Raw genomic sequence first — 564,916 nt, 5'->3', positions numbered from 1 at the left:
AAGCATAAAGACAGGGCCACCTGCAGGAGGCAGTGTAGTGCTGACACCGGCTGCCTAACTTGCTTATACCAAGCCCCACCCACCTGAACTCTGGCAGGACTTCCCTTCTTAGTCAAGTTTGCCTCAGTCCCAGTTCTGTGGGTTACTCCCTCAGAAGACCAGCACAAAGCCCTGCTCATACCATGTCTCCTGACCAGAGAATTCTGCAGGATTTCAGTTCTGCTGAAGTGGTATCAGGTCTCCTTTCACAAGACTAGAGGGCACCTAGTGAAAACTCACCACATTCAAGCCAAGGACCCAACACTGGCCACTGCATGTAAGGAGAGCCTCTGCAGAGAGTTGGCCTGAAGGATAGAGCCGCCAAAACACGACAGCAAAGTGCACACAGCACACACTAGAGGAACTCCCTGAAGCACCAGGCCCTAGGTACCACATGGCCTCTTCTTCATAAGGCCATTATTCTCGGGAGCAGAACACAAAACTGGCTTTTTTTTTAACATAGAGAAGAAAGCAGAGACTTAGACAAAATGCCAAGATGGAGGAATCTATCACAAATGAAAGAATAGGTTAAGACCGTGTCCAGAGATCTGAGCAAAACAGATGTAAGTAGCATGACTAATGGAGAATCTAAAGCAACAATCATAAGGATACTCACTAGGCTCAAGAAAGGAACAGAAGATATTGGTGAGATCCTTATCACAAAGACAGATAAGTTAAAACAGACTCAGAGATGAAGAGTGCAATAAATGAGAATTGGAAAGAGGCTTGATGCAATGAACAGCAGGCTGGAAGAAGCAGAGAAATGAATTAGTGACCTAGAAGACAAAATAATGGAAAGTAATGAAACTGAACAAGAAAGAAAGGATCAGGCAACACGAGAATAGATGCAGGAACTCAGTGACTCCATCAAACGTAATAACATTCTTATTATAAGACCCAGAAGAAGAGAGAGGAAAAGGAGAAGACAATTTATTTGAGTAAATAATAGTTGAAAACTTCCCTAGTCTGGGGAAGGAAACAGGCATCCAGATCCAGAAGGCACAGGAAATTTCCATCAAAATCAACAAAAGCAGACCAAGAAATGCTTTTATAATTACATTTGCAAAATATAATGATGAAGAAAAAATATTAAAAGCAAGAAGGCAAAAGAAGTCCTTAATTTAAAAGGGAAATCCGTAAAGGTAGCTGGAGATTTCTCAACAGAAACTTGGCAAGCCAGAAGGGAGTGGTGTGATATATTCAAAGTGGTGAATGGAAAAAATCTGCAGCCAAGAATACTCTATGCAGCAAAGTTATCATTCAGAATGCAAGGAGAGAGAGAGTTTTCCAGACCAAGAAAAACTAAAGGAGTTTGTGATCACCAAACCTGCCCTGCAAGAAACCATAAAGGGGAGTTTTTGAGTGAAAAGGAGAGACCAAAATGGACAAAGACAAGAAAAGGTCTGAGAAAATCTTTATAAACAAACACTACAAGACATGTAATGAAATGGCACTAAACATATATTTATCAATAATTACTTTGAATGTAATTGGACTAAATACTCCAATCAAAACACATAGGATGTCAGAAAGGATTTAAAAAATTCATCTATATTCTGCCTAGAAGAGACTTTAGACCCATGGACATATGCAGATTGAAAGGGGATAGAGAAACATTTATCACACAAATTGATGTCAAAAGAAAGCCAGAGTAGCAATACTTACATTGGACAAACTAAACTTTAAAACAAAGTACCCGATGTTTATAGCAGCACTTTAAACAATAGCCAAATTATGGAAAGAGCCTAAATGTCCATCAACTGATGAATGGATAAAGAAACTGTGGTTTATATACACAATGGAATACTACTTGGCAATGAGAAAGAATGAAATATGGCCTTATGTAGTAACGTGGATGGAACTGGAGAATGTTATGCTAAGTGAAATAAGTCATACAGAGAAAGACAGATACCATATGTTTTCACTCTTATGTGGATCCTGAGAAATTTAGCAGAAGACCATGGGAGAGGGGAAGAGAAAAAAATTAGAGAGTGAGGGAGGCAAACCATAAGAGACTCTTAAAAACTGAGAACAAACTGAGGGTTGATGGGGGGTGGGAGGGAGGGGATGGTGGGTGATGGGCATTGAAGAGGGCACCTGTTGGGATGAGCACTGGGTGTTGTATGGAAACCAATTTGACAATAAATTTCATATTTTAAAAAAAACAGTACAAGAGACAAAGAAGGGCACTATCTAATAATAAAGGGGACAATTGAACAAGACAGATCTAAGAATTGTAGGTATCTCTGAACCAAATACAGGAGGTTCCAAATATATGAAACAATAATAATCATAAAGGAACTAATTGGTAACAATCCAAAAATATTAAGGGACTTAAACTCCCCACTTACATCAATGACAGATCATCTAAGCAGATAATCAACTAGGAAACAGTGCCTTTGAATGCCACCCTGGACCAGATAGACTTAAATATATTCAGAAAATTTCATCCTAAAACAGAATACACATTCTTTTCAAGTGTACATGGAACATTCTCCAGAATAGATCACATATTTGGTCTCAAATCAGGCCTCAACAAATACAAAAAGATTGCAGTCATACTATGCATATTTTCTGATCACAATGCTATGAAACTATGAATGGGTCAACCAGGAAATCAAGGAAAATTAAAAGATACATGGAAACAAATGAAAATGAAAACACAATGGTCCAAAACCTTTGGGATGCAGCAAAAGCAGTCCCAAGAGGGAAGTATGTAGCAATACAGATCTACCTCAAGAAACAAGAAAAATCTCAAACAACCTAACTTTACACCTGAAGGAGTTAAAAAAGAACAACAAATGAAGACTAAAGCCAGCAGAAGGAAGGAAATGGTAAACAATAGAGCAAAAATAAATGATATAGAAACTAACAAAACAATATAACAGATCAATGAAACCAGAAGGTATTCTTTGAAAAAATTAGTAAAATTGATAAACCTCTAGCAAGACACATCAAAAAGAGAAAGGATCCAAATAAAATTCACAAATGAGAACAGAGCAATAACAAACACCATAGAAATACAATTAAAAGGGAATCTTAAGAGAAAATATATACCAACAATTTGGACAACCTGGAAGAAATGGATAAATTCCTAGAAACATGTCAACTACCAAAACTGAAACAGGAAGAAATAGAAAATGTGAACAGACCAATAGCAGCAAAAAAAAAAAAAAAAAAGATGGAATTAGTAATCAAAAAACTTACCACAAACAGAAGTCAGGGTTAGAACAGGGTTAGGTAGCTTCACAGGCAATTTCTGCTAAAGATTTAAAGAGTTAATACCTATTCTTCTAGAACTATTCCAAAAAAAATAGAAAAGAAAGGAAAACTTCCAAATTCATTCTATGTGGCTGACATTACCCTGATACCAAAACCAGATAAAGATTCCACTAAAAAAAGAGAACTGCAGGCCAATATCCCTGATGCATGTGGATATAAAAATTCTCAATAAAATACTAGCAGATGGAATCCAACAATACATTAAAAAAATTATTCACCACAATCAAGTGGGATTTATTCCAGGATTGTAAGCGTGGTTCAATATTCACAAATCAATCAACATGATACACCACATTAATAAAAGAAGGTATAAGAATCATATGATGCTTTCAATAGATGCAGAAAAAGCATTGGACAAAGTACAACATTGATTCATGACAAAACCTCAACAAAGTAGGTTAGAGGGAACATACCTCACCATAATAAAGGCCATATATGAAAAACCCACAGCTAACATTATCCTCAGTAGTGAAAAATGGAGAGCTTTTCCTGTATAGTCACGAACAAGGCAGAGATGTCCACTCTCACCACTGTTATTTAACATAGTCCTGGAAGTTCTAGCCTCAGCGATCAGACAACAAATTCAGGATACAAAATCAACGTGCAGAAATCTGTTGCGTTTCTATACGCCAATAATGAAGTAGCATAAAGAGAACTTTTGGAATCAATCCAATTTATAACTGCACCCAAAATAATAAGATACCTTGGAATAAACCTAACCAAAGAGGTGAAAGACCTGTATTCCAAAAACTATAAAACACTAATAAAAGAAATTGAAGATGGCAAAAAGAAATGGCAAGATACTCCATGATCATAGATTCGAAGGACAAATATTGTTAAAATATCTATACTACCCAAATCGATCCACACATTTAATGCAATCCCTATCAACACACCAAAAGCATTTTTTCACAGAAATAGAGCAAACAATCCTAAAATTTGTATGGAACCACAAGTGACACCAAATTGCCAGTGCAACCTTGAAAAATGAAAGTAAAGCTGGAGGCATCACAATTCTGGACTTCAAGTTATATTATAAAGCTGTAGTGATCAGCATGATACACGCACAAAAAAAGATAAATAGATCAATGGAACAGAATAGAAAACCCAGAAATAAACCCAAAACTATATGGTCAATTAATCTTTGACAAAGCAGGAAAGAGTATCCAATGGGAAGAAGACAGTATCTTCAACGAACAGTGTTGGGAAAATTGGACAGCAACATACAAATGAATGCAACTGGACTACTTTATTACACCATGCAAAAAATAAATTCAAAATGGATTAAAGACCTAAATGTGAAACCTGGGTCCACAAAAATCCTGGAATAGAACACAGGCAGTAACTTCTTTGACATCGGCTTAGCAACTTCTTTCTAGATATGTCTCCTGAGGCAAGGGAAACAAAAGCAAAATTAAACTATTGGCACTTCATCAAGATGAAAAGCTTCTACATAGTTTCTACAAAACTAAAAGACAACCTACAGAATACAAGAAGATATTTGCAAATGATATGTCTGATAAAGGATTAGTATCCAAAATATATAATGAACTTATAAAACTCAACAACCGAAAACCAAATAATTCAACTAAAAAATGGGCAGAAGACATGAATAGACAATTTTCTAAAGAAGACATACAAATGGCCAACTGCTATATGAAAAGATGCTCAATGCCACTGATCACCAGGGAAATACAAATCAAAACTACATTGAGATACCATCTCACATCTGTCAGAATGGGTAAAATTAACAACATAAGGTATTGACAAGGATGTGGAGAAAGGTAAACCCTTATGAGTTGGTGAGAATGCAAACTGGTGCAGCCACTCTGGAAAACAGTATGGAGGCTTCTCACAAAGTTAAAAATAGAACTATCCTATGATTCAATAATTGCAGTACCAGATATTTACCAAAAGGATACAAAAATAATGATTCAAAGGGACACATGCACCCTGATATTTATAGTAATAGCCAAATAATGGAAATAGCCCAAATGTCAATCAACTAATGAATGAATAAAGAAGTGGTATATATACACAATGGAATATTATGCAGCCAGAAAAAGGAACGAAATCTTGCCATTTGCAACAACATGAATGGAGCTAGAGAGTGTAATGCTAAGCAAAATAAGTCAGTCAAAGAAAGACAAATACCATATGATTTCACTCATGTGGAGTTGAAGAAACAAAACAAATGAGTAAAGGGAAAAAGAGAGGCAAACCACTAAACAGACTCCTAACTATAGAGAATAAATCGATGGTTATGAGAAGGGTGAGGAGTGGATTAAATAGGTGATGGGGATTAAGGAGTACACTTGTTGTGATCAGGTATTGTATGGAAGTGTTGAATCACTATATTGTACACCTGAAACTAAGAGTACACTATATGTTAACTAATTTAAATAAAAACTTAAAAAAAGCATTACATTTTTACTCCTCTGCCACACATAGTTTAGGCATCTGTGGTCATACTTTGCCTTCTTTTATTTTGTGACTCCCTTGAGTGATTGTTGTAGATGTACTTAATTTTAGTGCTTTGTGCTTCCTGTTTTTCTTGGTCTTATTGTCATTCCTTTCCACTCAGAATCCCATTTAACATTTCTTATAAGGCTACTTTATTATTCATAAGGCCTCTAACTTTTGTTTGGGAAACTCTGTATCTCTCTATTCTGAATGATAGCTTTGCTGGGTAGGATATTCTTTGTTGCAGGTTTTTTCATTTCAGTACTTTGAATATATCATGCTGTTCTCTTTTGGCCTGCAAAGTTTCTGCTGAAAACTCAACTGATAGCCTTATGGAGTTTCTCTTGCACGTAACTGTTTTGTTTTCTCTCGCCATTTAAAAAATTCTCTTTTATCACTACTTTTTGCCATTTTAATCACATTGTGTCTTGGTGTAGACCTCCTTGGGTTGATTTTCTTGGAGGTTCTCTGTGCCTCCTGGGTATGGATTTCTGTTTCCTTCCCCACATTGAACTGCCGAGTGCAGGTTAGAGGAGGTGGGCCCACGGGAGCACACCGGCAGAGCATGCTTTTGGCAAGCGAGATGGAATGTGTTCACGCTGGTTCCCACTGGTGCCCATGTATCTAGGCTGGGGGGCAGGGAGGAAAATAGTGCCTGCCAGTTCTTTTGTTCTTAGAGAAGTCTCCTAAAGATCCCTGCTCCTCCAGCATATATTCTAGGTTAGTAAATAAATCTCTTTCCCTTATAGCCCAGGCACTTTTCTTACTGCTGCTTCTATGTTGTTGTCTCAGCTGGGTTGTTTGTTACGCTGTCTGTTTAAGCACGGGGACTCAGTTTCCTATCACTTCCTGCTCTCCCATAGCCCAGTCTGCTGATTTTTAAAGTCCCTGGCATTAAAGCCCCACTAATTGTAAGAACTCATGAAGTCAAATCCCTCCGGTTTTCAAAACCAAATATGGGAATTTGTCTTCCAGTGTAGGCCCCCCTTGCCTGGAGTGTCTAGCTCAAGGTCAGATCCTCTCCCTTCTCTGTCCTTACAGTATCCCTCCCTCCTGCAGACAGCCTCAGGGATCAGCTTGGTTCCTGACCCCTTCTCACTCTTTCTACCATTTTTTTGATGCGGCCTCTTCTCTTTCTTTAGCTGTGAAGGCCTTGGGTCATTCTCTGGCTTATTTACACTGATGTGGGTGTTGGGTAGGTGTATCTGTGGGAGGAAGTGAGCTTAGGATCCTTTTACTTGGCCATCTTTTTTGGAAGTCAGATATCAGTTTGAGTTTTGTTTGTTGTTTTATGGTGGCTTTTAGATTTCACATGAAAGCGAGATCATATGGTGTTTTTCTTTCTCTGTTCCACCTATTTGACTTAGCAGAATACTGTCAAGGTTCCAGCCATGTTGTCACAATTGGGAGGGTTTCTGCACCTTTCATGGCCGAATAGTATTCCGTTGTGTGTGTGTGTACACGACAATTTCTTTATCCTTTCATCTGTTGATGAACACTTAGGTTGTTTCCATGTTTTGGCTACTGTAAATAATGCTGCAGTCAGAGTAGGGGGTACAAATATCTCTTCACCGTAGTGATGTTTTTCCTTCAGATATATCCCCAGTTTATATCCTGGATCATACAATAATTTTATTTTAAATGTTTTTAGTAGCCTCCATTTATAATCCCAGCACCAATGCCTAAGGATTCCCTTTTGTCCATATTCTCACCAGCATTTGTTGTCTTGCCTTTAAAAAAAATTTTTTTTATGTTTATTTAGTTTTTGAGAGAGAGACAGTGACAGAGCACAAGTGGGGGGAGGGCAGAGAGAGAGAGGGGAGACAGAATCGGAAGCAGGCTCCAGGCTCTGAGCTGTCAGCACAGAGCCCGACACAGGGCTCAAATTGTCTTTTTCCTTTTAATGTTTATTTTTGAGGGAGAGCATGTATGAGCGGGGCAGGAGCAGATACTGATGGGTACAGAGGATCTGAAGTGGGCTCTGTGCTGACAGCAGTGAGCCCTATGTGGGGCTCAAACTCATGAATGGTGAGATCATGACCTGAGCCAAAGTTGGACCCTTAACCAACTGAGCAACACAGATGCCCCTGTTCTCTTTTTAATAATAGTCATGCTGACAGGCATGAGGTGATTCCTCATTGTGGTTTTGATTTGCATTTCCCCAATAAATAGTGACCTTGAACCTATTTATGTACTTATTGACCATTTGAATATCTTCTTTTGAAAATGTTCTATTCAGGTTCTTTGCCCATATTTTAATTCTTTTATTTATTTTTCTGAGGTTGAAATGTATGCATTCTTTATGTATTTTAAATTTTAACAACTTATCACATACATGGCTTGCAATTTTTTCTCCATGTTGTAGATTGTGTTTTCATTTTGTTGATTATTTCTTCTGCTTCTCAGAAGCTTTTTAGTTTGATATAGTACACTATGTTATTTTTTATTTTGTTGTTTGTATTATGTCAAAAAAAAAAAAAAGAAAGAAAGAAACACTGCCAAGGCCCATGTCAAGGAACTTTTTTCCTATATTGTCTTCTAGGTGTTTTATAGTTTGAGTCTTTAATTCATCTTGAGTTTATTTATTTATATAATTTAACTTTGTTTTTTTATTTTTTAAGATTTACATCCAAATTAGTTAGTATGTAGTGAAGCAATGACTTCAGGAGTAAATTCCTTAATGCCCCTTACCCATTTAGCCCATCCCCCTCCCACAACCCCTCCAGCAACCCTCCGTTTGTTCTCCATATTTATGAGTCTGTTTTGTTTTGTCTCCCTCCCTGTATTTATATTATTTTTGTTTCCCTTCCCTTATGTTCATCTGTTTTGTCTCTTAAAGTCCTCATATGAGTGAAGTCATATGATTTTTGTCTTTCTCTGACTGACTCATTTCACTTAGCATAATACCCTCCAGTTCCATCCACATAGTTGCAAATGGCAAGATTTCATTCTTTTTGATTGCCGAGTAATACTCCATTGTATATATACACCACATCTTCTTTATCCATTCATCCATCAATGGACATTTGGGCTCTTTCATACTTTGGCTATTGTTGATAGTTCTGCTATAAACATGGGGGTGCATGTGTCCCTTTGAAACACCACACCTGTATCCCTTGGATACATGCCTAGTAGTGCAATTGCTGGGTCGTAGCGTAGTTCTAGTTTAAGTTTTTCGAGGAACCTCCATACTGTTTTCCAGAGTGGCTGCACCAACTTACATTGCCACCAACAATGCAAAAGAGATCCTCTTTCTCCGCATCCTCGCCAACATCTGTCGTTGCCTGAGTTGTTGATGTTAACCATTCTGACAGGTGTCAGGTGGTATCTCATTGTGGTTTTGATTTCTATTTCCCTGATGATGAGTGATGTGGAGCATTTTTTCATCTGTCGGTTGGCCATCTGGGTGTCTTCCGTGGAGAAGTGTCTATTCATGTCTTTCGCCCATTTCTTCACTGGATTATTTGTTTTTTTTGGGTGTGGGGTTTGATAAGTTCTTTGTAGATTTTGGATACTAACCCTTTATCTGATATGTCATTTGCAAATATCTCCTCCCATTCTGTCGGTTGCCTTTTAGTTTTGCTAATGGTTTCCTTTGCTGTGCAGAAGCTTTTTATTTTGATGAGGTCCCAGTAGTTCATTTTTGCTTTTGTTTCCCTTGCCTCCAGAGATGTGTTGAGTGAGAAGTTGCTGCGGGCAAGATCAAAGAGGTTTTTTCCTGCTTTCTTCTCGAGGATTTTGATGGCTTCCTGTCTTACATTGAGGTCTTTCATCCATTTTGAGTTTATTTTTGTGTGTGGTGGAAGAAAGTGGTCCAGGTTCATTCTTCTGCATGTTGCTGTCCAGTTTTCCCAGCACCACTTGCTGAAGAGATTGTCTTTATTCCATTGGCTATTCTTTCCTGCTTTGTCAAAGATGAGTTGGCCATACGTTTGTGGGTCCATTTCTGGGTTCTGTATTCTATTCCATTGATCTGAGTGTCTGTTCTTGTGCCAGATCTTGAGTTTATTTTAGTGGTGCAAAAAAGGGGTATGATTTCATTCTTTCATATGTGAATATCTAATTTTCTCAGCACCGTTTATTGAAATGACTCTTTTCTCTGTTAAGAAATCTTGATACCCTTGTCAAATATTACTTGACATACATGCATAGGTTTATTTCTGGGCCCTCAATGCTGTTCCATTGGTGTGTCTGTTTTTATGCCAATGGGATACTGTTTTGATTACCAAAGCTTTATAAAACAGTTTGAAATCAGTAAGTGTTATGCTTCCTGATTTGTTTTTCTTTCTGAGTATTGTTTTGGCTTTCCAGGGTCTTTTGTGGTTTTGCACAAATTTTAGGATTTTTTTTCTATTTCTGTAAAAAAAATGGCATTGGATTCTTAATAAAGACTGCATTTTGTCTATACATGGCTTTGGGTAGTGTGGACATATTGACAATATTAATTGTTCCAACCAAAAACACTGGATACCTTTCTGCTTATTTGTGTCTTTGATTTTTTTCATTAATGTTTTGTAATATTCAAAGGAAAACTTTGATGTCCTTGGTTAAATTTATTCTGAACATTTTATTATTTTTATTGCTATTGTAAATTGGATCTTTTCTTATCTTTTTTACAAGATTATTCTTCATCAGTGTATGGAAACACTCCTAGAATTTTTCAAAGTTTGTATGTATGTATGTGTGTGTGTATATATGTATGTATTGAGAGAGAGAGACAGACAGAGAATCCCAACCAGGCTCTGCCCTGTCAGTTCAGAGCCTGATGTGGGGGCTTGATCTCATGATCGTGAGATCATGTCCTGAGATGAAATCAAGAGTTGGATGCTTAACCAACTGACTCATGAAGACACCTGTGTACACTCCTGACATTTAAAAGGAAATTTTTAATGCTTATTTATTTTTGAAAGAGAGAGGGTAAGCAGGGGAAGGGGATAGAGAGAGGGAGGCACAGAATCCAAAGTAGACTCCAAGCTCTGAGCCGTCAGTACAGAGCCTGATGTGGGGCTCGAACACATGAACCATGAGATCATGACCTGAGCCAAAGTCGGATGCTTAATGGACTGAGCCACCCAGGCACCCCTACAGTCTTGATTATTGTATGTTAATTTTGTATCCTGCAACTTAACTTATTGATTATATCTAAGTGTTTTCTTTTTAATGTTTATTTTTGAGAGAGAGAGGGGGAGAGAGAGAGAGAGAGACAGAGTGTGAGCAGGGAAGGGGCAGAGAGAGAGGGAGACACAGAATCTGAAGCAGGCTCCAGGCTCTGAGCTGTCAGCACAGAACCCAACACAGAGCTGGAACCCATGAACTGCAAGATCATGATCCGAGCTGAAGTCAGATGTTTAACTGACTGAGCTACTCAGGTGCCCCAATTGTATCTAAGTTTTTAATTGGAATATAGGACATTCTGTATATAAAATCATGTCAATAGAATACAGTAAAATAGAAACAATTTTACTTATTCTTTATTAATTTTGATGACTTTAATTTGATGACTTTAATTTCCTTGTCAGATTGCTCTAGCCAGAGTTTTCAGTGAAGTGTTGAATAGAGGTGGCAACTGACTTCAGCTCAGGTCATGATCTCACAGTTCGTGAGTTTCAGCCCTGCATTGGGCTCTGTGCTGATAGCTCGGAGCCTGAAGCCTGTTTCCGATTCTGTGTCTCCCTCTCTCTCTGCCCCTCCCCTATTCATGCTCTGTCTCTGTCTCAAGAATAAATAAACATTGGGGCGCCTGGGTGGCGCAGTCGGTTAAGCCTCCGACTTCAGCCAGGTCACGATCTCGCGGTCCGTGAGTTTGAGCCCCACGTCGGGCTCTGGGCTGACGGCTCAGAGCCTGGAGCCTGTTTCCGATTGTGTCTCCCTCTCTCTCTGCCCCTCCCCCGTTCATGCTCTGTCTCTCTCTCTGTCCCAAAAATAAAAATAAAACGTTGAAAAAAAAAAAGAAAAAGAATAAATAAACATTAAAAAAAATTTTTTTTAATAAAAAAAAAAGAAGTGGGAAGAGTGAGCACCCTTGTCTTGCTCCTGATCTTATAGCAGAAGCTTTCAGCCTTTCACCATTAGGTATAATTTCAGCTGTGGGCTTGTCTTGCACAGCCTTTATCATAGTAACATACATTCCAGCTCTAGTCTGTTGAGATTTTTTAACATGAGTGGATGTTGAATGTTGTCATATGCTTTTTCTGTGTCTATTGAGGTGACCATAGGAGTTTTTTTTCTTTCATTCCCTTAATGTAATATACTCCATTGATTTACATATTAAGCCGTGCTTGTATCCAATAGATAAATAGCAGTTGGTCATGGTGAATGATCCTTTTCAAGCTACTAAATTAGGTTTGCCAGTATTTTTTGAAAATCTCTGCATTTATATTAATTAGGCCTGAAGTTTTTGGATAGTGTCCTTTTCTGGCATTGGTATCTGGGTAATGCTGGCCTCAAAAAATGAGTTTCAAACTCCAATTCTCTCCAATTTTTTGGAAAAAGTTGAGAAAGATTGGTTTAAATCTTCTTTAAATAGTTGTTAAAATTCACCAGTGAACCTATCTGGTTCTGGGCTTTCTTCACTGGAAAATTTTTTATTACAGATTCAATCTTCTTACTAGTAATTGTTGTATTCAGATTTTATATTTCTTCCTGAATAAGTCTTGGTAGGTTATATGGTTCTAAAATTTTTCCACTTCTTTTAGGTTATTCAGTTGTTGGCATATAGTTGTCCATAGTAGCTTCTTTAGACTCTTTGGTGGTATCAGTTGTAATGTCTTCTTCTCCATTTATAACTTTGTTGATTTGGATCCTCTCTCTTTTTTCCTTGGTTAATCTAGATAAAGGTTTGCACATTTTGTTTATCTTTACAATTGTTAAAGGAACCAATTGTTAATTTTTTTTAAAATTTTTCTCTTCTGAATTTTATTTATTTCTGATCTAATCACGATCATTTCCTTCCTTCTCCTAATTTGGGCCTATTTTGTTGTTATTCTTCTAGTTCCTTTTGGTGTAAAATTAGATCTTTCCATTTTCTTGATGTATGTGTTTATAGCTATAAACCTATTTCTTAGAACTATGTTTGCTGCATCCCATAAGTTTTGGGATGTTTCCATTTTTATTTGTTTCAAATGTTTTTTATTTCCCTTTTAGCTTCTTCCTTGATCCAGTGGTTGTTCAGGAAACTGCCAATTTACATGTATTCGTGAGTTCTCTCTTGTTTTGATTTTCTCTTGTTATTGATTTCTGGTTTATAATCACTACGGTTGGTATGGTCTAGTATGGTCCATATTTGATATAATGTTAACTTCTTCAGTTTGCTACTAATTGTTATGTGGCCTAACATATGGTCTCTATCCTAAAAAAATGTTCCATATGTGTTTGAGAAGAATGTATATTCTGTTGTTGGATAGAATGTCCTGTATGTGTGTGTTAGGCCTATTTGGTTTATAGTGTTATTCAAATCCTCTTTTCACAGCGGATTATCTGTCTGGATGATTATGCATGTTTTATAAATGGGGCATTTTATTCCTTAGCTGTTATTGTATTGCTGTCTATTTCTCCTTTTAGATCTGTTAGTATTGCTTTATCAATTTAGGTGCTCTGATGTTGGGAACATCAACATTTACAATTGTTACATCTTCTGAGTGGATTGACCCCTTTATAACTTCATAATGACCTTCTTTGTCTCTTTTTACCATTTATTTTTACCAGAAAAACCCTTTAATATTTATTCAGAAAAATACCTTTATCATAAATCTCTATTTTTCACACATAAAACAGTGTAAATGAACTATGTTGGTATTCTTAGAACTTCTCTTGTATCTTTTTACCATTTTTTAAAATGTTTAGTTTTGAGAGAGAGAGAGCACGAGAGCGAGCATGAGCGGGGGAGGGGCAGACACACACACACACACACACACACACACACACACACACACACACACACACAGAGAATCTGAAGCAGGCTCCAGGCTCTGAGCTGTCAGCACAGAGCCCCAACACGGGGCTCGAACTTGGGAACAGCGAGATCATGACCTAGGCCGAAGCTGGACGCTTAACCGACTGAGCGACCCAGGTGCCCCACCTTTTTACCATTTTTAATTTAAATTCTATTTTGTCTGAAAAAAGTATGACTATGTCTATCTTTTTTGCTGTTGTTACCATTTCGTTGAAATGTTTTTTTTTCCTATCTATTCACTCTTGGACTGTGTTTCTTTAAGTATAAGTTTGGTCTCTTGTAGACAGCATATCTATCTTTTTAAAATTCTGTCAGCTATTCAATGACTTTTGATTGGAGAATTTAATCCATTTATATTTAAAAATTATTAATATGTAAGGACTTAGTATTGCCACTTTTTAATGTTTTCTGCCTGTTTTGTATATTAATTGTTCCTTCTTGCTGTCTTTTGTAATATGATGGCTTTTGGTATGAGTATGATTTGACTTCTTTACCATGTTCTTTTGTATAATTCTCTTGTGGTTATCATGAGGTTTACATAAGATATATACTTTTTAATGTTTATTTATTTTTGAGAGAGACAGAGAATGCAAGTGGGTTGGGAGCAGAGAGAGGGAGGGAGATACAGAATCTGAAGCAGGCTCCAGGCTTAGAGCTGTCAGCACAGAGCTCGACACGGGGCTCAAACTCACGAGCTGTAAGATCATGACCTGAGCTGAAGTCAGACGCTCAACTGACTGAGCTACCCAGGTGCCCCAGATATTTAAAAATTATAGCATTTTGTTTTAAATTGATAACAAGTTAACTTTAATAGGAATTTTATACTTTTGCTTCTCCCTCTTCTCACATTTTAGGTTATAATACTGTAGTTTACATATTAAAAAATATGTGTCCCATAACAAATTATTGTAGTGATGGTTATTTTTAATATGTTTTTTAATTTTAAAGTTTTAAATGAATTACCCACCACCATTACCTATTTGAGAATTTGTCTTTGACAATATATCGACCATGAACAGTGAGATTTATACCACCTTTATATATTTTGATGAGAACAATTAGTATACTTTTAGTTTCATTTGAATAACTCCCTTTAACATACTTCGAAGGCAGGTGTCTTAGTAATTAACTCCATAAGTTTCTGTTTGTTTGGAAAAGTCCTTATTTCTCTTTATTTCTGAAAGGCAACTTTGCCAGGTTTGGTATTCTTGGTTGACAGGTTTTTTTTATTCTTTTATTATTTTGAATACATCATCCCATATTCTCTTGGCCTGAAAAGTTTCTGTTGAGAAATCCATGCATGTTCTTACGGGGTATCCCTTGTATGTAAGTGATATTTTTCTTTTGCTGCTTTCTTAATTTTCTCTTTGTGTTTGACTTTTTTTTGTAATTTAATTACATTGTTTTCTCCCTGTAGCCTTATTCAGGTTCAACTTATTAGGAACTTTAGGGCTTCATGTATCTGCATGCTCATTTCTCTCTTCAGGATTAGAGAATTATCAGCAATTATTGCTTTAAATATAGTTTGGCTATTTTTCTTTCTCTTCTCCTTGTGTGATACTCATAGTGCATATAATATATCTTTGTATTTTGTCTCATAAGTTTTGTAGACTTTATTTACTTAATTTTTTTTTCTTTTTGTTCCTCTGGATAATTTTTCAATGTCCTATCTTCTAGATTACTAATTCTTCTTCATGGTCAACTTTGCTATTGATACTCTCTTGCATTCTTTAGTTGACTCATATTCTTAAGCTCTAGGATTTCTGGTGTATGCGTGTGTGTGTGTGTGTGTGTGTGTGTGTGTGTGTGAGAGAGAGAGAGAGAGAGAGAGAGACTTTTATTTCTTTGTCGAATTTCTCATTTTGTTCATGCGTTGTTTTCCTAATTTCATTTAGTTGTCTGTGTGTTCTTGTAGGTTACTAGACTTCTAGAAGGGATTTATTCTGAATTCTTTGTCAGTTCATAGGTCTGTATTTCTTTAGGGTCAGCCATTGGTGCTTTACTAGTTTCCTTTGGGGATGTAATGTTAACCCAATTTTCCATGATCTTTGATTACTTACTTTTATGTCTGCATACTTCAGTAAGCAGTCTCTTCTTTGAGAATTTACAGTTTCACTTTGGCATTCTTCACTAGTCTGCTAAGCTTGGGTTTCTGGATTTTTCTGCTGGTAACATCTGTAGACATTTGCGACTTGTATTGGGTCCATTTTGGGGTGAAGCCACTGCCTGAGCTTTTGATTTGGGGCTGATGCCACTGAAAGATAACAATTGTACACTCCTGATGGCTTTATTCCCTGCCCAAGCATGACCGTTGAAGAATTAGGCAGTTGCCTGCATTCTCTGGTCAGGCTTCCTAGACCGTTGGCATTGGGTCAATAATTAATAGCAGGTGGGGCTACGAGTTAACTCTCCTACCCTGGCAGGGAAGCAGAATGGGCCTGAATGCCTGCACATCTCAGTGTTTGGGTACCCAAATCAGGCAAGATTTTGCACTGAATTTCCTGGCCAGATGGGGTCACTGGTTTTGTTTTGCACGCGGATAAAGTCACAGGCTGTGCTCTCTCCTTAAGTGCCACTGTAAGCACAGCTATGAGATGCACTATTCAGCTCCTGTGTGCTCTTCTTAGGTTCCATGGTTGGGTGGGGTGAAATGTAGAAATCAGTGGGGCTACAATTAATTTTCCTTTCTAGTAGGGCCCTTGTTCAGGCCTTAAGGCTGGCAAGGCTTTTATTGTGGGATAACATTATGGAGGACTATGCACCAAGATCCCTGGACTGATGGGCACCGAGTTCCTTGGACTGCATGGGGGTAGTGACACTTGCCAGGCTCTCTGCTCATGTGCTGCTATAATCAAAGTTCCAAAATAAGTTACCCAGATTTCAAGGAGCTCTGGTTAGCTTTTCTGGTCTGGTCGGGCTGGAAACTGTGTTCAGCTTTGGCCAGAGCTGTAAACTACATTTTCTGCCAACTTGAGACTGCAGAAAAGGCTCCAGGACTGACAAGGTTTATTGTTTAATTATCAAATCAGAGAGACCTGTGTGCTATGCTCCCTCAACAGACGGGACTACCATCTTGGCTCTGAATGCACAGAGCTGTTGTCTGGGTTCTCCACTCAAGTTCTACTTTAGTCAGAGCTGTAAGGTGGGGGACATTAAGATTCCTGGAAACTCTGATTATGGGTCACAGTTAGCAGGGTTGGTGCAGTGGGCAAAACTACGGATTAGCTTCTTTGCCTGGGTTGGGGGAAGGCATACAACAGACGCCAACACTGACAAACTAATCAGGCATACCTATACACCAAACTCTTAGGCGAGACTGTGTCACCGGGTTGGCTCTGTAGATGGCAGAGCCACTAGGCAGGTACTTTATTCAAGTGCTGCTGGGAAAAGTAGTTCTCTAGGTGCGCAGGCTAAGCTTTCTTGCCAGGCAAGGCCAGGAGCCACCCTCAGCAGTGAATGGGGTTATGAATTAGTTCTTCATATCCCCCCTTCATCACAGAGAATGAGACCACATTATAAGGGTAAAAGGAGTAGCTACATGCTGACCACAGTGCCCCCGCTCAGGTCAGTGCAGCAGTATACCAGGAGTACTCGCCTGAGCCTATGGTTCCTCCAGTGGGAAAAGAGAACTTCCCAGCATCATGGGTCACTTCTTGGGGGTGGGTCACTCCAGGCTTGCCCCTCAGGGATTGTGGGGGAATCTGTGGGGCTTGACCACTGGGAATCGGACTGTGACAGAGAAGGGAGGACTTTGCAGCTACCAGTACTCAGACCTTGGCAAATCAAATTCCTATTTGAAGCACATAGATAGTCGTTCTAACCAGCAGTCTTTCTCACGTGCAGTCAAGACAGTGGCACAGTTGCACGAGAACGCCATGGGGTGCAGGTCTTCCTGATTTGAGACCTGAGAGAGCCTTGCTGCCTCTGTATTGTGGTCCACCCCTCTGCCCAGGCAGACTTCTACGTCATAACCCCACCATCCACTGGAAACAGAACACCAGTGAGGCCGGTTGGAGCTGACTCCTCACCCTTTCTTTGACACAAATCATATGTTCTATATGTTCTTGTGTGCCTTGAGTTTGTGTTTGTTTTGACCATCTCTTTTGAGGCCTCTTTGATTTTATTACATCCAGGGCTTCCAAAATTCTAAAATCACTGCATGGTCGTCCCTTGTGTAAATGAACCCTAGTTTAGGTAACCAGTCTTTATTGGTGGACGTTTAAGTAATTTATAATCTTTTATTCTTACAAACAAACGGAAATGATGTTAATTAATTATTTGCACTCATGCGAGGGCAGAGGCACATGATCCATAAAGTTAATGAAACTTAAACTTCATAGTCCTCACTTCCATGGGTTTTGAATATTCACTTTCGTACCTAATTTTTTGTTTTTATATATTTTTACTGTCTAACTTTAATATACGTTTTCCATGTAACACTGTGTAAGTTTAAGGTGTACAGAAAAATGGTTTAACTTGCATACATTGTAAACGATTACCACTATCCGTTTGGTTAACATCCATCATCTCCTAAACAGACAATAAAAAAAAAATTTCCACATGTAATGAGAATTCTTAGAATATGCTCCTTTAACAATTTTCATATATATCATACAGCAGTGTTAATTATAGTCTCATGTTGTCCTTATTTCTTCTAACTGGAAGTTTGTAACTTTTCACCAACTTCCAACTCCCCCTTCCTCCAACCCCTGGCTGTAACCACAAATCTCTCTTTCTCTATGATTTTTTTTTTTTAGATTCCACATGTAAGTGAAATCATACAGTATTTTTCTCTGACTCATTTCACTTACTATAATGCACTGAAGCTTCATCAATGTTGTCACAAATGGCAAAATTTCCTCATTTTTTTTTTCAAGGTTTATTTATTTTTGGGACAGAGAGAGACAGAGCATGAACGGGGAAGGGGCAGAGGGAGAGGGAGACACAGAATCGGAAACAGGCTCCAGGCTCTGAGCCATCAGCCCAGAGCCCGACGCGGGGCTCGAACTCACGGACCGCGAGATCGTGACCTGGCTGAAGTCGGACGCTTAACCGACTGCGCCACCCAGGCGCCCAAAATTTCCTCATTTTTTATGAATGAATATTTCCTTTTATGTGTGTGTGTGTATATATATATATATATATATATATATGTATATATATATGTATATATATAGGAGCTTTATATAAATAAAAATATAAATGTATGTATATATATATGAAGAAGCTTTATATATATATATATATACATATATATATATATATACACACACATATATACACACACATACAAGGAAATATTCAGTCATAAAAAATGAGGAAATTTTGCCATTTGTGACAACATTGATGAAGCTTCAGTGCATTATACTAAATATACATATAAATATATATATTTTATAATATAAAATATAAGTTTTATATTATTAAAAAATATATAAATGTATATATCTTTATAATATAATAAATATATTATAAAGATATATTTATATAATATATAAAAAATAAATATATTTATGTTTGTATTATAAATATAATATATTTATATAAATATATATCGGGGGTGTAGTAAATCGGGGGTGCAGTTATCTTTTCAAGTTACTACTTTGTTTCCTATGGATGTATTCCCAGAAGTGAAATTCCTGGATTATACGTAGTTCTATTTTTATTTTTTTGAGGATCCTCCGTACTGTTTTCCATGGTGGCTGTGCCAGTTTACAATCCAACCAACAGTGCACAAGTGTTCCCTTTTCTCCACATCCTCTCCAGCATTTATCTCTTGTCTTTTTGATGACGGATCTTCTAACAGGCATGAGACTAAATTTCTGTTCAAGTTTTGGAATCGTTTGAGAAGGGTAGGTATTAACTCTTTTTTAAAATGTTAGAATTCACTTCCAAAGCTGTCTAGTTTTGGACTTTGGTTTGTTAGAAATATTTTTATCACGAATTTAATTTAATTACTAGTAATACATCTGTTCCGATTTTCTATTTCCTTCTGGTTCAGTCTTGGTTGAATGATTCTAGGAATTTATTCATACTTTAGGTTTTCGAATTTGTTGGCATATAACTGTGTGTAATAGTATCTTATAATCCTTGGTATTACTGTGGTGTTAGTTTTAACTTTATTTCTGATTTTATATAGGTGAGTATTCTTTCTTGATGATCTGGATAAAGGTTTATTAATTTTATCTTTACAAAGAACCAGCTCTTAGTTGGTTTTTTTTACAGCCTCTATTTCCTTTATTTATGCTCTAATCATTATTATTTCCTTCCTTCTACTAAATTTGGATTTTGTTCTTTCTTCTCTAGTGACTTTAGGTGTAAGGTTAAATGATTTCTTTGGGATTTTTGTTTTTTCTTGAGGTAGGTCTATATTACTATAAACTTTCCTCTTAGAATTATTTATGCTGTGTCCTGTAGGCTTTGAAATGTGTGAAATTTTGAAAATTTTCACTTGTTTCAGCATATTCTTTCATTCTTTCATTTTTTTGTTGAGCCATTGGATGTTTAGTAGAATGTTGCTTAGTCTCCATGTGTTTGTGTTTTTTCCTCTTTGCTTCCCTGTAATTAATTTCTAATTTCATACCTATTTGATGAGAAAACATGCTTGATATGATTTCAGTGTTCTTAAATTTATTGAGATTTTTCTTGCGGTCTAATAACCTAACAGGTGATCTATCCTGGAAATGTTCTATGTGCACTTGAAAAGAATTTATATTCTGCTGTTCAGGGATAGAATGTTCTGTATGTATCTGCTAACTCCATGTAGTCTTGTGCATCCTTCGAAGCCACTGTTTTCTTCTTGATTTTCTGCTTGGATAATCCATCCATTGATGCAAGTGGGGTGTTAGAGTCCCCTACCGTTATTGTATTACTGTCAACTTTTCCTTTTATGTCTGTTAATCTTTGTTTCATATATTTTGATGCTCCTATGTTGGCTGCATAAAAACTTGTAATTGTTATATCCTTTTGTTATATTGATACCTTTATTAATATGTAATATGCTTATCTGTCTCTTGTTATAGTCTTTATTTTAAAGTCTATTTGTCTGAAAGAAGTATTGCTACTCTCGTTTTCCTTTTGTTTCCATTTGCACGGAATATAGGTATATGGTCTTCGGTATCAGGCAGACTGTTTCCAGGGTCACTTGTGCAGCCTGCAAAGAAATATTGTTCAGTGACTAAACAAACATTTGTATCAAGATAATTAGTCCTGGACTGATTTATAACATCTCTAGTAGGTTTGAAGGTGTATTCATGGAATCAAACCACAGTGTTTGGTTATAGTATTTTTTGGTATGTTACCTCAGAAGGATTCAGTGACATTTTTATTTTCAATATGAAGAGAAAATTTTCCCTCCAGTAGCCTTATTCGGGTAAAGAATAGATCCTGAGCTTCCAAGAAGGTGTCCCAATACCAAACTGCTCTATCATAGGGGGACGTAGCGTGATTGTGTCCACTTGTTGGTGGATATCATTCCCTTTTTTACATCCATTGTCCAGAATGGGCCCACCAGGTACTCACACTGGCAGGAACAAAAACTACCTCAGGTTCACTTGCGTTATCTAGATGTTGACCTAGCCAGCGCTCAGATAGGTTAGTTAAGGTGGCCAGGGTTTGGAAGACTGGTGTGAGTGGGTATTTAGGTTGTGCTGGAATTGTTGAAAAAGCAGTGAGTTTTAGTTAAAATAAGAGACAGTTTGAAACAGCCTATAGTGGAGGAACAAAGGAAGGACAAGTCAAGATAAGCAATTTCTTGCCCATCTTTGTGTAAAAAAAGAAAAAAAAAATTAAATTTCTGGATCAGAGAATTGCCAGGTCAGGGAGAGAGAGAGGAAGTTTTACGAGAAGATGAATGGAGACAAAGTTCTTGATTCGAGATGTTGGACAAAGCTATCTACTGCACGATGTCATTCACTCCTAGAGCCTGAGTGGGCTCTGAAAGAGCCTCAATCTGAAGTCACTCTCAGAGATGGTCTTCTGATTGTCATGCGGGTGATGAATTGGATCCAGCTCAGCGTCTCCCATGTCAGTGCAGGAAGATTTTTATTTCGATGACAACGTAGACGGTTAGCCGTACTTCCTAAGGCCTTTCCCACTGTGACAGTGCATCTTTTCTTACAAAACCTTTGATGTTTTATGTACTCCATCTCCTGTACTTAGCTGTAGCTCCACAGAATAAACTCTCCAAGCCTGAGGTTGGTCCTGGATGGACTCTTGCCATGTGAGGTGACCTATCCCCAAACCTACTACAAAGTAGCTGGTACTGAGTCCTGAAGAAGAGTGCAAAGTTGTTTCCATGCCTGGGCAAGAACTGTCCTGGTGGTTCCGTGCGCCATTTGCGCCTAACGTAGCCAGGGGATGGGTTCACCTGCCTTTCCATGCCTGGCCTGGGAGTGCTGTCCTTACCCTTCCATTCTGGCTGCCAAAAGTAGAGGAGCTCTGAGCAGGCGAAGTTAAAGGGGGGCACGGGGCAAACACAACCCCACCCAGGCTGGCCAGGTACCCACTGCAAGGGAACTGAGACTCAAATTACACTCCACTTTTTAAATTTTCTGTCTCTTAGTTGAACTTCTCACTATGTTCATTCTTTTCCCAACTTTGGTGAGCATTTTACGACGATTCATTTGAACTCTTTGTCAGGCACATTGCTTACCTCTATTTCATTTACTCCTCTTTCTGAGGTTTTGTTCTATTCCTTCCTTTTGAAGGAATGTCCCTCTGTCTCCTCATTTTGCCTGAGTCTTTGTGTTTGCTTCTATGTATCAGGTAGGTCATGTAGGTCTACTAGACCGTAAGGAGTTTTCCAGAGGTACAGTCTCTCTGATCATCAAAACCAGGTGCTCCTGGGCTATGCCCTGTGAGGTTGCATATGCCCTGCTCTTGTGTCTGGGCCATGAGTGCTGCATGCAGACTAGTGGAAGGGTGCAGAACCCTGGCCTGACTGGCGGAAATGACTGTCCATGATTGCTGTAAGCAAATGGTGGGAGGTGCTGGCCCTTCATGTGGCTGGATCAGAGGCCTAGCTGCGTATACGGGTGCATGCTGTTGGGTAGAACTCATTCCCAGTGTGACTGGATGTTAGGCCCAGCCAGGTATGTTGTGGCTGTGCTGGTGGGTAGGGGCAGCTTACCTCCATCAGGGAAGGAGCCATTTCGTTGGGGTACCAGTCCTAGTAGAGGCCATCCTCTCAATGTGGTGGGGTGAGAGCCTCTTTAAAGGCCTCTCCAAATCAACCTCTTTGGACAAGCCATTTGGACACGTCAAATCTACAGGGGGAAACCAGGGCAGGATGACTATTGGTAGTAGGGTAGATAGAGAGTGTCAGGCACCTGCCAGCATCATAGCAGCTAGGCAGAAAGAAAGCAAGAAAAATTGCCCCCACCAAGCACTTTTTTCCCTAGAGAAAGTTTCTACAGACTCTGCCCCTCAGGCACCCTCCATAAAATTAGTCAATACATCACCTTCAGGTATGACCCAGATGCTTTTTTTTTGTTTCATTTTTTTAATTATAGTAAAATGCATGCAACATAAAGTTTAATATTTGAGCTATTTTTAAATGTATAGTTTAGTGGTTTTATTTCATATTGTTCTAACACCGTCACCATCATCCATCTCCAGAACTCCTCATCTTGCAAAACTGAGACTATACCTAGAAAATAACAACTCCTCTGATCCTCTCCTCCCAGCCCCTGGCAACCTCCCTTCTCCTTTCTGTCTATGTGATTTTAAACTTCCACCTTAGTGCTCGATCTTGGGGGCTGTGAGTTTGTATGTGGACCTGTTAAAAACAGTCTGTTTCCTATAGCCTTCAGCCCTCCTAGAGTTAAGTCCTGCTGATTGATCTTCAAGGCCACACATTACGGAGGCACTTCTTCCTGGTGAAGGGCCCAGGCTGGGGATTTCCCCATATGTGGCTTGAATCCCTTTTTTTCTCAGAGAGGACATCTGTACCTTGTGATATCCTTCCTATTTGCGGATTTCTTCACTGGTCAGTCAGAGTCCCAACCAGATCCGTTCTCTGTCACTTCGATCCTTCTTGATGTGGCTTTTTCTTTATATCTTGAGCTGTAGATAGACTGTGATGCCAGGTTTCACGTTGTTTTCAGAGAGACTTCTATATGTGGGTGAAAGTTAGTGAGCTCAGGATGTTCCTACTCTGCCATTTCGACTGAGCTGCGTTGTTCTTGTTGTTGCTGTTCTTTTCAAATTTTTATTTAAATTCTAGTCAGTTAGCAGACAGTGTAATATTGGTTTCATTATTCTTAAATGTTTGGTGACGTTCACCTTTGAAGACTTATAACAAATATCCTATCTTCCATGTTCCTTGTCCTTTCTTCTGTAAGGTTGATTCTTTTGAAGCTCTCTATTGAATTATTTTATGAAGTTACTGTGTTTTTTGGCTGTAGAATTTGTAGAATTTGTTTGATTTCTTGAGGTTTTCTATCTCTTTGTTGAATTGGCATTTTTTCCATGCATTGTATTCTTAATTTTGTGCAGCTGTGTGTTCTTATAGTTCTCTAAACTTCTTTAAGAAAATTATTCTGAATTTTTTGACATTTCATAGATCTCCATACTTTTGGGTCAATTTTTAGAGCTTTATTTATTTATTTTTTTAGGTTTCTTTGTTTTGAGAGAGAGTGAGAGAGTGGGGGGTGGGGAGGAGCAGAGAGAGGGAGAGAGAGAATCCCAAGCAGGCTCTGCACTTTCAGTGTGGATCCAGATGTGGGGCTCAAACTCACGAACCCCAAGATCATGTCCTGAGCCAAAATCAAGAACTGGACACTTAGGGGTACCTGGGTAGTGCAGTCAGCTGAGCGTGACTCTTGATTTTGGGTCAGGTCGCGATCTCACAATTTGTGAGATCTGCTGACAGATCAGAGCCTCCTGGGGATTCTCTCTCTTGGTTTCTCTCTGTCCCTACATGCGCGCGCGCGCTGTCTCTCTCTCTCTCTTTCTCTGTGTGTGTGTGTCTTTCTGTCTCTCAAAATAAATAAACATTACAAAGAAGTCTGATGCTTAACTGACTGAGCCACCCAGGAGCCCCTATTAGAGCTTTGTTAACTTCCTTTGGTGTTGTCATTTTTTCATGATCAGTTGTTTTTCATATTGGCCTCTATAAATGAGTAGGTGGTGTTCCCTACCAGACGTTGTGGCTTCACCTTAGCACAGGCAGTTCCCCAGTCAGCTCATTTTGTGTTTCTGGACACATGTACTGGTAGCATCCTTGGGTCTGCTGGGTCTGCCAGCAGGGTCCACATTGGAGTGAGACAGCTGTTTGAGTTCTGAGTTAAGGGGTGTGGGGCTATGACCCTGGCTGAGAGTAGCTGGATAGGACTGTTTGCTTCATTCCCTGTCCCTGTGAGGCTGTGACAGGCACTTTAGTGTTTATCGTTTCGCATCCTTTTTCTTAAAGATGGCAGTGAGAAGTGAATAAACCTCAGGCCCCACAAAACTTAAATTTATGCCTATGTGAGTCTATTTGTAGGATAAATTAATAGAAGTGTGATTTGCTGGGCCAAAGGTAGGCACATTCATGATGTTAAAGACATTATTAAATTACCTTCCAAAAGTTGGAAGTGTACATTCCCAATAATGAAATATGAGGGTATCTGTTTTCTACATCTTCAATGGTATATTATGAAGGGTTATCAGATTTTTCAGTCTTCACCAACCTGATGAGGGAAAATAGGAAACTCCTATTTGTTTTGTGTATTTTTGTATGCTGGAAGCTGAGCCATTTCATAAATGTAAGAGCCACTGAATCTTCCTTTTAGTGTATTGTATCTTCAAATATGTTGACTAGTCTTTCCTTCAGTTTGTAGAAGCTGTAAGTATAATAAGGGAAATATACCTTTGGTAATATGAGTTTTTTTTTTTTAAGTTTATTTATTTTTGAGACAGAGAGAGACAGAGCATGAACGGGGGAGGGGCAGAGAGAGAGGGAGACACAGAATCTGAAGCAGGCTCCAGGCTCTGAGCCATCAGCCCAGAGCCCGACGCGGGGCTCAAACTCACGGACCGCGAGATTGTGACCTGAGCTGAAGTCAGACGCTCAACCGACTGAGCCACCCAGGCGCGCCCGGTAATATGAGTTTTATATCCCCCAGTTTCTTGCTTTTATTTTGCCCACGGTGGTTTTTATTTGCTTATTAACTTTTTTCTGCATACTTTTAAATGACTGTCTTTTTATAGTTGATGGTTTTGTGGAATAATTAGAAAGATGTTTCCTATCCCTGAAAAAAAAAAAAGAAAACGTATCTGTATATATCCTATTGGTTCTGTTTCTCAGGAGAGACCTAATACAGGTGGTATGTAAAATAGTTTTTGATTATTCATCATCCCTTCCTGAAAGAGAGTAAAATATCCCCACCCTTTGTCAATTTACCTGCATAGGTATGTATATATGCATGCATAAGGTTGACATGTGTGGTACAATAAAACACATATATGGTCTGTGTCCCCAGTTCCTTGCAAAAAAAAAAAAAACAACTCATAGAGTTAATAGGAGTGTTGTTGTTGTTGTTGTTAGTGAGATATCTCCTACCTCTAGATAACTTATAGATGGAAGATGTTCACAGAAAGGCCAACCAGGTGATTGGAGGGTTGGGACTTCAGGAGAGTTCAATCTTTAGGGAGGATTTTGAGTTTAATCATGTGGCCAAAGATTTAATCAGTCATGCCTACATAATGACACCCTAATAAATATTCTGTGTACTGAGGACTGGTTGAGCTTCCTGGTTGCTGAATACATTAATGTGCCAGGAGGGAGATGTGCCTTGATTCTACGGATGGGGAACATAGACACTCTGTTGCAATACAGACCTCATCCTTTTTCATTTGGATGATTCTGATCTATATCCTCTAGAAGAGACCTGTAATTGTAAGCAAAGCACCTTTTTTAAACTTCTGTGGGTCATTTTAGCAAGGTATCGAATATAAAGGATTTGTCAGAGCCACCCAGACTTGTAGCCAGTTGTTTGCAAGCACAGGTGACCTCAACCCACACCGCAATATGGCTGGTGTCTGAAGTAAGGGTAGAATTGTTTTGAACCCTTAACACTCTGGAGTCTGATGTGAACTCTGAGTAGGTAAGGTCAGAAGAGGGGTTTCAGTCTACACCATTGGAATTGAAACAATAAATACCATGAGACTCACTTCTATGAGTGAAATAAAATGCAAGAGGTAGCAGAGCAGACATTGTAAAAGACAGTATGTTTCTAGTTTTAGTTCTGTTTCTCTGCCCAGATGGAAACTGTTCCTTTAGCCTGGGTCCTGAAGCAAAAAACATGGCATAGAGCTGTAACTGGGTTATACCTTTGGGCATAAGTTGGCTGTGGGGACGGGGGGTGGGGTGGGGCTGGGGAATACAGTTATAATAAACTATCTATAATAAAACATTGTTGGGGCGCCTGGGTGGCGCAGTCGGTTAAGCGTCCGACTTCAGCCAGGTCACGATCTCGCGGTCCATGAGTTCGAGCCCCGCGTCAGGCTCTGGGATGATGGCTCAGAGCCTGGAGCCTGTTTCCGATTCTGTGTCTCCTTGTCTCTCTGCCCCTCCCCTGTTCATGCTCTGTCTCTCTCTGTCCCAAAAATAAATAAACGTTGAAGAAAAAAAAAAAACATTGTTAGTCACTGTTGGGATTTGGGAGTTGTTTGTTGCAAGAGGATAACATAACAGAAGCTGACATATGTATCTCTGCAAATTGTTTCCTTTACTTCCTTATCCATGAAGCCATCAAATGGCATTATCGTCTACCTAGTCACTCAGCCAGAATCTAGGAGTCACTCTTGAGTCTATTTCCCTCCCTCTACACATTGAGCCCATCTTTTGGAAAATTCTCTCAGTTCTAGCACCAAAACATATCACAAATACACTCAAAATCTTTACTGTGGTTGTCACCTCTTGCCTACATTCCCTAGATGACTGCCAAACTCTCCTAACTCGTCCCCTGCTTCTGTTTCGTCCCCTTCCCATTCATTCTCTAAAAAGCTGCAAAAGTCATGATAAAAGATGAATTGGGTCATGGAGTTGTTTTTTTTTTTTTTTTCCACCTAAAACCCTCCCTGGGGTTTAGCTTTAGCCTGACATCCAACTCTCTTCACTACCTACAAGTGGTGCCTAATCTGTACCTTGCTTGTTTCTAACCTCCCCACATCCCAGTTTCTTGCTTGCTTGTCTCATTCCAGATACAGCAGCCTTCTTTTGTCCTTCAGACCCATTCATCTTTCTCCTACGTTGGGATCTTTGTGTGTGTTATTTCTTCCATCTAGAAAGCTTTTCCTCTTAGTCTGTGAATGGCGAATTCTTTCTTTCTGAGCTGAAATGTCCTCTTCTTACAAGGCTTTGCTGACCCCCCTATCTAAAGTAATTCCTCTCTCTGCAGTTCTGATCTCCATTCTTCTTTCTTTTGTTACTTACTGAAACATAGATATTTTAACCTGACTTCCCTGTAAAACCAGTTTACTTTAAGAGAGCAGGGACAGTTGCGGTCTTGTTCACTGTGTTTTTCCCCTGGGGCCTAGCACACAATAGATGCTTAGTAAACATTTGTCAAGTAAATGAATCATTTGATAGTGAGCAGTTGGGATATAGGGCAGGCCACAAAAAGGATTCCACCCCCTCCCACTGCCCGAGCCCCCCCCCCCCCAAGATGAATAGGCCTGTAACTAATGCTAATCTCAGGGATCTCTTTTGTTAGGTGCTTGTCTTGGCTGCTCTTAGGTGAAGGGAAACACTCAGTGTTCCATACTGTAAGGTTTTCCTTTGCCTCAAACGCCACTTTCCACACAGATAACCCCCACCCACCCTGCTCTAACCAACCACTACTGCTACCGAATCCCAAAGCCAGGACTCTGTTTTTCATTAACAGGTTGGCCAGATGGCTGACAAGCTACTTCCCTGCGGCAAATAACAGATTTTCATTTCATTTCATTTATTTATTTATTTTGTCCAGAATTGCTCACTTTTTAGGGCAGGCTTAGACAGGTATGTTCTACCATTCGGTCTTCTCCTCTGTGACTTCCTGTTTACCCACCTGGACCCTCTGCCCTTTCTCTCCAGTCTTTTCCTAGATACCCCATGCCAACCCCTTCCACTAACACCATGTTTCTCAAGCTCAGGGGCGTGAGAGGTATTAAAAAAAAATCTCTCTCTCTCTCTCTCTCTCTCTCTCTCTAACCCTTCCTTCTCCTACTTATTTTCTCAGGCTCATGGGAAGAGGGACATTTACTGAGGAATATGTTGGTGATTAGGACTGAGCAGAAAAGAAGCAGTGGGGTTTGCTACCTCCCAAAGAATGACTCTAACTGCAAACAAGACAGTTTTTTTTTTTTTTTTTTTTAATTTTTTTTTTTCAACGTTTATTTATTTTTGGGACAGAGAGAGACAGAGCATGAACGGGGGAGGGGCAGAGAGAGAGGGAGACACAGAATCGGAAACAGGCTCCAGGCTCTGAGCCATCAGCCCAGAGCCCGACGCGGGGCTCGAACTCACGGACTGCGAGATCGTGACCTGGCTGAAGTCGGACGCTTAACCGACTGCGCCACCCAGGCGCCCCACAAACAAGACAGTTAAATCAATGTGTTTAGAATAGACAAATACGTTGTTTCACATTTCCTCTGCTTGGATACCTGCATATTAAAATTTTCTGTCTTTTTAAAAAAATTTTTTTAATGTTTATTTTTGAGACACACACACACACACACACACACACACACACACACACACAGCGTGAGCAGGGGAGGGGCAGAGAGAGAGCGGGAGACGCAGAATCCGAAGCAGGCTCCAGACTCTGAGCTGTCAGCACAGAGTCCAATGTGGGGCTCGAGCTCACAGACCGCAAGATTATGACCTGAGCCAAAGTCGGACGCTTAACTGACTGAGCCACCCAGGCGCCCCAGAATTTTCTTTATACTTGGGATTTTTTCCCATTATAAATACATTGCTTCTTATTAGATTTTGAGCCATGAAAAATGATTTTTACCACACGTCAAGTTTCTGGAGTTATATTTCAAATGAGGAAAACTTTGAGTCTTTGGTGAGACAAGGGTAGGAAATACATTTAGTTCTTCAATGTGAGTGATCTGATATTAAGGTTTTGAGTGATCTGATATTAAGGTTTGAACTATGGAAAATAGCTTCCAATATTTGGATATATTTTATGTGGGTTTTTTTCCTCTAATGTTTAATATGTAAACATTGGGGAAAGGTCCTCTCACATTCTATGTGTTTTGCCTATGTGGTGGGCATTTTAACTTTGTTTCTGGTACTATTCTTCACAGGTGTTAAATTTTAATACACTACTTGTTGAAATTTATATAGTTTCATTTTTTGCTTTGCGGATTTTCGAGTTTTGGTTTAAATTCTGGTTCGTTGACATGTAGTGTAATACTGGTTTCAGGAGAATTTCGGGATTCGTCACTTACACGTAACACCTGGTGCTCATCCCCACAAGTGCCCTCCTTACTGCCCATCACCTGTTGAACCCCTCCCCCACCCACTTCCCCTCTGGTAACTGTCAATTTGTTCTGTAGTTAAGAGTCTATTTCTTGGTTTGCCTCTCTTTTTATTTTCATTTGTTTTGTTTCCTAATTCCACATATGAGTGAAAACATATGATGTGTGTCTTCTCTGACTGACTTGGCATAATACTCTCTAGGAATACATTATTTTTTTATATTGATTTTGTATCCAAATCTTTTTGGAGTTCTTTTATTCACTCTAATAATTTATTGGAAAATATTCCTGGCTTTTTCTGTTTACAGAATTCTATATTTTGCAAGGTAGAACAGCTTTGATCTTCTTCTTCATAATCATTAGATATTTTCTTTTGTTTTGCCACTTGGCCAGAACCCCTAGTAGTGTTGAATAAGAACAATGAGAATTAGTATCTTTGTCTCGTTCTTGACTGTTAAAATAAAAAGTGTCTAGGGGCTCCTGGGTGGCGCAGTCGGTTAAGCGTCCGACTTCAGCCAGGTCACGATCTCGCGGTCTGTGAGTTCGAGCCCCACGTCAGGCTCTGGGCTGATGGCTCAGAGCCTGGAGCCTGTTTCTGATTCTGTGTCTCCCTCTCTCTCTGCCCCTCCCCCGTTCATGCTCTGTCTCTCTCTGTCCCAAAAATAAATAAACGTTGAAAAAAAAATTAAAAAAAAAAAAAGTGTCTAATATTCACCATTAACTACATTTGCTGTAGGTCTCAGAAAACATCCATCACATGATAGCCCTAAGAGTTTATATCATTACTAAGTATTGGCTTCATTTTTTAAATTTAGAGATAATCACACATTATTTCCTCCTTTAATTTACCAATGTATCCATACTGCAATTCTTGGATTGGTCATCATGGGTACACGTAGAGTATATTTTCTTGTACTATATTGTACAATATTACACTACTGAACAAAATTTGCTTTATCTTGTCCATTTTTTTGTTAGGGAGGGGTACTAGGAATTTCTTTTTCCTTTCATTTTTTTTTCTTTTTACATTGTGATATAACTGATATATTAGTTTCAGGAGATGTACAACACAATGACTTGATATATGTAAATATTTTGAAAAAAATGCCCACAATAAGTCTACTTCGCATCTATCATCACACATATTTACCTGTTTATTTTCTTGTGATGAGAACATTTCAGATCTATGCTCTTAGCAACTTTTTATCTATTTATTTATTTATTTGCTCTTAGCAACTTTTAAATACATAGTAGAATATTATTACTTATAGTCATGATTCTGTACATTATATCCAGGACTTATTTTGTAATTGGGATTGGCCACCTTCAACCCTTTAATCACCTTCAACCATTTTGCCAACACCCTACCCCATACCTCTGGCAACCATCACACTATTCTCTGTGTTCCTGAGTTTGAGTGGGTTTTTTTTTTTTGTAAGCAAGATTAAACACTACTTGGCCTTCTCTATGAGACTTATGTCATTTAGAAAAATGCCCTCACGTACGATACATATTTCTATAAATGTCAGAATTTCTTCCTTTTTTATGGCCAAATAATATTCCATTGTGTGTATACAACACATTTCTTTCCCCATTTATTTGTTGATGGATGCCTGGGTTGTTTCCATGTCTGCATTGCTATAAATAACACTACAATAAACATGAAGGTACAACTACCTTTTTGAGTTAGTATTTTTATTCTCTTCAGATATATAACCAGAAGTAGAATTTCTTAATCATACAGTAGTTCTAATTTTAATTTTTTTGAGGAACGTTCATACTGTTTTCAATGGTGGCTCACCAATGTGGATTTCACTAACAGTGCACAAGGCTTCCCTTTTCTCCACATCCTCAGCAGAAATTGTTAGTTCTTGTCATTTTGATAATAGTCATTTTAACAGATGTGAAACAATACTCCATGTGCATTTCCCTGATGATAAGTGATATCAAGGACCTTTTCATGTGTCTACTGCCCATTTGTATCTCTTCTTTGGGCAAATATCACTTCAGACACACTGCTCATTTACTAATCAGATAGTTTGGGCTTTTCTGCAGTTAAGTTGTATGGATTCTTCAGATATTTTGGATATTAATCCCTTAGCAGATAAATGACTTACAAATATTTTCTCTACATCAATAAGTTGCCTTTTCATTTTGCTGTTGGTTTCCTTTTCTTTGCAGCTTTATACTTGAATGTCATCCCTCTTGTTTATTTCTGCTTCTCTTGCCTTTGTTTTTGATGTCATATTAAAAAAATCATTGCCAAGGTTGATATCAAGCATCTACTATCTGTTTTTTCCTAGGGCTTTTGTGATTTGGGATCTTATATTTGAGTTTTTAATTCATTGCATATATAATGTAAGATATTGGTTTTATTTCATTTCATTCTTTTACATAGAGCTGTCATTTTTTTCCCCAACACCATTTACTGAACAGACTGTCCTTTCCCCATTGAATATTCCTGGCTCTTTGTTGTAAATTAGTTGACCATATACACATAAGTTTCCTTCTTAGCTTTGTATTTCATAAATATGTATCTGCATTTATACCAATACCATACTCTTTTGAATAGCATAGCTTTGTAATATAGTTTGAAATCAGGAAGGATGATGACTCCAGCTTTGTATTTCTTTTTCTTTTTTAAGTTTTATTTATGTAAGTAATCTTTACACCCCACATGGGGCTCAAACTCATGATCCTGAGATGAAGAGTTGCATGCCTCTCCAGCTTTGTATTTCTTTCTCAAGATTGTTTTGGCTATTCATGGTTCCATGTAAATTTTAGGATTGGTCTATTTCTGGGGAAAATGCCACTGTAATGTTGATAGGGACTTCACTGAATCTGTAGATTGCTTTGGGTAACACAAACATTTTAACAATTTTAGTTCTTCTAATCCATGAGCACAGATGATCCTTCCATTTATTTGTGTCTTTGATTTCTTTCAGCATTGTCATAGATTTGAGAGTATAGGTCTTTCACCTCTTTGGTTACATTTATTTCCAGGAAGTTTATTCTTTTTGGTTCAACTGTAAATAGGATATTCTTAAATCTTTTTTTTTTTTTTTGATCATCGGTTATTACTATATAGAAACGCAAGTGGTTTTTGTATATTGATTTTTGTATTCTGAAACTGCTGGATGCCTTTATTCTCAGAGTTTTTTGGCAGAGTTTTTAGAATTTTCCATATATAATATCATCTCATCTGCAAACAGTGACTGTTAAATTTCTTCCTTTCCAGTTAGGATGGCTTTTATTTCCTCTTCTTACCTAATTGCTCTGGTGAGGCTTTCCAACACTATGTTAAATAAAAGTGGCTAGAGTTGGCATTCTTATCTTGTTCCAGATTCTTGAGAAAAATTTTTGAGCTTTTGAGTATTGAGTATAATGTTAGCTGTGGGATTGTCATATATGGTCTTTATTAATTTGAAGTATGATCCTTCCATATTCATTGTTGAGAGTTTTTACCGTGAGCTAATGTTGAATTCTGTCACATGATTTATGTGCATCTATTGAGATGATCATATTTTATCCTTCATTTCGTTAATGTCGTGTATCACATTGATTTATTTGCAGATGTTGTAACCCTGGAATAAATTCTACTCTTGGATTTATATTCTTGGATCCTCTGCACATTTATTGGCCATATATGCATAAGTTTATTTCTGGGCCTTCTATTCTGTTCCATTGATCTAGGAATCTGTTTTTTAATTTTTTGCCAATATAATACTATTTTGACTAATAATAGCTATGTGATATGGTTTGAAATCGAGGCATGTGATGCCTCTCAGCTTTGTTCTTCTTTCTCAAGATTGTTTTGGTTGTTCAGCATTTTTGTTTTTGTTTGTTTTTATTTATCATTCCATACACACTTTAGGACTGTTCTCTTTCTTTGAAAATGTCTTGGAAATTTTGATAGGAATTACATAGTAGGCACTATATTTGTTTATTGTTTGGGGTAATTTAAACATTTTAACAGTATTAATTCTGCAAAGCCATGAGTAAGGTGTATCTTTCCCTTTATTTCTGTCTTCCTCAACACTTTCATTAATGTCTTATAGTTATCAAAGTATAGGTATTCCACTTAGTTAAATTTATTCATGAGTATTTTATTCTTTTTGATGCAATTATAAGAGGGATTACTTTCTTAAACTCTTTCTGATAGTTATTAGTGTATAGAAATGTGACAGATGTATAGATTTTGTATACTGAAACTTTACTGAATTTGTTTATTCACTCTAACAGTTATTTGATAGGATCCTTAGAATTTTCTTCAATTTAATAAAAAAATTTTTTTTACTGTTTATTTATCTTTGAGAGAAAGAGGCAGAGGACAAGGCGGGGAGGAGCAGAGAGAGAGGGAGACACAGAATCCAAAGCAGACTCCAGGCTCTGAGTTGTCAATACAGAGCCCAAAGTAGGGCTAGAGCCCACAAACTGGGAGATCACGACCTGAGCCAAAGTCAGACGCTTAACGGACTGAGCCACCCAGGGACCCCAGGATCCTTAGAATTTTCTGTATATAATGTGATATCCCTGTAATATTGACAGTTTTACTTTTTTTCCAGTTTGAATGCCTTTTATTTCTTGGCTAGTTGCTTCAGCTAAGATTCCCGACTATGTCAAATAAAAGTGGTGACAGTGGGCATTCTTGTCTTGTTCCTGATCTTTGAGGGAAAGCTGTCAGCTTTTCACCATTGAGGATGATGTTAGCTGTGGCCTTGTCACGTATGGCATTTATTTTACTGAGGCATTTTCCCTCGATACCCACTTTCTATAAGAGCTTTTATCATGATTATTTGAATTTTGTCAAATGCTTTTTCTCCATCTATTGAGATGATCATATGAGTTTTATTACTTCATTTTGCTAATGTGGAGTATCCTATTGATTGATGTGCAGATGTTGAATTATTCTTATTTTTCCATCCCTGGAATAAATTGCATTTAATCATGGTGCGTGATTGTTCTAAGTTCTGTTCAGTTTGGTTTACTAATATTTTGTTGATGATCGTTGCTTCTGTGTTCATCATGGATATTGGCCTGTAATTTTTCTTTCTTGTAGTGTCCTTGTCCTTTTGGTATCAGGTAATGCTGGCCTCGTAACATGAGTTTGGAAGCATTCCCTCCTCTTCAATTTTTTGGAACAGTTTGAAAAAGATTTTTATTCTTTCTTAAATGTTTGGTAGAATTCACCAGTGAGGTCATCCGGTCCTTGACTTTTGGTTCTTTGGAGGTTTTTAAATAGTGATTGGATCTCCTATCTAGTAATCATTCTGTTCAGATGTTGTATTTCTTCCTGATTCAGTCCTGGCACGTTGTATGTTTCTAGGAATGTATCCATTTTTCTAGATTTTCAAACGTGTCACCAAATAATTTCTTACATTAGTCTATCGTGACCCTTTGTATTTCTTTGTTATTAGGTGTAACATATCCCCTTTCACGTCTAATTTTTTTCTAATCCCCTCTTTTTTTTCTTGGCAAATGTAGTTCAAGGTTTGTCAATTTTGTTTATCTTTTGAAAAATCAGCTCTACTTTTATTACTTTCATTGACATTTTATATTGTCTTTTTAGTCCCTCTTTCAGTTATTTGTGCTCTAAACTTTCTTTCTTTCCTCTACTAACTTTAGACTTTATTTATTCTTTTTCTTTTTTTTTTTTTTTTTAATTTTTTTTTTCAACGTTTATTTATTTTTGGGACAGAGAGAGACAGAGCATGAACGGGGGAGGGTCAGAGAGAGAGGGAGACACAGAATCGGAAACAGGCTCCAGGCTCTGAGCCATCAGCCCAGAGCCTGACGCGGGGCTCGAGCTCACGGACCGCGAGATCGTGACCTGGCTGAAGTCGGACGCTTAACCGGCTGCGCCACCCAGGCGCCCCTATTTATTCTTTTTCTAGTTACTTGAGTTGTAGGTTTGGTTGTTTTTGTGATACTTCTTGTTTCTTAAGGTAGGCATTTATCACCGTGAACCTCCCTCCTAGAACTACAGTTGATGTATCCCATTAATTTTAACATGTTTTATTTCTTTTTTTTATTCAAGGTATGTTTTAATTTCTCTTTTTTTTTCCCTCATTGATTCCTCATTGAGGGTCATTCATATTATGTTGTATAATCTCTCCATATTTGTGAATTTTCCAGTTTTCTTATTGTAATTAATTTCTAGTTTTATACCATTGTGGTCATAAAGGATGCTTGATATGGTTTCTTAACGTTTGTTTTGTGGCCTCACATATAATCTATCCTGGAGAATGTTCCATGTGCCTTGAGAAGAATGTATGTTGTTTGTTTTGGCTGGGATGTTCAGTCTATAGGTGATAACTACATTTGGTCTTGTGTTTCATTGAAGACCAATATTTTCATATTTGTTTTCTGTCTGGATTATCTATCCATTGGTGTATGTGGGTTATTAACATCCCTGACTAGTATTGTATAGTATTGTATGTGTTATTCCTTTAGATCTGTTTCATATTTGCTTTATATGTTTATGTCCTTCTATGTTGTGTATATAAGTATTTACAAATATTATGTCTTCTTTTGTATTGTACCTTTTATCAGTATGTAATGACATGTTTTGTTGCCTGTTACAGTCTTTGTTTTAAAGTCTATTATAAATATGCATAGCTATCTCAGCTTTCTTTCAGTTTCCATTTGCATGGAACATCTTTTGTCACCTCTTCACTTCCAGTCTTTGTGTTTTACATCTTAAGTGAGTCTCTTGTGGACAGCATATGTCTTGTTTTTTTTCTTGTTGTTTTGTTTTTTAGCCATTCACCAACTCTATAATTTTTAATTGGAGAATTTACTCCATTTACATTTAAAGCAATTATTGTTAAATACATACTACCATTTTTTAGGTTTATTTATTTATTTTGAGAGAGAGAGTAGGGGAGGAAGAGAGAGAGGGAGGGAAAGAGAGAATCCCAAGCAGACTCCATGGAGCCTGACATGGGGCTCAAACTAATGAACAGTGAGATCATGACCTGAGCCAAAACCAAGAATCAGACACTTATCAGAGTAAGCCTCACAGGTGCCCCACATACTGCCATTTTAATTGTTTTCTGGCTTTTAATAATTCCTCTTTATTCTTTTTTTTTTCCTCTTACATTTTTCCTTTGTGACTTGATTACTTTCTTTAGTAGTATGCATAAATAATTTCCTAATTATTATGTGTATCTTTACTATAGGTTTTTGCTTTGAGGTTAACATAAGAATGACATATAACAACTTATGTTTATAAGTTATTTTACATTGATAATAGCATAAGTTTGGATATATTTAAAAGTTCTGCATTTATACCCCCCCCAACACACACAGTACTTTTGACATTACAGTTCACATCTTTTTAGCTTGCGTATCCATTAATGAATTATTATAGTTATTTTCCTACTTTTAACCTTTTTACTAGCTTTATAAGTGATGAATCCAGTACCTATTTATATCTTTAGTTTACTAATGAGATTTATATATTCATATATTTTCTTTTCACTAATTTTCACTCTTTTTTTCAGCTTAAAGAGGTTCCTTTAACATTTCTTATAAGGCCAAACTACTCCTTTTGAACTTTTTAAACTTTGACTTATCTGGAAAACTATGTTTCCTTCCATTTTGTATGATATTTTGATGGATATAATATATTATTCTTGGCTGGATATTTTTTTCTTTTAGCACTTTGAGTATATCATTTCACTCACTTCCAGCCTGCAATATTGCTGCTGAAAATCTGCTTATACTCTTAGGTGAGTATCCTTGTAGGTAACAAGTTGTTTTTTTCTTGTTGCTTTTCATATTCTCTCCTTGTATTTAACTTTTGATATTTTAGCTGTAATATGTCTTTGTGTGGGTCTCCTTGGGTTCCTCTTGTTTGGAACTCACTGGGATACCTGGATCTGAGAGTATCTACTCTTTTTTCTCAGGTGAGGCAATTTATAGCCATGATTTCTTCAAATAAAATTTTTGACCCCTTTTCTCACTTCTCCGGGCACCTATGTAATGTGGTTATTAATACACTTGATTTCCCATATCTTCACTTGTTTTCATTCTTTTTTCTTTATGTTGCTCTAACTCCACTGCCATGTCTTGAGTAGATTTATTTCTTCCTCTTCATCTAGTCTGTTATTGAACTCCTTTAGTGTATTTTTCATTTCAGTTATTGTATTCTTCTGTGACTTCTATTTGGTACATTCTTATATATTATATCTCTGTTGAATTTCTCACTCTGTTCATCCGTTCTTCTCATGACTTCATTGAGCACCTTTAGGACCATTACATCAAAATCTTTATCAGGTAAAAGTCTTATCTCTGTTTCATTAAGAATTTTTTTCTGTGGTTTTATTTTGTTCTGTAATTTGGAAGATGTTCCTTTGTTTCTGTATTATGCTTGACTCTCTGTGTTGGCTTCTGTGCATTAGATGAAACATCTACCTCTCCCAGTTTTAAAGGTGTGGCTTCATATAGGAGATAAATCTTATTATTTAACCCTGCCCCTTTCTTGGTTGTCTCTCAAACAGTTTCTTTTCAGATTTTCTTTTTTAAAAAATTTGTTGTTTTATTTAAGTATAATTAACAGACAATGTTATATGAGTTTCAGGTGTACAATATAACAATTCAACAATTCTATAGATTTCTCAGTGTTTATCAAGATAAGTTGACTCTTAATCTCCTTTATCTATTTTACCCATCCCCCCACCTCCCTTTTAGCAATCACTAGTTTCTTCTCTGATTTCAGAATAAGTTTTTTTTTTTTGGGGGGGGGGGTGTGAGTAGCTAAGTTGGTTAAGCATCTGACTCTTGATTTTGGCTCAGGTAATGATCTCACAGTTCATGAGTTTGAGCCCCGCATTGAGCTGTGCGCTGACAGTGTGGAGCCTGCTTTGGATTCTTTCTCTTTCCTGCTCTCTCTGCCCCTTCCCTGTTCTCTCTCTCTCTCTCAAATAAATAAAAATGTTTTTAAAAAAGGATGTGTTTTTGATTTGTCTCTCTTTTTTTTTTTTTTTTTTTTTTTGCCCATTTGTTTTTTTTCTTAAATTTTACACATCATTAAAATCATATGGTATTGGGGTTTCTGGATGGTTCAGTTGGTTAAGATGTCCGAATTCAGCTCAGGTCATGATCTCATGGTTTGTAGGTTCAAGCCCCGTGTCTGGCTCTCTGCTGACAGCTCAGTGCCTGGAGCCTGCTTTAGATTCTGTGTCTCCCTCTTCTCTCTGCCCCTCCCTAGCTCACACTCTGTCTCTCTCTCAAAAAGTAAATAAACATTAAAATCATATGGTATTATCTTTCTCTGACTTATTTCACTTAGCATGATGCCCTCTAAGTCCATCTATGTTATAAATGACAATATTTTATTCTCTTTTATGGATGAGTTATATACTATTACTTCTTTATCCATTCATCTATCAATGGGTACTCAAGCTGCTTCCATAATTTAATTATAAATAATGCTGCAATAAACATAGAAGTGCTTATATCATTTCAAATCAGCATTTTTATATCCTTTGGGTAAATAGCCAGTATTGGAACTACTGGAATATATGGTTATTCTATTTTTAATTTTTTGAGGAACCTTCGTACTGCTTTCCACAGTGTCTGCATTGAATTTACATTCCCACCAACAGTGTGTGAGCTACATGCAAGAGAATGAAACTGGACCACTTTCTTACACCATACACAAAAATAAACTAAAAATGGATTGACTTAAATGTGAGACCTGAAACTGTAAGATTCCTAGAAGAAAATATAGGCAGTAATTTCTTTGACATTGGCTATAGAAACATTTTTCTAGATATGTCTCCTCCGACAAGGGAAACAAAAGCAAAATTAAACTACTGGGACTATGCCAAAATAAAAATCTCTTTCACAGTGAAGGAAACCATCAGCAAAACAAAAGGGCAACCTGCTGAATGGGAGAAGATATTTACAAATGATATATACAATAAGGTGGTTAATATCCAAAATGTATGAAGAACTTATACAACCAACACCAAAACCCCAAATAATCCAATTTAAAATGGACAGAGGACCTGAATGGACATTTTTCCAAAGAAGACAAAAAGATGGCCAATAGACACATGAAAAGATGCTCCACATCACGAATCATCAGGGAAATACAAAATTAAAACCACAATGAGTTATCACTTTACATCTGTCAGACTGGCTGAAATGAAAAACATAAGAAATAATAATTCTCTCAAATAATTTTGGTTGTCAAAGCAACCGATTTTATTTTTAATAACTCCCAATTATTGAGGTTGTACCGAGATCTGTCAGTATTCCAAAGGGCAGGATCTCAGTCAGCACCTAGCTTCAGGATGACTGGAAACCAGACTCTCAGGCAGCAGTTTTTTAATTATGCAAATATATACAGTCCTGTTGGATCATAAGCATTAGCCCCGCTGGCTTACTCCTCAGGGTGAAGCTCCGGGATAAGCAAATAGGCCTTTTTCCCAAAAAAGATTGGATCTGTATTTCAGTCTGCTGTCTGTGCAGCCTGGGGGTGGTAACCTGCCAAGAACTGTGACTTTCCAATTGTCACAGTCCTGTGGGATCCAGGAGTGAGTCCTCCTGGCCACTAGAGCCACGTGTTCAAGGGGCACCCCTGGACAGCTGCTTCAGGAACCGGGAAATCAGGCATGTTAAAGAGCTCTCTTCTTTTTTTTTTTTTTTTAACGTTTATTTTATTTTTGGGACAGAGAGAGACAAAGCATGAACGGGGGAGGGGCAGAGAGAGAGGGAGACACAGAATCGGAAACAGGCTCCAGGCTCCGAGCCATCAGCCCAGAGCCCGACGCGGGGCTCGAACTCACGGACCGCGAGATCGTGACCTGGCTGAAGTCGGACGCTTAACCGACTGCGCCACCCAGGCGCCAAAGAGCTCTCTTCTAATATATACTGACATTCTGGAGCACAGCAGAGGAAAGTGAGAAGATAGTGACCAGCCTCCAAGATCTCTTGAAAGGATTATAGTCCTCCCTGAGATACGTGTTTAACTAGAATCCTTCCCCTCAAATTTCAACTTGATGATAAATTAATAGACCTCTTTCACAGAAAGATTGAGCTCTTGGGTCTGTTGCCTTTTCTGTGTCCCAAGTGTGGTAGCTGTTTAAGTATTCTCTGTGGGTTCCAGTTCTGTGGGATCTGAGAATGTAATATTCTTGGCCACCAGAGCTAGGTGATAGAGATGTGTGTCCTGGTGGCAGTTGCCACAATTGTGATGCTACACAAAGGTATAAGCTCTTTTCTGGGGGACAACAGGAAGCTGGAATGAGACAGAAGGAGAGCGCAGATTGCATCCACCAGCATCTTTTCTTGAGAGCAACTCCACGGGCTCATAGATGCCAAACTAAGCGTCTAGCCCTCCGGCCAAAGCTCCTGGACAAGAAAATAGGCTTCTTAGAAAAACTGGTTGTGTGTTTCAGTCTGCTATCTTGGCAGTGCACTGGGGTGGTAGCCTGTCTTTTCAATTGTTACAGTCTCATGGGACCCAGGAACACAAGTTCCTTAGGCCTCCAGGGCCAGGCAATCCAGGGGTGTCCCCTGGGTGGCAGCCCTACAATCTGAGGCATCAGACGTGACTGAAAGTTCCCCTCTGGGACATACTTGCTCTCAGGAGTGTTGCATAGAGAGAGTGAGCAGATGGCTCCTGATACCTTGAGTGAGGAAGATGGGGACCTTGAAGTTGACACCTTCCATAGGGGGGACAAAGGAGAGAAAAGTCCTAGAACGAAAGAAAAATAGCACCCGCTGGCTGGTGTGATGCAGAGGGGGAAACATACAGAGGATATCTGCTGGGGCAGTGCAGATAAAAAGCCTAGGGTACTGGAGAAAAAGGAAAAGAAGATGGAACCTGCCATCTGTGGCAAGACAGAGTAGAACCATAAAGACGACCCCCGCTGGAGAGGGGGATAAAGGCCTAGAGTTCTGGGGAAAGGATGATGGCATGTGAAGATGGGGCCCACTAGACTTTGTCCTAGTGAGTAGCCTAGTGGGCCTCTATCTGTTAAGTGATGTACCTGTGCTTGTGAGGATGTTTAAGATCAGTGAACAGTCCTCTTTCACATAAAGTTTGGGTGTGATTGGCTTCTGTGCTGGGCTGTGGGGCAAATGGGTCTGGGCAAGTGATCTATTTAAGAGCCATTTCTTAAATCCGTATAGCTTTGTGGGTTTTATGGACAGGAGCCCCTTTGGTTTTCAAACTAGATGTTTGGGGGGGGGGGCTCTTTCCTTACCAGCAAGTCTTGAAGGTTGGGGTGCCTGATGTGGGGTTCAAACCATTTTCCACATGGAGAAGCGCAGGGTTCTGGGTTCTCTCCCAGTTGTGGATCACCAGACCCAGTGTGGGGCTTATAGAAAGATTGTGTTTCAGCCCCACCTACTAGCTTCAAAGCAGTGTTTTCTCATTTTCCTGATGTGTAGTCATGGTTCAGCTAATTTCTAGGTGTTTTCAGAGTAAATTGTTCCAAACGTAGCTGTAGATTCACTCTGTGTCCATGGGAGGAGATGAATTCAGAATATCCCCATATCCCCGTCTTGAAACGGAAATAGTTTCTTTGGATATTAGATGATGCCATCCAGACCTATATTTTCATCTGAAAGTCATGTCTCAGTGTCACCAATGTGAGAATGTGGATGCAGACTTGGGTCTGTCTCCCAACTTCAGGTGATGTGATTTTTTAAAATTAGACTTTAAATGTATAAACCATCAAATGCATATTAGCTGCTTGTGAGTTTTCTAACTTATATCTTTGGTGGCACCAGAATGAGGGAGAAGGTTCTTGAAACAGCATTGCCTTTACCAACAAAGTGCATTTAGATTGGGTTTTTGGGAAAAAGAATTTTTTTGCCACTTGGCTTCATGTTGGCTCCCCATTTCAGTACTCGGCAGGTCCCTAATGTTTCTGTCACTGTACTGATGACACGCATGCTGTCCCCCATGGGGGAGGTAGCCTGGCATCTGATATCTTGAACCTACCATACCTCGCAGCTGGGCCAGATTACTAGTTTAATACAAAAGATACAAATCATTGGGGCGCCTGGGTGGCTCAGCCGGTTGAGCGTCTGACTTCGCTCAGGTCATGATCTCATGACTTGTGAGTTTGAGTCCCACATCAGACTCTGTGCTGACAGCTCAGAACCTGGAGCCTGTTTCAGATTCTGTGTCTCCCTCGCTCTCTGCCCCTCCCCCAATCAGGCTGTCTGTCTGTCTGTCTGTCTCTCCCTCAAAAAAATAAATATATAAAAGCTACAACTTGGGAACTACCATATGGAACACATGCACTGGGGCAGGAGTATGTAGCTTGCACATTCTCTCTAGATGTGTCACCCTCTTGGCACTTAAATATGTTCACCAACCAGGAAGCCCCTGTTATTATTCTTTTTAGCATTCTAAAAAACCTTTTATTGAATTTTAATATACATACAGAATAATGCACACATATCATGAATGTGTAGTTTAATAAGTTTCCACAAACTAAGCAAATCCATGTAATCAGTACCTGGATAACGAGGCAGAATTACCAGCACACTACCCTTTCATTCACTGTCCCTCTCATGAATTGCAACTATCCTAACTTCTAATAGCATAAATCACCTTGTTATTAATAATTTTTTACTGTATTTAAGAAAAAAGTTGACACATATCTCTCACCCCCTGCCTTTGGCAACTACCATTCTGTTCTCTGTATCTACGAGTTTGGCTTTTTTGTTGTTGTTAACATTTCACATGGAGATCACGTAGGGTTTGTCCTTCTCTCTCTGATTTTTTTCACTTAGCATAATGCCCTTGAGATCCATCCGTGTTGTTCCAGTGGCATAATTTTATTCTTTTTCATTGCTCAATAATGCATACATTGATGGATACTTAAGTCATTTTCATATCTGGACTGTCGTAGAAAATGCTGCAGTAAACATGGTGGTGCATCTATCCTTTCCAGGTAGTGTGTTCTTTTTCTTCAAAGAAACACCCAGAAGTGGAATTTCTGGGTGATATGGTAGTTCTATTTTAATTTTACTAGGAACCTCTATATTGTTTTCCATACTAGCCGCACCAGTTTACATTACTACCAATGGTGGATCCAGGGTTCCCTTTTCTCTACATTTTTTCGCTTGTTATTTCTTGTCTTTCTAAGAATAGCCATTCTAACAGGTGTGAGATGATACCTCATTTTGGTTTGCATTCCCCTGATCATTAATGATGTTGAGCATCTTTTTGAGTACTTATTGGCTACCTGTTATGTCATCCTTAAAAAAAATGTTTATTCAAATCTTCCCATTTTTGAAATAAAATTGTTTGGCTTTTTTTCTTTTCTTTCTTTCTTTTTTTTTTTTTTTTTTTTTTTTTTGCTATTTAATTAAATTATTTACATATTTGGACATTAGCCCCTCATCAGAAATATTATTGGCAAATATGTTCTCCCATTAGTAGGTTGCCTTTTCACTTTGTTGATGGTTTCCTTTGCTGTGCAGAAGCTTTTTAATCTGATATAGTCCTACTTACTCATTTTTGCTTTTGTTCCATTGCATTGATGTTAAATCCAAAAAATCATTGCCAAAACTAATGTCCAGAGGTATACACCCTGTGTTTCTTCAGAGTTTTACGCTTCTTAATCTTTAAACCATATTGATTTTATATCCTGCAATTTTACTGAATAAATCCATTTATTTTAATAGTTTTTTGATGAAATCCTTAGGCTTCTCTATAAATAACATTACATCTTCCATAAATAGTAACCGTTGTATTTCTTCCTTTCTGATTTGGATACCTTTTATTTCTTTTTATTGCCCAATTTCTGTGGCTATGATTACTAATATTTTGTTGGATAAAAGTTGCAAGAGTGAACATCTTTTTCTTGCTCCTGTTCTTAAAGAAAAAGCTTTCTGCTTTTGTATGATGTTAGCTGTGGGCTCATCATATTTGGCTTTATTGTTTCAAAGTACATTTCCTCCACACATACTTTTTTGAGGGTTTTTATTATAAATGAATGTTGGATTTTGTAAAATGTGTTTTTTGCTTCTATGGAGATGATAATATAATTTTCTTCTTTATTTTGTTAATGTGGTATATCACAGTGATTGATTTGCAGGTGTTGAAACTTCCTTCCAGCCACATAAAAAATACCACTTGATCATGTTGTATAAACATTTTAATGTATTATTGAATTTGGTTTTTTAAATATTTTATTGAGAATTTTGCATCCACTTTCCTCCGGTGTATTGGCGTATAATTTTCTTGTATCCTTAAAATGTTTTGGTATCAGGATAATGCTGGCCTTATAAAATGAGTATGTGATGATTCCCTCTGCTATTTTTTGGAAGAGTTTGAAAAGAATGGATGCTAATTCTTTGAATGTTTGATAAAATTTACCAGTGTAGCAGTTTTGTTCTGGAATTTTGTTTTTAGAGGAGATTTTCTATGGCTAATTCAATCTTCTTACTCGTAATAGGAATGTTCGGAGTTTCTATTTCATCATGACTCAATCTTGGTAGATATTATGGTTCTAGGAATTTATCCCTTTCTTCTCTTCTCCAATATGTTGGTATATAATTTTTATAGTAGTCTCCCATATTCCTTTGTATTTTTGTGGTATCAGTTGTAACATTTATTTTATTTCTAATTTTATTTATTTTTGTTTTTCCTTTTTCTTGGTGGGTGAGTCTCACTAAAGTTTTATCAAAGAACCAGCTTTTAGTTTTATAGATTTTTCTATAGTTTTTAAAACATTTTCTATTTCATCTATCTCTGCTCTAATCTGTGTTATTTCCTTCCTAGAACTAACTTTCAGCTTTGTTCTTTTTTCTAGTTCCTTGAGGTATTAAGTTAGGTCATCATTTGAGACTTTTCTTATTTCTTCAAGTTGATATTTATTGCTCTGAACTTTACACAACTGCTTAAAAACATTTTTTAATGATTATTTAGTTTTTAAAGGGAGAGGGAGATAGAATGTGAGTGGGGGAGGGACAGAGAGAGAGAGGGAGACACAGAATCCAAACCGGACTCCAGGCTCTGAGCTGTCGGCATAGAGCCTGACTCGGGTCTCGAAATCACGAGCCACAAGATCATGACCTGAACCAAAGTCAGAAGCTTAACCAACTGAGCCACCCTGGTGTCCCACTCAGCTTCTCTTTTCTGTTTCTCCCAAATTCTGGCATGTTCAGCTTTCATGTTGTTTGTCTCAGGTATTTTATTTCTCTTTTGATTACTTCTTGACCTATTGATCAGTAACATGTTTAATCTCCATATATTCTGGATTTTCTAATTTTCTTCTCGTAATTGTTTTCTAAGTTTCATACCATTGTGGTTAACAAAGGTACTTGGTTTGATTTCAGTGGCCTTAAGTTTATTAAGACTTATTTTGTGGCCTAATACATGATCTACCTTTGTAAATGTTCTATGTGCACTAGAGAATGTGAAACCTGTTTTATTTGGGTAGGAATGTTCTATATATATATATCTGTTAGTCTATCTGGTCTAATATGTCATTTAAGACTTTTCTGTCTGGATGATCTATCCAATGATGTAAGTGTGGTATTAAAGTTCCCTACTATTATTGTATTGCTGTCTATTTCTTCCATTAGGTCTGTTAATATTTGCTTTATATATTTAGGTGCTGTATGTGGGCTGCATAAATATTTACAAGTGTTACATTCTAGTGCTGGATTGATATTCTTATCTTTATGTAATTCTCTTCTTTGTATGTTTATACAGTCTTTGTTTTAAGGTCTATTTTATCTGATATAAATATAGCTACCCCAGTTTTCTTATGGTTTCCATTTGCTCAAAGTAAATTTTCCATCCCATCATTTGTAGTCTGTGTCCTTGAATCCTAGTAAGTCTCTTGTAGGCAGTATATAGATGAGTCTTGTTTTTTTTATCCAGTTATGTCTTTTTTTATCCATTTTTTAAATCAGGTTATGTCTTTTGATTGGCTAATCTAATCCATTTATATTTAAAGTAATTCTTTTTTTTTTTTTTTAATTTTTTTTCAACGTTTATTTTTGGGACAGAGAGAGACAGAGCATGAACGGGGGAGGGGCAGAGAGAGAGGGAGACACAGAATCGGAAACAGACTCCAGGCTCTGAGCCATCAGCCCAGAGCCTGACGCGGGGCTCGAACTCACGGACCGCGAGATAGTGACCTGGCTGAAGTCGGACGCTTAACCGACTGCGCCACCCAGGCGCCCCTAAAGTAATTCTTGATAGGTATGTGCTTTTCTTCATTTTATTAATTGTTTGCTGGCTGTTTTTATGTTTCTCTCTGTTCCTTTTTTCATTTGCCCTCTTCCTTTGTGGTTTGATAACTTTGTTTAGTGGTATGCTTACATTCCTTTCTCTTGTGTGTATTTACTATGTTTTTATCTGTATGATTACTATGAGGCTTACATATGACAACTCATATTTACAACAGTTGGTAACAACTCAAGTTTGATCCCATTCTAAAGTTCAGGATTTTTATCATTTCCCCCACTTTTTATGTTTCTAATGTTACATTTTACATCTTTTTATATTGTGTGTTTCTAAACTAATTATTGCAATCATTGTTATTTCTACTACTTATGTCTTTTAACTTTTATACTAACTTTAAAAGTGATTAATCTGCCTTTATTATATATTTAAGTTTAGATTCATTTCTTATGTGTTCTTAACTAATTATTTCTTTTCAGCTTAAAGGAGTCTCTTTAACATTTTTGAAAGGCTGGTTTAGTGGTGATGAACTCCTTTAACTTTTGTTCGTCTATAATACTTTTATTCTGTCCTTCAATTCTGAATGATAACTTTGCACAGTGGAGTGTTCTTTTTTTTTTTTTTTGAGTTTTTTTTTTTTTAACTTAAATCCAAGTTAGTTAACATATAGTGTAATAATGATTTTAGGGATAGAATTTAGTGATTCATCACTTACATATACACAGTAGCGTGTTCTTGATCAATCTTTTTTTCTTTCAGCACTTTGACTATTTCATGTGCTTCATTTCCAGCCTGCAATGTTTCTGCTGAAAGATTTGCTGATAGCCTTATGGGGGTTTCCTGGCGCGCAACATGTTGTTTTTCTCTTGCTGCTTTTAAGCTTCTCTCTTTGTCTTTAACTTTTGACAGTTCAGTTCTAATGTGTCTTGCTGTGTGTCTCTCTGGATTTATCTTACTTGTAAATCTATGGGCTTCCGTGATCTGGATGTCTGTTTCCTTTCACAGGTTAGGGAAGTTTTCAGCCATTATTTCATAAAATAAGATTTCTTCCCCTTTGTCTCTCTTTTCATGGCTTGGTAACTCATTTCTTTTTAGCACTGAGTAACAATTCAGTGTCTGGATGTAGCATAGTTTATTTAACCATTCATCTACTGACAGACATTGTGTTGTTTCTATATTTTGGTATGAATAAAGTTGCTATTAAAATCTGCGTGTACATGAAAAACTGTTCCACATCACTCATCATCAGGGAAATACAAATCAAAACCACAATGAGATACCACCTCACAGCTGTCAGAATGGCTAAAATTAACAATGCAGGAAACAACAGATATTGGTGGAGGATGCAGAGAAAGGTGACCCCTCATGCACTGCTGGTGGGAATGCAAACTGGGCCAGCCACCCTGGAAAACAGTATGGAAGTTCCTCAAAAAATTAAAATTAGAGCTACCCTATGACCCAGCAATCACAGTACTAGGTATTTATCTAAATAATATAAAAATACTGATTTGAAGGGGTACATGCACCCCAGTTTACACCAGCACTATCAACAATAGCCAAATTATGGAAAGAACCCAAATGTCCATTGGCTGACATATACATATACATATACATATACATATACATACACATACACACACACATACATATGTATATGTATACATATATATGTGTATACACACACACACACACAATGGAATATTACTGATCAAAAAGAATGAAATCTTTCCATTTGCAACAATGTGGATGGAACTAGAGTGTATTATGCTAAGTGAAATAAGTTAGAGAAAGATAAATATATGATTTCACTTATATGGGGAATGTAAGAAACAAAACAGAACATCAGGGAAGGGAAGGAAAAATAAGATAAAAACAGAGGAGAGGGAGACAAGCCATAAGACACAGTTAAAAACAGAAAACAAACTGATGGTTACTGGTGGTGTGTTGGGTTGGGGGGCTGGGTTAAATTGGTGATAGGCATTAAGGAGGGCACTTATTGGGATGAAGACTGGGTGTTACATGTCAGTGATGAATAACTAAATTCTACTCCTGAAATCATTATTCCGCTATATGTTAACTAATTTGGATTTAAATAAAATTTAAAAAGTAAAAAAAAAACAAAACTGTGTGCAGACTTTTGTGTGGACATAAATTTTCAGCTCCTTTGGATAAATACCAAGGAGTGTGATTCGCTGGATCATGTGATTAGACTGTTTAGTTTTATAAGAAAACACCAAACTGTCTACCAAAGTGACTGTACCATTTGCATTCCCGCCAGTAGTAAAGAGAGTTCCTGTTACTCCACATCTTCATCATTCGATTTGTCCGTGTCTGCATTTTGGTCATTTTAATAAGTGGGTAGTGGTATCTCCCTATTGTTTTAGTTTTTATTTCCCTGATGACATATGATGTGATACATCTGTATATCTTCTTTGACTAGTTGTCTTTTAGTCCCATTTATAAAGCATGTTTGTTTTTGTATTGTTGAGTTTTAACAGTCCTTTGTGTATTTCATTCAGATAACACCCTTTACACATGTGGCTTTTGAAAGTATTTTTTCCTTGTAAGTGGCTTTTGTCTCATTATCTTCATATTGTCTTCCACATTGCAGCTCTGATTTTAATGAAGTCCTGTTTATCAATTCTTTCTTTCATGAATCATGACTTTGGTGTTGAACATAAAATGTCACTGCCATATCTTCGGCCATCTAGGTTTTCTCTTATGTTATTTTCTAGGAGTTTGAAAGCTTTATGTTTTACATTTAGGCGGGGACCCTTTTTAAGATAATTTTTGTGAAGAGTATAAGGTCTGTGTCTGGATTTTGTGTTGTTGTTGTATTTGAATGTCCAATTGTTTCAGCACCATTTGTTGAAGAGACGATATTTGCTCCATTGTATTGACTTTGTTCCTTTGTCAAAGATCAGATGACTATATTTTGAGGGGCTCTATTTCTGGCTCTCTTTTCTGTTCCATTGATCTATTTGTCTATTCTTATACCAATTACAGACTGTCACGATAACTGTTGCTTTATAGTAAGTCAGGTAGTATCAATACTCCAACTTATTTCTTTGCATTAAATATTGTTTTGGGTATTCTGAGCCTTTTGCCTCTCTGTATATATTTAGAATCAGTTGGCTGATGCCTACAAAATAATTTGCAAAGTATTTTGAATGTGATTCCACTGAACTTGTAGACCATGTTGGGAAGAACTGATATCTTCACAATATTGAGTCTTCCTCTTCATGAACATGAAGTATCTCTCCATCTACTTAGTTCTTTGCTTTCATTCATCGGGGTTTTCCAATTTTCCTAATTTAGCTCTTAAACATATTTTGTCCAACTTGTACCTAAAAATTTAATTTTATGGGGTGTTAATGTAAATAGTATTGTTTTTAATTTTAAATCCTACCTGTTCATTGTTGGTATATAGGCAAACAGTTGACTTGTATACTAACATTGTATCCAGAAATTTTCTATAATTTCTTATTAGTTTCAGGAAGGTTTTCATATATATTTCACTTTTCCACATAGAAGATCCTATCATGAACTGCAAATAAACTGCAAATAAAGGCAGTTTTATATCTTCCTTCTCAATTTGTGTCATTTTTAAATTCATTTTTCTTGTTTTCTTGCATTAGCTAGAACTTTGAACATGATGTTGAAAATGAGTAATCAGAGGGAATATCTAATATCTTGCCTTGTTCCTGATCCTAGTGGGGGAAGATTTGAGCGTTTTTTTTTTTTAATTTGTTTGTTTGTTTGTTTTAACCAATAAATACAATATTAGTTTTAGGTTTCTTTCTAGGTAGTCTTTATAAAGTTAAGAAAGTTCCCCTCTATTTCTAGTTTACTGAGCATGTATAGTTTTACTATCAGGTACATACTCATTGAAAAAAAACTACTCAGTGAAAATTATTCTCTAAAATACTCTATGTAAGATCAAGACATTCTGTTCTGTGAGTGTTTAGTATGCATGTGCATGTGTGTGCATTTTTAAATTTTAACTTTATTCGGATATTCTTTTCTTTTTTATCAGTCGTATTGGGTTATTCTTTGAAACTCTTTATTCCCTCACTAAGCTGTTCTAACTTAAAGCCAATGGCCAGTGATTGGTAGAGCAATCTAACTACAGAGGGCTGAGCACAGGGAAGTCCCAAGTAATACCTGAAGACCTCCTTTTCCTGCACAACCATTTCTCCACGAAACATGGGATGTTTTAGTAGAATAGGCAAGATGATGTGGATTTGAGCCACATGGTTGTAGAATAGCCTGAGCAGCAGGAAAAGTATAAACATAAAGTACTGTGAACATCTCACAGACACTGGCTTGGTTTTACATATTTGAGCAAAACTACAAACACTTCTCCTCCAACTTTATTTTGACCCTATTCAAGTTGCACCAAGGTGTCTCACTGGAGGTCTCGATAACCTCCTAGGTTGTCCTTAGGTGCTGCCCACTTGGATACTCAAATCAGTGCTCTTTAATCCCTTGAGATGTCAGTACATTATTTTATAGGGAGACGTTTGGTAACTTCCACCATCCTATTGAGCTCCTTACCTGTGCAATCTTTCCTTAGTGAAAAACACGGATTTTTTTCCCCAAGCTGTAAGCAAACTAAAGTATACTTCCAAGGTTATAATTGTGTGAAGGACCTACTGGCTATCTTTTATTTTACTCTACAAATAGTGGCTTTTGTTGAAACTGCTTGTGTTCTAGACTCTAGTTATTGTACTTGATTCTGATCTTTATGTAAGCCTTTTTTTTTCTGAATTATACCTACTTATTCTATTATTATATCAGATCAACTTTTACATTCTTTTATTTTCCATCAAGTGTTTATTGTTAATTTCACATGAGTTATCAAAATATCTCAAAATTAAAAACTTAGAGTTGTAAGAATGTATTTACAAATTTTTAAACATTTCCCCCTTTTTTTTTTTTCAACGTTTATTTATTTTTGGGACAGACAGAGACAGAGCATGAACGGGGGAGGGGCAGAGAGAGAGGGAGACACAGAATCAGAAACAGACTCCAGGCTCTGAGCCATCAGCCCAGAGCCTGACGAGGGGCTCGAACTCACGGACCGCGAGATCGTGACCTGGCTGAAGTCGGACGCTTAACTGACTGCGCCACCCAGGTGCCCCAACATTTCCCTTTTTTAAGTCTACTGGGTTTTTTTAGCTTTCTTCTCTGCACCCCCTCCTTTAGTAAACTTTCAGAAATTTACCTCACAGAATCAGTTTTCTCAAAGAATCATCTTTTGATTAGTAGATTCTTTTCATTTCTTTATGTTTTTATTTTCCAGTTTTATTGATATAATTGGCATATATCACTGTACAAGTTTAAGATTTATAGCATAAAGGTTTGAGCTACATATATTGTAAAGTATTGACTGAAGTAAGTTTAGTTAGTATTCATCATCTCATATTGATACAATAAAGAGAAAAAGCAAAAAAAGAATTTTTTTTTTGTAATCTCTATACCTAATGTGGGGCTTGAACTCATGACCCTGAGATGACGAGTCTCATGCTTTTCTGACTGAGCCAGCCAGGTACCCCCCAAAAAGAAATTTTCATTGTGATAGAAACTTTTAGGAGTTACTCTCTTAACAGCTTCCCTACAGCAATGTTAACTATAGTCCTCATGTTGAACATTATACTCCTGGTACTTGTTTATCTTATAACTGGACATTTGTACCTTTTGACCATTTTCCCCCAATCTTTCTCACCCCAATCCCTACCTCTAGTAACTACAAATCTGATATCTTACTATGAGTTGGTTTTTCTTTTTTAGGTTCCACATATAAGTGAGATTACATAGTAAATGTCTTTCTCTGTCTGACTTATTTCACTTAGCATATTCTCTCAAGGTCCATCCATGTTGTTATAAATGGCATATTTCCTCATTTTTATGGCTGAATAATATTCCATTATGTAAATATATATTTATGAGTCATATATTTCACATAATAAGAAAAGTGGATATTCACATGTAAAAGAATAAAATAGACCCTTATATTAACACAAGATTTTTATTTACTCATCCATTAGATAGACTGTTAAGTTGGTTCCATATTCTGAGTGTTGTAAATGATACTTCAGTGAACATAGGGTACAGGTATCTTTTCAAGTTAATGGTTTAATTTCCTTTGGATATATTCCCAGAAGTGGAATTTCTGGATCACATGGTATTTGTTTCTGCTTTTGCTTTTGTTTTTTAGTTTTTTTAATTTCAGTATAATTAATATTCAGTGTTATATTAGTTTCAGGTGTACAATACAGTGATTCAACAGTACGCTATTCAGGTCTTATCATGATAAATGCACTCTTAACCCCCTTCACCTATTTCACCCATACACACCTCCCCCATGGTAACCACCAGTTACTTAGTTATATTTAAGATTTTGGGTTTTTTTGTTTATCTCTTTTTCTTTTGTTACTTTCTTTTATTCCCTAAATTCCACATATATGTGAAATCATATTGTGTTTGTCTTTCTGTGAATTATTTCAATTAGCATTTTACCCTCTAATCCATCCATACTGTTGCAAATGGCAAGATTTCATTTTTTTGGCTGAGTAATATTCCATGGTGTATACACACACACACACACACGCACGCACGCACGCGCACACTACTTCTTTATTCATCTGTCAGTGGACACTTGGGTTGCTTCTATAACATGGCTATTGTAAACAATGCTGCAATAAATGTAAGGTTGCATATATCTCTTTGAATTAATGTTTTTACTTTCTTTTGGTAAATACCCAGCAGTGGAATTACTGGATCATAGGATAATTCTATTTTTAGTTTTTTGAGGAACCTCCGTAATTATTTCCACAGTAGCTGCATCAGTTTGCATTCCCACCAATGGTGCACAAGCATTCCTTTTTCTCCAAAACTTCTTTCTTGTGTTTTTGATTTTAGTCATTCTGACAGGTTGTGAGTTGATATACCTCATGTGGTTTTGATTTTCACCACCCTGATGATGACTGGTGTTGAGTATCTTTTCATGTGACCGTTGACCATTTGTATGTCTTCTTTGGAGAAATGTCTATGCATGTCTTCTGCCCATTTTTAATTGGGATATTTGTGTTTCTTTTTGTATTGAGATGTTTAAATTCTTTATATATCTTCTCCCATTTGGTATGTAGCCTTTTAGTTTTGTTGCTTGTTTCCTTTGCTATGAAGAGGGCTTTTATTTTAATGTAGTCCTAGCAGTTAATTTTTGTTTTTGTTTCCCTTGCCTCAGGAGACATATCTAGAAAAATGTTGCTATGGCCAATGCCAGAGAAATTACTACCAGTGCTCTCTTCTAGGATTTTTATTGTATCAGGTCTAACATTTAGGTCTTTAATCCATTTTGAGTTTACTTTTTTGTGTAGTGTGAGAAAATGATCCAGTTTCTGTCTTTTGCATGTAGCTGCCCAGTTTTCCCAGCACCATCTGTTGAAGAGACTCTTTCTATTATCTATCGCCTCCTTTGTTGAAGACTAATTGACCATATGATTATGGGTTTGTTTCCGGTTCTCTATTCTGTTCCATTAAACTATGTGTCTATTTTTATGCCAATACCATACTGTTTTGATTACTACAGCTTTGTAGTATATCTTAAGATCTGGGATTGTGATACCTTCAGTTTTGTTCTTTTTTCATGATTGCTTTGGTTATTGGGGGTCCTTTTTGTTAAGATGGATAATATGACTTCAATTTTTTTTTAATTCATTGAGACTTGTTTTGTGGTCTAACGTGATGTATTCTGAAGAATAGTTCATGTGTACTTGAAAAGAATGTGTAATCCACTGTTTTAGGATGGAATGTTAGATCTGTCTTGTCCAGTGTGTCATTCAAAGCTACTGTTTTCCTTGTTGATTTTCTGTTTGGATGATATATCCATTGATGTAAGTAGGATGTTAAAATCTCCTATTACTATATTACTATTGATTATTTCCTTTAAGTTTGTTAATAGTTGCTCTCTGTATTTGGGTGCTTGCATGTTGGGTGCCTAAATATTTAGAATTGTTATATCTCCTTGTTATATTATTCTTTATGATTATATAGTGCCCTTCCTTTTCTCTTGTTACAGTCTTTGTTTTTAGCTATTTTGTCTGATATAAGTATTGCCACCCCAGTTTTCTTTTCACTTCCAGTTGCCTGACACATGTTTTTCCACCCCTTCACTTTGAATCTGCATGTGTTTAGGTCTGAAATGACTCGCTTGTAGGCAGCATGTAAATAGCTCTTGATTTTCTATCCATTCAATAACCGTATGTTTTTTTATTGGAACATTTAGTCTATTTTCATTTAGAGTTATTGATAAGTAGGTACTTATTGCCATTGTGTTACTTGTTTTAAGGTTGTGTTTGTAGTTCTTTTATGTTGCTCTCTTTTCTTGCTATCTTCTCTCATGATTTGCTGTCTTTCTTTAATGATATATGTTTCTTTCTTTCTTTCTTTCTTTCTTTCTTTCTTTCTTTCTTTCTTTCTATTTTCTTTGCAAATCCATTACAGGGTTATGATTTGTGGTTACCATTAGATTCATCTTTAACATCTTATGCATAGAGTAGTCTGTCTACATTAAGTTGATGGTCATTTAAGTTTGAACCCATTCTACAAGTACTAAATTTTTACTCCCTTTCCCCATACTTTAGGTATATGTTGTCACAGTTTACATTCTTTTATTTTGTTAATATCTTGAGTGATTTCTTATAGATATATTGATTTTACTATATTTATGCTTCCTTCTATTCTTACTCCTGCTTATGATCTTTCCTTTCCACTCAAAGAATCCCCTTAACAATTCTTGTAAGACTGGGTTAGTGGTGATGAATTATCTTAACTTTTTTTGTGTGTCTGGGAAATTCTTTATCTCTCTTATCCTGAATGATAGCCTTTCAGGATAGAGTATTCTTGGTTGCAGGCTTTTTCTTTTCAGCACTTTACATATATCATGCCACTCCCTTCTGAACTGCAAAGTTTCTGCTGAAAAATTAGCTGGCAGCCTTATGGGACTTTCCTTGTATGTAACTGCTTTCTTTTCTCTTTCTGCTTTTAAAATTCTCTCTCACTACTTTGTTGCCATTTTAGTTACTATATGTCTTCATGTGGACTTCCTTGGGTTGATTTTGTTGGGGGCTCTCTGTGCCTCCTGGATCTGGACTTCTGTTTCCTTTCCCAGATTTTGGAAGTTTCCAGCCATTATTTCTTCAAATAATTTTTTTCTGCTCCCTTTTCTTTCTCTCCTCCTTCTGGGATCCCTATAATGCAAATGTTACTATGCTTGATATTATCACTGAGTTGTCTTCACTTATTCTCAGTTTTTATTACTCTTTTCTTTTTTCTTTCTCCTGTTCATCTTGATTGCTTTTTATTTCTCCATTTTCCAGCTGATTGGTCAATTTCTCTAGTCTACTGTTTATTCCCTATAGTGTATTTTTTTATTTTAGAGAGAGTGTATGCAAGTGGGGGAGAGGCTGAGGGGGGGGGAGAGAGAGAGAGAGAGAGGGAGGGAGAGAGTGGACACTTCATGCAGGGTCCATGCTCAGTGCAGAACCCAACACATGGTTCAATCTTGCAGCCCTGGGATCATGACCTGAGTAGAAATCAAGAGTCCGACATTCAACAAACTGAGCCTCCCAGGTGCCCCATCCCTATAGTGTATTTTAAAATTGTTTTTGAGTTCTTCATCTCTGATTTATTCTTTTTTGTATTTTCTGTCTTTTTGTTGAGGGTCTCACTGAGGGCCTCCACTCTTTTCTCAAGTCCTGTAAGTGTCTTTATCACCATTATTTAAAATTCTCGATCAAGCATATTGCTTATCTCTGTTTTATGCAGCTCTTTTGCTGTGATTTTGTCCTATTCTTTTACTGGGGACATATTCACCTGTCTCCCCATTTTGTCTAACTCTCTCTCTGTGTGTTTCTATGTGTTAGAAAACTCAGCTATGTCTCCTGATCTTGAAAGTAGTGGCCTCATGAAGAAGAGATCCTGTGGTGCCCTGTAGTGCAATGTCCCCTGTTTACCAGAACCCGATGCTTCAGGGGACTGTCTCCATTGCATGTTGTGTGTACCCCACTGTTGCTGGCTGAACTACATTTGCCTTCAGTCCAGTCATCTGAAATGGCTCTCTTTGCCTGTTGTGGGCAGTGTTTGCTCCCTGTATTGTTAATGAGCCAGTCCGAGACTGCCTTGGGGTTGAGTTGTCAGACCAGGCCTTTTCCAGAGATGCAGTCTCACCGAACTTCAGGGTTCTCTCGTTGTACCGTTCCCTGACAGGCTTTCATTGGTGGGCAGGACCTGTAGTCAGACCAGATGTCTGCCACAAGCCCACTTCTGGGCCCACAGTAAAACTGGTGTGTGTGGCTATCTTCCCTTCGCCTCATGACAGGAGTCACTTTGGAGTAATGCTGGCCACTGTCAGGGCTGTTGCACAATGCCATGCTTTTGGCACAGCTTTGGATGGACTTCTCCTGGGGGTGGGGGATGGGGCAGAACTGCAGGAGAATGCAGAGGGGACAGGCACTTTTAGCAAACCCCATGGAGAGCATTCATTTTGTTTCTCACATGTGTGGGGTTATCTAGGCTAGGGATGGGGTGAGAACTCGTGCCTGCCAACTCTTTTGTTCTTGGAGAAATGCTCTACAGATCCCTGCCACTCCAGCACACATTCTGAGTTTAGTAAATAAAGCTCCTTCTCATGTACTGCAGGTGTTTTTCAAACTGCTCTTTCTATGCTGTATCTCAGTGGGGCTATTTGTTATGCTGGCTCCTTAAGGATGAGCACTCATTTTCCTATTACTCTCTGGCTCTCCCAGAGCTGAGCCTGCGGATTTTTAAAGTTCCAGGTGTTGAGCCCCACTGATTGTAAAAACTTATGAAGTTAGGCCCCTGTAGTTTTCAAAGGCAAATGTTATGGGGATTTGTCTTCCCAGTGCTGGTCCCCTATGCTGGAGGTGACTGGTGTGGGGTCTGCTCCTCCCCTTTCTCTGTGCCTGCGGTGTCCTTCCCTCCTGCAGACAGTCTTGCCGGTCAGTGTGTTTCCCAACCGTGTCTCTGCTCTTTCTACCATTTTCAATATGCCCTCTACTTTACCATCAGCTATGGAAAGTCTTTTCTGCCAGGCTTTGGGTCCTTTTCTGGGTTATTTATACTGCTGTGGGTGTTATGCAGGTCTATCTGTGGGTCACAGTGAACTTAGGATCCTCTGCCATTTTCTCCAGAACTGGTATTTCTATTTTTAATTTCTTGACAACCTCCATACTGTTTTCCGTAGTGTCTGTGCCAGTTTACAACCACCCGCCCAAAACAGTGCCCAAGTGTTGTCTTTTTCCCAGGTCCTTCACAGAATTGCCTTTTGTCTTTTTGATGACGGCCATCCTAACAGGTGTGAGGTGGTATTTCGCTGTAGTTTTGATTTGCAATTTTCTGATAACTAGTGGTATTAGCACATTTTCATGTACCTGTTGGTCATTCTTCTTTGGATAATTGTCTATTCGGCTCATTTACACGTTTTAATTGGATTATTTTTTGTTTTGTTTGTTGCTCTTGAGTGCATGAATTCCTTATTTTGGATATTAAATGCTTAGCCAGTACATGGTTTGCAAATATTGCCTCCCATTCCATAAGTTGTCTGTTCTTTTCTTTTGGTTGTTTGTTTCTTTTGCTGCACAGAAGCTTTTAAGTTTGAGGTAGTCCTACTTGTGTAGTTTTTATTTTGTTGCCTTCGCTTTGGGTATCTAAACACCACCGCCAAGATCCACGTCTCAGAACTTTTTGTGTTTTCTTTCAGGAATTTCATGGTTTTAGGTCTTAGATTTAGGTCTTTAATCTATTTTTATGAGCATGTAAGATAGGAGTCTAATTTCTTTCTTTTACACGTGAATGTTCCATTTTCCCAGCACCACTTATTGAAGAGACGGACTTTTCTCTGTTGAATATTTTAGGCTCCTTTGTCAAATATTAGTTGCCTGTATATTCTTGAGTTTATTTGTGGGCTCTCAATTCTGTTTCATTGATCTCTTGGTCTGTTTTTACGCTAGTACCACATAGTTTTGAGCACTATAGTTTTTTACTACAGCTTAAAATCAGAAAGTGTGATGCCTTCTGCTTTGTTCTTCTTTCACAGAATTACTTTGGTTATTTGGAGTCTTTGGCAGTTTAATATAAATTCTGTAATTATTTTCCTACTTCTGTAAACAAATGTCATTAGCACCTTGATACAGATTCAGAGGGACACATGCACCCCAATGTTATTTATAGCAGCATTATCAACAATAGCCAAGAAACAAAACAGATGAACATATGGGGAGAAATGAGAGACAAACTCTAAAACAGACTCTTAACTATAGAGAAAAACTAAGAGTTGCTGGAGGGGAGGTTGGCAGGGGGATGGGCTAAATGGGTGATGGGTATTAAGGAGGGCACTTGTGATGAGCACTGTTACATGTAAGTGATGAATCACTAAATAATACTCCTGAAACTAATATCATGCTATAGCCTAACTAACGAATTTAAATAGAAACTTGAAAAAAATATATCAATTCTTTATATGGGTATTTGGTTGTATTTACATTTTAACAGTATTCTTCTAAGATATGAATGTAAGATACTTTTCCATTTTTTGGTGTGTTCTTTGATTTATTTCATCAATATCTTGTAGTTTTCCAAGAGGAGAATTTTAACCTCCTTGCTAAGTTTATTCCTTTGTGTTTGTTTTTAATGCTATTAGCAATGGGATCATTTTGTTTATTTCTTTTTTCAGATAACTTGTCATTAATATATAGAAAAACTGATTCTTTAGGTTAATTTTGTGTCTTACAGCTTTACTGAATTCATTGATTAGATCTGGTTGTTGTTGGTGGTGGTGGTGTTTGTATTCTTTAGTATTTTCTCTATATAAAATCATGTTATCTTCAAATAGAGAAATTTTTTTCTTCCCAGTTATGATGTATTTTATGTCTCTTTCTTGTTTGGCTGTTCTGGCGTGGACTTCTGTTATGTAGCATAAGACTAGTATGAGTGGGCACCCTTGTCTTGTTTTTGATCTTAAAGGAAAAGCTTTCAATATTTCACTGCTAAATATAATGGTAGCTGTGGACTTATCCTACGTGGCTTTCATGATGGTGAAATATGTTTCTTCTATAATTTATTAAGATTTTTTTTATCATGAATGTATGGTGAATTTTATCATGTGACTTTCTGTGTCTATTGAGATGAACATGATTTTTTTTCTTTAATCCTATTAATTTGCTGTATTACATTGATTGATTTGCAGATGTTTCACCATTTTGCATTCAAAGTATAAATCCCACTTGGTCATGGTGACTCATCCTTTGGATGTGGTACTGAATTCAGTTTGTTAGTATTTTGTTGAGAACTTTGGCATCTATATTTTCCAGAGTTATTGGTCTATAGCTTCTTTTCTGGTAGTGTCCTTATGTGACTTTGGTATCAAGATAATGCTGGCCTCATAAAATGAGTTTATAGATGTTCCCTGCTCTACAATTTTTTGAAAATATTTGGGAAGAACTGGCATTAATTCTTAAGTGTTTGGTAAAATTCAGCAGTGAAACATCTGGTCCGGGCTTTTCTGTGTTGTGAGAATTTTGATTACTGCTTCAGTCTCATTACTAATAACTGGTCTATTCAGATTTTCTATTTATTCCTGATTCCATTTTGGTGAGTTCTATGCTTCTCAGAATTTTTCCATTTCTTCTAGATTGTCCAATTTGATGGCATATAGTTGTTCATAGCATTCTCTCATGATTCTTTATATTTCAGTAGTATCCGTTTTAATGTCTCCTTTTTTATTTATAATTTTGTTGATTTGGGTCCTCTCTTTTTTCTTTGGTTAGTCTAGGTAAAAGTTTGTCACTTTTGTTTACTTTTGCAAAAAACACTCTTAATTTGGTTAATCATTTATATTGTTTTCCTGTTATCTATTTCATTTATTTCTGCTCTATATTATTTTCTTTCTTCTATCTTTGGTGTCTGTTATTTTTACTGCATTAAGGTGTAGAGATAGGTTGCATTTGTTTTGTTTTGTTTTTTGTTTTATTTTTTTGGTGCGGGGAGGAGGTGCCTTTCTAAGGTAGGCATTTATTGCTATGAACCTCTCTCCTAAAACCATTTTTGCTGGATACCATAAGTTTTGTTATGTTGTGTTTCCATTTTCACTGATCTCAAGACACTTTATTTCTCCTTTAATTTCTTCTCTGATCCGTTGGTTGTTCAGGTGAGTGTTGTTGAATTTATGTGTATTCATAAATTATTTAGTTTTCTTGTTATTGATTTCCAGCTTCATACTACTGTGGCCAGAGAAGATACATGGCATGATTTCACTCTTTTCAAATTATCCAAGACTGATTTTGTGGCCACACACATGGTCTCTTTTAGAAAAATTTCTATGTGCACTTGAGAAAAATGTATATCTTGCTCTTGTTGAATAGAGTATTCTGTATCTGCCTGTTAGTCCATTTGGTCTAATTGTTGTTTAAATCTTCTGCTTTCTTATTGATTCCCTGTCTGGATGATCTATCCGTTGTTGAGAGTGAGGTATTAAAGTCCTCAACTACTATTGCTGTTTATGACTCCTTTTGTTTTTATTAGCTTTTGTTTTGTGTACTTATATGCTTATATCTTGGCCACATAAATATTTTTATTTTTTATTATTTTTAATATTTTTATTTTATTTTATTTTATATTTTTTACACATAAATTAAAAAAAAAACCTAATGTTTATTTTTGAGAGAGACAGAGCATGAGTGAGGGAGGGGCAGAGACAGAAGACACAGAATCTGAATCTGAATCTGAGCTGCCAGCACAGAGCCAGACACAGGGCTTGAACTCAGGAACTGTGAGATCATGATCTGAGCCAAAGTCAGATGCTCAGTCGACTGAGCCACCCAGGTGCCCCTACACATAAATATTTTTAATTGTCATATCATCTTGCTGGATTTGCCCCTTTATCATCTTGTGACCTTCTTTGTCTTTTTATACCCTTTATAAAGTCTGTTTTGTCTTATATAAGCATCATTACCTGCTTTGTTTTTCTTGTTACCATTTGCTTGAAATGTCTTTTTCCATCCCTTTACTCTCAGTGTATGTGTCCTTAAAGCTAAAGTCTCACGTGAGCAGCATATTGTTGGATTTCTTAAATCCTTTTAGCCATTCCATATATTTTGTTGGAGAATTTAATCCATTTACATTTTAAATAATTGTTGATAAGTAAGGGATTTATTATTGCCATTTGTTCATTGTTTTCTGGTTATTTTGTTCTTTGCTACTTATCCTGCTGTCCTTTTTGTGTATTTTGATGTGTTGTGGTATCAGCATACTTTGAATCCTTTATCATGTTCTTTTGGGTAATTATTATAGGTTTTTTTTCCTAGTTGGTTATCATTAGGCTTACTAAAATATCTTAAACCTCTAACACCCTATTTCAAACTATTAACTTCTGTAGAATTTCTATGCTTTATAATTTAACTCTCTTCCCACTTACATTTTAGGTTAGTGATGTTAAAATGTATATGATTTTATATCGTGTAACTAATTACAGATTATTATAGGTATGGTTATTTTTTACTACATTTGCTTTTTAATTTCTAAACGAGAGCTGTAAGTCAATTATGCACCATTCACATGATACTACAGAACGTAATTTTGATTATATATTTAACATTATCAGTGATTTTATGGTACCTTCTTAGGTCTCTATGATAGTGATTAGCTCGATCAAGCTTTCAGAAACTTACCTATTTTATCAGTGTTTTCGATGACTCATCTTTTGATTAATTGATTGTTTTGTTTATTTTTATTCTGTTAATTTCTGATGTCAACTGTATTATTCTATTTACTTTATTCAATTCACTGTATTGTTTTTCCCAAATTTTCTTTGAGGGGTATTTAGCTAACTTTTAGTTATCTTTCTATTTACTAACATAAGCAATTAGGCCTATGTATTTCCCTCTAAATATTGCTTTAACTGTAGCCTAGGAGATTTTTCTTCAGTTCTAAATATTATCTCATTTCCATTATGGTTTCTTTTGATGTATCCATTGCTTCTAAGTGTGTTTCAAACTTACAAATACAGTCAGTGGACTTTGTTATGCTATTGATTTTATAAATTGTTTTTAGTTCAGAAATATGGCTTGTATGAAAGCAATAATTTTTCTTTCCATGATTGAAACTCTGAGCCAAATAGTCTAGTTTCTTTGTCAAACAGTGAATTTTAGTTTTATTTGGAAGGTCTCACCTCTAATACTACTCACTTTACACAGCCCCAAACCCTTATTCTCTGACCCCATTTGCCTTTGGAAGCCAAGTGCCCTAGTTCCCAAGAGCTCACTCTCTCTGTTTCCAGGTAGCAGGATTTGGCCCTAAGGTCCTAGTCAATTCTTGATTTCTGGCTCCCTCTTGACTTTTTACGCATTAGGGATTTCCTTTATTATTAGGAGTTCTGTGATACATTTAAAAAGAAGTTTGTAATTTTTTCAGTATTTCTTGTATGTTCCAGCAGAAAGTGTTTTTAGGTTATTAAGTCTACTTATTCTGTTTCTTCCCCAATATTTTTGGAAGTCAAAAACTTGACCATTATCTGTGTCCTTTCATTATCCCTAAATAAAATCTATCCCCCTCAATATGATTTCCCCTAACTAACTAAGGGAAGGATAAGAAAGCAATGGAAAGAAGAGCCCACAAATCAGTGTTTACAAATTTTTTTTTTTACTGTATCTGCAATTAAGTCACCACTTGTTACATGAAATAAAATACCAAACTATTAATGGCTTTAAGCATAAACAGAGATGGAGAAATAAACTTGCTATTTATTTTTACAGTGATATCTTACACAATAGAGAATGGCATTCTATGAGTATAGAATGATACTATAAAATAGAGGTATTTTATGGCATGGCAGATTTTTATACATGTGGCTTAATTTTTATGCTTTGGATCTCATTTTAGTTCTTTGCAATAAACACCTTTGTTTTCCTTTCCTTCCCAAAGATTAGTGTGGAATGTTGAATTCACCCTCACTGGCCCAGTTGTCATCATACCCGGGAGCCCTAGATATCACTGCATTTCCTAGAAGGAGCAGAAATGAAAGTTTTCAAACTTTGGATTTCAACGAGCCATTCCTCCCCAAGGTCCTGATCTAGTCCTTCTGAGGCGGGTTCAGAAATCAGCACTCCCAGTAATCCTGGGCCAGGAGGTTCCAGACAGTGCTCTGAGAAACTCTGCCAATGTCTTAAACTCAAGTATCTCATCAATCTGTCCTGATTTTTTATTTCCTGATGATTAGTGCAAACAAGCTTGTGTGTTTCTAGAACAGGAGTAAGGAAAATGATAGTTTACGTTGTCATAGTGATTGATGATTTATAAAGACCTTTCATACCTGTATCCCCAATCCTTGTGGGAATCCTTGTATTTATGTGAGATGTGCAGTGCAGCAACTACCCCAACTGTACACTTAAGAATCCTAGGAGTCAAAGAAGTGAAGTCATCCTAACTGGTTCTATCAAGTGGTAGGCAAAGGCTAGAACCAAGTTCTACCAACAGGTTCCATGGTGCTCCATGGCTTCTCTCTGGTCCAATGAACTCTGTGCCTGATGACTTAATCCAGGTGAGAGCTTGGGTCCCCTGGTGAATCATCCTAAGTTGAGGGAGAATGACCAAGTGGGCTTTTCCGCTCTCATCTGCTCCATCAATATTTGATCCACCCTGCCGAGTTGCTTAGCCTCCTACATCATCCATCACAATGTGCCACCAAACACCCTTCTTTTAAAGACTTGAAAAGTTTACTTAGTTGTCAGTTCTCCTTGGGTTCAGATCCAGATTCAGTAAACATTTAATTACCTACTTTATGCCACACGCTGAACGCATTAGTCAAGGGTCTCCAGATGAACAGAACCAACGGGAGTTATTTATTGTAAAGAGTTGGCTCATGTGACTCTAAAGGCTAAGAATTCTCAAGATCTACAGTTAGCAGGCTATAGGGCCAGGAGAGCTGGTGATGTGGGTTCCAGTCTGAAAGCTGGCAGGCTCAAGATCAAAGTGAAGAGATACTATTTCAGTTTGAGTCCAAAGGCAGAAAACAATGGATGTAAGGTCAAGGCAGTTGGGAAGGAGTTCCCCTCTACTCAAGGAGGTTCAGCCTTTTATTCTCTCCAGACCTTCAACTGATTGGATGAGTAGGCGGGCAATAGGCTTTACTCAGTCCATGGATTCAAATGTTAATCTCATCCAGAAACATCCTCACAGACACACCCAGAATAATATTTGACCGAATATCCAGGTACCAGCTGATCTGGGCTGTTGAACACATCAGCATCACACTGGGCTAGGGCATTTCACATTATCTTCACCCTTTCAAGGAGTGAATTCTTAAAGTGTGGCAGGCACATCCATGCCTTGGAATGCTGCTCAACAATAAAAATGAAAGTTTTTCTGGAATTGTTCCCGGAGAATTATGCTGAGTGATAAAAGCCAATGTCAAAAGGTTACATACTGTACAATTCCATTTACATAAAAATCTTGAAATAACCCAATTATAAAAATGGAAAACAGATTAGTGGTTGCCAGGAGTTGAGGAAGTGGAGGAAGCTGGTAGGGAAGCAGGTGTGGTTTTAAAGGGCAATGTCAGCGATCACTGAGATGGGAATGTTATCTGCCTTCACTGCGTAGGGGATACACAAACCTCACAGGTGATGAAATTGCATAAAACTAATAGAAAAACACACATCCCAAGTATATGGATGCCGATGCTGTCTGATGTTTGTAGATTTTTAATCTCCTCGGGTGATTCTAATGTTACATCAGAGATAAAAGTCATTGACCTAGGCATTTTTCAAAGAAATGACTTGATAAGAAATTTACAATGTAATTGCAATACACTGCTAGAAACAGTTCAATTTAATAAGACATTAAAATCCCCATATTGTTAATTCCTGTTTAGATGTAAATGGTATGTAAATCTATAATGGGCCTCCAAGGATTCCAAATCCCTCCTACTCAAACAGCTCCCAGGACGTCATCTGGGAACTTTTTGAAGATGCAGAATTTCTGGCCCCATCCCAGATCTACTGAATCAGAATTTACCTTTTATTGATATCCCCAGATGATTCAAATTCATATTAAAGTTTGAGAAGCACTCCTGTAAATCCTTAAATGCATCCACTCAGAATTTTGTCATACACTTTTCAAATACCATTGTCAGAGGACATCATTGTAAATAACTAATTTATTGTAACAATAATTTCTATGAGGAAATTAAATCTCTTAAGCCCCTAAATGTCATTCTAAAAACACAAGATATTGGTAACATTTAATATAACATTTTTGGAAAATGTTCTATCCAAAAATGTGGTAGTGTGTATACAAAATAATGGGAGTGCCTTTCGTAACACAAAGAAGCTTTGACTGCATCATATGAAATCTCATTTGTGATTTCTGCTGTGTTGTGTTTGACTTTATCTTTTATGTATAGACAATTTGGGTTTGAGTTGTCTTGGATGCAAAGGGAGAAAACATTGTGAGTAAGGAGTCCTGATGTTTTATTTTCATAGAATTACTGCTCACTAGTTGAGTGGCTTTGTTTCTTTGTTCACGAAGGACTGGCCTAGGCGGGGCCATCTCATTAAGTGCTTATAGAGGCATAGGGGAGATCATCCCTGTGGGGACGAAGGACAGGGTCCTTGGGTGAGGATCTGTAACCTTCCCATTTCCCCTCCCAATTTTTAATCAGAGAAGTTTAATCAGTGACCTGTTTTACCTATCGCACCTTTCGTGCAACCTCACATGAATAGAGTTGTGCTATTTAAAAAAGGCTGAAAGGGGCGCCTGGGTGGCGCAGTCGGTTAAGCGTCCGACTTCAGCCAGGTCACGATCTCGCGGTCCGTGAGTTCGAGCCCCGCGTCGGGCTCTGGGCTGATGGCTCAGAGCCTGGAGCCTGTTTCCGATTCTGTGTCTCCCTCTCTCTCTGCCCCTCTCCCGTTCATGCTCTGTCTCTCTCTGTCCCAAAAATAAATAAACGTTGAAAAAAAAAAAAAAGGCTGAAAAACATTGCTAGTTAAGGTTTCTCGGAAATACTTTGATTTCAAGTGTAAGGACCACGAGATGACGAGGTCAACATACACAGCGCTTAGAATAGTGACCTGCATGTGGTGGGCACTAAGTAAATATTTTAGAATTGATTCTTACCCTCCACCGGACATTCTCAGGGTTGTACTGTTGAGCCCGAGTAAGCCAGCAGCACCGTGTGGGGACATTCAAAGGCCGGTTTTTCCATAAACTGGTTTATGTGAGTCTGTGCAAGTTATGTAATTTCCAAAAAGCAGAGGGTCTCGTGGTTCCTTAACCACAACCCTGAAGTCCAAAAGGTCTGAAAAATAGAAGGTTTTGTAAGTGAATTAGAGGCAAATCTAATCTGAATATAGACGAGCCTGTATTACTAGTTTTACGTATCCCACTTAATGTGAGGTGTGTCACTGAAGAAATACTAAGTTACGGCTGCTGCCCCAGGGTTGCACTGGGGGTTTTTGTTGGATGGGTCCACCAGGTAGCCGACACTGACATAAGTTAGGAGAGCTAGAGTCTTCCTGGGGATAGGTCCTGTGAGGAGTACAGCAGGGAGGAAGCAGGATCCCATAAGGAAAGCCTGTAGGACATGTTGCAGACTCTTGTATTAGCAGGATTAGCCAGTTCTTGGCTGGGGACTGACTGTCCAGATGGAGCAAGGCCTTGGCTTGGAAGGATGAGGCAGAGGTCCTAAAGGCTGGAGGCTGGAGGCTGACTGTGCTCATTACAGCTGAACAGAAGGTTCTGTCTCAAGTGAGATCCCAAAGGTACGATGCCACAGTTACCACACAGCTTTCTCTTTTGTTTTAAACAGCTTTCAACTTCTGCACCATAAAATTTACCATTTGATGCGTGCCGTTCCATGATTTTAGTAGATGTGTCTGGTGGTACAACCAAAATCATGGTCCGGTTTCAAAGTGTTTCCATCACACCGAAATGTTGGCTGTCTATTCCCGCTCCTACTCCTGTCACAGGAATTTCTTCTGTGTTTGGCCTTTATACTGCTGCCTTCTCTAGGATTTTTTTCTAAATGGAATCATACAACATGTAATCTTTTGAGTCTGGTTTCTTTGACTTATCACGTGTCTTTGGGGGTGATTTGTGTTGCCGCACGCTATTAGTATTCTTTTGTGTTGCTCGGTAGCTGTCCATGATGTGGATATATGCCATTTCTCAGTTGATGGATTGCTTCCAGTTTGGGGTGGTTGTGAATAAAGTTGCTAGGAACATTGGTGTACAGGTCCCGGTGTAGGGGCTCTTGGGTGGCTCAGTCGCTTAAGCGTCGGACTCTTGGTTTCATCTTGGGTCATGATCTCGTGGTTTGTAGGTTTAAGCCCTGCATTGGGCTCTATGCTGATGGTGCAGAGCCTGCTTGGGATTCTCTCTTTCTCCCTCTTTCTCTGCCCCTCCCCTGCTCTCTCTCTCCCTCTCAAAACACATAAATACACTTAAAAAGAAAAAAAGTCCTAGTATAGTCACCTGTTTTCATTTCTGTAGGAATGGAGTTGCTGGGTCATATGGTAAGTGTCTGTTTAATTTTTTTATGTTTAATTTTCAAAAGAAACTGTGAAATAGGTTTCAAAGTGTATCATTTTGCAGTCACACCAGCAGTGTATGAGAGTTCCAGTTTGTCCACATACTGGTCAGCGTCTTCGGATATAGCTATTCCAGAGGGTGCGTGTGGTGTCTCATGCTTTTAACTTGTATTTCTCTAATGACCAATAACGTTGAGCATCTTTTCATGTGTTTATTAATCATTTATATATGTTCTTTTTAAATATACATATATTTTTTATTTTTTAATGTTTATTTATTTTTGAGAGAGAGAGACAGTGTGAGTAGGGCAGGGTAGACAGAGAGGGAGACACAGAAGCTGAAACAGGCTCCAGGCTCTGAGCTGTCAGCACATGGGCTTGAACCCATGAATTGTGAGATCATGACCTGAGCCGAAGTCGGACACTTAACCGACTGAGCCATCCAGGCGCCCTATATATATTTTTCTTTTATTTATTTTTGAGAGACAGAGTATGAGCGGGGAAGGGGCAGAGAGAGAGGAAGACAGAATCTGAAGTGGTCTCCAGGCTCTGAGCTGTCAGCCCAGAGCCCGACGCAGGGTTTTAAGTCCAGAACCAAGAGATCATGACCTGAGCCAAAGTCAGACAGTTAATCGACTGAGACACCCAGGTGCCCCCCATTTGTATATGTTCTTATGTGAAATGTCTTTTGCCCATTGTTTATCTTCTTAATGAATAGAAGTTCTTTACACAGTCTAGATACAATTGCTTTATCAGATTTTTGGTTTGCAAACCTTTTCTCCTAGCCTGCGGCTTGTCTTTGCATTTTTTTAATGGTTTCTTTTGAAGAGCAAACAAATTTGTAACTTTGAGGTCCAGTTTATTTGTGAATTGTCTTTAATGTCTATTCCATGCGCAAGACATCTTTGCCTAACCTAAGGCAAGAAAGATTTCCTGCTATGTTTTCTAAACATTTCATAATTTCAGTTTTATGTTAGGTCAGTGGTTCTTAGCTGGAACAGTTTAGTTCTCCAGGGGACATTTGGGAATACCTGGAGACCTTTGGACAACTGGGTGGGGTGTGCTACTAGCATCTAATAGGTAGAGGACAGTGATGGTGCTACACATACTACAGTGCACAGGACAGCCCCCCCAACAGCAAAGAATTATTTGGTCCAAAATGTCAGTAGTGCTGAACTTGACAAGCCCTGAGTTAGGTTTCTGCTCCATTTTGAGTTAATTTTTGTGTATGGTGTGAGGTAAGGATCTATACACATTTTCTTTTGTTTTTGCATGTGAAGTAAGGATATAAGTGCATTTTTGTCTTTTCTTCTTCTTCCTTTTTCCATGACCATTTGTTTTAAGAAATATTCTACTGCAGTGAATTGCCTTGGCACCTTTGGTGAAAATCAACCGACTATACACATTGTTCTCCTGATCTATATTCTACCTTTATGCCAGCACCACACGTGTTGATTGCTACAAGTTGATAGTTCATTTTGAAATCTGGCAATGGGAGTCCTTCAACATTTCTTTTTCTAAAAAATTGTTTTGTCTACTATGGGTTCTTTGCATTTTTGTATCTATTTTATCATCAGCTTTTCCAACTCTATTAAAAAGATGACCTGGGATATTGATAATTACATTTAATCTATAGATGAAGAGAACAGACATCAATATTGAGTCTTCTAATCCAAAAACTGGGTGTATTTCTCCATTTATTTAGATTTTTAATCCTTCTCAACAATGACAGGTTTCAGTGTATAGGTCTTATATTTCCTGAATTTTTTTTCTATATACTTTATTTATAGTTGCCTTCATCAATGGAATTGTATTCTTTTTTTTTTTTTTAAGTTTACTTATTTAAGGACAGCATGAGCAGGGGAGGGCAGGCAGAGAGAGAGAGAGAGAGAGAGAGAGAGAGAGAATGTCTCAAGAAAGCTCCACACTGTCAGCACAGAGCCCAACTCAGGACTCAATCTCATGAACCATGAGATCATGACCTGAGCTGAAATCAAGACTTTAATGCTTAACCAGCTGAGCTACACAGGCACCCCTGGAATTGTATTTTTCTTTTTTACTTTTTAATTGTGGTAAAGTATATATAACATAAAATTTATAATTTTATCTATTTTCAAGGATATAGTTCAGTGGCATTAAGTACAATCATATTGTGTGGTTGTCAGCACTATCAGACTTTAAAAAAAATGTTTAAGTCCAAGTTAGTTAATATATAGTGTAATAATGATTTCAGGAGAATTTATTGATTTATTTATTGATTTATCACTTACATATAATACCCAGTGCTCATCCCAACAAGTGCCCCCCTTACTGCCCATCACTCATTTAGCCCATCTCCCCACCCGATACCCCTCCAGAAACCCTCAGTTTGTCATCTGTCTTTGCGAGTCTCTTATGGTTCGCCTCTTTCTCTGTTTTTATTGTATTTTTCCTTCCCTTCCCCTATGTTCATCTGTTGTGTTTCAAATTCCACATGAGTGAAATCATATCTATCATTTTCTGACTTATTTCACTTAGTATAATATATTCTAGTTCCATCTATAAATGGCAAGATTTCATTCTTTTCGATTACTAATATTCCAGTGTGTGTGTGTGTGTGTGTATGTATGTGTCTATACACACACACACACACACACACACACACACACACACACACATAAATAACCTCTTATCCATTCATCAGTCGGTGGACATTTGGGCTCTTTCCATAATTAGGCTATTGTTGATAGTGCTGCTATAAACATTGGGATGCATGTGCCCCTTTGAATCTTATCCTTTGAATAAATACCTAATAGTGCAATTGCTGGGTAGTAGAGTAGCTCTATTTTAAATTTTTTGAGGAACATCCATACTGGCTGTACCAGTTTGCATTCCTACCATCAGTGCAAAAGTGTTCCCCTTTCTCCTTATCCTTGCCAACATCTGTTATTTCCTGAGTTGCTAATTTTAGCCATTCGGATAGGTGGGAGGTGGTATCTCATTGTGGTTTTGATTTGTATTTCCCTAATGATGAGTGATGTTGAGCATCTTTTCATGTGTCTGTTAGCCATCTGGATGTCTTTGGAAAAATATCTGTTCATGTCTTTGCCCATTTCTTCACTGGACTTTTTTTTGGGGGGGGGTGTTGAGTTTGATAAGCTCTTTACAGATTTGGGACACTAACCATTTATCTGATATGTCATTTGCACATATCTTCTCCTATTCTGTCTGTTGCTTTGTAGTTTTGTTGATTGTTTCCTTCATTGTGCAGAAGCTTTTTATCTTCATGCTTGCTTTTGTTTCCCTTGCCTCCGGAGACATGTCTAGTAAGAAGTTGTTATGGCAGAGGTCAAAGACGTTGTTGCCTATTTTTTCCTCTAGGACTTTGATAATTTCCTTCTTACATTTAGGTCTTTCATCCATTTTGAGTTTATTTTTGCGTATGGTGTAAGAAACTGATCCCGGTTCATTCTTCTGCATGCCGCTGTCCAGTTTTCCCAACACGATTTGCTGAAGAGACTTTTTTCCAGTGGGTATTCTTTCCTGCTTTGTTGAAGATTAGCTGGGCATACATTTTTTGGCCCATTTCTGGGTTCTCTATTCTGTTCCATTGATCTGTGTGTCTATTTTTGTGCCAGTGCCATACTGTCTTGATGATTACAGCTTTGTAATACAGCTTGAAGTCTGGAACTGTGATGCCTCCAGCTTTGGTTTTCTTTTCCAACATTTCTTTGGCTACTTATGGTCTTTTCTGGCACCATACAAATTTTATGATTTTTTTCTCTATTTCTGTGAAGAATGCTGGTGTTAATTTGATAGGGATTGCATTGAATGTGTAGATTGCTTTGGGTAGTATAGATATTTTAACAATATTTGTTCTGATTCATGAGCATGGAATGTTTTTCCATTTCTTTGTGTCCTCTTCAATTTCTTTCATAAACTTTCTAAAGTTTTCAGCATACATATCTTTTACCTCTTTGGGCAAGTTTATTCCTAAGTATTTTATGGTATTTGGTGCAATTGTAAATGGGATTGATTCCTTGATTTCTCTTACTGCTCCTTCATTATTGGTGTATAGAAATACATCTGATTTCTGTACGTTGATTAATATTCTGCAAATTCATGTATCAGTTCTAGCAGTTTTTGGGTGGAGTCTTGGGTTTTCCATGTAGAATCATGTCATCCATGAGGAGTGAAAGTTTGACTTCTTTCTTGCTTATTTGGATGCCTTTTCTTTATATTTTTTGTCTAATTGATGAGGCTAGGACTTCCAACACTATGTTGAACAACAGTGATGAGAGTGGATATCCCCATTGTGCTCCTGACCTTAAGGAGGAAAGCTCTCCATTTTTCCCCATTGAGGATGATCTTTGCTATGGGTCTTTCGTCTATGGTCTTTATGACCTTAAGGTATGTTTTTTCTATCCCTACTTTCTTGAGCGTTTTTATCAAGAAAGGATGCTGTATTTTGTCACATGTTTATTTGTACACATATTGAGAGGATCATGTGGTTCTTTTTTTTTTTTATTATTATTGTGATGTTTCATGTTGATTGATTTGTGGATGTTGAACCACCCCTGTAGCCTAGGAATAAATCCTACTTGATTGTGGTCAATAATTCTTTCAATGGATTCAGTTTGCTAGCATCTTGTTGAGAATTGTTGCATTCATGTTCATCAGGGAGACTGGTATGTAATTCTCCTTTTTACTGGGGTCTTTGTCTGGTTTTGGATTCAAGGTAGTGGCTGGTCTCATAGAATGAGTTTGGAAGTTTTCCTTCCATTCCTACTTTATAGAACCATTCAAAAGAATAGGTATTAACTCTTCTTCAACGTTTGGTAGAATTCTCCTGGGAAGCCATCTAGCTCTGGACTCTTGTTTGTTGTGAGATTTTTTATTACTGATTCAATTTCTTTACTGGATATTGGTCTGTTCAAATTATCTATCTCTTCCTATTTCAGTTTTAGTAGTTTATATGTTTCTAGGAATTTGTCTATTTCTTCTAGACTGCCCAATTTGTTGGCTCATAATATTCTCTTAATATTATTTGTATTTCTGTGGTGGTGCTTGTGATCTTTCCTCTTTCATTAGTGACTTTACTTACTTGGATCCTTCTCTTTTCCCTTTTGAAAATCTGGCTAAGGGGTTTTCAGTTTTGTTAATTCTTTCAAAGAACCAGCTCTTGATTTTGTTGATCTGTTCTGTTTTGTTTTTGTTTGTTTTGTTTTTGTTTTTAAATTTTGATATCATTTTTCATTCTCTCCTCTTTATTTTTCCCTTTTTCAGCTTGTTTTGGTCTTTACCTGCTGTTCTTTTTCCAGATCCTTTAGGTGTAAGGTTAGGTTGTTATTTTTGACATTTCTTCCTTCTTTAGGAAGGCCTGGATTACTATATACTTCCCTCTTGTGACTGCCTTTTCTGTATCCCGGAGGTTTTGGACTGTTGTGTTTTCATTTTCATTGGCTTCCATGTACTTTTTAATTTCTCCTTTAATTTCATGGTTAACCCGTGCATTCTTCAGTAGGATATTCTTTTTTTCTTAATTTTTTTTTACATTTATTTATTTCTGATAGAGACAGAATACAAGTGAGGGGAGGGGCAGAGAGAGAAGGAGACACAGAATCCGAAGCAGGCTCCAGGCTCCGAGCTGTTAGCACAGAGCCCAACGTGGGGCTCAAACTCACAAACTGCGAGATCACGACCTGAGCCGAAGCTGGACGCCCAACTGACTAAGCCATTCAGGTGCCCAAGTAGGATATTCTTTAATCTCCAAGTATTCAAGGTCTTCCCAAATTTTTTTGTGGTTGATTTCAAGTTTCATAGCATTGTGATCTGAAAACATGCATAGTATGATATCGATCTTTTTGTACCTGTTGAGGGTTGATTTTGTGAACCAGTATGTAATATATTCTGGAGACTGTTCCATGGGAACTCAAGAAGAATGTGTATTCCAGTGCTTTAAGATGAAATATTCTGGATATATCTGTTAAGTCCATCTGGTTCAATATGTCATTCAAAGCCATTGTTTCCTTATTTTCTGCTTGGATATCTGTCCATTGCTGTAAGTGGGTGTTAAAGTCCCCTACTATTATGGTATTATGATCAATTGTTTGTTTGTGGTTAATTGATTTATATTTGGGTGCTTTCAAGTTGGGGGTATAAATATTTACAAGTGTTAGATCTTCTTGGTGGATAGATTCCTTAATTATGGTATATTTCTCTTCTTCATCTCTTCTTACAGTCTTTCTTTTAAAATCTACTTTGTCTGATACAAGTATGGCTACTCCAGCTTTCTTTTGACATCCATTAGCATGATAGATGGATCTCCATTCCCTTCCTTTCAATCTGCAGGTATCTTTAGGGATAAAATGAGTCTTTTATATGCAGCATATATATGGCCCTTATTTTTTTTTTATACATTCCAATACCCTGTGTCTTTTGATTGGAGCATTTAGTTCGTTTACATTTAGAGTGATTATTGAAAGATATGAATTTAGTGCCATTGTGTTGCATGTAGAGTTGGTGCTTCTGGTGATGTTCTCTGGTCCTTTCTAGTCTTTGTTGCATTTGGCCTTTCTTGTTTTGTTTTGCTTTTTCTCCAAAGAGTCCTCCTTAAAATTTCCTGCAGGGATGGTTTAGTGGTCATGAATTCCTTTAGTTTTTTTTTTTTTTTTTTTTTTGGTCTAGGAAACCCTTTATCTCCCCTATTTTGAATGACAGCCTTGCTGGATAGGGAATTCTTGACTGCATATTTTTCTTTTTCAGCACGTTGAATATATCCTACCATTCCTTTCTACCCTGCTGAGTTGCTGTGGATAGGTCTGCTGCAAACCTAATCTGTCTTCCTTTGTAGGTTAAGGACTTTTTTTCCTATTGTTGCTTTCAAGATTCTTTCCTTGTCTGTGTATTTTTGTGAATTTGACTATGATATGGCTGGTGACAGCCAGTTTTTGTGGAATCTAATGATGTGAGTTCTCTGTGCTTCTTGGATTTTGATGTCTGTGTCTTCCCCGGATTAGGAGAGTTTTGTACTATAATTTGCTCACATAAACTTTCTGTCCCCTTTTCTCTTTTTTTCTTCTTCTGGGACTCCTATGATTTGAATATTATTCCTTTTTAATAAGTCACTGAGTTCTCTAAGTGTTGTATTGTTATCTTTGGACTTTCTTTTTTTCTGCTTCATTATTTTCCATAATTTTGTCTTCTATTTCAGTGATTCACTGCTTTGCTTTGTCCATCCTTGCCATCACAACATCCATTCAAGATTGCATCTCAGTTATAGCATTTTTTATTTTGGCCTGATTAGATTTTTCTTCTTTCATCTTCGCAGAAAGGGATTCGCCAATGTCTTCTATACTTTTTTCATTCTCAGGTAGTATTCTTATAATCATGGTTTTAAATTCTAGTGAGACATCTTACTCATCTCTGTGTTGGTGAAATCTCTGGCTGTCATTTTGGGGTGAATTCTTCCATCTTGTCCTTTTGGAAGAAGAAAAAGATGAATAAAAGAAAAAAGAAAAATTAAAAAATAAAAAACAAAACAAAAAATCAAATAAAGGAAGTTAGAGCCTTAGGTGTGTTTCAGTCTGTTTGTTGAGGGAAGCTTGAAAGACTAGACAAAAAAGAGAAAGGAAAAAAAAAGTTAAACAATATTTAAAAATTAAAGAAAAATTTAAAGAAAATAGAATAAAGAAAAAAATAGAAAAAATAAAGGAAAAAATAAAAAAAGAATTTGCCCTTTCTGTATCCAAGAAAGAGAAAGAAAAACAACATCAAAAAATAGAAGCAAAGTAAACAAATAAACAGACCAGCAAACAGAATGAAACTCAAATGAAGTTATATCCAGTTTCCCCTAGAACTGAAACTGTGAGGCCCTCTATAATGCATACAGTAAGCAGATGGAGAACTTATCCTGGTCTTCTGGGGGATGTGTCTGGAGGGTGCAGGTGGGTGGGGCTTGGTGTAACGGCTCCATTCTCCACAAGGTGGTGCTGCTTAGCTTACTAGGGTGGATCAGTGTGGTGCATGTGTGTGTGTGTGTGTGTGTGTGTGCACATGTGCTTGTGCAGGAGAGGTGGAAATGGCTTCACCCAGCAACCTAGTCTCTGGCACAGGAACTTTGTGCTCTCACTGACCCGGGATCAAGCACCCTTCCTTTGTCTGAGGCCTCCATCCATTCCCCACCTCTACCCTGTCTGTGTCCAAGCTGACCGCCTGCCAGGCAGCAGCACCTCCCTCCAGAGTTTTATCTCAGATGGAGCTGTGTTTCAACACCCCTAACTTCAGAGACCCCCGTGGCTTGGACTCTTGCCAGCTCTCTGGGGGAGGGTCTCACTGAGCAATGGCTGGGTACCAGCTTGCCCCAGAAGACGTTCATGCGATTGCACAGAAGCAGAGGTTCAGAGATTATGGCAAATCACAACACACAGCTGGTGCCGGGATTCACCACACTCTGACATCTTTGTTCCAGTACCAGCAAATGTGACTGCTCTCTGGAGTCTCCTGGGATCTTTGTGGGGAGGCCGTATGGCCTCTACCACATGCCCTCCAATCAGGGGAACCACTTCTCCCCATGTGGCACATGGCCCCTCAGACTCTGCTGCCTGTTCCTGGGGATTCGCCCTGCTTCCTCACCAGAGCACCACCAGGCACTGAGCTGTGGAAGTTCAGACTCTCCTCCACTGTTTATAGAATCCTGTGGTATTAAAACCCTCTCCTTTCTTCCCGTCAATGGTTTTGGGTAACAGATTCTTGTTCGGTCCCCTGTGAGTGTTTTCACTCTTTCTCTCCAGCTACCTTTTGGGGAAGTGCTTTTCTGGCATGGTACCAATGCGATGGACTCCCCCTTTCTTTTTTTTTTTTTCCTCTGTCCTCTCTCTGAGAAAAGGACTTCCTACCCTTTGCAGCTTTTCTCTCCCCCAGTTCATCTCTCCACACAGCATACCTGCTGAGTTTTGTGGCTCAAGTTTTGCAGATTATTGTGTTATTCCTCAATTTCTTAGGTGTTCAAAATGGGTTGGTGCTGATGTAGCTGAGTTTCAGGGACGAGACAAGCTCAGGGTCCCCATACTACTCTGCTATCTTCTCAATAAGCCATTCTCAGTGTTGGAAATGTATTCTTAATTCCATTTGTGAATTGTTTATTGCAGCCAACAGAAATACAATTCAGCTAGTTATGTAAATTTCATACACTGTAACCTTGCTAAACGTGCTCTGTATTTGTTTCCTTATAATTTTCTACATGAAGTATCCTGTGATCTGAAAATAGTTTTACTTCTTCATTTCCAGTCTGCATGCCTTCTTTTTTCTTGCTGCCTTCTTTTGGTATACTCAGCAATACAATCTTACATGGAAATGGTGAGAGCCACCTGCCTTTCAAAATTAAAAAAAAAAAAATAGAATTCTGAGATACTCTTGGGGCACCTGGGTGGCTCAGTCGGTTAAGTGTCCGACTTTGGCTCAGGTCATGATCTCATGACTTATGGGCTTGAGCCCTATATCAAGCTCTGTGCTGACAGCTCAGAGACTGGATTGGATATGTGTCTCCTGCTTTGGATTCTGTGTCTCCCTCTCTCTGCCCCTCCCCTGCTTGTGTTCTCTCTCAAAAATAAATATTAAAAAAATTTTAAATTAAAAAAAAGAATTCTGAGATACTCTTAACTTTGTGTGTTTCAGGTAAGGGATTGCAAATCTGTAGCAACTAACTTTTAAGGTTGTTAGGGTTAAATAAGAAACCACATAGAAGATGCTTAGTGTAATTCCTGACACAAATCAGTATCCTCATAAAATGTTGCTGTATGGAAAGAGAATCTTGGCTGACCACTCGCAGGCCAGCATTGGGAATCAGGACTTGACACTGGGGATGGGTGGTTGTCGGTGGCCTATAGCGGTAGGGGATGATCCACAGCAAGCGTCAGCACGGTTTTTGTCAGCCTCTTCAGGAATTTTTGGTGTTGTGAGAGCTCTGCCAAAGTACCTGAGGTTCAAAGTAGCCAAGCCCAGCACTCCCATGGATATAGTGAAACAAGGTTTATAACGTGGAAGGAGTGGAGTTGTACCGAGGAACGACTGTTGTTGGGGCATGAGTAATACGAGGGGATTATTTGGGGCATATATTATATCAAAATTAAGAGAAAACCCTTCATTATTTCTCTGCGCATTTCTATGTCCTTCCTTGAAGGTTTATTCTAGAAGTTGTTCCACTGAGGGGCTGGAAATTTGTTAAGGTAGGAATAACAGGTGAGATGAGGAAGAGATAGCATGGGGAGGGAACAGGATCAGGAGGGAGTCTTAGTGGCACCTTCAGCCTGTTGGGAGGTAGCACTTCTCTCCTATAGAAGGTGATGGGTCCACCTGTAATGATTCAGTCCCACTGCCGATTTCCTCTAAGGAAAGCCAAGCATTGTGGCAGCCAGTGAAGGCCACGATCTCTTGTTGGTAATGCTGTCCTCACCAAACGCTAACTTGGAGAATTGGAGATCCTCTGGTGGCATTAATTATTGCAAAGCTCCTACACCCGTCTTCATTCATTACTTTGACAAAAATCTAATAAACTGATCAACATCCTTCATAGTTAGTGTATGGTATGCCAATAAAGATGTTAGAGTCCAACCAAGAAACTTTGGGGGTTGTTGGATCTCACTAATCAAACAATTTAATTCCCAGTCTTTATTTAACACTATGGGTGCTTTAATGACCAAGGTTCTGTGAGCTTTTAATCATGATCATTATCACAATACTAAGATTGGCAATTATACAGAAAAGGCCCCTATAGGCTGGCAGTGCTTCTTTAAAACACATTCAGTCATCAGAAAGTCACACAAAGGAGTTTCTTTATGTAAAAACCACAAGGCACACAAGGCAAACAGGTGATGGTGTCAAAAGGCATCGTGTTGTGTCCTTTCCTTCTCGTCAGGGTTTGCTCATTTGAATGTCCAAAGACAACGTTGTGAGCCGGTGGCAGTAGCCATGTGCTGACTGATGGCTCCATCACTGAAGCAACAGGTAGTTTTCAGAGGCACAGACCTGGTGCTGAGTGATGGAATCTAGAGAAAGAGAAAAGCAGTTTAGCATTTATAATGGCCAACCACAAGGTAAAATAATAATCTTATATATATGCAAAGTCGTATTTTAAAGTCTTAGGCGGTTTAGAGCCATGTTGTCTATGTGTCCACATGCCCATATAGCACATGTGACTATTTAAAATAAAGGGGTGCCTGGGTGGCTCAGTCGTCTAAGGCTCCAACCCTTGGTTTTGGCTCACGTCATGATCTCACGGTTCGTGAGTTCAAGCCCCACGTCGGGCTCTGTGCTGATGGTGCAGATCTTGCTTGGGATTCTCTCTCTCTTTGTTCCTCCCATACACACTCTCTCTCAAAATAAATAAACTTTAAAATAAAATGAAAATTAAATTGAAAAAATTCAGTTCATCAGTCATACTAGCCACATTTTAAGTCCTCGATAGGCACATATCCTGCAGATACAGCATATATAGGGTGTTCCCATCATGGCAGAATGTTCTCTTAGCCGGGTGGCAAGTTTGCCAGTCCATGGCGAGAGAGACCAGGATTGTAATCTCCATTAGCTACAGAAAATACTCTCTGGCACAAGGCAATTTATATATAAATATATTAGTTTTAGTTACGGTACTAACTACACATTCTAGGCTGTGTATCTACCAATCCACAGCCTGTCTACCTCGCTAGAATACAAAGTTAGTACGCACAGTTTCTAAAACGCAGGTCTTCATATTTAAGTTGAAGAAGCTGGACTAGTCCTGTCAGTTTGAAAGCCTATTATTTTATGAAAATCATAAGAAGTCACCTGGTCCAGGATAAGCTATAGATGCAGAAGAACAGGCCAGCAGGAGACTATACTGCTCTAGGCCCTACTTCTATGAGGACGATAGAGGAATCCAATGGGTTGGCAGCACTGGTTGAATTACAGATTAAATTACAGTTAATGTAGTTTTTAGAATTTATTTTTATTTCTTGAGCAAGAGAGTAGGGGAGGGACAGAGAGAGAGAGAGAGAGTGAGGGAATCCCAAGCAGACTCCATACTCAGTGAGTAGCCTGACATGACCTTGGGATCATGGCCTGAGCCAAAGTCGAACGCTTAACCGACTGAGCCACCCAGGTGCCCCTACAGTTCACTTATTGATTACAACTATTATCCACAGGGAGAGAGAAATGATACTGAAGGACCTTAAGACATCACGATGATGAATGATAGCAGACGGAAAGTCAAAACATAGGTTTGTTCTATGAATAGGGGGAAAAGATGGAAGAAAAAGGGGTGCATCTTAGCTGGAGCTCTAGATCGTGTCCCAGAAGTTAGTTGTCATTTGCCCAGTGCAAACGCACTTCCACACAAGACGTCTGAACTGGTCAGCTTTCAGCGGGGAGAAGCACTACCATTTGTCACATGTATAATATACATTATATATCATTAAAATTAATATATCCAGCAGAATAACAATTCTTATTAGTACTCAGTAAAACCACTTCTCGGGGCGCCTAGGTGGCGCAGTCGGTTAGGCGTCCGACTTCAGCCAGGTCACGATCTCGAGGTCCGTGAGTTCGAGCCCGGCGTCAGGCTCTGGGCTGATGGCTCGGGGCCTGGAGCCTTTCGATTCTGTGTCTCTCTCTCTCTCTGCCCCTCCCCCGTTCATGCTCTGTCTCTCTCTGTCCCAAAAATAAATAAACGTTGAAAAAAAAATTTTTTTAAAACCACTTCTCTCCACAACCCAGTGAAGCAGTATTTTAATATCAGACCTTTATTCGTGGATGTGTTGTACATATTTTCTCTGTTATTCGCCTTTTGACTTTCCTGATGCAAAAAAGTGTTTTGTTTTTACATTCAGATCATGTAAATCTTTTACTGCAGTTGGACTTTGAACCATAGGTAGAAAGCCTTTCTTTGTACCCAGTTTTAAAGCGTGTCAGTCATATTTTTTTCCAGGTTGTAAAACCCTGTAGATTCAATTTTTACACTTAGATTTCTGACAGGATGTCATTTTCCAAAGCCAAAAAACGTTACAAAAAGGGTGGTGATTTTTAAAATTAATCTAAAATAGAACTTAATGAAAAAAATGCCACATATTTCTTTTAAAAAAAGTGGCATACTTATTCTGACATTTATACCAAAGAAAAAATACATAGGAAGACAATTTTGAAAAAAATGAATAACGAGAGACAATTTGACATGCTAGATACCGAAACACATTATAAAATTACAATAGTAAAATAGTATGTAATTAGCACACAACAGATAAATAGACCAATGGGAAAGTCTGGAAACATGTCCACGCACATATAAGAATTTAACAGGTGAGTCACAGGGCATTCCAAATCAGTGCAGAGGGGACAAGGTACTACATAGATGGTATGATCCCTTCACATCACACAATAAATAGGTTACAGATGAATTAACACTGTAAACACTTAAAAAAATGATGGAAGCATTAACAGAGAAAAGAGACAGGTTCTGGAGCTCAGGGGGTAGAGATGACCTTCCAAAGTGAAACCCAAATTCAGGTGCCTCAGGAAATAAGGCATTTGAATCCATGAAGAATAATAATTAAATATTAAAACCTTTGTAACCCACAACAATCAATAAACAAAATTAAAAATGAGACAGATTGAAAGAATTTTACACTTAGACCACAGGGCGAGGGTCCATGTTATACACATATTCTGTAGAACAGCGTGAAAAGGAAAAATAGCCAGTGATAAGGATAGGTGACCCATGAAATATAGCTCCCTCTCTAATTATTCATACTCATTAGTAATTTAGTAATTAGGGGACGACAAATTGAGTAATGACACCTATTTGTTTAATTTATCAGATCACCAAATATAAAAAATATGGGTAACGTCCAGTACTGGTGAAGATGTGGAGGAAATGGAGACGTCCACAGCTGTGGGTACCCAAACTTACAAGTACACGTAAGCTGGGGCACAGTGATGTCACTGCTATGAATCTGCTCTACACAAACATGCATGCCTGGGATTCGGCGGGGATAATTACAGCTCAAAATAATCTCTTAAAACTGAATTCAAACTGTTCCAGTTAGAACACACACATAAAGCGCATAATGGCAGAAACGGTGGAAATCACCCCAAACGTCCAATAATAAGGAGTGCATGGCTTAATTGCACGTCCTCCAATGGTTAGAAAGAACGAAGTAGCTGTATGTGTGTAAAATGGAATGCTCTCCTAGAGAGAGTCAAATAAAAACTCAAGGAACAATATGTAACCCTCCATTTATAGAAGAACCCTCAAGCAATACTCAGGTTTATACACATTTATTTCTATTTAAATACGTCTAAAAAATCTAAAAAACACTCTTCCAGCTTTACTGTAGTATAAGGAAGGGTTGTAAGATCTGGGGACTCTATGTCTGTCTGTATTCCAGTTCTTTGACCGTGAAATCTAGTGTCACCCCACATATCCATGCATCCAGTCATTCATTGTGGTGGAGAAAAAGGTTGACTAGAGAAGAAGTTTTAAATTTAGATAAAATAGAACCCTAAGTGTAACCTCGCAACAAAGTCTGTGGCTGGCCCCTCACGCTTGGTGTGGTAGGCTCAATTAACCCACGGACTTTCGAGAAATGGTACTTGAGGTACATGTAGTGTTGAGCTTATGCGTCTGGTAAGCAAAGCAGGGATTCAGAACGGAAAAGCATTTGACTGCTGAGTGATGGCTGGCAGCCAGGACATCCTTGTCCAGGGAGCCCCTCATGTTTCCAAGTTTCCAAATGTAAACACACACATGAAAAATGACTTCTACCCAAGTTCGTTTGTCATCTAAAGATAGTCACTCCCCTAATTCCAATGTCACATCATACAAATAGCCCTCAAACACCCCGTATAATGCAACCAATGGTACAGATGTTAGAGTAATGCCAGTCTGCCCAGCGGAAAGAGACAGATGGTACATGAGCACCTCCCATTAAATTTGCACTGAAAAAAAAAAAAAAAAAGACGTTGTGTTTGTATTTTAACAAGGTTTTTTAGCAGGTCTTGGCACAGGTTTATGCACGAGTTAAAGTTTACTGGCCTTTCTTCTGTGTGGTCTGATGATTAGGATAGTGAAGGAACATGCTGCTAGCTATTTTTTATAGTGTGGTGGTGGGCAAGCCACTTTCTTGAACTAAAACTCTAATTGCCAACAGCCAAATGTGGTTAATAGTACTGTGCACAGAGAGTGCTAGAACCCTCAGAATGCTGTTGGGAGCTTTATCTTAGCTTATCACAATCAGCTGACTATTCTAGGGCTGAAGCATGAGTGGCCATGTGGCCAGACATTCACTCAATCAAGGAATCAGCTCTCCTACTTAATAGAATGAGGGTCACTCAGCTTCCGGGAACACTCAGGACAGGGTTTTGACACTGAAGGTGCTCTTAGCAGTAGGGATGAGCAGGTTACAAATGACCCTAAAAATCCTTTCTCCTAATGAGCCCACAGCTGCCCACTGTGTAATTTTCATCTGTTGATCTCACTTCTCTCTGGAACCACAATGAACAAGACTTCCTCCCCTCTTTTGATGGTAGTCTTGCCAGCTCCTCTTTTGTATGCTGAATAAACCACTATTCCTTCAGTACTTCCTCAAGGATCCCGATCTCTCAAAACCTCAGCATTCTCTCAGATGCTCAAATTCAAGTCTAGAAGTCATCTTTGACTCCTCTTTCCTAATATATCACGTGCAATCTATCAGCAAGGCCAACTGGCTCTAGAATTTTTATTTAAAACCTGGCAGCTTCTCATCACCTTCAGGATATCATCCTAAATGTAACCACCACCATTTATCACCCAAACCACTGCAAGAGCCTGTAACTGCTCTCTCTGCTTCTATTTAAAGATATGTATTCCCCTACTTAAAATCCTATCGTAACTTCCATTTATTCTTAGAACAAAAAAACTAAACTTCTCACCATGAGGGCCTTGAGTGGTCCAGCCTCTGGCTACTTCTCCAGCATCATTTCCAATCAGACACTCCATACTTAATGCCTCTCCTCCTTGCCTACCTTGATCCTAGCTGTTCCCTTGGTCTGAAAGGCCAGTGCTTTAGATCTACACGGGCCCACCCTTCTGTTCATTGTTGGGGTCTTACCTCAAATACAGCCCTTCGGCCAGGGGCCAACCTCACTTTCACTATAAATACTCATACCCTGTTTTCTTCATAGCATTGATCACCAACAGGATTTAAAAAAAAAATTATCTTCATTAGAATATAGGTCCCAGGGTGCCTGGGTGGCTCAGTTGGTTAAGCATCCAACTCTTCATTTCAGCTCCAGTCATGATCTCATGGTTGTGAGATCAAGCCCCACATCGGGCTCTGTGCTGACAGTAGAGCCTGCTTGGGATTCTCTCTCTCCCTCTCTCTCTCTCTGCCCCTCACCCACTCATGGTCTTGTTCTCTCTCTCTCAAAATAAATAAATATTAAAAAAATAGAATATAAGTCCCACAGGGGCAAGTATTGTATCTGCCTTGTCAACTCCTATTCTAGTAGGGCCTAGGAATATGTTTAGTGCATGATCGGTGCTCAACAAATATAAACTGAGTGAATGACTTGACATGTGGTATATTGGAAGGAAATAGCCTGGTCTAAAAGAATGGAGCAGTTCTCAACATTTTTTTCTGTTCTGATATTAGGCTGGAGATGTTCACATATGGGATAATTTCTTTCCCAGAGTATACCAAGGATGTGGGCTGGGTCATAGACAAGATAGTCTAATAGTTTATTCCTAGTATAACAACTTTTGCTTCCCACCCAAGAAATGTGAGTAAAATGACATTACAGGGCTAGCCTTGAATTCACTAGTTTTTGTATTCTGTTTTATATTTATTTACTACTGGGCATAGGAATGCTAATGATTCTACTAAGTGGACCTTATAAAGACCAAGGTTGCTGAATTAGTTATAATCGTTTCTCGATTCTCCCAGATTTTTCTATGTAAACAAATGTATCATATGCAAAGAAGAGGACTTGTCTCTTCCTTCACAATTCTTATATTTTCTTTGTGTTTCCTTTGTGTGTCTCATCTTATCCCTTTGATTAGGAACTCTAGATCTCTGTTGAAATGAAAGAGTAAGAGCAGACATATGTATCACAACAGTCTTCCTTTTTATGGATGAATAATATTCTATCGTATATATAGACCACATTTTGTTTATCCATTCATCCATTGATGGACACTTGGGTAAGACACATTATGGCTACTGTGAATAATATGGGTATATAGCCAGAAATGAAATTGCTAGATCACATAATTTCAATTTAAAAAAAAAAAAATTTTTTTTAACGTTTATTTATTTTTGAGATAGAGACAGAGCATGAACGGGGGAGGGTCAGAGAGAGGGAGACACAGAATCTGAAACAGGCTCCAGGCTCTGAGCTGTCAGCACAGAGCCCGACGCGGGGCTCGAACTCACGGACCGCGAGATCATGACCTGAGCCGAAGTCGGCCGCCCAACCGACTGAGCCACCCAGGCGCCCCTCATTTAATTTTTTAAGGACTGACCATACTGTCTCCCACAGTGGCTGCACCATTTTACATTCCCACCAACAGTGCACAAGGTTCCAATATCTCCACGCTGTCAACAATACTTGCTGTTTTGTTTTGTTTTGATGGTAGTCATTGTAATGGGTATCCAGTAGCACCTCATTGTGATTTTGATCTGCATTTCCTAATCTGGTTAGTGATGATGAACATCTTTTCATGTGCTTCTTGGCCATTTGTATATCTTCTCTGGAGCAGTGTCTAGTCAAGTAAGTACTTGGACCATTTTTTTCAATTCGTTTTTTATTGTTGAACTGTAGAATTTCTTCATATTTTTTAAATATTCATCTCTATTTTTGCAAACATTTTCTCCCATTTCATAGGTTGTATTTTTGTGTGGTTGACTGTGTCCCTTGATGCATGGAAGTATTTTTTTAAACCTATTTTTACATTTGTTGCCTACCTTGTAGCTTTTTAAAGCAGTGTGCACCTTTCTTCCTGCACATGTTCCAAGTCACTGAGACTAAGTGAGCAAGTCAGTCTTTCAGGGATCTCCCAAGCAGACTGGAACAAATAGGGTCTACATTCGAGGAAAGGAAACCAAGACTGTGGGGCATGAGTAAGGAGCCAGAAAACCTCCCTAATGCCATGAACATGGCTTTGCTTGTTTGGGCTTTCACCCGGTTGCTGTAAACGTTTCATTGTTTTCCAGTGCTCCTACAGAATTTGTTCAGACAAAGTCGGTTCTGTTTTGGGTGTTTTGTTTTATTTTGTATTGGTGTTTTTGTGGGGAAGATGGGAGCTTGGATCTTCTTGGTCTGCCATTTTGCTGACATCACTGTGCAGGTGTCTTTTTTGATGGGTGGTGAGAAGCACACTTTTGATTATTCACTTCTCTAATTTTTAAAAAAATGTTTACTTACTCTGAGAAGGTGTGCACACAAGCAGGAGCCCAGCGTGGGGCTTGATCTCATGAACTGTGAAATCATGACCTGAGATGAAATCAAGAGTTGGACGTTCAACCAACTGAACCACACCCAGGTGCCCCTTATTCAGTTTTTTAAATGGTTGAAATTATTCAGATTTTCTGCTTCTTGAGTCAATTCTGGTAATATTTCCTAGAAATTATCCATCTTCCCTGTTTTCAAATTTGTTGATATAAATTTATTCAGCAAGCTCTCATGATTTTGAAATATCCTTACAGTATCTGTAGTAGCAGCCGCCCCAGTTTCGTTTGTAGAATTGTTCGCTGGACCCTTTTCTCTTCCTTTCTTTCACAACACTGCTAGGATTTTGACTTTTGACTTTCTTCCCGCAAAGAATTCTTTTTTATCTCTCAAAAAACTTACTTTTTTGCTTTGGTTTTATTAATATCTGATATGTTTTTATTTTTCATTTCCTCCTACATTCTTGTTGCTATATATTCATTCATCCCCAAGCATCAAAATTTAATAAAAATTGAACAAAAAAATGAGATGATTTAATCCAAGTATTTTTTTCTCTTCCTGAAAAATGGGGAACAGCTTCTTGTTGTTTTACTTGGAGGTTGGACCCTTCAGTCACAATCAGTTTCTGTAGCACAAACAGTTTGAGAATCCCTACTGTTAGGGGTTGCACAAATGAAGAGAGGTTCTGCTTACCAAGAGCAGAATTAAGATCTTTTCACAAAGGAAGCCTCTGAACTGAGAAGAGGGTGACTAGGAACGCTGGATCTTTAATTCACCGTGTGGTTCTGGTGGAGAAACTCAGATCTCTCTGTTTCCTCATGGAGAAAAGAAACAGATTTCTACCATGATCCCAGAATTCATTTCCAGCCGTGTAAACAACAGAAATGTATTATCTCACAGCTCTGGAGGCCAGAAGTCCAGGATCAAGGTACCAGCAGGTCTGGTTTCTCCTGAGGCCGCTCTCCTTGACTTGTGGAATAGCTCTTTTCTCTGTCCTCACATGGCTTTCCCTCTGTGTCTGTGCATCCCTGGGGTCTCTCTTCTTCTTCCAAGGATACCAGTCCTGCTGGGTCAGGGCTCCACCCTTAGGATATTATTTAACCTTAAATACCTCTTTAGAGGCCCCATATCCAAACACAGTTCCATTCTAAGGTCCTGGGGTTAGGACTTCAACATTTTGGGGGACACCATTCAGCCCATAAAAAAAGGTCTACCACTTTAGGTTCTATGATGCTCAATAGTAATTGGTTAACATGCAACAGTGAAGGAACAGAAGTTCCAAGTTCCACGTGCTCCAGTGTTAATTTACTAGGCCGATATGCAAAGACAGCCAGAACTACTGGCAACATCCCATTAGGGGGCTGAGCTTTGAAGTTTCTTTTATGGCTTTACCCTCCTGGCCCAGACGCAGGAGTTAACATGGCAGCACTTGCAGAGGGCTCTGCGAATTTGTACATAAGACAGTCTTGCGAACCTGTCGAAACCAAAATGCTTAGTGCTGGCATGTAAGTGGCCGTCTGGATTCCCCACACTGATGACTGCATTTCTGGTGATGGATATAAAATGTTGCTGTGGTTACACTATTTCCTGTTCCCAGTTGAATATGTAGCTGATTGTCATGTTCTACTTTGTTTTTTTGTTCCTAAGTGAGGCTTAAAAACTGTGCCTTGGCTAGTAAGGTGCAGAGAAGGGTCTTTTATTTTCCAGTTTGTCTGCCTGTCTTTAAAATGCTTTTTCACTTTTCTATCACTGTTGATACTCACATCCAGTGACTGGAGGTCAGCTGGCATAAATTTCACAAAGGGGAGCCAAGTGAGACAGGTTAGGAAATTTCAAAGATAACCATCTAGGACCACTAGTTGACCAATGAATGCAATTAAAGGGAAATACACTTTCTGAGCACACTCTTCCCATATCTTTCCAAGGCTAACACGTACTCTTTCAGCAGCTTGCAATTAATTAAAAAAAAGTCATATATATACATACACACACACACTTTAAAAAAAGCTATATATTTCTTAAAAGCTTATACACACAAGATGTTGAAATTATAAAATTCCACAAATCAGTTTCAGTTTTAGTTCTCATTTATTTCTAGCCTGGTAGATGTCATCCATTTGAGAACAACTCAAAACAAAAATAATGTGTCTTATTGTCTGAGATTGTGTCTTAAAAGTGTACTGCCACTTTCTGCATGGTTGCTGAACTCCTGGGGGTGGAAGCCAAGGTATGAGCGTGGCATCAGGTCATGTTCTGAGGAGGGGGCAGGCTGGGGACAGACCGTCCCCCCGGGTCTTTCCTTTCTCTTCTTCTTCTTTCCATCCTCAGCAAATGGCTTCACCTCCATCTGACTGGTTCCTTATCTATGCAGTAAAAATGTGGACTACCAGGGACCTGAAGACTCCTGATATTATCTGTTTAATCATGCACCCTAAGGGCTGAGCCTCCCGAGTGGCCTCCGTTTAACAAAATGCCATGTTTAAGAGCATGCATTTTCCTGGGCCTAGTTCTGTGGTCAGCCATCTGGGGAAACAATGATCTACGCTAGCCTGCAAAGGCCCACATGCTATCAGAGATCTTTTTCCTGAAAACAATGACATGCGGAGACATTCAAATCAAATGCTTTTTATAAGTTATAAGGAAATCATGCTGAGGCTAATTTTTTTCCCCCTTCGGCACCGCTGTTGAGCATAGTACACTATGTTCCCACAATAGCATAAAATGTATGTCTTATCACTTGAACATAGCCCAGACAATAAAAGGGCGCCCGAGACTGGAAATATGTCTTCTGAGAAAGGCCAAACCAGCCTTAAGTGATAACACCAACTGGGGATGAAGAGAGTGAAAAGAAATGATTACAGCACAAAAATTCGCAGACTAGTGATGAATGTACTGGGGTCTCAGGGCTCCCAACCCCTGCCGAAGGCCTCACTTAAGACGCCAGCCAAGTTACTTGGGACTTTCGCGTCTTAGTTTCTTGACATGTAAAATGGGAATTCTACTCTATGGGTGTGCTGGGGGAAAGAAAATTACTGGAAAATGCTTCCATTCCAACGTCAGGTAAAGGTAACATTTTGTTTCCTTGTGCCGGGAATTTGGTTTTTGTTTTCCTGTTTATTTTCATACATATTCAAGTGCCCACAAGTATTTTCTCTCTCAAAAATCCCCATTTCTCCTCCTGGTGGAATGATTCATCGAGAATCTTGGCCTAAGTATACTGCTGTTTCAGGGAAAATGGACTCTGGGGAATGAATTGGGAACATAATCATGGCCGTTCAAACAGCCTCGTTATAAGGCAACTCAGCGTGTGTGAGACTCTCCACGGAGCAAATGAGTAAGACATGGGGAGCCCTGTTTGGAGATCTCATAAGTTCACACCGTTCTATGCCAGCAGCCAGGAGGGTAAGCTGGCTGAATGCTCCGTGGTCACCGCTGAGCAGCCGCCTCCAAAGAACAAGCTAGACGTCAGGAGAAAGTCTTATACTGGAATAATCATTTGACACTTGTGTTTGTTTTTAAATAGAAATGTTGGATCAGACAGTGAAGGGATAAGAAGGCTTATCTGCAGGAATCTAGTCCTAGGATGTTGGAGGTCTTAGGCAAAGAGACTTTTTTTTGGTGATGTCCATCTTTCCTTCTGTCAAAGAAACAACAAAACAAACCAAACTTCTCGGGGGTTTCTAGGAGCTTAAAAAAAGATAATAATGATGATCTGTCCATCCCTTGTGATTTTATTGTGACTGCATAAACAAAGATGCCACAAAACATAGGAATAAACATAAAGATCCTAAAAGACAAAACCTTAGGATCTTTATTTTGGAAAGCAAACTGTAAATCTGAAAGTGGACGCAACAAGCTACTTTTTTTTTTTTTAAAGAATTTTTTTCAGACTTTAAGAACTACCCAATTCAAACTACTCTTTGGCCTCAGGGACTCCACCTTACATGGCAGCGGATCTTCTAGTTGGAACAAATTTAGAGTATTGGTTTTCATCATGTCTCACAAAATAACTTTCAGCTCAGTGCCTTAACATGGGTTTAATTTTAATTTAAAAGGGATTTTAATTGCACAATGTTTTGAGAATAACGTTGCTGTGTCAGTGGATACTGTCACCCAATGACACGGGACAATGCCCAGCACGCATGAGGATACCCTGCAACTCTCTTGTGCGATCTCCTTCGCCCATCGAGGGAAGTGAGCAGGGCAGAGGTTATTAGTCTGTTTAACAGATGAAGTAAATTAGGTCCGGAGAGCATAGGTGATTTGCCTCCGGTCAGAGCACAAGCCAGTGGCAGGACCCCGACGTGAAAGGGAATGCACTACTCGGGACCATGTTGCTTGTGGGTCTGTGCACGCGTGTAGAGATGTGCAAATGAAATCTCCTTTATGTGCACAAAGCTGGAGCTACCGTAACTCAACTCAAAAAAGAGAAGAACATAAACTCATAAATACTTGAAAAATACACATTCTAATACCCACCTCACCACAGAGGACCGGGTGCAGACCGGGGCAGTGGCCAGAGTCAGGGGGACTCACCTTACGGGTGAGGATTTCACCATGCTGCCGAGAGCCAAGGATTCCAGAACGCACAATACCCGGAAGTTGCCAAGGGCACACGCAGATGGTGTAATCAATGACAAATCAGAAACAGGACATGAATTATGGGAGAGGAAAGAGGCTTGGGCCCCCAGCTCCAGCTCTGAATCTCGGAGAATTCCACAGGGCCTTGTGAAGGTTAAGCGCTGGGGTCAAGCAGGTAGACCTCTGCCTACTAAAAACCCACGCGCAGAGGGGCCGAGGGGCCAAACAACCGGAGGAACTAGCAGGCGGCTGGACCGTGCACGAGGCAACAGGAAGGGGCGACAGAGCTCCCCAGCCTGGAAATACTAATCATGCAGACCCAGACGCTGGCCCTGTACACACGGTACACAGCCGACGCTGAAAAGATTAGTTGTTGGTATGGACTGTTGATAGCCATCGTGCGCACAGTTCCGTTAGCTGAACGAGACAGCTGTCTAAAAAGCAAAATTCTGGTTTCCAGTTGGTGTCATTTTGACACACGCACTTTTCTAAAAACAGCCAAACAAGAACCTCTGTTTCAGAACATAGGATGTTTTGAAGGTTATATTCTTGGCATTTAGAAAAGAGTCAACAGCCTCTTGGCTCTTGGACTGTAGCTAAAATCATAGATTTTTTTTTTTTTCTGAAATAAGTTTCCAGGCAAAAGATAAATTACTCTGCATCAGATAGTAAAAAAAAAAAAAAAAATTACTCTTGATTGCCATACTTTCAAAATATATCAAAGGATGACCATCAATCATTTAAAAGATATTCATAAATATCTGTAGTGATCTATGAATAAAACGTGGACACAGTATCTACTTATCTGTTAAAGGATGCTCTCTGGGAAGGGGTGAGGAAAGCCAGGAGTTGGGAATTTAGAGACGAGGGGGGCAAACAGGAGGAAGCAGGAGGAAGACAGGGGACAGAATGCACTTCTCAGGTCTCAAGAAGCCCGGTGAGGATCCCGCCTCAAGGTGCTGACACTGAACTGGACCAGTGAGGGCTGAAGAAGGAAAGGTTTCAGGAGAAACCAATTCTGACTTCCGGCCCCCCGGGCTACGAGAGACGAAATCCCTGTTGTTCTAGTGTCCCTGTCTGTGGGACCTGCTCTGAGAGCCCCAGCAAGCCTGTACGCTCATCAAACCCAGAGTAAGAAGGTTTATCCCCAGAGCGGGGCCCCGCGCACCCCAGCACCATCAGCGCACGAGCGCCGCCCGCCCTGGCCTCCCCTGCGCTGACCCCTTGCTGCCGGTGGAGCCCGCCTCCCACTCCTGCTTGGCCTACTTCTCCTGGACACCGCCCCCGTCCCCCCAGAGCCAGGGTACCAGACACAGCCCGCCCGTCACCACACCGTCAGCCTCCTGGAAAGAGAGCTTCTCTGCACCTCTTCCCCTTCCGAATGGAGTCACGTGTCCAGCACTGTGAATGCTGCACAGCCAGACGTGCACATTGGCTTCCTGTCTCCTTTTGCACCGCTCTTTGAGCGGGTGAGCAAACGAGTGTCGGGAGAAGCGGGTGATGCTCTGGAGGGGGCCGGGGGGGCGGGGGGGGGGAGCGGGTCCTGGCAGCCGGGTGCTGGCCCACCGCTCTGGGGGCAGAGCAAGACCAGGGCCCGGGGAGCGGCCATCTGAGCTGAGGGTGGACAGGCCTTAAGGTCTGGGGTAGCTGTGGGCAGGCTGGGCCTTTTTCACACTTGCTAGTGAGGTGAGTCAGGTGACTCTCTGTCCTGGTGAAGTCTACTTTGGCCGACAGTAAAAAGGAGAGTGTCTGGGTTGGCTTGAGACCGACAGTCATTAGCGGATTCTGTGAAAGGCAGATGCTTGGATGCTGAGACGTCCATCCAAAAGCCCCGCGGCTACAGGGAAGGGGGGCGTGGGCATCGGGCTTCCCCCAGGAAACCCCATTTGTGTGCCTGGGACCACAGACCCCAACAGCCACTGCGCTCAGAAGCACCCGCCCCACCATGCCCGTGAGCCGATCCCTACCTAAGATCCATGTTTCCGACAGATACTTGACGGTCGCCCTCCTCCTTCCTCGGGAGGGTCCGATGAAGATGCCGGCCTGGCGTGGGACTCTCGTGATCTGACCCCCACAGAGGACGACCAGTTCCCATAGCTTGGTTCTGGGGGGGTTGCTGGCCGGGGTGATGAACATCACAGGCTGGTCGGCAAACAGGGTTCCCTGGTACTGTCCCGCAGATAAGTGGTGCTCCAGGCGGCAGAGCTGTTGGGCAGAGACAGGGAAGATTACCAAGGCACTGAGTCATGTCCTCGTGTAGGGCAGCTCAGCTGCAAAGTTCCCTTCCTTTTTCGGGAGGAGAAAAGACTGAATGTAAAGGTGCGCATTCTCAGCTGAATTCTGAATTCCGAGGATCCAGGGGAGGTAATGACATTTAATGATAGTGACAGATAACGAGCAGATAAAATTGACATTTGCTGAAGCAGCTTGCAAGCAAAACTGTAAACAAATTTATAGCCCTCCTCCCCCCCACCCAAAAAATTTTTTTTAGGTTTTGAATTATTACAAATTGTAAACCAAAAGCTTGAAAAGGAATCAACTGTTGAGTGCGGAGAACAGCACCTGCATCCTGTAAATGCTATCTATTCACGTTCTTTGGGAGGGTGTGGAAGGGAAAGCAGGAGCCTCTAGAAGGCAAGCCCGGCTGCCCTGGACCAGCACCGGCCAGCGCGAGGTGCCTCGGGGTTCCTGCAGCAGGTGACTCTCACCAGGACCTCCGGGGCGCCCTGCACCCGGCCCTGCAGTGCCGGCAAAGGGGGAAGGAGGCAGCACGGAGTGGAGGTCCCAGACAGAGCTAATCCCCAACACATGAAGCTGCGGGGGGTGGGGTGGGAAGCATCTAGAGGCTTATTTCACTGAGTCATTGTGGAAATGGTGATGAGCACTATCGGAGACAGTGGGAAACATTTTCAGAAACAGGGATGTTAAATTGTTCTCCTTTTGGTCCTGATAAAGTTGTGGTCGGCTGGCTGACCCAAGGGACAGTGGAAGGCCTGCTTACTCTAAACAGACATTTCACTAACTACAGATTAATAAAGGCTTCTTTTTAAGTGTAGCTACCCTGTGGGAGATGTTGAGGGTGAACTGTCATCCACATTTTGAGTATTTTAATCAGCCGATTTCCCTGAGGACAGAACTGAACATTTCAGATATGTGGGCTCAGCGAAATTAAGGATTTGGAGCGCAGATATGTGGGAACAGGGATGGAGGGGAGCATCTCAGGGGGATGTAACCTGCGTGGGGCAGTGTGGAGGGAAATGCCTGCCGGTCAGTGGCTGGAGGCTAGCCCCCGAGCACGGAGAGGGGCCGGCTCTGGAGGTGGGAGGGCAGCAGAGGACCCCTTCCTCAGTTTCCATCACTGACCTTCTTCCACTAGGTTTTCATACTAAGAAAAGAAATTTCTTGATGAAAAACGTTGCCTCAACAGTAACACAATCTGCCCAGTACACTTAAATATGGCCGTGGAATCAATTCTCTTTACTCATCACCAGTTTTGAATTATGCAATGTAAGACCTGACATATAACTCCTTTCATCTGATTGGGTAAGTGGTGCAGGATCCACACAATGTGTGATGACTTTGTTTAATGCTTTTAGTAATTTCCAGCTTCCCTGTGAGATAGGGGGTAGAAAGGGTTTCATTTAATTTTGCAGAAGAAGACATTTAGGCGGAAGCTCGTCAAGCTTTGGCTAAATGGTGAGTCAAGCTGCAAGAAACAAGCCACAATCCCCGAACTTGGTGAGTCACTGGACTGTGTTGCATTATAACTAACTGCAGATCAAGAAATAACTTAGTAGCTGCAGATCAAGAAATAATCTTACTAAGGCTTGACATAATCATGCATTAAAAAAACTAATTATAAAAGTAGTTGGTAATTGAAATGATAAAGAAGGGTATAAAGTAGAACGAATTCTCCACACTGCTGTCTGTTAATCAAATTCATCCTTCTCCCGTCCTCCTCAGTGGTAGGGCATGATCTCTTTGGGGGGTGCTAATCTGTGCAGGGCCATGTGTTCAAGACAGGCGCCCCTCCCAGACCAAGGTAGGACTCAGGATTGGTCCAGGCAAATCATGGTGATCTCCTCTCCCTTTCAAAGGATTGGGTCTAGCATGGACTAGACTTGATCATGGCCAGTGGGATCTGAGAAGAAGTCTGCTGAGGGCAGTCTTTCTTCACTGATATAAACCAATGCATAAGCAAAAATACCTCTCTTATTGGCTGGACTCTGTCATAGTGATAATAGGATATCTGGAATTATTGAAGCCACCTGAGGCCAGAAAACATGCTGAAAATAACTGAGTGGGAAGGCCTGGATCCTGGATCATGTTTCTAAGTCACTGGATTGACCAAACCTGGAATTATCCTTTTTCCCTGCCCACCCCCCCCCCCCCCCCCGTTTCTGTGTCAGGGGAAAATTTTTTTCACTTCCTCACACTCCTCTTTTGTTAATTTATGTTTCCAGAAGCACAAAGCATCCAGATGCTGGTCCTCAGGCCCCTGCCACCTACCAGAGGTAACCCCTGTTAAGTGTTTGCTATGTGTTTTTCTAACCTCTGTACAATGTTCATGCACAAAAACATTCAGGAGATAATTTTTCTTTTTTCTTCTTCTTTTTTTAAATGTTTATTTTTGAGAGAGAGAGAGAGAGAGAGTGAGAGAGAGGGAGACACAGAATCCGAAGAAGGCTCCAGGCTCCGAGCTGTCAGCACAGAGCCCGATGCAGGGCTCGAACCACGAACAGTGAGAACGTGACCCGAGCAGAAGTCGGATGCCTAATCAACTGAGCCACCCAGGTGCCCCAGGAGATGATTTTTCTTAACAACAACAACAAAGCAAGATCAAGTCTGTATCTCGGTATATGGATAAGCAGTAAATCAAACCCATACTGAACCCAACAGAAAAGGACATGTGTAAACCTTTCACATGGTTAGAATGTGACTTGAGTACCTGATTGCTTTGGTTCTTCATTCCCCTCCCACGTTTGTTGAGTGCTTACTCCCTACCAGGCACGTGCAAGATGCTGGGGGAGCAGAGAGGATTAAGACATAGTCCCTGACCTCAGTGTAAAGCACGTAATACAAAAGTCAACATATGAAAATACTTCCTTTTATTTATTTATTCAGCTTGAAATTAAAGGAGGCAAAGAATTACAAAGATCTTATTCTTTCCTCAAAATAATTGAGGCTACGTGCACGCTGACTTTCTAATCCTAAGTAAAATAATTTCTGGGAAAGCTTAATCAAGATTTAGGTTACTTAAAATTAAAAATTAATTTGGGAATTTATCCTAGGAATACACTCCTCAATGTATATAAGGACACGCATGGACAGGAGTTCATTGCCATAGAAACAGTGATTGGCAAGTTTTATTTATATTATAAATATGATAGGACACGGGATTCTCCTTGTTACGGAGCTTTCAGCTACACTCATTCTTGAAGCGGAAGGTCTCCAGAATGTGATCCTTCCCCAGTAGTCCCCAAGGACAGACTGCCCTGGCTATTGTCCCCGCGAGTCTGTAGACACAAGTTCCTGGGCAGCCTTATCCTGGAGACCACGCTCTGTCTCTGAAGGCACGACGGTAAAACTGGTTTACTGCTGTATGTGCTGTTGCCTTAAGATTTCTGACCAGGGCTAGTCAACTTGACTCTCTGGCCCAAAGAACAGTTTTGTCCCCACAGGTACATTCTTGAAAACCAGCTGAGAATTAAAAGGTTACTAGCAGCACAGAAAGCGAAGAGGGCAGCGGAGCGTGCCGTAGGTGCCCGAGGACGCCCTCCGACCGCGCCACCTTACCCCGAAAGGCTTTCTCTGAGTTCACGGTTGAGGAGAAAAGCCTCAAACGCACAAATTTCAAAGTTAACGTGCTGTGCATTATCCTTACCTTCTCAAGCCCCTTTGCAATAGCCCTTCTTGGCAATTTGTTCTAAATTCTCGTTCCATTTCACACTTTTCAACAAATGTGTGCGACAGATGCCGTCAACTGTAGAAACGGGTCGGGGTGGTGTGGGTGCCAAAGGGGAGCTCACTGCAGGGCTGACTGTGGTGAGCCGTTTCTGTTCTTAACTCAGAGAAGCCCTCAGAGAGAACCAGGTCTGTCTACATTGACCTAGGAGTTTCCTGCTAAAAGCTGTTAATTTTTTTGGGGAATCGTAACTCTCTTACTGGTTCATTTTATCTAACTCCGATGCTGTAATGGTTCCAAGGAGAACTGACACATCCATAGATTGGGTATATGGGGAAGGACCGGCAACTGATGCAAAAAACTGGCTCTTCCTTGGGGGTGAGGCGTTCCCTCCGCCAGACAGGATTTAGCTCCTGCCCACAGACAAGATTCATTTGCACCACCAGCCGGCCATTCTGCCTCACAGAGCTGGGAAAGGCTAGGGGCGGTGTGGGCCACGATCAGACAGCCGGAAAAGTGACCACAGTCTAAAAAAGTGCAGTTTTCCAAAGAAGCGCTCAATTCTCCCTACAAAGCCCAGGGTATCTATTGAAAAATCATGGAAGGAAAGGGGATTAGCGGACTCCTCTAGGCTTAATTAGCCTCCACGATAAAACAGGACGGGTCAGTAGTCAGGGTGCATTTGAATTCGGGGTGGATTTCAGAAGAGCTCCCACTTTCCCCATGGAGTCATAAAATCATTACATAAATTAACATTTACGTTGCGTGCGTGTGTGGATAAAAAGACAAGGAGAGGGCTGACAGAAGACCGAAAACTTTTTCTGCCACAAGCTCTTCATTTGAACTCTGGGTTGTAAAGGATTAGGGACTGCTAGGGAAGGGTCTTAAGTCAGTGAAACAAAAAAGGTATGAACTGTGCTTTGTAAAAGGTTGCCTTTGCATTTGTGTCGTCACCAAAAAAAGCTGTACGGATTTAACAGGTTTCGGCTCGGAACCTTCCACTCTATTTACAAGGCAGACCCTACTGTTGACAGAGCTGAGCAATGCCTGTGGCCCAGTGCTTCCAGCTTCCATGACCCCCAGTGATCTACCGCACGGCTGGGAGGGTGTTGACGGCTCACTGACTCCAGACGTGGGGGTTAGATTTCAATTAGTAAATCTGCTTCTCTCTCCAGGTAGAGCTCACCTGGATGATTATTCTGAATCACTGACAGTTTCCATAGGTACCCACAAGCCACGCACAGAACAGGCACAAGCCCATCATTAGGAAATTCTCACGGCAAAATTCTCTGGTTCTACGTTGGAAGAACCAGAAGCTCAGGGAGGTTGGTTTGTTTTCGGTTTGCCTGATGATGCCCAGGACGTGGTGGCATCAGGCTGGAATAGGCCCCAAAGGCCTGGCCTTTTGCATGACTTCACGGTCTGTGTTCCTCACAGGTAAAAGAGGGATAAAGTCCCTGGTCCCGCACGGTGTGCAACAAATGAGATAACGCCACACCTCTTGCACTTTCTTACATTTTAGCAACAATAACATATAGGAGGCGTCTCATGCTGCATGGTGGGTTGTAGTTTTAGTTGGCTGTGTAGGCTGTATAATTCCGTAATGTGTTTCAATGCCCCGTGCTTAGGGCGGATATCCAAATCTATGTGTGGGCAAGCACAGAACTGTATGCTACGACAACATGTCAAAGAGAAAACGGAAATATAAAAAATAAACTTTTCCAGCCCTACATTTGCCTATATCCCATTTGTCTTTCAAGGACAATTTGTTGTGAGAGAGAGAGGAGAGAGAATCCCAAGCAGGCTCCACACTGTCAGCACAGAGCCCGACATGGGGCTGGATCTCACAAACCACGAGATGGGGACCCGAGCCAAAACCCAGAGTCAGACGCTTAACCAACTGCGCCACCCAGGTGCCCCCATCCCTTCTCACGGTCCCCTGTGGGAGGCTGAGCCCGTCAAAGTGTTCTGTCAGGCATGGCAGCCAGACTGGGAAGGGCACTGAAGCCCTGTGTCCGTTTGTCCTCATACTTCGGTACCAACGCCAGAGAGGGGCAGAACCAGACAACGAGCCAGTGTTCAACTGTGGAACTTGTGGGTGATGGGCGATACAGCACAAAGGCAGAGAACGTCAGCAGTGGGAAGGGTCTGGGAGATCACAGTGACCATGGCTCACACTCTACAGACAAGGAAACCGAGGCTTGAGAGACAAAGTCCCTTATCCAACATCAGAGACGCTGGCAAAGCTTTCCTGCACTTTGAGACACAAAATCCTCTTACCACTGCCCATCACCAAGCAGCCTGGGGTGGAGGTGCTGAACCCACATCTCCGTCTGTCGCTTCATCTGAGGCTCAGACTAAGTTCTATAGACATGAAAACGCAAGGACACAGTGTTTGCTTCTCCAGGACTTTCTAGAAAGTACAGTATTAACGACTACAACACAGCATGTCATGTCACGGAGCGAGAGCCTGACTAGACCTCACAGTGGTAGCTTCTGGCTTGGAGAATGAGTACAAAGATGTTTGCTTGCAGAAAGACACACGGTGGGGTTGCTTCAGGTCAACAGTGTCCAAGAGATCATGCATGCTTGAACAAATAGTTCAGGATCACTGAGGATAACACGTGAGGGACGAGGGGGTTGGCAGGCGACCACGATAACAAAAACTTAAAAAAAAATTTTTTTAATGTTTACTTTTGAGAGAGACACATACACATAGAATCCAAAGTAGGCTCCAGGCTCTGAGCTGTCAGCACAGAGCCCAACATGGGCTCATGAACCGTGAGATCATGACCTGAGCCAAAGCTGGGATGCTGAACCGACTGAGCCACCCAGGTGCCTCCAAAAACTTACTTTCTAAAAGCATTTAAATCTGTTCCAAGGTGAGGAGGCTGAATAAGCAGAGGCCAGACTAGTCACGATTATACAGTAGTAGACTATCTAGTTAATGGGGAGCCACGAAATCCACGTGTTAGACCAAGCTGCAGACAGTAAGGAGATGTGGAAATCAGAAAAAGGGAGACTCAAAGGAAAGAGCTGCAGTAATTCCAACCAGAAATGAAGCAGGGCAGGACAAGACGAGTGCAAGGGGAAGTGTATTTAGGACAGAGCAAGAAGACAAATTCAACAGGAATCCTGTTGTGTTGGACGCTTCCTATTATAACGGGGGCAGGCTAGCACCAGAGTCAGTAAGAGAGCCACGCACGGTGCTTGTAGGAAAGCTTCGCCACTGGGGTTTTGAGGCTTTCAATAAATGGTACCTCTCTCTTCTCCTGGTTCAACACCAACTGGGAGACACAAACAGGTGTCGGAGGAGATGAGAATAACTTCCATCGTCCATAAAGCTGACGGAGCATTCGGGCCTTGGACCTACGGTCACGTGGGTTTGCTGGCCCTGCCCTCACGACATCGGATGGACCCACAAAGCAGGCCTGCCACACCCCGAGGGCTTTCCTCAGGAAGGCAGGCAGACGAGACACGGGCGCAGAAGGGGCTGGGTCAGGACGCCTGTCGGTCTCCCTCTGTGGGGCGCTGGGAGGGAGGGAGGGACAGAGGAGCCCCAGGAACATGAGGTGGCTCCCGGTAAGTCACCTGGGGGTGAAGTCCCCTGGAGCCGCCTCGGAAAACAGATCCTAGCGCCAACCATTTCAGAAGAGGTAGGCCCTAAGGCAACTGGAAATGCAAAATACAACGAGGCGTTTCACCTTCTAAAAATGTCAATGCCCACACCTGACCATGTTGAATGGCTTGAACACATGAGAGGTAAAATGAACTGGTCATCACTGGCACTGGAGACAGAAAACAAAGTCTATGGTCCTGGGAAATTAAAAAGTGTTGTGTTGTTTAATTGTGATGGGATTTGGGCAAATGTCGCAACTGTTAAGAAGACGAGGTCTTGGGGCGCCTGGGTGGCGCAGTCGGTTAAGCGTCCGACTTCAGCCAGGTCACGATCTCGCGGTCCGTGAGTTCGAGCCCCGCGTCGGGCTCTGGGCTGATGGCTCAGAGCCTGGAGCCTGTTTCCGATTCTGTGTCTCCCTCTCTCTCTGCCCCTCCCCCATTCATGCTCTGTCTCTCTCTGTCCTCAAAAAATAAATAAACGTTGAAAAAAAAAAAAATTAAAAAAAAAAAAAGAAGACGAGGTCTTCAAACCAGACGACCTAGTGACTCCTGAAATTCTGCACAAACCCCTCGATTCGCAGTGAAAACCTGTCCTTGACCCTCTCTGGGGTTTCCAAACCAGCTTCTCCGTCCCTAACTGGCCCCCAGCTTCGAGTCTTTCCTGCTCAGGTAGCCTGGCCCATCAACCTCCCTGCTATTGCCTTTCCTCTCGCTGCCTGGTGGCTGTCCCAGCTCACTGTCCCTCACATGAGTGGTCCTTGGAACACCCGTCCTCTCAAGTCCCTGGACCCCTCCTTCCTGAGGGGCTTTTCTTCACCCCTGGAACCCGAGTCTCCCCCTGGGATGCCCTCTCCCCTCCAAGGCTTACAGCCCACGGCCCCCCGACCCCTTCACCCATTAGGCGCCCTGGTCCCGCCGAACGGCAGGAAGGGCTGGGGCTGCAGGGGGCCAGCCCCGGCGGCTCCCACGCGCGGCCCCTCATGCAGTCCCTTCCCCGGCACTCTACACCCTGCCCACCCCACTGCCCTGGACGGACGGCTCTCGCCCTGCTCGGGGCTCCAGCGGGTCACCCTCCTTGCAGCCTCCTGTCACTGAGGACGGTCACGTCCGGAAGGGACCCTGTGCCAGTTCCCCGAGGCGCAGCTGCACCTGTTACGGCGGACAGCCCGTCCCTCTAAAGCCGTGCGTCCCCCCCTCACTGGTGGTCTCCTCCTCCGTGCGGAGGAGAGCCACGTGCCGCACGCACAATGGCGCACAGTGTGTGGTTGTTCCTCCTCCACACCTCCCATGCTTCCCACGCCTTCCAGACACCCCTGCTTCCTGTGTCCCTTCCCAGCACAACGTGAAAAGGCAGCCCCTGCCCGCCTCTCCTGCCCCTCCTCCCTGTCGTCCACGCACCTCCCACCAAGACCTCGCAGGGCCGAGTCCTCTGGCAGGACGAGCAGGATGCTGGGCCCCTCCCTCTACCCTATCACCCTCTGTGCTTGGCTGCCAGGACCCGCCTTCCCTAACTCCCTCCCGCCCCGGGTTGCCACTGCCGTGGACCTCCTGCCCTTCTTCCTGACCTCGTAACGCTCCAGCGACACGCGACTCGGCACGGCGCCCCTTCCTGCGGGTGACCTCAGCCAGCATCTGGGCTTTACACAGCCCCGGTGAGCCCACGACGCCCGCCCGCATGGTCTCCAGCTCAGCCCTCCTTCCAGAGTCCCAGGCCAGGTGCTCTCTCGGCCTCCCACCTGGATGTCTGACAGACCCCTGACAGCCAACCCAGCCTTCTCCCCTCACCTGGGCCTCCACCTGCAGCCGTCTCCAGCTCGGCTTCCGGCTGCTCCCTCCTCCCAGGCGCCGGGGCCCAAAACACATGCCGAGAGGGCCACCCCCCAAATGCACTGTGCTCCAGTCCAAGCCCAGCTCACCCACCTCTTTCCAGGGGTAACGCCTCTCAACCGGCATCCTACATCTGAATCCGTGCCCCTTACGGACTCTTCTGAGCAGAGAGAACGTAAAAAAACTAAGTCAGATCACGTCTCTTCTCTGCTCAGAATGCTGGTGCTGGTTTCATGCAGAAGAGCGGAAGCCCCTGAAGGAGGCGGCATGATGCTTCTTCCCACTTGCCTCTTAGCGCACTCCTCCTAGCTCACTCCGGTTCCCGCCAGGCCCGTCTGCTGTTCCTGAACACACCAGAATACTCGTGCCTCAGGGCCTTTGCACTGACTTTCCCTTCTGCCTGGGATGTTCCTCCTTCAAGGGTCCACATGGCTAATCCTCTCGCCACATGCAAGTCTTTACTCAGCCGTCACCATTTCCACGAGGCCTGCCCCACCTGCCCTACACGAAATCCCAACGCCTTTATTCTACTTTCTCTCTTGCCACCATTTTATCGGCTCCTGACGTAATGTACAATTCATTCCGTTTCTCATGCTGGAATCTACGGGCAGGCATCTTCGTTTTGTTCAATGACACATCCCTGGCACCTAGAGCAGTGCCTGGCGCTGTGGAGCACTGTGTTTGGGAGTCTGATTTCAGGGCAGCTTCTACTCACGCTAGGGAACCCAGGCTGACTTCCCTCCCCGGGGGCGGAGGGGAGGAATCAGGGCAGCAGTGACAAGGCCAACAAAAGGGGCAGAGAGCGGGGAGGGTGGGCACTCTGGGAGGAAGTTCCACAGAGCAGTACGACCCCCGAAGGAGGAAGGGGTGGAAACGCGCAGACGAGAGAGGGCAGAGGACAGGCCGGCTGGGGGACCGGGCGGAGGTGACCTCTAGCGAAGCTAGAATGGACCCTGCAGAGGTAGCACTGGGAGGGACTCCTGTGGTGCTGGAACAGCAAGCTGTGGGCAGGGTGTCAAGGAGCAGGCTCGCGGACAGAGCCGAGAAGGGGGCTGGCGAGTCTAAGGCGGGCCGGGAAGGCCAGAAGATCAGAGCTGCTGGCGGGCAGCACGCAGAGGACCAGGAAGGGGGGGCTTCCGAGGGGCTCTGGCCAGGGTGGCGGGAGCGGTGCTTCCCCAGAGCGCTGGGCTGGCTGCGGGGACAGGGGTGAGGCCGGGGAGGGGCAAGCTGGTTAGTAACCAGACCGACGCTCCTGTCAGTGGCTGGCACAGAGAGGTTAAGAGGACTGCAGCCAGCACTCCCCAGACTCTGACTGATGGCCTCCCGGGCCTCGTGGCGGAGCCCAGAGTGGCCCTTGCACCGAGAGTAACTCTCCTGTCCAGTCCCCTGCAGCCCTTCTATGCACTCACACACCGGCTGGCTTACTACTGATATGTCTTAAATGCCCTATGGGTAAGCAAACATACGGCAGGAAAGGTCGGGGCGCGCAGCTCAGTGCGAGCAGCCCAGCTGCAGCCACGACGTCTAGAAGCCGTACATTTAGGATGAAATACTCTGGCACTAAGAGGGATTAGCTGCGCCCAGCTCTTTCACTTTCCCGATAAGCGATCGAGGCCTGGAGAAGTGAGGGGCCCGAGGCCACACGGTGCAACAAATGGTCTGGAAAAGAGGAGTCCAGGACCTGTGCTGCGAGTTTCGGCCTCACCTTCCCCACACTTCACCGAGAGCAATGCACGGGGCTGGGGTGGCGGGGAGGACAGCAACTGTGATAAAACGTGGACGGTGCCTCGAGGCACGTCCCGCTCTGCCCCGTGGGGGGCCGCTCTGGGCTGCAGAGCAGCAGGGGCTAGTGGTGACACTGCCCAGGGGCGTGGGGACAGGACAGGAGTGCGCACGGCCACACGGTTAAGGCACAGGGAACGGCACCTGACAGGAGCACCCGCATCCCGCCTCAGTTCTCAGCAGCTTGGGCACCGCTGACGACAGCGTCCCCGCCCTCTGAGACGTCTGGTCCCCCCGGCCCTGGGGCATGTCGCCCTGGCTTTCTCCCTCGGCCTGCACCCATCGTCCTCCCCGGCCCCAGGTCCTGAGAGTCCCTCCCTGCCCGCTCTCCTCTACCTCCCCATGCAGCTCGAGTCTTCCTGCCAGCGGACCCCCAACATGCCTCACTTAGCGCCGGTCTTCCCTCCAGCATCTGCGACCCTATAACCGACCGCCTGCCGGCCTTTCTTTCTGGAAGATGAGCACGATTAACAGGCACTGGGCACCCTCCATACCTAAGACTCAACTCATGCTCTTCATTCCCAAGCCAGCTCCCTCTAAGCAGTAGCTAACAGTTGCCAAGAGCCCACCTTGAGCAGGCGGGTAAGCAAGGCACGAATGAGCTCATTTAATCCTTGAAGCAAGCACACGAAAGGGACGCTGGCCGCTCGCACTTGATACAGGAGAGCGAGGCGGACCAGGCCAGCTGCCATGAGGTCACACAGCTGGGAGGAGGAGGGGCTCGGAGTCCAACCCAGCGAGCCGTGTTCCTGACAATTACATAATACCGCTTGCAGAATCTCCGCAAACGCAACCAGCCCCCTGGTCCCCGCACCCTCTCCACCCAACTTATCACCAAGTCTTTGGGTCCATCCGCTTATCTGCAGGGGTACAATCACCACCCTGGCCAAGTCAGAGTTATTTCTGTCCTGGGTGACGGAAGTAGCTTACAAACTGGGTCGGGATCCGCCGGGGGTCTGCTCTTGTGCCCTCGTACGGCTAAGTGCATCTAGTATACTCCTCTTGAGTTTATGGCCCATATGTACACCTGGGTAACCCCAGACATCACCGAGACCCTGCACGTTTCCAGCACTCCAGAGGGTCTCCCCTTCCCTTCCGCAGGGACGGCACCCCCGGCCAGAGAGGGCCACTATTCTGAGCATGGTTGGTCATGGGTGACAGAGCTCTGTTCGACTACTGAACTAGAGAAATGGAGACACGTGGTACGTACCCGTTTGTATCTGGCTTCTTTTGCTTAGCACATAGAGCACATATCCTCCTAAAACCCTCTAATAGTTTCCCATTGCTCGGAGGGAAAAAACAAAACTTAAATGGTCTACAAGACCTTCTATGACCCAGCCCCTCCTGTTATCTGCCGCTGAATCTGGTGTGATCCTCCCCTTCCTCTCTGCTCTACTCAACAGTCTCCTTCCAGCCTCAAATGTCCTTGCTGCTCCATTGTGGACACAGGGCCTTTAAACACGCTGCTGCCTCTGCCTGGATGGCGAGTCAGTCCCTCGCTCATCAGCTAACTCCTACTCATCATCTGGATTTTGGTTCTCTTCAGGGAAGCCCATGTTATTCCCCTGCTAAATCGAATCTCTATCATCCTTTTAATAAACATTTAGCACTTCTTAGGGGCCAGCCACGGTTCTAAGAGTTTGATAAGTACTAACTTATTTCATAGTCATAAAAATTCTGCAGGGTAGTTACTATTATTATCCTGTTTTCCAGAGGAAATAACTTGCTGAAGGTCACAGAGCTGAAGGGTAAGGAGCCAGAGCTGGGAGCAGTCCATGGGCCCTGGAGACCTGTCCTTCCCCTAGGATCACACAGCTTCTGTGTCCTCCCCACATTGGTACCATTTACGCCAGGGACATGGCCCAGGAGCTGGGGGCTCTTGATAAATGCGTGAGTGAATGGGTGTAGGCCATTATCTGTAGAGGACAGACCTCAGGTACTGTCTACCTAACTGGGGCTGTACCTATGCATGTGCACAGTAACCCACCCCGGATCCTCCTACCTACAGGGTTGCTTTCCACAGTTCCGGTTGCCTGGGGTCAACTGCAGTCCCACAGCAGACCACCCTCCTCTTTGTGAATGGCCAGAAGGTCAGTAGTAGCCCAACGCCATGTTACGTCTACACCACCCACCTCACTTCATCTCATCTCTTAGGCTTTTATCATCTCACAGCATCACAAGATGGGTGAGTGATAGGATGCTTTGAGAGAGAAGAAAGACCACATTCAGGTAACTTCTATTACGGCATATTGCTGTGATTGCTTTTATTAGTTACTGTTGTTAATTGTGTACTGTGCCTAATACATAAATGAAACATTATCATAGGTACATATGCATAGGAAAAAACACACTGTACATGGGGTTTCATTCTATCTGTGGTTTGAGGCATCCACAGGGCATTTGGGAATGTGTCCCCACAGATAAAGGGGGACTGTGGTATATGTGTATCAATATCTGTTGCAGCAACTATCTTGGTTTGTGTGTGTGTGTGTGTGTGTGTGTGTGAGAGAGAGAGAGAGAGAGAGAGAGCGAGAGAAACAGAGAGAGATAGTCAATTGGAAGCTGAATCTACAGGACTAGCCATCAGGTGACAGCTTAGTTACTAACTCAGGTCCATGCCACACATCCCAACCTCTATTGGACAAGTCCAAGGATATCTAACCTAGTGCATCTGCAATATCCATCATCTTCCTTCTTCACCTGACTCCCGGTTTCTGTTTCTCTTACTCTCCCAATCACCTGGTCTTGAAACTTTAGGAACACCTTTGATTTCTCCCTCTACCTGGCCACCCTAAAGCCCCACTAACCAAGTCGTATAACAACCCTTGGGTCATGTCTCCACGGTGCCTGTGCTAGAGGCCAAGGGATACGGTGAAGCCAGAGTGGGCCTCGGCTCCAGGAAGAACCGGGGTCTAAATCCCAGCTCTGTTGCTTTGGATATGTGTGGCCGGGGATGAGTCCCCAAGCGGCCCAAGTCTCAGCTTCTGCAAGTGGAAATAATCATGATATCTACCTAGCAGAAATGTTGGAAGAGTAAAAATGTATGCCAAGCATAATGCCTGGCTTTGAGGGAGTTATTAAATAAATAGCTGCTGGTATGTTATTACCTTTGTCTAGACACTCTCTCCTTTCATGGGGCCAATCTCCACGTCTAAAGTCACCACCCCATCCCCACAAATAAAGTCCCAGAGAGTAGGACTCTGAGGATTTTGGCTTGTATAACTTGATGGCTGGTGGTCCCTTTCATCATGATTAGGAAGGCAGTGGCTATTAGAAATAACAACTAAGATATTAAATAACTGTTAAGATTACTGAACATTTCATGCAGCACATTTGCTAGAGTATTCTAGATACATTCCATGAAGTATCCAATTTTAGTTATCACAAAAATCCTGTGAGGCAGAGACCATTATTATCCATGACTTTCAGCTGATAAAACTGAGGTTCAGAGTAATTTGGCCAAGGTGCCATATTGGTGTGGAGGGCCAAGCATTCCAACCCCATTTGTCTTACACAGAGCCTATGCCCTTTGCTGTGCAAAATACGGCCTTAACATTTATGATCTGCAGAACTCAGGAATGACTAGCAGCCTCTGAATTTCTAAGTGCAAATAGTTTTACATCCATCAGTTCCTTTGACAGTATGTATCTGAAGATAATGAGGTCTTCTAGAACCACCTTTGTCTTTCAGAGAGGTCTAACTTCATTAGATGTCTCTAGGTCAAATTCAAGCTCGATTTCTTTGCTACTGTGAGCTTCTGAATTTATAAAGACTGCATGTGGAGTCCTGGCTCCTGCAAACTGTAGCTACACGATCTCGTGCTAGGTAAGACTGTTAGATCTCAGTGTCTCTGGGTGCGAGATGCAGATGGCCCCCCCAGATCTACTGTGGACCACATCTTTCACCTTGCTGTCCTGTCACCAAATACACACCTCACAACGAAATATCTCGATCTAGATCTAGATACCTTCAAGAATCTTAGGCAATGCCCAACATGATCAGCCAATTGAGGAGAACGGTCTAGATGGTAGGCAGCTGTGGCCCCATGTCTGAGATTTCCCCAATCAGAGCTCTGGGAACAGGACAGAGTGGCCTCCGTCCCCACCCAGCTCCTACAGATGGGATGAGACCCAAAGGCAACTCAACCCCACACATCTGCATCCATTTAAGGCCAGTGGAAGCATGCGACTTTTAACGGCCTGACAACAGGGAGCCCAGAACATGTTGAAGCAAGAAGACTTTAAAGATCAGTAAAAAATGGTGCAAATGATTTCAAGAATTCTTATGGTCCTTGGCAGAAAAAAGCCTCATGCAAAAACGAATGTTGTCAGACACGGGAGCGTGGTTTCTGTATTCAGCGCTGGTTTTAATTTTTTTTTTTTTTTTTTTTTTTATTTTAAAAGAGACAGAGATGGCACGCATGGGGGAGGGGCAGAGAAAGGTAGAGAGAGAGAATCCCAAGCAGACTCCGCGATGCCAGCGCAGAGCATGATGCGGGGCTCGAACCCAACAACCGTGAGATCACGACCTGAGCTGAAACCAAGAGTCAGACGCTTAACCGACTGAGCTGCTCAGGCACCCTGGTTTTAAGTTTTTTTTTTTAAAAATTTTTTGTAACTTAGTTGACACAGAACTGACATATAAACAGCATTGGCTCTCACACTATAGTTTCAAAGCGTTTGGGAAATAAAACTGAAGACAGATTCCCAAGAATTTGTCCAAAAAAAAAAAAAAGGTAAGGGCAGAGGAGGGGGCGGGTGAAGCAAGCGTCTGGCAGGCTGCCTGGCAAAGCACGGGTGACATTTCTTCAGTATCGAAACTCCCAGGAGAAATAAAATCCACGCTGTTGTCAAAAGGGATGAAAGGAAAGGCCTGTCCACTGTGAAGCGGTTCCCTCTCCTCAGACATTTTCCTCAGCTTCTCATTTTATGTAAAAAAGCGAAATAATACGCACCGAAGGGGAATCGCCGTGGCTTTGCTTCCCCAAAATTTACACGCAGATGAGCCCTGCTGTCCGTCCGCCGTAACAAACGATAATTCAGGCGAGGGCAGAAGGCATTTCTCCTCACTTGCACCCAACGCTCCTGGGACGACCACGTTAGGACTCTGTGTGTGCCAAACTCAGATTTTTAAAATTTTTTTTAAAGCATCACTTGAGTTTTAAGGGCAACGTAAGGGATGGGAACATAATCGTCTTGGGAATCCACAAATAACTTTTTTTCAAAAGTCATAAATCTGCATTTCATGCCTCATAGTTTTCAACAACTGCGAGGAAAAGGTCAAAGCTCGAGCACGGTAGGTTCCTTCCCTCTTCAGGGGTCTGTGCTGGTGGGGCGTCCGCCCGTTCTAGCGAGAACTACGTCTGCCCTCCAGCCACACTTGGACCTCAGCTGCTTTTAATTCTCATTTTCAAAAATCATGATAAAATACCCAAGTTGAGAAAACTTCTCCGTCTTACAGAACGTTTTATTTGATGCTTTGAGGAATGGTCTGGTAGGTGACAAAAACAAAACAAACCCAAAACTGCAAACTTATAAAAAATACTAGAGCAATGCCACGGTGTAAGTTAAAGGTGGGGGGGGTTCTAAACAAAATTTTGGAAAGGGCCACTGGGCAGAGTTGCAGGTGTGTGTCCTCAGGACAGGTTCTTGTTCTGGCTGCACAGGAGAACGGCCTGGGAAGCTTTTAAGATGGTGTTGCAAGGGCCCATTAAGTCAGAAGTTAAGCCTGTGTGGGGAGGGGGAGGGGGTGGGGGTGGGGGTGGGGGGGGTGAGGCCTGAGCACCAGTGGTTTCTAAGGCTCCCTAGGTGACTCTAGTGGGAAGCTAGGCTGAGAAAGGACTCTATCAGTGGTTCTCTATCTGGACTGCATGCTGCAGCCACTTGGGGAGGTGAAAAAAAATACAGCACTGGGGGCCCCCATCCCAGAAATTCTGACTTAATTAAAGGAGGTGTGGCCCGGGGAAGAGGAGTTTGAAAATCTCCCCAGGTGATTCTAAAGAACAAGAAGGGCCGAATTATACTCCAGGAGGCTCTGAAAAGAAACCGGTTTCATGGGGACAGGCCTATGTACTGTTCCAACACTGCGAGTTCAGAAGACACGTGTGGTAACAAGTGGGTGCTGTTTGACTCGTACTGATCCGTCTACCAGAGAAGAATGGCACAATGTCGCAATCTTCAAAAGCTTGAAAGCAGAAATAAACCACGAAAGGAAATCAGTTCGGCTAACGCAATTTCAATTCCAAAACAAATGAGCCACCCTGCGGAAACAGGAGCCTTGTGTCTTACGGCGGAGGTTCCCTCATTCTCCGTGCAGTCTCTGTAGGTGGCCAACCGGTCTTTCCTCCCGCTGCCTCCCACCGCTCACGTTCAGCCCCATGGCCGCCAGCAGGAACGGCCTGGGGCTGGTCAGGTAGGAAGGCGTCAGGGCAAGGCTGTGAGCTGCCCTCCCACCTCGGCCTGTAGGTCTGCCGTCCTTCCTGGCTTGTTCTCCACTCCCCACCAGACCTGGGTCCTGCTTGGGCTCCGGCTCATCGTGCCGGGGGTGAGTGCCAGCCCCACTCACCTTCTGGGACTGATATCCACCTGCTCGGCGGCCGTCCTCTCCCAAAGCCTGAGTGCCGCCTGCCAGCCTCCCTGCTCCACTGCCAAGTGCATCCTGGCCAGGACCCAGCTGTGCAGTATGGACTCTGAGTTTCCCATGGTTGCAATCTCCTTTGTTTGTTTTCTTTTGGTCTCCGCGTTTTCTCATGGGCATCTTCCTCCCTGTGAAGTATCTCTGTTCCACACTACTGTTCAGTGCGGAGGAAGAAGAGAGAGACAGGCATTTCCTCTGTGCCCTCCCTTCGGCCGACAGTCACTGGCTCTGGGACTCAGGGAAGGCCCTGGAAGTAGGACGCGGATCTCACTGCAAGGCAGATGACCAGGACACCTTACGCAGACCGGGCTTTTAAAGAAGCGTTCGTTCAAAGCCATATTCTGGGTCAAGATTTGTAAAATGACCTATCTTGAGTTCTACTTTTAGGCCACTTCATAATCTACTACTGTGAATTTTCTAGTTTGGGTGGCTTGTATTTGATTACTTACAACTTGCCCCCCGCCCTTCTTTGAGGGTTCCTACATGATTTAGATATTTTAATCTATACAAGTAAATGAAACAACTTTATCATGTCAAGGTTTCAAAGATTTATTTTTCCTTATAACCACACATATTCTTCAAAGTATGAGGGGAAAAAAAGGCACTCTCCAGAAACTGATAATACTTCTGGACTTAGCAATTTGTTGGCAGTCTATGGGAGCCACTGAACTAACCAAATGTTTCAAATCTTGTTTATGAATTTTTTCGATTAAAACAAAATTTACCAATCAGAATTTATTATTTTTTTAAAGAGCAAATTATTCCCTTATTCAACAAACACAATTTCTTTAATTCCCAATGCTTAAAAAAGAAATTTGATTTCTTTATATCCTTCGAATGAAGATGCAGACCAGTAGCACCAACCCCCAGCCCTTCCAAGAGACTCATCCCTGAGGCACACAGCTCCCTCCACAAATTAGCACACAGTCTGGCTGCTCGGCGTTAGGATTATTTTAGAGGAAACAACAGTTTGTAGCATGACGTCTCAGTTTAAGGGCATGTCCTTGTTCGTATCTATGATTTATTTGCTGCCGAGTCTTTGGTCAGAATGGCAACCCCAGCCATAACATTTTCCTGATGATCCGCCTTTGACTGTGGTTTCTGGGAACGCATCACAGGGAAAGGCCAGGGACTCCCTGCTCTTAAGTTTCACAAAACACTTACCCTTGGGTGAAATACGTTCTTTTTCAATGAATACAGAGTCCCCAGGGAGTAGGCGCACAGGGAGGGAGGAGAAACAGGGCCACTGACAAACTGTTAGGGAGGAGAAATCCTATTTGGATGTCAACATTTGGGAGAAGAGATAAAAACATTCCCCAAATGAACGACTGTTCTAGACTTCAGGGGCCTGGCAAGAAGAGGGCCTGTGTGCCAGGAGGCCTGGGTTCCTTCTGGTTCTGCACTCCCAGCTGGCTGTGAGGTCGTGGTCCTGAAGACTTCATCCCACCCTGCACACCTTACAGGGGAGACACAAGGACGAAAAAGGAGGAATGGGTTCTCCATGAAGTAATAGAAGGACAGTTGTTGGTGGGACCACTTCTCTACATACAAGTTCTTAGCCTATAAAACAAAGGGACTATGTAACTTCCTAAACTTCTTTCCATGTGGACTTTTTAAATGTTTATTTATTTTTGAGAGAGAGAGAGGGAGACACAGAATCTAAAGCAGGCTCCAGGCTCTGAACTGTCAGCACAGAGCCTGATGAGGGGCTCAAACTCATGAACTGTGAGATCAAGACCTGAGCCGAAGTCAGACGCCCAACCGACTGAGCCACCCAGGCGCCCCTCTGTGTGGACATTTTTGATCTGATGGTCCCTTCTGATCAACTTCGTTGCTCTTACTCCTTTTTACTTAGCAACTCGATCTTCTAACCCTCCCCCCAACCCAGCTAATTTCAAAAGCTTCCATTGTACTTAACTTTATGATTTGAAGAAACTTGGTCCATATTACAAAAATATGCTGGAGAATTCAGACATTCGCTGGACCATTCTACTGTATTTAACCCATCCAATCAGGTAGTCCTGGAGATTTATTAAGGAGTGTGTGTGTGGCTGTTGTTCTAGTTGATGTTTTTTTAATTCATCATTGGGGTACTGGAGTCCAACACAGAAACCAGATTTGAAGAGTACAGTTTCTACGTTTTTTTTCAAAGGCCGGCCCTTCTGTTGGCTGTGGGTGAACACATCCTCCGGCCCTGTGGCAGGAGTGCCCATGGGAAGGCGGATGCAGGAGCGATGCCAGGTCTGACAGCCACTCCATCTGCTGCTGTGGTGGCCGGCAGTGAGGACGGCTAAGCGGCGCGGGGTCCGAGGACCAGCCTCTCCCAGCCCCTCAACGAGACAAATTTTCCAACAAAGCTTGCTTCCTACCTGCTAGAAATGGTGTGAGCACCAAACGAGACAAATACCTTAGGGCCTCACAAATGAGACACGGCAAATAAGAGAAAAAGTTCCCAAACTTAAAAAAAAAAAAAAAAAACTTAATTGAATACTAGTTTGTAATCCTGTAAGTGTTCGATATTTCGGCCAAATTATTTTTAAACACTGACACGCAAATCAAGCGTTATCAAAGAGCACATCTGTTTTCATGGACACCAAATACCTCTGTCGACGTACTTTTCACGGCGGCAGAGAATCGCCGCATTGAGAATCCAGACACACCTCCCAAATGCTGCTGGTGTGGTGCCAGATGGCCACAGTGGAGCAAATCTCGCAACAAAGTGAATCACGTGACTTTTCTGCTTTTCTAGTACATATGAAAGCTATGTTTCCACCATACTGTAGTCCATTACTTGCACAATAGCATTATGTCTAAAAAAACAAGTATATACCTTAATTAAAAAAATACTTTATTATTAAAAAATGCTAAGCATCATCTGAGTTTTCAGCAAGTTGTAATCTTTTGGCTGGTGGAGGGTCTTGCCTCAGTGTTGATGGTTGCTCGCTGAGTGGGGCAGTGTCAGCTGAAGGCCGGGGTGGCTGTGGCAGTTTTTCAAAAGAAGACAACAAGGAAGTTTGCCACATGGATCGACGACTCCCTGCATGAACGATTTTTCTGTAGCATGTGGTGTGGTTGGATAGCGTTTAAGAAGACTTTTATTTTAATTCCAGTGGAGTTGACATACAGTGTTATGTTAGTTTCAGGCGTACAATATAGTGATTCAACAACTCCATATAGTACTCCGTGCTCATCATGATAAATGTACTTTTAATCCCCTTCACCTATTTCGGAATATTACTATAAAGGAATATTATTCAGCCATAAAAAAGAATGCATGCAGGATCTGGAGAGGACTATGCTAAGTTAAATCAGCCAGAGAAAGGTAAATACCACATGGTTTCACTCATATGATAATTTAAGAAACTGAACAGATGACCAGTGATAGCTTTTTGCCCACAGTAGAACTTCTTTCGGCTTTGGAGCCCATCCTCACAAAGCCTGCCGCTGCTTTCTCAACTCAGTTTATGTCGTGTTCTAAATCCTTTGTTGTCATTTCAACAATCTTCACGTCATTTTCACCAGGACTAGATTCCATCTCAGGAAACCCCTTTCTTTCTTGATCCACGTGAAGCAACTCCTCATTTGTTCACATTTGGTCATGAAAGCACAGTGATTCAGTCCCACCTTCGGTTCTACGTCTGACTCTCGTTCTCTGGCTCCTTCCACCACATCTGCCTCTACTTCCCCATGAAGTCTTGACTCCCTCAGCGTCATCCATGAGGGTTGGAGTCCACTTGTTCCAAACTCCTATTTATGCTGATATTTTGACCTCTTCCCCTGAGTCACGGATGTTCTTAATGGCATCTAGGGTGGTGAGTCCGATCTGGAAGGTCTTCAGGTTACTTTGCCCAGATCCATGAGAGGAATCACCATCTATGGCATCTATAGCCTCGTGAAATGCATTTCTTCAGCAGTAAGATGCGAAAGTTGAAATGATTCCTCGATCCACGGGCTGCGGAATGGATGCTGTGTTAACGGGCGTGAAAAGCGCATTCGTCTCGTTGTGCGCCTCCATCAGAGCTCTTGGGTGACCAGGCAGAGCACAGGCAGGTGGAGCACAGGCAGAGTAGATGCAGCCCAATTCTGAAGGGCCCGCGGATTTTCAGAATGGTACGTGGGCATCGGCTTGCACTTAAGGCACCAGCTGCGTTAGCCCCTGACAACAGCGTGAGTCTTCCTTTGAAGCCCTGAAGCCAGGCGTCGACTTCTCTCTGGCGGGGAAAGCTCTGTAGCATCTTCTTCTAACAGAAGGCTGTTTCACCGACACTGAAAATCTGTTGTTTGGTGTAGCCACCGTCGCGAATTATCTCCGCTAGATCTCCTGGAGAACCTGCCGCAGCTTCTGCCTCAGCACTTGCTGCTTCGCCTTGAGCTTTTATGCTACAGAGACGGCTTCTTTCCTTAATCCTCACCGACAAGCCTCTGCTGGCCTTAAGCTTTTCTTCTGCAGCTGCCTCCCCTCTCTCAACCTTCGTAGCGTTACAGAGAGTTAGGGCCTTGCCGGGATTAGGCTTTGGCTTAAGGGAATGTTGTGGCTGGTTTGATCTTTTATCCAGACCGCTCAGACTTTCTCCATGTTGGCAATAAGGCTGTTTCCCTTTCTTATCATGCATGTGCTCACTGGAGTAGCCCTTTAATTTCCTTCAAGAACTTTTCCTTTGTATTCACAACTTGGTTAACTGTTTGGCACAAGAGACCTAGCTTACAGCCTATCTCAGCTTTTGACATGCTTCCCTCACTAAGCTTAATCATTTCTAGGTTTTGATTTAAAGGGAGAGATGTGTAACTCTTCCCTTCACGTGGCCGTTTAGAGGTCACTGTAGGGTTACTGACTGACGTAATTTCAATACTGTTGTGTCTCAGGGAACAGGGAGGCCTGAGGAGAAGGAGAGAGACAGGGGCACTGCTGGTGGGTGGAGCAGTCAGAACACACACATTCATCATTTACCAAGTTCACGGCCTTAGGTGGGCGTGGTTCGTGGCCCCCCAAAACAATTACAGTAGTGACAGCAAAGATCACTGATCACAGATCACCATAAAAACATGACAATAATGGAAAAAGTGTGAAATATCACGGGAATTACCCAAAATGTGGCACAGAAACATGAAGCGAGCAAATAAATGCTGCTGGAATATGGTGCTGACAGACTTGCCTCCAGCTTGGCTGCCACACACCTGCAATTTGTAAGATGCAGTATTTGTGAGGCACAATAAGGTGAATGATCCTGAGCAGTGATGGCCTCAGAGTCCCTTACTGAGTAAATCTCAGCTTAGACCTCTTGGAACTTAATGCAGCCTATCGTTCATGCATTTGCTTGGAACCAAGGTCAGCCTTACGAGTAAGGAGTGCCTATGTAATTTACTGAGGGTGGAGACAATGCTTCCCACGCCCAGATTTCCACTCCATACCTCTTGGCTGATGCTGTTAATACTCACTTTATCTGAAAACGTAAATACTGCCTGGGGGGGGGGGCGGCGGGCACACACGGGCCAAAATTCACATAAATGCATAAACAAGCCATGGTCTCGGTCTCATTTTCTAGAGGTTGGAATGTGCTTATTCTTTTACGTTTAACCTTAAAATCAACTTCAGTGAGGTATAATTTATAAACTGTATATGTACCCATTTTAAAGGTCCAAGGTTAGATGATTGTGGCAACATACACAACCCATTTACTCACACCTCAATCAAGATTAGAGTATTTAGAGTATTTCCATCTGCCCCCACCTCCCCCGGAAGGTTCATTCCTGTCTGTTTGCATTGAGTTATGGTCCCTGCCTCTCGACCACTGCCGATCTGCTCTCTGTTACTTTCTGTAGACTGGCTTCGCCTGCCCTTGAAGTTCACATAAAGGGAGTAATACAGCATTACTCTTTCGGATCTGACTTCTTTTGCTCCACGTGATGTGTTTGAGATTCAGCTATGTTGCTGAGTGTATAAGCAGTCTGTTGCTTTTTGCTGTGTTTACTGTTGCATTATTGAATGTATAGACCAACTTTTCACCCTTTCACCTGTAGATGGGCATGTGGCTTTGTCCACCCACCAGATATGATGACTGAGTCTGCTATCAACACTTGTGTGTAAGTTCTCTAGTCGACTGATGCTGCCACTTTTCTGGGGTAAATACCTCTACGTGGAATTGTTGGCTCATTTGGTAAGTATACGGTAAACGTTAAAAAGAAATTACCAGACAATTCTCTAGAGTGTCTGTGCCACTTAGACTCCCGCCAGCGAAGGGGGAGTTCTGGTTGCTCTGTGTCTTTGCCCTAACTCAGCATTTTAATTTTGGCATCAATTTGGTCAGAGTGGGTGCACAGCCATATCTCACCGCAGTTCCAATTTGCATTTCCCTGATGACTCATGATGTTCAGCATCTTTTCTTTTGCATCTGTGCCGTTCACTCACCTCACCCGTTTGGTGACGTTCTGTTCTTATGTCTTGCGCATTTTCAAAGAAGTCCGATTAGGCTGTAAGAATTCTTTACGTATTTTGAAAACGGGTTCCTTTTCAAATACATGGAGGCTGAATATTTTCTCCCCTTTCTAGGGCTTGCCTTTTCATTTTCTTAATGGTATCTTTCAAAAACCATAACTGTTCATTATTATAAAGTCCAACCTACCAATTTCCACTCACGGTCAGTGCTTGTGCATTTGTGACCTGCGCCAAGGTCGTGAAGATTTCTTCCTACAAGTGTTATCAACCAGTATTTTTTGACAGAGGGCAAGGTGGGGAAAGCTCACTAAAGATGAGGCACAAGACGGGCAAAACGAGGATAAAACGGAAAAGCAAAAGGATGAAAAGTGAGAAAACAGAAGACAAAATAGAAGTGGCCCTTTAGATAACTAAACATACCAACGGAACGGTGAAAACAACCACATTCCTACCCTCTATGACCGGACGGAAATGGCTGTGTGCTGAAGGACAACCAGGCACTTTATCACTTTCTGCTTTCTCATCCCTCCTTTCTAACTTAAAAAAAAAAAGAAAAAAAAATTTAGGGTAGATTTATTCCTGGAGAAACTTGAAGAATACAGGCTGCAGACTAATGGTTGGGGAGAACAATGGTGAGAGCAAAGATAGGGGGCTGATGCCTTGGGTTTATAACACACTCACCCATACTATGTACTAGCACATTCACACACGATGTGCTAACACACACAGAAAAAATATGCTAACACATACACACGATATGCTAACACACTCACACACACGATGTGCTAACACACATAATGTGCTAACACACAGAAATACATGATGTGCTAACACACACTATATACTAATACACTCACTACGCACACTCACATACACACATATTATATATATATATATATATATATATATGTATATATATATACACATATTACATGTAACATATATAAATAAATAATCTATTTTTTCTATTTCAAGACCATACTTGCCGGGCCATTTTTAGTTTACCACATCTCTTAAAATAATCAAAGCAGAATGAAATCCAAAAATACAAAACAAATATCCTTCAGCAAGTGGCAAGAGGTCAGACCCAGGAGCAGAGTTTAAAAGAGTAAATATCCAGAGTTGGGCCAAGAGGTGACTAAGAGGGAAGGGAGATAAGATCTGTCTACAAATACCTGGAGGCTGTAAACAACAAGGAAAGGGACAAACGAAGCCAGCCCACAACAAAGGCTGACCAGGAGTTCGCTGCATATCAAGGAAAGGAAGTGGACCAGGCGAGGAAGCCTTCCCACTTGGGGTTCTCTGGGAGCAGGAGAGCACAGCCTGGCCACCCTGCCCTACCCTCCCTCCCAGGCCTCCGCTCTGGCTCCAGGTTCTCCCCAGGGCGCCTCAGGCCAGCTTCTTCCCCACCCCACAGGGCTCATCCAGCTCTGCTTGTCCCAATGACACCCTGGCCCCCTCCCACGAGGACCCTGAGACCCAATCTCATCTGCCAGGAAACCCTCACAAAACCGGAGACCACATCCCTCTCTGGCTCCAAACCCTGCTGGATAAAGTATAACGACAGTAGTTTGGTCTTAAGGGCTCTACCGTCTGGCCCCCAATGGTCTTCTATCCTTCCCAACTCCTGTCAAATCTTTTGCTCAAGGAAACCTCTGTCCGTACAGCATTTAGTACCTTGTGCCCTCCTTCCAGTCGGACTCAGTTTTAACTCAAGATATTACTGGGTGTCTTCAATGTATGATGCAGGGGATTAAAACAAATGAGGACAAAAATATGGACCTTGCCTTCAAGGAGCCCATAATCTAGCAGAAGATACATACATAAACAATTAAACTACATTACATCATCGTTTTACATGCTATAGCATTTATGATGGTGATCTAAAAACAATACTGTAAAACCATAAAAGAGGGTGAAATGAATTTTTCCTGGAAGGTCTGCAGAGTATCAGAAACACCTGTGCTTAGAATTAAGAAAATGGTGTGTGTGTGTGTGTGTGTGTGTGTGTGTGTGTGTGTGTGTGTGGTGTGTGTGTGTGTGTGTGTGTGTGTGTGTTGGGTGTTGGGTGTTGGGTGTCATGGAGAGGCAGGGTGAATCTGTGATCACAAGGCTGAGGCCTGGCACAAACACTTGGTTTCAGGCCGACGTGCAGCCTGAGCATGGTCAGCACCAGGGGCCGTGGAGCTGACACCAGGCTTTGTGAAAGGTTTAATGCTTTGCTGCGGAGTTTGATCCTGATGTTACAGGCAAAGGGGAGTCACTGGAAACTTCAAGGCCGAATGCAGTGTGAGGAGACCTGTGTTTTCTAAAGATGCGGCCAGGATGACAGCTGAAGGCGGGGACAGAAGTGGAGGGCAAGGAAACGGGTGACGCGGGCCGAACCCACCGCGGCGAGGGCTAAAGATGACTCAGGTCTGTGGGTCTGAGTGGCTCTGCGGCTGCAGGGGCCACTTCACAGGAGCCTGGCTGGAAGCATGGAAGGAGGATGAAGCTTAACCCGGTCCTTCCCGGGCTCGTGCACGTCCAGAGTTCTGACCTCTCAGGGGCCGTTTTCCCCATCTCTATGGGCGCTCTCTTAGCAGTTATGAACTGATGCTCCCTTTTTTTCCTCCCTTCAAAATATGCCCATCAAAGTGCAGTAACAGGCACAGTGTGCACTTTCCTAGCTGGTAGTGTTAGCTACTGTGGAGGTTAGGTCTTGGCAATACAAGCACCTTGAAGCAGGGGCGGGGGAGGGGAATCTGTAGCTGTAAAAAGCAACCGAATGACGTCTGGGGACCTTCCAGACTTTGCACGTATGGCCTTGTAGCATTTCTTGAATTGCCTTGTGTAGCTCTTGCATTGTGTGTCAGTCCAAACAATATTAAAAAAAAAAAGAAAAAAGAAAGAAAACCTGTGATTCATTCATGTGAGCATCTGACTCTTGATTTCAGCTCAGGTCATGATCTCACAGTTTCATGAGTTCAAGCCCCATGTCAGGCTCTGCACTGTCAGTCATCCCTACTTGGGATTCTCTCTCTCTCTCCCTCTCCCTCTCCTTTCCTCTTTCTCTCTCTGCCCCTCCCCTGTTGGCACTGTCTCTCTCAAAATAAATCAATAAACTTAATTTTTTTTTACAAAAACAAGCAAGCCTGCACTTATACATACTCAAAGAGGTTCAATTCTTTGATCCCCTAGCAATAGTTAGTCGATGAGAAACAGGGAAACCCTAACTACAAAGAAGTATTTCTTTTTTAAAAAAATTTTTTTTTAACGTTTATTTATTTTTGAGACAGAGAGAGACAGAGCATGAACGGGAGAGGGTCAGAGAGAGGGAAACACAGAATCTGAAACAGCCTCCTGGCTCTGAGCTGTCAGCACAGAGCCTGACGCGGGACTCGAACTCACGGACCGCGAGATCATGATCTGAGCCGAAGTCAGTCGCTTAACCGACTGAGACACCCAGGCGCCCCACAAAGAAGTATTTCAATATAGAGCCATAAAGTTTTGGCCTTTTTATATAGTCTTGAGTGAGTCTGAAATTATATATAGTCTTGAGTGAGTCTGAAAACTAGAGGTATGACATTAGAAGCCTAGACCCTCCTTTTGGAGGGAGGCACGCTGGAGGTCCAGCTCCATGAGAGTGCTGAGTGGGGCATGCTAACTGAGCCCCAGGGGTGATGTCAGCAGAGGGCTGTCCACCCAATGCTGGGAGGTCACCATGTGGCAGGACGGTAAACTTGGAAAAAGAGGGTCTGCATCGATCACAAAGTGGACCGCACACCTTCACTGACGCCTCACCAAGGGGTACAGCTGGCAAAACAAACAAACAAACAAACAAACAAACAAAATAACCTACGGAAAGATGCTCCCTGCCCGCCTGCATCGTGTGTCATCAGGGAAATGCGAATTAAAACAACAAGATACCACGACCCATTTCTTAGGATGAGCGAAATCCAGACACTGGCACCAGCGAATGGTGACAAGGGTGTCGAGGGACAGGAACTTGCCTCCATTGCTGGAGGGCATGCAGACTGGCACAGCCACCTTGGGAAGCAGTTTGACAGTTTCTTATCAAACTCGACAGTCTTAGCATATCATCCGGCAATCTGGCTCTTCGGTATTTACCCCAGGGACCTGAAAGCTTATGTCCATGTAACTCATCTACACAGATGCTTACAGCAGCTTCATTCACCATTGCTAAAGCTCAAAAGCCACAAAGATGCCCTGCAGCTCGAGAATGGATGTGGTTCGTCCACACAATGGGATAGCATTGCACACTGAAAAGGGATGAGCTATCGAGCCATGAGAAGATATGGAGGAACCTTAAACGTATTTACTCCTAAGTGCAAGAAGCCAGTCTGAAGAGGCTACATGCTGGATGATTCTGGAAAAGGCAAAAATGTGGAGATAGTGAAAAATCGGTGGCCGCCAGGGGGGTGGGTGGGGGAGGAGGAACAGGCGGAGCACGGAGGATTTTTAGAGCAGAGAGACTACTGTGTGTGATACTGCAGGGTGGAAACAGGACGTTACACATCTGTCCAAGCCCACAGAACGGACAACACAAAGAGTGAGCCCCAACGTGAACGGAGCACTCTGGGTGATGATGACGTTGTAATCGATGTCCCACTCTGGTGGGGGATGCGGGCAGTGGGGGAGGCTGTGCCCGTGCGGGAGCAAAGGATATATGGGGATTCTCTGTACCCATCCCCCAGTTGTGCGCTGTACCTAAAAGTGCTTTAAAAAAAAAAAAAAGTCTTGACATAGAAAACAGAAAGCAGGAGGAACTGCTGCTTCTTGTAGAAACACCACTTGGTTAACATCTGCCCCTTTTCAAAGCCTTCTGTCACACTATCTCCCAGCATCTTTCTGATGTGCCTTTCAATGGACAGGGCATGTGCAACCACGCTGACTTACTGGAGGGGTGAGACTGCCAGACCAGGGTCCCCCAAGAGAGAGAAGGATTGGGGATCACTGGCGAGGACCCTGATTCCCCAAGCACTCTCCCGAGGCCCTTTCCTAGCTCCTTACTAAGCTCTATGAGAAGTGGCACCTGGCCTGTTAGTGTACCTGGTGAGTTTTCAAAATAGTGAACTCTTGGGGTGCCCGGATGGCTCAGTCAGTTAAGCATCGGACTCTTGGTTTTGGCTTAGGTCGTGAGTTCTATGTCTGTGTCGGGCTCTGTGCTGTCAGTACACGGAGCCTGCTTGGGACTCCTTTCTCCCTCTCTCTCTGCCCCTCCCCAGCTTGCTTCCCTCCCCCACTCAAAAAATAAACATTAAAAAAGATATTTAAAAAATGTTTATAAACACTGAACTCCTGACATGGTGGCTGCAGTTTGCGCATATTTGAAAAGAGCACCCTGGCCCAACCTTCCATAAAAGGATAGGAAATCCAAACCTAGAGATTTCTTCAGTAGACCAGCTCAGCTCGTCACTCCCATCAGGTGTTGGTCCACCTGCACCTGAGATATTGCACGTTTGCTTCCAGAGCACCGCAGTAAGTGACTATCACAATAAAGCAGGTTAAACGAACCTTTTGGTTTCCCGGTACCTATAAAAGTTGTGCTTATATTATAGTGTAGTCTAGTAAGTGTGCAATAGCATCATGTCTAAGACAATGTATATGCCTTAATTAAAAAATACTGTTGCTAAAAAATGCTAACCACCATCTGAGCCTTCAGCGAGTCGTAATCACTGATCACACAACACCCGAACAAATACCATAGTGATGACAAAGTTTGAAATATGGCAAAAGTTACCAAAACGTGACACGGAAACATTAAGTGAGCAAATGCTTTTGGGAAAAATGGTGCCAACAGAGCAGTTTGACGCAGAATTGCCACAAACCTTGAATTTGTAAAAAAAAAAAAAAAAAAAAAAATTAAAAAAAATATCTGTAAAGAGCAATAAAATCCATTATGTCTACAGCAGGAATCAAACTGTTACCTAGCTTCTGCTGTGAAACATTTACTTTATCGGACACTTAGCAGCAAACAGAACATAAATCCACAATGCTTTTCATCTGTATTAATCTCAAATCCATTCCCCTCATGATTACTTTAGAAAAAGCTGTAGCACTGATGTGAATGATTGTTTCTCTTTGGTTTCTCTTATTTTATACACGGTTACAAAAATACACCTGTGTGTGGGGGGTGGGGGGGTATTTATGCACACACACATATGTAAAATGGATAAGGAGCAAATTTCCCCTCTGCTTTAATTAATCTGGGTAGCTGATATATTTTTTTTAAAGTGCACAATCTCTAACTGAATCTCTATGTAACTTCCTACCCCTATCTACCCTCACTGCTTAAAAAAAAAAAAAAAAAAGAAAAAAAGAAAAAAGAAAAAAGAAAAGAAAAAAAGAAAAGATAAAAAGTAAATCCAGGGGAAAACTACCAGGAGACCATTTCCAACAACACATGACTCAACTAGCACCTGAGAATTTGTTGTACTTGTGTGCACGGAGGTTCTGAACTTCCTGTTTCAATAAAATACCAAACAAGTTGTGTTTCCTTTACAAATAAGCTATTACATCAAGCCCTGTTCCTATAATTTCAGGGTTTTGTCTCCATTCCAACATTTTCTTTGGCAAATGTAGAAACATTCTAATTAAAGTGGACAGGAAAACATGCATCATTCATCACGATAAGAATAATTCACAAAAGAACATCCCCGTTTTTTCATTCTTTCGCTGAGTTGTGCTCTACTTTAAACAGTTTGGGGACTGGCGTCACTCAGTCCCAGACTAATTCCTAGGTAATGACTTAAAGCAAGCCTGAGTCACTTGAAAAAAAAAAAATTCCACAGGTATCAATAATTCCTGTCACAAGTTTAACATTCTCTTAAAAATATCCTTCCGGGCCGGAGAGGAAGGCATTCCTTTAGGTAATCACGTAACAACATCAAGGTTTCTTTTCAAGATCCTGAGATTAGAAGAGGCGTTCCTATTTCTGACTGTGCAGGCCTGAGTTGAAAGGAATATTCTCACTTCCCAGGAGCTCTCTGAATGTCCACTTTCAGCGAGACTTTTAAAAGCCATATATGCGCTCTCAGAAGTACCATCTAAACAGGTTTAATGCTTTTTAAAGCACATGGTTGAGTCCCAAGTGATCAGGACGTTCGCACCACTTGCTGGCTGCTCCCGGTCACTCGGGGGTGCGTGTGCGTGGGAGAGCGCACCCGTGGATGCGCGTGTGCCTGCACCTGACTGCGGAGTTCCAGTAAGGGCCAGAGCTCCTTTTCTGGTAATTTAAAAGCGCTGTATTTTGCAAAGTCAAAGTCTGAAATGCACCCACAGGAATCCTGCCGTTCTCGCGTGGCTGCGGTAAGAACTGATCAATTCTGGGAGCTACGAGGCTTCTCCAATCTCATCTCAGGCTGATGAGAATCCTTTTCAGGTTCCCATTAGGAATTTTTTTCAGTTACAACAGGCAGAAGAAACCCCACCTTGAGCATGCCCCTTCTCTAAGGGAGGCACTTCAGCAGCAAAATAGAAGCACGTGTCCTTCCAGCTCCTGTACTGAAGCCACGTGCAGACCTACCACTTAACCACGGCACAGGGGCGCCTGCGTGGCTCAGTCAGTGGAGCATCCAACTTTTTTTTTTTTAAATTTTTTTTTTTTCAACGTTTTTATTTATTTTTGGGACAGAGAGAGACAGAGCATGAACGGGGGAGGAGCAGAGAGAGAGGGAGACACAGAATCGGAAACAGGCTCCAGGCTCTGAGCCATCAGCCCAGAGCCTGACATGGGGCTCGAACTCACGGACCGCGAGATCGTGACCTGGCTGAAGTCGGACGCCTAACCGACTGCGCCACCCAGGCGCCCCTCCAACTCTTTTTTTAAGTGTTTATTTAATTTTGAGAAAGAGACAGAGCATGAGTGGGGGCGGGGCAGAGGGAGAGAGAGACACAGAATCTGAAGCAGGCTCTAGGCTCTGAGCTGTCAGCAGAGAGCCCGACGCGGGGCTCGAACTCACAAGCTGTGAGATCATGACCTCAGCTGAAGTCGGATGCTCAACCGACTTAGCCACATAGACGCCCTTTTTTTTTTTTTTTAAATGTTTATTTATTTTGTAGAGACAGAGCACGCACAGGGGAGGGGCAGAAAGAGAGGGAGACACAGAATCAGAAGAAGGCTCCAGGCTCTGAGCTGTCAGCACAGAGCCCGACAGGGGGCTCGAACCCACGAACCGTGAGATCATGACCTGAGCTAAAGTCGGACTGAGCCACCCAGGCGCCCCACTGACTCTTGATTTCAGCTCAGGTCATGATCTCATGGATTCGTGAGTTCCAGCCCCCATGTCGGGCTCAGTGCTGACAGTGCGGAGCCTGCTTGGGATTCTCCCCCTCCCTCTATGTTCCTCCCCCACTCGCACTGTCTCTCTCGAAATAAATAAATAAACTTAAAACAAAACACGGGCACAGATCCATGTCCTTTAGGAGAGAACAGAAGCAGAGACAGGGTCACTGGGGGCAAACAGCAGCAATCACCTTTCAAAGACTTTCCTGACAGTTGGGGAAGAAAGCCCTGCTTGAACTGGGTAAGAGAACCAACGTCCGAGTTTCTCTCTTGGGCGCATTTATCCTCCAATTCACTCCCTTCTTTGCTGGGATGCTCTCTGATGTGCAGGCGTTGTGGGGAGGGGGGGGGCCTGGTTAACAGTACCCACCACTGACTTGAGGGCACCTCAAGGTTGGGGGACTGGCCTCCTTTCCTCTCTCCTTGGGATCCGAGGCTGGGCATGGAGCTCTGTCTCCAGTTCTGGGGGCTTCTGCCGGGTCTCCTACTTTCTGGCCCCTCCATTCCCTTCAAGAACGCCTGCCTGTCAGGGATTCTGAAAGGGTCACTCCTGTGCCACTTCCCAGTCTTGTACAGACACCCTCTCCAGACCCTGACCCCCCAGTCTAGCATGGGAACTGCCACCATCTTCCCGGGAGCACGCCAAGTCTCCAAGAAGGCGCTCTGATCGACGGCTTTTGTATCCCCTCCTTCCTGCCCCTCTGCAAACTCTGTGCCCTTGAGGACATTCTCATTTCGCTGTGGGGGACTTAGGTGCCATTTTCCACTTGCAGATGTGCTAAGCTAATGTTGGCTGGAGAATCACCTGGAAATGTGGCTGTTTATTCAGCAGCGTGACAAACATTGACACAAACATTGTGTAAAGCTCTGTGCAAAGCTCCAGGGGAAAAAAGACCAAAAGGCTCAGAACTTTGCCTCCAAGGAGCTCACATTTCTTCTAAAGAGCCAGATGAACGCAGTGGTGGGCACCCACCTTGTGGGGTGGTGATGTGGGTCCACTGAGGGACACTGAAGAAAGCAGTGAGTTCAGAAATAGCAGAGTAGAGTCAGAGGCCAGAAAGGTAAGACTGACTTGAAGGGTATGTTGCCAGAAACAATTGAGGGCACAGAAAGCGACCCCTTCTCCTTCACTCCCTCTCACTGGCAGGCGCTGAGCTCTCGGCCACTGCATTCTCCCTACTGCAGCCACAGCTCCCGGAGAGGGCCTGGCAGAATCCCAGCCGGGCCCTGGAACGTTCTGGCTGGGAGTGAGCTCCGGGCCCCAGGGCTGTTTGTTGGTATTTATCTCTGGTGCCGGCAGAACCAGCTGGCACCTGTTACAAGCGTGCTAAGTCCGGCCTCCACCTCAGATCTGCCCCCACGAACACAGCGCCCAGTCCTTGCTCTAGGGTCTACGTCCCAGACCTGACTCTAAGGAATGTGCTCCTGGACATCCAGTGTCCACCTGAGGCACAGGAAGACGGCAGTAAGGAGCACTGTGTCTAACCCACCGGAGCTTCTAGGGGCGCCCGGCACGCTGCCCAGGACCAACACTGACGCAGGTGTCCACTGGGTTCTCCAGCGGGTGAGAGCGCCGTCCTCATCGGGGCAGAGGAGGGACGGAAAGTGCCCAGAGTCACACCCGGGAGCTGAGACTCAGCCTCACCGGGCTCAGCCCCACGCTCTTGACCATGGTCCACCGTTGCTCTTGTCCTACCTGCCAGCCTAGGGGTTTCCTGTGCATGTAACTTACCTGTGGAATCACTAAATGCCAATTTTTTTTTTAGTTTTTTTTTATGATGTGTATTTTGAGACACACACACACACACACACACACACACACACACACACACACAGTGAGTGGGGGAGGGGCAGAGACAGAGGGAGACACAGAATCTGAAGCAGACTCCAGGGTGCGAGCTGTCAGCACAGAGCGCGATGCGGGGCTGGAACTCATGAACCGTGAGATCGTGACCTGAGCTGAAGTCGGGCGCTTAACTGACTGAGCTGCCCGGGCACCCCACTAAATGCCAAATCTTAACAGAGATCATCTGCACGCAACATTTCACACTTATCCTTTACTCTGATTCCCCCAGGTACAACTGACTTATCAAAGTTGTGTATAATTTTGTGGTCCAACGTGATGCCTTGATACACTCACACCCTGAGAGAGGATCACCACGGTCAAGCGAATGCACACCCGTCCCCTCACCCAGCTACCTTTTCTTCTGGTGGGAGTGAGCACACTTAGGAACCTCCATTTGTTCTTTACTTTCTGTCCCACATTTTCTCAGTCGGGCCTTGGCCATTTCACTGTTGATAATGATTATTATTCTCCCCTGCGATGTATTACCTTTTTATTTTTCTTTTAAAGCTTATTTATTGTGAGAGAGAGAGAGAGAGAGAGAGAGAGAGAGAGAGAGAGAGAAGCAGGCAGAGAGAGAGGGAGAGAGAATCCCAAGCAGGCTCCATGCTGGCAGCACCGAGGCCAACGTGGGGCTAGAACTCACGAACGTTGAGATCATGACCTGAGTTGCAGTGAAGAGTCGGACGCTCAACCAACTGAGCCACCCAGGCGCCCCCACCATGTATTTATTTCCTTTTTAGAAAGGTGCGAATCCCAGCACGGAAGGGAGCACGCTGGTGTTGGTCTGGTTGGGGTGCATCAGCTCTCATGTGGTGACAGCTACTCTGTTCCAGGCTCTGTCATGACCACTGGGAAGACAATGTCCAATGCTGCAATCCTGTTTCCTGGGAATCCCCCCTCGTACCCCCCTCGTACCCTGCACCCACACCGTCCACAATGGCTCCAGACTTCTGGCTTCCTTGTTTGCACATCCTAAGTCACTGGGTCAGCTATTGTTCCGACGCCTCGACTTTCTTGGCTGTCATGAGCACAGACACACGGGTGCCTAAATTATGAGCAGCGGGGCCGACTGTCCTGAATGGTTAACCATTCATCCTCAGCAGATTAACACCCTCAGTTTCTTCATTGCTTGTAACCTATGCTGATGACAAAGACAGGGCCACCCTGTGGAGGGATCTGGAAGCTGGCTGAGCTACAGTGTGTCCTTCCCTCCACCTGCCAGCGGAGTCAACTCATGCCCAAAGCAACGAAGAACTTGGTAAAAGGCACGGTTCCACTTACAGGCCGCCAAGGTTAAGACTGGAGCCTAACAGAATTGTGAAAGTAACTGCCAGTGTCCTTCTCATTTGGGTGAAGAATGTGTTGCTTGTGGCTTATTCTCTCCAGTGTGGCCAACACACAAGCCAGCAGTGCTCCACGAATGAGTCCCAAATACATAGGAAAAACTGTGTCCAAAGACTCAGAAATATATTTTCCTTGTAAAAAAAACAAACAACCCCCCCCCCCCCCACAAACTAGCACATATGACTGTTCTTACTATTTCTTAAATTCTTCATTTGACTTTCTTAGGCTCCTTCTTTGGGAGATTAACCATTTTCCCTTTAGTGAAATGAAAATAACCAAGGCAACCCCTTTTATGGGGCTCTGTCGCTGCGAGGTGATTTTCACCTGCACAATTTTATCTAACTCTTCTCATGACACCACTACTGCTAGGGTTCGGTTCTCTTGCCCCCAACAGCCTCCACCCTGCACAGCACCCACAATGGCTGTTGCGAGACCCAAGTCGGAGCGCGCCCCTCTTTCCTCACACCGACCGCACGCCTCGCTCAGAGCAAGAACCGTGCTTCCCCTCTCCGGCCTCACAACCTGCTCTGCTTCCCACCTGGTCAGGCCTCCTTGGCCACAGCAGGCAGGCCCCCCCTCTCAGGTGTTTGCTCCGTCTGGGGCCCACTCTCCCCTGCTCCCCACTTGGCATCTTCGCCTCTACCTCTCCCAACTCCTTCACCTCCTCACCCAGCCTCACCTCCCACCCCTGGATCTCGTTCACGGCCCCCTCCCTTGTTTTTTAAGTGGCAGTTAGGCGACTTGTTTGTTCTGTTCGTCCCCCCTGTCTGTCTCCTCTGCAAGAAGGGTATCTCTGTGCAGCAGGTGGTGTGGTCTGAGTGTCTGTGTCCTCCCAAAACTCCTATGTTGATGGCTTTAGGACGTGGGCTTCAGAGGTCATTAGGTCACGAATGTGGGGCCTCACGGGTGGGATTAGCGCCCACACAAAGGAGACTCCCTCACCTCTTCCACCACGTGAGGACACAGTGAGAGAGCGGCTCCCTGTAAACCAGGAAGCAGGCCCCAACTCGACACCCAGTCTGCCAGGCCTTGATCTTGGCCTCTCAGTCTCCACAGCTGTGAAAAATAAGTGTGTGGTGTTTAAAAGATACTGGACTGTGGTGTCCTGTTAGAGCAGCCTAACCGACTGAGACAGGCAGGGACCCCTGTCTCTTGTGTTCCCTGATGGATCGCGAGTAATCACAGCCATGCCTCGCACACAGTGGGCACTCGATAAAGGCTTCTGAATTAACGAATCATCTGTGTTTTACTGGTGAGGGACTACAGATCCGAAAATCTAAGCGGTTTGTCTACAGTCGCTAAGGCAGCGACAGACCTGTCCTCAACTCGTCTGCTCCTGATGATGCTACTATCCTGAGATTTACAAAAGGTTCTTAGGTGATGCATCAGTTAAAGATAGTTTAGAAAAACTTTGCTCTTCAAGCAGTCTAAGACCATTATGGAGCTGCCGAGGGGAGGGAGCTCAGACAGTTTCTGCCCTTCTCCAGACTCATTCTGATATCTGAGACAGAGGGCTACGACTTTACCTCTGATGCATCTGTGCCTCCCCGTCCCTGTCTACACAGTCTTGGGGACCCGCAACGTGGCTGGAGGCCAATGCCTTCCTCCTCTGCAGGCTCCAGCCAGAGCTGCTCAGAGTCCTGCTTATTTCTTCTACAAATGCCCTGTCGTGTGCTCCTGACAACCTTCTCCAGGGAGCTGGCCTGCCAGCAGCAGGTAACGTGGATGGACGAGATCCTGCACTCACTGTTTCAAACCTGGACGTGATCAGTGGCTCTTGCTTCTTGGTGATGTCCTAGGATTTCCCACGCAGGGACCACACGTGTGTTTTCCGGAAAGATTTGCTTGATCCATGTGAGTGGTACCCTATCCCCGGGCTGGCCGGCAATGACACCACAGGTAAAACTCCATAGTGGGGGCCCCATCATGAGGAGGCGTGCTGGGTAAAACACCCACAAGCCATCGCCAGGCTCACACCCTCTGCTGATTTGTTTTGGTCAATTTTCTTACAATCATACCACACAATAAACACTCTCCGGATCCTGCACGAAGAATGCCCTGAGCACACAGTGGGGAGGCCGTGGAGGCAGGGCTGGCTCTGGCCCCTCCACACGCACCTCTCCTTGCCCCTCCTGCTGGTGCACAGAAGCCAGCCTTGCCTGTCACAGCACGGACTAGGAGAGAACGTGGGGAAAAGAGGTGGCGGTGAAGCTGTCTGTGGCACATCACCTCTTTTTTCCCCAAAGCCTCTGTTGCCTGCAGATTGGCCCGGGGCACCAGCTAGCTAGGATAGCCACGTTCACAGAAGAAGACAGCAACGAACACAGCTTTGCTCTAGTCACATGACTACAAACTTGGCAAGAGGAAAACCCTCACTAGGGAAACGTGACCTTCGCTAGAGAAGGTGATGCAACAATTTCACAGGGCTACCCAGAGTCATAAAATTATGCTGATAGTACGCCCCCAAACCTGGGTTTATCAAGGAGATCAACCCTGAGATCATGACCTGAGCCGAAGTCAAGAGTCGGACGCTCAACCAACTGAGCCACCCAGGCATCCCCAACGCATTACCTTTTTAGAAAGTTGTGAATCCCAGCATGGAAGGGAGCACGCTGGTGTTGGTCTGGTTGGATTAAGAAAAGCTAAGACAATCTGAGCCAAGACAAAAATCCTCAGTAAGATATAGTATCTGAACCTGAGCCTTGAGGCAGAGATATGACAAGAATCAAACTCTTTGTTTATTTGGAAGGGAAAAAGAGAGAGAAAAACAAGTGCCTAGATCTCTTTCAGAACAAGTAAGTACAGCCTAGACATTAGAATGACTTTGATTTTAAAAAGAGAAAAGAGAAAAGAGAAAAACAGACTCTTGCAGGGAAACCATTATGTGTTAGGATTAAACTCAAATGAGATTTGTAACACATCTTCACACCCAAGGTAAGGAGTCTGCTCTAAGAAGCAGGTAGGGGGGTTTCTCAGCAGACGTCTTACCTGGCAGGTGGAGGTGCACTGCTGGGGTTCACAGCCCCGAAAAGGAGTCACTGCCCCGTCCTGCAAGGCCACCAGCCAAGGTCTGAGCCCCTTACCCTCCGCAGGGACTCCGGGATGTCCCCAGAAGCACACTGAGGCTCATCCTGTGCAACGTCCCCTGCCGTTGTTTTCGAAATGACTTGAAATCTCTACAACTGTGACCCCCTGCCACTCTAGATGCTTATCATCCACCAGGAGCCACGCAAACGCTATCAGGAGTCTCCTTTCAACCCCACATCAACCCTGTGAGGCGGGATTATCATTCCCACTTACCAGAGGGAAGAACCTTATCCATTTTCTAGGAAACACTAATGTCTGCCTTCCTATCTGGTGACATTTGACTCCAAATCAGTGCCCTTCCTCACTATGCATGAAACCTTTCTGTTTAAAATATATAAAAATTATGCGGTAAGAGGCAGATTCAAGATTGCTGTTACCTTCAGGGAGGGATAGAAAGGGAGCTTTAACTCTTTGCTTATGGAAAGCAATCAAAAAGTGGAAGCGATAATAAAATATGAAGATTTAATAAAGCTGAATGGCAGTTAGACTTGTACTATACAACTTCCTGTTCCCCATATGCTCACAATACTTCATCAAATATGTGTATAAAGGGGAAAACGTGTTAATTTTTAAAAATATTTTCTGGTAGTCCGGCAGAGTGGTTCACACAGATTTCTTTTCTCGGTGTGTTTCACAGAATTTTCCTCCACTTCTGTCCCAGAGCTTCAAAAAATTTAAACGTACAGCAAGGTTGAAAGGATTTTTACAGAGGGCACAATGTACCTGCTGCTACCAAGATACATACATGAAGTCACGTGGCGCTTTCTTTTGCATTTTGGTAGATACGGCGTTTGCCGTGGATCAAAATGAGCAACTCTACCGGTAACAGACTGAGTTACCCCGAGTGGAATTTGAACGCTCTTTGATGCAGACACAGTACACAGCTCGTGTTTTCTTAAAGCCACTTCTAGAAAATTCAACCCTCACACATCACCGATAACGCCGAAGCAGGAGGCATCAAAATGATTTGTTTCTCCAAGAGCCAGAGGACCTAGGATACATATACACCTATAGCTGGTTCACCAACTTACAATACAAGCTGGAAAGAAGGCTGAAAAGATGTTTCTAGGGGGCTCTTAAAATACCGCGGAGTTTAAGAACATTCAGTGTTTTTAAAAACCTGGAGAACAGAAGAGAAACAAACCTGTTAGCCTGACCATTCATCCCACACAAGGGACGATTTCAATGGGGGAAAGTCTATTATTTAAGCGTGGACTGGCTTCCCGGGCCAGCAGAGGAATCACCGTTTTCAGGGTTTATCATTTGACATCTGATAATCTACAAACATCACGTGAGATCAAGACCTTGATAACCAACATCCCAGAGTTCAACTATGATGTAACCCAGAAAACAGTAAGAGTAGGCGCACGGCCCATGAGGATGATTTTAACCCCACTCCACTGAGCGACATGGCCTTGGGGTGGGAAGGCCCGAGCGGAAGCCAGTCTTCACTGGCCCGTGAAGAGGTCACGGTGACCTCATACTACCTCAGTCTCCCCAGCAGCAAAGCACACCTCACCTGATTGCTGCAGGGATGAATCAGTTAATGCTTGGGAATAAACTCTGGAAACTCTAAACCGTTCTTGCAAAATTTACATGTTAAAAAATTTATAATTTTGAATATTCTTTTGTCTTGAAAAGCGATTTATTCATCCAAAGAATGAACAGGCAGCCTTTCGCAGAAGATCCGTTAATAAGAGACCTTTCCTATCATGAACTTGGAGAGACTATAAACTACTGGCAGCATCGTCACAGGTCTTAGGGACCAAATTCTTCCCCCTCTCCTCTGAGTTTGTTTCCTTATGTTCCTCTGAGACATTATTGCTTCTGACAAGGTCCCGATACAGATTAGAATCCAACATGCCACACAGCAAAGATTGGCTTTAGAGCCACATTCCAGATGAAGCCCCTTGTCAGTCGGGACCCGCAAACTACCTCCAGCGGCCGAGGGCCAATTCAACTTGAGTTTGAGGAAAAGCCAACCTCTCCTTCTTCCCACCCTGGATGTCTTACTTTCTGCGTTCACTGCTTCAGCTCTGGTTACACTGGCTTATGACACGTTTCAGAAAACGTAAACCAACTGTTTTCCACTCTCTTCACGCATGAAGTCATTATGGGCTGATAAGTATTTAAGACAGAGTATTGTCTTAATTACTTCTTCATGCTTTGTCCCCTGTCATTTCAGCTTTATTCTAACTTCTTTTTCCTATATAAAATGATTACACAGTGGGGACTTTAATTTTCTCCACTGGAATTAGGACATACTCCCACGCTATTAAAAACTCTCTGCAAAAATAATTTTTCGACTCTACATAATTTACTCATTTTTCTCACACTGTATGTCTCTTCCTCAACACCCCTAACCCGCACACACTTTTTTTTTTTTAATTACTAAGAACTTCCTAATGCAAAATGCTTAAAAATAAAGGTAGCATTTGAAATGCAACACAATGAGACAATTTGTGGGGGGACAGTATGTCGTTTTTGTGCATGTCTTTTAGGTATATTCAAGTAAAGATAGTTACTTATGAATTGAGACTTCTCTTAATTATTTTTACTTTAATAGGCATAGGTATAGATAGAATTATTCAGTATGTGCTGCTGTGTCTTTGCATATTGGCATTATGACCAATAAGATATAAAAGCATTCGAATGGCTACACACTGATTTAAAAATCAAATGTATCCTTAATACCGTCCACGTAATTTATGTAGTTTCAACAGACACTGTAGCAGTGTTTGAAGGATCCTGTGGAAGATGGGGTGCATTTTGAAGGACGGGGTTTTTATTTGTTCCTATTGCAAAGCTTTAGTAAAGCATTACCGTGAGACAGAAGGCCAAAGTGCCTGGCACACAGTAGGTACACAGTGAAGTTTGGTTTCCTTTTCCTCCCCCAGCAACTTGTCTTCCTGAAAACAAAAGCTCTGTTGTTCAGGATTTCATCATTTCCAGATGCCTGCTCTTCAAATGACATCCAGAGCGATACACACTGATGTCACAAAGCCTGGAATTTCTGGTGGGAAGTCAGCAGTAGATGAACTCACTGGATACTAAGATCCTGTTTTCATGTCAATATCCTTAGTAATAAAATATGAGGAAAGAGAGGAAGTATAACATATAAATAAATATTCCTTACTCACTATCACCCTCTCAATTTATGCTGAAAAAGATTCCCATAAATTGAGGTATCAGTTGTTCTTTAAGAAAGGAAAAAAAAAAAAGACATGCTTAATAAGTGGAAAAGAAATATCATTATACCATTAAAGTCTGAACTCTGTAAAACAGCTTTATTTCTGTGTCACTGCATTGCTCTGATATCTATCACTGCAGAGCAGACAGGAGGAACATGTCCTGGGAAAACTCTTGTTGGTAAATACAGCATCAAGGTATTTTGATGACCTTCTGTTTAAATTTTCATACATCAATTATTTAATAAAAATCTGTTTGTAAAAGCGAAAGTCTATTGTCACTAATTGCCATTTTATGCTTTTAATGTAATTTGTGCCTGTCTACCCTGTGCATCATTTCTTCCCCCAATGCTGTAGAAGCAACAACTCGACGATAAACTAGGCGAAGTCTCCCATTCAAGCCTTTTCCATTTAGGATTGGGACTCCAATCTGTGCCTCCTGGATAGCAGGTGGTGTAGCGCACGACCCTGGAGTGGAAGCGGCTGGGGGGCAGGGGAGGCAGAGTCGGGAAAGGTGAGCACAGGGGTCTGACAAGGACTCAGAAGTGTCCTGGATAAGCCAGTAATACAGGAGCATTTCACCCTGCTGCAGACTCCCTAATGGTTTTGTCCAACATCCACCTGGTGGACGGTCAGAGCTGCGGGGCTCAGAGTGTTGCTATCCTCCTAAGCAGTTCAGCGCTGGTCCAGACACATCCCAGTCTGCAAACTGACCAGACTCACTCTCCTTCAGAAGGGAGTCTGACCCTCCCTTGTAATCCTAGCATGACCCTTGGGGAGGGGGGGGTCTCTCCTACCCCCAAGAGCTTACCAAACTCTTTCTTCCAACCACAGTTTGTTTTTACTAAGGCATATTCTCACGAACACGGTTTTCTTTTCAGATCTTTTCTTTTTTAAACTTTTCTCTTTTTTAAAAAATTGTTATTAATGTTTATTTTTGAGAGAGAGAGAGAGAGACAGAGCATGCATGGGGGAGGGACAGAGACAGAGGGAGACACAGAATTCAAAGCAGACTCCAGGCTCCGAGCTGTCAGCACAGAGCCCGATGTGGGACTTGAACTCAGGGACCGTGAGATCATGACCTGAGCCAAAGTCAGATGCTTGACCAACTGAGCCACCCAGGTGTCCCCTCTTTTTTTTTTTTTTTAAAGCATATTAAGCGAATCTTTAGTTCTTACTCCAAAGAAGTTCAGCACCTGTTATAGACTGACAGCTTCATGGTTTGCCCAAACCTTCTCCTGGCTCCAAAACAGAAAGTTACAGCTGCCCCCTGGGGACAATGCACAAGGTGAGTGCCATCCCTGATTCAAAGTCAGTCTGCTTGCAGACCCAGCAAACAGCTGATGTTGGTGCCCCTCCCTCACTACCATAAATAACTCCTCAGCCTCAGCCCCCTCCCCATATATCCTCCCACGGCAAAGTGAAAATTCTTCCACCTCTGTTTTCCCCAAATGACCAGACTTTGGAGAGCTTAAAGCTAAATGGCTCAGAGATGCCTTAGACTGAAGCAAGCCTGCATTCCATGGAACTCTGTCCCTGGAAGGGCTTTTTCAGGTGGACTACCCTTCGACCCATCAGTCAGAGGACACTCACTTGCTCAGAGAGCTCAGATTCGTGGAGCACAAATTATATCATCAGCATAGGTGACAAAGAGACATGCCTCCTGCCATACGCTTCTGGGGATTGCTAATTCATGGCCTTTTGATTTAGTCTATGCTTGGGCTCTCTGGATACGGTCTCCACAAGTATTTGCTTTTTTACCAAAGTTCCTGTGCAGGTAAGTATGCATTCTTATTAAGAAGTACTGGGCTGCAAGCTTATCACTGCAAACTTTAAAGACAATAATAAACCAATCAAGGCCCCAAGACTGCTGTTCTCCTGAAAATTACCAAGGGACATGCAATTATACACAAATATAGGCCAAAAATCATCATCAGATTCATAATAACCAACAACTAGGAACCATTCAAATGTCCACCAACCACCAAATGAGAGACAAATAATGTTTTGTATCTTTTTAAAAAAAATTTTTTTTAATGTTTTTATTTATTTTTGAGACAGAGAGAGACAGAGCATGAGCAGGGGATGGGCAGAGAGAGAGGAGACACAGAATCCGAAGCAGGCTCCAGGCTCTGAGCTGTCAGCACAGAGCCCAACGTGGGGCCTGAACTCACAAACCACGAGATCATGACCTGAGCCGAAGTCAGACGCTTAACTGACTGAGCCACCCAGGCGCCCCAACGTTTTGTATCTTAAATGTAGTGGTGATCCTGTAATTGTCTACGGTTGCCAAAAGTCATTCAACTATACACAGAAAAGTGATGAATTTCATTGTATGGAGAGCATACCTCAGTAAAGCTGGGAGAAAAAAAAATCATGAGCTGAAACAAACAGCAAGCAAAATCTAAACCAGAAGAAGATCTTGTGATAACAAAATCCAGTTGGAATCCAACATGACTGAGTGAGAAGTCAGTTCAGAGGGCTCTATATTTGCCAGACTTCAGTGATTCATTTTTCCTTTCAAATTATTTTAATAAAAGAAAGAGGCACTGTGGAGACTTCTGGGCTACAGAATTCAGACCACCCCCAGAGATGCGCAAGCTGGCTCCTACCAAATCAACACACACTGCTGGCAACAAAAATAACTGGCCATCGCCAACGCCAAGAAGAGAACCTGAAAGCTGCTGTCCCTAGCCCAGTATGAAAAATGCTGGGCGACCGAGAAAGGAAAACCAGTGGTCCCAGGCCTCCCCACCGAGAAAGACCGCTCTCATGGCCCTCACTTTGTCAGTGGGAGTATTTCTGTCCGACCCCAATCATCACAAGGGATTTCAAGTCAGAATGCCTCTGTTACAGGAGGTTTGTGTGAGAGACAACGTGCTATGTTGGCCAAAGCCAATCATGGGATTCAGAAGCCATGTTTCCAAATCTCTTATCCCTTCAACACATCCTAAACAGCGCTGCCGGATTAATCTCACTAAAATGTGTACATACAGGTTTGCAAGAGCTCCCTGCCCACAGACGTGGGCAGCTCTGAGGCTGGCGATTCTGTCCTCCTTTGCCAGATTTATCCCTGTGCTTTGATGCACAGCGGATGCTCATGGTTTCCTAGGCAAACCCTGCACTTTTCTTTTTGCTTGCCTTTATTTTGCTCCCGTTGCCAGAAACCCCCTAATAAGTATATTTCGCAGCCCGGTGACTGGCACAGTGCACATGCTTGGTAACTGTGGAATGAGTGGTGGGCTTGTTCCGTATGAAGATAAATGATGCACAAGGATGGGGTCCTGGGGGTCTTTGCACACAGAGATAATTTGCAATGAAGAGCACACAGGCTGGGAGGGTTCCAGCAGGGAGATCCCAGTGGTAATGGGCAGCACCAGGCTTCCACCTTTTAATTAAACGCAGGCAGAGAGCAGGAGTAGACAAACTCTCTTCTTGGAGTGGCCTGAGAAATTTAGTTGGTCCTGCGTGTATTACTGCCCATCTGTCTTATTTTCTAAATTAAAAAAAAAATTTTTTTAACATTTATTTATTTTTGAGAGAGGGGGAGAGACAGAGTGGAAGGAGGGGAGAGGCAGACAGAGAGGGAGACACAGAATCCCAAGCAGGCTCCAGGCTCCGAGCCATCAGCACAGAGCCCGACGCGGGGCTTGAACCCACAAACGGTGAGATCGTGACCTGAGCCAAGTCGGAGGTTCAAACCACTGAGCCACACAGGTGCCGCCCAACCATCTGTTTTAAGGAAAGGATGTCTCCATTGGTTTTAAGGAAGACTTCCAGAATTAAAGCTAAGAGTGAGCTTGTGTTAACATAAAGATGTGCCATAGGAAACCTGAGGCCGTTACCACACTGCTGGCCGGCTTTTATGTTATAGATACTGAAGGTACTGTGTTTTCAACACCCCCCCCCCCACCCCCGCCGTGATCCCACGACATAATTGGGTATAAAGAATAAACTACAGACCAAGGTTTTTAGCTGCCGGGCTTTGTTTTATAAAAGAGCAGAGAACAGCAGTTAAATGTGATTTCTCTCTTTTTGCGGCCAATACAGAAGGAGGGATAAGGGAATGCAGGCGACATGAGGTGAAAGTGACGCCCGCTGGCACGGACAGATTTCAACGGAAGAAAACAAAGTTGCAGCGCTCTCTTATTCTGTGGCATCCAGAAAGGCGAACCTGGGGAGGAGGGGCAGGAAATGCCTCCGGAGCGTCCCCGTCATGGGTCTCATTTGCTACAAGTCAAACTGCAGTGGAGACAAGGGCAGTCAGAGCCTCTGGCACGGCAGCGTCCAGGGGAGAGGCGCTGGACAGCTGTGCCTGCGCGGGGTCATACGTCCAGCTGTGGCGGCCACAGTCGGACTCGGCTTCCCGGTAGCGTTCACCCAAACTGTCTCATTTAAACAGGAAACTCACGGGACAATCACAGGACACACTGCTGTGGGGGGACACAGCTCTTGCCCCACATGTTACTCACATCGTAGCCTTCCCGGGTCTGCCCTGGTGAAACCCATACCGCCTGGAGTCCCAGGCACGGAGAAGATCTCTCCTTGCCTTGCCGGGGAGATATTTATTTGCCGTAGGAAAGTTCAGAACCAGGAGAGACACGGCCTGCTCGGCTGAACACATTAGAGAAATTCAGCTCCACCTCCAATGCTCAGAACTGAACTGCTGGAGGACAGTTTACGTTCATAAAACGTTACTCCTCTTGAGCTACCAAGAATGCCGGAAATGCGATGGGTAGAAGAGGGCTTTTTGTCTATTCATTCATGTGGCCCCATGAAGTCAGAGTTCCCAGTCGGACTCAAAACGTTTCTTAGATTTTATTTGGACTTTTAGATTCTTGGGAACTTCTGAAATTGCCTCCATCTTGCTAATTTGTCAATCAAACATGGCATCATCGTGTAACTGGGGGACACAGTTGACTCAACCTGTTTAGCAGAACTGTGTTTGCAGCAAGGGCCTCCCAAAATGGCTACATCTTGTCAGGATATCACTGAATTTGGAAAATGCCAGCAGGGCAGGAACATTTTACTGTAAGGTCACTTTTTTTTTTTAATTTTAATTTTTTTATTTGTTCATGTTTATTTATTTTTGGGAGACAGAGAGATAGAGTGTGAGCAGGGGAGGGGCAGAGAGAGAGGGAAACACAGAATCTGAAGCAGGCTTCAGGCTCTGAGCTGTCAGTGCAGAGCCGGACGCGGGGCTCGAACTCACGAACCGCGAGACCATGACCTGAGCTGAAGTAGGCCGCTTAGCCGACCGAGCCACCAGGCACCTCTGTAAAGTCACTTTCAAAAAAGTCACTACAGGGGTACCTGGGTGGCTCAGTCAGTTAAGCATCCGACTCTTGGTTTCGGCTCAGGTCATGATGTCGTGGTTCGTGGGTTCAAGCCCTGCATCAGGCTCTGCACTGCCAGCGTGGAGCCTGCTTGGGATTCTCTCTCCCTCTCTCTTTGCCCCTCCCCAACTCACACTCTCTCTGTCTCTCTCAAAATAAATTAATTAATTTAAAAAAATCACTATGAACTACTCTGTGTATTGTCAAATTTTGGAAAAGATTAAGTGGGGCTGCAGCCAATACTAACAGATGCTTTGTAGGATAACCCCCCGGTATGACGGTCTGAAAGTGTGGGGCCTGGAATGTGCTGTGTCCTAGTGGTAAGTTTTTGGTGCACTGGGAATGCATCAGGGCACGCACGCAAAAGGACTGGGATATGGAGAAATTAAAATAAAAAGGGATTAGTCTGGTAAGACTTTCACAATAATCTCCATCTGCTCTGTCTCCTTCTAAATCCGTTGAAATGTTTTTGTGGGTGATTCTGTTTGCACTAACCTCTAATGTTTTATGGTTTTTTAAACCCTAGACTGTGATAGGAATACAAACAGTAGGAAGAGGAGAAATTCACATCTCAGATGAACTTGAAAGGTCCTTCCTCTCTGACATTCCAATTCTGTGGTATTAGTTTTATAGGGTAGATCGATTCTCAACTCAATTTGTAACTTCTGATTACAAATTCAACGGACACATCTGAAGGTTTCCATTACAGACAATCCCGGGAATTCGCCACGGTGTCCAAGAAATGACCGTGGCAGGAATAACAGAGGGTGTGGAAGGGATCAGGGTGCTATAGACAGAGCCTTGCCGAATAACCAATGTACCCATCAGACTGGTGGGAATTTCAAGGTCTAATCAGCTTTATACAGTAAACCTTGAGAGAGCCACCAAAAACAAAGTCCACTCACCTGGAAGCAGTAAAAACTCAAAACTTAGGACAACGGAAAGCACATGCAAAGTGCCAAAGACGATGATGCTAAAACCAACCAGCCAACCAACTCCAATAACAACCTAGACAAGAAAGGACTCCAAGGCAATGGCGCTGTGTGAAACCACCTCTCTGGGTTCAGGTTAGCCTATGGGCCTTTTCCATGGAAAAACCCACCGAAGAGAACTCTCAGACTATTCATAAGATGTAGGAGTGATCACTGCACCCAAAACACTTGATTTCTGACCCTCTTGCTCATTCCCAGCATTGGGCAAGGATGTCCTGCTCCTCCTTCAGGACTTAACAGGATTTTTTTCCTAAGAACTCTCCATATACCTTACTCCTCCCCTTTATCTGGGCAACTTTATCTGGGAGACGTGATCGCACTGCATACTTCAGCTCCTACTTTCATCATTTTTTACTCCTTTAGCCGGCTTCATTTTATTTTGAGGACTTATCGTTCTCGACATTTATATATGTATACATTTACAAAATTTATATTTACTCACATGTACTCAAATTTATTTATATATTTCTTACTTATTAGGTTCATATATATAATGTGTGTGTATCTCTTCCACTGCACCAACACAACACGCGTGTCTCCTGACAGTAGGGGTTTTAGGCTTCACTCGCTGCTACGGAGCCAGTGCCTTGCGGGCACCTGGAATGTATCCAATAAATACCCGTGTGTGTTTGTGTTTATTCAGAACATCTAAGGCATCTCGCACAGGACATGCTGTAGGTTACTTGTATTTCTCCTTGTATCACGCTTACAAAGACCGCTGGGCATCTCATATTCCGCAAGGTGCCGTGCGAGGCAAGGTGGAGTGTGCCAAGGTGAAGAGTGACATTTCACAGGAGGAGCTTTCCTTTACTACACAGTACAGTCACTTAGGCCAACGGCTTGACTTCGATTTGACAAACACCTGAATGCCCAGAGGGTAAGTGCAGACCTTCAGAGCAGAAAGACGTCTCTTCAAGGACTGTGGCCCTCAGAAAAGATTTCATGGAAAAGCACTTTATGGGGAAAAAGTAGAACCTTACAGGACGGAGGAGGCTTTGGAAACAGAGAACGTCGCGTGGGCCAGACTCTGGCCGGTAGAAACAGTGGAAAGACCCGTGGAAACAGATGCTACAGACGTGAGAAGTGCCACGCTTTCTTGGCAATGCAGTGTTTGTGACGGGGACAAAGTAGAGAAGTAAGTGGCTGGAGAGAGCCACACGGGAAGGGCACTGAGGACAAGCGGTCCGGGCAAGGGTGTCCTTGGATGGGGGAGGACAAAGGCGAGGTATCAGTGGTATTTACTAAATAAATGTTTTTATAAACAAACAAAAAAACCCAACAATAAAAGAACGCCATGTGTGGAGCAGTAAAGAGGGCATGTCGGGGACTAAGGATTGTGAGTAATCCAATTGTGAGCATCTGAGGCTGAGGAAGTAAATACTCAGATGGATTGGCTGTTTGCTTTGGAGTCAGACTTGAGTTTGGATTCCAGCTCTGTGACATCCACTCATTTCACTGAGCTTCAGTGTCCTCGGCTGTGAAACAGGGCTTCCTACCCGGAAGAGTCATTATGCGGATGGAAAGAGATAGTGGAGGTGATGTAGCCACCACGGTAACAGTGAGCATCTACGGAGCGCGTTACGACCCGCGAGGCACGTGGGTCCAAGCGCTTCACACACACCGTAGTGTACCGCCACCGTACTGACATCAGATGGATGGTGGAGCCATCGGAACCCGCACCTCCCGGCCCCCCATCAGCCGCACATTACACCACACCTTCCCTCCCCACCAGTCGCTGAGCCTAGGGCCGGAGGCAACCCACGGTGGGTAGGAATCACGTCATCGGTAGCCAATGCTGACCGGTGTAGAAAAGTTCTGACATAATTTAAAATTTATTCAAAACTAACAAAAAGCAGGTACTAAACACTGAGCCACACATCACTTGGGGTGTTTTCTTCATATAACTTCCTAACTTTCTTGTAAGAATATAAGAACCGTCAGAGGATATTGTTCTGTTTTCATAGGAGATCCTGATGTTTAAGTTACATGCTAATGATCAAAAAGAAAACCAAGGGGAGGACTGGGAACGATTGCTTTTATCCCTAACTTTGCACTCTCCTTGTTGCTTTTCTTGGTTCCGCAGTTACAAAGAGCACAGGGGCATCCGATATCAGAATAACACGTACAAACTAGCAGGACATCCATCCCCCACTAAAAAAGAAATAGATGGCTGATACTTGAACAATGAGGTGGTTGGGGGTGCTGACCCCCTGCACATTCAAAAATCCACATGTAACTTTCGATTCTCCAAAAACTTCATTAATTGCCTGGAAGCCTTGCTGACAACATGAACAGGTGGTCAGCATATATGCTGTATGTTATATGTATTCCGTACTGTACTCTACCACAAAGTAAGCTGGAGAAAAGAAAATGTTACTAAGAAAACCATAAGGAAGAGAAAATACAGTTACAGGGTGGTACTTAAGCGAAAAACATCCACGTATAAGTGGACGTACACCTGCTCAAACCGTGGTTGTTCTGTTCACAGGTTAGCTGCACTTACTGTGAATTAATAACACTCAATGTACAAAGCATTACAAGAATACAGTACACATCCATAGGAGTAAGAACCAGAGGGCTGTGTTTCCATAATGTGCTAAGTGGCACAGTGGCCCCTGGAAGGTGACCCGGCCTTCCCACACGTGGTTTCCTCATCTGTGAATGAAGGCTCTTTCCGAGGCTCCATCCAACTCTGAGATCCTTTCAGTTTAATGTGATGAAGGGCCACAAGCTGAATCAAGAAAGTACTAACACACCACACCTATTAATGTGTGAGCTGTAGTGTAACTCACCAAGAGAGGGACTGGCAAATATCACATGACTTCAGTAGGAGAGGGGGGAACCTTTGCCTGTGGTTGGCTGGCCTCTAAGCACTGAGGCTTGCTGAACGGATCCCTGCCTCATGGATCCTGGTGGGATGCAGAGCCGCCTTCCCTCCACAGAGTCGGAAAATGCCAGATTCTCACTTCCCCAGCTCACAAGGCTGCTGGGGCCCAGGTAATCTAGGAGCTGTAATCTGACACTAACCGTAAGAAGCAGAACGGGCCATGTTTGGCTATGCTGGCTGCAAATCTGACTCCTGCTGGTTTGGGGTAGGAGGGAAGTAACACTTCACCGGGCCAGTTCCGTGTGGGAATTGTGAAAGTGGCTTTGGCTACGTAGCCTCGTTATTACTGTTATTTTTTGAACTACCCAATTTCCTTTCAATCAACTCCATTTCTACATACATCAGAAAACATCTGTTTCCCTCACTTATAACTAAGAACCCTGGCAGTGACTGCTGGTGACACCTGCTTTGGGGACACACAGAATTGCCCTTTGCTTATTTGTCTTATTTTTCTAAAACTATCTCATTATCTTATTTTCTCGGGATGATTTGCAAAGTGCGAACAGAATGTCCCAAAGTCTACCTGTTAATTAGATGCATAGCACTTTTCAGTAAAGAAGCCCAAGAAGAACGCTTTCCTTACTGATGGATGGGGCTTAATCAGAGGGTGACAGGTCAGATCCGACATTGTTAGGACAGATAGTTTTCAGTATCTAAAATGAGATCCAGTGGGGGAATGACTGCTATCACTTATTTCTCCAGGGGATGGATCAAAAATCTTATTCAATGAAGTGATCTAGGGCTCTTTCTTTGATAACTAGTCAAATGGAGAGTGGGACCGAGAAATGGCACTAACCCACCCATCAGACGCTGTACCCGGGACATTGCCAGCATCACGGAATTCTCCAGATAACCCAGTCATGTTGTTCTCATGTAACAGAATCGGAGAGGGCAGGTAGTTAAGGCTGCTCCAAGAGGCAGATGGCGGATGGGTCTGCAGGAAATGAAAGAGGTCCTCCCATCCTTGGAGACACCCCATCTGGGGCAGTTCCCAGTGTTCTGTGGCATCCTCAGGCCGGCAGAGCCTTGGGATTCCATCTTGGCTTGAGACATCCAGACCCGATGACCTGCCCTCTGTTTGTTCTGGGAGTACCAGCCCACCGCTCGGATCTCTGGGCCATTTCTGCATAAAAACCGTGGACTCTGCCCTGTGAAATAGCTCCAGGAATAATCAAGTCTCTGGGCTAGAGAAGTCAAACTGTATTCCCAGCATTTAACCTATCTCATAGCAGCTAGAATTAGCACTGTGGGGACCAGCATCCGAGTCTGAACCATACAAGGCATCACCCGTCTCTCCTGCTGATCTGCCCGGCTTCTTCTGAGAAGCCGTGCACCTGCTCGGGCCCTGAACGAGCCCGTGTTTGTCACCAGGAAGCTCTCAGATAGGTCTGCTTCCCCTGAACTCTCCTGTGTGGAGGACAGAGCTTTTGAAATTATCGGATTCCATCCCTGGCTTAGAGATGTCCAAAGTACACATCTTGCATGCTGAGTTTTGATTGCTGAGCACTTTACATTTGGATTCTATGTTCTCCAAACTACTGGCATTTTGTGAGGAATGAAATGGTCTATTCCAATAAAGAAAAAAAAAAACCAATTTTTTTCTTTATTCCAGTAAAGAAAAAAAAAATCCACAGTGAGGTTTAGATTATGTTTAGAAAACGGTCAACAAGTATTTTTCTCTTTTAATCGTTAAAACATTTAAAATGTATCCTAAAAAAACAACATAAAACAAACAGGCCTAGAAAAGTTGGATATTAGCTCTTGGGTTCTGAAAACAGGCCTATTTTGAAGCCCTAAATAAGCACATTATGGAAAGGGGTTTCCCAAAGTTTTAGGCTTCAAGCCTTATTGTTTTCTCACTTTTCTTTTGCCAACTAAAATGTTGTTTAGAATTGATACTGGATAGCAAACAGCTGCAAGTTCTGGCTGAGTGTTTTCCTAGAAATACCAGTTCGGGAAAGAATTTCTACCCGTTCCCCTCTCCCATGAGCCTTCACAGTGGATCAAACTTATTCTTCTCAGAGATCGTGGCCCAAATGTTTATTGGGGCAGCTGAGCATCTGGTAAGCAATGCCAGGGTAGTGTTTTTGGCTGTTGGTGAAAGGAGACCACTTCTAGACCACTTCTGATCTAGCCAGTGGGTGAGTGAGGCAGGAGAAGCCCTGTTTCCAATGCAGAGGAGATATTTTGCTGTCTCATGGGAGGGCACACCCCCAGAGGGGAACTGTTCTCCATGACAACCAATCTTGGATTGGTTGGTTTGACTTTTTTTTTTTTTTTTTTTAGAGATACTTTGGAGGCAGCTGGATTAATTAGGGGCTGGATCACTCAGGTCGAGAATCCCCACTAGCTCTTTCTAGATGATAGGATTACTAAGGATTCCTTAATTTGCATTTCTTCTACATCTACTTACAGTGTCTTTCATTTGGTGAACTGAAAGCTGAAAGGAAGCCAGTGGAAACCAATAGGGTTATAATATTGGTTACTTAGTAAACCTAACACAACACTGCGGTTTGGGGCATATTGAACATCATTCTGCCCTTAAAGGAGGAAAATGTACTATCATGGAAGACAAGCAAATACAAGTCTTTGGCTTACAGCACTTGTCTGAAAGAAGTTCTGAACATGTTTTGAGTACGAGCAGTAGAGTAAGTTTGATAGTCCCAACAAATTATCCGGAAGGACACTTTCTTTTAAATGTACTTGCTAGACACTCATTTATGACTTGTACACTCAGAATCTACGAATGTGTTTATCTGGGGACAATGCATTCTGTATCAGGTGTTGTGCATTTGATAACTTAATCGCATCTGGAGCAGGTGACCTATAGATTTAGCGGCTTCATTCAATGCAACAGGTTCCCAAGCAAATGAGGCAAGAAGAGACAGAGGGCCAGTGAAGAAACTCCAGCAGCAACTCGGTTTAAAGAGCAGAAACCTCCAAATGAGAGGACACAGCACAAGCGCTCCACATGGTCTAAGGGAAAGGAGCCCAACTACTTAGAAAAGACTTTATTGGCCCAAGGTCTTGCAACGACTTCTCAGTGTCTTGGGCCACCTCCACCACAACAGGAAACCAAGAGGACGGGGGTGGGGATATCTTGCAACTCGCACAGAGCATGATCCAAATGGCAGTGCTCTCAGACTCCGTGAGATGGGAACCTTGTCACAACAGACAGCTGAGTAAATCATCTGCAGAGTGGGGCCCTGCGTGGGCATCCTCTCTAATTTCATTGTTATATGCCACCGTCTTTGTCTGAGCAGGTGCTACCAAGATGAATGCACAGAGGTCATTTTAAAACAGACAGTAGCAGCAATCTAATGAGGCATGGCCCCGGATTTTAATGAGTTCACAGGCAGTGGCGATAAGGAGCCATTATCCACCATAATGGAAGAATGGACAGGTGCCAGGGGCCTTTCTCGAGGCCGTCCTGCAGGGAGGCTTCCTGGAGGGAGTGACATTTAAGCTGAGCCTTCATGAAGGAGAACAGAGTGATTCAAGGGCAGCTGCCATTAAAGAGCGTTTGGTTTTAACTTGCAAAATGAAGCCTTGCATGGTTATCACCATTATTGAAATACTTGAGCTGCCTGGATTTTTCCTCCTTAGGTTAAACAGCGAACACACAACCAAATGGTTAGAGTGTTTGCTGGATACTACAAGCCAGCAACGTATTTTAATATCCTTGCCAGTACTAATTCTGGGGGAAGCTGTATTAGTTTGCTAGGGCAGCTGTAACAAAGGGCCGCACACTGAATGGTTCCAACAACCAGAATGTCTTTGGTCACAGCTCTGGAGGCTGAAAGTCTAAGATCAAAGTGTCTACAGGCTGGAGGGAGAATGTTCCAGGACTCTCTCCTAGCTTCCGGTGGTTCTTGGCTCGTAGAATCATCAGCCTGATCTCAGCCTTCGTTTGCACGTGGTATCCACCCTGTATGTGTGCCTCTGTCCAAATTTCCCCTTTTCATAAGGATACCGGTCATACTAGATTAGGGCGCACCCTTCTAACAGTGTGGAGTCACCAGTGAAATTTAACTAACATGAACTGTAACTAATTATATGCCCAATGACCCTATTTCCAAATAAGACCTGATTCTGAGGTTCTGGGAGTTAGGACTTCCTAACTCCCCTTCCAGGGGACACAATTCAAAGGCCCTCAAAGAAATTTATAAAGTTTATAAATTTATACATTTATAAAGTTAGCTTGTGGGGGGCACCTGGCTGGCTCAGTGGGTTACACATCTAACTCTTGATTCGAGTCAGGTCACAATCTCACTGTTTGTGAGAGCGAGCCCCGTGTCGGGCTCTGCATTGGCAGTGCAGAGGCTGCTTGGGATTCTTCTCTCTCCCTCTCTCTCTGCCCCTTCCCCACTCACTCGCTCTCTCTTTTCTCCAAAATAATAAACATCTTTAAAAAACTTACCATGCTAATAATTAGATCTTGCAGATTTTATTTTCAACCACTTGCAGCATCTCAGAGACACTGTGAAGTAATTTTATCCTGACCAGCCTGAGTCTTCTTAATTTACCATTACTATCTACTTCCTCTAGAGCAGAAATCTAGAGAATAGGACACAAGATATATGCCAGAATCCACAGAACCTGCATCACTGAAATTGTGGCCAAGGGTCAAGGTTGATGAAGGCACTCTGCTACTTAACTTTATCTAGAAGATCCTGGGTTGTTAAGATTTATGCAATTTCCATAGCTGTTGTTTTTCATTACTAGCCTTTGCCATTTATTACAAAGTTAAGTAACAAAGCTGGCACTGATCTTGATCACGAAAATTAGGTCTTGCTGTTTTCCCGCTCAGATCAGTCTCTTGAGCATCAGACCCACACTGTCAATAGGAAACTCTGCCTGGATGTTTTGTAACCAAAGACAGCTGAACATGGATGAAGGTACACCCATCACCTTTCTACTTGCCTTTCTTCCTGGGCTCCCAAGGGTCACCAGCCAGCCAGCTGCTCAGCCAGAAGCCAGAGGGTCTTTTATTCTTGACTCTTCCCTTTTACTCCTTTATTCACTCTTGTTATTACATTGTTGGTCACTCTGTTTTTTTTTTTTTTTTGGAATGTGTACCTTCATCGTTTGAGGGAAATCTGCAAATCTTCCTGCCCTGGTCTCTCTCTTGTTATACTCCTCTTGAAATTCTACCCTTCAGGTCTTCACCTTCTTTCTCAGGGTCCACCTCTTGTCTCTCCACACTGTGCTCTCACACAGCTTCCCTGACTTATCTTTCAACTCAGTGAGTCTCTCTTCAGATGCGTCTAATCGTTTTGATCTTTGAACTATGAATTTCAGTGATCATATTATCTGCTACTTCATTAAGTTTTCTTTATAAATCTACCAGAGTTTTTCTTCTTTAGTGTTAGGACCCTTTAGGTGTTTTCAAAATTTTGTATCTTTAAGCATGCAAATGAAGCATGGTAAGTGTTATGGGTAGAACTATGCTTTGCCCCCACAGATGTAAGTCTTAACCTCCAGTACTCCAAAGGCGGCCTTCTTTGGAAGCAGGATGGTTGCAGATGGAACTAGTTAAGCTGAGGTCATCAGGGAGTAGGGTGGGCTCCCAATCCAGTATGAATGGTGCCCTCATAGGAAGAGAGGGACATAAAAATACAGGGACACCCACAGGTGACTGACATATGATGACAAAGGCAGAGAATGGAGCTATGCAGTTACAACCTGAAGAATACCAAAGGTCATCCGCAAACCACCAGAAGCTATGCAGAGGCAAGGAAGCGTTCCCACATGGGTTTCAGAGGGAGCGTGCCAACACCCGCTTTTCACACTTCCAGCTTCCAGTTCTGTGAGACAATACATTTGCTGCTGTTTTAGGCTACCCGGTTTGCAGTACTTTGTTACGGCAGCCTGAAGACATTAGTACAGTGAGGATGGTAATTTCATAAAGTGTGGCTGATGGGTGCCATTTAGAAAGTGCGTGCGGGTCTGCTTTGGCCATTTCTTCTTTCCGCTGACTTTTGCTAACAAGACTATGTTTTCTTACGTGTTCATTGATTCTTGTCTGTGAGGTACTCATTTTCCTTGGGAAATTATCTGTAAGAATCTTGAGACCTATGATGAAGGTGCATTCTTTTAGAAAGGACTCACATTTGCCACACATGTGGGAAATGGTTGATAGCATTGATACGGTTGAAATGTTTGATAGGTTGATATGGGGAAATGGTTGATAGGTTGATAGGGAAGGGTTGATAGCAGTAGCATGGGACCACTTTAGAAAAATTCAGCGTGACTTGAGTTTTTTCCCAGCCACCTAATTTGCTCTGTAAAACTAAAATGGGTGACCCTGTGGCTGTGATCCTCAGGGATGCGATTCCCCTTCCGGAGCATTTAACATCAGGAAGCATGGATAGGTTTATCTCTGCTCCAGGCATTTTGGGCAGAGTCCTCTGGGGCACCACCTCCATGGAGGGGGTGCCTTTCAAACTCTCCGCTGGCTGGCGGGGCCCTTGTCTCCTCACCCCACCTCCTGGCCTTGTAAAGGGAGGCTCAATTTCCCATTTGCCAAATGCTTTGAAGGCAAATCTGTTTACTATTCCACTCGATTCACTTGGTTCCTGCTTACATTTACATTTGGACCTGATACTTTCTATCATCTTGTCATTTCACTGATGCCTTTCAAATAGTTTTTTTTAATGTTTATTTATTTTTGAGAGAGAGAGAGAGAGAGAGAGAGAGAGCGAGTGCACATGCGCAGGGGTGGGGGCAGGGAAAAAAGAGGGAGACACAGAATCCAAAGCAGGCTCCAGGCTCTGAGCTCTCAGCTCAGAGACCAAGGCAGGGCTCGAACCCACGAGCTGTGAGATCATGACCTGAGTCAAAGTCAGCCGCTTAACTGAGCCACCCAGGCGCTCCTCAAATAGTTTTTAAATTATTTTATCCAGCGTTTTTAATCATTTTAAGTGGAATAGTCAACCCCAATACCAAACCAATCCCCTTCCTGGAATCCCCATAGCCTGTCCATCTAGAAGTCCTACTGATTGTCCATGTGAAGTCTCCTCGAGCACCAGGGTGATGTTTAGTTCAGGATTCCAAGACATCAGACATGCATGGCTCTGCACTTTCTCCTTTGATCCTACTCTCTTCCAACCTCTCCTCCATACAACACTGCAGGGGCCTTTCAGACTAGTCTGTTCCCTCCCTCCGCAAAACACTCCGTTCCTTGGCTTCAGGCTCCCTCAGGGTAAATTCCAAATGCCTGAGTCAGACTCCTCGGGAGCTAGAAAGACGGGATCTCCAGGCTCATGCCTTCCCTGCACTCTGCTGGATTACATAATTACTCTTCAGTTGCCCAGTCTCATACTTTAATTACACATGCTTTTTCTTTGCCTGGAATGTAATCCTTCAATTTTGGTCTCTATGTTGGAGGAGGGATGAAAAGGTTCTTTTTCGTTAATTAATTAATTTGAAAGGGAGAGGGAAAGGGAGAGAGGGAGGATGAGCTGGGGGAGGGGTAGAGGCAGAGGGAGAGAATCCCAAGCAGGCTCCAGGCCCAGTGCAGAGCCCAACACGGAGATCCATTTCACAACCACGAGATCATGACCTGAGCCAAAATCAAGTCACATGCTTAACGAACGGAGCCACCCGGGTGCCCTGAAGGTCCTTTTTAAATAAGTGAAACATTTGGATCTAGACAGTCATTGAAAGTATTCTTGGCTGTTGACTCAGGCCGCATCTCTATTCTGGAGCCTTCCCGTGTGGTGCTCCTGCTCACTACCCCCCCAGAACCACCAGAGTGGGGTCACAGCACTGTCCCTGTGTCCTGGAAAGTGGGTTTACCTCATCAGACTGTAAAAAATTGCTACAACGATCAGGTCTCTAAACTCACCTCGTAACAGAGACAAACACAAAACTCTAGTGTTTTGACTGTTGCAATGGCACAGACTTAACTCATTTGGGTAGTAACCTGATCACCAGAGGATACTGAAATGGCTCCAGACTCTGTGTGTGATAAACAAGTGCTTAAAAATGTTTTTTTCACTATGTGCGCATACACACAACACACACACACACACACACACGTAAGTAGGTGTGCAATTTCTGCATATGGTGTGGATTTCTGCATTAAAACTATACTGAAAGCATGCTGGGTTGTATACTAGTTGCTAATGATATTTATGCCCTATATCGCATGTCATTCCTATAAATGATCTTAATAAAACATGGATGGTTTTCCCTGTTATCTGTTATGAGGCCAGTAGAGGGAGCAGGTATTACGAGTGGATCTGGTACTTGTATTCTCATATAGACACCATCTCTAACAGGTTTCTGTTTTAATTTTTATTGTAGTCAAGCAGGACTTTTTGACCAATAAATAAAAAAGATCACTGAAATATGCATCAGGATTTTGGGGAAAGGTAAACAGTATTTCTCTTTTGTAAATATTCTACTAGAATATATTTATATAAATATTCTATATATATATATAGAATATATTTATATAATTATATATATATATATATATATACACACACACACACACACACACACACATATAATTTTTTTTTTCCTTGAGGGAAACAGATGCCAGGAACTAGGCACCTTAACCCTGCTATAAATGTTCTGTTGCTATAGGCTTTGTACAATTTTCTTCCTTTCATTTTTTTCTTTTGTATCAGTCTTTCTTTGAATTTAGACCCTTTCCTTAAAATAAAATATTTTGGGAAGTATAGTTTATTATTAATAGAGCCCCAAAGAAACTGACATAGGGTTTAAGACAAAAAGTGGAGCATATACATATCAGATTTTTTAGGAAAGACTTAAATCATCAGTAGACAACCATACTTAAATTGACCAAGGAAACAAGAATGGCAATGGAGTATTTTTATATACTTGAATGCAAACATCGCTTCCTTTTATGCATAACTATTTCTTATACTTCTAATGTAATTCTTTAGAAACTATATATAATTCTTCAAAAATGAGTTTTTATACATGTAACTCCATAATCAACCCTAATTTCCCACAGGAAGATTTTTTTATATCAAGTCAGTTAGGCAGACGGGAATACCAAAAGGGGGTCATGTGCTGTTATTTTTTTACTTCTTTGACATAAGCAATTTTATTTATGTTAACCTATAACCGAGAGAGATAATATATCTTCATGTAAATAGCACATATGACATTTTTATCTCTTATTTTAAAAGGTTTCTCATAATTAAGATAAAAATTTTTATAAATTTAGATTAAACAAAGATTAATCAAGATGGCATTAAGCCACTTTAAAAGGAAAATTCATTCTGAGACAAATTTATATACTTCTTTAGTAGAATGACCATGACAAAGAGACCAGGCACATTTTTCACAAGCACAGAATTTGAATTCTCTAAAACCTTGTTTAAATGAATTTAGGAACATTTAATGCAGAATTATAAGCCCACCTCAAAATCTCTCGTGAACCACTGTGTTAGTCAAAGGAAAGATTTTATTGACTTTATATTGGTCATGGGTTTAACAGTAACCATTGACATCAATCTCCTGAAAGAAAATGTTTAGCATTTTTTTTTTCTGCGGGGAGAAAACAGGACACAGAATTACCGGCAAAAATATTATCAGGCTAATGCACTCATCTATTGTTTTAGAATTTTATCCACTGCCTTTTTAAAGTTATGACTTGGTATCTTGACCTTTTGGGCATTTTTTTTTGATGGGGAGATAAAATATTCCATAAAAATATTAGAGAATGAAAATATTTTAAAATCAAACAGCATTTGAGATAACTTTATATAACAGGAGAATTACATAAACTAAAATATTCCTAAAAATTCAGGGAATTTATGATGAAATCTTAGAAAAAATAGTTACTTGGATATTTTCCAAGTTTCTAATAAATAAAAAGCTTTTTCTTTTCGATCTTTAAGGCTACATAGAATAGACAATGTGGCTTTAAAAAAACAAGCATGCTTCAGCAGATGCTGTGCTGGTTCATGGCACTACAAACCATAAAAGAGTCAGAAATCTTTTAAGTTTCCTTAAAAAACAGTCTGTTCTCTCCAAATGTCTTTCAGATGTCATTTCAGAGCAAATTCTCAGATAAGCTAGAATGAATGAGTCTTGGTACCTTTTTAATTGAACTAAGCTGAGTAAGAACGACATCCACCTGAGAAGTCACGTGAAAGGGATTTTTCTCATACGATTAACTCGGATTCTTCCATCAATATAACCCTCTAGCCAAGAGCCCCCATGGCTCTCGGTCAAACAAAAGTGAGGCAGCTGCAAGAAGACAGATAATTGTCACAGATAAGGCTGATGCTATCTAGGCCTCTGCCCTTTGGTCCCCGCACTCATTCCGGCTGCGTCGAGAATGAAAACAGGACTGGTAATGCAGGGGAAATGGCTGTTTCCCAGGAAAGGAAATTGCCTGAAAACACATCTGGCAAAGGGCTTTTTCTCCTCCTCTGGCAGGGAGATCTTTATTTTAACAAAATATACATTCCCTCACCTTCCACAAAGGTGAATTCTACGCAGCCTATGCCCCATTCTAAGTGGGTGACATTTAATTTGTTCTCTAAATACAATGGGCCAGCTTTTTTATGTCACATGCTATCTCCATTTAATTGCAACTGGGACAGGAAATTGTGCTAAACTAGGCATCATACTTCATTTCAGAACTGTGTGTGTTCTACAAGGTACATCATCGTCTGCTAGCTTCTTACATTGGATGAAACTAGCGAGCCAAAGACAGGAGAAAAAGGCTGTCAAAGCCAGGAAATCGAGAAAGTAGCAAGAATACACATCAAGTTTAACTGATGCAGTTAGATAATCAGTGGGATTTCCAGAGAATCTATCCTCAGCTAGTTAACACAATTTGACTTTAAGTCCAAACCGACATGCGCACTTCCAAGGCGACTTTCCCTGCTTACGAATACCACAGGTCCTGGATACTGAGGCGGGCACAGGGCGGGGATCCACACAGGACCCAGCTCAAGATGACCAAAGGCTACAAACAGTCGATGGCAGTGAAACAGAATCTGTTCACTGGGGATGTGTGTGTGTGCCGCACAGAGGTGACAGCCAGTAGGAAATGGCCCTCCAAAGACGTTCAAGTTTTCTCATGGTAAAATCGAGGTTAAAAACTATTGCTTTAAATTCTCCTTACACTCATCACCATTAACGGAGAAGAAGGGCACAGAGATGCACTGGGCTGGTGCGGTTCTCACCATCTCACTTCAGTGCGCCTTGATTTCTGTATCTGTTGGGGGGACAAGAGTTATCTTCCACGGGTGCACGGTGTGTGTACGTACACTTTTTTTCCCCTTCCTTCTGTCTTTATGGTAACCTGTAAGGGGCCTTTTCTTGGGAACCTTTTTCAAATCTCATGACTGGGAATTATCTTTCACAGCCTGTCAAGTACAAGCTGTAATAGCAGTTGAACATGATTAGCAGCTTGAGAGAGAGAGGCATCACCATAGTTTTTGCAAGTGGCTCTAGACTCCAATGGTAGTTCAGGTCCAATACAACATGTACTCAAATTGAGTAGAAATAGAGGTCTTCTGTGACACTTACAAAGAAATCACTCTAGAGGGAGTGTGCTTTTGGAAAGCTGAAATACTAATTTCCTTCCTTTCTTCCATCCATCCACCCATCCACCCATCCATCCATCCATCCATCCATCCATCCATCCTTTGTTTCTTCTAGCTGTGGCCGCATCTTCAGCCCTCATTCATTACCCTATACAATTTGGAAATAAAAGTAGCAAAAATAACTTTCTCTAACAACAATTTTACGTCCAGTGAACTTTCTAATGGTTTTCCCTGTGCACCGAACATTAAATTGTACATAAACATGTGGACTGATTTTATTCAGCCAATTTTTAAAAAGCCAGGGAGAGGAGGGAGATGGACAAGATGTCCCCAGCATGCCAGGCAGGCGCCTGAGTGTCTTGAGTGTGCCTGACTGTCTACAAACGGTCCAAAATCAAAACAGAGTGTCCCAGCTTCATTTCTTAAGGTATTTCAGTACTGAGAGTCCCCCCTGTAGCAACATAACACTTTCCAGTTTCCAGTGAAGGCCACACTGGCCAAGCAGCCCGCCCCCGCCTCCATGCCCGAGGCGGGCAGGCAGCAGGGAGATAAAAGCGGTCTGCTCTGGTGAGGGCGATGGTGACCACGGCAGGCATGAGGTGAGCTCAGGAGGATCCGTGCAGACAGCACGGCAGGAGCCTTGCGCTCAAAGGTTCAACAGATGTGGGGCATCCGTGTGCCTGTAAGTACCTGAGGACTTTCCAGGTGTTTTCCCATCAGGGATGGGGTTCTCAGAACAGACATTCGCTAGGCACACCTACTGGGATTTTAACAGTTCAGAAAGCAATGCCCATTCTGTGTCCACTTCCAACCCTTGGTCTGTGCAACAATTTTGACTATCCAGAGTTCAATACCGGACCTTGAACAGGCTCCCTGGACAACAGCAGAGGTCACGTGGGCCTACCCAAAACTTCTATCCGGCCATCCATGGCTTGGGGGCTGCCCCATTCTGTGCTGATGGAAAGCCAGCATGCTTTTTTTGGTTGTGGGGTTCCTGAGACACCATTCAAAGAGAGCCTAAAGTCTGAGAGCCTCTGAGATGGCTCTGGGTGACCTGGGACCCCTGGAAGACTGTGGTGGGTCAGATTCCAAGATCCAGACAGAAGTCGATCTACAGTTTGCCCAGACCTGCATTTCAGGAGGGGACAGGGAGGCCACCAACAAGGGGAGATTCTCAGGCATTTCCCACACGTTAGAGCTTTTGTTCAGCAGGCCAAACCAAAGCATCGTCAGAGTTCTTGGTAATGCTGACCTCTGTCTTTGAGGAATAGGTAAGAGTGTTGTTCTTGGTGCCGTGAAACCTGATTTGTATAGCAAAGTGCAAGGAAAACTCGAGACGGCTCTACAGAGAATAAAAGGGAGCTTCCAAAACCTCAGCTGATGACATACAGTATGGGGAGAAAACAAACATTATTAAGAAAATAAATAGCACCACGCACAGCTGTTCGGCAGGACTGTTAGGAAAAAAAAGTGGTTGGGCAGGAAGGCAGCGTTTGGGAAGGCTGTAATAATATTTCCCATTTTATAGCTTCATCTGCCTTTGCTATCCTATCAGCAGGGCACTGAAGAAAACTCAAGATTTTCTTTGAAAATGAACAGTTAACAGTTCTGAGAAGCACTGTCTAGCCTCGTTCGAGCAGAGGGGGGGCTGGGCTGGGCCTGCTGCCCCCCAGGCTGGGGTAGGAGTTGTCACACAGCTATCTGTGGCCCAGTGCAGGAGGGTTAGCTGTTATCGTGCTCCTTCGTGAGGCTCCCCACCCAGATCTTCCTCCTCCCCCTCCTCCTCCCCCACTCCTCCCCCTCTTCCTCCTCCTCCTCCCCTTCCTCCTCCCCCTCGCAGGAGGCTTACTGGCTCCCCTGTGTTGCCACAGGGGCCTTGCACATGCTCTTGGCATTTGCTCAGTGACCGACTGGTACAATCCATTGTGCAGTTCTGACTCCATGAGCACGTCCCCCGCCCCGGCTCCAACCACGTTCTGCCTCTGCTGTGCTGTGTCGCCTGCACTGGGCCCTGCCTGAGCCTGGTGTCTGCTTTCTACCAGAGTCTAGTTTCCAAGCAAGCTGTCCTTGCCTTGTATTTTAGATCCAGCTTCAAAGTGGCACTTTCCTTTTGGTCAAATGTTCCTGCCCTTCTCCGAAGTCCCTTTCCCCCATGCCTGGTCTCATGCTTCTCAATTCTTTAGGAAGCCATGCTGTGATCTGAGACATGGGATGGCTGCCTGTTTACACTGGCGACGCATTTAGAGTGGCCTCACTTGCCACGGCACGTCGCCCTGGACAGACTCCGCCAGGTTCTAACTCAGGGGCTGGGGAACTACAGCCTGTGGTCTGTATCAAACAGCTAAAGGGAGCTAAGAATGATTTTTACACTTTTATAAGTGACTGAAAACAATTCGGAGAAGAATATCTCAGGACACGTGAAAATTACAAGAAATTCACATTTTGGTGTGCACGAATAAAGCTCTGTCATCTAGGGATGGTCCACGGCGGCTTCCACGCTACCGTGGCAGAGCTGAGAAGTGGTGGCGGAGGCAGGATCGCCCGCGGAGCCTGAACTACTCACTGACCCCTTTACACCACGTTTGCCGTCTCCTGGTCTACGTAGAGCTTCCCCCCAACTCTCCGGTAATAATTCCCATTTGGGAACCTACCAAGAGCTGCTCAACGCACATTCTGAGCTGGAAGGGGCAGACAAGGAGGGATCCATGCCACCGCCTGTGGGGCCAGTGCCCCTGCAGCAGCCACACCCCCCTTCGGATTGCCGCCCCCGTCCCTCCTACCAGGCCCTATTCGTTCATGGGTGTCTACCTCACCCTATTAGCTGTGTCTCTGCAGCTCTGGAGCATTAACATCCACCCCCAGCACCCAGCAGGAGCTCTGACACAAGCGAGCAAACGAGAAGTACTTGGGGTATAACCTCTTCCTGTGGCTACTTTTTTTTTTTTTTTAATTTATTTTTTTTAATTTTTTTTTTTAAGTTTTATTTTTCATATTTGTGAGAGAGACAGAGACAGAGCACAAGCAGGGGAGGGGCAGAGAGAGAGGGAGACAGAATCCGAAGCAGGCTCCAGGCTCTGAGCTGTCAGCACAGAGCCCGACGCGGGGCTCGAACTCGCGAGCAGTGAGATCATGACCTGAGCTGAAGTCGGACGCCCAACCGACTGAGCCACCCAGGCGCCCCGTGTGGCTACTTTTTTAAACCACCCTACTTGCCTGGGAGACAGATGAGTGATTTTTCAAATGGGGACACGCAGTGTGTGCCCGATGTTTCTGCTTCACGTTGGGAGAATGACACAGCTGTAATAGTTAGTAGTGGAACAACTTATTTCCAATGAACAGCAAATACGCAAGTACTAGTCCTAAATAATATTACTAGTCTGTATCTTTTTAATCCTCAAAGGCACTACAGCAAAAGAATCCTTTTGTTTTGTGAGAAAGCGGAGGCCTGGAGAAGTCAGCAGTGGTTAGCTTCAGGTCTGGGAGAATCAGGGTTCTTACACAGGGCTCTTCAGAGACTATCTGCTTCCCCCTACAGTCAGTCGCCTGAATGGGTACATTTTCTTTAATTTCTTCCTTCAGTGGAAAGAAACCATGTACCAGAATCGTGGTGGACTCAAACCATCTCTTCTGCTATAAGACCCTCCTGGGGCATGAGTTCTAGCCTTCCCGAGTGACAGAACCCTCCGGAAGGTCTGGGAAGCCCTTCTCAGGAAATGACATGTGCTACTTTATTTGGATGTTAAGTAACAAGATCCAGGGATGAGACTGGTGACAATGTAGTGCTGAGCTGACAGCTTCAGATACTGTAACTAGAACAGCTAAGATTTCTATTGATGAAAAAGCCACAGGTATTGATCACTGTTGCTTATGACCTATTCATAGTTAAAGGAGAGGCTACTTCAGGTAGAGTTTGGTGAAGAATAAAGACATAGTTTTTGTCACCGAAGTTCACGGACCCCATTAATTGTGTCCATGGACCTCAGGTGAAGAACCGCAGCTCTAGAAGTAACGTGGGGGGAGCCAGCCAGTGCGTAGAAGGGCTGTTTTTAAAGGTCTATTTAGGTCTCTTGGAAACACACATTCCAGGGAAACAGAATTCACCATACAAATTTCACAAGCACCCAAGAATTAAAAACGTAATTCTGGAATGCTCTGAAAGCGGATCGTGCACGATACAGACGGAAGCAGACTTTTGTGGGTAGACGGGTCCATCAGGTCGCTGTGCCGATAGGCTGCCACTGAACGGGGAGAACAAATCCTGCGCACAAATCCTGAGATAGAAACAGACCGTGGGCAAAGATTCCGAGTTTTTTCCCTATGTGCACTCTGGCTGGTTAGCATAGCATTAATCCCTAAAGTATTAAGTTTACGTTATTAAAGGAAGCCACCCCGGGGATTGAAAGAGCCGTAGACTTGAAATAGAAAAATCCTGGGAGCTAATGCAACCCTTGAATTTTACACACAAGGACAGGAGAGCTCAATTAAAAAGGAGAGGTGATTTGCCTGAGTCCAATATGGAGTGGGGCTGAGTGAACCGGTCCTGGAAAAAAACATGGCAAAATAATGGGATTTGAGCAAAACCTGATCTAAAACAGGAAAAGTCTGTGTTCCTCTCTCACCAGCATCTTAACTGAAATTCTGATTTCTGTCTGTATTGTAATCTGATGGACCATTAATCTGTCTAGTATGTTTTAGTTTAAATACTGAAGTGGATATTTTGTTTAAAAGATTCAGTGTCAGAGCTCAGAAACTGATTTCCCCAACACAAGCCAATAAAGCAGGATCTTCTCATCCAACCGTTTTCAAATGAAAATTCTGTACATGTAGCTAAGAGTTCAAAAATCAAGTAAGACCAACGAAACTATTTTCCCTATGGAAAGGCAAAGCGTTTACAAGAGCGAGACTTCTTCTTCCTCTTTGTTTGTAATAACAAAAATAAACCAAAGTCCTGACATATTTGTAGTATTTTTATTCCTAAAGGAAAAAACAGGAACTTTCATTGTGCTTTAAAGTTATTACCCCAGATACTTTACCAGCTTAGCACTGTGAAATCAGTTTCAGACATGAGAGACCCACTTCTCTCTCTAGGAAATACTCAATTAGGGTGGTGCCTCTGCAAATACCCAGGGGTCCTGTAGCTGATCCGTGCTTCCCAGAGGGTTTCTGCAGCATATAGCCCTGGTTGGACAGCACACACATGCTCGGATTTTTCCTGTTGCCTGGCTAGTGACCCCCCTACAGGAAGATAACAAGCAAGCCAGGAGGGCGGAGCAGCTCGCGACACATGTCTGCCTGCTCTTATCAACTTATCTTATAAGGAAAGTGATTGATGCAGATCCTGACACCCAGAACCTGAGGGAAGAGAAACAAGGAAGCATTAACTCTGATCTGTAAGGGGAAGACAGCCCTCAGGAGTGAGCAGGGTTATTCTTTCTACTGCGATCTGACAGTTCACTGCAGGACGGGAGGGAAGACCAGCGTGAACAATCACGTTCCTGCTAGAAAAGGAGGGAAGAGACTCCCACTGATGGACCTTACACCATGGCAGCGGAGCCCTGCCTCTGAGAGGGCAGCCTAGGAGTGGGATTCCTATGTGCCTTCCAGTTTGCTGAACTGCTGCTTTACTCCCGAAAGAAAGAAAGAATGTGGCAGCTTGTTTTCTTTACTTTGAGCTGTGATCTTGTCCTAGCCGCAGCCTATAACAACTTTCGGAGAGGCATGGACAGCATGGGGAAAAGGCAGTATCAGGTTCAGCAGGGGTCCTGCAGCTACACTTTCCTCCTGCCGGAGACAGACAACTGTCGCTCGACTAGCTCCTACGCGTCCAGCGCTGTACAGAGGGACTCACCACTAGATTATGACGACTCCGTGCAGAGGCTACAAGTGCTGGAGAACATCATGGAAAACAACACTCAGTGGCTAATGAAGGTAGGAAAAAAAAATCATTTTTATTTGGTGAATGGTGGAAGCTAATTAAGATCAGCTCAGTTTTCACGGCCAAAAAAAAAAAAAAAAGAAAAAAAAATCATAAAACCGAAAAAGAGACAAACAACAAACCCCAGGCAACTGATTAGCGCAGGGGGGAGATGGTGACTCCTACCTTTGAATGAATTATCATTTCTTTTATTCTGTCCCAGGGTGTAAAGTAGTCGTGGGTGACAAGCGAAAAGGATTATCTGAGAAGAATGCCAGAATCAACAGAGAACAATCTCTGAGTTAGGAATCTTTATTTAATAAAGGAGAGGAAGTGTACTTCTCTGCAAAACGTGTAGGCTGTGTTGTTTGTGTAAGTGGTTTAAACTCAGTAACACCCATTGCCAGGGATGTTATAAACTGGTTGCAGGCATGAGAGGGAAGCCTTAAGCGACGGCAGCCCGGGAGCCAGGAAAAACGTGACAATCATGTTAATTACTGATACATAACGGATGGAGTAAAGTGCTTTACCAATTTCCTGAATTTATTTACTAAAATAGATTGTTACTCTTGGTAAATGAGAGGAAATTAAATAAAGCAGACTTCAATGTTTCTCAGAATCTGAGGGCTTGACTCTGAAGGGTTTGCCATTAGGTGAATGGGGTAGGCATAACCTCAGGCGTCTGGGGTTCTTCAGCACCCAACCCCTTAGCTCCAGCAGCAGGCTGTGAAGTTCCACCCCACGTGGGACGGGCGTGCAGGGCATTTTGCTGCAGCAAATGCCATGACGAGATGGTCATGTTCTCAGGGCTATGATGCTATATAGTTTCACAGACTTTTCATAGAGGGTTGAACCAAAACAGGATATTGCAAACTCACTTTTTCTTTCCCAAGTGATCATTTTCCCATGTAAATGTGGGCACCATTTATACAAAACCCAAAGTCACCCTGAGATTTTTCTTGATATGGACCATACATATATAGTCTAAAGGAGGCTTAAACAAGTTGTATAAATAGGTTACTCGTTACGTATTACAATGACATTACGTCACAACGCTTACACGGCAGAGAAGGTACTATTTAATGAGCTGATTTCACCTGGTTCGAGACCTTGCCCCAGAAAGAATTCTCAATCTTTCATTTCACCATCAGCTTTCTGTTAGGATACTTTATCTTAATGTTAGAATAGATCTTGGCTCCAGATCTGTGTTTCTCATTAGCTGTCCTACCTTCAGAGAGGAAACGACCAAGTTATTACTTGAGTCTAGGCTGGAATGAATGAGTGCTCTCAGCTCTGAGTTCACTGCAACCAGAGAGTCGCTTGAATCCAGAAACAGAGAACAACAAACACTCATCAGAAAGGCCTGCTGTATAATACACAACTCACAACTAACTGTCTTTGAAGGCACTGGCCCTTCTGGGCTAATTCTCCCATAGGTTTCCCTCTTTTCCTAACTAGGTTCCTGTGGTATGCTCTTTTAAAATGCTCAGTAATTCATAGGTGTGCATAAAATAAGCTGTTCATTCACTGATGCACTTTAAAAAAAAAGTACACGGCAGCACAGGTTCAAATGCTTGGAAGACAGACTATATCCCAAGTATCTTCTCACTCTGACTTCCCATTTCTTCTCAAACTGTCATGTCCATGCTGAACATCCACAACATCCGCCGCGGTTACGCCAGGGCGAAGAGCCACGGTGAGGGATGAAACATACATCATACACAGTAAACATTCTAATCTGCCCGGCTGGTAAATCATCTCTTAAAATAAACAGTCAAGAAACATAAAAGAATGTTTTGCCAAATGCAAGAATGCTAAATTGCATTTGCTTAATGAAGCCCACAGTAAGTATACCTGGAAAACTCCATAGTCAAAGCTCATATTTCTTTCTAAGATAAACAACTGCCTTCTTAGACCTTTGAAACACTGTTTAAAGAAAGAAAGGGACAAGAAATTCTACATGAAGACAGCAACATTTTTTTCCTTTCCAGGTTCAAGTAGTAAATATTTGAACAGAAGCACAATGGCATTGCTGAATTCTTTCCCTAGCTAGCTAGCTAAATATCACCGAGGATGACTTAATGTTTATCTTTTCATCAGCTCGGCACCTGCTCACCTGTCCTATCTTGGGGATGTGCACCTGAGAAAGACAGCTTGTGCCCACCCACTCTGTTCACAGGATTCTGGTGTGGGAATGAAAGCAAAGAAAGCAAATATGAAACCTGTTTAGAGTGGTTGAATGTAACCTCTCTGCTTGTTTTTTATTTCTGTGTTTTGTCACCTGTGATAATAATCACTGCTTTTCTCATAAGGGAGAAAATAATATATAATGGGAAGATAGATAAAGCCACAGGATTAAAGGTTTAACATCACAGTCTATAACATGTATTCCTAGATTATCCTGGAGAGAAAAAGCACATTCCTCTGTTTTTCATTGTTTTGCATGTTTCCTTTCCTTTAGGGCTGTTTGTGTGTGTGTGTGTTTTTAATGTTTTCATATTTCCTTTTTCTCCCTGATCAACACTATAAAGTAGAGGGTATGTGGCGGTGGCGGGGGGGGGGGGGGATGGGGAAACTTTAAGATTTTAAGACAAGTTGTTAAGAATGAAAATGATACCAAGTTTCTGGTTAATTCCGGGACAGATGACTAGCAGTTCATCTCCTCAGTGGTTAGCTTTGCCTCAGGAGCGTGGACTAGGAAAGCTGTTTTGCACATTATCAAAAGATGCCACACTGCCCCTTTAATGTGCCAGGCAAAGGAAGTGTGAGACTTCTGAATGAGTGCGGAGTAATATGAATGGAACAATACAGGGAGGGCTCACTTTCTGCTCAGTGGTTAAACAAGCATAAGATAGTTTACCAAATACAACCCAATGACCTAAAAAAACATTATATGTCATATTCCCTTGCTAATCCTGCGACTATCCTAAACCTCTGCCCCAGTGATATTAAACTCACTTTATAAAAACTGACAAATAACTTAGCAAAGTGGATTTTATCTTGCCTGGAGACCGAATGTATTTTTTTTTCCGATAAGAGGAAATAGGGAAAGGAAATAAACAATTATTTCACACTGATGAATACTTCAAATTTATAAACAACTGCAAAGTCTATTGTGCTTTAAAACACAATGTTTTGAAAAATAAAGCTAATGCCTATTAAATCGATGTAAACATTTCCTCTGTCATTTTTTTTTCTTTTTTTAAGGAGAGAAGCACAGGCCGAGCACTGTACATGTGAACTGAGGGCCTTTTCTTTCTCTAAAGCCAATAGCGATAGATCCTTTCAATAAGGAATGAGAATCGTTGCGCCTCAGGGGCTGCATAGGAAACGATGCACTTTAGCTCCTAAAACACAAAGTTGCGGTCCCTGGGAAGAGCTGTTGGTGACCAGCCTGTCCTCATCCCTGAGGGGGAGAGGGTGTGTGTGTGTGTGTGTGTGTGTGTGTGTGTGTGTGTGTGTGTGTGTTTTATCACGTGTGGTTGCTAAACACTCCTTAGCTGTGTATTCAAACAAACAGACAAACAAACAAACCAGAGCTTGATTCACCAAAGAAAAAAAACAATCCTACCATACCCATAGCCAGCAGTGTCCTGCCCTACCAGAGCAGGACCACCATTCCTGGGCTGTTATCTGCTGTATTTCCAATCATGAAACAGGACTGTGTTCAGTAGGAGAGAGAAATTTTGTGCATGCAGGTAACCTGAAGGAAGCCTCTATTTAAGAAGGCAGGGAAATGATTACTGTTATTTAATTATATATTAACATCATTATAGTAAGGGAGGAAGAGATGATTAAAGTTTCACTCTGGTAGGAGAAATACAACATATTTAACTTTGGGAAATGCAGGCATAATATAATGTTTACTATGTATTATGTAAGATATACAGTACGATACGCGGTCACTTTGTATAATATATAAATATACTAAATTTTTACTATATATATGTTATATATATATAGCATTTGCTTTCCATGGTCAAGTTGTCTCTGCTTGTATTTTTAAAAATATTTTTTAATGTTTATTTATTTTGGGGGGAGAGAGAGAGAGAGAGAGCGAGCGAGCGAGCGAGCATGAGTAGGGGAGGGGCAGAGAGAGTGGGAGACACAGAATCCTTACCAGGCTCCAGGCTTCGAGCTGTCAGTACAGAGCCTGATGCAGGACTTGAGCTCACCAACTGTGAGATCATGACCTGAGCCAAAGTCGGACACTCAACAGACTTGAGCCACCCAGGCATCCCAAGTAGTCTCTGCTTATTAAACGAGGCTTCTGACATGCTGCATGAACTATGTAGGTACCACTCTATGGGCAGAAGATTATTTGCCTATAGAGTCTAGAAGTGGGAAATGGACTTGTGTACACAACTACCATAATATCCTACTTCCTGTTCAGACACTAGATAATCCAGAAGGTCTCCATGTTAAAATTTGAAAACTGGTTTATTTTAACAGCATAGTTCTTTACAGTTTATAAACAGATTGTGATCCAACAGTTTATCTATAAGTCAGTTACTGTATAGGAACCTGAAAAAAAATAATGACCTTATCAATGGTGCTCATATGCTCAGGCTGGCCTAGAGTGCCGATTTTAATCTATAACTGAACTTTTATATATTTATAATTGAAAAAAAAAAACAGTTTCAATCAACCCTACCACCATATGGATAACTTAAGAAAATATGAAAGTACTATATGGGCAATGTAAAATAAACAAGTCAAACCATTAAAACAGTAGAAAATAGGAAGTAAATTCTCCTTTTCCCTGAGCTTCAGCCCTTTCTCCAGATGAGCACTTAGAGATTTACACCAGCCCTTTATTGTAACAAATTTAATATGAAAAGGCAGGAATTTCCTTCTTCTTAAAATATGCACAATGGCATACCACTGTGGCATGATCCAAAACCCTTTTTTGGCTCACAAATGACGTGATAAGAGGTTAAAAGAAAGAGATTTTATTTAGGAAAAAAGAGCAAAATTTGGAAGACCGAGGTAAAGGAGAAAAGGAGAGTATGAAGTAAAGGTGTGTGCGTGTGTGAGAGAAAGAGAGAGAGAGAGACAGAGAGAGAGAGACAGAGAGAGAGGGAGGGAGGGAGGGAGGGAGGTGGGAGCAGACAGAGGCCAGGGGGAGAGACTACCCTTGAGGGCTCAATCAAGATAAGGAAAAGGGCATTATTATTGTATGACCATTTTGAAAGAAAGAAGATAGTTAATACTGCTCCATATTCTGGCCTCCAAGTGACACCAGGGCCGGCAAAGCTTTGTGGATTTCCTGAACTGAGATCAAGAGGGTATATGCAATGTATCATGGACATCATTTTTCAAATCAGGTGCTCAGAACTTGCAGAATATCTGTATTACTTAATGACAGTAACAACTCTGCTAACCATTGTCTCTCTTATCATAAATATATACATATGTAGGCTTATTATATACATCTCTTCCTATAAAATATAATTTATTTTTTATTAAACATAAAATAAGAAGTTATATATGTACTCTCTTTCCACTACATCTTCTGTGACTTGAATGAACTCGACAATAAGATTTTTCTCCTAAATTATTCTAGAATTCTTCTGATACAAAGAGAGCCACTCAACTTTCCAGTCACACTTTCATCACTAAAGCAGCAGTAGTAATATTAACAGGGGACTGCTACCAGGGAGCACCGAGTCACTTTAAGGCACTTTCTGCACCTTACCCCATTTTGTCCCAAGACTATCTCTAGAACACAGGCATGGTAGATAGAATCCTATTTTTTTAATCACTTATAAACATGGGTTAAGATAATATCAATGTGCTCTGCAGTTTGGAAGTCTCGTGCAGATTACCTAGAGAGGAAAACAAACATGGAAAAGCACGCACATCCCCTCCTTGGACAAAACCCAGTATTTTCCATGGGGCTGGAAACTGTTGAGAGAGGTGAGAATGAATATGAATATAGTTCACTTCTTCGTTCACTAACGTAACTGAGTGAATGCCACTCTGCCCCCCACCACCCCTGCTGGGCAGGAGTCATTAACGGGCATTTGTTTGCTCCGCAAATATTTACTGGAAGCCTACGTGTGTCCAGGCAGCATTCTGGGTGCTCGGAGTAAATCAGTGAAGCGAAGTCCGTGACTAAGGGTCTCGCCCTGGTGGGGATGGGCTACGTTAGCCAGCGGCGTTCCTGGCAGAATGTGTGCCAGAAGGTGGTGAAGCGCGCACACGCAACCAGGGAGCGGGAAGAGAAGGAACCCGTGGAGGAGAGGAGGAGTGCCTGAGCGCAGAGGCACCGAGTTCACAGTTCGGTCATTCCACTGAAACCTGTTTCATAGGAGGAAAATCAATTCAAACTACTTCTAGTTGGTCCTTTTCCTTGTCACCAAGGTGATACATGGTTATTACAGAAAACAGAGTGCGCCAAGAGTTTCCATCATTCTGAAATGACCATCCTTAATATTTAGCTAAGCATACAGATGCTTAGATATGTATGATTATTTTTAAAAGTGCTGTATATATTGTAGTATTATATAAACTTATACCTACTTGATAATTTGTGGGGTTTTTTTAATGACAAATAAAAAAGAAAGTAGGTCTGAGAGGTTAAATAACTTGGTTGATACCCTAAGTCGGCAATGCAATCGGTTCCCTCCACCTAGAAGTCCCGTCTCAGGCAGGCACAGAGCATGCTTTAGCCCTGTAACACCAGGGCACTTCAGCAGGCTTGGCACATGATGGCTACTGAGCGGACAGCCTCACTCTCAAATGTTTACAGGTAAGAGATGTAACTGTTTCTATATAAGAATACTGTCAAAGCTAGTAAGGGGGGAAAGAAAAAGCAATCGGGAATATCTTGTGTGTAAAGTAATTTCCCCAAATTCCACTTCGTAGATAAGAAACGTAAACACAAATTATATGATAACCAAAAGAAAGTATCATGTGGAATCTGACATACTGTACATAAGGTAACAACCCTTTTCTAGAAGTTGCCTGAAGGCGACTTCCTGAATTTCACAGTACCACTTGGAAGTTCAGACAAATATAAAATTCAGTCTCAGGAAAGTAATGTGTGAGCTTCTCTGTCCTCTGTTTGATTTTAAAATCACCTGGCATTCTACAGATAGGTGTAACCAAAAATACTTTGATGTTGGCATGGTATTGATGTTTAAAATGAGAAAATAATATAAAGCTCAATGATTTGATGTAATCAAAACACTAAAAAATCATTTTCACAGGTAGTGTTCTAGAGTAAAAGTTTCAACATTTACTGGAATTAAAATGACTGTTTTAATGTACGGTTGAAAAAAAAAAAAAAAAGGGACAAACTCTTCTCCACCACCTGAACTCTGAGGCAGGTATACCAGCTGTCTTCAAATTAATATTTTAATTAGATATTTCCCCATGAAACCACCTTTCTTTCTTATCCTAATCTTGGCACGCACCAGTTGATGGAAGATGTGAAACCCTATTAAAATCCCCTGAGGAGTGGGTCTAATCCTTTTACCATCCTGCCTCCTTCAATGAGCCACAACCATTATCTTCGTTATTGAACTAGAACCCAATTAAAACCTCTGTGGGACCAGCCCTGGGGGGAGCATGGGCCGGTAATTACTTTTGCTCCAAAATCAGATTCAATCCTCCCTTTGAGGAACTTTTCCCAGTCTGTGAATTGCTTGGGGAATCTTCACATTAACCTGGCAACTTAACACCACAAAGTATTCACATTCAATATTTAATCTTTAAAAAACCATCAATCAAGAAAACTAAGTATATATGTTAAGAATATAACCTGATATTTATTAACACATAATGTTACATTTTTTTCGCGGACAATGGTGATTTTTAACGGAAAAGATATCAAGATACCTAAATCTTAGACAATATTTCATCATGTTTAGCCAGTTTCTTTGAGAATGCATCATTTTATAACTGAATATTCATAATAGTTATTTATTATAGGTAGAGAATATTAATAAAGTCTTAAAAGGAGGCAAGCATTCAACCTCTCCATTTCTTAATTTTGTCACATTCTGTCTAGAACATATTATCACTTGTTCACATACTAATAGTCTTCATGTAAGGGGGGCTATTCCAGCAGGGTGACTTAATCTGGTGATTAGCCTGGTGACATCCACAGCTCCCTGTCTTAAGTACGCCGTACTCCAGGATGTGCATTAGTACCTTCATTATGATCATTCCTGCAAATTCCAGGAATGAAGGGTACATCTGAATTGTGGATTAGCCTCTGGATGTTACTAACTAATACTAAGCACTGGGCTCAAGACACTCCACTCTAGAGATTTCTGCTGTGGCAGCCAAAAGCACATCTGGGTAGTTAGGTTCAAAGCAAAGAGGAAAAAAAAAATGTCTGGTGAAATGGTCTAAATTCATGAATCCACATCAAGGAGGCCATACTCTTCGGTATAACCTACTGAATTGTGTAGGACTCTGTAAAGGACGGTTAATCTGACGGTCTTTCTGTTCCAAGACCTGGTAGAGGGCTATGGAGGCCGCCATCTCCTCTTGCCCTGAGGAGCCTCTGAGGCCCTCAAGACCCACTATCCTGAAGCAACAAGGAAGAGATGGAAAGAAAAAAAAAGAAATGAGACAATTTCAGGGGTTTCATTTCTGGCCCAAGCCAGCCCCAGAAATTTAGCCAAGCTACAGCAAAGGGAATGTCACGTTCAAGTTCTCCTGATTTTGGAATAAAGGCATTTTTTTTTAATTTTTATTTTTTTTAACGTTTATTTATTTTTGAGACAGAGAGAGACAGAGCATGAACGGGGGAGGGTCAGAGAGAGGGAGACACAGAATCTGAAACAGGCTCCAGGCTCTGAGCTGTCAGCACAGAACCCAACGCAGGGCTCAAAGTCATGGACCGCGAGATCATGACCTGAGCTGAAGTCGGCCGCTTAACCGACGGAGCCACCTAGGCGCCCCGGAATAAAGGCATTTTATACCAAAAGAAGAGGCATAGTGGATGCAACTATTTAGATGCAAAGAAATCTAAATATAAAATAAATCATGTTTACACATGAAGTCAATGCTATTATCATTAGACAAGCATGCCTTATTTATTTTAAATGTTTATTTTTGAGAGAGAAAGAGAGAGAGAGCAGGTGAGGGGCAGAGAGAGAGAGAGAGAGAGAGAGAGAGAGAGAGAGACAGAGAATCCGAAGTGGACTCTGTACTGTCAGCACAGAGCCTCACGCGGGGTTCAAACTCACGAACCGTGAGATCATGACCTGAGCCCAAGTGTGACACTTAACTGACTGAGCCACACAGGTGCCCCTAGACAAGCATGCCTTTGAAGTCACTTCCCTGCATGTTTAATTAACTATATAACGAGTTCAATCTGAAGCTACAAAATGCCAGTTTTTTATTATTTGTTCCTCTTTGTATGTAGTAAATGACTTTAAAAGACTTATTTTTTTAGAGCAGTTTTAAGTTCACAGCAAAACTGAGAGGAAGGTACAGAGATTCCCCAAATATCCCCTGCCCCACATACATTCAAAGCTTCCCCCATTGTCAGTGACCCCCACCAAATAGTACCTTTGTTACAACTGATGAACTTGCATTAACACACCATTATCACCCAGAGTCCACAGTTTACATCTGGGTTCATTCTTGGTGTTGTACATTCATAGGTTTGGACAGATGGATCCACCACTACAGTCTCACTGCCCTAAAACCCTCCGTGCTCTACCTGTTCATCCCTCCCTCCCTTCAAATCTCTGGCAAACACTGATCTTTTTACTGTGCCTACAGTTTTGTCTTTTCCAGAATGTCGTACAGTTGGAATCATGCAGTGTGTAGCCCTTTCACACTACCTTCTTTCACTTAGTAAATGACTTTTCCTTCTTCTTCTTCTTCTTTTTTTTTTTTGGCATGATTAATGATGCATTTGTTTCGTGATCACTTGCCTTATGCAACTAAGTTAACTGGCCAAAACCTCCACTGTGCAGCTTCAGAAACATAAGGTTTTCTTACCTGCAGCAGGGACTTTAGGGATTATGTGTTTCAAATAAAATGATGTTACACTATTGCAGGGATTATAATTAATTTTAATAACAATACCAGAAACACCGTTAACAAGATCTGTACTACATCTCATACTAAAGATTATAATTCCACTCATTCTTATCAGATTAAATGGTCTGACTTTATACCCTTGAGTTGTATACCTCGACGTGCATCTTCACTTTGCAAGATAACGAACATCCTTTCAACATGGGCAGCACTGCAAGTGCGTATGTAAAGAGTCTTTAGGTCACACGGCTGAGTGCCTCTCTAGAAACACCCTGCTCTGAAATTGTCCACGCTATCTTTTCCTCAACCACCCTACCTAACTGCTCCATCATGCTCCCAGATAAAGCTATGGGCCCATTGAAACCGTCAAACTTTATTATTAAATATATTTTTTATCACTCCAGCTTCCAATACATTATAAGCAATGCTGCCCTTCTGTATGTTCTGTTTTTGGAGAAGACAGGAACTTAAAGAACATGAAAGGGCAGTCACAAACTGCCTTCTGAGCGGGTGTTCTGGAGTTAACTAGTCAACCCATGTGTCTGGGTAAAAAAGATTCAAAATTCCTAAGAGGTATCATTTCCTCTGGGCTCCTGTAAGCATTTTCTCTGCCATTAGATTTGTGGAATTAACAGATACTATCAATTCTTGGTTATGTGCTGAATAATTATAAACATTAGTCTGAAGATAACTGGAATATTCCTTTGAGTTTTGTTAACTATTCTCTAGTCTTTGGAATCTTAGAAAATTATTACATACAGATGTTGCTTAAAACTTCCCTAAGCAAACTGGTCTTCTGGATGAGAAATTCTGGTGCAAAAATGCTGCTAGAGAGAAGATATTTTGCTAAATAACATCAAATAATCACATTCTGACCACAAGCTAATTATCTATGCTTAACCTTTGGTGCATGTGTATAAAATTCCTTATTATTTTATTTTTTTAAGTTTATTTATTTTGAGAAAGAGAGAGAAAGAGAGAGAGATGGGGGTGGGGGGCAAGTGAGGGAGGGAGGGAGGGGGAGGGAGGGAGGCAGGGAGAGAGAGGGAGGGAGGGGGAGGGGGAGGGAGAGGGAGGGAGAGGGAGAGGGAGAGGGAGAGGGAGAGGGAGAGGGAGAGGGAGAGAGAACCCCAAGCAGGCTCCATGTTGTCAGCTCAGAGCCGCTCGGGGCTCTAACTCACGAACTGTGAGATCATGACCTGAGCCAAACTAAGAGTTGGACTGAGCCACTCAGGCACCCTTGAAATTCTTTATTATTTTTAGTTACTAAGAAACAGATGGTTAAATTCACTAAAATTTTTTTTAAACTTACCCAGTTTTAACTTACTAAAGTGTTACTAACAGGAATTTCTAAACAGAATTGATTTAACCTAACTATAACTGTAAAATGCTCTTAAAAGCAGTGATGGCTGGGCTAATTAGGTTACAAGTTAAAGGATCGCGATGAATCAGAATACCATTCCTTCGAATAACCATTAGTGAGTTTGTAACGTGTAATTAATTGTCCATATTTTCAAATATGGTCCCCTTCTGGGTTATCACACAATAAATCCATATGTGCTTTTTCCTCTAATTGGACAATGTTTAATACATATAACTTATTTATTACTACATGACGAGCCTGCCCCAAGCCATGCCGGTTTTACAGCTGCAACACACAGAATTCTACTTTTTAGGTATAGAATGCTACTTTCTTTTACGCTTCTTCACCCCAAAATGCCATTACCATTCAAGCAAGTGGTCTCTGAATGAGAAAGAAAAAACAGTGAAAATATTTGTTGAATAAACAACTTTCTCTTAGAGAGAGCCAGAATCCTTTCTCGATCCATTTCAGTTTTAAGTGATTCAAAATCCCAAATTAGCAACACAAGTCAGCTACAGCAGCCATGGAGATAACCTAGCACCACTCACTCAGCTCTTCAAAAACAAGGGGGCTTTGGGCTCATTACTGTGATGCCAACAACTTTCACTTGCTTAACGTCTACAGAGTTCTTGCACAAAAAAAAAAAAAAAAAAAAAAAAAAAGAGAGAAAAGAATACTGTTCATGTGACAGCAGTCAGTAGAGGTCACTACAAAGAAAGGTCCTTTTTCCCTTTGGAGGTGCTATGTAGTTGTTGCTGGAAAATGAGAGAGGAGGCAGTCTGCCGATCGTCAGGATCACAGCAGTGGGCACGCGTCGCACTTACGATGTGGTGACAGCCCATTTAAGGGAGATACTCTCTTCCTCCTTGACAGAAGAAACTCAGGCTCACCGTGGTATCAGACGGTACATAGCTGGCAAAACCACAACCAAGTTACTTTAGAGCTTCTCACAATAACACACATTTTCAAAAGATTTAAATAAAAATCGACACATCTTTGTGTGTGGATCAGGAGAGCTGCCAGGCTCCCCAGGGTTCCCCCAACACCTGCCATTCTGACACCACACCCGACTGAAGACAAAGGTCATGCCCCAAGCAACCCAATACAAGTGAAAACAAACATGAGGAGCAGGAGCGATGGGGAGGAGACTGCTTTGGGAAGATATTCTTGCTCCCGTCTTACCCCTGGGGGAGCGCTGAGATGTGAAGCGACCTGCTAGGCTCCAGCCATGCCAGGCTGCAGACCTAGTGTGTCTTCTTCCAGAGCCTGTGATTAACGGCAGTGTTCCAGTTCCTCCGGAACTTTGCTTTTTCAGCCCCAGGACTGGAACCCACACTGATACGAACGGTAAAACCCAGATGATTTAAACCTCCATATGATGTTGGGTAAGCACACACGGGAGCTGCCATCCTTTGGCATCACAAGACACACACACATGGTCACAGCAAGATGGCAGCCAGTGAAATTTGGAGACAACGGCACACACTTGGCTGTGTTTTCAGACACAGGAAGGGATTTGTGAATAAGCGAGCGGAGGCAGTAGTAAAATCGAAATGTAAGTCTTAGGAAGGGGCAAGATGAGCCCTTAAAGAGCAGGAACTTACTCTAGTCACACATACACACTCCTCCCCAATACGCAGCTAGATGAGGGCAGCCCTGGTCTTCGCGTTTATTCGGACTGTCGCCTTAGACACGCCCCAGGCCGTGCCGTGCCGCATCACAGCCTGGAAGCAGATGATCCTCCTCTTGACCCGTCGTCAGGTCAGGGTTAGCCTAACACTCAGTCAAGATCCTGTGCTCTCCCTCCTCTCTCCATCTCATCACACGGGCATTTTGCCATCTCACATCAGCACAGGGAGGGGGGCTCCAGACAGTAAGATATTTTGAAGGAAAGAGTAGGAGAGACCACACTCAACATAACTTTCAGAACAGCGTATGGTTACAATTATTCTATTTTAGCATCAGTTGTTGGTAATATCTTACTGTGCCTAATTTATAAGTTAAGCTTTCTCAGAAGTACGTATGTATAGGACAAAACACAGAATATATAGGGTTTGGTACTCTCTGTGGTTTCGGGCTCCCACTGAGGGTGCTGTGGGTAAGGGGTACTACTGTATCTCTTCCTCTCAAGGCTAGCTACTATTCTGCTCTCGGTCGCTATAGTTTAATTTTGCTATAATTGGGACAATACAATACGTATTCTTTTTTGGTCTGTTTTATTATTTCTCTGATTCATCCATGTTGTTGTATTAATACGTGCCCTTTTCCATGACTGTGTAGAGTTTCAGTGTATGAGTATGACACAATTTATGTACCCAGAGATGGGTAATTGTGTTCTTCTATGAAAGTCAACACTTCTTAATTGGACACACCCATGTATTATTTTTCTTGTGCTGTTATATTTGGAATCCATACAGTTGGATTGACTTATACCTGCCATGAATGATTTCCAAGACTAATCTGCCTTCTGATGAAATCTACTCTTCAGAAAATACGTTGACAAGTGTCTTTTTCTCAACATAAAATTCCATAAAGTTATTCGGAGGTTAACAATAAGACAGGGTGGGGATGAAACAAAGGGCCCGTCAAGGACCCATCCACCACTTTCTCTGACCTTTCCAACCTTCACCTCCTCCCTGTCAACACCTTAATTTTCCAGGCTCATCAGGGAGAAATGGTTCTACACACAACAGTTTTCCCGATTAGAGCTTGCTTCTGGGAGCACTAGGATTCTTCCTTCTTTTATTCAGACCTTTGTAGAATAGTATTATGCTTCAATTTGCAGGATTTATGGTCACCCTTATGAAAGTGTGTAAGGTGCACTTTCTGTGCCACAGCTCAGCTCCCCCATCGGTGGGGCCTGGCCTGATGTTGCCTCCCGAGCCATTGTGGGACCACTGAGATGTACAGCAAAGGGGTTGTGAAATACCAACAGGTGCTTTTGTGAGGTGGGCTGGAGTAAGGCTGGTGGCCACTGGGGTCAGGATTAGGACGAGGATTCACATCCCGGTTTTGAGTTCATCACTGTGACGTCCACGAAATTTCCTAGGCTGGCATCGACTTCTTCCCCAAAGGCATCCATGCTCCAGGAGACTAACGGTTTGAGGGTTGAGGAACAATTAAAAGAGGTCCACCCATCCCTAAAAAATGCCAGGATGTAGGACGGGCACTTCGGACAAAACCTTTCCTTATGTTCTAACTTTGACCTCCTTCGGCCAGAGAACTCCTAAAGTCACTCCAAAGAGGGCCAAGATTCCACTGGAACCAACCACTCATAATTTGAATCCCACAGAGCAGCCAAAACTCCAATGTAGGTCCTTCTGCTGAGGGGATTCAACAAAGATGCTAAGCCACAAAGTTTAAGCTGGCATTTGACCACTTTAACTTGAAACCAGATTTCTACAGCTGAGGGAAGCTTTCAAGAATTCACTACCACTGATAAAATTACACTGGCTTGTAGGAGTCAAGACCAAATCATAGCAGCAACCACAGTGATTTTTGGTTAAAAAATGAGGGTAAGATGACTCACACTTTGATTGAAACAAACAAACCCTAACAACAGGAAAACCTCTGCTACTGCTCCTTTTGTCCGGTGTGCACCCTCACCCCTCATTCCTACTTCCTCTGCCCCCTCAACCCTTACTTCCTGTGCCCACTCACTCATCAGTCCCACTTCTTATGCCCCCTCATCCCTCATTCCCACTTCCCCAGTGCTCCTCACTCAATCCCACTTCCTTTGTGCCCTTACCCCTCACTCCCATTTCCCCATGTCCCCCCTCACCCCTCATTCCCACTTCCTGTGCTCCCTCACTCCACTTCCTGTGTGCCCCTCAGCCCTCAGTCCCACTTCCTGTGTCCCCTCAGCCCTCATTCCCACTTCCTGTGCTCCCTCACTCCACTTCCTGTGTGCCCCTCAGCCCTCAGTCCCACTTCCTGTGTCCCCTCAGCCCTCATTTCTACTTTCTGTGCTCCCTCACTCCACTTCCTGTGTGCCCCCTCAGCTCTCAGTCCCACTTCCTGTGCCCCCTCACTCCTCATTCCCACTTCCTTTGTGCCCTTACCCCTCACTCCCATTTCCCCGTGTCCCCCCTCACCCCTCATTCCCACTTCCTGTGCTCCCTCACTCCACTTCCTGTGTGCCCCTCAGCCCTCAGTCCCACTTCCTGTGTCCCCTCAGCCCTCATTTCTACTTTCTGTGCTCCCTCACTCCACTTCCTGTGTGCCCCCTCAGCTCTCAGTCCCACTTCCTGTGCCCCCTCACTCCTCATTCCCACTTCCTGTGCTCCCTCATTCCACTTCCTGCTGCCCCCTCAGCCCTCAGTCCCACTTCCTGTGCCCCCTCACTCCTCATTCCCACTTCCTGTGCTCCCTCACTCCACTTCCTGTGTGCCCCCTCAGCCCTCAGTCCCACTTCCTGTGTCCCTTCAGCCCTCATTCCCACTTCCTGTGCTCCCTCACTCCACTTCCTGTGTGCCCTCTCACCCCTCAGTCCCACTTCCTGTGTCCCTTCAGCCTTCATTCCCACTTCCTGTGCTCCCTCACTCCACTTCCTGTGTGCCCCCTCAGCCCTCAGTCCCAGTTCGCCAGTGCTCCTCACTCCTCATTCCCACTTCCTTTGTGCCCTTACCCCTCACTCCCATTTCCCTGCGTGCCCCTCACCCCTCATTCCTACTTCCTGGGCCCTCTCACCCCTCATTCCCGCTTCCTGTGCCTTCTCAAATCTCAGTCCCACTTCCTGTGCCCTCTCAACCCTTAGTCCCATTTCCTGTGCCCCCTCACCCCTCATTCCTACTTCCCCTATGCCCACTCACCCCTCATTCCCACTTCCTGGTTCTCACTTGTTGTGAGCTTGTTTTTCCCACTGGAATAGTCAGTGAAGAAGTGCATTAGGTGACCTGTGTGAATGAGTGCCGCCATACATCTGAAAAGGAGGCCACGGTGTGCAATATCAGCATGTACTATCACTCAAAAAGCACTCCTTGATGTAGACAGTTGACCCCTAGAGATGAAGCAGAGTGAGTCAGCCATTCTGTGGTGGCTCAAAGTGACACTGGGCCCCTCACCCCAGTGAAAGAGAAATATCTCCTGAAGTGATTTTTTCCCCCTTTAAATTGTGAGCAAAAATTCAAGCATGCAGAAGAAAAAGTCAGTTCTGAATGACATGCTTTTTATAACTCGTGGCAATGGAGTGAAAGGGGACAGGAATTTTCCACTAGCTTCCATTGGAAGAGATGTGCATGCAAGGCAGTAGGGTTAGGGAGAAGGGGCAGACCTCCAGAACTGAAACTAATTATGGGAAAATGATTCAAGTCCCTTGTACTTTTACCACAAGCATTTGGAGAATCGCACTGAAAAGTTACTTCCCAAACTGCTTCGGTGCTCAAGTAAATTTGGCTTTTCTTCATGTTATAAAAGTAGTTCAACTTTCAACAAGTGAGGATGGCAGGCATGCAAACTATAAATTACATGCAGAAATGGACGGCTGTACTTTTGTAAAAGTGGCACCATTCTGTCCTTCCGCTACACGAGCAAAATCGCATCAGCCTGAGGCCACCGTGCTATCCCACCCAACACATTCACGCTGCTCTGAGAACGTTCCTCTGCAGCACACCACGCTTGGCAGAGTTACGAAGGAGACACTGTGCCCGACAACCGGCTAGCAAAAAACAGGGTTGCTTTTATTAATGGTTTCAGAAGTTAGGAATATTCAAGTATTGGTTTTATCAATTTACTGATTACGCAATAAACATAGGAAATCCTAGAGACTGCAACGAAAGACAATATGTGGATTGCGGGAAGGGAGGGAGAGAGGTCAGATTGAGTGTGTACCCGACTGTGTGCGAGATGCTATAAAGACGTTCTAAAACGTAAGTAACCCCAATTGTTTACAATTGGAGTGCATTTGCCAGTTAAGCACCGCTCAGCTGGACACTGCCTGCCTCATTTCAAATTCCATGCTGACTTTCACGCCGTACGCGGCTTTTACAGCAGCAACCACCAAAAACTCAGCCTCGCACAGTGGCATAATCCGATAGCACTGAAACCGTGCGCTATTTTGAGATACTAATTCTTCTGGTGGCTGACAGATGTTAAGAACTGTTGGGTTCCCCTTGAACATTAAACTATCTCCCACTGCCCCTAGGAAGTTTGCGGCAGGGTCCCAGGGTGCCTGGCAGAGAGTTTGGGAACTGTGCTAATTTCTTCCGTTCAGTTTTCATGCCAACACAGCTCGAGAGGGAATTTACATACCTGATTTACCGATGAGAAATGTGAGGTTAAAAAAAAGTTGACCTGGTAGCTAGTAGCTGAGCTGGGATTCACACCCTGGGGTGTGCGAGTCTCAAAATCTGTGCTAGCATGGCAACTCCATGACTGCTTTCAAAAATCACAACATCTTCCCCACCTTAATCCAACACAAACAAAGCTACTTTACTCAGGTCTCTATCAGGTTGCTCAAGCAGCAATGACTTGAACTAGAATAACTCAAAATGTGATTAAATTCAATGGACTAATTCATGGATTTCACTTTTGTCAGAGTAATTTTGTCTTCATTCCAATGGGCGATGGGTGGCTCAGCTACTCAGAGAATAAATCATTTTCTTCCTACACTTGAAGCCACTGAACTTCAACAAAATACAACCCATGACTCAGACATTTATTTATTTATTATTTATTTTTAGACTAATGGGAACTGCATGAATTCTTTCTTGGTCTTCCAAGAGCAAATGCCTTTTATGCTTGATCCGGAAAGAATTGAGTTTCGGAATGTTAAATTACTAATTTACCTAACTGAATACTTTTAACCCTCTTTGGGCAGCTGGAACAGTTTAATCTATAGCTCTGTGCAGTCGCTGTGAAATTGCTTTTTCAAAGTTCACTTTTTTAGGCAGTAAATAGGAACAACCAGATGAAAGCTGCAGACAGAGGTAAATAAAATCACTCACAACAACTAAGGGTCAGGGTGTCATAGCAAAATTTGTCAAACATTTCATTTTTAATATCCTTTCCTTAAAAAAAATCTCTTTATTGAGGTCAAAGGTCAGGAAGTGTATAAAGTGTGCTAATCTTAAATCGACAGCTTTGTGAACTTCTAAAATATGAATTTACTCATGTAACTAGCTCCGAGGTCAAGATATCAAACATTTCCAGCACCCCAGAAGTTTCCCTCCTGCTCCTTCCCAGTTAATAACCTCTCTTGCACCCCTCTGCTCCCCCACAACAGCTTCCATCCAGAAATCATTATTCTGGGTTTGGTCACCATCAGTAGGTTTGGTCTATTCTTGAACATGATATAAACAGGATCACGTAGTAAGTATTTTTTTGTGTGGCTTCTTTTGCTCATTGATGCTTGCAATAGCATGCCATTTTACCGGCAATCTATTATGTTATTTTTAAAACCTGAATTGCGGTACATTAACGCATCAAATCAGACCCAAGGCGCAACACTGATAAATGAAAATTATCATTCTATTGTGAGAAAGGAACTACTGGAAAGTGCTCATCAAGGAATGTCATTTACCAGTTTCAACGTGGAATCATAACTGGCTGTAAAACACACCTCAAGTCCTCTTGATTTGGACATATCAACAGATTTTACATATAGCAAGTTAGTAGGTAAGAAAGGTTATTTTACTGCAAAGTATCTAACTCTACATGCCATATTGGTGTCTTTATTTAAATGGATTCCTTCTTAGACTGAAACTCTATGGAAAAATTACTTTAGGATAAGTAAACAGTCCTGTAGAAATAGAATAATGTGCACTTAAATGCCATATGAAGCAGTGACACCTACATTTTATGGCAAAATTTTGCTTATCTATTCTTCCTCAACAATTGTAGAGAAAGGGACTCCCCCAATATATGAATGGTATGCCCCTGAAACAAAAGATTGAAATAAACCCCCTCTAAAAATGAATCAGAAACATCATCCCTAGAACTGGTATTTTGTAAAAGAGAAGTTTGATACAACATATATTTTGTAGCAAGATACTCTCTTATTTCAGGTCACCAGGCCTTGGAAGACATAATTAGAAGCCCACTGATTTGTCCAAAGTCATAATCACTATTTGCAGTTCCCAGCTGAGGCTCCGTTCTCGTGGAGTCAGACTGCAGCCATGCCCAGAGCACTGTGTGTGTGGCTTCTGGAACAGTTTCCCTGGACGGAGAGCCACAGACAGAAGTGGAATGTGCTTAAAGCTCTTGTCTGGCCTTTCAAAGCGAACAGCAGTCCCACTTGGCTGTCAACATTTCGGAGGTGGACAGAAAATACTTTGAAATATACTTAATACACTTCTTATCAAATTTCAGATCAAGAAATGAAGAGGAGTTGAAATTAGTTAAAAATAAAAAAGCCACACTCCTCTGTCTTGCCACATAATTTGGGCACTGAATATTGTTTTGCCTTTGCTGTACTGTGGCTGATAAGAAAAAAAAAATGTACTGTTGCTCAGGTTTAAAATAAGTTGCTAACATGCTTAAAAATGCATTACTGCTGGGGCACCTGGGTGGCTCAGTCGGTTCAGCGTCCCACTCTTGGTTTCCGCTCAGGACATGATCTCATGGTTGGTGAGACAGAGCCCCACCACCGGCTCTGTGCGGACAGCATGGAGCCTGCCTGGGATTCTCTCTCTCCTTCTCTCTGCCTCTCTTTCCTCCCCCCTTCGCCCACCTCACGCACACTCTCTCTCTCAAAGTAAATAATGCATTTTAAAAAGGCATTACTGCCTTAAAAACTAATGTTCAGCTTTAAAAATGAACACAGTCCGATTAAACAAATAATTTATATTTTCTAATGTGAGTTAAAGAAAAATGGTTGATCACTTTGCTCCTGCAAAGCCCAGGTAAGTGTGCAGTTTCTTAAAAGTATGTGCACACGGCCCTCTAACATAGGTCAATAGATATGAAATATTTGTAGCTTTAAACACTTGTGAGAATGAAGACTGAACGAGAGGTCAAATGAGATTAGACTTTAGAAGAAGTACACTTTCCCTCCTAAACGGTTCAGAAAAATGTGAGCTTGAGCTGTTATTAAATCATAAAATTAAAAAAAGTTGCAGCTACAGCCTTTATGAAAATGAAAATCAAAATGAAAAGAACACACTTGCCTAAATATTTCCCAGGATTATTCCCGCAGCAACTGTCGTGTGTGGTTCAGCGGCCTTGTTCAGCTTTAGCGTAAGGTGATGAAGGAAGCTGGCCCAGCCCTCCCCCGCGGTACACACAAGGCACCATCACACTTAGTGCACAGAGAAGTCAGATCGGTGCGGAGAGTATACAAATATATACTGTTTCCGTTTATGCTAATCCACAGGAGACACAATGACGTGAAATATGAACAGTTCAGAAGACAGCTATCAGCCAGACAGAAAATGCCGTAAAAATACATCCTGCTGACGGTGGGTCGGTGGTACAATCATATAGAAAAGGTGAAATATTTTACTGCTGACTTCTCATGCAAACCGATCCAGTGTCCCTTGAGAGGCTCCCAGTGTTATATCCCCCCAATTCTCCCCACCTTCGGGCTTGCTAGCAGAGCGCGAGGCTGACGGTCGCCCTCAGTGCCAGCACTGAGCAGGGCGCTCGAGGCCCAGTCCTGAGACTCCCTGAGCACGGCCATCTGTGTGCCCCAATCCCCCTCCCCCACCTTTCTGTGAAAGAGACTTCTTGTAAAGAACTAGTTTGCCTTGGAAGTATCTGCAAGACGAAAGTCATTTAAATTCCTTCAGCCCTGGGGCGCCTGGGTGGCTCAGTCAGTTAAGCGGCCGACTTCGGCTCAGGTCATGATCTCGCGGTCCGCGAGTTCGAGCCCCGCATCGGGCTCTGTGCTGACAGCTCAGAGCCTGGAGCCTGTTTCCGATTCTGTGTCTCCCTCTCTCTGCCCCTCCCCTGTTCATGCTCTGTCTCTCTCTGTCTCAAAAATAAATAAACGTTAAAAAAAAAATTAAAAAAAAATAAATTCCTTCAGCCCTTTCCCTTCCTTCTTAGCCATCTAGCATAGCAATTGTGCCACTGCACATTTATTTCATGTTAAAAAGATTAAAAAAAAAAAAAAAAAAAAGCCGACTCCAAAGATGCCCACTCTGTCTCGTCCCTGGAAATCTCTGCAGGATTTCGGCAGAGCCACATGAACACGGAAACAGCAGAAATAGGGCAGAAAGACGATGTAGACAAGCTGTGGGATCTGAATCCATCGCAGAAGTGACCAAGTACCACTAAACATCCGGGGGCACGGATACAGCAGTGCAGTGGTGAGAGTGTGGGACGTGGCCGTGGGCAACTGGGGTTTTGCTGTCATTCCGCTAAGAGCTAGCACTGGCGATCCAGGCCCTGGTACCCCCTGCCCCCACCCCACCCCCCGCCGCTCACAGAGTGAGAGATTTCAACAATATTGCAGATTTCTAAAGCCTCTTCCCCCTCAGCTTCTGACAGCCTCTCATGCCAGAGAGGAGTGAAAATGGATGGACACATCTGCATCTATTTCCATCTCCACACATGAGGACATACGCGTGTTTACAAATATGCATGTCTGTGAATACAGACGTTTCAAAGGTAGTTTGAAAGGCAGAGAGCTGCCAAAGAAAGACAATGAAATATGTGCTTACTTTGTCTTTTCTCTCAGTGCACCTTAGTTTTGAGAGAGGCAAGAACACGTTGGTTTCCTTCACAAAGAAACCTCCGGTATAGGGTAGCAAAAAATGCATCCATCTTGTGACCAGAACGGAATTTCAACAGCTACCATTTGTAATCACTGATAATTCCACTCATTTCATAAAGAAGCCTCTCAAGAATAGTTTTATACTCCCTCTCTGCCTCTCGGAAGTGTCCCTAGCCCCTCCTGAGCTGAGAACAAAATATGCCAAGAACTAAACCAGGGCACAAGTCTGCCGAATGTCTAATGTGTGGACAGCGTTTGCTGACGTGGAAAGTGAAGTTCTCAGTTGCTTTAGCTGCTGCAACCCTGTCAGGCTTGTGCCTCCTGTGGATGGTGCTCCCTGTTTCTGGCCTCCAGCCACACCCTTCGTCCAATGTCACGCACACGGTCATTCCCAGGAGGGCTGCTCCCAAGGCAGCTCTCGTCCGCAGCAGGACGTGTGCAGGTTCAAGGTTCCCACCACAGAAAAGTGGTGATGCTTGGGCTTCACCCCATGATCCCACGTGCCGTGGAACAGGTGCCACGCTGTCTTAGCCGTACCCTCCGTCACGCCAGGCTCTGGTCTGTGGCACTGTGGGTCGCAGACACACGAGTGGTCTGACTCAGTTTTCTCATCTGGAAGTCGGACCGGGAGCACCGCCCTGCTGTCTGGGGAACACCTCTTCTCGCCATACCCAGGCCTCTAGGGGGCCAGCAGAGGACCCCTGCTCCCTGCCCTGCCCCGAGCCAGCTGGGGGTGCCAGAGCGGCCTCTCCAGGCCCCTGCAAGCAGCCCTCGAGGCTACCCTTGCCCGGAGGGATGGAAGGTGTCCCATCTCACCACAGGTGGAGGGTTTGGTTCTGAAACACATTTCCTACAGCTCCGCAGAAGGTTATTGTGGGATATGTCACAGTGGTGGCCAGCCAAGTCCACGTTTGCACCAGCCTCGGCCTCCCTGCTGCCTCCGCCTGTCTTCCGTGGTCATTCCCCGTGACCACTTCCTAAATAAACTTCCTGCACACATGCCTTTGTCCCCAGCTCTGGTTTGGGGAAAACCCAAGTGAAGGAAGTAAGTCAAGTGAAATATATTAATATACAAAGAAATATATATTTAGTACATAAATAACTATATTTATATATTCATAAAGAAGTGAACATCTAAAAAATCACTCTGCAATTGTAAATTGCTATTGCCATTCTTGCTTTATATAACCACATCCATCACCTGAGGGTATCTGCAGCATTTATTTGCTCCTTGACTTATGAGTCTCTATAAGATGTGAGCCAGAGGGGCGCCTGGGTGACTCAGCTGGCTGAGTGACCGACTTCGGCTCAGGTCATGGTCTCATGGTTCATGCGTTCGAGCCCCGCGTGGGGCTCTGTGCTGACAGCTCAGAGCCTTGAGCCTGTTTCAGAGTCTGTGTCTCCCTCTCTCTCTGCCCCTCCCCTGCTCACGTTCTGTCTTTATCAAAAATAAGTAAACATTAAAAAAAAAAAAAAGATGCTGTGAGCCAGAGCTCTAGTATATATTCGGGTAAGTATATATGTACCTTAAGAACCCTTTAAAAAGCCATACATAGGTAAAACATGACACCTTTCCCCATATGAAATGCTTAAACAAATTCATGTTACTATACCAGCCTCTTTATATTTAAGCTTGAGTATATTTAAAATGCCTGCTCTTGAGGAAGAAAATAGCCATTTTATCAGTAGGCAATGACTAGAACGCCTTAAGGGGAAAAATACACTTTCTCCTTAGATTCTGGGGTGATGGTAAGGGAGACATACAAAAAAGCAAAGAGATGTGAGCTTATGTGATTAAAAGCCCCCATTAAATAACAAAAAGAGATACGTTGTCACACTCACAAATAAAACCAAAAGAAATACAGCTTGAGGGAGCACAGATATAGTGGTATTCAAATTATCTGAAATTTTCTCAGTCACAGGAGGTGGGGGACAAGCTATGAATGTCAGCATGGCACCAGCTCGTGCCTGAAGCTCTATTCCGTATTATGTCTTTAAGTTTATAGCTCTCAACAAGCACACTTTTAGTCTCTTTACGACCAGTGAAAAATAGGAAAGGGGTTATCTAGATACAATATCACACAACAAAAAGTGACTCACAAATTATTAACAGGAAAAAAATCCCTGAAAAAATAGGTCAGAACAAATTAGTTATAGGAAGTGCCTGAAAGATCGTCTGTGGGGTGGGGTCCACGGAGTGATGGTGGATGGAGACAAGTTTGCTTATTAACAACCTAGAAAACCTATCCCAGCAGGGCCACGCTTCCCCCGTTTCCTGAAGCACCTTACACTGGCTGTGGAGAGAAAGGGCCCAAATTATTGACAGTCCATGGAAGGCATTTGGCTTCAATGTCAACTTCTCTCGGCTAGATAAAGTCAAGTATGGCATCCATACAAAGAGGAAAGAGAGAACTTTCCAGCTCACAGGGCATCTGAACATCATTCCCAATGTACAGGCAAATGTATTTGCCCCTCAAGTCCTACAAGCGTGGCTGAGGACAGACATCTCTCGGCCTTCGCCTTTTTCATGTCTGTATCTCTCCTTCAACACTGCAGAGTACGTAACTGCTTAGGAAGTGAGAGCTCTAGAGTAAAGACAGAACAAAACAAACAAAAAAAAAACAACCCCCACACACTTTATAAGGAGTGGGAGGAAAGCCCATTTTGCCACTTTTCTGTCTGAAAACCTCAAAAGATGTTTCAGTTTCTTCATGCCAGGGAACCAAGAACATTAGGTCAGAAGCCTTCTAAACAGAAAATCCCTGGGTTTAATAATCTTGTATCCAAGTTTTCAAGCTAATTGTAAGAGCAAAGGCTGTGCTTGGTCGTTACTAGGGTGTATGGCTGAAGGATGGCTCCCGAATTTCCACACCCCAAGCAAACGAGAACATAAATCGATAGTAGTAGGAGGTTTAAAAATCAATGAAAAACAAGTACGAGACGTTCTTTCTGGTACCTAAACACAACGCACAGTGCAGTGGAGACCTTTGAGAAGGGCATGCGATGGGGTAGGGCATAAACGCAGAGGGCGCCAAGGGCCCCGGGCCAAGAGAGACGCAGACAAAGGCTGGAGGGAGGAAGCAGCCTAAGGGTTCTCGCGCAGCCCGACGCAAGGTGTGCACAGAGGGAATCAGGCTGCGAGATCAGAGTACAGATCAGAAGGAGCGTGTGCCACCAGTCGGGGGAATCTTCACAGGCACAGCCACGAGGGAGTGACCTGAGCTGAAGAGCGACCACAACACTCAGGGTGGGGTTGCCAGAAGCCAGTCAGGGGCTGTGTGACAATCCAGAAGATCCAGACACTGGGTTGGGGGTGGGGTGGGGGGGCAGGAAAGAAGGGATCAAGTCAGGAAGGATTACTGAGGTAGGAAAAAAACCAAATCCTTTTTGGGGATGTGTGTGTGCAAGAGAGAACAATTACAGTAACTTGTTTCTACATGGAAATGGTAGAGAATATAACGTTCCCAGTGAAAACTTTCCTAGGGAGGTTAGATCATTCAGATGGACAAAAACCACTTAATTAAAAGGTATCAGGACACGGAGCTGTATTTCAATAGCAAAGACCTCTCAACCAGGACTATATAGTTGGTACGGGACCAAGATCGAAATCTCCAAGTTGGCGATAGTTTTCATACACTATCTATGTTTTCCTTTCCCCAGCCAATTTCAAGATTACTTTCCTTTTGGTCGAAAAAATAATGATGATAATCTTGGTGAGATCAAAGATAGCGAGGGAACCATTTTAATGCGTAATCAATCTGCCACAGTTACCTTGCAAACAGACTTCTTTTTCCTGTCAAATATAATTGTTCCAAATGTTGAAAGAGTAATCAAAAACTTCAGGACACATTTTACATTAAAAAACATATATATATCTATGTATGTTAAAAGAGTTTACTCTGGTTGCCTGAACTTCAATGTGTTGCCAATTTTTAAAGGTTGTGTTTTGAGTGCAATCTCTTTTAGCAAATCAAACCAATACTAAGCAACAATCTATGCAACTATCATGACGGTGACAGCCTTGAAATGTTAATTGAATTTGGATAATTCATTTGAATTCCGAGGGAAGAGAAACCGCTCAAAGACCTGCACTTTGAGTGCTTAGACCAACAACCCAAGAAGGGGGCAAAAATGAATGTCCATACCTCCTTCCAAACTGTAACGGGGACTTTTGGGGGGTGGGCGCCTGGACCCACAAGTCAGAAGCGCTGCATAATCATCTTCTGACATGAAAGCAATGTCAAACATTCCTGCAAAACATGAGTGTGTGAAGCCACCCGTGTGAAATGAGGAAGAACCATGTCCCCTGGGAGGTTCGAGTATCTCGGAACTGTTTTGATAGGAATGGCTAAGTGCCGATGACAGAGACGGAAACAGTTGCCCGAGAAGCGGAGAGGGACACTGCCGACGGGAGCAGAGATCTCATTCGTCCCATGTTTTTCCTCGAACTGAGGCTTCCTTCTATCAGAATGGAAGTGCACTGGGCAGGCAATAAAAATAAGCGATACTAAACAGAAAGAAAGACGTTCCAGGGCAATAAGCTAGAAAAGAAGCAGAAGGCAGGGCAAGTGAGGCGTGGCCTCCGGACGGCCAGTTCTGGCCCGCGTGTGGGGTGCTTGGGGCCCATGGGAAGAGTGGACGCAGGAGCAGGGACGGCGGCAGTGAGCAGCAGACCTTAGCTACAGTGGTTGTGGTTTTCCTATTGCTCCTGGGACTAAACACATTCTTCGTAGTTAAAGAGGACTCAGCTGCCATGGCACCCGTTTCTCTAAAAATCTTAATTTATCTTCACTGCTTCAAGTGTGAGAGCACAAACCTCTTCACGAATCAACACAAAAATATCTACTCCTCGGTATTTCTGTTTCTGTTCCACTGTCTTCCCACTGACTTCAATTAGATACTGGGTCCGTAGCATGTAGGCTTTTACTTTATTTAGCTGTAGGTACTGTATATAGACACTATACACATATAGACAATATAAATAAGATCTATACACACCCACACAGCTCATGCATAAGTGAATCTGTAATTTGCTTCAATGGAAGATTAATCACACCCACACACCCACCATACCCAGATACTTTGTAGTCCGGAAAAGCTGAAAAATAGTGACTTAAAAAGACATCTTGTATTCTATTGTTTTCAACCTTAGAAAAAAGTTATGGCAATAAAGTTATTTATTTTTTTTTTTTACTTTTAAAAATTGGGATCTTTTATTTTCGTTCCTGAGTCTAATTTTAAATGGGAACTAGACTCTAAAATGTCAAATTATAAACAAGCTTCTCATGTCTCTTGATGGCTGTAACCACAGGTGACTCAGTAGTTCTAACATGGAGTGGGGGACACTCAAGGACCTATTCTTCTCCCCTAGTTGTATGATTTAGAGCGACAAGGGGCAGAATCATTTTTATTTAAGTTCTTAAGTACTCAAATCAATAAGAAGATTAAGACCTTTATTTATACTAGTTTATAAATTATGAGTTTGCAGTATGGACTTCAACCAAACTCCAGCTTGAATCTATCTTTAATAAGCCCAAACTTCCCGGAATAAGTCTCTCTAAATATTATCTTTGCTGGGTGTTAAGAGTAACTAAGACAACTCCTCTCGATGACTTATATGGCTTTAACTTTAACCTCAAAAATTCCAAAACTCCCATGGTGATGAGAGAGAGAGAAAGAGTGTCTCTGTGTGAGAGAGTGTGTGTGAACAAGAGAGAGAGAGAGAAGGGGGGGAAGGAAAGGAGAAATAACAAACTTCTACGAGTCCTCATAAATTATCTATTTAAATCATAAAAGTTACAATTTTAAAAAGGCGAGGGAAGGGAAGAAGAATAATTTAAGAAAGGACATGGTCACTAAAAAGCCTGAGCCAGTTATCATTCGCTAGTTAAGGAAGGGTTGACAAGGGTTTCGCTCTTCAGATTTTCTTAAGTCTACACTAGAGAGATTTCTTGGGCCGCCAAGCAATAGCACATGATTCCATTTTTTATGGCGCTCTCATCTATTGTGATTCATGTGGAGAAGCAAAGGCTTCAATGACAAGATTTTACAGATGGTCAGAGCTGTGTAGTCATTGTCAGCTTTCAGGCTATTCCATCTGCTAGGGACCAGGGGAGAACCAGGGAGCAACCAGTGACCCTCAAGATAATCAGCATGGAGGGAGGTGGGAAGGGCACAGGAGTAGGGACAGAGTCAACGGCAAGCAAGCAACAGAGGCAGAAAATATAAAATTCTAACACTAATCCTAGAACTCATAATACCGGTTAAGACAGAACAGGACCACCTGGGTGGTTGAGTCGGTTAAACATCAGACTCTCGATTTTGGCTCAGGTCGTGACCTCACAGTTATGAGGTCGAGCCCCACATTGGGCTCTGTGCAGGGTGTGGAGTCTTGCTGGGACTCTCGCTCTCCCCTTCTCTCTGCCTCACCCCCACTCTCTCTCAAAAAAAAGTTTAATAAGTTAAAACAAAAAAAAAAATAAGTTGTACCAACAAAGAAGCCCTTGAACTCTAAGGGAAAAGCTCCACCCCTCCCATTCTGCTTTCTCACTCTTACAGGCAGAAGCAGAGAATTGCTTTGTGGTTAACATTTTACGAGAAAGGCTGTTTGATGACAGACTTTATGAATGGTTTCTGCTCAGAGAATTACGAGTTTTAAAGAAAGGTGTTTATGAGCATTTTTATCCTCATCTTTCCATTTAATTAAAAACATTCTGAGTTATAACTAGGAGAAAAAGAAATAAAAATAGAGGTTTCTGCTATCATGAATTTGTAGTTTGGGTCAATGAATACACCTGTAGCTCTGTCGTTGGCTCACCATGAAACACAAAAAGGAAAGAAAATTACATTTTAAGCACCTGAAGTTATGCGTGCACACAAGGAGTGTAAAAGCACAGCTTCGTTAATCCCTCAAACCCTCCTGTGACCAATCAGAAATCCTATCTTATATCGGAGTTCACCGGGTGCCCCCAAAGCTAAGCAACATCCCCAGAGTCCAGGGAAAATCGGAGAGCAGGTGTCCACGTGCTTTTTCCAATATGCCTGGGTGTCCTGCGTTTATATTTCATTATATAATTTTACTGCCGAAGACACAGGTATCTGTGCCTAGGCAGTGAAATCAGCTTCTTCACCCTTTTGTGCTGAAGCTAGTATTATACTGAGCTGGCGTGCCCCCACGCCGGGCCGTGTGAGTAGATAAAGGAAGTAGTTGTAGGATTGCGAGTTTGCCTGGTATACGAAATGATGAACTTGGGAAGACTGCACGCACGTTGGGAGAAGCGTAATAGGTCTAATGGGAGAAGAACAAGGTTAAGAGGGAAGTGTGGGGGGGGGGTAGGGCGGCAGAATGTGGAGGTGAGGGGTGATTCTGTTACGGTGGGGGGGAATCCAAAGGAGAGCCTTTCCTCATACTCTGTGTAAGACTGACTTCTAAAGTCTCTTTTTCAAGAAACCACATGTCTAGAATGGGGGAGAAACAGTGATGCTTCTTACCAAACTTTCATTTCCTGCCTAACACGGATAGAGCTGCAGCCTGACGAGACCCTGCTGGACAGCACCGCTGTCTGCCCACCTCTGAGCTGGGGCCACACTGCCTCCCTTGCCGGCCACAGTGTAGACTTCTGCAGGTAACCAAAAACGACGAGCGGCCTGTCTCCCACACATGATGTCACTAAACTGCCAGATTTTAAGCCAACACACTACCACACTATGTTGTTCCGCTAGTGATAAAAAACGAACAAACAAAAAACAGCAAGATCAGAGCAAGGCACAGGTCTTCCAACAGATTTTTTAAAAGAAAGGGAAAATACTTAGGAATAAGATTTCTGATGATTTGGCTGATGACTGTCTTTGTCACCCATGTGCTTTTCTAGCTTGAGAATTATATCCAGGACAACATGAAGAAAGAAATGGTAGAGATACAACAGAACGCAGTACAGAACCAGACGGCCGTGATGATAGAAATAGGCACAAACTTACTGAATCAAACGGCAGAGCAAACACGGAAGTTAACGGATGTTGAAGCACAAGTAAGTGATGAAACAGAAAACCCGTAACGGTCGGGGCTAGTAACTGCTAGCGAGAAATTGCCCTGTGTGGCTACTTAGTTGGATGCTGGGCGAGGGAAGAAAGCTCGAGTGCAGCAGGAAAAAAGAGGAGTTGATAAGAAATTAACAATTTGTGGCTGGACAAGAATTTAAAATATGTTTTCATTTTTAATACTGAGGTTAAATTACATTTTTTTTTCTACGAAGGGCATTCAAATCTTTCATATGATGCACACTTGACACTCTATGAGAAATGCTCCTCTGCCTTGCTGGCATCCTCTGGACTCTAGATAAGTCCTCAGATTTTCGTTTAAGAAATGAAAAGCACTGGGGCACCTGGGTGGCTCAGTCAGTTGAGCATCCGACTCCTGACTTTGGTTTGGGTCATGATCTCATGGTTGAGGGATGGAACCCCACGCTGGGCTCTGTGCTGACAGTGTGGAGCCTGCTTGGGATTCTCTCTCTCCCTCTCCCTCTCCGTCCTGTCCCCTCCCCCTCAACACACGAACTCTCAATCTCTCTCTCAAAATAAAATAAACCTAAAAAAATGAGTACAAGAAACTTTGTTCTTTTATTTTTTAACATTTATTTACCTTGAGAGAGAGAGAGAGAGAGAGAGGCAGGCAGAGAGAGAGGGAGAGAGAAAACCTCAAGCAGGCTCCACACTATCAAAGCAGAGCCAGACATGGGGCTCAAACTCACGCACCCAACCGTGAGATCATGACCTGAACCGAAATCAAGAGTGGGACACTTAACTGACTGAGCCACCCAGGTGTCCCAAGTGACTTTGTTCTTAAATATAACTTTCAAGATAAAATCAAATCTCAAAGAACTATGGAAGCAGTTTGTGGTATGAGTTTCTAAAATCTGTGGTATGAGGTTATAGACAGAAGCAAGCAGCAGTTCTGGCACAGGGGGCTCGGCCATCGGCAGGAAGTCTTGAGTTCTCTAATGGGTCTGGTTTCACCATCACCTGGGGAGTGAAGCTGCATACGGGACTCGGCTCTTGCGGGCCTTGGCAGTTCGCACTATCAAGTGAGGGCTGGGTCCAATGACTGGCTTCTAAGTTCCCTTTTAGCTTTCAGGTTTTATGAGCTGCTGATTAATCGCAGCAGGAGAGAAAAACATGAACATAAGAAAAGAACAAGAGCAAAACAGTGAACATGAGAACATTAAAACACAATTCATCCAGAGTCCGGCCAAATGACATACAACCTGTGACTGAGTAAGAATAGTCCAGGTGGGAGGAGCACCTGGGGGGCTCCGTCTGTTGAGCATCCGACTTCAGCTCAGGTCATGAATTCGCAGTTCGTGGGTTCGAGCCCCAGGTCAGGCTCTGTGCTGACAGCTCAGAGCCTGGAGCCTGTGTCAGATTCTGTGTCTCCCTCTCTTTCCGCTCCTCCCCCGCTTGCGCTCTGTCTCTGTCTCTCAAAAATGAATAAATTAAAAAACAAAAATTAAAAAACAAAAAAAGAATAGTCCAGGTGGGAAAAAAGTGCTGTTGGCAGAATTTGCTGAGATGCTCCTAGTTCAAGTCTCAACATTGGTACATCTGCTTTCTGGTCTCTTTATAAGCTTAAGAAGTTAGTACCTTCCTACTCTCAGTTTTAAGTAATGCTCAAAAAAAAAAAAAGTAGATTTAATAGCAAATACTTTCTATGATGTATTATTATTTCCATATGCTACTTCAGCTGAAAGAAATGCCAGACATGAGCCAGAAGGGGACACGAGGTAAGAGAAACTACAAGCCTCCCAACTGTAATAAGATCACATCTAGAAGAGTACAGGTATTCTTTCCTTGTCTCCATAAGAAGTGTTGGATAAAGCAGGGTAAACAGTAGGAAGCAGTAGGAGAATAAAACACTTTTATCTGAGGCTGGACTAAGAAGTTACTTCTTTACCAAGTCTTTCCACAATGTTACAACAGTGTAGAAAAAATAGAACTGTATCACATGATGAATTCACAAGGTATGAAAATTGTAACCCCAAGAGGTGATACAAGGGAAAAATGAAAAGATAAAAATTTTAATGTAAGTATATCAACATATCTGTAGTTAATTATTAAAATAAATTAGTAATGCCTAAGTCACACCGCTCACCGTTTGATAGCAAAGCTAGCGGGAAATCAAGCTCATTCAAAAAATGTCTGTTGAGTAAACATTTCTCATATTTTCTGATAATGGTAATAAAGTGTAAAACATAGAGCAACGATTTATTTATTTCTTTTTCTTTTTTTTTTAAACGTTTTTATTTATTTTTGACAGAGAAAGACAGAGCATGAGTGGGGGAGGGGCAGAGAGAGAGGGAGACACAGAATCCGAAGCAGGCTCCAGGTTCTGAGCTGTCGGCACAGAGTCCAACATGGGGCTCAAACTCATGAACCGTGAGATCATGACCTGAGCCGAAGTCGGATGCTTAAATGACTGAGCCACCCAGGTGCCTCAAAAAAGCAATGATTTAAACCTTTGCTACATCCTGTGTAAGTCAGTTTTTCTAGCTTTTATTAAGCTTTGGTTGGATCACATGATTTTTAAAACATCAGTTGTGAAACTAGGTATCACATGATCTATGGTAATGGGAAAATCAGAAGATGACTATAAAGAAATCAGCCTATAATGTCCAACTAAACACATTAAAATGTCTGAACCTAGAAAAGGGACAAAATTATGCACCAAATCTATTTAAGGCATTTGTTGAGCAATTACTGTGTGAAACGGGTTTAAATCCAAACCTAAAATTTTCTGACTAGAAGATTCTTCTAGCCTGTCAGACTCAGAGGCTATTGAACTGGACAATGAGGGACAGGTAGAGATCGGAGGTCTTACAGACCAGAGACAACCACCTGACCTGGATAGACAGTAACCTGCTCTGGAGGCCTTTGGAAAAGTGATGGAAAAACATCGCAGTTGATCCTTGGTCGGTCAGGACCTATATGCCCTCCTCCCTATCTCTGGCCCATTGTGCTCATTTCCTAGCCCTTAGTAATTAAATAAAAGACCCAAGTTTCCAGTTCCTTTTAGAAATAACTGACAAAGAATATTTGGGCCCAAAGAAGATGTAGGCCAAATCTATATTCCAGGTGTTAATATTAAAACCCAACCTTTCTGCTAGCTAATGCCGTCATTCATTCAACAAGAATGAGCTCATGGTATGAACTCATCCAGCTTTGACCAAGGACAGGACTGTCCCTAAAGCTGCTCAGTGGGGCCAGACCAGGCCTTTTATGAATGACACAGACCCTGAACAAACAATGGTTCTCTCAAGGACCCTTATTCCTGGGCAACAATTCTGCCTTACACTTACACGTGATGTCACATCCTGAATAACCACAACCCAGAGGATGTGAGTAACAGACTCTTCCTGCTAGAAGGTAGCCGAACGCCAAAGAAGTCATCCTTAAAGTTGCTGGAACACGACAGGAACAGTGACAGTGCATATGACAGGGCCCAGAGAGCAAAACTGAACTTCATAGTGATGCATTACTGTTTCCCAACTGGCTGACATGACTTAAAATTAAAAAAAGAGAGCAGAGAAGTGGAAAAGAAAAAAAATGAAAGGCTAACCAAGTGAATACAAAGTAGGAAATGCTGGGCTAAAAATGAGCTATATTTGGTGCGCCTGGGTGGCTCTGTCGGTTGAGCATCCGACTTTGGCTCAGGTCACGATCTTGCGGTTCATGGGTTCGAGCCCCGTGTCGGGCTCTGTGCTGACAGCTCAGAGCCTGGAGCCTGCTTTGGATTCTGTGTCTCCCCCTCTCTCTGCCCCTCCCCTGCTAACACTCTGTCTCTCTCAGAAATAAACAAACATTAAAAATTTTAAAAATATTAAAAAAAGCAAAGAAAATAAAAATAAAAATGAGCTACATTTTTATAGAATGGAAGCATGTGACTTCTAACCATGTCGTCTACTGACAAGTAAGAGAACCGCATTTCGTTTTGAGCAGAGGCAAAACCTTTTTCATTTATCAACAACTTCTGATGTACTAAATATGACCATTGTATACTCCTACTTGGCTCACTGTGTGAAAAGAAATGCTAAAACATGACAACAGGAGCAGCATTATATTATTTGACACAAATACTACTGTCCAGAACTATTAAACACTTTCTAAAAAAAGACATGGTTGAAAAAAAAAAAAAAAACCCAGAAAAAAGAAAAACAACCACAGTCTGAGGCAATCCAGGACTTCAAGGTTTTTCTGAACATGAAGAATATGCCAAAATAAGATACTTGGGTAAATAAAAAACGCTTTAGTTATGTTTTCCTATAATTTAGCTGACTTAATTAAAAGGAAGTTATATGTAACTTTAAAAATGACAAATAGGAATTTTATTTTGTTACATTTAGGTATTAAATCAGACAACAAGACTTGAACTTCAGCTTCTGGAACATTCCCTTTCCACCAGCAAATTGGAAAAACAGATTTTGGACCAGACCAGTGAAATAAACAAATTGCAAGATAAGAACAGGTAATAAAAACACACAAAAAAATTTATAAGCCAGAACTGCGTACCTTGTAGATCTGAAAGCCTATTTCACGTGACTATCATTTCTAAGAATGGCTTCCAAAATGCCAGATTTCTTAATGCATAGGGTCAGGACTGGACACCTCGTGAGGGAAAGGCAGGGAGAGGGTTTGGGAAAAAGTGGAAGTGTGCCTTCTAATCCAGTCTTCAATGTTTTTCATTCTCTGGCCCCTTAAAGATTCTCCTCCAGTGATTCTCCAAGCTCTGCCTCAATACCGCCCAAGTTAATCTGTGACAAAATGCTGCCAGTGTCTTGGAATAAAAGGAACACTGGCCCGGGCTTTTTACCTTTGCCTCTGGGAACGTCATCACTTCCAATGCAAAATGACCCACAGGTGGAAAACTACACTTACACTGTAAACAAGGCACATTTCATGGTGCAAAAGTTACTCTTAAAACATATGATAAAGTAAAAATGGAAGTCATTAATAAATATTATGTTAATATTTAAATAAGATCTAGAAAAATCTCAAGAAAGCCAATACAAAAACAAACTTTGGGTGATCAGTGGGGATTGTTTTCAAAGGCTTATTGCAGACGGGAGTACACGAAGATAATTTTGTCTACCAACTTGTTTCTAACCAAGATGTGCATATGACATGGAGAATGGTCAGATAACAATATACTGTATTTCAGAACTAAGTAATTTCAAGTAAATAATTTTTTCTTACCCAAAAATGACGATAAACTTATTGTCTTATGATCATTCTTTCCTGTTAATCAAGACCTCAGCTGAAATAATTCTTTCTCTTCTTTGGGTAACAAGTTTAGCCCACTATTGATTAAGAATTTTCAAAAGCAAATAGATTTATTTTTTTATTCTTTTGCAAATATAGTTTTTTAATTCAAATATTTTTCTTTAGTGTTTCAATGTTTTTTCTTCTGCAAAGTAAAAAAATAAAAGTTTGAGACCAATCGTTGAGATACAACAATCTCTTAAAATGGTCTTATTTAATAATGTTCTCTTTTATTTAATGAAGTTGCAGTGACAGGAAGATACAGGAGCTGAGTGATTACTTTTGTTGCTTGCCAAAACAATATGGGCTGGGAGATACCTAGGTTTTGATTAGTTTGTTGAATGTACCCTGGTATTGCACACCATCCCCTCCTTATGTTTCTAATTTAGTATGCTAAAACACGAAAATTATCAGTTAAGCATGTCAGTTATGTTTCCCGAGTATCATCTTTATAAATATTTGCCAAATCGTACTGCCTTTTGCCTTGAGGAGTATAAATCTTCTTCCTGAGTTCAGACACACTGCTTCATGTTTTCACTTACTACAAGTAAACTTCGTTACGCACAGTCAGCTGGAATTGCTTTGAAATACAATCAACAACTTTCCCTACATCCTTTGCTCATCACGATTTGGGGAAATGTCTCTGTATGTCAAAGCTTCACAACATATAAAATAGTGATCCCAACCATCCTGAGGCTCGCTGTACCTTCTGATTATTCTTGCCTATGTGATCCTCCAACTTTTTTATTTTTTTACTTAAATCTTTCACGTTGTCCTCCAGTTGAATCTACATGGACCAGCAGTACACTTTTCCAATACTCGGGAGTTTAGTTTTATATGACATTAAGTTTAAACATCACATTTCCTCCGTAAAACCGCCGTGTCAAACATACCCGACACGCTAAGACTGTGTATCACTTACAAGAGCAGTGCACCACAGCCTGGGCTGCAAATCTCTCACTCACGCGGGAGTTGTACACAGATTGTTTCCGAATGGCCTCTCAGAGTATAGATCGTGAAAGGGATAGCTTTTTATCAGCAGACTTGTCATAAACACCACACGTAACAACTCTATACCTGCAGGAAGAATAATCTTTGCAGGGGCTGCAGAAATCACAGCCTCTTTTGACACAAATATGAAATGACGATAACAAGGCTTCTGTTGATGATGGTAAATAAATAAAAATAAGGAAACTGTGCAGATGATTTTTCATCTTTCGGTGAGTTTGGCATGCTGTGTTTTCTGGTGCCTTACGTTTTGACTAGCCTAGGATTTCGCTCGCAAGAACATCGTTACAAATATATGTGAATGTTTTGCACATGTGCCAAACCATTTCTTTAAATTACTTTCAATGTGTCTCCAAAAGTGCAACTGTTTTCTTCATGGAATAGTTTCAGATGAAGTCAGAGTGCTGATCAGGGTCGATGATATTCTGAAAATTGCCACTATACCATTTTTAGGTTCACCAGCTGAAGGTGAAAATTACTATGTGTTTTTCACCTAATCATTCCTTTTTTTTTTTTTTCTTTTAAAAATAAAGGATTCATTTAGGCCCTAGTTGTACCAGCTCGATTAAATTGTGATTATTGTTACGGTAATTATTGTTATTGAAAAGTGCTGCCATGGATGCTGCCCCTTTCTAAAGAGAGCCAATAAAAACTCATAAAAGAAACAGGATTCAGCCTTGGTATTTCTGCCTACACACGGTATTTCCTCACACTCCTTACCTGCCTGTGAGTTATGTTAATAGGAAGATAAGCTGTACTTAAGTCCAATTTTTATGGTGATGATCACATTGATTTCCCTGTATCAGAAAACCAAACACCACGCTACAGAGTGTTACCCACCGTATGGATTCCCCATACCGCCCCATCTCCTTCCTTCCGCCACTTAGCACTCTGGGCCTCGGTATCTGTTGCAGCGTGGAGAGTTGTTGCTATGAACTTGCACTCGATTCTCATCTATTTTATCCTATGTAATTAATTCGCTCTCATTTAAAAAGTGCTGATTGTGACTCATTAAATGGATCTCACAGGCCAGTAACAGGTCCCAATCTGCATTTTGCAAAGTGTTGCTGGAGGATATGATCTGACACTCCTTATAGCTTTAAATGCCATGATCTGTGCTTCCGTGCCTACATGGTCCTGCTCTCAGAGCCAGTGTGGTCTGGGGTGACCTGCTAAACTCTTCAATACAGGCTAATTTTTAAAAAAATTAAAAAAAAATAATTTTTCAATACAGGCTAATTTAAAAAAAAAATATCCATCTAGGAGTGTTCACACTCTCATTCACACTCTGGAGCATAGGACTGTCCCATCTTTCTCTTATGCCTCGTCACAAAGTATTAAAGACAACAGAATACAGCTGGATAAGAAATTTCAAGCAATGTCATTTTGAAGGCAGTGTAGATTAGTAATTGAAAAATGCCTCACTTATTTTATGTTAATTGTCTAGGTCAAGCATCACAGGAGTGCTTTGAAAGCACACTGCCTATAATGATAGTACTAGAAATGATTTCAGGCAGAAAACAGAAAAGCTTTATGTATTTATTATTTTTTTATATTTATTTAATTTTAGAGACAGCACAAGTGGGGGAAGGGCAGAGCAAGAGAGAGAGAGAGGATCCCAAGCAGGCTCTGAGCTGTCAGCACAAAGCCTGACACGGGGCTCCATCCCACGAGCCATGAGATCATGACCTGAGCTGAAATCAAGGGTTAGATGCTTCACCGACTGAACCACCTGGGTACACCTTGTGCGTTTATTTTTAGGTTAACTTCTGCTTAGAGTAAGTCATCTTAGTTTTTAAATTAACAAAATGATACACAATTAAAAGAATAAGCTGATAGCAGGAAAAATAATGAGATGTAATAGTTCTAAAAGAGGAGAAAACTGATGAAATATAAATAAAGTGCAAATCAAGGTATTACAGTAGCTGCTTACTTTCTGACTTGGAATAGTGAACAACACTTACTGTCATATACCAATTTACAAGGATTTGGCTGGGATAAATTTAAGACTTACAACTGAATTTCTAATAATAATTATTTATACTGATTGTTACTGCTTATAGGTAAGACCTTTAGTGGGTAGTCAGTTTCTTGGCTGAGTAATGTTGGTCACAGAATTAAAGATTCAGAAAATGTTACTGCCCTCAAAAAGGCATCGTAGACTTACAGATTATTTGAACTAGGAAGGACCTCAGAGATCTTTATCTAATCTACTGCTTTCATTTTACATAGAAATTTATATCTACAGGTGGATGTTCATTTAGATAGACATTCACCTGAGATGCAGACAGGGAACAGCCTGACGCAGGTGACACAGGTGGTCACATGCAGAAGTGAGGTTCTCAGCCTGGGCTTTCCACTCGCCCCCATGTGCTCCCAACACCAAGGCCGCCTTCTCATTGTCCACAATTCCCTTCAGCAAAATCATGGTCTTCAAATGCACTCCACGTGATAACTTCTAATTACGGACCTTACATTTTGGTTAGGGTATTTTATCCTCATATCTATGTCCCATCTGCTTATCTACAGTTCTCGGCAAGTTTGAGAGCTTCTTCAGGGCTGCAGCAACTCCTTTAACATCTTAACAGAGGGCCTTGGAGAAGCAGGAATTCAATAAATATTAAAGATTGTTTAAGAATTACAAAACCGAGAGGCACCTCAGTTGTTCAGTCAGTTAAGCGTCCGACTTTGGCTTAGGTCATGATCTCATGGTTCGTGAGTTTGAGCCTCATGTTGGGCTCTGTGAGGACAGCCCAGAGCCTGGAGCCTGCTTCGGATTCTCTGTCTCCCTCTCTCTCTCTCTCTGCCCCTCCCTCACTTCCGCTGTTTCTGTCTCTTGAAAGTAAATAAGCATTACAAAAAAAAAAAAAAAAAAAAAGTACAAAACTGAGTTGATGTATATAAAGCAATCAGAAAACCCTTCACTAAACTAACAATTATTTCCCTCTACAAGTTTCCTGGAAAAGAAAGTACTAGACATGGAAGACAAGCATATTGTTCAACTACAGTCGATAAAAGAAGAGAAAGATCAGCTCCAAGTATTAGTATCCAAGCAAAATTCCATCATTGAAGAACTAGAAAAACAATTGGTGACCGCCACGGTGAATAGCTCAGTTCTCCAAAAGCAGCAACATGATCTGATGGAGACAGTTCATAATTTATTGACTATGATATCATCAAACTGTAAGTCAAATTTACCTATCATCTTTTCTTCTGTTTTAATTGCATTGGTTAAATGAAATTCAAAATCCTTAAAAATTCTCATCTGTCAGAAAAGGACTATTTCTCTTACATGTTTCCTATAAAAGCTTTACAGGGTCTTAATACAGAACCAATTAAAAAAGAAGGAGGAAGTAATTCCACTTCTGGGTATTTACCCAAAGAATATGAAACCACTAATCCGAAAAGATACATGCACCCCTCTGTTTATTCCAGCATTATCTACAATAGGCAAATTATGGGGAAAATATATGTATGTAATGGAATATTATTCAGCCATGAAAAAAGAATGAAATCTTGCCATTTGCAACAACATGGGTAGAACTAGAGGGCATTATGCTAAGGAAGTAAGTCAGTCAGAGAAAGACAAATACCATATGATGTCACTCATACATGGAATTTAAGAAACAAAACAAATGAACAAAGGAAAAGAAAAGAGAGAGAGAGAGACAGAACCAAAATACAGACTCTTAACTATGAGAATAAACTACTGTTACCAGAAGGGAGGTGAGTGAGGGGATGGTGGAAGCAGGCGATGGAAATCAAAGAACACGCTTATCATGATGAGCACGGAGTCAGGCCGTTCCCTGAATTGTGGAATCACTATGATGCACACCTGAAACTATTATAACACTGTATGTTAACTGTACTGGAATTAAAATTTTTAAAAATGCTGTTCAGGAAGGAAGAATAAAATAGAATAAAAATAAGGAAGAAGAGGAGAGAGGGAATACATATTTATACGAATTAATTATTATGAGGCAAAACACCCCAAACATGATTCCTGGGCTCAAAGAGCCTACTCTGAGTTATAGTTCCATCATTACCTGGTGCTATGAGGCTGGACAAGTTACTAATCCACAGTGGACTTTATTTATTATGTGGAAAAAGCGAATCTAAACCCAGAGGACTGTTGTGAAGATTGAGCTAATGCTTGCATTGACTGGCATAAAACTGGCACTCAAGATATGTCAGTTCCCTTCTCTCAGTCCATTCTTAGTTATGTTTTGCCTACTTTATTACTGTTTTAACCTTCCAATCTCCCTTGGATATTAGAGGAGAAAAGGGAGGCAGCTTCAGTCATTAATCCGAAATGTGATACATAATCTGTGCGGTATTTTCATTTTAAGTCTTTTTCGTAAACAAATCGGGTCTAGTTCTTACTGTGGCTTATTTATTTCCTAATGTCCTTTAAACTTGTGTTCTCTTGGCACGGATGCATTTTACATCCTGTGAAGATATTCTTCAGTTTCATAAGAAATGTGTTCTCTCATCATCCTCGAGCCATGCAGTTATCCCAATCTTAATAGAAACACTTAAACGAGGTTTCTACTTACACAAGGAAACAAACAGAAACAGCGCTATCTTGATGCTAAATGGCAGGATTGACACTGGAAGGCCAGTTCGCAGTAGGCGCCTTCCAGCTAGAGTTTCAGTCTGTTATAACTGGGAAAACTCAGAGTTTTAGCTTCATAGAAAAGGAAAAGACAATCATCTGATACCTGGTGGGAGCAAGATAACTTGAGGTGTTAGCTCTGAGGAGCCAAAGTAGAGAAAACCATGCAGCTCAAATCCTGGCAGAGATCAGGAGCACAGGAGAGACAGAGTAGCAGAAATGGCTTTCCTTTCCCCACGTGTCTCTAGCTGATGTGACGGCAGAGACTGTCTACCTGTAATGCCCACCCATACATCTAGTCCAGACACCTGTGCTTTGGTAGGTCTCTAGAATTACTATAAATACCTGCAAGAACGATCGAACACACACACACACACACACACACACACACACACACACACACACCTTTTTTCTAATGGCAGAAAGGGTTGGGAAATCTAAATGTTGAGAGCAGAGTAAAAATCTGAGGGACTTTTGTAATACTAGGACTTTTTGTCTTAGAGTAAGAATTTCAAAAACATAGATAAATTAATGGTAGTCTTGAACACAAACTACTGTGGGTCAGGGGCTAAAAATCCAAAGAATACTTAATGTCTTTACCCAACAGTCTAAAGAAATATATCAGGACGTGGCCTCTGTATGGGATATGCCACGCAGCCACTGGAGAGGTACCACTGTTTTTAGGTACGTTTTTTTTTTACTCTTTTGCAGTAACTTTATGTGATTCTAGTCAAGATGGAAGTTTTTTTTTTTAAAGTAATTATTACATTTAATTGCAAAATAGTTGCATTACATGTAGTTGATTAATAAAAAAAGAAGTATGGCTTACTGGAGCAATTTTTTTTGGAAAGGAGAAGAGCTGGTGTGTCCCTTTTGCTTATTATAAGAATTCAAACGTAATAAAACTCACCACTGAGTGCATCTCAAAATAATAAACTTTTATCTTTTCATGAACTCCCTTTAAATGCTTTCCTATTTTTTTTTTTTAAAGCAGCGAAGAACTCCTTCAGTGCTAAGGAAGAAGCAGTCGTTTTCAGAGACTGTGCAGAAGCATTCAAGTCAGGGAGGACAGCGAATGGCATCTACACGCTGGTGTTCCCAAACTCCACAGAGGAGATAAAGGTATGGGGACAGGGTCCTGTTTTCAACTACCTGGCCGGAAACAGGCTTCCTGGAGGCCGAGGAAGTACATAACACAGTTCACACGCCCAGCCCCTTCCCCGCTTCACGCGCAGCCAAGCCACAAACGCAGAGCGTCTACCTCACAATAGGTGCTTGCCGAGGGCTTCAAGTGCAGTCACTGTGCACAGATGCTGACCGTACACATCAGTGATGCAAAAATTTCTATCTCATAATGTAGGAGACAGATCTCTCTCTCCTATTCTCGTCGCGTTTAACTTAATCATCGCACTGTGAGTTGTTTTCCTTAAAGCGTCAGACTGGTTTCACTCATTTTAAAGAAAATGTCTTCTAAATACTAGAGTTTACATAAGCAAATAGTTTGTCTTTCACGGGCTATTTCAAGTAGCAATGGTATTCCATCAAAGAAAGAAAAAAAAGGCTCGCGTAGGTCACAACTAAAACCACCACAAGAGCTTTGCTTTGACACAACCACGGTACCTTGGTTTGCAGAAGGGATTTATAGACATCTCATGCTCTAGCATAGAGCATATAGGAAGACCTATATTCGGTAGTAGAGGCTTAAATAAAATGAATAGTCATTGCTGCTTTGTCAAAGACATCCTGAAGTGAAACTGCCTTATTTTCTTCCCAACTGCGAGTGTGTGACTCAAGAATATAGTGACACAAATACAGTGTGGGCTATTCCCTCGATTCATCCCAGGGTGCTAGCAGATCCCGCCCCGCCCCCCACTCCAAATGATTCTGTGCCATCAGTACAAACACTGTTACACTGTAAGAGGCCGAAAACATCTTAGTGTCATTACAGAAACAGTTCCAGCCTGGTGGACTCACTGTAAGGGTCTCAGGGACACCCAGGAGTCTGTAGTCCACACCATGTGGATTGCTATCCACGTGGGTGGGCTATCCTTACCCCATCTAATGTAGGCTGGAAGACTTAAAACATACCACCAAAGAGAGAGGCTCATTTTCTTCTCAAGTATTTGGACTTTATTTCAAGGCATAAGCTCAATTACTTTGTAGAAAGTGAACCAACAGCCAGAACCTTTCAGCAGGAGAAGTTAGGATATAGCTGGATTCAATTATTCTTAGTCCTTCTGGATTACTCAGGGAGCATGATTCCTGAAGTTGCTTTGGGAGACACCGAGCTTCAGGTAAGGAAAAAAAAAAAAATCACATTCCCAAGGAACATTTCAATGTGGCTTCTCCTTAGAAGGTTTGATAAGTTAAAACAATATTACATGAGATTCGACATGAAGTCTTTTATAATGATTAGACAGCTGTATATATTAAATGATTATAAATATGCTTGCATCTAATTCGAACAGCTAGATGTGGAACCAATGTAAACACTTCTTTTTTTTTTTTTTTTTTTTCTACAATCTTTTAATGTTTATTTTTGAGAGAGACGCAGGGGGACAGACCACGAACGGGGAAGGGGCAGAGAGAGGGAGACAGAATCCGAAGCAGGCTCCAGGCTCTAAGCTGTCAGCACACAGCCTGACGCGGAGCTCAAAATCACCATCTGTGAGATTATGACCTGAGCGAAGTCGGTCGCCCAACCGACTGAGCCACCCAGGCGCCCTTATGAACGAACCAATGTAAACACTTCTAGAGAAGGCCATAGATACTGTATCACAATGGAAATTTTAGAGGCTCCTGGAAGTGTTACCTCTTTGAACTCAGTATTATCCTCAGTATTTAAAATGCAAATAAAGAAAAACACTTTCAAAATTTAAGCATTAAGGGTTTAAAGACAGAGAATTTGAAGCAGTAACCTATACTTTGATTATGAATTTAAAAGATAAATATTGTGCTATTCAAGATAATACTTTCCAAAGAAAATCTTTCTAATTCACTCGTGCTGCTTTAAATCAACCTTGGAAATCAGTTAATGTCCCCAGTGCCCTAGAAGCAGCGCATTAGCGAGGAGAAAAACAAAACATAAATGGTCTGTTGCAGATGAGAAAGTAACGAACAGATTCTGTGCTATGGCTCTGGATCCCCTTTGCAATGTGGTTTTCATAAGTTTTTGGGAACTACTGTCTGTCACCAGATGTTGGTCTCTTCTTGGCCGAGAGCAAATGGGGACAGGAGTGGCAATGGGAGGGGGAACGAGGATATCAGTGCAAGGTGGACGCTTTGCAAATCCGGAGGGCAATCGCCCACTACAGGGCCCCAACCTACTGCTCTGAAAAGGTTTTCCTGACTCAGCGCCATGTTCCCGCCCCAGGGCGCTCAATCAACCCCACCTCCTAACTGGAGGATTCTATGGCAAGATGAAGATATATAGTACTGTGGGGTGGGGGCGGGAGTATGTGACATGAGCCTCAGGTCATGGTTGGAAACATTAGGATTTATCCTTCTTTTAAACATTTGCAGTAAAAACAACTCATTTACACAGCAGGGAACAGTAATCTTACAAAACCTCAATTTTCACATCTGTAAAATAAATGCTCCGGATTAAGTTACTTGTAGATTCCCTTTCAGACTTAAGCCTCCGTAATTCACAACCTGATCCAGGGAGAGAGGGTCTGAGAGACTGGAGTTTAAATTCTGGCTCTGCCAATTTGCGCCTCTGAACAAGTCGTTTCCCAATCTGTAACATCATGAAGTAACCCCAGTCTTCTAGAGCTGTTCCGAGATGACGATGGAGATCCGACACTTAGGACAGGGCTTGGTACTTAACCATCAGTTCGATAAATAGGAACCGTTTACCACTCGGACTGCCCCCAAAGATGCCGGGATAATTTCTCTGCATGACAGGGTAGTCATTTTTGCCCTGTTTCTTCTAGTTCAGGAAAAGAACGTTCAGCAGATCTCTGGGCTGACCTTTTCCAAAAGGGCCCAAGTATTTCAACTTTATTTTTGAAAAACCCATTAGGTTTCTGCAAACAATAAAAACTGCACCAGAGGCATTTGAATATGCTCTTGCTGGTCAGAGACCTAATAACTGCCTTCCCTAAATTTCACAGGGTACCTGTCCCCTAGTGCTTATCTGTGGGTTTGCGGCTTTATCAGTCATTCACCATGGCCTCAGAGCCGAAGCATGGCATTTAAATCAAGCATTATTTGTTGAAAGACTTTGAAGCAAGATGTCAGGTCCCTGAACCATGTAGTCGTGTGCTAACCAAAAGTATCAACCGCCCTCAGGTTTGTTGTAGCTGGAGGGGTAAGGTCTTGGGCATTGTCCGAAGACTTCTGCTTTCCTGATCCTGAGATAATCTACCTCGTCCTTTTCACTCCGTACTCTCTGGCTATGTGGACGACTCTCTTTGAACATGATCTTCCCCTGAAAGTTTCACAACTCAATTCACCATGACACTTCAGCTTCTATGAACTCTCTGTTGTTTTTTCTTTTTAAGTGGGACAAGAAAACATTGAGGAAATGTTCTCATCATCTCATCACTGTCCGTGGTGGAGTTAGAGATTAGTACGGCCCCACCCATTTCCACACGGGCGGTGACTCTCAGCCAATCTGGACTCTGATTTTCATACAAAACTGAACTTCTCTGATTTTAAGTATCATTGACTTCATCGTAATGGTGATTTTGACAGCAAAGAATCAAACATTCTTGGAGTAAGGATAGGCTTGCCCCAATCCATATCCGGTCTTTCCACCCACCGGCATGCTATTTAGGATCCAGAGGAAGTGGACTTCTCTGTACACATATGACTCCTCAAACCAATATTCAGCTAGTTTACTATACTGATTTTCTTAGAAGACACTGAGAAAACTAAGCAGTACGGACCACTGGGTGGACTACGGGCAAACAAGAGGCAGCATTATTCATGAACTGAGATCAGCTTGGAGCTGTGTTGAGGGACTTCTGGTCTCTTAACAAAAAGGTCAAGTTACTCTGTTTTGGGCTGCATGGTATGGTAGAAAAAGCAGTACAGAATGAAAAATCTGAGAGACCTTATTCAAGTCCTATATCTTGCACTTCCGGTCAAGTTAATCTCACTTTATCCATTGTTTTCTCCTTTCAAAAGTGCAGCATGACAGCATCACAGCAAAGTTGCTTCAGGGTTGCTGATGACCTATACCAAGTACCAAGTGTGGTACTTGGAACAGAGTGGTATTGAGCAATGATCACAAGATAATTAACAATAATAATACACCAATACAGGGAGACAATAAGGGGTTACCTTAAGCAGGTCAGTTTTATCTATCTGGTTAATTAAAAATGGGAAAATCATTTTATTCTTAATAAATGTAGTTTTCTTTTACTGGAGCATATGTTTCCAAACATAGGATCATCAGGGAAAGCTATATGGGCCAACGGGCCCTTGTAGACACGGAGAGAAGTCTGCTGGAGAACAGGGAGCTGGGTCCCCAGGGCGGCTGTCTACATCGTTAGCAACGAGGTGTCAGGCAAGCCGCTTAAAATGAAAGAGGGGGTCTACGCTTTTTCTTGGTTCTCCTTCATCCCCCATTCTTTATAATTTTAACTCACAAATGCAGAATAGTTTACATTTAGACCTACTCTGCCAAAATTATCTCTACCATTTCCCCAAAACACAAAGGAAAACAACAGGGGAAGACTATTTCTCATTGGCTTTGAACATTAACTTTCATATTTACTACCTTGTATGCTGTAGGAAAATTTATCATAACCTTCTGGGAAAATTTTTCGTTCTACTATAATCTCATTATTTAAAACTATTTATGTAATCTTATTTTCAGGGGTTTTCAATTTCATAATAAAACTCCAGCTGAGTGGAAACTGAGCATGCATGGTCCTAGCCCAAGAAGGAATTCTGTGTTCTGAGCAAAGTTTAAACCCACCAAGCCAGTTTAAAAGCAAAAATAAAAATAGCTAGGAAGTGAAATACCACGGGCAGTGAGCAAAGTACAAAGAGGCTTGAAGTCCTGATCTGTGGGTCAGAGCTCCCAGCGGATTCTCAGGTCCCATACACCAGGCTGGGTGCACAGAGCCTCAGATCTCTCATACTGAGGGGTGAACAGACTCTTATCCCATGTGGAAGAAGCCTTCTAGCCCCACAACGTAATATAATAGGGGTCTCAGAAAACCTACAGTGCAAAAACACCCCTTCTACACAACTCTCTGCAAAGCTGATAGGGACTGACAACTACCATAAAACTTCCTGGGGTTGCAAACACCAGTTAGTAGATTTCTATAGGTTGGAGATGAGGTTTGGGGCCAAAATGCCAAGATGTCCCATTCACAGTAAATCTCTAAGAAACAGCGATCTTTGGGTCAGCTGTTGGGGGTGGGTCTTTAGCCTAGAACAGAGGAAAGTCATACTGTCATCAGCACTGAAATCTTGTTCTACTACTGTTTACCTGCCATCAACATTTTCAATTCCTGGTTCTTAACATACAATAAAACCTTGGATTGCAAGTAACCTGTTCTGGGAGTGATCCACAAGAGGAGCAAGCATTTCTAGTAAATTTTAACTTGATAAGGGAGCAATGTCTTGCAATACGAGTAGTACGTGAGGGGTGCCTGGATGGCTCAGTTAAGCTTCCAACTTCGACTCAATTCATGATCTCATGGTTCAGGAGTTTGAGCCCTGTGTGGGCCTCTGTACTGAGAGCTGGAGCCTGGAGCCTGCTTCAGATTCTGTGTCTCCCTGTCTCTCTACTTCCCCCACCCCCCACAACCACCCCGTGCCATTTGTGCTCTGTCTCTCTCTGTCAAAAATGAACATTTAAAAAGTGCAAACAAACAAACAAAAAGAGTATGTGACACCAAGCGTCACATGATCACAACTGAGCCAATGGTTCTTGAAATTCGCTTTGATATACAAGTGCTGTGCATTACAAGCATGTTTCTGGAACAAATTATGCTCATAAGCCAAGGTTTTACTGTATTTAAAACCAGGGCACCTGGGTGGCTCAGTCGGTTGAGTGTCCGACTGCAGCTCAGGTCATGAGCTCACGGTGTGTGGGTTCGAGCTCTTCGTCAGGCTCTGTGCTGACACCACTTCGGATCCTCGGTCTCCCTCTCTCTCTGCCCCTTCCCCATTTGTGCGCTTTCTCTCTCTTTCTCTCTTAAAACTAAATAAACATTTAATGTATTCAGAATGATCTGCTTCTTGGAAGGCCACAAAGATTGACCCCATGGCACGAGTCACATGATAGGTATCTCCATCTGTCCTGTTTCCGTGAGTTCCAATGAAGACCTGACTCACTGATGTTTCCCACACAATGACTGTGCACTTCCCATTGGCAGGCATACTGCGACATGGAGACGGCTGGAGGTGGGTGGACCATCATTCAGCGGCGGGAAGATGGCAGTGTTGACTTCCAGAGGACTTGGAACGAATATAAAGTGGTATGAATACTCTTCAACCCATCTGAACACAATTTTCTTTGTGAAAACTGATTTTCAAGATCTGCAGAACCTTCACCACAAATCCAAAACTAACCAATGACTGTTGACAATTTTTGTTATTCAAGGGTTCCCTTTAGCTGATGCTTCAGTCTCCCCAGTAACGAATGATCCTGTCAGTGTAGTATAAACTAGAGATCAAAACAAAGGCATGCAAGTGAGAGGCTTATTTTTAATGGCAGGCTCGGTGTTTTTCGGTAACCCAACTGTTTTACAAAACTGCACGTCAATAACCTGAGCGGTTTATGCTCATGTTTCTCCTGGTGATTCCCCAAGTAGTTCTAATTACTCTAATACTAATTTCCTTCCAGTAGCAGCTTGGTTTCTTAAAGCAGACCTTTTAAAAATCTACTTTCTTATCTGGAAGACCCCCAAATTTTCAGAATACAGGAAAGAATTTCTGCTGAGTATCTGACAGTCACCCCAGGTTAAACTGATAGGCTACTGATTTCAAATACATGAATTAAAAATAAATGAGGTGACTGAATTTTACAACTTGGATTACAGGGATTTGGGAACCCTTCCGGTGAACACTGGCTGGGAAATGAGTTTGTTTTCCAAGTGACCAATCAACAGCCCTACGTGCTTAAAATACACCTTAAAGACTGGGAAGGGAATGAAGCGTATTCACTGTATGAACATTTCTCCCTCTCAAGTGAAGAATTCAATTACAGGTGAGTTATATGTAACTGAAAGACATTAATGGATTTGCTGTGCGACTATTCCAGGAAGGGAGAGCCCGACTGCATTAAGCAGGATCTGAAGTACTCAGAGGATACCTTAATGGAAAAAACTCTCATTTCTTAGAGTTCTATGCTGCCTTTCCGTAACTATCTCTAGTTTTAAAATTCCAACTTAGGTTTTAACAATATGAGGGACGCTTCATTTGTTTTGTTGTATTTGCTGCGTATCCTCAAGGAGTAGATGAACCCTGCCTGGCAGCTGACAGGCATTGTTCAACAAATATTTGTAGACTATGTGGATGTTGCGTCTGTATCACAAAATGCCATGCCAAGATCATGACACATGTACACCTAGGACTATGTTGTTTTCTTCTGAAAAGGTTTGAACAGTTCAATCTATCTTTCTGCAGCTTGAACGCCCTCGATTGTAACGTTCCATCCCCAAGTCAGGATGAGTTACCAAGTTTAAAAAGTGGCAGAATGAGGTGGGAGGCTTAGTCATGCAAACTCCTTTACTCTCTGCTAGAGAAACAACAGTTGATTCACAGCACTCCCTTAGTATTTGCCTTGCCCCACGCATTTGGCGGCACTAATCTAGAATGTTCCAAGAAAAGCACGGGCATCCTTGACTCAGAATGTAGTTTCTGGCTCTCAAACGCCGTGAGAGTGCAAGCGGAGAACAGCGAAGGCACCGAGAGACCACTGCCTGGAGAGCTGCTATTAGGGCAGGTACCGGGAAGGCGCGTATGCCGTCAGGGAAGGAGGTACCTAGAAACGCACGTGCAAGGCCAGACAGAGAATGGGGAGGTCGCGTGCCAGGTGGCACCGCGGGAATTGGCCTCAGGAGGCACAGCAGAACTGTCCAGTCACCGACACAGCCCTGAAGGGCTCTGAAAGGCGTAAGCACACGTCACGAAAATACATACACTGAGGTCAGAAATAAAGTTCGATGGGAACGCCACGGAAAACAGTGATCTACAGTCCCAACTGAATCTCACTGACACCCAACTCAGACCCTCTGCCCAATAGGAAATCTGAGATCTAAACAGCTTGGAAAATAAACACGATCTCAAAGTCCTGGAGCTGGCTTCCCAGGGGAGGGTCACAGTGAACAGCAGAGAAATAAATATAGGCTGAGCAGCTTGCCTCAACAACTACCCGAGGACCACATAATGTCCAGTAGGTGCTGCTTTAGAAGCAGGGGTCAAAATTCTGAAAACTCTGAACGCAGCTAACGTATGGCTAGCACTGACATGACTTTTAGAAAGTCAGTGAAACAGGGCCCAGCAAGTCTCCTTAGAGACAGATCAGGGCTCTCCTGGAAGAGCAATGACTCAGATGGATGAAAAGATAGGTGTTTGGGCCTCACTGCAGCTCTAAGTCGACTCCAAAGAGATCAAAACGTCAATGAATTTTTAGACACGAGTGGTTGGTCATTGTTTTACGTCCAAGCTAAATATTTTCTCAACTGGCAACAGTTAGGAATCTACAACAGAGGAATTAAAAAAAAAAAAAAAAAAGAAAGAAAGAAAGAAAAAAAAAGAAAGAACCACAAAAAATTAAGGATTAGACTGTTTATATAAGGAGATTTTACAAAATGGGTCATTACCCTTGTATGCTGACATTATAAAGATATTTTAAACTGAGATGGTTCTTAACAGATATTTCCTTTAGAAATGTGATCAATTTTTGGATATGCCATTTAAAAGAGCACACGTTCACTTAAAGCTCAGTTTAATTCACTTGGTCGTACTACAGCCACAGAGGTGTTTTTTTTTTTTTTTTTTCCCCCTCAAGAAGTGTTCTCCAAAGGTTGGTAAACCGAAAAATAAATGTTCTAAGGAAGGGCAAAATGCATCAATAGAATATTTTTTGTTACTGAAGCTAAAAACGATTTGTATATTAAATGTTAAAGACTGGTCACTTTTCACAAACATTCTGGCAGCTCCATACAGTGAGATGTCATTATCAAATGCTGGCACTGTTTTGTTTTCTTTGTTTTTTTCACTCCACTGTTCTATAAAATCAACGATACCAATTTAAAGCAGTTTTAACAACGTAGTCATTCTTAATAACCAAAATTTAAAAGAAAGCAACTATAAAGCAAGGGCCCATACAACAGAAGGATCTAATATGATAGCAACCTTCCTCACAAAGACAAATAAAAAACAGTATTCTCACGGATTCTGCTCACTTTTGGCGAAATTTCATGAGTCCCGTAAGAACCAATGTTGTTCAAAGGAGATAAGAGACTGGAAAGGAGTAAGGGCAAGCATAATGGTTTATCTCAACCCTATCTATGATTAATGAGAAGGGCCTGCAAAGAAATTAAAGTGTTTCAGAAACCCACAAATGAGTACGACATACATGAACGCTTCGCAGCAGGTAATCAGAGGCTGCGTTAGGGGCCGGGGTCATTTTTGAAACACGAGGATAGCACTGAAATTCAGAAATTCAGCCAATGCCTTGGGAGGTGGGGGGGTTCTAGGGCTGCAATACGAAAAACGATTTTAAATCTAAGTCATTAACACACAAGTGACTTAGAACCAACATTTTATGGAACTCTGCTTAGCGTGCTCCATGCCCCCATCTTTTCAGAACTATTCCTCAATAAACTAACATCCCTGGTAAGGTTCTATCAGGGCCGAAGCATAACAGAGGATTTTGATGCGTCTAGTGCAGATTCTAGCTCCACCATGCTCCTATCTCTGAGCCTCAACAATTTTATACGTAAATTTTTTTAATGTTGATTTATTTTGGGAGGGAGAGAGAGTGAGCGGGGGAGGACCAGGGAGAGAGAGGATCCAAAGCAGCTCCGTGCTGACAGCTGAGAGCCCGAGGTGAGCGGCTCACCTCACAAACCGTGAGACTACAACCTGAGCGGAAGTCAGTCGCTTAACCTACTGAACCACCCAGGTGCTCCAACAATTATGTATGTAAAAACAGGGGAAATGCCTGTCTCTCGGGGCTGGTGCATGCATTCCATGTGCCTGGCACGGGCTGGTTAGAGACAGTCCCTGGTGAGCCTTCCCTTTCTTTTCTACCCTCTGTTCCAACATGAATTCTTGGAAATTACATTCCTTTCAAGGTAGTGGTTAGCAAAAGATGAGCATCACTTTGGAGACTTAAAATACGGTTCTCCCTCAAGACATCGAAGGGGTTTTGTTTTGTAGCATCCCCGGTCAGGAAGACTGCATACCCCAGGCTCCCCCACGGCCCTACTCCACGTACAGCACAGGCACGTCACATTCCGCACAGCCACACAACAGCACGTGAAACCCTGCTCTGAGCTGTACTGTGCCCACCTGCCAATGGGCTTTCTTGAAGCAGTGTTCACATACTTTGTCTTTCCCTTCTGTCTCCTCCTTGGCACACAGACCACTGATGCAAGCCTGGTTTGGGCAATCTTCTACTAGGATGGGCTATTTTCTAGTGTCTGACTTAATATTATGCTTAGTCCTTTCTCAGTATCTAGCAGGTTTATTACAATATTATATGGAAATGAGGCGAAGCAGCCATAAGGATGTATTTTCTACACAGCGCTGTAGATTTCTACTCCAGATTCAGTGATCCTTCCTTGCCCACTGCCCTTCCCACCCCCACCACCCCACTGAAAATAACGACGCTTGAAATTGTCTGTTCATCTCGGGGCTCTCATTTCTGTATGGATGATGCCTGGAGACGTGGAAAGAGGACCTTTTCACGTTGTATTTCCCCCTCTTCTGTTTATCTGAAAGCAGCAGGAAAATAAATGAAAGGGCCCTGAAGCCCCTGTTGATGCTTGTGCAAGTGATATGAGCTGAAGGTTTCATGAAAACATTCCTCACTGCCTAAGGATTTGATGATAAGTTGGTTCCTGTTTATACCAGCGCAAAAATATTTTGTCCAGAGTATGCATTTGCACACTAACCAGTACAGAACCCATTTCTGCAGAATGGAATTCTTCATTATAAAAAATTTTCCACTACGGTAAATCAACAGCCCAAGCCAATTATGTTCTTTTCTTTTCTTTTTTTTTTTTTTTTTTTTTTTTTTTCCTTTGCATGCTTGCAGGATTCACCTTCAAGGACTTACAGGGACAGCCGGCAAAATAAGCAGCATCAGCCAACCAGGAAATGATTTTAGCACAAAGGATGCAGACAACGACAAATGTATTTGCAAATGTTCACAAATGCTCACAGGAGGTGGGATGGCTTTTCTCTCTTCCTATTTGTTTTGGCAAGGAAGAATTTCATAAGAGTGAGAGGCTGGCTATTTGGACTTCAACCTGTGATTGGCGACAATGGCCACATTTCATAAACAGACTTAACTTGCTAGATGTAGGGAGATTTGTTTTTCACTTTTGCAGACTGTTGAGTCTTAAGCAAGAATGTGATGTTGCGCGAAAACTGTCAGCAGGCCAACGGAGTGTCTCTTCGGGACCTCACTCTGGCACTGAGAGGGGACATCTGATACTCAGCAAGCTCTCTTGAGTTTGTGCTCGTTGAGTAGCAGATGTCAGAGCCATGGTTCAATTTCATATTGCTTTATTAAAAAGGATAAAAATTCGGGGTGGCTCAGTCGGTGAAGGGTTTGGCTCTTGGTTTCAGTTCAGGTCATGATCTCATGGTTCAGGAGTTCAAGCCCCACATCAGGCTCTTGTGCTGACAGTGCAGAGCCTGCTTGGGATTCTCTCTCTCTCTCTCTCTCTCTCTCTCTCTCTTCCTCTCCACCTCTTTCTGCACCTCCCCCTTCTCTCTCTCTCAAAAATAAATAAAAACTTAAAGGTTAAAAATTCAAAACAGCAAGCAAAACAGTGACAAAGATTCATTAACATAGAAATGTCTCCTATTAATAATTCATTGGTCAAACATGGAATTTTCGGTTATCTTTTTTTTTTTTTTTTAAGATTTCATTAATATACAGCATACTTACAAACACAAAGAAACTAATCAACCTTTTTTTTTTGTGCACCAAATTACAATGAATGATTGTCCATTTTACATTAAGGTGTGTATTCTCATGCTCTTCTTGCTGGCTACCTTTCTCATTAGACGGCTTCAAAAAAAATTTCATGGGTTCAAGCCCCACATATGGCTCTATGTCTATGCTGATAGTGCAGAGCCTGCTTGGGATTCTTTTTCCCCCCTCTTTCTCTGTCCCTCCCCTGCTGGCTCTGTCTCTCTCTCTCTCTCTCTCTCTCTCTCTCTCTCTCTGTCTCTCTCCCAAAATAAATAAACTTAAAAAAAACTTTTTTTAAATGGAAACCACACCCAGATAAGTAGTCAGAAACATAAGAGTTCAATGACAAGAAACCAACTGCTAGAAGATGCACTCTTCCGATCTCTAAAAGTTTAAAAATTGAATGAACGAACCAGTTATGACCAAGACAAGATGAACGTTTGACATGTTAGTTCTTAAAAATACTGAGAGATTTAAATTTTTTTGTAATGTTTATTTATTTCTGAGAGAGAGAGAGTGAGAGAGGGAGAGGGAGGGAGGGGGGAGGGAGAGAGAGAGAATGAGTGAGAATGAGTGGGGGAGAGGCAGAGAGAGAGGCACACACAGAATCTAAAGTAGGTAGGCTCCAGGTCACGAGCTGTCAGCACAAGAGCCTGACGTGGGGCTTGAATCCACGAGTCATGGGATCAGGACCTGAGCCGAAGTCGGATGCTTAAGCGACTAACCCACCCAGGCGCCTTGAAGAAATATTGAAATATTTAAACCAGCAACATAAATTCTGCCAACAGTACAAACTGAATGTGAAGGAAAACAGGAAGTTGGCAGGGTTTAATGTATAGAGACCATAAGTTATATTACCAAAAAATCCATTCTTTACTCACCCAGGAAAGACAAAGGTAAGCACTGTGGTCAATGGATTTTATAAATATAAGGTACTACACAAACAAGATCTAAGCTTATCATGTGTTTGCACTTCAGTTAAGAATCATTTACAGTCAAAAGAAAGGATTTACTTCTGAAAATAATTTGAAACTCAGCAATTTACACATCTTTTAAACAATACTGAAAGAATGAGGATCCATTAAAAATTCAGTCTTTTAGATAATATATTTCTACGTACAAACATAATATATACTGGCAGTACAGGTCTTCCCTATTAGCCATAATTATTTCAGCAAGAGAAAGCTACTGTATTGAGTATTTAAAGCTGCCTGTCTCCCTCATCCTACCATCATTGTCCTTTTTGAAGCCAACAAAAAGGGGGAAAGGGGTAGGTTCGGGGGACCAAATCTACTGAATCTTTTTTTCCCATCTGTCATTCCCACACTGAACCCAGCTGTCCACTCGAGAGAGAGGCAGCTTTCAGACCACCCGTATGTCATGAGCTACTCAAGAGAGTCAGAGAAGTGCATTAATAACCAAGGAAACAATATATTTATTTACTCAAATCAAGATTTAGGGCTGAGAGTGGGAGTAGGAAAGAGAACGGGGAGAAGAAACACAGCCCAAGAGAGAAAGTGCAGTGGTCCTGACTGTGAGGAGGTCAGGTTCCAACTCACAGTCTGGGCCCCGGGTAAACCAGCCTAACAATCAGCTGGAGTTTTGCACGGACAGCAAATTTTATAGTTAAGTCAGCCAGGAGGCTCTAGAACAGACAGATCTATAAATCTGCAACATTCCTAAATATTTGTGAAGGATTCTGAATAGCACACGCACAAATGTCTTATCAAATCGCCATTAATCTGAATCAGCTTGACCCATGAGCTGTCACCATCAGGAAAGAATTCAGGCAACTGGATGAAATAACTGATCATCACAGCCTGATGTGCAAATATGATAATAGAATCATTATATCAAAATATTTTTTACCTAAAGAAACAGAACTTCACAGATATAACTAACGGCGCCCAACAAATACCTGCCCCTTGGGGTAACCAATGAACTCAGGTTCATTTCCATTATTTAGTTTGCTAGGAATGCAGACATCAATAATAGGTGTTTTTTCCGTTATTCTAAAATCTAACATAAATGGCACCATACTGTCTGTGGACTTCCACACAATGTTTCTAGGACTGCTTTAGATTAATGTATGTAGATCTAAGCTATTCCTTCTCCTTGAAAACCAGAGCTCTCTCACACTCCTGTGTCTAGCTAAGAGCTTTAAAACCCTAAGGTTAGGGGCGCCTGGGTGGCTCAGTCAGTCAAGCGCCTGACTCTTGGTTTCAGCTCAGGTCATGATCTCGTGGTTTTGAGAGTTCCAGCCCCACATCGGGCTCTGCACTGTCAGTGCAGAACCTGTTGGGGATTCTCTCTCCCTCTCTCTGTCCTTCCCCAACTCATGCTGTCATTGTCTCTCTCAAAATAAACTTAATTTAAAAACTTTCCTTTAAATTAAAAAAAAAAAAAAACACAAAAACCCTTAAGGGTAGCCATTCAGGAGTAGATGTGGACCCACCCCCCCACCGCCGCTGCTGTGCCAGACAGTCCCCCCTCACCTTAGCACACCACGATAGCTTTAAATTTCCTTTCTGTCTGTGGGGCTTAACGATTTCCTTCGTATCTAGCTCTCCTGAGCGCTTAAAACTTGGGAGTTATTTAAAAAAGAAAAAAAGCACGGGAGGGGGAGGGGAGCCTGAATCAGCCTGGCCCACTAAGTTTCTGGAACTGGAACAGAAGCCAGCAGAGCCTTCGAACAATTCTTGAGTTTTGTGACTCATCCACACTTTCCACTGTGCTGGGGTACTCACCAAATCAGGACCGGGGACCACTCACCATTCATGCCTACGGGGAACTGGCCTTTCCACACAGCACGAGCCCGTGAAAACATCTGCCATATGGAACTGGAACTTCACCTTGGTGACGCAGGCACGTCACACCCGCATCTGTCACTGCGGCTCTGTCTATGCTCAAGCATCCCTGCGTGTGTCTACTCCAAACACACGGAGCATCACTGGTGGATTAGTGGGGCGTTTCTAGTGGTGAGATACGGGTAGGGTTGCCTCAGTCCTAATTCCTTGTGCGTCTTACTTCCACAGGCTGGTGGTTTGATGCGTGCGGTCCCTCCAACTTGAACGGAATGTACTACCCGCAGAGGCAGAACACAAATAAGTTCAGTGGCATTAAGTGGTACTACTGGAAAGGCTCAGGCTACTCGCTCAAGGCCACGACCATGATGATCCGACCCGCAGGTTTCTAAATGCCCGCACGAGTCTGAGGAGGGACGGGCTGTGCGATTTTCAAAGACTTAATCCCGGAGCTCTCAAAGACTCATCCGCATGCTGTCTCCTCTACCATCTCGAGACGGACAGCACACGCTCGGTGCACAGGGGTCCACGGGCTCCGGCCCCGAGTCCCTCGCACCTCCTCGCTTAGACCCGCATCACTCGTGAACCCTGAGCACAACCCTGGTTACGGTGACCTGTTGGAACGCCTATGGGAAGATAGAGTGAGGCCTGCGAATTTAGGACTGACAATTCACAGACGCTGTTGTCACAACCAAGAATGTTGTGTCGAGTTCATCCGTAAATAACTGGAAAACAGAACTCTCACGCTACGCAGTACAGATAACCTTGGAACTGCGTCCTTCTAAGTACTGTTTATAGATTGTATAAATATCCATATGTCCCGAGTTCAGCATCACTACCATAATTAAAAGAAAGAAAAAAATTCTCTAAGCCATTAAAATATATTATATATTCAGGGACATTCTGGGAAGTGCTTATTTGCAGCTTATTTGGACAAGGAAAAACAGCTAACGCATTGTTTGCTCCTCTTAGGTGCTTTAAACTTTCATTTTGAAAACAGCATATTTACATATGTGTGGACAGCACACTTTTAAGTTAATGTTCAGATATATATTTCAAGTTTTAAAGATGAAACCTCCCAGATCTCTGAAATTAATAGAAATGCGTGTCCTTTCAGTTTATATGAAGATTGTACTATTTTTTTTTCTTTCTGGCTGTTAAATATGAAGGTATTTTTAGTAATTAAATATAACTTATTAGATAACTACATTGAACATTTATGATAATATTTTCAACTTTGTAATTTGATTCTGAAACAACTGACTGTGCCTCACAACAAGGAAAAATTTGATTTTTTTAATGATGAAGATTATGCATTTAATTCCCTGACAAACAGATTTTACTATACTTTCCTCGGTACTCTATTACAGAGGTCTTTTTTTTTTTCTCTTCCAGTCAGATGTATTTTAGAGAGGTAGGCTACAATTTAGTGTGTGGTTGAGAAAACCTTTCTATTTAAAGCACTTACGAGGCTATACTTCTCAAGCTAGTTTCACCCCTCAAGATATTTGCACTAGTAACATTTTATTAGTAAAAATAATTTGCATTAGTAACATTTTTTTTTTTTAATGTCGACCAGCAAACTTAAAAAAAAGTAACTGTTTTGGAGTGCAAAACAAAAATCTGACATTTAGAGTAGATTCAGATCTTTACAGAAAATTTTGAGAGCACGGATTTAAGGGCTGCAAAACTTTAAACCCCTCGAGTTTTAACTCCGTTTGAAGTTTTCATAGTCCAATTAACACTAATGTACATCGTGGAATGCTTTATAATTTGGAAGCAACTTCTCACATATTTGCCTCGGAGTCAGCTGCTGCTAGGAAGCTTAGAGCCAAATTCGAAACCAGCATTTACCTCATGTCTTTCTTCACCATACACTGTTCTACCATTCTGTTTTTTCCTTTATTCCATTTTTCTTATGTAATTTATTTTACCCCATATGCCCCCACCCCAACTACATTTTAAAACACATGCTACATGTTTTGAGTCAATTTATGGACTCCAGAAGAGTCCAGCATGTCACTTTTTCCACTGTCTCGCTGTACTTTATACACTTTACACTTTACACTATTTCCCACACATACACTGAGTGAAGAACCTCCCCATCTTTGAACAGTTTGTCTTATTACATTTAAGTAGGCTTTTTAAGTTCAACAGAGATATCACAGCTTTGTATCAAGTTAAAAAAAATATCTGTTAATAAGATGATAGCTCCACTTCAAAAGAAACCCTAAGTTTCTGTGATTATCTCGAGGACCACATGGCAGACACTGAGGTGGAGAATGACATTACAGGAAAAATTGGCAACCACGTACTTAATTTATATCACGTGCCCATGCAGGCAGGTAAAATGCATTTCAAAGACAAGGCTCACTGTGTTGTTCAGAGTTACATATACTCTCTTACAACAAAGAGTAGGGGGGATTTGTGTCTTTACACTTCAGTTCCTTACACGGTATTTCAAACAGAGTCTTGCTGAGAGGAATTTCTTCTCTCCTTAAGAAAATATTTATAAAGTTGAGGATATCAAAACAATGACCTTAAAAATGAAAACAAAAGCAACCCAACAGCCTAGAAAACTACAATGATGAGAAGGCAGAGTCCAACCTCCTATTATACGAGAGTCCTAGGCATACTCAAACAATGAACAATGCCAGCCCCAGTCACATATTAAAATCACCGTTCATCTTTCAGGTGTTAATCTTCCAAAAGATTAAACTCTGTCACAAACCAGTTAACTTTTTTGCAAATGAAAGCCAACATCTACACGATCCTGCTTCCAATTAAAAGTGAAATTACCTACTTAATTATCACTTAATCTTTTAAAAAATTAGAATCTCCATTAAGCATTTGCAATACTTATAATTTAAAATTCAGTGAAGTTGAAGTTGTGTTTAGGAAAAGCATCAGAAACAAAAGGACTGTATCATGTTGCTAGCTGGTCACAACTTTTATACCTATCAGTTCTATCTCTATGAGCAGTAACAGCATTACTTTTTAAAGCAGTAAACGATATATCATACCACCTTCTCAAGAACCTAGTCCTTTTTCATTTTATTTTTCTCAATTCTGAGGACTTTTATAATTAAAATTCTTTGAGATTTCATTCCTCACAATTTTTTGCAGAATATTCTCACATTCCCACATTTGTTCTCACAAATAAATAGATTAAAAAAGTGTTACGTTCTATGAAAATGTGTTTTTAATTGTGAGCATAATTGATCTCAATTTAATAAACATCTGAGTCTGTATTTATGCAAATAATAATTTCCTGAGAATACCAAATTGTATTCACCATAATAAAATAACATATGACTTACAGGAGCTGCGGGGAAGTAGTTAGAAAGTTCAAACGGCTCCTCGGAAATCCAATGACCCAGCTCCAAAGACCACAGTACCTACAAGTGACACAATAAGCACAACATTTATTGTAGATTCATTAGGGTCTTGGTGGACAATAAACCACTTTGAAGATGTAGCCAAAACAAAACAAAAAGCCCAGCAGTGAATGTGCGTTCCATAGATCTGAACCAGATGTGTCTTAAACACCAAAGTGCCATCAGAATCTCCATGTTGCATCGATCTTATGAATAATAAATGCTTGTTTAAGAAAAAAGTCTCACCATGATTAGAAATCTCGGTTATTATCCTACAGAGGCCAAATACTAAACATTACCCCAATAACAAACATATGAATTACTTTTTTAGGAATTCCAAGTTTCCAATTTAAGGAGTCATTATAGGAAATCCTCAGTAAATATTCCAGGATAATATTAATTTTAAAAAAAACATTTATTAGGAAAAGATAGGTCAGAAGCTTAAATACAAAAAGCGACCCCTCTTGGCATGTGACTTTGTTTCTAACATGGATGAGTATTTTCAGAAGTTCTCCTAAAGCACTTGAAAATCCTTCCCAGACTCTGGAAGGATAAAATGTCTCATAAACAAGTTTTCATTATTATTAATATTTATTATTGTTATTTGAACCCACATATTTTAAATGATCAAAACAATGTTTTTGTTTTTAATTCAGTAATGTTCAAGATTCTGTAGTCTTCTTTACTTGATGAACCAATTCCCTGAAAATCTGTTACTATTTCTATGAACCAATAGAATTTTCTAACAAAAATAATCAAACTGAATTACATATCCCACGTTTATTTTTTATCTGCAATTTTCATTTCTTACATTCAGTGAATTCACTCTTTTTACTAGAGTTGCTACATAAAGCTTAAGTTCTTTTTGCCAAATTACTGGGGATGAGGAGGGAGTCTTCCTGTTTGTTAGTTTCTAAGGTTCAGACCCATCTACGGGATATCGGTCTTAAATATTTTCTTTTCATAAAATAAAGCTAGTACTTTTCCAACGTGAGTCAGCAATATTTCATTTCCAAGAAAAAGTGAGCATGCTAGTGGAATAAAGACAATAACAAGATACAGAACCTGAATGATAATTCTGAACACTGGGCTGGATCTTACTTTAAACAGACACATTTATTTACGTAACAACTCCTTTCTTCAGCTCACTATCCATTCATCTGGGAACAACTGACTGAGAGCCTACTGTGAATTAGAACCCATGCTAGGTCCCGAAAACACAAATCCTGTCCCAGAGGAGTTCACTCTCTGGCAGGAGGCATGAAGGCAAACCACAAATGGTGGTTTCTCAAAACAGTTCTGTGGGAACCTATAGAAGGAGGCAAACTAACTCAGTCTAGGAGAATCAAGGAAGGGTCCACGGATGAGGTGACATTTTAAACGGGGTCTTCATCAGGCAAAGAGAGACACAGTGGGAAGGGAGAGGACATTCCAGCACGGAGAGAAATTTCACGTGCCATGGCAGGATTAAAGCGGGTTCTTTTTTTTGGCTAAAGGGTGCTTTGGAAGAAGTGGTAAGAAAATAGAGTTGGACCCTGCTTCCATCTGTGTGCATGCAGGGGCATTTGCACATGGCGGAAGGACTGCTGGCTGGGAGAAGCCGGACACAATCATAAGAGGCAAGAGAAAGAGCACTGACGGTGTTGGGCCCCAGATAACAGGATGGGAATGGAGTATAACGCGGGGAAATGTGTCTTCATTAGAGAGAGCAAGTAATGGGTTGTGTTCTCAGAGACTCTGCTCCACATACACTTGGATCTGTGTATACACCAGCATTATGTCAGTTAAGTCTTTGTTTTCCCTTGATTTCTGTTGGCTAACCAACATAAATGTGTGTGTGTGTGTGTGTGTGTGTGTGTGTGTGTGTGTGTGTCTTCAGAAGATATGAGAAAAATGGTACTCTGAAATCATGTTTCTACCTGGCTCTTTAGAGCTGGCTAGAACATTGAATTAACACAGTGTTTACCTTACTTTCATCAGTCAGTGTATGGCATCATTTATAGAGATACACTGACATGTGTGTCCTTCCCTACACATCTGAGATTAGCCCAGGAAATAACATGTAAAAAGTTTCAAGATCAGGGGCGCCTGGGTGGTTCAGTTGGTTAGGCATCTGACCTCAGCTCAGGTCATGATCCCACAATTCATGGGTCTGAGCCCCACTTTGGGCTCTGCACTTACAGTCAGAGCCTGAAGCCTGCTTCAGATTCTACGTCTCCCTCTCTCTCTGCCCCTCCCCTGCTTGTTCTCTCACTCTCGCTCTCTTTCTCCAAAAATAAATAAACATTAAAAAAGTTTCAAGATCAGGTTCATTTCAGACATGACGCAATGTGAAAGAATTAGTATACTGAAAAGGTACCAGTGAGAGAGAATCCAAGGAACCAGTCTTAAAAATGCATGTGGCATTTGAGTTCAGATGTAGTCCACATTAAAATGTTAATTGAATTTAACCTCATAAAAGAAAATTTATGTTCTGAGTTTGTCCCTTTCTAAATGACATGAAAACAAAACCAGAAGGCATTTACAGAATTTTGGTAAGTGAATTAATAAATTTAATTTATGTAGGCATCCCAGGAATTAATATTGAACAGAGATAGCAGAAAACACTAATTTGATTGCAATGAAATCATTAAATCAGAAGTACAGTGCAAGCTTTTTGTTTCAGTTCTTTCATTAGCCAAACTTATCTTTACCTTAGTAGAAGGTCCAATATTGGGAAAATCTACTTTGCAATGTCACAGTTAAGGCTGTAAGTGAACTAAAAGGTGAACCCAACATTATTTCTCATCATATATGAGATAGGATAAAAATAATTGAGAAGCAAAACTAAAGTAAGAAATTGGGTTGCATAAACACAGAGGATCAAATCCCATGCTTAAAAGCCCTTAAAACAAGGGCTGACTTATTTCCACATCCACTGCAAATGAATCTAATATTTTTACATTTTAGAACTGTCATTCATAAAACTTGAACCCTGTTGGTGAATTTAAATGGGAGGTGCTTTCTTGCTTTATTATTAGATTCATAGCTACTGATGAGACAACTTTCCACAATGAAGGTGTGACCATGCAGATCATTCCACACCAGGCAAAACACAAATGGTCTTCTCTCATTTTATATAAATCTAATCATTCTATTTGAACAGTGTGAGTCGGTGGAGCTACAGTGAACCCAAGCCAGAAAATGGTATCGATAGTGAAAGCAAGTCAATCAGAGCATCATGTGCAAGGAAGACAATGAGGCCAGCTTAGGGTTCACACACAGCAAAATGAGCACATCTTTACCTTCAAAATCTCCCAATATTCCACATAAAAGGATGGAATTAAAAATAGTGAGAAAAGAGTCCACAGCAGATAAAACAGGGTGATATCTTGGAAGCTGCAAAGCAGATACATAAATGACAAATGACTGAGAAGGACAAAGAAAGTTCGGACTTAAGTGTCTGGAAAAGGAGGTCAAGAGGAAGCACCAAAGTCCCTCCACACACTCCCTGAAAGGCAAAGAAACTGGTGTCAGTGGATGCCTCTGAAAATGGGGCATCGAACAGGGTAAACAGGAGAAACCTCCTACCCCCTAGCCCACCCTCTGCTGGAACAACAGAAAAGCCAAGTCCCACAGGCTGTGTGAGAGCAGTGGTGGAAAGCATAGGGGAGACCTCTCCAGCCCTCCAGCCCCCCGTCCCCCCCACCCAAGGGTGCCGGCACAGAACCCCGCAGGCAGGCAGGACGGCAGGACACCAGCCATGCTTTCCTGTACGCTAATCAACCCAGGGAAAAAAGACACAAATACCAACGCTCACACCTCAAACACCTCCATTCACATCTAATCGCCTATGAGCCACTCAGGCAGGCAGAGTTTCAATCAGCTTTTCAGTGCCTCATAACTGAACATGACTTTATACCCATTTGATAAAATCCTCTAGCTTGTAAACATGGACCAAACCAAGTAAGAATGGAATTTCTGGGATCACAGTGATGGAAGTCCCTGGATAATAGCAGCTCTATAGACGATAGAGAACCAGTCTCAAGGGGAAGAAGACAAAGGGGTTCATGGGTGGTGTTCCAAGAATAATAAATGAGACTGGAAGGTGAACTGGTGTATAGACGTATTTGAGAGAAGAATTATAATGCTTTTAGAAATTTTTGCAGGGAGTTGGTGATAGGTACATACAAAACTAAGCAATCGAAATGACTGTCAATGATTAGCTCGGGAAAACCAACAAACAAAAATTACCAGAAATGAATCATAGTACCTTACATGGTTCAGTTCAAAAAGCACCCATATACTCATTCCTGCGTGTGTGTGCGTCAATGTGTATTTACATGCAAAATAAATGTTAAAAATCATAACCATATTGAGTACACTGGGGAACAGAAGAGTGGATAATACTAAAAGACAGCTATACAGGCATACTATGATCTTCCTCAGAAGGAAGTCAATGTCTCCAAGTAAATTAAAAACAAACAAACAAACAAACAAAAAAACAACAACCAGCAAGAAAAGCATTTTATTTAGAAATATGTAGGCAAAATATCAGAAGGCTAATTTAGGAGTGAAAATCCAGGCTGGGAAACAGCAAGGCAGGCAGGGTAGGCCATTTCTTTTTTTTTTTTTTTTTTTTTTTTTATAAAGCCTCATAAATTATACTGGATGTTTAAAAACACTCAGGTTGGATCATTTTAGACTTACAGTACAGAGAGTTCTCATTTAACTACCACCTAGATTCCTCTATTGTGTGATCATCCAACTTAACTTTGCTCTTCTCTTTCAAAAGTGCTTTTGCAACTAGAACTGGCTTGTCAATATCTAAAAAAAAAAAAAAAAAAAAATCTTGCTGAGTGTGTAATTGGAACTGAGTTGAATCTATAGATCAAAATGAGGAGAACCAAAGAGAAAGAAAATACCATCTAATTTCATTTATACGTGGAATCTAAAAATAAAAACAAAACAGAAACAGACTCCTGTATACAGAGAACAATCTAGTGGTTTGCCGGGGTGGGGGGAGGAGAGGAGTAAGGGGATGGGAAAACTAGGAGAAGGGGGTAGAAGGCACAAGGTTACAACGTACAGCATAGGGAATGACAGTTAGTATGTAATGACTTTGTATAGTGACTGGAGCGTGGCTAGATTTATCATGGTGATCACTTCCTAATACACATAAATGTTGAATCACTTTGTTGTACACCTGAAATAAATATAACATTATATGTCAGCTATACTTCAAGAAATAAAAAGAAGGGAGAACCAACCCACAGCTTAAAAAGTATACATATTAAAAAAAAAAAAGTATACATATTCACAGGCACCTGGGTGGCTCAGTTGGTTAAGCTTCCAACTCTTGATTTCAGCTTAGGTCATGATCTCAAGGTTTTTAAGACTCAGCCTCACGTCAGGCCCTGCACCAGTGTGGAGCCCGCCTGGGATTCTTTCTCTCTGCCTCTCCCCTGCTCACCTGTGCACAGCACACTCTTTCTCTCTCTTAAAATAAATAAATATTTTTCAAGAAACGTATCCATTTTCCCAATTCATGAACATAGTACATCTCTCTTTTTATTTAGGTCTTCTTTGATTTCTTTCATAGTGTTTTGTAGTTTTCAGCATAGACCTGCAAATATGTTGTCAAGATTTAAATATTTTAATTTCTGTGGATGCTAATATAAATTTCATTTTATTTCTTTTTTTAATTTAATGTTTGTTTATTTTTGAGAGAGGGAGAGAGAGAGACAGAGTGCCTGAAGAGGTGGGGCAGAGAGAGGGAAACACGGTATCCAAAGCAGGTTCCAGGCTCTGAGCTGTCAGCACAGAGCCCGATGCGGGGCTCGAACTCACAGACTGTGAGATCATGACCTGAGTCAAAGTTGGACACTTAACTGACTGAGCCACCCAGGCGTCCCATAAATTGCATTAAAAAAATCAGGATTCCAGTTGTTTATTGCTAGTACACAGAAATACAACTGAATTTTGTATATTGAGCTTGCACCCTATAACCTTGCTGAACTCACTAGTTGTGGGAGCTTTTTTGTAGATTTGTTGATGTTTTCTATGTAGCCAGTCATGTCTTTTGTGAATAAACAGTTTTATTTGCTGCTTTCCCAATCTGTGTGCATATTTTTTTTAGCTCCATTATTGCACTAAGACCCGCCCCCGCAATACAGTGCAGAAGAGAAACAGTGACAGTACAATTACGTGAACTCCTTTGTGAGGTAGATTGATTTGATTAGTTAAAAAACAAAACAAAACAAAACAAAACAAAACAAAACACACACACACAGGAAAGCATAACCCCAAAGTGTTTCTGGGCATAAGTGAACGTATCTATGTATGGAAAGCACAGTATTTCTTCACTTTTAAATTTAAAAAGTTCATATTGTTATTTCATAGTGGTGCTGGCTAGTGGTCATGGTGCTTTTACTAACTGCTTTGACTTCCTAATCTCCAGAGAACAGTTAGAAAATTCAGTGGTCGAAGTACTATAGCTCATGATCAGTAAATGTCACTTTTATTTTTATTGATTTATTTTGAGAGAGAGATAGAAGACAAGCAAGGGAGAGGCAGAAAGAGAGGGAGAGACAGAATCCCAAGCAGGCTTTGTGCCATCGGCTCAGAGCCCAATGTGGGGCTCGAACTCACGAAGCTGGCTGAGATCAAGAGTTGGACATATAACTGACTGAGCCACCCAACGGCTCCTACACGTCAGTTTGCAAACCAGAACCAATCAAATTAATTTCTCTTAACGTTAATTCCTTAATATCTAATAATTTCTTAATGTTTTCTTATTTGCATAAGAAATTTTCTTCAGCTAAGAAAAAAATTAATTTATTCTAAAAGCATTTAGTAAGCAAAAACACTAAACAAGGTACGCTCAGTTACTAACTTCTCAAAAATAATTTTAAAGAGAGGAAAAACAGTGTGGAATTATTTCAATGTACACGTGATGAGAGAAGGTTGGGAGCGAGAGAAAAGTGGCATGAAATAGTGATTTTGGGTTGAGCTTGAAAAAATTAATGACTCCAAATGGTTAATGACTGACTACTAGTACAAAAATCACAGCTGTAATACAAAGCTGATTTAACTCACTTAAAAGCATTATTGATTGTGTTGAAAACATAAACATTCACAATTTTTTACTGTAATATTAAGTGTATTCTGAGATTCTAAATGGCCAGCTGAATCAGTCATTGTTTTGGGACCTGTCCCTAGAGCTCACTATCTACCACATTTAATTGGTAAATTCAAATGCAGTTGTAGCACTAACAATACTCGTAAGAACATAGCAGGTATGGACAAAGAGGGCCTTCTCTGTGGGAAACATCAATAATATTCTTTGTATATGAAAGACTTCACGTTGTTCAACATATCCACTGATGACCTTATAATCAAACCTGACAGACAGAAACTTATGCCTCAGATTTAACCTGTGGGAATCTAGTCAAATAGTTCAAAAGCATACTTCATGCTCTAATCACCGAGAAGAGACTGGGGTTGTCTGTACTGCTCCCTGCCCTACCCATTCTTGCACCCACCAACTGCGGGAGCTGTAAACGTTTATGGAGGTGTAAAAACATATATTTAGCATTTGCAAATCTCTTCTTCCTTAAAAATTTTTTTATGGTTATTTAGGTTTGAGAGAGAGAGAGAGAGAGAGAGAGACAGAGAGACAGAGCACGGGTAGGGGAGGGGCAGAGAGGGGGAGACACAGAATCCAAAGCAGGCTCCAGGCTCTGAGCTGTCAGCACAGAGCCCGATGCGGGGCTCAAACTCAAGAGCTGTGAGAGCATGACCTGAGACGAAGTTGGGTGCCTGACCCACTAAGCTACCCAGGATGCCCTCAAATCTCTTCTTTCCTATAGAAGAGGAACAAAAGTAGTAATTACTTATCTTTTGCTATTTTAAGCTAACAAGAAAACAATACAAATCAAATTACAAATGTTTTCTCAACAGAGTTTATAGATTCTTTGTCTCAGTTATAAGAGTAATTAATTTGCTCAAACAACAACATCTTAAGAGAATTCGCTACTATGCACAATGTTTTGACTTCTCCTAGAGGGAGAATGACATTTGTGTTTTTTCCACAACTACACAATATAATGTACTGACACCACAGAATCTAGGCAACCGGGTTAAGCCAATCTCCATCTCTCTGCAGCCCTGTGACAAAAGGCGAGTTAGTTAACCTTTCTGTCACATGAAAACATTATCCATCATTTTAAGTTACAAATGTATACATGTAGCTAATGAAATAGTTGTGGCAATGAAGTTATTTCTAGGTTAAACATCAGGCTTAAAAAGTTGGGGCTATCAATGGTATAATTTTGGACAAATTAATAGGGCATATAGGGTGCTTATGTCCCAAACACTTAGGAGCCAGAAAACAGAGGAGGTCTGGTCTTCCAAAAGGACCAACTTGAACTGGCAAAGTTTCAAGGCAATAATATTTGTTCCAAAATAAGCCATTCCTCTGTGTTACCAACACATCTTTTAACATCAAGAAATGCTTTACATGATTCCACAGTTATTTTAAAATATAAACCTATTCCGCAGATGAAATGCCTCCCTCAATGAGGCAATTTTCCACAGATGATTTTTAAAAATTGAGTTGCCATTCTCAAAATACATAATTAACCATTTTAACGTGTACAGTTCAGTGGCATTTAGCATATTCACTTCTCTCTCATTTCAAAATAACCATTCTGGGAGTATACCCCGTACCCAGCAAGCGACCTCCCCATATGCCCCAGTCCACTTCTCACCAGCTGGCTGTCTCTGCACTTTTGTGTATTGCACAAACACCATAGCTGACGAATCAGACATTATGCGACCTTCTGGGTCAAGGTATGATTTGAATGAAGGCTACTGATGGGTATCAAAAATGCTTGTTTAATGACCATAATTGATATTTATTGAGAACTTACTCAGTACTTTATTTCGATGACCTTTCGATCATTTTGCAGATAAGGAAAATGAAGCTTCGAGAGTGTAACTGCCTTACAGGTCACACAGCCAGTGAACGGCACTCTCGGGGCGCCTGGGTGGCTCAGTCGGTTAAGCGTCCAACTTTGGCTCAGGTCATGATCTCATAGTTCATGAGTTGGAGCCCCGCGTCTCAGGCTGTGTGCTGATGGCTCAGATCCTGGAGCCTGCTTCAGATTCTGTGTCTCCCTCTCTCTTTCTGCCCCTCCCCTGCTCACATTCTCTCTCTCTCTCTCTCTCTCTCTCTCTCTCTCTTAAAAATAAATAAGCATTAAAAAAATATTTAAAACTCAGTCTCTTATCTGTTAACCTTTCAAAAGCACATACAGTGGTGGGCAGCCACAGAATAAAGTTATCCAAGTTTAAAGTGGTACAAGATGAAAATATTCTCTAGGCTATCTCTACAAGTAGATGCCAGAAAGATTACGGGCTATGAATTGAGGACAGCCTGACTTCAAATTTAAAATTCACCATTTTCAATCACTGTGACTATAAGCAACTCACTACAACTTTTCAAGTCTCTGTGCCCACAGTGGAGTATTGTATTGACACGCGGAGAGAGTCTAAGCCTCCTGGCAGAAAAGCCCCTGTCCCTACATTGTCTATGTCTCGAAGCAGTGCCACCTCGTCCTCCAGAAATGGCCAGCTGGTCTCTAGAACCTTCCAATTCAGCACACGGTCCTAGGGCCAGCAACCTGCACATCACCTGGGAGCTGGTAGCCAGTGAAGAAGCTTAGGACCCAGACCTACTGAACTAGAATCTGCATTTAATAAGACCCCCTGAGGACTCATCTGTTATTAAGTTTAAAAAGCACTCTGGCTGTCTCAAAAAAAAAAAAAAAGTGGCAGGAAACCAAAACCTTAATACAACCTATTTAACCAAGACAGATAAGATAAGCAATAAGGTACCAAAAATAAGTAGTTAAGAAGTCTGTTTCCTTTTTAAGAGATACTGACAGAGACTAAATACCAGATAGAAAGAGGAAAAAGATGCCGTACATTGATATATGCTCAAAATATTGTTACAAAAAAGTTCCGCTATATAGTACACAGGCACTTAAGTGAGATTTATGCCGCTCATAGCTCACCTAATCTTTTCCAGCCGGAAAAAATGAAAATGGATTATTCTTGGATGTTAGAGCTTAACGGCCACTATGAGCCACTTTTTACACATTGCTAAGCAAAGACCAGGGTGACCCAGCATTTCACCAGCATACTTCCATGTGAAGTCCAAACATCTTTATAAATAACACAAGCTCGTACTTTTCTTATCAAAATGAAAACAAAGAAATAAATATAACACATTCCAATGTAACTAAAACAAACATCAGAAACATCACTTCAGTGTATGAAAAACAAAGTAGAAATTATTATTACCATCATAGACAATAAGCCAAATATTATGGCTACTAAGAACAACCACTGTTTCTTATTCTTTCTGTGAATTTAAGTTGTAAAGATTTTTTTTCTTAAATGAGAGCATCAGGTCATCTTATTTTCATGAATTTTAACAAGAAAATCATGAACTGCATGGGTACTTCCATAATTTATAATGATGTACAATGTTTTTATATGACATTTTTAGCTCATCAGAGGCAAAAAGAAGTTCTGGGGATTTTGTAATTTTAACGTTTATTTATTTTTGAGAGACAGAGAGAGACAGAGTGCAAGCGGGGGGTGAGACAGAGAGAGAGGGAGACACAGAATCCAAAGCAGGCTCCAGACTCTGAGCTGTCAGCACAGAGCCCAATGCGAGGCTCGAACTCACGAACTGTGAGATCATGACCTGAGCCGAAGTCAGGCGCTTAACCGAATGAGCCACCCATGCGCCCTAAAAGTTCCAGGGATCTTTAAAGAAATAAGTATGTTTGGTCATCTACCAACTCACTTACTCATCCAACAAGTATGTGTCGTGTTCCAGCTCCACCCTGGGTCCTGGGCCAGGTGAGAAAAGACAGGTACAGTCTCTGCCCTCAAAGAGCTTGCATTTTGCTAAATAACCAGGTCTGTTAAAGAAATTCTGCTTTTATGTTTGAAGGAGTCTCTTGTGCCCTAGTCTCTTGTGCCTAGTCTCTTTTGCCAAGAGTCAGTCTCTTTTATTTTGCCCTAGTCTCTTGTGCCAAGAAGGGTATGGCTATCTCTAAGTAAGTTGTACCAACAAAAAATATTGTTTAAAATTTAACAATTGAAACAAATGTTCTACCACAATAAAGTATATATGGCATATCAGAAATCAGTGAAGGTCAAAGGATACAAACTTCCAGCTACAAAATAAGTCATGGAGATGTAATGTACATCATGGTGACTATTTGAAAATTGCTAAGACAGTAGATCTTAAGAGTTCCCATCATAAGAAAAAAAAATGTATGGTGACGGATGTTAAAGAGACCTATTGTGGCAATCATTTCACAATACGTAAAAAATGTCGAATCATTGGGGCGCCTGGGTGGCGCAGTTGGTTAAGCGTCCGACTTCAGCCAGGTCACGATCTCGCGGTCTGTGAGTTCGAGCCCCGCGTCAGGCTCTGGGCTGATGGCTCAGAGCCTGGAGCCTGTTTCCAATTCTGTGTCTCCCTCTCTCTCTGCCCCTCCCCCGTTCATGCTCTGTGTCTCTCTGTCCCAAAAATAAAAATAAAAACGTTGAAAAAAAAATTAAAAAAAAAAAAATGTCGAATCATTATGTTGTATGCCTGAAACTTACACTTCAATTAAAAAACTGTGAATAGAATAAAGTATTTGTATACTATTCTCTCTTGTTTTGTGATTTATCCAATGAAACCAAAATAAAAAAAAAATTACATAAGGGGGTTTGGCTGGCTCAGTTGGTGAAGCATGTGACTCTTGACCTTGAGGTTGTGAGTTCAAACCCCACATTGGGTGTAGAGATTATTTAAAAATAAAATCTTAAAAAAAAAAGAATTACATAAAACAAAATTTGGTGGAGAGGTATTTCTCTGTGTACCGAAGGGCACTCTCCAGTGGTCAGAAAGACAACCAACTCAAAAGAACTAAGGTTTCTGTCATGGAACTGATAAATCTATCATGCATCTAAGGCAAGCTATTATTTCAGTGGACAAAACCACTTTTAGTTACAAATTTCTCATTCTCTGGTAAAGAAAAGCCTAAAAAGTTTTCTGTAGAGAACATTCCAGGGCAATGAATTTTAGGAGAAATGTATTGTGTAGATCATACATAGGCAGTGTCAGGTAGCAAAACGTACAATGTTGTCAACTACAGTTTTGAAGCACGTATGCCAGTTGTCTAAAATCTGGTATTTCTTACATCAGCTCTCTTCAAAACCTAATGTTATCACTAAAGCCTAATTCACAGAGGTTCTTAGGCAGACACAGAGTTCAAGAGTGATGTTCTTTGGCAATCTATTTTAACTTGGGGACAGAGCTTAGAAACCTAAAAGAAGGGAGAGCTAACAATGTCCCCAACGTTACTGACAGATAGCTAAAAGGACATGCAAATGACAGATAGCTGAAAACTATGTTCAGGAAGTCCCAGTGCCTCAAATCATGGCTGCATTTTTCTGATGAGAACCTAAAGTTAAGATATTCTGTGTTGTTACTGAAAATGAGAACAGTTTCACTGGGCGTCAGAAGAGACAACTGGGGAACTCAACAGAAAGTTGCAGAACTGAGATAAAGATGCACCTGTAAGAACAGCTGAAATTTGTTTCTAAAAATGAGCTTGGAATTTGTGACGCAACTCGGTATCAACCATAGTGGAAGTCCTACAGTCTTCAATGGTAAGGCAAGAAAGAGATTACTTGAGGTTTAGAGAAATTAAGAACTGGCATGAGATGTGCCAAGTTAAACAAACACAGTGTGGTCCCTGATGGCCATCATTTTGAAAGGGATGGGCAGCGATGTATCAAACAAAGCTGAATCTCTTGATTTGCTGATTCTCAGCCTCATCCATTTAAACTGTTTGCCAAATACGGCACCTTTTGCTTTAATAGACATAACCTCAATCTAGTTTCTTCCTTCCTGCTACACCAATAGGTTCAGGTGCTCCACAAGCACACTCCCAACTTGCTGTGATAAAATCAAATTGTCAAGCGCTGGAAATATCATCTTTCAGCTGGCCACCTCCCAGAGCTTTCATCATATTTCATGTTGCCCCATCCAGCTACCAGGACCTATGTCTCTGATCCACTTGCAACAAGAGATCTAGAAATAGTTGTGCCATTTCCAGCTCTTTACTTACTGTTCAACCTCCTCATCATTGCACTTGCTGTTGCCAAGGCTCCTGAGAGCAACCATCTGCTCAAGTCCAATGGCTGGTCCTCTGCCTTCACAGTATTGGCCTTACAGCATTTGTGTGTGTGGTCAAATACACTCTCCTTCCCGAGACAGTTCCTCCTCTACCTGAGCATCACACTGTCCTCAGGGCCACCTGATGTTTCTCAGTCTCCCTTGCTTGCTCATCCTCCTCTTTCTCGACTGTTAAATGTTGGCACAGCCTGGGGCTCAGTGTTAAACTCACTTCTCTCCTCACTATACACTCATGCCCTAGATACCATGGCTTTTGTTCCATCTATGCACTAATGGCTCCCAAAGGAATATGTATAGTACTAACCTTTACCCTGAAAACACACACACACACACACACACACACACACACACACACACCTATGTGATATTGTGTGATATCTCTACTTGAATGCCTAATAGGAATCTCACATCAATATGTACACATCAGAATTTCTTATTATACCCCAAACCTCAAACATTTTTCTCCCCCAGTATTTCCTGCCTCAGTAAATGGCACCACTATCTACCCTCAGAGGCTCAGGTAAAAAATTTAGGTAGGAGCCATCGTGACTTCTCAAGTCCCACATACTATGTATTATCAAATCCTGTTAGATCTTCCTAAAAAGTACACCAGTCTGATAGCTTCTCTGCATTATGCTGGTCATGGCCATGGTAATTGCTGACCTATCTGATCAAAACTGCCTCCTTCTGGTCACTCTGCTTACTGTTACCTTTCTGCAATCCATTCCTTACATAGAAGCGAGAGAGACAAACGCCTGTCACTCTCTAGTTAAAATACTCCAAACACCCGATCATGACCTCCAGAGCCATGCTCTGGTCCCTGAAAGCCTCTCCAAATACCTCTCCTTCTTCTCCTCACTCAAAATGCCTCAGGGCTTTCTCTTCCACACAAAGTCTCAGCCTCAGGACCTGTGCACTTGCTTTCGTGTGTCAGGTGTATTAATTCGGTTCCGTCTAGCACTTTATAACATTAAAGAATGAATTATTAACATAAAGCTATGAATTCCAACAAATGGCAAAGGAACCTCATTCATACTATAGTCAATGGCTGTGTCCAGAGTGACTTCACACACTTCTTGCTCTCAAAAACAGCTCTCCTTTAAACTGTGATCATCACGGTCCTGTTCACAAACCTTCTCAGATATTCTCGTGAAAGGCAACACCAAAGCCCTCTATTTTCCAGGGCAATCACCTTTTCTCACCTGTCCTCAATCATGGGATTATGGAACTAGGAAAGCACTGTGCCTCCAATGCGGGGCGGGGGGAGGGGGGGTTGGGCGGGGAAGCACACCTGAGGAATTGCCAGGATGAACCAAAGGGATGGCAGACAGGGTGGGGGATGTGAACAGGACCACCTATGCCCTGGGGTGCCAAGGGTCGGTTCCGCTGCATCTCATGTGAGGCTCTGCAGAGCAAGAGTGTGGGCAGTTTTCAGGAACCACTTCAGTGAAAGGAGCGAAACACCACAGTCTCTCCACAAACAGAATCCATTGTGTGAATAATGAAAGGTCGTAACGCAGGTGTACTTTGACATGACTATTTACGGCCACTGCTTTGGACGATGCCTTGAGGAAGACTGTCTCAAAGATCCACATTCAAGTCAGACAAGTTTTTTTTTTTTTTTTTTTTCCTCCTAATGTCTCCATCACTAAACACAAACAGGGTCCTTCTCTGTTGCAAAAACATTCTCTAAGAACCCAGTGAAACAGTGGATATGAAAATGTTTTTTAAAGTGTAAGTACTTTACCAAGCTATAATCTGTGGCACAGTAAAGAGAACTTTGGAATCAGGCCAATGAGGGATCAAAGAACCAAGCTGTAGACCTTAGTCAGCTTAGTATTATAAGTGCCTAGCACATGGTTGTAGCCAATAAATGTTAGAACTTAAGAAAACAGCTCAAAAACCCTAGTGACAAATGTGGTACACCCAGTTCATTCTGTCTAAACCTTATTCTTAGAATGTGCTCAGAAATTAAGGTAGAACAAAAAAAGAGAGAGAGAGAGAGAGAGAGAGAATGGTTTTCAAGATGATTCTTTTTAAATAGTCTTGAGAAGGCAATGCAATGGACTAGAACACCAGTGACAATCCTACACTCAAGGCCCGGTTCTACCACTGGTGATAACACCAGGAGAGCAACTCAGCTTCCTCCTGGCAAACAAGAGGCCCAGACTGGGTGAACCACGGGCTGCATTCTGATTCTGACCTTCGATTCTATGTTTGCGCCAATTAACTCAGACACACCACTTACTGAATCCAGCGCGAGGAAGCCAACATTGAATCACATTGTTTCAAGAAAATTAACTCATTATGACATCATCTTTTGATTTATGAAACACTGATTATAAAGTGTTTTTTGTTCTTTTGTTAATAGTTAAACTGTCCTGAAATCTGGCTGTAGAACTGACCGAAGTTCTTATTTGCATTTACAACTGATCTGGCTTTAAAACTCTGCCATCAAGTCTTGTTCATAAGCTGTTCGGAACCAACATGTTTTGACCTGAATACAGGCTGAATGACTCCTCAAGTCCTATGCCGTGTCTTTGAAAAGGAGATGGGGCTAAATGCATTGGGAGCCAGAAGGAAGAAGCCTTGTTCACAGGGTCTCCCACTGCCTTTCACTGAACATGAAGAGTTACAGCTAAGTCAGGGGAAAAGGGTGGAAACACCAAATACATGAGAGGCAGAAGACGGGGTCTCTAAAGAATTCACACAGCACTATGCTTAAACACAACATGACAAAAAAGCTTTGGTCTACAGGGATACTTTGGTCAAATCAATTTCTTTATTTTTCTGTTGTGTTACTTCCTGTCTCCCACGAATAGGAAACAGAGCAACTCCTGACACGGTTTTCTATTTCTCTGTATCTGCCAGACAATTCAGTCACGAAGCAGGAAAAGCACAAGTTATTCTCTCTGCTGAAAACAGCGGGCCGAACAATGGGAGTACTAACCACTGTAAACATGTAGAAATTGCCAACACGGGCTTCAAAAAAAAAAAAAAATTTTTTTTTTTTTTAAATAAAAAATTCAAACTGAAGTTTGTTATAAAATGACCTTTTTTTTTTTTTTGATATGACTAACTGGGCCACATACAACCATCTAATTTTAAAGAACTGCTAGAATGCTCCTTTACAAGCAATTTCCAGAGAATACCACACAAACCCTAAAATAAAAACATTCTCAGTAATGTTTTTCTTGGAGGCAAGCTTATACAGCTAGCCAAAAAGAATATTTTAAGAATCCCCCAAATTGCATTGGGGACAAGGAAAAAAGGAGGGGGACCACAGAGAGAAAGAGAGACAGAGACAGAGACAGAGTCATTCCTTTGTCCACAAAGACAATGTGGTCCTTGAAGTATATCATATGGACGCTTCAAATCTTGATCCTAAAAGAAACCTGAGATATGGAATTCATATCTCAAGTCATACACAAGTTGCAGATGAACATTATATTGTGTACTAAGCTTTAAAAGTTATGTGGGCTAGCTTTACTAATGACAACGGAGGCTATCCTCTCTCAAAAAAATTTATCATGCATGAGTTTGAGCCCCATGTTGGGTGTAGAGATTACTTAAAAAAAAAGTTTATTATGTTTGTGCAACTGCAGTTTTTAATATATATTTTTAAATGTATATTTATTTTTGAGAAAGAGAGAGAGAGAGCACAAGTTGGGGAAGGAGAGGGAGACACAGAATCTGAAGAAAGCTCCGGGCTCCAAGCTGCTGGCACAGAGTCTGACACGGGGCTTGAACCCACAAACCATGAGATCGTGACCTGAGCTGAAGTCAGATGCTCAACTGACTGAGCCACCCAGGCGCCTGTGTGTGACTGCAGTTTTTAGGAAATTAAAGGGGGGAGGCCATGGAAGAAGTCACTATCTTTGTCTTATTTCAGTGACATACACAGGGAAAGAGATTCGGTTCATTTCTCAACTTTTTTTTCCTCTTAAGAGTGCAAGTCAGCAAGAACCCATTAAAATCAATAAACACGCAAGGCCAGCTAGACGAAACATTTCCCAGTCATCCCCGGTGTGGCACGAATACACAAACAGGCATTTTACTTTCAGCCACAGCAGATCTGGTCCTTCTCAATTTCTTAGGAATTGGTACTTCTCACAAGTAAGGAAGTGTGTAGGCATCACTGGTAAAGCAATGTCTGTAGCTGTTTTCTTAGAAAGATACGAATGCCAGAACTATCACTCTTAAAATGTGAAAGTGATCCCTTTCAGCAATTGTGCCCTGATGGTTCTGGAGAAGGCCAAAGTATATATGAAAATCAGTACTACGGTGGCTTTGACATAAGTGGAGTTTCCAATTATACTGAAATACCTCCGGATACGCAAGGGTGCCCTTCTCAGGTCCCTCAAACTCCTACGTGCCTGCGGTGCTCAGGAGCCTTCACGGATGTTCCTGGGTGCTAACGAGGACGGGCTGGACTGTCCATGGCAAAGATACCACTGGTCCAGAGAAAAAGTATCTTTTTAAATTGTAGGGTTAATGCAGTCTTTCTGTGCACAAAACCCGTGACACAGATAGTAACTGATCCTGGTAGCTCTTTGTGGGAATTGGAGACACTGTCACTTCTGTTCTAAGGCTGGCATTTGTCAGGTTCTCACTTTCTGCCAGTCGCTGCCGTGAGCACTGTATGCGTTTAACTCCCAGCGCTCACATAATCCTATGGGGGACGTGCTGTACGTGGCTCCATCTCACACACTGGGAAGTGCGGCTTGGTGAGAAGGACTTCTGTTCCCAGCACCCGGGCAGGTCAACCAGGTCTATTTCAGCTTTGTGCGGGGATGGGGGTTCAACTTTCGGTTGCTGAAATCACCAGATCTGAGGCTGGCCACGTAGCCTGGCGTCGAACTTTCCCGTAGTCAATTATCTTCCTCTTGTTTCATGTTATCATCCTACGAACTGTGAAAACATCAGAGGCCTGGATCTTGTGTTACAGTCTTGTGAGTCTTCTATTTCAAAATAATCTTAACGTAAATGTACTGCCAATTGGGACACTGTAAATGATGGTAATACTATAATGGAAATACTTGGGGACCTCCAAAGAGAACGCATATGTATGTGTTTACCTATGTGTGTGGATGTGTATTTTCACTGTAGGTATTTAAACAGTGAATCAACTTGCATAGGTATTCTCTCTGAATAACTATTTGTTGGTTTTGGTCTTCCCAGCAGAAGGTAAGATAAAATATATGAAACTGTCAGAAGTCATACCTTATAGAAGTAACAGTGGCTTGATCAGTAGCTTAGTATGGGAAAAGTAACAGTAAATGTTCAGGTCACTGCTTTGTCACTATTTAAAATCACTATACTGGTATATACAGTGTGTTAGTTAAAAATATTAACTGGGGGCGCCTGGGTGGCTCAGGCGGTTAAGTGTCCAACTTCAGCTCAGGTCATGATCTTGTGGTTCATGAATTTGAGCCCCACATCGGGCTCCGTGCTGACAGCTCAGAGCCTGGAGCCTGCTTCACATTCTGTGTCTCCCTCTCTCTCTGCCTCTCCCTGGCTCGTGCTCTGTCTCTCAAAAATAAACAAACATGAAAAAAAATTAAAAAAAAAATTAAGTGAATGCTTTCGTGCACTATTTTGCAAGCTTTAAAACTCAGAGGAAGGCTCTCAGGGTTCAGTACTGTTACAGTTCTGTCTCCGTCCTGCCTTTGTTCTTGTCTTGGAAGTCCATATAGCTGGCCCTCCCTCTTCAGGTTAACCTAGCTCCCTGCCAGCATCACCCAGTAAGCATGAAGGAACATGGACAGCTTCAAAATAGTCAGAGACCCAAGGTGAACTATTTTATTCTTTATTGTTTTCTTAATTTCTCAACTGTCTTTCTTCTTGTTTATAATCAACAAAGCCACCTCTGAAGACAAGAAGTCCTAAAGGAATGCATTGGCAGAACTGGTTCCTTCGGGATGCTCTAAGGGAGAATGTGGTCCAAGAGTCCCTTGGCTGCTGGAAATCCTTGGCATTCCTTGGCTTGTAGAGACATCACTCTAAGCTCTGCCTCTTCACATGGCCATTTACCCTCTCCATCTTTCTAAGCTTTCTTAAAGCTTATCCTTACAGAATTCAAACCAATTAAAAGTCAGCAACCTGGGGTACAATGAAGCGTGGAATATGGTGCTTCAGGAATTAATGCATTTGTACTTATGGCAGAATGTACTTGTACTTGATTGCAGAATGATGCCCTCCCCAAAGCTGTCTACAGCTGAGCCTCCAAATCTGAGAATATGTTACCTTCCATGGTGAAAGGGACGTTACAGATGCAATGAAATTAGGGATCTTGAGATGTGGAGCTATCCTGGAGTATCCAGGTTGGCCCCATGAGACCATAAGAGTCCTTATAAGTCAAAGATAGAGGCAATAAGTCAGAGGAGGTGTGACAACAGAAACAGAAGTCAGAAGGATGTGACAGCTGGAAGGGGCCACAAGCCAAGGAATGCATGTAGCCTTTAAAACTGGAAAATGCAGGTAACAAGTCTCTCCCCTATAGATTCCAGAGAGAATGAGGCACTGACAACACCTTGGCTTGAGCCCAGTGAAACCTATTTTGGACTTACAACCTCCAAAACCGTAAGAGAATAAATCTGTGCTGTTTTTAAGCCAATACATTTCTGGTAATTGGCCACAGCAGCCACAGGAAACTAATGCAGTACCATGGACCCTTTAGAAGAAGAAATTACTCAAGGTGGTGCCGCCTTATGCATATTTAAGAGAATTGCTTCCGGCCTGGCTGGTTGACCATCTGGCAAGGGTCCATGGGTGACTTGTGTACTCTTGGTGCTACCAGCACTTGGAATGCAATCAGTGGGAGCCAGAGGGAGCAGAGGCCGTTGCATCAAACTAGCAGGGTTCCTCTTGCCAGATTCATGGTTCAGGTGACTCCCGGTGTGGGATGGCATGTGCCACCTTGGCTGTGTCTTGTCTTGGCACTGGCTTCTCTCACAGGCTTCATGACGCCTGTCTTGGTGCACAAGATGAAAGGGAACCCCGCGGTAATAGGTTCCTCTTAAATCACAAAGGATCTTTGTTAAACCATCAAGTCCCCTCACGACCTGCAGCCTATCCCTGAACCCCAACCTCCTAGTATTGTCCAAATCAGAGAGTGTCTTGCCACCCAGTCTAAGCTGTGGTTTTTTCTCACTGGGATACTAAGGCAACAATCTGCCGGCATATACTCTGATGCTATTCTTTCTTCCCCATGGTAAGTTCTCCACACAGCAGCCACCACCCTTTGAACAACACAGGTCAGAGCATCTCACTCCCTGGACATAAACTTTCTGATAGCTCATCATGACACAAGGAATATAATCCAAGGACTTCACCACGGCCAAGGTGTCTTCACCATCTGGCTCTCTTGTCTCATCTACCACTTATCCTCTTGTTGAACCTCAACACACTGTTCCTGCCTTTGAGATTCTGCCCCATTGTAGCAGTCAGCAATTCACAGGCTAGATCTGGAGGGCTGACTTTGTAGGAGCTGTCTGGAAACGCCAACAGCTCGACACCTGGAGGCCTGGGGTCCTGTGGGAGAAGGGGGTACTTCTGGTGGAGGCGTACCTCAGGGCAGCCCCACTGAGGGGACCATCCTACCCTGAGGCCAGCTGGTTCACCAGAAGGCAGCCCACAAGGCAAGAGATTCACCCACGTTGTGGCAGGCATCACTGCTGTCTTTTATTAATGAGCAGTATTCCACAATATGGAAGGATGGTTTGCTTATCCATATTCACCCACTGAGGGACATCGGTGCTGTTGCCAGGTTTTCGTGATTATGAGCCAAGCTGTTACAAATCTTCAGGTACAGATTCTTGTGTGAGCATGAGCTTTCATTTCCCTAAGGCAAACACCTCCGAGCCGGGTTGTTGAGTGACATGGTGAATATACATTGAACTTCATGTAAAACTTCCCAACTATTTTCCAGAATAGCCATACCACCTTCCACCCTCACCAGCAGTGTACAAGGGCCCAGGTGCTCTGCATCTTTGCTGGAGGATCTGTTGACATATTCTATTATTTAGCCATTTTATTAAATGTGTGCTGGTACCTCACTGTGGCTGCAAATTATATTTCTCTAATGATATTGAGCATCTTTTCACCTTTGTATCTTTGGTAGAGTGTTCAAATAATGCTTATGGGATGCACCTGGGTGGTTCAGTCAGTTAAGCACATGACTCTTGGTTTTGGCTCAGGTCATGATCTCATGGGTTCATGATATCGAGCCAAGTGTCAGGCTATGCAATGACAGCTTGGAGCTTGCTTGGGGGCTTCTCTCCATCTCTCTGCCCCTCTTGAACTTGTGCGCACTCTCTTTCAAAATAAATACATAAAAGATTGTTTTGAAGATGCCTTTGGCTATTTTTTTGTTTGGGTTGTTTCTTATTTTTGAGATTTGAGAGTTCTTTATAAAGTTTTATTCTTTTACCAGGTGATACATGGAAATGTTTTATATCGGGTTCCTTATAATGTTCTTCACAGAGTATAAATTTTTACATTTGATGAAGTGTCATTTATCACTTTTCCTTTTACACATCATGCTTCTCATGTTGCATCTGAGAACTCTCCACCTAAATCTGGGTCATGAAGATTTTTATCCTGATTCTAAACTATACATGTGTATACATAAATAATCAATTTGTCTCTATTTTCAAAGAATTATTCTGAGATTTTATTGGGAATGTGTTGAATCTGTAAACTGTTTTGGGGAAGAACGACATTTTAACTACACTGAGTCTTCCAATCCATGAACATAGTATGTCTCTCCCTTTGTTAGTTCATAGATTGTTTTAAACCCGTGTTTTATAGTTTTCAGCATGCAGACCCTGCAGATATTTTTATGTTAGATTACACTTAAGTATTTCAATGTTGACCCTGTATGATTACACCTTTGTATCCTGGTAATATGTTCTAAGAGTTTTTTTTGTAGATTTCTTGGGGTTGTCTACATAGACAATCACGGTGTCTACAAACAGACACAGTGCCATTTCTTCCACTCTAATCTAAATGTATTTTATTTGATTTTCTTACCTGATTGCACTTGTACTTCATTCATTCACTCATGTGACCAAGTGGCCCAGTTCTGCCTGAGCACTGGAAGTTCACCAAATAACACATTCGACTTCCTGCCTTTCTAACGTGTAGTGGTTAATCCCACATACAGTAACCATATATTAAATTTGCATCTGGCTCTGTTTCTATGTATTATTAGGGGGAGAATATTGGCAGTACATTGAGCATAAACATGGAGGCAGCTAGGGAGTTGGTCTTTACGCATGGTAACAGTAAATGCTGATTCTCATGTCTGACTTCTCTGCTCAGAGTCCCAGAAGAATAGGTCGGGTACAGAATCAGGCACAGATGTATATCCTCATAAATGATAAAGAACATTTTTTCCTCTGAGACATGAGGGAGGGAAGAGCTAGCTGATAAAGACACAGAAACATTGTGAATTGACGAAAAGAAGGCAGGGTATTCATTCATGGAAGCTGGAGTTATAAATGATATTTCTTACAAATAAATGTGGATCAGTACAAACACATAATGAAGTATGGTAGTCACCAACTGTCACCAATGAAAATAGTACTTTTGTGTTGGGGGGATAGAATTTCAAACTTTTCCACTTCATGACTTTAAGCGCTAATGTCACAAACGTCTTGGACCAGAAAGCTGCAGGGTTAAGTCATGACCCCGGAAAAAGACCAGAGCCGTTCTTAAAAATCCATCTGTAGCTTGTTTGTGTATTATAATTCTACCGGTTTAAATTAACACAGAATTAATATAATACATTGTTAGGGGGAAGAGGAAGGAGGGTGGATATGTAGCAGACGCAATATAGTAGTAACACAAGTCACAAATGACTGTACTCTCATCAGACGTCAGTGCTTTGGAGTGACCATAGGTTGAGGACCAAAGTAAAAATAGAAAGAGTAACAAACAATCTCAATTTCTATGAATAAAGAAAACAATGATTAAAAAAACAATCTACCTTTAATGCATAGAAATAAGGGCAAGTAATGTTACAGATAGATATGCGTAAGATAAAACATATCCAAATGGGATTAAATGAACATGTTTCATCCTAAGTAAATCCATCTGTAAAAACAATCACTGAATTCTTTTGGCTTTTTAAACCATCACTAACATAGGTCACATTATTTCTTGGTCAAACACAGAAGAAAGTTCATTTGACTGTGAGAACACGCATTTTGTGTTTTCATTCCAAGCCTGTTCTAATCTTATTTCTGCCAGTGGCTGAGGTCTGTATCTGGACGGCCACTCTTCTGCTCTTGGTCCACACGCCTGCTGCCGGGCGATCAGCAGTGGCTGAAGGTGGAGACCCAAAGGGAGAGGGGGTTCAAGGACACAACAGGAACACGGTGTCTACTGCTCATAGGAAAGTGTGCAAATTAGCCAAGTGCAAATCTAGTGATCTAGTGTCACCGTCTTGGGGAGATTGCGTCTATCAAAACACCTTCTGTTGTAACATATGTACATCCAACATTTGCTCACACAAACGCTTACCCACTCATAAGAGAGAACCCAGCAGCCACGGGCAATTCCCAGCAGCACATTCAGAGTGCGCAGAGGCTTGCCGGCGAGCACATGGGTAGTAGTTTCACACACTTCCTGGGCAAGTGAAAAGCCCTTCAATGTGTTCACAACCTGGATGACGATGTTCTGTGTTCTGTTAAACAAGAGGGAAAAAAAAATCAACAAAATGACTAAGTTTCCTACATATGAACAATAAGGTGGTAAGACTGAATCGTAATTTCTAAGAACTAGAAAGCTAAAATTCTACACTGATCTCAGCCATGGAACTCCTGTGTTAATTTCTTTACGGTCAATGACTTAACATTTGGGGAAATTCAAAAACTTCAGCTCTCAACTACAACTATCTATTTGAATAGCTGAGAAAACGGCCCCAAGATAGAAGTAGCTCCCCACCCACCCCCGCGCCCAACGCCAGGGAAGCTGCCAGCATCACAAACCAGCCTCTGCTTTTCCTACCACACCACACTTCCTTCTCGGACAGATGTGAACCAATCCACGCACGGTCAGGACCGAACGTATCACCTGCTGATTTTATTTGATATTTAACATTTGTCTGAATTCACACATACAGTTTTTGTTTTTTTTTTTTTTCTAAGTATGAGGGAGAAAAGGGCCCTTCTTATTACATTATCAGATCAAATCTTAGGGCAAATTTGGCAGAGTCTCCTTATTGTTTCAGAGCCCATCATTGTTTGTCTTCTGGTCTGTCATTCCACGAGTGCCTCAAGCACCTTTAGAAAAATACATATTCTTCCTCTCTAATTTCCTCACCAAATTGCTCACCATTCTCCCTGTCTTTCCTTTATGACCACCTTTCTAAAGCCTTTGCTTGTGACACATTGCACTCCCCTATCCCTCCCAGCAAGTTTTGGAAATCCCCAGTGAAATACAAAGGACACGAAGGGCATTCTGAGCCACACTATGACGTACACAGTGAGTTAAGACATAAATTTCTCTCGTCTCCAAAAATTGTTATGAAGGAAAAGAGGCTGCTGTTGCACATGCTCGCACAGACCGCCTCTAACAGCACCCTGTCTACTCCAAGGTGCCTCTGAGTTTCTCTCTAGTCATCTCGAGGATGTCAATGCACAAGACCCATTTCTTTACATGTGAAATGAAAGGGCTGAACCGTAGCACAGTTTAAATTCTCAGAGATCCCTAGGGCAAAAAACATGAATGGGTCAAGGCCCAGGCCCTATCACCACTTCAACCAGAGAATCTGTGCTTACTGGGACAAAGAAAACAAAAGGAATAAAGAAGTGAAACAGTCTACATGATATGCTCCCCAGAACCCATCATTTCTGCATATTGATGATTTTCCTTATTCCGAGTCTGGTAGCTGCCAGCTCTTTGCTGGATGTGTTAATCAACAACAAGTGTCTCTTCGAGACATGGCTAATCAGTGTGGTATCAGAACGTCTAGGTTTTGCTCTTAGCTTCAGACACGAAGTATATGTGGGGGGTGGGGAGGAATAAAAAGAGAATATGGCCTGAATGAAAACTTTCATTTTCAAAACTTTGATTGAGAAAATGATTATTTACTAGTATGTTTTATCCTGGGAGCAAAACTACAGACTTTTAAAAATACTACACCTACCATTCTCAATTTTCACTCCCGTATTAGACTAGGTAGAATGTTCAGTATACTTCATAAGAGATTAGCCAACATTGTCGACTGTGCTCTTTTTCCAGTAGCTAATGTACGGTGTTTGAACAATCAGTCCTTTTAATTTCACATACCATGGGCAGGAAAAGGACCCTGCAACAGAAAGTATTGCAAGGATGCACTTTTTGGCAGGCAACTTTTCATTGAAATGTCCCAATATTTTGATGAATGTCTTCAAACCTTAAAACCTATGACTGAGAAAAAAAATAAAAACAAAACAAAACCTATGGTTTTCCCCTTTAGACAGGAATTCAAAAATCTGGACAAAGAATATGGTGCTATATTTTTGTTGGATGTGCTATATATTGTGTTACATGTTTAAGGAAGACGATAAGAGCGTGCCAACAAGCTATTAACTCTTTTCACAAAACGTGCAGATAGTGGCTTTAATATAGTGGTAGAGAGCTTCCCACCAAAGTGTTTCTTTAAGAACTGTGAGGGAGTCAGCGAGCGATGCTCCATTTACTGAACTTTCATGGGGTAAAAGTCGTGGACACACAGAGCCCGTAGATATGAAGCAAGCAAGAAAAAAGCAAAATACTGTAATACCTCTTAATGCTATCTAAACAACTCCAAAAGTCTTCACTGCTAAACTGTTCATAGTCTCTTATTTCCAGGGTTCTTCTTATGCCAATATCAATTATATAGAGTAAAAGCAACATAGTGCAACGCTACGAGCTGTGTTACAAGCACAGCATCACAGAATACGAAAGAAAAATCCAAAATTTTACATTGAGTAGAAAGTTATCAAAACAAGGAGTACTTACTCAGATGGCATGCTTGTCATGACTAATGTTCTTGTTGGCTAGAGATTTCAAAAGAGAAGGAACAAAAAACAGTCAGAAATGTAAAAAACATTTTTTCCCACAGAAATTAACTTTAATACATTTTTTGAAAAGTTACATCACTTAAAAATAAACATTTAAGCATATATCAAAAGAAAAAAACTTTATATTCCTGGAAAAAAAAAACACCACAAGAGATAGAAAGTCAGTTACTTATCCCCAAATCAATCCAAAATAATCCAGGGCATGAGGTAGAAAAGGAGAGGGGGGAAAAAGGCTTCCCTCCAGAAGTCCATTCTACTAGTTAGCTGGCAGACCACCAAAGATGCCATCCTGCTTATAGACGTGCAAGAGGGCGAGAGTAAGAAAGGCATTTTTTACAGGCCGAAGAGCCATTTTTCCTTGCCTAGGTGGTGCACACACAGTAACACTTATGTTCCTGTTGCGCTGGTCAATCAAATGCTTTAACCTCTTGCACAGAGAAGCTCAGATAAAAAGGCATCGCTTACTTATGGGTCAGCATCTGCTATTAACTGGAAGTGTAAAGTTTTTTTTTTTTTAATGAGTTTTTAAATACTTTTTTTATTTACATAAGAAAAGCATGCTGACAGCAAAATATATACATATTCAACGCTTTGGAAATATATCATTAGAAACATAAATTCCCCAGTAATTCCACCAGTGAGAAAAATGACTATTGTTCAATAATTGGGTATATATTCTGCCAAATGTTCTTTCCGTGGGAGGGCGTGTATATATAATTTTTCAAAAAAAACAAAAATGAACTCACATTATTTATACATTTTTGTAACTGATGTATTTCAAACGCAACCCACTATGTATTGTAACCATGAACTAACCATTGTACACGTACTGTGTCTTGAGGGACCAGGCGAATAAACGAGGAGAAAGAACAAGAGGCATTCAGAGGACCCCGTGTGGACACACACCATGGAGTCAAAGGGGCCTGTACTGTGTGGGTATATCTGGGGAAGGTGGAGGAAGGAGAATGAAGAGATAACCCGGGTCACAAAGATACTCGATGGAGAACTCAGAGATGCGGCAGACGTGCTAACTCAGAGATGACTGCAATCTCTTTCCAGTTACCCTTGCAGAATAGTCTATTGTAACTCTCATCTGTTTGGGATACAAAGGGAACCACTGTAGCACAACTTTGTGGGCTGAGTCTGGAGACTCAGAAGCCTCTCTGTGGGTGTCTCTGATCACCAAGGGAGATTCTGGCTGAAACCTAATCACGATCTTCAGTGTTATCCTTGAATGAAAACTATACAGGCGTAGTGATGTGACCAGCACCAAATAAAATCCAAGAAGCGCCCCTTCCACGGCATCTACTTTCTTCTGTAGAACCATCCAAGCGATGCCAGGAGAGTGTCATCTGTGGGGGGAAGTATCCCAAGGAACGAAGGGGAAGGGAAAAGGAAATCCTCCTGACTTCTACAATGCGAGGCTTCCTCTCCATGGCTTTGCCCTTCTTTACCTGTACTCATTCTCCAGGCGATCTTTCGTACAGCCTCAGGGTTTTACATACTAGCTGCATGCTGGCGGTTCCCAATACTGTATCTCTAGCACAGAACTACTCCCTGATGCCCAGACTCAAATATTCTACCGCCTACATGGGAAGGAAGTTCATCTGGAGGTCTAACAAGGATCTCAGATTTAACATGTCCAAAACTAAGGTATCGTTCCAGCCAGGCAATTAGGCAACAAAAATGAAATAAAATAAAAGACATCCAAATTGGAAAAGAAATAAAGCTATTTCTATTCATAAATGAGATAATCTTATATGAGGAAAGCTCTAAGGAACCCAGAAAAACTGCGAGAACTCATAAATGAATCTAGCAAAGATGTACTATAAAAAAATCAGTGTGCAAAAATCAGTTGTATTTTTATATATGGATAATGAACACTAAGAAAAGGAAATTAAGAAACAATTTCATTGATAATAGCATCCAAAAGAATAAAATACTTGGGAATAAAGTTAATAAAAGAGACACAAAAAAAATGTACAGTGAAAATTTAAAAAAACATTGATGAAAGAAATTTCAAAAGACCTAAATACACAGAAAGACATCCTGCGGTCCTGCACAGTAAGACTTAATATTTATTATAAGATGACAAGACTATCTAAAGTAGACTTAACACTTTGTAAAAATGGAAAAACATCCCAAAGTTTATATGGAACTCCAAGAAAATCCAAATAGCCCAAACAATCTGGAAAAAGAAACACAAAGCTAGAAGTCCAACACTTCACAATTTCAAAACTTACTACAAAACTACAGTAATCAAAACTGTATGGTATTGACATGAGAACATATGGATACAGAATTGACAGTCCAGAAATAACTTAAACATCTAAGGTCAAATGATTTAAAAAAATTTTTTTTAATGTTTGTTTATTTTTGGGAGAGGGGGGGGGAGAGGGAGAGGGAGAGAGAGAGAGAGAGAGAGAGAGACACAAAATGCAAGCAGGGGAGGGGCAGAGAGAGAGAGAGGGAGACACAGACTTCAAAGCAGGCTCCAGGCTCTGAGCTGTCAGCACAGAGCCTGACACGGGGTCTGAACCCATGAACCATGAGATCATGACCAGAGCTGAAGCTGGATGCTCAACCAGGTGCCATTAAGGTCAAGTGATTTTTGACAAAGGTGGCAAGACCATTCATATGTAAAGAACAGTCTCTTCAACAAACGGTGCTGAGAGAACTAGATGACCACATACAAAAGAATGATGTTGGACCTTCACCTTATTTTTTTAAAAAAAAATTTTAATGTTTATTTTTTAAGAGAGAGTGATACATAGCATGAGTGGGGGAGGGAGGAGAGAGAGAGGGAGACACAGAATCTGAAGCAGGCTCTAAGCTCTAAGCTGTCAGCACCCGATGCGGGGCTCGAATCCACACACCATGATATCATAACCTGAGCTGAAGTCAGACGCTTAACCAACTGAGCCACCCAGGCGCCTCTGGACCTTTACTTTATACCACATACAAAAATTAACTCAAAATGGATCAAAAACCTAAATTTAAGAGCTAAAGCTATAAAAAAAAAAAAAACTCTTAGAAGAAAACAAGGGAAATCTTCATGACACTGGATTTGGCAATAGTTCCTTAAATACGGCGCTAAAATCACAGGCAAAATGAAAAAAATAAATTGGACTTCATCAAAATTTAAAACTTTTATGCATCAAAAAACACTATTAAGAGAATGAAAATATAACCCACAGGTGGAGAAAAAAAATCTGTCAATCCTGTATCTGACAAGGGTTTAATATCCAGAATATATAAAGAACTCCTACAACTCAGCAAATAAAAGGACAAACAACTCATTTTAAAAATGGGCAAATAACGTGAATAGACATTTCTTCTAAAGAAAAAAAGCAAATGGACAATGAGCACATGGAAAGATGTTCCACATCACTAATTAGGGAAATCCAAAACAAAATGAGATACCCCTCAGTGAGATACCCCTTCCTGCCTAACTAGGTTGGCTACAATTAAAAAAAAACAAAACAAAACATGAAAAATAACTAAAGTTGACAAAAAGTGATGCCACTATTGTAGAAAACAGTTCGGTGGTTCTCCAAAAAGTTAAACACAGAATTACCATACAATCAACAAATTTACTCCTAGGTATATACCAAAAAGAATTGAAAACATGGACTCAGATGCTTGTGTGAGAATTGTCATTATAACATTACTCACAACAACCAAAAGGTGGGTATAGCCTATGTGCTCAACAATCGATGAATGGATAAAGTTAATTTGGTGTTACACGCGGTGCAAATTATTATTCAGCCATAAGAAGTACTGAAGTTCTGATACATACTATATCATGACTCTTGAAAACATTACACTAATTGAAAAAAAGTCAGACATAAAAGACAAATATTGTATGATTCTACTTATATAACATATCTAGAATAGGTAATTAGTAGAGACACAAAGTAGAATAGAGGTTACCAGAGGCCAGGGGGTGGGAGGGAATGGGAAGTTATTGCTTCATGAGTTCAGAGTTTTATTCTGAAGTGAAGAAAATGTTTTGGAAATAGACAGTGATGTTGACTGCACAACACTGAACACAGTCACTGAACTGTACACTTAAACAGGTTAAAAAGGCAAATTTTATATTATATATTTTCTCTCACAAGAGAAGAAAACAATTAAATTACCGATCTTCTCTCCCAAGCCCACTCCTTCTATAGCTTCGTTGGTTTAATGCTATTTCTACTCCTGCTCAAGTTAAGAACATTTTTATCATCGCTCACTCATCATTATTTTCTCACACCCCACATCCAATCCATTGATTCATCCCATCAACTCAACCGTGCACATGTATCAGAACATGGATACATCTACCCCACTTGAAATATTCCATCATCTCACAAGGATTACCGTGAAAGCAACTTAAATCATCTCCCAGCTAAAATCCCCCAGTAACTTGAACAGTGACTAGTGGACAATAAGCACTCAAAATAATACTAGTTTACTATTTATTATAAATAGATGAATATAAAATGGGAAGTAAGTACACACATACTTCATACACATGAATATATGAATATAATTTATTAATCTATTCTATTAATACCACTCAAAAAGGGAAAATCATGGACATGACTCCTATTAAGTCTGAGTGAAGGAAGGTTGGACAGTTAAGTCAACCATAAGCCTGATAGTACCTTTCATCCTCAGCCAAGGGAGAAAAACAGTTGTATATAAAGAAACTCAAACCCCAGAATAAAAGTCTAAGTGCAGAGAAAAAAATACACAGAAGGCAAAAAACCAAAAAAACAAAAAACAAAAAACAAAAACAAAACAAACAAAAAAACCCCACAAAAAACTGACTTGTAGATATGTGATATGGAATCTAGAGGATGAAAGGTTCATTTACACAGTCCAGCCACAGAACCTACAAGAGACAAACTCTCCCTCGTGTACAATGATCACAAGTGCCATGACAGACAGCACATGTTCAGGTTGGTGTGACAAATGGTTCTGGCCTGAAATTCGGCAATGTTATCATTAAGCATATTTACTTATCTGTTCTTATAAATTAGGTATTAGGAAATATATCCAATATAATTCCCTTGATTTAAGGAAAGCTTTTAAGGAAGCTCCTTAAATAACAATATGGATTGGTATCTGCAACTTCTTTAAAGATGAATAACAAAATAAGATGGTTAATGGGTGGAGAAATATATGATAAAGTAAAAAGAGTTAGTTGCAGAATCAAGGCTGGAGGAAAAACCCTGTGAAATACTTTAAAATGGAACAAAAGATTACCGGATATCTTTAGGGGACACCTACCTATGAGTTGTTCAGCACACACACCCTTCAGGGTTATCTGCTTCTATGGGGCTTATGCCTTTCATGGTCTTTGAGCTATTTTACAACTCTATTAGTTGTAGAAAATTGATAGTGATGCAAATATTCTTATCTGTAGAAATGCAAAGTCCCTCCAGTGGATGCTCAATTGACTTCCCTCTCCCACTCCTGACAAAGCCACTTTGGATCTGTTAACAAAGCCACGTCAGCACTCCTTATGGTCCATTAGCACGCCCGCTCTGTGGATTCTCCTCCAAAGAGGATAAAACAACTTTCCTGTCTCATCATTAACTAATGAGTTAAATAAAATCTTTAACACATACCCATTTTCTGTGAGTGAGAAAGTTATGATGTACCTTTAAGAAGATATCTTTTAACAGTTATGCAGGTTTTCCACCAAGATGCCCAATAGATTCATCTGACAGAAGTAGCTAATCTTCAACACCGGAGAATACTCCACAGGAAGCTTTTAGTCCAGGAACATTTATTATTGGCTTCCAAAGCTGAATGCCAAGTGGCAACAGAACTTTGCTGACTCTCTGTTTCTCTAATTTCAATTTTCCTCTCTACTAGCTTTTGTTTTGTTTTGTTTCATTAAGGGATGTATTATTCTCCATTGGTGGAAGCAATGCTTAGGAATTTCGTTTTATGGTCTGACTACTTAGTGTTCTATATAAATTAATGAATGGATTATAGAGATTTATTCTTTTTTGGTAAGAGACCATAGAGGACTGGGTTTATTAGTCTTTGCTTATTTGCCCATTTTGGAGCTAAAAATCAATTAAGACTTTCATTCCCACAAGGAAGGAGAATAGCTCTTTGAAATCTAGACAGGTTTTAGTATTTCTGTCTTTATTCTTGACCAGTGGCTGAAATTATAACTAACTCAAATATTTTAAGAATTCAAATTCACACAGTTAATATGTTTGGAAATTAATAGTTTAATAATAGTTTAATAAGTTTCACTTAATGAAAACAGTTATGTCTTATCTGAATCATCCATGTTAAGTATAATATAAACATACATTTTATTCTACTTGGGTTTATTTTTCCTAGACTTAGGTTTATTGGTCAGATAAAATAAGATTACTCCTATATAATGCTTAAGATTATAAAAACTAAATTTGTGACAAATCATTATTCTAACAAGCTTTTTACATCAATACTAATCGTGTTTAGTAATATGTCAGCATGAAGATAATTTCCAGGATCTTTAGTGTTAAATTAATTAAACAAGGAGGCCATTAGACTAAGGTGGCTTTAAAGCTCTAGTAACCTACATAAGCAAACCAGAATGGGAGCCTATAAATGCCTTAAGGCTAAGAAATCAAAACCTAAGAACAACCAATCCGGAAGAGCCAACTAAGTTTTCCCATATAAGACAACCGCTTAACCTACAGCCAATGGAATAATTTTCTTGCTTTGATTCCACCTCTTCTTTATAAGTATTTTCCCTAGCTTATGGCAGGGGAGAACCCCTAACCACCTCCAGTTTGGCAGTGCCTGATTCAAATCAAATTTTGCTCAAATAACCTCTTAAAAATTTTAAGGTGCTTCAGTTTATCTTTTAATATTAGGTTAACATAAACCTTGGGCGGATATTAATTTAAAAATTGTTGGAGAACTCAGTAATTTATAAGAGAATACCGAAATACTGATTACTATATGTAGTTCTAATTTTTTATGCATCTTTGCTTATTTTTTTATGTTATACAGAAGCTCTGTCTTTGGGTTGTGCCAATGAACTTGTTCATTTTTGCAACTTTAAAAGGGTGTAAAGGAGACAGCGGTAGGACGGTGTAATCGATGCCTTGCTGGTCTGCTAACATGCCTGGGTGAGATGGACATTTCTCAGTTATTCTCCCCAGTTTTCTATGAAATAGAATTTGGTTACTTTGGCTAAAAAATATAATTAATATGAATGGTTAAGTTTACACTAAGAGTAATACTGACAAAGGAATACAATCGTGCATATGTCTGTTTTTCAAAAAAAAAAAAGAAGAAGTAATTTTATATCTCTTAAAGCAGTGGTTTTCAAGTTTTATGGTCTCTGGACTCCTTTATACTATTATATAGTTTATATACTTTATACTGTTGGGATTTACTGAGGAACCCAAAGAGCCTTTGTTTATGTGGATTATGGCTATCGATATTTAACCTCATAGAAATTGAAACTGAAAAGCTTTAACAATATTTATTGATGTACTTAAAGATAGCAAGAACGCATTGCCTGTTAACAGAAATAGCATCTCAGTGTTACTATTAAATTGCTGTGACCACATGAACACAGCTCTGTGCTTAATGTGTCAGTCGGCCACAGGATAAGAAAAGGCATATTGAAGAACAAAACTTGGAAAGTTCACTTAACTTGCTTTAGTTTATAATACTTGAGTCTGAAGGAAAGCCCAAAATGTGTTACAATTTTAGTCAATCATGCCTGATGTAGACAGGCTGTTTTTTGGTTACTGATTACCCCTTTGCCTATGCAATGTGAATGATCAGTCTTAATTTTCCACATAATCTGCCTAATTAGAGAGCAAAGACTGTGTTGTAACAGAGTAATCGTCTCCCTTTCATGTTGACTGTTTGATGCCAGTGATTAATAAAATAAAGTTTGCTCACTTAGGTTACAGTCTATGCTTATTTTTAAGTGTTTTCTTATCACTTTGATTAAATAACTTATCTGGTATTGGTTCTCGAGCACTCATGATCCTATCTTAAACATTTGTGTGAACCTCGTCCGGTAACTTTTTTGATTTTTGCCTTGGATCTTAAATATATAAAAATAAAACTTTAAGGATATCATTTGCACCTAAAACTATCCTTGAGATTTCTCAAAGAATCCCTGGAAATCAAGAAAATATGTTTTTTTCTTATAAGAGAACTGGGGGGTAACCAGGTTTATTGTGTCACTGTTGTAACGATTCATGTGAAATCAGAAGGGCCACTCAGCCTGTCTAGGTGAACATTTAATATGTACAATGCTACACATAAAAATATTTCAGAAATCATAGGCTTTGGAGAAAATCCGTGATACTAGTTATTGGCCTTATTGTCCATAATGTTTTTACCTTCAGGGAAAACACTGGCCAGATGGTTGCCCGTGTTGAGTTTTCTTCTATTTGGGGTATTCTAGTCTCTACTATGCTGCTATCAGACAATTGTACAGTGTTGTAATTTGTTATTAAATTGCTAATTTGGGGGTGCCTGGGTGGCTCAGTCAGTTAAGTGTCCGATTTCTTTTTTTTTTTTTTTTTATTTTTATTTTTATTTTTTTTTTTAAATTTTTTTTTTTTTTTTTCAACGTTTATTTATTTTTGGGACAGAGAGAGACAGAGCATGAACGGGGGAGGGGCAGAGAGAGAGGGAGACACAGAATCAGAAACAGGCTCCAGGCTCTGAGCCATCAGCCCAGAGCCCGACGCGGGGCTCGAACTCATGGACCGCGAGATCGTGACCTGGCTGAAGTCGGATGCTTAACCGACTGCGCCACCCAGGCGCCCCTAAGTGTCCGATTTCAGCTCAGGTCATGATCTCGCAGTCTGTGAGTTTGAGCCCCGCGTCAGGGTCTGTGCTGATAGCTCAGAGCCTGGAGCCTGCTTCAGATTCTGTGTCTCCCTCTCTCTCTGCCCCTCCCCTGCTCATGCTCTCTCTCTGTCTCAAAAATAAATAAAAACATTAAAAAAAATTGCTAATTTGGTGAGGGTCTTGTTTCTGTAACTTAAATCTAGCATCTTGTAGACCAATGGCTTTCAGTTGGGGATGCAGACTTATCTATGATATATTCTCTAAATAAAAATATAGATGTCAGGACCTAATTAAGGCTTACTAAATCTCTTGATAATTCTGGCATGTTCTTAGTGTATTTACTGTGTCTCAGGAACATTATACTACACTTTGTTCTAACCAGTTCCTGGATGTCTGAGAGGACATGCACCCCAGACCAGCATCCTCAACAGAAATCCCAGACTTCAAGCAAGGACGAGATGTCCTCCCCATTCCTTTTCTGAGTCTCCCAGACACTGTGTCTGTATCTGCACTCTCTCTCTACGGTCCATCAAGTCTGCTCTCACCTTCTGCTGGCTCGAGTTTGATTTCTATCCTGTGTGCAGCGGAGACCCTCCTGGCTGGTCCTGTGGGACCCCCTCTGGGTCCTTAGACCGGCCCTGCCTGCATCACTTTCACAAATAAATGCCCTTTTTAATATTTTTTACAGCAAAGATAATACTTGCTGACTTCTTTGAAAATTGGTTTAGTCGCTTTCCTTAAAGAAATTTTGCTTAATTTTTTTTTTAATTTTTTTTTTAATGTTTATTTATTTTTGAGACAGAGAGAGAGCATGAACAGGGGAGGGTCAAAGACAGAGGGAGACACAGAATCTGAAACAGGCTCCAGGCTCTGAGCTGTCAGCACAGAGCCTGATGCGGGGCTCGAACTCACGGAGTGTGAGATCATGACCTGAGCCGAAGTCGGTCGCCCAACTGACTGAGCCACCCAGGCGCCCCGAAATTTTGCTTAATTTTTTGGTAATCATTTTATTATTTTGTTTCACCTGCCATAAAACAACCAGATTTTCCTGTCAGTAACATTACTCTTACATCACATCAGACTCTTCACATTTGAAAATTATGAGCAATAACTCAACATCAGCAATTTTAAGCCTACACATAGTTTTGTTTTCCCCTGATGCTCACTGAATGGCTCTGTAATAAGTTGGTGGCAGAACTTGAGACCCCAACACAGAACTTCTCAGAACCCTATGGAAAAAGAAGATACCAAGTAATTCAACTACTGATGCTTCACAGAATAAACGGGCTTCTCATGACGTCACGACGTTGCTTAGCTAGCTCTCAGACCAGACTATCAGGCTAGTCAGGATTCCCAGACCTCTGTGTGTTCAAGAGCAGACAGCTTTTAAGAGGCAAACTCAAGGTCCCACAGAACAGAACTAACTACCTAGGACTAAATGAGTGGATGAGAGAAACTTAGTGTGCTTGGTGACTTAGAATATTGTTGATATTGCTTTTATTTATGAATAAAGAAGCCCCTTCCCTTCCTTCTTAAGCTATCTGTAATTCAGAAGAATATAGTAGGCAATGCTTTTGCAAACTGTAATAAAATAATGCCTGATTTTCAAAGATTGCCTCAAAATTTGGAACCTTCTACTAAGTCCCTTTGCTTTCCATGGCAATACAGTTTTACAATATGTTTTCCATCTTACCAGAATATAAGTGGAAAACCTGGTTATGAAACCGGGCCTTGCCTACAACGTCATATTTGACAATGATGCTCTGTCAGGTCTGGCTAGCCTCTGTGAAGGAGCTAAGACTGGCTTTACACAGGGAGTCAATGCCCACAAAGACCTCCTAGGCAAACTGTCCTGGAAATGGCTTAGAGTCCCACCCTCACAGATGCTGTGGAAGGTCTCTTCCTGAAAGAGCAAGGCCCTTAGGATACATCAAGGACATCAAGAAGAGAAATCCACCTAAATTTATGGGTACTGTGGACAAAATTTTGTGGAGAGTTGCCTTGGTATTTAACCTTGGGGTAGCAAATAACAGAGGGAAAAAAAGACCAATCTGAAATCACTTATGAAAATGTTCAGACAGAAGTTGATTTTATTTGTTCAATATAACGTGGTTCTAGATTTTTTTTTTAAATTTTTTTTTTAACATTTATTTATTTTTGAGAGACAGAGCATGAACAGGGGAGGAGCAGAGAGAGAGCGAGACACAGAATCTGAAGTAGGCTCCAGGCTCCAAGCTGTCAGCACAAAGCCCGATGTGGGGCTCGAACTCACAAATTGCAAGATCATGACCTAGGCCGAAGTTGGACACTTAACCAACTGAACCATCCAGGCACCCCATCGTGGTTCTAGATTTTAGAAAGCATCCCCCAGAAGGCCAACAAACACTCTTGCTGCCCCCGTGTAAATACTGGTTGAGATCAGGGGTGCCTGGGTGGCTCATTTGGTTAAGCTTCCGACTCTTGGTTTCAGCTTAGGTCTTGATCTCACGGTTCGGTTCGTGAGATTGATCCCTGCATCCAGCTCTGCACTGACAGAGTGAAGCCTGCTTAGGATTCTCTTCTTGCTCTCTCCCTACCCCTCCACCACTTGCATGCCTCTGCACACACTCAATCCCTCTCTTTCAAAATAATACCATGCTTTAAAAGTGTCCATAATAAATTTTTTAAAATATTATTCTGGTCCATATTTAACTGGCAAGGCACACAAGAACCAGCAGGAGAACAACTCAAATCAAGGTACTTTATAAGGTCTTTCTTGTTCTGTCGAGCTGAAAAAGCATCCAGATATATGAAAGCCAGGTATTTTTCAACTTGTTAGAAGGCTACTACTGGTTGGGGCGCCTGGGTGGCTCAGTCGGTTAAGCGTCCGACTTCAGCTCAGGTCACGATCTCGCGGTCCGCGAGTTCGAGCCCTGCGCCGGGCTCTGAGCTGATGGCTCAGAGCCTGGAGCCTGCTTCCGATTCTGTGTCTCCCTCTCTCTCTGCCCCTCCCCCGTTCATGCTGTGTCTCTCTCTGTCTCAAAAATAAAATAAACGTTAAAAAAAAAGAAGGCTACTACTGGAAAATCCATAGAATGTTTTTTAAGAATCAATTATGCAAAAAGAGTATGTGAAGTACAAGAAATAGGATCAGCTGTAATTCAGGACCTCTTCCTGCAGCTCACTTGCTGCTGTCTCTATCCCTGACAGGGCGCCTGGCCTGCCCTTACCTCATGGGTCTTGTCTAAGACATGAGATAATGAAGTACTCACAGGGTTGCCACACGGTTAATAATTCTGTCGAAAGTAACTATTAATGCTAGCAGTTCTGTAAGTTATAACCTTCACAGTATGTCATTTCATGAGAATACAAACCATTTCTCAAACCATTTATTGATGTAACCTTGGCTACGTGCCCCGTTGCGCCGATGGTAATCAAAGCAGGGAGAAAGTCTGGCCACCATATTCCCTTCCATGATGGTAACCCGATGCTCCACCAACCTGCCCCACCCCCCTCCCCCACCATCAAGTCTCTATGGAAGGTGATATTCTCGGTGTACAAATCTAATGAGAATCAGTAAGCCTTTGTTTACCATCATTGGAAAAGACCAGCTAACGTTTATTAGAACCAACCACATTCAGTGTTGAAAAATTATCTAACGATTCTTTACAACTGAGACCTGCATTTACCTGTCCTGTAAGATGCATCCCTATTCTATGACAAGTTGATTCCCCAGGACAAAGTTGAACTTCACCTTCACCCCAGAACACAGAGCACAGGTTAAAAAATCTTCCCACCCTTTTGTGTTCGGAAAAAAGCATAACACAAAGGACCACCCTTCTCTCTCATGCTACAAGACGGGGCTGTTAAAAAGAAGACCACAGGCCCAAAATGGCATCACTTGAGTCAGGCCAAATCACCAAACCACACTAATAATACTCAACCTAACAGCAGTTTCAACCTCCCCCAGAAATGCGGTGTTAACCATCTGTCAGGAATTTTCTGACCAGCATGGGTGAGGTAATCTGCCAGTGAGCCTTCTCCATACCTGGAAGGGAGAAGGTTATCTGCAGAACGTGATCTTGCCTGAAGCAATTGTTTCTTTTGTTTTGCCAGTAACTTCTTTGCCCTACAATCCTTCTTATAAAAACTTTCCATTTTGTTCAACTCCTTGGTGGCTCCCATCTTCTTGCCAGATGCTGCTGGATTCAGGAAAGCCCATCAGATCTTCAATATTACTCAGCTGAATTTTGTTTTTTAACAGGATGCACCACAACGCTTCCTCAGAGACTCAAATAAGAACCTTGCCATCCTCATCATGATGACCATAAGACTTGCTAATGGCTCCCCAGTTTACCTGCCCGTGTAAAACCCTGGGCCCCTTCCTCTTCTCTGTGACACTGTCATTAATGAAGATAGCCCCTATAACAACAGTCTGAATACAAATATCTTTCTAAATGTTTATTTATTTTGAGAGAGAGAGAGAGAATGGACACATGCACATGGGAGAGGGGCAAAGAAAAAGGGAGAGAGAGAATCCCAAGCAGATTCCCCACTGTCAGCACAGAACCCAACATGGGGCTCGATCCCATGAACCGTGAGATCATGACCTGAGCCAAAATCAAGAGTCGGATGCTTAGCCGACTGAGTGTCCCTCAATACAAAGATTTTAATTGTCTTGTGCATTTTGTTTTTCACAGTTTTGGTGTCTGGCTCAGATGGGATTGTTCCTGCTTCTTCCCCTGTGCACCATTCCTGAAGGTGATCTGTGCACCCAACAGTGAGTCCAGAGCCTAATTCTGTGCTCCAGACTTTTGATACCACAGTGAGAACTTGATTTTGATTCTGAGTATTTACTTGATTTCTAGTGCTAGCTTCCCTTATTTATTTTAAAATTTTATTTATTTATTTGGAAAGAAAGAGAGAGAGCATATGCAAGGGAAGGGCAGAGAGGGAGAGGGCGAATCCCAAGCAGGCTCCCTGCTATCAATGCAGAGCCCAACTCGGGGCTCAAACTCACAAACCATGAGATCATGAGATCATGACCTGAACCGAAATCAAGAGTCCAACACTTCACAAGTGAATTCGATAACTGAAACTAAATGCCCTGAGTCTCCGTGCATATATACATGTCATTCAGAAAGGCCATTATCACACATTTGACATAAGCATCATGAGATGGTGTTACCAAATGAGATTATAAAATTTCTTAAGGAAGCTATATTGTGACTGGCTTAGGAAGAAGGACTTGTCAATTGAATATTCCTAAAATCTCCATAAATTAAGGAAATTGAACTCCCAGTATTTTCGACAATTAAAATAAAAATTACTCTCCTAGAAATCCAAATGTTTTAAGAGTTCAAGTTCACATATTTTGGTAAATCTCTGGCAAACGATGCTAGCTGAATATTTTTGCTTTATTAAAAACAGCTATCTCTTCTCTGAGTTACCAGACAGAAGCATAGTAAAATAGTACATTTTTATTCTTCTTGTGCATGTCCTCCTAATCTTATGCAGACATAGTGATCGAGTAAGCATTATTTTCTACATGATGTTTAAGATTATGAAAAATGTAAATTTGTATTTAACCAAAATGAATCATTATTTTGACAAGTTTTACTTTAACAGCGACTGTGTTTTACCATTATTAAATCTTTAAGATAATATCCAAGACATTTAGGTAACTTAAAACCTTCATCTGATGCTAAACTGAGTTAATTAATGGATATTCATTAATCATTGCTCAGTAAGAAAGAATACAGAAATTCTAATAACTAAGCATAATTTTAAGGTTATATGCTTTTGATTCTTATTTTTATATGCTATAGAGACAATGAAATACATAAAAATGCTGATATGTGATGCTGTACATTTACCCATCCCCAGTTTTCCCAGTGGTTACTTTAGTAAATAACTTTAGTAACTAATTTTATAAGTTAGTCACTTTTTGGGGCACCTGGGTGGCTGTCAGTTAAGCGTCTAACTATTGATTTCGGCTCAGGTCATGATCTCACAATTGTGAGATGGAACCCGTGTTGGGTTCTATGCTAAGCATGGATCCTGCTTGGGATTCTCTCCCCCCACCTCCCTCTGCCTGCCCCCACTTCATTCGCACACGTGCACTCTTCACTCCCTCCCTCAGTAAGTAAATAAATAAATGTCTTAAAAAAAAAAAAAGTAGTTATTTTAGTTAGAAGTTAAAATTAATATGTGGTTTATACTAAGTAGCAATACTTTTAAAGAAATACAACTGTGTACATACTTCTAGAGCTCGAGCCCCACGTTGGGCTCTGGGCTGACAGGGCAGAGCCTGCCAGGGATTCTCTCTCTCTCTCTTTCTCACTCTCTCTCTCTCTCTCTCTCTCTCCTTCTCCCTCTCCCCTCCCCCCGCCCCCGTCCACTTGCATGCACATTCTCTGTCTCTCACAAAATACATACATAAACATTTAAAAATAAAATAAAATGTAAAGTGTTATTCATTCATTCATTCATTCATTTTTCTGTGTAACTTGTTTACATAACAAAAATTCTGTGTTTTACCAAAATCACCTTCTATGGTTTATGTTGACTTTATTGCTTCCTTGTGTACTTAAGAAATCAAGTCATTTAAGAAAAAGGTGAGGCATTTTAAAGTTACATGATTTCTGTGTTTACTCGTAAAATCTTTTCTTGTCACTTTGATCAATTAAGTAAGTAATCAAGTATTGTTTCTAAGTAACTGACGGTCGTACCTTAATCAAGTGCTCAAAATTTCCTGACAGCTTTTGTTATTTTGCCTTCCTCAAAATCAAATCCAAAAGCTGTCTGAGATTTCCCAGATACACCTGGAAAATCACAAAGATTTCTTCCACCACACGAAGACGTGCTAGAAATCATTAGGTCAATGTGATACGTTACTATTGATGAGTTGTCAATAGACTTGTCAAATCAGAATTGACACTCAGTCTTCCTTGGGTTCCACTTGTGTGAGTAAAGCGTTATAAACACACAGATTTTTAGGTCTGACTCTGGACCCAGCAAATCTCTTGACAATCCTGACATCTTCTTGGTCTACTCCATTTACATAATTAGGATATCCATGGTGTATCTTCAGATTATTTTGTTATACCTGAAGGGTTTTTTTTTTTTCCTGTAAAGATTATGTTCTTCCATTTTTATAATCACACATAATGTCCACTGTTCTCTGAAGGCAGGGCTAGCCATTATGCCTACAGATGTTGACCGTACTGTTTCTGGTGGCCTTCATCTTGCATACAACAATGTTCCCAATCAGCTGTGTTATTCCACTCTCGTCAGACCTTTCACTTTTGAGAGTTACCAGTAATAAGTTAGCCACAGCCATTTAGAATCTTTGTCACCTACACATTATTTCAGTCTGATGCTTCCTGATCAGCACTTGCAATAACCTAGAGGCCAGAGATTTGTCTTCAAAAGAAAGACCCTCTTACAGGCCATGGCAAAGGAATATGCCAAATAGTTTGGGCACAGTCTTCTGATGGTGTCTTTTAAACAACACTGAGACCCTGCCAGGGGATTGACTCAGGATTTCCAGAATTCTAGTGGGGAAGCAGATGGCTTCATGAGACTACTAACCCAAGACCAAGCAAAGTGAGAATGAATTCCATAGGCCTAAATGAACTACTGAAGAGGGATTGTGGCTTTTATTTGGGAGTATTTTACTGTTCTATTCTCTGAATACAAGGAAGTCCCAGCTCTTCTTACACTGTATCTTACAACAGTTCGGTCAACGAAGCTTTTGCAACAAGAAAGGATCCATTTAGAAACGGTATCTGAGTCTCCCTGCCTGACCCCTCGAGAATTTGGGAACTCAATATTATTTAGTGTTCTTACTTTCAGAGCAGTATAATTACTTGCCTAGGTTCAAAAAGGATCGGTCTTCCTTGTTACCAGGACAGAACTGAAAAAAACTGTAGATGCAACCATGGCCTCGACTGGAAGACCACATTTGAGTATACTGTTCAGGGAATCAGTAATGAGCAGACACTTTTAAGGAACTAGGGTGGACTTGATGGCACCAATGCTTGCCAAAGTCCTCTTGGGAAAACCAGCCTGTCCCTGGCTTCCGGGGTTCCTGACTTACTTATCAGCAAGAACGATCACTTTGTAGCAGGCCCAGGAACTAGAGGATATGCTGGGGACCTCAGGAGAAAAGAATTTACCCAAATGTATAGATACTTAAGGTGAAATCTGAGCGCAAGCTCTTGGCTTCTTAGCCCCAAGAGGCTTTTAAATGTGCAATCTAAGATCCCTTATGAAAACTTCCCGCAAACTATTCTTGCTACACCTATGTAAATAAATCTAATGAGACCAGTCTTATTCTGTGATCATAAATAATCTCTCTTTGATTATTAGAGGAGGGACTATGGGAAAAAAATTGTGTCTCTGTCTCTGTGGGAAACTATGCATTGTTTACACTACACCATTCCAGGATATCAGATCCTAGCCATGTTCACTGTCTGAGTTATTTTGCACCTCTTTGTACGCTGCAGGGAACTGACAGATGTGAAAACTCCATTTTTTTCTTTTTTTTTTTTTTTTTTTTTGTTGGTAGAGATTCACTTGACTTCCTTTTCCCCTATGGAAAAACTAGTTTCCATCCCTACCTGCATATTGGTCCCATTCCTGTTGCTTTGCCCAAATTGTCAATCGTTAACCAAATTTCCTTCATGGTCTGGCTACAACCTCTCAAACTAATGCCCCCAATTTTTCCCCCACCTGATTTGGCCTCACCAAGAACTGGCACCTGACCGTCCCAAACTCTGTCTGGACCCCAGTGACCTCGAAGCTGTCCCTTTTGCCCAGGTTTGAAGAGGGCCCGAGCACTGAAGCCTGTGTGACCACACATGAGCAGGATCCTCTCTGGACAGGCCACAGGGAGGTGGGGCACAATGCTCAGGCTACACATGCCTTTGGATGACAGGTAACCACACCTGTGGGCAAATGGCTCAACACCCTCAAGACAATCTGCCATGTGGCAAAGCTGAAAGGTGCTCCTCCACCAAAGTCAGGGACCCACTGGGCTGGTTCCCCTCGGGGCTCAGCTCCTGACTCTTAACTATACTATCGCCTTCTATACCAATTTATATCATTCCTTTTCACTTCGGGAATCCTTATTGTAAGATGCCTGATCTCCAGGACCATAAGACAACAGACCTTTGCCGTCACCTCTCAACAGATGGAAGCATCACCAACAAGAGTCCTCCGGAGACTATTTCCTAGATGCCAGTCTGCCTCCAAGGCTATGATTGCCTCTGACTTGTTCAGGAAGGAATGGTATCCGCTTTGAACAAGAGGTAGCAGTGACAACATAGAAGCCAAGCTCTGTACTGCTGGGCAACAGTGCTGGTTGGTAAGGTCCCCCCCCCCCCCAGTGTTTGAAGGAAGGCTGACCCCCAAGGACCACTTTGATCCCCAATAATCCAAGAAAAGACCCATCACCACATTTTCCCCTTCATGACTCAGGAAAGACTACCTCATTCTTGCTCGTTTCCCAAAGACTCCCTAAGGACACCCTTACCTGCCCAGCAAACCCAGGCTTTCTGCTTTGCTCTGAGCTTTCCTTCCTAAGGAATGGTCTCCACATCACCAGGCTCTGAAATAAATCATCTCCTTAACTGCCCAGCACATGTTGTCTTTTATCTCTTCTGCACATGTTGTTTAAACTCCCGGGAACAGAGTTTTGATAAAGTTTGTGATTACTCAAGCAGTAGTCTCGTTAGATCTACTGAAGTTTTAATTTCAAATGTCAAGTTTACCCTCTTTGGTCAGTTTTTAATAAAAAGTGATAAAAAGATGAGGAAATCCTTGAGTCATTATTTAATGAAAGCAGAATCATCCAATTCCTAAGAAAGAATACTATAAGATACTAAATACCCATTTAGCCTTTAAATAATAAATAAGCCAGAACAATTTCTCAAGCGAAGGGGTTTGGCAGATAAGGTCAGACAGATATTCTGATACCCTAGACAGGATGAACAAATAGGCAAAGAAATATTCATGAAATCAAGGGGCTCCATGGGGAATCTCTGAGTAGTTTGTATGGATTCAACAAGATGTCACTTATGAGATCAACATCAGAAAGGCTTCCCTAAGACAGCAAAGAGGATACATTTTGGGAAGAATTATGAAAAGACTGGACATAAGGTCAAAAGATATAATAATAAGCCACTGCAAAAACCTAGCCCAATGAGAGAGGATGGAGGTCATGGGTTTAACTGTGTTCATCAGACATGAGAATAAACGTGAGCATACAGCATAGATCTTAACATTTTAGTTATAAGTATGAAGATCTCAGAAATGAAAGAAGTACGATAAAATCATATGGACAGCCTCAAGAAAAGCTGAAATCTTATTATTTGCAATATAATAACATAAAATGAAATGTTCTCACTCTTCTGCAAATCACACCTGCTCCCACACTGAAGGATTTCAGGGTATCTCTTATAGAATGTCTATTACAGAAAAAGAAAGAACTACTCTGTGATACCTTTAACACCGCTGCTCAGTGAGAAAGAAAATGTAGGGCTCTGTACCTCAAAAAGGAAAAGCACTTATCCAAGAACAGCTATACAGCACCAAAGAGCAGTCAAAGCAAACACTGAAAGGTAAGCCTATGACATAATCTAATAAACAGTGAGAAACAAATCACAAATATAAAACGCTGCACTCAATTTCAACAAAAGCATTTTCTGGAAGTTCTAAAGTAGTGAGTGGTGGAAGAAAACATAAGTATTTGGGAAATAGTCTGATTGGTTTTATTTTAGTAACATCAAGGGGAGGTCAAATCAAACAAAGGTACTTGTTTTATTAGTGACAAAAGAGGAACACTTTAAAAATAAAACATTCTTAAAAAAATTAATTAATTAAATAAAAATGAAAACTAAATAAAACATTCCTTGAAATGTTTTGGGTTTAGGTACCGTTTCATAAGTGACAGTAACAGTACTTTTCCTAAAAAGGAAGTGAAATGAAATAATCAGCACATTTGCCAGGATTACTGATTATGTTCACGAGTCAGTAATATAAGGCCACCTAGACACATGGGTGCCACCGGAATCATATGTTTATACAAACTGTGAATACAGACGGAATAAAAAAGAGCAAATCAAATATGACAAGAGATAAATTCTGGAAAATGTCTTCCAATCACTTCCTGAGAATATTCTATCCTCTAGATCCCTGGCAAATGCATCATTAAAGTGTCTTCAGAAAGACTCACTCTGAATCCAAGAGGTGAAAGTTTTTTTGTTTTGTTTTTGGTTTTGTAATACGCAGCTCCCTAGATGTATACTTCATACTGCTTCATACTGCTGTTATCTCCTTGTTAATCTGATGATAAACTCTATATTCTAAAGCTGGGTTCACTGCAGAAAAATGGGACAAAAATATTTAATTTTCTTATATTAATCTTTTCATAGCTTACTTATGTTCCCTTGTATCTTTTTTCCTTATGTGAAATTTGTTTTCCATTAGGAGGATTACAGGGACTTGACACTTCTAAAAAATAGAATACCTTTCTAAATGTTCTCAAATGATACAAGGATAGTGATCAATAAAGTGTCAGTATCAATTTTGAATACTTACATACTGGAAAAGAGTAATTCTTATAGTAAAAAAACAAGCATAGAGAAAATGTACAACCAAGTTCTTGATTCATCAATACCCTTAATGTGTTAAAAAAAAAAAAATAACACACATGTATTACCTCACTTATTAGGATGCTTTATCCATCAATCTTAGTTTCTAAAACTATAATCCCCTTTGACTCTAGACATACACACATTGCCTGGCTCTGAATGTGGAGAACTGGAGGCAGGGAGGCTCTAACAGCGATGAGGACACTGTTTCCGATTCAATGCTTGTGTCCCCCAACTCCGTATGTTTGTGTCCCCCATCCACCAATGTGATGGCATCTGGAGGTGGGAGGTGACTAGGTCATGAGGCTGGAACCCTCGTGAGTGGGATCGGTGCCCATACGAGAGTCCCCAGAGAGCTCCCTTGCCCCTTGGGCCATGTGAGGACACAGAAGACAGCTGTCTACGAACCAGGAAGTGGGCCCTCAGCAGACACGGAATCCGCTGGATCTTGATCTTGGGCTTCCAGCCCCCAGAACCGTGAGAAATAAATGTCTGCTGTGTACAAGCCGCCCAGTCTATGGTGTTCCGTTACAGTGGCGCGAACAGAAGAGATGCTGAATGCCAGACCTTGTGTTTACACAGTCGGTTCTCCACTCCACGGAATGGCGTTCCGTGGAGAAACGGGGCTGGGGCAACAAAATAATTATGAGCGGAGAACATCTTCGCCTTCTACAGAAGACGAATTGTTCAAAGAAGAACAGAGCGTGTCAGAAGGGCAGCTTGAAGGAGTGCTTGCACGGGCTAAATCTGGGACAATCTCTGCATCCTCCTCCCAAAACAGGTGACAGCAACGTATTACATAAGCATCTATGAGTCCACACAGTATGTGGTGGGGGGAGGGGACCTATAGGGCATGAGGGAGGGCAGGGGAGGGGAGGGCTGGTCCTAGTCACAGTCTGCCACCTGCAGAACCGAGACAGTCGCTGGGGACACAAAGATGGGCTTTGGGGCCTGAACTCTTTGGTGTGACCTTTGAGAGAAACTTGCTCAACATACTTAAGTTCCAGGGAGGGACAGAAGCTCCTTCCACCAACTTCTCCGAATATAACCCAAAGCTCAGTAAATCTCGCCCTTAGGAAACAAATGGGGTAGATTTGGGGGAACAGGGAAATTCATGGGATTTCCACGCTGGTGCTATTATTTCGAATCAAAGGCACATGCCTCTATCCTTGACCCACAGGGGTCACATGGCAGACTGCCGCCCTCCTCAGCTGTCTCTGATTCCTGGTGTCCTAGGAATTTTGCTGCATTGTGTTAAATCCTCACTCAAAAAAACTGGAATGACACCGTAAAAAAACAAAACAAAAACAAAAAACAAAAACAAAAGAAAAAAAAAGCCACAAGCTGATCAATGCTGGGAAAGATGTCAGTGCCTTTTTTTAAATGAGCATAAATAGATCATGGCCAGTGGATTTACTTAAAAAATAAAAAGAGGAAGACATTTATACAGAAAAATAAAACCACTTAACTCCAAAAAAAAGAAAAGTTTTCAAAAATTGGAAAATCACTCTTACTGAAGACCAGAATTGAAGCACAGCTCCAGACCAAACTGCTGTGGTTTGACAGCCATTGTATATTATATTATTTCCCTACATAGACTCATCACTGATACATTAACTAAATCTTAACTCATGTCCAAAAGCCACAAAAGCACATGCCAAAATCTATGTGAAATGCCTCATATTTTATTTTTTTAACAAAGTCTGTAAGAATGCCTCATTGATTATGAGTTGTGGTTTTATCTGTCACACTTCTAATTTAACCCGTTTCCTTCTCAATAAGGCTGTTTTTATTTCTTCTTCTTTTTCTTTTTTTTTTTTTAAGCGACTGAAGTATCCTGGGATAATAATATCCATTAATTTATATCCCTAATAATATTTGGAAAGGACTAACTTTAAAAATGAGTACAAAAGACTTGAACAGACTTCACAAAAGGAACAGTAATAAATATCTTACGATGTAGAGAGGATGATCGTTCCTCCAGAGAAGACAAGAAAAACCTGCTTGGGGAAACCACCCACATTTACAGTGAAACCTAGCCTTTTTGGACAAACGTGTGCAGCTATGCATTTCTCTGTGCGAATGATCTAGCCGATCCTAGGAGCATAACAAATGAGACAGCTTGTCCCCCGTTCACACATCTCTCTGATGTCAGTGGAAACAAGCCGTAAGATCTGCAGGCCTCCCCCTGCTTCCTCTCTTTGGTTCCGTCTTTGGCTTCATCCAGAGGCCGCAGCAGTTCCAGGAGATACATCCAGCCATAACAAAGGTCTGAGGAGCAGGGAAGCATTTCTTCCCAGGGCTATCTCGAGTGAGAAAACACTTTTTTTTTTTTTCCAGAAACCTCCCAGTAAGACTTCCCTTCGCATCTCATTGGGCAGAAGTGAGTCATATTCCCAAACTAATTACTGGTAAGAGGACCAGAATGAGCGTAATTAGCCTGGACTAATGGTCTGAGGGTAGAGTGGATGTGGGGGGGTGGGGGGGAGGTGGAGGCAGAGAGGTGGCAGGAAGGCACGAACACGTATGCACCAGCCTGGCTGGGCGGCACAGAGAAAGCATTTTCACTAGGGACACAGGACTGTGCGTGTTTCACTCATCGGCAGCTTCCGGTACTCACAAGAATCCATTTGGTTGCTTTTTTTGTTGTTGTTTTTTAAACATAAAGATTCAGATTTGCTACCTCAGCAAATTACTTTGCTGGCATTTCTGCATATCTGAAAGAGGTTAATCTGATTATTGCTCAACTTAGGTTGAGGCTACCCCGGTTTACTATCATTTGGTGCTGTTACCAAGCCTCCCTTAGAAACTGTTTCTAACCGTTTGCATCTGGAACGCGCATCTCTTGTTTGCCCGGCATATAAGATGCTTACAGGCAGACCATAAGTACAATTCTTCAAGTGTCCCCATCAAGTGTCTCCCAGACCTCTCCCGGTGGGGAGAGCACTATGCTGGCCTCTGCAGTCCCTGGTGACCACAGATGGCGCGGGAGGACAGGACTTGGAGCCATCCTGACTGTCCCTCACTGCCACGACCTCCAGTGCAAAACAAAGCACACATTTTTATAATGTATGCAGAATCAGTCATTCTGGATTGAACGCAGAAAACACATTAAACAAAAGGTGGCACTCTTTGAAGCTTCTTTTTAAATGTTTTTATATAAATATTGTTTCTCCTATAACAAGGAAAAAAAATAATAACATGCTCATGGAGCTGAAAGCATTGCCACACCACCATCGCGAGGCAGCTGGTTGTCGGCTTTGCAAAGTTGACACCTGCTGCGGGGGGGGGTGGGGCGACACCTGTCATAACGGGTACATTCCTACCACCGCCACCTCTGGGTACACTGTGCCAAGAGTGAGATATCCAAGCCATTACAGATCATTTATACACCTGCGTTAGAAATCGGGGGCACCTGCAATCTCTGTAAACTCACCTATCAAAGGGTCTGCCCTCCAAAGCCCTACACAGGACATGAGGCCCTATCTTACCGCATACAGCAGGTCTGAACAATGGGTAATTATTTATGGGGACATTCATAAAGGGTGTCATCCTCGAGGAAGTGTGGCAATTCCCCTAAGCGAGTAATAACAACACACGCGTGCTGAATTTTCAAGAAACAAAATAAATATCACCTGTCATTTGGATGAGTCACTGCTATTTCAACTTGAAAGTTAAACTTAAAAACAAAACAACCCGCGAGATTATATGCTTCCAGCCAAGTGCACTATCTGGTGGCAAACAGCCAAAGCCCCGGAATTCACTGCAAATTGTAAAAGTGCATTCATAAAATGTCAGAGTCTCCAGCAGAGCAGTGAAGCACTCATGCAGGGGGCCTCTTGGAGGAGACACACTATTAGAAAAAATGATCCATTTTCAACAAAAAGTGGCTCAAACAGCTCATTTTCCTTATTCAAGAGGGCTTCGATGTCTTTCCAGCTCTCTCGTTCCCTGTCCCTGGACAGCCTGTCTAAACTGCACTTTAAGTCCTCTCTTCATCCCATCCTGCACCAATATCCTTCTACCTTCTCTCCACCGTAAGCTGCCTTCTTTAGAGAAGTCAGACAATGAGCTACAATTCCAAATCTACCACCTCCACAACAAAGGCATCGTCAGAGCTCTCGGAAACACTCTATCTAGTACCTCCATGTGACAGCAAAATAGGAGAATCCATCTAAAAAGAGGTCATAGCATCCAAGAAGAGCAGCTCTTGGTAGTAACACTGAGCACGTTGCATGCAGCTTACATAGGTTCACTGGTACATCTCAGTTATGTTCAGATGGTTCTGAGGACAATAGGAAGGAAGGAAAGAAGGAAAGAAGGAAAGAAAGAAGGAAAGAAAGAAAGAAGAAAAAAGAAGAAAGAAAAAAGAAAAAAAGACAAGGAAAGAAACAGAAAAAAGGAAGAAGAAAAAAAAGAAAAAGAGAAAGAAAGAAAGAAAGAGAAAGAAAGAGAAAGAAAGGAGGGGGGAAGGAAGGAAAGAAGAAGGAAAGAAAGACAGAAAGAAAGAAAAAAGACATACAGAAAGACAGAAAGAAAGAAAGAAAAAAGACAGGAAGAAATAAAGAAAGAAGAAAGGAAGAAAGGAGGGGGAAGGAAGGAAAGAAGAAAGAGAAGAAAGAAAAAGAAAAAAATAAAGAAAAAAGAAAGAAAGAAAGAAAAAGAAAGAAGAAGAAAAGAAAGAAAAGAAAAGCAAGCAAAGTATTTGTTGGTAACTCAGAGGAAACAAATCACCAAAATGCAAATCACTGACTGTAAAACTCATGCTTCTAGCCCCCTGGGTGAGGGTGACAGGGGATGATTTCACACTAATGGCCCAAAGACATGTAGCCCCATCTAACAGAGGTTCTCACCTAAGCAGGTGGCCATCATTTCAGAACCATGTAGGAGCTTTTAAAAAATATGCCAAGGGGCACCTGGGTGGCTCAGTCAATTAAACTTCCGACTTCAGCTCAGGTCATGATCCCACAGCTCGTGGTGGGTTCGAGCCTCGCGTCGGACTCTGTGCTGACAGCTCAAAGCCTGGAGCTTGCTTTGGATTCTGTGTCTCCCTCACTCCATTCCTCCCCTGTTCACACTCTGTCTCTGTCTCTCAAAAATAAACAAACATTAAATAAATAAATAAATAAATAGCCCAAATCTTCTTCCCCCTGTGCCCAGAGATCCTGTTTTAGCCCAGGCATGACTGTAGTCAATATATCCAGTAAGAGACCTTGTTTGGAACATCCTGGAAGTTGGAGGGCCATTTTAATTAAAGACACAGAGCAGTCTGGGGGGGGGGGGGGAGGAAAGTGAGCTAGGAGAGGGACAGAGACCCAGTCTACTTTGAGTTACAGATTCAAAACTAGGGACAGTCAATATGTGGGCATAATTGTCACCCACATTTGTGCTGGAAAAACTAGCTAACATTTAATGAGTGCCTCTACGTATCAGACATCATCTGCGTATTTCAACACATTTAATTAGCAAAAAAATTTTGAGATTGACACTACTCTTATACCTGTTTTACGTAGGAGGAGGCAAAGGCACAGAAATATGAAGTAACTAATTCGACACGATAGAACCAACACGGAACAGAGCCAGGATTTGAACGCAGGTAGTCTGGCTCAGGAATCAACACTTTTAGCAAAAATGTGCTACAGTGCAAGACCTTCCTGCTTTCACTGATACAAAACCACCCTACAAGTTTAGGAAGACTATTCAAAAACAGATGAGGCACGTCATGATGCTTATGATACTGTGTGATAGCTAAAGGCACCAGAAATGGTCTAACACGTTTACTCAAAAAGAAGGGGTTGGGGTGCCTGGGTGGCTCAGTTGGTTGAGCGTCCATCTCGTGATTTCGGCTCAGGTCATGATCCCACGGTTGTGGGACCGAGCCCTGTGTCGGGCTCCACGCTGGGCATGGAGATTCTCTCTCTCCCTCCCTCTCTTTGCCCCTCCCCCTACTCACTCACACTAGCTCTAAAATGAGAACCAGAAGGAAAATGAAGGCAACCCTTATTTACTCGGCAAATCCTTACTGAACACCTATTTTGTCTGTGGTACTGAGTATTAAGAGATGAACAGGACACAGTCTGTGTCCTAAAGGGACCATACCCTGGTAAAAATGTGAGAACAAGTGATTATTAGAATATACACAAGCTATGATTCATCATCTGTTCTCTATTCTATTTTAGAAACATGTAGAAATTAAAGCATTTAATCTGGTGTGTAGTGTCTTTTCTCCTTCCTCCCCCTCCTCCTCCTCCTCCTCTTCTTCTTCCTCTTCTTCCTCTTATTCTCCTCCCTCTCCTCCTCCTCCTCCTCCTCCTCCTTCTTCTCCTCCTTCTACCACTGTCAACATGAGTATGCTTGTATAATCTGAGGTATTGGGCCTTCATTTCCCTCTAGCCTCCAAGCTTACGAAAGCCACTGTAACCATTTCTGTGCTTTGACCCCCAGCTTTCCCTCTCATGGGAAGAGGTGGTTCTGAAATGAGGTTTTAAAACACAGCCACTTGTGAAAAGCCATCCAATTGATGACTTACCTTGAAACATTTTGTGGGGCGCCTGCGTGGCTCAGTCACTTACGCATCCAACTCTTGATTTGGGCTCAGGTCAGGATCTCGCAGTTTGTGAGATCAAGCCCCGCATTGGGCTCTGTGCTGACAGTGTGGAGCCTGCTTGGGATCCTCTCTCTATCGCTCTCTAGCCCTCCCCCGGTCACACTTTTTCTCTCCTTCTCTCAAAATAAATAAACATTTAAAAAACAAGAAAAATTTTGCTGACGATAATAATCAATATTTTAAACAAAAAGAAAAATGACAGAAGTAGTCATTCTGTCAAATGGCTGATGTTTGCTTGTTTGCTTGTATCTTGTCAGCTTTATGGATTATTCACAATAGGGAGGTTGTTCTGAACTGCTCATTCTACCATTCCTGAAAATAATGGGTACATTTTAACAGCCATTGAAAAACAACAACAACAACAACAAACATATTCTAAGTAGAGACACTTTAGTCTAGTAGTCAGGATAAACAAAAAAACTTTGAAGAAAAGAATGTCATATATGTTTACCACAGTACTAGCATTCATCTTACATTTAGCTTCTTCAGAATCTATGTTTGACAATGCTAAACAAGCAACAGAGAAAACAGATTAAGATTGGTCTTAGCATGTTATATTTCTCCCATCTTTCCAGATGGAGAAATACGTCTTCTTGTCAATAACCTACATATTGTAAGACTAGAGAGGTAATGAGATTGCTTAACTGGATTCTCAAAATAAAAAAAGGTTTAACAAATTTATAAACATATATTTAAAGTAATAAATCTACAAAAGATAGTTTCCCACTGATTTAAAAAGTGACTTCTCCCACTAAAAATGGGTACTAAACCAAAAAACTTCCAATGAAATTTATTGTTCTGAGGTTCTATAATTCTTTATTGAATTATTTTTGTTTTCATTATTTAAGAGGTGTTTTCGTGTGTCTTTTGCAAGCACTGACTTGAATGTTCATCTTAAAAATCCTTTCTGTTCATTTAGTCTCTCACTGCTCTTTTCTCAGAGTAGGATTTATCCTGTCTCTACTTACAACAGGTTTGTTGTTGTTGTTGTTGTTGTTGTTGTGTTTAATGGCTGTTAAAATTCACTCATTTTCAGGAATGGTAGAGTGAGCAGTTCAGAACAATCTGCCCACTGTGAATAATCAGTAAAGCTGACAAAATACAAGCAAACAGGCAAACATCTGCTATTTGAAAACACACCTGACCTGGTACAACAGTGAATTATAGAAAGAGACACCTTCAGAGTTGAACCAGCATCTGAAGGCCATTTTCCCCTGGCAGGTAGTTGGTCTCATAGTTAGAAGTTCAACTTCAAATAATCTCAATTCTTTATAAGAAGATCAACCAAAAGTAACCAGGCACATTAGAAGAACACAAGACTGAAAACAAAGAAAAACAACAGAAAACAAAGAAACTAAATGTAGCCAGAAAATGGAGTTATCTGGTAGAGACTTCAAAATAAATGTCTATAGTGCTTAAAGAAATAAAAGACAAGATTAATAATTTTAGCAGAAAACTCGAAAAGTTCTATCCCCTCTCCACCTTGACAGCACAGATGGGAGCAGGGTCTGGCACCCTAGCCAGCCTACCACCTCAATGGCCCCCAGGCTGCTAATCCACACCAGCGACAAGCCGTCCCACCTGGGTGGCCCCAGGGCAGCACACACTGAGACATCCCTAGTCAGCACTCACTATAGCTCCAGCCATCTCACTGAAGTGATATGGGCACAAAGCACCCAGAACACTCCAGGCCCTTACTCTAGCTCTAGATGATGTGCTAGGGCACTCTTGGCACAGAAAAATCTGGGCCACCCCAGCCCACACCTGCTGCAGCCCCAGCCACCCTACTAGGGTGCTGCCTGTGCTGAGCACGCTGGTACATCATGGCATGCACCCACTTCAGCTTCAGCTGTCCTAGAAGGGTATTCTGTGTGCAGACATACCTGGGACAGTCCTGGACCACACCCACTTTAGCTCTGGCCATCCAACTAGGCCAGCCCCAAGCACAGAGTCCCCCAAGACCCCCAGTCCATGCCAGCCACAGCTCAAGCCAGCCAGCCAAAGTCACCAGGCACATATAGCCTACACAGGGATGACCAAACACTAGATCATTCTTTCAAGTTTAGAAGCACCTCTCCCACCTAATTCATAGAAACAAACACACAGAAAGTCATGTGAAATGGGGAGACAGAGGAATAGGCTCTAAACAAAAGAACAAGAAAAAACTCAGAAGAACTAAATGAAATAGAGATAACCAATCTACCTGATAAAGAGTTGGAAGTAATGGTCATAAAAATGCTCACCATAATAGAGAGAAGAGTGGATGAACGTATCAGGAACTTCAACAAGGAGACAGCAAACATCAAATAGAGCAAATCAGAGCTGAAGAATACAATAACCAAAATAAACAGTACAGTAGAGAGAATCAATGGTAGATTATAGAGGATGCAGAAGAACACATCAGTGATCAGGAAGACAGGGTAATGGAAAACTTCCAAGTTCAACAGCAAAAAGAAAATAAGTAAAAGATGAGGACAGGTTCAAGAATCTCCTGGACAACTTCAATCAAACACTTTTGCAAGATAGGGATCCCAGAAGGAGACGAGAGAGAGAAAAGGGAAAAAAAAAAAATTACTTGAAGAAATAAGTGAAAACTTCCCTAACCTGGGGAAGAAAACAGATATCAAAGTTCAGGAAGCACAGAGTTGGTCCTGTGAAGATGAATCCAAGAAAGTCCACACCATGACAATAATAAAAATGCCAAAGATTAAAGATAAAGAGATCATTTTAAAACTAGCAAGAGAGAAGAAGCTAGTAACATACAAGGGAAACCCCATAAAGCTATCAACTAATTTTTCAGCAGAAAATTTGCAGGCCAGAAGGAATGGCATGATACATTTGAAGCACTCAAAGGAAAAAACTACAATGAAGAATACTCTACCCAGCAAGGTTAACATTCAGAATTGAAGAAGAGATACAGAGATTCCCAGACAATTAAAAGTTAAAGGAGCTCACCACCACCAAACTGGCCTTACAGGAAGTGTTAAAAGGATTTCTTTAAATGGAAAAGGAAAGGCCACAATTAGAAGAAAATCAGGAAAGGAAGACATTTCATGAGTAAAAGCAAACACACAGTAAAGGTAATCACTTATAAAGCTAGTATGAAGGTTAAAAGACCTAAGTAGTAAAATCAATGATCTAGAAAATTAGTTCAGGAGACTCACAAATAAAAAGATATAAAATATGATAACATATACACGAAACATGGAGAAGAGTAACAAAAATAAAGTTCTTTTAGAAAGTGGTCAAACCATGGGGCGCCTGGGTGGCGCAGTCGGTTGAGCGTCCGACTTCAGCCAGGTCACGATCTCGCGGTCCGTGAGTTCGAGCCCCGCGTCAGGCTCTGGGCTGATGGCTCAGAGCCTGGAGCCTGTTTCTGATTCTGTGTCTCCCTCTCTCTCTGCCCCTCCCCCGTTCATGCTCTGTCTCTCTCTGTCCCAAAAATAAATAAACGTTGAAAAAAAAAAAAAAAAAAAAGAAAGTGGTCAAACCTAAGTGATCATTAACTTAATACAGACTGCTATATACTTAGAATGTTATATATGAACTTCATGGTAACCATAAAACACCTATAAGAGAAAAACAAAAAATTAAGACAGTAAAGCATAACACTAAAGAAAGTCATCAATCACAAGGAAAGAGAGAAAGAAGGGAATAGAGAAAATCTACAAAACAACTAGAAAACAATGAACAAAATGGCAATTAGTATGTAAGTATCAATAATTAAGTGTAAATGGTCTAAATGCTCCAATCAAAAAACACAGAGTGACAGAATGGATTAAAAAAATAAGACCCACCTATAGTCTCCCTACAAGAGATTCACTTCAGACCTAAAGACATATATAGACAGAAACTGAAAGGATGGAAAAAGACATCCCATGCAAATGGAAATGGACCAAAAAAAAAAAAAAGCCAGGGTACCAATACTTATATCAGACAAAATAGACTTTAAAACAAAGACTGTAACAAGAGACAAAGAAGGGCATTACATAATGATAAAGGGAACAACCCAACAAGAAAATATCAAGTGTAAATATCTACACACCCATTATAGGAGCACATAAATACATAAAACAAGTACTAACAGACTTAAAGAGAGAAATAGACATTAATATAATAATAGGGACTTTAACACCCCACTTACATCAATGGATAGATCATCTAGGCAGAAAATCAATAAGAAAACACATTAGACCAGATGATCTTAAAAGATATATACAGAGCATTCTATCCAGAAACAATAGAATACACATTCTTTCTAAGTGTACATGGCCCATTCTCCAAGAAAGATCACATGTTAGGTCACAAAAAAGTCTCAATAAATTTAAGACGACCAAAATCATACCATGCATCTTTTCTGACTACAATAGTATAAAACTAAAAATCAATTACGAGAAAAAAAACTGGAAAAAAAAACACATATATGCTATTAAACAACCAATGGCTTCAACAAAAAATTGAAGAGGAAATAAAAAAATAAATGGAGACAAATGAAAATGAAAACACAATGGTCCAAAATCTTTGGAATGAAGCAAAAGGAGTTCTAAGAGAGAAATATATAGTGATACAGGAAATAAGAAATGTCATCTTAAGAAATAAGAAAAATGTCAAATAAAGAATCAAAACTTATACCTAAAGGAACTAGAAAATAATCAAACACAGCTAAAAGTTAGTGCGAGGAAGGACATAATAAAGATCTGAGCAGAAATAAATAAAATAGAAAACTAAAAAATAGAAACGATTAATAAAAACAAAAGCTTGGTTCTTTGAAAAACTTAACAAAATTGATAAAACTTTAGCAAGACTCACCAAGTAAAAAAGAGAGAGGACCCAAATAAAAAAAGTCACAAATGCAAGAGAAGTAACGACCACACCATAGAAACAGAAAGGATTATAGGAGACTACTACGAGAAATAATACCAATAAACTGGGCAATATAGAAGAAATGGGTAAATACCTAGGAACATATAACCTTCCAAAACTGAATCTAGAAGAAGAAAATCTAAACAGATCAATTACTAGTAATGAAATTAAACTAATAATCAAAAAACTCCCAATAAACTAAAGTCGAGCACCAGAGAGATTCACAGGTAAATTCTACCAAAGCTTTAAAGAACAGTTAATACCTATTCTCCTCAAACTACTCTAAAAAATAAAAGAGGAATGAAAGCTTCCAAATACATTCTATGAAGCCTGAATTACTCTCATACCAAATGCAAAGATACTAGAGAAAAAGGAAACTATGGGGCAGTATCCCTGATGAACACAGATGCAAAAATTCTCAACAAAATATTAGCAAACCAAATTCAATAATACATTAAAAGGATTATTCCCCATGATCGAGTGGGATTTATTCTGGGGATGTAAGGATGGTTTCATATTTGCAAACCAATCAACATGATGATAAACCACATTAAAAACAACAAAAAGAATAAAAACCATACGATCATCTCAATAGATGTAGTAAAAGCACTGACAAAATGAACATCCATTCATGATAAAAACTCTCAACAAAATGGGTTTAGAGGAAACATACCTCAACATAATAAGGCCATATAGGACAAATCCACAGCTAACATCATACTCAATGTGAAAAACTGAGAGCTTTTTATCTAAGATCAGAAACAAGACAAAGAAGTCCTCTCTCATTACTTTCATTCAACATAGTACTGGAAGTCCGTGACACAGCAATCAGACAAGAAAAAGAAATAAAAGTCATCCTAAGTAGTAAGGAAAAAGTACAATTGTTGCTATTTATAGATGACATTATACAATACACAGGCAACCCTAAAGACTCCACCAAAAAATTTTAGATGTAATAAACGAATTCAGTAAAGTTGCAGGATACAAAACTAATACACAAAACTCAGTTTCATTTCTATATACTAATTAAAAAGTATCAGAAAGAGAAATGAAGAAAACAATCCCATTTATAACTGCACCAAAAAGAATAAAATACCTAGGAATAAACTTAGCCAAGGAGGTGAAAGACCTATACTCCAAAATCTATAAAACACTGATGAAAGAAACTGAAGACGGGGCACCTGGGTGGCTCAGTCGGTTGGGCATCTGACTTCTGCTCAGGTTATGATCTCACAGCTCATGAGTTCAGCTCCACATTGGGCTCTGTGCTTACAGCTCAGAGATTCTGTGTTTCTGTCTCTCTCTGCCCCTCCCCTGCTTGTGCTCTCTTTTCTCTCAAAAATAAACATTAAAAAATTAAAAAAAAAAAAAGAAATTGAAAACATAAGCAAATGGAAAAATATACCATGCTCATGGATAGAATTAATATTGTTAAAATGTCCACAGTACCCAAAGCAATATAGATACAATGAAATTTCTATCAAAATACCAATAGCATTTTTCACAGAAGTAGAACAAATAATCCTAAATTTTGTATAGAATCAAAAAAGACCCCAAATAAACAAAGCAATCTTGAGAAAGAACAAAGTTGGAGCTATCACAATCCCAAATATCAAGGTATACTACTAAACTATAATAATAAAAACAGTATGGTACTAGTACAAAAATAGACACATAAATCCAAAGGAAAGGATAAGGGGCCTAGATATACACCCACACTTATAAGGTCAATTAATCTACAACAAAAGAGCAAAGAATATACAGTGAGGTAAAAGCAGTATTTTCAATAAATGGTGCTGGGAAAACTGGATAGTTACATGCAAAAAAATGAAATTGGACCACCTTCTAACACACATACACAAAAATAAACTCAAAATGGATTAAAGACCTAAACGTGAGACCTGAGATGATAAAACTCCTAGAAGAAAACATAGGCAGTAATTTCTCTGATATTGGCCATGGCAACACTTTTTTAGATATGTCTCCTAAGGCAAGGGAAACAAAAGCAAAAATAATCTAATGAGACTGCACCCAAATAAAAAGCTTTTATGTAGCAAAGGCATTGATCAACAAAGTGAAAAGGCAACCTACTGAATGGGAGAAGATATTTCCAAATGATATATCTGGTAAGGGATTAATATCCAAACATATAAATAACTTACACAACTCAACATCAAAAAACAATAATGATAATCCAATTTAAAAACAGAAGAGGACCCGAACAGACATTTCTCCAAAGAAGACATACAGATGGCCAACAGATGCATGAAAAGATGCTCAACATCTCTCATCATCAGGGAAATGAAAATCAAAACCACAAGGAGATATCACCTCACACCTGCCAGATGGCTAGAATCAAAAAGAGAAGAAACAACAAGTGTTGGCAAACAGGTGAGAAAAAAAGGAATCCTCCCGCACAGTGGGTGCAAACTAGTGCAGCCACTATGGAAAACAGTATGGAGGTTCCTCGAAAAATTAAAAAATAGAAATACCATATGATCTAGTACTTACCCCCCCAAAGAAAAAGCCCAGAAACACTAACTTGAAAAGATTTATGCATCCCTAGGTTTATTGTAGCATGATTTACAATAGCCAAATTATGGAAGCAATCCAAACGTCATTGATAGATGAATGTATAAAGAAGATGGGGTGCCTGGGTGGCGCAGTCGGTTAAGCGTCCGACTTCAGCCAGGTCACGATCTCGCGGTCTGTGAGTTTGAGCCCCGCGTCGGGCTCTGGGCTGATGGCTCAGAGCCTGGAGCTTGTTTCCGATTCTGTGTCTCCCTCTCTCTCTGCCCCTCCCCCGTTCATGCTCTGTCTCTCTCTGTCCCAAAAATAAATAAACGTTGAAAAAAAAAGAAGATATGGTCTGTGTGTGTATACACACACACACACACACACACACACACACACAAATGGTATATTACTCAGGCATAAAAAAGAATGACATCTTGCCATTTGCAACAACATGGTTCAACCTAAAGAGTATGATGTTAGATGAAATAAGTCAGACAAAGACAAATACCATATGATTTCAATTATATTTGGAATCTAAAAATCAAAATTAACTAAACAAACAAAAGCAGAAACGGACCCATAAATACAGAGAACAAACAGGTGGCTGCCAAAGGGGAGAAGGTGGGAGACAGGCAAAATGGGTGAAGGAGAGTGGGAGATACAGGCTTCCCATTATGAAAGGAATAGGTCAGGGGGTCGAAAGGTGTAGTTCAGGGAAGAGAAGCAACGGTAGCTAGTAGTGTTGTGTGGTGACCGACGGTAGCTAGGCGAGCACGGCATAAGGTGTAGACGTGTCAAATCACCATGCGGTTCACCTGGAACTAATGCTTCAGGGAAATCAACACTGTGTGTCAACTTTTCTTCAATAAAAAAAAAAGACCAAAATATAATTTTTTTTCAAAATATAAATTTTTTAAAAATTATATAAAAAATAAAGATTTTCTTTTTTAACGTTTATTTTTGAGACAAAGAGAGACAGAGCATGAACGGGGGAGGGGCAGAGAGAGAGGGAGACACAGAATCCGAAACAGGCTCCAGGCTCTGAGCCGTCAGCACAGAGCCCGACGCGGGGCTCGAACTCACAGACTGTGAGATCATGACCTGAGTTGAAATCAGATGCTTAACCGACTGAGCCACCCAGGCGCCCCAAAAATAAAGATTTTCAAAACAAAAGTTGGAACAAGCATGAACAAGTAGCGTAAGTAAACGTACTAAACTATTTTGTTCCTGAGCCTGTCAGTTGAAGGAATGCATATATCATTCTGTATTTTGTTTCCCCTTGTGACCACTTACTTGTTTTATTAACACCCATGACAGTGACACCACCTGACATTCGCCACTTGTGTGGCACTTATCCCTCGCACACAATAATGCTGGGAGGGAAGTCACACAGGTGCGGTTTAAAGCGAGAGGCTTTGTGAGAACCAAAGGGACAAGGCTCCCACCCAGCATGCATGTCTCAACCCCACATTCTCCAAAAGCCCCCGTTGGCGACGTAAGGTGATCAGCAGGTAGGAGCCAGGCAAGGTCAGATGTCTGAAATATTAACTTCCATAGTGGGTAAATAAGGAAGTGAAACCTGGGATCAGACAGGGTGAAGTATTATTATGGTAATAGGTAACCAACATTTACTGGGCACTTTTATGTTGTTGTTTTTTTTGTTTTTGTTTTTGTTTTTGTTTTTGTTTTTAATGCAGGCCTAATACCAAGTAAGAGATGAGTAGTGGGGCGCCTGGGTGGCTCAGTTGGTTGAGCGTCCGACTTCGACTCAGGTCATGATCTCGCAGTTTGCGAGTTCAAGCCCTGGGTCGGGCTCTGTGCTGACAGCTCAGAGCCTGGAGTCTGCTTCGGATTCTGTGTCTCCGTCTCTCTCTGCCCCTCCCCTGCTCATGCTCTGTCTCTCCCTGTCTCAAAAATAAATAAAAAACATTAAAAAAAAAAAAAAAAGAGAGAGAGATGAGTAGGTACCAAGTAAAGATGGGTTATCTTTCTCTAACAAGATATCCATGGAAGAGTAAAATGTCGGTAACCAGTATCATAAAGTGTGGTGGTCTAACGTAGGGGCGTACAGAGATTGCCATGGAACACTTCCGAAGGAACAGGGCATAAATACTAGTGCATGTGTCAATAAATATCAGTTGAATAAACGTCAAAAGGTGCTTTTCCCCAAAAGGAAAAGGTTAATGCCCTGCCACAATTAGGAAGGAGACAAGGACGCAGGGAAACAAACATCAATGCAGCCACAGAGTCACCAGCTCCCTACGAAGGCACAGTCACAGGAGGCAACGCGTTGGGGCAGGTACAAAAAGTTGTAACAGGTGCAGGGACAGTGGCTACAGCCAGAGCTCAGGGAGCCAGCTGTGTGGTGTCACATCCACTACTCACATGCATGCGAGACAACCTCGACAACTTCTGTCCCTACAAGTCTATTGCTCTCTCTACCTGTCATGTGGTTCCTTTCTGTTTGGGGAGTCCATTTCTTTCTTTTTTTTTTTTCTGAGACAAACCAGAAAGCATCAGTAAAGAAATCAAAGTTTCTACCACTTATACCAGACTTCCATGGAACCTGTGTAGTTTGAAACTTCTTTAACCATTACCAATATAAGGAAAACATCACTGTTTCTATTCCTTGGGTCAAATTCGCCCCTTGTGTTTGCCCTCAATATTGGGATGCCTCCGTGCACCCTATGAGCTATCGCTGCTTCTTTTCAATTCGTTACTTGTTTATCAGGACAGTTTTCCTATCGTGTGGAAATCAGGTTTCACTATACATGAGGCATAAGATAATGACTGACTAGTTTTAAATTTAAGCCAAAAGAGCAGATGCTGAAGAATCGAGACATTTTAAACCCTCCTTACATCATTCATCCCAGCAAACAGCGTGATGAGAAAGCTGTACACAGAGCAGAAGCTGGGTTTACAGCTGAAGCACAAAAGAACGAGAACCTTTCACTCCAATGGCTTCCAATCAAACCCTGATTAGCTCACAAATGAATTATGTTTTGGATTCTTCCCCTCCTGCCTCGTGAATGTTGATTCACATCATAAAACATCAACTGTTGGCACACCCCACACCCTCAGCCTGAGAGAAGCTGTTGGCATTTTCACAAGCAAGAAATGCATTGGCAAAGTGGTGGCAAAGCTTCTTCGACAACATTAGCTCTCTTTCGTGAATGTAACCAACGCTCTCAGTTTTACTGCCAGAGTTTTCCAGCATCCATCTGTATAATTAATGGTTTAAATAAAGCACAAGCTGGACAGACTAGTTTACGTGACATTAACCCAGAGTAGAACATTATGATGTAGTAGCATTGGAAAGTTTAAAATAATATTTTCACACACCAACCTTTTGGCCTCTCCCTCTTTTCTTTGATTTCTCATGAGGTCTGGCGAGATCCTGACAGCCCTCCAATGAGCCATCTAACACATCAGGCCTTGCTGGTCCGTTTTTAACACCTGGAACCCAAGAGGATTTGAAGATTAGTTAGAACTTCACATGGACTGAATACTAATGCAACTTAACCAAAATAAAAATTGTAAAATTAATTTATGCACACTGGTAACACCAAAGTACTATTCTCTTAAATAAACACTGCATACGCCTTGCTCTTTGAAGGTCTATTTAGAATTCTCAGTTTATTCCACTACAATCTCCCAAGTGGAATTCACTTAACTCAAAGGTCAGGAATAATTTTGCCTGTCAGGTGACAATGTACCAGTCCTACGGTATCCCATCCATCCAGCAGGCGATGCAAGAACATGTATGCCCACACCTTACGCACTATTCAAACTCCCAACTTGTAAACTTTTACAAACCCAAAGAAAGTAGTTCTCTATTAGAGGAAATAAGTATTCTTAGCTCTGGGGTCAGATTTACCCTAGAAAACAGTCTATAGTACAGTACAAAGCTTTAGGTTTCCATCTGCAAGTGACAGATGATTCTGTACCCCACAAATGTCAACCTTAGACCAGCATCTTGCCATGAAGACACATAAACCAAAAAGATATTTATTGAGTGAAACTGGTTTCATTAGACGCTAAACAGTGTAGAAATCCTACACGACGCACAATGAAGTGTGAAATGACTACTCGGAATTGCTACAACTTTATAAGGTGCTCCTCTCCTCTCTTTCCTCCCAAAATAGTTCGCCTACTATGTGACTTAGTTGATATTTGGAAGGAAGACTAAAGAATACTAGCTACCACTTCTACGGTCTCAACAGGATAACACGTATAAAAGGCGAAAAGCAGCTTAGGGAACACTTATGTCCCAGCCACAGCCAAGTGATGGTAAGCCATCCCACACAACCCACCTTTCACCATCATCCAACTCATCAGTCATTGATGCTCTTATCAACAACGCCTAATCATCAGGGGTTGCCCACTGGAGAGGCACATTGATCCTTCTCTTAGGAAGCTTACAACCCAACAGACCAATGTCGATACTGAAAGCAAATACAAGGCAAAAATAATCTACATGCCATAAGAAGCAAAAATCATATAACGTGAGAATGACTGCTTTGCAAATATTTCAAATAAAATAAAAGGCTCTGATAAAACAGATGCGGTTGACTTTGGAGGGTCTGATTTGAAAGTTTTAATCGTCTTTCAAAAATGGGATTCTAGCTGAGTGAAAACACATGCACAACAATGGTTAAATACTGTCTTGAATTCAAACTAATTACTGTTATTTGCAACTTGAACCCTAAAAATGTTTTAAGGTCAGGTTCTGATCCACTTTGTACTAAACCCTAATACTAAATCCCTTTTGGAGACTGAAACCAATCACATGCGGACCCCACTAATCTCCTGGAAGATCTTCGGTATTTGAGGTGTATTCCACTCCTTTCCCGGCAGGCTCCAGACAGACCTTACTTGAGATGAATTAGCGGGCCATGTATTGTGCAGTTTACGGTCTGCTCTAAGATCCAGCCATGCTAAGTTTCTTTCACTCATTTTGAAGGTAAGGGTATCCATCTATTTATGCATTACTTTCCGAGACACTCAACCACCACTTTTTGAGAACTTCTAATGCCTAGGGCAGGACGTGGATACAATGTTTTTTAAGATCTAAGATTATGAGTAACTAGAATAGAATATTATTTGTTATCCACCATTCAAATCGAAAGTTTACTCAGAGCAAGAGTATCTGAAAATAAGAAAAGCAGAGGACTACAGATATAATTTGGAAGCCAATGCACCCCTGTTGTTGCACCACGAGTAAGTATGCTGCTTGCTAGAGTATCTATGTCAAAAAGATTGTGTTACAGCCACATGCCTCAGTGCTAGCCAAGAAACAGACTGTGAAGCATTTTGTAAACAAAGATCTAAAAAAATGGATCACGGACTTTTAAAACTTAAGGCTGATACTGCTAATGACACATTTTCATTTTCATACATCACGTAACAACAAAACGATACGAGTTCAGATCTTCCTCCCCTTAAGATGGGGTTACGTCCTGATAAATGCATTGCAAGTTGAAAAAACTGGAAGTCGAAATGCACTTACCACGCAGTCTACAGAACATCATAGCTTAGGCTACGCTTAGCCTAACCAGGCTCAGAACACTCAGCAAGAGGCTACGTACAGTTGGACAATAGTATCTAACACACAGCAAGTGATGTGTTGACTCCTTCGTGTAATTTAACGAATATTGTACTGGAAATGACAGAGAGAATGGTGGTATGAGGGGGTGGCTGTCAGTATGATGGCCATTGACCATCATGATTATGTGGATGATTATGTGGCTGCCTGGGGGCTATGGCTCACTGTGCAGCACCCAGCGTCACAACAGAGTGTGCAAAGAGTTTCCTACTGCATATCCTAGCAGTACACTGCATATCGACAGCCCCAGGAACAATGCAAATTCAAAACTCTAAGTACGGTTTGTACTGAATGTGTGTTACTTTCACACAGTAGCAAAGTCAGAAGATTATTAAGTCGAATCATCCTGAGTTGGGAACCGGCCTGAGTTCTTGTGTGATTATGTAAAAGAACATTTTCACAAGCTCAGCTATGGCAAGTTGCTACTATGTTGTCTTTAAGGATGTTTCTGAAAAACCACAAGCAGCTGAAAGTGCAAAGTAATTGTAAAAGCTGGTAGAAGAGAGAGGAGGGTTGTTATTCCTTTCCACAGCCCAGCAGCATGTTTCCTTCCCAGCTTCCTGCTCTCCTGCCCGCCCACCCACCGCGACCCCCTCCCCCATGGCTCCCGCCATTTGCTCCAAAGCTGGTTTCTCAAGGAGGTCATCAGCTCTCCTCTCTCTCCCAAGGGTGGTCTGTGCACGGCCCACAGTCATCCGCTACTCAATGGTCCCAACTCCATGCCTCCTGCCAGGAGGCTTGATACACCCAACTGCCTAACAGACCTCTATCTTCAACGTCTCCGAGAAATTTCAATTAACACAACCCTGGGCCCTGTGTGACAAACGTTTTATCAGCCATCTACGTATCAAGGTTGTAAATCCCAGACTCCTGTCTCTCTCCTCACTGTCATCTCAACTTCATGACACAAGTGATTCAATTAGTTTTCAAAAACTGATCAAATACAGAGAGAAGAGACCAGAACTTTTACTGTTAAGTTACACTGCCCGTGATTTCAACAATTAGAAATTTGTTTGGGTCAGGGCGCCTGGGTGGCTCAGTGGGTTAAGCATCCGACTCTTGGTTTTGGCTCAGATCACGATCTCACGGTTGGTGAGTTCGAGTCCTACATCGGGTTCTGTGCTGACAGCATGGGGCCTGCTTGGGATTCTCTTATCTGACTCTTTCCCGTGCATGTTCTCTCTTTCTCTCTCAAAAAAATAAAATAGAATAAATAAACATTAAAAAAAGGGAATTTGTTTGGGTTAACAGTATCATCAAAATACAAACACACCAAGGAAGGTTGGAAAGTGAACTCATTCACTTCTCAGTGTGAATGAGTTAAGTCACTACCTCTGCTGCACCTATCGGGGTTAAGAGGTGGTTTTGATACTAAGTGAAAATAAATCACTTTGGAGGCAGAACCAGGCTAAGGCAGCATAAGGACAAATGTATACAACCTAAGTGCTAGGAAAAGGAAAGAGACGAGAAAATGGATGTTGAGACAACCATTAAACTCCTTAGAAGAACCCTTGTCCGTGTGGTTGTTGTGTGCAGGGCGGAGGCATAATAAGAGATACACCCTTACTTCCAACACCTAACCTCCCGCGAACTTTACTTTCCTACTTCCAAGACACAAGACTAATTAACACTAGTACGAGTAGTACATCTAAGCACTCAGTATTGATTGATACGAAACACTCTGCAAAATCAACTACATCAAAGATGAAAAGGCTTCTGAAGCCTTTTCTGATTCTGATTCAAGAATCCATATATTGGACAGGTACAACCATACCCCTAAATCTGAACAATATCCCCCCAGGGAATTTCTTCTGAGTCTCTAAAATCTTAATATTATGAGTCATTTAAGAACAACCTGAAAGGCAAAGTCTTAAGACTGTGGAAAGAGCCTTCAAAGACACCTGGGAAAAATCCTTTCCATATAGACTTCTGGGGTTTGGGACACATGCAAAATATTGATGTGTTCAACACAAAAAAAAAAAACTCAGCTAACAAAAGAATATATATATATTTTTTTCGTCCAATAAAACATCAAGTTCACTTTTCAAATACAAAAACAAATCTAATCATGATCATCAAAAGATGTGGAATCTTTTCCTTTATAATCACTATGAAGATCATTAAAATTTATTAAAAATTTTTTTAAATGTTTATTTATTTTTGAGAGAGACAGAGACAGAATGCTAGTGGGGGAGGGGCAGAGAGAGAGGGAGACACAGAATCCGAAGCAGGCTCCAGGCTCCCAGCTGTCAGCACAGAGCCTGACGCGGGGGTCGAACTCACAACCTGCGAGATCATGACCTGAGCCGAAGTCGGACGCTCAACCGACTGAGCCACCCAGGCACCCCCATTAAAATTTATTTTAATATGTAAACTAATGTTAATACCATATAACCTTTCCCACAGGGAGTAATTTCTCCATCTTTTTAATTCCCTGATACTTGCATATAGATTATCTTGACTGTATCTTCCCTACTTGTCTTAGTTCCTTAAGGGAAAGGGATAGAACTTTACAGCAACCTTACTTCCCCTTGTATTTATCCCAGTATCTGGGACACAGTAGGTGAAGAGTAGTCATAATAAGGAATAAATGAATAGATGAACAAATCAAACAATCAACAGGTTGTAACCCCTTCCTTACGGCCAGCCTTTCTGTTAAGGCTGACTAACCCACACTGAGTGGTTGGGTTGCTTACCTCCAGTGAGTGTACTGGCAGGTCTGGGAGAGAGGGTTGAGAGAAACAGTCTTCTCAAAACATGTGTATTACTTGAATTGTCAAAAGGTGCAGTCATTACTCTTCAATTTAAAATATTTAAGGAGCACCTGGGTGGCTCAGTTGGTTAAGTGCCCAACTCTTGGTTTCGCTCAGGTCATGATCTCGCAGTTCATGGGGTTTGAGCCCTGCGTTGGGCTCTGCACTGGCAGTGTGGAGCCTGCTCAGGATTCTCTCTCTCTCTCTCTCTCTCTCTCTCTCTCTGTCCCTCCCTCACTCTCTCCCTCCTTGTCTCTCTCAAAATAAATAAAATTAAAAAAAAATATTCAAGAAATACATGTTTATGTATACCTATGTATTTGATACAATAGTAATTCATAATTTCTCTTGAATGCTCAGAATATGTGAAATATTGAATAAGAATATCTAAATGCCTATGATTTGAAGGGCTGAGTTCTTATTAGGTATATGTGAAATATTTTTAATTCAATTTAAAAAAAATAGTATATCTCCTACTGATTCAATGAAATGTAAAATACGTCAGTAAGATTATCAAACTTTCTCATTTGGTTGCAAAACATACCTGAAATAAAAAAACAATTCTCTACCTTAGGATTATGAATTATGAAGAAATACACAAAAATGCACCTTTTACAAATCACATAGCATTTCTGCCTCTAAACCCCGTATTGAACCATATTAATCATTGTCTAAGCAGACTTCTTCCTTCAAAGTCAGGATGAAGCCTTGTAATTCCCTCCCAACCAAGAGCTATACAGGCAATGGCCCCGAACCAACTGAAGTCAGCACAGACACCATTTGTTATTTCCATCTCTGGGATTAATGCACTCAGACAGAACAGCGCTGTATTACGAAGGCTGTAGTTCAATTTAAAATATCTACTTCAGCAGGGGCTGTACGGTATGACGTATGTGTGCTAATTTACCTCCATCCAAACACCCACTCCAGTGGTCAGCTAACAGGTTAACAAATACCACACTCAAGAGACGACTCCTAGAAATCCTTCTGCCCAATTATTATTAGACCTTTTGCTAACTGGCAAAATGGATCAAAGAAATGAGTTATACTTAGTGGGGTCATCAGTTTGTCAATCAGCATAAACCTTTCTCTGGTTGAATCCATAGATTCAAGAAAAGTGGACTGGCTAATATATTACAGGGGGTCCCCCCACCCATGCATGAATAGGGTGTAATAAGCAAAAGCCACAGCTTGTGTTCCTGGGGGTGATAATATCCAAGACTTGGTCCCCTAAATGGCCGTATGACAAACCGCAGGGTCAAAGTACATCTGGTGGCCTGATGCTGACGAGGTTACAGAAACGTCACCCTAGAATTTTGTAGGCAGCTCGTATGTATTTCAGGCAAGATATGGAAGGTTCATCTGATGGACAAGACCGGTGAGTTTAGCATACAGTTTGCTTTGTGGACAGTTCTCCACCTACGTGCCAATAAATGTTCAATAAACGTCTGTGTGTCTGAGACGAGGAGTGCCAACTTTCACCAGCTTCCGACACTTGTATTACCTACGAAAAAGAATCCAATAGTTGTACGTGACCAAACTGCTGGGATATGGCACGTGTCAGTAGTGACAGGTAAGATTTTTTTCAAGCACAGCAAAGACGAAGGTTATCCATTGAACCAGTGGACAAGAGTGAAGGTGTGGCTACGAAAAGAATTTCCTTCCGCTTTTGCCAACGGCCATGTGGCCTCACTGGAACCCCCTGAGCCACCTTTGCCATTGAGAAACAAGTAGGAGCTGACTGTGAGCTACTTCAAGATGACCAGGCAGCTACTTGGCAATTGAAACCAATTTCGGGAGGTGGTCAGAAGGTCCGTGGTTAGCGGTGGCACGGCTGCTGGAAAGCCGTCTCAACAGGTGAGTCACGTCAGGCAGCTCTCTACACTTTCTGTCCGAAGTGAAAACGTTACGTGACATCTCCATCCCATGCAAATTCGACGTGGACAGAACTCCTGCACCCGAGCTGCACGTATTTCTGGGTTTTTCAGACCCCGATGCAAGAACAAAGGGAATTTATTTTGACGTCCACTCGACTGCACAACTGACAAGCTTCCACCTATCTTCGTTGGAAGTGACTAATTTGCTGTGTAAGACACACTAAAAGGCACGTATCAAGTGAAAAATCTCACAGATTTCCATAAATGCCTTATATACGATGAATGTGCTTGATGAAAACCATCTGCTTATGGGCTGATATCAGTATCTGGCCGTACCTATCTGTCTGAAAAGGCGTGTTCGAAAGGAAAACATAAAATTTTATTGTACATCTGCCTCAATAAATGTTTGCAATCCATTCTGAAGATATGAATGCTCCATCTGAACCCCAATCAAGAGAAAAGTAACTCCTCTCCCAAAAAACAGAATTCTGTTCTTCTCATTAGGCCTGTATTACTGCACTCAAAATATTTGAGTTTTGTCAATAAAAATTTTGTAAAAATGTCTTTTCTTCTCTTTGTGTAAATAGCCACGTGTCTTGATTTTGCTTTCTGGTCCACAAAGCCTGAAATAGTTACTATCTGATTCCTTACAGAAAAAATCTGCGGACCGACCCCTGAAATGGACTAAAGAATGAAGTAAATATATTGCTCTATTGATACTGATATGGAAATATCTGACATTTCAAAAAAGCAAACCTTACGGCAATGAGATGATATAATCCTATTTTTGCAATAAAATCCCTTTGTAACATCTACCCTCACACCCTCACTGGGCACCCTCTCACACACACACACACACACACACACACACACACACACACAGAGTCTCGAAGGAATTACAGTGAACCGGTGACAGCAACTGCTTCTAGCAGATCTCCACAACCAGTTGGTTCACGAAGCATCCAGGGTGACGTGCAACTGAGAAAGCCCATCTGGTGACTTCCCTGTTTAAAACCCCCAGGGGCTTCTCAATCACACTTCAAAACCAAACAAAACCACTCCAAGTCTTGTCAGGTACTAGAGCCCTGGGGATCTGGCTCCTGGCCATCTTTCTAGCTCATTTCCTCCCAGGCTTCCTTCAGCCCAATGAGCTGCAGCTGCACTGGCCTCGGTGCGGTTCCTGCAAGCACTTTCTACCCCAGGGCATTTGTACTTGCTGTTTCCTCAGGCTGAAACATAATTCAAGCAGTCATAGGACTACCGGCTCTGCGATGTCTGGTCTGAGGTCTCAGGTCACCTTATCTAACTGCCCGCACTGCTGTGGTGCTGTGTATCATCAGGCTCACTGATTGACATCATGCTTGCCTTCATCCACTGCGTCTTCCTCACTAGAACATGACCTCTATGCAGGGCACACACTGTTTGCTTCTCTGACATCTTCCAGCAAACTAGACAAGTGCCTGGGACACAACAGGTGCACAGCTAAGAGCTGTCATGGGAACTCACAGGAGGAGGTACCCGAGGGTAGGAGAGCAACATTTACTCGAAGCAACTTCTGTTACTGAGAGCATATACTTGTTTACAAAATTGTTCATAAAATTAGAGAATAAAAGTCTAAAACGAAAAAATTACTGGTTAATATGATTTCAGAGATTATTTAAAAAAAAATTAAAAGTTTCTCCCTCTGTTCCTGTTCTCCTCACGTTTCTTACTGACTCTTTCTGTAACTTGTGCTTGTAACCTTTAGTGCCACCTTCTACCTTCCGTAAATACCGACAAGGGCAATGAGTACAAGTGAACTGAAAGCAGAAATTGAAAAAAGACTTTTATTTCAACATAGAAGACTTGGAGGTACCGCTTCATGTACAGAGTATTTTTCCTGCTCCACAACTGAGCACACAAGCAAGGTCTAGAGTAAGCTGCAGGCTCTGTGCTTCCAGCCCCGTGGCAGGTTCCCAGACAGAGGTGGGACACCGGCTGAGCTGGTAACAGGCAATTTAAACCCATCAGTGGGTCTTGATTTTATCACAACAAAACAAAGGGATTTGGTTTACGCTAGACAACACAGAAGTCTCTCCAGCCCTTCAATGCAATGATTTTCTGTCTTTGTGGAATGACATCAAACAAAGTGACCCTACAAGACATCCTTACATTAGAGGGCATAGATCGTCTGTTTCTCGGGAGTGAAGTTCGGTCACACCAGGGCCCTGGCTGCACACCGCTGTGTGACGGCCCACATCAGATGAGGCCGCCATCTGCAGTCCCCTGGAGCGCCCAGTGCTGGCCCCTCGGGGTCTTCCACGTGCTCCAGGCCCCAGGGGACTGTGGACGCGGGGGAGAGTGCGACAACACCCCGCCTGCAGGGACAACCGCGCTCTTTCTGAACGACGTCGGGGCTGCGGGGTGCGCCTCATGTCTGCAACCAGCCTTTCGTCCCCCGAATTTATATTTTCACATCATTAAATATTATTCAAAGGCTTTAAAAATAAACAAGATAAAAACCGAAGAAAATGAGAATGTAAGCTTTAAGAACAGGATACTCTTAACTACCAAAATAATTCTATATATCTACTGTTGTATATTAACCTTAGAGTCAACATGATTTTAAAATAAATATTTTGAAAACACATACTGAGGCTGACACAAGATATAGTTTGTCAAATGTTATATATTTTCGGAAAGCTAAGATATTAAAAATATACAAAATTAATCCTCTGTGAGGCTATTCTGGGGACTTTATACCCAAGGAAAAGATCTACAGCAGTGATTATTTCAACCCCTATAACTTCTGCATCTTGAGAAGGTTAGTTAAAATCATAGGGTAAGCAAACAAATAATCAAGGATAAAGTTAGTCTTATGGAAATTTCAGCTTCACCTTTCGGTAAACATGGTTAAAGTTCAAGATTTCATCACTTTTGATTGCTGAAATTTATCTGTGCTTGTAATCAAAGTGTAAAATAAAATGTCTTCTATTGTTGCTACTTTTGCTACAATTACACAGTTTATTACGATGGCTATAGTTAAATTACACACAGAAATAAAAGTCTATTTAAATCACAGCTTAAAGCAAATAGAAGCCAACGAGGCCTGTTACGATAAACTTACCCTGAGCAAAAACGTTAAAAACACTTTTCTTTATAACTAACACTGCCCCAAGTTTCTTCAAAATAAATACTGCTAACATATTTCCACAGTTCCTTTCTCGTACCTTCTCTTTTCCTGGCGGAAGCAATGCTCACACTGCCTTACTATCCTTCTAGCATCAAGAGCCTCACTCCTGTGAGCAGAGAGATGTTCAAACCCTCTGTCAGAACGCCTGTCTGCACACCAGCCATGTTCCAGGAGGAGGCTGCATGCAAACAGGGGAGCACCTGCTCTGGCTGACTTCGCACATCAGGCTTCACTCACTCGTTACCCACACGGAAAGGCTTGGAGAAACGTATTCCTAACAGCAGATTGGACCAATGAGCCTAGAAATACCACAGGGCGGTGAGCCACCTTCTCCTAAAGAATCTATCATTGGAAAACATCAAACACCCGTTCTTTAAAAATAAAAAAAGGAAAAAAGCAAACAGTTTAATTACGAAAAGGCTGTGGTGACTTCACAAGACGGACACACCGTCCCATATTCCCATAACCAAGACACCTGGAAAAGGAGATTCACGTACTTTCACTGCATCCTCTGGACACATCTTCCCTCTGTTGGGCGGAGGTGTCCGCGGTGCAGTCGCCTGCAAAACCCAGCCGGTCGTCAGGCTGCGTTCCCCCGCAGGACTCCCGCTTCGTCCGAGGGCGGTCTTCTTTCTGCACGCTCCCCGCGCCCATCAGCTCTCTGGCTTCCGCGCTGCCCCCTTCCAGGGGACGTGAGTCCCCGTCAGGTCCTTTCCCGCCGAGCCCGTCCGCAGCAGGCAGTGCGTCGTGGACCGGAGAGTCTGCGCCACCTGGGCGCGTACCCTCCCCTCTCTGAGCACCAGCCTGCGGACCACTCCCTGCGGTTTCCTCAGCGGCCAGGCAAGCCCACGCTGCGTTTGCTTTGTCACGTGTGGGTTTCTCAAGGCTGCGGCGACTTTGTGCCGTTAAATCGCTCGTGGGGGCTGGGCTGGGATTCTTCCCAATGCAGGAGAAGTCAGACGTCTGCAGTATGTTCCTTCTCTCCCCCCGAGAGAGGCCTCTGCAGATGAAGAGAGCAGGGCCCGCTGACGACTGACACCCGGGGAGAAGACCGTCCGAGCTCCTCTCCTTGAGGTTGTCAGGTGAAAAGTAATCGTCGTACGAGGACACGCCGCAGCCAGGAGCCTGGGCGGCAGCCCCGGGCCCGAAGTGCAGGCGGTCCCCCGACGCGAGGAGCCACTCCTGTGACACGCCGGGTTTCCCACGGCATCTCTTCTTTAGTCTTCCTGTCGGGGACGGATCTGAGATCTCAGACTTTCTTCTTCTCTTCGCCGAGGAGCTCTCAGATCGTGAATGTCCCCAAGGGTGGCGTTCTGTCGCAGATAACGTAGGGGGCAGACCGCGTTTCATGCCAAACACCTCCCTGGGTGCTCCCCGGGACCACGTGTCGGGGGCGACCGCTTCACCCGCAGGATCCCTCTGCCGACTTACTTCTTGTTCTGAAAGACGGCCCGAGGGATTCTGAGGAGTTAACTGGCTGAGGTGACCGGCAGGTGCCGACGAATGAACACTACCGGTCTTCAGGGCAGGTGAAGAAACACACACACCACTTCTACTTTCATCAGCGACTTCTCCCACTCTCCTCTCCTGACTTCCACACCCTGAGTTTCCAGAAAGATTGTCAAAAGATGAGTCCAGAGCACCAGCAAAGGATTCATCTGGAAAACATCAGTAAAGAAGTAACTTTTAAGATGCTTTCATTTATTACAGAAGTAATTTTCAGTTAACAGATACTTCTTAAACACAGCTACTGGTTAAAGACAGTATCAACCACATCCACCTGAGGACCCCTTTAGGACCAGCATTTTTCACTAACGAACCCAGGCGTCAGCGTGCACATGGACGGCACGGGGGGCGGGAGGCAGGGACAGACCTCCACCACCATCACGCTCACCTTCTGTACATTCACATGCATGTGCACATGTTTTCAGAAAGAGCATTGGCACCTTGTTCAATTCTCAAGAAGGTCAATCATTCTAAAAGGTTAGGACTAACACCATGGTCTAGGTCAAGTTCTAGCCTTTCGTGAACACAGCCCACCGACCCCCAGTCCTCCACTCAAAGCCTCATGTTGTATTTATATCCAACAGTGAACCACCAGGTAGATGGTAGGGCGCTGTCTCCCCTTGTGTCTTGTACATTTCTTGAGAGTAGTGCGAAGTTGACCGCCCCCTGTCTCCCGAAAACTGCAAGCGTGTGTGTCCCTCCAGGCCCTGCCTTCACCCCACACTTTGATCTGGGTAATTCCTATCCGTACTTCAAACCCTCCCCCCACCCCTCGAACGTGCCTGTCTCTGAACCCTCCCGCTGCACCAGGTCTGGTTGCACACATCCTCCTCTAGTACGCACAATGCTGCCTGAATTTCCCAAAAGCAGGTGTCCTAGTGTTCTTATTATTCCTATCTGTCCCTCTCACTAAACTGGAAGTTCCCAGTGCACAGACACTATTTTCTGGCATCTGAGGCCTCGAGCCCCACAGAGGTGATCCACAGGGAGCAGCGAAGCCCACAGGGCAGGGAGGCGCTGTACCCACACCGAGTCAAGGAGCCTGTGTGTCCCTAAGTCAGGAGCAAGAAACAGAGGACACTTTTAATACCAGCAGCTGAAGACGCTTAGCACACTTTTCAAAAAGCTGACAAGCAGTGAGACATGTCATTGGGCATAAATTCTGAGGTCACACTGCCTAGGTTCAGGTCCTGGACTGGCCAATCACAAACTCTATGAACTTTTACGAGCTGCTTGACCTCGCTGGCCCAGTTTTCTCATGAACAAAATGGGGGCGACAAGGGTAACCATTTAGTAGGGCTAGTGGGGGAGTTAAATGAAACACAGTATGTAAGATACCCAGAATAGCACCCGTGACGCAGGAAAAATGAAATCTGTGTTACATGCTATTACTTGTGTCCAACTTACGTAAAATAAATCCATCAAGTGTGAAATAAAAAGAGATTATTTAAGATAAATGGGTAAATAATTCCAACACACACCACACAGATTATAAAATAAGCCACACATGGGACACCTGGGTGGCTCAGTTGGTTAAGCATCCGACTCTTGATTTCGGCTCAGGTCAGGATCTCACAGTTCGTGAGTTCGAGCCCCGCTTCCACCTCCATGCTGATGGCACAGAGTCTGCTTGGGATTCTCTCTCCCCCTCTGTCTGCCCCTCCTGAGCTCTCTCTCTCTCAAAATAAATAAATAAACTTAAAAAAAAAAAAAAAAACTAAGCCACACATGAAAGGGAGCTGTAGTTTAAACTCCTAATACCTCCACACTGTTCTGTCATCTATCCCTGCTGTGACTTTCATAGGATATCCTGTAACATTTCAAGCACTTTGAACAGCTAGCTCTTTGCGGGGGTCACTGATTCTTATTTGGGCCCTACTGTCAGCTAAAACTAGGTGGTTATATCACATATCTTAAAATTTACTCAAAGGAAAGCTATAAGCATGAAAAATGATCATTCAAAGCATAACACAGGCTTCCACATTTAAAAGGCGTATGTATAATACATAATTCTAATTCTATTCTAATACTTGGCTAAAATTTTTTTTATTGTTTATGTATTTTTGAGAGAGAGAGACAGAGCACAAGCAGGGGAGGGGCAGAGAGACAGGGAGACACAGAATCCGAAGCAGGTTCCAGGCTCCAAGCTGTCAGCACAGGGCCCGATGCGGGGCTCGAACTCACAAACCGTGAGATCATGACCTGAGCCGAAATCAGACACTTGACCGACTGAGCCCCCCAGGAACCCCTCCAACACTCTGCTTCCAAACAGAAATCCATCTATCTTCTAAATTTCTCAATGATCTTTCCACACCTCACGGACACTCAGTCATATGCTCCTTGTAGTCGTGATATACGGTGTGAAACGAGCAGCCCTGTGTTGTCAGTAACACAGTCTACAATGCATGCGAATTAGTACTTATAGCACGGATTTTTTTTTAAACAATGAGCAATAGTTTCTGTGCCAAGAGAGCAAATGCCTGGGAGAAAAACCGTTGGAATCCCAGGTGATTTAACTGATGAAATTTCTCACATGCTAATTGCATTACAATACCTATTTTTTATTACCTAATTCCAGTGAAATTCATGAATTCTAGTTTTTAGCTGTTCTTCACATCAGAAGAAACTCCAAATACGAAAATCATAATATTCTCAAAGTTTAAATATATCACAGAAAAGAAAATAACTTTACCTGAACACAAAGTATCACGTGAAATGTTCCAAGCTTCACACGGGGACTTAAATGGGTCATCATGAGACTTCTCAAGCAGCTGGGAAGCTGAAAACATAACCGAAGATGCACCTCTGACTCGTGGGAGCCCACGGCAAACCCACTGGTTCTGCTCTCCCATACCACACCAACATCGATTTATGCCTGTTAGTTCACACTCCCGACTTACTACAGAACGGTAAGCACAAAAAACTCTTACTCAAATCTACTGCAGATGGTGAGATTCATAAAAACTAATCTACATAAGTCATGTTTTTTTAATTTTATTTTTTATTTTTATTTTTTTTATCTTTGAGACAGAGAGAGACAGAGCATGAGCAGGGGAGGGGCAGAGAGAGAGGGAGACACAGAATCCGAAGCAGGCTCCAGGCTCCGGGCTGTCGGCACAGAGCCTGACGTGGGGCTCGAACTCATGGACTGTGAGATCATGACCTGAGCTGAAGTCGGATGCTAAACTGAGTCACCCAGGAGCCCCTACATAAATCATGTTATAAAAAGGATTAAATTTAGGATAATTAGAAGAGATTTTGAAAAGTCAGTTTGCCTGGGCCTAAGCAGAAGCCCAACACAGGTAAACAAATATTCTCAATTCATCTTGTTGTCTGATAGTCAAGGCTCCTTCTTCTAGAAGCAACAGTTAGCCCTGTAACTAGAACAGCGGTTCTAAGCCCTGGGCATCTTGGCTCCCAGCGGGTGACGGTCACGTCTGCAGACATCACTGGATGTCACGTGGGTGTGACCTGAATACTGCTGGTGTGCAGTGAGTGGGCAGAGGCCAGGGATGCTGCGAGACACCCTGCCAGTCACAGGACAGCACCTTCCCACCACCCCTCACGTGCCCTCAGCAAACAATTGATCAGCCCAAAATGTCGACAGTGTCAAGGTTGAGAAACTTCAGAGATTTCACAGAAAAAATCCAGGACATCAATCACTTAACAAGTAAGGTCACAAATATCATCTTCAAAGGCTGTGCAGACGACAAACCAGAAACAAGAAAGATGTTTTGGTCTCATACCCAAAGATGTTTGTTAAAGAGACTCACAGCATGCTTTCTTGAGGAAACATAAGCAGACAATTTAAACCAAGATAAGAGAGGTGAGCACAGAGAGAAGTGTTTCAGATGTTGAATTCTGAGCTGTGCTGGACGCAGTCAAGTGGCAGAATTCACACCGCAAAGTAACAGCACAACGCTTGAGGCATATAAAGTATACACGTGATGAGACAGTGAGCGGAACACTGCTCGCTCCCTAGCTCCACATCCACGCCCCCCTCCTCTTAACAACAGAAACCTCATTCTATCAGTGTAGCCACGCTCTCGTAAAAGACCGTTTTCAGCCTTGTTTGTAGTCTCCTTCTCAGGCTAAATCTACTACAGTCCCCCTTGGCTGTCATCCTGGGTGACACTGGTCATCAGGCAAATCAAACTACGTGGATGAACACAATACAAAGGACTGTGCTTTATTTCTTGGATTATCTGGAGTCGTTTTTTGCCTCTACAGTTCTCTAGCCATAAATGCTTACAACCAAGAAGAGCTGTAAGACTGAGTCCTATTGGATCGAACTTCTGGTATACCAGGTTGCCCACAGGAAGCTAGCTCAGCTGGGAGGCACAGATATTTTAAAGCGGAAGCCAGGCACCAAAGAAGACTAAGCAGAAAAATGAGACACAAGCCTCTTGAAAACCACAGAATAGCCACCCTATGACTTGTGCTTAGGACTCCTTTGATGTGGCGGAAACACGCACTTGTATCTAATCTGAGCCACTGGTTTTGTTTGTTACACGCGGCCAAAGCTAACCTTAACCGATACAGGTGCCCACTGCACATTCACATACAAATATAAATTCAAGATAGGCTGAAATAAACCATAAAGGTAACAGGAAAAGACACACAACAATTTTAAAACCTTATGGTGGGGGGAGTTCTGAGCGTCAGGGGAATCCTGGATGCCCTAAGGAAAAAACGAACAGATTTGTCTACATTAAATGTAATGTTTCTGCTTCATAAAAGTTGCTGCATGTTAAATGAGAAAACAAAAGATTTTGAGTATTTCAATCAACAATATATTTACTGAGTGACTACTATGAATGCACACTGGGCTCCATGCTAGCCACGAGAAAATGTTGCAACACATGACGACTATTGTGCCTGATATAAAAAAGACCCTTACAAATCAGAAAAACAGGCAACTGGACAAAAACATATAATTCACAAAGATAATGCAAAAGTTGTAATTACTGACAGAATCAATAACATAAAAATATGTTCCTCTCATAAAAAGTGACCTCGAAAGCTTATTAAACAAAGAAATGCAGTTTTTCTATCCCAAACTGAAAAAGATACGGAATCAAACCATTTTCCCAAACCTGGAGAAACTGGCTCATAAACAGTGGGCGACGGTAAAATGCCATTTTGAAAGGCAAAAATTTTAAATTCCATCTTTATGAATCAATACTATTGAAATACACAGGACTACACAGATTTACTGAGAAGCAGGTCTACTGGCATACGGATTGTAACAGTGAACAAGAAATGGAAAGCCTTATGACCACAAATAGGAAAATGGTTAAACAAAACACAAGAACCATACCATGCAATTTAAGAAGAATAAAGACTTGCAGTACTATTTCTAATAAAGAAAAATTGGGAAAACCTCCACTAACAGACGATTCAGTATCCAAACTCTAAACTACTCCACAGCATCTTAAAAAAAGAAAAGAGGGGCGCCTGGGTGGCGCAGTCGGTTAAGCGTCCGACTTCAGCCAGGTCACGATCTCGCGGTCCGTGAGTTCGAGCCCCGCGTCAGGCTCTGGGCTGATGGCTCAGAGCCTGGAGCCTGTTTCCGATTCTGTGTCTCCCTCTCTCTCTGCCCCTCCCCCGCTCATGCTCTGTCTCTCTCTGTCCCAAAAATAAATAAACGTTGAAAAAAAAAAAAAAAAAGAAAAGAAAAGAAAGGGAGAAGCAGGGTCCATACCTACTGATTTGGAAAAAACCTCCAAGCCACTTGTAAGGTTTAAAAAAAAAAAAAAAAAGGCTTAAAATAATAGGTATGCCACATTCAATTTAGGTGAAGAAAGACTACAGGTCCACAGCACACAGAAAGATACAGAAGCCTGTGCACGTAGGCATATGCCACACCAGAAACAATGTGGAAAAACACGCCAACTTAAAATGTGGGTTACCCGTGGGCGGAGGAGAATTTGATGGGAATCCAGATGGGTGTTCACTATGAGCCACATGCTGGTAAATGTTTTATGAAAATGTGCTCACACGTTATTTAACCGGAAATTTTAAAGATAGCCCAAATAAAGAAAAACATGAACTCATGCAGGAGATAATTAGTCTAAAGCAAATTCTCTCAAAAGAAGAGCCTGGTTTATTATTTAAAAAAAAAAAAAAAAAAAAAAAAATCCCAAAGATATTAAAAATCACAAAGGGGCTACAAAAAATAGATTTTCAACCTACACATCCAAAAAGTACACGCCCAATATATGCTTAAAACATATGCTTTAAAAAATCTTAATGAAGCCTAAGATTTTCTGGAGGAAAATATTAACACAGTCCACCCTGAAATAGGTAAAAATCTATTAGAATCAGGAAACAAGTGAAGTATCTAGGGAAGAAGGAAAAAACCTTCCCCCCACAGTTCACTCAGCAAGTGCTCTGCTCCCTTTATAAAGTGTGCACACTTACAGGTAGGTGACAGGTTCTCCCTTTTCTCCTTCATCTGCTGTAACCTCTTCTGCATGGTGTTGTGCTGGCCACTGCACATTTTAATTGTGGGACTGTACACCAATGAGCCATTAGATTCAAATAAGAGAACAGGGACATCATTATCTGAAAATAAACAAAAATCCAATTTTAAGCTTTAAAAAAAAAAAAAGCCTTCTTACTGCAACCATCTGATTCGTTTCAGGGGAACACCCCACGGCCCATCCCCACGGTCCTCCTCCTCCCCTTCACCATCATCACCTACTACGGCCAATGCTCTGTCATCAGCCTACCACCTCCACGATCATCAACACTGGCACTAAAACTGCTCACATCTGCTGAGAAACGCCCACCTGCCAGGGACTGTGCACTAAGCACTATCCGTGCACCATTTCATTCAACCTCTCCCCAAACCGTGCAGCAGGTATCAGAATTTAAAGATGAAGAAACCAAGAAACAAAGTTAATTTATTTGTATGTGCCCAGGCTCATAAACCTAGTGAGAAGGGAAAGCCAGAACGCAATCTGGCTCCAAACTGTTGGTGAGGAGAGGCGGGGTACGTCACCCCAAACGTGCTGCTTTGGCAAAGGGGTTACCATGGGCAAAGTGTAGTCACATAACAGCAGGTGAAAAGAAAGGCGCTCTGACACCCCCCAGTCCAGCTTCTTCCTCAAGACAGGAGATAAAACTCCCCCTTTGAGAGTTGTACCCCCTGCACATTATCACCAGGGATGGGGAGCTGAGGCCAAGAGAATCCTGTAAAACAGACCTTGTTAAAATAACCCGTGTTCTCTTTGGGTCCTTCTTATATGTCACTCTTCCACGGCTGCCCCTCTCTGTTCAACGTCAGCACGAAAGTTCTACCACTGCATTGGGCCTTCAATTCCTTTGAGAGCCCACATGTCACAGAAAACGTACAAGCATGTACACTTTTCTCCTGTTAGTCTGTCTTCGGTAACAGATCCCCAGCTGAGAACCGAAGATGTGTGCGGGGAAAGTTCTCTCTTCCAGTAGTTTTCAGCCTCGGTTATAGAAACCACCACCACCACTCACCAAGCCTCCCTGACCTCCAACACACGTGCGCACACACACACATGCACACACAAACACAAGAACCCTGAGGTCAGGAGTCCTCCAGCCATGAAATGAGGGCTAAATTGTGTGTCAGTGCACAGGTGTGCCTTTTTCTGGAACCCGTACCTTGCTCAAAGAGAACTTTAGGGCTCTGACCACCTCCCCTCACCCACCAAACAAAAAAACCCACCAAAAATCATTCAGTATCTTCTCCGTTGTGACTCTTAAGCCTGAACAACTCTAACTACAATTTTGACAATATGCAGACATATGTCAGTTGTATCTTTAACACCTTTTATTTGCAGTATTTTGATTTTTATTAAGATATAAATTTGGTTTTTTATCTATCAGTACTTTGCCCAACTCTTTTCAAATCCAGCATCACTGGTGTAGGAAGAAGGCCCAAATGGCAAGAGGATGAAGGAGGCAGAGAGGTCTGGTGCTGCCGTGAGGCTGGAGAGGAGACCAGATCAGAGGCCATGCTGTGCCGCAGGACATGTTAAACACAGGGTTTCATCCGAAAGACGCTTCCTGACCGTGACACTGTTGACGCTGAAGCCCTAGGTGGGGTGTCCCCCTGACTGCTGGTTTACACCCTTCTGACCCTAGTCAGCTGACAGATGGTAAGGACACAGTGCCTCACGGGGCCCAGTCAAGGAGCCGCATGAAGGGCTCATATGGGGTTGATGCAGGCTGAGAGGGAATCAAGCAATCACTCGGAAGCAGGAGTCAGGATCCTCGCAAAGAAGGGGCATCAGGCAGAAAGTGACGTCAAGAACTACCGCGTGTTTCTGGCTGGAGCAGCAGAGCAGAGCAGAGCGGACGGTCAGAGTGAGGCTGTAAAGGAGGGACCAGTACAGCACAAGAGAAAGACTTGACTCTCGGACAGGGGAAGACTCAGCACGAGAACGAACGATACAGGCACGGTGTGTGGACAATTATCTGGCAGCACCATGCAGGCCGAATGTTCGTCAATTCTGCTGCAATACTATGACAGATTCAAAGCAACACTTGATAATTCTACATAAAAAATTTCAGAACACAGAGAATTTGTGACATGGCAACATACACTAAAACAAAAAACTAGAGAAATGAAGGTTTCCTTTTTCTATGCTATACACTATATAGTTACCGAAATTGCTTACATGCATCAATGGCATGTTGGGACTGGCCTGAAACCCTGAATTTAGGTGGTGAAAAAGGCAAAAAAGAGAAATACGAAAAACACATATAGTACTTTAGAGTTTCATGAGGTCCTAAAGTATTTCTCTAAATCTTTAAAAGAACATATGTAGGGGTGCCTGGGTAGCCCAGTTAGTTAAGCATCCAACTCTTCTTGATTTCAGCTCGGGTCAGGATCTCATGGTTCCTGAGTTCGAGCCCTATGTTGAGCGTTGACAGCCTAGAGCCTGCTTGGGATTGTCTCTGTCTCTCTGCCTTCCCTACTCTCTCTCTCTCTCTCTCTCAAAATAAATAAATGAACTTAAAAAAAAAAAAAAAAAGACTACATCTAACAAAAGAAAAAAAAAACTTCAATTTTAAAAATGGGCAGAGAAGGGGCGCCTGGGTGGCGCAGTCGGTTAAGCGTCCGCCTTCAGCCAGGTCACGATCTCGTGGTCCGTGAGTTCGAGCCCCGCGTCGGGCTCTGGGCTGATGGCTCAGAGGCTGGAGTCTGTTTCCGATTCTGTGTCTCCCTCTCTCTCTGCCCCTCCCCCGTTCATGCTCTGTCTCTCTCTGTCCCAAAAAAAAAAATAAATAAACGTTGAAAAAAAAAAAAAATTTTTTTTAAAAATGGGCAGAGGATCTAAACAAGACATTTTTCCAAAGAAGATATATAAATGGCCAACAGGTACATAAAAGAGACTCAACATCATTCAACACCAAGGAAATGCAAATCAAAATCACAGTGAGATTCCAACCACATATTAGAACAGCTATCATTAAACAGATAAGAAATAACAAGTGTTGGCGAGGACGTGCAGAAAAGGAACTCTTGTACACTCGTGACAGAAATGTAAATTGGTGCAGCCGTTGTGGAAAACTCTATGGAGGTTTCTCAAAAAACTAAAAACAGAACTTCCGTATGATCCAGCATTCCACTTTTGGAAATCTACCTGAAGGAAACAAAAACACTAATGTGAAAATATATCTGCACGCCCATTTCACTGCAGCATTAATTACAAAGGCCAAACAAGGAAACAACCTAAATGTCCATCTATGGATTAAGGAAAATGTGGGTCTGTGTATACACACACACAGGACTATCATTTGACCATAAAAAAAGAACAAAACCTTGCCATTGATGATAACATGGATAGGCCCTGAGGGCATTATACTACGTGAAATAAGTCATTTAATGAAAAAGATAATACTATATGTTATCTCTTATATGTGTAATCTATAAACAAAATCAGAAAACAAAAACAGAAAACCAACCTCATGGATACAGAAAACAGACTGGTGGCTGTCTGAGGCCTGGAGTCGGGGAGTGAGCAAAATGGGCGAAAGGGGTCGAAAAGCACAAATTCCCAGTTGTAAAACGAGCAAGGCATGGGGGTGTGATGCACGTCAGGGGGACTACAGTTAATACCGTACTGAAAGTAGCTGGGAAACTGGGTCTTGAAAGTTCTATCCCGAGGAAAAAAATGTTTTATAACTATGTATTGTGATAGATGTTAAGTGGACTTGTGATCATTTTACAATATACACATCGGATCACTATACTGTACATCACAAACCAGTATATTATACCAATCAGACTTCAAAAAACCCCCAGAAATGATTCTATGACTAAATACATTAAGGACAAAAATGTCTCTATTTTTTGATTCCACAGAAGCAGTCTGTTGCTACCAGAAATGAAAAATGTAGGTAACTGATCTTCTACAGTGAATATAGAATATTAAGACCCTTGTGCAAGGTGCAACCATAAACAAAAGTGATTGTGCCACTGTTCCAGTGCTGGAATGTTTTACAAGTAATTTAAGACAGGAATAGAGTATCTTGAAGGCAAGTAATGCCTACACAGAGAAAAAAGAAATACAAAAGCTGTATAAACTACAAATGATGTCTACATAAAAGCATCAGGGAACCACTGAAGAGAGCAGGACCAGATGAGTCAAGATTCTGGAGAGGCGGAATGCTCAGAGGCCAGCTACTAAGCAGAGGATGCCTTCACCCCCAGGAGGATTTATCATTAAAGGGCCTGGGGCAAGAGGCTGAAGGTCTGGTCTTTGAGCACGAAGAGAGCAGCTGCTGAGAAATAAAAGTACAAGCAAAGAGAAGACAAAGCCAACAGTTTGTCAGTATCAACAAACTCAAGAGAAAACCGAAAGCTTCCCCACTGAACAGGGCAGAGTAGAAATCCAGTCCTTGCATGCATGTGATTTCATCCTCAAGAAAGTTGCCAAACTCTGAAGCTACAAGAGGCAGGATCCCAAAAGCGAAGCAGTGTGTGATGTAAAGTTCTCTGTGGTTTATTTTCTCTGGTAGCTGAGAGCCAGCCAGGGGAAGGGGTCCTAGTTACGACTGCAGGCTCTCAGTGGAAAGGTCTAGAGGGCCACAGCCTGGTATCACTGTCATATCAAAAGGCTACCAAGCCTTACCAAAATCTGAGAAGTTCCTATTCAAATCAGTCCAGATAAAGCCTACTCCGTGGGCTTAGCGGAGGAAACTGGAAACTCGGTATCTAAGAAAGTAATATTGCCTAGAGTTTCAAACATACTTTATAACTAATGACTTGCCTTCAATTACAAAAGCCATCATTCCTACTGAGACAGGGCTAGATGACAAAAGGCAGGAGGAAAAAAACATACAAAACAACAGAGCAGAGGCATTCAAGATCTTGCAGATAAGAAGAAAAAATGTGAGTGATTTAATCAGAATAGCAGAATCTATTACAAAAAGGGAAACCCTAGAACTGCAAAATAAAATAACCAAAATTATGAACTCAAAAGATGAATTTTATAGCAGATTACACGAAGCAGAACGTATTAGTGAACTATAAAGAAAAGGTCAATAGACAATATAGAAACTGATACATAGAGAGGAAAAAACAATTCAAGCACCTCTGTGAACTCCAAGTAGGATATTTAAAAAGAAAACTGGCCCATGAACATAAAATTCAAACTGTTGAAGGCAAAAAAGCAAACAAAATGCAGAGTTAAAAGGAAATAACTTTAAAAAAACAAAAATATAACTGTGGGCTAATTTGCAAATAGGGATCATGAAAACTCAAAGACAACAGAAATATGTTTCTTCTTTTTTTTCCAGCTTTACTGAGGAATAATTGACAAATAAAAATTATATATATTTAAGGTGAAATTAAAAAAAAAAAAAAAGAATTGAGGCACCTGGGTGGCTCAGAAGGTTAAGCATGCGACTTCAGCTCAGGTCATGATCTCACGGTCCATGGGTTCGAGCCCCCATCAGGCTCTGGGCTGACAGCTCAGAGCCTGGAGCCTGCTTTAGATTCTGTGTCTCTCTCTCTGCTCTCCCCTCACTCTCACTCTGTCTCTCTCTCAAAAAATAAACATTAAAAAAAATTAAAAGAAAAAAAAGGAATGTATCATCTAACATTTGCCTATTTTGAGTAACAAAACAAAAACACCAAGTATGAAGTAAAACTACAAAGTTAGATATAAAATAACAAAGAAATAAACAGGAACTTATTAGAATAGGGCTTCTTAGTCAAAATCTGTTCTTCCATAATGATTCCTGAAAATAAAAAGTTCTATCAATTTGGTGAGCAACCCCAAGACTACGTGGCTGATTAGCTCAAATCCACGGCCCCACAAGCAGCCACGGTCAAGCTTCCGCAGGCTGGACCTACGGAGTCCCCCCTTGCCAGTGTCCACCCTGGATGCCACTGGTCATCAGACAAATGAAACCAGACGTCCACCAGAACAAGTGCCCAGGACCACGCTGTCTGTCTGGACTCACCCAGAGTTGTTTTTTGCCTCTGGAGCTCTGTAGCCATTTTCTGAAATTTCTTCTGAAGTCTTTTATCATGTTCTGGCGTTTTAGGAATAAAATCTTTGGGCTGCATACACTTACGCTGTGCAAAAAGGACATAAAAATGAATACTTTATTGCAACCCTTTCATGTGCATTTGGTATCTTTTATAACACTGCAAATAAAACCATCTTAAAGAGGTACTTCTTTAACTGCATGTGAAATAGCAACAGTCATTTCTTTCTGTGCATCTGTAAAAATATCAGAATTTTAAGAATAAATACAAGGCTGTGCTCTAAGTAGCTCTGTTTTCTCAGGCATTTTCTTCTGACATGCTCCCAGCATTCTTAGTTTCCATGAAAGTTCTTAAAGGAAATTAGTCTTTTCTTTATTTTGGTTACTCTGTTCTCTCTCCCCTCCCCCCACCAAAATTATGACATAGTAACAAAATACAAAAGCAATTTTTTAACTACCAGAAAAAAGAACCATTATTTAATTTTGCCCTATTGTCTTTAAATCACAGTAATTCTGTTCAGCCAGTGAAACCCAAAAGCTCTAAACACACACAGAAGGTGTGACGCACAGGATGAAGCCCGAGGCTTGTAACCAAAAAGTCTTGGGTGAATTTTCTCACACCTACACTCGTGTTCTTGACCGAGCATCCTGCTCTCATTCATTATTTAACAAAAATGTTGTGTCCGGCACTGGTCTTGAAACAGAAAAAGATTCTTGCTATCAGGAGCTTATGCTTTATTAATGAATGACAGAAAATAAACCACAATTAATAAGTAAAATAAATTATATGTGTGAAAATAAACATAATTAGTAAGTAAAATAAATTGTATGTGTGTCGGGAGGGTTAATTCCAGCAGACCTGGAACTGGCCTCAACTGTTTTCCCCGAAGTACACGCACAGCATGCAATGTATTGATGAACAATGTTGCTTTGTAACGGAGAGTCCAAAGCATCTGGGGGCATTTGTATTCTCAAAGCCTGTCCACTGCTTATCACCAGCGGGAGGGCTCTGCTGTTGGGGGAGGTAATACACTCACAACAAGGGTACATGACCACAAACCGTAAGAGGCTCCCCCCACCCGCCTCCCTGTCACCGAGTGCTCCACAGACTCCCCAGCACGGTCACGTAGAGTCCTGCGGATCTTCACGGGCAAATGAACCCTACAAAACGGCCACCATGACTACAGTGCGTCAGCAAGGGGAAAGCACTACAGACCAAAGGAGCACAGTAGGCGAGTGGGGCGCCAGGCAGTCGGCAGAGGCGAGAACTGCCACAGCACACAGGACAGTCGGAGGGGGTCTCACGGATAAAGGAACCGGGTACAAAGCCCCACCGAAGTCAGAAAAATGGTCACATCATGGAGTTTGGGGGGAGCAGCTTCCAGACAGAGGGAACAGAAAACGTAACGGCTCTAAATCACAAACATGCTTGGGATATGTGCGCAACAGCAGGGAAGAGGGTCAGGCTGGCAGCAGAAAGAGTGAGGGAGGGGCAAGCCGAGACCCTCCTCCAAAAGCCCAAGAGACTACGGTCTGCAGTCACGTTCACTCTGCAATTGCACTTAGAAGAGGGAAAGGGAATGTTTTCAGGCACAAGCAAACAAAGCGTATAAGCTGTCGTGACTTAGGACTCATATTAGGAAAAATGACAAAGATTAGTAATATCCAGGTGTGGTCACTGTGTAAACAGGGGCGACTGTTCGCATCAGAGAGCATGCACGTTTCAACCCAGTAATTTCATCTCTAGATTCTACACCTGGAGCAATTAACTCAAACATGTCACATACACAATGTGCTGACTGAAAACCCACAATGATTTAAGGGTGCATGAATCCAAGAAAGGCACATTTATGCCATAGAGTACAATAGGGACAAGTGAAGACGGCCTACATATGCTGTCATGAAATAGTCAAAAACACACTGTTAAGTGAAGAAGAAAGCAGCAATCTCCCAAACAATATGTGTAACATTGGAGAACCTCAATCGTACAAAACACGCGCGCGCATGCACTCGTGTGCGTGTGCGTCCTGGCTTCATCTGTGTACATTCAGTGTTTTACAATGAAAATACACTCGTATGATTAATGTGTTTTAAAAACATGTACTTTATTTTTAAAACGCAAACACAGAGGGGCATCTGGGTGGCTAAGTCAGTTAAGTGTCCGACTTCAGCTCAGGTCATGATCTCGGGGTTTGTGAGTTTGAGCCCTGTGTCAGGCTCTGTGCTAACAGCTTGGAGCCTGGAGCCTGCTTTGGACTCTGTCTCTCTCTCTCTTTCTCTCTGCCCATTCCCCCCCCTCAAAAATAAATAAAAACATTTAAAAAAATTAAACCAAAAAACCACAGCAGACACAGCTATTGCTAAGTGTATCACAGAGAGCCAAGAGCCTTGCACACTCTATTTCACCTATACCTGAATGAGATCTGGGCGGACAGAGACTGAAGTTAAGCGTACCCCATCAGTGCACTACAAATCCTGGCTGGCCTGACATAAATGGAACGGAGATAGAGGATTTAGTATTTACAGAAAATCTGAGACACCCACGGGAACGTCTTCTCTAATCTACAGGAAATGTATGGTTCTAGTCTGTCTAATTCACTTTGGAGAAAGTCTGCAAATCTCTTCTCCAACGGGCATTCTCATGCGCAAAGGGACTCTTAAGTTTCATAGTAAACCAGCTTACCCTCAAATAAAGAAATCACAAAGTTTTCAAATAATAAGAGTGAAAATGCTGTAGTTCAAATATGGATTAGACCTCAAAGTGTCTTTATGTCTGCACAGATTTTCAATAAACAACTTATTTACTAAATAACTTGGATATTTCTGCTTCAGACTTTTGAGATTTTCCAGCTAAACAGCAGAACAAAGGTATTTTGCTGCCGACATAACAAACCAAATTCTGAAGTAGTTCCCAGGGCACCTGGATGTTTGCTGGTCTCTCGCAACTTTTAGCTTTCTGTTGGGCAAACACATCTCCTTCCACTTCTCACAAATTTAAAGGATAAATGATTTCTGTAACTTTCTTAAAAAGGCTACATGAAAAGAACAATACCAGCAGCAGCAATACTTACGACAACTCTTGAATACATTCTAAAAAGTTTCATTTTCTAGGAATAGAAGAACGAATAAATTCATAGTTGCCACTGTCCATATTGAAATCACATACTTACTTTTTTTTTAATTAGGCTTGGTAAGTGTTCCCTGGTGTTAGCTGCAGGGAAGAGTGATTCATCAATATGTACTCCAGCTGTCCTGCATCTGTATAATTAAATTGATACAGCATAATGAGCATTTGTTTCTGTTAAATTCACATAGCATTAAATCTGCACATATGTCAGTTACCAATTTAAGAAACGCACAGGCCATTTTAATAGACGTGGCTTTTAAAGTAAGTACATCTAGGGGCGCCTGGGTGGCTCAGTTAGTTAGGCGTCTGACTTCAGCTCTGGTCATGATCTCACAGCTTGTGAGTTCAAGCCCCGCGTTGGGCTTGTGCTGACAGCTCGGAGCCTGGAGCCTGCTTCAGATTCTGTGTCTCCCTCTGTCTCTGCCCCTTCCCCACTCATGATCTCTCTCTCTCTCTCTCTCTCTCTCTCTCTCTCTCTCTCTAAAAAATAAACATTAAAAAATAAATTAAGTACATTTATAAACAAATACAAAGGGCAATATAAATTGAACTTGTCGAAGTATTCTCTACACAGTGTTTAGAGTGTAAGAGTAGAAGCAGGCAGCAGGTAAAGGAAGCACAATTCTTCCGCAATAACTTTAGTAACATCCTTCAAAATGATCAGTGCATGGCACACACACAATTTAAGCACATGTTACTAAAGGAATAATATGAGAGTAAACAGGACAAAAAATGAGTAATGTAGAGATAGAAGGTTCCTAAAGAAACGAGGCTGGCAAGTTTATCTTGGCCCCAAAACTGGGTTCTCTGTCTTGTGTATTTCACCCGGAGAGCAGGGTGGGCAGATGACAGCTACTCTGGGCTGTGCCCGACCCCCCAGACCTGTCTGACCCACAACCTGCGATTCCGTTGTTCTCGCTCTGCAGCCCTTCACCTCCCTCCCTGTCTTGGGAATCCTCAGACCATTACCTACTTCTAAGCATTCAGGTGCTCAAATCTAAACAATTACAATCATTTTCTAAATGATCTCCTTACATATACTTTCTACTCTTCCCATTCATTTATATTATTAATACTGAAAGATGAAGCATATAACATTTTGCTCATCTCTCCACAACCCAATCAAAAGCCTTTGATCACTCCTATGTTAACAGAATAATTTCACCTGTTGTTTCAGTCTTTTTAAAAGTACGGCCCCTGAACCCAACTCTGACCATATTTCATTAGATTGTCACTGTTCAACATCTGTATGCAAATGACAGATGAAAATATAATTAAAATACAATGCAAAAAGAAAAAAGAATAGGGCAAATATATCCATATTCATATAGAAAGCTCTCTAAAATAGATTAAGAACAAAAACACAACTTCAGCAGGGACATATGGGACTGTATACTGTATATAATATGGTAAAGTATTTCTCATCATAAGCAGTCTGGAAGATTACGCACCACACTGACAAGAGTATTTATCACTAGACTTAAGGAATCTCAAAGGGTGGTCAGAAGACCTCTAGGGTCCCCAAGACACTTCTGAGGGCATGTGAGGTCAAAACTACTTTTAGCACAAGACCTCATTTGCCTTTTTCACTTCTCACTCTCTCACTAGCACACGACGGGGTTATAGCCAAATGACACCTGTGATCCCGATACAGTAAACGCAGAGGCAGATTTGGAATGCAACTGTCTTTTTATTAAGCCAGGCACGAAAGAAGTTTGCAAAAAGTGCACAACACAGAATGCGGCACAAAAACAGTACTCTGAGCACAACAACAGGTAGAGCAGAAGCCAGAGGGAGCACCCGTGATGCTGTGATACACAGCAGTCAGAAGCTTCAGGTGGGAGGCGACCCCCAGACGGGCGGGTAATTCTGACGAGGAAGTGCACTGGGGAGGACGCAGATCTTCCGTTGGGAAGGACAGCACAGGCAGAAGAAGCGTGACAAAGTGAACAGCAGTGTGACAATTCTGGGAAAACACACACCACTGGGTGTGACTGCAGTGACGATGCCAGTGACAAGGAGTTCACACAGGTCACCCCAATGGCCTCATTTGCTAAGCTCCTGAGCTCGGACGGCCCTCGTCCTGTGGGCCCCAGGGTGCTAGAGAGGTGGGGGACTCTGACAGGCCACTCTGCAGGGTGAGCTCCAGGACGGGGACTTTGAGGGCAAGGAGACCAGTCAGGGACTATGGGGGTAGGAGACGCTACTGGTTTCACCAAAGATGTGGGACCGGGTGCAGATCTGAATGGGCAATATTTAGGAATAAAAATGGGATGTTCTTGAGCTCTTGTTAAAACTGATGGACTGAGCACATACATTTTTCTCTCCTGCTCCCAAAACCTCCGTCAAATAAGGGTAAAGGAAAACAAAACGACACAGACCAACAGAAACAAAGAGTAGATGAGAGACATCTGGGCAACTGAAAAGCCAATACAGAGAACGAAAGCCGAGTATAGAAGCTGAACGAGGAAGCTTGTGAAACCACAAGGGACTGGACTCCTCTCCTCACACCTCAAGGACTCGGAGGCGGGAGTAGGTCTGACATGCCCACAGTCAGGGCCACCAAAGTAGGTGACAGGTTCAGTTTTCAGATGACCTGGACCAGAGACGCACTGGACTCAAGGACACCAGGCTGAGCTCAGGTTAAGGACCAAGTTTCACACAAAAGGAAATGTGTTTGTGTACATTTTCAGATTCAGCTAAAAACACCTTTCACAGCTGTAATTATATAAAGTAAAACGGCTAATTCACCAACTGCTGACTTTACGGAATCAGGAGAGGAGAAGCAGTGTGTGTGTGTGTGTGTGTGTGCGCGCACACATGCGTGCGTGCAAAGGGTGGGTGTGTGTACGTGGAGTGGGGTCCCCCAGAAGGTGGCCACGGGGAAAGCTGTATTTGCACTTCCACACTAGAAAGTCTACACAGTGTCAAAAGCCAGACGTCACGGCAGCAGTGGAGACACAGTAGCTGGGAACGTGGAGGCCCGGCAGAGCTGTGGCAAGACGCACACGCGGAGGGGCGCTACCCCGGGGCACAGGAACTGGGGGAGGGGTAAAAAGGGACCAGTGTGTCACCACAAGCCTTGCAATAATAGCTGGCTTTTCTCTTTCCTGTGTGTGAGGGGCTCCCTCTCCATAACAGGATGGGAACAGGAAACTAGGCGTTCTGATTCAAACGGATCTGGCTGGCACAACAGGGGAAAAAATGGCACCTCAAGCAAGACAGAAATGAAGCGAGGAAGTAGTGAAGACATGACGGCAAGGCCAGCTCCGCACCGTTTTAAACTCAGGTGCTGTGCTTCACCCGCGAGAACTTCCCCAGGACGGACGCGTGACACTTAGAGGGCATAATGAGTAAAGACTGAGACTGCATAAAATTTGAACCCCTTTCTGCGGTCCTGCAGGATCACATCCCTGTCCTGAGCTCCCTCTCCTCATAGATCCCAACCACTGACGCTCTGAGACCCTCAAACACACCGGCATTATTCCGCCTCAAGCCGCGACCTTCTGTTCCTCAGAAAGCTGGTCCCCCAAGTCTCCAAGCATCTAGCTCCTCTGCGTCTTCTCCGCCTCGGCTCAAAGGTCCACCAACTCCAGCCGCTAAGTAGGGTGACCAACTGCAAACAGGCTCTGTTGCGAAGCCCCTCCAGGAGCCTTCCGAGGACGCAACACACCTTGCGCTTACAAAACCTGTTTCTTTCATGGATAGAGTGACTATGCCTGTCTAGTGACAACATACCCCCATGCCTGGCATAGACTGAGTACTCAAAAGATACCTTCTGAAGGAGTAAATGTCATCACTATAGAAAGAAACACTCTTGTGAAACACTTTTGACCTCCTTATCTTACACCACACATACACACATGCACACTGTGGCCAAACTATAAGCTCCTAGAAGAAAATGGGAGAAAAAAATTCATGATTTTGAAGTAAGCAAAGACATTCAGAGGGAATATCAAAAACACAAAGCATAAAAGAAAATAAAAAACCACACTTCAACAAAGTAAAATACTGATGTGCTCTGAAAGACACATACAAAAAAATAAAGAATAAGTCAGACTGAGATCATGTATTTACAGTATGTGTATCTGACAAAAAAATTGTTATGAACAATGTACAAAAATTGCCTGCAACTCAATATTAAGACAGAAACCCAGTTTTTAAAAATGGGCAACCATTTTTTATTTAAACCAAATAGGCACTAAGCATGTGTTCTTACAATCAATTGGTACTAGTCATGAGAAAAATACATGCTAAAACCATAGGGGATCCTCAAATGTATGGTTAACTGATTTTTGACAAGAATGCCAACATTAAGTCAATGGGAAAGAATCCTCTTTTCAACAAATAGTGCTGGGACAAGATACCCTAACAAAAAAGGATGAAATCAGACCCCTACCTCACACCACACACAGAAACCAGCTCAAAATGGATCCAAGGCCTAAATGTCAGGGCTAAAACTATAAAATTCTCAGAAGAAAATATTTAAGACTAAATCTTCCTGATCTTGGATTTGGCAAGTTTCTTAAATGACATCAAAAGCACAAGAAACAAAAAAGTAGAACTCAGAAAAATTAGAACCTTTTGCTTCAAAGGAAACTGTAAAGGACGTAGAAAAACAGCCAACAGAATGGGAGAAAATAATTACAAATCATAACAATATGAATATATGTGATATATCCATACAATGGAACACTGTTTTTTTAATAAGAAGTCAGAATCTGATACATGCTACAACATGGATAAATCCTGAAAACCTTATGTTAACAGAAAGCAGCCAGGCACAAAGACCACATATTGTATGACTCCATTTACATGACACGTTCAGAAGACGCAACACTGTGGACACAGAAGGTAGATTAGGAGTTGCCCTGGTTTGGGGGATACAGAGGGTGGTGTAAAGGTACAAGGCTGCATTCTAAGGTAAGGAGAATGTTTTAAATTGATGGCTCTGGCTGAAAAACTCTGTGATATATTTAAGAATGCTCAATTGCACCAGGCTGGCTCAGTTGGTAGAGCATGTGACTCTAGATCTCAAGGTCATGAGTTCGAGCTCCATGCTGGGTCTATGTAGAGTTTACTTAAAAAACAAAAACAAAACCTGAATTGTACACTTTTGATGGGGGAGTTCTATCCCAAAAAACTGCTACAAAAAATAAACACATGAGATACCACTACATATCCACTCGAATGGCTAAATTTAAAGACTGATAAATTCCAAGTGTTGGTAAAAATGTGGAGCCAATGGAATATTCATGCACTGCTGGTAGAAATGTAAAATGATACAAGCACCTTGGAAAACAGTTTGGGTAATGGCCCGAGAGTGATGAAAATACATAAGGAAAAGGACACAAACGTGATTGTTCATAGCAACTTTACTTACAATAACCAAAAACAGAAAACTACCCAAATGTCCCTTAAAAGTGAACAACCAAACTATGGTATATCCACACAATAGAAAACTATTCGGGTATAAAAAAAATCAAAATATTGATGGACACGGCAACAAGGATAAACTTTAAACACATCGTGTTGAACAAAAGCAGCCAGGTGGAAAATAACACATACTGGAAGGTTTCCTTTACAGGAGACCCTGGAACAAGCAAAGTTGGCGTAGGTGCCAGGAACCGGGTATGTGGTTGCCGTGCGGTGCAACAGTGTAAAGGGCACAAGGGGGCCTGGGGAGGGGAAGGTGGTGGCAAAAGGACACAGGGAAACTTCCAAGGGTGATGAAAGTGTTCACCATATGTTGACTGTGGTCGTGAGGCTAACATGGGTGCATTCATTTGTCAAAACTCAGTGAACTGGATACTTGAAATGGGTACACTTCATTTTATGTAAATTACACGTTTATAAGGTTGACTTTTTAAAAAGCAAATTAACACCCATAGAAAGGCTGTAGAAAGCCTACAGTGAACGGGGCAGAATAATGGGTGTCATAAAGAAATGAGGAACAGGCATCAAGGACAAAGAGAAGAACGATTTCTTAGGAATGCCTCTTTCTTTTTTAAAAACGTCCTTTCGTAACTATTTTTACCCTCAGCAGGGCTTCCCGGCTTCTTCTCACTCAAGTGAAAGGTCACCTATTTCCCACTGTTATAAGCAACCAAACGGCCTAAGGGGGTGGTCAGGAGGCATCCTGACGGAAGACCTGTAGGAGAAGAATCAGGGTAACTGCCTCATCACATACATGAGACTTACATTATAATCGACGTCGGCAATCTCAGCCAGCTTCCAAGAACCTCTCACCGTTCCTGGTGCACAAGTACCGGCCTATCATTTTCTCCCATTGTACAACTGAGGGAGCTGAGGCTCACCGAAGATCTTTTGCCCAAGTTTACAGAACTAGGAAGTATCCTCTACTAGTGAGTAGTTTGGGGAAAAGCTTGACTCAACTGGGTAAAATGTGTGCCTGACCCAGGGGGTGTAGCTGTAGAAGGTATGTTCTGTCCTTACTGGGAGTAAGTGTCTCGACAATTTATCCATCATGCAAGGTGGAAAGCTGCAGAGATACATGTCCTGCGTCTACCTGGGTTTATATATGACCTTTCACAACAAAGAAACAGGTGGCCCATAATCCTGGTGATGTCATTCTATGTGTGCAAACAACTTGTGTGTTCACGTGCTTAGTAAAATACTGAAGCCACTACATTAAAACCCGTGTTTATCAGGCACTCAATCAAAATCTACTGAATAAACAAAAAAAAGCTCTCCGGTTGGATACGCTTCTCTTCAGAAGTGTAACATGACACTATGCCCCCACCTAGTGGTCAAGCAGAAAAGTGTCTCAAGAGACGCCCCTAAAAGCAGAACCAACCTTTTTGATCTTTGTTTTCTACTTGCTGCTACCTCAGAGCCAACAGGGAACAAAGCAGCCGGTGTCGTCCTTCCTGTCCGGGAAGCCCTGCCTGGGTGCCACCACAACGAACGCGTTCCCCTCGAGGGCTCAGGAATGGCGGCACCTCCCTGCAAGCCAGCCCGGGACGCCCCTCCTGCCCCATCCTCAGCACAAACCCTCTACTGCAGCTGGGTCAACTCCAGGGTTTATGCCACACCCACACTCATTCCCGCCATATCTCCTAAATCCAGTCAGCAGAGGCCTGTTGGTCCACTACCTAGGACCCAGGACCGTGGGCACCGAGGGGGGATAACAACAAATGGCAGCTGTGTGAAGGCTCCAGGCTCGAGCACCCAATCCCAGGAGAGTTCAAGTTATGAACCCCACCCTCTCCCCCAGGACACAGGGCAGAGCACCAGGGGACCAGCGGCAGGAGGGGACAGCACCTGTTAAGTGGGGGGTGAGAGCAAGGGCCTATCGTGCCGGTAGGTCAGGTTTACAGGTCACAGGAGGACACCAGGACCCAGCAGCCAGCACGAATCCAGGGCTGGATCCGCACTCCCCGCCAGCCCTGCCTGCGCCTCACAGAACACCACCCTCTCCTTGGCAAGCATTCGGAGTATGGGAACAGGACCATCGGGAAAGGAGAGAAGTTTGATAAGCGCGTGCGAGGGAAGGGTGTGTGAAGGACACAGGAGCACCTGAGAAAGGAGCACACGGGCCCCCCAGAAGCGACTCGTCTGTTGCTGCTAATCACTGAGTGGCTCACCATCCCTCCCTCTTCCCCCCACCCCAACACACACACACACACACACACACACGCCCTCCACAAGCCTAAGGCACCAAGGCCTGGCCCACCTGGCCTGTTCCCTAACCACATTGTTACGTTCCCCCGTTCAGCAATCTTAAAATGAGAGGGTGTATGTGCCAGGTGTGTGTACTGGGGGGACTTTTCAAACAGTACCCAGACAGGGAGTAAATCTCCTGATCACCACCTTCCATTAGGTATTTCTTCTGAAAACGCACCTGAGACTGGGGGCTCCTGTACAACCCCCCCCTCACCCACTCAGTCCGACCCAAGCTGACCCCCAGCTGAGACCCTGAGGCTCCTCCACCAGAAGTCCCGGCCCAACCACAGGGCCTTTGGAATCGCCGACAAAAGGCTGACCGACTCCATCCTGAATCTTATCAGGTTACATGGAGGGGAATACAAACCCCTGGGAGATAAAAACAGACCCAATTTATTTTTTTATTTTTTTAACGTTTTATTTACTTTTGAGACAGGGAGAGACAGAGCATGAACAGGGGAGGGTCAGAGAGAGGGAGACACAGAATCTGAAACAGGCTCCAGGCTCTGAGCTGTCAGCACAGAGCCCGACGCGGGGCTCGAACTCACGGACCGCGAGATCACGACCTGAGCCGAAGTCGGCCGCTTAACCGACTGAGCCACGCAGGCGCCCCAAAACAGACCCAATTTATATTACTGGTTTGAACAGCCTCCTTAATAGTTTATCAAATCCTAGTACATAACGCTTTGGTCTACCATAAAGATTTCTGGCAAGACTAAAATAAAACTTTAAACCCACAGTAGCCTGGCTGGTGTTAAAGTTCAGACACACAGTTGACCCCTGAACAACTGATCACCCCCACCACACAGTCAAAAATCCACGGATAACTTCTGACTCTCCAAAACTTAACTACTAAAAGCCGCTGTTGACCAAAGGCTTACCAAAAACATAAAGAGTCAATAACACACATTTTGTACGTTATAGGTATTATATACTGTATTCTTTTGGTAAAGAACACTAGAGAAAAGAAAATTTAAGAAAATCCTAAGAAAATACTTACAATATTGTGCTGTATTAGGAAAAAGACCACACATAAGCGGACCTGTACAGCCTACATCCATGCTGTTCAAGGGCCAGCTGTACTAGACAATTGGGGAGGGAAGCTCTGCCCCTCCATCTCCCAGCTATGCCAGATGCTGCACAGACCCAGAGGGGAGACCCATGACAACAAACAAAGACAACGTCTGAGACTGAAACGGCATTTTCCCCAGACATTTTAAATTGCAAGCCTGCTTGGCAACTTCAATGCCCATTCACACTACGTGTCAAGAGCAGACAGGAAAAGTGCCCTTGAGAAGCAGATGCTATTCAGATTCATTCACTGCAGAAAACCTATCCCACTCTGTTGCTTACCTAAGAAGCCCAGATCCACGGTGCCTTCACAACCTCTTCGAAAGCCAGGGCAATGGAAAAGGATCTGACCTTCTGTGGGAGAAGAATCCCTTTCAACGGTGAAACAGAACAAGACAACTGGAAGGACCTCCCTCAGGTGGAGTGAGGAAGTAGTATGTGAGCATGGTTTCACCGGGCACAGAACAAGACCCCCCAGAAACAGCGGGACTGATACAGTCCGAGACGCGGACACAGGGGCGCTGGGGTGGCTCAGTCGGTGGAGCATCCGACTCCCTGATCTCGGCTCAGGTCGTGATCTCACAGTCCCTGAGTTTGAGCCCCGCGTCAGGCTCTGAGCTGACAGCAAGGAGACTGCTTGGTTGGGATTCTCTCTCTCAAAATAAATAAAAATAAACTTTAAAAAAAAGGAGAGAGAGAGAAAGAAAGGAAGACACAAACTGAACTGTAAAGCAGTATTTTGGACTCAAAATTTCTTTCATTCTTAGAAAACTGAAGGACCTCATAAAGCTTTTTATGTGATTTACACTCGTGGATGTTTATTAAAACAACTGAGTAGTTCTTAAAATACATACTTGCTAATTCATTTAAAAACAACAACAATAAAACTCAATACATGTTAACACAAATACCAGCTTTTATGAAAAGTATTTTCCAAAACAGAAAAAAAGTTAGGGAGAAAAGTGGCATGGCTGTACATTTTTGCAAATGTCAATGAAAGGCTGGATTTTCACACGTTTCAGCACTCCACATGCTGCGTAAGCCACATGGCCCCACAATACTGTGCCCGCCTGAGAAAATGAAAGAGAAAAAGCCAAATAACATCTTATCAATATTGTAAAAATTTCAACCCTGCTGACCCCTTACAGGGTGTGGGGACCCCAGAAGTCCCTGGGCCATGATGTGAGAACGGCTACTCTCAACCTACAAGAAACCCATTATTCTGCTATCATTTACTAAGTGATTCATGAATATTATTAGGTCTATCTTCTCAGTAAACCTATGCTGTCTGAGATAGGAAAAATGTCTTTTACTTTGGTAACAGTAGATAATTTGGATGTGGCTTTCCTTTTTGTTTTTAATATTAAGAGAGGAGAGAGAGGAGAGAGAAAGAGTTAGAGAGAGAGAGAGAGAGAGAGAGAGAGAGAGAGAGAATGCAAGGAACAGAGAGGGAAAGAGAGAATCCCAAGCAGGATCCACACCATCAGCACAGAGCCCGACATCGGGGCTCAAACTCACGAACTGTGAGATCATGACATGAGTGGAGACCGAAAGTCGACACTTAACGGACTCAGCCACCCAAGTGCCCTGCTTTGCTTTGTTTTTAGTCAACACAGGAAGACTGAAAGTTTGCTACAAACAGAAAAACCTAATAGGCAGGTTTTTAAAAATACCTGTCTTACTAACACCCAGCTTTTCATCACAGGAATAGGCTTAAGAAACTAAAAGTTTCAGGGTAATTTTGAACTCTGAGAGCTGTTCCCACCACTCTAGCAATCCCTCCACATGTTCCCTCAGTGTAAGAGTAGGGAAGAAATCTGCCCTTCCTGCCTTCCCTCCCACCTGACAATTCTGTCCTTGAGCCACACAGGTGGGGCAAGGTTTGTGTGGATGGATGGGGAGCACTTCCAGAGCATTGGAGGGCTTCCCAGAGCCCCTCATGTGGGGCATGGCCCAGCATGGGGTGCTGGAGCTCAAGTGGGGGGAGGAAGACATCCACATGTGGGGGAGGGGGCGAGGCACAGTTAGGGGTGTCAAAATTTAAACAGATGTAGTAGAGGGTTCCCACGCGTGGGGGCGACTTGGGATAAAGGGACATCTGTGCAGAGAAGAGGCCCAGTGCAAAGGGGGATCCAAGCCTGAGCAGAGGAGGGGATCTGTGCAGGGAAGGCACAGCCCTGGAGAAGAGACTAGTCATCTACACATCTGATTAACTGCCCTGTTAGGATAACAGGAATCCTCTTTCCCCCAGTCTGGAGAGCGAGCCACAAACACTGGGGAGAAGAAAATGAGGACTGGAATGAACCCTCTGGTTTGGAACTGATGTTGCAGGTACCAGTGGGAACGGAGTTCGAAACACATGGGTGAACATACACACGTGTCGCTAACTCTGTCCCCAAGAGGGCACGGGAGCAGCAATACCGGATGGCACCAGATTATGGGTCCAAAATGTCATTTCCACTGAAAGGAACCAGGGATCCCTAAAGAGAAAGCTGAATCCAGAGCTGGGAAAGAGATAGTATAGGCAGATCTTGGATTAAATTGTTGTGCCCAAAAGAAAAGAGGTGTTTACAGAATGATGGGTAAAATAACATAGAAGTCAAGTTGGACAGGCTACCCTGGCCAATCAAAGACAAATGAAGTCTTAAAAGTTTTAAACAATGATAGTAATGGATTACAACCCCATGAATAAAGTGTGGAGACACACACACAGAGTGTGATGAGGGACAGTTACTGACGTAGTTGAAGTACCTCCCCTTAAAAGCCACACTAAATGCAAGGAGGGGGTGCACGTTGACTCGCAGTGCAGAGGCCTGGCAGGCACCAAAGTGAACACCACCAGCACCGCCAACACACTGAGAGGGTGCACTAAGAAGAACCCATCATCACTTCTAGGGTATTCCCGCAGAAGACGCAGCACTCAGAGAACCTCATCAGGAAACATCAAGTAATCCCAGACTGAGACACCACACATCACTACTTACAATCTTCGCAATATCAAAAGCATGACAGCCAAAGAAAGACCAAGGAAGAGCTCGAGCGAGGAAGAGGACGAGGAGACATGCTGACTAGATGCAGGGAGCTGGGAGCCATCTGTTGGAAAGTGCACAACTTCAACAGCTGGTGAGACCAGGATGGACTCAGAATCCAATGGTGGGGAGTGTTTTAGTGTTAACTTTCTAAAGTGAATGGCAGAGTTGGGGTCATGCAAGAAAATATGTTAGTGTGTAGGACACACTAAATGCAGGGGCATCTGGGCAATGACCTACTCTCAAGTAGGCAAAAACAAATGCCTACAAACTGCATTTCCAACTTATCTGTTAGATCAACTTTCCTCAACAGAACTGAGAGGTGACAGCCAAGTTGACCTTTATGGCTTTTGCCTTTATTTCTTCTTTCTTCACTAAAAGTGTCTAGTATCCAAAGGAACTATCAGAATTTTATCTGAGGCCGTTACACAGTTGCCTGCTCTTAGAAAAAAATATGCCCAGAAACAGCCCAACAAAATGGGATTCTAGTGACACCTAGTGACCTTGTGTATTCAATGTTCACATTTTCAGTGGAAACCATGAGCAACAGCCTAGATAGACAGCAAAAGAAGAATAAACATGACATTTAAATACAGGTCAGTTTCGCTGTTACCTCTAAGTTCTGGTGAACAAAGGTCAAGTTCACTAAAAATCAAGGAAATTCAAATGAAATGAATTTTATTTTTTCGCCAACGAAATAGAAAACATTAAAAAGACTGATAACTCACAGTTTGAGTAACAGTTATGGGAAACAAGTGTTGTTTTACACTGCTAGAAAGAAGAGAATTTAGCACATTCTTTCTGGAAAGTATGACAGCATTTATTATAAATTTAAGTATACAGGCCCTCTGAACTCAAAAGCCCACCTGTGGAATTTAAACCTACAGAAAAACATAAACATCTGTAAGTAATGTACACAAAGACATTGAGTGTTGTATTATTTCTGGATTGGAAAGAAAAAGAAATGGAAAACTTCAAACTCACTAAGAGGAGATCAATTACATAAATCACTTCCTATCTCTTATAGAAGACTGTATATGTTTTTAAGAAATGAGATCTATTGCTAAGTACAAACACGGAAAACTGTTCTCTGATATAATGTTAACTAAAAAAGTTTATGTGCATTCCGTTAAAAAAAACCAAACCCTACATATTTCCATGGACACACATATAAACATGAACATGTGTTTATGTATGCATTTTCAGTAGGTTTAGTAAAATGTCTCAAAGTACATACTCTAAATTCTCAGTGGTAGGTCTCCCCACAACTGAGGGGAGAGAAGATAAGGCAAGAGGTGGATTAGGTGGGGACTTTTCACTTTAAAACTACATACCTATTTAAGGGGAGCCTGGGTGCCTTGGTTGAGCGTCCACCTCTTGACTTCAGCTCTGGTCATGATCTCTCAGTTCATGAGTTCGAGCCGTGTGTCAGGCTCTGTGCACAGCACAGAGCCTGCTCGGGGTTCTCTCTCTTTCCCCCTCCCCCGCTGGCACAGTCTCCCTCTCAACATAAATTTTTTTAAAAAATAAAGAAATAAAAACATACACCCATTTTAATATAAATACGTTTAATTTAAAAGAAAATTTACTTTCAAGAGAGCATGAGGAAATACAAAAATGAGTAATTCTATATAATAACTAAAATCTAATTTTTTAATATTATTATTATCTATTTGTTTTTCAATGTTTATTTTTGAGAGAGCACAAGCAGGGGAGGGGAAGAGAAAGGGTGTCAGAGGATGTGAAGCCAGCTCTGTGGTGACAGCAGTAAGCCTGATATAGGGCTTCAACTGTGAGATCACGACCTAAACTGAAATCAAGAGTCGGACACTCAACCGAGACACCCAGGTGCCCCAATTTTTTATTTATTTAAATTCAAGTTAGTTAACATACAGTGTAGTACTGGTTTCAGGAGCAGAACACAGTGATTCATCACTTATATATAACATCCTGTGCTCATCCCAACAACTGCCCTCTGTAATGCCCATCATCTATCTAGCCCATTCCCTACCCACGTTCCCCTCCAGCAACCCTCAGTTTGTTCTCTATATTTAAGAGTCTCTTATGGTTTGCTTCCCTCTTTGTTTTTATATTATTTTTCCTTCTTTTCCTCTATGTTCATCTGTTCTGTTTCTTAAATTCCACATATGAGTGAAATCATCTATTTATCTTTCTCAGACTAATTTCACTTAGCATAATACACTCTAGATCCAACCACATTGTTGCAAATGGCAAGATTTCACTCTTTTTGATCACTGAGTAGTATTCCATTATATATATATATATATATACCACATCTACTTTATCCATTCATCAGTCCATGGACATTTGGACTCTTTCCATAATTTGGCTATTGTCAATAGCACTGCTATGAACATCGGGGTGCATGTGCCCCTTTGAATCAGCATCACTGTATCCTCTGGATAAATACCTAGTAGTTCAATTACTGGGTTTTAGGAGAATTCTATTTGATTTTTTAGGCACTTCCTTACTGTTTTCCAGAGTGGACCAGTTTGCATTCCCACCAACAGGGCAGAAGGGTTCCCCTTTCTCCACATCCTTGCCAACAACTGCTGTTGCCTGAATTGCTAATTTTGACCTTTTGGACAAGTATGAGGTGGTATCTCATTGTAGTTTTGACTATATTTCCCTGATGAGTGATGTTGAGCATCTTTTTGTGTGTCTGTTAGCCATCTGGATGTCTTCTCTGGAAAAGTGGCTATTCTTTCATGTCTTTTGCCCGGTTCTTCAATGGACTGTTTTCTGGGTGTTGAGTTTGGTAAGTTCTTTATAGATTTTGAATACTAACCCTTTATTCAATATGTCACTTGCAAGTATCTTCTCATGTTCACTGCCTTTTAGTTTTGTTGATTGTTTCCTTTGCTGTACAGAAGCTCTTCATCTTGATGAGGTCCCAATAGTTCATTTTTGTTTCCCTTGCTTCCTGAGACATGTCTAGTAAGAAACTTCTGTGGCTGAGGTCAAAGAGGTTGTTGCCTATTTTCTCCTCTAGGACTTTGATGGTTTCCGGTCTCACATTAGGTCTTTTAACCATTTTGAATTTATTTTTGTCTATGGTGTAACAAAGCGGTCCTGTTTCATTCTTCTGCATGTTGTTGTCCAGTCTTCCCAGCACCATTTACTGAAGAGACTTTTTCCATTGGATACTTTCCTGCTTTGTCAAAGATTAGTTGGCTATACACGTTTGTGGGTCCATTTTTGGGTTCTCTATTCTGTTCCATTGATCTTTGTGTCTGGTTTTGTGCCAGAATCATACTGTCTTGATGATTACAGCTTTGTAATACAGCTTAGAATTGTGATGCCTCCAGCTTTGCTTTTTCAACATTACTTTGGCTATTCAGGGTCTTTCTGGTTCTATACTAATTTTAGGATTGTTTCTCTAGTTGTGTGAAGAATGGTGTTGATATTTTGATAGGGATTGCATTGAATGTATAGTATAGACATTTTAACAATATGTGTTCTTCCAATCCATGAGCATAGAGTATTTTTCCATTCTGTGTCTTCTTCAATTTCTTTCCTAAGCTTTCTATAGTTTTCAGCAAACAGATCTTTTACCTCTTTAAGTTTATTCCAAGGTATCTTAAGGGTTTTGGTGCAGTTGTAACTGGAATCAATTCCTTGATTTCTCTTTCTGCTGCTTCATTATTGGTGTATAGAAATGCAACCAATTTCTGTACATTTATTTTATACCCTGCAGCTTTGCTGAATTCATATAACAGCTACAGCAGTTTTTTGGTACAGTCTTTTCAGTTTTCCATGTACAGCATCATGTCATGTGAGAAGAGTGAAAGTTTGACTTCTTTGCCAATTTGTATGCCTTTTATTTCTTTTTGTTGTCTGGTTGTTGAGGTTAAGACTTCCAGTACTATGTTGAACAACAGTGGTGACAGTGAACATCACTGCTGTGTTCCTGACCTTTAGCAGAAAGCTCTGTTTTTTCCCAGTGAGGATATTAGCTGTAGGCCTTCATATATGGCTTTTATGATGTTAAGATATGTTCCTTCTATCCCTACTTTCTTGAGGTTTTTATCAAGAAAGGATGCTAGATTTTCTCAAAGGCTTTTTCTCCACCCATTGACAGGATCATATGGTTCTTATCCTTTCTTCTATTAATGTGATGTATCACATTAATTTGTGAATACTGAACCAGCCCTGCAGCCCACAAATAAATCCCATTTGATCGTGGTAAATAATTATTTTAATGTACTGTTGAATTCAATTAGCTATTACAGTATCTCGTTGACAATTTTTGCATCCAGGCTTATCAGAGATATTGGCCTGTAATTCTCCTTTTTAGTGGGGTCTTTGTCTGGTTTTAGAATCAAGATAATGCTGGCTTCATAGAATGAGTTTGGAAGCCTTCCTTCCATTTCTATTTTTTTGGAACAGCTTGAGAAGGATAGATATTAAGTCTGCTTTAAATGTCTGGTAGAATTCCCCCTGGGAAGCTCATCTGGCCAAGGACTCTTGTTTGTTGGGACATTTTTGATAACTGATTGAATCTCCTTGCTGGTTATAGGCCTGTTCAAATTTTCTGTTTCTTCATATTTCAGTTTTGGTAGTGTATGTGTCCAGAAATCTGCCCACTTCTTCCAGATTGTCCAGCTGGTTGGCACATAACTTTTCATTGTATTTTCTTACAATTGTTTATATTTCTGTGGTGTTATGATCTCTCCTGTTTCGTTCACAATTTTATCTACTTGGGTCCTCTCTCTTTTCTTTTTGATAAGTCTGGTGGCTAGAAGTTTATCAATACTGTTTATTCTTTTAAAAAAACAGATTTGTTTCATTGATCTGTTCTGTTTTTTTGTTTGTTTATTTCTATATTGTTTATTTCTGCTCTAGTCTTTATTATTTCCCTTCTGCTGGCTTTCGGCTTTATTTGCTGCTCCTTTTCTAGCTCCTTAAGTGTAAGGTTAGGTTGTGTATTTGGGACTTTTCTTGCAATATACTTCCCTTTTAGGACTGCCTTTGCTGCATACCAAAGGGTTTGGACAATCATGTTTTCATTTTCATTTACTTCCACATATATTTTTATTTCTTTAATTTCCTGGTTAGCCCATTCATTCTTGAGTAAGACGTTCTTAACCTCCATGTATCTGAGGGCTTTCCAAATGTTTTCTTGTAGTTGATTTCAAATCACACAGTAGCATTGTGATCTGAAAATGTACATAGTATGATCTCAATCTTTTTGTATCTGGTGAGGGCTGATTTCTGACCCAGTATGTGATCTATTCTGGAGAATGTTCCATGTGTACTCGAGAAGATTATGTGTTCTGCTGCTTTAGGATGAAATGTTCTGAATATATCTGCTAAGTCCATCTGATCCAGTATGTCATTCAAAGCCATTGTTTTCTTGTTTTCTGCTCTGATAATCTGACCATTGCTGTAAGTGGGGTATTAATAATAGTCTCCTACTATTATGGTATTATTATCAATGAGTTTCTTTATGTTTGTGATTGATTTTTATATTTGGGTGCTTCTATCTTGGGGCATAAGTATTCACAATTGTTAGATCTTCTTGATGGATAACCCCCTTAATTATGATATAATGCCTTTCTTCATCTCATTAGTCTTTTTTTTTTTCAATGAATTAACAATACTTTAAATTTTAATTTATACAAACATTTGTATTATTTTTAGTAAAATCATTTTTAATTTTTTTTTAATTCAAGTTAGTTAACATACAGTGTAGTCTTGACTCCAGAAACAGAATCCAGTGATTCATCTCTTATATACGACATGAAATGCTCATCCCAGAAAGTGCCGCCTTTAATACCCATCACCCATTTAATCCATCACCTCACCCATCTCCCCTCCAGGAGCCCTCAGATGGTTCTCTGTATTTAAGAGTCTCTTACGGTTTGTCTCCCTTTTTGTTTTTATCTTATTTTTCCTTCCCTTCCCCTATGGTCCATTTGTTGTGTTTCTCCGTCTTTGTTTTTAAAATCTAGTCTGTCCGATATAAGTATGGCTACTCCAATTTTCTTTGGCCTTCCATCAGCATGACAGAAGGTTCTCCATCCTCTCACTTTCAATCTGCAAGTATACTTAGGTCTCAAATGAGTCGCTTGTAGACAGCAATAGATGGGTCTTGTTTTTTCATCCATTCCGCTACCCTATGTTTAAGTTAACTTTAAAGGGGCTTGATAAAGGGTGCCTGGATGGCTCAGTCAGTTGAGTGTCCAACTCTTGATTTTGGCTTAGGTCATGATCCCAGGGCTGTAGGATTAAGCCCAGTATCAGGCTCCTGAATGAGCATGAAGCCTGCTTGAGATTTCTCTCTTCCTCTCCCCTTCCCCCACTCACACATGCACACTCTAAAATAAATAAATAAATAAATAAATAAATAAATAAATAAATAGGGACTGGCTTAAGTTGTCCTTGGGTAATAATAATTTTGGAGTTTCCATGATCTCCTTAAGAAGCCCTCAGGAGGGGCAAAAACAAGAGAGAGGGGATAAAGCAAAGAGGGAATTAGGGAACGGACCACCAATGAAAGCAAGATGGCAAGACTCTTAGGAGAAGAAATTGTGAGAATTCCCTTTTCAGGATTAGCTGAGAGGCCTCTTTTTAGTACAAGGACACCTGTCAGTTTACATTTCTACCCAAGCATATCCATTAACCTCAGGTTTTCAGGAAAGGTCTGTTTTTCTGTACCGTCCCCCTCCCCATGTTCCTACACAAACTAACAGGTAGCTCACATCACTTCCTCCAAGAAATTTTCTCTGATATCTCTAGGCTAATGTAATAAAACCTCCTTTGTTCATTAGCTGATAGGACAAATACTTATTGAGCACCTACTATGAGCCAGAATGTGTCAGATACTTAGTGGAAATACAACCTTAGAACAAGACAAACATGGTGGCTGTACTTACAGAGTTTACATCATAATGGAAAGACCAAAATGCATGATTAGGTAGGTAGGCAGGTAGCTCAAACAGAAAAATGGGTCACGTTCCTGGCTATTTACCCAAAAAACACAAAAACACTAATTCAAAGGGACATCCCTATGTTTATAGTAGCATTATTTATAATAGTCAAACTCTGGAAGCAGCCCAAGTGTCCCTTAGTAGATGAATGGATAAAGAAGATGTGGTACATATACGATGGAATATTGTTCAGCCAAAAAAAGAATACGGGGCACTTGGGTGGCTCAGTCAGTTAAGCAACTGACTTCGACTCAGGTCATGATCTCAGTTTTGAGTTTGAGCCTGCATCAGGCTTTATGCTGTCAGCACAGAGCCTACCTCAGATCTTCTGCACCCCATTTCTCTGTCCCTTCCCCACTGGTTCTATCTCAAGATAAATAAATACACTTTTATTTATTTGTTTATGTGCAACAACATGGATGGCACTAGAGGGTATAATGCTAAACAAAATAAGTCAGTCAGAAAAAGACAAATACCATATGATTTCACTCATATCTGGAATTTAAGAAACAAAACAAACAAGCAAAGGGAAAAAGAGAGAGAGAAGAAAGAGAGAAACAAACCAAGAAATAGAGTCGTAACTGTAGAAAACAAACCGATGGTTACCAGAAGGGGGGTGGGTGAAGGGATGGGGGAAATAGGTGATGGGGATTAAAGAGTATCCTTATCATGATGAAAAATAAATTAATTAAATTTAAAAAACAGACAAATGGGGCGCCTGGGTGGCGCAGTCGGTTAAGCGTCCGACTTCAGCCAGGTCACGATCTCGCGGTCCGTGAGTTCGAGCCCCGCGTCGGGCTCTGGGCTGATGGCTCAGAGCCTGGAGCCTGTTTCTGATTCTGTGTCTCCCTCTCTCTCTGCCCCTCCCCCGTTCATGCTCTGTCTCTCTCTGTCCCAAAAATAAATAAATGTTGAAAAAAAAAAAATTTAAAATAAAAAAAAAAAAAACAAAAAAAAACAGACAAATGAACAAAATACGTTTTAATGGCACAGATAGGAATTAAGGAGTTGAGATAGAGGACTTTTGTCTTGTAGGCCATATAATCTCGGTATTACAACTCAGTTCCACAGGTGTAGTGCAAAAGCAGCCATTCATAATACACAGTCAAGTGTGCATGCTGTGTTCCAAGACACTGAGATTTGGATTTTGTGTCATTTTCATGTGTCAGAAAATATTCTTCTATTTTCTCTCCAACCTCGTAAAACTGCAAAAACTAACGTTAGTTAAAGGGCCATAGCAAACAAGCAAGGTGGTGAGCTGATTCAGCCCACACACCATAGTGCACTGATCCCTGCTTGGAATCACTTAATTCTAAGCCACTTTACCTCAGCAAGAAGGATAAAACTGATTTATGTGTTAGAAGTGTTGCATTTGCAAATGTACAAGAGGTGAAACCAAAGAAGACGAGTAGCAGGCTTCTGCAGTAATGAGGCAAGATGATGGTTGTCTGGACTAAGGGGGAACAGTAAAGATAAAGATCCACGAGGTCTATTTTGAGATACACTCAACAGGACATTTTAATGGACTGTGTAAGATGAGGGAGCTGCTTCATTGTGAGCCTTCCTCCACAATCTCCCATAAAAAAATTTTTTTTTCAAATGCAAGGAAAGCATTGACCTACTATTCATCAAAATTTCAAGTAACTTGTAAGTAGAAAAACAACCCAGGTTCTAATATAGCTGCAAGTCGGTGGATGCAGAAAGCAGGGGAAGGGCTTACAATTCCATAAACAGTGTGGAGAGGCCTGGAGCATTCAGATAAAATACAGGTAAAATACCTGTGAAACTGTGAATTTCAATAACTGTGAAAAAGAGAAAGTTGGCACTAACTGCTGAAATACAGAACAGGAGTGGTTCACTGCACCCATTACAGCAGAGGCCCAGAACTGACAGGCTCTGAAAAGTCTTCATTCTGGGGAGAATCAACTGTATTGAGAAGGAGTGGTAACCCTGGAACAAACCGCAGTGAAGGAACAAAGAGGAATATATTCAAGGATCCCACAGAAACAAAAGGCAAACCCTTCCCCCCTCACCATCAACATCATCCATAAAAGGAACTATGCAGACAGCAGAACTGCTGTATGATGGTGCTCAGAAACTAGAAGCCCTACCTATAAAATTACTGGGAATAGAACAAAGCAGAGCACATCTGGAATAAAACTGTTTGGAAAAGAAAAAGCAAATCAAACCATTTCAGTGAATGAAAATTCACCTGCTATCAAAATAAAAACAAAGCTGAGGAAAGTGACACAACTCTCACATCTGAATCAAATACTGTCAAACAAGTATTTGAGAAAATGCATTCACCTACCCATCCATCCACACGTGTGCGGTATTTCTTGAATCATAAATATAAAAATTAAGACAATAACAAAACGGGAAGACACTAAACAAATGAGGATTAAACTTAGGAAAGAAAAAGAAGACAAAATCATGTCAGAAATGAAGACTTAATTATAACATGCCAAAGAAGAAAAAGATCCAAATGAAAATTTAATAAAGAATACTGAATAAAAACAAAAGTGGGGGGAAGGATAAACATAACATCCAGGAAGAAGTAAAAAGGCTCAGAGTCAAATGGTTGAAATTAAAGGCAGGTGGAAAAGGCCCAACATACATAGAATCGAAACCCTTGAAGAGAAAGGCAACACAATAAAACAGTAGTAATTAAAACTATAAAACAGTAAGTTTTTCCAGAAATAAGACCTGAATCTCTTGAAAGGGCCAACCTAGAATTAGAATCAACAACTGGATCAATTCAAAACCCACTAAAGAAAGCAACTAGATTTTAAAGAAAAAAACAAAACAAAACAAAACAAAACAAAAAAACCCTGGGTTCCCTTGAAGAAAGATCAAATAATTTATAAGGGGACAAGAATTAGACTAGCTTCAGATGCTTAAACAAAAACAAAAACAAAACTAGGTTCCACTTGTTTTTAGTCCTAAAAACCAAATCTCCTGCATATGCACTATTAAGTCATATGTACATTGTGAAAATTTTAAAAAGGCTTTAGAAACAAACAAAAAGGCGTATTTCCAAAGGAAGCAAACAATCTGCAGCTTTCCCACATTTTCTGGGTCTCTACCCTGAGGTAAGGCAGTGGCAGTCTCTGCAGGTGTGGGGGTGATGGGCAGGATAACTTGCTGTCTTTCTGGCCAAAGGAACCAGGGGAAGAAGTCCTGGCAAGGATGGCCACCAGAGAATGAGGCAAGGATCCAGGAAACAAGCCAGGGAAGAGGAACCTCACGTTCGGAGCAGAAAAGGCCATTTCCTTGACTGATCCCTTGATCTACATGTGCGTAAGGCAAACTGACATCAGCCTGTGGCCAAGGCTTGATGAACTGAGTGAATCTAAGCAAATGTCCAACACACATCTTAGAATGACATTCTGAATTTTAGAGCTAAACAAGTTAACTGTGTGCTAAAACAAAATCAACAATCTTCAGAGCAGTATAAAAGAATGCAGAGCCTACATAACATTAACAGTGTCCAAAATAAAACCCTAAGTTAAAAGGTCACATTAAGAGCCAGGAAAATGTGACACGTTCCCAGGAAAAAAAAAAAAACAGTCAATAGATGCCAACCCTGAAATGTTGAAATTATCAGACAAGGTGATTAAAGGATCTACCGTCACCATACTTTGCAAGGGAATAGAAAACACATATGTAAGGAAAGACAAGAAAAGCAAAGATAGAAATCTCAGCTGAAAAACAGACATACATAAGAACCAGGTGGAAATGGCAGAACTGAAAAATACATGAAGTAAATGTACTAAATAAATAGGCTTAATGACAAAATGGAGTTGATGGAGAAAAGAGTCAATGAACATGAAGGCAGGTCAATGTGAAGAAAAAAATGACTGAAAAATAACAAAACACCAGGGCATCAGGGTCAAGTGGGGAAATTGCGAAGACCATATTACACAGCAGGGATTTGCAAACTAAGGCCCCCAAGTCAACGTGGATCATCACCTGGTTTTAGAATAAACACAGCCACCCCTCGTTTGCTCATTCTCTATGGCTCCTTTCACTACAAGAATTCAGTAGCTGAATAAAGACCGCATGGCCCACAAAGCCTACAATAAAGGCACACCTCATGTTACTTACTTTGCTTTAATATGCTCTGCAAATACTGCATCCTTTCCAAACTGGAAGGTGTGTGGCATCCCCACAGAGAGCACGTCTATCAGCGCTATTTTTCCAACAGTATTTGTTCACTTCATGTCTCATTTTGGTAATACTCCCAGTATTTCAAAATCTTTCAATACAGTATTTTTACAGTGATCTGTGATCAGTGATCTTTGATATCACTACTGTAATTGTTTTGGAGTGCCACAAACCACACCCATCACGTAAGACAGTGAACTTGATAAATGTATGTGTTCTGATTGTTCCACCAACCAAGCAGTGTGGCCATCTCCCTCTCCTCGGGCATCCCTGTTCCCTGAGACACAACAGTATTGAAATTGAGCCAATTACAATATAAACCCCACAATGACCCCTAAATGGTCAAGTGAAGGGAAGAGTCACACATCTCTCACTTTAAATAAAAAGCTAGAAATGATTAAGCTTAGTGAGGAAGGTATGTCAAAAGCCAGAACACACCAAAAACTACACCAAGCAGTTAGCCAAGTTGTGAATGCAAAGGAAAATTCTTGAAGGAAATTAAAAGGGCCAGGACAGTGAACATACAAATGATAAGAAAAGCCAACAGCCTTACTGCTGACATGGAAAAAGTCTGAGCGGTCTGGATAAAAGATCAAACCAGCCACAACATTCCCTTAAGCCAAAGCCTAATCCAGAACAAAGCCCTAACTCTCTGTAACGCTATGAAGGTTGAGAGAGGGGAGGCAGCTGCAGAAGAAAAGCTTAAGGCCAGCAGAGGCTTGTCGGTGAGGATTAAGGAAAGAAGCCGTCTCTGTAGCATAAAAGCTCAAGGCGAAGCAGCAAGTGCTGAGGCAGAAGCTGTGGCAGGTTCTCCAGAAGATCTAGCGGAGATAATTCGTGACGGTGGCTACACCAAACAACAAATTTTCAGTGTCGGTGAAACAGCCTTCTGTTAGAACAAGATGCTACAGAGCTTTCCCCGCCAGAGAGAAGTCGACGCCTGGCTTCAGGGCTTCAAAGGAAGACTCACGCTGTTGTCAGGGGCTAACGCAGCTGGTGCCTTAAGTGCAAGCCGATGCCCACGTACCATTCTGAAAATCCGCGGGCCCTTCAGAATTGGGCTGCATCTACTCTGCCTGTGCTCTGCCTGGTCACCCAAGAGCTCTGATGGAGGCGCACAACGAGACGAATGCGCTTTTCACGCCCGTTAACACAGCATCCATTCCGCAGCCCGTGGATCGAGGAATCATTTCAACTTTCACATCTTAGTACTGAAGAAATGCATTTCACGAGGCTATAGATGCCATAGATGGTGATTCCTCTCATGGATCTGGGCAAAGTAACCTGAAGACCTTCCAGATCGGACTCACCACCCTAGATGCCATTAAGAACATCCGTGACTCAGGGGAAGAGGTCAAAATATCAGCATAAATAGGAGTTTGGAACAAGTGGACTCCAACCCTCATGGATGAAGCTGAGGGAGTCAAGACTTCATGGGGAAGTAGAGGCAGATGTAGTGGAAGGAGCCAGAGAACGAGAGTCAGACGTAGAACCGAAGATGGGACTGAATCACTGTGCTCTCATGACCAAATGTGAACAAATGAGGAGTTGCTTCACGTGGATCAAGAAAGAAAGGGGTTTCCTGAGATGGAATCTAGTCCTGGTGAAAATGACGTGAAGATTGTTGAAATGACAACAAAGGATTTAGAACACGACATAAACTGAGTTGAGAAAGCAGCGGCAGGCTTTGTGAGGATGGGCTCCAAAGCTGAAAGAAGTTCTACTGTGGGCAAAAAGCTATCAAACTGCCCCATGCGCTACGGAGAAACTGTCTGTGAAAGGAAGGACCGATCAACATGGCAAACTTCAACGTTGTCTTGTCTTATTTTAAGAAACTGCCACCCTGATCAGCCAGCAAGCCAAGCCATCAACACTGAGGCAAGCAAGACCCTGGACCAGCAAAAAGATTTTGACTGGAGGAAACCTCAGATGAAGATTAACATTTTCTTAGCAATAAACTATTTTTTAAAATTAACGAATGTACTTTTTTTAAACATAACATTATTGCACAGTTAAAAGACTACAGTACAGTGTAAACCTAAGTTTCATATGCACTGGGAAACCAAACACTTCATTTGACTCACTTTATTCGATATTTGCTTTATTGCAGAGGTCTTGAGCCAAAACCAAAATATATCCAACGTATGCCTTTATTTACTACCTGTCATTTTAAAGAAAAACTTTACCAGTCCCTGATATACAGTTAGAGTAACCAAGCAAAGAGGAGGAAATGGGACAGAAAAGATATGTGAAGAAATAATGGCCAAAAACTAATCCTGTTTTTAGAAACCAATACATAACCTTACATATTCAAAAAGCTCAATGAAATATACACAGAATCTACTAAAATCTAAGAATCTACTCACCATACCTAAACACTTACATTCACCTTCTGAAAACCAAAGACCATGAGAAAAAGTGGAAAGACATCAGAGAAAAAAAGACACACTACTTACAATGGAGAAATGATTTGAATGACTACAGGGTTCTCCAAGAACACCAGAGGACAGAAGACTACAGGAAAAACCTTTAAGCAATTCGGGGTGGGGGAGAAACTGTCAAATTGGAACTGCATATCCATGGAAAATATGATTCACAAGTAATGATGGAATTAAGGACATTTTCAGAGAAAGAAAACTAAGAAAATTTGAAGAGACATGCTAACCTGAAAGAACTTAAAGGGGAAAGTATCAATTTAACAGTAACGTTTGGAGATTTCAATATCCCATTCAATAATGGACAGATCTACGGGCACCTGGGTGGCTCAGTTGGTTAAGTGTCTGAGTCTTGATTTCAGCTCAGGTTATAATCTCACGGTCATGGGGTTGAGCCCTCTGTCAGGCTCTGCACCTGCCTTTACTCAACCTATTTGCCACAGCTGATCATTATCCCCTCCTTGACAGCTTTCTAGAATCCCATCCTCACTCGTTTTCCTTCTCAACACCCCAACACTAGAGTGATCAACCTTGGAACCTCTTCTCTTCCCTATCTACACTTCCTGAGAGATCACAGTCAGATTTATGGCTTTAAATAACATCTGTATACAGAAGACTCCCACATTTTAATCTCCAACCTCCCCCAGGAGCTCCACACTCATATATCCAACTGCCTACCTGACACCTCCACAGGGGTGTCTAATAAACACCCCAAATTCAGCATATCCAAATAGAACTCATGACCTGCCCCTCAAAACCTGGTGCTTCTGAGGCCTTCCCAGTCTCAGTAAACAGCAAACCGTATTTCTGGTTCCTTGGGCCAAACACCTCACAGTCACCCTTGATTCTTCCCCTGCTCTACAAACGCATCCAAATCCTCAGATCTAGTGTGGCACTACCTTCAAAAATATATCCTGAATCTGATCATTCTTCGTGACCATGTCACTGCCACCATGGTCCTGGTGACATCTCTAGGCTGGATGCTCAGGAGCCTCCAACCACTCTCCTGCTGCTGTCCCACACACTTCTCTCCTCACACCCCACAAGGCCCCATGTCATCTGATGCCCCACTGCCCTCTGGCCTCAGTCTCCACTTCTCACCTTAACTGCACCTGTCACGGGCTCAACTACGTTCCCCACAAAATTCATATGAAGTCTTAACCCCAAGTACATCAAAATGTGACTGTACAGTTGCCTCTTGAACTACATGGGGGTTAGGGGCACCAACCCCTCACTGTGCAATCAAAAATCCATGTGTAACTTTTGACTCCCCCAAAACTTAACTACTAATAACCTACTGTTGAACAGAAGCCTTACTGATAACAAGCAATTAACACTTATTTTGTAGTGTTATATGTATTATATACTGTATTCTTAAAATAATACCTAATTTCTTAATTTGCATCAGTATTTTGAGGCTGCAGTTTATCTGTGAGTTTTTTCAAATTGTTGCAAATCTCCGAAAAATGATGATTTTATTGAAAAAACAATTCATGTAGAGGTGGACCTGCACAGTTCAAATACTTTTTTCCCCAAGTGTCAAGTATAGTTGGAGATACTGCCTTTAAAGAGACAATTAAGGTTAAATGAGATCACTAGGGTGGGCCCTAATCCAATACAACTGGTGTCCTTAGAAGAAGAGGAGATTAGGATGGATGGACGCACGCAGGCACACACACACCAGGAGAAGACACAGACAGAGAGAAGACAGCCATCAGCAAACCAAGGAGGGCGGCCTCAGGAGGAAGCAATCCCGCCAACACTTTGACCTCGGCTTCTAACCCCCAGGACAGTGAGAAAAGAACATCTGTTGTGTAGGCCTCGCGTGCGGTACTTCAGTCTGGCAGCCCTGGCCGCACCACATTCACGCCCTTGTCTCTTCGGTACACCAGGTTTGCGTGTCCCAGGGCCTGCGCAGTCACCTTCCCCGTAGGCAGGGCTGTGGATTCTACTACATCCATTTTCAGCTGCTGAAATGGAGGCTTGAGGGTATTAAATGACTTGCCCAAGTAAGGCAAGAGAAAAGACCAAATCAAATTTTATCTGGTTCTGTGATGTATGTGAACTATCTCCACACGTGACCAATACTCAATACAGAGAAAAAATACAGAGAAAAAATAAACTCACTTTTCGACCCAGAGCACCGAGACAAGCTTCACCCCTCTCTTCTGCGCTTTGTCCCAAGTGCTCTGGTATCCATCTTTGAACACCACATGAGTTACTTGTTTGTTAAAAGTTTTTGAAACCTGTAGACAAAAGGCAGAAAACAAAATGTAAATTACCACTTATGAACAATTGGATAAGTAAAGTTGATCAAAAAGGACACTTTATTCAATATTTGTCAAAAGGAAAACATCTAAACTGCCCACCCCAGCAATTCCATTTCTCAGAATCTGTCACACAAAACTACTCTAACAAATGCACCAAGCCACTTAAAAAACCTATCTTCTCCAGTTAGGATGGTGTGTTATGCATGTGTTTATCTCTACTCCCTCTCAAAAAACCTCTGACGTGAAGAGTTAGAGTTGGCAACGCATTTTCAGTAGAGAGCATGGGAGCCAAGTCAGATAATTAAGGACATTTAAGATAAGCTTTCTACACCAAAGACATAAACAAAATGAAATTCACAGGAAACAGACAATAAAGAGAATACTTATGAAATTAAAACACTTATTTAACATATTTGGAAGAAAATAACATTCATTTAAATCTTCAGAAGATATTGTGCTCATGAAAAATTATCTCTAAGATGGGGAAAATATTTTTTTAAAAGGATCAGAAAACTAAAGAGCTCTTGGAAATTAACACTATCATGCCATAAAAAAAAAAAAAAAAAAATGCCCATAGAAATGCTGGACAATAATATACTTGAGAAACTCTCCCCTGAAGAACAACAAAAAGACAAGGAGATGGATGCAATAGAAAATAAGTAATAACATCAGCTCAGACCAGGAGAATCAGGAGCTAAGTAAGAATAGTTGAAGAAATACAAGAATAGAGAAAATGGAAAAGAAATCAGTAAAGAAATAATCCAAGAAAAACTTCTCAAATGAAAGGGCATGGATTCTAGATCAAAAGAATCCCTAAGAGCCCAGCATGAGAATGAAAGCAGTGCCACACTGAGCATATTATCGTGACATTTTAGTAGAGCCGGAGTAAAGAAAGATTTAATATTCTTTAAAGGTGAAGGTGGGGATAAATCACACTCAACAGTGAGACACGACAATGGCATCAAGCTTCCCAAAAGCAATCTGGAAGTCAGAAACAATGGAAAAGTGCCTTCAAGGAAAAATAATATACACCTAGCATTTCACAATCAGCTAAAATATCAATCAAAGGTAAAGAAAGGTATAATAAAGGCAAGTTCAAACTCATAGGGTCAAAGAATTTTCCTCTTCTATGTAATCTTTCCAGAAATAGAAGTCATCCAATACATAATTCTTTCAACAACAGTTAATTTTATCAAGATAATATATGCACATTGTTGGGAAATATAAAGGTAAATATCAAAAGAAACATAAAACTGATCTGAAAAAGGCTGCCTTAATAAAACAGAATGAGAAGTGTAGACCAAAGGATTGTTGGTTTCTCTTTGTTTTTACTATGAACTTCACGGCACTGCACAATTGCCCTTTTAAGCAACATGTATGTATTGTCTTGATAAAATACACAAACATATCTCTTTGTCTATCTACCTACCAGAAGGCCATGGAGAGCTGTTGAGGCAGTGAGGGATTATTACTGAGCCAAGATTCTAGGTACAGATGGACACAATCAGAAGAGTTTAGCATTCTGGGTTATTCTTTTCCTAGGGCTTTGTCAAATTTAGCAAACACTGCATAGCACTTCTAAATGCCTCTGAGGACAAGGGGGACAAAAATTGGACTGCCGGCCTCAGAATGGGAAAAGGGAATCTGGCAAAGCCCTCACATCTTGGATGGAGACCCCAAAGGGCTGATACAGAAGCAACGGTGAACCACACCTACAGGGACCCACACTACAGTCCAGTTTTAAATAATCTCCAATCCTGCAAATGGATTAAGATAATCCTGGATTATGAGCACTAAAAACATCATGACTGAAGCAAACATGAATCTATTTTGAAAAAAGAAAATACAATTCTAGGTCTCAAACTAATGCTGAACAATTTTAAATATATACAATACTCAACTAAAAAACAAAAGCAAAACAAAAAAATGCCCAACAACAAACAAAATATCAAGCTTATCTAGAGATGAAGTGAGAACACAAACCACTAGATAAAACAGAAAAGCAGATCTAGATGCTGCAACTTACCCAACAAAGCCTTGTGGAACACAGGGAAAGCCCAGCTTCAGGAGAAATGGAGAAGTACAATACTGTGGAGAGTTTAGCTAAGCTACTCCAGGGTACTGCTGCCGTGGCATCCATTTTGTTTGGCCAAGCAGCCTGCAGGGGTCTTAAACCAGCACTAACCCCTCATGCAAGCACACACCCTAGATAGCAGCCCCCACAGTCACAAGCAAATGTCAGTGAAACTTGTGACCAACCATCTCCTTCACCTCCAAGGTCCTTCCCCTTGTGTACCCCTTAAATAAGATCCCATGGAACTACCAAAACCTTACTCTTTGATGTGAATTGACTAATCCATCCCCAGCCTAGGAAGCCCAAAGCATCCATCCTTGAGCCCTGCCTTCTCTCTGGCTGCACCCTGCCCTGACCTCCCCAAGTGGCCCCTCCAGGTATGTCATGTACCTCCTCCAGGACCTGTTAATAATAAACTGTTTCAGTTTCTCTATGGCTTGTTGTTGAACTGTGTTCACCATTCAGAACCTTGAGTTCCACTTAACAAATGTTAATTTAACAATGTCATAAAAAAATGCATATATAAAAAGAAGGTTGAATATCAATGCACCCATCTGAAAAAGCTGGAAAAAGAGCAACTAATTAAAACCAAAGACTGAGTTAGGTGATTATAAAAATAAGGCCAGAATTAATACAAATGAAAAGGAGGATCAAGAACACCAAAAGTTGGTTCTTTGGAGAAACTAATAAAGTCAGTAAAACCCAGATAAACGTTATAAGGAAAATAAGAGAGAAGGCACAAATAACCACTATCAGTCTGAAGAAGGTATCATCACTATAGATCATGAAGACATTAAAAGATTCAAACAGAATATTATGAATAGCTTTGATCCAATAAATTTGAAAAATTTAGATAAAATGGATACATTTCTAAGAAAAAAACAGCTTTCTAAAATCACTTATAAGAATAGAAAAAATGCATAATCCTGTTTTCAAACAAATTAAAAACTGTAACAGAAAGTTTTTTAAAAATCTACAAAGAAAACGCCAGGACTAGTTGCCTTCATCAGCAAATTATATCAAAAATTTTTAAAATAAATAATACCAAACCATACTAACTTAGAATAAAAAAGAGTCACAATTCTGCAACTTGTTTTATAAAACCAGCACACTAATACTAAACCACAGGAACAGAAAATGACTAGCCAGTATCACTCCCTGAATATTTGCAAAAAAGAAAAAGAAAGCAAACTGTACCAACAATTATACAGAAAGGATAATACAACCCCACCCCTTGAGTTTATTCCATGACTACAAAGTTGGTTAACATTGAAATAAATGGTTATTCGCTACGTTAACAAAGTAAAAATCTTAAGATCATCTCACTACGTGCAGAAAACACATTTGATGAAATCAAAAAGTGGATTCATGAAGAAAACTCTTAGCAAGTTAGGACCTGATGTTAAAAAAAACTGCATTAGGCATACAATAGGTCTTATATATGTAATCTAAAAAACAAAACAGACTCATAAATACAGAGAACTGGTGGGTACCAGAGGATAGAGGGGTGAGGAAATGGGCAAAATATGTGAAGGTATAAACTTCCAGTTACAAAATAAGTCATGGAGATGAAAAGTACACCATAGGGAATACAGTCAATAGTACTGCAATAACTTTGGTGCCAGATGGTAGCTGGATTTACCCTGGTGATCATTTCATAATACATATGTGTGGAATTCTATGTTATAAACCTGAAGCTAATATAATATTGTATGTCAACTACACTCCAATTAAAAAAAAATTGCATTAGGTGGGGCTACAGGAGAAAATGGTGGCCTCCACAGGAGTTAAAGTTCCTCCTCGTAATTTTCGCTTGTTGGAAGAACTTGAAGAAGGACAAAAAGGAGTAGGCGATGGTATGGTTAGCTGGGGCCTTGAAGATGATGAAGATATGACACCTCTAAGGTGGGAAGGCATGATTATTGGACCACCATGGACAAAAACAATATATAGCTTGAAAGTAGAATGTGGACCTAAATACTAAGAAGCTCTTCCATCAGTTAGATTTGTAACCAAAATTAATATGAATGGAATTAATAATTCCAGTAGAATGGTGGGTGCATGGAGTATACCAGTGTCAGCAAAATGGCAAAATTCATATACCATTAAAGTTGTACTTCAAGAGCTAAGACGTCTCATGATGTCCAAAGAAAATGTGAAGCTTCCACAGCCACCAGAAGGACATACAACAATTAATTTTAGTGGATCTCAAACTTGTCTTAAATCAACAACCTTCTACTCATGTTAAATGACAATGCAAAATACCCACACATTAAGTAAAAGAATTCCAGCTGGTAAATATGACCTGGAAATTTGTGAGAATATATTTAATATATGTACACCATTATATTTTCAGCTTACAGGAGGAAAAACGCAGCACCATTTTTTTTCTCTTGTTAAGGCACTGTCATTTAACCATAAACCTGGAGTACTCAGAATTCAGGTTTACAAGACGAAAGCATGGAGAATCAGATGCTGTGGAAGCATGTGTTTCTGAAAAGTAAAAAAATCTCAAAAAGGAAAAACAGAAATGGCATGCTTTATCCATCTTAGTGAAAGAGACTCAAGTTGAAATTGTCTAAAGTAGCAGGTACAATGAATCTCATCACAAATTGTGTTAATTTTTGAAGCGGTGTCGGTGCTGACCACTAGTAGTATCAAAAATATGTTCAGGATTGTTTTGATACCTGTATTTATAATAAAAAAAATGTTGTGGGGGAAGCCGATGGGTATCTGTTAAAAGCCATTCCTGTGTGTTACATGTAACAGACATGGTAAATATTTGTTTACAATCTTTGACAAAACATGCATTTAAGACAAATCAACAAAAAAGGAAACAGGTATATGGATATGTGATTTCGAGATTAAAGTTAGTCTTAAAATGTAAAAAGAAAAAAAAACTGCATTAGGTGAAAATTTCAAAAGTTTTCCCTTGAGTAGAGGAACCAGACAGATGCCTGATATATGCACTCTATTCAACATTGGTCCTCACCAGTGCAGTACATCAAGAAAAAGAAATAAAAGGTATGAGGATTAGAAAAATGGAAATAAAATTAGAAAAAAAATAGAAATAAAAATAGAAATAAAATTCAAAAAATTGAATATTACGTGTACATAATATTCAATTGTGTACTTTTTTTAAATCCTAAAAAAGCCCTATCTCATAAATGAACTTGCTAAGTCTTCTGGACACAAGGCAGATATGCAAAAATTAACTATTTCTATATACAAGTAACAGAAAAAGGAATTTAGAAGATGCCATTTATTTATTAAAAAAAATTTTTTTTTAGCGTTTATTTATTTTTGAGACAGAGAGAGACAGAGCATGAACAGGGGAAGGTCAGAGAGAAAGGGAGACACAGAATCTGAAACAGGCTCCAGGCTCTGAGCTGTCAGCACAGAGCCCGACACGGGGCTCGAACTCACGGACTGTGAGAACGTAACCTGAGCCGAAGTAAAACACTTAACCGACTGCGCCACCCAGGTGCCCCAGAAGATGCCATTTATAATAGCATCAAAACTGCCCAGAGAAAACTATAAAACATTACTTAAAGAAATTAAAGAAACCAAAATCAACAAAGGCATACAGGTTCGTGGGCTGGAAAATTCAATTTCATAAAAATGTCAGTTCTCTCCATACTGGTCTATTTTTATCAATCCTAATCCCATTCAAAATTTTTTAAAAGCTTTATGCTGTACACTGATAAACTGATTCTTATATATTTGGAAAAGCAAAAGTCAAAGAACAGCCAGGACACCTTGGAAGGAAAAAAAAGAAAGACTTCTGAAGTTTCATTATAAAGAACACTTAAGACTGGTTTGTCATGAGAACAGATACACAGATATAGAAACATATGGTGAACTGACTGATGACAAAGGTATTACTTCGGAGACCAGTTAGAGGAGATTTGTCAATGAATGGTGCTAAGATAAAAGAATATTCACATGGAAAAAAATGAAACAACTATTTCATACCATGGATAAAAACCAATTCCAGATGCACCGTAAATCTAGATGTAAAAGGCAAAATAAGGCTTTCAGAAAATAACACAGGAGAAATCTTCATAACCTTGGTATAGGCACAGACAGTTGTGTTTTTTTAAACAAGATCCACACAACAAAGCTCACCACAAAGAAATAATCTGGGTTACAATTATCGACAAAAGATACCATAGTGAAGATGAAAAGACAAACCACAGAGTTAACTGACAATCTTGCAATTCATATGGCCAGAAAAGATTCTGGTCAACTGAAAAATAGAGAGAATGCTTACAAATCAAGAAGGAAAAACCCAATGGAAATTAAGAGCTGGAGCCCTGAACAGACTCAAAATAAATATACGAAAACATGCAGAAAGATAGAATTTCAAGCCATGATGATATACCACCAGACACGCACCAGATGCGGACAGGAAAGACAAAACCAAGTACAGTTGGCAGTGGGGCTCTCGAACGCTGCTAGAAGTAACAGGTGTCAAGTCGGAACCATCGCTGTCTCCCTCAGATGTGGACATGGCCTATCACACAGGAAAACTGCTTGTTTTCAGAGGATACATACTGAACCTGTTTGGGGGCAAATTTTATCTGGGACTTACTTTCAAACAGTTTAGGAAAAAACACTTTCACACGTAAATATACTGCATGGAAGAAACGATGATGCAACAAGTATGTTAACAATTATTGAGTCAGGGTGCCTGGGTGGCTCAGTCGGTTGAGCGTCTGACTTCAGCTCAGGTCACGATCTCGCGGTCCGTGAGATCGAGCCCCACGTTGGGCTCTGGGCTGATGGCTCAGAGCCTGGAGCCTGCTTCCGATTCTGTGTCTCCCTCTCTTTCTGTCCCTCCCCCATTCATGCTCTGTCTCTCTCTGTCTCAAAAATAAGTAAACGTTAAAAAAAATTTAAAAAAAAACCAATTATTGAGTCACTCTGTTCAACTTTTCTATCTGAAAATTTTCTCAATTAAAAGGTGAGAAACAGGGGCGACTGGCGGGGCTCAGCCAGTTAAGCATCCGACTCTTGGTCTCGGCTCAGGTTATGATCTCAAGGTCCGCGTCAGGCTCTGCACCAACAGCGTGGTGATTCTCTCCCTCTCTCTGCCCTTCCCCTGCTCGCTCTCACTCTCTCAAAAATAAACAACCTTAAAGAAAAAAAAAAAAAAGAAAAACAAAAAGATCCAAGGAGATCTAAGATCTTAATACTACTCTTTTTTTTTTAATTTTTTTTAAGTTTATCACTTTTGAGAGAGAGACAGAGTATGAGCAGGGGAGGGCCAGAGAGACAGGGGTAGACACAGAATCCAAAGCAGGCTCCAGGCTCCGAGCTGTCAGGACAGAGCCTCAGGCGGGGCTCGAACTCACAATCCACAAGATCAAGACCTGAGCTGAAGTCGGACGCTCAACCGTCTGAGCCACCCAGGCACCCCTTAATACTACGATTAAAGGCCATTTTGTCAGCTCCCACACTCCACGGCCTTTTTCTCAGCCAGTGTAATTTGTTTTAGCCCAAGTATGCAGCAGGTATCAAAACAAAGCCTTTGATCTCTCCATCAGGGAAGGGACTAAGACAACAAAATTTAGAAGCACCCTCTCTGCCCGTAGGTGAATGCCACCCTGGGTTTTACACCCTGGGTGCCTCTCTTGCCTCAGCCTAAACTCTGGCCCTGCCTTCAACGATCTTCTCACCAAGTTAATGGTTTTAAAGTTCCATCTTTGAAGTTCATCCCTCTTCTTTTTTTTTTTTAATTTTTTTTTTTCAATGTTTATTTATTTTTGGGACAGAGAGAGACAGAGCATGAACGGGGGAGGGTCAGAGAGAGAGGGAGACACAGAATCGGAAACAGGCTCCAGGCTCTGAGCCATCAACCCAGAGCCCGACGCGGGGCTCGAACTCACGGACCGCGAGATCGTGACCTGGCTGAAGTCGGACGCTTAACCGACTGCGCCACCCAGGCGCCCCTCCATCCCTCTTCTGACGTGCAGACTTGTTTTCCAGAATCTCCTGGCATTCTCCTTTCGTCCCTGGGTCCAGGGCTCCCATCACCTGTCCTCCACACACTAAATAGGTTTCACTCTCAGCACCTTTCATCCTAAACACCTGAGCCATGACACCTGGCCCACAGGGTCTTGCCCCTAAAATGTTACCTCTAGCCTTAACTATCTCAAATTCCCTACGTGTGGATCCAAATGTCCGTCAGATGTTTTCAATAGGCCCAAATTCGCAATCTTTCCCTTAAAAGATTTCTTCCTCCTCCTATATTTCTCACTTCGGCCAACAACATCCTGCATCCAATTAACCAATGGCAGAAGCCCCGTGTCTATCCTAGAGTCTCCTCTCATCACCCACAAAACCAACTGTTCTGTAATCTTACTGTTATAATGTGGTCCTATCATGCAATGTGGCCCACCCGCCACCTACGCACTGTCTTTGTCCTTCTTCCTTCATGTTCTAAGCAGTAACTCCCAACAAGAAAATCCAAGTATTTCTATCACGTAAAGAGGACTGCCACGAGCAGCCGGGGGGAAAATGAGTTTCTCACCTTTGCTCCCATGTCCACAAGTTGGTTTGTAAATGTCTTTGAATAATTTTCTGTTCCGTTTACTGACCAGACTTCAACATAGGCCACTACATCTGAAAACAAACAAGATATTAACATGCAACCGATTTAGGGCTCCTGGGTGGCTGGTGGGTTAAGGATCGGACTTCCGCTCGGGTCATGATCTCACAGTTCCTGGGCTTCGAGCTGAGAGCTCCCAGCCTGCTTGGGATTCTCTATCAAAAATTAACAAATACTAAAAAAAAATTTTTTTTAAACCCACGACATGTAATATATTTGAAATTCTAACATTCCTCTCCGAGGATTTCAACAGATTTTCATCTTGTTCTACTTACATCAAAAAGTAAATTTAAAGCTTCTTCTAACAAACACCTATGCCAAATAGCATCAGTGCTACTATGGTTCTTAAAACTTCAAGCAAAGAACAACTTTATTCATGCGCATGTAGAGCTTACCTTCTTAACCCTGGATGCTCTTCCCAAATTCCTAAACCCTGCTTAACTCCCCAAATTCCCAAACCGTGCTCAACTTTCCTAGTGAAGAGTACGTTCTCCACAAAGGACCATATAACCACCCAACTTTACATTGTGTACAGGGGGGCAGCCCCCACATCCACCGAGGGTGGTGACACACGGGACTCAAGGACAGCCCCCCCCACATCCACCGAGGGTGGGGACACACGGGACTCAAGGACAGCCCCCACACCCTACAGGGGCGGTGACAGCACCGCAGTGGGGGACAGTCGCCTCCATGCCCCACAGGATAACCCCCCACTTGCCAAAGAGGCATCCCACAGGGACAGTGACAGTACTGGAATCGGAGAGCCCCCCTTCCCCACAGGGACGGTGACAGTACTGGACTCAGGGATACCCTACAGGGACGATGGCAGTACTGCACTCGGAGACAGTCCCCGCCACACCGCACAGGGATGGTGACAGCCCCCCACTCCCCACAGGGACACCCCACAGGGACGGTGACGGTAGCGGACTCGGGGACAGCCCCCCACTCCCCACAGGGACACCCCATGGGGAGGGTGACAGCCCCCCACTCCCCACAGGGACACCCCACAGGGACAACCCACAGGGACTGTGACGGTAGTGGACTCAGGGACAGCCCCCCACTCCCCACAGGGACACCCCACGGGGAGGGTGACAGCCCCCCACTCCCCACAGGGACACCCCACAGGGACGATGACGGTAGTGCACTCGGGGACAGCCCCCCCACTCCCCACAGGGACACCCCACAGGGATGGTGACGGTACTGGACTCGGGGACAGCCCCCCACTCCCCACAGGGACACCCCACAGGGACGGTGACAGCCCCCCACTCCCCACAGGGACACCCCACAGGGACGGTGACGGTAGCGGACTCGGGAACAGCCCCCCCACTCCCCACAGGGACACCCCATGGGGAGGGTGACAGCCCCCCACTCCCCACAGGGACACCCCACAGGGGCAGCCCACAGGGACGGTGACGGTAGTGGACTCAGGGACAGCCCCCCACTCCCCACAGGGACACCCCACGGGGAGGGTGACAGCCCCCCACTCCCCACAGGGACACCCCACAGGGACAACCCACAGGGACTGTGACGGTAGTGGACTCAGGGACAGCCCCCCACTCCCCACAGGGACACCCCACGGGGAGGGTGACAGCCCCCCACTCCCCACAGGGACACCCCACAGGGACGATGACGGTAGTGCACTCGGGGACAGCCCCCCCACTCCCCACAGGGACACCCCACAGGGATGGTGACGGTACTGGACTCGGGGACAGCCCCCCACTCCCCACAGGGACACCCCACAGGGACGGTGACAGCCCCCCACTCCCCACAGGGACACCCCACAGGGACGGTGACGGTAGCGGACTCGGGAACAGCCCCCCCACTCCCCACAGGGACACCCCATGGGGAGGGTGACAGCCCCCCACTCCCCACAGGGACACCCCACAGGGACACCCCACAGGGACGGTGACGGTAGTGGACTCGGGGACAGCCCCCCACTCCCCACAGGGACACCCCACAGGGATGGTGACGGTACTGGACTCGGGGACAGCCCCCCACTCCCCACAGGGACAACCCACAGGGACGGTGACAGCCCCCCACTCCCCACAGGGACACCCCACAGGGACGGTGACGGTAGCGGACTCGGGGACAGCCCCCCCACTCCCCACAGGGACACCCCACAGGGACGGTGACAGCCCCCCACTCCCCACAGGGACACCCCACAGGGACGGTGACGGTAGCGGACTCGGGGACAGCCCCCCCACTCCCCACAGGGACACCCCACAGGGACGGTGACAGCCCCCCACTCTCCACAGGGACGGTGAGAACACCGCACACGGGGACAGCCTCCCTCCACAGGATGCCGGGCTGACTTCCGGAAAGGCCAAGCTCGCGTCCCCAAGAGCCCCGCGAGCTCCGTCCACACGCTCGCCGAGATCTGGGCGCCCGCCCTCAAGCCCGCCCGACGCCTCCGACTCAACTCCCAGAGTGCGGGAATTCCCCTCACCTTTCAAGACCCCGCCGCCTGGCGTCCCGGGAGCCTCCATGAGAGACCCGCAACGCGCGAACCCGCTGCACCGTCCCAGGCTGCGCTAGCCAAGAGCGGGTGGCACTGAGCATGCGCAGGACTGACGCGCGCCCCTCCCCTCCGGCTCTGAGGAAATCTGCTAATCCGCGTTTTCTAAACGGCCCGGGGAGGAGGGGCGTTGGTAAAGTCCCAGCTCGCGTTAAAGGAGACCGAGGGGCTTTTCCAGCGCCCAGACTCGGATTCGTCCAGCAGAGTAATAACGCTGGTCAGCGTCCCCCTCTGCGAGTCTTTCGGTCCTCTCGGAAATTACGAGGACGGGTGTCCCCAAAAAAACCCCGAATCAAACCCTTCTGTCTCCGTAAGGACACTTGGAAGCTTCCCGGAGCCACATCTGGCGCACCAGGGAGCGGCGGACGCTTAGGAGGCACAGTCCTAGGTCGCAGGCCGGATGGGACTTCCGAGAGATAACTGCTCAGAATCTCCTACAGCGAAGTCTCACCCTCACCCCGCGCGCACCGAGTCCTCCTGTGCCGCCCGGTAGTCGGCGCACCGAGTTCCGGTTCGGAGAGCCAGACCTCTACTCCTCCGCGTGCGCGGGAGCTCGTGGGGCCAGGGGCACCTCTAGAGACCCCGGGCCTCGGATCCCGCGGCGGGGGGGGGGGGGGGGAGTCCTGGACCTCAGATCCTGCGGGGGCTTGGAGGGCGAAGGGGAACCGAGTGTCAGACTCCAGTAGGGCGATACCTCAGATCTTGAGTGGGGTGGGGGGTGAAGGGGATCGGGGTCTCAGACCCCGCTAGGGGGATCCCGGACCTCAGATCCCGCAGGACTAGACCTCAGGCCCTGCGGGGGGGGGGGGGTTTCAGACCTCGCTGGGGGGTGGGGGAACCCCAGACTTAAGATGCCCACTTGGGAGAGGGGAGAGAGCCGAGTCTCAGGCTCCACTGGGTGACGCTGGGACTCAAATCCCGCGGGGAGGCGGGCGACAGGGATCCGGGTCTCAGACCCCTGCGGGGGGGGGGGGGGAACCCTAGACCTCAGATGCCTGCCGGAGGACCCTGCGGGGGCGGGGAGAGCCAAGTCTCAGACTCCGCTGGGGGGACCTCGGACCTCAGATCTTGGGGGAGGCGGGGGAGCCAGGTTTCAGACCCCGCGGGGGGCTATGGGGACCCAGGGTCCCAGATCCTTTGTGGGGCGAGGGGAGCCTGGTCTCACCCCTCTATGGGGACCCCGCACATCGACCCAGCGAGAGGATGTGGGACCCGGACCGCAGATCCCGGCTAGGGATGTACCCTAAACCTCTGACTACCAAGGCGGGGTGAGGGCGCGGGGAGCCTTGCCGGGCCGTCCCACTCGTGTTTTGCCGCCCGCAAATCCCGGAGCGGACTTCTCCGGGCGGGATCGGGCGAACCTGGGAGGGAGCGGGGAAGACCAGCGTTGGTGAACAGCCCTGCGGCAGCGCGGTTGAACCTCCCCGGGATTCAAACCTCCCGCCCTTTGGGCTCCGCCCACTCCCGCAGGGCCCACCCCGGGCACTGCGCGCACGCGTGCTGCTGGGAGCTGCTGGCTTTGGCTGGGCTGCGCGAGCTCCCACGTGTTCCTGGGGAGGACTTTTAGGGCCGGGAAGGGCTTGCTTGGTTTGTGTTTAATCTCCCTGAAACACTAAATCAGTTAAAGGGTCCATGCCGTCTGTATTAAAGGATGAACCACCGAATGTATAAAAACCTTCATTTCCAATGATTTCAGCCCCATCTTTGTGTTTTGTCCTGTAGAACATATCCCATTCCGGAGCTAAGTGGAAAGCAATTTTAAAGTTAAAGGGACTTCCTTGTAACCTAATGATTAGAGTACGGGCTCCATTTTGGAGTCAGACTGGACTTGGACTTTGGAAACTACTATCCATCACTTACTAGCTGTGAGGTACTGATGTGAGTCACTGAAACTTTTCAAGTTTCATTCTCCTGTTAAAACAAACGAACAAAAAAACCCACCTTAATAGTAGAAATAGTAGCTGACGTTTGTTGAACCCTTTATCATGGGCTCTAGAGGTATTATCAAAATTAATCTTACCTAGGAGGTGAAGGTTCTTATTCAATTTACAAAGCGTATATATAAATGTATTTCCTCCTAGATTCTCACTAAAATCCTGTCATTTTAGAGGTGTTCATTATCGTACCGTGGGGGCAACAGTGGACTGATTCTCCCCCTCTCCACCCCTATTCCTTTACAATTAAAAAAGCTTTGTCTTATTCTACGTTGGATCATTTTATGCTCACAGAAGCTCAGTTAGAAAAAGTGAGCAATATTATCTCATTTACACAAATAAGCAACCAGGTTCAAGGGAAGTTATCTGACCAGTCCAAGGCCACATAGTAACTAGTGGTGTCAGTTGAAACTGGAAACCACACACGTTTAGGACTTTTCTACTAAATCCAGCGGCAGGGTATATGTACTTGTATATGGACTACCATCCGCTCCAGTCTTCCTTTCATCCATCCATTCATTCATCCCCATTTGTTATAGCAGCTGTTAGTAGGATCCAACCAGCACACAGGTTCTAAAGAATTACCTTGAGCACATGCATACCTTGAGCCAAAACCCCACTTCCTAGACCCAAATCTCTGATCCATAATCACATCATTATCACAAATGGTTGGCCTAACAAACTGAAGAAATGGTAACACCTTTACTTGGGAGTGTGAGCTCAACTCAGTATTGAAGATAAAGTTATTGTCCTCACCAAGTAAGTGACAGTGAATGCCAAGAAGATTTAGAATCACATAATGGCGTGATAAAACAGATAAAACCAATCACCTTTGCCATACAAAAGGTGGTATAAAGGGGCACCTGGGTGGCTCAGTCAGTTGGGCTCTTGGTTTTGGCTCAGGTCATGATCTCACATTTTGTGGGTTCAATCCCTGCATGGATGGAGCTCTGTGCTAACTGTGGAACCTGGTTAGGATTCTCTCTCTCCCTGTTTCTCTGTCCCTCCTTTGCTCCTGCTCTCCCTCTCTCTCTCAAAATAAATAAACATTTTTTTAAATGAAAATAAAAATTTTAAATGGTGGTATACAAGTTCAGTATTTAGTAGATTCTTCAGCTTTAAGGTCACAAATATTTTCTCCTATGATTTCTTTTAGAAATGTTATAGTTTTAGGCTTTATTCTTAGTTTTAGGATCAATTTTGAGTTAATTTTTGTATATGGTAAGGATAGGGCCCTAAGTCCGTCTTTTGCATGTAGATACCCAACTGCTCCAGCATCATTTCTTGATAAGCTATTTTCTTTATTGCATTCATGCCTTTGTACCTGAGTCAAAATCAGTTGTGCATAGATGTATGGTTTATTTTTGGACTTTCTGTTTCATTGAGCTGTTTGTCTAACTTTATACGAATATTGTATTGTTTTGATTACTGTAGTTTTATAAATAAGTTATAAAATCAGATAATGTAAGCCCCAAAACTTTGTTCTTTGTCAAAATTGTTTAATGTATTCTAGATCTTTTGTATTTCCACATGAATCTTAAAATCATCTTGTCATTTTCTACCAAAAAAAGAATAAAATACCCTGCTTGGATTTTGATTGAAATTATGTTGAATTTCAGATCTATTTGAAGGAGAATTGACATCTTAAAAATATTAACTCTTGATCCATTAACATTTATTTAGGTCTTCTGTAATTTCTCTCATCAATGTTTTGTATTATTGAGATGAGTCTTTTTACAACTTTTGTTAAATTTCAAATCCCAACGTATTACCATTTTTTATGATACTGTAAGTAATTTTTACAATTTCCATTTCTGTTAATATATGGGAATATAATTGGAGGGAAGGTGGGTGGGTGGATGGGTTAAATAGGTGATGGGGATTAAGGAATGCAGTTGTGATGAACACAGGTGTTGTATGTAAGTGATGATTCACTAAATTGTACACCTGAAACTAATATTACAATTTATGTTAACTATATGGAATTTAAATAAAAATTTAAAAAAGAAAAAAAATAGTTCTAATAGCTTTTGTACATTCCATGTGAAGTTCTGCAGATAGCCACGTTGTCTGTTTTAGGAAGAAAGCTTTTCTTCTTCCAACTTGGGTCCAATGAGTGGGGGGGGGGGGCCTGCAATTAACAATATATTAACAGGAGGGTGGTGCCTGGGTGTCTAGGTCTGTTAAGCATCCAACTTCAGTTCAAGTCATGATCTCACGGTTTGTGAGTTCCAGCCCCAGCTTCAGGCTCCGTGCCGACAGCTCAGAACCAAGGAGCTTGCTTCGGATTCTGTGTCTCCCTCTTTCTCTGTGCCCCTTCTCCACTCATGCTCTGTCTCTCTCTCAAAAATAAATAAACATTAAATTTTTTTTTTAATAGATTAACAGGAGGAAAAATAAGGCTTGTTTTCATGTGTTGTCTGTACACGCGGAAGTACTCAGTAGTGCGTAATTCACTAAAGAGCTAGAGATGAAAGGTTCATATACCAAACCTAATGAAGTAGGGCGGGGAGTTTGGGGCTTTATGAGAAAGTTCTATTGGGCTTTGTGATGCTCATGGGAATTGGGGCAGTCTGTTTCCCTGGCAGCTGCATTCTTAGGAAACTCCCTCAGAGGAGTGCTTAATGGCAGCTGTATTTTCTGGAGGCTCTGTTTTCAGGTAAGGAGAGTTCAGATAAGATTTGTTCCTGCGTCTTCTTTAGCTTGAATGTTTTCACTTTAATCTTTATACCAATTCTGGGCATCCAAGTGAGTCCCCACATGTGCAAATCAAGGCAGAATTGCTTCGCGCTTTTCAGTCTGGGTGTCTTTGCTTTCTTTTTCCTGCCTGCTTACACCGGCCAGAGCCCAGTCCATTGGTTCTCCATCAAGGGGCAGTTTTGTCCCAGGGAGACATTTTTGGCTGTCATGATTTGGGAGGGGGGATTACTACCAGCATCCAATGGGTAGAGATCAGGGATGCTGCTAAATACCTTCTAGTGCACAGGACAGCCTCCAAACCAAAGAATTACCCAGGTGAAAATGTCAATGTTGCCAAGGTTGAGAAACCCTACTCCCAGCAGAATGTTGGATGGAAGTGGTAAGAGCCATCTTCCTTGTCTGGTTCTGCATTTCAGGGAGAAGCATCTGGTCCCTCAATATTAGCTGTGACGTTAGCTGTGGGTCTTTCACAGATTCCCTTTACAGGGTTGAGGAAGTTCCTTTGCCTTCCTACTTTGCAGGAGTTGTCCATTTTTTAATTTGGGAATTTTTGGAACCAGGAGTTTGATTTTGTTAAGTCTGTGTGTTTTTAATCTACTGAGATAGATGATCATATGGGTTTTTTTCTAGTTTGTGAGCAGTGAGCTACACTGACTGATTTTTGAATGTTGAAATAATCTTGCATTTCTAGGATAAACCCTCCTTACTCATGATGTCTTATCTCTTTAATATATTGTCTGATCTGTTTTGGTCAACTTTGTTTAGAATTTTTTACATGCCTTTTGCCCTGTTTGTGACAGATCTGGGTCCTTGATTTTCTTGGAGCAGGATTCGCACACAGAATGTGGTGACACTGAGGCTTTTCTTTCCAGGAAGCAGCTTTTATTCTTTTGGTTTGTACCCAAAGAACTGAGTCCTGAACATCCCGTAGCATAGTTTTTTTAGACATTTTCTCTTTCTTTGTCTCCCGTATATGGTAACACACACAAACATGTAGTCTGATTAAGTAGTCTCAGTTTACAAGGTCATGAGGGATGTTGTCACGTAGGCACATAGCCAGGTTACCTTGAAGTTTTGTTGTTGTTGTTTTTTCTTTTCTCTCTTTTTCTTTTCTCCTTAGGGAGGGGACCCTACCACATTCTTGTAATGGAAACTTGGATATACAGGAAGGAAAAAAACCCAAAAAGTTCAGTCGGTTGGGCATCAGACTTCGGCTCAGGTCATGATCTCACGGTCCGTGAGTTCGAGCCCCGCGTTGGGCTCTGTGCTGACAGCTCAGAGCCTGGAGCCCGTTTCGGATTCTGTGTCTCCCTCTCTCTCTGCCCCTCCCCTGTTCATGCTCTGTCTGTCTCTGTCTCAAAAATAAATAAACATTTAAAAAAATAAAAAAATTAAAAAAAAAAAGAAAAAGAAAAATGGGCCAAGGAAGAGATTGCCAACCTTACTCATAACTAGAGAAATGTAATCTAAAACTACAGAGAGGTCATTTTCCCTTCAAATTGTCAAAAACAGGGGCGCCTGGGTGGCTCAGTTGGTTAGGCCTCTGACTTTGGCTCAGGTCATGATCTCGCAGTTTGTGAATTCGAGCCCTGCGTCAGGCTCCGTGCTGATAGTGTGGAGCCTGCTTGGGATTCTCTCCCTCTCTCTTTTTCCCACACTTGCGCTCACATCTGCACACACACTGTCTGTCTCTCAAAATAATAAGTAACCTTAAAAAAAAAAAAAAAAGAAACAAACAGAAAAGCTAGACAATAGGTTCTATTGGAAATGCCATGGGTAAATAATGCTATACACACTAATGGAAATCAAGATTTTTTACAACTTTTTGGAGGGGAGTTTGGTAATGTCTAACAAAGGTACACGTGCTTCTACTTTCTGACCCATCGATTTTACTTCTAGGAATTTGAAGATATTCTTCTGCAATGTGAAATGCACATACACAATCCTATCACTGCAGCATTGTTTGTAACTGCAAAATATTTGAAACCGTTTAACAGCTCTCTGTGGAAGAGTAGTTGAGTAAATTATATTCTATCTACACAATGCAACACTGCATCTGTGAATAAAAAACAAAAAAGAGTGAAGAAAATTCCTATGAGCTGATACGGAATGATTTGCAGGTTATATTGTTAAGTGACAAAAAGCAACTACAAAAGCACATTCATAGTATGTGTTATGGGTTGACTTGTGTCCTCCCAAAGTTCCTAGGCTGAAGTCCTAACCCCCAGAACTTCAGAACATGACCGTGTTTGGAAATACTCATTGCAGCTACATTTGGTTAAGATAAAGTCATACTATGGGCGCCTGGGTTGGCTCAGTCCTTTAAGCATCCGACTCCAGCTCAGGTCATGATTTCACAGTTCACGGGTTCAAGCCCCACATCAGGCTCTGTACTGACACCTTGGAACCTGCTTGGGATTCTCTTCCTCCCTCTCTATCTGCCCTTCCCTGCTCTCTCTCTCTCTCTCTCTCTCAAAAATAGTTAAATATTAAAAAAAGATGAAGTCATACTAGAGTAAGGCGTGTCCTAGAAAATGAGAAAATTTGGACTGAGGTACACATAGGAGAATGCTGTGTGAAGACTGGAACTCTGTGGCCACAAGCCAGGAAGCCACCAGGAGCTGGGAGAGAGGCCTGAATCATATCCTTCCCTATTGCCTTCATAGGGAGTGTAGCCCTCCACCACCTTGACCTGGACTTCTTAGCCTCAAGATCTGTGAGACAAAAAGTGTCCGTTTTCTAAGCCACTTGGTTTGTGGTGCTTTGTTATGACAACTTTGGGAAACTAATCCAGTATGCTGCCTTTCATGTAAAAAGCAAAAAGAGGGGCGCCCGGGTGGCTCAGTCAGTTAAGCGTCTGACTTTGGCTCAGGTCACGATCTCACGGTTTGTGAGTTCGAGCCCCGCATCGGGCTCTGTGCCGACAGCTCAGAGCCTGGAGCCTGCTTCGGATTCTGTGTCTCCCTCTCTCTCTGCCCCTCCCCTAACTCGTGCTCTGTGTCTCTCTCAAAAATAAATAAAAATTTTAAAAAATTAAAAAAAAAAAAGAAGGCTAGATAAATGTGAATCCCTTACTTGGATTATTGTACTATGGAAATACACACTAAAGGGTTTAGGGTAAAGGAATGTCACGTTTACAACTTCCTGTCACATTTTTCAGGGAAAAAACCCAGGCACACACATATCCATTCATGTAGGTAGAGAGGAAATGATAAATGTGGTGAATGTTAACATTTCGGGAATCTGGGAATGGCTAGTAGGAATTCTTTGTACTATTTTTGTACTTTTTTATAAGCCTGAAATTCTTATTTTTTAATTTTTTTAATGTTTACTTTTTTGAGAGAGAGTGCGCACTTGCGTGCCCAGTGGGGGAGGGGCAGAGAGAGGGAGGGAGGGAGAGAGAGAGAGAGAGAGAGAGAATCCCAAGCAGGCTCTGGGCTGATAGGGTGGAGCCTGACGCAGGGGCTCGATCTCACCAACTCTGAGATCATGACCTGAGCTGAAATCAAGAGTCGATGCTTCACTGACTGAGCCCCCCAGGTGCCCCTAAGCCTGAAATTCTTTAAAACATAAAAAGGTTACAACAATTGTGGCAGGAAAAGTAGCTGACTGGGCTAGACTGTGCTCGCCCCCATGGTCCTAATCCCTCAAGGGAAAAGACAAATACTGGCCTCGAGTAAGTCGTGGCCTCAACCTGCCCAGTGTGGTTCCAAGCAGCTAGACTGTTCTTGCTTAGAAAATAAGGGATCTGAGAAATACTCAAGCAAGGAATCTACGTAATCATTTAATATAGCTAACCCTATCATTCAAAAAGCAGGAGTACGTGGGTGGTTCAGTCATTTGCGTGTCTGACTCTTGATATCTGCTCAGGTCATGATCTCTCAGTCGGGAGATCAAGCTGCTCATCGGATTCTGTGCTGAGCCTGGAGCCTGCTTGGGATTCTCTCTCCCTCTCTCTCTGCCCCACCCAGCTTGTGCTCTGTTTCACAATAAATAAATAAACATTTAAAAAAAAAAAAAGGAAAAGTAGCTACGCTACACCATTGACGATCATTTGTGCAGAGTTCAGGATTATTTTAGTATAGAATTAAAAGGTCTAGAAAAATACTGACTTAAAATACTATATCAAAACACACACACACACACACACACACACACACACAAAAACCTATTCCTTATATGAACCATAAACTGAAAAGATATTTACTCTGTCCAGGGAAGAGTCTCAAGTGTAGAGGTGTTTTGATTTAGCACACTATTTCAAGGGCGGCCTCAGAGCTGTCACAAAAGCCTTGTTCAAATAAATACGTAAATAAAAGGCTTAAGCCAGCAACCCATCCCTGACACACAGAAAAATACTGAAGTTAACCGATGTCATCATCCAATCCAGTGCTATTTGTTTTTCAGATTAGAGAAATAAATTTGAATCAGCCTTAGAACTCAGGTCTTTTGACACATTCGAAAGAAAACCACAGCCCCAAAAGGAGTCACTTGGGTTAAGGCCCCAAATCAGTAGTCCAAGCCTTAACATCTAACCTAACTGCAGTTCCAAACCTTGGAAATGTAACCTTCAACCAGTCCACAGAACTTCCTGGTCATTACAGGACGTTTGTTGGTGTTAGGACCTTAAAGGAAAGGGAGAGACCCCTTTGCTCCCCTTAGGAGGGCAACTTTGCCTAAACAGTGCAGTCTATGCTAATACATTCTTTTCTTCCATTTTTATGCCCTCTTTCTGCCTTTGAAAACCTTTATTTCCTTTAGCTCCGTGGACCCCCCTTTCTAGTTAGTAGAAGGAATGCTGTCTCATTCATGAATTGTTTAATAAAGCTAATTAGACCTGCAAATTTACTCAGTTATCTTTTTTTTTCTTTTTTAACAGATGACAGTTGCGGTGTTCTCAGGTTTTTAATTCTCATTTCTCTCCGCAGGTATTTATTGAGCATCTTGTCTGTACCAGGAATGGCATAAGGCTTTAAGCCTATGGTAATGAGCCTCTTGCCGGATTCACTACCTCTTCTTATCAGAGGGAGAATCTAGCATCGAAGCTGAGGACTGCACATCGCATGATCGAGGACAAAGTTAATTAAAACTAACGCGCTCCAAGAAACGTGACCTCTGTACGCATATGCTGTACTTTTATTTTTCTGCCCCTGCGTTTCTATTCAGGGTTTTTAATAAAATAATAGAATCTAAAGAAAGGATCTGCTGAAGTCTAAAACAAGTTGTCTGTGTTTCTTCATTCTACTCTCCGCAGAAGGATAAACGATGAAAGCCACTTTTCTCTGCCAGCATTCACCCTCAATAAAAGGGGTATATACTAGAAAGCCCTTTTATACACACTGAGGACAAAGGAAGAGTGGAAAATATTGACTTTTGTGGGGCTCACACTTTAGCCCAGCTCAGCAGGTTTCTTCCAGACAACCTGACAATGCCTGGACATGAATCGAGACGTGCGCATCTCCCGCAAGTCCGGGCTGCAGAGTCGGATAAAAGGCCTCGTGCTTCAGAAGGGAACCCCGGTTCCCCAGAGTCTCAAGTTCCCTCTGGAATGGTCCGTGCTCAACAGCACGGCATAAACATTTAGGGCAGAATCGGGTCTGGGTTTCCTAGGAGTTCATGAATTTCAAAGGCCGAGTGGAGACCACTGAGTTACAGTTCCCTCTGTGGGGTCCTACAAAACCCAAAAAAAAGAAGGACAGTGGGGAGAAACTTGACTAGCCCACACAAATCTAATAGAAAACTATAATTTTCTAGGGAAAACAGAACTCAAGTTATTAATAGTAGAAGAAATATGGCATTTTCTTGAACAATAATAGAAAAATAGCTCCTTTCAAACTTAAAATTTTTAAAAATAAACGTTTCACAGGTTTTTTTTTTTTCTCTTTCAAATTTTTATTTAAAGTCAGGGCACCTGGGTGGCTCCGTTGGTTAAGCATCCGACTTCGGCTCAGGTCATGATCTCAGGGTTTCTGGCTTCAAGCCCCATGTCGGGCTCTGTGCTGACAGCTCAGAGCCTGGAGCCTGCTTCAGATTCTGTGTTCTGTCTCTCTCTTCCCCTGTTTCCCCTCCCCCCAAAAATACACATTTAAAAAAATATAAAAAATAAAGTTATGGATTTCCTAGGAGGCAAGTTTTACCTATACTGAGCATTTATTTAAGTGCCAAGATATGCACACACATTATCTTCGTTCCTACCAAGATCTACACAGAACTCAAGCAGAAAGCAGGAAACCACTGCCCTTTTGTGTGTTGATCAGATGAAAAATTGTAGGACAGACCGCCGGGGAATACCTCCGTGCAGCTCCTAGTTCTTTTTATAGTCCTTTGAGTTACTTACGCAAGTAATCATAAAATGAAAAGTACAAATTAGTTCTTCTCCCCACCCTTATTGTTTTGACTACGTTAGCGTTGACCTCTTTCTTCATTTATTCAACGGGTATTTATTTCCTGTGTCCAGTACTCCAGGCACGATGGAAAGATGTAAAGTCCAGCAGTGAACCAAACAGACGTATGAACACACGGTTAGGGAGCAGGTTGTTCAGAATTTTCTGTAGCCTGAAGAGTCCCTCCACGCTCTTATTCTGGCTCAAAACTAAACAGCCTCCAATCTTTTCTGGAAGCAGAGAGATAAACACAGAAAGTGCCCAATGTGGGAAAATGCTCGTAATATACTGTTAAACTGAAGAAAGTGGGGCAGCAAATGATGTATGCTGTGGCCTCAGAGTTGTTAAAGACGCTCTACTCCAGGTGATGTATTCAAGCCAGGACCCATTGGTACAGCAACACTGGTCCCTGAATACTGGAATACATCTGGATCATTTGGAAAGTGGCTGTTGTCTTGAGGCACCCTGGGGTTTGTCGCCTCTCCCCTCTCTCCCCACCACTGCTCCCCCCCCCCCTTGCCACCTTGCTTCCTGGCCCCAGCTGGCCTGAAGATCTGCTCTAGACCCCAGCTGAACTCCATTCTCATTGGCTGCTGCCTATGCTATATTGGCTGTTAAATATTTCATATATATATATATATATATATATATATATATATAGCGCCTGTTTGCAGAAATAAGATTTTTTTTTTATAAATTAAAAAAAATTAATGTTTATTTTTGAGAGAGAGAGAGAGACAGAGTGCAAGCAGGGGAGGGGCAGAGAGAGAGGGAGACACAGAATCTGAATCAAGCTCCAGGCTCTGAGCTGTCAGCACAGAGCCCAGTGTGGGACTTGAACTCATGAACCATGAGATCATGACCTGAGCCAAAGTTGGCTGCTTAACCGACTGAGCCACCCAGGTGCCCCAGAAATAAGATTTTTCTAATACCCAGCTGACAGCAATTATTCATGCTTCCTAAGACACCCCTTGGCCAATGACTGCCTCTTGGGTAGGGGAGGTTGAATGCCAAAGTCATGCTCCCTTGTTTTGAGGCAATTCGGAGAATCACAGAACAGTTTCCACCTAAGAGCTCTCTGCAGAGTTGGGCTGAACTAGGCTTCACCTGCGCATCCTGGCTTAGCTCCCTTCCCGATCCTGCCTCCTTCCTTCCCTGTTCCTACCATGTATTGCTGTGTGACAAACAATCTCTGATCTCCGTGACTCAAAACAACAATTTACTACGACATCTGATGGTGTTCACAGTGGACTGGGCTCAGCCTCATCATTCTTATTGGGTTTCTCTAACGCAGTTACCCTCATATGGTGGCTGGGGCTGAATTCATCGGAACCGTTTGAAGGATTGTCCACTCACATGACTGGCATCTAAGCTTCAATGGGCTCTGGTCTGGCATCTCTTTCCCCACTCAGCCACTCCACGTGGCTGGCTTAGGGCCCTCTCAAAGGTAGTTGGTCTTCTTGTCCCCTAGAGCAGGTGTTCTAACCCCCGTGGGCAGCAACTACAAGGTATCTTTTGACCTAGTCTCAGAAGACACATAGTGTCACTGCCACCACATTTTACTGGCCAGCGATGACTCACAGGGCCAGCCCAGATTCAAGAGGAGAACGGCACAGGAGAAGTGGACACCTGATGGGGAAAGAGTGGGGTCTGAAATTTGGGATGGCAATGTCTGAGTAGATGAATGCTCTGGGCCTGTGTCCAAAACTGTGTAGGGTCTGGAATTTTATTTTAATTTTTGCAAGTTAGCCTCAACTGTTTCATTGGTGCTGGGAGAAGACTCTTGGGTCAGAAACATAGGACTTTATTAGTCACTACAAAAGCACCAGCCAAAGCTCCTCTTTGGTTGGGGACCAGCTCCACGTCTTTGATTCCCACGGCAGGGATGCAAAGGATCCACGATGGGTGGTCTGCACATGCAGTGGGTTGGGTGTTAAGAGAGGAACACCGAGTAATTATGATAGTTCTCCTGTAATCTAATATTCTGCTTGCTCTATCGGGTCCTGAGAAGGGTATATGCAAATCTCCAACCCTGGTTGTTAATTTAATTTTCCTTTAGTTTTGTGAATTGTTGCTTTGAGTGTTTTGAAGCATATATGCTCATGGAAAATCATCCATTCTGTTTGAAGTCTTCAGTGGGGTAACCCCTATTGACTTATATCCTGTGCAAAATAAGTCTGGCCAAGATCCTACCGGTGTTCTGGCCCAAGTTGTCCCAAATGATCAGGTAGCAGCCATAGTTTACAGTTTAGCATAACTCTTCCTGTGCCCCTATTTGGAAACATCTTCCCTCTGGAAGCCAAGACCTCTAGACCCATCGAACCTAGAACCGTGTGGGATGGAAAGAACACACAGATTCCCTAGTGCATCCCTGGGAGTGGTGGTGAACAAGGCCACTCCTGCTTTGACCCCTTGGTCCTCAAATCATGTATTCTATCAAAACATAGCCTCGCAGGGGACACGTGCCACAACAAAGCCATTAATTCAAGATGTATGGTGCATCCTAAAAATGGTGCCTGGGGCGGCCACAGGAATGTGCTTCACAAGCCTTGGCTCACATGGAGCATAACTGACCAAGGGCTCTGGCTGCTGACGTCTGGAATCCACCAGCACATCTACACCAGGACATGCCCGTAGCCCGTGACTCCTGCCAGGGACTCCACGGGGCAACAAAAATTCCCACGACACTGAGCCAACCACTAGCGAAGGAGAAAATCACAATGCTGCAGTATTTGTTCTGGTAAGTATATACTTGTGCACACGTGGGAGATACTTTTGTAGACACCATGTCTCGAGATGGATTTGCAGATTTCTAATTTAATGCAAGGGTCAAGAAATAGGAAAATAATGAGAAATCATCTAAACGACCGTGAATGGGAGATCTATTAAATCAAGTGTAGTTTGTACAGGATGGAAACTATCCAGCAGTAGGAATGAAAACACAAAACAAGAAATAACATTTTAATGTTGATGATAAAAGGTGCACAGTGTTACATATCCATGAAACAATATTTAATGCTATATTTGAGACTTTCTTGGGCGTTCCTTTAATACCACAAAAGAAGATATATTCTCAATTGAGTTAAGGTTGTTGACTAAGTTGTAAGTAAAACTATTCTTATCACTTTTTGGTCTGCTTAAACTCTTCATTTCGGATACAGATGAGTTAAATTCTCCCACTATGTTTTCTCTTAATAATTCTGTCAGTGTTTGCTTTATATATTTCCCCAACTCATTCTTTATGAGTAGAGTCTTCAATCTATATATCATCAGTTTTATTTTAATTTCTATGATTATATTTTTATTCCTAAAATTTCAGTGTGTTTTATATACATTTTTTAAAATTTGGAATAATTAAAGATGTACAGAGAAATTGCAGAGATAATACAGAGTTCACAAACACCCTCCACCCAGTTTCCCCTACTGGGATGGCTTCTAGAAGTGGGGTAAGTTTATCCAAACTAAGAAATTAGGGGCGCCTGGGTGACTCAGTTGGTTAAGTGTCTGGCTCTTGGTTTCAGCTCAGGTCATGATCTCACAACTCATGGGTTCGAGCCCCACGTCAAGCTCTGCACTGATATTGCGGAGCCTGCTTGGGATTCTCTCTCCCCCTCTCTCTGCCCTTCCTTGGTGCTCTCTCTCTTTCTCTCTCTCAAAACGAATAAATAAACTTAAAAAGAAAACTAAGTAATTAACATTGGTTCATTGCTATTAACTGACCTCATGACCTCATTTGGATTCCAATAGCTTTCCCCCTAGTGTCCTTGTGTGCCAGGATCCCATTTGGGACAACACACTGCCATGAGTTATCATGTCTCCTGGGCCCTGCCTGTTATCGAAGGTTCCTCATCCTCCCCTAATTTCCCATGATCTTGACAGTTTTGAGGCATACTAACTAGGTATTTTGTAGAATATTCCTCAACTTGACGTTGTCTGAGGTCTTTCTCATGATTGGACTGGTGTTTTAAGTTTTGGGGAAGAATACCACAGAGTTCGTTCAAAAATGGGTTAATTTGTACTGTTTATTATAGTATATTCTGATTATTCCTTATAGAACTTGTTTCCTCCTATGTTTATTGATTTAAAAAAAAACAGTAAACTACTTCTTTTCCTTAAAAAATTATTTGCCCACATTCTTGGAGACCTCTAATAGTGTGTGTGCCCCAGGGTCTGTATTTACTTTTGTTAAAGTGCCTGGGTGTAACATCAGCCTCAGAAAACTTTAAATAAATACATAGGTTGCTGTGTTTTGGCGTGCCCACGTAATGCAGATTTGCAAAGAAATCTGTGTGATTATAGCTTCTCAGAGACAGATTTCTGTTTTCCAGACGGATTTATTTTAAGCCCAGGTAATGATCCTTGGAGTGCCCTAAAGTGTGAGGTGAGGTAAATTCACTTTGGGTAGAACGCTATGAGGTTTCGATTTTATGGGATGGGACAGAATCTCTTATTAAAGTCTCTACTTTGGATCAGGCCAGGTACACTGACACTCAAGGACCAGATCCATGCAGTAAATGATATTGGTGGAAGCTTCCAGATGCCGCCTACGTGGATTTCTCTCTCTTGGGTTCTCACCAACTTTCCAGCTCCTCACAGGGTTGTTTTAAGGTTTTGGACTGCATTTTCAGTCCCTCTTCACCAGGATGGTTGGCCTACATTGGAAACAGAATAAGTTATTATAATTACTCTGTTGTTCATAAATAGCAAGTAATTAAAGATATAGTGATTATTCCAGCCTAAAACTGTATCCAGGTATTTTGTTTTGGCTTGAAACCATATCCCAGTGTCTAATTTCATTGGAAACAGGATGGGACTACTCCAGGAAATTCAAACTCATTTTAGGACCTGGATTAAACACAATGCCACATCTAGAAAAACACGAGCATAGCCAGCACACCAGGGGTGGGGAGGGTGTCCCAGACAGACCAGGCTTGGCCACTCGCTGATGACAAAATCCAGAGGCAGAGAGACAGGTGTGGTGGAACAAGAAAGGAATTTATTTCAGTGAGGACAACACTGGAAAGATGGCCAACTAGCATCTGAAAGACTGTCTCCAAGATGCTGAAAATACTTGAAAGTTTATGTAAGGAAAGTGTGGGGCAAAGGTGGGTGGGTACATGCAGGTGGTCAGTGAAGGCCAACTCGACCTCTGTCTCGGCACTATCAGCAAGAGCCAAATTATGGAAAGAGCCCAAATGTCCATCGATAGATGAATGGATAAAGAAGATGTGGTACACACACACACACACACACACACACGCTGGAGTATTACTCAGCAATCAAAAAGAATGACATCTTGCCATTTGCAACAACGTGGTTGGATCTAGAGTGTATTATCCTAAGTGAAATAAATCAGAGAAAGACAAATATCATATGATTTCACTCATATGTGGAATTTAAGAAACAAAACAGATGAGCATTAGGGGAAGAGAAGGAAAAATAAAATAAAAATAGAGAGGAAGGCACACCATAAGAGACAAATGCAAAGAACAAACTGAGGGCTGCTGGTGGGGTGTTGGATGGGGGGATGGGCTAGATGGGGGCTGGGCATTAAGGAGGGCACTTGTTGAGACGAGCACTGGGTGTGTATATAAGTGACGAATCACTAAATTCCGCTCCTGAAATCACTGTTACACTATATGTTAACTAATTTGGATTTAAATCAAATTTAAACTTTAAAAAAAAATAATACTAAAAGTTACAGAGCTGAAAAAAACTCGATCTCTGTCTTGGAGCTGATCTTGCTGGCTCAGGCCAGTCCTTACTGCTTGAGGGGATACTTTTGTTTCCCTTCAGGGGATACTTTGCCCTCAGGGTCTTCCTCTTGAGCCAAGAGACCAGCTGGAAAGAACCCAACTAGAAAAGTTTGAAGTCAAAATGGGGGCAGCTGCAGTCTTCTCTCATGAGCAGCTGCCACAAAGTATCCAAGATGATTTAAGTCTCAGACCCACCCCAGAGGTCAGGGGGATGGGACTGAAAATTCAAACCTCTAATCACATTTGGCTCACTGGTAACCGGCCCCTAGCCTTAGGTCTAAAAGTCCCCCCAGGAATGCAACAAAAGACACCTTTATTGCTCTCATCACAGGAGATTCCAAGGTTTTTAGGGGCTTTGTGCCAGAAATGGGAGAAAGACCAAATACATATCTCTTAGTATAACTCGCACTGCCCATCACAAGCGGTGGATGCAGTGACACAGTTCAGCGGTGGTAAGTGCATTCACACTGCTGTGCAAGATACACTGTAACATATATTCCCATTTTCCCTTTCCAACACTGAACCTCTGTCCCCATTAAGCACCAACTTCCCAGGAGCACCTGGCTGGCTCAGTCCGTTGAGCGCGATCACGATCAGGGTTCCTGAGTTCGAGCCCCACACGGGGCAATCTGCTGTCTGTGCTGAGCCCTCACTTCAGATCTCCTGTCCACCTTTCTCTCTGCCCTGCCTCTGCTCACGCTCTGTCTTTCAAAAAATAAATGAACATTAAAAAAACAAAACACGATCGCCCCACTCTCGCTCCCCCAGCCTCTAGCAACGGCCATTGTACTCAGTCTCTGTGAGGGTGACCACTCTAGGCACCTCAGGTAAGCAGAATCCTAGGGTATTTGTCCTTTTGTGATTGGCTGATTTCACTTAGCACCATGTCCCTGGAGTTCATCAGGTTGTAGTGGGTCAGAACTTCCTTCTGTTTTAGGGCTGAACTATATGCCATCGTCTGGATAGACCACATATTGTCCATTTATCCATCAGTGGACACTCTGGGATGTGCCGACCTCTTGGCTGCTGCCCTTATGGACAAATATCTCTTCAAAATCCTGTTTTCAATTCTTTTGGGGATATATACCCAGAAGCGGGATTGCTGGATCATATGGAAATTTGTCACCTCATCTTTTTTTCTTTTTTTTTTTTTAAGTTTTATTTTATTTATGGGGGTGGAGGGGCAGAGAGAGAGGGAGAAGGAGAATCCCAAGCAGGCTCTGCACTGTCGGCTCAGAACCTGATGCGGGGCTCGATCTTGCAAACCGTGAGATCATGACCTGAGCGGAGATCAAGAGTCAGAGCTTAACCAACTGCACCACCCAGGTGCCCCCTGTCACCTCATCTTTTAAAAAATGTAATTTTTGAGGGTATGTTCTTTATACATCTGAATTTCTCATGAAGAAAAGATCAGTTGGGTTACAGGAAGGAACTTGGACGTATTATTTCCTGTAAATTCAAATCCCATTATTATATCCTAGTGTTCTTTCTTCCTTTCCTTTTCCAGTCACTATTCCTTCCCTTGTCACTTCTCAACAGCTCAGGAGCAGGGAGGAGTTGTGATGAACACGTCACAGCTGTGAAGAACGGAAAACGACCAAATAAAAAGTGGGTGGAAAATGGAAAGTTTTGCGAGGGGGAAAAAAAAAAGAGAGAGAGAGAGAGAAAGTGAAAAGAGTACCTTTGAACTGCGTAGGAAAGTGTTATGTACGCATGTTCCTATTTAAATGTTTAGGTGACTTTTCATCTAGGATCTGGATTACAAAAGCTGTATACAAGTGCTTTTACAGAACCCCCTCGCCCCACACACCTGCGGGAACGCAGCTGTGCCCACGACCACGGCGACAACGCGCCCCCCCAAGCCCTTGAGGGAAACGCCCGCAGAAACAGCCGTCTCATTTTCTCTTCTGGGACGGGAACACCGAGCAGTTTCACTTATGTTTTGTGTCGGTATATATATTTTTTACTCTTTTCTTTTAATTTCAATTTCATTTGCTAATATTCTCACTTGTGTTTTGTAGAAGGGAAATGACTTAGATGATTCATACTTCAATAGCAGTCCTTTAAGAAAAATTCCACTTGGAAGACGTATAAATACAGAGAACAAGCTGATGGGTGCCAGGGGGAGGGGGTTGGGGGGGGGCTGGGCAAAGTCAGTGAAGGGGAGACAGAGATAGGGACCTCCAGTAATGTAAGGAGTAAGTCATGGTGACACAGGGACACTGAAGGGACCCCGTGAAAGATTGATTCCTTGGCTCCCTTTCCTGTTTCTGTTCTTGCTGGCACCCCCTCCCCCCATATTACCTGTGCCTTATAGAACAGATGGGGATGTATGTCCTTCTTGTAAAGGTTAAGGTCTTAAGGATTTCTTTGGAGTATTCCAGTACAGTAGGTAACATCTAAGGAGTGACTGGGCAGGGCCATTGTAAATGTTTTCCAAGACCATTGACTCATCAAGACCCCTGACTCCAAGGCATAAGTGACTTACCTAAGCCCTCGACTTTTGTCCTGGGCACCTGAGAAGACACGAGCAGTAGACCACCATGCTCAATAAAAATCCCAAGCGAAGACACGACCCACTCTCCTTTCCTTTCTAAATCTCCTGGATGCTTTGTATCTGTACTCTCTCTATGCCTTCAATAAACTCTGCTCTCACTTCTCAGCTCGCTTTTGATTTCTAGCCTGCTCGAAGCCAGGGATCCTCTCGGCTGGTCCTGAAGGACCCCCTTTGGGTCCTTGGACCCAGCCAGCCTGCATCATTGGGAATAAAAGGCACAGCATAAGGAATACAGTCTATGATATTGTAATAGTGATGTCTGGTGGCAGGTGGTAGTTTTCTTGTGGTCAGCACTGTTGCATCCACACGACTCCTGAAACAGAATGCTACAGGCACCAGTGACAGTCACAACAAAGTTTATTGCAATGAGAGGCCAAACAAACCGATTGATCAGGACCGACACTGTTGACCAGAATGTGGTCTCGAACAGTCGGGGTACAGAGTTTTTATAGCTGACCACATGGTCTGTTATCACCTGGGAACAGAACAAAGGAATAGTTCCCAGTTCAAACAGGAAACAGTTCAAACAGGCCCTTGCCCCAATCCAATCAAGGGCTAATCCATCCCTTGATTGATAGGACAAGGCTGTTATCTCTTAACCTATAGTGTGAAAACAAAGATGTTATCTCTTAAGGCTACAGGTTAGCCTTACCCTTACAAGAACAGCATAATGTACACAGAAATTGAATCACTATGTTGTATGCCTAAAACTAATGTAATGTTTGTGTTAACTATACTGAAATTAAAAAAAAAATTGAATTATGATTGGAGAATCAGGGCAACAAACATATCATTGGTTTTAATAAATAGTGTGATCAGAAACATTGCTCACTGATTATGAAATTAGTGAAGGAAACATCAGAATGGGGACTTTGAAAACCCAAGCCAATCAGGTTCTGAGAGCATCAGACCCTATTTTCTGCAACCCAATGCCTGCCTAGGATGGGGGGTTAGACTGCAGACAGAAAATGCATGACGGCGTGTTGAATGCTATCTGAAAGTAAAGGTCAAGGTTCCTGCAACTTGGGATCAGACCATGATGTGGGGATCCCAGAACTACTCATTAGGATGGAACCCCTTTACATCCTGCAGTCACACAGCTCAAGTGTGGAGACACGTGTTGATTACAGAGTAGAGGCACTCAGCAGAATGGCTGGATGGGACTATGGGCTGTGTCCTCTCAAAATCCATATGTTGAGGTCCTAACCGTGGCCTTTAGGGAGGTAATTCAGATTAACTGAGGTTACAAGGGTGGGGCCCTAATCCGACAGGACTGATATCTTTATATGGAGAGACATCAGAGATCTCTCTCCGTGCCTGCACAGAGAAGAGGCCATGTGAGGACATGATGAGAAGACAGTCATCTGCAAGCTAGGAAACTGATCTCCCCAGAAACTGAAGCTGCTGGCACATTGATCTGGGGATTCTGTCCTCCAGAGCTGTTAGAAAACAAATCTCTGTTGTTGAATACTTGTCTGTATTTCGCCATGGCCACGCGAACAGACTAACACAGCAGGTTACCTAGTCAATACCATTTCCTTTCACAACATCCACCATAGACTTGAAGCAGGAGGTTTTTAAAATACTTGGGACTCCCAAAACAAAATATTTCTGTGATAATTCCAATAGGACTCCACCAGCATAGCTACACCTGTCCTCTGCAATGATAGGTTTATATTTACAGTGACATTATCATATGGAAATAGATGGTCCCAAACACCCTGGTGATGCCCCTTCACACGGAAATCTATAGAAAAGGGTCCAGATTGATTCTCACTTCTGGAGAGAGGAGTGGCTTTGTAGTGGAGAGTCGGGGAAGATGTTCACTTTTCATTCCATGTGCTTAAAATCATTTTCAGCGAGCATACGTTCATGTACTGAGGGAGTACAAAGATAATGTTGGTAGCTGTATTGGAGAAGAGCAATAATGACATAAGAGTATATTTTTTGAGACCGTAGAGGTAAGACAGACCAAAAATGATGGTGGTTTTCCCAACGCCCGTCCTGTCTATTCTTATCACTGCGGCCAGTGTGGTTTTATACAAACACAAATAAGATCGCGTCACTGTCTTGCTTAAAGCCCTTCAATGACTTTGCTATCCTTAACGAACAGTAAAAATCGTTAACACAGCCTGTAGGACAAGCATGGTTTTCCCTCACCTGTTTTCCAGCCTCTGCCTCTGGTTCTACCGTTTCCTGAGCTTCTCAGAAAAGCCTGGCTCTTACCGGTTCCCAGCCTTCTTACTCACTGCTCCCTTCACCAGGACAATTCCTTCAGTCCCTCTAGATGACTTCTACTCACCTGTCTTTCTTTATTTTTAATTTTTAAAAGTTTGTTTATTTACTTTTGAGAGAGAGACAGAGAGGGGGAGGGGGAGGGGCAGAGAGAGAATCCCAAGCATGCTCTGCAAGCATAGAGCCCGAGGCGGGGCTTGATCTCATGAACCATGAGATCATGACCCGAGCTGAAACCAAGAGTCTGACGCTTAACTGACTCAGCCACTGAGGAGCCCCTTGTACTCATCTTTAAATGTCAACTTAAATGTTACCTCCCCAGGAAAATTTCCCTAGGGCGGACCTCCCACCCCATCTCCATCCAAGGCTGTGTCCGTTCTCTTGGCTACATCTTCCCATGACACCCCTCCGCCAAACTGCTCCTTTAGAGAACTTTCCCGGCCCAAGAGCTTGCACACCACAGAGGTTTAATAAACATGTGTGAAATGAATGAACAGATGAATGAAGGAAGGACAGGACAGAGCAACTTGGAAGAAAGCTCAGAAGAGCCCCAGCATTTAAAAGTGAAGTATAGCAGGGGTGCCTGGGGGGCTCACTCCATTAAGCATCTGACTCTGGCTCAGGCCATGATCTCATAGTTTTTGAGTCTGAGCCCCACGTCGGGCTCTGTGCTGACAGCACAGAGCCTGCTTGGGATTCTCTTTCTCCCTCTCTGACCCTCCCCTGCCCTCTCTCTCTGTCTCTCAAAATAAATAAATAAACATTAAAAAAAAAGAGAGTGGAGTAGAGGAGGTGCAGGTGGCATAGGACACGAGCGAGGGTGACCCCGCGGGTAGGAAGCAAGCCGAAGAGTGTCACTGCCCAGGGAGGTGAGAGTAGGAGCTGTTTCGTCAACAGACAGCCGTTCGCATGGTCAAATGTAGAAGTGTCAGCTCAGACAAGGATGGAGTGTCTACTTTAAATTTGGTGGCAGAGAGACCGCTGGGGACTCTACTGAAAGCAGTTCCAGGGAAGTGAGAGGTGTAGAAGGCAAATTGGATCCTCCTATTTTGGTGGGGAGGTGAATGAGAGTGAGCACAAGCTTGGGCTTAGCTTCAGACCTCAGCCCTGCCATTTACCAAGCACGGGCTTCGGCAGCGTACTTGATCTCCGTGTGACTCATCTGTGACACAGACACAAGAATGATACCCACCTGCTGGGGTGTCGGAACCTGAGGAATAATGAATGCCTCAGATCTGGCTCCAGGAGATCCTCGATAAATGCTAGCAGTGGTTATAATCTAGTTCAGCTTCTGCATTTAAACTCACTCTTCTGTCAAAACAGATCTAACTAAACAGGTAGAGGCAAAGGTGTTTTATATTTTTTTATTCGTTTGACTTTTTAAAATATTTACTTTTGAGAGAGACAGGGAGAGAGGATGAGGGAGGGACAAAGAGAGGGAGACAGGGGATTCCAAGCATGCTCCATGCTGTCAGCCCAGAGCCTGATGTGGGGCTCGAACTCACGGACCATGAGATCATGACCTGAGCCAAAGGTGGATGCTTAACCAACTGAGCCACCCAGGTGCCCCTCCATTTTTTAAAAAAGGTAATAAAATGTAGCTACATTATAATCAAGTCACGTTACTGTCAACTCAATTGCTTATCTTACAGGTAGAACGGGAGAGAAAACACAGACAATATGTGCATGTGTGTTTTATACAGCAAATATAGTGCAATTCTAACTATATTAGTAATGCGTAGCTCATAAGATATTCTTAGAATCATGTTTAAGTCTAAATTAAACACACAAAAACCTTCTTGCAATTATAGCCCTGAAACAAAAAACACGGAATAAAAAATTCTGACTCTAGGCAAAAATACTTGAGCCAGATTAGCACATTGCCATAATTATTTTCTCTACTTGGGAGTTTTTATGAAAGTCCTCAGTGGGTAAACTTATAAATTTCTTCTTCGACGACTTGAAATCACTTGTTGTGCATATCATGGTTTCTGAAAGAAACGTTTACATTAGACTATGAATATGGCAATGTCTATTGTTCAATATCAAAATTCGACAAGTATATTCAGTTTATGTTAGCACTTTTTTATGCTTGGGGCGCCTGGGTGGCTCAGTCGGCTAAGCATCTGACTCTTGATTTCGGCTCAGGCCATGATCTTACGGTTCCTGAGTTCGAGCTCTGCATTGGGTTCTGTGCTGACAGCAATGAGCCTGCTTGGGATTCTCTCTCTCTCTCTCTCTCTCTCTCTCTCTCTCAAAATAAATAAATAAACACACAAAAAAACATAAAAAAAAATTGGCTTCCCCCCCAATTTTTGCATATGTTGCAGTATGTGTGGGGTAAGATTTGGGAGGATAGCAGCAGACTGGAACAGAGAAGGAAACAACGTGAGAGCTGATTGTTTCCGGCAGCCATCTTGAAAGAATGATGCGCTCATTTATTCTGTAAATACTTTTGGTGAGCCTGATATGTACCAGCCTGTTTCTCAGCACTCTGATAATACGTTAGTTAACCAAACAATCCATAATTTCTATCCTCGTGGAACTTATATTTTAGCTGAGGGGAGACATAATCAAACTAAATAAGGAAAACAGACTATGTTAGATGGTGATAAACCCTGGGGCAAACATTTCAGCAGAGAAGAGGGATAAGAAATGTTTATGGTGAAAGAGGGGAGGTAGGTCTGCAATTTTAAAAGGGCGGTAAGGGTGGGCCTCACGGGGCAGGGGACACTTGAGCACAAACTTGAAAAAGATGCAGAAATTAACCTCGAAGGAGGAGTGGGCGTTAAGCAGAGGAAGGGTGGTCGAAGGTCTTGCAAACAAGACCCTGCAAAGTCCCTAAGAGCAAAGCTGGGGTTGCTCTGGGATCGATCACCAGGGGGCAGACAGGTGGCGTGGCCAAGGGGCCACATTGTGGAAGAACAGGGCAGCAGGGAACAGAAGCCCCTACTTGGGAGAACTGGAAGACCGCTGTGGGACTTGGAACAGAGAAGCCGCAAGATCTGACATGAGTTTTCACAGGCTCGTTGTCTGTTATTTTGAGAACAGGCCACGAGGTGTATGTGGGGAAGCACGGAAGGCAGATATCATGACGTTGCCGCTATTCTTGCAAGAATGACAGTGGCTCAGGCCATGGCGGTAGCACCGAACAGAGGATTGGTTCAGATTTCGGTAGTGATAGGAACAAATGCCTATTTATTGAGTATTTATTGTGTGCCAGGAATCTTGGCCAGCACATTGCATATGTTAACTCATGTAACTCCTCAGCAAACTTATAGGGTAAGCATTAGCCTCGCCTTTAAATAGGTGATGAGCTGAAGCCAAAAGGGTCAGGTAATTTGACTAAGATTGCACGCTTGGGCCAGAGTTCAGTTGAATCTGCTTGACTCCAGGACCCGCACCAGCGGTATATTGAATCCCATGGAACTGAAGGAAATTTGTGGATTGCACTGAGCGATGTAGCAGTGTGGCTAAAGTAGGACGGCAGGAACTAATATCTATGTGTAATTTTGTTAAATTATCCTGTCTACATGTGTGAACTCGGCTTTTTTGAAATCTGTAAAGGCTATAGCCGCAATGACAGTAAATCACCTCGTGGCCAGTCTTCCCTAAAATGTTTTCTGTATGTGTTTTTAGTATATTGGGATAGGGACAGTGGTAGGTAAAAAAATGCGTCCTCTTACTCCCGCAAAGAGATTCACTTCCCCATTCCTGAAACACGAATGTGGCACCTTATGTGGCAGAAAAGGCTTTGCAGATGTGATTAAGTCAAGGATCCTGAGACCAGGAAATTAAGCTGGGTTATCCAAGGGGAAATCAAGGTAATCCCAAGGACCTTCACACGAGGGAGGCAGCCGGGTCAGAGTCAGACACAAGAGGTGACAGTGGAGACGGAGGTTGGGGTGATGTGTGGCCCATGAGCTAAGGAAGGCAGTGGCCTCCAGAAGCTGAAGGCAAGGGACAGGTTCTCCCCTAGGGTCTCCACAAGGCATGCAGCCCTCCCGATACCTTGGACTTCAGATGTCTGCTCTCCAGAGCTGTCAGATAATAAATTTATGTTTTTCTAAGCCAATAAAAATCTGATAATTTGTTATAGTAGCAATAGGAAATGAATAGACCTTAAAACAGACTAAGATATTCTTGCTAGGAGAGCAAACCCTGCACCATGGTATATAATGGTATGCTTGTGTATCATATAATTATTATATAGTATAACTAATTATTAAAAGCATAACATAATTATTATGATATATGATGGTTATTGTATAAAACAGCAATAATAATTATATAACGTGATTAAATAATTGCTGTAATTACATAACATATAGTATGTATATATATCCATATGTATATATATTCAGAAATGGAGGGCTGCTACCTTTCCGGCTTTGTATTCGAGCCATGGCAGTGGTAGGACTGGAGCCCTCCATTCATGAGCACTTACTTAAACATCCATCCAGGGGCACCTGGGTGGCTCAGGTCATGATCTCACAGTTTGTGAGTTCAAGCTCCACATTAGGCTCTCTGCCATCCACGCAGAGCCCGCTTCAGATCCTCTGTCCCCCTCTCTCGCTGCTCCTTCCCTGCTTGTGCTCTCTCTCGCTCTCTCAATAAGTAAAGAAATAAGTAAATAAATAAATAAAAATAGACATCCATCCAGACATCATGTACAATATTAAGCTCAAATACAAAGATGAATACAACCACAGTTCAAACACCTAAAGCATAGTTTTCAAAAGGTAATATCATGGAAATATAAAGTTTGAACACATGTCAGAGGTTATGTTCAATTTATCGATTAACAAAAGAGTTGGCAAGATATTAAGACCAATTCAAAGACCATTTGAAGAGCTTCGTATATGTGTGGACGATTTGACAGAGGCATGTTAGGGTCAGACTGGTTAATGTCCTACAGGGCAACGAACTGTGCCATTTTGGGGGTTACCTCTACCACTGGACTTTTGCACTTATTTTCATCTGTATCAGGAAAAAAGCCTATACGTTAACATGTATCTTCACCAAATCTGGCAACCTGAATCAGTAGTAAACAATTAAAGTAATCCTGTGCGCCTTCCCTCGAGGGAAGGATGTGACACTCACCTTTTTGCCTTATATCTCAGTTTTGAATAATTTTTCTTAACACTGCCATCAGTCTGGTGACTTCCAGATCCTAACCCAGGGGGAAATGTAGAGAAAAAGTAATTACAGTCCAATATGGCAAATGAACAGAGAAGTATAGCACCCTGCTGTGGTAGGACCTGAACAGGAATAACAGTGGCCATCGTTCTTTGGAAATAATGAAATAATAGTCAAGAGAGATTCTGAGCAGATAGAATGCTGGATGAAACCCATCCCACTATTGCTGCTTTTGTTGTAGAAACAACATAGCAAAATAGTAAGAGTAGAAAATTGTGGCTAAGAATCTGAAAGAATCAGGAAACTGATCAAAATAAAGCCACTACTCTTGGCAAGTTGTATAACTTCACAAAAAGTAGCTTGACAGCCCATATTAGGGATTATCTGTCACATTAAAAAAGATTTTTAATGTTTATTTAGTTTTAAGAGAAAGAAAGAGAGAAGGCACAAGCAGGGGAGGGGCAGAGAGAGGAGGAGACATAGAATCTGAAGCAGGTTCCAGGCTCTGAGCTGTCAGCACAGAGCCCGATGCGGGGCTCGAACTCGTGAGCCGTGAGATCATGACCCGAGCAGAGGTTGGACGTCCAACCGACTGAGCCACCCAGGCGCCCCAGTTATCTGTCACATTTAAAAACTTTTCCAGAAATATGTCACTTGTTATACTACCAGAAAATGTCTGTTTCGGAGCGCCTGAGTGGCTCAGTCGGTTAAGCCTCCGACTGCGGCTCAGGTCATGATCTCGCAGTAAGTGAGTTCGAGCCCCGCATCAGGCTTTAGGCTGACAGCTCACAGCCTGGAGCCTGCTTCAGATTCTGTGTCTTCCTCTCTCTCTGCCCCTCCCCTACTCATGCTCTGTCTTTCTCTGTCTCTCAAAGATGAATAAATGTTTAAAAACATTAAAAAAAAGAGAAAATGTCTGTTTCAACAAAGCATTAATATATAACATTTTATTCCCAGAGCCTATCCAGCTAAGAATTTCTAAAAACTCATTAAGAGATGAGTAATAAGACAATCAATACAGTGATGGGTTTTGCAGGTATCAGTAATTTGCAAAATAATTGAAGATGGACAAGTGAGTTACAGACTAGGAGTCACTCTGTGATGTAAACCTATTTAAAAAAAGCATACCTTTCATCATTACCATGCGTCCATCTTTTGGCAAAAAGTGTCTGATTTTGCTAACATAGTCCGATAATTTGTAAAAAGATTCGAAAAGTTACCAAGAATGTTTATAGGAAATAGTCGGTATGTGCTACTACTTAGGAAGGGTGTTGGGGTTCTGAAATTTTGGTGATCGTTTGTAAGGCTTGTATCACTAACGGGAACACAAATTTGACCCCACAAGGGTCTTGGAAACAAAAGGAAATCAGGACTCAGGACTCCCTGCGGGCGTTGGGGACACCAACTCTGGGAAGGAAAAAGAGGCTGCGGTTCTGGTTTGCACGACTAGATGGCGCTGCTGAGCTTTGAAAACTCAAAGTGTCACAAGCCCGGGAAAACCCAGCAGGAGTTCATCAGGGAAGAGTCCTTTACCTGTGACCCAGGTACTCGACTCTGTTTGGCTTGACAACAGTGTGCGTGTTACAATTAAGATGATCATTGTGGAAAAGTGTCTCACAACCATGTATTTCAACCTCCAACATTCTGCACACAAATAGTCCCGTGCTACATGCATGTTAGAGACGAACATGTTAGGACGTATGACGAGACTTAGTAAAATTAACTGAGATGAAACAAGAAAATTTTGAATCACACAAATTTGCTTTAAAATGTCATGCAAATGATGTAGGCTCAACGTAGGGACACTAGCTAACACAGATAATTAAAACTAACAATAAAAGTACTTACCTGTCAACTCAGCTTTTATAAAAAGCAGAGCTATCGGTTCTTGTGATAAGTGGCTACTGGGAAACCAGAAAAGACATCAACGCTGGATGTTTTCAACCCCTCTAGTCCTTTGTATTGTCCTGTGGCGGTACTAGTCTGATTGTTCCCCTTACTTCTGCCGTAAATACTGGTTTTCATGGATTCTGCGATGCGTGCACACTTCCTGGTGTGCATTTCTGAAACCGAGATATCCGTCTAAGAGTCGACGTTGCGTTACCGCCTCTGAGGGCCAGGTGGCAGTGGCGGTGTGGCTTTCACTGTCTCGGCCTGGGAGAGCCCCAGCAACAATGTTGGCTGGAAAGGAAATCTGCCAGCCAAGCGCTCCACTGGTCACTTCCAGAAAGCAAATGTCTGCGGGAGAAGGTAGGAAAGGTGTTGAAGCAGGTGTATTGACCCACATTCCCAAGGCGGGATCCCGGGTAGACCGGTCAGTATTCCAGGATTGCAAAGCAGGCTTCAAAGCCCAGAAACAATAGCTTTTAGTTGAATTATGCATTTCTTTAAGAGGTGCTGTGTCACCAACACCTTAAGGGGTAAAAAAGATGATTTTTATTAAAAAAAAAAAAAAAAAAAGTGGACATTGGTATCTCCGGGACCGAAACTGTTTCAGAAGACTCGCACTTGAACATGAGAGTTTTCTAAAACTCTAAGCCATATGTTTTGCTTATATTTTCCCTTTCTGTACCTGTAAAATTAATAGATGAAACAAATCATGGTCTAATTAAGTCTAAATGACTTACTTCAAGAATTATATGCAGGGGCGCCTGGGTGATGCAGTTGGTTGAGCATCAGACTCTTGATCTCGGCTCAGGTGATGATCTCACGGTTTGTGGGTTTAAGCCCCGTGTGGGGCTCTGCGCTGACAGCCTGAAGCCTGCTTGGGATTCCGTCTCCCTCTCTCTCTGCCCTTCCCCTGCTTGCTCTTTGTATCTTTCTCAAAAATAAAAATAAACTTTACTAAAAATTTTTTAATGTTTATTTATTTGAGACAGAGAGAGAGAGAGAGAGAGAGCAGAGGAGGGGCAGAGAGAGAGGGAAACACAGAATGTGAAGCAGGCTCCAAGCTCTGAGCTGTCAGCACAGACCCCACGCGGGGCTTGAACTCACTAACCGTGAGATCATCACCTGAGTCGAAGTCAGAGGCTTAACCTACGCACACCTAAAAATCAACTTAAAAAAAAGAATCATATGTAAATATTCTGAGCAATAATTATGTCACAGTTGAATTGGAAAGATTTCTTTCTTTCTTAGTGGAGAATAAGACAATGGAGCACGTCAGGACCAATGACATCTTGGATTAGATGGAATCCAGGTGGCAGTGTCACCTACTGATTCTTGTCCTGTGGTAGTATGTGAAGTGGTGAAATGCCACCAGCATTACGCGCAAACTCGTAACTGTGGTAGAACATTACTTAACCTCTAACGCTGAATTGTCTTACGTGTAAAAAAGGGGATGACGATCGTATCTATCTTCTTGGGAGACACGTGTCATTCCATTGCCATTGTTCCCGGCACGGAGTAGGCAACCGGTAAGTGCCAACAATTTGTTGATAATTAGACATCATAGTGAGTGGGCATCATGAGACATGGTTGTTGGCGGTCATAATTTATTCTACAATTTTTAACTTTCTTCCATAAGACACCCGTAGTTGACTTATACAAAAATCTTATTTCTCTTCTCCAAATCTTGACCCCAGAAGATTGGTTCTCTATCAACATTCTCACCTTAGATGATTCCATCCACTCCCAGGGACTCAAATACCGTCTAATAGCTGACACCCTCACATTTACCCCTTCACCCTGGACCTTGCCCCTGAGTTCCCGTGTTACACATCAAATTACTTATTCAGAAGCTATGTTTAAACATCTCTGAAGTACCTTAAGCCTCATGGAGTCCAGACAGATCGGATTTATTTTCATTTCCCTTTCCCAAGTCCAATTCCACATACACAGACACTTCACAGTAGATGACAGTGCTATCCACACACTCAGGAGACATTCTCTCCCTTTCCCCAATATCCCATCTGGAAATACGTCTTGATGGCTCAGCCTTCTAAATACGTATTGAGGGGAGCCTGGGTGGCGCAGTCGGTTAAGCGTCCGACTTCAGCCAGGTCACGATCTCGCGGTCCGGGAGTTCGAGCCCCGCGTCGGGCTCTGGGCTGATGGCTCAGAGCCTGGAGCCTGTTTCCGATTCTGTGTCTCCCTCTCTCTCTGCCCCTCCCCCGTTCATGCTCTGTCTCTCTCTGTCCCAAAATAAATAAACGTTGAAAAAAAAATTAAAAAAAAAATAAATATGTATTGACTCTAACCCTTCTCCACATCTACTCTACTGAAACACTGGTCTACACCGCCAGCATTTCTCACCTGCCTGCTCCGAGAGCCTCCTACACGGTCCACCTGGCTTCACTCTGCGCCCTTACCTGGTCTCACAGAGTGAGAGTGGCCAGGAGTGATCACCCCAAGGTGTAAATCAGACCATCTTTACCCTGCTTGAAATCCTCCAACAGCTTCTCCTTACTCCCAGAACAAAGTGCAAAGACTGTGGCAGGGCCTGTGAGGTGGAGTGTACCCCACCCTCAAACATCCTTCCGTTTTCCCTCATTTACAGCAGTATCCTAGCCTTTCTGCATCCTCAATACGCTGCTCTGAGCTCCACATCTGTGTTGTGCCCTTGGCTCTTGGCTTACTCTTTATCATGTTAGTCTCCACTGAGATGACACTTTGTCATGAGAAGGCAGTGGTCCTTCGTCACCCTTCCACGGTATTACCTCATTTAATCTTTCTCGGAGAACTTGTCAGTGTCCGCAATGATCCGTCTCTCTTTTTTTTCTAGCTCTCCCTCTGTCTATCCATTGTGTGTTTATTTTCTGCCTCCTTCTATTAGAAAACATGCTCCTTAAGAACAGAGGTCTCCTGGTGCCTGGGTAGCTCAATCAGTTCAGTGTCCAACTCCTGGTTTGGGCTCAGGTCATGATCTCAGAGTTCATGGGTTCGAGCCCCAAGTCAGCTTCTGCAGTGAGCATGGAGTCTGTTTGGCATTCTCTCTGCCCCTTCCTGCTCACTTGTTCTCTCTCTCTCTCTATCAAAATAAATAAACAAACATATTAAAAAAAAAAGAATAGAGGCCTCCCTCTACTTTCCTCACCATTCTACCCTCAGCCCCTGCAATGGTGCTGGAAGGTGGTGGGGACTTCACAAATCTGTACTCACGGGTCAAACATGGGGTGTCATATTGTGTTTAGCATGCAGTCAAGGAAAAAGAATGGATTTTGGAATTAGAAACCCACGTTGAGTCTTACAGCTCTGCTTCCTAGTTGTTGGCTACTGTTCTGCAAGCTTTTGGGGAAGCTGCTCCAAGACTCTCCAGAAGACTGGGAATATAAACAAATAGACAAGTGAAGGGAACGGAGTGTGAACCAGGGTAAGTCATTTCATTTCCAGCTAAGAAAATACCAATCTACAGATGTATGATCAATGGATTTTCAACAAGGAGTCTGGAAAGGATAGTGTTAAAAGCAAAATGTGCCGGAACACCGGGTATCCTTGCCCATGTCATACACAAAAATTTCCCTCCTAGGCGTTTACCGAAGAGACAACAAAACTTGTTAACCCAAAGATTTGTTCATGAGTGCTTATAGTATGTTAACTTGCAAGAGTTCCAAACTGGAAACAACCCAGATGTCCATCAGCACGTGAATGCTTAAATAAACTATAGTATATCTGCATAATGCACCCAGTGGAATATTACTCAGCAATAAAAATAAATAAATGATGTACTGATACACATGTACCAACATGGTGGACCTTGAAATCACTACAGTGAGTGAAAGACACCAGATACAAATGTGTACACACCATATCGATTCATTGATATAAAATTCATTGATACACACCATCAATCGATCATCGATTCATTTCTAGCAAAGGTAGAAAAAATTGATAGCATCCTAAAGCACCTCCATGCTGACCTGGGGTTGGAATGAGGGCAACTTTATGGGTTGATGCAAATACTCTGTATCTTGCTGAACTGGTAGTCATGTTTGTCAAGAGACATCAAGCCGGATGCTTAAAGTGGGTGTGTTTTATTGTACATGAATCATACCTCAATACAGATGATTTAAAAAGAAAAAAAAAATAGGGAGTAGTCATCATTCAAAATTATTATCAGAACATCTGTAAGATTCTGGCTTTTAAAAATGCTTAGCAAACATGGCTGATTCTGAATCTAATTGGGCTAATATTTGCTCTCCGTGTGGAGAGAGCAGTCACCTCAATTGGCTTTCTCTTTCTCAGGGTAGGAGGAAATGGCTTTGGATTCTGGAAGCTGAAAGTTCACTGGGCAAAAGGGCCGACATATCCCATTGTTGTGAGTAAGGATCTGGGCACTCGCCTTGGCCTCTGGAGCCCAGGAAGGAGGTGCGAGGGTGGGGGCTCTTTGACATCTCACTACAAAGAAAGGGTTCCCTGGCCACACACTCTTTTCCCTTTGGAGATTATGGAATCATAAATTGTTGGGTGTGAAGAAACTTTGGAAATTTCCCAGCTTAACTCCCCAGTGCTTCCTCATTGCCGTCATCTCTGACTCGCTTTTACGCCATCGCCTCTCTTGAATCTCAAGAACCCTGGTTCTTCCTTTTTTCAAGGCTTCCAGGAGTTTGGCAAGGGCTTACACGTTAGGTTTCCCCTTTTCCGAACACACACTTTATTCCACTGCTTTGACTTTTGTAGCTAAATTCACGTACCTCTGGCGGAAGGTGAAAATTCATTATGCAGTCAAGCAAATCTCAACCAAAGACACAATGTAAATCAAGCTTGTTCATTACCAGCTCTATAAACGCATACATTAGGGGATGGGGGAAGTGTCAATCTCGCCGCAGTGGGCTTGATGATGTTACTGGACTAATTTACTTCTCAGGAATCTCTTTTCGCTTAATGATGGTGAACTTCCTTCACAGAGTCCGTGAGCAGGCAGCCGCTCTGGGTCAAGTTCTCTGTTTTTAACAGTAGTGGGATGGGGCTGGTCTTGGCCAAGCTACTTAACTTCTCTGAGCCTCTAAAACCTTCAAGGGAGAGTCATAACCACATCGGTAGAAGGATTTGCTTTCTTTGTTGCAAATTAGAGAACCTAGAAACAATTTGGCACATAGCAAACATTGCCCCAGCTTAGTTTCTTCCTTTCTTATCTCCCCCAGATTCACTGCTTCCCAGGCAGTCAGAGGCTGGTAGAGGAGTTTGACAAAGCAGAGAATTTCCTGTGTCTTCCCAAACAGGCCTGATATAAAATTTGTAAACAATTATGTAAATTTTGTGAAGTATGTATCATATCTCTAGTTTAGATGAGGAGCCTAGCCCCAGCCGCTGGCTACTAAATAACAACCTCTTTTCCAGCTTTCATATCAGAGGTTCCCGGGTGCAGAGGGGACATTGCAGAGCACCTGTTTTCTCTTTACTCAAAGCGGTTGACGGAGGAGACCCGTGCTTTTCCTCCTGGGTACACAGGGCAAGTCCTTTCAGCCTTTGCCTGCCCGTTTGCATCTGCAGAGAATGAGAAAGACTCAGGCTGACTGTATCCCCTTACCTTCAATGACCCGGAGCAGCCAAATTCATGGAGACAGGAAGTGCAGTGGTCCTTTCCAGGGCTGGGGAGAGGGGACAAGGAGCTTTGCTTCAGTGACAGTTTCAGTCTGGGGTGCACATTGTGGGGGGTGGATAGCAGTAATAGTTATACAACAACGTACTTAAAGCCACTGCAGTGTAAACTTTAAAAATGGTTAGGGGCGCCTGGGTGGCTCAGTCCGTTGAGCATCTGACTTCGGCTCAGGTCATGATCTCACGGTTTGTGGGTTCGAGCCCCACGTCCGGCTCTGTGCTGACAGCTCGGAGCCTGGAGCCTGCTTCAGATTCTGTGTCTCTTCTCTCTGCTCCTCTCCCGCTCGCGTTCTGTCTCTCTCTGTCTCTCAAAAACAAATAAATGTAAGAAAAAAAAAAAAAGGTTAGAAAGTTAAAGCATGTGTTATGTGCATTTTACAATAAAACAAAAGTTTAAAAAATGGGGATAATGATATCTAGTACCAGGATTAACTGAGCTACTTAAAGGGCCTGGCAGGTGCTCAAGAAAATGTTAATGCCCCTCATCCTTTCCCGGTGATAAAACCTGGAGATCCAGCTTCTCCAGAAAAACGATAGTCTTTCTCTTAGAGTTTGGGGTGTGAACCCCCACTCTACAACCAACCATACGACAGAAGCTTCTTCCTAAAAAACCCCTTGGGATCTTTGGTGGGGGTGGGCGGGGGTGTGAGGGGTGTATATGCACCAGAGCGTCACAGGAAGGCCTATGTATCTGTGCAGTCTCAGCTCCCTTGCATACATCATAGAGGACATTGGAGCACATTTGGCACGGGCGGAGTAGAACTTCTGCAGAATGGTGGAGTTTGGGCAGGGAGGGAAGGCATTCCAGAATAAAGGAGCGTGACCCAAGACACAAAGTATCAGGGCCACATTTTATCATCCTATCCTCCCACTTGGATAGGACCCGACAAAGAAATGATGGCTCCTATGTATTTGTGAAGAAATGCATTTGAGCAAACGCAGGTGCCTGAAGGTGAGCCCGTGAAAGGCAGGTTGACAGGGCAGAGAGTTCTAGGCTGGCCCCCCTGCTGACGAGGCTGCATTGGGGTCTGGTGGGCTGGCAGGGAGGTGCTGCTGGGAGAGGAGCCAATAAGAAAAGGCATTTGAATCTCATCTGCAAGCAGATCAGAAGCCATGATACATCTTTTGTTTATTTGCTATTTTTAGCGACAGGGTGGGAGGGAGAGCTTTTCTTTGGGGGGCTCTCTTCTCACTGCCCAAGGGTCAAAATGAGACCCACTGCTCCCGTTCAGATTTCACAGGAGATAACGAGTTTCTCAGACATTCGCCTCCCTAAAGGCTCCCATTCGCTTCTTTCCTATTTTGTGCATGTGGGTGTTTTGAGGTTGTACGGAAAGGCAGGAGAAAGGCTTGGGTGTCTCCGAGGCAGAAAGCTTGCACATTAGCAAACCATAACGACAAAAGTGGCATAATTCCGGAGCTTGGGGGAAATGCCGCAGAGTGGGCAATTGACAGTCGTCGTGTGGGAGAACTGGGACCTGGAAACACCAAGTTTTCTCTTTGGCTTCTGATTTGTAAGTTTTTTCATTCGTGAGGAAGTTTTGTTTTATTTTATCGCATTTGTGAGGATTTAGCGTTAACTTGTAGTTCAAAGGCAGATTGTTCAGCAATATATCTGAATGTGCTTTAATTTTCTGCCACGACTAGGATTTGACGTACTTAAGAAGCCACTGACTGTCTAAGCAGGCTTTGGCTAAGTAACTGCTTTTCCGTGTGCACGGCTTGCTGTGGGCAAGTGTGTGTGTGTGTTTTTTTTTTTTTTTTTCCAACGTTTATTTATTTTTGGGACAGAGAGAGACAGAGCATGAACGGGGGAGGGGCAGAGAGAGAGGGAGACACAGAATCGGAAACAGGCTCCAGGCTCTGAGCCATCAGCCCAGAGCCCGACGCGGGGCTCGAACTCACGGACCGCGAGATCGTGACCTGGCTGAAGTCGGACGCTTAACTGACTGCGCCACCCAGGCGCCCCTTAAGTGTGTTTTTAATCTAGCTGGTGCTGCCCTGATTCTCCTCGAAAGATCTTGTGAGTCAGTGGCCCTCGCACAATTAAACCTCGGAGGTTGAAAGGAGATTTAAAGTATGAAGTGTGCATGCGATAGAGAAAAGATATTTTCCAAGGTTATTTTCAAGATGAAACCTCAGTGGTGGAAAATGATTACTTTGGCAGAGATATTACTTAAAATAACACTTGGATTCCCAAATTGGAGAACATCAACAGGAAAATTCATAAATGTGCTCATTTCCTCCTTGCTGGTTATTAGCCAGGAGTATCGCACAGCATATGGCTTATTATTCTGGGAGTGAGAACAGAATTAAATGCTGAGATAAAGAACTGTTTTCTTATCCAGCTCCCAGTGCTTGTACCTTTCCAGGAACTGGGTAGTTAGGCTGTGGGGTTTGGCTGTGAGACCGAGGGCCAGGTTATGGGAGGGGGAAGGAAGCAGCCATGGGGTGGCCTTCCCGGCAGGTGTGGCATAAGCTGGATGCAACCTTCAACCCTGACCAAGCAGAGTCTCCAAAGGACAGGCTGGGTTTTGGGCTGATGTGTGGTGAATGGCAGTGAGAAAAGTACATGATTCTTCCTGTTAAGTCTCCTAAAAATGGCATTATCTATAAAATAACAATAAGACTCTGAAAGGTGAGGAGAAGGCATACTGGCGAGGACCTCAGAACAGAGGGGCAACATGGTGCCACAGTGGTACCAGCCAAAGCCCAGTGGCTGGGAGCCGGACCTCACTCTCCTACCCAGGAATAAGGAGGGGTGCCTCCCGCCTTGGGGTGTCAACAGAGGCTGGGTGGGAACCCAGATTTCTACCTCCCCTCCCCTTGACACGGGGTTTACATTTGCTCTGTGTGGCAGCCTTAGATTATGTTAGGGTGACTTAACTGGATGTCCCTACATTTGTTCTACCACAGAACTGACCTCTGGATTTCTTCAGATGATATTTGATCTTGTGATGAGAAGCTGCGAGCTCCTATACTCCACCGTGGTTTCTGTAAGGGCAGTGATTCCCCGACTCATCTTTGAATTATAATGTAAACTGCTCTTTGCATTTAGTAGGGTGTGTGGGCACAAAGGTACTTGATAAATAAATATTAGTCGAATGTTTTACGGAGCTATTGAAAGTGTGTTGCTTGAGCATTGGGGGAGAGGACTTTGTACGACTTAGATATACCTTATAGAAACCAACCTGGACCAAGAGGCTGGATTGTTCTATTACGGGAACTGGAATTGGCTCCAGGACAATGAGATACCTACCACAGAGAAGCTCTCATAGACCCAGAAGCTACATTTGTTGGGGAACTCAAAGTCAGGAAAATGACTCTTGGTGGTCCAACTAGCAAAACACGTGGCGGATAAACCAGAATGAGCACTTACTCATTCACCACTTAGCAGAAGTGCTAAAGGGATGGGCACCCTTCCGTCTGGAAAGGAGCATATGGGGGACCTATGTGAAAGCAGAGGTTTGCTCGATGTCAGAGGAATCTGAGGTACGATGACCCCACCGGCTAATGGCTTCCAAGCTGGGATATCCTGACAACTCCCAATTTCGCCATAAAGAATAACCTTCTGAAGGAAACAGAATCCACGACTGAGACCTTACTCTTCTCTGGATAGGTTTGGAGATATTCAAATTCTTACTTGTCTGTTGAAAGATTATGGAATTTACGGTCAGACATTGATTCAAATTTCAGTTCTGTTCTCTTGGGCAAATGATGTAGCTTTCTTGCACTTTGGTACTCTCACCTGTAAACTAGAGTTCTTCCCAAGCTGTGGCAATGCAATGAAAAAGGTTATATAAAAACTCCCCCGTGGTGGCTGATACCTACATTTGCCTAACTGTTCCTCGTAAACTTCACTATTCTCCAAACTGGGTCCAATGAGCTGTGAGCTTTCTTTAATAGTAAGCAAGATCTTGGGGTGCCTGGGTGACTCCGTCAGTCAAGCATCTGACTCCTGATTTTGACTCAGGTCATGATCTCACAGTTCATGGGTTCGAGCCCCATGCTGGGCTCTGTGCTGATAGTGTGGCGTCTGCTTGGGATTCTCTCTCTCTCTCTCTCTCTCTCTCTCTCTCTCTGCCCATCCCCTGCTTGCAGTCTCTGTCTCTCTCTCTCTCAAAATAAATAAACATAAAAAAATAATAAGCAATACCTTCCAGTGACTACAAATGAGCCCTTAGGACAGGTGATGCCTTTGAGAGATGGCTGGGCTTACATATTGTAAGTCTTTCCTACTGCTTTTATCAGAGAAGATAGTTTTAAACCTCCAGTTCCCATTTGAGGATGCCTTGCTATATACCACATAACCTATCTACAGAGATATAATTTGAAATACATAGCTAATGTTCCTACGGACATGTTCACCATTGACCTGCCTTTATTTCAATTAATGTGTAAAAGCAATAAAAAGTAGCAAAGTCCATTTGGAAGATAATGTACCTCCTAATATCAAGAAGAGCTCTTCTCACAGCACGCTCATGACACTTTTACCGGGATGCAGGGTTTCATGTGAGGTCAGCCAGTCCTTGTCCTCATATATTTATCTCCGTGGCTAGAGGATTCCTTGTTTCTTATCCAGCTTCTTAATGTAAAGGCCTGGAGTTAAGACAGATGACTTTGTAAGGTATAAGTAACCACCCTTAGGAGAAAAAAAGGCAGCTGATAAATGAGGTGAATATGGGAACTGAATGACCGCCATCCGTTAGCCAACTTGTACCCAACAGTAAAGGCAAAGAGAAAGCCTTTTCAGTGTTTAGAATGACAGGGGTCAAGTTTACTAATGCCAGCCGGTGATGTGCTGGAAAGAACACAGACTTTGGTCTTGGACCTACCTTAGGATCTCAGCTTTGACACGTACAAGCTTTTCTACCTTGGGCAAATTACTTATTCTCTTGGAGCCTCAATTTCCTTGTGGAAAAAAAAAAAAAAAAAAAAACATGGCCAAGATTTGTTGATGCCTATTATGCGCCAGGAGTTGCAATTTATAACTTGCATAGAGCGTCACGTTTGTTTCGCACGAAGTCCAAACTTGGGATTAGGTTAGCCCATTTTTCACGTGAGGACACTAAGATCCAGTGAGATCAAGCAACTCACCCAAAGTCTCAGAAGTTGTACATTTTAGAATCTGCACTGGGGCCCAGGTCTGTCTGGCTCTGAACTGTACCTTTAAAAATGCATTCTGCTTCATTTGCAAAACTGAGAAAAATAAGATCAACCTTGAATGGATTTTAGATAATGAGATCATATATATAAAATTTCCAGAGTAGTGTCTAGCCCCAGGGTGTATGCTTAATAAAGGTAATGGTTATTATATTATTCAGAAAAATCATGAAGAGTGGCACACGATATTTAAGAAAACCATGATTGCTGTTTATTAAGCATAACACATGCCAAGCTTTTTAAGGGAATATGTGCACAAAGACAATTACTATTGGTGAAAACTCTATTATTTAGGTTTTTAAAAATTATCTTCCCTTGATATACGAGAACATTAGGGCTCAGGGAGATCAAATGTTTTTGTACAAAGAACCGAGAACAGGGCCACTGATTTCAAAGCCATTTTGTTGTTGTTGTTGTTAGTTTTTATTTTTAATCACCTTACCCTGTGGTCTGTGGTGTTCCTAAAGAAGAGGAACTTCCGACCCTCCACATGAAACTGTATTTTGGAAGAGTTATGTATGAATTTGTGTTAGAGGGCCCGTTTTAGGTAGACGCCCTTGGTAATAGCAGCGGAATGAAAAACAGAATTTCAGACCATCAGAAAGCTGAGCGAGAAAGGAAGTATTTTAAACCAGAAAATGGTGAATTAATTTATCTGGGGGAAAAATAACCTCAAACATACATTTGGTGAGAACCAAAAGCTTGGAAGGAGAAGAGTGAATCTTGTTAAAAAGATTGATTTTTGGCTTCCTCCTGTTCTGTTCATTACACCTGAATAATCACTACAATCTAATCCATAAATGGTAAAATTCCTCAATCAGATGGGACCTAAATCTCCATTTTGTGAACCCCGAATTAATTCTGCAAGACACTGTGGTGCCATGCAAAGTTATTGGCGTTGTATCTAATTCTATTTGGTCTTTCCATCAACCATAGCATTTCCCTGGCTTCCCGAGAGCCCATTGTACAACATTCGAAATTCCATAATGTTTCATTTCGGATTTCACTTGAGGCCTGCTGCCTCACCACTAACCCCATGCGATGCTCTGGTGTGGCCTACTATCTCTCCTAGTCATTGCACCTCCTTGGCCCTTGGCGTGGGCCCTGAAATGCCCCCACATCCTCCTGCCTCACTCAGTCACTGGAAGTTTCCCGTTACCTGCTCTCGGGGCAGAGCCCACGACGTGATTACATAATGTGCACTGTAACCACGCTCGATGTCTATTTTCCCTGCTAGAATTTCCCTGTCTGTATTCTCCAGACAGCCTTATTTAAGTTGCAACATATGAAATATCCAATGATTGACTGGTTCTAACCCACAGAAATGGCAACTTCATATGGTTCAACCAAATTCCTATACATAATAAGTGCTCTATGCATATTTTATGGATGTTGAAATGTCTGCAGCAACTCTTTTAAAATTCAGGTCTGCTGGCTTCCCGCCCTACTTCCTATTTCTTAGAGAGGATAGTGGAGGTTGGGGGTCGGGAGGGGTTAGGCTTTAGAGGACTATGGTCTCCCTTGTAACAATACCTTCGAAAGTAATTTCCAGGTTCTGGAACGAAACATCTAAGGGCAGGGGATTTTGGCAAGTCCCAGGGCTATCAGTCAAATTGACCTGGACCAGGAGCCAGTGCAAGTGACTCATTAAAGCACAAAAAAGATGAACTGACATCGGGTTAAACTGTGAACTGCTCTGTACTAACTAGAATAGTAAACAGCCGAATGCACGGCACTCTTTCCCTCAATATGTTGGCAAGAAAAAGAAATAGCTAATTATTGACTCTTTCCCCCCGAAGTTTCATGGATCGATAGAAGCTTGAGCAATACCCACTGAGTGATTTGCTATGAGTGGCATCGACAGGCAGTAGATTCCACCATAATGCTTCAAGCCAAGGAGAAAAGATCCCAAATGAGAAATTACTGAAGGTCACATCCAGGTTGCAGGTGCATGAGAAATGAAGATCTAGTCATGATTCCAAGGGTGATGGGTTGTAGTTGATTCTGGGCATGGGAAAGCTAGGGTTGCCTGATTTTTTGGGGGAAAAATAAAACAGATGAAATGTAATCTCCAAAGTGGCCAGATATTCTGAAAGTAGACTTGCCAAAGTCAATCAAATAAAACCCAGAAAGTTTCCACTGTAAAAAAGAGATATCAAATGAGGGAAGATCTTTAGAGAAAAAAAAATCTTCCCAGTCAGGTAACTATAATGGAAGGCAGACACATTTATAAGAAATAAATCTATCTCATTAAGCTTTCATGGCCCATCAGTCTGAAATCTTCCACGTGTTGACATTTTGTGTGTGCATTGAGAGTATCGCTATTTGACTTTTATTTTTAGTTTTTTATTATTATTGTTCAATGTTTATTTGTTTATTTTTGAGAAAGGCAGAGGCAGAGAAAGAAGGAGGAGAGAATCCCAAGCAGTCTCCATGCTGTCAGCACAGAGCCCGACACGGGGCTTGAACTCACGAACCATGAGATCATGACTTGAGCCAAAATCAAGAGTCAGCTGCTTAACAAACCGAGACAGCCAGGCACCTCACTATTTGACCTTTACATCTAGATGATGATGTTGGTTATTATGATGATGATAGTTCCATTCAGGGAAATAATCAACAAAAGCATACTGTCTTTTCTGTTTCTTGTCTATGTAAAATGCTCCAAACACTGTTAACCCCAACTGTTGCATTTGTTTATTTGTTTATGGTCCTCCGGGCTTTTCCCCCTTCCCAGCCACACTCAATTTCCCTTTTGGGTTACTATTTCACATTTTGTACAGTTGTGGGAGAGAATAAGTCTGGCTGCCTTTCTCCACTCTCAAAGCTGAAATGGCCACCTCCTTTCTCCCCACAATGTGTATGGCTAGACAGGAGTGGTCAGCTGGCAGTTTGGACCATCCCCCAGAGTTTGGTCTGAAAGAAGGGCTCAGGATGAAAGAAATCACTGCAGTGGACTCATCCCACGTGGGCGACCCATTCGTTCTACTTTTGCTGTGAGATGCTGGCTGTGACTCCCGCATCATAGCTTTCCTTGGTAGAACGCTATCTATGCAGACTCTTGAAGCTTTTACGGAGCTTTAACATGCTTATGATACATGGCCTTTGTTTAAGTCAGCTTCTGTTGCTTGTTACCAAGGAGTCCTAAGTGAAACACTGCTTTATGCCCCTGAGGCACAAGGTAGAGGATGGTTTCAAAAGGCAAATGTTATCCTTGAAGGAAGAACTAAGACCCCATCTTCACAGAGGCTGGGTGCAATTCCCACCTGTGCCAATTAATAACTGTACGTCCCTGGGTAGATCTCATGATGTTTCTAAACTTCGTTTTAGAAGTTGTACAAAAATGGCCATAACTGTGCTTCTTCTGTCTAGGGTTGTTAGAAAGACTCAGTGGGTTGAGGCCTATGAAAGAGCATTAGAGGCACTGACTCCTGTCAATAGTTAACCTATCATTACAGAGTGGAAGACCCAATCACCTCTTCAGCCCTCCTCTACAGCCCCCGGGGATTCGAGAAAGCCACAGACCGCAGTAACTTGTTCAGCTCTTCAATCAACAGGTATTCATCAACTGTCTCTTTGGGCCTGTAACTGTTCTAGGTGGTTGCAAGACAAAGAGAGGAGACAGGCTTGTCTTCAAAAAGATCAAACCCTTATAGAGCAGACAGAAATGTAAGAAGATGACTGCAATTTGCTGTGGCCAGGGCAGACTGAAGGTTTGCAGCACGAGCGTCGACAGGGGTATGGAAAAAAGAATGGTTTATTTGGCTTATAGGAGTCAAGGAGCCCCCGGACTTGCTCTTGGAAGAAGACTAGATTTTCATCAGACAGACAGCAGGGATGGATATTGCAGGCAGAGCGAACCGCGTGACACATTGCATTCTGGGGGTGCCTGGTGAGTTGATACGACAGAAGAGTGAAGTGCACTGGGGGACTGCAGGAGACGGGGCTTTGAAGGACTCTTTGACCCTCAAGGTAGCATGCGGGTCCAGGGCTCCGTGGATGAGGGAGTAAGGGATCCTGAATAAATAGGTGACGGGGAGAGCTGTCCCGTGGCTCTGCCCATTCTGCCTCACCCTGTGTTCCTCTATCTCTGTGCAAATGCTTAGGCCCTGTGAACACCCCCATGGGGAGCGTGGATATCCCTTCCATCATTGACTTCCAGGAGCCCACCTATCGGAAGCAGATTAGGCTCACTCATAGAAGCTGTTCATATCCCTCATCTAGACGGAAGAGACACTTTGACGCACAATTTTGCTATCAGCAAGGATTGTTTTCATGCTGAGAATTCAATAAAACCAAATTCCACTGTAACAGCCTCAGCTAATCAGCAAACAAGCCTGAGATTAGAAGTGATTGGGATACACGGCATGGAGAAGGCTGGGGCACCTATGGAAACAGAAAAGAACAAACACAACAGCATAGAAGTATCAGCTCACCTGTCCTCATTTTTTGGTTTGTTTTTCCTTCTATTCTTATCATTTACTTTCTTGGGGTTATTTCTATTTCCCATTTCCCCCCCATAGGCTCCGAGTTATCAGAAAAGAAGGGTCTCAGGCATGAGGACCCAGCTCTCTTCTACTTGGTTATGGATATTGAGTTGTGAGGACAAATGCTGGGCTTCCCCAGGGGGCCCTGTTTCTTCTGGAAGGTTCTTAAATAAGTCATAGCCTGGTTTGGAAGTTCCCAAACTCTTTAGATTCCTGGATCCCTTAGTGACTCAGTAATCTGTTTTGTGGAGTCTCTGGGCTCAAAAATTGATCCAACAGAAGCTAAACATGCTCTTACACAATCCAGCAATCACGCTCCTAGGTACTTACCCAAACGAGTTGAAAAGTTATGTCCATGCAAAAACTTGCACATGGATGTTTATGGCAGGTTTCTTCATAATTGCTCAAACTTGGAAGCAACCAAGATGTCCTTTAACTGGGTGATGGATAAATACACTGTGGCCCATCCACACAATATTATTCAACACTAAAGAAAAGAAAATGAGTCACGAAGCCATGAAAAGATGTGGAGGAACCTTAAATGAACATCACCAAGCTGGTCTGAAAAGGCTACATACTGTCTATTTGGCATTCCAGAAAAGGCGAAACTGTGGAGCAAATGAAAAGATCAGTGGTTGCTGGGGTGGGGTGCGGTTGGTGAGGGATGAATAGGAGGAGCACAGAGGATTTTTAAGGTGGTGACACTATTCTGTGAGAGCCCGATGTCAGCAAATATTTCTTCAAACCCCTAGAACGTGCGACACCAAGAGTGAACCCTAAAGGGAACCACGGACTTCGGGTGATGGCGATGTGTCAATGTAGGTTTATGCTTGGTAAAAAAATGTACCGTTCTGATGAGTGAGGCAGATAATGGGGGAGGCTGGGTGTATGGACAGGTAGGGATTATATGGTAAATTCTGTGCCTTCCTCTCAATTTTGTTGTAAACCTAAAACCATTCTAAAAACAGAACTCAAGCCTTGAAAAAATACGTATCGAACAGTTCTGTTTATTACATAGAGCGGTTCAAATAAATTAATGGGTATTTATGGCCTCCCCATTCAGCAGCCATTTGAAAAAACACGTGGATGGGAGCACAAAATAATACACTTTATTCTCAAATAACCGCGAGTACTAATAGGATGCATGTGTCTGTTGGGCATTGCCTCTGCACAATATCTGAAATGTTAGAATCAGATTAGACACAGCCCTCATTTCCTATTCTGTATTGATTTTTCTATGGTGCTAGCTTTCTATCAGAACAACCACCCAAAACCCACTTTGGCCAGGGTATAATGTCACATTATATCCTTTTAACTTTTGCTCACTCTTTGTTTTAATGCAGGTGTCAGTGAATTACAGTCTATGGACCAAATGCAGGTCACAACCATTTTTCTATGGCCCATGAGCTAAGCATGTCTTATATATTATTAAATGGTTGAAAAAAAATCTAAAAGAAGGATGATATTTTGTGACATGTGCAAATTATACACACTTCTAATTTCAGCATCCTTATATACAGTTTTATTGGAACATAACCATGTTCTTTCAGTTATGCTCTGTCTGTGCTTGCTTTTGGGCAATGAGGGCAGAGTGTGGACACGGGGGCTTCTCAATAGTTTGTGGTGTCGTTGAACACACTGCAAATCACAGTGAGCTCAGTTATAACTCCAAGGTTTCATCCATCCCATGACATCGTATATAATGTTTTATTTCCCAAAGCAGACCCGTCTTGTCAGAAAAAAAAAAAAAAGGAAGGAAAAATATCACACGTCAAATACCACACTTGGAATATCACGCCTTTAAGGCACAACAGTGTGTCAATTACTTTGCTAATGATGTAGATGGCCAAGAATTGTATTTATCATCAGACTTCCAGCAAGAGTCATTGCTTGAAGACTTGAATTGAGTGGCACCATCAGTAATCAAAAAACAGAGCAGTGATTTCAAATAGTTTTCCTCCGCTCTTGATGAGCTGACAGATGTTAGCAATATTACTCAGCTGTTGTTTGTTTGAAGAGTCAACGTTGAGTATATAGTGCCAAAGAATTAGCCTCTATGAAGAGTCTGTGTGTGAGGACTGCTCCTGAGAATACATTAAAAGAAATTTGGGAAACCCTAAGTATAACCTGAAGTGGAATCCCATAAGAAGTTTTGGAACTGATGTTGGTAAACCACGTGTGGGGCTGAAGATGTCTTAGTTGGACAAATTTACAAAGCTTGTGAAAATGCAAAGCATCTAAAGCCTCTGGTTATTTATTTTATTATTCTTTGACAGGTAGTACACAGAAAATGTTTGGCTATGTCTTATGATATCAAAACAGCAGTATCTGGTACATTTCATTTGCTTTCATAGACTTAACCATTGTCAGTTCTGGAAAATGTTAATAGAAATAAAAGCTGGATACTGTGATTTGTATTGCCACAGAACAGTTTGATGACTCAGCAGTGGTCGAGTTTGATTGTGATTTTTATAGCTTAGGGTCAACACCGAAATTTGAATGAGAACTATTCCCAACCACTACTGTGGAATACTGAATGGCTTTGGGAACCAGTTTTTGCTGCAGTCTTGACGACATTTTTAAATAATTCAGTCTCAAATTACAAGGCAAACTGTGCTTACACACAAAACTTACACGCTATAAAGTCAATGTTTGAGTCTCAAACACTGCCAAGCTACTTTAAACACTTGCAGCGTTATCAAAGATTAAAGCAAGAGGCAAGATCTCTAGTAGTCTTACGCAGCTTTGCAGTGGGTATAATGTTTAAGCTCACACAATGGTTCCAGTAGCATTTTTTGGACCCTAGGCAAAAGTAAAAGAAATTTCCATACTTCAAAATCCATTTAACTGGGCAGTTGAGGAGTTTTCACCTAACCTTCAACTAGAAGCGATTCCTTCTTCGATGTAGTAAAATGCTAAAGCTATCAGGAAAAAAAATAAATAGAATTCTAAAAAATGGTTTTCAGGTGATGAGTATTTCAGTAAAGATCATATGTTCATGGGTTAACATCAGTCTTTGGCAGTTTCTATCTTTGTGAAAAGACATTTTCTATTTTTTTTTTTAGTTCTCTAAAATTTTCATTTTTTTTATTGAGCTGTAATTGACCTACATTATAGGAGTGTCAGGTGTGCAACATAGTGATTCAACACGTATGTACTGCAAAATAATCACCGTAATTCCAGTTAATATCCATTACCACACTTAGTTACAGTTGTTTTCCTTGTGATGAGAACTTTTAAGATCTACTTCCTTAGCAACTTGAGAATATACAATACAGTATTATTATTATTATTATTTTATCTTATTTTTAAAATACAATATTATTAGCTATAGTCACCATGCTGTACATTACATCCCCATGACTTGTTTATTTTATAATTGGGAGCTTGTGCCTTTTGAACACCTTCGCCCATTCTCCCATGCATCTCCCACCTCCCGCCTCTGGCAATAGCCAATGTATTCTCAGTATTTCTGAGTTCTTGTTTTTGTTTTTTTTTTCATTCCACATGTGAGATCATATGGTTTTGGTCTTTCTACGTCTGATTGATTTCACTTAGCATTATGCTCTCAGGATCCATCCATGTTGTTGCGAATGACAGGATTTCCTTCTTTATGGCTGAATAATATTTGTATGTATATTTTCTTTATCCATTCATCCACTGATGGATACTTAGGTTGTTTCAAAGACTTGGCTATTGCAATGAACATAGGATGCAGATATCTTTTTCAGTTAGTATTATTATTTCCCTATCCAGAAGAGGAATTGCTGGATCATACATTAGTTATTTTGTAAATTTTTTGAAGAACCTACATACTATTTTCCATAGTGGTAGCACTAACTTACATGTCTACTGACAGTGCACAAGCGTTTCTTTTCTCCACATTCTCACCAACCCTTGCTATTTCTTTGAAAAGACATTTTCCAACATGAATTACTTGACGTTTCATTATAGATCAACATGAAGAGATGAGAATCGATTGCTGATTTTGATGATAGAAAATTTAATTGGGAATCAAAACACTAATTTTTATTCCCAATTAAGTGAGATGTTACTCAGTATTCAAAAAGCATTCCATTATTCTCAATAGGAGACATGTTTTAGAAAAAAAATATACTCAGGGATGCCTGGGTGCCTCAGTCAGTTGAGTATCTGAACATGTCTTGATTTTATACCTTGATTTTGGCTCTTATGGTTGTGGGATTGAGCCCCATGTTGAGCTCTGTGCAGACCATGGAGCCTTCTTGAGATTCTCTTTCTCATGAGAAAAAAATGTACTCAATGATTATATTTTGAATTTCATCAGTAAAAGAAAAATTGTAGAAATGTATTTTCCTATTCTATAATACCCACAAAATATCTTTGGTTTTTGTCTTTTGGCTTGAAAAATCTCCTATTTACTATCTGGCCCTTTATAGCAGCTTGCCAACTCTTGTTTTAATGCATAAAGAGTATGAGAGAATGGGCCAGATATATTTGGCATTTTATTCTCACAGTGAATTGAAAAGCGACATTAGGAGGTTAATCACTTGATCATGAGTTAGTCACACCTTGCTAGAACACTCACAAACATTCATGTCAGGGCAGGACGACCAGGTTAGGGCAATGTGTGCTCTGAATCAGAAGTCAGACAGAGGGTCAGTAGGAGGGATGGGACAGTAACTGGACAACAGGGGTCAGAGACCCAAGGAGCAGGACCAGGCCACAGTGAATGAGAGAACCCAGCACAGGATGGCAGTAGGTATTAAACTGACACATTGCTTCATGACAGGAGCCGAACAGGTATGAAAAATCTATGGTCCATAGTTGGAGGTTAGCTAGGATCACTAGCTTGGGTGGGGAAAAATAACTGGAAATTAGGGGGCAGGAGAAGGGGAAATGGCTGCAGGGAAATGACAGGACACTGGTGGAGAATGAGGTGGGGAAAATGTATGTATCCAGTAGGGTCAAGTCAGACTCTACCACTAGCTGATGGAGAGATGACCCAACATGAGTTCTGAATCTAATTATATATGTAATTTAGCTCAATAATGAGAAAGCCTGTCTGTCTGTCTGTCTGTCTGTCTCTCTCTGGTCCTATTCTCTGTTGGTTAAGGAGAACATTAGGGCCAAGTTCTAGAAAACCAATGCTTTTGTCATATCTCATTCTGTCATTCACTTCACAATCTATCAAGGGTATTTCTACCATATTTGTTGAGCTTGGACCAGGCTGAGTGTCCTGAGTCACTCTTTTGAGGCCAAAGTCTGCCATCAGGATCAGATAACTGGGACAAGAGAAGGAGTTCTGCTACAGTCTAAATGTTGACATCCCCCCATATTCATATGTTGAAACCTAGCCTCCAAGGTGACGCTGTTAGGAGGTGAGGCCTTTGGAAGGTGGTGAGGTCATGAGACTGCAGCCCTCATAAGTGGGACGAGAGCCCTTATAAAAGTGGCCTGCAAGAGGTCCCTTGTGCCTTCTACCTTGTGAGGATACAGAGAAAAGGCACCATCTATTAACCAGAAGGCTCTCACCAGACACAGACGGCGCCGGTGCCTTGACCTTGGACTTCAAGGCTTCAGAACTGTGAGAAACGAATGTGTATTGATGAGAAAAGAGCCAGTTATGGCATTTGGCTACAGCAGCCCCAGCAGACAAGACATCTACTTGCTGGATCAAAGGACAGGACAGGACTCCAAGGACTGAGCGTGCAGTGTGACGTGAAAATTCTGACTCTGAGTAGGAGTCAAGCCACAGGCTAGGGAGAAGGTGCCAATCCACAAGTCAGGATGGGCAGAGACCAGAGAGACCGAGTAAGGGATTAGTAAGTAAGGCAAGCTAGTGGTTCAAAGTGGTGATGGCTGGGGAGGAGGTGCAGGGAAAGTGAAGAGAGCACCACCTGAAGATGTGGCTGTCGGAGGGTGTGTGAGGCACACACAGCATTTCTGTTAGACTCGAACCCAGCTGCCCAGAATTCTTTTACTTCTCAAGCTCTCGTTTGTACTATAGGAACGAGGGACAACATGACAACACAACATCAAGCCCACATGCATTCATCTGTCGCATCTGAAGAGATAAAGAACGGGCCGCATGTAGTTCCTGGTTTCCTTATTGAGAAAATAGAAGTGCAGATACTTCCTCAAACAAACTCAGCGAATTCATGGTTTTTGAACCAATCAAGCCTTCTGACCTATTATCCCTATTCTTCCCCAGTGAATAACTTTCAGGGCTCCTACTTCCTGTGTAGGAATGGCCCACTTTTTCTGGAAGGGAACTTGACAACACGAAACCAAAGAGTTAAAAAGATGCAGGTCGCCCTACAGATTATTTTTCAGTTGTAAAGGGAAAAAGATACCTTTGTAATTGGAGAAAAACCGACAGACCTCATTCCCCAAATGACCACATTTAAGATCAACCATAATAGGACAAGGTGACATCATGATTCCCGATATGTTACCTTGAGGACACAACAGCACTTATTAAATATTGCTGCTGGGAAAGGTTTAACCAGAATTGAATTACAAGCACACAATCAAACAAACCTAAATGGAGGGGACTTCTGAAAACCAGCAATCTCATGAAAAAAATATGTGGGGTAACTGTTACGGGTTAGAGGAGATGCAAACACAATGCATGATCTTTGGTGGGTTTGCAGATAGGAAGAATATACAAGATATTTTTTACAACAACTGACAAAATTTGAACATGGTCGGCAAGTTACATAATCGTGTGGAATCAATGTTAATTTTCTCGAATATAATCATTTATTGCAGTTATGGAAGATATGTTTGTTCCTAAGAAAAAAAGTATTAATGTATATGGGTGTGAAATGTCAAGAAAGAGACAGAGACAGAGAATAAGAGAGAGGGTGGTGGTGGGGGGAGTGGGAGAAAGGTAACTAAGGAGGGAGAAGTACAGGTAAATGTGGGGAAATGTCAATATTAATGACTCTAGAAAAAAGGTATAAAAATATTTGTTATATTCTTACAACTTTTCTATAGGTTTGTTTTTTTGAAAAACAAAACATGGGAAAAAAGGGAAGTTTCTGTAATTCTACGCCCATGAGTCTGTCTTAGGGAAATAATTATAAAATTGCATAAAGATGTATGCGCAAGTACATTTATCATAGCCTTGCTTATAAAACAAAACACTTTAAAACGTCTAAGTTTCTAGCAATAGGGCACTGGTTAAGCAAATTATGGTGTTTTTCCCCCCAAAAATATATGGAAGAGAATATTATGCATTCATTACAATTAGTTTAAAGGGTACTGTTTCTTGACATGGAAAAATATTAATAATATATTGCTAAGTAAAAAAAAGACAATTGGTAAAAACATGGTTGTATATCTCTAAAAGTACATACATATATATGGTCACATGCATTCATAAAGATATTTAAAATATTAAAAGGACGTACACTGAGATATTAATGACATTTCCTTTCACGCTGAGATTATAAGTGATTTTGAGGGGAAGCGTTTCTCCGGGTTTATTATTATTTTTAAAAATTGAACATTTATTGCTACTCAATTTAGGGAAAAAAATTCTCCAAATATGGTTACAATCTATTTTCCAGGTTGTTGATAACATCTCTCCATTGTTGACAGTTCCATTTTCTTTGCTATTTGGATATGCCATCGTTTTGTGTCAGATCTCCTAAAATGTTTATGAAGCATTATGCAGTTTTCTTACTTCCCCTCACCCCCCGCCACCCCTGGCTCTGTACCTTTTCCTGGAGGCCTTTATTTGGTACCGTCGACCAAAGAAAGCACATATTGATACTTTGGTTTATTAGTGCTGACACACGGGGAAATAGAAATATAAAGTGGTGTTTAACACTTGACTAGCTAACACTTATCTACACTGAGGAGTTAGTGCTAAGAAGAGAAGATTTGACATATCCAAGTGAAATGGCTGAAACACCAAGACAGGCCCTACTCGCTGAAAAGAATGTTGCCCAGGATCTAGAGATTCTGATGGTTGAGAAGGAACCAGAGACCTTTCTGAATCACCACCTTCATGAATGCCATTACAGCAGGACCTCTTCCCATAGTGCTCATGTACCTGCGAGCAGACCACAAAGCCTCTCTAGGATGTGACACAAATGGCAGAAGGTACTAGAATGAAAACCTGGAAAAATATTCCTCTTTCTGGACCATATAGGATATTAATGATGCTAATATTAAATGAAAAAAGGGGGGCACTTGGGTGACTTAGTCAGTTAAGCATCTGACTTGAGCTCAGGTCATGATCTCAAGGTTCGTGGGTTCAAGCCCCGCGTTGGGGTCTGTGCTGACAGCTCAGAGCCTGGAGCCTGCTTCGGATTCTGTGTCTCCCTCTCTCTCTGCCCCTCCCTGCTCATGCTCTGTCTGTCTGCCTCTCTCTCAAATCTAAACATTTAAAAAAATTTTAAATAAAAAAGGGAACAAGAACTCTCTACTCATTTAACCTCATTTGTCCTCTATGAAAACAAAGGTAATGTCAAGCAGACTCCACGCCCTGCCCCCACCCCACCCGCATAGGGGCGCCAAGAAAGGAAGGCTCTTGTCACCTTTAAAAGGAGAAGATGCTGCTGTGTGGGACGTGCCCTTTCCAGGTCACTAACCCACATTTTGCATTCAACCAGCTAACATTATTAATGAGGCTCCCTACTTGTGGCTTAAGGGAGAAAATATTTTGCACATTTCTTTTGGAGGAAACACCAAGCTCATATCCCATAGGAAGAATATCAAAGACCCCAATTTTATTTTATTTATTTTTTTAACATTTATTTATTTTTGAGAGAGAGAGAGAGAGGGAGGGAGAGAGAGAGAGAGAGAAGGCAGGGGAGGGGCAGAGAGCCACAGAATCTGAAGCAGGTTCCAGGCTCTGAGCTGTCAGCACAGGACCCTCTGTGGGGCTCAAACTCACGAACCTCGAACCTCGACATCATGACCTGAGCTGAAGTCGGTCGCTTAACTGACTGAACCACTCAGGTGCCCCTCAAAGACCCAAGTTTTAAGCAAGTGTTTCATCTATTTCTTTTTTTTTTTTTTTTTTAATTTTTTTTTTCAACGTTTATTTATTTTTGGGACAGAGAGAGACAGAGCATGAACGGGGGAGGGGCAGAGAGAGAGGGAGACACAGAATCGGAAACAGGCTCCAGGCTCTGAGCCATCAGCCCAGAGCCCGACGCGGGGCTCGAACTCCCGGACCGCGAGATCGTGACCTGGCTGAAGTCGGACGCTTAACCGACTGCGCCACCCAGGCGCCCCAAGCAAGTGTTTCATCTACACACGGAAGCTTGAAAATAGCACTCAGATGACACGCTGTCCCCTCCTCCATCACGTCCCCTCTTCAGAAGTCCTGGCGGCAGCCAGGTTTACCGAGCTCCGTGCAGACTGTGTATACAGTTGTCCCTGGGTGCTGGGAAGGTCCTCTTAGCCATATTCAGTGTGCTGTTTCTACTTATTCCTCCCACAGCACTTCCTGTTCTTCATTATAACTGATTTTTTTTCCTGGCTTGTCCTCCAAATGGATTGTCAAACACCCACTGCGGAGTGAGTGTGAAACAGGCCTTTCAACAATAGTGACTGAATGAATGAGCCCACCCCTTCCCAGTAATGCTCAAAAGTGGTCTTTCCCTCTATGTGCCCTGAGCCAAAAACACAGTCACTCAAGATCGAAGTACTGAAGTCTTTTTTTTTTTTTTTTTTTTTGTCATGATAAAATACACAAAACGGGGAATTTACCGTTGTAACCATTTTAAGTGTGCACAGCAGTGGCATTACGTACATTCACATTGTTGCCCACTGTGCATCTCCAGACGGGCTAAATTCCCCATCTGAAGTTCTATATCCACTGAACACCAACTCCTCATTCTTGCCTCCCCCAGCTCCTGGAAACCACCATTCTACCTTCTGTCTCACTGATTTTGACTATTCTCGAAAGAAACCTGTAACTATTTGTGTACTATTTATGCACTTCCAAATGGACACACACCATGTGCCGAATGGCCCACCTTTAGTGCACTGGTTATTAAGTCATCCAATGAGTCTTAACCAATGGTCTTTTCTTGGATGAATGTTCATGGCGCTTAAAAGGAAACTTATTGTCTATAAATAGGGTATAGAATTTAAGATATATCAGGAAGATGTACCTTATTAATTATGTAGGAGTTTTTCTACATACATTATTATTATTGCTTGGTGTATTTGATTGGTTATGGACCGAGAAAGGCCAATGTAATGTATTCCACGCCAAGGGAAGGACTTCCGGTTCCCAGTCTAGTGGTAAGAAGCTTAGAAGCCTTCTCACAGAGTAAAAACCTGAACATTCTCACAGAGTAAAAACCTGAACAAACTGAAAATCAGCAAAGTCAGCAACTCTTCTTGATCCGGAAGGAAAGTGAGGGCACACTGCAAACCACAACCCCATATTTGGCAAGACCCGCAGGCAGCTGTGGAGAATCAGAACTCACTAGAGCAGAAATCCATGCGCTGGAGCCTCTGCGAGAGCAAGGGCTGGGTGGGAAAAACTAATGAACTGCTGAAGGCTCAGAGTTGACAGGAAACTCAGGGGGACCCAGTCACTGGGGAGCCCCCACACCTCTGTGAGTCTTGCCTTCTGGAGCTATACCAGGTTCCCACTGGGAATATCAGAGACAAGTCTCTTAATGCTTATGGCAGGAGGAGGGGGACAGGAACCACTTTGGAACATGCCAGAAACTGCATTCTTCTTAACAATGTCTGCCCCCAGGGGAACTTATTTAATCAGAGCCTAAATAATCTGGAGGAAGGATGCTTTCATCCTCTGTGAAGCCCCTTCTAGCATCCTGTCCCACCTAAGCGGGGGAGCCCCCCGTCCCAAACTGAGAAGCACATGTGAATTTCACAGTCCAGAAATTTCACAGTGCAGGCTCACTCAAGCCCTAATCCCAGAATGTTGCCCCTGCCCCAGACCTGACTGCCATATTACCAGGAGACTCTTTATAACAGTTCCATGTACCCAGTACACCTTGTCCAGCTATGAAGAAAAGCTCATAAGTCATCCTAAAAGGCAAAACACACAGTTTGAAGAGAGAGCAAGCCTCGTAACCAGACTCAGATATGGCAGAGATGTGGTGTTGGTATTATCAGACTGGGGATTTACAATAGCTGTGATTAATGCACCAAGAGCTCTAATGGATGAGGTAAAGCATGGTAGAGCAGATGGGCAGTGACGGCAATCTCAAGAAGCAACCAGAAAGGAATGCTGGAGATCAAAAACATAGTAACAGACATGAAGAGTGCCTTTGATGCGCTTATTAGTAGACAGGACACGGCCAAGGAAAGAGTGTCTGAGCTGGAGGATATGTCAATAGGATATGTCAACCTCCAAAACTGAAAAGAGGAAAAAGAGTAAAAAAAAAAAAAAAAACTGGAACAGAGTATCCATCTGGGGACCACCACAAATGGTCTAGCATATACATAATGGGGTTACAAGAAGGAGGGAAAGACACTGAAGAAATATTTGAAACAACAATGATGGAGAATTTCCCCTAAACCACAGATCCAGGAAGTTCAGAGGACAGCCAGCAGGAAAATTCTAGAGAAGCTACACCTAGGCACATACTTCTGAGACTGTGGGAAGTCAAAGATACAGTACCCCACACCTGCTACTTCTGTGTCCTTTTTCTGGCCTCTCTTTACTTTTACTTTAGAGAGCTTGCTGCTAATTATCTGGTAGGTAGACATTCACAACTGCTATTTCTTCACCATGCATTTTACCCTGTGCCTTTATAAAGTGCCTCCTTTGGACGGACGCTCCGTTCGTAGTTTATCATTGTCTGAATGTTCTCTGGACGTTAGCATTGGGGATCTCTGCACGGCATTTGCTTGATGCAACGCTATCACCCAGAGTGTTGTATTATAATCTGTCTCGGGTTTGCTCTGTGGTCCAATCTGAAACTCTGTTTCCCATAACAGCCCTTTTAAATCCATCGATATGAAAGCGGCCCTCGATCTTGGTTGTATCACATTACTTACTGTTTTGCTGGTTTTGTGTTTAACAAATATCATTAGGATGGTTTTACCGTTCCTTACAAAATTAAATACGCTCTTATTATATGATCTAGAAATTGGGCCCCTTGGTATTTCCTCAATGAGTTGATGCTGAGGTGCACCCCAAAACCAGCATGTGAATGTTTATAGAGATTCGTTTTTAGTTATAGTTACAGCTTTATTCATCATTGCCAAACCTTGGAAGCAATCAAGATGTCCTACGATAGATGAATCGATAAATAAACTGTGGTCCGCCCAGGCAACGGTCAGCACTAAAAAGAAAGGAGCCAGCAAGCCATGGAAAGCCATGGAGGAGACTTAAATGCACATCACTAAGTGAAAGAAGCCAATCTGAAAGGCTACGTACTGTGTGTTTGCAACTACGTGGCATTCTAGAAAAGGCAACACTATGGAGACAATAAAAAGATCTGTGTTGGCCAGGAGTTAGGAGGGAGAGAGGCTGAGCAGAGTGGAATTTTAGGGCAGTGGAAATACCCTGTGTGGGGCTATGATGGTGGGTACACGTCATTATGTATTTGTTCAAAGAGCAAGAGTGAACTTGAAGGTAAACTATGGCCTTTGAGGGAGGATGAGGAGCAGTTTCACCAGTTGTAACAGAGGTACCCTCTGGGGATTGTGACAAGACCGCCACTCTGATTCTGAGCACAGGTGAGGCTGTGCATGTGGGGCGCGGGGGTACATGGGAACTCTCTGTACCTTCCCTTCAATTTTGCTGTGAACGCAAACTGCTCTAAAAATAAGGTCTATTAAAAATACATTATTAACTACGTGACCTGTTTGCTTTGTTTCTGGGCTTAGTATTTTGATAATTAGGAACGTCGGTATTTTTTTTTCAAAGATTTCTTTCCCACCGTTCTCTAACTGCCTCAAAACTCTATTTCCTCAAATAACATATATTAGCGCCCTTCTCAGAACAATGATAAAATTAGGTTGTTCGGCTCTGCCACCCATTCCTACTCCTCCCCCGCTTATTTTCTATTTATTAATATTATTATTCATAGTTTTGTCTTGGTACTATTTTATGTTTTTATGCTTTAATTACTGTGTTAGCTGCAAGCAATATTTTAAAATTCCCAGCTATTAGAGGATTAACAATTCAATGAATTCCCTTTAATTCCCTATCTTCTGCTTTACTGCCACAATTCTACCAACTGAATCTTTTTGTCTGGTGTCTGGGGGGCATATGACATATATATCATGGTCTGCCACCCTAGTCCTTCTATTTATGTCTTCATCCTGTATTGAAATTAAGCAGACTTTTTGGCTGCTTTTCCCCTAATTTGTTTAGCTGAGATTGGGGTCTCTCTGCCTCCCAGTGTCACAAGGAAGTAAAAAAAAAAAAATGGAGTCGGCAAAATGGCTTTGTTCTCCTTATGGCTTTTTTATGATTTCTAGGAGAGGAGAAAAATACTGACTCACAAAGCTTTGTGTACACCGATTCTCGGAAGCTTTTAGGTTCTAAATATATGGCTTTCTTTTTGTTTTACTTTTGGATATTTACTTCTAATTTTCTTGCTTTATGGTCAAAGAACACAGGCGGTACGATACTGATTCAATTCTATTGACTGAGAATTTCTGTGCAACTTGGGGCATAGTCATTTTTGGTAAAAGTTCCACTTGCACTTGGAAAAAATGTATCTTCTAATTGTTGGGCTGGAGTTCAAGATATGTTGATGAGATTAAGCTTGTTTATTGCTTTGTTTATATTTTCCCTGTCCTTCAATTATTATTTTTCTTCTGCTTCTATCATTTGCTGAGAGGGGCATGTTGAAATCTTCATCATGACTATACGTTGGACCATTTTCCCTTATTATTTTTTCGGTACCTATTTTCAAATACCTGTAGGTTTGGTATAGATTTTCGTATTTATATAAGGTTATGAGGCCATATGGTTTAGGCACCCATTAAAGGTATTTCTTCTGCTTAGTATTATGCATACTTTATATATACTTTACCTCAACCTTTCACTTCACTTCAAACTTCCTTTGTCATTGTGTTTTATTTTAGGTGGCTTTTATATGACATAGAGCTGTTTTTTTCTTAAAATTTAAATTCCAGTTGTGTCTGTCACTGAAACTTGTAAGTAGAGTCCTATTACTGTGATAAATGTTTGGATTTATTTAAACTTCCTATTTATCATTCTTTTACTTTACTTCTTGTATGTATTTTTCTTTTCTACTTGGTTGCATTTTCTTTATTTACCTCTTTTCACTGATTTATAGTGTACTCATTCCATTTCTATTATTTATTGTATTTTAAAATAGGCACACTGTATTTAACAAGGTCTAACGTTATTCAGCATTTCTATACTGCTGAACCATATAAAAACTTAAGAATATTTCACCCTGGTTTTTAATTTCTTGTCTTACATGTATTTTCTTCAATATTTCTGTTCCAGAATGTTTTTAATTTCCTGAAATGTTTTACTATCACTATTTCATTATTAGTTTAAATTTTATTTCTTATTTTGAAAGAGACAGAGATAGCATGAGTCGGGGAGGGGCAGAGAGAGAGAGGGAGACAGAGGATCCCAAGCAGACTCTGTGCTGTCAGCAAGGAGCCCGATGCCAGGGTCAGTCCCACGAACAGCAAGATTATGGCCTGAGACAAAACCAGGAATTGGACACTTAACTGACCAAGCCACCTAGGTGCCCTTACTACTGCCATTTTAAATAGACAATGTTTGTTTAAACTGACACCCACATGCTTACCAATTCCTAACCCACCCTGATTTGTTTTACTCCTTCCCTTGAGTTCAGTGTCTTTCTTCTGGTTGTGCATCCTTTAGGATTCATTCAGCAAGGATGTCTGATTCGTAGATTGTTTCAGGCTTCCTCTGATATGCCTTTATTTCCCTTCATTCACTGATGATGGTAGCTGCTGTAGAGTTTTAGGTGGAGAATATTTTCTCTTTGCATTTAGTGCTCTGTCATCATCTGGCATGGGAATGTTAATACTGATTCTTCATAGATGCTCTATCTTTTTCTTCTTAGTTTTTTTTTTTTTTTAATACATTTTCTTTGTGTTTGCTGTGCCAAACTTCTGCTGTGAAGTGATCCAGTGAAGATTTATGTTTATTTATTAGGATGCATATTGGTTAGCCACCGTTGCATAACAAGCTACCCTAAAACTTAGTGGCTTAAACAATGCACGTGTTTTCCCTCGCTATTTCTGTGAGTCAGGAATCCAGGCATTCCTTAGCTGGCTGCTGTGCTCCAGACTCCCTTCCAAGGCTGCGGGTCAAGGTGTTGGTTGGGACCACAGTCATCTCAAGGTCCAACTGGGTCAGAATGTGCTTCCCAGACCCTCATGGGAGGTTGGACTGAGGATGGCTCTTTCCTGCTGGCCATGGACCCAAGGCCACCCACAATTCCTTGTTAGACCTAAATCACACTCGAGGGTATGCTGTGACACAGGACATCAATACCAGGAGGTAGGTATCATTGGGAGCCAGTTTAGAACACAGAACACAGGACATGTGATTCCTAAATCTGAAAATTCATGTTTTTAATCAATTTTGGAAAATATTGAGCACTAACTACTTTTTTCTTTTTGTTAATTCGCCTTTTGCTTTTTTTCATTCTCTCTTTAGGGTAAAACAACTGTTGGAGCTACTTTTTACAAAAGTTTTTTAATGCTTATTTACTTTTTAGAGAGAAAGAGACAGAGAGAGAGTGGGGGAGGGACAGAGAGAGAGGGAGACGCAAAATCCAAAGTGCAGGGCTCGAACTCACGAGCCATGAGACCATGACCTGTGCTGAAGTCAGACGCTCAACTGACTGGGCCACGCAGGCACCCCAACTGTTGGAGCTTCTTATTGTATTAATCCCTTTAGCCCAATCTCTTTTTTTTTTTTTTCCTGTCTCTAGAGGCTGCATTTCGAGTTATTTCTTCAATCCTACTTTCTATTTCACCACTTTGCTCTTAAGCGATCTGCTACTTAACTCATTCGGTAGCTTTTCAGTCATTTACCATGTATTTTTACAAAGTTTCTTGGTTCTTTTCGTAGCGTTTTTGCTTTTCAAGTTTTTGAAGGAGGCTCCAACTATTTTAATTCTATGGTAGTTTTAAGATTTGTTGTTGAGCTCTCTGAAGTTCCTGGGGATGTTAATCGTCCATCCATTGTGTCTTCTTGCTCCTGGGGATTCATGTTTTGCGAGCTTCGGTTGTACGTTGATGTTTAGACTTTGATCTGAGGGCATCTTACCTGGAGTGGGCTGTGACTTTCCCTCCAGAATGATTTTGTCCTGGATACAGAGCTCCCATGCTCCCTCTCATGGAGTCAGAGTGTTTTACCCTCCAGGAACATCAACGTGGTCATGAACCAGGAAGTTCACTGGGCTTTGGTGTCCAAAGATTTTACTGGGATTTTATTAATTAAATCATTGGCCACGTGATTGAATTCAGTCTCCAGATCCTCTCTCCTCCCAGGAGGGTTGGGCAGCCCAAAGTTCCAGCCCTTTACTCAGGAGCTGGGTCTTTCTGGGGACCAACACCCAGGAGAATAACCTGAGTCGCCTTATTAACATAACAAAGACACAACTATTACTCAGGAAATTCCAAGGGTTTTTGAAGCACTGTGCTGGGCACGAGGGAAAAGACTGACTACGTTCTTTATTAGACCACAGCTCTTTTGGAGGATTTGTTTTGGACTCTCAGTTTGGATTTCCTCTTATCCTCTCTCTGTGACACCACAGGGGCCAGGCCTTATTCTTAGTTGAGAGCTGACATCAACTTTCTCCACCTTCCTTAGGTGGCAAATAGAAAACAAAGTGGGAAATCAAGGGAAAAGAGCCCACAGAAGGTCATTTATCTTCATTTTCCCCTTCCTTTCATTCAGGCAAGAGTATTTTCTGATGCCTGAAATGGATTGACTCTGTTCACAGGGTAGAAAGCCAGAGAGCATGGGGTCAACGCGGGGGGTATCACTAGAGTGCTCAGGGGGGCCTCGACTTGCCTGTGTGCCCATGGGGATGCAGTAGGGAGGAGTGGAATGTGACCCGAGACTCAGGGATTGGACATCCAGGCACACTTCAGGAGCTTAATGCACACACTGAGTCATTTATTTCCTCTTTCCCCATGTTCTTCCTTTCTTTCTAGCAGCTTCATTTCCACAGATTGGTCTATTTTTCTCCGTTTCTATTGAAACTAATTTTCCTGTCCCAATTCTTGCCTTTGTCAGATTGTATCTCTCTTCGGTGTTTCTCTCCACGATCTTTGAAAGCTCCAAATAAAAGTGCGTGTATTTATGTGGAGTGAATAATGCATGAATCCATTCCTTTCAATGCATGAAATTGTGCTCCTTATAATGTCACTCATTAATCTATATGGCAAAAACAGTGGGAGAAGGTCGATATGGTTAAAGATAATTAGCAACTGATTAGCACCTGAGAAGCTAAATAAAAAGACACATTTCCCCCCCCAATGGCTTGAGTTGATCACAACAAGAATTCTTGTTTGGGGCAAGTCATGGTGTTTGGGACTGGGAGGGAGAAAAATCTTTGCGTTCACGTGAGCATGAATCAGGGTAAATATTTATTTGGGAAAAGAGACAGGAACCATTCCCAAGTATTCATTACCATGTATTTTGTTAAAGAATAGCTGTCACCAGAGGTCTAAAATCTTTATAAACATTTAGCGGTAAAAATTTGAAATACTGACATCGCAACAGCAATTAGGCCGACCGTTTTTCCCGACGTATTCAGTATTTTCAAGGAGGCTACTCCTCTTTGGAATCTTTTCAGGTAGACTCCTAAAAGCTGCCTGCGATAGGAAGTAGACCCGGGGGACGGCATGGCGCCAGAGCTTGGGGGTGGTGGTGGGGCTCAGACCCCAAGGGCATGCCTGTGTCCCTCAGCTGTCTTCCTAGGGACTTACACCTTCGAGAACACTAGAGGTGCCGGTACATCCCCAATGACAAGAACAGGCGCCCACCTTTTCAGGCAAGGTCAAGGGCTTCCCCTTGGGCTCGCTCCCTCTTCTGCGTCTTCCGTGCTTCCACACCTGCCACCTCCTATTCTCGCCTTTCTCCCTCCTTCTTCCTGCAGTAGGCATTTTGGGGGACCCATGCTGGCACCTCCTCCCAGTGGGTGAAACAGGAGGGCTGCGGGCTGTGGCTCTCCTCTGTCGGAGAGTCCCAGGGCCTTCTCCCAAACTGGGAAGCGCGGACGACAGGGGTGCTTCTGCCGAGGTCCCAGAGGGGATGAGGACTGGCAGACAGGTGGATCCTGGGTCACAGGCTCCTCCCACTCGGGACCCCCTGGTCGCGGGCTCCGCCCACTACGCACCGGTTGCCAGGTGCTGGTCACACCATCAGGCACCTGGACGGCGTGACTGAAGCCCAGGAAGGCCTCTTCACAAGCTATTTTATATGTGAAAAGTATTACGTAAATATAGGTGAGCTACAATGTCCATTCATTTCAGGTGCACAGCGGAGTGACTCCACGCGTGGGACCTGGGACGCCGGTCTGGTGCAGGAAGCGCCCCAGGTGAGCCCCCTTGCTTCCTCAACCTGCGCCAACTACCAGGTGTGGTCGCCGCTTTCTCCTCCCTTCTTCCCTCTGCGCACAGCGCGGCTGCCTCCAGGGAGCAGCACCTCCGTCACAACCTCAGGCTTTTTAGTACTTGGAAAGCGTGTCTTTGAGACCCACGTGAAGATGCAGAAAAAAGCAGCAGACAGGAAAACACAGGAACGTCTGTGCCTTCTCACCCCCAGACTTCCCCCATTACTGCCTTCGCCTGACAGTAATTTCTGAAGGTGGAATATCGTTAAATCACCGAACATTTAGTACTGATTGGCTTTGCGGATTCTCTTATTCCCTCTACGTAGACTTTTATTCATGAGAATATTTTCATCTTCTCCTAAAGATGAAAATCTTCCTTTCCTTTCTTCTCCTTTCATCGTCTCCATTTCCATCACCTAAAAGATGGTCATCTTTTAGGAACTGGCCTCTGCTCTCCCTGCCCACCTCATCCGAAGTCCAGAGGCCTCCTTAGGAGTCAATTTCTAAAAGAATCATCTTTCCTTTTTTTTTTTTTTTTTTTTTGGTTTCCCTTACAGGGGACACCTGGAGGACCAGGGTAGAAAACCCTGGTTCTTGCTACATAAACAGCTTTTATTCTGCTGCAGCCATCGTGGGACATCTTTCTGTGACAAGAAAAACATAATTCGATCAAATAATACATAATGTCCCTTAATGAAAGTCCCAGTCACCCATTAGTCCTTCTGTTAATACTACACGTTGTTGCGGTTAATTGTGGGGAAATCGGTTCTACTTACATAAATGGGTTAGAAAAAGGCTTAGGGTGGAAAACTACCACCATGGGGTGAAAACGCCGGAGGTTAGCTAGCAAGATATTGTAATGGAATCACGAGTAACTTCTTATATCACCTGCAGGAAATTACTTTCCATCTGAAACCAATATACCTTGATCACAAACTCCACTTGCCACCCAGACCCGTTGCTTCTTACACACACAAGTTAATGATTACTATCTGAGTGTTTTCTCCACATTCACGTGGGTAAGATCTTGTTCTCTTCACGTTCACCACAAGGGTAATAACTTGAGAGCTTAAGAAATATGGAGACAAAACCCCTGTTCGGGGGTCTTGTCTCCTCCCAGACATTAGCCTCTCTCGTTTTCAACTCTGCATCCGTTCTCTTGCTGGACAAGAGAGAACTCCAGACTCATCGTCTGCGGCAGCTAATAAAATGACACTGCCTAGGTTCCATAGCTAGTGATCACTGTGGCCAAGGTTGACCCTCAGGCACCCTGGACTCTAAATCCATCATCGTCACACGTCTGTCACCAGTTATCACTTATCTTTATACCTTCAAGTTGAGGGACCTGGCTGGGGACTCCCACTGAAGAGTTAAGAAAAAAAGTCTTTATCACCATCCTTACTTAATAATCAAGGCTAGGATTGTCAGTGATCATTTTCCTCTGCTTAATATGCACATTAATCACAAACCTATTTTGGGAGAGATCTACCACCCACAACTTGGAATGATTCTGGTGGGAAGGATGCTGGAATCTCAGTGGAGGGGCTGATTAGGTACCCGTGGAGTGAGGGGAGCCCATGTGGTTACAGACATGCTTCCAAGGTTGGTAGGCCAACCTGTGTCCAAAGGCCACGGGGTTATGCTCAGTTTGGGTTTGGTCTATTTTGAAGGGGGTGTCGTGTGGCAGGGTTGATGTGGCAGTGCGTCTGAAAGCACACACACCTGAAAGCAGTGATGATATTCGGGATGTGTGAGTTCTGCCTGGCTTATGGGGCCGTTAGAGGCAGGCTTAGCCCCATCTAAGAGGAGTGACCTCGCCCCATCTTTTGAATTTAGGGTACCTGGGATGAGGAGTTGCTAGGCACATTCTAGTCGTTCGCAATACAAATCACTGTTCACAATTCCCCTGAAAGTGGAATAAAACGAGCTGGGTTCACGACACGGCTCCTCTCCCAGCGCCCTGTGCATAAGAGAAAAGCAAGATGTGTCTCTATCAGGGCTGAGCAAGTAGAACGGGGAAGGAGAGAAAACTGCTGTTCCACGGGCAAGTCTGCGCTCAGGAATTTCTCCTGCCAGCTCATTGCTGGCTCATCTCAGCAAGACCGGTTCTCAACACTCAGCTGCATGTGAGAAGGGGTCTCCTCACTGTGCTGGCTACATCCGGAAGCACCACAAGAGGGCTGAGTCCAGGCATGGAAGTCCTCGCTCACAGCCGTGTGGCAGGCCTGGAGAGAAAACCGGGAGGTGCAGACTCCAGTCTTCCGAACGAGTCTGTGCATCATCAGGGAAGCGAGCTCCCCCAGCAAGCCATCGCTGGCCTTCCTTCTGCAATAAAACAAATCTAAACGTGGTGACCTGAGCACGCCAAGCTCGGGAAGCAGTCAAAACCCTATTAAAAACAACTGGTTCACTATGTCTTCTTGGGAAAAGTCAGAATGCTTTTCTTTTTCCTAAGAGCTGTTGGTATTCCGCCCAGTTTTCCCTTTGAGTTCACCGTGTTCTCCTAGCCTATGAAGTAACAGTGAGTTTCCATCCCACTCATGAATCCTGAAACGCACAATGGGTAACTTCTCGCAGTCCGATCAAGATGAAGCCAACACAAGGGACTAGAAAATGCCATTTTTAAGTAACACCTGGTTGTAGCTTTGTATTTCTCTTTCTTTTCTTTTTAAAAAATTTTTTTAACGTTTATTTATTTTTGAGACAGAGAGAGACAGAGCATGAATGGGGGAGGGTCAGAGAGAGGGAGACACAGAATCCAAAATAGGCTCGAGGCTCTGAGCTGTCAGCACAGAGCCCGACGCGGGGCTCGAACTCACAGACTGTGAGATCATGACCTGAGCCGAAGTCGGCCGCCTAACTGACTGAGCCACCCAGGCACCCCTCTTTTCTTTTTAAAACAGGCAAAGCGGCTCTTGTCTGGGAGAAGTATGTGGTGTCAGAGCCACACTCAAGTATATCAGCAGAGCCCAGAGACCATCCTGGCCCGCAGTGAGATGCTGTCTCTGTGAGCGTGTTTGTTGGTTCTGAGGGAGGAGCGAGGAGCTGGAGGATGATGGACCAGCGAAGACACAGCTGAGGCGTGTGGTGTACTGGTCAGAACTGCAGATCGGGGAGAGCGAGGGCAGGTATGTGACTTATCCACCTTCATTACCCAGTGCTTAGCACGATGCTTGGCCCATGACACGCGACTGATTCAACTTTATTCAACGAGTGAGCGAATTCAGGGACACAGGGCCACAATTCTAGAATGTTTCCTGTGATCTGGATGTTCCTTCTAACCAGCCTGGGATGGACCTGATATTTTGTAGTCTTCTCTGGAGTGTCTTGCCATTGATTTCTTTGGGTATTTATTCATTTATTTATTTTTAATGTTTATTTATTTTTGAGAGAGAGAGAGAGAGAGAGAGAGAGAGAGAGAGAGTGGGCGATGGGCAGAGAGAGAGGGAGACATAGAATCCGAAGTGGGCACCAGGCTCTGAGCTGTCAACACAGAGCCTGACACGGGGCTCGAACTCATGAACCACGAGATGGTGACTTGAGCGGAAGTCAGACGCTTAACCGACTGAGCCATCCAGGTGCTCCTCCTTTGGGTATTTAAAAGTCTGATATCCCTTCTTTCATGGGAGATCCCATTGCAAGGCTGCAGGCATTTTCTGATACTTTGGAGCCAAACGTTTTCTGGTTGTCTATTATTGTATTACCAACTATCCCAAAACCTAGTGACTTAAAATAACTGTTTTATTATATCTAAAGATTTTATGGGCTAGGAACTTGGGCATGGCTCAGCTTGGGGATTCTTGGACTATGGATGCTCTGACTGGGCTCCTTCTACATCTGGTGGCAGGGCTGGTCTGGAGGACTCCCAGTGTCTTTCTTCACGTGTCTGGTGCCTTGTCTGGGATGGCTGGAAAGCAGGGCTCGGCTGGCACTGTGGACAGGACACCTACATACATCATGTGGTCTCTGCAGCTTGCTAGTCCGAGAGTGAGCAGGACGAAGTCCTCCATTTTTTTCAGCCTGGGCACCGACGGTGGCACATTTACTTCTGCTCTACTGTACCAGTGAAGCAGTTCTCGAGCCCGTCCAGATTCCACGGCGGGGACATCAACCCCACCTTCCCACGGAAAGAGTGTCTAAGAGTTTGTGACCATCTTCACTTCATTTCAAAGAGCCTCAAATTAAAAATGTGTTGCAGTAACCAAAAGGTAGAAGCCACGCAAACGCTCATCCATGAACGACCGGGTAAACAAAATGTGCTCTTTCCATGCAAAGGGGGCATTACTCAGTCGTAAAAAGAAGGGACATCCTGACACCTGCTATAGCATGGATGAGCCCTGAGGACCTTATACTGAGTGAAGTAAGCCAGTCCCGGAAGGACAGTGCTGTATGATTCCTCTGAATGGTGATTGCCAGAGGCTGTTGAGGGGGGAGAAGTAGGGAGTGAGTGGTAATGGGGCCAGAGACTCAGTTTGTGAAGATGAAGTTCTAGAGAGGGATAGGTGGGGATGAGTGCCCAACGCAAATGTACCTAATGCCATCGGTTACACTTAAACATGGTTAATGACGGTAAATTTTATGTATGCAATGAATTGCATTGTGTGGTGAATTGTATTAAAATAAAAATTATAGCAAATTATATAAAATGCACTAAAACTATATTGAAGCAAGAAATATGTGTCAGGTCTCTGAACTGGAATGATCTTTCGCTCCTCCATTGATGTTTGAGTTGAGGGACCCAATAACATTTTCTTGTAGGGCTGTAAGTATCTCCTTACCCTCCCTCTGAGGTTTGGGTACCTAACTTAATCTTCTTTTAATTAAAGAATGAAGGAGACCCGCCGAACTGAGTAGAGGCACAGATAGTTCCACTCCAGACACCAATTGAGAGAAAACGATTAGGTGATCTGTGAGTGTCATTTAAAAATTAAGTCCACTGAAGACTTTCTTATCCCCAGGAACGTTTGTTCCTAAATTATTAACGTTGTTTTGCCTTATTAAAACAAGGAAAAGTGAGATACCAAGAAGGCCTTTAACTCACCTGTCAGGCATCTATCAGCAGAATCAACACGTGATGCCTCACACACCTTGTCTGCGTATATGCAAATTAAGTCAATTTTACTCTGCAGTTGTCACTGTTCCACGGCAGCCTTACAGACCTAGTGGGCGTAATAGTAGTACGCCATCTTGACTTCAGATTTTCCTGTCTTTTTACCCCTAGTGACATAACATTTATTGCCCCGTATCTTCTATAATGTTCGTGTTGATAGTTTCGTGAAAAATCTAAGTGTAGCCTATGTTCAGAAAGTGAACATGAAGGGGCGCCTGGGTGGCGCAGTCGGTTAAGCGTCCGACTTCAGCCAGGTCACGATCTCGCGGTCCGGGAGTTCGAGCCCCGCGTCAGGCTCTGGGCTGATGGCTCAGAGCCTGGAGCCTGTTTCCGATTCTGTGTCTCCCTCTCTCTCTGCCCCTCCCCCGTTCATGCTCTGTCTCTCTCTGTCCCAGAAATGAATAAACGTTGAAAAAAAAAAAATTAAAAAAAAAAAAAAAAAAAAAAAAAGAAAGTGAACATGAAGTGAACCCACCCATGGGCTCTGCAGCCACGTTCAGAAAAAGAGCCCTTCCGGAAGCCCCTTCCCCAAGGGGAGCCTTGCTCTTGACTTCTGCTACCTCGGATACGGTTTCCCTGCTTTTGAACGTGTTACAAATAGAATCGCACAGCCGTTATTCTTTTGGTGTTGGCTTCTCTCAGGTTTACGTCTGCGAGATTCCTCCACGTGCAGTGTGGTTATAGATCCTTTTGTTTTCATTGAAATATACCACAACTTATTTCTCCATTCTGCTCTTGGGCGTTTGGGTTATTTCCAGGTTTTTGGGATAATATGAAAAGTGCAGCTATCCACATTCTTCTGCAAATCTTTTGGTACAGATGTGCTGCCTATCTGTTGGATTTATATGGACAAGCTGAGTCACTATGTCACAGGGCACACAAATGGATTCCTTTACTTGTACACACCAAACGGGTTTCTGAAACCACTTACGCCAATTTGTATTGCCGTTGTGTGAGAGTTTGCTTTGCTCTACATGCTCTCCAGACTCAGAATTGTTAGCCTTCTTCGTTTTAACTATTCTGGTAGAGGGTAGAGTTATGCTCTCTGTTTGCCAGTTAGATTGCCACTTTGTGTCACGCCTGTTCAAGTGCTTGGTCCCTTTTTTTTTTTTTTTTTTCTAATGGGTTATCTACCTTTTTCTTACTGATTCATAGACATTTAAAAAATATCTTCTGGATGTGAATACTTCATTGGATAGATTTACTGCAAGTGTATCCTTCCGTCCAGTGCATTGTCTTTGCGCTCTCTGAATTGTCTTTTGAGGAACAGAAATTCTTAATTTTAATGTAGAGTAGTATAAAATAACTTTAAATCTTTTTTCTTTTTGCATAACACTTTTTGTATGTGTGTGTCTTATTTAATATATTTCCCTATCCTAAGGGCAAGAATAGAGTGTCCTCTGTTTTTTTGAAAAAACTGTGTTGTCTTATCTTTTTTTAATGTTTATTTACTTATTTTGAGAGAGAGAGAAAGAAGGCATGCATGTGTATGTGCGTGAGAGCGGAAAAGGGGAAGAGAGAGAGAGAGAGAGAGAAAGAGAATCCCAAGCAGGCTATGCTGTCAGCACAGAGCCCTATGCGGGTCTCAGTCTCGTGAACTGTGAGATCATGACCTGAGCTGACATCAAGAGTCTGACGCTTAAGGGACCGAGCCACCCAGGTGCCCCTGTACTGCTTTATCTTTGAATTTTAGATCTGCGATATTGTGATATGTGATGGTTAATTTGTTTTTGAATGGGATTGATTTGTAAATCAGCAAACTTTGATTATGCTGATTGCTCTCTGGTGTGTGGGTGGGCCTCATCCAATCAGTTGAAGGCTGAGTGGAACGAAAAGACCAGCCTCCTTGAGCAAGAGGGAATTTTCCAACAGACTGCCTTCAGACTTCATCTGTACCATTGGCTCTCTTGGGTCTTGAGCCATGTTGGCCCTGCAGATTTTGGACTTACTGGCCTCCATCATCACATGAGCCAATTCCTAATAATGTCTTTCTACACAGCCACACGTCTTATTCTGTTTCTCTGGAGAACGCTGGCTAAAATATGGAATGATGGAAGTCAGATATATTTTTAGTGCCTTGAAGCTCCTCAGTTTAACCCCAGGGATCCATGGGAACCCAGTTTAACGCTATTGGTCTAGAACACCTGTCTGACGCATTCTGTAGATGCACCATTTCCTGCCTGGTTCCTGCTGCCCATTTTTCCTCGGAGACAATTTGGAGTCTCTGGAGGATAGGAATGAGCCTCAAAGTGGGAGAGACTGGCCTGTCCACCAGGCACAGAACAAAGGAGGCTGATATTGACGTCTGAGCACGGATGCCTTGCGTGGAGCAGAGGTGGGCGTGTCAAGGTCAGAGGCAGTGGAAAGGACCAGCGTGAGAGGAGAGAGGTGAGCAGTGGCTAAGACCCCATGGAGGAGAGTCTGGAAAGCGTGGGCTGGGCTCCGTGGGGGCATCGCGGCCAGGCTGATGGGAGCCACAAGCCAGCTTAGCTCAGGGCTGGCTAAGGGTTGTTGTTGTGGTGTCTCAGCCACACCCTCTGACTGTGCATCTGACCGTGTAGCCCCGACTTTGCTTTACCTGGTTTTCCATGTTTACCTAGATGCTTGTTTCTGAGATATAATCTTTTTCATCTAGTAGTAACTCAGAGAGACATAGAGGAGGAGACATTCAGAGTCCCTTGCACTCTTTGATATTTAATTATGTGAGCGCCTGCCCTTTAGGACCTGCAGGCCCCGCACGGAAAACTGTTCGATCAAGTATTGCATTTTCATTACCGCTTAGCTTACACCTGAGCCGCCTCAGTGAGTCTGCAGTTTGTTACGTAAGTTGCGTGGGCTCCTTTGGATTTCTTGCCTGGGAGGTTGGGGACTAGTATTCGCGTGGTGTGCACTATTGCATTTGCAGATCCATAACAGGCATTGGAATTCTGAACCGTGTTTCTTTTCGGCTTAATTCAGCCAAGGAGTATAGGTTAGTATCAATAAGGCCCTGGTGAAATTTCCCATCGAGGACAGGTCATGAAGGACACTCTTATGTGAGATAACATGATTCATATAGGTACTTGAGTCCTAGAAAGGCAAGGACCCTGCAGGATTAGAATGTTAGTCAAATACCCTTTCTATAAATCCTCCCTCCCACCCCTCCTAAGTGATCCTATGATGAATCAGATCATGGAGAAGATGTTCAAATTGCATTATCTGACACTAGGTGTTATTTATATACGATGTGCATACAGCCAGACTTAGGAAAGGCACATTTATTTTTGGTTGCTTGTAGAAGACACTCAATACATATTTGTTAGCTGAATGAGCAAAAACCACAAATATTACTCTTCAAATAAGATCTCTCATTTAAATGCTGCATCATTCCCTGAGTGTTGACCCCTGGAAGAATGATCCCTTTTGTGAATATCTAATTATGCATGCTATGTTCTATCACTCTTGTAATCAATACACGTTTTTTAGGACAATTAACTGCTCATCCTAATGAAAATTTATCCAGTTGTTACTATAGCTACCAAAGTACAAGAAACAAAACAAAACAAACAAACGGAAAAATCTTTCTTGGTTGTGAAGACAAAAAAAAAAAAAAAAAAAATGTCCGCATTGGAAAATCCTTGGAGCATTGAAATTCTATGGAAAGGAATCCATAGTTATTATTACAGAGGTCCTTTTCCTCTGACCTCCGGTCCTCAGAAGGACTACCAGATCGTTCCAGGCTCTGCTGTTTCTGCATTACCCGATGGGAGATGCTACCGAAAAGGCGGCCAGAATCTTGTGCTGAGGGAACCATCCACTTCTCAGTCCTACTGCCTCCTATTTGCACTCCCGTAAGGAACGGATTCGAAAATATCACTCGATGGCAGGTAGGAGGTATGCACACAACCGGAAAGTTCCATACAGTCGCGTGTCTCCTAGGAATGTGGTGTCATCCTGTTTTATGTGAGAGGAGTATCTGAGCAGAAACTGAGGCATGGCCGAGGTTACATACCTGAGGTGGAGGCAGGTGTCAGCGCAAGGACAGACTGGGGACCGACTGGGGTCAGCTCTCCAGAAGACAGAGTTGCAGTCTAAGATTCGGGGCTGCAGGGTTGCCAGGAGCGCCTTGGCCTCCGGAAGCGTGTGGCAGGACGTATTCGTGAAGGTTCTCCAGAGACCTAGAACCGGTAGGATGTCGGCACACGCACGCGCCTGCGCGCACACACAGGCACAGAAAGAGGTTTAGCTAAGGAATTGGCCGACCAGGGTAACGTGCAGGGTGGGCTGGCAGGCGGGAGACCCAGGAAAGGCAATGTCCCAGTACGAATCTAAACTCTGCTGGGTGATCCTGTCTTAGGGGAGGGTGGATCTTTTCTTCTGTTTAGTCTTCAACTGATTGGTTGAGGCCCATCCGCACGGAGGGCATTCTCATTTAGTCAACGCCCACTGATTTAAATGTTAACCTCGTCCCAAAACACCTTCACTGAAACACCCAGCATAATGCCTGACAAACCATCTGGGTATCATGGCCCAGCCAAACGGATACGTAACATTAACCATTATCTGGGTCTGGATAACAATTCGTTTTTGAAAGGCGGGGCCCTTCTTGCCTGGGTGTGCTTCATCCCGCAAGGCGAGTGTGTCGTCTCACAAGAACGGTTCCCTGATCTGCGCGCCGTGCACTGCACCGGGAGCATTGCACTAGGTTCCAGGGGGGCACAGGTCTCCCACCCCCCTGTTTGTAGAAGGGGGGAGTTGGGGAGAAAGACGCCGCCCTCCGTTTTTGGGCTGGGCGGTGGGCCTTGGCAATGTAAACTGTTAAAAGGGAAACACTGAGGGAAGTGAAGAGCTTTTATGATCAGCGTTGAGCATGCAAATATGTACCCCGGGAAGTCCGGTTTGATTGCGATCTCGACCTAGATAGACATAGGCTGTTTGCATATCACCCGTGCGTGGGCCTGACTGTTGCAGCCTCTGTCTCCCCAAGTTGTGAGTCTTCTGTGAGCGGGATGGGCGCCCCCAGCCCTGCAGGGGAGAGAGAACAAAGAGGCAGGGCCCTGCTCGCCTCTCGCCTCTCAGGCTGATCCAAATGCACAGCGGGGCGCTCACATCAAAGGGAACCGGGCTTCCGGGGGGCAGTGGAAGATCAGACACCGACACTTAGCGGTTTTCCTTTTATTTTCGCAGGCTTACCGATCCCTCGGCCCCCTGGAGTTGGATTCATTTCAACCTCAGCGGAGGCTCTGCTTCCAGGAGCGTTTCTGTTGGCACAGGACAGGAGCGAGTGGGAACCGGGTGTGGAGACATTGATAGGCGTATCCAGATGTCTTTCTGTAATCATCTGATTTTCTGGCTAGGAGGGAAAGCGTGTCCTTAGGAGAATGCATTGAAGAAACGGGAAATAATACGGGAAAAAATAAAAGCCACCCGACATTAGATAACTAATGAATTTTGGTTATTTGTCTTGTGCCAGGTACCAAGCTGCAAATAACTGCTAATGAGACGCAGGCGTTCCCTGCGCTTCATGGAGATCCGTTGGGATGAATCTCCACACTGTATGCACCTGTATTATCCCCCTCTGTCTCTCTTTTCATATATGAGTGTATATATTATATAGACAACTTATTGAAAGCGTGTCTGCGCAGGTACACATGTTTTTTAATTCAAAATGGAGGAATTATCTGTATGGCTCTGGATGTTGCCTTTTCACGTAAAAATGACTTGCGAGCACTTCACGTCATTGGTATGGAGCCACGTCATTTACTGAATTCTTTTCTTCGGTGTTTAGGTTGGTTTTAATTTTTTTGCACTTATAAACAGTGTTGTGGCCCTCCTGGCGTCTGCACCGCGGCTTATTTTTTTTTAGGACAAGTTCTCAGCCCCTTGATAGCATCCAGGAGGATGGACAGTGTCAGCAGTGTTGTGGCCTATGTGGCCTGCTGCCACGTTGCTTCTTTGGAAGTGTGCAGAGCGTAGAGTCCCTTCGGCGACGCGTGACGTCCTTCACGTCCTGCTCGTTAAATAGCACTGGTTGTCATTTCCAAAATTGCCTCATGAATAGAGAAACGAAGAAAACTCACTTTAAGTCGCATTTTGTGACGATTTGGAAAGACGACGGGCTCTGTCTGGGTGCCGGGTGGCCCTCCACCTGGGCTGACCTCCAGCCCCCCTGGAACCAGGCAGCCCAGATTGGCGGGGGTGTGCCCATTTAGAGAAGGTCTGTCCCAGATTCTGTGGTGGGGAGAAAGTGAAACACAGGGCAGGGGGGAAGGAAGCTAAGTGCTAAGCAGGGAAACGGGCAGGGCAGAGGGTGACAGGAACGGGGTGACCAGTCACTAGGCAGAGGGACATCTGTCCTCTAGATGCTGCCGACCGGCTCGGAGATCAGAGGGCTGTGTTCGGGTACCCGTTTGACCCTGGAGCAGTTACTTAACCTTCCTGTGCCTCAGTGTATCACCCAGAAATGAGAGTGACAAGAATACTCACCTCCAAGAATTTGGAGAGGATCCAGTGACTCATACGGCAGACTTAGAATCCTTCCGACTTAGACTCCTGCCTGGCTCATGGTGGACACTCAGTAAATGCCCCTGTTCCTCCATACAGTCAGGCACGTATTGCTAGGGCCGGGTTCCCCAAGGGATCATGCTGCCCTGGACACCAAGTTCTGGCGTTGTATTTCCAGAACTTGAACGGCTGTGCAATCTTTGTGTGCTGTCCTCACATGGATCTGCTTCTCTCGCTTCCCTCCCTCCTGTCCTTCCTTTCATAAATATCTCTTGTGGACTTACGGCTGCCAGGCTGTTCTAGACGTACGGAATAGAGGGGTGTCTGGGCTGCTATAACCAAAATACCATAGACTGGGGGTTGAGGAGCGCCAAACATTTCCTTCTCCCAGTTCTTGAGTCTCGGCAGTCGAAGATGGTGGTTTGCGAGCTGGTGTTTGGTGGGAACCTGCTTCCTCATAGATGGCCATCTTCCCACTTCAGCCTCATGTAGTACAAAGGAGGAGCTAGCTCTTTGGGGTCCCTTTTATAAGGGCACTAATCCCAATCATGGGGGTGGTACCCTCATGACGTCATCATCTCCCAAAGGACCCATCTCCTAACACCACCACATTGGGAGTTAGGGTTTCAACATACACGTTTCAGGGAGGACACACACATTCAGTCCTTAGTACGTGGTGAACGAACCAGACAAAAACCCCTGCTCTCACGGACCGTACGATCCAGTGGCCGTGTCTCGCATGTGCTCTCTCCTTCCCTGAGGATGTGATTATTCACGTGCTCTCTTCTCTCGTCTTCACTATGCAGCCTTCTCCTTCTCTCACACCCAGCTCAAATTCTGCTTCCTTCTGCCAAGTCATCCTTGACTCCTTCAGCTAGAATTCAGAGTCCCCCGTGTATTGGGCATGGGGTCTACAGTAGGCACGAGGAATGCTTTTCTTGAATATTTCAAACCCTTCTTGGCCTCTCTGCTGGCACTCGTCGCTGGTTATTCATGTTAGTGGCCTCTCTCTCCTGTGAAACTTAAAGCTTTTTGCAGATAACATCCAGGACGTATCCATCTTTGTCTCCCTTGCGTGAACAAGCACAGGTCCATGTGTGTAACTGATTAATACATGGTTTTTTAAAGAAAATAAGTGGAGGAGGGAGCTGGCATGATTCATGTTGTTTCGTGTGGGCGACATCAGGCACCAACCAGCTGACAGAAGAAACAACGTGCTGTCCTTAGTACAAACGGGTGTGAGTCCTTCCCAGTGAGTCCTGGGGACAGGCCAGTGTGGGAGCACCTGCTGGTGCCCAGGGACTCCTCATAGTAATGGCATTTCAGGCACAAAGGGGGAAATGTGAAATTCGATTGCCCCAAGTGCATTTTCCAAAGAATCCTTGTCCGGCCCATCTTCCTCGGACTCTCAGATATTGTATGAGTTTCTTCTGGCTGCTGTAACAAATTTCAAACTTAGTGGCTTCAAAGAACACACATTTATTAGTTTACTGTTCGGGAGGTACCCAAAATGGGTTTCATTTGGCTCAAATCAAGAGGTCAGCAGAGCTGTTCCTTTGGAGGTTCTAGAGGAGAATCGCTTCCTTGGTTTCTCCAGCATCTAGAGGCAGCCCCATCCCTGGCTCATGGCCCCGCGTCACTCCAGCCTCTCTTTCTTTCTTTCTTTCTTTCTTTCTTTCTTTCTTTCTTTCTTTCTTTCTTTCTTTCTTTCCTTCTTTCTTCTTTCGTTCTTTTTTTTAATGTTTTTATTTATTTTTGAGATAGAGAAAGACAGAGCATGAGCAGGGGAGGGGCAGAGAGAGAGGGAGACACAGAATCCGAAGCAGGCTCCAGGCTCTGAGCCATCAGCACAGAGCCTGACGCGGCGCTCAAACTCACGGACTGTGAGATCATGACCTGAGCTGAAATCGGACGCTTAACCGACTGAGCCACCCAGGCGCCCCGTCCAGCCTCTATTTCTGGTGTCACACCTCCCTCTCTGACTCTGACCCTCCTGTCTGCCTCCTGTGATGGACGTTGGGCCAACCCAGATAATCCAGGTTATCTCCCCATCTCAGAGCCCTAACTGTAACCATATGTGCAAAGTCCCTTTTGCCGTGTAAAGTACTGTACTCCCAAGTCCTGGGGATTAGGACCCGGACACCTTTGGGAAGATCATAATTCTGTCCATCTTAGAAGTTATTGTCATCACTTCTTTGGTTTCCAGATCCTCCGTAGAGGGCTGGAATTGACAAGTGGAAGCAGCGTCTATGGTTGGTATTATAATCCAGTTACAGCATGAAGCCTATGGGCGTTCTGATTCCGAACAGCAGGTGCTAATGCCTGTAATGTACATCCTCCCTGATTTAGCATTCTGTCATTGACAGCACCCCTGCTTTGGGGACCTGCTTCCTGAGTGTTCTATCCTCTTTTCTGTACTTCTGTTCCCATAGCCTAGAACAATAGGGAAACAGAATGGTAAGCCTGAAAATCAGTTGGGATGGGTTTGAAGGCAGAGGTGGAGGAGAGTTGGAGACAGAAATGAGGGATGGTGAGTAATGCAGATTTACAATATTTTATTTTTTGTCAAGATGATGAAATACCTTATTAGGCTAGTTTGTCCCCCAAAATATTAATAAAATATATTTTGCACATGGAGAATCTTGTGTTTTCTTAATACGATCATATTTTGATCCCACTGCATTTTGTTTTGTTTCGTTTTGTTTTGCCCAGACACATAAACCATGTTATTTGGGAAAGCAGTATGAGATCATCTATAGGGAAGTGTGTTCAAATAATAGTATTTTGAAAATCATACTGCAGTGGACTGAACGTGTCTTCCCAAAATTCATGTGTAGAAATTCTAACCCCCCAGGTGATGATGTTAGGAGGTGGGGCTTTGGGAGGTGGTTAGGTCACGAGGTTGGGGCCTCGTGAGTGGGATTGGCGCCCTTGTAGAAAAGACCCCGCAGAGCTCCCTCCTCTGGTTCCATGTGAGGACATATGTGAAGTCTGCTGTCCTGCTTGCTCTTACCAGACGCCCAACCTGCTGGCACTTTGATGTGGGACTTCCCAGTATCCAGAACTGCGAGAGATAAATGTCTGTTATTTAAGCCCCCAGCCTATGATATTTTTGTTACAGCAGATGGAGCTAAGGCACATACATCAACACTGTGTGGTGACACTCTTTTATTTTTCTTTTGCTTTCCTCATATAGTTCTTCCCTGATTATAATTTGCAGCAGTATCTGCCATGTATGTGTGGACAGTCTCCCCCTACGGGGAGGTGACGTTACTGCTTTCATTTTGGACAATTAAATATGTTAAAAGTGAAATATCACACCGGCCCGTATGATTTATTCCTGTTTAGTGAATGGCTCTTTTTTTTGTCTGCATCATAAGACAAACTGATTATGGTCCCCTTGCTTCTTACCCCAATAATTAGTTTCTCTTGTGTGATACCAGCCTTTAATAACTTATTTATAAGCCTTTCCTCTGAGAAGCCAGTGATAGCCCAAGAAATATTATGCAAAGGTTATATTAGAAAGTTTGAGAGTTGTTTCATTGACATTCTCATGGAGCTGATTGGAAAGCTTGCAGGCAATCAACTGAGAGGAGAGACATTGTCTACATATTACCCTGAGAACGTAAATAGCATTCTATTTCAGTTTTATTTTACAGAATATACAAAAGAAGGACATATTTGTTCCTCTTTAGATTTGTAGTCTGGGATAGTCTTAGAAGTTGAGGATAAGAAAAGAAAAATGAAAATGTGATAACTGTAGCTAATGCGTTAAGTGTCCAAAAGAAAATTTTGATTTCATGACTGTTTGGAAGTGAAACTCGTTATACTCAGTAGGTATTTAATATCTGAATTAAAAACCAATTTGTAATATGAAATTCAATCCAGGTTGTTTACTTTAAATAGGTAATATGTATTATAAAGCAGAGGTATTATCCTGATGGAGACTTAGAACCATGGGCTCTATTTTTAGAAATCATCAGAGATTATTTTTCAACTCTGTATTTTCTTTAACCTTGAGAAATGTGTTATATTAAAGAACATATTTTTTCCTTGGTGGAGTATGTAGCCAAGTCATCTAAAATAATTTCACATACCTTCTCTACAAATGGAAAGTAACTGTAAAAATGTTGGCTTTTAATTTGTTTCTGACCTCTAGAAACCAATGACTTCCAGCTTCTTGGTTGAGCGGACTGGATTTTTTCTTGTTGGAGTCTTCAATTTAAAATGGGTTGGGATCTAGAAGGTTGCCTGTAGGTCAGGTGTTGTATGCTTATGAACTGTCGTTGGATTCTGTAGAGCAGCCTGTTAAGGCAGCAGGTGCGAGGCATTTTCAGATGTACCTGTGACAGGGGCACCTCCCTTAATAAGGGCAGCACTAAGCAGCCCAGCTAATAAGACCACCCAATCAGCCAGTGGTCCTAGGACTGTTCCCCAAATGGCTGCCCCTCTTCACTGTGAGTGAGTTCCTAATCACTGACGCTTGTGTCTCTGCTCACCTCCATCTGGGCTCCACTTCCTGGCCGGCTCATGGTCCTTCCTGGAGACCTCCAGCTTCAACTCTGATGGGCTCCGGGCTTTGTCTCTTGGGGTGTTGACCAAACCTAACATCTACTCCGTGTGCTGGTTAACAGCCCCACAACCCTGGTTTTCATTATTCTATGTCCCACTGTCATGGGTGGGGTGAGACACCTATTTAGTGCATTATGTCTGAATTAGAGGAGAACCTGGAAGCGTGCAGCCAAAAGATACTTGAAGAAAATCAAATCCAAGTCTTGGGCTGATGAGGAAATTCCCGAGGGACCAGGGGCCATACTCAGTGGTTTACACACATCAGTTCATTGACTATGCACAACAGATTTTTGAGGCAAGCCTTGTTATCCCCATATTACAGCTGGACAAAACAAGGCTTACAGAGATGAAGCATTTTGCTCAGCTCCCAAGTGGTGGAGTTGGGATTGTAACCCAGGTCCTTGCTACCCATGTGCGTGCCCTTAAGGGTAACAGCCACCACCGGCCTGGGGCTTTCCGTGTTCCAGCCATGATTCTGCACGGTCTACATTATTAACTTGTTTAGTTCTCCCAGCACACCTGTAAGGTAGACACCATTATTATCACCATCATGTACCCCCATTTCAAGCAGGGCAAAACAAGGCAAGTCTGTACTAAAAAGACATGAGGTATGAAGTCATGAAAAGACATGGAAGCACCTTAAACGCTTGTTACTAAGAAGCCAGTCTGAAAGGGCTCGATGCTGTATGATTCCGACTCTTTGATATGCTGGAAAAGACAAAACTGTGGAGACAGTAAGATCAGTGTTGGCAGAAATCAAAAGGAGTGGGGGGGGGTTTGAATAGGTGGATTACAAAGGGTTTGTAGGACATTAAAACCACTCTCTGTGACACTATGATGATGGACCTGTATCAGTATCCATTGGTCCAAACCTGTGGAAGGTGAAGCACCGACAGTGAACTCTCAGGTGAACTAGGGATTCTGCCTGGTTTTAACGTGTCAACGTAGGGTCGTCAGTTGTAACAAATGTGCCACCTGGTGGGTATGTGGATCGTGCCTGCGTGGGGGCAGGAGTATATTGGAAATCTCTGTACCTTTGCCTCAATTTTTCTGTGAAACCGAAAATGCTTTAAAATCCGTAATCTTGGGGCTCCTGGCTGGCTCAGTCTGTAGAGCGTGCGACTCTGATCTCAGAGTTGTAAGTTTGGGCCCCACGTTGGGTATAGAGATTATTTTTTAAAAATAAATAAAAAACAAAATATTTTTATGTTTATTTATTTATTTATTTATTTGAGAGAGAGAGATAGAGCATGAGTGGGGGAAGAGCAGAGAGAGAGAGAGAGAGACAGACAGACAGACAGAATCCGAAGCAGGCTCCAGGCTCTGGGCTGTCAGCACAGAGCCCAAGGTGGGGCTTGAACCCACGAACTGTGCGATCATGACCTGAGCTGAAGTTGGACACTCAACCGATGGAGCCACCCAGGCGCCCCCAAAATTAAAAAAAAAAGTTTATTTAGTTTTGAGGGCAGGAGGGGCAGAGAGAGAGGAAGAGAGAGAATCCCAAGCAGGCTCCACGCTGTTAGCACAGAGCCCGACGCGGGGTTCCATCTCACAGCCCTGAGATTGTGACCCGAACTGAAATCAAGAGTCAGATCTTAACTGACTGAGCCATCCAGACACCTCAATAAAAAATAACGTCTTAAGAAAGTTTATGGAAAAGTAAAGAAAACAAGGCACAGAGAGGTTAAGTCATCATCGAAGTTGCCACAGCTAGCCAGTGGAAGAGATATGGTGGCCCAGAACCTGCGCTTGTAACCCCTGCAGCATGGGGTCCCTCAAAACCTACCTGTACTTAGCACTTCCCTATGTTAACTCATAAGCCTTCTGTGCTCTTGTCTTAGGGAGACCAGCTATCTTGGTCTGTTTGGACTGCGATCACAGATTCCCATAGGCTGCCGGGTGGCTTATAAGATGGCAGTTCTGGAGGCTGGACATCTTGGACCAGGGTGCCCCACATCGGGTTCTGGTGGGGGACCTCCTCCTGGCATGAAGACAGCTGGTGCTCGGGTGGTGGTGGTGTCTCCTCTTACAGTGGCTTGAACCCTAGCAGGGAGGCTCACTTCCAAAGGCCCCACCCCCACATATCAGGACGTTGGGAGTTAAGGTTTTAACCTGTGAATTTTGGAGGGACATGAGCGTTTAGTCCATAACACGAACGAACCGTATCCTGTGGCCGGTGTTTGGGTGTGGTGACCACCCATCTGGTTTGCCCCGGACTGAGGGAGCTCCCAGGATGGGGGACATAAGCACTAAGAACACGAGGGTCCCGGGCAAACCAGGACGGGACAGTCACCCTCACCTCACTGTGCTTACTTTCAGTCTAGTGATAGTTTTGTCATGCTATGTGGTTTCATTTGTCAGGTGACTCTTCTCTGTGTCCTACGGGTGAATTGTACTCGTTTCTGTGTGTGTGTGTGTGTGTGGTGTGTGTTGTTTTGCCCGCCCAGAATGTTCTTCATCTCCTTGTGTGCCCCCACTTTTTCAGTGCTAACACAGGTACCCTTCCCAGCATGGTCACGATGGTGGCCATCATGGTACCTCGTGGGACCTCAGGCTTTAGTGGGCTCACCAGGAACCCAAGCGTCGCAAGTGATACCAATTCTTGGCCCAATGCATTTCCTGGTGTTTCACTAGAATGGGATACTATGGAAATAAGCCTCCAGAAATGAGTGTTCCTCTTCCCAGTCCTTCCAACCCTCTGAGCACAGTGCCTGTGGTGGTGGACTCCACGTCCGTGAGATGTGGGTCAGGTGACACTGTTAACATGACACATGGAGGCTGCCCCTTTACCTAGTTCTCCATGCCACCCTGCTGTGGCGGTAATGCTTTAGCTGAACGGGAAGATGGAGATCGATGTATGTACCTTATAGCTTGACCTTTTCCTTCCAGCAGGGCTACCTTGGACATGTCCATGTGCCTATAGAGACCTAGTGCCAGGGCATAAAGAACCTATCCTGATACAGTCAATCTTCCTCCAACTCCTAGAAGCCAAGGAAAGGAGGACACTTGTCTACTTTCTACCATTGGTAGGGTGCATTGTGAAAAATGTATAAAAAGAAATTTGATAATGACAAGGAAAATCAATAACACCCCAGATTCCCACAGTGTCACTCCCTGGGTGTTTTTAAAGATTACTTACAGGTGCTGGAAGGGATCTGCCACGATCTAAGTTCCTAAGTGGTATTTATCGCTCCCTGACCTAGGCAGAGATGAGTAGCATTCTGTCATGTCATTGTTCTGAAGACAGAGAGCAATCGGAAACTCACTCGTGTGCTCTGAGCACTGCTTGGATGAGGCTGGCAGACTCTATGTGTCTTTTAGTTGTAGAAAAGAAGTTGAGTTGTGAAGCCAGTGGAGATGCATAGTTGGGGGGGGGGGTGAGACAGCCACACATGCAAACAACAAGCAGCAGGTGTGCTGGAGCGTTTCTGGAAAGGGGGGTATATGGCTGGACTTGCGTGTGGACAGTGCTCTTTGCATGCAGTTACTTGTTTTTTGTTGTTGTTGTGTTTGTCTGTTTGTTTTTGCAGTTATTTGAGTCAATTTCATTCGTGGATTGGGACCTTATGGGAGATGCATGGTGTTGTGGGTGCTCTGCCCTGACTTCCTTGGGTAGACTTGTTGTGACTGCAAGTGTGTGTGCCTGTATGTACGTGTGTGCCTTTACGTGTGTGCCTGTGTGCATGAAAGCCTTGAGCGTGGCTTTGCTTTTAGCAGCAGCTCCCGGACCTACAGACTTTTAGATCTGGCACTACCCATACATGTGGAGAGCTCCAAGGGCCCTCGGGTGGGCCATCACCAGTATCTGACAGGTGTGTGAGTATGGAAATCCAGCATCCTTGCCTTGGCTTGGCACATGCTGAGGTACCATGCTCCATGGACCGGGCTGGAGCCCACTGTGTGGGCTTTGCTGAAGTCCTGCCCTCCTTCTGCTGCCTTCCTCTGGTTCTCCTGCATTCTTGCTTGTGACTGGTTCCCCCTGGGGGCATTTCCCTGACCAGATGTCAGGATCTGCTTCTGGGAACCCTAACCTAAGACAGGACTAGAACTGATTGAAGAAGTTGTGGGTCCCCCGCAAAAGGATTATTCAACCATTAGAAGTGATGATTTAAAAGTATAATTTTGGATTCACAAAGGTTTGGTGGAAAACACAGTTGGCCATTGATGTATATGGTATTCAGTTTTTGGAAGAAGAAGGTGAGGACAGTGTTATTGATGAGTGTCTGTCCCTCTAAAACTCATATGTTCAAGCCCTAAACCCCGATGTAATGTGTTAGGAAGGAGGGGCTTTCGGGAGGTGATTGGGGCATGAGGTTGGAGCCCCAACGAATGGGATTAATGCCCTTATAAAAGATAGCTCAGAGGGCAGCCTGGGTGGCTCAGTCGGTTAGGCAGCCGACTTCGGCTCAGGTCATGATCTCACGGTCTGTGAGTTCGAGCCCCGCGTCGGGCTCTGTGCTGACAGCTCAGAGCCTGGAGCCTGTTTCAGATTCTGTGTCTCCCTCTCTCTGACCCTCCCCCACTCATGCTCTGTCTCTGTCTCAAAAATAAATAAACATTTAAAAAAAAAAAAAAAGATAGCTCAGAAAGTTCCCTTGCCCCTTCTGCCATGCGAGGACACAGTGAGAAGGTAGCCATGTATGATTTGGGAAGCGGGTTCCCAGACACTGAAATTGCTGGCACCTTGATCTTCCATGTCCGGCCTTTAGAAATGTAAAGAATAGGGGCGCCTGGGTGGCGCAGTAGGTTAAGCGTCTGACTTCAGCCAGGTCACGATCTCGCAGTCCGTGAGTTCGAGCCCCGCGTCAGGCTCTGGGCTGATGGCTCGGAGCCTGGAACCTGTTTCCGATTCTGTGTCTCCCTCTCTCTCTGCCCCTCCCCCGTTCATGCTCTCTCTCTGTCCCAAAAATAAATAAACGTTGAAAAAAAAATTAAAAAAAAAAAAAAAAAGAAATGTAAAGAATAAATGTCTGTTGTTTAAGCCACCCAGACAGTGGTATTTTGTTATAGCAACTCAGTCTAAAACAGATGGATAGACCTCAAAATGTGGAATGAGAATTATGTTTCAGAATAAATACATAACATTAAATAAAGCTTTTAATTTTCTTCCACTAGCTTGCTTTGTACTGCCTAATTTTTCTATATTAAAAATAGCAGGGGCACCTGTGTGGCTCAGTCAGGTAAGTGTCCAACTTCAGCTCAGGTCATGATATCACACTTCTTGAGTTCAAGCCCCGCATCGGGCTCTCTGCTGTCAGGGTGGAGCCTGCTTCAGATCCTCTGTCCCCCTTTCCCTGCCCCTCCCCTGCTTGCTTTCTCTCTGTCTCTCAAAAATAATAAATAAATATTTAAAAAATAACAGCTACCATTGATTGGATGCTTACTAGTGCAAAGATCTGTGATAGACAAGTTATATGCATTTCTTAATCGTTACAACAGCCCTAAAAGTAGACCTGATTATGAACTGTATGTTAGATTTGGCAACTAAGGCACAGGGAATTCCAGTAACCAACCTGAGGTCACACAGCTAGTAAGTGTGTGAGCTGACATTCACTCTGGTCTGACCTCAGCTCATCGTCTGAAACACTACTATCTACTGTCTTCCAAATGAGCTTCCATACCATGCTGTCAGCTTTTAAAAATTTAAAGTTAAAAAATGTACTCACGTTCGTCACAACATCATTTATAATAGTTAAAAGGTGGAAACAACTCAAATGCACACCAGCAGATGAAGGGATAAACAAAATGCGGTCTATGCGTGCAATGGGATATTTTTCAGCCTTAAAAAGGAAGGACATTCTGACCCAGGCTATGACACGGATGGAACTTGAGGACATTATGTAAAGTGAAATAAGCCATTCACAAAAGGACACGATTATAAGGGATCCCTAGGGTAGACAAATCCACGGAGGCAGAAAGCAGAATGGTGGTTTTCAGAGCCCGGGGGAGGCGGGGGGGAGAGTTAGAGGTAAAGAATACAGGGTTTCAGTGTTGCAAGATGGAGAAAGTTCTAGAGGTGGATAGTGGAGTTGGTTGCACAACACTGTGAATGCGTGTAATCCATGTGAAAATGGTTAAAGTGGTAAAGTCTGTTTTATAGTTATGTGTATTTTACCACAATAAAGTCACAACTCCTAGCAATAAGGACTCTGGAGCAGGATGGCCCCCACGAGCCTTTCCGATCACTTTCAGTTTCTAGGGAAGATCTTAGCACATCACACCTGCCCCGTGACTCCCCCCCCCCGGCTCCAGCTGGGCCTGTTGTTTGCCAGGCACTGTGGTACGTTGCCCTGTTTATGGAAGACAGCTGTGGGGATGAGAACGAGGGTGTCTGTTCATGGTTCTCTGCGTGGTCCCAGGACTGTGGGCACATCGGTGTGTTCCCAGAATGCTCAGCGTGGCTCCAGACTGACTTTATGTGTTGGGTTGACTGGGTCACGGGATGCCCAGGGAAGCGTTAGACGTTATCCTGGGTGTGTCTGTAACGGTGGCTCGTGATGACCGTAGCATTCGAACAGGTGTCTGGAGTAAAGCAGATTGCCCTCTGCAGCGTGGGTGGGCCTCCTCCCGTCCACTGAGGGCCTGGATGGAAGGCTGAGGCAGAGGAGGGGAGAGCTCGCTCTCTCTGCCTGGCTGTTGAGCTGGAATGTCGGTCTTCTCCTGCCCTTGGGCGAGGTCTTACACCGTCGCTCTCCCCCGTGCTCCCCCACGTGGACTGGAGCGACGCCACCCTCTTTCCTCGGCTTCCGTTTGCAGACGGCAGATCATGGGACTTCTTGGCTCCCGTAATCAGGTGAGTCACGTCCTCCTAAGAAATCCCTCTCTCTCTGAATATGCTCCTGGTTCCATTTCTCTGAGCCACCCTGACTCACACATACCGGCTTACTGCCGTTCCTGCATGTCTCACAGAAGGAAAGTGAGGGGAAGGGATTGGTCGTAGAGAATTCAAATATTAGAAAGGTGGCTTCAGAAGGAACAGCTTTAACCCTGTCTGTCTGTACTGAAGGTTGTTTGCTTACCTTTTTCCAGGACGGTGTTGGTAGCTCTGTATTCGTCTTCTGCTTTCTGGGTCTGGCTGTTCTTATTTAGGAAAAACAAAAACAAATGCTTGATGTTATTAGTCTCATGTGTCTGTGGCCAGATGGCGTCAGGTCACTCCCAGCTGCACGGGCCATTCCTGACCACATACCCCATGCCGCCAGATAAGATGAAATATTCCCTCGTGTGGTATGAGGCTGTTGAATATCTCAAAGAGATATCCTTCTGGAAGGAGAAGTGCTGCTGATAAATGCTCTGCTGAATGACCGTGCGACAGATTTTTCCTTATAGTAAATGTGTAATCTCATTTCCCATCCGTGTGAGGCTTCTGGTGTGCCCCCCGCCGGTCCCTGGATGTGAAATCGTCCTTGGAACCTGCATCAACTTATAAAGTTAGGCGCAGGAAGCCGCAAACAACAAAAAGTAACAACTTAGAAGTGGGAAGGGCTAAGTGGGATCCAGCTGGGTTTTATGATCTTTGTAGTTACTCACTTTGCCTTCTATTGTCCTGGGGTTCTTTTAGGGAGAGTGTTGAGGGCTTTGATCCCACACAGCCAGTGCCACTTTGATTTACAAACTCTGGCAACAGAACCCCACTAAACGCACTTTTTTGGGGAAAAGATTAGATTCATTCCCGTGCACTCTGGACAGCGGGAGGAAAGGAGACATTTTGATGTCAGGGCTCAGACAGTGGCCTTTTCTTGTGACGAGTGTAAGTTGTCGCATTGATGCCTGAGCGTCTCTTGGACACAGTGACTTTCTCAACCGTCACATTAGAACGTGTGGGGTTAGTCTGAATGATTTTGGATTTATGGTCACGAGTCCGGGCACAGCATCTGTTTTATACCCTGAATTCTCATTCGTAAACTTCCCTTTTGTCAGTGTTGCCTGAGAACTTGGGGAGTGTGCTTTTTTTCCCAGCCATTAGAGTCCATAATCCTGGAGTTGTCCCAGATGTATTAGACTCATAGCCCATATGGTGGCAGAATTGGAAAGCACTCACGTAGGGAATGTTCCAGGCCGTGCTGAACATTTCCTTGATCCTTCGGAAGGGTTGAGTACCTGGGTGCTAACTGCATTTGGGAACTGCTTGCCCTGGGGCCGAGGGAAGACGCTTGGGAGAGGGTAGGAAGAACTTGTAAATTGTAATTGTGGCCTGAATATCTCATATGTAATTGCAACTTTGATTTCCTCAAAGCCCTACCAGTTTGTGCATACAAATAAGATATCGGTTTTAATAGCTACCTCCCCCTGACTCATTGGACTCACCTGTCCACACAGAGGAAGGAGCAAAAGCAGGCATCCTCTATTTGTCTCATGAGTGGACACAGATTTGTTCACACTCTTCTGTTTTGCCCCTAGAGGAACGTCCCTGGCCGGCACGTCTTTCCAGGCAGGCATTCTGGCCTGGATGGTTGTGCACGTGCCTCTGTGACAGCGTCACATCCTCGGACAAGCTCAGTATTATCTGTCAGCGCCTCCTGGCTGTGCCCCATGGAGACTGGGGGTGTGGGACCAGTGGACTCTCCAGGCTTTGGGTGGTGGTGCCCATCCAATCTCAAGTCCATTCCCTTGTCTTCCTTTTATCTCCCCCTATTTTCCTATTTTCCTCTCCAGCTTTAGCCAGAACAGAGACCCCCACTACCCCTCCTCAGGTGTGCTGACGCTTAGGAACACGTGGTCTCACGCGGTGATCCCACTTGCCTTTCCTGAACTTCAAAACCCTGTAGGATAACTATTGTCTCCAGCTTAACAGGTGAGAAAAGTTGGCTTGGAAACACCACGTGACTTAGGAAAGGTTCAACAACTAATGAACCTAGGAGATCAGAGTTGAGCACAAGTTATTTTGACTCCAAATCATGGCCCTGGTGCCCAGTCTGAGCTCTAAGCCAGGCCAGGCTGAAGTCTGAGCTATGCGGGCCTCCTGAATCTGATTTCACATCAGACAGACGCTGCCTCTTTCAGTTTTGGTAGCTCAGGCCCTCATACAGATTCTAGAAAAGGTAGCTGGTGCTTCAAGTAATCAACAGGCAGCACAGAAACATCCGTCTTTACCGTATATATATTAATAAAGATAGCATACAAATACACAAAGAATATGAAATTGAATAATCTTATTCTGAACGTAAAGGAGGTATAGTAACCTAGTTGGACGTCACAAGCTTGATGGCTAAAGTACTTCCCTTAGACCCAGGTGTCAGTAACTTTGTTTTCCTCTCTGCTGTATTCATTGTCCTGAGAGCAACACAGATACGAGGCTTCTTTGGGTCTGAGGTTTGCGTGCAGACATGTCCTTATAGGAACAGTGAACCATCAGGCTGTTCCACTTCTGCCAAGATTCATGGTCTCTCTCTAGATTCATAAATGATGTTTTTCAGTCGGGAACTGTATCACATGCTGTGGTTGTCGCTGCAAAAGTTAAAAAAAAAATAAATGAAACAGGAAACATTTCAGGAAAGGAAAAAGACAATTTCTGTCGTCCGACCTGCCAGGCAAACTACAAGGCAAGCTTAGCTGATAAAGGAGCCAGAAAATAAGCATAAAAGAAACATTTTTTAAAGAACATTTACTTATTAAAATTTTTTTAATGTTTATTTCTTTTTGAGACCTAGACAGAGTGTGAGCTGGGGAAGGGGCAGAGAGAGGGGGAGACACAGAGTCCGAAGCAGGCTCCAGGATCTGAGCTGTCAGCATAGAGCCCGATGCGGGGCTCGAAGTCACGAACCGTGAGATCGTGACCTGAGCCGAAGTCGGATGCTTAACCGACTGAGCCAGCCAGGCACCCCAAAACATTTATTTACTTTAAGAGAGAGAGAGAGAGAGAATCCCAATCAGGCTGCATTCCGTCAGCACAGAGGCTGACCTGGGGCTCAATCTCACGAACTGTGGGATCATGACCTGAGCTGAAATCGAGTCACTTAACCCACTGAGCCACGCAGGTGCCCCAGGAAACCCTGTTCACTGCAGACTTGGCTAGAAAACACTTCTGCATCCCGTATTCTTCTGGGAGCAGTTGTGGTAACATCACACATAACCAGTATGGTGGATGGGCTCCTGGGAACTCCCTGGAATTCGGTTAACCATCTTTGCCTTCACTTTTATTTTCTCGAAATCAATCGCCAGATAACGTGTTTGGTGTGCGAAGAAGGGAAGAACATAAAAATCTTGTGGCACGAAACGATGTATACACAGGTATCCATAGCACACCCCCAAGTCTCTCCTCAGTTGCCTGCTGTCATCGGCAGGTTGGGCCCCCTCGATAGACAGCACGATCGACGGAGACCTTTCATTTGGGGTAGCACAGCTCTGCACAAATGGCGGAGGTGCGGCTGTCACGGTACTTGGGCTACTGAGGCATCTTTAAACATGTGTCACCTTTCTCATTGCCACGTAGTACTCCATTGTGTATATAACACACAGTTTCTTTATCCATTCAGCAGTTGATGGACATTTAGGCTCTTTCCATAATTTGGCTATTGTTGAGAGTGCTGCTATACACATTGGGGTACAAGTGCCCCTCTGCATCAGCACTCCTGTATCCCTTGGGGAAATTCCTAGTAGTGCTATTGCTGGGTCATAGGGTAGGTCTATTTTTAATTTTTTGAGGAACCTCCACACTGTTTTCCAGAGCGGCTGCACCAATTTGCATTCCCACCAACAGTGCAAGAGGGTTCCCGTTTCTCCACATCCTCTCCAGCATCTATAGTCTCCTGATTTGTTCATTTTGGCCACTCTGACTGTTGTGAGGTGATCTCTGAGCAACGTGGATGGAACTGGAGAGTGTGATGCTAAGTGAAATAAGCCATACAGAGAAAGACAGATACCATATGGTTTCACTCTTATGTGGATCCTGAGAAACTTAACAGAAACCCATGGGGGAGGGGAAGGAAAAAAAAAAAGAGGTTAGAGTGGAAGAGAGCCAAAGCCTAAGAGACTCTTAAAAACTGAGAACAAACTGAGGGTTGATGGTGGGTGGGAGGGAGGGGAGGGTGGGTGGTGGGTATTGAGGAGGGCACCTTTTGGGATGAGCACTGGGTGTTGTATGGAAACCAATTTGACAATAAATTTCATATATTGGAAAAAAAATAAACATGTGTCACCTTGAAATTCTGTGACATGCACGGATGCCTGCGTGCTGTTTTGCTGGGGTCAATTGAGGCTGGAAAATGGAAACGTGCACGTGTTAATGCTGCCGTGGAAGGGGTGGGAGGAGGGTGGCTCGGGGCTCCATTTCTTGTCAGGACCCATGCCCCGCCACGGACAAACCATGGGAAACGCCGAGTCGGTGGCCCCCGCGTCATCTCACGTGGGATGGGAGTGGCTCACAAGGTGCCAGGAGTGGCTGCCGTTGACGTGCTTTCCGTGCGTGTCGAATACCTCACGTGCCCAGATGGCTGTTTTTCTGGGACTCGTTCAAGTTCAGTAAGCGAAGTTCCAACGAGAGGCAACCTCTTCCTTTAGCACACGTGTCTGCAAATTGTTTTCCTGCCTTCAGGTGGGTTTTTCTAACTCAGCAGATGGCTTCACTGCCTGTGGGGCTCACGTGGGCCCCCACCTTCCTTTGCGTGCTCTTGCTCTGGTTCAAGGCACGGTCTGGATCACGGTTTTGTTTTGTTTTTTAATTTTTTTAATGTTTATTTATTTTTGAGACAGAGAGAGACAAATCATGAGCAGGGGAGGGGCAGAGACAGAGGGAGACATAGAATCCGAAGCAGGATCCAGGCTCTGAGCGGTCAGCACAGAGCCTGACACGGGGCTCGAACTCATGGACCGTGAGATCATGACCTGAGCCGAAGTCGGACGCCTAACCGACTGAGCCACCCAGGCGCCCCGTGGATCACCATTTTGATAGGAGCAGACGGTCACGCAGTGAGGCTTTTGTGACTGTCCTCCTAGTTCTACATCATCAAGGCCACCCCTCCGTCACGCGGAGACTTTGTCACGAACGCTAAACTGACCCTTCCCATTCTTTCCCCTGGAGACTGACGGAGCAAAAATCCACTTACCTATTTCTTTTCCTTCTTTAAAAGCGTTTTATTTATTTCTTTTGAGAGACAGAGAGAATGAATGTGAATCCCAAGCAGGCTCCAGGCTGCCAGTGCAGAGCTTGATGCAGGGCTGCATCTCACAAAGTGTGAGATCATGACCTGAGCTGACATCGAGTCAGACGCTGAAGCGACTGAGCCGCCCAGGCGCCCCACCGAACAGGACACACGTCATTGTCACAGGAAACCACCCCAAAGGACGCTGCAAAGCTGTCTGATTGTCAAAATCCCCCTACATTCACTCTTTCTGACGGGATTCTTCGCTGTGGTTGTGCGGAACGTGTTGATGTCGTAACTGAGTTTTCCTCCCGTTTTGGACTTCCTTTATGTTTGTTGAATCAGAGGCACCTTATGAACAGAATCTTTCTGTTGTGTATGATCAGCAGCTGGGTGACTGAATTAAAAGGAAGGTGCTTGAGGACATTGATGTGAATCCAGCCATTATAGTGGAGGTAAAATGAACAGGGGTAGACAGTTATACTTCCTATTCTGTAAGTTTCAGTGTTGTTCATTTATTTTTGCCACAAGGAGTTGCCACGTTTCTAAAACAAATGAAACATTTTTTTACAATGTGCACAAATAGTTGCAAAGATGGTTAAACTGGCAAATCAAGATCAGTTATGCATCTCAGGTATCAGTCTCCTTTGAGCTATAGCTTAATTGAATCAAAGTCCAATTCAATGTTTTGATTTGTTTTCTGGGAGTCCTAATTTCTCTGTAATAGAATGGTTGTGAGATCCACTGGGAGTTCTTTTTTTTTTTTTTTTTTTTTTTTTTTTTTAGTATAAAACTTCAGGGAGTGGAAAAGAGCTATTCCTGCATCTGAATGCATTTGTTACACATGTTGAGAAATGAATTCAAAGACTGATTGAAATGGCGATATTCCTTCTGCTGTGTTTGAATGATTTTTAAGCAACAGTCCACCTGAAAATTTTAAATTTGCTATTGCTGTTTAATGTTTATGTGTTTCTGTGGTGTGGTCTATTATGCACAGTAAAAACACACACACACAAAACACAAAAAACCTCTATGTGAGGAGATACAAAGTTATGCTGCCATCAAAATAACCCTAACTTGAAGGGAAAACACCCCCTAAAAACTAACAATGAGAGTGGGGCACCTGGGTGAATCAGTCCATTGAGTGTCCGACTTCAGCTCAGGTCATGATCTCGCGGTTCATGGGTTCGAGCCCCACGTGCAAATCTGTGCTGACAGCTCAGAGCCTGGAGCCTGCTTTGGATTCTGTGTCTCCCTCTCTCTCTGCCCCTCCCCTACTTACACTCTGTTTCTCTCTCTCTCTCAAAAATAAATCACTATGAAAAAAATTAAAAACAAAACTAACAATGAGAGACTCTAGCCATATCTTTGTATAGATATTCCAAACATTTTGGTCAAGATGTGTTTTGGGGGCACAACTAAATAGATGGGAGGAATGGAAGTCTTTTGAGAGGCAGTGAACATTCTGGAAAATGTTTGATTCATTGAGTACACTCATTAGACTCTTTTGGTTAGAGGTGAGAGGCATTCAAGTAGCTTACATAGAAAAGGTAATATGTTTGCTCATGAAACTAAGTATGGTGTAGGGGGGATACATGATGAGATTTAGATGTGACTTGTTCCAGGGGCTCAAACAATACCATTGGGGCTCTATCTCCTTCTCTTCTCATGTTGGCTCTGTTTCTTTTATATGTTGGCTTCACTTTAGGCATGTTGCCTCTTTGTGATGGGAAAGGTGACTACTGACCCAAACTTGCTCCAGGAGGAAGAGAAAGCTACTCTTTCTCCTAGAGTCCATAAAACAGATTCCAAAAGAGATTCTTATCGACGCTGCTGAAATCATGTGTTCATCTTTGCCAGGGAAATGGAGCTCCTGACAAGACTGCATATTCCTACATTGGTGGCGTGGGGTGTGTGTGTATGTATGTGTGTGTGTGTGTGTGTGTGTGTGTGTGTGTGTGATGGTGATGGTGAATACCCACCAAGACAACATGGAGTGGAAAGGATGTTGTTCTCAAAAAGAAAAGTCATTGGATAGATACGGTAAGGTCCATCCATTGGATGGACAAGAAAGTCATTGGATGGACTTGGTATGGTACCCACCATGGAAGGCCCTTCCCCAGGATCTGGTAAATTAATCATCACCTAGGGACACTGCCTAAAGGAAATTCTACTCAGGCATCCGGTAATGAAGTGGATATTGTATCCTCCTAATCTTCAGTTCTAGCCAAGCAGTTGTAAACAATTACTTAGTCATGAATCACTTAGAAAACCTATCAAACACCATTGCTCAGGTCAGTTTATATCCAAGCTTCACTGCAAATGTAGATCGTCTTGATGGCTGTTGCCTCAAAAACCTTTTTTCAATTCGGTAGAATCTCCCTTATCTAAACTACCTTACTTTCTCTCCTGAAAATCTACGTCTGTCATGAAATAATTGGACTTCTGATGATGCTGGTAAGTGAGGTAAGTTTTAAAGTCCTCACTTTTGGAAATAAGTATGTAGCGGGTAGCAGTTCAGACCAGATTGGTCTAGTTCTGGAGGCTGGCCTCTTCACTAATATATCACAGCCTCTCTGCGCTGTTGCCTGTCTACATAAGGGAAATAGAAGCTGTTAAAGCAATTAAGGTGCTGAATGTGGAGGTGGGGAGAGTGGCTTTGTTTTGCAGGGAGCGATGATTTAAGGTCTTAAATGACTTAGGGGCATCATTACTGGCTTCATTTACTTGTTCTCATTCATATCATCTTTATGCATCCAATTTTCACTCTTAGAATGAAACCACTTAATTTCCATATGTAAAATAGATAAAAATAATCCTTATTAAGGAGATTGTATCCTGGTTGAAAACCAGTATCTTTCACCATTAATTGGTCCATTTAAGTTTTGGAAGGGTAAAATGATAATTTTTTGCACAGTGCTTCATAGTTTGCTTGTGATACAATGGGTCAGACACGGGCATCTCTCTTTTACTGATGAGAAATCTTAAATTTGGGGAGGATGTGTGATTTCCTCGCAGACTTCTGACTCCAAACCACATGCTCTAGCAATTAAAATTATTTAAAAAGCAATTGCATGGTGGTGGCAGGAAGGTGGGCAGAGCTGTCCTGTAATCAAATAGAGGCGATCGTTTCTGGTGAAGGTAAAACTGTCCCCGGGAAGGAACTGCAATGGGTTATTCGACAACTATTAATGATTTCTAGAGAACAGTGGTTTTCAAATGTGTCTGCAGCTGTAGAATGGGTGTCATGGCCACGTTCACCTGTAGCACTCGTATGCTGATTATTTCCTTCTCTGCTTTATCTGTTCGTTTCGTTAAGGTGTGTACCACGGCCCAGAATGTAGTCTGTCCTGGTGAATGTTCCATGGGAGCTTCTGAAAAACATATATTCTGCTCTTAGGTGAACTAGCCTAGAGCTGTCCATGATCTCCAGTTGATTGGTGGTGTTGTTAACTATGGCCTTTCTGATTTTCTGCCTGCTGGATCTTGTAGATTTCTGTATCTCCGTTGCTGATAGAGGGATGGTAAAGTCCACCTATGATGGTGGTTTCATCCTTTATTCTGTTAATCTGGAGAATGTCTTTGCTCATTTTCTAATCTTAGCGCAATCTTGCCTTCCTGGAATAAACGCAACTTGATTGTTATGTATTACCATTATTATAAACTGCTGGCTTTGATTCACTATTACTTTATTATTTTGCACCTGAGAATTACTGGCCTGTAATTTTTCTTTCTTGCGAAGTCCTTAATAGGTTACAGAATCCAGGTTATGTTGGTCTCATCAAAAGAGTTGACTTCTTGGAGCACCTGGATGGCTCAGTTGGTTAGCCTCCAACTTTGGCTTAGGTCATGATCTCTCGGTTTGTGAGTTCGAGCCCCATGTCGGTCTCCGTGCTGACAGCTCAGGGCGTGGAGCCTGCCTCAGATTCTGCGTCTCCCTCTCTGCTCCCCCTCCGCTCACACTCTGCCTCTCTTTCTCTCTCAAAAATAAACATCAGAAAAAGAGCTTCTCAACTCTTTCCTTTAAAAAAAATCCTCTGTAAAATAAGATTGGTGTCATTTCTTCCTTAAATACTTAAAAGAGTAAACTGGTGAGGCCTCCTGGGTCTGCAATTTTTTCTTGGGGGGAGGTTTTAAATTTAAATTATTGAAATACATAATATAATTGACTTTTTTTCTTCTGTTTCAGTTTTGGCAATTTGTATCGTTCAAGGAATTAGTCCACTTTTTAATTTTTTAAATTGATGTATAGGTGACCCACAATGTTCTCATTAGCTAGAAGTATGCAGTGTAGTGATCTGACAACTCTGTGTTACGCTATGCTTGGTACAAGTGTAGCCATCATCTGTCACATACAACGCTGTTACAGTGCCATTGACCACGCCGTGCCTTTCACCCCTGTGACTTATTCATTCTGCAACTGGAAGCCTGTATCTTGCACTCTCCTTCACCCATTTTCCCATTCTCCACCCTTCTCCCCTCTGCCAACCATCAGTTTGTTCTCTGTATTTCTTGGTCTGTTTCTGCTTTCTTCATTTTTTTTTTTTTTTTTGACTCCACATGTAAGTGAAATCAGGCGGTATTTGTCTTTCTCTGTCTGACTGATTTCACATAACATAATACCCCCCAGGTCCATCCATGTTGTTGTAAATGGCAAGATCTTATTATTTTTTATGACTGCCTAATATTCCTGTGTGTGTGTGTGTGTGTGTGTGTGTGTGTGTGTATAACATCTTGATCCATTCATCTATCGTTGGGTACTTGGGTTGCTTCTGTATCTTGGCAATTGTAAATAATGCTGCAATAAACATTAGGGTGCATATATCTTTTCAAATTAGTGTTTGCATCTTCTTCGGACAAATACCCAGCAGTGGAATTGCTGGGATTGAGGGTGTTTGTATTTTTAGTTTCTGAGGAACTTCCATACTGTTTGCTAGAGTGGCTGCACCAATTTGCATTCCCATCAATAGTACACTAGGGTTCCTTTTTTCCCCCACGTCCTCACCAGCACAGGTTATTTCTTGTGTTTTTGATTCTAGCCATTCTGACAGCTTTGAGGTGATATCTCATTGGGGTTTTGATTTGCATTTCCCTGTTGATGAGTGATGTAGAGCATGTTTTCATGTGTCTGTTGGCCACACGAAATGGCCACATGTATATCTTCTTTGGAAAGTGTCTGTTCATGTCCTCTACCTGTTTAAAATTGGATTATTTGTTTTCTGTGTGTGTTGAAGGAATTAGTTGATTACAATTTTTTTTCTAATTTAATGACATGAAATTGTTTATAATATCCTCTTTTCAAAAATTTTTTAATGTCTCTAAGATCCTAAGTGATATCTATCTTTTCATTCCTGGTATATGTAATTACTTATTTCTTTCTTAATTTTGATCAAATTACCAGGGTCTTTCAATTTTTTGGTCTTTTCAAAAATTTGGTTCTTAGTTTTGTGATTTTTCTCAACTATGAAATTATTTTATTATGATTTTATTTTTCTTATTTTCTTTCTTCTAATATATTTCTGTTTAACTTTCAGTCCTTTTAATTTCTTTTGAGAAATACTTAGATCACTGATTTTTCAGCTTTCCTCTTTCATCAAATATACATTTTAAGGCAATAGATTTCACAGTGACTTCAGCTGCATTCTGCATTCTAGTTCTGAAATATTTTATTTTTGATATCATTAGGTTTAAAATATTTTCTAATTTGTGTTGTAAATTTTTTCTTTAATCCATGGGCCATATAGAAAAAATTGATTACCTGAAACATTTGTGAATTTGTTCAGTTATCTATTTGCTCATGATGTCCAGGCTAATTTCATTATAGTCAAAGAACAGGTTCTCTATCATTCAGTCCCTTGCTGTTTACTGAATCTTGTTTTATGACTCATTATATAATCAGCTTTGGCAAATGTTCTCTGTGCATTCTAAATGTATGTATAATCTGCAGTTACTAAGTACAATGTTAAATATATGTAGATTAGGCCAAATTTGTTAATTGTGTTGTTAAATAGTCCATGTCTGTCACCTTTTGTTTGACTTTTCTATCATTTACTGAAAGGGGATCATTAAAATCTCTAGTCTGTTCATGGATTTTTATTTTTTTCAGCTTTTGAGCTATGTTGTTTAATTATAGTTAAATTAAAAATGATTTTATCTCTTTGGGAGATTAACTCTTTTATAATTTTGAAATATCTTTATTTTTATTAATGTTTCTTGCCTTAAAATCTAATTTGTTTGATACTAGTATAGTTATCTCTGCTCTTTTTTGGTTAATATTCAGATGATATATTGTTTTCAATTATTTTACCTCCAAAAACTCCATGTTCTTAAATTTTCTATATTTTAATATGTAAGCATAATTTAATTTTTAAAATATCTTCTACTAAAAAATGAAGTATAGTCCATTAATCTTTTTTCCTTTAATTGGATAATTTGGTACTTTTATGTTTATTGTTATTCCTACTTAGGCTCATTTACATTACTTGTAATTGTTTATTTTTTGGGGGGGTTTAAATCTACAATATCTGTATTACATTTGTTCCATCTCTTTTTAATTTGTTATTTTTCCTATTAAAATTGTTTTGAATTTGGAAACCTGATTTTTGTCACATCTTCACCTGTATGTCACAGATGTTTTATGCATACCTCCAATTTCTTTAGCAAAAAAAATTTTTTTAATTAATTTATTTATTTTGAGAGAGACAGAGACAGCTCGAGTGAGGAAGGGGCAGAGAGAGAGGAGAGAGAATCCCAAGCAGGCTCCACATCATCAGCACAGAGTCCGACTTGAAGCTTGAACCCACAAAGCCATGAGATCATGACCTGAGTTGAAACCAAGAGTCAGATGCTTAACTGACTGAGTCATCCAAGAACACCACATGTCTCCAATTTCTAAGACTTTCTGTGGTTATGAATGGCAATATGAATTAGCAATAATAACAATACACATTTTATTCGTCCTTTTCCTTTCTCAATTAGCTATTTTACATGCATTTATTATCTTGTGATTATTTTAGAAATTAAAATATGCATTCTTTACCTTTAAAATTTTTTTTAATGTTTACATACTTTTTTTGAGAGAAAGAGAGAGAGAGAGTGAGCGATCGTACACATAAGTGGGAGTGAGGCAGAGAGAGACAGAGCACAGAATCCAAAGCAGGCTCCAGGCTCTGAGCTGTCAGCACAAAGCCAGGCACAGGGCTTGAACTCACAAACTGTGAGATCATGACCTACACTGAAGTCGGATGCCTAACCAACTGAGCCACCCAGGCGCCCCTTGACCTTTTAAGGTATACTAAAAATTATGCTCTGAATGAAAATATTTTTCATTAAAAATTATTTTTAATTCCAGTTAGTTAACATAAGTGTTATGCTAATTTTAGGTGTACAATATAGTGATTCAACACGTCCATACATCATCTGGTGTTCATTGTGACAAGTGGACTCCTTAATCCCCATCACCTATTTCATCCATCCCCCCCACCTCCCTCTGGTAACCATCAGTTTGTTCTCTGGAGTTAAGAATCTGTTTCTTGGTTTGTCTCTCTCTTTTTTCCCCATTTGCTCCTTTGTTTTTTTCTTAAATTCCACACGTGAGTGAAGTCATATGGTATTTATCTTTCTCTGACTGACTTATTTCACTTAGCCTTATACTCTCCAGCTCTATCCATATCATTGCAAATGGCAAGATTTCGTTCTTTTTTATGGCTGAATAATATTCCATTGTACATATACACCACATCTTCTTTATCCATTCATCAGTTGATTGACATGGGATGCTTCCATAGCTTGGCTATTATAAATAATGATGCTATAAACACAGGGGTGCCTGTATCCCTTTGAATTAGTGTTTTTGTATTCTTTGCATAAATGTCCAGTAGTGGAATTGCTGGATCATCGGGTAATTCTACTTTTAATTTTTGAGGAACCTCCATACTGCTTTCCACAGTTGCTGCACCAGTTGGCCTCCCACCAACAGTGTACAAAGATTTCTTTTTCTCCCCATCCTCACCAACACCTGTTGTTTGTTGTGTGTTTGATTTTAGCCATTCTGACTGGTGTGAGGTAATATCTCAGTATAGTTTTGATTTGAATTTCCTGATGATGTGTGATGTTGAGCATCTTTTCACATGTCTGTTAGCCATCTGGATGTTTTATTTGGAGAAATGTCTGTTCGTGTCTTCTGCATTTTAAGTGGATTATTTGTTTTTTGGGTGTTGATTTTTTAAAAGTTTATTTATTTTGAGAGAGAGAGAGAGAGAGAGAGAGAGAGAGGGGTGGAGAGGGGCAGAGGAAGAGGGAGAGAGAGAGAATCCCAAGCAGGCTCCACACTGTCAACACAAAGCCCTATGCAGGGTTTGAACTCATGAACTGTGAGATCATGACCTGAGCTGAAACCAAGAGTCAGACACTTAACTGACTGAGTCACCCAGCCATGCCTAGGTGTTGAGTATAAGTTCTTTATATATTTTGGATACTAACCCTTTATTGGATATGTCATTTGCAAATATCTTCTCCCATTCTGTAGGTTGCCTTTTAGTTTCGCTGATTGTTTCCTTCATTGTGCAGAAGCCTTTCATTTTGATGTAGTCTCAACATTGTAATTTTGCTTTTGTTTCTGTTGCTTCAGGAGACACAGCTAGAAAAAAGCTGGTACAGCCAATGTCAGAGAAGTTACTGCTGGTATTCTCTTCTAGGCTTTTTAGGGTTTCAGGTCTCACATTTAGGTCTTTATGTCTTTCATCTTTTATTCTTTCTGTACTCGATGAGGGTATTTTATTCGGATCTACTTTTTCACTACTGTTCTCATCTACTGGGTCTTTGCTGCTCTTCAACTTTTCTGCTTGATTCTTTATTTTAGCTACTACATTTCATTAGTAGAATTTTTATTTCATTTTTTAAAGACTACATTTCTGTTCTCTGGCAACATTCTTCTTGTCATGTATTTCATCAAAGACATTAATCACAATTATTTAAAAATCCATATCTAATATCTGTGTGCTTCTCTTATTTACTTTTTCTTGAATTTCAATAATTTTTATGGAATGCAAGATATTGCATGTACAAAGATGAAGAAGTCTCTAGATGATGTGATTTTGCTCCAGGAAGGTGTTAGTTTCCTTCTGGCAGGCATTTGGAGGAGGTGGAGCTCCCTTGACCCAGTCAGGGGCTGAGTTAAGTGGAAAAGGTTTTGATCCTTGTGAGATCTGCTCTCTTGCTCTGTGACCCTACTCCTAGAGCACAACCTGGGGTGTTTGCCAGGGCTGGTCTTCCTTGGCTGGCCTTAAACTGCAGGAGTTCAACATAAAAGGCTTCTGACCTGCCATTTTGCTTTTTAGTCTTTTTGGTTTCTGCTTTTTGCCAGCTTTTTAAGTCTAGAGGAATATTGTAAGTAATTTGCTATAAGTCTCCTTTCCCCCCAAGACCTTCCTCACTAAAATCCTGGCTCTTTTGGTAACTTTGAGCTCCAGTCTTTGTTTTCCCATCTCTGAGACTCCTATAAGACCTCAGCTGCCACCCTCTGCCTGGTTTCTCAGCCTCTCCTGTGGTGCTTCTGCACTGACATGTATTTCAGAGGAAGAGGGAAGACGAGTGTTTGTATGGCCTCAATATGTTCTCTTGTTTCCATGTCTTTGGCCCCTCCAGACATCACTCTGTGCCTTTAAGAATGATTTAAAAAAATTTCACTGATTTTACAGTTGTTTCTACGACAGGGGTGGGTCTGGTATGAGCTACACTGTAATAGAATGGAAATCTCTTCTGTTGTGATTTTATGATTTCACGGATGCTGCTTCTAAGACCTTGGTGGTGTTTTTTTTTTTTTTTTTTGTGTGTGTGTCTTTTGTGTTAAAGGTTTTCTTAGATGTGGTAATCTTTTTCTAGAGTGTGGTATTGAAGAACTGACTGTAGTATCTGAGTGTGGCAGGGTTTTATAACCTGACAGCACTCCAAGGTAGTTATGATAGATGGTTCCTCTGGTCTTCCTAATTGTTTCGTATTTGTAGGTATCTTCTGGGCTCTTAGTTTCTGGAGGGAGATACCCCGTAGCATCCTGCAGGGCACATGAGCCTGGAGGTCAGTGATGTGAGGGGCAGGAGGGTTTTCAGAGTTCAGTTTGCAGCTTTCCCCTCAACCCTCTGTTTCTGGCATGGGAAACCCGCTTGATCTGCTAACACACAGCTACTGTTGCATATGTTGTACAAAATAAAGTTCTAGTCTTCCCGGACATGAGGGAGGGTAGGGTGCCCCAGCTCCTTAGGCTGACTTTCAGCCCATCTGCTTGATCTTAGCCATGCTGCCACTTCCACATCAGAGGCAGTGTGAACCATTCTGAATAGCCCCCACAGGTAAGCTCAGGTGTCCTGGTCTGCAAGGTCAGGCAGCTTTTCAGCTTTCATACTGTTATTGCTGCAATCTCTTCTGTTGTTTCACCGCTGTGAATTGGTGTGCATTTGGTATCTTCTTGCTGTCCTTTAGTGGGATTTAGGAGAAATGTGTTCAGGGTTCCGTGCTGTACTGGTCGTTTGCAGTACTCTTAATAACTAAAAATATTTCTTAAAGAGTTAACATCTCTCAGAGCTAATTCCCTAAAAAAATCATATTTATCTCATATTTTTTCAGTAGAAACAAAGAGAGCAACAACAACAAAAAACTCCTTGTGAATGTGTCCTGTTGTGAGTTTATTACACAGGTGACTGACTGTCATTTCAAACAGCATCATATGGTGCTAGAATTTTGATCTGACCTGGCAGAGGATTTTATTGCTGTTTAAAGCAAAGGAGTGAATATCCACTGAGAATGTGCTGGGGAGGAGAGGACAAGTGAGTATCTTGTCTTTGAAGTTTTTCAGTTTCTCTGGGAATTCAAACTGAAGGTAGCTAGTGATGTCAATAATGCGTCGACTATCAAGAAGGAGAAGATTGGATTCTTATCGGGACTGTAGCATCAGGGAAGGAGGTATGATACCTCTATTAGGAATGGACAGTGGAGAATCAGCCCAGGGCCACACAAGAACTTGGAAAATGGTTGAAGGTATTTTCTCAGAAAGGAAGAGAGGATCATCCTGAAGTGGGTAATAGCTGTGTGCTAAATATTGGAGATGAGGGTCCTCAGATGAATGGGACCCTGGCCAAGCTCTTCAGAAACTCCCTATCTTCCTAGCACAGCACATTTGACTCAGCCACCAGGCTCAGCTACCACATTATATTCGAGAAATTGAGTTTTCACTGTCAATAGAATATAGGTTAATTTCTAAGTAATTTTTTCTCTCTTCCTTAGAACCTGGAACAGTTTTCCTTTCTCTATTTCCAAACCTCATGGATTTCTATCCCTTCTCTCCATGTTTGCTTCTTTCCATAAGCATCTACTGAGAATTTTTTATGTGTGTCCATCAATATATTAGGTGGTCTTTCCTCTAGATTCCTACTTCTGCTTATGGACTTACTTTGCCTTGTAGATGTGCTTTTTAATTATGGACATTCACAGGCTGAATGTCCTTAGGTTAGCAGGATGGTTTTACTGTAAATGAAAGAATCCTGATTCAAATGATCGCACATTCAGAGAATTCATGGCCACACATGATTAGGCAATTAGGGGTACAGCTGTCCGTAGGCGTGCCGGGATCTTGTAGAGCAAATAAACATGATCAGGATGGGCCTTGCTTTCAGGTTTTCTTTCCTGTGGGTTACCTTTATCTTCAGGCATGCCTTCCCCACATGGTTTCTCAGTAATAGGAGTCTACATTGTCCCAAAATTGAGCTCAGGAGAAAAGTGGAGCCCCTTCCACATGACTCCGGAGATGTCCCAGAGAAGTTTCCCCTTGGTAGGGTGGGGCCTCCTGTCCATTTCTGGACCAGTCCTCATGGCCCAGGAAACCAGTGCTCCCTTTGGCTAGGCCTGGGTCATGTACTCATTCCTGGTGTGAAGGAGAGGGTTAGCCGCACCTGAACCATATAAACCAAGAGTGGGAAAAGGTAACTTCCTGTAGAAGTTCCAGAGGGGGGAAAAAGTGCCAACCTCCTCCGGGCAAGTTGAACATTTTCCTTTCTGGGGCTTGAGGCTGATATCAGCTCCTCATCCTTTTCTACCTTCAAACAGCCAGCTCACCTTGGCTTGGCTTTCTGGGGCATTGGGTATGACCGGTTGGTTGTTGGTACAGGGCAAGTTCTCTACCTGATTCTGTCTGTCTCCAGGATTCTATGCAAGTACGCTGGGCTCTGAGAGTTCACAGCATATTCTATCCCAGCCTCTCTTCCCGTTCTCACAACATCTCGCATCTGCGCGCGCCCTCAAATTCTCCTCTAGCTCTGTCTACTTATTTCTGAAACTTCCTTCTCTTTGCTCATGCCACGTTTGGCAAAACACCTGCAGTCACAGCTGATCGTGTTAAGAGTGTATGGTGTGATGCGCATCTATAAAGGGAAGTGACGTCAGGGACTTAGAAATGATATTGGATATAACAGAGCCTCTCTCAGATTTACAGGTGTCCTTCAGAGTCTTCGCAGAAGTCCTCCTTCATCTGAATCATTTGCCAATTTGGTCGTTTTTCCTCAACTGTTGACATTTAAACTCAGGTCTCTCATGGTAAGCTTTCCTTTAGTTTGGTTGCATTGTGGGTATTTCCAAGGCATTGTGGAACTGTTTCAGCTACGTCGTGGGCTCAACAGTGCACGGACCGAACTGGAAAGCTCATAATGGTTTGTAATCAATCATTCATCTCTGCAAAAATGCATTTTCTCTCCTTCTGCTAATCCTGCCCCCCCTTACACAACGGTGACTGCAATTTTTGGTTTTTAAACAACACGACTTATTAAGGTGCTCGTAGAGCCCCGTGTCATGCGCTGGGTCGGGTGTCGTAGCACTGGAGGTGGGAGCCGGTGGAGGGAGGTCAGGTTGTCCAGCCCCTGAGGAACGTATTGGCCCGTGGGGAGTTGAAAGTGGAGAGACTCACGCTCCAAAAAGGCCTCAGGAGCTAGGGTGAAACCTGCTTCTCGGGCCCTGGTGACGCTGCACCCCTTGCTCTGCCCCATGTAATTATTTTAACAGCCAAAGTGCTGCCCGGCCTACCAGTTCAAGTTCAGAGGCCACGGCTGTGGTTTTGAAGGCCTCATGTGTTTGCACTGCTTTGACTGTGGGCGGAAACTAGGACTCGCTTTCTGATTCAGTGTTCCCCTGAGAAATTCTGTCTCTGCAGCATCATGTGAGCCCAGGGTCTGACCGCTCTGTAAATCCAAAAGCCCTCCAGATTCCTTGCCAATGGGATGGCGGCTTGTTCTCTGGGTACGTGAGCCTCATTTCTCTGCCACGCTTGCCCTGACTCCTCCAGTTCCATCATGTGCAAACTGGACTCCCCTTTCCTCTCGCTGCCTGCCTTTGAGTCCCTCCCTTGCTCAGCACCGCCTGCACTCACATCGACTTCAGGAGGGTGGGGGCAAGAGAGAGCCTTAGTCCCAATGCCTGAGTGTGTAGGATACTTCCCGTTTTCATTCCCCTCTGAGCTGCGCTGTAGTAAAATTCAGATTGCTGGGGAAGGAAGCCAAGGTCTCAAGCAATTGAACACATGCGGGGTAGGTGGGGGGGGGGGATTAGATGGACAGAAATCAGCTGCCAAAGCAGATGGGTCCAGAGAGAGGACTAGACTCCAGCTGTGGCTCTTCTTGCCTCACTGGGCGCTTCTGTTGACTGCGGTGTAGACGGCAATGCGGGCAGACAAGGCGTTCTGGCAGTCTCAGTAGTGACACATCACTGGCCGTGGAGGGGTGGTGTCATCATCTGTTAGCATTAGTCCTGTGCTTATTGATAGGTGGGTTGTAATAAAATTAATTAGTTGCTGAGGCATGGGGCTGTCAGATCATGTTAAATGATTTTATATCCAATACTGATATCTAAATCTACTCATTGGATTCAGGATGCAGTACCACAATGACTATGATTAAATCAAGGCTTTATGTCATGGCATGCGTTATCATAGAGCTCTTAGGGTTCTGGAAACTTCTGCTTTTTTGGTATATATTTATATCCTTTTGTCAGGGTTTTGAAAGTTGGCTAATTAAAAAAAAATGGAATTGGGGGCGCCTGGGTGGCGCAGTCGGTTAACCGTCCGACTTCAGCCAGGTCACGATCTCGCGGTCCGTGAGTTCGAGCCCCGCGTCGGGCTCTGGGCTGATGGCTCAGAGCCTGGAGCCTGCTTCCGATTCTGTGTCTCCCTCTCTCTCTGCCCCTCCCCCGTTCATGCTCTGTCTCTCTCTGTCCCAAAAATAAATAAAAACGTTGAAAAAAAATTAAAAAAAAATGGAATTATAAATGGTGGAAGTACATCTTTGTGTGGGCCTAGGAGAGGGGTAGACTCTTAACAAATGACTAACAAAACCAAAATGGTAAAAGAGAGCACTGCTCATCTTTAGAAGGTGAAAGATTCCCAACATCATTTCCCAAAGGAATGACTTTCTGTTTGAAATCTGCAGAGGAAATCAAGAGACAGAGCAGGTGGTAGACATCAGCTACACCTTCAGAGGCTCTCAGGGCCTGGAGCATGTTGGGGCCCAGCCTCTGGCAGCAAGGGAGGAGATGTGGCCTCCCTCGTTTCCATGTCCACTGCCTTGCCCAGGACCTTACCGGCATTCCTGGAACCATCAGAAAAGCTTCTGAACTGGTCAGTCCACTACTTTCTACTCCTTGTTCTGTGTCCCACCTGCTCAAAGGGTTGTCTTCGTAAATGACAGGTGCAAGCTGGTGGCCGGGAGCCCCATCCACCAGCCGTGTCACTTGACCTAGGTGGCTGGGATTGTACATCCTTCCTTCTGGACCATGTTCCTAGATGTTTCTTCCAAACTGTAAGCTCTTTTGGGGAGGAGACAGACTTGATTATACCAGCCTTTGCTTTGGAACCTATTGGTCTATCTTGCTAAGGATTGTGAGCATTTAAGACCTCCTGCAGCCTGCACTTATGCCTTCTCATAGACTCATACTCTACTTGTTCACCCCACACCCCCAGGCAGGAATCTTGTTAGACAATGTACCATACTTAGGACATGCTGTTCTTCTTCACACCTTCCTGTCTTTTTTTAGTTATTATTTTTGAGAGAGAAAGAGAGAGCATGCATGCAAGCAGGGGAGGAATAGAGAGAGAGGGAGGCAGGGGATCTGAAGCAGGCTGTGAACTGAGAGCAGCGAGCCCAACATAGGGCTCGAACTCACGAACTATGAGATCATGACCTGAGCAGAAATCAGATGCTTAACTGACTGAGCCACCCAGGCTCCCCTTTATGCCTTCCTTTCTTTGCTCAGCAGGCCTCTGTTTGCATCGCTTCTCCAATACTTCTCCACCTACTAGCCTTCTTTAGCCTTTGAAACCCAAGATCTCCTTGGTGAAACCTTTCCTGAACCCTGATTGCCTGGGAAGTCCTCTTGCCTCTGGGTGCTTCCCCGGTTCTCCTGCACAATTCTGCCCATCTCTGTTGCACTTCCTACCGTATGTAGTCACTGGATGTGTTGATGTATTTAGTTCTCCAGGACTCTGAAGTGGGAGAGGCATATGTTTTCCTGGGGATGTGGTGTGGTAGCAAATTCAACTAAGTAGATTTGGGTGTGGATTTTGCTTGCATAATTGTTTAGTGTTAAATTCTCCTACAAAATTTCTTGGTATCTCCAGTAATCCCAGAGGTGACTCTTGTCAGTCTGGGTTTGATCAGCTGCCCGTCCCTGAACAACCACTGTGTCTAGGGGCATAGTAGACCCATTGGCTGGGCCTGGGTCGTGGATTAACCACTCTACATCTGGGGAGGGGATCAGACCCCCTCAAATCTCAGGGAGGAAGAGGGGAGCAGGGAGGCTTCACAGAAGGGAGTGATATAGTGGACCCAGAGAAGAGTCACATATGTCAACTCTACCTAGAGGCAAGTGAGTGAAAGGGTGGCTATGGAAAGGATTGCATATATTGTAGGCATAAGTTAGAGAAAATGCGACATTTATCATTCACCACAATAAATTTCAATTGCTCAGAAAAAAAAAAGGGAAAAATAAAGCAACCAGAGTAATATTTAAGCACTTGAACCAGAAATACATTTCCCATGAGCTATCAGGATCACCAAGACTATTAGCACTGGGGGCACTTTAGAAGCAGGAGGAATGAGGTTCCTGAGAAAAAGGAAGGACCATCATTCTGATTAAATGCCATGTTGCTGCCTTTGTAAATGTGTCATTGCAACCTTGAGCATCTCCAATCAGTGAGTGCAATGACCTGCCTTGTGTATCAATGGCAACCACTTTGTTTGAAATAGTAACACGCTTTGCCCTGCATGGTTATAATAATGGAGTTTAAACTGTTGGATACAGATGCTATAATTTTCACTAGGTTGTTATACTTTTGTGGAAATTTGAAGAATCAATTCAAGACACATTTCAGGGTGTGTGCAGGACGGTGGCTGATCCTGCAGATTCCCTGATTTATCTAGACTCTCAGACCAGTTTCTTCCTATGCCAATCCATTCTTCAAACTGCTCCAAGAGCTGTCTTTCTAAAATGCCAATCAGATCACAACCCTTCCCTGCGTAAAATCTCCTGATGGTCCTCAACTGCCATCAGACCTTAGGTAAAGTCCAGAATCCTAAATGAGACACTCAAAGCCTTCTTTCTCTGGTCGCCTTTGCTCTGCCCTCCATGCCGGCTTCTACTGCAGACACAGGACCACTTTTTGTATCCCTGAATGCTTGGCTGCTGTGTGCCTCTGGGCTTAGCTTACTCTGTTCCTCTAGCCTGTGGACCCTTCCCCATCCTTCATCTTTGAGGTTAACTCTGGTCGATTTGATGACCCGCACTCTATTAACCACTACCTTCTGGAGTGCTTTATTGTTCCTGCCCAACCACCCTTACACTGAAATTTTCATTCTCCACCTGTTCGGTTCCCTGACAAATATGAGCCCTTGACAATGTCTTTTTACAGTACCTAGTACCTACCGAACACTCAGTATGTTTGTGGGATCAGTGAGATTAAAGAAGACTAACAGTGTAAAATACTTCATACATTTCTGCATTCCAAATGGTTGTTTGGAAATCTGGGGGGGGAGGCATGGAGCCTTCCTCCATAAAACATGTATATTGTACAGTTCTGGAGCCGGGACTGAGTCCATCAAAGCCAGTTTAACTTAGGAATACACAAAGTTATGAGAGTCTGTTGGTGCATATCCCTGCACCACTGCAGTGCTCTGTGATGTAGAAAGAACCCACATGTGCCACTGAGATGGGGAAATCTCACCCTACTGCGCCCTCCTCATGGGGCCCCAGGGAGTAGGGTTTTCAGGTACAGGTCAGTTGGCTCATGCATTTTACCTATAATTGCGTAGGATGGGCTTCCAGCAAGTGTGGTGTGGTAGAGAAGGTTGGTCTGCCATCCAGGGCCCGGGGGTTGGAGCAGGGGAAGGCATCAAAGGATGAGCAAGGAGCCAGGTCTCCAGTGAGAGGGCTGGGGTAGGGCACGAGGGGTGAGGGGAAGGACAAAGGAGTCTATGTAGGGTGGTGTCCAGCTTCCCCTCCAGCTCCCAGTCAATGTCCCTTACAGTGGGTGATACTGCAGGTGAGTGGTGGGAATGGCAGTGGTTTTACTCAGGGCCCTCCCCTGCCCTCCCTTCTCTGCTCACTGTTGGTGGGGCTTGGGGGTGGCATCCTCACTGATATTAAATGAGATAGCACATACAAGTAGCTCAGCACTCCCGGGAAGATTCAGATGGCTTATCACTGGGTCTCTTGAGAGCTGGGGGTCATGGGGGCTGAGCTCTGCCCCCCTCTTCCCCCCCTTCCCCCTCCCCCCTCCCCTTTCTTCCCTACTCTCCCTCTCTCCAAGTCTCCATCTCTGTCTCTATCTCTCTCCCTCCCTTCCCTAGTCGGCCACTCCAAGCATCTGCTATGTGAGGGAAGAAGCCTTCAGGTGACCCCAGCCCCCGCACCATCTGATAGCACCTTCTGGATGGGAGGAGTTTTGGGGAATCTGCAGACATGTTTCAAAACGACTAGGACACATAATGAGGGATGACGATGGTAAGAAGATGGCAGAGAACAGTTGGCGTCAGAATTCCCAGAGCTGAGCCCCAAGCACAGCCACCTCTTGAATTTTCTCTCTTACCCTGGGCAAGGTCACTGTAAACTGCTGGGAGCACTTTGAATGCACCAGGCTGCTCACCCCTCTTTGCTTTGCTTCTGTGGTTCTCTCTGTGTGGGGTTTAGCTGTCCACTGGCCAATATCTGCTCTCCTGTCACACTGAACTGAACATCGTATCTCTCTGAAGCCTCATCTGCCCTCAGTGCTCTCGCCTTCCTCCCACTGCTTCTTTTTTTCTTTTCAAGTTTTAAAACATTTAAAAAAATATGTTATTAATTTTTTGAGAGAGAGAGAGAGAGAGAGAGCGAGCAAGCAGGGGGGGCAGAGAGAAAGGGAGACAGAAAATCTGAGGCAGGCTGAGCTGTCAGCACAGAGCCTAATGTGGGGCTCGAACTCATGAACCATGAGATCATGATCTGAGTCAAAGTTGGATGCTTAACCAACTGAACCAACCAAGAGCACCTTTTCTTACCAAGTTTTAATTTAAATTCCAGCTAGTTAACATACAGGGTCATATTAGTTCCATATGTAGAATTTAGAGATTCACTACTTATATACAACACCCACTGGGCATCACAACAAGTGCCCTCCTTAATCCCCTATTTTTAAAAATTTATTTATTTAAATTCAAGTTAGGTAATATACAGTTTAGTATTGGTTTCAGGAGCAGAACACAGTGATTCATTACTTACATATAACATCCCGGGAAGAAGGGATATAACACCCAGTGATCATCCCCACAAGTTCCCTCCTTAATGCCCATTGCCCATTTAGCCCATCACCCCACCTACCTGCTCTCCAGCAACCCTCAGTTTGTGCTTTGTATTTAAGAGTCTCTTATGGTTTGCCTCCCTCTCTGATTTTCTTATTTTTCCTTCCCTTCCCCTATGTTCACCTGTTGTGTTTCTGAAATTCCACACATGAGTGAAATCATATGGTATTTGTCTTTCTCTGACTGACTTATCTCGCTTAGCATAATACACTCTAGTTCCATCCACTGAATATATTCCATTGTATATATTCCATTGGGCTCTTTCCATATTTTGGCTATTGTTGATAGTGCTTATAAACATTGGGGTGCATATGCCCTTTCGAATCTGTATTTTTGTATTCTTTGGCTAAATACTTAATAGTGCAATTGTTGGGTCATAGGTTAATTCTATTTTTAGTTTCTTAAGCAACCTCCATACTGTTCTCCAGAGTGGCTGCACCAGTTTACATTCCCACCAATGGTGCAAGAAGGTTCCCCTTTCTCCACATTCTCACCAACACTTGTTGGTTCTTGAGTTGTTAATTTTAGTCATTCTGACAGGTATGAAGTGGTATCCCATTATTGTTTTGATTTGTATTTCCATGATGATGAGTGATGTTGAGCATCTTTACATGCATCTTAGCCATCTGGATGTCTTCTTTGGAAAAGTGTCTGTTCATGTGTTTTGCCCATTTCTTCACTGGATTTTTGGGCGTTGGTTTGATAAGTTCTTCATGGATTTTTGGATACCAATCTCTTATCTGAAATGTCATTTGCAAATATCTTCTCGCATTATGTTGGTTGCCTTTTAGTTTTTTTGTTGATTGTTTCCTTTGCTGTGCAGATCCTTTTTATCTTGATGAGATCCCAATAGTTTATTTTTTTGTTTCCCTTGGCTTCTGAGACATGTGTAGTAAGAAGTTCCTGCAGCCGAGGTCAGAGAGGTTGTTGCCTGTTTTTTCCTCTAGGATTCTGATGGTTTCCTGTCTCATATTTAGGCCTTTCATCCATTTTGAATTTGCTTTTGTGTATGGTGAAGAAAGTGGTCCAGTTTCATTCTTTTGTGTATTGCTGTCCAGTGTTGCCAGCACCATTTGCTGAAGGAGACTATATTTTATCTATTGGATACTCTTTCCTGCTTTGTTGAAGATTAGTTGGCCGTACATTTGTGGGTCTGTTTCTGGGTTTTCTATTCTGTTCCATTGATCCATGTGTCTGTTTTTGTGCCAGTACCATACTGTCTTGATGACTACAGCTTTGTAATACGGCCTAAAGTTCAGAATTGTGATGCCTCCACTTTGGTTTTCTTTTTCAACATTACTTTGAATAAAGAATGAATGTATTAGTCAGGAAATTAAGAAATGAAAAAAACGCATGGAAGCAAATGAGAATGAAAACATGACAGTCCAAAATCTTGGGGCTGCAGCAAAGGCAGTCTGAAGAGGAAAGTACATTGCAATTCAGGCCTATCTCAAGAAGCAAATACACAACCTAATCTTCTCCATAAAGGAGGTAGAAAGGAGCAGCAAATAAAGCATAAAGCCAGCAGAAGAAGGAAAATAATAAAGATTAGAGCAGAAATAAATGATATAGAAACAAAAAAAATCAGTAAAACTGATTAATGAAACTAAAGGCTGGTTTTTTTTTTTTTTTTTTTTTTTTTTTTCAACGTTTATTTATTTTTGGGACAGAGAGAGACAGAGCATGAACGGGGGAGGGGCCGAGAGAGAGGGAGACACAGAACCGGAAACAGGCTCCAGGCTCTGAGCCATCAGCCCAGAGCCTGACGCGGGGCTCGAACTCACGGACCGCGAGATCGTGACCTGGCTGAAGTCGGACGCTTAACCGACTGCGCCACCCAGGCGCCCCTAAAGGCTGGTTTTTAGAAAGAACAAATAGATGAATGAATGAATGAATGAATGAATAAAAATTAACCCCCTACCCAGACTTATCAAAAGGAAAAGAGATATGCCCCAAATAGATAAAATCATGAATGAAAGAGGAGTGACCACAACCAACCCCAGAGAAATATAAACAATTGTAAGAGAATACTATGAGCAAGTATATGTCAACAAACTGGGCAAAATCGAAGAAAGGGACAAATTCCTAGAAACTCACACATTACCAAAACTGAAACAGGAAGAAATAGAAAATTTGAACAGGCACATGACCAGCAAAGAATTTGAATCATTAATCAAAAATCTCCCAGCAAACAAGAGCCCTGGGTGAGATGGCTTCCCAGGGAAATTCTACCAGACATTTAAAGAAGAGTTAATACTGATTCTTGTCAAACTGTTCCAAAAAACAGAAATGGGAGGAAAGCTTCCAACCTCATTCTATGAGGCCAGCATTAGCTTGAGACCAAAGCCAGACAAAGACCCCACTAAAAAGGAGAATTACAGGCCAATATCTGTGATGAACCTAGATGCAAAAATTCTCAGTAAGATACTAGCAAATCGAATTCAACAGTACATTAAAGGAATTATTAAAGGAATTAAAGGAATTAAATCCCATGATCAAGTGGGATTTAGTCCTGGGCTGCAGGGCTGGTTCAATATTCACAAATAAACCAATGTGATACGCCATATTAATAAAAGAAAGAATAAGAACCATGCGATTCTCTCAATAGATGTGGGAAAAGAATTTGATAAAATGCATCCTTTCTTGATAAAAACCCTCAAGAAGGAATAGAAGGGATAGAAGGAACATTCCTCGACATCATCAAAGCCATATATGAAGGCTCACAGCTAATATCATACTTAATGGGGAAAACCTGAGAACTTTCTCCCTAAGGTCAGGAACATGACAAATATTCCCACTCTCACCACTGTTATTCAACATAGTGTTGGAAGTTCAGGCCTCAGCAATCAGACAACCTAGAAATAAAAGGCATCCAAATTGGCAGAGTAGAAGTCAAACTTTCACTCTTTGCAGATGGCATGATACTCTACATGGAAAATCCAAAAGCTTCCACCAAAAAACTGCTAGAGCTGATCCATGAATTCTGTAAAGTTGAAGGTTATAAAATCAATGCACAGAAATCGGTTGCGTTTCTATACGCCAATAATGAAGCAACAGAAAGAGAAATCAAGGAATCGATTCCATTTACACTTGCATCGAAACCATAAAATACCTAGGAATAAACCTAACCAAAGAAGTAAAAGATCAATCAGTACGCTGAAAACTGTAGAAAGCTTATGAAAGAAATGGAAGAAGACACAAAATATGGAAAAAGCTTCCATGCTCCTGGATAGGAAGAACAAATATTGTTAAAATGTCAATACTACCCAAAGCAATCTACATATTCAATGCAATCTTTATCACTATAACACCAGCACTCTTCCCAGAACTGGAACACACAATCCTAAAATTTGTATGGAACCACAAAAGACCCCTAATGGCCAAAGTAATGTTGAAAAACCTCCCACTGCTTGCCTTGCGCCCTTCTGCTCCTCTCCACCGTCCCCTGTGACACCTCAGCGGTTCAGGTCACGTATTTGCCCCACCCCCTCCCTCTCGAGCTTGTGAGCTCTTTGAAGACAGGGCCTGTTTTCATTCCTTTGTGCGTTGATTTATTCTGTATCCGAAGCACCCGGCACCATGCCTCGCACCGGCCAGAAAACTACCGGTTCTTGAGTCAATGACTAGATAAATATACGATATGAAATCAAATTATCAGTCATTTCTGCTGGAGTTGGGAGGTTGAATTGGGTGCAGAGAGGTATCTGTGGCCAGTCATGGCAGGGGGGCGGAGAAAAGCCACCACAGGGAACCCTAGGGTTACCGTACGTGGGGGTGGTGGTGGGCGGGAGCGGTTGCAGAGCTTGGTTATAGAGTCACCACCTTTGCTAGAAGAGGCCGCTGCTGTGGGGGAGAAGCTGGCTGCCAGGCGCTGGGGGAGCAGGCCAAGTCCAGAATTCAGCTTTGGAGCCAAATGGGCCCCAGATGACGGCATGAGAGTTGAGACCCGGTGGTGTCCAGACCCACGTCCCACAGAGATTCCCTCCACAGGAAAGGAGGGGGTTTGTGGGAGGCCTCAGCAACTGGGCGTTAAGGAATGGGGGCCAGCAAATTCTTTCTGAGAGCAAATCTGTAGGCGCGGTTCTATGTTGGTGTAGCTTCTTGTTAGGGATGGAATGTTTGTGTCCCCTCCAAATTCATACGTTGAAGCCCTAATCCTCAGAGTGATGGTGTTAAGAGTAGGATACTGGGAAGTACTTAGGACACGAGGGTGGTTAGCCTTGTGGGTACCTCGTAAGTACCCCACGAGGGCACTTAGCCTCACGAATGAGGTTAGTGCCCTGATAAATCGCCCCCAGGGAGCTCTCTGGCCCCTTTCACCATGCGAGGACACAGCGAGATAAAGGCCAGGAAGAGGGGCCTCACCGGAGCCCGACTATGCTGGAACCCTGACCTTACGCTTCCAGGCTCATGAAGTCCCCCCGCACCGCCCCAGTGTGTGGTACTTGGTTACAGCACCCTGAGCATCACCCAGTTTCTTGCTGTCTGGTTGGGGCCCTGTTGGTATCTGTATCGCCTGGGTTTCTTACATGTTCCAAAGTGGGGGGAAAGGGGCTTTGAATGAAATACCCGTCAGATTTTCCCTACTAGAGAGATGACTCGAGACAACCTGTCAGAAGGTTCTGGGTGCCCTGTCTGTGAAAGGGAATTACTGGATTACGTCGGTGGTTCTCCTCCTCTTGGGGGTTGGCGCACTTTCAAATATCAGATCATTACGCAGGATGTTTGAAGCCACGAAAAGGTAAACACGAGTCTGAAACTAAAAGAAAGCTTCAGAATCCCTGAGGCACTTTGAACAGTCACCACGTGGTCGCACTTTGGGGCCAGCCGTGTGCTGTCCCGGCAGTTGTACCTCCCTCCAGGCCGGGCTGTCCAAGTGCTCCGTGAGATTTGCCTCTTTCATTGGGCTGAGCTTGCAGCTTCTTGCTCTGCTGACCTTCAGCAAGTGTTTCCTCCTCTCAACCGAGCAGCAGGACCTGTTTTTCTCGAGCTTCTACCTGACAGGCGTTGCTGAAACCTTACCTATTTTTGCAGCAAAAATGAGTTTCTCCATTTGATCCGAGCTTGGAGGTGCGTGTGTGCAGAGCACGGAGCACCCCAGGCTGTGATGGCCTCAAAGCTGGGACTGGACCCAGTAACCACCCCCCAACAAGGACCTTTTAAGCTCTTGAGCTTCTGAAAAAGCCAATCTTCGGCAGGAGTTTTTCCACTGATGGAATGCACAAAGTGTTTCTCGTGGTCAAGTTTTATTGGCATCGACTCTAAGGAATATGCATGACATTTACATTTGAAAGCATTACATGCAAAATGCACTGAGCCTTCCAAAAGTTGGTACTGACTTTCAATCCTCCCAGCCAACCCAAGAGACGAGAAATTTGTAGACTCATGTTTGGAATAGGTTGGATATTCCAGAAAACTTTAGACCACCGGGACAATAGGGGGCATGCGTTGGTTTGCATAGCTAAAGATATATGAATTCAAAACACAAACGGTCGTTTTGCAAGTTAGTTGATGGCGGGGGAGCGGGGAGATCAGTTGCCCTTGCAGGTGACTGCGGTCCTAACGGGACAGCGGTCTCTTGAATGACATTGGCAATGGTAGAAGGGCTCTCCTGTGCTTTGACTATCCTGCTTTCTACTCCATTCGGATTTGCAGCTCACCTGTGGTCTGGAAGTAGATAAAAGATCTCCGTGATTGTAGTATTTCTTTTTAGCAAATAACGCATAATTCCACGTGTGCTTCAGCAGGAAGGCCCTACGTTCATTTAGGCAGGGTTAGGAGAAGAAACTAGTGTAGCGGAGAGGATCGTCTGGCAGGTTACATGACTGTGGGCAAGTTACCCCCACTGTCTGTGTAGCCCATGTCTCAGGGGTCCTATGAGTGCTTGACTTGGGCCTGTCATGAGCCTTAAGTGAATTACAATAGGTGAACTTTACAGAGCATAACTCGGCCCATTTTAAGCACTAACGAACGTTAGAAATGATGGCTCAGACTTTGGAGGAGTTACCTGGCATTATAGCATTCAGCTTCCAAAACCTCGGCTTTCTCCCTATAGACCGGAACTAGTAACAACTACCCATGTGGTTACGCGAACCTGGAAACGTCAACCAAATATCTGGCGCGAATGGAAGGATTCACAGTGGGTGTTGCCGGCATTCCCACTATCGACTGAGCAATGGAAATGAAGGCAACTTCCCCCCTACTACAAACTACTGTTCAACTTAGCAAACGTTCTGAAAATGGCAGCTCTTCCTAATGGTGGAAGTAATGGAACATCTGAGGAAGCACGGGAAGAGGTTGGAAATCACTTGTCCGTCCCACACCTGAGGTACGCGCTCCGAATGCCGTGACACACGCCCTTTGTCGTCGTGTGCACGTGGGCACATATGTAGCACCGTCGGTATGCCCCCCTGTCCATGCCGGGTAAGGTGTGAAGCATGGGTGGAAGAAGTGACCCCCCGCCCCCCCCCCCCCCCCCAGGGTTCTCCTGTTCTGGGAAGGACAGCGTGACGGTATGGAACCGTGAGATAGAGAGGGAAAGCTGTCTATCAGTACATCAAATAGGATTCATTTTAACAAAGGGAAACGAGAGGGGGAGAGAGATGTAGACGGGAAGTTAGAAGACATGGGGCAGGGACTGTTGAGTGGTCCCCGCGTCTCTTCTCCTCTTCTTTCCTTAGTCGTGGGGCTCCTCCTCCGGGTGGCCCAGTGTCCAGCTTTGCCCCGGTCTGAGGGGGATCTTGGGACATGGACTTCCAGGGCTACGACAGGAAAGCACCCTGAGACACCAGGGTCAGGCGGTCCAGCCCAAGTTCTGACAGCGGGCTGACGTGCAGAAGCGATGTGTGCGAATTCCTGGTCAAGTCCTTTCAGTGGGGCAAAGTCTGGGCTCTGTTCTCCTTCTTTGTTTCTAATCCAGGAAGGGGGCTGTGGGGCTCAGATGCCCTCTTCCACCGACAGCGCCGCTGGATGGTTTCAGTGGCAACAGAGAAGCCCTCGACACTCCGGCTGGTTCAAGTACAAGCAGAAGCCAAGTCGGCAAGCCAGTGGTGGTGAAGGAGGAACGACCACGCAGCTCATGGCTGCAGTGCGCTTTGAGCTCGTGTTCACACAACCTAGAGACCCAAGAGGCTGGGGGATGGGCCACAGTGAGCAGGTAGTACCCACTTTGCAGTCCCTCTCCCTGGCTGAGGGGGAGATGTTAGACCCACTCTCCTCTTCCTTGGGATTCTTAAATCCTTATTTCATAACGAGGTACATAGGTGGCCATTACTGAAGCCCATTACATAATAGGTTTTCTCATTCATGAACTTGCACCTGTCCTGGGTGCTGTTGCTCATTCTTGGCCACCAGCCCAGTGGAAGCCTGGGCTCCGGGATGCTGAGTGAGTGGATTTTACTCCAGCTCTCCATGAGGATGAAGCCCACAGCCCAGGATGGCCGAGCTACGCGCTCGGCCGCACCGTTCACTGACCTCTTTAGCAGTAGTCTCACTGGGCTTCTTTCTTCTGGAGGCAGAGCCTGTCCCTGTTTGATATGAACCCTGATGGCAGCCGCTGGTCCTGGCCCTGGAGAAGGGCCAAAGAGAGCTCGTGCGGAGCGCAGGAGGCTGGGAGACCAGCACATTGGGGTAGAGATCCTCTTTGCTGGCACGACAGGTTTTAAAAGAATTCTAAGAAGTTCCTACCTGGGACTATTAGTGACTTCAAAATATTTAGGAATCTTCTCTGCTCAAAATAGAACATAAATGGCTCTAAAAAGTTCCCTGCAATGATGGTTCTATTTGCCTCACGGTTGCTCAAGGGGGTAAGTGCCCTTATTAGTTTCTGAAGAGAAAAATACACCTCCAGGGCATTACCTTACTATGAAATCTACTTTCTTCCTGGTAATTGAAGAAGTCACAGCATGTACCAAAAAGATGAAAGCCTGTGTTGGAAGGAACTAGTTTTTTTTTTTTTTTTTTTTTTTTTTTTTGAAAAAATGTTTTTCAGAAGTATTGTGTGTTCCTGTGTGGTGCTGTTGAAGTAACATTCTGTACTGACTCCTTCGCGGAGATCTTTTAAGGAAGAAAGACACAAAAATCAAGCAGCCTCTCTGTGTGGGTTTTTAAGGGGCCCTAGTTTGGGTTCATTTGCTGGTCAGCATGCTGTGGGTACTCATGTGCATAGTAATTAGTATTTTTACATATAAGAGCATTCCTGACTGTGTTGAAAAGGAGTTAGTGAGGACATACTAGTTCCTTTGAAAATATAGAAGATGTAAGTCCTTTGGGTCAGTTTTCCCGGCAATAAAAAGCCCACCCCGCCCTTTATTAAATGATTGGGGGTCGGTATCCCTGAGATGGCAGGGGTCTCCTGTGGTCTGTAATCCAAGCACAAATAATACACCAAGCTGTAGAACTCCCTGGATGAAACCATCACTGCTGAGTTTGTGCTGTTAGAAAGAGAACACCACTGGTGCAGAAGTGATATTAATAATGTAGAAAAACTTATTTCTTTCAGTATTTTCAATACTCACTTGTGACGGTTAATTTTACATATCACTGATGGGGCTAAGGGATGCCCGGATAAGCTAGGTCATTATTCTTGGGTGTGCCCATGAAAGTGTTTCCAGAAGTGATTGGCATGAATCAGTAGACTGAGTAAAGAAGGGGCCCCTCACCATTGTGGGTGGACATCAGCCCACCCACTGAGGGCCCAAATAGAATGGGAAAGCAGAGGAAGAGTGAATTCACTCTCTCTGCCTTAGGGGAGATATCGATTTTCTCCTAGCCTTGGACTTGAGCATTCCTGGTTCCTGGGCTTTCAGACTCAGCCTGGCACTCAAGCCGCCAGTCCCCCAGATTCTCAGGCCTTCGGACTCAAGATTATGTTACACCACTGCTTTTCTGTGCCTCCTGCTGGCAGATTGCAGATCTTGGGATTTGTCGGCGTTCACAATCACGGGACCCAATTCCTACAATGAATCTTCTCTCCTCTGTATCTATGTATATGCTATTGGTTTCGTTTCTCTGGAGAACCCTGACTAACACACTGCTCATCCAGGACTCACAGTAGATGTTTCAACTCAAGTTAGCAAATGTTTCCTCAATGTATATCACACACGAAGAAATTTTCCTTGCTTCTGTGAAGCAGGCAAAAATGAATATGGCAAGTCCCTGTCCATGGTGAGCTTATAGTCTACTTAGCTTATAGTCTACTAATCTATAGTCTACTATAGATTTCAATTAAAACATGGCAGCTTCCAAGAGAGGCGGCCATGGCAAAGGCTTTACTGGATACAGAAACGGGTGGATTTCTCTCAGTGGAACAAAGGCCAACAACCGTTCTACTCCGGAAAGTGTTATGCTACACGTAGGTGTTGCTAACAGATCTCTTTCATGCTTAATGGGATGAAAATGGTTTCTCACCATTTGGTTACCATTCACTGAGGGTTCCAGCTAACTTTGGAGGAAGACTGAATTCAGGTAAGATTAATCTGGTGAAGTTGCCTATTAAACCAGGAATTTATCAAAATGTTTTATGGGAGCAGTGGTTCATTATTTCCCCTGTTCACCTACTACAGGGAACAGCAGCTATCTGACTAGGTCATTTTGAAAGCACTCTCTGCGATAGGACTAAGACTTTATAGATTGCCTCCAGTGACTTTGGCTGCTGCATGCTTTCAATTTAGAAATAAAGCAGCCCGTGGCCTCATATCTGATTCATAGAATTCCAGGCAGAGTCTGAAGTTCTGCATAATAGGACACCTTACTGCCACGAGCCGTTTCTTTAAACAGGCCACTTTTAAAGTTGCTTATTGATTGGGCAGTTAGTTATGGCCGCATAAAACCTGACAGTGGTAAGCGTTTTCTCTTTTTGTCATTTGAGCCCTCGGAGGAAGAAGAGCCTATGGTATATTGAGAGAAATTTATAAGTTATCTAGTCGGCGGCAGGTGGAAAAGGAGGACAGCAGTATTGATTGTGTCCCATAACTTTCCCACACTCTTAGAGAGTGTGTCACAGGCCATTAAACTCAGTAAGCTTTAGGTGACGGATAGAAAAATGGATGAGGGTCAGTAGGAGTGAGTTTCATCTTTTAAATCGCCTTTGCCTCTACTGGGCAGGAAAGGGAATATCATTAATCTCCTTCATAAAGAAAACAGCTGTGTCATCACTGATGTGGCGCTGTCCCTGACTCTGCTGTGACACATGAATGGGAGATTATGGACAGTGCACCTGCTCTCTCTTAGAAAATACTCCGACTTTCAGTCATGAAGGGTGCGTGCGCGCCACGGCTTTCTCTTTATGCCTGCACATGCGCTCAGCCGCTCACTCACGTACCTTTGCAGGTTACCCGTACGTCATGCACGGAGAACGTTGTAACGTTGCTCGTTTGGGGAAATCGGGATGCTCCCTCTAATAGTGATTTCTCGGGATATAACTTTAAGATGAAGACAAAAAAAAAACAACAACAACAACACCAAAATCTCACTACCTGAGTGTTTGCTCTGGTCTCACCGGGAGAAAATTTGTTTCAACCCATTATTTGTCTAAACAGTGTTTTGTTTTGCTTTGTTTTTTTCTGGCCAGGTCTTTTGTGTAGCGTGTTTGGAAAGATGAGGAGTGTGGCCCTTTTATTAAGTAAACTACCTTCAATGAAAATTTTTTTTTTTTTTTAATTTTTTTCCAACGTTTATCTATTTTTGGGACAGAGAGAGACAGAGCATGAACGGGGGAGGGGCAGAGAGAGAGGGAGACACAGAATCGGAAACAGGCTCCAGGCTCTGAGCCATCAGCCCAGAGCCCGACGCGGGGCTCGAACTCCCGGACCGCGAGATCGTGACCTGGCCGAAGTCGGACGCTTAACCGACTGCGCCACCCAGGCGCCCCTTCAATGAAATTTTATGTCAAGTCTCCCCCACACCCCCCCCTGCCTCCACACACCCCTCTTCTGTAAGAGAAATGATGGTTGACAGAGAAAATTACTTGAAAGTTGCCCTAATAAATTTCTGGTCTTCCCCCTTTCAACCGTTTATCTGCCTTTCTTCTGATCTCAGAAAGGAAATCCTGTCTTTCCAAGCGTCTGTAGGCCGCAAAGCCTTGGACTTGGTGATTCCTCTTTTGCTTCCGTGCCTCCCCTCCATGTCCAATAGGACAGCGCATTGCACCAGCCCCACCTCAGATTACATAGGCAACCTGTCCCTCTTCTTTCCGTTGGCACCCATTGTCTTTGCTCAACCCACTCATCCTTTCTTTCCCAGATGGTGGCCTTCTAGCTTCTTGCTTCCACCCTCGTCCTGCCTTCCCCTCAGGTCATGTCATGTTCTGCTCACAAGGTTTTAATGCCTTCCTGTCTCACTTAGAGTGAGAGACAGATTCCTTACAATGGCCTGCAAGGCCTTGCAGGATGTGGTCAGCTCTGAGTCTCTGGCCTTGCCTCCTACGTTTCCCCTTTTCTCATTTTCCTCCAGCCACCCTGGGGTCCTTGCTGGTCCTTTAAGAACCCAGACTTTTTTTTTCTGCCTCAGGGCCTTTGCACAGGCTGCCTTTGTTGCTTAGCCAATTCTTTTCCTTGATGTCCACATGGGTCCCTCTCTCATCGCCTTCACACTGTTGCTCAAATGTTACTCTTTTAGGGAGACCTCCCATGACTCTTCTATTTAAAGTTGTACCTTACCCTCCATCCTGCTTTTCTCCTTTATATTTCTCCACATCACCTTTCACCATCTGACACTTTATTTATTTATCTTTTTAAATATTTATTTATTTTTGAGAAAGAGACGGAGTGCGAGCAGGGGAGGAACAGAGAAAGGGAGACACAGAACCAGAAGCAGGCTTCAGGCTCCGAGCTGTCCACACAGAGCCTGATGAGGGGCTCGAACTCACAAACTATGAGATCATGACCTGAGCTGAAGTCGGACACTTAACCGACTGAGCCACAAGGCGCCCCACCACCATCTGACACTTTAAATGCTTTCTTATTTGTTGTCTGTATTCCTGATCCAGACTGTGAATTTTAAAATGGCAGGCAACTTGTCTGTTTTGTCTATTTCTGTATCCTCAATGCCTGGAATAGTGCCTGGCACTAAGTAGGCACTCGGTCAATATTTGTTAAATAGATGCCTAATAAAGTAACTGGGGTTTGGGAGCGGTTCCAGTGCAGCTCTAGAAAGAGAAGATTTTAGGGGTCACTGCAAGGTAACCCTAAGTAAAGATGCCGGAGGACAGGGAATCCAGCAGAACATGACAATCGCAGCAGAAAATTCAATGTTATGCTTTTTGTCTTTCTTCTACTTGGCAATAAATCTCAACCTCTTTGTCTACCTGAAAGGGCGGAGGGATAATAGTTCTCTGGTTAATATTTTGAAACTGTGCCCACACCTGTGAGTGCATATATGTTTACCATGTTTTATACATACTATTCTAAGACCTATCTAGATTTACACTGAATTGCTCTCCAATCTCAGAGAATTAACCACCAGGTGATATTCTTGTTTTCAGATGGCAGCATTGGGATGAGTTAATTAAGACACCTGAATACTTTTTTTCTTACCAGTATTGATTTTTGAAGAAAACAGGATTTATGTTAATGGTATATGCATAGCATGCCTACTTTAGGGATAGGCATGGGGTCACCAAGTGCTTCATTGACTCTCTGAGCTGATTAAAGAATTTTAAAGCAAGCTGCCTGATTGTCACCAAGTGTCTCTTTTATAGAAACCTGGGAGAATCTTATATACTTCAAAAGGAAAACAAAGACCCCATAGCATTCTCAACCTCAAATGAATGAAAAAGACATTGGCATAAAGACGATGTGCAGATCTTGGGTAGAAAGCAAATGACAGCACTGCAGATGAGTTCACCAATATAGGGCCAATTCTTACTGTCTTTGAAGACTCTCGTGTGATTAAGAAAATATTTGGGAGGATTTGGGAAAAGTTTTTACAGGAAAGAAAAAACAATGTGCCAGATGGTCAACGAGAAATTCTTTCCTTACAATAAAGTTTTATAATTATGCTTGTAGTTTACTTATGTGTCTTCTGTCTTTAGTATTTTGATGTAGTAGGGCACAGATAATTACCTGTTTATAGTTGATCAAAATTATGGATTATACTTTTGGGGCTTACTAGTGCATTAAAATATTGTCATATAATTTTGAAATATTTGATAGTATTCCTCAATAATTGAGTTTTTGGAAATGCACATACTGTAGTAGAAACAGGAACGAGTCCTTTTTATGGATTACTAATTGTGATCAATATGTCATGATAGATCTGTGATTGACATGGCATTCAGTATTAAGGGAACAGATCAGGATCTGGAGAGGTATGTGGTTCAAAATGAAAAGCAATTCTCTGTACCCTTCATGGGTTTTCAAGATAAAGTTGTAAAAATTTATTTAGAAATTTCAGGTAGTGCAAGAGACATTTATGTTTATCTAAACACATGTTTAGATAAGTTAAATGTTTATGCATTTAAACTTTTTGGAAATCTTGAATGTCTTTAACATAAATTGGCAAACTTTGTATTGGTGGGAAGAACTACTTTTTTTTTTGTTGTTCTAGAAAACAGGGTAGTGTAGGCAAAGCAGTAGTAATGTTCCAGTTACAAATTTTTCCAGATATCCACTGCTGTCTAATAAATATCTCCAAATTTAGTGACCTCAAACAACAACATTTTATATGCTTATGGATTCTTTGAGTTTGGATTCAGACAGGACATTGTTGAGCTGGCTTGTTTCTGCTTCACTAATGTGCCTGATGTGACCTGCCCATGTGGCTGGGACGTCCTGACAGCATGGCAGCCTTAGGAGAGCTGGGTTCTTCTGGGGCAGCTCAGGGCTTGGAGCCTACATGTACCGGTGAACAAGATGAAAACTTTAGTACCTTCATGACCCAGCCTCAGAGGTGAAGTCAATGAGCGCCAATTTTGTCTTATTCTTTTAATCAAAATTTGTCATCTAGAGGTCGGGTCTCCAGAGGAGAGTGGGGTGGATTTTGCGTGTGAAAGAAATTCAAGTTTGTTGCCAGAAGATGGTCTATGGTGATTTTTTTCAGTTGTTGGAAATTCTTTAACAGTCCTGCCATCAAGAGGTGGGGTTTATGTCTCTATCTCTTGAGTCTGGTTGGATCTGTGACTCCTTTGAACAAAAGCGTATAACAGAGAAGAAAGGAATATAATAGAATAAGTTCTCTTATAGTCCTAGTTTTCAGAGAGTTTATAATCAGTAGATGTCAATATCGGTCAATGTATTTTTCACATTTATTAAGATAATCATTTTTATTTCAGATTTAGTCTGTGGCTGTGGTAATTATATTGATTGATTTTCAAATATCAAACCAGTCTTTCATTCTTGGGATAAATATCATTTGGTCATGATGTATTTTTCTTTTTTAATATATTGCTGAATCCTATTGGGTAGTATTTTGGTAAAGGTTTATATAACCATGCTTATAGTCCATTGTTCTGTTTTGCTTTATTTATTTATTTTTTTTGTAATGTCTTTGATTTTGGTGTCAGAGTAATTCTGGTTTCATATAATGAGTTAGGAAGTGTTTTCTCTTCTTGTATTTTTTGAACAATATGTGAAATTATTATTTATTTATTGTGTTTAGAGGAATTTGACAGTGAAATCAACTGGGCCCAGAGTTTTATTTGTTCTAAGATTTCAATTTCTTTAATAGATTTTGGATTTTTTAGGATATTTCTATTTGAGTGACTGTTGGTAGTTTGTCTTTCAAGGAATTTTTCCATTTCGTGTATGTTGTTGAATTTATTGATATAACACCATTTGTAATACTATCTTGTTATCATTTTAATGTTTATAGGATCTGTAGTAATGTCTCCCTTTTCATTACTGGTATAGGTAATATGTGTTTTCCTTCCCTCCCTCTTCCCCTCCCACCTCCTTGTCAATCTGGCTACAAGTCAATTTATTTTATTGAATTTTTCAAGGAACCAGCTCTTGGTTTCATTGACTTTTCTTTATTGCTTTTCTATTTCATTTATTTCCACTCTTAACTATTTGCTCCCTTGTAATTCTTTTGGATTTAATTTGCTCTTTTGTTTCTAGTCTCTAAGGGAAGTTTGGATAATTGATTGAGACTTTTCTTCTTCTGTTAAATCAGCATTTAATCCTGTAAATTTCCCTCTAAGTATTCATTTAGGTGTGTTCCACAAATACTGAAGTGTTGTATTTAGTAATTTTTCTGTGATCCCTTCCTTGACTCATGGGTTATTCAGTAGTGTATATTGTTCAATTTGGAAATATTTGGAATATTTGGGGATGTTATTGATATTTTTCTATTATTTACTCAGATATTCTGCTATTTCCCCTGTGCAATCCATTCTACTCTGCATTGGTAATTGTGAGTGTTTGATGGAACCCCTGGAGGGAACCCCCAGGAGTTTTCTGAGCTTTCCAACAGTGTCAATTACTTGGTGCTGAATCTTTTCCTTGATTCCCCTACATTCAGTGATCTCTGGGGCAGTACTGTTGATGGAGGAAGAATGCTATATTAGGGTCCAGCAGACCTGGGTTCTGACCAGCTCTTGTTTTATAAAATACTAAAGGCAACTACCTAATGGAGTCTTAGTTTTCCTATCTGTGAGGTAGACATAATAATCTTGCCTCTATTATGTCCCAGGGTTTTTGTAAACATCAAATGAGATAAATATTGTTGTTAAATTATTAACCATGCAAAATGTAAGATATTACTATTGATGGATAATATTTGATGGAGAAATTTCCTACATATAAGATTATTTATCATGCTATATTTTAGTAAGATTGCATTTTACTATTAACAGATCATTATAAAACATCTTTAACTTATAGGGAATTGAATGTACATGTTAAAATATAGGTTCGGGGGTACCTGGGTGGCTCAGTTGGTTGAGTTTCTGACTTTGTTGAATTCGGTTCAGGTCATGATCCCAGGGGGATCAAGCTCCACGTTGGGCTCTGCACTGAGCATGGAGTCTGCTTATGATTCTCTCTCTCTCTCTCTCTCTCTCTCTTTCCCACCCCTCTCCCCACCTTGCACTTGCTCTCTTATATATATAATACATATATATATTTTATATATAAGTTTGAAGATAGTACTCACTTCATTAACTTCTAATAACTATATAACTAAGAGAACTGTGGTTATATGAAACAACTACCCACTTGAATGAAGAAATGGGTATAATTCTGTGGATATTTTCACTGGTGAACAAACTAAATGTCTTTTTGAAAATCCATGCAGTGGATCAAACAGGACCTAAATGAAATTTTTAAAATTATTTTATTTTTTCATCATGGTAAGTGTGCTCTTTAATTCCCTTCACTTATTTCACCCATCGCCTCACCCATGTCCCTTCTGGTAACCATCTGTTTGTTATCTAGAGTTAAGTCTCCATTGCTTTGTCTCTCTTTGTCTTTCTCTGTGTTTTTCCTTTGCTCATTTGTTTTATTTCTTAAATTCCACATATGAGTGCAATCATAGGGTATTTGCTTTCTCTGACTTATTTTGCTTAGCTTAGCATTATACTCTCTAGCTCCATCCATGTCATTGCAAATGACAAGATTCCTTTCTTTATGTCTGAATAATATTCCATTGTGTGTATAAACCACTTCTTTATCCATTCATCTATCAATGGACATTGGGGCTGTTTCCGTAATTTGACTATGGTAAATAATGCTGCAATAAACATAAGGGTGCATGTATCTCTTTGAATTCTGTTTTTTTTTTTTTTTTTGTATTTGTATTGCAAATCCTGGATCATAGGGTAGATCTAGTTTTTATTTTTTTGAGGAAACTCCACACTGTTCTCCAGAGTGTCTACACCAGTTTGCGTTCTCACCAGCAGTGCACGAGGGTTCCTTTTTCTTCACATCCTTCCCAACACCTGTTGTTTCTTGTATTGTTGATTTTAGCCATGCTGACAGGTGTGAGGTGGTATCTCATTGTAGTTTCGATTTGCATTTCCCTGATAACTGATGTTGAGCATCTTTTCATATGTCTATTGGCCATCTGGGTATGTTCTTTGGAGAAATGTCTGTTCATGTATTCTGCCCATTTTTAATTGGATTATTTGTTTTTTGGATGTCTTTTGGGAGTTGTATCAGTTCTTTATATATTTTGGATGCTAACCCTTTATCAGATATGTCATTTGCAAATATCTTCTCCCATTCCATAGGTTGCTTTTTAGTTTTATTGATTGTTTCCTTCACTGTGAAGAGTTTTTTTTATTTTGATGTAGTCCCAATAGTTAATTTTTGCTTTTCTTTCCCATGCCTCCAGAGACATATCTAGAAAAATGTTTCTCTGGTCAATGTCAGAGAAATTACTGCCTGTGCTCTCTTCAAGTATTTTTATGGTTTTCTGTCTCACATTTAGTTCTTTAATCCTCTTTGAATTTTTTTTTTGTGTGTGTATAGTGTAAGAAAGTGGTCCAGTTTCTTTTGCATGTTGCTGTCCAGTTTTCCCAGCACCATTTGTTGAGGAGACTGTCTTTTTCACATTGTATATTCATTTTTCTTGTGTTGAAGATTGATTGAACACATAATTATTGGTTCATTTCTGGGTTTTCCATTCTTTTGAATTGATATATGTGTCTATTTTTATGCCAGTACTATACTGTTTTAATTACTGCTGATTTGTAATGTAACTTGATATCTGGAATCGTGGTACCTCCAGTTTTGTTTACATTTTTCAAGATTGCTTTGGCTATTTAAGGTCTTTTGTGGTTCCATTCAACTTAGGATTGTTTGTTCTAGTTCTGTGAGAAATGCTGTTGGTATTTTGATAGGGATTGTGTTAAATCTGTAGATTGCTTTGGGTAGTATATATGACATTTTAATGATAGAAATCAGGTGAGTTTTAACATTTGATATTTTGGCCTTAAACAAAGGAGAGAACTACAAGAGGAAAAGCTGTGGAGAGCCCTGTATTTTTGACTTGCCTGATTGTCAGCAATTCAGTTGCTTTTGATACACATTAGGGACAAGGATCCCTGAAAAGTAAGATTTTGAATTCTGATAAATGAGATTCTGAAAGAAACTCTCTAGAGGAATCCCTGGACATATGTTCTGTTCTATTGTCATAGAAGGTCCACTACAACAAACTAGAAAAAAATATACATATGTTTTTAAAATCCTATCCACAAGTTTCTCTTCTCTTGCGATCAGCGTATCATCACTTTTTACTTGTTTTTATTCATTGATGAACAGCTGGCACTGTTATCAGCACTGGATAAGAGACAATGGAGAACCCAAGTCCCCATTCACAAATGAAGGATTTGTTCCAGTTGGGGAGGCATTTAATATGCAATAATATACATTCAATACTCTGGTCATAGAGCAGAGGTCAGTACACTGGGGTGTGGCTCAAACCTGGCCCGGAGCCTGTTTTTTCAAACAAAGTGTATGGGATTGCAGCCACACTCACTCATTTGCACACTGTCTGTGGCTACTTTCACAATACAGTGGCAGGGTTGGATGCTTACAGCAGATTGGAATGGCTCTTTAAGCTTAAAATGCTTGCTGTCTGGTCCCTTACAGAAAAGGCGTGCAGACCCGTGGTCCAGAGTATGACAGAGGGAGAGGCCAGAAAGGTCTCCAGGTGGAGGAGACCTTGAGCTGAGACCCAAATGAGAAAGAATGACCTGTGAACACTGGGTAGTTCCCTGCAGGCGGAGGGCAGAGGAAGTGCCCAGCCTGAGGTATTGGTGGGCTTGGGGGCAAGAAGGGAGTGGCTGGATATGGAAAATGAGGACAAGCAGCATGACATAAGGCCACGACTACCTGGGGACAGGTGTTCCCGCCTGGTTTATTGCCAGAGATCCCCTTGGCAATCTGGCAGAGCCTATGGATCTCTTCCCAGAATAACGTTTTTAAGTGCAGAAAATAGAAGATGTAGGGTTCCAAAAGAGACTGATTATAATGAAACAGTGATCACAAGATTATAATAACACATTTGCATTACGGTACTGTGTGTGCCTCTTTAACACCTTAACTAACCAGATTTAGAGGTCGGTCTCATAATTACTATAATGTAGAAATGAGAATACCCATTATTTGAAGATATCAGCAACAGTTTTAATATTGGATCGAAATGTCTGTGATTTTTGTTTGTGAATAACTCAGGGGCCTGTATTTAAGATGTAGAGTGTTCTTCAGGGAAACGGAATTGATAGGAGATGTCTGTCTATATGTGTATAAATCAGTCTGTCTATCTATCTATCTATCTATCTATCTATCTATCTATCTATCTATCTATCTATCTGATCATCTATTGGCTTATGTGCTTAAGGAGGCTGAAAAGTCCCCTGATCTGTTATCTGTAAGCTGGAGACCCAGGGATTACTAATGATATAAGTCCCAGTCTGAGGGTGAAAGACCTAGCTGGACAGGCAGGGGGAAGGGAGGGGAGAGGGTAGCAGAGGGGGGAGGGGCCTTCCTTTCATCAACTGTTTTATTTGCCATCAACAGATTGGTCGAGGCTCCAATACACAGGGAGGGAGACCTTCTTGGCTCTGTCTACTGATCCAAATGCTCATGGCATCCAGGGCTACCCTCACAAACACACCCAGAAATAATGTTTAACCAAACATCTGGACATCCAGTCAAATTGACACAGGAAGTTAACAGAAGGAAGCCCTGGATTCCAGACTGAGGCTGTGAACACTAGTAGAGGTGAGCTTGACCCTGCCTGAGTTCAGGGACCCTTGGTCCCAAGATAAGGTCCCAAAATAAGAGCCTTGTTTTTGTCCAGTTGGAGCAGAGCCAGTGGAGGGTGTAAGCAGGGCACGGACAGGACCTTTTTTGGTACTTTACACATGCTGTTCTGCTGCTCCGTGGGGAATGGATCATGGAGGGGAGGTCCAGTGAGAGGCGCCCACCAGGAAAGGACATTTTTTTTTTAAATTTTTTTTTTTTAACGTTTATTTATTTTTGAGACAGAGAGAGACAGAGCATGAAGGGGGGAGGGGCAGAGAGAGGGAGACACAGAATCGGAAGCAGGCTCCAGGCTCTGAGCCATCAGCCCAGAGCCTGACGTGGGGCTCGAACTCACAGACCGCGAGATCTTGACCTGGCTGAAGTCGGACGCTCAACCGACTGAGCCACCCAGGCGCCCCAGGAAAGGACATTTTAAGTGAGAATCTCCATGTCATTTAAGGTATAATTTGAAGTGAGGATTAAGTCTCATTGCATTTATCTGGAGATTCAGAGAGTTGCGTTAGACAGGCTTTAAGGTTCATGCAAAATGTGATATTCTCTGAATCTGTATTTTGTATTTCTTTTAATTGTAGGGAGCCATCAATAATTGTCTGCACTCATAAATAGGTAGAACGTAATAGAACGAACTGTTTGGAGTGTCCTACTTATCATTGTTCAAGAGACTGAGTCACAGCCAAGAATGCCGAATGTTATCATTTTTAACTGCCAAAAAGAACTCAATTATACAAAAGAATCACTCCTCTTCATCACAGTATGCAGGCGGAATAAATCCAACATCTCTAGCCCTGTAACCTTCTCCTCGACTTCTATTTCTGGGTTCCGCATTGCCATTACCTTTAGAAGTCAATATTCTTTAACCGCTTCTAATGTTTTCTAGCTACAATTAAATGGTCTTGTGTTAATTCACATTTGCAGTGAAATGTGGATCTTCTGCGTATTCATCTAAATCTATGCACCTTAATTGTTACATTGAGCTGTCGGATCAAGGTCATTAGTACTTTATGTAGTGTGATCCTATTTTTAGTTTGCATGTTTGGGAACACAATGGCAAGATACTCACCTAGGATTCTAACAGAGTCTAGTTAGTGGTTGCGTTAAAGGTGATGTACAATGGAAGAGGACCACCACGCTGCATTTGCTTTTTCTTCCGTGCCTTATGGTGCTCAGGTCAAGGGGTGCATAGACTGTGGTTACCGTCGATTACAGTTCTTTCGTTATACACACAGATATGCCTCCCCAAATGGAAATGTTCTGTGTGTGCACATAACAACGAATTTCATGTGCCAAGCCCTCTAGAGGTGAGTCATAGAAATACTACGGGAAGAGACGAGTGTATGGCTCAGGTGTGGGACCTCAGAGATCACCTACACTGGTTGTGGTCTGTGCACAGAAATTACTTGGAAGTGAAAAGTCAGCCGGTTTCCGATGAAGACCCAGCTTGCGGAGAATCGATCCTTTTTATCTGGCTGCTTGGTCTGACCTCCTCCTATCTCTGGAGGGAGGCTCTGTTCTCTAGTGTCCTCTTTTTCTGTTATCTCAGGAGAAGGCAGAGATAGGGCTGCTCTGAAAGGTTGAGGTGACAGATTTTTGCTTTTAGTTTCTGAGGCTATTGAGTGGGACGTGCCATGAGAGGCAGCCCTGGCCTAATGCTGAGAGAGCGGACTAGATATCAGACAAAAGCAGACTCTGAAAAGCTGCACGACTGTAATGTGTAAGTACCCTTTTGAGAGCAAATATCTACTGTGAAAAAAGAGGTGATCACTCCACTCTTTCTGTTTAGAGACTTCCTCCACTGCTGTCATTAAAGAGAAATGGAAACGTCTAGAATATTTGTAAAGTTGAAAAATATATGAGCCTTCGAATCATTATTTTATCAGGTATTGAGAAAATGAAAACACATTTATTTGACTATAGTTTGGAAGACAATTATGTTTCCTGGAGCTTTCATATTGCACATTTTATCTTCCAGTAAGTGTGAACGCGTAAGTCCGTTTGTGCATGCGCACGGATTTGTGGTGTGCCCCTCTTCATGGGTGTGTATGCACTGCAGTTTTGTGAAACCTCACGTCTACGTCCCAGCATATTTGCTTTTTTGCAGTTGTGACATTGACATTGAGGCTCTAGGAAGCCGGTGCAGTCATTAGACGTTGTATTACATTTCAAAAACGATTTTTATAAATTTTAGTTGGAAAGAAATGTTGCCTAAAACGGTGCACTTCTTAGAAAGACTGTTGTGATTTCAGCTGTTATGCGGATGCCATCGCTAGAACACAAAAGAGAACATATGGCCCTCATTTCTTACCAGTTAGGATATCATTCCATCCACCAGGTGTCAGGGAGAACATCTGGCCGGCAATCGTATTTTATCACCCCGCCCCCTCCATTCTTCACTCACCAGCAGTGCCTTGTGTGGCTGCCCGGTCAAGTCACTCTCTCGTTTCTGTGGCCACACTGGCTTCTTCCACTTCCTCTGTCTCCAGAGGTATTTCCGTGCACTGTTCCCTGCAGTTGGGGACTGCATCCTATTTTCCTATTTACCTCTTACTCATCCTTGTATCTCAGCTCCAGCCTCTTTGTCAGATAAGCCTTCCTAATCTTGCTTAGTCACCCCCCCTCCTCCCGGTATGACTCCTCATGACCCCAGCAGCTGACCTTCAGGAGCTCCCAGCCGACCTCCTATTTTATATTCGTTGGCATTTAGGTGGCGTGCGTGCCTTGTGGAATGTGGCAGTAACCTTAGTGGGCTTGACTTCTAATCGGGTGTAGTTGTGCATGTCTGATTTCCTCACCTGGGGCTCGGGGTGCTTTGCCAAATGGTTGAGTGCAAGGGCATTTTCGTGACGACTGTACCATAAGGATTTCCATCTTTGTTCGGGCTGCTACAACAGACGGTAAGGATTTCTGTCAGTCTGTTCAGTGCTGCAGACTGGGTGGCTTAAAAACAACAGAGTTATTTCTTACACTTCTGGAGGCTAGAGGTCCAAGATCAGGGTGCCCACGTGGTTGGGTTCTGGTGAGAGTCATTGGCCGACTTCTCGCCGTGTCCTTGCATGGCGGACAGCAGGGAGGAGAGGCATGCTTCTTGTGATTCTTGGAAGGGCACTTAATCTCATTTATGAGGCTCCACTCTCATGATCTCATCACCTCCCCGTGGCCTCACCTCCTAACACCAACACATTGAGGGTTGTGTTTCAACATATAGTTGAAGGGACCCAAACATGCAGTCCACGATAGTCTTGTAGTGCAAACTTCAGGTAAATAACCTCTCCCATCTCTTGAGACTTAGGTAACTGCTCACAATTGTTGTCTCTGTGTTACCTGTTCCTAAGAGACCGAGGTTTCCCGGGTAACAGAGAAGTTTAATCCACATGTCAACATGCTGATGGGTATTCAAATTCTCTCTATATTTTCCCTTTTTACAGTCAAGCAGATCAGTGACACCCGTGAGTATCTGTCCTTCACCCAATCAACTCATCACTGTCATTGTGTGTTTGAGACTTACACACAGTCTGGCTTTCAGCCTAGCTCTGTGTCTTGTGTTTTACTGACTTGTGTGGTCAGAATAGATCTCTGGAGATACGACAGAAGATGTTTATCCACCTAAATAAGAGGTCTGTAAAGGATGGTCTTTTCAGCATCCCCAGTGCTGCAGCTCATTGTAGTACCTAAATGAATGTGTATTCAATTAATAAATGAATGAATACACAAAATAAAAAAAGATAGCAGTTTTTAACTGGAAAAGTCACCATAGGGTGACATCACGATAGAGCCGGTCAGCTGCGTCAGATACTTGAGATGACACTTTGCTGTATTGTTCTCTTTGATTCTCTTGAGAATCATGTGGGTTGGCTCAGCAGGTATCCCCCACTCTGTATTACAGAGGAGGGTCCTGAGCTCATGGGACCCAAACTCAGGTCTTGTCATCCCAGGTCGGTGCCCTCTTCACCTCCAGAGCGGCCTCAGGGCACGGTCGAGAATCTGTGTGCACTTAACACACTCTGAATGTGCAGAAGTTACCTTACACGGTGTCTGCACCTGCTCAAGCTGCTGTAACAAATACCATACACTGGGCAGCTTAAATGAGACAGATGTGTTGTCTCACAGTCCTGGAGGCTGGAAGTCCAAGATCAAGGTGTCGGTAGGATTGGTTCCTTCTAAAGCTCCAGGGCAGACACTGTTGGATCCGACTTCCCTTGCTTCTAGTGGTCGGCTGGCATCTTCGGCATTCCTTGGCTTGTAGAAGCATCACCCTGTCTCTGCCTTCATGTTCACAAGGCATTCTCCCCGTGTGTCCTCGCACAACTGTCTTCCAAAGACACCCAACATACTGGTTGGGGGCCCACCCAACTCCAGTGTGACCTCATCTTAACTATTACATCTGCAATGGCTTTATTTTCCAATAAGGTCACTGTGTGAGGTATTGAGGGGTAGGACAGTTTTGGAGAGGGACACAGGTGAACCCACAACAGACAGACAGCTTCTGAAGAATAACAACTACTGTGTGCAGATACCAGAAATCAGCACACTTGCCCTTGGGGGAGCCATGCCTGTCCATCTTTGGTGAACTCCCCTGGACTTGTGAAGCAAGGAGTATGAAGTGTGCAGGACAGCCAGCATGACCTTGGCTCAGTCAGGAAGAATGAGGCTCTGTGTTACATGCTGTTTTGCTGAACTGACACTGATTTTTTGATTTGACACTCCTAGAAATGTACAGATTAGAAAACAAAATAGGGGCACCTGGGTGGCTCAGTCAGTTAAGCATCTGACTTCTGCTCAGGTCATGACCTCACAGCTTGTGAGTTCAAGCCCCATGTTGGGCTCTGTGCTGACAGCTCAGAGCCTGGAGCCTGTTCGGATTCTGTGTCTCCCTCTTGCTCTCTGCCCCTCCCTCTCTCACACTCTGTCTCTCTCTCAAAAATAAATAATAAAACATTAAAAAATTAAAAAAAAAACAAAATAAAACATAAAAACAGCAAAATAGAGCCATGGACACATAGAAACCATTCATAGTGGCCATTTCCTTTCCTTTCGTAACCTCTGCAGAACTTCTGAGCTACCTTCCTCTTCAGATGTTCTGAGGGTGTGGGTCTGTGGTTCTGGAAGCCTCGTGGATTCTGATTGTCCCGTCTCTGTGATGCATTTGTAACCTTGGGCCCTAAGTCCTGTCTGCAGATTGAGTGTGAGATGTCCATTACTGTTTTCTTCTTAAACCAAGCTCAGTGCAAAGAATACTCTCCTCAGGGTATTTTAATTGTAAATTTTGCTTTCAGGAAAGCTCAAAGAAAATACATTAAACAATATCACCTTGATCTCCTTGGAGCCGATGAAGTGGGCAGCCTGTATCAATCCCAGAAAATAGCACCCAAATGCAGCATGTGTATTTCGGAGCCCCCCCAACACCTTTTTTTTTCCAGGGGAGGAGAGGATTACAGATTGGGGAATGTTCTGTGTTCACAATTAAGTGAATTACTTGCTGGCTCATCTCTAACTTTAATTACTTTCTCTTCCTCAACTTTGCAATTAGCTGATGTTGCTACAAATTTTTGTCACATACTTAATCTTTATATAGTGTTTTTGGCCAGAGTGCAGTTAAAGTCTGTGAGCGATGCTGATATCTTTATCCAGAGGTGAGGCTCTTGGGGCAGCGATATCGGGCCAGGCCCACCCTTGCAAGGACCGGCCTGTATTGAACAGAAGAGCTGGTGAGGTTTGTTGTCAGTGCTCCTAGCTTCCCATCCCCTGCAGGTGCACGATGCCTTATGACTACAAACCACCCTCACCGTTATCCCCCCATCTGATTGATACAGGATTTATTCAGCATCAGAAGCTTAGTAACCACTGTCTTTTAATCCTCTGGAGGCATGCAGATGGGATCCTACCCACTTAACAGGTAATATAGCTGAGTCTCACAAAAGTGATGTTACTCAGCTAATTAGAGGAAAATCCACGATTTTAACTCTGGATCGTCTTATCCCAAACTTTGTTCTCTGCTGCTTCTTATTGCCTGAACATGGAGATGGCTGCAGTGTTATAGGATCAGCCAACATTGGAAGGAAGGGGGGATGTATCCATTGGGGGGCATAATTGTAACCCAGAGCCCTGAGTTGGAAATGAGCAAGCTCTGATGGGAGAAGGGACACAATCTTTGGTGGCCTGACTGGTGAAAGAGGATGCAGTGCCCTGGGATTCCCAACTTTTCAATTTAGGGAATTTGGAAGGGATGGTGGCCCTCCATTAAGTATGTGTCCATATACTTAATTTCTTAAGGTGAAATTTGGAAGGCATTCCCATTGGAAGGACTTAGGTATGTGTTTTCAGATGTCAGAATGGTTTCCAAGTGTCTCATAGACATTTAGATATGCGTATTTGGTGAGGAGTCAGAGCAAAATGTATAGAATGAAGAGTTATTCACACACAGGCTGTAATTAAAATCAGAACTGAGCTAAGTACAAGTCTCTACCCAAACTACCCATCAGTTCATTTCCAAATGTATGGGTGAGGATACCAGGGCTCAGGATGATTAAGAAACTTTCTCAGATTTGCTTAGAAAGTGCTGAAAGCTGGAGAGGAGTCCAGCTCTGTGTGATTTCTAAACCCAAGGGCTTTCCATGAGCTCCTATCCCTCAAGCACAGGAATGCAGCTTGACCAACTGGAAGGCCCTCTCGGTGTAGGGAGATGCTTACCAGGTTTGTCCAGTTTGAGCCCTGTTGGGACCATAAGGTCCCTGGAGGGTGGACCCTCCAGCAGGGTGTTTAACCCCAGTTCTTAGGATGAACTTGCACTCCACAGAGACCACTGTCTCCTGTGTTCTCAACCTCAAGGTATTCACCAAATTGTAAAGGCCACATGGTAGATTCTGGAGACCCTCTCCAGTTGCTCTCCACTGAGATATTGGTGGTGATTTTTAAAAACACTTTCTATTTTGAGTGTTTTCAAAACTACAGAGAAATATGAAGATAAGTACAGTGAGCCCCCAGCCGCCCGCCACCTGGACTCTGTAGTGGTTCCCTTCGTGTCAGATTTGTTTCATCTCTGTGATTTGTAGTGAACAGTAAATTCTAGATATCACGGTACTTCATGCCCAAATACTTGAGCGTGATCTCCAAGAAAGCAGGAATATTCCCCTTAGTAACCTTAAAACGACTGTCATGCTTACCCAATCAGTAATCCCTTCATCTGTCCATCCAACCAAGTGCTAAACAGAATAGCCTTCATGCTACATTTTGTCCAGATCTTTTCTGTGCCATTATGTTTTGATCTGCTCTGCTCTGAGATATCAGGTTTTTGCTTTGGTGCCCTTGTCACCAGAGGTGAGTCTTCATTCACAATAGTAACAGCCACAGTAGTTGATGTGTATCGAAGGCTTACGATGTACCCAACCTTCAACAGTTTCCGTTCAAACTAGTGTGTCATCCTCACAGCCAACCCATAAGGTCGCTTTTGTTATTATCCCCATTTTGTAAGCAGGAAATTGAGGACCGCATCGTCTTTAAGTGATGAGTCTTGGTGAAGTAGTTTCTCTGGAAATGTGTCTATGATTACACCGCTTTGTTCTCTCACCGTGATGTGGTGTATTGGCACATTGACCAGGGAAATTAGCTTTTTTTAGAGCAGTGACAGAACCCCAATGACATGGAATAGGGGGTGGGATCATGGCAGGATGCTCTTTGAAGGGCAGGGACACTTCTTGTGTTACCGCTCAGTGCTTTCTCAGGCAGGTGGTGGTTCAGGCATAGCCACGGGGCTTGGATTTCTTGTCATGGAAAGCCATGGGTAGTGGAGGGTGGTTAGCCCTTTCTGAACTGATGACTAGAACTAATTTTTCTGGTCAGATCGCCTTCAAGAGTGAGTGATTTCTCCTGTTGGATGCTAACCCAACACTTGGGGTTGAATGCTCTGTGGTCACTTTCTTGGATTCCTTAATATTTTGTTCTTTTCCTTTGTGCTTCTACGGGAACTTTGATGGAGTGAAGGATGCTCTGAGGGTTGGGGCCTGGGTGCCTGCCTCCCACATTGAGTCATGAGGTGCAATTCCAGGGCAGCTGGGCACCTGTGAGTGGGAGGACCTCTGTGTCTCAAGGGTGGGAGGGTGACATTTAATAGCAAATAGAAACCACCATGACAGGCAGAGTCTGCTGACCAAAGCAAAACAGCTTTTTTCCCCACTTAGGAACCAGAGGGCCCGCCTTTCTATTTTGCATTTCTATTTCTTCTGTCACCTGAGGGGACTGACATTTTGAAGCCTCAGACGTATGAAGACAGACCAGAGAGAGCTTTAGATCTGATGCAGGAGGGACAGAAAGAGGTGTTGAGGTCACATGTTGAGAGCAGAGGTGGGTTGGATTAAGCACCAGTTTCTCATAAGGGGACAGCTGGAGCTGGTGGGTGTGAAGCCAAGTCAGAATATGTGCCTGTGTCTCCAGAGCATGAATTTGAGAGCCAATCTGACTGCAGAATCAGACTCAGGGGCAATAGGAATCTGGCCCAGAAGTGTGTGTTCATGAATCCAGGGGTCCAGAGCTTGAAATGGAGGCAGGGAAACATCAAGAACCCACCACCAGGAAGGACATGATTTGGGAAGTGAACAGAACGAGAATGGTTGTAATAGACATTTATGTGGCACTGGTATATTCTAGGGACTCTTAGAAGCACTTAACCTAGATTGACTCAACCTTAGGAATTGACTGTTTTAGAGAAGAAACCAGGGCATGGAAGGGTAAAGTGGATTGCCCAAGGAAAGGGGGAATGGAACTCTGGGAGCTTTACCACTAAGCCGCACAGCTTCTTAAACAACTCCACCACCCAAGGGGCCAGGCTTGTGAGAAGCCACCAGGAGCCAGCTTCTCTCTGCAGAAGCCAGGTCTTCAGATAAGAAGCGTGTCTGGAGCATTTTGCCTGACAGGCAGCCATTGCTTCTACTGTTTTCCTAGAACTTTATTGATTTTCTCTTTGGAGTGTCTCTAATGCATTAATTGGGTTTGGCAGAGAATGAGGTCGTTGATGTCTGTTTTTCTTCTGTAATTGCCTATCGTGGATCTATTCTCTGCTGACAAGGGCAACATTTTCCCTTCTGAAATTGTAGGAAACTTAAGTGTAGGGGGATGAGGATTTGGGAAGAGTCATCTTACACGCCTGGGGGAGCCTTCTTGGTTGTTTATGCATGCTTTATTTCAGCCCCTTAGGTAATGAACAAGTTTGAGGAATCAGGGAGGGAGGAGACTTTTTTTTCTTAAGACTCTCCTTATAAACCTTTGTCAGTAGGAACATTTTCTTATGAGGCATATGAACGTGGTGAAAAGCCAACAGTGTTCCCATAGGAAGTTTAGGTTGGGGACAGAATTAAGTTTTCTTTGCCAACGTAGTCATTTGTCTATGCCTGAATTTCCAAACATTAGCAAGTAGTTAGATCCTTGTTTAAAGAGATTCTGGGTATTTTTTTTAGACTCCTTAAACATGATTATCCAATAGAGAAAACATGTATCCCTTCAAGAAATATGGCAAATGGAGAATATATATGCATATAGATAAGCCTACCTTTGCATTTCTTTTTTAAAAAATTTTTTAATGTTTGTTTATTTTTGAGAGAGAGCGAGCCAGAGAGAGAGAGAGAGAGAGAGAGAGAGAGAAAGTGCAAGTGGGGGAGGGACAGAGAGATAGGGAGACAGAGAATCCGAAGCAGGCTCCAGGCTCTGAGCTGTCAGCACAGAGCCTGATGCGGGGCTCAAACCCACAAACTGAGATCATGACCTGAGCTGAAGTTGGACCCCCAACCGACTGAGCCACCCAGGCACCCCATCTGCCTTTACATTTCTAAGGCCAGTTTATCTTTAGGTTATGTAAGCCCAGTACCAAACTAAATTATTAAATAGGGTCTCGGGGCATCTACATTTCCCTTTCTATCCTGTGCCCTTCATTTTAAATTACTTAGAACCTTGTTGCTCAAAGTTCCATGCTTCATTTTCTCAACATTGAACAACTAAGGCCAATCTGATAAATAATTTATTTCTTTTGTATTCATTCTTCACTGAAAACATTATTGGACTTGTTGAATTGGAAAAATGTGAGAAAGGTATGTAATATTCTTATCACTTAGATATACTAAAGGACTGTCATAAATATCAACAAATGCCAACATAAATGAGGAGTAGCATATGGAGGTGGTGTCTGCTCTTCCAGAATTTGAAGCCAAGCTTAACCAGAAGAAGCCGTAATACCCTGTTTCACAAATAATAATGGACTATCAGGCACTCCCATTTATCAAGAAGTACCATATTTCACATATTATCAAAGCAGTCTAGAGGCATTACCACATCTTATATTTGCAGGGATCCTCCTACAAGGAAGCAGTCTTATCATACTTTTATAGATGTGGAACTGAGGCTTAAGGAAGTTTCAGTTACCCATTAGAAAAGTTTCCAGTTTGAAGTCTTCTTAGTAATAGAGAATTTGGGGGTTTTAAGAAGTGCTCAGTCATTTTTGTCTGTGTACTCATCATTTCTTTGTAATATGTGAAGGGAAAGAACTCTTCAGGCACGGGCAGAGTTACCCTCTCTCTCTCTGTGATCTTCTTTTAATTTTCCCAGCTCTCTTTGGAGATAGTATTAATGTGCCCACTTTACAATGGAGTAACTGAGGCTCAGAGTAGCAAAGTCATTTATCCAAGATAAAACAGCCAGTGAGATGTGATGCTAGCAGTTGAATCAAGCAGGAGGTGGACCAGAAGAAAGAAGAGGGAGACATCAGTCATCTGCCATCTTGCAGAAGTTGAGGGTGGCAGGCTCTTGATGGAGGTGGAAGAGAGCTGAGCATCTCTCTCCTTCTCTTACACTTCCACCCCACCCCCACCTGCCAGTGAGATGAAGTAGTCAACCATCCATCAAATTAGAAATCCCCTTCTCTTGGTGACTATGAAAGTTTGTTTATCCTCTCCTCCTGCCCCCAGTTCTTCACACTCAAACCTGCTCTGGGGCAAAACTGACTCAGGAACCAGTCCATTCTTATACATGCTTCCCAAGGAGTAGGAGGAACATGTAAGTAACTGACAGTGACCTGCCACCCGTGAAAGGTTTGGTCCATCTCAAGAAAGGGCCCAACCTCTCAAGGAGTGAGAGTGAACACACTCAGAGTTCAGAAGGTGGCATGGATTATCTTTAATGTCAGTACTGGGTCATCTACTCATCCCTGTTTTTCTGACTCAGATGGGCATGTACATGTTCCATCTTTCTTATGTTCCGTTTTCTCCTTCCCTCATTTCTAGCTCCTCTTGTCCCTTCCAGCATACTGGCATCATCTTGCCCCTTGTGGCCATGAACAGAGAGTCCTGTTTTCCTTGAATCATTAAATATTCTCCAGACCTTCAACCCTTCTTAAGTTAGTATTAATTGCCTGCGTCTTAGCCCAAGCTTCTCTAATAGAAGACCACAGACCTGGTGGCAAAAGTAATAGACATTTATTTCTCAAAGTTCTAGAAGCTAGAAACCCAAGGCCAAGGTGTCAGCTCATTCGGTTCCCAGTGAAGACTCTCTTCCTGGCTAGTAGATAGAACCTTCTTTCTGTGTCCTCACATGGCAGAGGAAGAAAGAGAGCTCTGGCATCTCCTTTTTCTTATAAGGGCACTCATCCCGTCATGGCTACCCCACCCTCACGGCTTCATCTAATCCTGATTCCCTCACAAAGGCCCCATCTCCCAATATTATCACATTGGGGGTTAGGGCTTCCACCTATAAATTTTGGAGCAGACACAAACATTCAGTACATAACACCCCATTATTGTGCACCTGAGGTGCGTCGTCACACCAAAGGGTCTCCTTCCTAACAGTGGTGAAGACAAATGGTGCCAAGTGGGTGAAGGAGATGGAGAACACTGCACTGAGAAACTCAAATATTGTGTGTGTGTGGGGGGGTGATACCAAAAAAGAAAATCACGTGTTTGGGTTACTCTTCCTACCAAGAGTTGCAACCAAGGAACTCAGAAGTGAGATAAAAATTAAGACCGAGTGTTAGAAAATGAATTTTTCAGGCGAGGCACGCCTTGGGCTCTAATATCCTCAGTTAGGGTCTCATCCCTGGGCCTCTTGTCCCAGTGGACAGTCTGCACTGAATTTCTGCTTTATTTGGTTTGATCGTACGGCTATAAATATCCCTGTTTGAAACAGTTTGAGTGACCCCTTGCCAAGGAAATGGCTTTCTGAGCTAGTGAATCATATCCTTACATGACATCTATTTCTGTTCCCTCTCTATATTTCCATGTGAAATATTCCAGATGACATTAAGTGTACCCTGCAATTGTCAAGGGAAAAACCAAGCAAAGTGCTTAGAAATATCTGCATATTCAGGAAAAATCATTTGCCAAGTATTAGCACACAAGAGTGAGTAAATCACCTGGGAAGAAGGAAAAGGTTATATTCCAATTTTACAAAGCCATAGCTGCCATTGCTGAAAAAGAGAAAAATCAATACCATAAAACACCATTTGATTTTTAAGGTGTAACAAAGCAGAACGTTTCCAACTATGGATTTTTTGGCATTGCCCCTAATATTCATTTTTACAGAAATTGGTTTGATTGCCTTTTTTTTTTTTTGACATGAAATTTCTTGAATGGTTTAACCATAGTTGGGTAAGACTCAGTGTGTGGTTGTGGAAAATCATGGGACGAGTCATCAGTGAGGTTTAGGTTTGTGGCCTGTCTCTCCGTACCCGTTAGGATTTGTGTATGAATGATCAGAGTATAGTGTCTGACCAGATAAAGATGCGTTTCTCTCTCACCTAAAAATCCAGAGGGAGACAATCCAGGAGAGTATGTTGGCCTCAGAGATCTTGACTTTAGCTTATGTCCCTCTCATGCCCAGAACTTGTGCTCATGATTCTGCATGGTATGTAGGGCACGTGCTATATCCAAAACATTTGAGGAAGCAGGTGGAAGAAAATGAGAAAGAAGAAACAAGATGCACATACTAGGTGATATTTTTTCAAAGCTATCTGCATTGATGTGTAGCACCCGTTTACAAAGTGCACAGTACCAAATGTATGGCTTAGGGGCTTCTGGATGGCTCGTTCGGTTGAGTGGCCGACTCTTGATATCAGCTCAGGTCATGGTCCCAGGGTCATGGGATGGAGCCCCACATTGGGGTCTGTGCTGAGCGTGGAGTCTGCTTAGGATTCATATTCTCTCTCTCTCTCTCTCTCTCTCTCTCTGCCTCATCCCCTCCTCTCTCAGTCTCTCTCTTTCACCCTCAAAAAAATGTATGGCTTAGTAAGTCACCGAAGAGAACATGTTTGTGGAATCACCACAGCAAGTCATTAGAAGTGATGACACCTCACAGCCCTCCTTACCCTCCTTTGCCACTTCTCAGTCGGCTTCCTTTCTTCCTTCTCAAAGATAGCTACTGTCCTGACTTCCTTGACCATTTTAAAATTTTGCATAGTTTGAATCATACAGCATATATTCTTTGAATCTACCTTATTTTGCTTAGAATATGTATTTGTGAGGTTCACCCATGTTGTTATATGTAGCTGTAATTAATCTGATTTCACTGCTTGTGCAATTTATTTATTTCTTCTGTTGACTGTTTGGGTTGCTTCTAAATCGAGGCTGTTAGGAGTTGTGTTGCTGTGAACATTCTTTTAGTTATTTCTTAGTTCATATATGTAAGTATTCTTTTGGGTATGTGCATGTTCAAGGTAGGGCGATTGTATGATTGAATCCCCAATAGTGCGTGAGTGTTTCCAGTGTTCTGCATTCTTGTCAACTGTTGGCATTGTCTGTTCCGTGTGAGCCATCCTTATGCGTTTGTAGTGGTATTTTACTGTGTTTTTTGTTTTAATTTTACAGATTGCTCATGAAATTGAATACCTTTTTATGTATTTATGGTCTTTTGAATATTCTCAGTTGTGAAGTACCTATTCATTAATTCTCTCACCCATTTTTCTTTTGGGTTGTCTATCTTTTTCCTGGTTCACAGGTTGTAAAAGCAACAATATTTTGTAGGAGTTCTCACCATAACCTGGATATTGTTCTACTGTCTGAACGTTTTGCTGATGTTTTTGTCTACTCTATGGCTTGCCTTTTCTTTTTTGTAATTGTGTATTTTTCATGGACAGAAGTTCTTAATTTTAATGGGGTCCAATTTGTAAATTTTTTATTTTGTGTTTTTGCTTTATTTGGTGTCTTGTTGAATCTTTCCCTATCTCAAGATCAGGAAGATACTAATCTGTTAGTTATTTTGGAGCTTATTGTTTTGCATTTTGCATTTCCCATTTAAAAATTTTTAATGTTTATTTTTGAGAGAGCAAGAGAGAGAGAGTGCAAGTGGGGGAGGGACAGAGATAGAGGGAGACACAGAATCCGCAGCCGGCTCCAGGATCTGAGCTGTCAGCACAGAGCCCGACGTGGGGTTTGAGCCCACGAACCGTGAGATCACAACCTGAGCCAAAGTCGGACGCTTAACTGCTTAACCAACTGAACCACCCAGGCACCCCTGCATTTCACATTTAGATCTGAAATTGAAAGCAATTTTTGTGAGTGGCATGAAGTAGAGATGAGTTCTGTTTTTCCATACGGGTGTATATTTAACGAAAAACTATTTAGTGAAATAATTTCCTTCTCTGATGTGCAGTGCCAGGTTTTTTTTTCCTAACTCATGCTTTATATATGATTGGATCTGTTTCTGAAATCCCTCTGTCCCATTTGTTTATTTGCCTAAACTTGTAGAAATATCACACCGTTTTAATCAAATCTTTCTATCAAATCTTTACATATGGTAGACCCACCTTGATATTCTTTCAGCAGTATCTTATTTAATCTTGGCATTGTTCTTATTTATGTAAAATTTAGAATTAGCTTGTCAGTTTGTACAGAAAAATCTATTGGTTTTAATTGAAATTGTATTAAATGTATAAATAATTTGGAGGAAAATTCTCATCATTCCCATATTAGGTTTTATTTTTCAAGAATATCTGTTTTGCTTTTAAAATTTCTCTCAATAATGTTCTAAGTTTTCTGTGTAGCAGTTGTATAAAATTTTATATCTCTCTCCCTAGACATAGATATTTTTGAGTCACTTTAAATAGTATCTTTTAAAGTTGTGTTTATATATTTTTGTTGCTAATGAATAAAAATATGATTTTTGTGTACTCACCTTGTTAAACTCACTAATTTTGAGAATTTATATATAGATTTATTGGGATTTATTTCACGATCATGCTGTCTGACATGACAGCTTTAAATGACAGCTTTATTGCTTTTTTAAAATTTTATTACATTTTTATTTCTTTTTCTGGCTTTGCCAGAACCTACAGCCCAATGTGGAATAGGATGGTACTAGGAGACTTTTATTTTAATTTAATTTAATTTTTTATTTAATTTTGTATTTAATTTTATATTTAATTTAATTTTATGTTTTTATTTTATGTTTTTATTTTTTGTCTCATTTAGGAACTCTGAAGGGAAGCTTTCAGTATTTCACCATTGAGTATAAAGTTTGTCCAGGTTTTTGTAGGTATCTTTTATCAAAGACATTTGATCTGGTGCACGGACTGTGGGCAAAAAGCAGTTCAAATGCTGGACTTACCTCTCCAGGAGCACATTTTATTCCAAGTCGCAACCCTGCAAATATTCAGCGATTTCTTCATTCTCCAATATCTCAGGCAGAGTTTTAAATGTATCTGGCTGTTCCCAAACTTGGGCTCTAGTTCTCATGTCACCATATCCAAACTGTGGATGATAGCTCATGTTTACGGGATTTTTGAGGGTCAGTGGGAGAATGTACTTTGAGTGATGAGAACGGTGTTTGTTCTTCTTGAATAACACTGACACACACTGTAGAGTGTTGAAAGTATTGTTGCTTTTACAACCCGTGAACTGTCAGTTATTGAAATTCCAGGGGCCTGAAAGTTGTGAACTGTCATTTCATCTTCTGAGAAAATTTTACTTTAACATCCTAGCATTTGATGAAGTATTCACGTGTGTTTCAAGAAGTTGGGGGGAAGTTGCGTCTCTGTGACAAAATCTGTTATTTAGAACAGAAATAACAGTCAAGATCTCTACTGTGTGTTAAATGTTTCTCTATAGAGGGGCGCTCAGGTGGCTCAGTCAGTTAAGGGTCTGACTTCAGCTCAGGTCATGATCTGGCAGTTCATGAATTCGAGCCTCTCATTGGGTTCTGCACTAATGGTGTGGAGCCTGCTTGGGATTTTCTCCCTCCCCCTCTCTCTCTGTCCCTCCTTTGCTCTCTCTTTCTCTCTCAAAATAAATAAACTTAAAAAAAAAAGAATTAAAAATGTTTATATGGTCTTAACATGAAACATTTATTGTGTTCTTTCACCATTAATTCTTCTGATAAGAGTAATAATTAAATTAGGGGCACCTGGGTGGCTCAGTCCGTTGGTGCCTCAGTCAGCTGAGGTCATGATCTCACAGCTCTTGAGTTAGAGGCCCGCATCAGGCTCTGTGCTGACAGCTCAGAGCCTAGAGCCTTCTTCGGATTCCGTCTCTCTTTCTTTCTCTCTCTACCCTCCTCCGCTCATGCTCTGTCTCTGTGTCTCAAAAATAAATAAACATTGGGGCGCCTGGGTGGCTCAGTCGGTTAAGCATCCTACTTCGGCTCAGGTCATGATCTCACAGTCCGTGAGTTCGAGCCCCGTGTCGAGCTCTGTGCTGACAGCTCAAAGCCTGGAGCCTGTTTCAGATTCTATGTCTCCCTCTCTCTCTGACCCTCCCCCGTTCATGCTCTGTCTCTCCCTGTCTCAAAAATAAATAAACGTTAAAATAAATTTAAAAAATAAACATTAAAAAAATTAAAAAGAATAATAGTTAAATTAAAAATTTTTTAATGTTTATTCATTTTTGAGACACAGAGACAGAGTGTGAGTGGGGGAGAGGAAGAGAGAGAGGGGGACACAGAATCTGAAGCAGGCTCCAGACTGAGCTGTCAGCACAGAGCCCCATGCGGGGCTTGAACTCACAGACGGTGAGATCATGACCTTAGCTGAAGTTGGAGCTTAATTGACTGAGCCACCCAGCTGCCCCGAGTAATAGTTAATTTTTAAAAGTTGCTTCTTTTGTGGATTTATCAAGACTCCATAAATATTGATAAATATCCATATTTATCTCCATATTGATAAATATAACTCCATATTGATAAATATCAAGCTGTTGAACCAATTAGCCCTGAATAGCTTCTGATAATTTCACAAGAGATCACTGCACAACCCTCTCAAAGATCTGTGTACCCTCAATATCCACTTCAGTACAATATAGGGTCTTACCTTTTACAGCTGGGAACCGTTGTGGCTCTGTATATTTAATCTATATGATAATAGTATTAAGTTATTGGTCCCCAAATTAGACTTTATGGCTTAAAAGGGGATGTTAAACATGTGTTTTCACATGTTGGCTTTTCACACACACACACACACACACACACACACACACACACACACACACACACACACAGTTTCAAGCAGTTGTGAAACAAATCTGTAATAAATCTGATGCTCAACAGTGCCTGTATTGATAGAGTTGCATCAACAAGTACTTGAGTGCCTTCCATTTGTCCCTGATTCTTAATTTTAGGATCTTTGGTAAATTCCTTCATATGTAAGACTCTAATTTACTTGAGTGACACAAGTATTCAAAAATAAGTATAAAACATAATGTGTCCTCTAGTAGTAAATGCAGTACTTGGTTCATGCTAGATTTTCAATAATTACTTTATTCAATGATTCACTGCTTTAATGAGAGAGAGAGGGAGAGAGAAACACACACACACACACACTCTCTCTCTCTCTCTCTCTCTCTCTCTCTGAGTATCTGGAGGGCAGTGTGAAAGGTCTTCCTCATTCATCAGAAGTCCTGTCTTCAGATAGCTTCCCCAGAAGTTGTTTGGGCTGTTCTGTCTCCTGGCTCTTCTCCCTTCTGACATCTACAACTCCCCCCCTGCCCCTGAGGTTAGCTGCATAACTTCATTGTTCACTGGTGCAAGAGATAGAGAAGACAGATTCCACAAAATGTTTGCAACTGTCTCCTACATTCCTAACTCCAAATCTGGTCTCGCACATTTCCCACCTCTGCAAGCAGGAACAAGTGAAAATAAAGTGGTTGGAAGAACAGAATTAGTGCCTTTTAAGTGTTAACAGTGGTTCTACCATGTGTCAGAATTGTGTCCCTGGACAAATTGCTTAGCTTCTAGGCCTTATGTATGAAACAAAAGGATTAAGTCCACCACTTGCAATTGGACTGTTTTCACATTCTGGTGTTCTGACATAAGTTTTCAGGTGTATCCCAAGTAATTTTTATTAAGGACAATTAAAACACTGATTTCTAGGCTGTTGCTAAGATGATACCAGACTCACTTGCCTTCTGATGGTTTCTTGCAAGACAGAAGGTCGTATGGTTGCAGAGAATGCACTAGAAATTGCAAACAGCTTATCGCTGATTTAATAGTAAAACCATGGATTGCTAGTAACTTGTTCTGCGAGTGTTCTTCAAGGTGAGCAAACACTTGTAATAAATTTTAACTTGATCAATGAGCGACATCTTGCAATACGAGTGGTACGTGATGCCCAATGACACAGGATCACACTTGAGCCAATGGTTCTTGAAATTCGCTTTGATATACGAGTGCTTTGGATTATAAGCATGTTTTCAGAACAAATTATGCTCCCAAACCAAGGTTTTACTGTATGTACTCTAGCTGGTTACCTGTTGCTCATCGTACGACTGATCTTGTGTATGTCACAGCAAGAACAAGGAGTTGAGAACTTGGAACTGGGTGATATTGATGCACCACCCAGCTCGAAAATCTGTGATTGATTTTCAGGAGTATTATTCTAGGAACACCACCATTATATACAGTCTTAAAGACAGGAGGAACTTGTCTTACTCATCTGTGAAGGATGATAGAGTCAGGGAAAAAAGTTGCAGGTGCGAACACCTGTGTGTGTGATGTGGAACAGCTGTGTAAATTTGAGACCTCTTTAGGAAGTCACATGAACACATGGGGATCGTTGTGTGCTCATTTGTTCAAAGATGGCTAATACCAGTCTTATCCACCTCGAATTATATTGAGGATGTAAAAGTGTTTGTAAATTATAAAGACTTCAGCAAAGTTGATTATTAAAAATGGTACCTGCTACATATTGTTGAAAAATGGAAAAAATAAGTTAATATGTAATTATTCAGGTAATACATTTCAGTTTTTATTTTGGAGTCATTATAAATGCCGATAAATTGTATTTTTAATTCTCAATTATAAAATCACTTTACAAATTTCATAGTATCTTGTTCCGGCTTCTTTAAAATCAAGCTAACCTCATGGCAGAAGTGGGTCTCATTTTAATAGCTTACCTATAAACTTCGAATAAGTTATTACTCTAATAGGGATAAAGGGAGATTTCACTTGAGCATTTTGCCTTGGAATGGATCACCTAAGTTCTTTCAGCTTAGTTATGGACAAGACCCTGGAGCATGTAAGTGAGCATATGAAATCTTTCCAAGTGGCATTAGAATAGTGGCCTGGAAAAATGGAGTAATTCATATCTGATTCCTGAAATACAAGCATTTCACTTGTACTATAATAAATATATTATTTATTTTTAGTAATCTCTACACCCAGTGTGAGTCTCCAACTAACGACCCTGAGATCAAGAGTCCTGTGCTCCTTAAACTGAGCCAGCCAGGCCCCCCCACCCCCGCCATAGTATAATATGTCTAAATGTTGTTCAGGTGCCATCAGAGAGGGTCTTAAGTTAATCGAACACAGAGGTTCCCAAGAAACTGTGCTTTGCTGAATTATGTAAATATTTTTTATTTAGCCATTTATTGACCCTGTTTCTCATCTGGAAAATATATTGAGTGAGCTGGCCTGCCAAAGATGTTCATGAACTTTCTGTTTATGGACAAGTAAAGAAGTTATTTTGTGCTGAATTGTGAAGCTGTTTCTGTAGGAAACACCAGAGTAGTTTTGAATATTTTTCTGATAATGCATTCTCTTCTGTTATGTACTCAAAAGTCATTAAAATTAGTTAATATTGAGCTACTATTCATTACTGAAGTTTAAGCTCTTAGATTAGCATTTTACTAACAAGGTTAGTTTAATTTGTTTTTGTTATAGTACTGTATCTTACTCTAAATTATCTCTCATCAATCCTCAATCTTACATGTCATGACTTCATGAAAAACTAAAATTTGATTAAATGTTCTAGAGAGATGAAGCTGAATTTTGTGAAATGACAATGCACTGTTTTTGGAGTGTTTGTTAATTACTTTTGAGTCAGAAATTTGTTAGAAATGCATCTGTGCTATTTTATTAGAGTTTTTTCCTCTCAGGATGAGCTAGCTTATTTTAATTTTAAATATGTATTTAGTGATAGCCCTGGGGTATGAATAATTAGAATGAATTTACCAGGGTTCTCTCAGTGTTGCAAGAAGAAGTTAGGTAACACACTAAATATGTACAGAAAGATTGTTTCCAGCACTTTGCAATGTAATTAACAAAAAAATCACTCCCACAGTATTCTGGCCACGTGATGTAATTTATCCTACACAGTCATAAATGGCTTATAACCTATAAATCTTCATGATCATATTCATATTTAAAAACAGGGCTATTATGTTATAATTCAATAGCGTAATTGTAAGCATTGCAGATGACTCTGTATCCTGCAGTTAAAATAGGAAAATAGACAACTTTCAGAATGTTCAACTGGAGATGACCAAAATGGTTAAAAATAAAACACACTTCTTTTTTTAAAATGTTTTATTTACTTTTAAGACAGAGACAGAGCATGAGTGGGGATGGGGCAGAGAGAAAGGGAGACACAGAATGTGAACTAGGCTCCAGGCTCTGAGCTGTCAGCACAGAGCCCGACGTGGGGCTCAAACTCAGGGACTGTGAGATCATGACCTGAGCCGAAGTTGGATGCTTAACCAACTGAGCCACTCAGACGCCCCAAAACATACTTCTAAGAAGGATTAAAAAATGATCTTTCCCTGGCTCTGAAGCCCAGCCCGCTATGACCATGCTTTGCTTGATGAGCACATGGGCACATGGCTCAACGTCTCTTGGCCTCAGTTTCCCCATGTTGAGTCCATCTCTGAGAGCCATCCTGCTCTCTTTCTTCATCTGAGGCCGATGTGATGTTTACCTCCAGCCTTTCTTGTTCCCTGATTCATATACTTGGAGGCTAAAAAAGTATATCATTAATTAGGAAATTGTTTCAAGCGTAGAAATATGGAGAAAACAAAAAAGGCATTTGCTATCTTGTGCATTCTAATTTATATACGTTAATATCTTGCCATAATAGCTGAATTATTTTTTAATAATACAAATGCTCCACCTGCAGGGAAAGTCTCCCCCTGCTCCGCTCCCGGTGACTTGGTTGTCTTTGCCTCAGCTATCCTGCCCTGGGCTCATTCTGGTCCAGTGCTCTGCTCCCAGTTGACTGATGTGCTCAGCATGTTCTTGCTTTTTTCACAACCATGGTTCCCTCAGGCTCGAATGTTCCCCCCCCCCCACCCTCACCTCCATCCTCTCTCCACCATCCCAAGGTCACTCTCGTCTGCCTAGCTGGGGCTTCTCAGCTGACCTCCCTAGACCCCTTGTTACCTGAACACACCCCTTCCCACAGCCTCCAGTTCTGGCCTGTTGCACGCAGAGCCCTTATTATCAGTTCATCTCCCGTACAATCTTCTTATTTATTTTATTAGTTACCTCCCTTCGACTACAATGGACGCCCCACGTGGCCCAGGATGTTTAATCTCTGTGGCAGTGACAATGTCTGGAGCAGTGCTTGGCGGAAGGGAGGCATTCAACAGATTGTCGAATGAAAGAACGATGTCCGGTGTACCTTTGGGAGAGTTTCTAGGTAGATTGTCCATTTTGCAGGGCCTAAAGCTTGTTATACTTGGGAGGACCTTCTTCAAGAAAAAGAACACAGAAATTAAACAAGTGAAGTTGAATATTTATTTAGAATAAGAAAGGAACAGAAACAAATTTCAAATGTAAAAAGGTGACAGATACCACAAATATCACACAATCCGTAAGAATAACACAATGTTTTAAAAAAAATTTTTTTTTCAACGTTTATTTATTTTTGGGACAGAGAGAGACAGAGCATGAACGGGGGAGGGGCAGAGAGAGAGGGAGACACAGAATCGGAAACAGGCTCCAGGCTCTGAGCCATCAGCCCAGAGCCCGACGCGGGGCTCGAACTCACAGACCACGAGATCGCGACCAGGCTGAAGTCGGACGCTTAACCGACTGCGCCACCCAGGCACCCCAAGAATAACACAATGTTTTTAACTGGCCAGCAGACTTCTAGAGTACTTTTCCCCATGATTTATTGCTCATATTCTGATTGACCCTTTATATGGCGATGATTTTACAATATTTTTATAGGATGAATAGAGATTTATTTTTATAGCTGCCTGATCACAATTTGTATTTTATTACTGGTAGTTTAAGTAAGCTTCTTTCAGCTTCACAATTTGGAACTGAGCATGTCATGAAAAGTTTTAGGAATTTTACCAAATTTGGGAAAATCGACGTGAAGCTTCTTTTATGCATGAGCTTTAACACGTCAGGAGATTTCACATTTTCTTAAGCATTGACTCATCTTAAATAATTTTATGAATTGAAGGCACTCATTTCCTGGTATGTTTGAATTTTGTATGAGAAATAATTTTGAAAAATTATATACATTTGGTTTCCTAAAATATGAGGTATTAAACTTACACAAACAATGATTAAGGCATAATCAAAAGCATTCCACGGGTGCCTGCATGGCTCAGTCGGTGGAGTGTCTGACATCGGCTCAGGGCATGATCTCACGGTTTGTGAGTTCGAGCCCTGCATCAGGCTCTGTGGTCAGTGCTCAGAGCCTGGAGCCTGTTTGGATTCTATGTCTCCCTCTCTCTCTGCCCCTCCTCTGCTCATGCTGTCTCACCCTCTCTCTCTCCCTTCCCCTGCCTCTCTCTCTCTCAAAAATAAATAAACATTTTAAAAAAAGCAACAGCATTGCAAATGTGTGTCACTCTAGGCAAATGTTGAGCATCTTTGCGTCTGGAACCACCACACTTCACGTGGATACGATGTGTTTGATGCCAATAATTTGTCGAATTTGTCAGGTATTGCAGTATCTGAAACGTGAGAATTCCTATACAGACGTACTCATGTATAGCACCATTGTAGGTTTGTGCCTTCTAAATATGAAGTTTGCGTAAATGCGTTTTTTGTGAATCGCATCAAAAACAAAAGCGTATGTGCAGTTATAATTGTATATGCTGCATTATCAAGTCTATTCCTGACAAAAGAGAACTTCCACTAGGACCAGATACTTGTGAAAATCAAATTTTCGGTTTCTGATTTTACATATCTGGCAATTAAACAATTTTTCCACTGACTGGGTTTGGGTTCTGCATATTTCAAACCTCAGTTTCTGTTACATATTCCAATGCCTGGCACATCGGAACTATTTCTCATATAAATATTTCCCATATCAGAATATCCCATTTGCCGTCTGGCCTTGAACTTTTGTGTCTCCTTACCAGGAGAATTGACACAGTGGGCGGTAGAAAACTTCTAGAAGCCATTCCCTACACCAGGCCACCTTGCAGTTACCCAATTACTGCAAATGTAATCACATATGTACATTCCATAAAACACAAACTGGATGTAAGAACAAATCAGCTTCCCTTTAGCTGGATGTCAGCGATATCCATGGAGAATATAGCACTTCCAGAGGTGATGGAAGGTGACAGAGGAGAAGATAAAAGAGTGACTGTCAGGGGCGCCTGGGTGGCTCAGTCGGTTAAGCAGCCGACTTCGGCTCAGGTCATGATCTTGTGGTCCGTGAGTTCGAGCCCCACATCGGGCTCTGTGCTGACAGCTCAGAGCCTGGAGCCTGTTTCAGATTCTGTGTTTCCCTCTCTCTGACCCTCCCCCGTTCATGCTCTGTCTCTCTCTGTCTCAAAAATAAACGTTAAAAAAAAATTAAAAAAAAAAGAGTGACTGTCATTATGTTGGTTGTATTTTTAAAACTTTACAAATACTCATGACTCCATGAACCCTGGAAGGGGCTTTTTTTTTTTTTTTTTACAAAGAACTCTATATTTATTTTTATTTTTTTATTTGAGAGAGAGAGACAGAGAGACAGAGACACACAAGTAGAGGGAGAAAGAGGGAGAATCTTAGGCATGCTCCTGACATGGGCTTGATTCCATGACCCTGGAATTATGACCTGGGCCAAAACTAAGAGTCCAACACTTAACCCCCTGAGCCACCCAGGCATGCCTCGAAGGTGCCTTTTTATAAGCTTTCATCAAATGGAGAATTCTATTTCAGCACAGGCTAATCAGTCGAAACAACCGTCTCCCCAACCACAAGCTCCCAGACCATGTGGTTTCAGTCCGGTTGAGGAAATTGATTCAGTAGCTCAATGTGTTTCAAGCATTCAGCGAAACAGACTGAGGACTAGAGTTTACAGCTGTAGTTGAGTAACACATGTTCCTTAGGCCCATCTTCTTGTTCTTGATGGCTGTCGCTGCATTTTGGGAATGTGCTACTTTATCCTTAATGAAGGCCATTCTTCCCATTGAGATTCTTCCATGTTAATGGACCATATACATATTAAGCATCTATAATGTGCCAGATGCTATGATAGAAGCTGGAAAGAGGAAGATGTGCAAGACACAGGCTTTGCCCCTAAGGAACTTAATATTGAGTGCTTAAGTTCTTACATTCCAGAGATGAATCAGATACAGTCCGTAAGAGATTTTTTTAAAAAGTGCAATGTGTGACTCAAAGAAGAAAGATGCTGTGTGGAATAGAGAGGCACCCAGATGTCACTGGGGGGGGCTATTCGAGATCGTTTTTGAAAAGTAAGAAGGACTTAACAGTCATTGAAGAGAAGGAATGGAGGTGGAGAGGCAGGGAGAACGTTCAGGAAGTAATCTTATTTGGCTGTGGCTGTGTGTGTGTGTGTGTGTGTGTGTGTGTGTGTGAAACTACCATCACATTGAGGAGTGCCAACTTTTAAAGCACTCCTTTAAAGGGGATGATATTTTTAAATACCAGAGTGAAGAGATTTACTTTATTTGATAGGCAGCAGGCAATACTTGAAATTCATGAGTAGAAGGAGTAAGATTGCAGCAATAGGAAGATGGCTTTGGTGTAGGTGCATAAATGGGCTGGAAGAAGAGAGTGGAGACCAATCGGACACTGTCTTCATGCCCGCGAGCCATGACAGGAGCATGAATGTGGGTCGTGGCAGTGGACAGAGAAATGATGTCATTGGTGCACTAAGATGTGGGGTGGGAAGGAGAGGAAACTGCGTGATGGGCATTGAGGAGGGCACCTGTTGGGATGAGCACTGGGTGTTGTATAGAAACCAATTTGACAATAAATTTCATATTGAAAAATGTTTCCTAAAACACCCTTAAGTAAACTATGCATTTTCCTTTTATATTGGGTTAATAAATGGATTTTTCAAAGATTAAAAAAATGGTGCACTAAGAGAAAAGAGAAGATGTGTGCTTATGGGTCCAGAGGCTTGGTTTTCTTTCTTTGCAGGGAAAATGAGGTTTTGGATACTTTGAATCTAAGGTGAGGAGAAAATGCTTATCTGGGAGGTGTAAATGTGGTTCTGGAACTCAAAAAACAGCCCAGGGCTTGTGAGAAAGGTTCTAGAGTCCTCATTCTTGGATCCTGCACCCAGCATCATGCTAACAGATGATCTCCTTCTCTTCCTCTCCCTCCTCCTTCTTTCTCATCTTCTTGGTAGAAAGACCAGTGCTCTGGAATACTCCAGTGCTCTCTACATAAGAGTACCATGGAGTGTTAACTTTAAAGTATGCGAAAGTAGAAGCTTTCCAGAAGGGGCAGAACTCAGTTTAGGGTGGGAATTGCATACTCTGAATTGAGAGTCACTGCTCCACCATGCAAAGGGGGCTGGATGTTGAGCACTTTTGTCTTGGGGGGGGCCTGGGATAGTCCATTACCATCTCCTGATACCAGAGCAGGTTAATGTGACCAGGAGACTGAGGTAAAGGAGGGCTCTGAGACCTTGGTCATGTCCATTCGCCAGCTGGGGCAATGGACAGCTTCTAAAGCTCTCTTGACTCTGAACGTCTGACTCCTGACCAGCTAGTGTCAGTAAATGAATGGATGAACGGATGCATAACTGAGTGAATAAGCTTGCCACACTGTGCACTTTGCACCAAGCATGGCTTACAGGCAGGGAACTCTTTTCAACGGCTTGACCCTCTGTAGCATCACATGTGTCTCTTGGCACCCATGACCAGGTGAGAGAGATGCTTCCAGTTGGGGAGAGTTGGTGAGTCCTGTGTAGACCCCTCTGGAGGATAACAGAGAGGAAGATGGGAGCAAACATCTCATTCACTCTTCAGCTGGGCCACCATGACTGGGCAATCTGGGAGGTTTCTTTCTTTCTTTCTTTTTTTTTTTTGCTTTCCAAAAGGGTACACCAATTAAATCCTTTACTGTAATAAAAATAAAGTACACCTTCCAAAAAAAAAGTACACTCTCCAAATTAATCACTGTGATTTTGTAAGAATAACCAGAGAAATTGCCATGACCTTTTATAGACAAACACCATGCCCATAAATCTCCAGGAGGCACGTGAGATTATGAAAGCAGTGGCCCGGGCTCATCCCATATGTTTTAAGTTTCCGAGAGCCCTATGTAAATTGTTTGTATTACTTATAGCTTTCAGAGATGACAGACTAATCTGAGCAATTAGATTCTTGGGAAAGATCAAGACACTTATTAAATCTTATCTTAGTTACTCCTAATTATAATCATCCATTTATCCCTGTGGAATAAATTACTAATGCAAAGCTCAATTCAATCACAACATAACTAGTCTTTATTTTAGATGATTAAAAAAACCAACACTATCGCCACATATGCATAAAAGGGATCTATGATTAATTAATGAAGTTAGGCCTAGCAGATCGCTAATTGCATGAAAATGCAAAGTATATCCTCCAATTTGTTTCGCAAAGTGACACATACATCTCACGATACCGGGAACAGTGCATTCAGTGGTGCTATGAACTGAACGTCTGTGGCCTCCTGCCATGCGAATTTGTATGTTGAAGCCCTAAAGCCCACAGAGATGGTCTTTGGAGTGGTGCCTTTGGGAGGTGATCAGGTCCTGAAGGCAGGGCTTTCATGATGGGATTAGTGCTTTTCCAAGAAGAGACAGGGAGGGATGATCTCTCTCCACGGTGAGAAGACACATCAAGGGCATGGCTGGCTACGACCCGCAAGAGGCTCTCACCAAAACCCAGCCACATTGGCACCTGGTCTTGGTCGTCCAGCTGGCAGAAGTGTGAGAAAATAATGCATGCTGTTTAAGCCTTCTGGTCTGTGCTGTTCAGTTCCAGCAGCCCAGAAGAACTAAGGCAAATAGCAACAGGTATTTATTGAGTGCCATGGAGAATGCTGTGGATACAGCAGTGAACAAAACAAGGTCCCTGTTCTTATGCAATTGGATGCCTGCAGGCACAAGAGAGACAGGCAGTTATGTAAAGTATAAAACATGTCAGGGGGAGACCAGTGCTCTGAAGGAAGATAAAGTAAAAAAGTGCCAGCGTGCAGGGAGGAGGTGGCGAGGTGGGTGTTGTTTTGTATGGCGCAATCCGGGAAGGCTTGTCAATAAAGTGCTATTTAAGGGGAGACCAGGGAGGAGGGAGAGGAGCCCATGAGGTACAGGGAGAGCATGTCTGGGCAGCCCCAGTGGGGAAACCCCTTTGGTGCATTCAAGGAGCTGCCTAGAGAGAGAGAAGGTTGGGGTGGGAGCAGGGGGGTGGGGGACAGCGCAGGGAGCAGGGAGGAGGAGGGGAGGCGGAGGGAGAGGAGGGGATGGAAGGTCTGGCTGGCCACAGGAGGACTCTGGACTTTATTCTGGAAGGAAAGAATGGCCACTGAGCAGTCTGAGCAGAGAGCACTCTAGCTGTCCCTGGGTTTGGATTTCAGGAGGGAGGGTGAAGGTAGCATCCTACGGGGGAGCCCATGGGCAGTGGTGGGGTCCCTTTGGACCTCTTGGGGTGGAGCAGCAGAGTTTGCAGAGAGCTGCAGGTGCCGAGTGAGTCTTCAGTTCACTCTGAACTTCCGGTCCCAGATCAGAATGCACCTGCTGAATGAGGTCTCTGATAACCTGTTCTCTGCATCAGGCCTCTGCCTCCCTCACACCAGTCCGCAGGGTCTGCTTGGCTCCCCCTGACCTGACATCACCAGCTCTTGTCACCAGTGATTTCAACCCCACGTGCAATGTGGCTCCAGTCATGGGACCTTCGCACATTCCAGTGACCTGCCACGTGGGGTCCCTGGGACATGAAGGAAACAGGATGGAAGAGAAGCAGGGTTCCAGCCACGCTTGGTGGGGTTGGGCTGTGCCCCCATCTTTCAGACCTGTTCCCTTCTTCCCAGCAGCTGCTAACTTTCCTCACTGTGGTCTGGGTAGAGGTCTCTGGAGGAGGGGCGAAGCCCTGGAATCTGCGGGGTAGGTTGTATTTACTCATGATTTCATATCATGTGGCTTGAACATGTATTAGACGGTGATTCAGCTGTGCGCATGCACTCTGCGTTCTTGCTCAATGATGCTTTTGTTTTATGCACCTGAGCTGTTGGGTAGCTTTGCGTCCTTGGGTGACTGCACTGGGCATTTTGCAGTAACAGTAGAATTAAGAAACTTTGTGAATTCTCTGTCGACATTAAATCATTTGGGAAATTATTTGGATGAGCCAAGCTCTGTGATGCTCTCGCCCCAGCTAGCAATTTCTGACGTGGTCGTCATGTGCCCCTTCTCTGGATGCACACAGATGCATGCACATCGGTACTGTTCCCCGTCGAAGTGCCCTCCCAGGATGCCGCCGGCTGTGGTTTAGGAACCTCATGGTGCAAATACTGAATTCTTCTGCAAACAGAAGCTAAGTGTCGGTCGGTCACGGTAGATACCGTCTCTCCAACAACTTAGCTCATCAACGTTCGGACTTCCAAAGTCAGGTCCTCTGATGGTTGGACAGACGGAAATCACCAGCTGTGCTGCTGTGACCTCTGCGGGGGGGGGGGGGGGAGGTAGAGGTGAGGCGGGATGGGCTGGCCCTGCCCAGACCCCCTTTATTGCTTATTCAATCACACAACTGTGCAAACTTTGTCAGAAATGGAGAATATGAGCTTTTGGTCTTGTGGTGCCGGAATATTTCACTTTTCAGAATGTTTTTTTAAGCGGTGGACGTTTTCCTGGTTTCTAACGCCATTGTCTGGGATCTCAGGATGATTTTCACGAGTTTTGGCTATTTCTGTTGGTTTATCAGGAACACCCTGATGCGGGAACAGCCACTTACCAAATGCTGCATTTTATTTCACGTAACCAACTTCTAAACAAAATAACTTTGAGACCCATTCTACTATTAACTGCTGTGGTCAATCACGGTGGCTGTATTTATGTTGTGGAAATGCCAGTAAGGGTCGCCTCCCCAGTCATGGGGAGATCTCTTTGAGAGGGGTGCCATCCATGTGATAGCGTTGTTAGTGAACACAATATAAAGCAGATTCGGGAAGGAGGCATAAGGAGGCTTGTTGGCGTGATATACGTATTTGGGTTTATTATTTCAGTAGGAGTGATGCCAACCTTATGTGAGTTGAGCAGATATGCATGCTTATGGTGAGATTTGCCTGTGAGATTTTTTTGAAGGAACAAGAAGAAAGCTAACCCTGGTTGTAAGGCTCCTATGCTTGCTATTTCAGGAAAGAAAACTGACCGGAGTCTTTTCTGGTGAACAGCAAACAGGCTAGACAAAGGCACCTTCTGTTCCTTGCCGGCTCCCGTCACACCCGATCTTCCTCCTCCCTGTTTGAAGCTAATACCTTTGGCAGGAGGAAGCTTCTTTAGGGTCCAGAGGAAGCCAGAGGAGGCAGGGCTTGGGAGAAGAAGGGAGAGATGTCCAGGAGGACCCTGGGCTTTCTGACCGCCGATGCACCCACGATCCCATGTGTTTGCTGCAGGAACGACAGAAGGGGGAGCAGAAGGCCTGGAAAGTGGCCCCCCCCCCCCCACCAGCTACCTGCTCAGATCCTGGCCCTTCCTGCATGCTTTATTACGTGCAGAGGATTCAGACCGTGGTGGGACTCCCAGAACCTGGGAAGGAAAAGGGGGAAGTCTTCTGTAAGTCTACCTGTTTGGGCAGGTTGGCGTAACCCTAAACTAACTAAATCCATTTGGATGATAGTGAGTCTGCCCCAGGCAAAATTACGTACGCGGTCTTTCGGAAGCTCAAAAATCAGTTAACTTTTTATTTTGAAATAATTTCAAACTTACAGAACAGTTGCTGGAAGAGTGTGAGAATGCCTGTATACCCTTGGTCCAGAGAGAGTTGGGAGACATGATGCCCTCTTGTCCCCAAATCCTATAGATTTGATTTCCTAAAAACAAGGCTGTTGTCCTGTGTGACCAGAATATACCTGTCAGCATCAGGAAATGAGTGTTGCCAGAACCTTCTCATCTGATCCAAAGATCCCATTCAAATTCTATCCACTGCTCAAAAATGTACTTTATATCTACCCACCCTCCCTTAAAAAAAAAACAAACCCTAAACCAGAGCCCTGAAATCTTCCTTTTACTGCTCTCCTGTCTGTTCACATCCCATCCAGAGTCCAGCTTTCACGTTTGTCTGGAGTGTTTCAGTCCTTCCTTGACTGTCTTGACCTGACATTTCTGATGACTGCCAGGCCAGTACTTTGAGGACGCCCCTCAGTTTAGGTTTGGCTGATGTTTCCTGATGTTTCCTCGTATTAGAACCAAGTTATGTATTTCTGACAGGAATCTTCTGGAAGCTGTTTTTCTCAGGGCAGCCTTATCTGGAGACCTGTCATGTCAATTTATTTGCTGCAGTGTTCACTTTTACCACCTGGTTAAGATGGGGGCTGGCATACTTCTCCTCTTTCATTAATTAATAGGCAGTTTCACATATTAATTAATAGTAATTAAAATGCATATTCAATACTATGTAAATATCCTGTTCCTCAGCAAGCTTTCCCCTGTGAATTTCTTTTTATCCACTGGTGATTCTTGCCTGAATCTGTTATTTCTCTGATTCCTGTGATGAATGTCAAATGATGATATTCTAATTCTGTCATTCCTTGTACATGTATTATTTGGTATTTTACTGTAATCAAGGATTTACCCTTGCCTTCCATAAACATATACATATTTATATGTGTGTGTGTGCCAATATATATGTGGAATATATATATATATATATATATATATATATATAGATAGATAGATAGATATAGATATACACACATACATACACACACATATATACATATCAGAATGGCCCTGCAGATGCTTATTTTATTAAATGGGTTATAATCCATTACTATCATTTGGCTATTGGGAAGCCTTTAGGTTGGGGTGTGTGTGTGTGTGTATGCGTGTGTGTGTGTAGATATCCCCACTATTTTTTTGAGCACTTTTTCTTTCTGTGGACCAAGTTATTTAGAGCCCGTGTTATACTTTACTTGATCCACTCCTAGAATGAGCTATATTTCCATTTAGCCCTTGAACCTTTTAGTAGAGAATGGCATTTCAAGACCAAGATCAGGGTGCTAAGTGTTACCTGTGAGTGTGGTGTCATTCCTTCCTAGATCCTCCAAGTGGACTGAACTACAAAACATATGTATATGTACACACACATACACACACATGCATATACATGCACACACACCTATTATGCCTATCTATTTATGTACATTAAAAACCTTGAATTTACATCAATACCTCTAATTCTAATTCAAAGCCACAAGTTTTATTTTTGCATACGTATTAAAAAAAATTTTTTTTAGTGTTTATTTTAGAGAGAGAGACAGAGCATGAGTGGGGAAAGAACAGAGAGAGAGGGAGACACAGATTCTGAAGCAAACTCCAGGCTCCAAGCTGTGAACACAGAGCCTGAGGTGGGGCTCAAACTCATGGACTGCAAGATCATGACCTGAGTCGAAGTCGGATGCTTAACCGACTGAATCACCCAGGTGCCCCTCGCATATGTATCTTTTTAAGTTTACTTATTTTGAGACGGAGAGAGATAGAGCACAGAAGCAGGTTCTGCACTGTCAGCATGGAGTCCAATGCGGGGATTGAACTCATGCACCACGAGATCATGACTTGAGCCGAAATCAAGAAGTGGGTGCTTAACCGACTGAGCCGCCCAGGCGCTCCTCCATATGTGTTTTTAACAGCTTCGAGGAGATATAATTGACCTGCAGCTAACCGCACATAGACTCTGCTAAGTCTTTTTAAACCATCTTAGCCATTTTTGGGTGTCCAGTTCAGCATCATTACCTATATTCATGGTGTTGTGGAATGAGCTTCCCGTATCTGAACCCCCATCACCAGCTCTGAGAACCTGGCTCCATTGTCGTCGGCATATCTACTCCTTTTCTCAGCCATCCTGTATGACACCAGTTTCTTGGCCCTGGCCCTGGCTCACAGGTGAGCAGGCCGGTCACTGTCCACTGTCCCCTCCCACCAAGTTCTAGTTCCTGCCCCCCGCGGCAGCCACACTTACTGTCTCCTAGGTAATGTCCTCAGCCCTACGATGCACTGCCAATGGTCAGGTTCAAGTAAACTCACTCATTTCTTAACTCAACCAGACTTGAGTGACCCCAGTACCTTGAGCCAGATCACCTAGTCCAGCACTAACACGTGCCAAGGAGAGAGGTAGTGCAGGCCAACAGTTAAAAAGACCACCTCTGCAGCCATGCGGTGTGACCTCAGGGAGGCACTCAGGGCCCTGTGCCCCATTTTCTTATGTGAAACAGAGGACATAGGACTCGTACTTACCTCTTAGGACTTTGGTTGGAATCTGGGCCGGTCTTATACGTAAAGCACATAGTAGAGTGCCTGGTACATCATAAGTACTATTTTTATTGAAATATTGTATGGTTCTGTTTCTCGTGCACTAATTTTGGCTTTCAGCACAGGATAGGAGGCAGGGACCATACTTGATGCTTTTTATCTTCCCACAAGCAAAAGCAGTGGTGATTCCTCAGTACGGCCTCAAAGTTACCATTTGATAGGATCCCAGTGCATTGTTACTCACCAGCCCCTGGGAGCTTGTTCGAAATGTGAGTTCCGGGCCCCACCGCAGCCCCGCTGGGCCAGCATCTCGGGGCCTAGGGCCCAAGAATCCGTGTTTTAATGGCTCCTCAGGTGCTAATGCGTGCCATGGCCCATTGGGTATGCCCTCCCCTTTACTTCTTAGCTTTATTAAGGTGTGGATACAAAAGTGTAAGACCTTTCAAGTGTACCATGCGATGACTTGTTATACGTGTGCATTGGGGAAGAATCTCCCCCTGGGGTTCGTGGACACATCCATCACCTCACATAATTACTTTTTTTTGTGTGTGAGAACATTTAAGTCCCATTCTCTTAGCAAATTTCAATCATGTGATACACTGTCATCAACTGTAGTCACCGTGTTGTACAGGAGATCCTCAGATCTTGATCCATTTTTGTAACAGAGTTTCTAGCCTTTTACCAATTTCTCCCGATTTTCCCCCACCCCCAGTCCCTGGCAACCACCATTCTGCTCTCCGTTCCTCGGAGTTTGACTCCTTTTTTTGGATTCCACATACAAGTGACGGCAGCGTATGACTGCCCTTGACCGAGCTTTGTGCTCGCTCTGGTTTCCTCCCTCCGCTGGAGCTTATCCGATCTTTTCCTTCCGTCACCATCCTATAAATCTGCTACCCTTCCCGTTTAGCATATTTGTATGATAAGAACGACAGATAGCGGACAGAGCATCTAGAGCCACTTTTTCCCAGTGTGTTTGCCGAGCAAGGGGCATCTGTGGCCTGTCACCACGAGTGGCAATGGAGCCCTCCTGCCCACTGCATCTTAGTATTGGAGTCGCCGGGAAGGCACAGCGCAGCCAAGCACTGGTGGAACGTACCTCCCTCACCCAGCGAGGAGACAGAGTAAGATGAGCTTTGGCCGTGGGTAGTGGGCCCCCATGGCCAGGAGTGTCTCCCAGCAGCTGATGGGGGGGGCAGTTAACCTACACACACCCCTCTTGTGCTGAAGGCACGCATCGTGTCTGCAGCAGGAACAGATAATTCCCACGCGGGCTGGTTATCCCAGCGCAAGCTGTGAGGAGGCTTTATCTCCTGGAAGGACATGTTCCAGGACCGTTCTTAGTGGCCGAGTAGGGGTTAGAAGACAGCACCTCGGAGAGTGTCTTTCCTAACTTTCTGCTCAGCGGAACTATTCACTCATCTAATAAATTAGGAAATTTTCCCCAAATGTATTAGATACATTTCCAAATTTTCTAAACTTATTAGATCAGGAAATAGAAGACTTATAGATTATCAATATCTTTTTTTAATTAAAAAATGTTTTTAAAGTTTATTTAGTGTGTGTGGGGGGGGGGGGGGGGAGGGAGGGAGGGGCAGAGAAAGAGGGAGACACAGAATCCAAATGGGCTCCAGGCTCTGAGCTCTGAGCACAGAGCCTGATGTGGTTCTCGAACCCACGAACCACGAGATCATGACCTGAGCCAAAGTCGGACCCTGAACCAACTAAGCCACCCAGGCACCCCTAGATGATCAATTTTCAAGAGAGAGAACATGGTATGCAGTGTTTCCCAGATTTCTTTTACTGCAAAATCTTAGTTTGGGAGGAAGAATCTTAGAGTTCTTGGAACATATTTGCAGAAATACTACCTTATCAGAATAATTCTCCTGGTGGAAAATTCAGAGGATATGACAAGAATGAGTTATGTTTGAAAAGGTGCTTAAATTTCACTTTCAAGATACTTGGTTCTCAGGAGAGGCCATTATAGTATGATCAAATGCGGAATCCATTTAACAATGCCTGTAAAATTGAAAATAAAGACGTTCACCCAAGTACTATTGCCCTTTCCTTCTATTTTACCCAAGATAAATTTTAGTAGAATATAATAGCTTTGATCAATGTAGATTGCATTTTATGTCCCCCCTCAAAATCTTTTAAACAATGTCACAAACCTCAGTGCACATGTAATGTTAAAAAAAAAAAAAAAACAAAAAACAACTAGACAGGAATCTGAGTCCTCTTAAGGAAAGTTGCTCAATGTTTCCAAGTCTAAAAAGAAAGAAGCACAAAGGAGTTAGATCGGTGATTGACAGTTGTTTCTGCCACTTCAGACTTAACTATTGAGTGACATGGTCTTTGGTTAAGTATCAAATAGTCTTTCAGTCAGATTCTGTTTTGATTTTTCCCTTTGCAAGACAAGAAAAAAATCCACCAAATTCTAGTTATTTTAAACACTTTAGCTTAATTATCATCTAGAGATTTTGAATTGTTCCTTTTTGGAGTAGGGTGCACTCATGTCTTGTTTATGAAAACATTTTGCATAGACAATTTTCTTTGCTGTGGTGCTGAGTCACATACAGTGATCACAATTGCAATTCAAAATGTTTCCTTTGATTGTTTTCCCCAATATGTTCATGCTGAGATTTTCTTCCTTCCTAAAACGATTCATCTGAGAATGGAGAATATGGTCCTTTATTTTTTTTTCTTCTTTTAAAAAGGACACAAAGTGAATACAGGTATATCATGTGAATTTCCTAAGTAAAGCTAGAGGTCATTATTATATATTCACCAGTTGTGAGGAACTCATTTAAAAGAAAATATTATGTCCATCATGGCTTTCCACAATCTCGTGTGGTGCTTACAGGGATTTGACAGAGCAAACTTGGAGGTCATTTATTGTTCTTTGCTTTTGTCCTATTGATGATACATTTTCAATTGTTAAATTCTATTATGAGATGTTCCGAAGGATGCAGTCAAAATACACTGAGAAACTAAAGAAAATTATTTTAAGGAGATCCCCTTGAGACATATGAAGCCATAGCAAGCCTGTGTAGTGTGAACTCTATTATATGAGGGGTTCCTGGAATAGCCCTACACTAACACCACTGTTATTCTGTCTCAGTCGTTTCCATGCCTTCTCTTCCTTATTGATTTTAGTCTCCCCTGCACTTTGGTCACCTTATCTATCTGCTTCTGCAACCCACAGCTTCGTCCTCATGTCTAACCGTCCCCGCTCAGCCTTGCTTGGAACCCTTGCTTCCTATAGATTTTTTCTCTAGCTTCCTTCACTCATTCAACAAATGTTTGTTGAACACTTACTATATGTTAGATACTCTTCATCAGTGACTGAAACAAAGGTCCCTACTGTTTTCAAGTTTACATTCTTTTTTGTTTTCTTTTTTTTCGATAGAGTGCAAGTGGGGGACAGGGGCAGAGGGAGAGAGAGAGAAACTTTTTTTTGATTAAAATTTTTTAAGTTTATTTTGAGAGAGAGAGAAAGTGAGAGCAAGCAGGAGCAGGGCAGAGAGGGAAGGATGCAGAGAATCTCAGGCAGCCTCCATGCTTCAGCACAGAGCCTGATGTGGGGCTTAAACTCATGAACTGTGAGATCATGACCTGAGCTGAAACCAAGAGTCGGATGCTTAACTGACTCAGCCACCAGGCACCGCAGGTGAGAGAGATTCTTAAGCAGGCTCCATGCTTAGCAGAGAGCCTGACACAGTGCTTGATCCCATGACCATGGGATCATGACGTGAGCCTTAATCAAGAGTTGGACACTCATCAACTGAGCCACCCGGGAACCCCTTGAATTTACATTCTATAAGGAAGACAGATAATGAACATGATGGAAACTGAACCACATGGTACATTAGTGGGGGTAAGTGCTGTGCCCTCTTATGTGCAGATGGGTAAAGGGGACAGGAGGAGTTTAGGGGTGAGCAGGAGGATAGTAGCAGTACTGAATAGAGAGCTGAAGGTAGTAAGGAATTTTTCTAACACATGTCTAGAGGAAGAACATTCGAGGCCAATGGCACAGCCAATGTAGCTGCACCTGAGAGAACAAGGGAAAAAGTAGTCAGAGATAAGTTCAGACGTATGATGAGGGCCAGATCATGTAGGGCCTCGGACCATTGTAAGGACTGTGGCTTTTACTGTGAGTAAATTTCAGGGTTTGGGACAGAAGGGCCATGATGTGATTTATAGTTTAGTTGGCAGGTGTGCTGAGACTAGACTGTAGGTATTCAGTGTGAGGAGCAGGAAACCTCTGGAGGAATGACAGTTAACTAAGTGGGAGATGCTGGTGGCACAGACAGGGTGGTGGGAATGGAAGTGGTGAGGAGTGGTCAACTTCTGGGTATTTTATCAAAGAGGGAGAAAGACTTACTGAGAGTCTAGTGTGGAATGTAGGGTAGTTGGAGGATCCCGGATGGCTCCAAGACATAAGAATGTAGTTGTCATCAACTTCGTTGGGGATGATGAGTAGGACATACTTTAGGAAAGGATAAGGAGTTCAGTTCTGAGTGACAGAACTGTTAGACAAGCAGAGAACTTGAGTTAGCAATTGGATATATTAGTCTGGAATGTAGGGGAAATGTCTAGGCTGGACATGTAGAATTGGATATGGTGAACAGATAGATGGTACCGGTCATAGTCCACACCAGTTGCTATAACAAAAATCCCATAAACCGGGTAGGTAACAAACAGCAGATATTTATTTCTCTGTTCTGGAGGCTGCAGGTCCAAGATCAAGATGCCAGCAGATTTGGTGTCTGATGAGGACAGTCTTTCTGGGTCTTACATGGCCATCTTCTCTTTGAGTCCTTTCATGCATGGGAGCTCTCTAGGGCAGTGTAGTCACTAATTACACTCATGAGAGCTCCACTCTCATGACCTACTCACCTCCCAAAGGCCCTGCCTTCCAACAGCATCACCTTGGGGGATTAGGATTCAACATGGGCATTTGGGGGATACAAATATTCAGACCACAGGAGTACTTTAAAGACATGAGACTGGTGATCTTATGGATGGGGATGAGTGTGGAGAGGGAAGAAAGCCAAAGCTGAGAGCAGAGTCAGGCCAGCACTAGGAGGTAGGGGAGAAGGGAGGAGGCAGAAATGTAGAGTGGAAGGGAATGGCCTGGAGTTAAGAGGGAAGTCAAGGGTGTGTGGGATCTGGGAAGCCTAGTGAAGAGTGTGTCAGGGAGGAGAAGGTGATCGCAAATAAGTTGAGGAGAGAGAATTGACCACTGGGTTTGCAATGTGGGTATCCCTGTGATCTTGGCAAAGAACCATTTTGGCTTAAAGGGGTGAGTTTAATTCATAGTGAGAGGAGGGCAATTGGACACACATTTTAACATTTTTGATCTTTGCTGCATCTTATAGTCAGTGATGTCTCACAATTGCATAGGCCAGGCAGTAGTCATGACATGGTTGTTATTGCCTGCCTGCTCATGACCTTGGTCACAGGGGTTCTGCGTGTTGGTGTCACACACGTATTGTTGATATGGTAGGTGTGGAGTTAATCACCACTTAAAATGCTTTCTTTGCTGTCATTTGAAGATATTCTCTTGACACATTCTAGTGAAATTTAGGAAGTGGGAGCATCAAAACTTAAAGAACAGGTGTCAGTAGTTTGGGAGAAAATGCTGGAAACAAGAGTGCAACTCTTCTAAAAAGAGAGTGTCTTTTTATTTTGCAACCCTGAGACTTTATACACCAGGCAACATTAAAAAAATTTATCGGAGGTAGATGTCATACTAAGTGTTATTACTTTAATAAAAATCAGTAGGTAAATAAGTAAATAAATAAATAAAATTCAAAAACAATTTGTGATGGGATTGAGATCTGTGTTATATGGAAGTTCTCAATGATGAGAACAAATTAGGTCCGTTTAATTGGCACTTTTTTTTTTTAGTGGTCATAAAATAGAAATGTGCCTTATAATATACAGCGTCTTAGAAAATGTGAAATACGGCGTACTAGCTAAGTTTGTGTTTACAAAATGTTACAGTTTTATAATATGTGGATTCCTTTCATCAGCATATACAGACGGAAAATCATTGCTCAGTCGTGTTCGCAAATTTCTGTTTACCTGGTAGCCAATAAATTATGTTCTCTAAAGAGAGTCATTATCCCAGTAATGTTATTGGAGACTGGCTGATTTAGCTGAAAGATTTGCAAAAATCATATGTGTAAATGATTCCACTTATGGTAGCAGCAATTTATTCTAAACAAATTGGATCCATGGCCATCTGTTTTAGCTGTTAGGATAGGAAAATCTTTCTCTTCTCTATCTCCACAAACTTATGCTCAAATCACAAATGGAGAGCTATGCAAGTAGACAATGCATCCTTTTTGAAGTGAAGGAAAGCACTGCAGAGAGGCAGTTCAGACTCCACGTTCCTGCCAGCCTCTTGTCTCAGGGATAGAGTGATTCTAACCCAAAGCCAGAGAGTTTTGGGGGTTTTCATCTTGGATAAGGATTGTGAACTAGCCAAGGATCAGAGGAATATAGGACTGCTGCTTTGGACTTGGTCCCGTTCTTCCATCCCTGTCCCTTCCCTGCCTTCTTTCCCTGTAGCTCTTCCCCTCTGTATCTTCAAGTCTTTAAAGGCACATCAGCGAAGCCACCTGGGGCAACAGCACAACCATCTCTATCTTGAAATCTCATCATGAATTCTCTTTCGGACAGCTGTCAGATTTAAATCCAGATGTCATCTGGACATGACTAAGCCCTGTGGGAAGGTCCTGCTCTTATGTCTTGCCCAGTGTCAGGAAAGAACTACAGCTTTGTACAGGATGGCAAAAAGTAACAAGACTCCAAAGCAAGCCAGCAGGTTGACTTGTGGCAGCTCCATCGGTGCTCAAAGTAGGTCACAGCACTCAGAGGACCAGAGCTCGACACACAGGACACAAGCACAGCAAGACCTGGAGCATCAGAGGGACCGGGAGCACCAATTCTCCTTCTCTGAGTCCCATGGGATGGATGTTATAGACCCAGATGTCAACTGTGCACACAGCGGATGGTGCCACAGTTGACATGCCTACGGCCAGGGACCCTGCACATTTTGTAAAGCACTGTATAGGTCAGCGCTCTCCCCCAGGCCCCAGTGCCCCATTGGGGAGTCATGTGTGTTATGGGTGCCTCAGCCTATTTGATACCTGGGTGAGTAGCTACACAATAACCCAGGATCTGAGGACAGTTAGGCCTTGTAGATGGGCATACTCAGCAAAGATCTGCAGGATGCTTGGGGCCACCCCTCGGCCCTAGAAGTTCTCGTTTGAACTCAAGTTTTCACATGAGTCTGCCACCCTGTCAGCAACTCCAGTTAGGTGCCTTGACAGGAGCCGGGACAACATTTATTTATGTCATACAACACTTGATTGTTTTGATATTATTAACCAAATTCTGTCACTTGGATGATGCCAATTGGTAATACTGATCTTTGCTATGCCCCCCAAATCCTGGGCATAACTAGCTGAGTTAGTCCCAGAGTGGCCTAATAAGTCTTATTTCAGATGACTATTTAGCTTTCTATCTTATGATATGTACGAACTGTCCCACATGAGTAGTGGTATTAATCCAACCATGACAGGAAATGTTGGTGACCATGCACATACCTCCTTGTGCAGGTGTGCTCTGAGGCCAGTCCATTACCTGGTATGACCCATCATATATTAGGAATTTAGACTGCCCTGTTGATTCTCTAGGGCTTCTGTCTCATTGGCTGGAGTAGCTCAAGTCAAGGATAGGTTCCATTCATTGTGTTTAGGATGTGGATTCTGAGGACAGGAACAATGCTCGTACTACTTTGTGGAATTAGGGGGCTTTGTATTCCTCTTTACCCAGGGACCCAGTAAGAAGAACATGGTGTCAGTGCCAGTAATTATAGGGGGCGATAGATGGGCAAGAAAACAACTCCCATTCCCAATGGAAAGGCCTTCCATGGCCCACTCTCATTCCCAATGGAAAGGCCTTCCATGGCCCACTCTCCTTAACTTATAACTATGTGGGCACAGGTCATCCATGTGGGGTTTATGTTATTTGGATTACTGCTGTACAACTTTTGTTAGGCCATGTGGATAGTGTCAGTGGTATTTGTAGCCTCGATAGCCATACGTGACTTAACCCAAGACTGCTTTGTCACCAGAGGAAGTATATGGATTTGTATTAGTCAGAATAAAATGAGTTTTAGGTGTTCATAGATGTGTAAAGTAGGGAGTGATCAAGTTTGGGAATGGCTTACGGTGTATCAGACACAGCAAAATGATTCAGAACTGGCCGTGCCCACATGAGTTTTTTTTTTTGGTTCCATAGCAAGTGAACAGGAATGACAGATCCAGTAGTGAGTCAGATTACCAGCCACTGTTGTATTACCAGACAGATCATGTGATTGTTTGCCAGGTGGTATGCTGGATGCAGGGGAGGGAGGTAAGCATTAATTATGCCCTCCTCCCTGTACTGCCTGCAGTCTTAGGTAACCCTGTCCAGCTGCTTGTTGCTCCCTCTTCACAGCCAACTGGTCTGTTTATCCAGTCATGTAGCCACCACTTCCTGCTTTGCCCAATTCTCAGATGACACCTGTCAGTGTTGCTGGTGCTATAGTAAAAGGACAAAAAGGAAACAAGTGGTCAGAACGTGAGGATAGAATCACAGAGAGGGAGAATCCAGCCTCCTTATTCCTCCTCTCCTCTGCCATTCCAAAGGGAACCTTCCCTTGCAGGGAACAACTACACGTAATTCCCATACTGTCTGGCTAAGAAGTGTCATCCATACTGCTGATAATTAGTATTTATCAGGTGAGTGTTTGAAATCTGTTCAGGCTCTTGATGATGACTGGAGAATGTTCATCAAATGCCATGATATCAGCTTACTGCTGGTTTTTATTCTTTTTATTTTTTGCCATGACCTGTGTGCTACTGTTTGATTACAACTGCCTGGATTAGTTTCATATGCTACAACTGTGTGGTCACAATGTGCCACTCTCACACAAATAGCAATTCTGTAATGGGATTAAGTGTCCATGGCCATTAGACCCTGCCATCAGGTGGTGGCAGAAAACCAGTATGTCTATTAAACAAGAATGGGTAGGGCCCTTTTGAATATATGTCCTTGCTCACTTGTAAGAAGTCAGATCAACTGCTGACAGGTAGGACAGTCCTGGCAGGTCAAACTTAGCCTCCTTGGCATAGAGATAGAGGCCCTTCTTTTGAGCCCATTGAGTTATAGCAGGATTGAGAGGCCAAGTCCAGTGATGAATCCAGGCAGTACAACTGGGCTCTCCAGGTCTGATCAGCTTCATTGTTTCCATGGATGTCTTCAGGTTATTGATCCTTCCCATGGCAGGATAGTGGATGTCTCTTTGGGTTACATAAATGTCTCATGGTATGATGGCAATGGCTTTGAGGTCCCACAGAGAGGTGTCTTTAATATTCCAGTCTGTCATCACCCAGGTATCTAACTAGATAGGTAGGCTGCTAGCCACAGCTCAACAATCTGTGAAAACAGAAAATATCTGGTCTTTAGGAGCATTGTCCAAGGCAAGGGTAATGGCTTTTAATTTGGTCCATTGTGCTGAGTGGCTCTAACCAGTCATTCGTCCAGAGCTGTCATTGGGACTGGATGCCTGATGCCACCCATTGGACACCACTGTCTTTTAGTTTGGACAAGCCAACACTAGCATACTTGGGGTCTGCCTGGAAGTGAGTCCCCTAGATAGCCAAACACAGCTCCAGTCAGTGATCGGGGGAGGTACAAAACCCTCTAAAGGTGTGTCGCAAACTTTTATGTAAGGAGGACCTGCCTATAGGACCAGACTTGCTTTTCATTTGAATGTACCATTTCCATTCAACATGAGGAGAATATTTGCCTTTTTAGCTCGGTCATTAGCATCTGAGTGGACTCAAACCAAGGTAGGAATATCTGGGTGCAGTGTCACCTAGTAGAACTGTGGAAGTGCCTGCTAGCAGACCAGCAGCTATTTCCCCAAAGGAGTTAGATGGCAGCTACATTGGAGAGGCTGAGGGCTCCAGACCTCAAGGTGCACCTGTAGGTGGTGGCTCCTCCCCTTGCCAGAGACGCCATCGTAGTTACCAGTAGCAAATGCCCGTAATTCAGAGAGGTCCTTGGTTTTCAGGTCCCAAGGGTATGATTGCTGAGACTGTGTGTCTGCCTCTGGTGCAGTCTACTACCTAGGTTCCCGCTAAATTTGGCAGGTTTTGTGGTCAGCTTGTTCTCAGGACTCAACAAAATGTCATGTGAGGCACATATTGTCTCTGATACTCAAATTATCCAATGAAGTGCTGGGCTTCCTTTTTGTTAGCAGAGTATATTTTCCTTTGTGGTCTCAGGGATCGACTTTTGTGCCTTAACCTTCATTGCTCTCAGGAACTTGACTTGGGTTTTTTTATCTTATCAGGATAAATGAGCCATTCGTGGGCTTGGTGGGAGTTAGTACCTGCTCCAAAGCTACTGCCATTTTTTGAGGGGCGGGGAGGCACTTGTGAACTTGATGCCTTCAGTATAGTGGAACTAAAACTCTCTTGTTCCGGGTCTCTGCCAATCCACTGGTGGCAGATAGCAGGAGGATTTTGGTACATTACAGCAGCACAGTGCATATGAATCAGGGTCCCAGCTAAGAAAAGATTTTGATCTTCCAGTGTCAAAAGGATCAAGAAAAAGGCATTAGCAGCATTCAAGAAGGCATACTAGGTGCCATCAATGTGTGCAGTTGATTCAGTTATAGTCACAATGACGGGAGCAGCTGGGGCTATAGGAGCAACCACTTAATTCAGTTGGCAATAATCCACTGTAATCCTCTGTTCTCATTAGTTTTCTCAGTGGCTACACAGGCTATTGGATTAAGATATTGAATGTCTCAATACCCGCTGACATTAATCAGGCTGTGGATTTCTTGCTCTCCTCCTGAAGTTCTGTATTGCTTTTGTTGTATAGAAAGGAGGGCAGCCTTGTTGGTGGTCTCTTATGCACTCTTCCTCCTATCATTTCTCTGTGAGTGGTGTTTCTCAACTAGGAAACTCACCCTTGCGCTTTATGAACACCACCATGTAAGCATGTAAAATATCCACACCGATTATACATGTGGGAGTACATGACAGGGGTGTGAATGGCCTGTCGGATGGTTAAAGTTCCTTTCCTTCTCCATTTTTTTTTGCCATTTCCAAATCTGGTCAATTAATGGAATGGACCTTGTCTATCAAGAGAATCTGGTAAGCTAGCTGTTTAAGCCCTTGTATCCAAAGAAACCTCATCCCTACCCCACTGTACCTCACTAGTGCTTAAATTCTCTGTTTCCCCAGGGATAGAGAGGCCTCAGCCTTGCCATATGCTCCCACCTTCTTAAAGGTTGTCAGATCAGGACATAGACAGCAGAGGAGTTGAAAGAGTAATCTGTCTTAAGGCAGCATCCTGGCTTTTTGGTCCCTACAGTAGAAAGAGATTGATATTCATGGAGGAACTTTTAGCTTCAACCAGAGAGACAAGCTGCCTGTTTAGGATCCCCCATTGTTAGATGCATGGACTGGATTTCTTCTGCCTATTGATCTCTTCATTGAGAACCCCCTGTGGTAACAGCATTGTCCTATAACTGGAGCAGGTCTGTTTTTATTCCCAACCTTGTATTTTTTTTTTCTTCTTGGATTGCAGAGAGATTGCCTGGTGTAAGAAGATCTCTCTATGTCCTGGGCATCTTTTTGCCTTAAATTATCACAGCTTATTGCTTGGGCCACTTGGTTCTGATGACTAAGTTAGTGGAGTTCTCCACACTTGGGGGGGAGAGGGAAGCATATCTTGAAAACTTACCAGTCTTCTCTGTGTTATTCTGTCCACTGTACAGTGCCCAAGGTATTCCATGAGATTTTACTGGTTTCAAGGAAATCCCCTCAGGTTAGCCATAGTGTAATTATTGTAATTGAAATGTACAGTAGCAAGTATTATTGAGGGACATGATTCTGTCCCAACGGAATAGCTTCACTATTGGCGTGGAGCATGGGATCAAGTGTGAGACAGCCTTGTTGCTGCCTTCTGCCCTCTGAGAACATAAATTTTCTTGACCCTTTCATCATACAGAGGCACCAGCCTTTCCTCTAACAGCTCCCCAGCCTCTTGACCAAAGGGGTCCTGTATCTCCCTTCTCTTGCTCTAACTACAGATCTGCATCGTGTCACTCTGTGCGAGGGCTCCCTGCCCTCCATGGATGGTTCTCACTGAGGTTAGCAAGGTGCATTTATACTCTCCTCCCTGACAGGACTTGAATGCCCTCCTGCTTCCTGATCCCACAAGAGAGCAGGCAAGAGTCATGGCACCACTTTTGTGGCTTCTTTCAATCCCTCTTCTTTCTCACATCCTATCCTTTGGTATGAAGGATTGTCATTCATGGGTAGGACAGCAGTGGGCTCCATTTTTCCCATCATTTGGGCAGAAACATTTGCTAATAGCTTCCTCAAATTTTTGAAACTGTTCTGTGGGCCTTTTGCATTTTCTTTTCCAAAAAAATACCTGCCTTTCCTGGTACCTTGCTCACTATCCCAGTTCGTCAAGTGAGAAGTTCAATGTCACAGAACAGGGGTTGGCAAACCATGGTTCACAGGCCACGTTTTGCCCACTACAGAATTTGTGTGTATGGCCCACAAGCTCCGGATGGTTTTTCATATTTTTAAATGTTGAAGAAAATCAAAAGGAGAGTAATATATTTTTAAGAAGAGTAATATTTTATGACACATGAAAATTATGCAAAACCCAAATTTCAGGGTCCATAGACATTTATTGAAACACAGCCATGTGTTGACCATTTGTTGACATGTTGTCTATGGCTGTTTTAGTGCGAAATGACAGAGTTGAGCAGTTATGATAAGACCAAATGGTCCACAGAACATACACTATTTACTATCTGGCGCTTTGCAGAAAAGTCCTAAAGGGTGGTTAGACGAACAGGCTCTAACGAAGACAAGCTGGCAGGACAGTTTGCTACAGCTCCATCCAGGCCATTTGTAGACAAGGTGTCTGGTTGGATCAGAATAAGACAGGGTTTGCTCACAGTACAGCAAATAGTAGGGACATCAGCTTAGGAGGGCTGCTTCCCCAGCCCCAAGTCTCATGGAGTGATACATTTGGCCCACGTGGTGGCCACATTCACAGTGGGTTATGCCACAGCTGAGGAGCCCCAGGACCACTGTCTTGGTACCTTTTAGAGTAAGTGGTGAACAAGCCGGTCCCCGGGGGAATGAGTTGCACTCCGGTGGCCTTGACCGACTTACTTGCTCATATGACTGGCTGCAGAAAAATCTCCAAGTCTGAGATGGATCTGGGCTGTGGTTTGGCACACTCCCCGGGTCTGCCCAGCAGCGCACGAGGTCCACAGTGGACCCCTCTTCTCAACACCGTCATCAAAGGAGGGCACAGCACTGTATTGCATTCCCCAGACCACAGCAAATGCACCTCCAGTAAAAGCAAAACTTAATAGGAATTCCCTTTAGACATTGCTCTTCTCTACCACGTCCTGGCTTTCTTACAAAGCTCCTGTCAGCATTGTCTCTCTAGCCTTCAGGGGGTCTGCCTCTTCTACATCCCTAGACCCCCACCACCTCCCCCCAGGCCTCCCCTTCCCATGGGAAATACTGGTCTGTTCTCCAGGCATTCCACTGAGTGTTCTCATTCCCACTGTTAAGCTCAGCAATCAAGAAGCTTGCCTTAGTGTCTATCCCTTTCAAAAGACAGAAGGAGTAGGGGCGCCTGGGTGGCTCAGTTGGTTAAACATCCAACTCTTGATTTCAGCTCACATTTTATGGTTTGTGGGATTGAGCCCTGCATGGGACTCTGTGCTGACAGCAGGAAGCCTGCTTGGGATTCTCTTTCCCTCTCTCTCTCTCTCTCTCTCTCTCTCAAAATAGATAAACAAACATTTTTTTTTAAAGACAGGAGTATCCTCGATAACAGATGATTTTCACCTGTTATAAATGTGTGTCATAAAACATTGAGGTAACAAGTTGACTTTTGTGCCTTAGATCAGTGAGGATGGATGGGACCACTGCATGGGATGGGTTAAGTTTGTCTATGGCTCCAGATTCACGATAAATCTGGACCTGTCCAGGAGCCTCAAGTGCCTAATAGACTGTACTAATTGAGCTAGCTCCCACAAACTTGAATTCAAATCTAGGTCTCTGGGTCCTTATGCATAAAGAACAATGTCTGTGTCTCTGCAGTACCTCGGGTCTCTCTTCTCCATCCTCAGAATTTTTATTTTCTCGGGTTCTGGCAGAAATCCTTATGTTCTCCTTTTCTTGAATTTTTTCTCTTGACTTTTCTAAGGAAAAGGCAAGAGCGAGACTCACTTTGTTTGCAGTATTCTCTTTTTATCCTTTTCTCCAAAGGAGATCAAAAGAGGGAGACGTTGCATTCGACTTCTCCAACATAAAGAGGGTGATGTCGATTCTTTTTCTTGTCCACCGTTTGCTCCTAAACTAAGTGATCTGCCCACCGACCAGTCCTCGGATCTTCCTGCACTCCCAGCTCCAAATGCACAGCCCAGGGTGCAAATCCTGGCCCCGGCAGAATGTAATCCCTCTGCTGAGTAGGAACCATTGCTTTTTGTCGCTTGGGATTCCATGCAGCACGTGACATCGTAAAATAAACATAAAGACATTTGCCCTGCTGTTTTTCAATATTTGCAAATGGTGTTGGTACAAAATGTATCCGTTTCCTACATTTTCTTGTTCTTTCTCCCCTCTTTCCGTTTCTCCTCACTGTGATGGAATTATCACTGGCAGAGAAACTCCAGGGTGATGTTAGAAAAGACCAGTTAGTCGTATGGGATGTCCTCCACAGTGCCCGCTCTGCCAAATCCAAATAGCTCCCCTGTGTGGATAAACATCTTTAATTTTGGGGGGTTAGCAGAGCACATGCATTTTTCATGTATTTACATAATGAAACTTACTCTCTCTGTCTTTCCTCTGTCTTATGAAAGCGATAATCAAAAGTATATTTCCATGTGAAAACCACTTTTGTAGACAGTGTCAAACTTCTCAGAGCGTTAGAAGTGATTTGAAAGAAAGACTTCAAGGCTCTTTCCCGTCCCGGGAGGCTCAGTACTTCCATCTTATCTTCTCGGCTTCAGCCTGCGCTCTACCTGCCTTGCCTGCCACTGCACCTGCTGGGCTGCTTCTGCCTTCACCTCCATCTGTGCACCTGGGCTGCCTGCTCAGGGCTCCGTGCTGCGTCTCCTCCTTTCTGGGGCTCTCCAGGTCTCACCGTGATCAGGTTGGCTCAGGTGCCCTGATACCTCTCGTCCTCTGCACACTTTTGCTACAGCGCCTCCCACCCTTCGCTTGGAATGATCTGTGCAGGCATCAGCAGTTGCGCCCTTCTGTGTTTGTGCCCAGAGAACTCAGCATCTCTTCCAGCACCAACCAGCACCAAGGATGCTTGTTGGATTGCATGAAGTCCTGTGTCTTGTGTCCCCTAGGGCAGCTCTTGTTAGAATCAGCACGAGATGAATATCCACTGAATGAAACAATGATGATTCTTCTGCCCAGGCTTTTAGATAAAGACATTTATTCCGCAGTTTTTTAAAGCTTATTTATTTATTTTGAGAGAGAGAGAGAGGGAGCGAGCAAATGTAGGGGAGGGGCAGAAAGGGAGGGAGAGAGAGAATCCCAAGCAGGCTACACACTGTCAGTGCGGAGCCCAAAGCGGGGCTCGATCTCTCGACCATGGGATCATGACCTCAGCCGAAATCAAGAGTCGAATATATAACCTATTGAGCCACCCAGGTGCCCCTGCTGTTTTTTTTTTTTTTTTTAAATGAATGGTTTTATGAGTTTGCAACTTCAAACAATTTCTTTTCAATAATCCATAAAGTTAGGTCCAAGAAGGATCAGATTTAGATATAGTCAGTAATATGTTAAACTTAGAATACGTATAAATACAACTTCAAATGTATAAATAGGTCTGTTGATAAGTAGTATACTCTTTAGCCAGGAAATAATGACAGTGTGATATGAGGATATAGTTCTTTATTTACACACATGTTAAATGCATATTTTAGGAGAAATTAGGCATTTTAGGTTTATAAGATCATGGCGGATATTGCAGACTTTTTTGTTTCTTTTTTATTAAAACTTTTTTTTTTTTACAATACTTTGTGTGTGTGTGTACACATGTATGTAGGATTAAAGAGAAGAATTTTAAATTAAAAACTAAGCTTGAGAGGCACTATGGGAAATACTTTGGGAGAAGCACAGAGGCGTTGCGGAGTCAAGACTTATATTTGAGACTAGTCACTGACTGGTTTCGAAGAGACCCCAGGTTACTCTGGACTCAGTTTCCTCCGCTGAAAGATAGGGTGGGAGTTGAAATAATAATACCTATTTTATAAGGTGTTTTCATGCATAGAAGTAGATGACACGTGTATACTATTGTATAAATTATACTCGTAGAATTATGAATATAGTCAATCCTGCTATTACGCCCGTTTTGAGAAACGCGAACGTTTCCCAGTGCCGTTGCTCTATTTGGAAGCAGTCTGAGCAAAATGCAACGTCGGATTTGTTTGAGAACGATCTCACCCGTATGGCACGCTTTGCGACTACATGGTTCTTCACCAGCTGAACGTGGTGTGCAGGAATACGCAAAACGGGCATCTCAGCCATCAACCAGCCACTTGTGTTCAACACCCCTGTCAGGAGCCCCACCGCCCACAGCTGACGTTCCGCTGTCCGATTTCAGACCATGCTCCTTCACTACCACGCACATGCGGGAACTTCTGGAACTCACCTCCACGAGCAAAGCTGAGCTACTTTTTACTACAGAGTCTCGTGTGGATTGTCTAGTACTTCTGTATTTTTAACCATTTGACGCTGTGCTGCCATTTTGATTAAAATCTATCTCTTAAAACATGTATATGTCACTGATGAAGCGTTTGAGTGTTGTCCTCTTGACCCGACTTTCTCTGGCAACCCTGTGGTTTTATGGTGCAATTTTGCAGAGGGTGGTGATTTTTTACGTAAATCTGCACATCGTATGTATTGTAGTGGAACTGACTGTGTTTCAAAAACTATACATTGATGTGTAAAGAGAAGTCCCATCCGTCGCTTTGAAGTCATGGTTAACTCTGTCAAGGAGCTTGCGTAAATTAGCACAGGGAAATGCATCCGTGATGATGTAATTAATAAACACTGAAATGTTTTAAATTGATGTGTCACAAGCCAAGTGGGAAAATAGGAGAAAATACAAGTTTGTTGCAATGTGAAATGTATTGCAAGAAAAGTTGGGATTCGTGAGCACGCCAAGGGCCCGAAGTTAACCAGAAGGGATCCGGGCAAGGCGCAATGACTCAGAAGCCACATCTCTGGGTTCCCTTTGCCGCTCACGTATGCTCCCTTCATTGTAGTCAGATCATGGCACATGGAGCAGCCTCACTCCCGGCTTCCTCTCAGTTTGTTCATATTTCGATTTTTCTTTTACTGTGACCTTTTCGCTTTGTGTATATTTTTTTCAGTGTATGTGTTTTGGGGCTGTTTTGGGGCCTTTAGAATCTGCTGGGGTGAGATGCCAATCCTGCAAGGACTTAGTAGCCATGTGCTATCAGCAAGTGTCCCGACGTCTCCAAGGCTGTGTCGTCCTCTGTGAAGAGGCAATCACTGCAGTGTCAGCGGATGGGGTGTTGTAGGAAGCCAGGCGAGGGCTCAGGGGCACCATCATGAATAATTAAGTACCGTCTGCCTTCTTGGACCCGCGTGCGACAGCCTAGCATCCTTATGTCCCCCAGCGCCCGCCCCCATGATTTCCATGTTCATGGTTCATGCTGATATTTGACTTTGTTTCTTGCTTTTCTGTGTCGCCTTCAGTCATCGTGACTGAGTCTGCAGCAGCTTGGACCTGTTGCGTTTACGCAGCCACATTTACTAAGTTTCAGGGTGTATTAGGTGCAGTGGATGCGAGGAAGGATAAAAGCGTTGCTTCCCCGTCCACTCTCTTTGGGGAGGCAGACAGGAAACCCTGCGATTACGGTGCAGTATGCAAATGATCTCTCTAACAGAGAGATACAGGTAAATGACAATGGCGAGGACGGGTCAGTAAATCTTGCTAGAAACAGTAGTCTAGGGCTGAATTTAGAGGCATAAGGAACATTCACCAGGACCTGAAAGCAGGGGAATCACGTTTCTTTCTCAGGTCCAAGGAGTTTGCTTAGTAAGGCAGATCATTACACCTCCCAGATGCTCTGCTGCATAGCCGTTTCTTCCTTGCAAGGAGCCCCATATCTCCTCTTGCAGCTTGTGTCTGGGGGGTCACGCGTGATCGTCCCGTGGGGGCAGAGGCAAACGTCACGGTGGGCCTGTCTGCAGCGCTCCCCAGCCTCCACAGACATCATGTCGCTCTCTTCACTGTGTCCCCAGTCCTCTTGATCGGCTCCACTTTGTCAAAGTCACAGTGAAATCACAACGCTGCGGACGGCAGACGATATGCCTGTGTGCCCTGCTGGCCGGGTGCACCCGGCCACCATAGACAGTCCCCGCCCTGGCCCTGGTGTCTCTGCTTATCTCCTCTAACCTGACATGACTCGGACTTCGTTTTCTTTTTTCCTGATGGGAGAGCTGATAGCAACTGTACAGTCTCATGCCATCATTCAGACTATGGTGCATTAGCTATCATAATAAATGTCAGGATGTCCTGATCTGTCCCAAATTCCCAGACGACTAAATCAGATGAGACAGCAATTTCTTGGTTGTTAGATTTGCATCTACCTCTCTTTCTTTTTTCCCCACATGCCAGGGGGCTTTGTGAGCACTGGTTGAACCACCCAGTGTATGGGTTCTTCCTCAAGACTTGTGTGTTTTTGTTTTTGTTTTTGTTTTTTTTGTATAAAAGCTATGGAAGTGAAAAAGAAGGTGATGGCTCATTTGAGGTAAAGCCATCTTTGCCCAGTAGTAGCTATGCTATCCGAGGCATTATTGAACACCTAACGTACTCTTACCGTGTGCTAGTTAATACAAGTTTGTTGAATGGACAAATAGCCTCGATTTCATTCTTTTGACCCATGTGTCTGTGCACGCATATGTATACATTTGTGTATCTACAGATTCTGCACCTGAAAATCCTTTCAGGGAGCGTGCTTCACATAATTCTCTTTTCTCCTTCTTAACGTTCGCTAGCATGTTAAACCACACAAGTGGGATTTGATTATCTTATAAGAGTATGGAAGTTAAAAAAAGATTGGGTAAATAGGATCACTATACATCCAGCTGTTCGATTGATTTCATGTTCGTCTCACAATGTAATTGAGTCTGAAGCTCCGGAAGAAGCAAATTGAAACGAACGGTAACGGAGCACATCACTTTTGCTCGTAATACCATGATGGAAATGAGCTCCACATCAAGGTAGAAAGGCGGCCACGTGAGTTATTTACACAGCACTTATCTTAACGACCTCGATTCACTTTACACACAGTGCACTGCCTCTTACACGGACCAGAGAGAAATACCTTCTTCTTTGGACAGGGGGCTGTGTCACAGGTGAAAGGGTCTGACCACCTTGCATTAGCTTGGAAAACAGCTGGCAGCAGTTTGGAAAATGTACGTCTCCGTTATCCTTTGTCGGTGGTCCGTCCAGAGGGGAAGAGAGGGTGGCTTTCCCAGCAAGGTCCTTAAGGTCTCAAAGGAGAGCGTTTCTCTCCTCTTGGAGATCCAGGCTTTCTTCCTGCAAGAAACCTGGAAGCCTTACTACGGGTTTTATGCAAATTGCTCTGAACTTGCAGGCTGCCTTCTGAAGAGGGGTCACTTTACTGCCCTTCCAGAACAGAAGATGCTGCCTGCTTCCTTTATATGTTTTTGTTGACGAATCTTCAGAGATCTCTTCTGTTGCCTTTACCACACCCATCTTGCCACGTCAAGTCATTAATCCTGCCCGTTTCAATGAGGAAGGATCCTTCGGTAAAGGGATCTCATGGCAGATCTGTATAATACATGTAAAATTACATATCTTAGCTTATGTTGTATTTTGTATTCCATACAAAAAAAGTACAGCATAAGCGAACATATAAAATGTTGTTATATGGAATACTATTATGTATATTACATGTAATTGTGTTATACATTACTCATAATATATGTAATATATATTATCCTTAGCTTTTATTCAGCCAAGTCTCTTATTCAAATATTTAAGGGGTTCCTGGGTGGTTCAGTCAGTTAAGCATCTGACTTCAGCTCAGGTCATGGTCTCAGGGTTCATGAGTTCGAGCCCCGCATTGGGCCCTGTGCTGACAGCTCAGAGCCAGGAGCCTGCTTCAGATTCTGTGTCTCCCTCCCTCTCCACCCCTCCCCCATTCATGCTGTGTGTGTATGTGTGTGTGTGTGTGTGTGTGTGTCTCAAAAATAAATAACATGAAAATAAATAAGTACATAATTAAAGAAGCAGTAGTTAGACCCCACATTCTTAGCTGATTTTATTTTATTTTTTTAATGTGTATTTATTTATTTTGAGAGAGAGAGAGAGAGTGAGTGAGTGTGAGTGAGGCAGGTCAAGTAAGGGAGGGACAGAGAGAGAGAGAGAGAGAGAGAGAGAGAGAATCCCAAGCAGGCTCTGCACTGTCAGCACAGAGTCTGATGAGGGACTCCAACTCACAAACTGTGAGATCCTGGCCTGAGCTGAAACCAAGAGTCTGATGCTTAACTGACTGAGCCACGCAGGTGCCCCACTCGTAGCTCATTATACGGCAGCTCAGCCCAACAGGTACCAATGAGCACTGATGATGTCAAGGGTCTGGTCTGCTTGCTGACAATACACAGATGAGTAAGACATACTCCTGCCCTCAAGAAACTGTCAGCCTCATTATTAACCTATTGCTTGGACACCTCCAGATCTCTTTATGGTCTGGCTTTTGGTACATTATCCGAAGCTCATGCCCTAAGTTGAGTGCCCATGATCTAGGTTCCCATGGGACCCTGCACAAAGCTCTCTCACCATGCTTACATTAGCCACAATGATTCACTTACCATCTGTGCTTACCATTGGAGGAGAAAACTCCTACGTGACACTTCTCTAGATCTACAGCTCTGCGTTAGGGTTCTCCAGAGAAACAGAGGCCATGGGATACATTTAGATATACAGGAGGAGATTTATTATAGGAATTTGGTTCACACAGTTATGGAGGCTGGTAAGCCCATGGTACGTCTTCTGCAAGATGGAGACCCAGGAAAGCCAGTGATATATGTTAAGTCTGAGTCTGAAATCATGAAGATCAGGGGCTCTGATGTCCCAGGGCAGGAGGACATGGATGTCTCAGCTCAAGCAGAGGGGGATAAGGAACTCTTTCTCAGTCTTTTTGTTGTATTTAGGCCCCAGACAGATTGTATCATGCCCACCGCCATGAGGGAGCCCTGTGCCCACTCAACTCAGACGTGAATCCCTTCCAGAAATATTCTTCCAAACACACCCAGAAATAAAATCTTACCAGCACCCTGGCATCCCTGAGCCCAGTCAAGCTGACACATAAAATTAACCATCACAAGCCCCGGTGTAGTGCCTGGAAGTATTTGGTACTCAGTAAGTGTGTGCTGACTTGAGCAAAATTTGTAGCTTTCTCTGTTTGAAAAAGACCAACTTAGCTTAGTTATTAGAAATGTTTTGCCACCAAAACATTGGTTAAGCCCTCCGTCCAGTCTGTCTCATCGCCTTTAAGAAAGAAATGGGTTACTTTTGTGGCAAATGGTGGCTTAGCCACAGCTGTCCCCAAATAGGGCTATGGATGCCACGTCGGACAAGTGTCGTATGTCTACACTTGATGTACACACTTGACGTATACACTTGACATCATGTCTTCTTATGAGAAGACCTTTTCCAACTCATGCAGAAATAAAAACAGTGGAAGTTATAGAATATTCTTTTTCACATCCTTCACCACTTACCCTCGGCTTCCAATCTCAATGGAGAAGCACCTTGAGTCCAGGAAGGACAAATGTGCCAATATGTGCATGTGACACCACGTGACGGGGAGGCCACAATGCATTTATCCATCGGTCGGAAATGCGGTACTTGAGGCATGTCTTAGGGCTCAATAGCTGACTCAGTTTCAAGTGAATAAGAAGAAATACATTCTTAACCGCCAGATCAGGGTGACCTCTAAATTAGAGGTATTATAGGTTATTACCTTCTTACTGTTTTCGAGGCTCAGGGTATAATTAGCTCATGCATTTAGCACCAGAGCGAGTGAGGGCTGAGCTGTGCCTTTGAGCGTCAGGCAGCCACTGTGGTCCCTTACTTTGGACTGCCTGGAACCTTTGTTCTGAGGAGGACATACGGATGTGAAAAGGGGATAAAAACAAGGATACCACTTTCTCATTTTCTCCACTAATTGTTCAGATGGAGCAGGGCATTCTAGAGTTGGCTTCACTGTTCACCATCTCTACTTACAGAAGACTGGAGCCCTTAACGTCACAGAGTAGTAAGAGGTGAACCTCATGAAAGATCCGCTTTAACCCACGTATCGGGAAGGAAGCACGATGCTCCCTTTCTGCCTTTCTGTAAAGAGAGCCTAAGGCGGGACCTCTGCCCTCACAGAATCTCGGGAGCCACGGTTCTGTATCATTTTCCCTCTTATGTTCCCCATCCCTCGGATGGGATTCTTGTACCTGCAGAAAAACATGGACCCAGAGCTGCTTTTCCCAGGTGAACACCAAACTTCTGCTCACAAATGGATATAAGAGGCAATGTATCGAACTACTGTTTATACCAGATCTTGGATCATCTTCATTTTGGGGTGGACACCTGAAGTGTCTTGAGGCACAGTGGATGGTGTTATGGCAACTCATGCACAGGGAATTTATTTATTGCGTCCTTTCCGAGCTGTCGTGCTTCCTGGTGGGGACTGTGGGCAGATAGTGCTACTTACCATGAGTGCTTCTGTGTGGTCAAGGCAGACATCTTGCAGAGAAACACGGTGTCACCAACCCTGAGCCTTTGTGTGGCTCTTTGATGGAAATCAGGGCACTGCCTGGCCTTCTACACTCAGGATGAAGAATGAGCTTCCCGGTCCCCAGTTACCCTGCCTGCTTTCCTACTTCCCAAACTTTCTCTCCTTTGCCCTTTCCTGTTCTTTTTCTCCTTTAAATAATACCTTTAGAGGCTTGTTTTGGGTGGGGGGAGATATTAGAGACAATTTCACAAATTCGAGCCACCAGAAGGGTAAGCCTACCTAGGGAGAGAGGAGATTTGGAGAGAGTATGTGTGTGTGCGTAATGAGAGAGGAGAGAGAGAGAAAGTGTGCAAGAGCGTATGTGTGTTTAGAGAGCCACCCCAGCATGGTTCTGTTTTGAAACTAATTTACATGTGTTGAGTTGATTCCACATTCCGGGGATGCATTTTTCCTCTGCTATTGGAAATCACACCTACTGGTTATCATGGTGAGGGCTGATGAGAAGGCTTAGTCAGGGAGGAATTGTCTGACTGCTTCCCACACCTACCTGTGATGACCCTCTGCCCTCCCACCTCCCCCCTGCCTCCCCCTTCATCCCCCCCATGGCCTCCAGCACTCCTAGTGCTCTGCTTCTCTCTTCCCACCTTCTTACCTTCCCTCCTCCAGGAACTGCCCCACTGTCTTCAAACGCTCTTATGAGCAAAGATGCAATCAACCTTGTAGGGACATTTGACCTTGAAAATACTGTTGACATTTCATCTTTGTGTGGCCACCTCATATCCAAGGTTCCTCTGGGTCTTAGCTTGTATTTAAATTATTTTTAACAGTTATTTATTACTGAGAGACACAGAGCATGAGCAGGGAAGGGGCAGAGAGAGGAGGAGACACAGACTCTGAAGCAGGCTTCAGGCTCTGAGCTGTCAGCACAGAGCCCCACGTGGGGCTCGAACCCACAAACCACGAGATCATGACCTGAGCTGAAGTCCGACACTCAACTGACTGAGCCACCCAGGCACCCCCTGGCTTGTATTTTATCACCTACATTTGGCTACTCCCCTTTGGTTTTAGCAATTTCAACGAAGCCAGACAGAACACACAAAATAAATGACTTTGCTGCCCGGAATTATCATTAATTAACTCAGTTATTTATTAAGTATCTACTATGTGCCAGCAAGGTGCTAGACATGCAAGTAGATATGGGGCAGAATCCCCCCCTGAGAAGGTCTCTAGGGTTGGCAGAGGGGGACGGATTACTAACTAATCCGGGGTAAGGAGTCAGCTTGTTCACGTCACTTCCTGGCAGAATGAGGGGACTGTCATTTCTCCCTCAAGTGGAGGCAGGAAGGTCTCAGAGAGCTTACAGATGGGCTGGGAAGTGAAGAGGGTGTTCTAAACAATAAAGGAAAAGACGTTAATAAAAGATCCACCTGGGGGAGACCGCTGAATTCAAAAGACTATGGTTTGAGGATTATCTTCAGATTGAGAATTTATGGGCTTGTTATAAAGAGCATTGAGGGCTGACAGAAATAGCAAAGAGAACCTTCTCCTGGTCTGTTTGTTTTCTGTGTATCCAGGGCTTACGTACACAGTAGACATCATGTACATGTTTGTGAATGAATATATGAATGAATGAACACAAGCAAACAGATGATGGATGGATGGTTGGATGGATGGAAAAGCTAGATTTCAAAAAATTTGTTCAATTCTGGCTTTTTAGGATTCAGTTGGTAGTTTTGAAAGTAGAATGCTTTACTCCTTAGCGCTGACTGAGATTAACAATTCATTTTATAAAGGCTTTTCTACCAAGTGAGACTTTTAATTACTGACAAGCCGACCTGGCTCTGAGTTGGAAATGTAGCTGGAGAAAGGCTTTCAGCTTTCTTATTAACTCCTCAGGGCATCTGGTTGTTAACCTTCCTGAATATTTCAGCAGTTCAGTGCTGTGGATTATTGCTAGGGACTTGGCTGGAGAGGTGTCGCCTCATTTTCATCAGGCTCGGGGAGTTTTGGTCGCATTCTGGCGAGTTTGCCTCCTGGATTTCTGCCTCCTGACCAGGGCGGATGTGTGAGACCCACTGGGCACTGCCTGAAGTTCTCACCTCCTGTCCCATGGCTGGGCTGATGGCTCGACTGCTTTCCCAGCTCCCCACCCGTCACTTGAGAATTTGCCACCCTGCTTGTGTTCTGGAATCTGGCAGAGGTTCAGGGAGGAATTGCTTGGATGTGAACAAAATGTGCAGGAGAGTAAAGAGAGGCTGATTAAATCATGATGAATGCATAGAGCTCTTCTGCTGCTTTATGCTTTCACATGCTTGCATTCTCTCCGACAGCCAATTATCTGTCTGTGGGTATGATTTGAATACCAGTGTTTCTTTGAATGACCGGACATTGCCAAGCCTTATGGATGTTTGAGTTCAATGTAAATTCATATAGTTCCCTATTCTTGAGCCTGTTTTATCACTTCGAGAAAGTTAGAGGGAAGAGGAAGGAAGGGGGTATGTTTGTGCCTGTGTGTGTGTGTGTGTGTGTGTGTGTGTGTGTGTGTGCGCACGCACATGCATGCTACGAAATGGTGTTGATTTAATCTCCAGAAGATAGGACACAGGAAAGTAGTTTTCCCTGGTGTTTTCAAGTTTTAACAAGACTGAAGTGTTTTAATGATCCACTCATCTGCTTTCAATAATTATGCTGTATCCCTCACTTTGCTATGCTGCTCTTGGTTTTCTAATAAATTTCAGAGCTTGTTGGCCTGTATAAAGCATGGGAAGTTCAAAACTTGGTCAATATAACATTTTGTTTGGTCAGTAGCAAATAGGGTCAGTGAGGTTACTTATTTTAAGTTTATTTATTTATTTTTTGAAAAAGCATGCTCAGGAAGGGCAGAGAGAGACAGAGAGAAAGGGAGAGAGGGAGGGAGGGAGGGAGAGAGAGAGAGAGAGAGAGAGAACGAACCCCAAGCAGGCTCCTTGCTGCCAGTACAGAGCCCAATGCAGGGTTCGAACCCATGAAACCATGAGATCATGACCTGAGCCCAAATCAAGTGTAGGACGTTAAACTGAGCCACCCACATGCCACTACTGAGGTTATTTTTATAGATTTGTCTGTGGCCTACAAATCTGCTCTGAAAATATGAGTCATAAGAATTTTTTAAAACTTTGTGAAGCCAATACTACTTTCAGTGGCCAGATGAGGAAATACCCAAATTGCTGACTGTCTGAATCAGCTTTAAGAGCTCATGAATATTTGTAATGCCCTTTTGTAAACAGCAAAGGTGTTCTTTTTCCTCAGTAAAAACCAAGGACTATTCTTTGGTGGTAACTGTTGGGTACAAATAAAATATGCCTTTACGCATGTAAAAAGGCTTTCAGGCAGGGAACAAACCTAAGTGTTTGGCTGCTTATTTTTTCCTAAAACAGGGACTCCTACTATTTCTTTTACCTTGGTTTTAAAAGTTCTTAAAACTTCAGGGAAGATTCTTGATGAAAAAGCCAAGTTATTTGTTTTATTAGCATTCTGATCAGTTCTGCAGAGACAAGTCAGGAAAATTGGAGAATGAAAAATAGTCAGTTTGGATGCCAATTACAGTAGTTTGGAAGTGATTACTTTCTATAGACGAGTCATAGATACGTTAAAAAAAATTGTAGGTTGAAATTTGAGTTTTGTCCAAAATTCCTGACTGCAAATGGCCAGCTGCAGAAAACATTTTTCTGGGGTTCCGGAACACAATTTTCTGGGGTTCCTTCTCTCCACTGCCACTGCTCTGTATTGGGGGCCTCACTTCTTAACTTCTGCTATAGCTCCCTCTCTTCCCATGATCCTCCCGTGCCCCTGGGTTCTCCATCTTGTCCAATGATACTTTTTCTGACTACTTAGGGCAAAGAAGCATGATAAGTGTCCTCCACTCATCCACAGTTCCCATGGAAAGAATTCACTGACAACAAACAGTCAGTGTTCGGGTGAGTTGGGGTGTGGGGGGTCACGTACAGATTTACTTGGGCAGCAGGAGCATGAATGGTCCGATTTTAACTGCACTTTACGCCATGCTTAAAGTCTACACTAGTGAGCTCATGGGCATTGCCAACACCATGGGTTTCAGCAAGCAATTCAAGGAGTGTAGGTTTTTGTTAGAAGCCAAGCTAGCAATGATTTAATATTGAAATGCAAGATATGGCAGGGATTGAAAACCACACCAGCTCAGAAGGTTGTTGACAATGAACTAATAGTATGACCGAATATTTTCCAGAAACACCGGCCTCTGTAGGTCCCTGTGTAGTGGATGTCTGGCCTAGTTGCCTAGCCGTTGAGGGGCAGGAGGACCCCTTCCAAATGAGGATCTCCAGCACTTTCCTGAAGTGTGCTGCTCTCACTTTATACATCCTCGTGATGGTTAATTTTGTAAGTGAACTTGCTTGGATCACAGGGTGCCCAGCTGTGTGGCTAAATGCTATTATCTTGGAGTGTGTTTGTGAGGATGTTTCTGGATGACACAAACATTGGAATTGGTGACTCAAGCAAGCATTTTTCCTCTCCAGGTGGGGGCGGGCATCATCCACCCACTGAGTGTCTGAATAGAACAAAAAGGTGGGTGAGGGAAGCATTTGGCCTTCCCTGCCTGATTGCTTGAGGTGGGCCATCCATTTCCTCCTGCCCTCGGCACTTTCTTCTTAGGCTTTCAGACCGGGACTGAATCTACATTACCAGCTCCCTTGGCCCCCAGGTCTTTGGACTCATCACTGGCTTTCTGGGGACTCCGGCTTGCGGACAGCAGACTGTGGGATGTCTCAGTCTCCATAATCAAGGGATGCAGCTTCTTATAATTAATCTCATCCTATGTATATATCCCATTGACTTTGTTTCTCTGGAGAGCCCTGGCTAATACAATACCAAAATTTGATGGCATTGAAAAATAACTTCATAAATCAGAACTTAAAAACCCATAGCTAAGGTGACCATATAATATGTCATCTGAATTGGACAATTTGGAGAAAGGGGTCATTGTTAATAATTAACACCAGGACAGGTGTCACCTGGGTATTCCTTGCCATGGACATAAAATCACAGTATCCTGAGACCAAGGTGGAATGAACCACCATTTGTACATGACAACAGATGGAGGAACCTAATTTGGAAGTCAGTTTGGTAACCCCTGGGTTACCACAGGCTGGACACTGGTAGTTAATGGTGTCATCTAATCTATAAAACTTGACAGACCTGTGGTTCATCTCTGTGCTCCCCTGCTCAGAAACTATTCGTGGTGAACGCTGGACTCCAGAAGTTATTATGTGCTCTCCCTGTGTGTTCTGTTACCTTCCCTAACTTGAGATCATGGTGCCTATTTCTTACTTTTTCTGCAGGAGCCTTTGCAGAGGCCAGGTGAACCTTGCTCTCTGGTTCATGTGGTTCCCCTCCCCCCCCCCCCACCTTTTCTCTCCATCTACTTACCTCTTACCATTTTTTCCAAGTTAAATCTGCTTTGAGAAAACTTAATCTCAGCTATTCTAGTTTATTTTATCAGTCTTTTTCTGTGAGCCTTGAGAATTAAAAAATATATACACTACACGTTTTGCAGATCCTTTGGAAACATGGCATGCCTTCCCAGACTGTGGAGGAAGCCAATGAAAGACAGTATCTATATTTAATCTTTCCCTTAGTCCTCTTCTCTCCTGTTCTAGCTCTCAGACATAGAGATATTCGGGGCAAATGGTTGAATCAATGACTGTTAATGTTTTAGAAAGGTTGGAAAACTTTGAAAATCAGATTATATGATTGCTAGGTATTTTCCTTTGTGACCTCTATAAATGAGCTTCCTTGTTTGGCCACACAGAGCTCATGTAGCTTGAGGAATTCTGAGTTTGCACTGAAGGGTCACTCATCTTTGATGGATACAGAGAGATTTGTGTTCTAAATCCAAACGGAACTTAAAAATATTTTTTTTAATGTTTATTTGTTTTTGAGAAAGAGAGAGTGGTGGAGGAGGAGCAGAGAGAGAGGGAGACACAGAATCTGAAGCAGGCTCCAGGCTCTGAGCTGTCAGCACAGAGCCCGACGGGGGGCTTGAACCCCCAAACCACGAGATCATGACCTGAGCCAAATTCGGACGCTCAACCTACTGAGCCACCCAGGCGCCCCTAAATGGAACTTTAAATAATTTTAAATCTTTCCTCAGTCTCTTGCAAAAGGTAAAAAGTGTTTGATTCATAAATAAGAGAGAAAACTTAAAAATCTTCTTGTTCCTTGCCGCACCCACTCAACATAGACTGCCAGATGCCTTCAGCCTCTCTCTCCCTCTCTCAAAACTCCTGAAGCCCTGCTCAGACTCAATCCAAAGCAAGCTTTGCATTTCTTGGTTTTTCCACCTGTTTTCCTCAAGAGATGCTTTGCCTGTCTTGAATAATTCAAGCCAGCCCGATTTTAAAAGGCTCAGAGATGGAACTGCAGGACAGAAGGCTCTCCACTGAGTGCATGTAGCATGTTGGCTCTCATGCACGACCAAGGGGGCAAAGTCTGGGGAAGCTGGAGCAAAGAGGCTGTGAAAACTCATTGTAATTTTCCCTGTCACAGTTAGTCTTGCATTAACTTCCCTCCTCGTGAACTGATTGGTGCTTGTAAATATTCAGTGAATGACCAGAGAGATATGATGTTTTATAAATGAACTTCTCTTTGAAGTGATTGAACTCCAAATGAAATCAGAAGTTGTTTTTGGATACTGTACCATTTCAAATTTCACAAAACACAAACATTACCAGAGGACTTTTTCAGCCTTCTTCTTCTCTTAGCTTCAAAAGGAACATCTTCGGGTGGAATCTATAGTCATAAAGAATTAAAATCTAAATGAAAAAAAAAGGGGCAAACATTATAAACTATTAAAAAGAAATCTTTGAAAGGAAGACCCATTTAAAAATTCTCTCTTCCCTCCTCTATTGGGGTCAGAATAGCTTACCATTTTCATTCAGAATCTGCAAGTATTTATTGAGTGCTTACTAAATCGCAGGCGCTGTGTGATTTACTGGGTGTGAAGGGGACACAACACAGACTGTCCTTGTCGTCTTTGAGTTTATAGGTTTAACGTGTGTGTGTGTGTGTGTGTGTGTGTGTATTTTGAGTGGCAGGGAAGGATGTAACAATAATGACAAAAACACTGCATGTGTACCTTGTGATAAGTACTGAGAATGAAGATTGTGTACTAATATAGAAAGCAAAATAGAGGTAAAGGAAGGCGTCTCTGAAGACAACAAGAGTCAGGTGCCCAGGAACAGGAAAGGGACAACCAGGCAAGATGGTGGCCACGTTGCCATGTGGCTAGAGTTTTCTACCTCATGCAGGTGAGTGGGGTGAGGCGAGGAGGTTCACAGAGAGGTGGGAGGGGTCGACAGGGCTCAGACCACATAAGGTCCTGGGGGCCATTTAAGAATTTCTTACATGTTGTTGGTGGAATATAAATTGGTGCAGCTACTGTGGAAAACAGTATAGAGATTCCTTAAAAAAATTGAAAATAGAATGAACACATAATCCAGCAATCTCACTTCTAGGCACATATTCAAAAGGAATGAAGTCAGGATCTCAAGAGGTATCTACGTTACCATCATTCACAATAGCCAAGATTTGGAAACAACCCAAGTGTCCGTCAGCTATAGAATTACACACACACACACACACACACACACACACACACAGTATCATTCAGCCATTAAATAAAATTCTATCATCTGTGACAACATAGATGAACGTAGAGGGTACTACACTAAGTGAAAGGAGTCAGCTGCAGAAGAGATCATACTGTGTGATATCACTTATATGCAAAATCTCAAAGAGTCAAGCTCTTGGAATCAGAGAGTACAATGGTGGTTGCCAGGAGATGGTCTAAGTGTACACATTGTCAGTAATATGATTAATTTCTGGAGATGTTATGTATAGCCTCGTGCCTTAGTTAACACTGCATCTCACACTCAAACTGTGCTAAGAGACTCGGTCTCCCGTATTCTCCACACACAAGCAAACATAAGATGTAAGAACACGGGTGTGATGGTTCCGGTGGTCAGTTATCACATCGTACAACTTAAGAAAAAAAACTCACATTGTAAAGCCAAATATATACAATACTTAGTTGTCAATCAGACCTCAATAAAACCGCGGGAAGAAAAGGAAAATTACTACAATAAAGGTAAAAAATAATATGGAAGAATAGAATTTTGACTACTGTTAAAAAGAAAAGAATTTTGAAGTTGGTCGCAAGGGTACGGAAAGCCTCGGGATGTAATCACTTGGCCTGATAGCGTGGGTGGTAGGTTCTTAGTGCACAGACTAGGTGTTGGGGCACCTGGGTTCTGCCCTTGGCTCTGTGGGCAACTATCTCTGTCAGGGGCTCCACAGTGTTTGTTAGCACCTGGATAGGCTTCTCCCCTTGTCTTTACTCATCCATAAAGAGGGGACAATAATAACCGCCTGGTACTATAACAGTACAGGATATAGTTATAAAATAACCAGAGACTTTCACATATGAAACCAGGCTGTGCCTTATCCTGGTCTCTTTGGTAGCCGGGAGGCGTAGGTACCACCACTAGAGAGTTATGCACAATGAAAGTACCCGCCGGGCCTGCTGTGATCACAGATTCTGATGCAATGTGGCAGTTGGCGAGAACAAACCATAGCCTCTCACGGAACAGGCACTGTTTTCTCACATGTTCTAAAGGGAAACAGTTGGTTCGGTTCACAGCATTTTCATTATGGGTGGTGTTTCCCGAAGAGAGAAGGCATAATCTAGTCCGTCCTTCCTTCCTTCCTTCCTTCCTTCCTTCCTTCCTTCCTTCCTTCCTTCCTTCCTCCCTTCGTTCCTTCCTTCCTTCCTTCCTCCCTTCATTCCTTCCTTCCTTTTTCTTTCTTTTCTTTTCCTTTCCTTTCCTTTCCTTTCCCTTCCTTCCTTCCTTCCTTCCTTCCTTCCTTCCTTCCTTCCTTCCTTTCTTTCTTTCTTTCTGCATCTAATGTCACTTCCCTTAACATAGACCATGTCCAGTGAACACATTCAGAGCAGAGAGAAATGCCTCAATTTGGGTAGATTTTGGCTGAAAATTGCTGTTTCCCAATCCCCTCTCTGGGAACCGTGAGGTGCTTTGGGGTGTTGTTGTGGAGATAATAAAGCCCAAGTCCTTTGAAAGGAAGAGGAAGCCAGCTATGCTTTTCCTGTTGTTAAGCCTTCAGGCAACCTTTTAAGAGTTACCATTTACCAAGACCTACCTCTAGATACCTGCAGAAACTGCATTGCAGGCTAGTTTAAAACCTTCAACACTGCACGCAGATCAATACTGCCGAACTAATGGCTGGCTGGTGAGTAGCTGACTAGTAGCATCCGAGGGTGACACGCTCATTAATGGTAAGTTCATTCAAGAGGGACCGGAGGAGCCATTGCCACAGCAGCGTACCTATTCCTGCAGGTGGGCATGGGGTCCACTGTGCGCCCCCCCCCCGCCCCCCCCAGTGAGGAAACCTTTGTGATTCTCCATAACAGTTACTGATGACATTGATACTGACAAGCGCTGGCCAAAGTCAATGCCTTTATTATGCGCGTGCTCCCCAGGGGGCAGCTCATGGGCTTTCTCATTGAAAAGTTGATTCCCGGAGTATTTCCAAGTTGAGACCATCTCCTTGGCATATGTAATGAAAGAAAATGACTCTGTAACTACTGCCTTTGTGAACAGTCCATTGAGAGATTCCGTACTGAACTTTTAGGGAGAATTACTCTGCCAACTCTAATTTTTAAGCCTGGGTAGGTAATAGTTTGGATTTTTTTTTTGTCTCTCCAGGTATAGCTGGCAGGGAGGGGGCACTTCAAAAATGGGTGTTGGGAAGTCCCCTTCTAGGCTGTAACTGGAAATTTGACTCAAGGGACACAACATCACTTCTCTGAGGCTCTCTTTTCACGGCTGTACAATAGAAGTATCCGTTGAGATGGTCTGAAAGCCACCTGTAGCCTGGCTGTCTCTCGTCCAGTTGTATGCTCGTTCTTGCACTTTTACCTCACTACTCATGCATACTTTCGCTGCTACTTCTTGATTGCTGGTTTTATTTGGGGAAGCTAGGTTGTGAAGCCATACAAATAAACCCTGGCATTCAAGTACTTCACCCCAACACAAGTGTCTTTCTAGGGCATGCTGGAGTCTGGTGTGGGCTGGATAACTCTCCTGGGAGGTTCCCCTGCAGACTCGCACTCAGGCATCCAGGCTCCTTCCATCCTGTGGTGTCAGGGTTCCTAACACAGGTCCCCAGGGGGCTTTGGGGCCAGGTCTGGAAATGGTGTTTCTCTTCTATCCACATTTTACCGGCTTGAACCCTGTGAGAGGCCCCCAACTTAATGGCCAGGGAGGCCTATACATGATGCTTCCTGAATGGCTAGGTCAGCGTCTGTGTAATCTCAACCAAACCATGTTAACCTTGAGAAACCGGTTAAATGTGGGCGAGTAAAAGACAAATGATATTCAGGCCTCCTGGTAAGTGGAAGGTCAAAAATCACTTGTTCATATGTGAGTATAAAATCAGTCTTTCTGGTAACAGTGACAAGGACACTTTCTCTATCGAGGGCACGAGGCTAGTGTCCTTCCCAGGCTTTGTCACAATCCTCAGGGTCACCTACACAGATTGTCGTTCTTTCATTCACAGATGAAGAAGTTCAGTCTTAGAGTCTCCCAGGGTCTCTCAGGGACTAAGTGACAGACAGATTGTACCTCTAAAGCCAGACTCCGTAGACCGCTCCCGTCCCCCACCTCCCTGAAAAAGAATGGTGCTTGGTTATTAGTTATGGTCAGTTGTTTAATTTAACCCTTACTACAGATTTAGGATGGAGGGGATTTTACAGCCTTACAGCGGAAGAAGATGAAATCTGGAGAGAGTGTTGTGCACCAAAACCACAGTTTAAAAACTAAGAAGGGTAAATAGTAAGGCAGGCAGGAAGGTTTGACTTAAAGGAAGGCTTGCGGTACGACCTTCAGACCTTGACTCTCCCCCAGGACTCTCTGGGTTTCCAGCTAGGGATCTCCCCCTTCCGAGCACAGCGTTCTCCTGTCTGTCCTAGCACACGAGCCCCGGCAGGATATTCCCGGTGATGCTGCCCTAGGATGATCGGTCCCCTTGGCGTCTAACTTCACCATTTTGGTGATTACCGCTGCTTTATGAGAGCACTTTTTGGCGTTCCCACCCCGTTCCGGTGTGTCTACACAAACAATTTTCAATTACTAAATTTCATTGAAGTGTGCCACAAATCACTTCTTAGTTTACAATATTCTCTATCTTTAGCTCTATCACAGAATTGAGCGAAGATTTCCTTAAAAACCAGAACATAAAACACTGCGCTGTGTATTTGACAGCAATTTATTTTGAAGGCCTCTTCTGTATTCATGGGGAGAAAAAAGCAACTGTGATAAAACCATAAAGCAAAATATTCTGAAAGGTTACATGACATCGGGCTTTTTAAGACGCTTTCATCTGTTGCCTAAGAAACGGGGTAATATAACTTCAAACATGCAATTCAAAGACATAGCCTCTAAATTGCATTCTTAATACTTAGTACATTTTCCTTTTGGTGACAATAAACTAATTTGATATAATAAATCTGTAGCTTATGCAACACGGTTTTGTGTGTGTGTGTGTGTGTGTGTGTGTGTGTGTGTGTGTTTAACCCATGCTCCCAACCCATATGCAGCATTATTATAAGTAAGGGTGCAGCATGAACCCAGACTGTCTGCCATGGACTTATGTATTGAGTGACCTTGCTTAGGTCACTTAACTGTCTATGCCGTGGTTTCTGTAAGTGAGGTCATGACAGCACCCATCTCATAGAATGGTCATGGAATTAAATGGGAAGTATTTGTAAAATATATAAGGAGCAGTTCTTGGCGCAATGAGGCAGTGGTGTAAGTATTTGGTTTTTTGTTTTTGTTTTTTAAAGCTGCGTTTTGTGTGTATCATTAATCTGCAGCTCACCCTTGCTAGAGCTGACATAGTCTGCATTTCACGTGGAGATTGGTTTCCTTTCGAGAGAGCTCAGTCCAGTGAGACTGGGAACAGGACGGCCAGGTAGTGGCCAGCACCCACCCAGTCCCTGGGCACAGGATGCACTGTGAGTTCTTTCTTTTGCTGAGAATCCACCCTGAAGAAACAGACTTCATTCTGGCAAATCAAATGCAGCGACACTTCACTCGTCTTGAATCTTCTTAATGTCGCAAGCTTATATTCAGGAGGCAGGGATGGAAACGCACTAAGTGTCTGTACAATGGGATACGAGCTACGAGAGAGGACTGTGAAAGGGACCCAGGAGAAGAAGGCTGTGCGGTACAGTGGGCAGGAAGAGTGTCCATCAGGAGAGCAGCGTGAAGGCGACAGAAGATGGTGTCTGTGCACCACAGAACACCCAAGACACGATTCCTCTGGATGCATTATAATATTTTACTTCCTCTGGTTCTTTCTGTTTTCTTTTTTTTCACCCTAATTGTCAAGACCCCACTTCAGGCCCTCCTTATCTGAAGGTCATTCCATCACTGTGACTTCCTTCATGGTGTCTGCTGTACTGTTCCATGCTTTTCTACTTGATTTTCATTTATTTGCTCCACTGGGAAGGAGTCCTGCCCCCTTTGAGGAGTCTGCTCTCCTGGACAGAGCTACAACTTGAACCAGCATGGGGCCAGACATCCAGTTTGTGCAATAAAGTTTGGATTGAAGAAACATAGCATACAAGGAATGTTCCTTGGAAGGACAGCAGCAAGAGGACATCCCAGTGGGGAGGTTCTGAAACCAGAGTACATTGGGAGTAAGTGAGTGTGACTGTGAATGAAACAGATTTTGGGGAGCAATTTTGTGGGTCCTTCTGTGGCTCCCAGTGGCCCCCATCCTCTGGGGGCAGGACCGAGGTGCTCTTATTAGCCGATCAACCTTGGTAATCAGGGAGGAGACAGATCAGTCATTCTCCCATCCGACTGGAGTCCCTTCTTTCCCTCCTACCTCCTGTCAACTGTTCAGCTGGTATCCTCCTCTGGACAGAGGTATGGGCTCCTTGGGATGTGTGGAGACCTTCAGAAGGGACGAGCGGCTGCACCAGGCATCTTGAGTGTCTTCATGCAAGGTGCTGGGACAGGTTTTGAGGAAGCAAAAGGTGGAGGTTCTATCCTGAGTCCCTGTTAAAGAGAGAGCATGTTCAGAACAAAAATGCAATGGATGTTTTCTGGAGAGAATCTGGCAGGAGCTGAACAACAGGTGTAGGAAGCGTGCTGTCGCTTTTCTTATCTTTCCACTGTCCGATCACGGGTGTCACAGGAAAGCAGAAGGAATCTAAAGCCATAGAGCAGCTCTGACCTTCCATAATCCCTTTGTCCCCAGGGGGCCATACCCTTTTGAGGTCCACATGACCTGAATGGCAGGTGTGTATCTTCACAAATATCCTCTGCTCCCCAGCTTTACCTTGCTAATAAATAGAAACCAAAGACCCAACACTGAGCATGTAGGGCAATCGGTCAATTTTCCCTGGATTGCACTGAGTTATAATTGTCATGAAAGAATCTGAAGGTACCTATTCACACTCTTTTGGGGCTTCTTCTTAAATATGTGCAGACTTCAAGGAAATAAAGCCATCCTTTTCCACAGGTGTGGTAGGATCCCATCAAGTGGTTTATCGTGCTTTTAGATTTTAAAACAATTAAAAAAAACTTCATAATTGCTTACTAAATATTTGTGGATGAACTATTGCTGTCTGATATGTGGGAAACACAAGACAGATGACTGGTGTAGGTCAGAGAGAGTGTCTTGTTTTGGCCATTATACCACCTTGGCCACTGGATAATTATGCATCAATCCTGTGGTTTCCAGGAATGGAATGTTCTCAGAATGAGAAATCCATACATCGTCAAATTATACCATTCAATACTTTTAATAGACTAGGAATTCCAGGAAAGCACAGTTAACTTTCATTTTTAATATCTGGGAACAAGAGAAAAACGAAGACCTTTCTCTCCCGTGTCTTATAGTTAGCCCTCTGAATGAGGATATATATCTGTGTAGATATAGGTATAACTTAAAAATTACATTTAATTAAGTTAATTAAATCACATTGAATTAATTGGTTAATTAACTCATTTTCTTTTAACGTAAGCATTGAGGCTCTGGGTGTTGGCATCCGATTAGAGTCAGGGCAAATGTATGGCTTGGTCTGCATTAAGATCCTCGGGCCTGACCTGGGTTGAGCCAGACATTTGTCACGAGTGACTACAAATTACATACTACAAGGCACATGTGAGAAACACAGGGAAAGTGTCAGAAAGGGTAAGGACAACAGAGAGAAGTCTGGAAACAGGATCCACACTAGGGTGAGGGCAAGTGTCTCAGCGCACTGTGGGAGCAAGGCAAGGGCGTCTGGGACACAGCTTGTTGGGTGCTGGCCTCAGGGGTCGTTGTCCAGCTTAAAGTCCGAGCCTTTCTCCAGTCACATGATGGGTAGGCCTCGGGCCTCTCGCCACCAGACCACACATGTGAACCGTCCAGCTCAGCACCTCACCCCCACTTTCCCCTCTCAACACGTTTATGACTCACGTTGGAGGACTGCGTGGACTTTGTGTTTGGGGCCTGGATCACACCGCCACAGAATACTTCACCCCTCGCTTGCCCTTTGCCTCTTTGACCCTTCCTCTGCTCTAAACGAAGAGACCCCTAAATTCACTATTCAGGCAAGTGACTTCAGGTCTGAACCGTGAAAACCACAGCTCGATCACTGGTAGGAAATAAGGCGTGCTCCTTATCTGGCTTTATCTGAGCTCAAAGATTCTGAAGAAGTCTGCCCGCCCCCCAAATCCTTAACCAGGAGTAGCCCCCTGATCCTTCCTGTCTCATCAAGGATGACCCGAGTGTTTGCAGACAACTGAGACCCTACTGTCGCATTGGCCAAAGCGTGTGCCTGCCTGAGTCACTCCAGTCAAAAGGGGACTCTCTTTATTAACTATATGCAAATCAGACAGTCGCAATTTCTTTGGAGAAATAAGGAAACATAGCACACTCATTTGGACGAGCCCCATCAGGGCCTTAGGAGCACGAAGATTGAAGACTGAGCTGAAAATCTCGGATGCCTGCATTTGCTCCGCACTCCTAGACACCTTTGAGTCCCTCGAAGAGCCTTGTTCCTGTACCCCCTTCCCGTGTGCAAGAAGTACTAATTACAAGCAATAATTTGATTGTAGGCCAAAGAGTTGAAGAGAGAATAATGAACATATTGAGCTATTTTCTTGAGAGAAAATACTTAGCACCTTTATTAAGATAGTGGAAGAGACGTTTCAGTTCTTTAATGAAATTCATTAATTTTTTTTTCAGATTTTTAGTTAAGAAACGTTGAGTTACCGATAACCCACCTTTGCATGTGGATGAACCAGATGTTCTCGTGTGCGGTAACATTCGTGTGTATTGTGGACTTTCCTGCCTGTCCTGTCTGTTCTTAATCCTTGGTGGTTTCTGACCAGGAAGTCAATTAGATTTCAGAGAAATGGATACTCCTCCCAGGTTAAGGGGTGAAGCATAAGACTGCAGCCAAACGTGTGGGCACATTCTGACCCCTGAGCCGTGTGTTAGCTGGAGTGGGATGTGACTCCAACCTGTATGATTAGAATAAGTCTCAGGGCGTGTATTAGTCAGTGTTCTGCAGAGAAACATAACCAATGGGATGTGGAGATATTATACTTGTTATGAGGAGTTGGCTGACAGGGTCATAGAGGCTGGGACGTCTGCAGTCTGCTGTCTGCAAGCTGGAGGCTCAGGGAAGCAGGCGGAATTGAAGTCCGAATCCGAAGGCCCCTGAGTCAGGGGAGCTGGTGGGCAAGTCCCAGCGCAGAGAACAGAGAAGATGGTATGAGAAGTCACAGCTCCACCAGGGAGGCTGGAGAAGGGGTCAGTTCTTCATCCTTCTGCCTTTTGTTCTGTTCAGGTCCTCTGTGGATTGGACGATTTCCACCTGCACCAGGTGGAGGTGGGGGGTGGGGGCGGGAGGGAGGGCAGCGATCTACTTTACTGAGTCCATCAGTTCAAATGCTAATGACTTCTGGAATCATCCTTGCAGACACACTCATAAATACTGTTTAATCTAGGTACCTCATGGTCATTTGAGTTGACCATAAATTTAACCATCACTGGGAATTTCCTGAGAAAGTTGGAGAGATGATGCTTTCCCATGTATGGACGGGAATAAATGAGGAAGCAAGTAACCCTGGGACTTCTGGCAGGCATCTTGAGACCATCAGGGCACCCAGGTGATGCGGTGGAAGGCAAAGAGGGAGAAGGAGGGGGGTCCCTGATGGCCTGGCTGAACTGCTGGATCAAGCCTCACCTGAGGCCCCGGGACTGACTTGCTTTGAACACTTCATCATGTGAATCAGTCAAGCTCCTTTCTTGTTCGGTGTCCTTTGGGTAGGATGTTCTGTAATCCATAGGGGTACGATTCCTTCCTGCCACAGAACGCCTCTGGGAGAACATAGTTCATTCACCCTGACGTGCTATATCGCCTAGCGCTCCTCAAAGTTGCTGAACTTCCTGGGTTGTTAAATGGATGTTTCTTTCCCATTCGACTTCGCTGTGGTGGAGTGTTATGGTGCTTTTCACGAGACAGGAGAATACCCTCCTGTACTCGCCATGAAATGTTGTGTTTGGCAGCAAAGGGTATAGGTGGGTGGGAGAGAATCTGGAGGTCCAGCTACACTGTCTGCTTGTCTTAAGACACTTACTGCTTGTCTTATATTCTCGGTGGGAGATCCGCGAAACTTGGACCGCCCCTCGGCCTGTTCTAGGCAGACAAGCTTCTTTCTGAGTGTCTCACGCTGTGGTTTTGCAGGAACGCAACATCCCTGCCAACCCGGCTGAGTTTTGTCAACAAAGAAGAACATCCACACAACCTCAAATTTTGTCAAGGTGTTGGCGAGATTTACCTGACAGTAATCTAGTCCGAGCAGGGGCTCTGTGTTCAAATTGTGTGTGTCTGTCCCTGTTCCTCGGCAGGCTGACTGCCGTGCGGCTTGATGGCCTCAGAGGATCCTGACTAACCAAGCTGTCCCAGTGCTGGGAGTCCTCCCTACATCTCACCACGTCTCCTCTTGTCCCGTGTCACTGGGTGTCACGTGTCTCCCTCGCTGTCTTCTCAACCCTCCGCTTTGAGGGCCTTGGACCAAGACACTTCCCCCTTGAAGGTGACGAGGGGTGGAAGCAGAGACATGTTCACCTGCAGCCCAGAAGGCTGTCCTATAGCCTGCAGAGTTCCCAGAACGATCAAATGGGTGCTGGTTGCTACATTCTTAAAGGGTCTCTCCACTGCCTGTACATCTCACCGATAGTTAATGCCAAACTGAACGATGTGCACCAGAGAAACTTTGCGAACGTCGTTTCACGAGTAGAAATTCGAAGAAGACATTTATGATCTAATCCTCCCTGCACGTCCCCTCCCCCTTGCGTGCTAAGTATATCACCGCCAGCTTCATACAGCAAAGCTGCGGCTCTGTCTGCCCATGGGTCCTGCTCCTGCGCTCCTTACATAAACTTACTAAGTTGCCCTGTCAAACCTCTCAAGGATCCTTCTCTTGACTGTTGCGCTCAAGGATCCTGCAACAAAGGTTTCCTTGGCGGAATGCAAAACAATGTGAGCAAGTGGATGCCTGGTAAGTTGGGTGAAAGAGCCAGCGTTTCCGCAGATGAGAAAGCAGCACGAGCAAAGTGAGACACCACACGGGTGGCGAAAAGCACAGTGTCTGGGTCATGCCCGGGCCAGTCTCCTGGCTCAGCTCCTTGGGCGTGAAGTTATTTAACTTCTCCAGGCCCGTGTGCAGTCATTTGTAGAAGGGAGGTGATTGGAATTCTTCCCTCCGAGGGTGGCTCTGAAGGTCACAGTGAGGTCCTGTGTGCCCTGGGTCTGGTGTGGAGCAAGGTCACGAAGATATAACTCATGTTACAATTGACAAAAGGTTGGAACTCAGACTCTCCGGTTCCCGGTCGAGTATTCTTTCCACTATGGCTTGTTGTGTGAAAACTTCAGGCTTTTTTCACACTCCTTGAAACTACCCAGGTAAGACAGATAGACAAAGCACAGAAACAAAGTCATGTCCTAAATGAACCGCGATCTACCTTCAATAGTTAATTACTCTGTAACAAGACAAGACTCTGTCTTGTACGCTCCAGCTGGTTAAAATCTACGTGTTTCCAAGACTTGACCCCGGAATTGGGTTTTCTAGGGATCCTCTTGGAACACATGCCCAGTGCCCACCACCTGGCTCTCCCAATGCAGACCCACCATCCATTTTCTGTGGGCAACACACTCCTTTCCTGTCCCTCATGGACACTGCCTCCTGGATGCCATTGAAAGGGTGGTCTCACCTCATCCCCAGAACTGATGAAAAGAGGCCAAAGTGAAGGGACTTGGGGACATGCCATGGGGTTCACAGGTCAATCCTTTGCTGTTGGATGTAGTGAATTTTAAATGAATTCCAACCTTACCGAAAATGCTTTTCTCCTACTCAGTCCATTTCACGTGACCTGGTTTTTCTTATATCGGCAACGCAGACCAAGCTCCAAGTAGAGCGTGAAGGTCTCAGAAGTGAGCACATCCAGAAGCACATCCAGATCAGTGAGGGCTCTTCTGCTGTGTCTCCCATTGTGGCGCACAAAGAGAGGAAGAAGTCTTCATTGCCTGAGACTCAGAAACGTGGGGGCTGGGGAAACCGCCTAGTGCCAAGGCCTAACATTTTGTTTTCTGTGCCCCAGAAGTCACTGGTATCCCTAACTTATGGCCCAAATGTTCTGTCTTAGCTCAGGCTGCTCTAACAAAACACCATAGACTGGGGGGCTTAAATGACAGGCATTTATTTCCTCCCTGTTTCGGAGGCTGGACGTCTGAGGTCTGGGTGCTAATATGGTCAGGTTACGGTGAGGGTCCCTTTTGCGTTGCAGATGACCGTCTACTCACTACGTCCTCACACGGTCTTTGCTCGCTTGATGTGTGAGCATGGGAAGAATAGGAGAGAGAGAGAGACCTCTCCCTTTTCTTAGAAGGGCACTAACTCCATCATGAGGGCACCACCTCATGACCTTATCCACAACTGGTCACCTCCCAGATGCCTCATCTCCAAATACCTTCACACTGGGAGTCAGGGCTCCAACATATGACTCTGTAGAGGCGGGACGCAAACCTTCAGGCCACAACAAATTTTACAGGGTGCCTATACCCAGACTTACCTGTGTCCCAGCAATATGCTTTGGACAGACAAAACCCCTGAATGTGCAGGGTGCTTGGAAGTTGTCGCTCTTTGTGTCACCTGATGGGGTCTTGCAAAGTGCGTTTACAGACTTGAGCTGGACTGACTTTTGAGCCCTTCTGTAAATAGGAGGCGTTGAGGGAACCGGCAGTAAGCTTTCTAAATGACCTCATTTCTAACTTCCAAACTGATACAGATGTCACCTTTTATTTACCTTTTAATCAAAACGCAGGGTATACACACCTGTTTTGTATTAGTTTCACTTGCCAAGAGTACTTTTATCATTCATTTGAGAAATTATCATTCATCTTTGTGTGAGTGCTTCATAGCTTCATAATTTAGTGCTTGAAAGCCCTCTGTTGAATTCATCCCTTGGCTTATAGCCTCTGCTACGATGTGGGAAGAGCCAGGCTGATTAGCAAAAGAGAAACTCAGGCCTTAGGAGCCCTAGACTTGCACCATGTTAATGGCTCCTGGTTCTCGGGAGTAAGTTGTCGAAACCAGCGTTTTCTATAATCTGCTCTTATCAAGCAAATAAGCAGAGAGAGGATTCTAATTAAAAGCAGCATGCACATGTCGTGTGGCTAATTCGGATTTGTTGTGGTGATTTAATTACAAGCCGCAAGAAATTTGTGCTCTGATGTTGGAGCCCATAGGATTCTGGCCCCGGTAAGCATGGCCTGATGTTAGAGATTTGGCATTTGAAAAGAAAGAGGATCATTTGGAGGAACTGCAGCCTGATTGCCTCATGGCAAATGAGAGCGTGCTCAGAAATGGGTCCTTTTGAAAGAGCGTGTCCGCTCTCGGAGAGCACATTTGACATCGCCGTGTGTGCGTCACGGTACGAGATAACCTGCAGGAGGTACAGGTCAACGGTGCGTTCCTTCAGAGTAGGGCCTGTGTCTTAGCCCTTTTGGGTCTATGTCCCTAGCAGATTCCCAAACTCATGGCAAGTAATCAACAAATGCTTGCTTTTTTCTTTTTTTGAATAATTTAAAAAATTGTGGTAAAATATCAGAACGTAAAACTCATACTTGTAGCCATTTTTTGAAAGTGTTCATTATTTTTGACAGAGAGAGCGTGAGTAGGGGAGGGGCAGAGAGAGAGGGAGACACAGAGTCCGAAGCGGGCTCCAGGCTCTGAGCTGTCAGCACAGAGCCCGACGGGGGGCTTGAACCCACAAACCGCGAGATTGTGACCTGAGCTGAAGTCGTTCAACCGACTGAGCCACCCAGGCGCCCCTACTTCTAATCATTTTTAAGTGGCTTTGGGGATAGTCACATTGTTTGCAGCCATCACCACCACCCAGAACTTGTCATCTCTAAGTGAAACTCTGTAATGGCCGTTAAAAGACAACTCCCCGTTACCACCCCCTTGCTGCAGCCCCTGGAAACCTCCATTCTGTTTTCTGTCTCTCCGAATCTGATAACTCTAGGTACCTCATAGAAGTGTGAATTATACAACATTAGCCCGGCATGACTGGCTTCTGTTACCCATCGTGGTGTCCTCGAGGCTCATCTGTGGTATAGCAGGTGTCAGAATGTGCTTCCTTTTTAAGGCTGAATATTATTTCTCTGTGCATTGTGCGGATTCATTTTATGGGTTGAGGGATGACCGGAGAGCTGGGTGTGTCTATGAGGGTGTTTCTGGGACAGATCAGCATTTGAGTCGGTGGGCTGAGTAACGAAGAGCCCCCTCACCGATGTGGGTGGGCAACGTCCACGCACTTGGGGGCCCAGATGGAACCAGAAGAGAAGAAGGGAGTGTTTACTCTCTGCTCGATCTGAGGCATCCCGCCCGCCTGCCCCCAGACATCAGCGCTCTTGGTTCTTGAATTACACCACTGGCTTTCCTGGATTGCTGGCTTGTAGGTGGTAGACCATGGGACTTGTTGGCCCCCACAGTCTGGTGGGCCAATTCCCACCCTACCTCTCCTCTTCGGTATCTCTGTATGCTATACTGTTTATGCTCCTCTGGAGAACTCTGACTCGTTTGCACGTACATAACCACATGCCATTTATCCATTCATCCATCTGTGGGCAACTCGGACTGCTACCAACTTTTGGCTACTGTGTTTAATGCTGCTGTGAATATGGATGAACGGATGTCCCAGGGCTTGCTTTCAATTCTTCGTGGCATATATAGTAACTGTTTTTTTAATTGTTTTTTTTTTTTTAATGCTTATTTATTTTTGAGAGAGAGGCAGAGAGCATGAGCAGGGGAGGGACAGAGAGAGACACAAAGTCCGAAGTAGGCTCTGGGCTCTGAGCGGTCAGCACAGAGCCCGATGTGGGGCTCGAACTCACAAACCAGGGGATTGTGACCTGAGCCGAAGTTGGATGCTTACCTGACTGAGCCATCCAGGTGCCCCAGTAACTGTGTTTTAGACTGGTGTTTGAAGTGAGAGGGGAGGTGAGGACCGAAGTACTTCCTCTGGATTGAGGCCCCGGATAACCTGTGCAGACTGACCTGCCAGGGCTCCCCCACAGCCTCCCGTATACCTGTGCCGTGAGAATCCCACCTTCTGAGTCTGGGCCTGCTCTAGCCCTGTCTGGAATGCTTCTCCTCTATATCTCTGTCCAAGTCTGCACCCTGCAAGGCCACTCTATGCCAGTCCCCACAAGACCTCTTAACTGGGGCAGATCGGATGGATCTCTGTCCTAAGCAGTGGTGAGACCAACCTGGGGGCGTCCCGACAGTCAGCCACGCATGATCCAACAAAATCGCAGCCTTCTTGAGGGCGAGGCCATGTGCTCTGCCGGCTCCCACTGTCCCAGCCTAGTGCCGGAGGGGCCTCTGATGGGACCCCTGTGGCTGAGTCAGTTGGGTTCAGAGAACAATCCAGGGCCAGTGAGCTCGAATGTATTACCTGAGAATGTTGACAGTCTGGAGACGGAGCCCAGAGGATTCGCTGGCACTAGAAGACAGAGTTTAGAGTCTAGAGGCAAGAACTTTAGGGAAGCAAATGAGTTTGGGCTTTGGAGATTTACACAACTAATAATGGTAGGGAGAGTGGGGGGCGGGGAAGGGGAAGGGGCAGAGAGCTCGCACTCACCAGGTGCTCCCTGGACGTCACCGAGCGCTAATTTTCACACGGGAGATGGGCAGCTCGTAAATGAAAAACCTAAAAAGCCCCAAGTCCCAGAAGACTGTTGATGTGCTGTCACACAGCCACCTAGAAGGAGAGACAGAATCCAAAGCCACGTTTCCTTGGCCCCCAAACCTATATTCTTCGTTCTGTCATCACTGCTTCTCTCTTTCTTCTAAGAAAACCTCTTCATCCTTCCCCTCCATACATGGTCCCCACTTTCCCCTCTTCTTCCCGGTCCTTTGCCTTTCCTCTTGTCCTCGTGCTGACTTTAACCCACTCAGAGGTCAGGGATTTCCAGATGCCGGTTCTGAGCTCAGTGGGCTGCATGATGCTGGCAGTCTATACTCCGTTTTTGTGTATAAAATCATAGTGTGTTATGGACTGAACTCATATGCTGAGTTGGGTCACAAGCCCCCCCTGTATTGTATTGGGAGCCCCCCATTGTATTGGGAGACGGCGCCTTAAGGTAGATCACTGAGGTCGAACAAGGTCCTTAGGATGGGTCCTAATGCAATAGGGGGGGGTGTCCTTGTAAGAGAGGGAGAGATGCAGGGCTGTAGGCACACACAGGAAAGGCCATGTGAAGACACAGTGAGAAGGCGGCTGTCTGCGAGCCAAGGACAGAGGCGTCAGGGGAAACCGAGTCTCCTGGACCATGATCGTGGACTTCCAGCCTCCAGGACCATGAGGAACGAGCTTCTGCTGTTGAAGCCACTCAGTGTGGGGTTGTATGTTACAATGGCCGAGCCAGCCGGTGCAGGGTCAGCCCAGGGTACGGCTGGAATGTGTGCCCACAGGTAGAGGGATTTCGTCTTGTTCACTGGCATTTCCAGCAGCCAGAGGGGAAGCAGGAAGCGAAAATGTCTGTCGGGTCATTTGATAAGAATGTCTGGGTGATCCTTTGTGTAAATAAGCTCTGGCGAGGAGCCTTAATGTACAAAAACACACAATAGGGGCACCTGGGTGGCTCAGTCAGTTGAGCATCCGACTCTTGATTTCAGTTCGGGTCATGATCTCACGGTCTGTGGGATTGAGCCCCACGTTGGGCTCTGTGCTGACAGCACAGAGCCTGCTTGGGCTTCCGTCTTCCTCTCTCTGCCCCCTCCCCTGCTTGCTCTGTTTCTCAACAATAAGTAAATAAACATTAAGTATAACAAAAACAAAAACAAAAAAAGACAACAACCGGTTTTTCTAGGTCGGGGATTGGGAACCCCATCCCCCCAGGCCCCTCCTGTCCCTTGAGGCTCTCCCTCAGGACTTAGGGCTCCATGTGTCACCGAGAGGTTCTCCTTCTCATCCTGAGAAAGAACTCAGGGACAGAGCAGTGCAGTGACTCACACAGCCTAGCTCTCCTACAGCAAGAGGGCACACTGGAGGTGACAAGCGGGCTGGGGAAACCAGCTTCCCTGGTGACCAGGGTTGTGGTTTTAGGCTCGCATGTGTTGTGGGACATGGCTAGGGTGGTCCCTGATGGAGGTTGTCTCCAGTCTTCTAAGTTCCTCCTCCTACAGGACGGGATGGGGAGTTTTTATCCCTTTCTGGTCTTTATTGGAACTTTCATGGCAAATCCCCACCAAGGGGGGTGAAAACAGCGATGTAAATGAGCTTGCTGGGGCTAAATCAGGTCATTTTCTACTCCATGATGGTCACTGTTGCAGCCGGGTGGTCCCTGCAGGGCGGGATGCAGGCGTTACTTTCCTAGCTTCCTCCCTGCCTGTCTTTGCAACATAGGGACAGCTCACCTCTGAGGCTCCCTCCACCCCTGACCCTGCCCAGCCCTTCCCTTCCAGGGCGCCAGGCATGAGGGTCTTGGAAACAGCTGAAGCAAAAGCCAAAACGGTGTGGAAGGAAGCACAGCCCAAGTGCTGTGCTAATCGGCTGTTGGTTCTCGAGTCCCTTGGGGATGTGACTTGCCTTAGGTCCCTGTTGTCTTTTTATTTATTTACCTATTTTGAGAGAAAGAGAGAGAGAGAGAGAGAGAGAGAATATGAATGAATCCCAAGCAGGCTTCATGCCATCAGAGTAGAGTCCGACGTGGGGCTTGAACCCATAAACCGTGAGATCATGACCCAAGCTGGGATCAAATCGGAATCTTAACCGACTGCGTCGCTCAAGAGCCCCAGTTCTCTGTTGTGTTCACTAGAGTTAAGCTGTCTTGACAACCAATAATTGATGGTAGTTTTATTTCATTTTAATTATTATTGTGGCCTATCTCCTCTCCCCATACCACCTACACAAATTACCCTGGTTAATTAAGAACGGACTGCAATTTCATCAGTATTTAATGATTTATTTTTTTATGCTGTCGTCCCAGAGTCCTGCAGTGCCTCCCACTTCCTGCTATATTTTCACCTCCTGCTGGGTGTGAAGTTTCTAACAAAGGGGTGTTGCATGTGGAGTACAGCCTGTTTTAAAATAGAGACGTTACATATTGTTGGAGGAAGCATTTCCAAAGGGACGGGTGGGCAGCAATGCCTTGCCCGGAGCCACGAGCCAGCCTCCCTTGGAAAAGGTCCTGGATGGGGAGTGTCTTCATCATGCACATTGGATTTGCCAAATGTGAACCTAGGTTTTTGTCGTTGGAAGTTTTAGGGGTGTTGTTGGGTCAGCCTCTCTCATCAGGGAACCAAAAGAAAAAACAAATGTTCTGGCCACCTGGGAGAAAGGGCATATCCTCCACCACAGAGAGAGAAAACGCAGCTCCATGCTGCCTGCCGGTGTCAGAGCAAAGAAGCAGGTTATTTCAAGAACGTATGTGCGTGGGGTGTGTTCAACAAAACAGCGATCATTTGGAGTTAGAAATTGAGAGGATAAGAGAACAGGGCAGCAGCTAAGAGGCGGATAAGAAGGTGGTCGTAAAGCATCCTGGACCCTTTACAATTTAAAAAAAACTGGAAAAGATCGAGATTAAAGGCACATTTGCACATACAAGGGCAACGCATTTGGCATTTTCTCTCGCAACATCGTTGGTTCCAGGACCGCATCCGTGGGTCCTGCATCGGTAGATTCTAGGTTAAGAATCCTGACTGATCTCCTGATTCTGCTCTGTCTCGTCTCTCCGGCTCACTCATTGCCAGAGCGAGCGTTCCAAAGGGTATGTCTGATTGGGCTGCTCCTTGGCTTAAACCTTTTCGAAGAGGAGATTCTTTTTTTTTTTAAGTTTATTTATTTTGAGAGAAAAGGAGGGGGGAGGCGGCAAGAGACTCCCAAGCAGGCTCTGCAGTGTGAGCGTGGCATCAGATATGGGACTTGCACCCACGAACCGTGGGATCATGACCAAAGCCAAAACCAAGAGTTGGCTGCTTGACCAACTGGGCCACCCAGCACCTAGGGGAGGTTCTGAAGTGTGGCATTCACTGCCCTCTGTCTACCCTGCTTCTTTTGTAAACCTCCCTTGTACATGTGGCACCGAGCTGCCCTTAGGCGGGGGCAGTGCCTCTCAGGCTCCTACATATTCATAGATGTGCACATGGTTTTGTGTGCTTACTTGTTTCAGGTAGAATTTAAGAAGCACGCTGCTTGGAACGTGCTCGCCCTGACATCTCTGCCCGGTTGAGTCTTCTCATCCTTAAACACTCCCACTGAAGTGTCCATTCCTCTGGGAACTTTCCCTGAGTCTTTCCAACCTGGATTTCGAGTCCTGCTTACGTGTGCTTGAAGCATCTTGCGTGTACTGCAGTGTAGCATGTATCTCCCCACCTTGTGTCAGTTTCCCCATCTTGGGAAGCTCCCCAGGCAGCAATGAAACCTCCTTGTCCCCAGTATATAGTTGCCACTCAAACTGTGTGAGCCGTCGGGACAAATTGTCATCGCCTGACTATCAGGTTAAATAACTACAGAAGATGGAAATGTCTGCAGAAGTAGAAGGGGAGCCTGAAAGCCAATGAGACGAGCAATTTCAAGTCACTAGTTAAAGAAAAGAATGCAGAAAACATTCGAATGAGGAACAAAGTGATTCAGAAGTTTTAACTTAAAAAAAAAAAAAAGGAAAAGAAACCAAGTAATTTTATCTTCTTAGTGGTCATATAACGAAGGTGATGCTTCATGGTTGCCCGCCCCCTGCCCAGCACGAGTCAGTACTGGTCCTGAGTGAATGGCTTTGTCCAGTTACATCGCGCTAAGTGTCTAGAACATCCCCGGCTCCCTGATGTGGTGACAGCCCCCTCCTGGCAGCTCCCTTTCACAGTGAGAGGTGGCGATTCTGATGGCGTACCCATTCATATATCTAAGCGTAGACCACAGTGTGACATGCATCATTTCCGAATGTGCACACGGGTGATCTGTCCCGGGCTTCTGAGACCTCATTGGTCACTGAAGGCCACTTGAGAACTTTATTCCTCCTCCTCCGGGCTCAGGCAAACGTATGACGTAGCAGAAGCCTGTTTTTCTCTCTCCCATCTAGCTTCTTGGGAACCTCCCACATTGACTGTTTGCTTAGGGCTTTCGGCTTCAGGTTATAATACCAACTCTGCTTCTCCTATTCAAGGGTCTACAGGCCTTTATCTCACAAGGCTCATGTCTGCCGTATTTCACTCTTTGGTTCTCATTTAACTACTCCAAAAGCTTCTCACTGCCCCA

The 564,916-nt window shown here is 42.7% G+C and overlaps 2 protein-coding genes, 1 long non-coding RNA gene and 1 pseudogene across 9 annotated transcripts; 3 read left to right on the top strand and 1 right to left on the bottom strand.

Annotated features, from left to right (window-relative positions):
* Positions 1–79,600: 79,600 nt before the first annotated feature.
* MCPH1 (microcephalin 1) lies at positions 79,601–353,458 on the bottom strand. 6 transcript variants are annotated; one of them, XM_045451845.1, is made up of 14 exons: positions 352,890–353,458; positions 350,366–350,457; positions 341,614–341,732; positions 314,189–314,276; positions 310,992–311,106; positions 304,959–305,102; positions 301,228–301,314; positions 297,527–298,687; positions 286,969–287,078; positions 249,112–249,149; positions 246,649–246,811; positions 222,813–222,890; positions 93,952–94,189; positions 79,601–79,992 (listed from the first exon to the last, which is right to left on the bottom strand). In XM_045451845.1, exons 1-14 carry the CDS (start codon positions 352,927–352,929, stop codon positions 79,937–79,939), a joined length of 2,529 nt encoding a protein of 842 aa, XP_045307801.1. In that variant the 5' UTR covers positions 352,930–353,458; the 3' UTR covers positions 79,601–79,936. The 6 variants fall into 6 exon arrangements, with proteins under 6 accessions (XP_045307801.1, XP_045307810.1, XP_045307819.1 ...); XM_045451854.1 differs by having other exon boundaries at positions 353,257–353,374; XM_045451863.1 differs by lacking the exon at positions 352,890–353,458 and adding an exon at positions 350,839–351,002.
* Positions 161,807–222,743, top strand: ANGPT2 (angiopoietin 2). 2 transcript variants are annotated; one of them, XM_045451904.1, is made up of 9 exons: positions 161,807–162,623; positions 192,506–192,661; positions 197,027–197,148; positions 201,904–202,133; positions 204,560–204,687; positions 210,906–211,007; positions 211,572–211,738; positions 215,801–215,931; positions 219,724–222,743. In XM_045451904.1, exons 1-9 carry the CDS (start codon positions 162,339–162,341, stop codon positions 219,882–219,884), a joined length of 1,482 nt encoding a protein of 493 aa, XP_045307860.1. In that variant the 5' UTR covers positions 161,807–162,338; the 3' UTR covers positions 219,885–222,743. The 2 variants fall into 2 exon arrangements, with proteins under 2 accessions (XP_045307860.1, XP_045307854.1); XM_045451898.1 differs by having other exon boundaries at positions 161,808–162,623; positions 204,557–204,687.
* Positions 345,346–346,862, top strand: LOC123584235 (annotated as a pseudogene).
* Positions 353,459–357,454: 3,996 nt separating the features above from the next.
* LOC123582592 lies at positions 357,455–362,712 on the top strand. The gene is made up of 2 exons (XR_006704474.1): positions 357,455–357,551; positions 362,521–362,712. It is a non-coding gene; the product is annotated as an uncharacterized LOC123582592 (long non-coding RNA).
* Positions 362,713–564,916: the final 202,204 nt, after the last annotated feature.

The sequence above is a fragment of the Leopardus geoffroyi genome, chromosome B1 (assembly GCF_018350155.1).
Source record: "Leopardus geoffroyi isolate Oge1 chromosome B1, O.geoffroyi_Oge1_pat1.0, whole genome shotgun sequence".
NCBI classification, from domain to species: Eukaryota; Metazoa; Chordata; class Mammalia; order Carnivora; family Felidae; genus Leopardus; species Leopardus geoffroyi.
Note: the sequence above shows the minus strand (reverse complement) of the source record. Positions and strands in the feature narration are given on the sequence as shown.

Excerpts from the sequence above, each read along its gene's own strand:
- MCPH1 (XM_045451845.1), bottom strand. The coding sequence starts at position 352,929 with ATGGAGGCTCCCGGGACGCCAGGCGGCGGGGTCTTGAAAG. Across the intron at positions 311,107-314,188 it reads CAAGCCTAATTAAAAAAAAA|CGTAAGTGTATGCAGCCCAA; the intron begins GTAAGTATGTGA and ends CTTTTTGCACAG. Across the intron at positions 222,891-246,648 it reads GGGTTCTCTCTTATGAGTGG|GTACTGTGGTCTTTGGAGCT; the intron begins GTAAGCGTTTGT and ends TGTCACTTGTAG.
- ANGPT2 (XM_045451898.1), top strand. The coding sequence starts at position 162,339 with ATGTGGCAGCTTGTTTTCTTTACTTTGAGCTGTGATCTTGTCCTAGCC. Across the intron at positions 197,149-201,903 it reads AAATTGCAAGATAAGAACAG|TTTCCTGGAAAAGAAAGTAC; the intron begins GTAATAAAAACA and ends TCCCTCTACAAG. Across the intron at positions 202,134-204,556 it reads GACTATGATATCATCAAACT|CAGCGAAGAACTCCTTCAGT; the intron begins GTAAGTCAAATT and ends TTTTTTTTAAAG.